The sequence below is a fragment of the Anser brachyrhynchus genome, assembly GCF_964034855.1.
Source record: "Anser brachyrhynchus genome assembly, chromosome: 2".
In the NCBI taxonomy this organism is placed as follows: domain Eukaryota; kingdom Metazoa; phylum Chordata; class Aves; order Anseriformes; family Anatidae; genus Anser; species Anser brachyrhynchus.
This window is the reverse complement of record NC_137695.1, coordinates 107,839,162-108,415,877: the sequence shown is the minus strand read 5'-3', so window position 1 is coordinate 108,415,877 and position 576,716 is coordinate 107,839,162. Positions and strand designations below refer to the sequence as shown.

The window sequence follows — 576,716 nt, the reverse complement described above, 5'->3', positions numbered from 1 at the left end:
GTTCCTGGTGACTGGGCAAAGGGAAACATCACTCCCATTTTTATAATGGGTAGAAAAGAGGACCTGGGGAACTACAGACCGGTGAGCCTCACCTCTGTGCCTGGGAAGATCATGGAACAGATCCTCCTGGAAGCAGTGTCAAGGAAAATGCAAAACAAGGAGGTGATCCAAGACAGCCAGCACGGCTTCACAGAGGGCAAATTGTGCCTGACCAATCTGGTGGCTTTCTATGATTGAGTTTACAAGGGAAAACTGACCAATGTCATCTACCTGGACTTCTGTAAGGCCTTTGACATGGTCCCACATGACATCCTTATCTCTAAAATGGAGAGAGATGGATTTGAGGGTTCAACCATCCAGTGGATAAGGAATCGGCTCCATGGACACAGCCAGAAAGTTGTGATCAATGGTTCTATGTACAGATGGAGGCCAGTGATGAGTAGTGTCCCTCAGGGGTCTGTCTTGGCACCAGAGTATTTTAATGTCTTTATCAATGACATAGACAGTGGGATTGAGTGCACTCTCAGCAAGTTTGCAGTTGACATCAAGCTGACTGGTGCATTTGATAGAAGGAAGTTAATAGAAGGGAGGGATGCCATCCTGAGGGACCTGGACAAGCTTGAGAAGTGGGCCCATGTGAACCATAAGGTTCAGCAAGGCCAACAGCATGCTGCACCTGGGCTGGGGCAACCCCAGACATGAGCACAGACTGGGAGAAGAACTCCCTGAGAGCAGCCCTGCAGAGAAAGACTTGGGGGTTCTGGTATATGAAAAGCTCAATATGAGCCAGCAGTGTGTGCAGCCCAGAAGGCCAACTGCGTCCTGGGTTGCATCATGAGAAGTGGCCAGCAGGTGGAGGGAGGTGACTGTCTCCCTCTGCTCTGCCCTTGTGAGGCCCCACTTGGAGCCCTGCATCCAGGTCTGGGGCCCCCAGCACAAGAAGGATGTGGGGCTGTTAGAGCAGGGCCACAAATATGATCAGAGAGAGGGCTGGAGCACCTCTCCTATGAAGACAGGCTGGCTGAGAGAGCTGGGGATGTTCATGTTGGAGAAGAGAAGGCTCTGGGGAGACCTTTTATAAAAAAGATGGAGAACAACTTTTCTCATGGGCAGATAATGATAGGACAAGGGAGAACAATTTTAAACAAAAAAAAAAATAAATAAAAAAAAGGAGATTTAGATTAGATGTTAGGAGGAAATTCTTCACTCAGAGGGTGGTGAGGCACTGGCACAGGTAGCCCAGAGAAGCTGTGGATGCCCCATCCCTGGAGGTGTTCAAGACCAGGCTGGATGGGACTTTGGGCAACCTGGTCTGGTGGGAGGCATCCCTGTCCATGGCAGTGGGGGTGGAAAAGAATGAGCTGTAAGGTCCTTTCCAACCCAAGACATTCTGTGATTCTGTGATTCTATAGTGCTTATCTCAATGCACATGTCCCTCATTTATGCAAATTGGGAGTCTCGGTCAACTCTGAGTTGACTCTCACAAAATCCCAGAATCCATTATCCTGAGCAGTATATGGAATATTTTATTTTTATTTATAATATATTTCAAATCTCCTGAGGTAGCTGCTACCTGCAGTATCTACTATGTCAGAGCTGTATATCTTAAAATATAGCAGTCAGATACTGAAGCTAATAATTAATGTGAAGCCTCCAGATCTTATAGCTATTCCAATCTAAAGTAATCATATAAAGTTCCAAGAAGCCAAAAGAAAGAAGACAGAAAAATTATTATTGAAAAGAAAGTCACAGGAAATACATTGCTGATACAGCCTATAGGGCCCTGTGTGCTAAGGCACCTGTGATTCATGTATTTTAGTTTATTTATATTTATATAAATATTTTATTTATATTTAGATGGGGTGTGAATTCATTCATTACCTATAGAGAGCAGGATTCAGGTTTTGAACCCATGCAGGAACTGAGTTCACTTCTTGGAGTTCAGCTCTCTACATCACTAAAACTTCATCAGAAGTTTTATCCATTTCTGAAATTCAAATTTAGACCCTTGATTGCAAAGATCAGGTCTAGAGCATGAAGCATCTCTGAGTTATCTCAGAGCATCTGTTGCCTCAGAATCCCACACTGCCTAGTTCCGAAAGCCTCGCCTCCACATGTCGTTAATGAGTCTGGGAACAGTAGCCAGGGACATAGAGGACAGCTTGGAAGTCTGCAGATTAAGAGAAAACTGAAGTTTGACACCAGCAGCAGACAAATCCTAGGGATCCTGCAGCACATGTGCAAAAAGAATAGGTGCCTGAGCTATGGCCTAATGAGGAAAATGAGTCAGTGCCGGACTCTGTCAGGAATAACACTTCCCCATTTTCAAAGACCTTTGTCCTAGTATGGGGATTTTTTTTATTATTATTATTATTTTTAATGGGACCTATTTAATGTAACACTGCCTGAGATAATTATGTTAGACTACCCATCCTGCAAAATGTTCTTAAGGAGTAATTTGAACATCCGGAGGGAGGTCATAGGACAGGGAGTCACCTTATCAAGACTCTATTCCTGCTCTGTCCTGGATATGTTCCGGGGAACTCTTTAAAGAAGTAAGGGTGTTCAGTCTAGAGGCTGAAAGTATTAGAAGCATAAACATGGATGTGTGGATGGCAGGCTTAAACCCACAAGAGTTTTGCATAGACTGGTGGCACCTGTATTTCATGAGTTTTGTCAGGTTCAATCCTTATAAATAAGTTTTTAGAGCTAATGATTCAAGTCATTATAAAAATTCGTAATATTGACTAGACTTTTCTCTTATAATTGCTTTAGATAATATAATGTATAAAAGCATTCAGGGATGTAATGAACATTGTGAGAAGGGCTGAGCAAAAAGGTATGGATTGAAACCAACACCAGACTTGCACAAGAAACAGAAAACCCTTTTACAAGGTGACAGGAATCCAGCACAAAAAAAGAGATTGGGCAGCAGCTGTTTTCCTGTTTACACATTCATTCTGTATGTCTCGCTGACAGACTGCTTTACAGCAGATTGATCCTGCACCGAGTGTCTGAGCACGGAGTCCTGTTATACCATGAGAAAGAAAACCTTTATCTTAACAGGCAACAACTTAGTAACGACAGTCCAGGAATGTTTTTTCACTTTTTTTTTTTTTTTTTTTTCTCCCAGCAGACCGATAAACACATTTGGGTAGAATGGGCCAGGGGAAAGGCTGGGTTCCTGCCCTCCTCATCTCAGCTGTACATGGGGACTTGTCAGATTTGCTGCCATCACCGCAGCAGAGCAGGAGGCAGCTAAAATCGGCTTCCTGCCATAAGGGAATACGCGGCAGATGGCACTGTTTCTTTAGCAGTCTGCACCAGCCTCCTTTTCCCTTTGTGGGAAGTTCCAGGTACATTTTTCCTCCTTAGCTTCCCTCCTTCCATGGGATTTTATCCCATTTTCTGCGATGGGGTTCATCCCCTAGCCGGCCATACTGCGGCGGCGCTGGGGTGCCTGGCCCCCCCGTGCTCCTTGCTTAACACCACGCTGACTCCCAGCAGTAGCTTTCTGTAGTGAAAACCTCTTATTTGCATAATAATTTATTCCCATTGGTTCCCTTGTATGCTCAATTTAATTAGTTTGTAACATTTCAGTAGTGTTTTGCTCAGATGTTAATAGTATGTTGGGGAGGCTGATCACGTTTTTGCCATGTCTTTTCACTTTCAGTGCACACAGACTTCTATCTCTTTCCATAACTTTGTCTTAGCACATTTTTTTATTTATTTTTTGACGCTAGATGCCTTGATGCTTGTCTCCTTCCATCTTATAGTTGTTATACCAAAGAATTTTTAAAAAGGCTAATATTTCTAGGTTTCCCTCACCCCTTTATAATCAGTCATTTAGATGTTAAATTAGTTTAGACTTCCCTAGATGTGCTTTAATTAGAGAGACACTTGTTTATTTACCACTAGCTGCATATGCATGAGCTGGCTTTTTAAATGCAGTCCTAACCTGAGAGCTGCTGAAAACTTCCTCTAAAATCAACCAGTATCAGAAACTTATTGTAGATTTAGTCATTAAAAAAAAATAAAAATAAATGAGGAATTACATCTATCCTTACAAATGCTTACCCAAACAGGATGATTTTATTAAAGAACATATGTGGTTTGGTGCCAAAATATGTAGTTCCGAGGTGCATGGCCACCTGCCTGGAAACCAAAGCTCACCATTTGGCACCATTTGTGCGAAAAGAGAGTTCAGTGCTTCAGATGGGGAAGGTGAGTGCCCTGCAAGGGGAGTGGGGGCTGCCTCACACCACTGATAGGAAGCTCCAGGCAAAAGTGTGCCTGGATGTCACCCCCAGTGCAGGTCCTGCCGCCTGAACCAAGGTTACAGCCAAGAACATGGATCCAACAGGTAGGACTCTTGTATGAGTGAAGCGAGCCACATTTCTTCTGTGCTACAGCAGGACATGAAGCACTGCTTTTCCTCTGGAACATGGGAAGAACATGAGGTGTGGGTGCTGGAACATACAGAGTATTTGTCCATGAAGTAGGAAACCTTTCCCCAAGGCTGAGACTGCTGACACCAAATTTACCTCTTCCTGTGGATGTGGTAAGATAGTACAGAAAGAAAAGTGGCTTTCATGAAAGATACAATATCAAAGCAAGCCTGACATGAGACCCTAGAAGTTAGGGTCCCCACAGGACCATGATTGAGGCATTTCTCTCATTTGGACCACAGCTTCCCAGCTTTTCAGGTCAAAAAGGAGTTACTTGGTAAAGGTGCCACCAGGATAAGGTGACTGGAGTGCAGAGTTCACAGTCACAGTTTTGAAGTTAAGTACTAAATCCTGTTAAGGAAACTAAAGCTAGCTCTGTGCTATGGAAGTCAGCATTTCTTCGCAACTGTTGTAGAGGAAATCCATGGTCATATACTGCTGCCATTTTGAGACAAACCTTGCTGTCCATCATCCTGTCACAGAGCCATTTTGCACCTTGATTTTCAAGCAGGCTGATGAAATTCAACATATCCCACTGTGGATCTGGAGAGGACCAGGATTACTGAAAGTGCTACCTTCCTCATCACTTTGGTTTGTAGCTTTGAGCTAGAATCCCATTTGGGTCCCAACAGTATAACACTGACCAATTTTTGTGTTCATCTGAAAACCTTCTATCTTTTGAAATTGTACATCTAAATGAGTCTTAATGCAACAATGACAAAATGTAATCCTTGGAGATGCAAATGGGGGCAGTGGACTGGTTGAATTAGTAACACCCATGACTGTGGGTACAGGGGCTTCCAGGCTACTCGGACAATGGAAATAATAGAAGCTATTAATTTGGCATGAAATCTCAAAAGTCTGTGGTGCCCTTTTTTCACCCTCTAAATATTCAGTCCTTTTGTTAGTTAGAAGAGTTAATTGACATTAAAGGATTTAGAGAATGAAAGACCTATCATTAGATCCTCCTTTCAATTCTCCTAGAAGTACAGGAGCGTTCCTGATAGCATAGACATGTTCACTGTCTTTAGACAAGAAGTGTTGCCCTTTTGGTTTGTTTCTGAATACAGTTAGCAACAAAATGAAAGAAAAAAAATCTCAAACAAAATCTCAAGGAAAAAAAGTGTGTGTATTTGTTTTCTGGGAGAATGAACACAAAACGAGAAAAATCTTGCAAGACAAAACAAAATAAACACAGAAAATTGTGTAGATTAAATTATGTAATCCACATGAACAATATTATTAACAGGAACTATTCAGAAGAGTAGAAGCTCAAAAATAAGCCAGTATCTCATAGGTTTGTTTTTGTTCTAAGACGGCTGGAAAACAATGTATTCTTTAATGATATATGCGTGTTAATATAAATTGTATACTCTTCACTAATCTAATACTCATGAAATGAGCACATCCGTCATGGAAATTATACAATAACTTCTTACTTGAACAAATCCTGCAATGAATATTTTATAAAAATAATTAAGAGATAATGTCAATTGGCTAGAACTTTATCAGAAGAGAATGGTCTCCATTTGTAAAATTAAAAAAGCCCCCAAAAAATTGTGGACAGTTGTAAAATAAAGTCACAGTTATGTTTTTTCAAACTATGATACTTATTCTCTGACAACATTTTATTCTAATGACATTGTTTCTATTAAACTAATTGATTGATGGATGCTTTAGACAGCTGACTGCCAATTGTTCTTCATATCATTTTGGAAAAACTGGGACCTGATTAGCTTCAATAATGTTTTATTTCCTCCTAGCCAATAAAAAGTCAGCTCTATCAATAAAATAATATTTTTTTTAATGTGCTATATATTTTTGAAGAAGGGGGCTATTTGATTTCTTTATATAGTCAATTAGATATGACATGACATGCTTTGAATACATCACCACCCACTCATTTCTTCAGCAATGTCCATAAGAAAGAAATAAAAGAGGTATTTTCAAGCATCAAAAAACCTCTTGTTAATGTTTGGTTTCAGAGACAGGAAAAGGTTGGTTTGGTTCTTATTTAATCTCAAGCTTTTCCTTGGGGCAGAAAACATTGATATTTTCATTCCTCCTAGGTATACTGAATTTTGGCAGATTTTCTTTATATTGGCTGAATAGACTGCCTCATCTCCTGCACTGCAAAGACAGACAATGTTCTGCAAAAATACAAAATGCCTAACAGCCTCTGGGAATCTGCACAGAGCTGGAAGTCAGCATTTAACTCCCAGTTCTGCCAAGTCTTGTTTATGTTTCCTGATAGTTCTCGGCCTTTGTTTTAGACCTACAGCTACCACTCGAGGAAGCTAACAGGTTTTAGTCCCTGGTTACAAATAATTTAAGAGAGAAGTTGCACGGGTTTACTTCACATAGAGAAGGAGCCAGAAATCCATATTCAAATTGTCAAAAGCCCTGATGTGATCAGAAAGTATAACACCATACAGAAGTCAGAGTGCTAGCTGGGAGAAACACAAGTTCATTTCTCTGCCATAGCCTGTGAAAATCAAATTCCAATTTTTCATCTCACAGAAAATCCCACTACATGCTCAATTTCAGCTGATTGCATGGAATAACTAAGGCAAAACAGAGCTGGAAAGCCTTAACAATTGTTGGTGAAGCCATTTCATCTTGAACAAGAATTTCATGCACCTGTGAGAGCCATTAGCTCTCATGTAAGACAATTCTTAGCTTGCTTCATGTCACTTCTAGGTGACCATGAAGGTGCTTCTGCATGTGTTTTTGGGCTCTTTTGTATTCACCTTGCATCTTCTCTCTTTTTTTTTTTTTTAATTTATGTGTGTGTGTGTGATGGTATTGCTTCAACAGCAAGGGGAAAGGGATCTTCCACCCTGGATTAGTTTATGCATTGAGCCAGTCACTACAGATTTTAATTTCCAAGTTGAGACCTTTCAGCCCTAGATGTTCTATGAACATAAAGAACACATTGTAATTTCTTCTGAATGAGAACTAGTGAGTGTTCTAGGTTATGTAGACAGGGAGCTCTGGGTAATGCCAGCTGGTATTTTCAGAGCCCATCCACCACATCAAGGTCATTGCACATGGGGAGCTCGTAGGTGTAAGTCCCCAGCACCTTGGCGGAGTTCTGGTATCTCTGAGATCTGATGGAGTCCCTGCTAATTGGTATTTGGTCTTAAATCCAAGCTGAAGTTTAAATCCAATCTGAAGCAAGTATTACCTGGTCCAGATGTTCTGAATGTTCTGACTGATTATATAAATGCCATTAATTTTAAAGCTATTTTGTTTTGTTTTGTTTTAAATAGCAGTGTTAATTGTACATGACGAATGATTTGATGCATTATATTTACTTTGACATTGTCTTTAACTGTAGCTATAAAAATGCATTTTACCTTTTTCAAAATACAGGCCTAATCTTGCTTTCATTTAAGTTAATGGCTAAATTGCTATTGACTGTGGTAGGAACAGCTCTATGCCCCTATATATTTAACTGCTGTAAAGTAATTACTTCACTGTATGGATCAGTGTTTGTAATATAGGATTTAAGTTAATAATCCTTTTTATATTGCTATATATGTGAAAGGCAAAGTTATAATATAGAAATAATACGCTCAGTGCTGGCAATATGAAAGATTAAATCATACAACTTACATTTTTCCATAATAAACTTGCAGAGTCTAATTAGAACTAAAGTGAGCTCTGTCTATGGATTTATCTTAACTCACAAGGATTATCTTCTGCTTTATAATGTGAGTGCAGCTTTTATAAATTGAAAAAGAAATAATGAACTTCCAGGTTGATTGAAGCTGCCACAGTAACTGGGAAAAGAAAGAGCTTGAAGCCCATTGGCGAAGTGTGTTTTAAAAATATATCCTTACTTATCTCAATTCACATTCTGCGTAATGATAGGCTCAAGACTTCACCTCTGTGACGGAAAAGATGTGGTACATCATGTAGTGAAGAACATAAGCAGATTTGACAGAAGTCTGGAACTAAGGATGTGCTTTCATGAAAATGGAAATTTAAGGCTACATGGATTTCATTCTCGTCTCTTAAGCAACCATCTTGGACCATCTTCTTTTGGAAGAGATACCTACCACATGTACATTCATTGCTAACAGTTTGGATTCTGAGTTTTCTTGGATTAATAAATACTCCTGAATTTCTAGCAAGCATGCAGAATATTTGGTAACATTGCAGAGGGCCGTTGCAAAGGGACAAATCAGTTTACATAGAATTATTTGTGTAGTCAAAGGAAGCATATATTTGACACCACAAGCCTGAAATAATTTATTATTGAGGTCCCAGGGCATTAGTTGATCAAATGCCCTGTACCAGAGACAATATTTCTCTGTACGGTTTGCTACACAAGTAAATATGCTGTCCAGTAGATAAAGTGGAATCAGAATACAGTTTAGTCAACACACACAAAAATAAATAAATAAATAAATACACTGGAGCTAGTTATCTAGAGACTTCCACAGCTAAACCTCCCATTTCAAGAGAGAGAGGTAGCTCTGGTTTTTGCTGCCACTGCCAACAAAGAGGACAACCACACAACACTGAACTGCTCAGTAACAAAGGCAGTGGCTTACCAGCACAAAAACACTCAAGTACATATTTAGTAAGGAATATCAGGAGCTATTATTCCCAACCCATTTTCTGTAGCACAGTCACTGCTGATATGGTCAATCAGAGATGCAGTTTCCCTCATGCCTTGCACTGGGGAATCCACCTGATGAAGCATTCCTAAATAAAAAGTTTGGCAGTACCTGTGAAATGAATGATCTCCTCTTGCCCCCCCATGTAAATACAAAAGATGAGGGTGCATTGGATCGTGAAAGAACGGGGTTGCTGGACATGCATTTGCTCCTCATGTACTTGAGCTTTGGGGTACTGGTTTCTTTGAACGTGCTCCTTTAAAGTAAAACACATCCAGTTGTCTCAACCTAAAGAGGTACCTGGCCTGCAGGTATCCAGAAACCACAACTGTGGGTTTGTAGGATACCTTAATACACATAGACATAGAGACCTCATTTTATAAAGATTTCTGTTTATTCAAAATGTCCAGCAATCACCACGATCATACCGTGATCAATAAGGTGAATATATGTATGTAGATAATAAGGTCTACTACCAGGAAGCAAGTATATATTTATGTGGTAAATATTGAGGGAATAGCTCTAATTAATAGTAGCAGCAATTAGAGATAGTTGGAAAGCTATTAGATATAGTAAAAAATCAGTAACATAGCAGCAAATATAGATTAACATTATAGATTCAACAAATTTGTCAATAGTATGGCAGTGGATATACTTTTTATGGATTACAAACTTATCAATACTATAAGAATGACTAAACTTATGATAGTTTATACTTTTCAAGACTATACTTAGGACATGCTATGTACGTATGAAGATTATATATATTTCATAAAATTACTGGTTCAAGGTTCATGAAACCAAAAGTGGGGGCCAAACAACCTAAAAATGGTCTAATTAAGAAAACTAGCCTCAGAAATGGGTCAATAACAAAAAACAGTCTCAGAAGAGACCAACCCCCAGAAGTGGGCCCAGTAAAATAATCAACACGATCTCACTCAGAAGTTGATCCACATCACAGAGTTCAGAGCCAGCCAGGCATCCTCAGTGAAGGTTCAGTTTGTTTAGGAGATGCTGTAGGAAAGAAAAATTGATGCATGGGAAGTTCTCAGAGAGAGAGAAAGGCTCCATTTTATGAGAATATGAGTCATTTTTATATCACAGAGACATGAGGGTGGAGGACACCACCTCCTAGAGCAGCCAATAGGTGCTGCTAATTTCTAAGCTTCACATAAGACAACCAACAGATGATGATGATATTTCTTATTCTCTTCGACAAAATTTTACTTTTCCAGACTATTTTATTTTCTTTCAGGAGATAATTTGCTGCTACAATTCCTTGTTTTTGCCCTCAGTAGTGGTATATTCAGGACGTCTCTGGTTCTTAGGTACTCAGCTGCACTTCAAAGAGGCTCGCTGTGTCTTTCAAGGATGTTCCTGGTTCACAGGCCTAGTTCCCAGGCTGGAAGGCATTTTCCTCTGTCAGTGTTTTAATAGACATTTTCTGTCAACATTTTTCTCATTATAGCCAGGTCGCTTTCATTGCTGTTCTCATCACTAATGCTCTCTGGCGTGTGTATGTGTATTTGCATTAGTAATTACCCAGTCAGAAACTGGTGAGAACCACAGAGCCAGCCTTTACTAGGAGAGTGTAAGTCTATTTGCAGAGCACAAGCCTGTAAGACCAAACCCAATTTCCTCCCTTTCTCTTTCCCTCCCTCCTTTCCTTTTTTTCTCCTTTCCTCCCTCCATTCTTCTCCCTTTCAAAACAAACAAACAAAACAAAACAAAACAAAATGTTTTTTCAGTAGTAGAAGAGCTTTGAGAGCACAGTTGGGAATTTTTCCTTTTCCCTCCCTCAAAAGATGTAGGCTGGCCATTAGGGTATGTCCTAAGACATGAGATGCTCTTCAGGCTTTGGGGTGGGAGAGAGTGTGCTGCTTTTGAGGAAGCATATTCTACTTCCACAGAGATCTGGCTAACCTCTATGCTAGTGAATCAAGAAACAACAAGATAAGGATACTCTGCCTTGCCTAAATGTTTCTGAAAGAAAGGTTGTCCGTGCTCACTTTCAGATGGTGGCAGGCTGCAAACCCTGGGAAAAGCGAGGGGTACAAGTGAGTGCTCTCTATCCACGTCTCTGCTCTCAAGGGCCGCAGACTTGAGGCACAGCTCTGCTCACAAAGCGGCTGCATCTTCTGTCAAAGGTGCCTCTCTTCTCAGAGCTCAGATCCCCGCACTTAGGCACAGAGAGCCTACAGGCAGCTCCTCACCGTATTTCAAAGACTAGGTGGGAATTAGGGCTCAAATTTTCCATGCTCCAAAACAAACCATCAGGATGCAAACCTGCATTTGGACATAGCATTTAATCAATCTCCAGAGACTGGCAGGGAAGAGAAGGTAGATATATCCTGCCTTCCAGTACCGGTACTTAGCCATGCTCCATGCCATTGAATTAAACTTCCTTTCTGGACCTAGATCTTTATTTACCTAGTCCTTTGGAGTGCTTACCTTAACAGAATTAGCTATAGGGATATAAATCAGGAGTTTGGAGTGGTGATATAGAAACTGTTTTCTAATTAGTTGTGCTCAGTTTTATAGGATTTCGTAAACTTTGGCTTTTCTTTCATCCCAGACAGTTAAATTTCCCATGTGGATAAATCATTTCAAAGAAGCATAGTAACATAGAAAGGTTATATCAGATGGGACTTTTGGAGGTCAACTAGTCCAGCCTCCTGCTATAAAGCAGAAGTGATTTCAAAGTCAGATCAGGGCTGCTCAGGGCACTTACCTGTCAAGCTTTTAAAATCTCCAATGATGGAGTTTCCACAAGCTTTCTTGGCATGTGCTGCAGGACTTAAGAACTTTTGCTGTAAAGAAAAATGTTTTTATATCCAGCCCAAATTTCTCTGAATGACACTTGCTTCTGTCTTTTCACTTCTTGCCTCTGAGAAGGGTTTGGTTTCCTTTCTCTATAAGCCCTGTTTCAGCAGTGGAGGACAGTTAGACCTCCCCTTGACTTTCTCTGCAAACAAAGCAACCTCAGCTTCCTCTCCTCATGTGCTGTGTGCTCCAGCTGCCAGCCACCTTGATGGCCATCCACTGAACTCGTCCCAGCGCGTCTTTCTCTCTCTGGGACGGGGTGGCCTTAAACTGAGCACAGTACTTCAGGTGCAGCCTCTCCAGTGCCATGTAGAGGGGAACGATCATATTCCCCAGCCTGCTGGCTGCTCTTGTGCTAAAGCAGCCCTACATTAGATCAGCTTCCATTGCTGAAAACATGCACTGCTGGCTCGTGAGCTGTTTGCTGTTCACCAGAGCATCAAGGCCTTTTCTGCAGAGCTGCCTCTCAGCCTGGCCCTAGCCTGTGCTACAGGATTACCCCACCTCTGGGGCAGGAATTTGCATTTGCTTTTGAATTTTGTAAATCGTCTGGGTTCCCCTGCTAGTGGAGCTTCATGTGAGTAGCAACCGTACCTTTCAGCACACTGAAGCCTCTCCTTAATTTAGCTGTAGGTATGAGCTTGCTGATAGTGCCCATCATTCAGGACAGTGATGGACATCATTCAGGACATGTTGAATGGTATCCACTCCAGTACTGCCAGTTTACTTCAATGAGACTTACATGCCAACACAATGCAGCAAAATCTGAATTTCTGTGGGCTCTCCTTTCTTAGTTCTTAGTTTTGTTTTTGTCTTTTTGTTGTTGTTTCACCTCTACAGCCATAGCAAGAAAATCATGAAATTGTTTCTGCCATCTTTATGATTTTAAAAAAGCAAACTCAGGTCCTCATCACGTTTGACCAAAACATGTTTAGCAGAAATGTAACGGTAGTAGTGGTAATGCTACTGAATGAGATAGTAATTATTTCTTCAAGCTCTAAGTCTTGAATAAACAGTGCATGCCTAAGTACATTTCAGTGCTTTCCAAGAAAATAAGCAAAAAAATTCCTTCTCACTGAAATGGAAAATGAGGTATTTGTGGATGGAAAGGCATTCAGTAAGACAGCTAAAATGTTTTCCAGAGGAAACATTTTCACATAACATCTCACAACTCCTGTCCAGCTACCTTATCTATCAAGATGACAGCAGCAGAGTCAACTGTGTATTGCATTTTTTATATATTCCTAATCCACTCTGCAAACACACGCACACGTGCACATACATGTATATGTGCTTACACTTGCACACTCTTTCATTGTCTTTCTCTCCCCATGTTTTTTGCCTCTTGCAATTGCTGTCATACACAGAAATGTAAAATGATTCATTTCTCTGCTTAGTGCAAACCTGCTTTCCACTTAGTCTTACTACTGAATTTAAACCTTCAGATTTTGGATGCAGAGGGACTCTAAGTTCGGTTTTTGTTTTGTTTTTTTTTTTTCCAGGTTTTTCTTATTCTGTAGGGGAAAAAAGGCTTCTTGCAAGCTATTATTTTCAGCTCTTAACTATATAATAATAATAAGGTTTACTTTTTAAAATCAAAAGCCTAAAGATTTCTTCTGATTTTGTGTAATATAAACTTTCTCTCTGCCTTCTTCTCCCCCACAAAGGATAAGAATTGTAGAACTTCAGAAGTATCTGCATCTGATACTGTTTTTGTTCTCAATTTCCTTTATTCAAAACCATTTACATCTGCAGACTTCAGCATCTTTATCACCCGCATTTCAAAAACGCTTGCTGCTGTCTCTAGAGGTTGTCCCTAGTTTCACCATGGGAGAGTTAAAAGGTATGAGAAATCATATACCATTAGGCACAATGAAAACCCTTGTTTGCTTAACATTTAAGAGGGAGATTGCTGAGGAGGAGGATGCTCTCAGCCATTCAGGTACCCAAAAGAACAACAGAATTGCTCAGTGCATTCTGCATGCTTTGTGCTCCGATCATACTGAGTGTACCAGGACAGTATACAAGGCTTTATTTTCCCTCTTTTTTCTGTCTTACCTCCCCCCCCCCCCCCCCCCCCCCCAAGTTTGTGGGCATAAATAATTTAAATTTTTGTGTCATTTTGTTTTCAGGAGCAGATTTGAGATTCTTGCTGATTCGGTAAAGCCAACAAGATTTCTAGGTAAGGGCTTCCAGTGATGGCTCTCGAGTGCTGGTTGCAGACTGTGATCGCCTTAGAGCCCTCAGCAGCTGCCTCATCCTAGCAGACATCTCTGGAGCAGGAACATCCTGTAGCCATGGCTTTTTGCAACACAAAAGAGAGAAAACTTCCGTCTCCTGTCCTCCCCTCATTTATGGGGATTTTGCAATGTGATATTTCAAAGCAGAGTGATGCTTACTTAACCCTAGTGAAGTGTGTTTTTTGAAGGTTTTAGTCTTCCAGATGGCTTTCACAATGGAAAAAATGGATACTATTTTAGACCAAAAGACGAGACTTTCCACTGTACCTTTCAACTGAGTGTGGGCAGCGCAGCCAGAGGGCCTTGGGCATCAGGAATGCTAGCAATAAAAGCTGGCATGCAGCAACAAGTTTTTATGACCTCCCAAATCCTACTGTCTTTTTTGACTTGCCCTCAGTTTACAAGGAGCCCTGTCTGCCACGAGGCACAGGGAAAAAATATTGTTCTTCCAGTAAATGCAGATCTGTCGGACTGTAAGAGCAGCACATCATCAGGTCAAAATAAACCCTATTAAAAATGAAGTCAACGATGTCACTATCCTGAAGTCATAACAAAAGTAGCACATTTAAAACAGAAAACAAAAAACAATAGCAAAACAAAACAAGAAAAAAAAAACCACCACGCTACCAGCAACAATGACAAAAACCAACCCAGCAGCATCCCAGCAAGTTTACTGTTACAGCTGCTGCAGATACATGTGTTACTGCTCTCTTTGATTTACATCTGGGACTGTGGCAAATTGAAAGGAAAATCGCATCAGGTTATGCCAAGTCAACCAGAGAAATGTATTGTGTCTCCTTAAATGCATCCCTTCTCCCGGTTTCAGCTGAATAGTACCGCAGAAGTTCCTAGGCTATTGGCAGCCCCGTGTATGTGTTATGCATTGACTTCTGTGAAGCGAGTTACCTTAGAGGAGCTGCCCTTAGAAATGCTGATCTGCTGCTGAACACTGAGCCCCTCCAGGGTACTTCTAAGTGCTTGCCCTGGAGGTGGGAGACCAAAATGTAATAAATCCTTCTGGAAATTCAGGGCACTGTCAAACAAGAGAGATTCAGCCAATTTAAAAGTATTAACCTGCTTGCCATATGTTTTGTGAGCGTATAAAGTAGTATCATTAGCACTAATAAAACTGCCATGGTTACTACATTTGTGATTATCTACTATATGTGGTATTCATTTATGTACATTATGGGGAGGTGTGGGAGTGTTTACAAAGGATTAACTTATTACCAGCAGTGACATCTACACTGAAAATCGGCTATTATCAGATCCAGGTTTTCAGTTGCTTTTAACTTTTCAATCTTTTCATGTTTTTTATGCCTGAAGCTTGATTTTGGGGACAGGAGTGAGCAAATGCTTCCATTACCAAGCACAGCCATTGACAAAGAGATTGAAGGGAAAACATATCTCTTTGCCCCAGTTTTTTTGTTGTTGGTGGTGGGTTTTTTTTTTCTTTTTTTTTTTTTTTCTCCCAAACAAGTTACTCTATTTAGAAAGTAATAATTCTATGTAGTATTCAAGGTTCAGATGAGCCAACACATAGGACTGTCTGCTGAAGCGTTGGATGCACCAAATATAAATCCACCAGATGAACACATTCCAACAAATGCCTTGACTAAGGCAGGGAACCTAAGGAAAAATCTTGCTGATGCATACGCAAAGTGTGTTGCAATACATATGTAGAAGGATGGGAGAAAAGTAAGACTAGAAAGGCAACATAAAGACATGTCTATTTCTTAAGCAGCTCTGGTTAGCAGTTTTCTAACAAAAAGTTTATTGACTCAGAGCACCTTGTAGAGACTTCTTGTGGAAAGTCATTGTTTTTGTCAAAGCTGTCATAAAAAAGGCATCTCAGGGCTGAGGCTAATTTTTCCATTACTAACAATCTGGAGTTGAAAAGCCCCGGGAATGCATTTGCTAATGACCCACAGTGAGAGAAACAAAAGAGTTTTGCTAAGCAGTGATTTGGTCAGAGACAATCAGGTAAAGGGCCAGGGTGAGCTTTGTTTCCAGTATACCATGGATATGCAGTAAACAACCATCAACATCGCTACAATAATGAATGAGAGGCAGAATCTGGAGCTGAGTGGTTAGGACAAAGCAAAACCCTCCAGTGCTTCAGATACATGCAGAGCGGATCGCTGGGTCCCTGAAATACCAGTCTATGACAAACCAAACACTTATTTCTTTCTTATACTCTCCAGCTCCAAGAGAGGGAAATTGAAAAATGTGTATTCTCTAAAATATGACGTCCTTTGTTATCAGTTTCTTGAGTTTCTCAGTGCTTTCTCTTATTACCTTCCTTTCAGTCTTCTGCTTGCCTAATAGTGGTGCAGACTTCAGAACTCTGCTGAAGCATGACCAGCTTAATGCCAGTGTTTTCTGTATTAACCTCAATGCTGTGTGTCCTTCTGTTGTCTTCTGATTGCAAGAGGTTAAGTTGTAACCAAACAACTGTGCCTTCGTAGCGCCTCCAGCAGGCTCCTTTTGTTTCCCCTGAGCCTGCACTGCAGTCAGGAGCATCTTCAGAAATCTTTTCTTAACCCCATTAACTGGCGAGTGATAAAGAACTATGCTCTGAAATATAATTTGTTACTTTATGAATGCCGAGCTCTTTCAGAAACAGATGGAGGTTAGCTCTCTGGGGAAAAAAACAGCTATTTTGTGATGCTCAATATAACAATTCTTGGAAGAAGCCTCCTTTCATATTTAAAACCTTTTCCTATTTAAACAGTCTGGTACATTTAGAACCACCCAGCCAATGACAAACCACTTCTCTGGAGGTACTGACTGCTTCTCAGGCTACCTGATCCAGAAGTACATGTAGCAGAGTCCTTGGCAAAATTTGTTAATATAATTTTACCTCTTTGCCAGAAAAAATGCTAATCTAGTCCTAGGAGTTCTACTTAACTTTTGCTTCAGCTATAATATTGTCAATTTAAAAGGTGGTGTATTTTGGATCTCCTAAGAAATCACCTTGGATGTAGCATGAAATCTGGAAATCCAAAGACTTAAAAGATATTGGTAATATAAAATTCACTTTTTACTCTATTAGATGTTAGCCTTCTGAGCAGCTGACATGAGCAAAAAAGCAGCTCAATAACGCTGTGAAAGGTAAAACTGAGTTCAAGTGGTAAGGCTGCATTTTCTACAGTTGGTACCCACTATTGTCTCCATAATACATATAAGTTTGCAATATTTTCTGATTTTATTTGCCACAGCGTAAACTCCAGAGCAGATCAGTTACAAACGTAATTATTTTGGATTTGTCCCAATGTCACCGAACAAAGGATTTATCCTGCTGTCTATTTTGTCCCTGTAACAACAATGAGGATTACTCTAACGAAATGATGGAATGCAATGTTTCTGATTATGCTAATAATAAAACCAAAAGAAATCCTTCAATCTCACATGTACATAAGCAGCAGAACAAATTTTCTTGCATGCACATCAAACAGCAGTTTATTCCCTTTCTCTTCCAGTCAGGTTTAGAAGGTAAGCTGATACAACAAAATGACAGCTGAATCTGTAATGGCTCTGTCTCTGATATCCATATCTGCCATGGTGCTCTACTACTGGGGCAATAGGTATATAGGATATATTGTCATGTCCTTTATATTGTTGTTTTTCACCACTTATTCCATATCAAAAGCATACTTAATACTCTCACACAAACAAACTAGGATGTGATTCCACCCAAAATACAAATAATTTGTAACTACATGCTCCAGCTGAGCAAAATGCCTCTTTTGTGTTCACTTTCACTGGTGTTCAAACAGAGCAGCTGCTCTTGCACGAGCAGCAATGACTGGGCTTTAAGCATGCGTGCTCAAATACATTACCTAGCAGTAGTTTAGTTTATCCTGGATGCTCACACAGTTCACCACTGCTGGGACATCACACTCCCCATCACACTCACCCATCTCAGCATATGCAATTACAAACATGTTAGACACGGCTCTGATCATACCTTTTGCTGGAAGGACTAGTTATTCATATACATTTCCTGTGTACAAATGTGATAAAACAAAATTAGATTCAACCCTGCAGTTAAATCTTAATGCAGCTTGTTTTTTTGTTTGTTTGGGTTTTGTTTTTATTTTATTTTTTCCCTATGAATGATGCCTCCAGCAAGTGTGTTTCAATAAGTAAAAGGATTAGCATTTTCTAAAAATTCCAGCCTTTTTATCTACTACCTTTTTCTAAATTGCTAATGCTTCTTCAACTATTAAAGCTGCAATGGCTTCTGTAAATCCACTTTCTGATTATATGAGTTAAGCTATGCATTTGGGACCAAAAAAAAAAAAAAAGGCTGAGTGAGTTATGTCAAAAATTACCTTTAGTGCTTCAAATGTAGACTATCAAATATACGAGCACATTGTTCAGGATTGTTGCAACATTAAAAAAATAGAATTATGAGGCCTTTACAAAGGTAAATGAATTACAATCTTTTCACAGGCAAGATAAGGTCTGTATGTGGGAGTAACACCTTTTATTAGACCAACCAGTATAGCTGGAAAAAGTAGACAGGAAGGTCTTGTGTGCCAGGAAGATTATCTTCTTTTCCCTACTATATTAGTTTTTCCAGTAAAGACCTGCAAATTTTAGCTTGCCTACATCCTTTGACCAACACCATTATAACCATAGTAACACAAGGCTTTTAAAAAGCATGCTGCAAACTAAAAATAAATAAAATGAAGAAAAAAAAAAAAAAAGAACAACAAGAGATCATCAGCCTGCGATGTTTTTGAGCCTTCTCAGCTTCAGACTCCACTGAGGCTATAGTAGGACTGTTTGGAATGATTCTTTATGAGTGCAGGCCTGTGTGCTACGCAGCTGAGAACAAAGAAGCCACATTTTTTTGAGGTCTTCTGGTTACACTAGAAGATATGACAGGAGACAACCAGCCTCTGGAGAGCACGATCGCATGATGCTGCCTCTATAACCTTGCCCTGGCTGGCTGGATTTTTCAGGAAAGGACACATTGGCAGACATTTCTATACCCTTCATGTTTCTGCACAGGATTTAGCAAATACTAATTGTTTGTACATGTTATGCACAATATTTGACAGTAATTTTTTTCTTTATATGGTGAGAAGATGCACGCTGTTGTTCATTTCTTCTGCATTGCTCTGTTCTTCCTTTCACTACATTTCTTCTCTTTTTGCCAGTCTCCATTTCCTTGTTGTAGTCATTTTGAATGCTTTCCCATGCTAGTATATTGGTTAACATGTCTTAAAAAATGCCATGGATGTTTGTCTCCAAAACCATCTTCTCTTTTCTCCTGAATATATTTTGCTTCTTGTCCCAGAAGCATAGAAAGTAAAACAAAATCCAAGTGAGGTGGCATAATTAGGCCACAATTTTATTAATAAAAAAAACCACCTGGGAACAGCTGTTAATAACTTGCACAGGAGAGGGCACGGTTTCTTCCCTAATTGCTTCCACCTGCAGGAAGGCTGGTTCCTCCTTCCCTGCCACCGCCTCCCTGCCCTACACGGATCTCCTCCCTTGCTCCTTTCCACGGCTGCTCCCCAGCCTAATCCCGGGGCTCTCCTATCAACCAAGGACTAGAGGCCAGGAGAAGGAGAGATCTAAGGCCTGTGTCCTTACAGGAGTCTCAGCTTCTCACTGCACTCTCAGCTGATTTGGCTTTATCAAGCAGGGTGTCAGATTCCTCATCAGATAAGTGTCTGAAGTGGCTTTTTGTCACCTGCTGAAATGGGCCAGCCTGAACTTACCCTTTCTAGTGACCCTTTCTGGGAAAGGCAGAAGAAATCATCCCGCTTCAATCAATCCAGTGATGGAGGAAAATTACTCAAGTCCTCAAAATGTGGTAATGACCGCAGCAGGCCAAAAAATTATCTGGATACACATCCCAGTGTAATCTAGGCATGAGGGAGCCTTCGCATCTCTGCTGTTTTCTTATCTCGCTTGCAGTCCTTCCACCAAATTCATGTCTGAATACATCTGAGCCATGTCCATAGTCTTTCCTAAAGCCAGGGGACGTGCCTGCTCTCTTGGTGTGGGGCAGGAGGAGCACCGGCTGTTTCCAGCTGTCTGTGCTGGGGCTGTGAGCATCCCTTCCACAGGCACCTCCCTGTGCTTGCAGTTAGCAGGGGGAAGGAGGGAGTGGGCTCAAAACCCAGAAAATTACTTTCTCCTGAAAAAAAAAGGTACAGTTTCAGCTGCTGATGTGCTGGATCTTCATCCCTTTTTAGGAAAAAACAAAACAAGCCCCGTGAAACCCCATGACAACATGAGACTGCTGAAGTTAATGAGAGAGAGAAAGACTGCCTGGTTTTGTAAATGTGCCCTTTCCTAGGTGGAATTGCACTGTGCCACCGCCTGTGAAAACAAAACTGGAAAGCTTGCAAATGAAGTCGAGAGAGCAGGGGAAGGGAAATGTGTGAGAGGAAGCAGTTTGGCCAAGGTCATGCAGGCAGCCAGTAGCAAAGCAAGAACTAATACCCTCAGCCTCCTAATTCCCAGTCCTTTCCTCCTGTCATCTGAAAACCCTTTATGTCAGACACTCGCTATCTGCTGGTCTCTGTGGGTCAAATTGGACCAGAACATTACAATGAAAAACAATCATTTTTATGTCCCAAGAATCACATGGAACAATCCTGCAGCTGAGGTTTCTTAGGTAATACACAGCTGTTAGATGGAATGAAAGTTTGCTGTAAGTGCTTGCTGCTGAAATGTAAGAGTGAAGGATGACTTTGGAGAGCCTCAGGAGTAGCTCAGGCAATGTGTGTCCTCCCACAGATAGAACAAGGAAATTACATAGTCAGGGACAAGGCAAAAATCATAACTGTTTTTTATTAGGCTCTGTCCTCAATTTGTTAGGATTATTGCCTTCACTCTCCTCAAACTATAAATCTGGTTTTCGCCTTTACTCTGTAATTACAACCTTGTTTGGGGGAAGTAACATAAAGGGGTTGAAATAATACCCCCAAGTACTGCCAGTACCTTAAAGGGAAGAGATGCCTTCTTTAAATAATCTTAATAATATATTTTGCTCCTAATAATGTAGTAGAGCAGAGAAATCTAAAACGTATGGTGGTGGTCTTTCAGGAATGAAAACAAGAGATTTAATTGAACATCTATCCTGGAGCATTCATTCATTCTCTGATATTACATTACACATAAAAATGTCAGGATGCTATTTCAACAACAAGATGTTTCGTTCAGGCTGTGGGCTTTTCCCCTCACACTGTGTATTCCAAGGTCTGCAAAAGCTGGCATAATCATAAAACTATCACAATGATGAATGGATGGTGTTAATTGGTATTAAAGAATATTTATGCTGGACTGACTAAGTTAAAAACTTTAATTGGTGAGACACTTGGGCAATGACATCCATGGAGTCCTATTAGCACTGAATTGATATAGGAGCTTATCCTTGCAGTTGATGGCAATACCTCACAGCAAAGAAAGTTGCAATGTGGACATAGTGAGAGTGAAATTCTCACCTTAGATTTGTGCTACCGAGAGGTGCAAACCGCGCTACATTCTGCATGGTCTGAATTGCAGATCTCTATTTAGCTGGACAACACAGACCTGCTGTTACAATTATGTCTACAATTACAATGCTCCAGAGTGTGCATTGCATTGTAATGCAGCTATTTACTTTGCTTTATGCTGTACCTTTTTGCTTAAGGCGATAATAGATCAACACACACATGAAAGTCTGAGGAAGTTGCTGTGCCTCGTTACTTGAGAGCTCTGTCCTGAAGACAAATGCAAGACAAACTCAGAGAAATTTAAGTTTCTTCCTACAATCATTCAATGGTAACTTGTGTGCTAATCTTCAGAGGGTTGGAGTGTTTTGTTTGTTTGTTGGTGATGGTGTTTGTTTGTTTGTTTGTTTGTTTTTTCACAGCAGAACTTGTTATTCCTGCAGTAAATAGCAATGTGTCCCTTCTATTCATTATCTCCAGAATCTTCATCCAAATTTCAGAACAGGTAACTCCAATCCACACCTGGGACACTGCTGCCTTTGCTGGTAGGCTTGCAATCTGGGTTTCTGCAGATGTGGTCTATAAATAAAACCTCACATATCCTGAAACAGTACACAGCACATTAGGAGCCTTTTGCCTCTGTTTTTCCCTCAGATCTGCCCAGCAGTGATAAGCGTTGTGGCCATGGAAGAGCCATGAGTGACAAAATTTCCAATGCCTTTCTGCAGCCTTTCCAGGGGAGACTTTTCGAAAGCAGAGACCGTACCCTACACTTACTGAAAAGACATAGATAAAAGGCCTCCAAATCCTCTGGCTACCGTAGAAAATTTCACATGAAAGTCCACTTACCCTTCTGCTGCACTGAAGAGCTTTCTTTATAGATGACCTCCAGCGCTGCCAGCCAGCAGACACTGAAAGGTACAGGGCTCTGAGGACAGACACTCAGTCACCATTTCCTACACTGTTTCTCTTAACACCTCAGTACTTGAAAGCCACTAGTCTGATGTGGACATTGGCTAGAGTTATTTGTCCACCCATGGCTGCACTGAGTTGACTTCCGCTGACTACTCGTCTTGGAAGGGAGGCCAGGCTTCCTGGGAATGCTGCACCAACACCCAGCATCGACAGTGATGGCAAAGTGTGCAGAGATCATCAGGCTGCACCAACCGAGGCTGGATGGAAATTTGCTTGGCGTGAGCTAGCCCCATTAGCAACACCTCAAATGGGAAAGCAACACATACATTACACTGGCTTGGCAAATTCCTTCATAGAGTCCCTCCAGCTCTGTCACTACAGGAAAAGCGTTTAGCAATATTTTGCTTAAATATAATAAGGAAGTTTTGTTTTAAAGTCTTTTTGTTCACTGTTAATGTCTCATTAACTCTGATCAAAAGCAGTCATATACTTGTTTCCTTAATATTACTTATATTTGACAGAAAGCAGCTGCAGGATACCTCCTCAAGTCCACTGATGCTTATCATCACTGTTAGGACTATTAATTCACTGTAGTATACTTTAATGTACTATAACATTTAGAAATGGCATTTGGATGTGCAGTAATATTATTTTGCACAATTAACCTCTGGTTGCCTTCCATATAAGCCTGTTCTAAAGAAATATCAGTTATGCTGTGTTATTTTCAAATTACATTGGGTTTTGTGCCTTTTTCCTAATAGGTTGCCCTTTCCTTAGAGAGAAGTAACACACACTGAATTGTAATAACACTTTATTGTCCTTGCAACACAACACTATAAATCACAGAGATAAAAGGAGATGAACCCATTCCCCAGCCTGAGATCAGACAGCTCTGGACCACAGTTCTAGATCCATAGGCTAGGTTTCAAAACAACTGAGGCAAAATAAAGGAAACCTTTTTCCCTGGAGAGGAAAAAGTAAAAATAAATAAATAAATAAAAATAAACAATTCCACCTTAAAATCTGTATCAAAGATGAAATTGTTCAGGTCAGGGCCATCTTGAACTAGAACTACATGATTTGTTTTATTCTTTTGTTCATCATGAAAATGGGAACAAGAGGTCTCTGTCACAGTGTAGTGCAGAGGAAAATTGCGCAAGATGGCTTGATTGATAAATTTCATCTTTAAGTCTTTTAGTCTTTTTCTGAAACTGGTACTTTTCCAGAGACTTAGAGAATTACAAAAGTATAGGATGGTTCTAAAATCATAGAGAAATATTTTCTTGTTGATTTCATGAGAACAGAAATGTGTCACTGGAAGGGAAAGCTCCATAGCAGAGTTGTGGAGGCTGGCACCGAAATTTTAAAACATTTCAGATGAGGGATATACCATTTTATCTTATTCAGGATATGATAGGCAAAAAAATCCAATCTCATTTATTAATCTCACTAGTGAAATGTAACAACACACATCAGTGTAGCTGATCTCACAGGCCTATCCTTCTGGAGGAGTGAATGGGAAAAATGGCATGTGAGATCTCTTTGGTGACTTACTGCTTTGCTGCTCTAGTCTGTTAAAATGCACAAAATTCTTTATATAGGTAGGAATTTATTTTTTTAACATCAGTCTTAGTGTTTTCTTTGAAGACCTGGTACTTCCTCAAGAGGGAAGCTCTCTAAGGCTTGACAACAAACAGCTATAATTCTGCTTGGTTTTGCTACAGTGTTTTTAAATGACTGTAACTCAGCTGACTGTGTTATTATCTCAATTATAATAATGCATCTGAGATCAAAATTTAGCCCAATTTATTTTTTCTGGTGTTTTATGTTAATAAAAGGAATGGATTTGGCTCCTCCAATTATGATTTCTGTTGTTTTATGTGTAACTTCAGCTGAAGACTGTCAGAGCTGTATCTGTGCATCTTCCTGCAGACTTTTGGCCCTAGGGTTTAGAGCTCCTAATATTTACAAAACAGATTACGTACAATTTGCTGACACAAATATACAGCTTTAATACTACAAGGCTTAAAAATTTTATATTCATGCCTAGATACAGGATAACAGTGGAAGTGAAATGAGTAAAATTTTCCTTTCACACTGCCGGTTTTGTGGTAGGGTGATACAATTCAGCATACTTACTCTCATCTGGGTACCTCATTGCATTGAATTTCATCCAGAGTTATGAAGGTTTTCACCAGAGCATGCTCTTAATCCCCCTGCTTCTTGCTGGATTTTCTAATCTTGGACTATTATGTTCAATCATATGTGAACACATTTCTATGGCATTTGAGCTGCACAAAATCTTTTGTGTGTGGTTTCAAACAAGCTTTAATGTGCCGCCAAGTTTGTTCAGTTTATTCAGTATTTCCAAATGGGGAAAAATAAGTTCGCAAGGCAGAGAGGAATTGTTCCAAAGCCAGTGTTTATATAAAAGGAAGAGGTTTAAAACATCATCAACCTAGTTCTCCTCTCAGCTATACCTGGGAAAACATTTGGATTTACCTCGCATAACCAAGAGAAGAATCTGGGCTAATGAATTCAACCACAATTAAGAAAGCTACCTAAGGATTAGATTTTATGCAGCACAGATGTGAAATGCTGCATAAAGGCAAGGTTAAAAGAGACGAGTAGGATGGGCAATGCATGAGGACGCTATCCAGCAGGCGGGGATGGCTGCTGGGTGGCTGCCAAGGCTCTCGTGCCTAGCAGGAAAACTCAAGGAAGATCAAATACCCTCACCAGTGGGCTGGGGCTCACGTGGCATTATAAATGCCCATTCCTTGCCCATTCATATGTTTTCAACCCTCAGTAGTTGTGAATAACAGCAAACATGGGCGGAAAGGTTTGAGTGCCCATGTGGGACTTTGCACACCAGCTCGCTGTGGTCCTGCACACCAGCTGCTTGCATGGGGACACGGTGGCTTGGTGCACAACAGGGCTCTGGGAGAAGAGGGCTGTTCTTGAGGTTCAGACATGCAGGTGGGGCTCGAGAGACTGGGAAAGTCTACTATGGACATGCTGGATGGCCTGGGAGAGGATGCTGAGGGCATTGGCTTCTGATGTTTTGCACAGGCACCTACTCCAGCACAGAGCAGGTGTTGCCTGCTGCTGAATCCCACAGGTAGTTTTTCACACTGATGCACATGATGAGCAAGATGCCATGCAAGACAGCAACAAGGGGAAACCCCAATTCCTTTGGGGCTTCAATACTTGCTCTAAAAAAAAGAATCATAAACCACACAGACATAAGGGCGTAAGGAGGAAAAATCTCCTAACAACTGGATAATGTGAATTCCATGGATGTGAATGCCGTCCATGCAACATACTTACATTGTTTTTCTTCTGGGTTCATCCACAAAAAAAAAAAAAAAAAAAAAAAAAAAAAAGAATAAAGACTGACTTTTTATTTCCTAAAACTCTGTGTGAGTTTTTTTTTTTTCAAGGTTCATTAGAGCTACTTTTCTCTCTCTCTCCCCTGCTATCCCTTTTATCACCCACTTTACCCACCTATCTCTCGCTTTTCACATTGCTCTTCCATTTTCATGCTTCTCCTCTTCCCATGGCTTTGGCTATCACTTCTGAAGAGCCTGGAGTGAGTCCCTGGGGTCAGCTTCTGCAGAGTGAGTTCCAGTGCTTCAGGAAGGTGACCGATCAGTAGTTTTAGGCTTGACTGAAAAATCAGCAAATAACATAAACATAGTGAGATTTGTGCTTTGCACCCCTACACGCACAGCTTGGGACTCAAATCCTTAGTGGTAATGCAGCACAGAGGTCTGTGCTTGTGCAGGGGGAAAGAGAGAATTTATCTTCAGATGCATTGAACTACACTGCAGGAATAAACACAGCATTTTTGCAGTGTTTATTGGAAGAAAAAAAAAACACAACAACAACAACAACAAACAAAGCAACCAAAAACAAAAGAGATGTGTTAGGTACAGAGAATAATCCGTGGACAGCAACCATGGAGCTGAGCTCTGTGGGCTTGTTGGAAAGAGAGGAGGAGGAAAAATAGGACTTGTTCTGATGTAGAAGAGTCTCTCATGCTGCTAATCAATTCTGTGGCCAAATTTGCTATTGTGATCTGATGGTTTAGCTCTGCCAACTCCTGTAATTATCTCTATTCCCATTCTCCATTAGTGGCCTTTTCAAAGGATATGAGTTTTCACGGTGTCAGATTATGCCATGCAGTGAATACCACACCATCAGTGTGTTACAAACATAATACAGCATAAATGCTTTACAAATATAGCCTCTTGTGGCAGTTGGAATAACACAACGCTTATGTGTTTCCAGGCCTCGGGGTTACGGCTTCCTAACGGGTGACCTTTCCTCCCCTCACATCCCTTTCCTCACAGATTATGGTATGGCAGTCCTATGCTAGCTCGTTAGCTAGGGGAAAATTAGAGCATATGAAACGATAAGAAGGCATTCAGATATCTGCAGCTGACAGGTAGCACAAAAGTGCTGGAATAGCCAGGGGACATTGGCCAGTCGTTCACTCTGCTTATCTTTCCCCCAGCCATCATTGCACAAGGCGCCGTTTCAAAGAATGGCGCAACACCAGCCCAGCCTTCAGTACCGGTCTTGGAAACACTGCCACGAAGGAGCAATATTTTGAGATGTAAACAAAACTCACAGAAGCTGCATGACACAGCTACTGAAAGACCTGCTGTAGCTGAGAGTGAGCAGGTGGTATTATGATTGAAAGCACAATGAAATATCTGCTTTAACCAAAGGGATATGTTCTTGTTTCCCAGGAACTAAAATATGCCTCAGGGACCTTTTAAGTGCATGCACACATGCCAAGCACTGTATTTAAGAAACACAACATCACAAACAATATTTAGGAAATGAAACATAACATTTCAGAAAATGAGAAACACCACACTAAAAATTCAAAGCAACTTTTTTTTTTTTAAAAAAATGAAAAAAAAAAGGCAGCACTGAACAACCAGATGATTCCCAAGAGAATCTGATGATTAACTGGCTAAATCAGGACATCTGCAGGATGTAAGAATAATAGAAGGAAGCGGGAGTTTTGGCTACCACTTTTATAATTAGCAATTGTAATGATCTTAGCGGTGTCCTCCTGAAAGAACCTGAATATTCATGTTGAGGCACAGCATTATGTTTCAGCGCTTTTGGTAACTGTAGCCACTTGCGCAGAGTCAAGCACACACTCAAATCAGGAAGTCAAAATGAGTGTTCCAAATACTTTCTGCTGGAAATTGTAAGGAAAGCTGTTATTTGCATGCAGTAAGATGGGGAAGAGAAGCACGGTGTCCAAGAGTTCCTTTCGCATTTTCATTTTCCTAAATAATTGTCCTGCTTCCACATCTTTATTTGATTGCAGATGAAAATCAGACTTGACCCAAGCAAATGCAAAATACAACTAAATCTGTAAAGCTGGACTTCGTAATTTCAGCCTAGACTAAAGCCAAAGGCACCCAAAGTAGCAATTGATATCTATAAAAAGCCAAGCTTCCATCCTTTCTTCCCGACTGGATGCTAAGGTTTCATAACTCAACTCAGGCTGAGCCTTTAGGTTATACTGTGTAATTTGAAGTCATAATTAATTAGTAGTTTACTGGATAATCTGTCTGTTTCTCAATTTTACCACCTTTATGAATAAGTAGGATACATGTCTGGCCAATGTCCTTTCTTTGTGTTTGAGCCAGAAAGGAACAAAAGTGGACGAGATGCATTGCCTCTTCAGAGGAACGTTTAGACAACCATTCCTCTGAGAAGCAGCAGAAAGAGTGTCCCCTATCTGCCAACTGATAGATCTGGCACCCTCAGCAGCTTGCATATGGCCAGGCAAATAGCGGTGATGTGAGGAGAAATTATTTCCTTTGCTCTCTTCAGTTACTGGAAGAAGAGAGCTCAAATGGACCTCTGTCAACGTGAGGCTACATGACTGTGTTTCAACTGTGGACACTAGGCAAAATGTACAACAGCCAAGTTAACAGATGAAAAACATTAAAAAATATCAATACACCTGTGATTTGCTTTGGGGCAATTAAACTATTCAATTCTATTGAAGGAAAGATGGAAATCATCAGCTTAGCTGCAGTGTAGCACCCACAGCAGAACCAGCTTGGTAGGGTTATGCCTGGAGAGTGTTACAGGCATCCAACAGGCCAGCCAAGGTCAGATCCACACTTCTTATGGATCAGGGATTGGACTGATTTCCTTCTATTGCTCAAGCAATGAAGGGGCTACCCACAGAAGGACTGTTATTATAATCAAAATCCTACTCGGTCAATAAGAATTTGCTCTTATTACTGCCTTCTGTTCCCCTGCTTGATACAAAACTAAGTAGGCGTACAGCTTCTTCTGGGATTGCATTTAACAGCTTATCTCTGCAGTTCCTCACACACTAACTTCTGTGTGCTTCAGACAGCACCATGCCCTGTGAAGTGCATTTTGGGGAGAGAGGTCAGTTTTGAAACACAAAAGATATTTCCAGGGATGCATGTTTCTTCCCCAGGCACCTGTCTACAAGAGTGGAAGTGGCACTGATGGCGTTTTTCCCTCCAGAGGCTGGTGTTCCCTTCACTAGCAATCTGAGTAGTGATGCCAGTGACTCCAGCAATGCTCTGATCTTTGGGTAGCTGTTGCATTAGCTCAACTGCTCCTCTCCACTTCAGTTTTTGTTCTAGGGTTCATTTCCATCACTGTCAATATGCAACTCAAGCTCCATCAATGTGAAGTTCAAGTGCCTAGAGGTCCCACTCTTACCCTGGGCTGGCCTCCAAATCTGCCAGGTGGTGAGATATTTTTAATGCTAGTACGTAACATCTCTTTTCAAAATTTCTCTATCCAGCTCAAGGGAGTGCTTCAGTAACACAAACAAGTATCACTGACGGCCTCTCTCTGTCATTTGTGCACCAGTGTATTACACTGGTTTCACTCAGAAGAGCATTTAAAATCATCCTGAGATAAGCCAAATACACTAGAAGCAAGGAACGCTTACCATATGTAAAAAAGATAATATAAATCTGAGAGACTATGTTACCCAACAAGTCCAAGAAAATAACGCTTCATTGAAGGACTTCACGTCACAAGCCGTTGGAGAGCATTCTGCATGTCAGGATCATAAGCATACTTTTGGGCTCTGGTGTATATCCCCCCCATATGCACGAAGGCTGGCATGTAGTAAGGGCCCCTGCCAGTCGGGTGGAAGACTCTGAGCTTCAGCTGCATAATCTTCTGCATCAACTGTTGAATTTTGGTCACAACATTTACAGATGATGGCTTAAGTGAGGAACAGTTAATACTGCAACTTAAGAGACCTAGCTCCTAAAATCTACTTTTGTAAGTCCAGACACATCTGTGCAGAGGAAATATATGTCAAAGCAGGGCAATGTCAGAGATAGAAAGAGTAGGAAGATCATTTTTCCCAGCATATTTAAATCAGAAGTTTATATTTGCTCAAATTTGTAGACCCATATTTTTCACTCTTTGTTTGTTCAAGACTTACCTTTAATTCTACAGTAAACAGAGTTTAATGTTTAGGTCCAACTTGTACTTTTTGGACTGCATTCATGTACACAGATTTGCAAACAGCAGCAGTTGGACTCCTGAATACTGATGTGCTGATACTGGAAGAGCTAGCTCAGGGACTGCTTTGCCAGTTCCTGTATTAAATGAAAGTCAATGAGTAAACAAATTAGCAAAAAAGGGGTTTGTTTTTCTGTGTGTTTAAAAAAAAAAACTTTTTTTTTTTTTTTTTAGCTGTAATACAATTTGTATGGAGGAGGAAATAACCCAGTATTTGCATGGGTGACAAAAGCCTATGAAACATCCTACTTGCCCTTAGATGGACTAATCAGGGCCTATAAAGCCCAGCTGAGCTGCAATCACAATATTCAGGGAGGCCCCTCGTCCTCAGACAGCTGTTGGATTGGAGGTCACTGGGAAGGAAAAGGAGGAGCATCCTGTCTGCACATATTTCCCCAGAAGAAAAGCTTTGCTGGCAAAGCCAGGAAAGATGCTTTTCAGTGATAGCTCCAGTGTTTATTGTTTTGCACAATATGGCCAGGGTTTGGGAAGGTGGTATCTGCGTAGAAAGATATTGTCTTATAGAAAAGGGTAATGAATGGATCTGAGCTGATAAATGGCTTTGCCATTGTGTAGGAAGATGAAATAATTCCCATAATACACTGCCCAATAACATTTTTCTGCATTGCATACTTGCAAGCGGATTGTGTTAAAAAGCCACAGTGAACTGCAACCAGTCTCTTGGATCACTTCGTTAGGGAATAACAGGGGTGTTCACAATTCTGCGCATGTAAAGGCACAGCAAGCAAAGACTGTTGTTTGAAAGGTCTCTCTCCAAATAATAGGGTACTACATGTTTTCAGTGTAGGATTTTGTCGCTGGTTTGGTTTGTATTGCAATTTTTCTGCTCTCCTCCTAGCTCAGATATTAGAAGACAGAAAAAGCAAGAGAAGTGACATAAAAGCAGGAGAAGTGACATCAAAGCCAGATTTTTGTAAGTATGCTGACACTGATCCATGACGGATTCTGGTATCATACAGCTCATGAGGAGACACAAAGGCAAGGGAGACAAGCACTGGATCTGAATTTAAATAGAAAGCTACTACTACATTTAATGTGTGGATAACATAACTAAAGCTAATGAAAATAGTGGAATTACTACACTTATGCACCACACATGGCTCTTGAAAGGACACAGGGTGAGCCAAAGGATACCAAAATTCCTTACTCCACTTAGGGCTCATGTTGAGAAAAAAAAAAAAACATAGGAAAGCTGATCCAACAGACCCTCAGGTTTTACCTCCTTTTGAGGCTCAAGGCCTATCGGACCCTATCTCCTAGAGCAGGATGGATCCTTTCTTGTGCTTGTGCTGCATCCGGCCATGGCAGGTGATGGACTGCAATCCTCCAATTATTCCTGTCCTACAACATTCAGTTCTTTGTTGTTTAGCCTTTTTTTCCCTTTTTAAAATGTGACCCAAACAGATCTCTAAACCCCTTGCTGTCAGATGGATGCGTTTCCCCTTGCTCTGAACGGTTCCTTGCACACAAAGTATCTTTCACTGTGAGTCATCTTATCTCTTCCCATGCCTGCTGGCATTTTGACCTCCTTCAGCTTCAGCTTTCCTGCTGCCCTCACTATGCTTCCCGTCCTCTCCACCCGCTTTGGCAGCGCTGCTGTCCAGGTGAAGCACATGGCCTGCCAGATTGGTTGGAGCAGCCTGGCATCCTTTCCCTCATCTCGCTAACAGGATGCATCGCCGCCCCCATCGCCTCCTTTTCTCTGGGAGGACTTTTTGGCTTCTGCCTGCCCTGAGGTGACTGAGCACGAGCTTGTAATGCTTTGATAAAGGGTATCGTAGCCCTGGGAAGACTCATTTACTGTAGTGGAAATAGATTTAAAGCATCACCTTGGGTAACGGTCATGGTAATATAGGTCAGTGGGTGAGGCAAGAATACTCGTGGATAATTTAACTCCCTATATGGGCACACTTTGGCCAGGGAGTGAAAGAGTACGTTAAATAAGGAGAGCCCATTGACTCCGAGGTAGTCTTCTGCACGGATAAGCAGAAGATTGACATGCCAGGGTCAAAGCACAATCTTTTGCTCCTTGAATTGGCATGATTTAAGTGAGGGAGAATGCAAAGGGAGAGCACCGCTCTGGATTGCCTGACAGTAACTTATCTCACAGCTCAGCTCTGAGAGTATTTCAGGGTAAATGTTTTTTAAAATGCATTTGCTTCATTTTCCATTTAAAAATTGTTTATAAACATGTTTTTTGCAAGTCTTTTTGTCATTCAGAATGAATTACAGTTAGTGAAACTCAAGTTTAGGCTCATTCACAGGCAGCTTATTGCAGGTTTTCAAAAAAGAAATTCAGTCTGATCCAATTTAACACAAAGATCACATGGCTTGCCTTCTTTCCTCAATTGGATAATTCTTTGATTCATTTTTTTTGATGTGAATATCAATTATTCACTTGAATTTTAACATTCTAGTACTACTTGATGCTATTATAGTAGTATATGCTGTTTTGGCAAATATTTCTGTACAGATATTACTTGTCAGAAAATTTATAGCGTGAAAATTAGAACCAAGGAAATGCAGAATTCCTTTCAAAACACAGATGAATATTCATGAAAGCATTACAGTGTTTGCCTCTCTCTGATGTTCAGTGTTGCTCATTCATCTACTGTGGGAAGGATATAAGCTGAGACATGATACTTCAAGAGACCGGTTAAATGAGAAACAGGGGAGATTAAGTTGTAAGTTATAAGATGACTGTAAAACTCCTGGGCATTTTGGGGCTGCAAAGCCTTTATCTAAAATAAAAGAAAATTCTACTGGGTCGAATGTAGGCATTATGTAGACAAGTAGCTCAGAAAAACAAGCAAACAAAAACAAACAAACAAAATATGATATTGAAATCTAAATTACTGCGAGAGCACTGGTCCACCAGTACCTTGCAAATGGGATTATACGGAGAATGCAGAGATTTACCTGGGTCTCTGCAGGAACTGAAGCCGTCATAGCCATGTCTCCCAACATAGTCAAAATTTACCCAACAGGTAAATAAACTTGTTGAGTAAATTTTGGGTAACATGTTGGGTTAAAAAGACATTGCAACACTAAAACAAATTCAAGTGAGCTGAATTTTTCACCAGCTTTGAGGACCTTGTTCTGAGTTGATGACACGGAGAAGTCTACGTTAGAGTTTGATACAACAATAGTTAGGCCAAATGATTTATAGGAAAAAAATTAGGGAAGAAATGGTGTGTACAAATCTCTCAGTAGGTTGCTTTAATAAGAAGAGACCAAGTTGACCAACCAGGAGCACACTGCTAACAACAAAGCTGTTAAAGAATATATTGACTTTGTCTTTAATTATTTTTTTTGTTTTCTTTTCTTTTCTTTTTTGTTTTTTTTTTTTCTTTTCTTTTGTTTTGCTTTGTTTTCTTCTAAGATAAGTTGCATGGGGCAGCCTCCTGAATACAATGGGGTCGAGTACATCCTGCAGAAAACTCACAGGTTTGTCAAGTCAAGGGCAAATAAGGCTTTACCAGTGGTTGCACTATGGGATTGTTGGCATTTGAGCCCCAAGTGGTAAAGGTGAAATAGCTGTGCAATTCTATACTTGGTTCAATCTCTTTGAAACCAATATCTGGAGGAATGTCTGATCACAGTTCCCCACTTCAATACAGTTGCAAAAAAAACCCACAAGTAATTAGCTGTGATTTCTCTCATGTGGGGGAGCTGATATGAAAGCAACCTCACCTCCACACCCCAAAGAGGGAGCTCAGGCACCCAGGTGCAGAACTGTTTCTCCCCTTCTTGTTCTGCTGGACAGTTCCTGTATCTGCAGGAGAAACTACAGCAAGGACAGAGACACTGAAAAAAAAAAAAAAAAAGGAAGAAGTGAACAACAAACCTACAAAGAAAAAACCATCAGGTAGAGAAGGTCGGGTAGAACAGCTTCAGAGAAAAAGCCTGGAGAGCTTTTGGGCTGGCTGCTAGTTCAAAGAGATTTTTGCTCATGGCTCTGTTCAGTTTTTTTTTTTTTTTTTTTAGTTGCTGCTGTTTGATTCCTGATGTAATCAGTGAGAATAAATCAGAATGCATGACGGATACCTAGTTGCAGTATGAATTTCATTTCCTACTGGACAGGGCTTCAGCTAACTCTTCAGATCAGCATACGGGTTAACCTCTTTGGAAACTGAAGGAAATGCAACTACTGTCCTGTACAGAAGAGAGCAATAAGAAGCTATTAATCTCTCTCATGTAACCAGGCAGGTGATATGGAAATTTCCAGATGGTGTATTTGGAACTCATACTGCCCTAAATCTAGGATGTCATTTAGGAAAGTCCCCAGGCCTCTGCTTCACTCAGTGTTTCATCAGCTGACACTTTGAAAGCTGCTTTTTCACTACTCTGAGTTAAATTTGCAATACACCAGTTGTTCTTCAGGATATTGAACACTTTAAAAATAAAAATAAAGGTCTTCTGGGATCCAAAGATGTAATCATTAATCTGAGCCTATAGATTTGGACCTGTATCTCTTTTATATCCTTTTTCCAAAAGATTAAAGGATTTGAATCTTAGGTTCTAGCTTGGGCTCATCTCTATTTAAGATGGGTGCAGGGAAGGCTGCCCCTTCATCTTGTCTCTTTACACAATAAACACTGGATGAAGTTCATACTGCAAGCGCTGGCAGTAGAATCTCTCTCTCACCAGCAAAAAGAGATTAAAAGTGTCTCCTGGCACATCCCATCAGGGGACTTCTTTTATCCCTTGAATCAACAGAAGCTTTGGATCAACAAAAAGAACTGAAGCAGGTGTCTCTTTTACCTCATGCCAATCTATCCTTCTCTCCATCTTCAGAAAATTGTTCTTTAGCTCTCTCAAGGATACTCAGCACTTGGACAGCCATTTGTTTCTGCTTTATCTTGACAGTACAAACCAGAATAGCAATAGCCCCAGAATGCAAAAGGACTCAAAATCATCTACACTTTTATTATTATTATCATCATAGACATGATATACTGTATTAAAAAATCCACATGCTGTGTCATGTTGTCAGATAGTAGTTGTACTCTTCAAGGTTATGTTTAGTGTCTCTTAAATGCAGCTTTTAATCAGAAACTTCTGGCTGTCCAGAAAGAAGTACCTGTTAGGCTGAGATTCTTTTCTCTTTACAAAAGACCTTTCTTGAATCATAGTTTCAGATGCACTTTAAGACTTTGAAAGACTTCTTTAACCTTCTGTTCCTTCCTCATTTACACTTGTTACACTTTCAAGCCTATGTTGGCTCGGCTATTTAGGGGTTTTGCATTGGACTAGATAGGAGAACTAGGGAGCACAAGACAAGGAACTGCTTTTTCCAGTGGCAGTGCTAACTTCTCAGTGTACATGGAATCATGGCTACAGGACATGTTTTTCAAGTCTGTTATAAAGACAAAATTATATCTTGCTCCTGCCACCATGTTCCAGTCTTATATGGTAAGAATAAATGCTGCTGCAAAGCCATACTGTGCTTCTGCATTAACAGTGTAACCCCATTGAAAGAGAGGCTTTGGAATCTGTCCTACTACAGAGCAGGAGTATTCTTACAGTTTTTTTGTTTGTTTGTTTTTTGTTTTGTTTTTAATTTTGTGGAGTAGAACAGTGATTTCCTGCCTACTCTCCCAATGGAGATGCTTCAGGAGAAGCAAAGAACAGGCCATTCTCCCCAATTTGTGCTCTCCCCCTTTTTATGTTTGCCTTTTTCTTATGTATTTTTCTTCCTGTTCCCTATCCTACCATAACCTACTTCCACACTTCTGCAATCGCTTAAGAAAAAGCGTTCTCCCTCCCACTCTTTTCCCATGACTACTTCACCAACTTGTTGCTAGAGTCTCAAATCCTCAAGCACTAAAAGAGGCTTCTTTTCTCAGCTAAATTAACACCAATCTGCTCTTGTTAGCTTGCTGTTCTCCTGAGAGCAGCCTTACAACCTCTTCATTTCATTTCCCTGTCTCTTGCTGCTTAAGAAGTAGCACATCCTCACACCAGAGACACTTGAGTGAATCAATTTGCAGTGACCAGCTTAAATCTCTCCTGGGCCACTCTGGTTCCTTTCATTTGGAGCCTTTCAGTGAAGAAATAGCTGCCCTGTGACGGCTGTAAAGGAAACCTGACAAGGGACAGAGGTGAAGTGCTCATGTTGGCATAACATGCTTGCTCCTCAAGTCAGCTCCCACAGCCTCGGTGGGAGCATCACCAGGCCTGCTAAGCACGTCTAAAAGATTAGCCTTTTTTATGATCCTTCCAGTTTTCTACGTACACATTGGACATTTGGGCATTTGTGTAGAAAAGCAGTCTGATTTCTTTCCTCAGGATCAGTTTCATGCCAGTAATCCCTGCCAAACTTGACACAGGCAACGACTGAAAACCTGGACCAGCTGAAGTCAATAACAAAGCTTCCACAAGAGCCAGAGCCCAGACCATAGTCAGCTTTTTCTGTAAGAACCAGCCTTCTCATTCAGGCTTGTTGGGGGTCTTTCTGTCAAAAGAGATATTCCTTTCCCATGGAGGAAAAAAGGCCAGAAGGTAAGCAAAATAAGCCTGGTGTGGAGAGGATCTTAAATATGATGTTAGGGCTTTTAAAGATGGTCTTTCTTTCTCTTTGAAAGGTGGGGTCTGCTACTTTTAAATGCAGCTGCCAAGTGTAAAGTTCCCCCAAGATATCTTCATCACCCCTAGAATGAGATGTTGAGAAAAAACCCTGTAAGAAGAATTGCATATTTTTTCTCCCTCTGCCTTTTCTCTAGTGAGTATTCCTCTGAGAGGAAATAATCTTAAAGAAACTTGGAAACGTGTGTTGTGAAAATCATGCCTGGAGGGGAGGAGCTATCTTACCTCCTTGGGAATTATTCTTTTTTAAAAAAATGTATTTTTTCTTTTACTGTAGCCTGCTTGGATAAACCAGCTCCTGACTGACCTCACTGTCAAGCTGCTGCACCAGCAGCTATCCAATTACTCACTAAATGAGTGCGAATCATTTGGTGTGCTAGAGATGATTTGCAGTAGGTTGCAGACTCCAAGTTAGTACATCTTGCTTGAGAAATTAAAGTCCTTGTTGCCATAGTCTTGCTGCATCTTTTTCACCATTGTGTTTTGTCATTTCCCTACACCCCAAAGATGCAAGTAAAATACAAAATGACATCCTCCAAGATTATAGTATCATCTTGTCTCTAAAATTTCTTGAGGGCAGAGGGAGGAGTCTCTCAATATAATCACAGTAGCATCTGCAGTAGAGAACTAATGGAGGTTTTAAAAACAACAAAAAAAAGGTCAATGCCATTAATAACACTGATCTCCTTTAGATGGACAGTTTGGGCGAACTGAAGACACCATTTGTCTTATGGCTGGAAAATCCTCTAAATTCCTAGAGAAGTTAATTGGAAGCATGAGATTTTCATGCCCAATCCTCACTCTCTGGTAAGAATAGCAGTAGCTGTTTCCTTGCTCTTTGTTTAGACTATGCAATCACATACAAATAGCTTCCACATCCCATATTTGCAGTAATTTAAACTTTAGGGGATGCTGGTTCTGTTTGAAGCCACATATTCCCACCAACTGTAGTCAGAAATATACGTGCTATCAAAGGCACAATATTCCCATCCCTGTCCAGTAGATTGGTTTACTGCAGGAAAAGTACATACACAAGCAAATCTCCCAGACATGTCAGACTTCAAACAGAGCTATGAATCCTCCTAACAGTCAGGGATACAACATTAATAACCACAACCATAAAACAAATCTAAAAACTGCAGAATAATAATAAAAAAGATATTTATAGAGGCAACGCATGAGATGCAATAGTAAAAGAGCCTCCCTTTGGATCATCAATTCATGAGTTCTGTGATCCTGAATAATGGGCAGGCTTCCAAACGATAAAATAAAACACATCATCTATTCAAAATCACTAACTTTCCTCTTGCGTTCCTTAAAGGTGAATCGCAGCAAATGTATAAATTTTAGTGCGTTGTAACTTGTGTGTCTTTTACTACCATAGGAAGTGAATTTCACAGTATTTATTGGAAATCATTATCTTCCTGCGCTTTTAAAAATTTAATTTAAAATTTGTCACAGCAAAAGCTGCTGTAGTCTAATATTGGTGATAGACTGATACTCTCTGAAAGGACTGCATAGGAAGATGTGCCATGATTTGCCAATGACAGCATCTGTAATGATATTTGCTTATCAAAAGCCAGTAGAGGTTCCCAAATAAAATCACATGTTTGTGTCTTAAAAGGACTAGTGGACAAGGATTGCAACCAATAGCAGAAGAACATTAAGTGATCTAAGCAGCAGCATCAAAAAAACAGGTCTCTATGGAAGAGAAATGCTCTGCCCTATCTCCAGTCTTCACTGGTTCTTTCATTCTTTATTCTTTTTAATAATTTTATTTGAGACTCAGAGCAGATGTAACCACTTGATCAATTACAGGGTGTTTCACACCTGCTCTACCCAGATTGAATAGGCAAGTTGGTGAAAATCAGGCTCCTGCCTATTCTAATATTTTCAGGTATTTTTTCAAGAGAACAAACATTTTTTTGTTGGTGTTCATAAATATTTCTACATGCAAAACTTCCTTGAAGTTTGCTACCTTATTCAGTGATACATATGTTGCTTAACATGGGGACGTCCACCCCTTATAGTATGAACTGTGTTGAACACCTAAGGGTCTTAACTGTAAAGTATTTGTAAGCTCAGAATGTGATTGATAAATGAAAACCAGCAAGCAAAGGGGGATGTAGTCAAATGCACATGAAATAGGCTAGTCTGCATTTGTGGGTACACACACGTATTTATCAGTTTCGTTGTAAGTGGACAAGAAAGTATTAAGTGTTTCTACCTGACCATCATTGACCAACTGATTTTTCATAGGTGTGGTGGTAGAGATGATTATTATAGGTTGAAAATTGCTTTCATTCCAGCCTGAGGAGTGGTGAGGTTTTTCTCTTTTAACATCCTTCACGTGATTCCATTCTAATTCAAGTAAATGAAGGTTCACTATGAGTTTCATGAAGTTCCTAATAGCTTTTCATGGGCCTTCTGACAAGTGGTGTTCTATGATTTGCTTCTTTTGATGACATCAATTCGTTGTTCTGCAAAATGCTTCTATTTTGGGGTTAAGTTCAACCTGTAATTGATTATTACCTCATACAGGCTTAACGAAAAATGTTGGAACCAAATATCATTGTATTTGCAATGCTTCGCAACATGGTTTAGGATCCCAGACCTCTTACCTAACTGTAAATAATGTTAAGGGGAAAAAAAATAAAGTGATATTATTAAACACATGGAAACTTCAAAAACAGTAACATATGGTACATATGTAACTGCTAAGTACCCACCAAGAAATCCTTGGGCTATCTCCGTAAATCCTTAATCCAGAGATACCCCTGTAAGCAAGACCCTAAATAACCTTTTAATAACAACCACACACTAAAGAACGGGCTCCATCATCTCTAATCTATCTGAAGGCTCCTTCAGTGTTTGCTTCTGAACCAACAGGAGCGACAAGAAGCAGCATCAAAATGCAAGTGCAACTGCTTAGTTTCTTAAAATCTTTAAGTATTAATGGCATCACAACTAAAAAGTTCTTGCATTCTTTCTCAGATCCAAGCAGGCAAGATTTAATGTGATCAATATATAAAGGTCCCAGTCTATGATCTTCTCTAAGAATGTATAAAAGACAAGTTGGATCTATCAAGATTTTGTAGTTTTAGTTTTATGGAGGTAGACAAGGATTAGGCAGCTACCAGAAGAAATCAAAGATTATTTGTCATTTGACATTTTATAAAGTATCCTGTAACAAACTGTAAAAATGTCAAATAGAGAAAAACATTTGACACTTCCTTGCTGTTCTCCTTTGAGAAATCCACCGCAGCAGGGTTTAGACCTGACACCTTCAGATCCCCCAAGTATCAGTTCCCTCTACTCTGATAAAAAAGGAGCTTGGCCAGCTAATGGGGCTAGAAAGCATTGTCATTTTTCAAGCATCAGGCCACAAGGAGGAACAGATCATAATAACCTCCCCCAGCTCTTAACAAGAAGAGCAATGGCGTGAAGCCCTGTGTGCTTCATGCAGTTTATTTCTACAGGGCTCCATCAGCTATTTCCTTCATTTGGTTTATGTTAACATTACAATTTTTGTGAGCAAGTGCTGAGGTGTAAAGATAAAAGGGTAGCACAGGCCCTTGTTTTTGACACTGAAAACCGCAAGAAACCTCAATAAGAGCTGCAGACTCGTATACAAGTGCCGCATGTATTTCACAATGGAAAGATACTGGTTTTCCTTTAATTGTGAGTGATGGTACAGCCCTCTTATAAGTGTCCTAAGAATTTCAGTAAACACCTCGAGTGCCTAAAGCTCCAAATAGAGGTGTGTTTGGGTAGGGTTTTTGTTCATTGAGGTTATAGAGGAAATACACAAAGGCTGTTTGGAGGTGAATCCAACGTAGCAAAGTGATTTAATGGCTTGAATGTTTCTTTCTGTGTATGTATTTTAATTGTACCTCAGCTTTTAAAAACATTAACAACAACAACAACAACAAAAAACAGGCAAAAACTGGAAGTTCTTCAAGAAGAATTAAAGATAAAGCAATAAATTTCTAAAAATTACTCTTGCTTTCAGAAATTATGTAGTCTAAAACTGTCTGTCTGCTGTTTGGTGTGCGGGCACCTGTCCCATCCTTTAAGGGTAGGATGGAAACTGGCTTCCAGTCACACTTCCACAGAGAAGCATCCAGGGAGAGCACGGAGACATTTTCAGAAGCAAGGTTGATCGCAGGATTTTCAGCCTGCTAAATCAGGTGGGAAAAGATGTTCTCACCATGGCTGCCAGCTTTGCCTCATTCCTCTCCTGACAGCAAACCCTGAAAGTGACGTGACGGATGTCTATGGCTTGTGAAAACGCGGGTGCTTTCGGTATGCGTCACCTGAATCGATGGCCCGAGCGCTCCCAGCTGCTCGGCAGCTCAGCATGCCATTAGGCAGCTTATTACCCCAGCAGGCCCACCTGGAGAGCCTGCCCGCAGGCATTTCTGCAGGCAGTCTGCAGCCTGCTCCTGGCATCTCCTGTCAGATGGGGCAGGACGGGGGCAGGATGGGGGCACATCACTCTTCCAGCCCCTCTGGAGACCCCCCTTCTGAGGGGGGGTGCCCTCAGCCAATAATTCATATTCTGGGAAATGGAGTGAATGCAGGACGCTAGCAAAAATGCTCGTTGTCTTGCTTTAATGAGAAAACCCTGAAAATTTGTCAGTTTTAGCCTAAAAGCATTGCTGTCTAGTTTTCTGCCTCTGTTGGCTAACTGAACACCATGCTCCAAACAGCAAATTAGAGATGGCAAACCAGTTCTCTACCTAGGGTTACCTCAAAAATTTCCAAGAGGATGGCTGTGGCTCTTAGTGCCTCTTTGCACTGTGTTTATTTCAGGCTGTAGAAAGAAAGGAGGTTAGAGTTTGTTGTCTGGGTCTAGGGATCTGCCAGTTGCTGAAGAAGAGAATCAGACTCCTGAAATCAGTGCTGGGAAAAGCAAAAAAAAAAAAAAAAAAAAAAAAAAAAAGGTCAGGTACTTACTAGAACCAAAAAAAGAAAAGAGTAAACCAAAAAAGCAAACAAACAAAACACGCACAAAAAAAAACGAGCAGCCAAATGTTATTGTATTTTGTCCCACCCCGCAAAAAATATGAAGAATCAATTTGAAAGGTCATCTGCCATGGAAATTAGACAGTAGTCCTGAGGGTTGGTTTAGGAGGCTACTGGGACTATGGTGATCATTAATTATCTACATTTGAAGTTTTTCAGAGTAAGACTGCACTGCCATAAGCATGACAACACGCAGCAGCTAACATTGTTTTAGTGCTCCACTCTTGAATCATTTTCTCCTTGCTTTCCAGCATTTTGCTTCCATATTGGCTTTAGTCTCAGTCACTGTAATGTATCCATAAATATTGCAGCTAAGCTGTGACTCTAAGGAGGTTTACTGAATTATGCAATATTTTTAACCAAATTATCAAATTCCTTTCCAAAAGTTTATCTGCTTAGCCCCGCCTTCAGAGGGTTATGCTGTGGAGCTTTAAAATAAATTTCTAGTACAACATGGACTACAGTGGTGTCTATAGTTTTTGTAGCTATACACTAATACCTCTTCAACATGAAAAACCCTGCAATGGTTTTAATGGTAGATTAGCATTGCCAGGAGAAATACAATAAAACAGGATAACATAGAGGTTGTTTACTTAGAGCTATTTCATAACTAAACTAAAAATAATTAATACAACTATATTAAAGCAGTGCCATGAACTAGCTTTTATGACAGCCAGTTGTAAATACCATAATAGATTTTTTTTGTGAGCTTAGTAGTCTAAATATCCTAGAAATAAAAGCAGAAGGAATTGCATTTTTTTCACATAATTGTGTTTAACTCTTTTGTAGGCTTGTATCTCATTAAATAACCCCAAACAGGTATCCCAATAAATAACACTTTTCCCATGCTCTGCTGGAAAAGGACCAACAAATATATTTATATCTATAAAGAGATATATATGGAGGACTGATTTATTTAGAAACTCTCTTCTTCTATAGACTGCAACAGAACCTGACTGAGTAGCCCTATATAAAATGAGGAATGTGATGTTACTTACTTGTCCTTTAGAGCATTGGATAAACGTATTAAACTGGACTTCAGCATCCCCCTTAACAGTATTCCTGTTGCTAGGAAACAGTTATCAGAACCCCATAAGCCCTGTCTTTGGGACTGCTTTCATACTCTACCCAGATCCCCTGCTCTGACATCCTTGAAATTGTGTTTCCATTTTTCAATGTCTTTTCTGCTATTTTTCTCAATTTCTTTCTGCTTACGAAATCCAATTTTGCAAATGAGTAGATACATATCATGTAACTAACCAGCTGTGTAAAATGGAGCTCTCTTTCAAAATATATCCTCTTGGTATAGAACAAAGGTATTTCTGGAATAGCTTTTCCTCCTCGCCATTAGTCCTGGGATAAGTGTTAGTGTGGATGGGACTACCCATGGAAGATTGCCACATTCTAAGTGTTTACTGAAACGTCTGTATTTCTGTGTAAAATAAAATGCTTTCTTTCCTGGCACTGGTCAGGTATTTATTTCACCCCACTTACTGCAATATTATGCTTGATTGGAAGCCTTGTTGTTTTATTAGATGCTCTTTTAGATGATTCATTCTGCATATGAGACTTCCCAGGGATTTACTAGAAGGAAAGGGCACTAGGTTCTCGTGCTTATCAAGCTTATAAATAGCTTGCACGGTTTATCTTTCAAAAATCCTACCAAAGCCAAAATGATAATTATACCTATATAATTATTAAAATGTGTTCCTAGCTGAGCTTGTTATCACCTCTCAAGAATCAATGAAGGAATAGATGCAGTGGATTTGATGACAGGGTTGTTTTAGTGCTTCTTGTTTTACAAAGCACAAGTAAGGAGGTGGTAAAAAGGTCACAGAATGTGGCAAAAAGGGTGAATTCAGCATTCTGCTGCAGAAGGTGCTCTTTAGTATCCTCCAAGGATGTTTCTAAAAAGCAAGTTTGAGATACAAAACAGCCCAAAGCTTCTAGACTTACCCTATTTAACCTTTTACATATCCCTGATTCAACACAATCTACAGATACACATTGCCAGGACACTTCTCCCTCAGTGTATCAAACTTCTGACCTTGCAGTTGTTTTAAGTCAATCACAACGACACATCCTGTTGTACCATGTTATAAATAAAGGTAACTTGCTCATCAAATGCCAAAGAGCTTCCAGGACTATACAGTCTGATCCTGCAGTTCTCACACAGGCAAGACTTCCACTGAGCTAAGACTTTATTTATACTACTGACGGTCTCAGCTCCCTTTTATTCATAGTGGTATAAATCAGGATTCACTCAAATTAAATCATGGGTTTAGACAGAAAATCGAGTGTGAATGGAGAGCCAAAGGACAAATTCCTGTATGCAGTAATCTTTCTGACTTCAGTGCAATCCCTAAAAACTTCCTCAGTGGAGAGTTTGTCCCCCAGCTACCTGAAACCCCTGGGAACCTTGCCTTTGTGGGAAGTGGAACTTCAGTGCCACCAAAACAATTTTCTGCATAATTTTTAGTTCTCATTTCTTACACTGCTCTCCTGTGCAGTTGTGTTGCTGCAGCCAGGCTGTACAATCTTTCTTCTGCTTCTTGCAGTTCTGCAGGGTATCACAGAGGCTCTCACTTAGGTCTGCCACTTTGCTTTTCCAAATGGAAATTCAGCTTAAGAAAAATAAATAAATAAATAAATAAAGAGAGAGAGAGAGAGGGAGAAAAATAAAAAGTTGGAGGCAGAGACAGCTTGCTAAGAGCAGTTGCTGCAGACTCATCTTGTCATCCTGAAAGGAGGATCCTGATTTTCTCATTCCTGGTTATGGGCCTCAGATCAACCATTATTCAGGAGCTGAAATACTTGATTTATATCACTAATAAGTGATACAAAATTTGTTTTGCTGCCAATGCAAGCCACACAGAATGCACAATGTGAACCAATATACATGTACTATAGATCACAACAAGCCCAGAAAAGAGACAACGTTGTAAAACAAATCTATCCTACAAAGCACAGTCTTGCCAAGCAAATCCCAGTATTGGGGAAAACTACCCCCCAGTGAATTCAGAAATTGCCCAATGAATCTCTAGCATCAAAAAAACAGGCGTTTCCTTGGATTTTACATCCAAATCAAACTACCTACTGAAAGCCCTGATTTCAGGAAAACAAATTGTTCCAGTATTATGGCTGCCTCTGGGTGAGGTCATTAATATGAGAACATATATATATAAGCCAAATCAAATACAGATTTAGTCAAATTCCTGTTTTACTGTGGCAGAGCTGATCACAACTTCATCACTTGAATTTGCTTGGCTGTCATTCATTAAAATATGAGTACCAGCTATTTCACTTTGGGCCTAGTGACAAGGCTAAATAGTGCCACAGTAAAGAAATATATGAGATATGCTCCAGCTGTCCCCTACAGCTCCTCCATCCTAAATATATCTCTTCAGTGGTTTGGCTGACTTAGTTTCCAGGAAGAACTAGCAAAGGTTTAGCTTTACATATGGTTAGCAAACTGTATGGGCAATAAATACAACAGGGTTTCTAGGGAAAGGTTTGTTCTCACAACACAGAATATAGGACTTAAGAAATGGCTTTGCTGTGCCTGTGTGCTGTGTTGAAAAGAATTTCTGAAAAAAAAAAAAAGTATAAACAAACAAAAAAACCCACTTCATAACCCAGAATACAGTTCTTTTCTTGTTTGCATTATCCTCTTTATCCTCAGTAAAACTCTTTTTCTCAACATACCTACAAAAACTTGGCAACAGCCAGGCTTTTGCTCTGCTAAGAACACTGTCTATCAGGCTGGCGAGGGCTGTTTTACTGCCTCCTTGCACTCCCGTTTCCATCTGTTGCCTAACACGTAACATTTAAAGTTTGTGTGGCAGGGAGAGGTCTCTCTGTTGTGGGCTTTCGCAATAGGCAGTAGTCCAAGGATAAAGCTCTTCATTCTAAGTTCTATAAATAATCATAGTTTTCAAGGTTTCTCATCTGTGTCAGCAAAGTGGTATTCCTGGCAGCGACAGACACCTTCATACAAAGGGTCACGGCACAACTCCCCTGGCTGGCTCTTGCCTTTCTCTTTGCTCGTGATTGCTCTGTGCTGGGGCCTGACCCCACTGGCAGCGAGGAGGGGAGAGGAGGGAGAAGGAAGGGAAGGGAAGCACAGGCAGCCTCAGACCCCAATCCGCTGCCTGGGGTTGCTGGGGGCCTCCCAAGCATCAGGAGGACAGGGGATATGACAGGGCCAGGCTTACCAGTATGGTCCTGCCTGTCTGCTGCCTTGGAGAAGCACCCTGAACAAGGGCCAGAGATGCAGGGAGATCTCTCTCTCTAACTCCATGCATTTTGCTGCTCTTCAGTGTATCTCCCCTGTATCTCTAATAAATATTTTTATCCCCGTCCCAGACTTCCACTTCCAGTGGAAGCTGTGGTTAAGCAACAAAGGCAGGAAATAGCAACAGAAAGTCAAAACTGTACCTGTTTCTGCTCTAGAAGAATGGGAGTATGCCATTGAGAGAGAAAGCAAGCTGGACAGAGGATGCTAGTCCCTGGACTACATATCTATTCTTCCCCGGCCGCATGAGAGATCTGGAGTTGGTTTGATTCTCTGGGGTGTATCAGCTCTTTCACAGCAACTCCTCCACATTAAAACCCTTCACAGAGCAAAGACACTTGAGCTGTAGTGCTGGTGAGGGTACTTACATTGGAAGGGAAGTTTGAGACAGCTTTGGGATCCCAACACTTTCACAGTGATGGGAGACTTTGGGCTGATGCCCTGAGACCTCAGGCTTTAAGCAGCCTTCTAGACAGGAAAATTCAGAGAACACGTCAGAGGAGACATATACCTAGGCCATTCACCTAGTCATTGTGGACTAAAATGACCGTTTTCATAGTGCTTGTGGGGAGCTTAGCCTGACTCGCCTGGATTGCAGCCCCACCTCTCACTAAGATTTGCTGTTTTAAAGTTCCCCGCCCCTGCATTTTCTTCTCACTTTCCCAAGTGCCTAGAGCAGGGCTGATGCTGTTCCTTGGCCAAGCCCAAAGGCATTTTTGTCACAACAAGGATGCCAGGGCCAAGGAAGTCCTGCCTTTGGATTCGCACACGCAGCTTCCATCGCTTTTGCATGCTGTTATCTTGGATCCACTGTCCCGAGTAGCACAGTGGCTGCCGGCACTCGGCCACAAATCCTCTCTCAAGAAAATGCAGGTGGAAAGCAGCAATTAATTCTGCTCAGCAGAGCACTCATTTAGGCAGCATGGCTGCTGGGATGATCACTGGAAAGCAGGGTGCTTTTTATGTTGTCCCTCAAGGCCAGAAAAGCCCTGAGTGATCTGTGACAGTGCTGAAGAAGGTATGTTGGAATAGTTAGCTGGGAAAGAAGTTTTTTTTTCTTTCTGATGCCTTTCCCCCAAAGAGCATTCAGGTTAACAAGGAGAAATTCATTCAGTTGTGGAAGCAGAGGTGGCCTCTGGGCTCCTGTGAGCTTCTTCTGCCCAAATGAACTTGTTTAGTGAGGCAGCTTCCCAAGCCTGAAACACATTTCTTTGAACTTTCACACTTTGTGGGCTGGTAATTAAAGATATTAAGGGAAGAGGTTGAGGGAGGGCACAACTGCTCCGTTTTGCTTGCTTGTTTGTTTCTTTGGAGTTCAGCCATCGGAAGCATGATTCCTCTGATGTTTAAAAGAAAGCAGATGATAAAATATCCTATTGCTTTTGTCTCTTGGCTTTCTCAGTTGCAGAGCATATTACTCAGCAGGAGAAAAGGAAGACATGGCTTTCATCTTGGCATCTAGCTACTGGCACTTATGCTTATGTAATCAACCCTTCACAGAGACTATTGCATTTTAACCATTTTTCCAATTGCTCAATTATCAATCTGTCATTTCATTCAAATTTCAAGGGGGCTTGACCAGTCCTGTTTTCACAGCAGATTCAAAGCCAACGACCTCTTCAGGAGCCTTGTAAACTTCATCTCTGAACCCACTGTTTTCCTACTGTCGGATGGTGTTGTTTTGTTTCTTGGAGGCCCTTTGTCTGTGGTTATTGCTTTGGCTGTCTTAATAAGTAAGAGCCATCTGGAGGCATGGTTGACCGAGTTTGCACCTGCGTCTACATCTGCACTGTCTGGCCACGTCAGGTGGATGTTCACTTAAAAGATCCATCTCAGTGTGAGAAAAAGGAAAAGAAAAGGGAGGGAGGGTGTAAGACTTAATTCCTGCCTCACTGCAACAGCAGGTGCACCAGATGGCTCACAAAGTAATTAGGGTGAAGAAACAGTGTCAAGACTTAGTGCAGTGTGGTCTGTAAATGATCATCAAATCAAATTTTTTATCAAAGAAAGAGTTTTCTCTCTCTCCCTACTGGCAAATCGATACACATTTTAAACAGTGCATGTGATCTGCCTCCTTACGTGCAGGCACCTGGAATGCAGACAGAGAAACCTGGTCAAGAGACCGTTCTTTTTAAGCAGCCATCTGTCCTAACAGGCTGTCCCAAAGCATTCCCAGCCTGTTGAGCAGTTCTGCTTCACTTTATTTGAAGACCATCTTTCCTAAAAAATATTTTTCCAGCTCCTTAAGTGGTCACGTAGATGAAATTTTGCTGTGCAGTACACAAGGTAAACAGCACAAAGCTTCCTGGCAGAGACACACTTTGGCAGCAGAACAGGACCTCAGGCTGATTTCATCTACAGACCTGATTATTTCTAAAGCCTCTCTTAGTTTTCCCCCTTTTCTTAGCTTTTCACTTTGTTAGCTCCCTTTGGCACAGGGAGACGCTGTCTCCTGCTGGAATCTGCTGGATAGATCTACTAGGACAAGATTAGTATGTTGGATATCTATTAGCATGCAGTGTCCACGTCCTAGCCCCGCGCCTCAGCCCAGGGCACCTCAGTGGGGCAGCATGGCGGCCCTGCGCTGCCCGTCCGCTATTTTGGAAAGGACCGCAGCTCCACACTGTGTGGTGTCCTTCTCTTTCCCTAACACTCCTCTGAAACGATCACTGTCGTCTTCTCTCCCATGTTTCACAGCTTCGTTCCCCACTTCAAATCCTGCGTTGTGCCCACAGAGCACTGTGCCATGCTGCTGGTGCGACACCCACAGAGACCACAGCTACCGGTGAGCAGTTTAATAATGGGCTTGAGGTTTTAAACACTTTTACAAGTGTATTTCTGTTTATGTTCTGAAACCTGTCTCTGTCACACAGTATTTCATCAAAAAACTCTAGTAAAGCAATACCGCATGAAAAAGGAGAAGCCTAAGACCAAGCTTTCAGCTGGCTTCTCAGCTAATCACATAGGGGGGTGGGGGCGGCTGTACAAGGCTTTGGTTCTCCAGGATAAACTCTGTAGAAAAACTTACATGCAGAGCGAAGTTTTGACAATGTGTGTAACAATAGCCTAGGCCTTGAATCTTAGAAAGACAGTCTGTTGTCCTGCTGGTATTTACTACAAAACTGAATCATTTTTGATTTGATTGTCAGCATGATGTTTATTTTTTTTTTCTTCAAATGATATTCTGCTATGGTGAATTTACAGCTTAAAATTGATATATTTACCTTTCCAAGTCTGTGAGGTTTTGATTTGTTTTGTTTTGTTTTTTGTTTGGAAAGCCAGTCCGTAGCTGATTGTTCTCTGCTAAAGGAAGTTATGGCCAAGTTAGAGTGATATAAAGTCCCCATGGCACACAATGTGCAGTACAGGGGAGAAGAAACCTCACACGGGTTGTAGCAGAAGGGATTGTGCTGGACTGCTGTAGTGCAGGGGCGTGTAGTCTGGAAGTATGACGCAAAGCCTGTGAACCCAAGAACCATCACCAGAAACTACAGTTGCATTTGCAGAGTTTAGGTACATAAATCTGAAATACTGATTTTTATTTTTTTTTTAATTTTATTTTATTTTTTTAAAGTCACTCAGAAGCTAGCCAGCAGTATCTAAACCTACTGGTCTTCTTCAGCGAGAAAGTTTGGCCCAGCTCTTACTCATTTTCTACTGAGACCCAAAAGGCAATCAAGGAATCAGGGAACAGTATAATCCTCTGAGACCAGTAGGTCTTTGGGACTGGACAGGTGACTGGTGCTCTTCCTTCCTTCACCTCTCCCTGGCTTGGTGGGCCTCTGAGCCCAATTCTTGAAAGCATGCTTCTGCAAAAGGTGCAGTACAAAAGGTGGGAACATCTCCTTGTGTCTTCTCAGGAAGACAACCCAGTTTCTCACCTGAGGTATCACGCTTTCAAGCCTCACCCCATGAAGGGGTCTATGTCCTCTTGAATGGTTTTGCACACAGGCTGAAGTTTAGTCTTCCTTGTTAGCTAGCTGAAAGCAGGGATGTGCTTGGGGTTTTCTGGACCAGCTGGATTTAGTTTCTGCTCGGGGAGTTAGATATTTTCTGTGTTTGGGCAGCACAGTGCCTAATTTGTGGACATGTAAATCCTTTATTGCCTATAGCCCCCAATTTAATATAGAGTCGGCAGTTCAACTTTTAATTTCTGCACTCTTTTCAAACCTAGGTAATTATCTATTCTTGTAATTACAGTGATGAGCAGTGTGTGAGTACCTTACAGGTACATTCCTGGTTACTCAGCAATACCTTCCTCCTCCACTCTAGTAAAAAGGAGCCAAATTTCACCATTGGTATTACTAAAATGAACTTTGGAAATGTAACCTAAGCAAATGAAGCTGCGCTTGTATAACTGCTCTGATCCTAACTATTTCCAAAGCAGATAATGTATTCTGGATCACTTTGTCACATATCTGATGGTATCATATATCTTTGTCATATATCTGGTGGTACCATATACCACCAAATATGTCTTTACTGAAACATTAAAAAATAATCTAACTGTTCCTAAAATATTTAAACCTTCATTTTCCTGTAAGAGGCAGTCTATGAGCTTTCCTCAGATGCAGCAAGCCTTTTTTCCTTTGTTTTTGTAATATCTTCGTAGGTACCTGAAAATACAGTTTATTTCCCTACTGCTTTTGATTACTCCTGGTTGGTAAACAATGAAGATTAATTGTTTTCTGATGTAGCAGAAGCAAACGTGATTCTTATTCACAAATAACCTTGGCAGTGTCAGGAGGGGAACTCACAGCCCTGGGAACAATGTTCTTAGCCAATTGCACTTAGAGAGCTCCCATTGTCGCTACTTGTTAGGTAGATTAAACAATAGCAAAGAACTAAGATATGGTCCAAGTCTCATATTCAAATTAATAGCTGATTAAGTTGAAATGCATCTTTGAACTTATTTCCCTGTTTTTATAAAGCTCTGAATTTTTAATGGAACATTTGAGGATCTTCTTGTTTTCCCCTTCTGGCTCTTGCAGGCTTATATAACCCTAGTTTCCATTATCTTGTTGGAAGACCTGTGGCAGGAACATACAAACAGTAATGGGACAATACTTGGGGTAGGTCTGCATAAAAAAGAACAGGAAGCAACCCAGCCCCTCACAGCCCAGGTCCCTGTCCAGTAGCTGAGAGGTGAGCCTTTTCTGCTTCAGGTGCAGTGCTGTGTTTCAAGACTTCTGGAGCTTCCATTTTAAGTTAGTATCAGGGCTGTCTTTAGTAACGTGTGGCTGTATGACCTGGGATGAAACCCACCTCAGGCGCCGTGCTGTGTCCCTTTGCACAACACAAATGTGCACTTAGTTTTGAATGGAAGACGGCACATGTAAATCTTTCTTCATATAAGTATGTAAGGAGGCAGAATAATTCAACTGCTCATGAAATTAAGTAAATGGATATATTTGCACTGGTAGATGCTAGAAAACAAACAAACAAAAATGTTATTTGTTATTTGTTTGCAAATGTTATCTGTTATATGCGGCAAACAGCAAAAGAAAATAAATAGCGAAATCATACCATTAATCTCTTCACTTTGCTCAGTGGTAATGTTTCTTCAAATCAAATTATTCCATAATGACCTATTCAGTGTTTTGCATTATCTTTGAAATAGATTGACTATTATTTTAGAACTTCTCTAACCCCTAAAAATATGTCCCAGCTCTTGAAACACTGATGTAGAAAAGTATCATTTATTTGTATTTCACAAATAGGAAACTGAGATACTGTGATTCTAGGAATCATAGTACTGGTCAAGCGGTCCCGATGAATTTCTGTGCATAATTTTTACAATGGCAAAGACTAATTTAGGGCCAAGATCAAACAAAAATTAGAACAGGACAATGACTGAAGCTAGAGCACCTCACACTGAGCTTGGATTATCCTTCCCTGCTTGTAGCAGGAGTTTTGCCTCAGTAAGAACTATAAAATTAGGTCTTTATGCATGTTAACATTTTTTATAAAATCTTTTAATCATATCTCATAGAAGTCGTATGTGCAGTATTTAATAATGGAGTACTTATTCTCGGTCTGCTTGGGTTCAAATGCCTGTTCAGTAAACTAGTTCTGCATTGTGGGGATGTCATGCCAAAATATTGAGCCTGTTTTGAGCAAAAACCCCAACTGTGCTCAGTATAACTCAGCGCTGAGATTATTGTAGGACTAAGTCCTATGTGCCAGATACACTATTTGAATTAAGAGACTCAGTAGAATATTTTTGCAGCTTTTCTAATTAAAATAATAATTATGTAGTGTCTATTAGCATGGAATTCCAAATGTAAGCCTCAGGGTCAAATGGCTTAGAAAAATGAAATTCTCTGCTCCCTTTGTAGGAAAAATAGGAGACGAGCCAGTTCTGGGCAGCTTCATTTACATAAGCTACAAATATTGCTTACCAATAGTTCCATCTACTGAATTCTCTTTAGTTGGAATCTTTCTGCATAAAGGACAAGAAATTATTGCTCATGCACCCCAGCAACATGCACCCCAGTGCTGGTCAATCACTCTTGTCAACAGGTAATGACTTTGTGTCTGATTGTACAGGATAAAAAGGTCAGATAGAAGGTGTATAGCCTTTTTCTGAACATGGATAGTGTTCATAGGTCTGGTGCTCTGAGGTACCATGGGTAAAGCTCATATAACCTGGTTAGCTTTGGGACTGAAGAGACTCAGAGATAGGAGGCCTGTTTGGGAAGACCATACCAAACCAGCAGAAGTAGATTTGAAACCACAGAATTGAGCCCAATTAGCTGCACATCAGAGTAGATGCTGTTGAAGTGATTTTCTTTGAACTGGAGCTGTATGGTGGAGGATCAATCAATCAATTTATAAGCACCTCGAGGGTAATAATAGTCTAGTGAATGAGAATTTGTCAAGGACAAATTGTATCAAACCAATCTAATTTCTTTCTTTGACAGGATAAGTGAATAAGAGGAAAGCAGTAGATATGATATATCTTGACTTCAGTAAGGCTCTTGAGTCTCCTACACAGCATTCTCATAAGCAAATTAAGGCATATGATTAAATCACTGCAGAGAAGGCTCACAGCTGGCTGAGAAAACAAAATCAAACAGAAACTATCAACAGTTTGTTGTCAAACTGGGAGGGCATTTAAAATCAGACTTTTCTGATCCCAGTTCTATTCAGTCCTCTGCTGATCAATGATCTGTATGATGAAATGATGAGAATACTTTTAAATTTGGAAAGAGTTCCAGGAACTGGAAAGATGCTCCAAAAACAACCAGTGGAAATTTGATAAAAGCAAATGCAACTGCTACAGAAGAGCTTTGAGTATGTGAAATGGGGAAAAACTGGTTAAAAAGCAGTATAAAGCAGGAAAGGAGTTAGAAGTTAGGCAAAAGAGTGACACTATTAAAAAAAAAAAAAGATATTATTTTTACACTGGGATGTATACATTTTCATTTTAAAGGCTAAGAGGCTCTAGATGGCTCTCAGTAGTCCTGTTTGAGCAGGAGGGTTGGGCCAGATAATTTCCAAAGGTCCCTTCCAACCTCAGCCATTCTGTGATTCTATATAAAACTAGGTATTCTTGAGGCCAGTGATAACTCAGTTAGAATGCTATTTCCAATTTCAGGCTTCAGATTCTGGGAAAGATGTAAACAAATAATAGGAGGGCAAAAGGAAAATATGATAACAGGTTTGAAAAAATTGACATCTGAAGTAAGCTGAAAGTGATGTAGTCCATCTCTGTATCATTTGTTGCAGTGGGCAGAAAATGTTCTACAACTTCTTAATGCCATTAAAGCAAATAACTAACATTTGAAGACTTGGAGTTCAACAGATTTCTGATGCATGTTTGGTTTTGAGTCATATTGTTGTGTATTTAGAAGAGTAGCTGTTCTTTGTTTCTTTTTCTCCAACCGAAGCTCCTCATGTTTATCCAGTTTTCTTATCTGCCTTTTTGGTGGTTTGTTTTTTGCATTTGGAAATATCCCTAGACAGCTGAAACTTTGCCCTGGATGTTGGCAACTTAGTTGTTTTATTTATTTATTTATTATTATTATTATTTTATATCAGCTCAGTCTATTTAGGGCTTTGAAATTTAGATAATATTATACAACTTTCTTCTGCATCTCAGTTCTATTGATTAGAGCAACACAGGTGAACTAAATGAGTAATGTTAGTCAAGAAAACACTGTGGCTTTATAGAGTAACTAGTCATGAAGAAAAAGCCTTGAAACATTTCCAGAACTGGAGGCAGAGAATTTATTGTTCCTGCTGGAACCCAGAATAACTACTGCTTTGTGTCATCATTTTATAATCCTTGTCTGTCAATAAACATAACTGTAGCTAGCAATAAAAATGATACAGGCTCAGTCAGGCAACGCTACCCTGGTAAAACAAATTTATGAGCCAGTTAATATTTTTAATCCTGTTACAGAGATGACCTCAAAACCCAAACCATTTATCTAATCCTCCATCCCCTAAAGCAGCACATGTGGGTGTTAGATAAGTGAAACCTGCTTTTGAATCATGTTGGTCTTGGGCTAAGGTTGGGTAACAAGAGGGAGAAAGGGTGGAACTATAGACATCTGTCTGCAAAAACAAACCATCCCCATTAGCGTCTGTCTCCTACCTAGTACAGAGTTGGTCAAACAGTCTTGCAGACTCAAATGAGGCCAGTCATCTGACAACACAAAATTCAGTATGTCGTATTTTTCCCTTCTCCGCATCAGTTATGTGCCAGCGATTATTCCAGTTCCACCATTGATCCAAGATGACTTATCTCAACAGGGAGTCGTTCTGTTTACACTACTTCAGAAATCTCTGAGATGTTATTTGATCTACGGCATCCATTAGACACACAGAATACATTTCCTTCTCTACTGTTTCATCTTATTAGCAAGATATGGCAATGACACTGTCTGCTAATTGCTATCCAACTAGTGCTTTGTGTCTTGTTAATTTTGACTAAGACATTTTTCCTGCATAACACACTGTAGATATTATTAATAAGGGAAAGAAAGGTAGTTAATTGGTGTCGTGAGTGTTACACAAATATAAAATTGACTGATAATCGTTTTTTTTTTTGATGGAAGGGTTGGCTCTTGTCACAGGCTTCTACTGTCCTTCCCTTCTACACTATAATGCATTATGTCTTATCCTTGTAAAAGGTGCTGAGATTCATAATGGCTACAAGAAGAATACATGCTGCTGCCTGTAATTTATAACAAATTAATACAAAGGGATGCACACTTTTTAAACCTCAGTCAGGTATTCTTATGAAAGTGAAAACGAGGGGGGTCCTAGGTCAGAGTGCATTTTTTCGCTGATTGAGTCTCCTGGAAAGTCTGCAAGATACCAGGGCAAGACACATTGTCTTCACAACCCAGTTACAGGATCCTCCAAATATAAAGGGGGAGATACATATTGTTCTTATTTGTGGAAGTCAGATCAGGAAGTCTGTCAACCGAGGTTCTGCTTCTAGTCCTACTCTGTCATATAAGGGAGGAAATTTTGATGATTCCATAAAGAGATCCTTTGAGTCCTGAAAGAAAATAACTGCAAGGAAAAGGCTTTTCTTTCACCCAAACTACTTATAAATTCCATTTGTTCTTGGACTTAGACCCAAATCCAAACCTCCTGCACTGCCTCATCAAAAATACAGGTTGATGTTTCAGTTCTTATGTCTTATGTATGCCAATGTCCTCTGCTGCACACAGAGAGACACATCTGAGGCCAAGAAAGCAATGCCTTTTGCAGAGCATCAGCTAATTGTTGAGATAGGTGCACAGGAACGGCATTCAAATACCCTAAAATAGGAGATAATGGAACCTTTCTGGCCTTGAGGAAATGTATTTATACACTTGGTCATGTAGAAGAGAGGGCCTGACTGTAAGTTTTCCATAGATGTCTTTGGAATGTTGGAGTTTCATGGGGAATTAGGGTTCTGCGTCCCCGACTAAAGCCAGAGATGTTAGTATGCGCCATCTCTGAAGTAAGGGGAAGGCTGTCTAGCTACTTTATCTGTCTGCATCAAAGGCAAAATTGCTAAGTGTGGAATGCTACACATTGTATTCAATGTCTGTCTGTACTCTTGCAAATGTTTACTCGCCAAAAAATGTTATGGTTTTGACATACACTTTATTAAAGTTTCCATATCTGAAGAACCACCCTCAGACAAATAAGCAGTTAAGTGTAGCAGCAGAAAACCAACCCTAACAAGACCATAGTATACAAGAAAATTGGAGAGAGAAAATGAGTGCAACAAGTCCCACTAGGTTCAGTACAGTCTAGTGACAGATTCTAGATCTATCGTCCTTCAGAACTACAAGAAGGCAATCTGTGATCTTAATCACGTGTGATATGGGTGAGCACAGCTCACAGCAGCTTCCTTGCACTTTTCATTCTGCCCAATGCACTAGTGCTCCAGCACACAGAAGCTGATGAGTTCCAACTTCTCAACCACTGTCTGAACTTACAGACATTATCAATTTAAAAATCACACCTCCATCTGAAAATATTTTACCTATATTGTTATAGTAACACCTACAATTAAAGAGGAGGAAAAGAAACCTAACAATTTTTCTCTCTTTTCTCTCTCTCTCTTTTTTTTTTTTTTTTGCTGTTGTTGTTGTTTTGGTGCATTTGAAAGCAATCTGTGTATTGTCTGTTTCAGCGTTTGTTCAGTCTGGTCACTCTGTTATCCTGGGGGGAATGGAATAGGGAAGAGGTTGGGAAAGGAGACAGAGAAAACCATCACGTAGCAACAAAGGAAAGGATTAAAAGGAAACAGGGTAATATGATTTTAATACCTAGAAAAAAATAGCTTAGTTTTTTTTGGATGCATCTAGAGAAGGATATGGAAAGTATTTTAATTGACTAGATATTGAGCTAACAGTTCCTCTTGGAGAGAGGGAGAGTTGTGTCAATTTTCTCCCTGCAGGGAAGGCAGAACAAGCAAGGGAGGAAAACAGGTGAGAGCCTTCCTCCCTCCTGTTGCTGCCAGTCTGCGCCTGTGTTGAGATGCGCATGTGTTACACACAGCCTGGACAAAATAACTGATGTACTTTTCTTGCGAGTCTGTGAAGGAGCAAGCACTCTCCCAATCAGATCACTTCCCCTCTGTGTCTCAGTGCAGTTGTCAAATTTAAAAATCACAGGTGTTGCACATGTTTAAGGAATTGCCAACTCACCCTTCTGATTTCCTCCCTCCCTTCTTTTCAGCAGGTGGTCTGTCTTCATTTTCCTCATGCAATATCGCTCCTTGTTTTCTTCCTTCAAATGTAACAGTGACGCAGGACGAAAAAAAAATGAATGTCAGTAGTATAAAGAATACCTCATTAGTTTTGATTTATTATTTTTACCCCTTTCCTCTCCCTTACAGAGAAAAACGTAGATTCAATTTGTGAAGGACCCAACTGGTAAACTGCTACTGAGCAGGAATTCAGCTGCAGCAAAATACAATGCAACAAGAGCAGTCCTGATAAGCTTCCTCAAATCCCTTATCCATGAGCTCTCTCCTCTCCTACACAACGCATGACACGATGGTTCTTGTAATTCTGACTACCCTAGAAGGCCGCCTTGAAGTTCACTTCACAAAATACTATTTCCAAAACATGTTTTCCAAACTTTATTTATGATTAGAGAGAGGAGCTGAAAAGTTAACCTCTGATCTAGGCTGAATAACTTTTTGCTGGTTCACCCTGAGCCGTCATTTCCACTGAATTGATTGAAAGAGACAGAAAATGTGAGAGGGGAAAACCTGTTTTCTGAAAATCCTATGATTTTTCCAGTGTCTCACAGACAAGTTGGAACTAGACTACACCAAGCTGCTTTTTAAAATAGCATTTGTATTACTGCAATATTTCTTCTTTTAAAACAGAAATTTTAATGATGCATTTGTAAAAGATGAAGGTGGCCATCTCCCTACCCCCCCTTGACAAAATGTGCAGCAGTCTTTACCAGAAGAGGCTGTTGCAAGACCCTGAAAGAGCTGGTTGCAGAAACATGTTTGGTCCTTGATATGGCTGAAGTGGTTTTATACTCACCACAGGTGACCAGCCCCACAGGGTGCTACTAATCCCCATTCCTTTTGCAAAACTGCTGCCTGTGTTTGGGAAAGCACGTTCAAGACTCAGATGCTGAGGGGAATTGTAGTGCCCTCAAGCTCTTGGTGGTGGATGGGTGTTCTGGTTCTCCAAGAGCCCGGAGAGGAAATGCAGCCCATGGAAATGGGTTCTGGAGGGAAGGAGGGAGAGGGAAGAGCTGCAGATTTGTTTTTCCTCACTCAAGTTGGCACTGACATATCAGCTTTGTAGGACTGAGGCCTGGCTTGCCCTACATCTCTGTAAAGTGCTTAGCACATTTTGGACCCCGCGAGCTGTTGCATTAATAATGCCCTTGGCTCTCAAATGGTAAGCAGCTTTAAGCTCAGCTCAGTCAATATTTAACCTGGGTTGGGGGGGAAAAGAAGGTGAAACTCCAAGCCCTGTCCATTTGAGCTCCCAAACTACAAGGAAAAGCTCTCAGCCATGGGCAGATGTTCACATTATGTTCCTGACCACTGCCTTTTTCATTAGCACTGAAATAGTTAACAGTGAGAATTATTTACAGTGCTGTCTTTGGTCTCCTGATCTTTTCTTCAGCACTCTCTGTGGACATTTTGTTTACTGTCCCCAGGTTTTTCCTTGCAACAGCCGAGACTAGCAGAGATGGCTTAGGAAAAGATCCTTGAATCTAAGCGTGGCACAAAATCCGAATGCTGTACCTCTGTACGAGGGCAGCCCAAGCCGGGCTGGGCTGTATCTGTAAAGACTATGTGCTATTTAATAATCAGTCGTTCATCCGACATGTGTTTCAGGTAGTGGAAATAATTACTGAGGAAGAAAAAAGAAGAAAATGAAGTCCAAAATAGTAAGCTATATTCTCAGCTTTTACAGTGATAATGAGACAAAAGTGATAGGAACTGGATATGATGATATACAGAATTTATGAGGCACTGGAAACAACATGAGATGGTGCAATAATGCTAGCAATAACAATTTGTGTCTTCAAAGTGTTCAGTGCAAGAAGATGATAGAAAAGAATGTAATACAGTTTAACAATCAATGATCTTCAGAATGTAATATTCATGATTTTTTATTTTTTTCTGGGACGATTCTACCCATGATGGTGGAGAATGAGGGAGAGAGAAATTCTGTGTACTAGTTTTAGCTTTGTAAAACAACCTCCATACAAGGAAAATGTTACTGAAAGAAAGAAAGATTAACAGTTATTCACCATTTTGTAATTCTTAAATACAGATGCATTAGGATAATATAAATTATTTTGTTTCTAATTATAAAATGTGCTGGTGTTATAAATATGTCAAGCTAAACATACTGCAGTCAGTATTTGTTTTTGTACTTCCAAAAATTTTAGCCAATGATTACATATTTGTGAATGTGTATTTCGTAATTTTCTAATTTATTTCTGCTAGCAAACGTTGTTTCTACAAATAAGGATTATTTAGTTCCTCTTTATGGAGACAAGATAAATGGAGCCATGTAATGTGGGGGGAGCATTTGTTGTGAATGTGTGTGTGTGTAGGGGGGTATGGCAGATGCAAGTACCAGAAAAATGTAGTAAAATGCCTCTACAGAGACTTCAATTATGGTTTTTCTCTTTGTGGGAAAACTTTTTAATGAAGGAAATGTCCTTTAAATTCAATGCTAAGTGCTACTAGACTGAAGTGTGCATTATAACTTCAGTCTTAAAACTAACAGACGCTTTAACTTTTAGAAGAAAAGAAAAAGCATTTTTTTTTTTAAGGCTATCAGTGTTAGTGGGTGCTTGTTTACAGCCAGTATCCTCAGAATCCTTAAGGAAAACAAACTTTAACCTTGACACAATGATGGAAACTGAATAAAGAAAAGTGACTGGATGAACTACTCCATTTCCTTTCAAGGGCCTGGTGCAGCAACACAAGACGTCTTCCTGTGTGACATGCAGAAAGTTTAACAATAGCACATGTGGAAAACTATTTAATTTTTTTTTTTTTTTTAGTTAGTGATGAATTTCTGAAACAATGAATGTTCAGCTCTAACTTCCTTCAACCCCCCTGTTCTTTGTCCCCCTGGTGAGCTTATAGAAGATGTTTACATCATAGCAGGAGATTCAGCATTTCGAAAATAAATCATTTGTATGATGCATTGGGTGTCAATAGGAGCATGAAGGATTGCGGGGAGGTTAGACACTTTTTATTTTAAAGCATTTTACTTAATGGTACAGGCTAGTTGTTGAAGACAAATCTCCCATGTGCACCTCTTGCTGATACCTAAGTTCTGCAAATCAAGGAAAACTGAAACACCTGAAGAACCAGGTCCTCATGTAAAGTCAGTGGAGTAAGGTATTTCTAGCAGGGAACTCAGCCCATCCTGAGAGATGTGAAGGATGCACAGCCTTTTCTCCTCTCACCACCACCTCAGCGACCACATGAGAAGCCCAGATGACTTGTTTACAACATTTCAGACTTCATTTTGTATGTGGTTATAGTTAGGTGATACAAAGTCCCCCCCCCCTTTTTTTTTTTAAAGTAACTCAGAGTAATTTTTAAGCACTGCAGTTAAAGCTAACTTAGAGATGATTTTCCTGGGTCATGTCCATTGCATGGTGTTTTTGAGGAGCACAAAATTGTTGGTGAGGCTCAGATCTGCTTTTCACGGTCATACAAATTGACATGGAAAAGAGTACTAAGCGAGGAAAGCAAAACTGTGCCCCAGAGCATGAAGAGGATATCCTACTTCCACTGACCACATGTGGATGACAAAGCAAACAGGATTTGACTGAAATGGCACAGCCAGTAAAAACAGCAATACAGATATTTACAGCAATACAGTTAACATACAATGTGATGTTTAGGTACCACTATGAATGAAGGATTCTCCAAGCAGGACCATCAGCTAATCCACCTGAGAACCAGTGCCATGTTTGACATGTCTCATGATCACTTGAGTTTTTAGTTTTAAAAGAAAAGAAGTAAAACATTTATTGTAAATTTTTTTTCCCTCACTTAGACCATTCTAATCAAAATGGTCAGAACTGTTAATCTGCATAATTTCAGACCACGAAAGCTGTTAGTTTGGGTTTTGTCTCTTTCCAGATACTCTTCCAGCATTTCGCTGTTCCTTGCGAGTGTTTCCTGTACTGGTTGGCTGCACCTCTTAAAGATTTTGCAGTGAAGATAAAATGTTCCTTTGTGATTTGTGACCTCTACGACTTTCCTAAACATGTGCATGGGAAGCTTCAGAACACAAGTTTGGACTTGCTGTATGTTAACTGACTTACAAGCTTCCAGGAAAACCATGACCTCCACTGGTACCTTCTCTAACAGGGCCCTCCTCAAATTCTTCCTTTTTGATGGCTTACTTCGTCCAGTGTATGACAATCTGCTCCTCCCTCAAATGCGTCTTTAATTCCCACTTTGTGCTGAACAAAGACTAGATTTCTATACAACTCTTTAGTTACACGTCTGTTCTTTTCTAGTTTCCCAGGTCTTGTTTGTTCTGAGCCATCACTTGCTTCCTGCACCTCTGTGACTCCTGTTCATTATAGAAATATCACTGGAGTGACAGTGGTTAATGCGAACACTTCACAGAATTTCTTGACACCAGAATTATGAAAATCTCCTCTCGCTGGTATTTTTCCATTATTCACTATACAAAGTGCTGAAGCAATACCTCAAGGAATGTTTTTTTTTTCTTTCTTTTCTTTTTCTTTTTCCTTGCATCATCCGCAGTTTCAGCTGATCATTGATTTCTTCTGAGCCAGGATTCAAATATGTTGGACTCTGTTCCTTCTGGCTCCTGCAGATCTTTTGACTGCCATCTGACCAGGGCCCCCATAGCTTTCATCTGTTTTCACTCCAAATCCTTCTTCTAAAATGTAAAATGATGGCCTCTAGCCAGCATGTTGCCTTTTACTTATGCTGTGGTCCAGGCCTCAGTTAAAGATTTAACAAAAGAAAAAAAAAAAAAAAAAAAAAGGACGGTTTCAAGCCAAATAAAGGAATAAAATCTAAAAGTTTTTCCAGATGAGAATGTTGGACCTGTCACAGACGCTCATGTACTCTTCATTAATTGAAATCTAGCACAAGCTTTGCTCACATAATAGGAAAGAGCTTTTTTAATATAAACTATTTCTGGAGCTTCCAGTTGCTGCATTTTTTCCTTCAATTTATCTTATCTTATAAAATCTACGTGAAAGATGAAAGCAAACGAGACTTTGCACCAGTGGAGGCAGACTTCCTGAGCTGCCATCTCTAGTTCTCTGCCTGAAGTGCAGGACCGTGGCAGCTGCTTGTACTTCACTGAAAACCACTCCACTTACCTTCCACTTGTGAGCAGGTGATCAGTTCCCACATGGGTATACTGGGCTGTCCTGAGTTTTCCCCTACCTGTGCAAGACCCCTTCTTTCCAAGGATTGCCATGCCCAGTGGAACATCAGCATCTTATAAACCATGTCCGTACCTGCACAGCAGCGTTTGCTTCGCGTGCAGGCTGACCAAACTGCATGATGCTCTGGGGAATCTCCTGTTTAAAATCCAGTGGAGGGTGGGGGCACTGGAAGCTGATTATTGCACTGTGATCTGTTGTTCGTTATTGTCATGAATTTACAAGGAGAAACTCAAACGAGAGGATAAACTCTTTCCTTCCCTCTTAGCAAATGACAGGCCTGCTGCAACATAGTTATATACCATATTCATGCGGAGCTTTTTCACAGAACAAACTATTACTCAAACACGAGCGATTATTACAATTTCCTCTCTCTGGCTCTCAAATACTGTATCTGTAAGCGTCTCTTAATTTGCTGTTTGTGATGCTTCGTGCTGGACAGGATTTTCTGCTGAGGTCTCTGTTGCAGGCAGAGTTTCCCCTCGCTGCACAGTTGTCATCAGTCGGCTGGGGCAACGCAAACCCAGGCTGGGCTGCTTTCAGCCTGCTGGGGCAGGGAAGGCAGTCGTGGATGCACTACTGGGAGAGATGATTCAGGAGGACTCAAGACATGAAAGCACTTCTCTCCAAATACATGACACACGTTTGGAATGTGTGACACTTAGAACTGATCCAGCTGGAGAGTTGTTTTGAACAGAAGATGGTGGATCTTTTATTTCTCAGATGCCTCCGAGAGAGAATGGATTTGCCTCTCCTCCCAAACCACAGACTTCTTTCCTTCCTCCTTAATTCTCAGAACATCTTACTTGGCAGAGAGGTTTGTGAGCCACTGGTGCAAAACTAAGTTTAGCTCATGAAAACAGAATCACAGCAATTACTTGTTCTTTAAAATTTATTTTCAAATAGCAAAAAATATACGTTTGGTTATTTTTTTTTCTGTTCCACACGCTTTATCTTAAGCTTGTTACATCTAATGAAAAGCAATATTGTTTGTTTTTTTTTTTTCTTCTTTTTTCTTTTTTTTGGGGGGGGAAAAAGGGGGGTGTTTTCTACTGATTCTGGCAGACACTTTGGAAGTCTTAACACAAGTAGAATTAACGCAACGAATCATTTCAAAAAATCATCTCAGTGTTCCAAGCACAGCTCGTGTCCCGAGGTCCCAAATACAGATATTTCCTGTGAAGTTCAAGGGTGACCTTTAGTTAAGCTGAGGAACAGGCTTCCTGATGCTGCTTGGAGACTAATATTTTGATGGCAGGTGGGGAAGAAAGTGAATGTGCGGATAGCTATTGAAAGTGTTGGTGTGACAGAAGAGGGAAGAGGTAAGGGAGGTAGAGTTATGTTGAAGGGGGATGACAGGCAGGAATGTAGAGGTATCAGTGAGGAATGAAAGAGAGAGGAGGATTAAGAGGCTCTAGGAAGTCAGTAAAATTTGAAAATGCCCTGTGAAAGGAGATCTCTTCTTATGAAGAAAGAGGAGAAGGTGCAGTATGCATCAGTTAGCCAACGACATGTGGATCTTGTTGCTGTCTGTAACTTCACTGTAAGTTTATTTACCAGGGTGAGAAGAGAATTTCTTAAACTGTAGGACTGAACTTGCCTAAGAGCAAGAAATCTAACCCTGGATAAAATCAGAGTGTAAACCGGATTTCTAATTCTAAGGAAGTTTTCTAACAACTAGGTACTGCGGGAACTCAGGTAAAACCTCTGCCTCTTTTTAAGATGGTGCTTGATCACTCTGAAAGCAATTATACAACACGAATCTTCCCAAGCCTGTATTTCTACACCATATCAAATTTACGTGCACATACTTATAGAGCTAGATGTAACATGAAATGGGTAATATGAAAGTTTACATGACCTTCTTGAGTGTTATGGAACTGTGATAATACTGCCACAGCAGTAAATGCTCATTTCATTTGTATTTGGGGAAACTGTTTCTTGAAGACATTTATTGTCATGGAGTATTTCATGAGACATTCTCAATAAGAAACAAAATGTTCTATAAGCAGAATGGCTTTAATATAGCATTGCTTTCTGAAACTGAAATACCTTAGGAAAGATTGTTTCTATAGTAATGATTTGCACAGGAAAAAATGCCCTGAGAATGCTGGGGAAGGAGGAAATGGGAGATGCTGTTGGGTTTCCTAGTTAAATTCAATGAATTACTGAGTGATGTTGACAAGGAAATTAATGGAGTGAATTTTGTTTTTTAGAAGATGTATTCATAAATATGAGAAATTCACTTCAAGTGGAAGCCTCCAGTCTTTGTATGTGCCAGTGACTGGCTCTTTTACGTTTCAGTGCACAAATTAGAGATGCTTATCAGGGTCTTGGAGACAACTCCAGATTTTTGGCAAATTCATCATTAGAACAGTACAGCATGTAGGGACAAACAAAAATTAATTCATAACATTAAGATTTCATTTGTACTGTGGTCTCCTTGCCTTCCTGCTCTTTGTTTTTGTTCTCTTGATTCTCTGATTCATTCTTCTGACATTACTTCTTTCTTTCATAAGCCATTAATTTTCATTGTCTTGGAGACTAGCATATGCTGGCTCACTTTCCACTCTAGCTTTGTCTTCTTATTCTTGTACAGCTTACATAAAATTGCCTGCACTAAATAGGAGTCCTTAACTTATTAAATACAAAAGGGGAAGAAGCAAACACTGTATAAAAAGGCCTAAACAACAACTGTGATAAGTCTTGCACTGATTCCACAAGCATTACTAACCTTTTACTAACTGGGAAAACACATATGAAATGTGTGTGACAAGCAAAATAATAATAAAAAAAATACAAAGGAACAGCAGCTTTAAAAAAGAGGACTGCTTAGGATAGTAATGTAGTTTTAAAAGCAAGTGCATTTTCTACTCATCAAGGGAGATGGTAAAATAAATACTCTTCAAAGTGTTTCAAATAGTTTATTACAGCTAGTCTTCCCTGGGCTTTAAAGCTGCTCTCTCACTTCCATAGTTAAGTAGAAAAGTATCTCTAATGCCTTTTCTTTGTGAACAAAAAAATAATACATCTCAGATATCTAGAACTTCAAAATACCATGAATAAGCACTTGCAAATGTCTTACTAGCTGAAAAGAAGAAAAAGTTACCAAGATCATAAATAGATCATTTTCAGAAGTTGTAGTGATTAACACCATACTAAATCTTAAGAAAAATAGCCATTAGACAGTTTCTGCCACCTTTAGGCAAGCTTAATAATAGCTTATTCTGAAAAAGAAATCCCATCTGGAAATTAGTGAAAGCAGATACTTTGCAGTCTGTTTAAGTGTGTCAAAGCCTGAGCCAATATCAGCAGAACTTTTGAGATGCTATTTTTGGCTATCTTAAATATTCGTTCGGTTTGGAAGAGAACAATTTAATAAGCATGAGTCATCGTGGTTTTGTGAAAGGTAAATCGTCTCAGACAAATCATAGTACTTAATGAAATAACTGTTGGTATAGATAGAAAAGGGAGCCAGCAGATTTAACATATTTGGATTTTCACAAACCAGTAGGCAAATTTAGGCATGATAGATTATTGTGTCATGATCTTTTTAAATATAGGAGAGAAGATAATAAAATAAAATAAAATAAAATAAAATAAAATAAAATAAAATAAAATAAAATAAAATAAAATAAAATAAAATAAAATAAAATGGAACATTGAGGAAGTGAAAAGAAAATGGCTGAGATTTCAAAGGCTTTAGCATTTTCTAAAGAGCAAGGTCCAAGAAGGTTCTCTACTGAGATCAATGTCTTTTAATACCAGCTTACACAATCTTTAAAGAACGACGTCCTCTTATATATGTTCATTAGAATTTTGCCATTAACTTTAGGTTGAGGTCTGATTTAATAATCAAGTTATAGATTATCTGTTTTTGGATGATCTTGCAAGCATGGCCAAACCAGTAACACAACAGAAAAAGATAAAATGTGTCTTAATATTAGGCATTTTGATAGAAGTTAAGCATCTGAAGTAGTCTTCACATGGCATTCAAATGCCTTTTGATTTCCTTATATGACTGAGATGAAGATTTCATGTTTGATAACAGAGCAAGTATCTTCAGTCCCACATGAGCCAGGGGGATTGGCTTTAGCCATTCATACATCTGCTGCTGCTTTTCAGTGTTGCTACCTGTACTTGTATGTAAAGGCAATTCCTTTCTGAACTGTGAACTGAATACTGGTGATGGAAAAGGCCCTTTGGAAAAAAACTAATTTACAGCTTAGGACTGAATATTTTTAAGACCTCCAGCAAGAGATTCACGCTTTATATTTTTAGCTGCAGATGACCTGAATCACTGTCTGGCGATATGTCTAATATACACAGGCTTGACTGCTCTCCTCAACGTGCTCTGTACTGCGTGAAGTAGCTGGTGTGAATGCCTGTTTAGACCATTCAACACTTATTAGTAGGAAAATTAAGATTCCTACAGTGGTATGAAAAGTATAACATATATCCAATATATAAAATTAAACTCCATAATTTTAGAGGTTCTTGGACAGATATAATATAGAAATGGACAGCTTTAAAATTCAGAAGAAAAAAAATGTACAAAATGTCTCTGTGTGTTATGTTATCTTACCATTGGTGAGGTAACAAAAAAAGGAATTTTTAGCATTTTACAGAAGGCATCATGTGATTATTAAATGTGTAAAAGTATTAGCTTATAATGGCAAAAGGTCTTGCTTCCCACAGAGACAGATAGGTAGTTTTCTTATTAGACTACTTCTATACATAAATATGCAGTTGACGGTTAGCAGCACTCGTAGTCCTCTAAACTGAATGCAAATCATTAAAAAAAAAAAACATTTTGCTTATGTTTATGTAATGTTCCCATTAAAAATTAAATTGGAAAAAACAACAACAACAACAAAAACAACAAAATTTAAAGATGTACTGAAAATAAATATTGCATAATACAGCTCATGCAACATAAACATTTGGATTAATTTACATACCATTGGTACCAACTTACCACCATATGAGCTTACATGCCATTTTCATTACCAAGTATTTTATATATATATATTTTAAGATTAAATACTATTCCACATGTTCCACACAACTCCCATGGACTTCAGAGAGAGCACAACATGGCTCACTGAAGGTTTTGCTATAATAACAAGTGAGTAGAGAACAACTCATCTCTTAGCACCCTGTCTGCACATGTGATTGAATACCAGTTAACGTGGCAGGACTCTTGACAGAACATTGGGCCCATAACTCCAAATCCAAATGCATGTAATTAATATATTTGACTCTGCTTAGTAGGATAGGATAACAAATATCATACTGTGGTTTTAAGTGTGGGATTTTGTTTTAATTCAAGATCTATAAAAATGTATCTATCAAACCTTGTTTGTGTGGTATTTCACAGAAAATGTCAATAAACGTCAGCTGTAAGAAATTTTCCTCAAAATTTGCCTCCAGCAAAATTTTGCCACAGCCACTGTAGAGTGAAAGTCAAAATAAGTGGACAAGTTCTGAGTATGCCTGAAGGTCAGCAGACTTGATCTTGGATCAGTTAACAACGGGGTCATCGACCATAAATGCTCCCTCCTTTGCTGCAGATGCTGATTACTGACTCCACTATCAGAAGGAGCTATCTGAACTGCAGTCCTGGTACGCTGGGAGAGAGGGCACCCTTGAAATAATGGAAGGCTGTATTTTACCTACAGCTTTACTTTGGGCACTGAAGTTCAACAGAGCAATGTGCAATTCATGCTGTCCAATAAATAGTCAAGGTTGCCAGACACTGGCTCCCTGTACAGTCAAGGGACAACAGCTGCAATGCCCATGTTAGGCACCTGTATGGTATAAATACATTTATTTTGCAGACAGGAGACAAAAAAGCTCTGTCCATAGTCCAAGAAGGTGCAAGTTTCAGGTACTACTCCAAAAAACATTTTATGTGACTGTGCCTAATACAATGCTCAGACTACACGACTGCCCACAACGCCTCTTGGATTTTCAGAGTCTCTAAAGAATGAATAATGGGAATGGAAAAACCTAAATCTATAAATGCTAGAAGGGTATAAATTCCTCTACTTAAGGAAGTAGAGGAAGTAGCTATAAAAATAAGCAGTAAACAAAGGTAGGCAATATTGAATACCAATTCTCTACTAATTTCTCTCAGTTTTTGAAAATCAGACAGTAAGTCATTCAAGAAATCTGAGACAACCTTCTACTACCACACTACATCCTTCTGTATTCTGTGTTTATTTTTTTCGTATTCACATTTGGAAACAGCTAATCATAATTCTTCACTGTTTTTTTCTCTCTAAGGAAAACTTTCACTGTTCATAGCAGTTAGCATTGAATTCTACTAGTCCTCCAGAGGTTTGCTTTCATTTTCCCAGTAAAACCTTATGCTGTCGATATTGCCCCTTGGTTCTTTAGAAAAATGTGCATAGAATGTTCCTATTTGTTTATAGTGGAGATTTGATTATCTTGTAATTTCCTAACATAGTTTTCTGCTAGGAATAAATCTAGGTTATATTGGCTCTATTTCTTCTATTTCTTATGATTTTGTGGATAATGTCTTCCCTACAGTCTAAGAAAACAAAACAAATCAAAATGCAATTCATACTTTTCTTGCAGTTTTGTGGACTATTTTAATAAACTTTTTTACACATTTTTAATCTTTTACTTGGGAACATAGTGATTTATTTTCTGAAATTATTATCTGCAGTATGTGAATTCTGATAAAGAAAAGACAGATACTGGACTTATTTAAATTCTTTGTGAGCGCAGCCAGTAAATGTATTTAATCATTATAGTTGCAGGAACCTACAGTTGTTATAGGATTTGTTGGTGAGAACAGACAAGGAAATATGGAGAACAGACGAGGAGATATGGAATAACTGCTTCTGATATATCCTCAAGCTACTTAAGCAAGAGAAACAAATTAAAATTAATTCATACATCTGTAGGTACTAAAACATGCTACTGCTTCAATTCTAATATATTCCTTTGCACTGCCTTTTTCTATATTTATACGAAAAACAAACAAAACAAACAAACAAAAAAAGTATTGCCAAAATGGTTTTCCTTAAAAAGTAACGAAACTACTGGTTTATTTTTCTGAAATATCTACTTCTGGAGAAGCAATCCATTAACCTAACTTCAGTGCTCATCGAAATGCAGCCCTACCCTTTCTACTTTGAACATAAAGCATGTTCATTACGGCGTAACTAGTTTTCAAATCGCTTCCTCTTATAATATACTTTGAGTGAAATACACTAGTCTTGATTTACAAAAACATTTCATTATCTGATTATAGATCTTGCTGCTTCAGAGGAAAATCCAAGAGGTGTGCTCCTCCTCCACAGCTCCACCATAGAGAGAGACCAGGCAACATTTCAAGCCTCTCTATTCCCGGTGCAATCCGCTGAGAACATGGGCTACACTGCCATCTCTACATTACAGAGAAGCTTTCTGCCTAGTCCATTTAAGAAATGAAAATAGCGGGATCTTGGAAGTTGAGTCCTTGCACTTATGAAAATCTGAACTCACATATGGACTGTGAAATAGGTGCAAAACACCTGCACAGGTATACTGCCCAGGGAATTGTGGAGCCCAGGTCTGTATCGAGTAGCACACAGGTAATCAACAGTCCTTTAGTGATCCTGAACAGAACAAACTTTCAATTACACAAGCTAGACTGCACGTTTAGATCACTGAAGCAGCGGTAGCAGAACAGAAGCCCCAGGAGACTTCAAAGCTTAGAGATAACTCTTGATGCTGTGGATCTTGTTCTGCATTTGTGTACTCATGGGCAGTAGCTGAGGTCAATCAGTGTCTCTCTGAACACCGTTCTGTCTCACGTACATCAAGTCAAGATACAAGAAGCCTAGGAAAAAGCAGAATGGTCTTTCCTATTACTTCTCAGCTGGATGAGCTGGCAGTCAGAGTCTTCCCAGATCCTATATAGCTATGACCCTGGGTACTGTATCAAACTTCAGCCACGTATATTGCTCAGATCATTATAGAGTCCAGCTCTCAGCATCTTAGCTGTTAACACTAGCTAAACCCATCAGTGCAATGAAAATACTCAGAACCATACTTGTTCATTTTATATTCCCTGACTCTAAAAGGGTGTATGACTTTAAGAGAATAAACTTCAAGTAAAGCAAATCTCATAGTTCGTATAATCAAAGCGGATTTAAAATAAATTTCCAAACTATCAGCTCTATTTAAAACTTCCTTCCTAATAAACAGCAAAAGCTGGAAGGCACTCACTGATGCAAGTCCACTCTATCAGATGAGTTGCATCTGTTTGATGAGAGCAAAATTCAGTAACCTTAGTGAAATAAACTAGATTCCCATTAACACGGTGACAATGCATTGTTCTTTTCCTCCCCCTTTTTTAGGGCCAAACCATTTGAAAAGTGGAATGAATTCTTGGTAACTTGTTCCTTACAGTCAGTCATGCCCTAGTAAATTGTTATGACCTTGAAAAAAAGTTCAATGAAACCACAAAGAGACAGACTATTCATTCTAACTGTTTCAGTTCCCGGAAAAACAGCATCCAGATCTTGCTGCATTAAATAAATTAAAGAAATAAACAAGATGGTGCAATAAATGGTGCAAGAAAAAGATGGTGCAAAACCCAAACTACCCAGAAGTTAAGCATAGAGCTTACCCTATGCAAATAACTACCAACTATTGTTTATTGAACCTGAATCAAACAAGGACTTCTTTTACATGATTCATGCCAAGAATTAAATAGGATTCTCTCTGCTACAGGGTCCCATAGGCAAAGTCCCACAGAAATGCTTTTCTTCACAAAAGAGGAACAGCCTGGTTCAAACTCTGAATACATGATGAAAAGAAGCTCTTGAAAAAAAAAAAAACTATGCAGAGAATAGGCGTTAGGTTTGACTTCTGTTAAACAAGCAGCAGAATGAAATGCTAGTAATTAAGGATGGAGACCAGTGGTTACATATGATAAATTATTTGGCAGTGGTTATTTGCTTTAAAGCATATCCCCTTAAGGAGGTATTTATTATTCTTGAAAGCTTATCTGGGAACAAGGAGAGACTTGGGTAGGAGGCTGGATGCAGTAAATGAAAGAACTTGCTAAATGATTTACCATATAAAAGTTGTGTACAATTTTAAATGTGTATAGTTGCATCAATTTTACAAAGCAATAGCTCCATGTGATTATTTATTGTTCTTTTTCAGTTATGACCAAAAAACATCTATCTAAATTCATTGTTTCCAATTTTTAAGCAGATTGACACTATATAGACAGGAGGATTTTTTTTTTCTAAATATGAAAAGAATGGAAAAATCAGATAAATTATTTGGCTGCCTGTTACTGAGATTTGGCATGCTCCAGAACTGAGTCAGCAAAGAAATATGAAGCAGTTGAGTTAAAGTCACATCTGGCAGCCAAAAAGGTCCACCAATTGAGCAGATAGCTGGCATTCGTAACTCAGCAGAAGCATTTCTTTTTCTCTACTTACAAATAATACCCCATTAAAAAGTATATGAGAAGTTTCCTTTTTTTATTGATATTGCAAACGGAATTTGCAGAACTTGGGAATTCAAAATATCCTTCTCACGTTCAGAGTAGTTTCTGAACGGACATGGTTCTACATTTTTTCTCACCCCTCACCTTAATCCCTCCTCATCATTTCTGAGAAAACCGGGTCACAGTGAGGGCTGAATCAGTTTTAATAATTTGAAGAGAAATAACTTCCTTGTTATTACTTAACACACAGAAGCCGAGGCTAACCTTTGCACATGCCTTCTTGATTGATAGCAGCCTTGCTTGCACTCCATGCATGATGGCTGGTGTAGAAGCCAACTAAGCAAGTGATCCTAAGAAGTTAGGAGGAGAACAAGGAAAGAAACATCTCCATCTCCTATACTAAATGTAACTTACTTAAAAAAATATTTCTGTGATGTTTTATTCCACTCAAGACCCAGGCATCATTTTAAAAGTAACAGAGTAAAACCCAAAGAGCTTTTAAATTATTTAATATATCTGGGAATGGCAGATATTATCTTAATTCTTCTCTGAAACACATTAGTGAGATCAACTTCCAGGCAAGCTTTTGTAGGCCCTGAACAGCCCTTGATTTCTTCTTCCGTGTTTGCTTACCACAGAATGGTAACACAGATCACCGAGAGTGCTTGTCTCAGTATATGCCTTTGCAATTAGAGTAAGCATTAGCTGTAGATTTGGGGCAATAAGGCACCCTACATTTTATTTCCACAGTAGTGATTTCTTTCTTCCCCATATAACATTTTTACCATTTTCTCTCACCATACAAGATGATTCAGTGACAGGTCTTTACTCCTTTGTCACATTGAGATTCTGTATGTCTATTAAGGCTGGTTTTCCATTTCCTATAAAACAAATACAAAACCCCAGAAATCTGAATTTGAAATGTCTGAATCACTTTGAACATTATTTTAATGGCTGAAGTAGAAGGAACAATTTTCTCCTCTCCTGCCTAAAGAAGAACAATATGTATTTATGATCTTAAAAATACAATATTGTAGCCATGCCAATTTTACAAGTATGGAGGCTGTTGGAAGGAACTGAACACCAAAACACTTTTTAGTTAAACATAGTCTATTTATGAAGCAGATTGTTTTCTTGGGAAAATTAATGAATTGTTGAAATGCCTGCTTTCAACATTTTCTAGAATAAAAGCAAACTCCCTAAATCTCTGGTAGATTTTTTTTATCATTTTGCCTGGAATACTGAAATATTCTTTAGGAGAGAGAGGAAGAGGTAGAAGGGAAGGGGGAGGGGGAGGGGGGAAGGGGGGAAGGAAGTAAGGGGGGGAGGGAGGGAGGGGGGGAGGGAGGGAGGAAGGAAGGAAGGAAGGAGAGAGAGAAAGAGAGGGAGAGAGAGGGAGAGAGAGGGAGAGGGAGAGAGAAAGAAAGAGAGAGAGAGAGAGAGAAAGAAAGAAAGAAAGAAGAGAAAGAAAGAAAAGAGAAAGAAAGAAAGAAAGAAAGAAAGAAAGAAAGAAAGAAAGAAAGAAAGAAAGAAAGAAAGAAAGAAGGAATGAAAGAAGGAAAGAAAGAAAGAAAGAAAGAAAGAAAGAAGAAAGAAAGAAAGAAAGAAGAAGAAAGAAGGAAAGAAAGAAAGAAGAAGGAAAGAAGGAAAGAAAGAAGGAAAGAAGAGGAAGGAAGGAAGAAGAAGGAAGGAAGGAAGGAAGGAAGGAAGGAAGGAAGGAAGGAAGGAAGGAAAGAAAGAAAGAAAGAAAGAAAGAAAGAAAGAAAGAAAGAAAGAAAGAAAGAAAGAAAGAAAGAAAGAAAGAAAAAGAAAGAAAGAAAGAAAGAAAGAAAGAAAGAAAGAAAGAAAGAAAGAAAGAAAGAAAGAAAGAAAGAAAGAAAGAAAGAAAAAGAAAGAAAGAAAGAAAGAAAGAAAGAAAGAAAGAAAGAAAGAAAGAAAGAAAGAAAGAAAGAAAGAAAGAAAGAAAGAAAGAAAGAAAAAGAAAGAAAGAAAGAAAGAAAGAAAGAAAGAAAGAAAGAAAGAAAGAAAGAAAGAAAGAAAGAAGAAGAAAGAAAGAAAGAAAGAAAGAAAGAAAGAAAGAAAAAGAAAGAAAAGGCAAGGAAACGAAAAAACATCACTTGAAAGTTTAGATGTTAGGGTATCCTTTTACACTAAAGTAGGGTTGCGTTCCAATCCTTGCTCCACAAAATGTCTAAACAAGAAATACTGATAAATGCTGGAATTCCAAGTGTGAATACTCCCTTTTAGTGGCTCAATCCAGTTGTTTTACTAGATGGCTTTGTAAATCCTTCTTTGTATTCTGTTGAAAGGATGTGTTTAAATTATTGAGTCTAAGAGACACATTGTGTCCTGTTTTTTCGTCTTTTCTTCATGTTATTTTAAAATAAAGTGAAAGTTATTTGACCAGTACACAGAACCAATTGGTGGAAAAGCCAAAACATCCATGAAAGTTCTTTAGATGTAACTTCCTTCATGCGGAAATCCAACTGGCATATTATATACCCTGTGATCATTATTCCTTTGCTAGTTTTCTTCTTGACTGTGGGAAAAGAAGACCAAATTCAGATGCTAATTATTTTTGCAACAGCTGAAGGAACTCAAACTATCTCTTTGGTGGTTAAAATGGATTTTTTTCCTCATTTATTTGTCCAAAATATACATCAAAAGAGGTGAGGTGCATGCCAAGTCAGGATGCTATATTTACGTATACCTATGCAGGGGAATATTAATGAAGCAAAAACTTGGGTAAATTAAAATACCACCTCAAAAGTACAGAAAAATAACATTGATGTTCACAACAATAGTCAAGTTCCTTATTTGTGGTTCCTTATTTTTTCTTTTAGTCCTAAAACATAAGCAACTCACTGTCTAATGGGTAGTAATGTACAAATTGTGTACTAACAGAATGTGAATATCCCATTAAGGTCACCCTTTAAACTCTAACCTTGCAAGTGTGTTGAACAGAGGTTCAGAGGAGATGAATCTGAAATTGTGTTTAAAATGTCAGCAGTGGGCTGATGGCACTTGAGTTCTATGCCAAATGGAGTTGATCTCATTTAGAAAATAGTAGGATGTTTTCAGAAACCTTTTCTTAGAGGACACAGAATAACAGATACAAGAAGTGAAGAAAAGAGAGAGAAAAGAGAGAGAAAAATGAGATGAAAGGGCAAAGGGGAAAGAAAGCTAATGAAAAAGCAGAGTTAATATAGCTATAGCTTTACAGCCTTGAAGAAAGTTAATATAGCCATATGTAAGGTGGCCTTTTGGAGAAAAAGATGGAGGTTGGTCTTACTGTTATGACTAAATTTCTGGTGTCATGAGCCCATGCATCCTCTTGGACTGTCCTGTGAGTCCTGGCCATTGTCATCCACCAGCATCTTCTGTGTGCTTTTCCTTTCAAAATAAAGCAAGTTTGGGTAGGCAGAAATGGTGTTACATCGCACCTTGGTTTCAGAAAGAAGGGTCCAGAGGCTTGGGTGTGCCTTGACTTCACTGTTTAGCAGATGGCTTAGTCCCATTATAATTTATACATACCTGGAAAAATGAAATACTTTGCACATTTCTGTGCACGTTATTTACGTGGTAACACTAGACACCAAGATCCCCCACAAAACATCAAAAAAATAATGGTCTGTAACAGTACCAAAGATATTAAGAGAAAAACAGGTACAAAGACTGTTGATGCTGATTGAACTGGAAAACAGGCCTCAAAATGTAAAATCTTATTATCCCTATCATGAAGAGTAGTTCAATGCTGTGAGTCATCTTGACTCTAGAGTACTCCTTTTAACATTTCTGACAATGGTGTTTTGTCTCTGAGAGAGCAGAACAGGAGAAAATAAACTATTTTTAGTCTCTGACCTGAGAATATTTAGGACAAAAAGAAGGTGCATCTCATGGAGGCTCTTTTGAGGTTTGCTCCCAGAAAGGGCCTCAGATGGAGAGGTCAGTCCTCTCTTAGCATGGCAGTGGTTCCCTCCCTGATCAGCTATTCCTTCAGGAATGCGTGGAGCTCCTTTTAAGTGCCAGCATGCCACTCCAACAGGAGAAAGGCAGATCTCTTCATCTAAGAATGTGTGATGTTCAGGGCTTATCAAATTCAGCATGTAAGGTTTTAGAAACACAACTGTTAAAAAGCCTTCATACTGAGGTTAAGTAACAGCCAGACCCCAATCCTAAAAATTCCAAACAGAAAAGCCTTATTCCTAACTCTTGTCCTGCTCCTCTGATTATGTAAATATGCTGCACAGTAATAACAATGTCCTAAAGAAAACAGCGTTGTTCTGACTGGAGAATGTTTCCTTGGTACCCCGCTGCGTGCCTCCTTTAGAGAGAGGGGGAGGAATGATGCTGCCACAAGCACAGCAGATAGCAAAGGGTGCTGCGGGAGGCAGAGGCACGGTGGGAAGGGCTGCAGCTGCAGTTAGGCAAAGCACTGCAATCGGACAGGTATCCCCAGCTTCACCGAATATTCAAATGCTCCAACCACCTTGGCCCTGTGAGGCTACGGATCATGTGCTGAACACCCTGACAAGGGGGTCATCGGGTCCTGATGAGCAAAATAGCCAAAGGCATGGCTCCACTCCGTGGGGAGAGGAAAGGAGCCCTCTGCTCCTTCAGCAGCCTGGTCCCCAACATCGATCCTGCCCAGTCCATCCCTTAAAACCATGGATACTTTTCAGTATACCACAGTTGCTAAATATTTCTGCTGTGACACGCAACTTGCTTGTTCTACCAATCGAACTGAAACAGACGCTTGGCACATGGGGCTCGAGGCTAGATGGCCATTTAAAGAAAAGTATGCATAATAAAATTCAGTCTCATTTTATGCTTTATCCTCCCTCTCCTCTTTTATCTCCAGCTACCATTAACAGGCTTCTTTTCATTATCCCCCTTCTTATCCTTTTTCCTTCTTTCGCTTTCATCCTTGTTTGTGTCTTTTTCATTTTCTCTTCCTTTAATTTTTTTCCAAATCCTTTTGATCATCTGTCTCCTCACCCCCAGTTCTTTACCCAGCTGTGTTCATGGGCTTTTCCATTTTATATCAGCTGCTCCCTCTCTTCTTTCCTACTTCTTCAGATGAATTAAACCTTATTCCAACAATCCCAGGACCCTGATCTTCAGCATTATCTATAGCAAATGTTAGTCACTGTTTCTTAATGAGTAAATTTGGATGGGAAAAAAAGCACGTGTCTAGAAGGAATAGTGTGGAAAATGGGGTGATGAAATCAGTGGTAGGAAAATGAATTTAATTATATTATTCTTATCATTGTATCATCCAAATGCTCTTTTGCTTTGACAACAATTTTCCTTCAACAAGTGTGACATCTTAGCCATATATTTCATGTATAGCATTGTCTTACATACAGTTAATCTTTCATTTTTTATTAAAAAGCAGTGAAAAGTTTGTCGAATTGAAATCAGAGCTGCATTCTACTAGCAGGAACATAATCCTAGGAGCAGGTGATCTTGCCAAGAATGTCTGTATGGGTCACATACACATATATATGTTTTAATTATTCCCATACAAATGCGCTTGCTTCCTGGAGCTGCACACCAGCGCATATACAGCAGGAAGGTACACAGGAATATGGTGTAAGTTACAAATTAACCTCATTATCTATTAAGATGGTGCAAATAGCCATTTGCTCACTTCCACATGCTTCCAGGCAAATTACCTCTGCTTTAAGTCCTCTCATAGTTTCTACAATTTCTTGTTCTGAAACTAACACTCCTCAGCTTCAACTTCTTACCTAGCAGCTTAGCATCCTTAACTAACTAACCAGCTAACTAAAAGAATTAGTCTCCCAGCCTCCCTTACTGCAGCATCCGCATGTTCCCAAGCCCTCCAGCTATGCACTGTGACAGAGTGGCGTGCAGATCTGTTTATACTCTTTTATGTGCCTGAAAAACATGGAATTCAGGTTCAGCAAAGAAATGCCTTTGAGTTTAACTTGCAGGACTAAACATCCACAGGTGCTTTGGCACACTTTCTCCTAATCTAAACTGATCTCTTCTCTAAATCTCCTTTTTTTTTTTTTTTTTTTGTCAGCAAGAGAGGCTGATCAGCCTCTTCTTCCCTCCCTGAGCTTTCTTTATGCAACACTGATGTCCTACTCTTGCCTTCTTGCCTGCACAGCAGACCTCTCTCTGTTCGATGATGATGGAAACATCACCACTGACACTAATCCATCGTTCTCCTGCTTAAATCTGTCCAGGAAAATCACTGGTCCTTGGGGGTGAACGAGGAGTCCTGTGGAACTAATGTCAGTAGTCTGAACTGGTGGCCCTGGGTTCTGTCATTTATGTATGTATTTAGTTATTTATTTTCCCCCGGAAAAGCATTGAGTGTCTTTTTCAAGCAAGCCAGCTCCAGAGGATGGCGTAATTTCTAGACATAATGTGAACTCAGAAGACCTTCTCACTGTATAGTACAAAGCAGACCTCCTAATTTGATAAAGCTACAATTCACTTCATTGCAACATCTGAAAGAAGCACATTTTTCCCACAACTTGCAGCATTCAAAACCCATTTATGCATGAAAACTTCTCTTTTAATATTGGATCAGTCTTCTGCAAACTCTTTTATTGGTGTATGAGTAATACCCATAACATTCATTTCTTAGTCTTTAAAATAGTTTGCATTTTATAGACTGTAACTCATCATAAAACCAATACTAAGCATATATTACACATGAAAATTCATCTTTATGATGACACTGACATTTCGTTTCACTCTGAGCAGAGCCAAGAGAATGCCACTGATGTTTTCTGATTTCTTTCACCTAAAGAACTCAGTGAATTCATAAAGATAAATGTCATAATTTATCATCTTACATGATCAATGTAATTTATCAATGTTACATCAGCAATCATGTAACATATATATGTATAAGCAGAATGTTCTGGGTCTTTCATTTATGTCTGGCAGAGCACTCTCCTCAGGTTATTTTTTTTTTCCAAATGGGCTGGACAGAAAGGACCACGAAATACAAGCAGATCACTGCTGTTTCAAATATTCATGTTAGCCACTCATAAGTTCCACTTTTCTGTGTCAGTCATGATTGTTTCTTCATTTTTTGGGTCCCTTTATTCCAAGCCTCTGATTCTTCTCCCCCCTCATACCTTCCCACTCCGTCAGCGGTTCTGTTTTGGTTTTTAACTGAACCTTCCCTTGCTTTGTTTCTTTGCTCTCCTTCCCCTCCTTTTTTCCCCCTGCCTTTTGTATTTTTCCCAGTGTCTCTTCCTAGAAACTGTATCACAGAGAAGAATTAAGAAAGATGAGAAAAATTGTTCTCAAGGGCATCAGGAGCAGCCCAGAAATGTTCGCTTCACAGTAAAACCTAAAATGTTCAGTGAATGTGAGGGACATTTTCACTTATATTTATCTAAGATGGATAGACCTAATACAGCTGGAGTTCTGCTATTAAGCGATGGAAGTCTTGTGGCCATGTGATTAAAGAAGCTGCAGCACATCTATGGCAAAATGGTATTTATAAAGGTCAGAACACAACTTTGGGTGACTGAAGATTTAAGCATTTAAGCATTGGTTTTGGACAAGGTAACCTTAAGTGGGCAAAAATACTGTCAAGTTACGACAGGAGGCATTATATGTAATTCTGTTTTTTTTTTTTGTTTTTTTTTTTTGTTTGTTTGTTTTTGTTGTTTTTACAATGTGAAGATTGACAGCTTTGCAATTTAAACATAAATGAGGCATAATGATCATTACAAAACCGTAACATTTTTTTACATTATCTTCTTGTGCAACCAATATTCTTAATATTGATGAACAAAACTATTGACAAACCTATGGAAGTTAGATTAATTTAAGAAGCCACTCATTTTACAATTTCAGCCCTTCTCAACTCCTTTTAGATTTCATTTTAGACATATTAAACCAAAAATATTCTTTTATCAGTGCACTTAGTGACTGTTAACAGAACCAAACACACAAAGTTCAAAACCGGACCTAGAAAAAGAACAAACGCAGCTATTTCCTTTTTGTATCTTCAACAGCTAACACTGTGCTATCTTGTAAGAGCATCCTCAAGTGATAGCCTTAAGGCCAAACGCGCTGTATAGGTCACTCGTGCTGAACAGCTTCACAACCATTTTCAGACTATTATTCTCACAGTTAGTGAGAGAGTAATGCAAAAAGCATCGAGATCATCCCAGCTAACAGAAAGCATAATCCATGGTCCCACAAATCCACCCTGCTGTAGCTGCAGGAAAGCTATTCCATTCAGCATTGATCCAAGTCTCACCAGAGCTCCCCCTTAGCACAAGGCTCACACAAGCTGTCCTTGTACCAGCAGCCCCAGTCCTGCCAGGCAGAGGACCTTCTCCTTGCCAGCCTAGCTAGGGACAGGCCTTCAGCTCTACTTTCTATTCCCTCAGATACAAATGAGTAAGGGAGAGAAATGTTTTGGTGAAGCTCTTCTTCAAAGCCTCATGGATGTTGCTGAGAGATGGAAAACCAGACCCCGTGAATTTCTTTCTGGGACTCCTGAATCCCAAACAGCCAAAATAGACAAGAGCATGGTATCATCAGGGGTTCAGCTGCACACCTCTGAGGTGGGAGCAAAACAAGAGGAGGCAGAGATAAGATGGAAGTGGGGCTGCTGACAAGAGAATCCAACCGTTCTGACTTGCACCATCAAGCTAGGTAGCATTCACACGCCTTCGCTTTGACCGTGTCTGTTGCTGGAAATCAGTTTTTACAAATACGCTTTCTGCTCGAAGTACCATGGAATAATGGAGCCTGGGGTCACCAGGCAGTTGTGACCTCTTGCATGTAGGCCCAGGATGCTTCCAGCCAGCCTTTTCAGCAGGCCAGTAGTGCAAAGCAGACTTCACTGCTGCCCTTCTGCCTAGCCCTTCTTCTCAATCCTTGTTCTACCAAGGGAGAGACCAGTGCAAGCCCTGGTGCCATTTCCTAATATTTTCAAGTTCATGTTCAAAAATACAAAGGTATGCCTTCATCAGAATGCCTAGTGTTCTCCTTTCTGGATACAAAGCCTTTCCGTCGGTCACAAACACTGATGACTGCTTTTTTTCAATCTCCCTCCCACCACGCTGGGTAACCTCATGGAGATCTTCCAGGCATGCTGCAGCATCTGCCATGGCCCAGATTCGTGCCCAGTGTTTGCTTTCTTTCTGCAGTTTTCATTGTCACTCTGCACAAGATTGGCTTCTTGTGGATAGAAAGTCTGAGTTTCCAGATGTTCCGGGGAGGCTGGCTGAGACAGTGTCAATGCTTGCTCCATGCTAATGATGTTCTCCTGCTCCATACCAGCAGTGATCTACTGCACACCAAAGACTACCTGGACAGACCGGAGGCTCTTGATGAGACTTTCAGTAGTTGCATATTAATTACTCAGATGTTCACTCAGGATACTGTGAACATAATTATCCAGCACCCACTTGATATCCAGGTCCTCAGATTGTACTTTTCCTTGTAATCTGCACAATTCCCCTTGGCTTGGTGAAGTTTATGAGCAAGGAAACCATCTGTCACTGCAGCTCCTCATCAAAGCATTGAAAGATTTAAGTTGGAAGAGACCTGTGGAGGTCATCTAGTCCAACCTCTTGCTGAAAAGTAGTGCAACGTCAAAGTTAGATCAAATTACTCAGGGCCTTGCCCAGCTGAGCTTTGAAAATATCCAAAGATGGAGGTTCCATGTTCTCTCTGGGCTGTTCCAGTCCGATTTTAGGGCAAAAATTGAAGCAGACACCTTGACTGTGGAAGTCTTTCTGTTCATGACCTGTTCTTGCACACCACACAGACACTCCTTTCTGTTACTATTATTATGGTCAAATGTATGCAACCTTGTGTGTTCCTTTTACATCCTTAAATGCTTCATTCAGAGTATTACCAGACAACACTTCATTAAATGTACGATCAGAAGATTTACAGTTTTCAGCCTGAGTCGCAAGTATCCATGTTGCAGGAAGTCCTCATACTCCTGTTTGAGTCCACTTAGCAAGGCTCTATTCCTCATTAACAGAACATTTTGTGTTAAGACAGTAGAGATTTTGTGGCTTTCTCTGTAACTTCAAAATATCTTTCAATGCAGTGGGTCATGAGAAAGTTTCAAGTGTCGTTTGTTTGAATCTTGTTCCTGTAAGTTGCAGACTTCTGCTCTTTCCACAGAAGCCACTGTTCCAGGGATACAAGAACTAGCTGATCTCTTTGTTCCTAGTACAGGAGATGACAGAAGCATTAAAAAAAAGCAACAACAGGACAGCGTGACCAAACCCTAACATAGCCAGGGGGGCCAAGTCTGTGGTCAGCATCGTCTGAGCTTGCATTCAGTGAAACTGCGGGGAAGTTGCCCATTTTCCTGTTTACAGACATTTGTCACATCTTCAGCAAGTTCAGACTGAGCATCACTGGGAACAACTTGGATGAGATGGAGTTGTAAAGAGCCCAGAGGGAGAGGACTGGTGTCATTCATGCTAGCAGACACTGTCCTCGGAACATTTACCTTACCGTACGTTCAGGAGGGATCAAAGGAGAAGCAGCTGTTCTAAAAGAAGCCCTACTGTAAATAAAAGGCACACGTGAAAAGCCACACACTGTGACTTTCTCCAGGGTGACATGCTAGAAAATGTTTTTTTTCTGTGGATGAGAGAAAACAGGTACTAGTCATTAGGGATGGTTCCTCCTCTCTGTTCAGGTCTGATTGGAATAAGAATCCATGACTAGTAAATGTTTATCGAAATGGGAAACAGGAGAACAACTTTTCAGGAGACTAATCAGGGACCTACAGTGTTAACTAATGTATTTCCTAGTACTGTGGCAACTGAGGGCTTGGTCCACTGCTTTTGTGGTACGGGGAGGACAACCTAAAGTAGACGGAATCCAAAAAGATATGACAGAGACAGAGAAACAAACAAACAAACAAACAAACAAAAAAAGTGCTGTAAGGAAGGCAACTCCAAAAATCATGGCCTTCTGACAGTGAACTACAACACAAAGATACCTTGAATGAATATTGCCACCGTCACACACTGCTCCATGGATGCCGATGGTTTGGGGAATGGGTTAGGACAGAACCGTGTCTTTCTGTGTGCACAACTGGGCAGCCTATTGCTCCTTATTCTCATCTTGACATCATTCACCCAGAACGTGCATGTCATCTGCTTCAATTAGCTTCTGAGTCACCAAAATGTGGTAGCTCCCATAAGTCATGGTGGTGAACTCATGGCGTTCAGGAGCCCTGTGTGTCCTCCTCTTCATGAAGAGACCAAGCACGCCTCAGCCTGGCCTTTTACTTCTGCCCTTGCCTCATCTCTGCATAGCTGCTTAGTGAAATCAGTACGGACAATGAGGAGCTGTCACAAGGTTAGGATGGTGCTTAATATCCTGAAATGCAGCACAAGTGCTGAGGGAGCTGAACTGTTGTTACTATTGATTTCACTGGGAACAGGATTTGATCAAATAGGAACAGTGTTGCTGGGGACAGAGTTAAGGCAGACAAATCATGCACAGGCTTGTCCTTCTTCTAGCCTGATCATGAAAAAGCAAAAATATTCTGATTTCTCCTTTTGAGTTTTTCCACAGCTACTCTATTACAAAAATTGTGTATCTTTTTTTTTTTTTTCTTCCAGCCATTTCAGACGTTTTATAGACAAGAGGTAGACAGAAGCAGTTACTACCAAATATGAATATAGGTTATTACAAAGCATCAGTGCTCAGAAGGGAGCAATTCTAATCTAGGAAACTCTTAACTCATATCTGCAATGCTTGTGGCCACAAAGGTTACTGTACTGTTCTCTCAGCCATATTTTGAAGAGCTCTGTCAATTCACTGTTTGCACCTGAACCTTTGAATTTGGCAGAGGCAAAGCTCTGAAGTTACATAAGTGCTTTAGTCTAGGAGTTTTATAGCTTACTGGTGTTTGAGTTTTAGTAGTATTCTTTTAATATATATATATATTTTGTACTGTAATAAAACAAGGTTTTGTGATGAAAACTTATTGCCCCTTTGTTTTAGCATCTATCATTTTCTGGAACAATATACCCTTAGTTTATAGCTTCAGACAACGAGTGGTCAGTTCCTCAAGATGAGAAAATTCTTCTCAGCAACCCTTGCATCTGATCCATGCATAAGAAAGGGATAAAACAGCACTGTCTCATTTGCCACAGAGGTTCATCTTTCTGAGAACCGTAACTAATACTGCTATGTAGCCTTTTCAGTTTGGCTACTCAAGACTTTATTATTATTATTATTAATATTATTGATATTATTAATATTAGTAGCGTTTTTTTGCCCCAAAACACACCTGTAATCCCCATTAGTACTGGCGTAAGGGGAAAAAAAAAGTCTACCAGACTGCAGCCCTCCTGTGCCTAGAATTCCCGTTAACTTTAATCAAAATTCTGCACAATAAGCAACAGCAGGATCAGCACTCATTCTGAAAAGCAAAGTAATATATAATGATTCACCACATCTGCAAAGCCTTCCTGCCTTTTATTTATCATGCTTTTTATTTTGGTAATCATTCTTGTCTCATCAGAATGGTTATTTAAACTTGCGAGAGGAATCTATCTCAGCATTAAATTTTATCACATACATTTGTATTCATCATAATTCTTAATTTAGACTTAATAAAATAATTTAACAGTTAGTATAAAATCAATTATTAAATAATTGACTTTTTTTTAGCACAAATGTGCACAGAACAGAAGAATCAATAGCATTCATGGTCACAACAAATTTCAAGTTATCATTCCTGATGCCTTTGACAAATCAATGTGTAGTTGAATTCCTACTATTTTTTTTTATGTGTACCTTGCTAAAAAATTAACCTGCATGCAAATACAGTCATTCTTTGATTGAGTACATTTCTGCTCTTATTCACTCCTGTGCTTGCTCACCCTTTTGTCTCCTCGGGGCCACACTATTTAAATAAGCTCCCATTATTTTCAGTGGAATGACTTGCTAAAGGGAAATATTTGTGTCCCTTCACTGGACATCTGCTGTTGGTATGAAAGCAATCAAGAGGAAAAAATGATGGTATGAAGCACATTTAACTTTCACGCCTCTTCATCATTCTGCACAAACGAACACCAACAAGAATTCAATCATAAATTTATCAAAATACATTCCTCTCCACTTTGAAAAAGCAGAAAAAAAAATTAAAAAGATAGAACAAAGAATCAGAAAAAGTACCAAATAAGTAGATTTTACATGTGACCTCTTCAACTTGATTGTGGCTCCCCTGAGCCACTATTACTATTTATTTCCAAAAGATCTCCAAACACTTCCAAATACATAAACATGAAATAAATTCTACAAATGATTGCCACTGAGTAATTTAGAATTGTCATCATTATAACATAAATTTTGTATCAGCAACTTTATAACATATTAAGATAAAAACCTGATGTCAGCATGGGCAGCGGTGTGAGAGACTGTACTTACACCTATGCTCATATGCAGCCTCTTTGGTGCATTCTGCATCACTGGCTACTGTGTCTGCCTGCTCAGAACTGCCTCAGATGAGATGGTATCACAGTGTTCTGCAACAGTATAAATTGTTGTTAAAGTAGACTTCACAGGGGAAAAAATATATATCTTTTTTGTTGTTGTTGCTGTTGAAAGACAAGTACAAGATAAAAAGTACAATTCCTTCTATTCAACTACAGGTGTAGGGAAAAAAAAACACCTTAACTTTAAGTTCCAGTAGGATCCAGTTTAATAACATCTCATGCATCCCAAATGACGATCACGTCAAACTAATAGCAGAGAGTTGTCTAGAGGTGCTGTTGACAACATGAATACTACATTGCTAAATAAGAGCTAGTAATGAAGAAGCAGAAGTAACTCTAATCCCATCTATCAATGACTGTTTTTTAAGACCCAAGAAGAGAAACAAAGAGGCTGTGTACTTCGCTTCTGTTTCACAAGCTCCTAATCAGCTGCGAATGAGCTTTTGGAAAAACTTGATCTTATGCTAAGGCACAGATACTATTATCTGATGCTAATTCAAAGCTATTGATGAAAAAACGTATGTGACTGAATGAACTCAAGATAAGTCCACACGCAGAAAGAAAACTAATCTTACATATGGCCTTGAATATGGTTTTTCAGTTGGCTTTTGCGCCTGTGAATATCTGGTGGAATGAACCTAAGATGTCAGGAATATTTTCTCTGAACTGAACACACCATCTGAAGGGCTCTTACAGATGTGATCAGTCAATATTAGTACTGATGGCATCAGACATTACTATTCCAGTTGTCTGCTTCACCCCTCTGCCTCATACACGGAAGACATTTGAAAAACAAACTTTTGTCTAGTACTTCTAGGGATTACTGCTAAAGGGAATGCACCATCTGATGGGAGCCTGCAAAGAAACCCACTATGGAAATGGGTTTATTTATGTAGAAAGATGGATTAGAATATTTTTAGCAGAAAACATATAATGCTATAGCTCTGCCAGTGTAACTCAGCGTGTGCTCCTTCCACTACGCACCAAGTGTTAATTTATTTTGGAACAATTGCTCTGTCTTGGAAGACTCAGAAATTAGCTTATTTCACAGTGCTTATCTCCTAAATTTTGATTCTTTTGGTCTCATTCCTTGACACAGTTGATTATAGAAGCACAGAACTGAAAGAACAGCAACTTGAAGCTCGAATAAGTAGGGAGAGGTAGATCAGTACAGAACTTTGAAGACAATGAAATTAAGCCTAAATTTGTAATAGAAGAGGATGTTAACCCAGATGAATGACAAGATCAAAGCAGCGAGTGACAAAGATGATATTACAGTCTGTATTTGTACAGACTTTGAAGACTGAATATATGAATATTTGCAAGTATTTGCATTTGATCAATGCTGTGTTTCTGTCTCTTTCTGCTCCTGACCAATCCCATCCAGCCGTACAAAAATCTGAAGGTTATAAACTCTCAGTTGGCATAAGCAGGTGTTTGTTTAACAGTATTAGGCATTTGAACTATGTTGCTCTCTCGTCTCCTGTACGTACCACCTGATACTGTTGACAGAGACATAGCTAAGGACACACGTTTTGGGAGAAGCTAAGAACCGTAGTACAAGAACAGTCAAGGTACTTTTCTTTACAGGAAGTGGGAAGCTGGAAAAAAATAAAAGCCATGAAATGTATTTTGCTTTCAAACCCTTTGCTTTCAACCAGAAAGGGACAGCACTGCATATAGTATTATTATTTTTTTTTAAAACTTTACGTGCTTCTACCTGCCTAGGCTACACTCTATCTTATCCATCTCATTATAGCAAAATGTGAGATTATGAAATTGATATTATTCCACAAACCAACCATGTGTTTTGGGGTTTGAAATAGCAGCTACCATCTCGGTACAGGGCTGTCTGTTGCTCCTAGCTCCCCTCCTGACATTCAGATTTTAAAAGTCTCCCCCATGTTTTCCTTGGATACTTGAGATCTTTTCCTCACTTCTATTTCAACATTTTATAATTAAAAAATGTTTCCCTCTAGTCTTTTAAATACTTTTTTTCAAAGATCTGGCTGTGTTTTCTGTTTCAGTTCCCACCCGTGGTTTAACATCAAGGCCATGAGTAACCAGTAGAATTTACTCAGCTATCATAAAAATAAATAAATAAATAAAAAATTAGCAATTGGAAGCAAAGAGGAATTTAGTTTTTTACCACTGAACTCCACAGTGATCAAGTGAATTAGGCAAGGTGTCCTTGGTACAAAATAGATCATTATCAATGCTTGCACGTATCATTAGCAGTACCAAAAAAATAATAATGCAGTCATATTACAGATTACAATATCTAGTAGGGAGCAGCCACAGTTGTGATTAGTACATCCCAGTGCCAAATGAATGACCAGGGATCAATTCCAGTGCCAGCAAGCCCCAACAGTAAGCAAGAAATATGATGAGCCTCTACTGAAGATGAAACATTTTGTAGCAACTTCTGCAGCTGGTTTATATTGACCTTAGATTCCAAGGAGTTTTCTGATGCTCCTCTGAGGCAGGGAAAGACAGGGTGCAGGGTGGACGCGATCTTTTAAGGACACTACTATGTCCTCACTCTACCCCTCTAATAAAGAGTCAGAACTGCCTTTTTGAATGAACAGTAGAATATTTATTCAGAAAGCTACATGTATCACTGAAATAGCTCTTTAATATCAAATGAAAACTTTACAGCATCTATGGATATAGATGTACTTAACACTGAAATACGAGTATAATGCCATCAGTAAATCCTGTCACACAGATACACACACTTTCTTTTTGAAGTTTTTGATATAAAAATCAGCAGTGAAAAGGGGAAGAGTCAAAAGGTGAAGTCAAAATCTGGGTGAGAAGATAAAGCTACCTAAAGATAAGTGAACATTGGTTAAGATGACTACATTGTTCTGTATTTAAGAAGAAAGCGTAACAAGTGGTAAAACTTCTGAAATTTGGCATGTTCTTCCTTGACCTAGAGAGATGGTATGATATTTCTTGAGCAGTCTTCTTGGACTTTCCAAGGATTGGCTTCGTAATTTGACTGCAGCTGCTAAGTAGGTTTAGTGAAAACAGAATTGTTTGAATTACTGTCTTCTTTCTAGCAAAGCACATCTTATTTTCACAAATTAGTAGGGACTGATATACTTAAGAAAATGTGCCCCTGTCCCTTGGAGAAAATTACTTATTTCAACAGTAGGGTCATTGAAAGACTCATGAACTTTTATGTACGTGAGCTTTAGAACACAATGAAGTGGGCTAGTGAAAAATCATTCCTGCCTGACCAGTGCAAAAAATAGCCTTGAGCTGTGAGAGTGATATTATCTGCTGCTTATCCAGAAGATCAGGTGACAGCCTCGTAGCCCACGTTCTTGGCCACTTAATCAGCATTGTCATGGGTCAAAAAAGGAAGGATGTTTGGGCTTTCCTCCAACACTTGAAAATAAGTCTTCACCTTTCTATTTGTGCTGTAACATGAGCAAGACAGTGTTCCTGCTTCATATCATTATAGAAAGGGTGACTTCATGCTATGGATTATGCAGGATGGCTATGTTGCCTTATGGAATTTGAAATACGTTTACTTGTTCTTGTGCCAGTAATATAGAATGAACAGCACTGTGAATATCATTAGTGCCTTAAAGGAAAATTAACAGCTAAACAGATGAACGCAGTATGAATAATTTTAAGGATATACATATGCCTCCCATAAAAACTTTTCCTTGACATTGGTGAAGTTCTTGTTTCTCTGTCCACATAATGATAAGCTTTTGGATCTTGGACCTCTCTAACCAACAGTACTTACACTTCTCTATCAGTTTAGAAATTTCAAAAATTGTTTTTCAAAAGTAGCTCAGAGATTTGGAATATTGGAAATGGATCTGCAAGACAGTGATTAGGAACGCTGGGCAACTGAACCATTCCAGTTTCTGTAATAAACAGTGCAATTACTCATCATTTATCATCAACTTGTTTAATTTACCTCCAGTGGGAAATATAAAAAAATCCATATTTAAAAATAAAGCAAAAAACTTGCAATAACGGTTTTGTGCATTTCCTATCAGGCTACATTAAAATCTAGAAAACAGATTGTTATGCCAACTTCCATATTCATTTTTCTCCTTATCCTATGTCTTACTACTCGACTGCCTCATTCTTTGACCTCTTTCAGCAGGAATAATCAATGATCTTCTACATTCTTGAGCTGAAATGTGTGTGTGGGGGGGAACTGTCATCAGGTATTTGAGATGATCCAGTTCAAGAACAGATGCAAATTATCTGTTTGCCAATAAGAAACAATCAGTAAAATTATTTTATTTTCTGCAGATGCTTCCAATCCTCTTCCAAGTCACAGCTTAGCTCTTAGCGAATTCTCCTGGTTTTCCTGGAGCCAAACCACTAGCGAATGTTTTATGCCTAAAGTTTTCTTGATGTTCTAATTCTTTTTTGTACTGTTTCTGGACTGTTTTCATACACACTCCAGTATCAAAACTCAGTGAAACACAGCTAATGATTACTGATCAGTCATGTGTGACCAGTGTTTACTGTTGTTGTCTTAGCTATTCCCCAGAGCTTAACTGTTTCGTTGATTATTGTATTTAAAACAGAATGATTATGTCTTTGAAGGTCAATGACTTTATCCCTACTGCTTCTATAACTGTGACCACTCTTACCTACTCTTTCACAGAACTCGGTGACCCTCTGTATCATCCTCTGTAAACTAACATTAGATAGCAGTGGATATAGGCACGGAGTTTTCATTTCCTTGTCAAAAAGATAGGGTCGGAATTAAGGTTGTTTGTCTGAACATGATACTTTATCACATTGTATTAAGACTGACATTAGCCAATCAGAGCTATATTTTTTGTTTCTGGACACTATGACTAGAGAGAAGTCATAATTAGCATAAGTACTAATTTAATTTAACTGTAGATTTTTTAGTGTCTATTAGTAGATACATTTGAAAATTAAGTTTACCATAAGTTAAATTACTTATGAGACGTATTAAGTTTTTTAAAACAGTTTTGTAGTTACATAAGGAACATCTCCAAGACTAGCTACAGTTTCTAATTTAGAGATGCTGTAACTGCAGCTTTTAGAGAGCATACAATTTGCATAAATTATGCATGGGAGAAAAAAAAGTAGAATTATTATCAAAAAAAAAAAAGAAAAAAGAAAAAAGAAAATAGCATAGGTTATCAAGGTCTGAGGGGATTACGAACTTTTCTGGGGGGAGGTGGGAGGCGCAGACAACTAGGAAATTCCAGGCAATTAATAGACGAAGAAAATGCTCACAATTCAAAGGAAAAGTCTGACGTCAGGAAACACGACAATTAATGCTATTCTGCCCCCTTGTGTTAACTTTGGAGGTAGCTGCCTTTACACCCCACACATCTGAAAAAGTTCACGTCCCTTCGTAGAGATGGCATCACGTAACAAATGCGTTGCTGAAATACAGTGTCCTGACAAGAGAGAGGCTGGGGGCTTGCAGGAGGTGATAGAGCTGAAGGCCTAACTTTGAAGAGGACGTATTATGTGTAAATATAATACAGGATACGAATACATCTTTGATATGCGTTGTAAGTTGCAGGTCTGCATGGGGGATGGGTAAAGACTTCAGTTGCAATGAGATTGATGCTAACTATACATGAGAGTATCATAAAAAACAGAGGACCTGCTCTGGAGAAAACAGAGGACGCAGAACCCGACCTTTTTTTTTTTTTTTTTTTTAATTTGCCAGCTCAAACCCTTAATTGCAGCATTATTTTGATTCTTGTTTTTACCGTTTTGTTTGTGACCCCGGGGAGTAAACAGGCGTTAAATTTGGCCTGACACCTGCACCTGAAATAAATAAATAAATACAGCTTTAACTGAAAGTGATAGCCAACAAAAATATTTCCACCTTTAGGAGTCAAGTTCGGAAAGAAAAGGTTTAAAACCAATAAACACATTATTGCAGTGTCTAAAGGTTAGGGACTCCAGGAGCTGAATCCCCCAAGCGGACAGGGCTGCGGGGCAGCCGCACTTCACGGGCGGCGCGGAGTAGAAAGCCCGGGACCCTCAGTGTGCGAGGAACGAAAGGCAGCTCCCTTTCGAAGAGATTTTCCTCTCACGGTTTGACGTGTGGACCCCCCGAGGCCATTTTCCACCCCAGGCTGGGCAGCAGGCGCTGTGGGGCCGGCGGCTGACAGGGGCGGGCGGGCTGACAGGGCGGGCGGGCTGACAGGGACGCCCTACCCACCCGCGGCGAGGCGCCCAACTTTCAGGGGACCCGTTTGGGGTCTCCGTCCCCCGGCAGCAGCCCGCTGCCGGCTTTCATCGACGACTGGGTCGCGGCCACGAGCAGCGGCTGTAGGAACAAAACAAAACACAACGCTGACGGAAAAACCCTGCTTTCCCTTCTTTTATAGTTACCCGTTCCTGCCCCGCTGTGCCTCGGCGCTGCGCCAGAGCACGGGGCAAGGGGAGAGCGGGGCCGCTGTCCCTGTCCCCATCCCTGCCCCCATCCCTGTCCCTGTCCCCGTCCCAGTCCCCGTCCCCGGGACAGGGGCTGCGGGGCGAGCGCCCGTCGCGCTTCGTCCCCCGCCGGCCGCGACCCCGAAGCCGCCCGCGGCGCCCAGCCCGCGCCGCCTCGCCCTCTAGCGGGGCCGAGCGGCGCCGCCGCCGGCTGGGCGTGACTTTCCCCGCTCCCTTCAGCCCGCCCGCCTGCCGGGGGGGACCGCGAGTCAGTCAGGGAGCCGAGCTCAACCGGGACCGGCGGCGGCGCCGGGCGGGGAGACGCCGGCATTACGGGTGCCCCCCCACCCCCCCGGGCTCCGGGCTCCGGGCAGCGGCGGGGACGCGGCCCCCGGGGCGAGGGCAGCGGCCGGAGGAAGGCACCGCGGGCTCCCGGCGCCCCTCTCCCGGCGCCCCGAAAAGCCAAGGGGGACGAGGAGCGGACAGAGCGGCTCCGGGGAGCCCGGAGGGGGAGTCCCGGCCGCCCCCTCCCCGCCTGCCCCAGCGGCTGGAGGGGGGCGAGGGGGGAGCCTCCTACTTTGGCAAACACTTTGGCACTTTGCTGGATCCGCGGCAGGAAGGGGTGGAAATATGGGGAAAGTTGGAACTTGCCTGGTTACTTTGGCCGGACTTTTGCTGGCAGCGGGAGCGCAGACGTTCACAGGTAAGGGGCCGCCGCCGCGGTGGCCGGGGGGGGACGGGGACACACTTTGCCTTGGATTTCTCTCTCCTTCAGACCCCCCCCCGGCGGGGCTGACACTTCGCAGCCGCTTTGTATACGGTGGGAAAAAAAGTGTCTGAAGGCGGCGGAGAGGGACGAGGAGGAGAGGGACGAGGAGGAGAGGGACGAGGAGGAGGAGGCGGCGGGCGGGATGCCGCTGGCGTGCGCCCTGACGGGAAGGGCGCCGAGGGGAAGGGCGAGCGGCCGGCGGGGTCGGGTCGCGCCGTGCCCCGCTCGGGCAGCGGCTCTTCCCCGCATCCCCCTTCCCAAAAGTTTCCCTCTAACCCCTGCCGGGGAGGCTGAGGGGCGAGGGGAGCCCCCCACGGGCAGTCCCCGGCGTCGGGCGGCCGCGACACGGCGGGGCGCAGCCCCGGCTTTGGGGGACCCCCCCGTGTGTGGGGGTGTCGGGGCTCGCAGCCGGCGGAGCGGCGATCCCCTCTTCCCTCGGGTCCTCGGGTGGGTTTTCGCAGCCCCCCGCTGCTCCCCCGTCCTATTTCCGTGCCGAAGAAACCCGTAATTTTAGACGGGAATCCGGATTGTGAAATCCCCTTCGCAGCGAAGCGGGCCGAGCTCGCTTCAGGGGGGTGTGTGGGGGGGTTGTCGTGGGTTGCTTCCAGCACGAAGTTGCTGCAAAGTACGGTAGAGAAATTGAAGACATCTGGTCCTCAGCTCATGCGAAGTGCGCTTCCGTGGGGAGCGAGACTTCTGACTTAGCCGGGTGCGCAGGCTGCTGGATATTTTGTACGCACGCGTTGCTTCCATGCAGCTCTGTGGGTAAGGCAAGTTTTAGGGGTGGGAGCTCGTGGTCTGCTTTTAAACTTGTTTAAAAAAAATACGGGTTTATGTTATGTCCCAGGGACCTTTTGTGTATGCAGCTGCGTTTCCCTTAAATTCTCTACAGCGTTTTTACTGCAGATGAGGCAGAGGGCTCCTGAGCAGAGGGATGTTTTGCACCGAGATGATATATACGAATGATGAAATCTTTTCCAAATACTCGTGTTAGGACGAAGCTGTGCTCTGTAGTGAATTATGGAACTGAACTCATGTATATTAGCCCTATAACTCATTAATATTGGAAGTCTAGTGTCCGAGCTTCAGTGAGAGCTCTTCCTTTATGAAGACAAACCCGTAACTCACTGCTGACCTGCCCAAACTCTTGTACTTCTTGCTTAAAGTTGAGCTAGGGCAACTCTTCTTCTGGACATGTAAGTGACTTGAGTGTGTGATACGCTGACGCTATACTGGAGTCAGCATTTAAGTGCCATTCATGTTGTGTTCATTTCCATTGCCACACACACGGTCGTAGAAAACACAAACAATTCAGTGATGCCCTTAGGTGGATTTACTGACTTGCGCATCCAGTTATTGCACAAGGCGATTCCAGCACCTCCAGAGCTCTGAGGCAGAGACACCACGATCGCCACGCTGAAACGGGATTGCAGAGGGTGCCGCGGGATGCAGCATCTGGCCTGCTCTCTCCCCGTGCGTCCATATGTGCATGGATGTTAAATATTGAATGGAAAGCTTATCCGTGAAGAGGTGTGTGCATTGTGGTTTTTTAATTTTTTTATTTTTTTATTTTTTTTTTTTTAATATCGATTCCTGGTACTCAGACCAAAATTGATGAAATTTCCATTTTCGTACTTTACCATTTGAAGTGCTTGCCTGGGAGTCATTTTTGCCTAGGGGAAAAAAATTGCTGTTGCTTTTGTTAAATGTGATGCATCAGTGTCATAGAAATTAAATTACACAAAAATCCGTCCTTGAGCTGGGCAGTTAGTTTTTGTACTAGCTGTCCCTTGTTGCTGGTGGGGTTTGTATGAATAACATGCCAAAAGTTTAAAAAAGGAATTGAAAAAAAAGGAAAGAAAGAAAACCAACTCCACACATATTTGAAGCAAAGAATAGCAGTGGGTGAGTTAAGTCATCTTTGGCATTTCTAGTTCCATTTTTATTTTTACCCTTTCCTAAAATGATTGATTTATTTGACAGAGATTAGTTCTAACATTACCTTCAGCTATTGTTTTATTTGAGTTTCTTATTTAGAGAATAATCACGCTGAAAGATCAGATCTTGGCTTTTTAAGGCCTGGAAGCTTTCAAGTAATCTTTTGAAAGCAGCTTAACAGTTAATAACAATGAGATTTTCTCTGAGTCCTTAACTAAAGAATTTAAAATTCTGGACTCATTGGTTCAAGAAGCAAATGCTTTCAAGAATTTGAATTCAAGAGATGTTGCTGAAAGCACTGTCTTATATGGACAGTGCTGCTTATTTTAGAAAGTTTTTAAAAGTAGCTGGGGTCTTTCTGCGAGAACAGATTGCTTGTTCCTGAGAAACTCTAGCAGACATAAGTTAGATTTTTTTTTTTATTTAATGATTTTAGCATGTATGTCATTAAGTGGGGCCATGTGAAGACTGAAGGCTAACATTACAAAGTGCCTGAGCTGTGTTGGTGTCATCCTCTGCCTGAGTATTGCTGCGGTATTCCTTCTGCCATCTCGCCGGGAGCTTATGCAGGCAAGGGGAGGCGATGCGCTCCTGCAAGGGATCTAGGTCAAACACGGAGATGTGGAAAGTTAGAAGGGACACTGTAAGCCTAAATATTAGGTCTTCTATAAAATGAGAGGTCTGGATGTAATGAGTTCTGTCAAATACCAGCACAGGTAACTGAAATTGAAGGCAAGGAGATGTGTAATAGAATGCAGAAACTGTGTTTTTACAAAGGCGTCGTGCTCAGATTGATTTAAATTTGCACACAGCCTGAATCCTGAAATTGGTGCTTCTTGCTTATAACCTGAGTCTGACCTAGAGAGGCCTATTATTAGAGCGCTCTATTCTCTTTTGCTATAGAAAGCAATAAGGCTGTGTATTAACACATTCTTCTTGCGGTGCTGGTTTTAAGTTTTACTTCTTCTGCAAAGGGATGGCCTGCAAGTGCTTGGAGGAGTGATTTTGTGCCAGGACTAGTGGTGGTTATAAGGAGGAGAACAGGAGGGGAAGTGCTGTACAAAAACTGCAAACTATTTTGCTTAGGGACTGGCAAAGGTTTTCCATGGAGAATAGTAGTCCTCAAGCTATTTCATGGACTTAAAATATAAACCTTGCATTTTAAATAGATGCTGTGCCTCATCTTCCCCTGTTTTGGTTTTGGGTGTAGGCACTCTGAAGGCAAGAATCACACTTTCCGAAAACAAATGTAATGAAGAAACGTGACATGCTAAAGTTGGAACTTAACGTGATGATGCTGATGGTTGGTGACAGCAAAGAGGAAGGATGAAAAGGAAGAAGATGGGTTACGTCTACATAGGTCCAGCCCCAGCTGAAGTGAAGCTTCTGGCAATCGGGGAAATGTGTAGGAAATAAAAACTTTCTGGTGTAATTTACTCATCTTAAAGAGGTTTGTCAGAGTGTTCAGGGTCTGTATTTGGAAGCCTTTGATAGCTATTCTGATTATTTCGCCAGCAAAGAGCCGTAGGTTTGTTTTATATCTTAATTTAACAAATTCTGCTTTTTCCTGCACTGCTGATTCCACCTGCGAGCCCGTATCCCAGCACTCGCGAGGGAAGCGAGGTGTGCTGGTGGAAGCGCAGCGGTACCAGCGCCTGCAGCAGTTGTCAGCTCGTCAGCACGACCGTTCAGCTGAACTTCCTAGCCTGGACGTGGCCTTGCTGAGCAGCCAGCTGCGGGAGAAGATGCCCAAACCAAACGCCTTGCTGTCAGAGGCTTTTGCTGCTCCTACCACAGCTCTGATTTCCGTAGGTGAATGACTCTATTTGGGTTTACACCCAGGAGTAACTGCATTTAAAACAGTCCAGCAAGTTAGTGGAAGAAAAGTGAAGGATCAGGTTTGAATAGGTCTGTATTTTTAAGCACTTTTGGCCATTTGGAGCTTGAAATAAAGTTTGTGTTTCCCTGTAAACTAGGACGTACTCGAGAATGCATCCAATTAAATGAGAGTCTGGGCTTTGGAAGCATCGGGGTTTGTCAAAAAAGAAACCGTGTGGTGGGGTTTGCTTTTTATATTGTTGAGCTATTCTGGTGTCAAAAGTTAGTAACGAAACCACGCCAGAAATTAAAAATAAACCTTTCAGAAGATTACAAGGATGTAAAAACACTGAAAAAATCCTGTGGTGTTTCTTTGGTCTCTCAATTCAGTGGTCATCAGAATTCGTGAGGAAAATAGATTACAGTGTCCTGAAACAATATAGCAGTATATAATTTACAGAAAATAATCTGTTTAGTGCTCGCAGAAGGTGCTAGATTGACAGCTAGAGAGACAGATTCCTCAAACACATCACAACACAAGTTAGGACAGAGAGAGGAAGCTTCTGGTCTCCATCTCACTGACTGGTGAGGTGAGCACAGTAGGTGTAGGATTAATGGGACGAAGTCTGGTGGTGTGGTGAGGTCAGGACCTGGGAACTGATCCTCTACTTCGCACCTTGCACTTTCATCCTGAAGGAAAGATCACTTCAGAGGGCTGCCTCTTGTGTTTAAAGCTTATTAGTACCATTGTCAAACACTTATTTAGGGTAGCTACATCATTAAGTTTTAAAGGTGTTTCCACAGAAAATGACATGCTTTTACGAGCCTTTCAGCTCCCAAGTGTGTAAATAAGCGGGTTTGAAAGTTTTCCCAGGAATAAATTGTTTATTAGTGAGTGAGTGCACCTGAATTACCTTAATTCTCCTCAATTTCTGTAGGAAAAATTGAGAGTCTTCTTTCTTTCATCCGAATTTGCTGATAATTTCCAAATATGTATTTCTGATTTAATATGTAATGCTCTCAATGTATCGAAAAGCATTTCAGGAAAACAAAACCAATTTGGAGCGTATAGTAATATGTTAAAAAGAAAAAGAAGTTTAGTAATAAATTTTACTCTGTCGCTTTCCTCGCCCCCTCTTCACTTCTTTCTGCTTTTGTAGGGCACGAACATTTGTGCCTTCGTGGGTTTGCCTGCTGTGCTCTGCTGCTGATCACTAGGTGTAGCTGCATCTCTAAATCCACTTTTCTAAGTGGAAGAAGAGGAAGGGCTGGAAGCTGGGCTTTTCCTTGAACGTCAGGATGTTTGGAACTTGGGAGGTGTGAAAATATTTGATGAATTTTTGCGACCTAGAGAATCTGAAGCCACTGGTGGCTTGTTTGCATCAGTTTGCTTATAACACAAATGAACTTTCTATTATGTATAAAAAGGCTGATTTCAGTATCACTGTTACTGCAGCACTCATTCAGCCTTCTGTTGAATACTGCAATAAAATGCATGAAATTACAAAGAAATTGTTAGTGCTTTCCTAGTGGCTTAAATGCAGGGGTAATAGCTACAGAGGTGTGATAAAGCTGTATCTTAACCACCTCGATTGATCTGTAGGTATGTCTTAAAGAAAAGGCTCAGTGTTGTGTGAGTTAACACCTTGATAATGCGTCGTGGGGAGACCTCTGCTCCACTCAAAGGAATTACTTTCGGAAAGGATGTTGCTGTCAGGGGAATTCTGTACTGATTTTTGGAAGAGCCTTGTGTTGTGGCAATTAAAGGGCACGTCCCTGCCTTTAATATTGCGAGGAGTTACAGAGAGTAAGCCCTCACCCATGCTTTAAAAATGTAGAAGAGACATTTTTATGCCCAGGTTTCTGAGAGTAATGGTAAAAATGAAGGTGTATTTACGCCTGTAACACATACTCATGTCCAGAAGCTGCAGGGAATAGGGAAGAAGTGGCTCAGCCATTTCACTCTGCGTGCCCCTTTGCCACATGAGGAGCAGTGGTAGCAAAGACAGTAATAACCGCATTTGTTCAGACAAAAGCAGGGGAGCATTAGCAGGAAGGAGCTCTGAAAGCAGGTGAGCATTGTGGTGTTTGGGGAGAAGGTTGGGAAGGAAAGCACGACACTGTGTGAAAGAGTGTAAGAAATGAATCTTACTGGAAGGGAAAATACCCTAGGAAAAAGCTGAAGTCGTAAAGGCAGTTAAATGGCATCTGGAAAACATAAATGGATTTATATTTACTCACATTTTCTTATTTTTGTCATCTTTGTTTTGAACACACTTGTCTCGTTAATTTATTCAAGGCTCGAACATGTCTTCTGACAGCTTTACACAGCAATATTTGGTTATCTTTGCACATATGATTAAGTGTAATGATGTTAATGAAACTTTATTTTTTTTCCCTGTGGAGTGGTGTGAAACCCAGATTTCTCACATTTCTCATATGAGCAAGGTGGTTTTTCCTTTTTTTTTTTTTCTTTTCTTCTTTTTTTCCCCCTTCTTCCCCTAGATGTGTGTAATCTGCCCTGATTTCAAGAGCAGCAAGTTTTGGTTACAGTAGGGATTTTGGAAGGGGAGCTTGACAGCTTGAACCCTATCACCACTTTATCCCCAATTCTAAAATCCAGTATTGTTTGACTCCTTATTCTATTCAGTTATTTCATTATTCTGTGACTGTGAAAACCACTTTTGTCTGTGGCCCTTTGTTGTAATTCTGTAATGCATAATGGTAGGCTGATTAGGTGAAATAGTGGTTTTTAGTTTTGCTGATGAGATTGTTCTGTAAGACTGAGTATTACGGGAGTTTCTGTGCTCTTCCAGGTAGGTGGACAGCGGACTGGCAATGCCCTGGGGTTTTTGCCATGGAGTTGTTCTTACAGGTAAACAAAGAGAGTGGCTTTTCACATCGGTGCTTCTGGTGAGTATAGACTGGACTGGACGATGAGCATCGCTGTAGTTGTGCGTATGCTTGTAACCTATGCAGTAGTTCATGTCGTGCTCACAGCAGAGGTAGTTGGGGGAGCTTTTTCTTTTTCCCCCTCTCCACTTGGTGTTAACTAATCCCATATCTTGGGAGCCGATGCTCTGTAATTCTGCCATGGCTAGTCCTGCAGTCTGTGATCACTAAAGCGGTCACCTGCACGCACACCTTACCGTTCCAGTTAGGAAGCCTGTGCAGTTTCTGCGGGTACGTAGAGAAAACGGATCTGGCAGCAGTCTGTTTTTTCACAGCCGGAGATCACATCCCAGGCAGAGGCTGAGATTTCTCAAAAGGTTTCATGTTGTCCTCTATCTGCGTAGAGTCTCACCTGTGGTATTTTCAAGTTCATGGCTTTTCCCAGCTTTAACATACGCTTCTGCTAACAGCTGCAAATAAGCACGAAAGTCAGTTTCCGTCTCCGTGAGCTGCGTTAGGCCCCAAATCAGACACAACTGTTCTTCCTGTAGCTGTTTTGCTATGCTTATTCTCGCTTCTTATGGGGTGAGTGAATTTGTTTTGTTTGAACAGACAGATTTCATTATTATCTGTTCCCTCTTACATCCTTCTGCTTCTGGTAAATAAAATTACAACAAGAAGCCCAGTGTTTCCTAACAACTCCACGGTCTGTTCAGCGTGTGCTCACGCACTTGGTAGGAACTTGCTTGAGTGAGGAAATGCATTTGTTTCAAGGTTCAACCCTGCTTGCCAACTGCATAGGACTACGCATAATTTATTGCAATTATTATGATATTTCTATCACAGGGTGTAATTCAATATCAACATCACTCTGATCACAATTTTTTGGAAGCTATTTGTATTTTGATAGTGTAAATCTCTTTTTCCTTCTCTACTTTAAGATGTGCTGTATGATCTTAACCAGGAAATGTTTTTCCTGCTCTGCGGGACTTTTTGAGCCTGGAAGTTTTTTCTGGCTCCACATTGGGATGACATAGTGGAACACGAAGTGTGCTGCCGGAGCACAGCATGCAAAAGACAGATGCATATTGTAATTCCTGTTGCTTTGTGATCAGAGCTCCTGCGTAGGTGTGGGAGACCTGGATTTAAGTGCATGCTCTGGCGTTTGGCTGTGGCATGGGTGAGCATCGTCGTAGGCTGTCTTTTCTGTTCTTTTTTGGTGGGTTTAGTTTTGACCATGGTTGAAGTGTTCTTTTTTTTTTTTTTAACTGACAGTTAAGAACCCCTAAATGTATTTAGAGAACACTTACAGCAGCCATCGGCTGTCACCTGTAACTTCAGTCTTGCCCAGAAACTCAACAGTGTACTTAAATACTGTCACATATTTAGGAGATGAAGACAGTTGTGGACATTTGCAGGAAGTGTAGTACTCAGTGGGGTAGTTTTTATGCTAATGGCTGAGAACTGCTCTAGCCTTTTTTCCTCTAATGTTCCATTTTCTGAATTCTGCGGAGTAGATGAAGATTATTTTACAAAGCACCGCATACAACACTTTAATATAAGCACTTTACATAACACATCACTTCAGCTGTTTTTCTTTTTAACTTCTGCAGAGACAGCTATTACCGAAGTCATTTCTCAGCTAGATAAGATAAGTTGTTGTCCCAGTGGTAATTTGGAGGCGCCACGCAGTTGATGCCCTCTTCCCTGTGTCTGAGGGGTGTCATCTCGATTCGGTCCTAGCTCAGGAGGAAGCCTCCGCATGCACTTCTCCGAGCACCTTCCTCGCTGCGAGCACCTTTCTGAACATGAAAGCAACCTTCTCGGGCTAGGTCTGCGGGTGTCGTAGGGAACCAGCAAAACCAAAACACAATTAAAGTTAATATTTATTCACAAACCTCAGAAGGTTGGCAGTGAGAGCTGGAAGCCGGTACGTTGCCCAATGTTACTATGCTCTGTTTATAGTGACAGCAAAGCATGTGGATTGAGACCACACGTAAAGTTCATGAGGTGTGTTTTATTTATTTTTACTTGAAGAGTTGTTGTTAGAATTGCCTACATAAGTCTGGGCTAGTAAGGGATTTATGTGAATTAGCCTGGCATTTTCATTTGGGCATTTGGAAACTACAGGGGTTTCAGTATTTACTTTTAGTGTTTGAGGAAAGCACGCGCCCTTTAGAACAAATATGCAGTGAAATTGCATAGGGCCCAGAAGCCCAAGACAAGTTGAAATACACTCCTCACAAATTAAAAACTGCCTTCCACAGCAACAGTGCAGCAACAGGAGCAGTGGGTTGGGGTTTTTTGAAGTCTTACAGAAACTCCAGAGCCGGATCTTTTCCAAACGCTTAACAGAAAGGCAGTTTGTCCGGTGCTTCTTTGCATCTTGACTATTGGAGAGTTCAGCATTACCCACATTAGACACCCCACACAGCTGTGAAAAAGGTGTGAATGTTAAAAGACTCAAAATGTTCCTCAGGTTGAGCCTGGTGTGTAGATTATGCATGCAGTGAAATGAAAGGAAGGTGTGGGGAGCTGGGGGTCGGCCTCTTCTCACAGATAACTAGTGAGAGGACCAGAGGGAATGGCCTCAAGTTGTGCCAGGGGAGGTTCAGGTTGGAAATGAGGAGACATTTCTTCTCAGAAAGAGCAGTCAGGCACTGGGACGGGTTGCCCAGGGAGGTGGTGGGGTCACCGTCCCTGGGGGTGTTCAAGGCAAGGTTGGACCTGGTGCTTGGGGACACGGTTTAGTGGGTGACATTGGTGGTAGGGGTCATGGTTAGACCAGATGATCCTGGAGGTCTTTTCCAACCTTAATGATTATGTGATTCTGTGAATATTCCTTAGCTACTTCTGCTGCAGTTCCAGCTGCAGGCGGACAGCCGTGTGACTGCGTGGCCTGAGGCAGCGCGTCTGCCCGTGAGGAGTGTGCCTGCCAGCCTCAGCCGCCGGTCCCACTGTCAGTCCCCTTGCAGCTGTGGGGTCTCCATTGCAGACAGGATTGAGGTGGGTGGAGGGTTGAAGCCACAGTTACTGCGTGTGAGGACTGTCTGGGCTGTGTCTGGTTGTGTCGCCTTGGTCGCTTCGAGGGGAATTAGGCTATGTGAGCTGCATGCGTTTGCTGCTCTTGAAATTCCTTCGCTGATTTCTTGAAGAGAAACATACAATCATTAGCAATGCATGTCCTCAGTTTGGGAGGTGCCTGTTAGGACTCGGTGGGGCACGGAAACTGAAAGCAGCTGCCTGCTTGTTCTGGTGTCAGGCAGGAGCCACCAGGTGCTGGGTTCAGACTGCAGCCTGGAAGCTTGTGTGTTTTGAAAGTTACTGCTTCCCTGTCAGTCCTGTTGTGGTTGTTGCAAACCTTCAGTCAGTTTCTGATGCACAGCCCAAACTTGCAGACTTTGCAATGAAAACTGTCCATACTTGTGAAGATCTCGGTTTTAAGAATGAATCCAGATTCGCAGCTTCCTGAATTGGTCCACGGTAAATCTGCCTCGGTGAAGTAGTGTCTGGCAGACTTGTTTGCTCGTGGTGGGTGGATCACAGGAGCTTTGGGAGCCACTCACCTCCTGTAAGTGAGGAATCTCACATTTCCAGAACTGGCTCTGGAAGTCTTCACAGCCTGCAGAGTGCTGTGCTAGATTTACAGCCGTTAGAAATGAATTCTGGCTCGTCTGTCAGAAGATGTGTACTTCCAGACTTTTTGAAGGGGAACTGCGGAAAAGTCAGGTCTATGTGCGAGCAGCTGCCGTTGAACAAATAACGTGGTATTCACCAGTAGCCCCATTCACATGATTTCAGTGCTTTGACTCTACGCAGTGGTCTAGCAATAAAAGAAAGAATTGCCCAATTACAGTAATCTGCTAGAGCTGTGTACTCTGGAATTTTGTGCAGAGCAAGAGGGAGGGCTCTTACCTGCTCGCAGTTCTGTCTAAAATGGCACTTTAACACCATCCATTCCCCAGCAAATAACATACATATTTAACAAAGCTGTTAACCACCAGGCCACCTTTAAGAGTATATTGCTGAGCTGCCCCCTTCTGCGCTCTCTCCACCTCCTTTTCTGTGCTCAGGCCTGCCCCCATCCCCATTCTCCATCATCAGGAGCCCCCTGTGTCCTCCTCTGCTGCCTCTTCCCAGGGCAGCCGTGACCCCAAGGCTGGAGGACGATGCCCGGACACTTTGGGGATCAACATGCACATCTGATAAGGGCACGTAGCCTCTGGGGGGCTGCCACAAAAGCTTGGGGACGGACATCCTGGCTGCCTGCTTATTATTCATACCAAGAAGGCTTATTATTATCATTATTTTTTTTTTCTGAGGCAAATTAGATCAGAATGGTCCCGTGCATGTATTACGACACATGCCGGCAGAGTGTGTGGTTATGAGTAAGTGGTGTAAGCGAGCGGGGTTTAAGTTTTGCTTTGCTTTGCATGGAGAGCAGTCACGGTGAACAGTTCATAGCAACAGCAGGCACTGCTAGTGGAGAATGCGATACCGTGGCCAGATTTAGATTTCAGACCAGATGGACGTTATTCATAATATTATTTGGGTGTTAATGGTTTTTACTAGAGTGCAAAATAAACTGCATATTTTTTTTTTTCCCTATTTGTTCTTCAAGCTAAAAAGAACTAGCTTGGCACTGTTAATACTGGCACTATTTATATAAACACGAGCTCAAAAATTAAAGATGAATATGGTTGGGTTGGAGCATGCGATATAATTAATTACCAAGAGCTTCTGATGGCATAGTAATTGCAGGTAATCAGGTGTTGCACAAGTCAGCATGAACACCCTGATATCAGCATTTTGTAGAAACGGAGCTACATGCACAGCCTTCTGAAAAACTCATCTGGCATCCTTTTCTTCATGGACAGCGTGCCATCAGGCAGTATGCTAGAGGTATCAGCTCTTGGCTGAATCTTTTTAGTACCGATTAGGTGAAGGGGAAGATGCAGAGTCTTGCATTACATAAACCTGCTTCCTTTCTTAAACACAGAATAAACATTGTATGCAAACCTTTAAGAAGAATTGTTGTCTCTTTATTCGAGTCCCGGAATTAAATGCTGTATTTAAGCCAAGGTAGTGATGTATGTGCGTGTTCTCCATGTCGGTGGGCTAATTTTGGTAATAATTTTTACGTGTGGTTAAAACGCCTATAAATACATACGCAGTAAATGTGTATGCCGTGTATTCTATGCTGCCTTGAGAGACAATTCTGCAAGTTCGTATTTCTACCAGCTTAAACTGGGCTTTCGGATGAGCTCGGGAGTTCCCAGTTGGTACAGACGATGTGCAGATGATCAGCATGGTTCCTGCTGAGGAAAGTTGGGTGTGCCAGCAGGATGCTGCCTGCGGTGCCCCGCGTGTTGTCCCGTGCAGAAGCTGAAGTGCCCGGTTGGAGCAGCCAAGGTCTCGCCCCGTATCGAGAGCGTAAGGTTCCTTCTTAATCCTCATACGGCTGCTGTCTCTGCTGGAGTGTTAATAGATAGTCTAATTTGTGAGCTAAATTACTAATTGTATTATGAGTCTAAACCTTATTAAGCCTTTTGTGTGGAATTAGATCACAGAGCTTTGGGAAGCTGAATCCTGCTCGGGTTCAGTCTCCTCCCTTTGAAGAGGGGAGGAAGCCTGCCTGGCGTCTGCACAGCCCTGAACTCTTCTGCTGCCGTCTGTGTCGGTGACGGGATCGTAAGTTTGAAAAGCAGGGTGGCTTTGAGAATAGGCCCTCAAGTGGGGTCTCAGTTACCCGAAGGCAGCAACATGCTGCATTTAGCTGAGCTGAGGCCAGGGCCGGAATATAAACGAGTTACTCTGAGCTCGTGTACACGCGCTGCGTGGAGGTTCAGCTGTACGGGAGTCGCTGAAATCCTGCAAAAGCTTTCAGATGGCTGCAGTTATCCATCAGGATGGGGTTTGGTAGAGGTATACTCGTGTAAGAGTTCACCTAGAAGAACTCTTAGCAATCTAATTTGAGCAGCTTATTAAAGTTATTTCTGGAGGTGTTCATAGGCACCTAGAGCTGGAGAACACTTCCCCTGTCGCTCAGCTGTGCTGCCGGATTTCAGGAGCCCTCCTCAGCTGTTCCTCTGTGAGTTCAGCCGGGTCAGCTGAGGCTGTTCTCCAAGGCAGTTCGCGCTCTCCACTCTGCTTTTGCACTGCAGTGAGTGTGCTAATGCAGCCCAGCTGGAGACGGAGCCGATTGCCTCCAGCGGTGGATCAGTAATAAATAAACAAAGGGGGACTTGATGGATTTTTGACACCCCTTGCAATACATTTTTATGTTCATCTGTAAGATGGCTGGGAACTGTTGCGCCTTTGATGCGGGAATGTTGCACCCGTGGCAGTTCATGGTCTTTCAGAGAAGACGTTCACATTTACTCTCCGTATTTTCCTGTATGTACACGAGATGCATTTCCAGGGGTATCAAGTTTTACTCTATAATTCCCCACGATAAGCTGCTGTGAGGAACTGTTCTTCTTTTACACCTGAAGTTATCAGAGACTTGTACGTACTTAATGTTTCTACCTTTTACATTTTTTGGCGTTTGAAATGCATAGACAAAATATGAAAGTAATAGGATATGTAGCTTGTCATGTCATCTTTATCTTTGGAGATATTTGTATTTTTTAGCATTTATCATAAATTTCAGCATCTGTCCCGAGAGAGCAAAGTATCAGAGGGTTCTGCACCAGTTTGTTCCCTATGCACTTGTTCTCTACACCTACACCCTGTGTATTTATTGTCTTCGTGATGAGTGCAGCTGAAAGTCAAGGCTGATCATCTTCAGGTGTGTCTGTAACAGCCAGCTTGTGTTTGTTAGGGAGGTTCTGTGTAGCTCCCAAATTGTATCTCACACTTGTTGAAGTATTTGGGGAGATGACTGTTTTTTGAGAAAGTTTTTGTATGCTTTACAAGAATTTTCTGGTGTTTTCTTATTCGAATGCAGTGTACCTTGGGACCAAAGCAGGTGCTGTTTCACAATGACCTAGGTGAGTACAAGCAGGACAGAAAGGAAAGGAAAATCCACAGCTCTGCCCACTTGCTATCTTTTTCTCTCTTGACTCTGTGTCTGAAAAATAGTGTTATGAAGCGTGTCTGTCTACTCTGACTTTTGTCTTGGTCATCTTCTTAGTCTTGTCTTAGTTGCCTTTATGTGTTTTTTTTTTGTTTGTTTTGTGTTTTTTTTCCCCTCAGGCTGCTAAGGGTAACTGCACATCACAGCATTCCTATGGTTGTTTTCTTTGTGTTGGCTTTGTGCAAGAGGCCACGTTTTCAAAGCAAACAGCAAACGCGAAGAACAAATTAGAAGGGTGAGCATTTTTTCACATCATGAATAAGTACAAGTGTCTGTTATTGGAGGTATTACAGCAGAAAATGGAGCATTGAGTCGTGCTTTTACCTTATGGCAGTGGTGGCACTGTATGTCACAGCTTCCTTTTCAGCTGCAGCTACTGATTGAAATAACTAAGTGAACTGTTAATTAATTTTGGTGAGTTTGTATGCTTGGAGGTATTACTACGCCATTCCTGGATGTGGAGCATAGACTTTGGGTTTTGTGCCTTTGGATGGTAGCGTTTTGAATTTTTCTCTTCTCCTGGGTGCTCTTTGGAGCGCTTCCCATATGGTGCCTTTTCTGCAAGGCACATCTTTGTCCTGTAGAGACGTAGGTTTTGAGATCTCTACATGGGAAAAGTTGCTTCATCCATAAGCTGCTGTCTTCACAGAGAGCATCTGCTCCAGCAAAGCTTAACTTCTTCCCACCACCCTCCTGTAGCCAGAGCTCCCTTTATGCTCCTTCCCTCCCTCCTTCGGCAGCAGCCCGCTTACTGGTTTGACTCAGGAAGGAATAGTTTGGGCTTTGGATAAGCTGTGGGTTTTTTTTCTCCTTTTTTTTTTCTGTAAATAAAGTTTTGTGATCGTGAGGGAGGGGATGGGAGGACAGCTATGACATAACTACCTGCATTACAGTGCTAATTATGGTGTATATTGATATTAATAGGGAACCTGCCGTTGCCATGGGCAGAATCTCCCACTGGGAGGTGCAGAAAAAACCTGGTTCAGAGTAGAAAGCGATGAAAGAACCTGGCTCTGATCTTGTGCGTGGCAGCGTGAGAGTTGGTGTAGCTGGTTGAAAGCCTCGTTACAAGCCTTGAAGCATTTTGGGTGGCCCTGTGTGGAGCCAGGAGCTGGGCTCGGTGACCCTCGTGGGTCCCTTCCAGCCTGGGACATCTTCTGCTTCCAAGGACCAGGGCTGGCTGTGCTGGCTCAGAGCTGGAGCAGGGAATTTGTTGTAGATGTTTTCCAGGGATTACAACCGCTGTGGCTGTGCGAATCACAGGCACAGCTGGCGCGTGGACACGAGGCATTATGAAAGTGTCGCGAGCTAAGAGCGTTTCAAGGTACATTTAGTCTCAGTGCTTTTCTGCTTAGGCTTGCGCATGGTCTCTCTGTTGCATTTGTGCTGGTGGAGTTTGAGAGTTGTGGCCTTGGTGTTTATTCCTAAAGGAGGCAACACTCGTATGCTTAGGAGAAGGGAAAAAAAAAAAAAAAAGGAAAGGAAAAAGCACGACTGCGTGGTTGTTATGTTAAATGAATTTTAAAGTTGGTGAGAAGAGGCATTCGGAGATGAGAATGCTTGGGGGGAGAAATGAAAGTGCACTGGAGCTGTTTCCCCTGGAGGGCTTTAGGCAGGATTGAGGAGAAGTGGTGCATACTGAAGCCTTGTTTATAGTCTTTCACTTACTGTTAATAAAACAGGGATGTTCTAAAAGGTTTCCATAATTAAAATGCAGTCCTTGAGTATAGTGCATTTTCGGAATGGTCTAAAGGCCTGCTGCCTCTCAGGCTGCTTAAATCATTATTTATAAAAAAAAATGCTGCAGTGGACTCGGTGTTTTGAAGTTGTTTTCAGTCGGAATGATGTTAGAAATAAATGTTGGGGATTGAATAAATGAAAACAGAACTTATGGGGAAGCTGATAAGTGTACAAATTGACTGGTTACTAAATAATTACCAATACAGAGATTGTTTTTTTGCTTTCTTTCTTGCTATTTTTTTTTAAATTGGCTGAATATTAATAAATCTGGCTTATTTCTGGGAAACAGCAAGTTTTAATGGTCTTGCAGAAATTCATAATAAAGCTAAGGAATTAGCATAATAAATAATTATTGCTTCCAGGGTTTTTATTGTTAAGATAATAAAATGTTAAAAAGCAAGCCACTTGAGTAGAAAGTAATTGCACTGACAAGCACCACACAGCTAGCATTCACAATAAAGTAAACCTTCCCTCAATGTCAACCTGATTTGCTATCCACATAAATGCTTCCTCACATTATGGAAATGTGCTTTTTCTATCAACAGAGAAGAATAAAACTCCAGGCATCTAATTAATCTTGTCTGACGTTTGATTTCATACTCAGGTTAAAACATGAGGCAGGTGGGTCTATTTTTTCCCCCCTCTATGTGCATGACCACAGGCGAATCTCTCCATTAATGTCAAGCTGCATCTGTGTGTCTGCGACTCTGCCACATGTCAGTCATTAATGCATTAGCGTTGCTTGTATTTGATTCATATGCACCACTTTTCCTGTCTGGAGGGCTTGGTAAATGGGAAACTGCAAGGCTTCAGCCCTGCATCGCGAGCGTTTCACCTTGACCCTCCCTGCAAAGGAAGAGGGGCTCTGTAGGAAAAGGATTAGGCGCGGTAATTTGTAGCACAGGGAATTTGGAAGTTAGTGTGACCCGGCGAGGGAAGGAAACAAAACTGGGCTTTGACACTTGCATTGATAAAGAATGCTCTTGTTAAAGTCGAAGAACTTTTCATAATACCTAACCCTCTTACCTGCAGTGTTGTGGGCTTGTTGGCGGCAGGACTGCTTTTATAAAGTGCACAGAAACTCCTACAAAACAAGTTGGCTGCGTTATGTTTTTTTTTATCTTAGGAAATTCGAGGTAATGGCTTCTGCCAGAGGCAGCATGCAACACTTGAAAATGTGGTGGTTTGACCTTGAATGCTAAAAACCTGTGCAACTCTGTTGTGTTTTTACATACTTAGGTAGTACAAACATTTAAAAGGACACTGTTAAGAACCCAGGTCCAAAAAACAAGCTCTGCGTGTTCTTGAAAATGAAAGTGATAACCTTAAGAGATTGCATAATTAAAAGGAAGCCATCGAACTGAAAAATATTTTCATGAACGTACTGTATGTATTAGAATATTTTTCTGCAAAATTTCCTGCATGCAAAATCCCGTGGAACTGGGAAATAAATGTTTGCTTATGAAGTCCAAAAGTAAGAGGAAGAATGAGTTTTGTTTTGCTGACTGAAGGCAAAAAGTAGAAGCAGAAGCATCACTGGTGAAGGAGAACTATGTTGTGTTTTTCTTTTTTTTTTTTTTTTTTTAACCCAAGCTTTAACTTTTGTTTCCAGTGTTAGTCTCCTACTTCATAGTAAGTGTGTGACTGAAATTATTTTTCTCTGTATTCCAAATATATGGGCTGCATCCTGCTTGGAATATATATTTGTATAACACTTGCATAGCAGCCCCATCTGTAAATAACTTGTTAATGGTGCTGAAGATCCTCAAAAAAGCATACTACATCAACCAAAAATGCTTATGTATAGCTTTCTTGTTTATGCCAAATTGGTTGCATACAAGTTGTAAGTCACCAGAATTAGGCAAAAACTGTAAATCTGGTTTGAGTAAATGGCTACTTCCCACATCTCCAGCTTTTGAACAGCAGCAGGTAGGAGCCGATGCCAGGTGAGTTAGCACTTAGACCTAAAAAGAAAGATTTATTTGTGGTTGACCTCTTGGTGGCTGTGGCTTTCCTGTGTCATTGTGGTGCTGCTTGGTTGGTGCGTGGTCTGTGGTTGTTTTGGCTGATCTTAAAAGGTGGCCGATCTTAAAAGGTGGCCTCACCAGAAGGAGGTAGGAGATGGAGCCAGGAAATACATCAGTGTCCTCGCTGCGAGGTTCTTGCTGTCAGCTTTTCCCTGGATGTTTCTTGACAGATTTTGCCTTCCAGATGCAGAACTCAGGCTCTAGAAGAGGTGCAGTAACACAGCTTTAGTCCACATTTGCTAACATTTTCTACCTCAAAGAAGGGCTATTACTGCTCTTACAGCTTTTAAGGGCGTCTGAAATGTGGATGTGGAGTTGGAGAATGCCTTTCTGTTCAATAACCTGGGTAGGTAAAAGCCACAGATTTTGTTAAGAGATCAGTTGTAATGCTCGGTATTTCTGTGCTGCAGTTTCTTTTTGGCTGCTGGTAGATGGGATGAGAGTCACAGGACAACTTGTGCAGGCAGGAGCTTCAGCAGATCAGCTTGTCCAGCCCCCTGCTCAGAGAACTAACTTCAAAGCCAGATCATGTTGCTCAGTGCCTCATCCACCTGAGTTCTGAGCATCTTTAAGGATGGAGACTCCACAACATCTTTGGGTTATGTTAACTTCTGAAATAGGAGTTTTAAAAACGTTCAGTATGTTAGCTTAATATTTTTGTAGAAGAGAAAAAATATCAAGAAAAGATAGTCCAGAGTATATTAAAACTTCAGGTGAAAGCTAAAGGATTTTTTTGTGTGTGTGTGTCTGAATGCATTTTGTTTGAAATATGTCTGTCAGGTCTTTCTAAATACCTTTTCGTAGTGTTGTCAAATACTTTTAAGGGTGCTGATAATGTAAACTTTCTTTGCTTTCTGTCTAGCTTTGTTCAGAATGAATGTGGCCATACAAGGGGCTACGTCAGGTTTTGTTATTAGAAGAATAACACAATGATGACCTATATCAAGTAAGAGATGGTCATTCCAGAAAACATTAAAACTTCATTTTAAAAGTCCCATGGTTTAAAGGCACACACTTACTACTTGCATAGCAGAGGTTTTCATTGCGTGGTGCCAGCATTGTTGTCTAATACCAAAGAAGATGAGCTCTCCCTAGAGATGATGCTTTTTGTGATTAAAAACTTCAGCAAAGAGAAAATACACACTGATACTAAAAAGAAAACAAATTGCAGAACCTCTAAAAGGAGAAAAAATTATAAAATAAATAAATAAATCACTGCAGAGGGAAATTAGGAAAGGGATAAGAGATGCAGAGTTCTGTCCCCAGATAACACTGGCAGGGAGAGAAGTGATGTTACTCTTAACTTTGAGACTCCATTGGGAGTTTTAAAACACTGGAAGGAAGGAGAAGTGGTGCCACTGGAGAGGTCTGTGGAAAGGAACAATGGGCACAAACATGTTTTTCTGCTGCAGGGGAATGAGAGGTTGTTATGCTGTGTCCAAACAATTTTTCTGTACTTTTTTTGGCCCTAGTTTAACTACTGGTGACTTTCACCCCAGGTCCTGTTCTTTCCAAGTGCTGTAGAAATCTAAACTTTCCTGTTTTGTGTGTGTGTGACCAAATTAATACAAAGTCTCATTGAGTTGGGGCCTGACTAGACACGCTTTGGATCCCAGGCATGCTGGTATTCACAGAGGTGTTGATTCATTTGAGACTTAAGCAATGTAAGTCCCCATTGCTGTCCTTTTTCCTTATTTATCTTTTTAGCAATAAATTTTGTTCTTGCCAGCAATGGGCTAAGTAATGAGATGACACATGCTGGTCATTTCCAGGGATTAAAGTTCATGTTTTGAGAGAATTTTAGAGTTTACAGTCACAATAAAAACATCTTTCTGGTAATCACTGAACAGTGAAAAGGTTATGGGTTATTCCATGTTTAAATTAATTACCATGTCAGGCTTCTAATTAGGAGCTGGTGTATTATAGCTGGGATTTCATGAATGCCTAAAATAGATTTGTTATCTTCTTTCTTTCTGTGTTCTGGAAATCTCAGCATGCTCTGTAGAAACAACACCTTAAAATCTATGTTCCAGATGCAATTTTTATGCTATTCAAAATGCATGCTTTTTTTTTTTTTCTTCTTCTTTCAAAGTTCTTTAAAACATTGCAAGGAAGATCTTTATTCTTTTTATTAAGCTACTGCTGTTTTAGCTAATAATTTACCAATTCTGTCTTTCGGGGATAAAATGCAGAGTGGCACGCTTCTTCATTTAGTCACATAGCTGCTATTATCATTTGAAGCTGTGTGTACATGTGTTTGGGCACTTAAGTGCCAATTTTAAGAACCGTCAGTTCAAAACAAGACAAAAAGAAGTAGTTAAAAAAAAAAGCACTTTACACTTGCAGATCAATAGAACTCGAATAATGGAGGTGATGCACATAAAACGTGTCTGGGAACATTTCCACGGAGCTAGTGTATTTGACTCAATCCAGCAATGAAATAAAAAGAGAAACATCCTAAATGTAAATCCTTTTTTATTCGCAAGCTTATTATTTGACACTATCAGAACTCAACATACTACTTTTAGCCCTTCTTTTTTTTCCAGCATTAACCAATATGCTTTTTATCATCCTACTCTCAAGGAGCAATTGTGGCTCTTCTGTGGAGTTTTGTTTCCTGGTGGGAGGAGGGAGATCTAAACAGCGGCTAACACTGCTACAACTTCAAGCTTCAAATGCTGGCAGATTTTACAGTGGGTTTGTGCCACAGCCTATTAGTTGCTGTAAAAGGAAATTCATCCCTGCATGGGAGAAACAGAGCAGGCAATGTATGACAATTTGCATTTCTATTTTACAATTCCTGCGGCTTCATGTCACTGGCTGCCAAGCCGAACATCCTCACTGAAGAAGTGCATGGTCATTTGAAACTTTTGGGACATAAGTCTCCACGGCTGTCCTTTTTCCTTACTTATCTGTTTAGCAGTAAGTTTTGCTTGGGTGTTGTGTGAACATCGTCGGGTTGTTGGTGCTGGGGAGAGAAAAGAGCTTTGGGCTGGGGTAAACACATCTGTTGATGAAGGCTGTATTGGCAGAGATGCATGAATTTCTGAGCACTGCCAACAGCAGTTCCACACATTTTGGCTATAATTGCCTTATCCCAGAATATTTTAACTGCATTTGTCTGATATAATGTTGTGTTACATCAGAGGCACCATATTTGAAACTGATTAACTACGGAAAGTTAAGTGCTGTAAGGGAGAAACAGGACTGCAGTCCTGGTCTTGATGCTGGCAGGTGCCTAATCAAGACTTCACAAGGAAGATGTGTCTCCACGCTTGCAGCACACATCTCTCCCAAGTGCTGGAGAGATGTAGGAACAGTGCAGCGAAAGCAAGGCCTTGTTTCGTGTTTCTTTTCCATGAATTCCAGTAATTTCCCCTTGCCTTTCCTTTTGTGGTTAGAACCTACAGATTTGTTTTCCAGCACATCGTTATCTAGGTCCCGTGTTCTCTATTTGTTTTTCCTATTAGCTTAAGTTCTTAGAACTTGTCCTACTTGTGAAAAGACAAATGGAAGGGAGAGGCTGCAGGGATAACTGAGAATATGAACAGGACTGGGAAAAGAAAGGGAATAGGAAATACGGAAAACCTTGCAAAGCAGAGGAGCAAGAAATTGTTGAGAACAAAGCCAGAGACAAGAGAAAGAAAACAAAACGCGTGGCAGCTATGAAACATAGGGAAGTATTTCTCATTTATTATATGTAGGAAAGGGAAAAATGAAATGGAAGAGAACAAACACTAGACTCCATGTTTTCAGTTTATTTAGTAAAAGCTGCTTACAATATATTGCAGCTGAGCAAGTTACATGATGTCTGAAGAGCTGTTCTATTTTTGGGGCACCTGATGATGCATGCATTTTTGCCTCCAGCAGATAATTTGCTTATCTAACAAACATCAAGTTAATTTTCTCAAGTTCTTGTATGCGTATCAGTCATAAGCAGGTAGTGCATTATTTTTTCTTTGCAGTGGGGATACGTAATAATTTACACAGATCGTTTGCCCTTAAATTCTTTAAAATTAGGAAACTTTTTTTGTTTGTTTTGTTTTCTCTACCCTTCTTGCAGTCTAGCCCACCCACTGTGTTTTTAATTGAGCATGAAATGAACATAGATTTGTTTCCTGCCTTAGTTGGTGTTATCCAGGCTGTCGATACTGACAAAAGCACATCAGGCAAAGTTTAGGGCTAAATCTGTTGCTCTTCTTTCCTTAAGTTATAATAGAAATTATAATTTAAACAAACAAACAAAAATTTGAAAACAAAACAACAACAAATACAGTGAGCTTAAAAAAAACCACAAAAACAAACACGTAATTATTGATGCTCAATCCACTTCTCAAGCAGTCTGTACAAAGCAAATATTTGATATTTCAGAATAGGCTGGTAGATCTGCAAATATGATTTTGTGTGTTGTCACTGTCATTATAGAAGGCTGAGATATACTATTGAACTTAAGCTAATACATTCCTGTAATTGTACCTATTTTAAGACATATAACAGGCATTTACATTATTAAAATAAACTGGATTGCCACAGCTGTGAAAGATCTATATATTTACTGTAGGTGCTCAAATTCTTTAGGCGAAGTGGGGAAATACTTTAATCTTGTATACTGTAATTTCATCAGTGAAAAATACTTCTGTTGTATATGTATTTAGTGATTGAAACACAGTTGTGGATGTTATCTGGGTGAAGGTAAAATGTATATTTACAATATATACAATATATATATGCTATAAGTTGTTTAATTGATCTTTTGTTTCTTTGCAGCTCTGCAGATGTGTGATTGAGCTGGTGCTTTTAATACGAGTAGGTGCTGCGTATAGCCTTTTATGGGTACATTTATATGGAATGAATTATTTAAAATAGAATTCCGCCTTTTGCAGAAAATGCTCTATATATTATGACTAAATTACCTTTTGACTTTAAATATTTATTAAGTGCAAGCGGAATTCCAGTGGCTCATCAGTTTTGCTGCAAACGCATAACGTGATGCAGTTTAAGGCTAGAAGGAGCCCCTAGATCATGATCTGCTCTGATCTATGGGGCATAGACAAGAAATACTGCCGCATGGTGAACGAGGAACACCGCACCTCTAAGCATCAGGAAGTCAGCGTGTGAATTCAGGTGGCACTAATTCCCTTTTGATGCACGCTGACAATGTAGGTAACTGTTTTAGAAACAAAGTAAACTACCTTGCTTTCAGGATTTGCCTACAAGTAGATTTACAGCAGGCGGTGTTACAGTATGGGTTTCCTTAGGACTGGCAGTTGTGTGCTGGCTGCCAAGATGAGATTCTCAGAGGGCCTCTTTGGTAATGCAGGTGGGTCACTTCGCTGACACAGCAACGCAACCTGCCCCGCTTACAGGTGTTTGAACTGCACTGTGAAAAGTGTCTACGTGGTATTTGTGGTGCTCCGTGCTGCCAGTTCCTTGGCCTGGGATTTCTTGGCATATTCTGTGATGTTCTTAAGTGGGTTCAGAGTTCTGATTTCATTTGACTGTGTGTTTATTATACTCTATTTCACTCTAATTTTATCCTGCAGTAGATGAAAGGAGTCTTCTGGGTTGCTTATATGGTGTTACAGATCCGTCCCGTCTCCCCTGCATCTCTTACTGGCTGGCTTGCAGTGTCTATTCCTGATGGTGGCATCTTACTAACCTGAAGAAGCAGTAACCAAAAAAACAACAGATAGTTCGAAAGATTTATACACAGAAACAAGAGTTTATTGCTGTTGGTGTGAATTACATTGCCACAGCTGTTCAAAGTTAGGTGGGCATGCGTAAATACTACGGTTATTGCAACTGTTTATTTTTTCTATTTTTTTCATGTTTAACTTCCAATGATTTTTTCCCCCTCTTTGAGATATTATGCAGTCCAGTTCTTGTCTCTTGAATTCAAGTGCTGTAGCTTAGGACTTGAATAAGCACTCTCACACTGCATTATTCTTACACCTGTGCCAATACATTTCTGAAGAGCGAATTAATGCATAAAACAGAAGCTCGGCAATGTCCTTCATTTACTTCTTCAGAAGGTCTCCAGTCAGGAATATTAACTATGCCACATCATCTACCTCCCTTTGAATTTTGTGCCTGAAGTGTAAATAGAAGCCAGACTTCCTGTCCCTTAGTACTAGCCTAGTAACAATCCTTATGGTTTTCATTGTATATATGTATTTTTTATAGGGTATTTTTTAATTAGCCTTCTCTCATGTAGCTGCTGCTTTATGGACACGCATAGTGCTTGTTGGGTGATTCATTGCTGGTAAAGGAAGCATACTTAATTTGGATAGTTGAAATATTTCTTTCTTCTGTTCCTTTTAAAGTTTTTCTGGATGCAGTGGGAAAACCAGGTTCTCTATCAGGGTGATGATGTGAGTGAGGCAGAATCCCTTTAGGGGTCCCTGCAAATACCAGTTTCCAACGTCTACAGAAGGAGCTTTTAATTATCTTGGCTGAGCTAATAGTAGCGACTGAACTGCTGTATTCTGAATACTTTGTAAATGTTGACGATAATCGGAGAAAAGAATGGTGATGTCTTGGTGCTTTCTGGTTTTCAGATGTTTTAGTCATTCTAGTTAAGAAAGAATTCTGCCTTAATGAATAGGCAAAATGTTTACAACTGTTTTAAGAGTGGGATAGCCTTGGAATAAGCAAAAATTTCTGTTGCTGTTTGCTGTCAGTGTGTTCATTGTGAGCTCTTAATTCACTCTAATGAAAAGGTTTTGAGGGTTAATTTTTAAATATTTTATTTTTAAAATAAATACATTACATGAAAATTTTGCTATTTTAAAAGTGTCTGCTTCTTTAAATATTGTTAGAAAAGTACATAAATGTATCTAAGGCAAGAAATACAAACCCATTGCATGAATTTAAGGTTAAAAAAATATTAAACAGGCCAAGCTGAACAGATCTTAGATAACAAGTCAACTAATTTCCCTTGCTTATTTATTCCCTCTGCTCCCATCATTTCTGTAGACTCCTTCATCAGTAGATCTCAAAGCACTTTACCAAGGAAGATGTTTCCTTATCTTATGGAGGGCTCTTGATCGTCTTGTAGATTAATGCAGCGTTTTTTCCTTTTTTCCTGAATTTCCTTCTGAATTTGTCATAAAAGTGATGAATGTCTCCTGAGCTCTTGAAGGCTGCCATTAATGGCAAAGCCATAGTTTCTTGTCTTCTGCAAGCATTCTGGTACAGTGCCTGTTTGCATGATCAGATATGGCCTTTCTGTAGGGCTTTCCCTTCACCTTGCCCCATGTAGAGATTTAGTGGACAAAAGGAAAGGTTTGAGTCTTTGTGACCATGGTGTTTCCAAAAGTTCAGGTCTTTGACCTGAAGAAATCTCTGTGGACATTATACTCAGTTTCTAATGTAGCATCTCCCTGCACAGATAGGGAGACAACCTAAAAGACTTATTTCAGCTTTCTTACAGGTATCTGCTGTAGCATGATAACACTGTGATGGAGGAACTGGTTTGAGGATGTGTTTCCTGCAGCTCTATGAAGTCACAGTGTCGACCTAATAGACTGGTTATAACACTCAAAATTCTAGGTCAGACGTATTTTAATCCTTTTGCTAGGTGTAGCTGATATCCCCAGATTCTCTTTCAGATTGGTTTTGTGTATATTTTGTTTTTTTCTGTCTTCATGTTTGCTTTAACCCTTTGGCTGTGCTCACACATAGGTTCTGTAAGGTCATGAGTGCTCCTGGGAGGCCACACAATCCCGTGCAGTGAGGGCTGACAGCCTGGGACTAACATCTCTGGTATTGCTGCGGCCATGTGAGTGAAAGGCTCTGGTAATCCAGAACTGTTGCTTGTTTGGATCGTAGTTGGTAGTAAGTAAGGGACTGGTTGCCAGCACAGGCTGTTATTAATGGTTGTGCGTCTGTGGAGCTCTGCCCCTTACGGTACCCTTGGTAGGCATAGGGTGGGACATGAAGGGCGGTTTGTGGATGTGATGAGGTGGGGAGCTGGGGGTCGGCCTCTTCTCACAGGTAACCAGTGATAGGACTAGAGGGAATGGCCCCAAGTTGTGCCAGGGGAGGTTCAGGTTGGAAATGAGGAGACATTTCTTCTCAGAAAGAGCAGTTGGAACGGTTGCCCAGGGAGGTGGTGGAGTCACCGTCCCTGGGGGTTTTCAAGGAAAGGTTGGACCTGGTGCTTGGGGACCTGGTTTAGTGGGTGATATTGGTGGTAGGGGGATGGTTGGACCAGATGATCCTGGAGGTCTTTACCAACCTTAACGATTCTGTGATTCTATGAACTAAGAGTTAACGGCAGGGCATTTTAAAAACACTTCAGGTAGCCTTGATCTCCACTTCACCACCAGTATACACTTCTTTTAGCTTCTGTATTACTTTCTATATTCAAATATTCCTGCTTCACGTATTCCACAGCAAAACTGGTTGAGGTTTGCAGGCAGCTACCATGCTGTAAAAGAGAACTGGATTTCTTGTCTTCCCCGTGTCAAAGGAATTTGAAAGGAAATTATAGCCCTGCTGTGTAATTCTGGGGGATGTTTTACTGTGAGAATTATTTATTTCATTTGGGGGATACTGTGGAATAATTTGCTTTACTTCTGCAGGATGCTGTGTGTGGTCATCTGGTTGATATCCCTATTATGTTTTGTTGGTCTTTATGGAATTTGTGTGCCCAGTCAGTTCCATATGACTTCTTGGAAATGGCTAGGAAACAAGCCAAATAAGAATGAAAATAAATAAGTGTGTGTCTGTGTGTGTGTGTAGAGATAGATAGGCTTATATCTCTAAAATGAAAGGAAGGCATTTATAAATGGGTCTGTCTTCTACCTTTTTCCTCATTCAGCAGGCATCTTCTGTGTAGCAGAAGGTGACGTGATGTAATCTTTCTCAAAGCAAATTTAATTTTTAAACTTTTTCAACTCCTCTCAACAAATGCTACACAACAGAGATTAGAAGGCTTATCTGATGCGTCTGGAGCGGAGCGATCTGGGGAAAAAGCAGAAAAAATTAACTTAAATTTTGTTTTAATTAAACAAGCTTTATAGCAGCTACGAGGCTCTTTTTGCAAATAATCTTCTGTTTAAGTATGTTTTACCAGTCTCAATTAAACTATCATGCTAAATATCACTGCCTTGTAATGCAGCTAGTGTGAGCTCCTAATTTGCCATTAATTCTTTATTAACATAATGACAGGAAGTTCTAATAAAATCAGTCAGGCTGATATTAATAATTTGCTATGGCTTTGGTACTCTGTGTGTCGGTGTCTATAAAATTAGCTGTGCTCGCTTTCTGATACACAGCTTGTTGAGAGGATATTTACCATTTTCCAAAAATTGTGAACCAACAAAACCAGCCACCTCATTGGAAGGAAGTTCTGGAGAAGTATAGGTAAGCTACTTGTGGTTTGTCTTATTTGTAAGGGGATTATTTAGAAGGATGCCTACGCTAGAACAGTGATGTGTTTAGAAAGTTTTTCTCCCTGAACTGCTTCAGAATAAAATCTTTGGTTTTGCTCTTTGCCTCGTTTTTTAAGCTAGGGAAAAAGCAACGAGCAAACCTTTAGCTCTGCTGCATGTTTCTGTTTTTGCAGAAAAGTCAAAAAAAAAAATTGCTCTTGTGAGTATTTGTATTGACTCAAAAAGGGACAGTAACAGGAATTTATTGAAATGGCCCAACAATGGGAATGCCTGCAGTGCTAAATAAAGCATTATGGTGAGCAGTGAACTGGTTATGAAACAGTTTCAGCACAACTGGTAGTGTTCCCCCCCCCCCCCCCCCCCCCCCCCAAAATAGTTGGTGTGCCTGGGCACATAGCCTGCAAGTTGCTGCTGCACTTTCCAAGAACATTTGTCATAAATGTACTCAGCGCTGGAAAATATTTGCTGTCTCTGCTGTATGAACCTTTACATTTTATTTTATGTGAAGTTTTCCTAACAAATAAAGAGTTTTAGTTGTGACAGCCTTAATGGAGAAACGGCTTAATTATTGATAATTTACAAGGGTGGTACACTGGCTGTATTTCACCCATGTAAATCTGCTGCTGCCTTAGCAACAGCTACAGTATATCATTTAGTGCTTAGGCTGTTTGTGGACTATACAATATCATAATTATAGAAAGAAATGTACAGATGTAGGGGCTTGAATATAAATGAGTTGTGCCTCATGCGGTCGTGAAGTTTTTAGGAGTGATGTGTTTTTGTATGTGATGTGTAGGCATCTGGCCCTCAAGTTTCTTGTCCCCCAGTGCTGTTTGCGATGTAACAGAGCAGTGGATTGCTGATCACCGTAGTGATGATACACTTAAATACTAGGAAGAAGGGCCATGGAGGCATATATAAAGCAGGCTATCTGTTATCATCCATCACGAGAAGCAGGACAGCCAAACAGGTGTTGTGGCTGCCCTGTGCAGACAGAGGAGCGGATGCTTCTGGCCTGGGAGAAGCTGGATGAGCTGAAGGTAAGGGATGAGGTTAAAATGGCAGGGAACAAAACACTGATCACAGCAGCTTTGTTAGAACAACTTCTGAAAAATCACACACAGGAGGTTCTGGTTAGCTGTATCTCGAATTTATAACAGCAGAAATCTATATTTAGCAGTAACCTTCACAAAATTTCAAGTGTATCAAGTGTATTAAGAAAAATACAGCTAAGTAACTGGTTGTTATATATGTTTACAAAGATATTCTTTTTTATTTATTTATTTTGTACTTGGCTACTGTGGGGTGGGGAAATATTTTTATCATACGTTGCAATGATTTTAACTGTTGTTAATACAGATACTACAGTATGGAACTTTGAATATTTAAAAATAACATGCAAAACCTTGCAAATTCGTCTAACGAAGATTGTTCACTTTCCATCGGTGCCTTCCCCTTCCATCTCCTTTCCATGGAGGACTTTGCTGTACACATTTATTTGATTTATTGTCATGTCAACTTAGGTTTACAACTCTTCTGTGTAAAACTGCTAATGAGCAAGCTCCTCAGCAGAGCAACATTTCACGGGAAGAATAATGAAAAACTTGGAAGTACAGGAAATATATGGAAGAATTCTCAGAATACTTACCTAAGCATCCATTCACACAAGTCTTCATTTGGGCTTTTCTGTGCATGTGAATGGAATGACAGGTTATTAGCTGTATTTTTGTTCTCTTCAAAAGGTGGCTATTTTTTGCACCGCTCTATTATGTGTCATGTTAAGTGCCGTTGTGGAAGAAGCATAGGTTAAAAGAGATTATATGAATTAGAAAGGAAGAAGAACAAGCTTCTTAATGCCAGATTGTTTTTAGAACTTCCTGAAGAGTGGATGTAAGAGAAGAGTGACTGTTAGGGTACTAGCTTTTAATCTGCTGTTCCAGTCATAATGTATTCAGCATCAGCACTGAGTACTTGCTTTAGTACTGCTTTAAGCACAACCAAGACGTCTGTAGAGGCTTGACAAGGCAAAAAAACCTTAGAAGTAATATAAAGCCTGGACTGTGCCCATTTCTGTAAGCAGTACAGAACAGAAAAAGGAATTTATTATTTAAATGTTTATGAAAAGAACAAGAATTTTTAATGAGTGAATGTGTAAGGAAAAAGCGAAGAGAGCCTAATTGAATGGTGGGGAAAGCTGCAGCTTTCAAAGTTAGTAGTGGCTTTTACCTGCTTCTTACATTAAATTACGAAGGCGGCTTTCTTTTCCATTAAATAGCACAATTAGCCCCACAATAACTGTCTAAGCGTCTTCACATCTCACGTTTATTTTCATAATCCACTTGTTTACATGTGTGAAGTATTATTAAAATGACTGACAGGCTTTGGTCCCTAAGGGGAGGGCGGGAACACCTGAGAAGATGGGTATCATAAATGACAGTCAGTATGATAAATTGTATGGGAATTGTGTTCCTAAATGCCATCACAAGCACTGGTTTTCAAGGTTCTGATTTTTGGACTTAACTTTCCCAGTGATCACCTGTCCCACATCAGTTAGATAATCCACAGCATGTTTCTTCTCTTTTGCTTCTCTGTAAAACAGATGATTTTCAAACGAGTCCTCTGACATGATGCTAGCTAGTATGGGTTGTTCTGGACATATTCGTTGTGCTGTATACCCGTAGTGTTTTTGCTGTACTGTTTATTGAGTCCAAATCCATGAAATTTAATGAGTGACTGGGATTTAGCCCCTCATTTCTAGTGCTTAGTGAGTTGCTCACAGCATTTGGGAATTTGTTGGCTTAAGTAACCCTGTAAAACTAATATTAGCCCTGGTTTTTCTCTAGCACTGCACAGGACTATGACAGCTTTTGCTATGAATTGCTGCTTAGTGATGTCCCAGCTCCTTTTGTCAGGTAGCAACTGCTGCTGCAGAACAGAACTTCGTGTTTATTTTAATTCCATCGTTATTCCGTGTTTGTATTGGTTCACATTCTTTCATAAAGAGTAGGATGAGGCAGTGGATGCTCAGGCTACGTGGGTAAGAGCACTGCGGGTCAATAAGAGAGTACAAAGTGCCAGGCTCCTTGAAAAACTCTGGAGTTCTTCCACTTTTGAATTAACCTGAGGGAAGGTGTGAGACTTTCATTTCAATACATTCCAGAGTGTACCTAAGAAGCTTTCCTCAATATTACAGTGTTTGATTAACATACATATTGCTAACCCAAAAGAAAGCTTATGTAAATCTATATATGTAGTAAAAGCAGAGTTGCAGTATTCTGTAATAGATCAATTGTGTTTTCCATAATTAAAAAGAAAAAATACTTACCAGCAGAATGAATGCATTAATGACTATTTTGGTTTACCTTAAAATCCCAATTTGGGGAAAAAAAATACCCCCCCCCCAAATCCTTGCGTTATTAAAGTTACCACTGCAAAATCTCTAGTGTGGGTTATAGAAAATAGAGTTGTTTGCTAACCAACTCTATAGCCCTTATTAAGTTTTTTCCATTCTGTAAAGGCAATAGCTCTGAAATACAGAAGTGATTGCATTAAATCCTTGGCTGGCAATTTTGTGTGGGATTGAGTATTGAAATGCAGCAAAGCAAATAATGAAGGCATATGTTTACCTATAATTCTTTTTACCTTGGGAGAAGGATTAAATAGGAACAGTTTGGTTGTTGTCAAATTCTTAACAGTTGCTTTCAAGCATGAAACAGTCCCCGGGCTCTCCGAGGATTTACTTAGTAGTTTGAATAGAGAGGTCTTTACTGCTAATGGAACTGAGATGGCAGGCTTAAGCAATGGGGTGCTTTATAGCCTCTTTAGCCACTTGAGAAGATGTAACATCAAATAGCTGAAATCGTCTGGGTCTCCACTGGTGTTTGGGAAGTTGCACAAAGATTGGTGAATAAATAATTCAGAGTTGCAAGAATGTCTTGATGCCAGAGTGTTGCAAGGAGCTATCTAAAAGCTCGGCTCACACAAGGTTTAGTGCCAGGAGACATTCTGTAGTTTTTACGTGAGCCTTGCCCCAGGGAACAGTTACTGATGAGTCCAGAAAAAAAAAAAAAAAATCTGTCGGGATTGACCGGGGTTTGTATGGAAGTATTTCAGATTCAAAAATGTTCTTCATAAAAATGAATATTTTATTTTTGTGCAGATGGCCTGCAATTATTATATTGTTTCATAGCTTTTAATTTGAAAAAGTTGAGATTTCTTAGCATCTGAGACACATTTGCTTTTAAATTCCTTTACTGTATGATGATTTTGATAAATAGTATTTAATAAGGTCTTTACTAAAACATGCAGAAAACCTGTAGACAGTCTGTGATTGTGGATTCATCCCCAGTCCTCCCTATAGATCAGACTTTCAGTTTTGCTTTCAGTTAAGGATTTTTTTTTCTTTCAAGATTTACTTAGTAAATGGAGTGTATCCTTTTCTTTTAAACGAGGGGGCAGCAGAAAGGCTAATAGCATTGGAAGAATATTAGGTTTACATATTTTAGGATTTCTTTTATTTTCTGCTAAGTGGAACAATGTTATTTACAATTTGACAAAACACTTCTACCCCGATACTTTTTCCCCCCCTCCTTAAACTTCCCAATGAAACTGCTAATGGGACATTTGATATTTAGAAGCTTTACTACAGCAATTGTAGTGTAAAATGAGAGGTTGTTCTGGTTCAGTAGCCACAAATCTATGAATGAATCTGCTCTGTTGACCACAAACGGTTTTCCATTATATTTTGCCCTTTTTGGACCTGTATGTGGAAACGTACTGATACAGAGAGCCCGTTTGATGGCTAATAAACCAGACCCTGAGGTAAGTTGTTTCAGCAGCACTTAGAGAATTTAAATGAATGCCTATTCCTAGTCTGAATTTGTCGAAGCTTCAAGGTTTGGCCCTGTTGTACCTCGTACTGCATTTTTGATTGTTCAATTATTGGATCATTTTCATTTAAATTCTTCAGACCATGAGCAAGTGGCTCTTAAAGTTTTCTGCAATAAATAATTATTTGGACTTCATTGGTATCATGTCAAAGATGGATTTTCCAGACCTTCATTAATGCTTGCAATTCTTCTAGTGATTCCTTGTTTTCTTCTGCCAAAAGTGTCTGTTCCACACCAAAGTCTGCTAATTTAACTGACCAGAATAAGTGACACTGGATTTTTATTGGCGAACATCTTGGTTGTAATAGCAACAGTAATTTTTTTTTTTTTACCTTGGCTTCATGTTTTTAACCCTTTGGGTTGTTATTTCCCTTCAATTATTTTCCCTATTTCTGAGAGAAAGCCATATTAATGAGGGGGACACTGAAGAAAAGGCAAAAAGTTTTCCTTAAAAGACTTTCAGATAATATCTCAAATGTCTGGCTGTATATGCACTCTGTGCTGTAAGGGTTCTGTCAAAATGGTAGATGAATTCACACTTTCCATGAGAGAATGGGAAAATCAAGTCTGTCTCCCACAGTCTTTGAAAAGCTTATGACCCGTTGCTAGCTTTTAGTCACTTTCCTGCTTTTTTTTTTTTCCCTTTGGCCCAGAGCTTCCTTCGATTAACAACCCATTTAGTGGCCTCTTGCTGAGGAAGTAGGGCACTTTTGTTCAGGTTGGCAGACCTGGTCCTGAGCTACTGTTTCATTTAGTTGCTTTTTAAAACTGCGTATCTCTTCAGGGACTTAACTAAATTTTGAAATGCTCTTTGGAACCTAAAGCCTGGTCACCTCCTGGTATCCAAGAAACAGCATACTCACAATTCTCTTCGTGTTTTCAGGCATGGCTAACTTCTCTTTCCATTTAAAAAAAAAAAAAAAAAAGCAGGGCCATTTTGCAGGTCAAGCATTCTTCTTCCAAAGCTGTGAAGCGAGGCACAAGACTTCTTAAAATCGAGAATATGAAATGGGGCAGGTTTGTTCTGTTTGAATCTTTTGGGAACCAGAGCAGGAAGGCATCTTGTAACTGTTTGCCAGTATCGCTACCAAGTGTTTGGGATGAATTCCTTGTGGATCAGAGGTTTGGTGAGGCTTGGAGTCAGTGGGAAGGCAGAGTGCTTCCTCAGGTGGCTGATCTTCACCTGTAGGCTCACAGGCAAGTATGATTTTAGGGATTATCACACGGGTTTGCAGAGGGTTAAAAGATCAAATTGTCACTGATGAAGTAACCAGACTAACATTAAGAAGACATCAGCAAAAAGAAAATGTTCCACCTGCAGTGAAAGTACATGTACAGTAGGGAATTTATTTTCTTAAAGAAATATGGACTTCTGAAACCTTAATCTTACAAGAACAACAGTCTATGTCCTCATATTAGGTTGGGCAATCAGTGATCTGACCATTACAGGACTAATGCTTACAACCTATCAATCCCCAGTGTACTTGTAAAAGAAGAGGGCGGGAGGGGGTCCTTTGGCAAGACTCCAGGCAGCACTTGCTCTCTCTGTAATGGATGTTGAGGTCTGTCACAAAAATAAATCAGGGTAACTAATGCTGCTGAAAGGAACTTAGTTAATTCAAATATAACAGCTATTCAGAGAAATCAGTACATGGATATTCCACAGCGTTATTAAATTTACAAAAGGGTGAGTATTAAATGAATTAAAAGAAGTGAATTGTTCTTTACTTTGGAAATGTGAATTGCCAGTATACGCAGGTTAGTATGCATACTCTTGCTAATACTGGACTCAGTGACTCCCTCTGTTTCTCTAAAATGCAGTAGTAGAGCTTCTCTGTTTGCCAGTAACTAGCAGTGGATTTGAGAAATAAAAGTTTGTCTTCCATAAAACCACCTTTCCGTGCGTTGCTTTATTTTAAGTTAACCGATCAGTATATGCAGAATATTATTAAGCGTAAGAAAGGACTGCTTCAGGTATGTGTAGAAACTTCAGATAGAAGACATCAGTGTTGTCTGGCTCATTTGTTTTCTGGCATTTTAATGCTAGTGGAATAAGGTTGATAGCTAAAGGTAGGACTTTTTTCCCCCTATGCTCTAACATTCCTGAAAGGTCCCTGGTGGGACTGCTGAAGGCTCATTACAGCTATAAACAGTTCTCAGAATACTTGGGAGCTTGTGTTGCCACCCCACTCCCATCCTCTAACAGCCATTATTCCTTCCCTACATCCAGACCAAATGGTGATTCCCATATCTGTATCTCTGAAACTTCTGGTGATTAGACAAATTTTACATATAACTCTTTTTGGTAAAGCAGAAACTTGTGCATGTATAATAATGCGTACTTAGTGCTTAGTTTGCATACATCACGGTGGCATATCTGTTGTTGGAAGCTGCTAGAGCTCATGAAAAAATCCAGCGGATACCAATTATATTTCTGCCTGTTGAATATGTATGATTTACAGGGTTGCCCTCTTTTATAGCTTTTCATTTTTCTGTATTTCCTTGCTTTAATAGTATCCACACATTTGACCCCTGCATCCTGTGTCATGGCTTTACCGAAATTCTGTGTAGAAATTCTTCCATGTTCTTTGCTATGATGAAAACCTGTAGAGATCTCTCTCTCTTTTTTTTTTTTTAATATTATTTAGAAAACCAGCATAATTTTGTATTGTTAAAAGTTGGTTTTACTAGACAAGGGCCTTAACTCTGTTTGGAGTTTAATAGTAAGCTGATACTGAAAAGTATACCTGAACGAGCAAAACTGAAGGCTAAGAGATTATAAATGCCTGCTGAAGACTCACTTCCTCCTTTTGTTTCTCTTTCCTTTCAAAGGAAGCTAGTCTGGTTTCTGGGTTATGGAAATTTTTACACGGATTTGTAGATTATATTACCAGAAGGGCTTTGTGTAGCAGGGATGGGGTGGGAGGGTTGTTCCGACCGTGTAGGCCCTCTTGCCCGTAGTGGTTTGCAGAGCTCGGGCCTACCTGAGCCCTAGCATTGAATGCCCCTGTAGTTAACTCCCAGCTTCTGTTTGTGTGTGTTTCTTCCGCCCAGCTGTTCTATGAAAAACCCCCATTTGGCTGACTACCTGTTGTTGGGGTTTGATTTTCTTTTTAGTTTTGTTTCTGTAGGTCCTTCCTTCCTTCCTGTTACAGTGGCCCTGATTCTCCATGCTCATCTTTTGCTCCTAAATGCAAGGTTTTGTATGTTTTCTTTAAAGCTATCATTTACTAGCCTCTGACTTAACTGATTGTTACCGAAGCTGCTGTGTGACACTTCATTATTTAAGTGTTTCTTTCTCAGTCGTTCTTCAAAATCAATCTGGGGATGATGCAAGCTGCTGACATTGTCCTGTGCAGCATTTTGGTTGAGAGCTCCCACTACAAGCACACCTAGGTAGTGCTTTTCTTTGAAATTACAATTTGAAATGTCTCACTGGATAGATCATAGTTGATTTAACATGTGCCTTGTAGATTTCTTTGTTTATCATTCTGATTTTCTTGATGCACTGTTTGAAAGCCCTCATGAAATAAATGCATTGCATCAGAACTGTTACATTTTGATTACATTTATGTTTAAAATCACACTGCATTTTTTTCAACGTATTCTCTATAAACTGGTGCTGGTTTATGGTAGCTTGATTCAATCAAACTTTGAAGCAGCTGTTCCCTCCCTGCGTATTATTCCAGGACCCAGGAATAGATTGAGAGGTTTGTTGTTCACGTCTGCCTTTTTGAGTATTGTTGTGGCTTTATCTTCTGCAATTCACTGGTATTCTGAGGCTTCAATTCTTGCATAGTCATTCAGGAAATAACTTGACAGACTCAGAAATCATTTGAGTCATCTCTGTTGGAAGCTCTGAACTGTACGATCTTAGGAGAGCTGTTGGATACTAGTCATCGCTTAACATTATCCTTCATTGAAAACATATTTTTATATTGTATGAGAAGAATCCCTCTTCTACCTATGACATAGGTAACGTAACCTGTCTTCGGGCTTAGCTGCTTTTTCTAGCACTAATTGTTTATAGAAACTAAAATAAGTCTGTAAAACTGAGCCTTAGTTACATCTTCATTTAATGAACTGGGTAACGTGATGTCATTTTCTGGTTTCGAGTTCTTCAGCACTAGTAAGTGACCAAAAGCAGTCAGTAGCTTCTTCAGGTTTGTCAGGCACTGCGTGGAGCTTAGTAATACAGCTGAGTAATTTTAGCCAAGTTCCTCTGGAATTTGACCAGGGAAATGCAGTGGAAGCAAATAAAGGTATGTGGGACTATACCTGTGTGATTAATACTGATATAACTATAATGAAAGCTGCCGTGAAATCTTGCACTCCACTGTCACAAAGTGTGTTATTTGAAGACAAAGGTCGGGAAATCTCAGACATAATTAAGGATGGATTATCTTGGCTGTACATCCTTTTTCTATAAACCTTGAGTCAGAAACAGAAGATTTAGCTTTGCCAGATGCTGTGCATCTTCACCTTATTGTCCCAAGTGGTGAGGGCTGACTGCTCTGCATGTTCCTCTCTGTCCCTTGTGGCAGCTCTGGAACTCATTTCTCTGTACTCAGCAGTTGAAAAAACCTCAAAGGTAGCCAGGTTCCTATTAGTTGCATGAAAATTTGTGGCCGAGTAAAGGAGAAGAGATTCAAGTTAGTGTTTGTGTGTCTGGGGAAGTGGCTGCTGCAGAAGCTCATCCTTTGCCTGCTTGCACGCCAGGGGCCAGTCACTGCCCGATCCCCTTGCTCAGCTGATAGGAGAGCCGAGACAGCATCGGGGTGGTAAGCTCACAGGTACAGCTCCGGGGAAGTTGTGATGGGTTGTGATATTTCGGGGCAGGAAATCCTGGAGTGTTGCATTTTCTTCCTTTAACTTTGATAAAACTCAGATATGCAAAGCAGTATTTGTTTTAAAGTAGCATGTAGCAGAGAACATAGTGGAGAAAGAACAAGGAAGAACATACCTGTTTTCTTTCACAGCTGTTTTTTAGTGTGTTTAACATTTTGATGAGGCCTGAGGACAGTTCTTAAGCTTTCTCTTTGTTAACATTATTGGATTAATTATTATTTTTGTTTGGACTTAAGCACTGCAAAACATAATAATCATTAAGTTCATTCACCTGAGGTTGTACGTTGACAAATACGATTAGCTGGTCAGCCTGTCACTGCCTTTTCAGCCTTGGTCTTAAAAAAAAATAAACTGGAGGACAGAGTAATAAACCATATTTTAAACCACCACAAATATAAAATATATAATCCATGAATACAAAATACAGAGATGGTTTGAATTCCTGTCAAGTTTCATTTATTTTTGAGGAAGTGATGTTGCTTCCCTCCCCATCCTGCCTATTGAGAAAACTGCTCAGGGGTCTTTTTATTAGCAAAACTAATTTTGCATTAGTCAGGAGAAGTAAAGGTCAGGTAGAGATGCAGTCAGAACTCAGTTTTTTGTCTGAAACTAGCTAATTTGGACAAAAGCTGAAGTGAAGTTTTCATTCAAGACTCAATTGATACCTGTGCAACTGAAACACAGTAAAATGATAAAAATCCAAAGTATTGCTCAAGCTCCTGTGAAGAAAATTTACTCTATTTCAGCCAAAACTAGGACCCAAGGCTTCGTATAAAAGTAAGCTTCACATGGTTAAATATAAATATTAGATGAGTGATCTGACTACTAGGTTGTAGATGGAAAAATGTTTGCTTCCTGTTGCAAGTGACTTAAAATGGAGAAGGTTAATTCAGTGTTGATGGGGAAGATGACGCCTAAGCCCTTTGCCCTGGTGGAACTGTCTTTATGGAAGCTGAATTATGGTGTAGGAATTTCTAGCTTACTTCTGTTAGATCATCCCTGAACTGAAGAATTCCTTATAAATACAGACATCTGAAGCCAAATTTTTACAAAAGAAGAAAGGCAACTTAAAATACTTGGAAAAAATGTTATCCTAAAATGTTTATCAGTCCATTAGCTGAAATGTACTATTAATGGTATGCAAGAAATAAAAAAATATATATATTACACAAAACAGCTGTCATCAGGAAAGAGAATGAAAGCTACAGACCCTCCTGATCTGCTTGTTCACTGTTCTCTCCTTGAAAAGTCCTGAGAGAACCAGAATGTTTTGCATCTTTTCATGAAGGTCAGCGTTGTGCATTTTTGCAGAATCAACCAATTTCAGAGTTAGGCATCCCCTGCTGAAAAGCCCCACCAGAGTATAATACAAAAAGGAAAATGTTTTCCTAAGAAGCTGACTTCAAAAATTAATTTCAGTGCTACCAATCCCCATGCCTCCGCTCCTCTGCACCCCCAACAAATAACTCAGTGAAGCCTTGGAAATCAGCTGCCGTATAGCAAAGATCAGAGACTGTATGAGCAAATGTATGAGTCCTTTTGTGGCCAGTATAACACCACGACTTTTACAAGAGCTGCATTAGAATGTGGAAAAGAGACACAAAAATAAAATGCATAAATGAGGTTTTGGCCATGAGAGCATCAGCCACAAGGATGGCAAAGAGCAAGGAAACAAAGAACAATATTCAATGTAATGACCTTGGTAAGAGTGCCAGTTGTGAAAATGTGGCTTAATGTTTACTGCTGTTATGAATATACTTTTGTGCTTGTTACCCAAGCAGATGCGGTATCTTCAAGAAAAGCAGAACAAGAATCTAAAAAAAACAAAAACAAAAAAACAATAGAAGGCTGCCTACCAACAACAAAAGAAAGAGAAATCCAACGAGGAACTAATAATTAAAGGCACTAATTGGGGGCAGCAAGCCCATCCATTAATAAGCCTACATCAACAAAGTAATCAGCAGATTAAAGTCCAAATAATGAAAACATTAGGACTGCAATACTAGTTTAAAGATTTAAATGAAGCAGAGGAGATGTTATGTTTGTCTCTGAAGATTCATCCTATGTATGTGTCCTCAATAATCAAACTGAATTTTTAAATAATTAAATAGGTTTTACTTGCCTAAAAGAAAAAAAAAAAGATCATCTACATATTTTGTGGTTAAGTTTTGCTGAATAATAGTAGGTTGGTTATATTCCACCCACAAAGCTTTAACATCGAAACGTAACCATTCTAGTCAGGATGAGATATAATACCACAAGTAATTACTCTAAATATTAGTAGGTGATGTGGTTGCTCTGCCAGAACAGTAGTAAAATAAGAAGGAATAATATCTTTTTGGTAGTTCACAGTCAGATTTTCACTAATAAGTGTTTCCCAGTAGAAAAGGTATTTCCATCATAGTGTGATCTGAAAAAGCCTGGAAGAGAATTATGGCAAATAATGAATATTATTAGGCTTGAAAAGACCTTGAAAATCTGATCTTTGTGAAAAGACAGATTTGCCATATTTGGATGCTAATTTCAGTTAAAATTACTGCTTTATTACATGGAAAGACTAGGAGAAATGCAATGGCACATTTATGAGTGTTCTACTAATTCATCTGTTGATTTAAAAAAATGAGTTTTTTTTTTCAAAGCAGCAAAACAGGTTGTCTTGCTCAAGTATTAAAAATTACAAATTTTCTGATTTAATGTATTTTTTTCAGTTTAACTGACACTGCAGTGTCACTTTTCTAGCTTTTTTCTTTTTTTTTTGTCCTGAACATTTTTATTTGGCCATAAATTTTCTTTCCATTTATCAACTTGTACCAGCTTAGTCATTTACCGTTCTAATTGTTTATGCCGCTATTCCCACAGCAACAGGCTTAGAAAATAATTACTACAAAAATCAACTCCAAGTGTAGTCTGGGAAAGAAGTCCCAGTTCATTTTAAGTATTTAAGTCATAATATTTGGATATAGGCTAGAATGTGAATTAGAAAATTGCTAAAATAGCAGCATTTTTTTTAAAGGCTAGATGCATGAGGTCAGCTATTGCTCTCTCTTTAAAAAATAATGTGTTTAAAATATCTTGGGTAGCTTTCTGTTCCTAGCTCTTCAGTTACTGAAGTTGGACATCTGTCAAATGTTCGGTATGGTACAAAGATGAAGATCGTGTGACTTCAGGATCCTAACAGTCGCAGATCTGGTAAAGAAGGAAGCAATACGATGAAACCACTCCCACAGCTTGTACAACTCCCATTTCCAACCTTTCAGTTCTCTGGGGTCTGGAGACTGCCCCGCGTGGAACTGGGGATGGTTGTGGTCCCTTCTTGTACCTGTGCGACTGGAGTCCCATCGCACCGTAGTGAGGATGCCTCTGAGCCACTCAGCGACTTCTCCCCTCGGCTGCCTTCTGTGCCTGCTCCATGCTGCAGGCACATGTGGTGACAGCCAGCCCCAGCCAGATGCTCCAGCGCTTGCTGGGTCTCACACCTACCGCACGGCAGATCTGCAGAGCAGTCATTAAAGCAAAGGCTTGTTGTCAAATTGCCATAGCCAAAGGGTAATTGGCAACCGAAAAGACCGGTACGTATTTATAAGGAGTACCCGAGTTAGCTTAAGTTTTGAAAGCACACTTCGCTTGTACTTAACAAAATATGTTATCTTCCCGATTTCTGCTGCTAGCCAAATGCGCTGCTGAAGTGCAGCAAGTCCCGTGACGCAATTTAAGTCAGAGCTGCAGCCTATCCTCAAGTCTACTGGCTGTTTTCTTGGTACTCTGTTAGTACCAGAACACCAGGGGAATAATTTCAGGTGAGTTAAAAAATAAAAAGAAAAGATAAAATCACCTGAGTTCAAGTAAATGTTCTCAAGAAGTTCAGTGTACTAGTTTAGTGTCATCCAATGATCTTATCTTCAGTAATCTTCTGTTTTCCAAAATTCCCTTTTCACATCCTAATCTGCTTGTGTTTGGAAGTGACAGCCAGAAGTTATGGGACCTCTGGCAAAAGACTGCACGCTGTAATACTGCTGGGAATCTCAGTACATGGAGGTTGCCTCTAGTGCATCATTTCTAAGTGTTAAAATTTTCATGACTAGGTAGTTTTTAAAAAGCAATATAATATATTCAATTATTTGGAGTTTAGCTAAATTCAGGCTTTTGGAAACTTTTTTTTTCAGCCTATTAGAGCGTGTTTTCAAAAACGTTGTGGTACAGCAAGTATTTGCACTTCAGTCTTTTTTTTTCAAGAGCAAAGCATCTTAATCCTTTTTTAATCTTGAGATAGTGTTTGATTTTGCAATAGGTGAGTTCAGTTGTATTAATTGATTTCTAAGATGATATTTCATCATTGAAGCATCAAAAAATGGAGCAAAATACAAGTATAAAGGCATTCGAATGGTTGTTTAATAGAGAGGCGTGTGAAGAGAGAACTTAAAATTTTAACATCTGTGTTTGCATTATTCATTTTCTTGGTTTTGATCTGTGGACCAATTACATTGGCAAATACTTTTTCCGCCCATTCCATTCTAGTTCTTCAAAACACTGACAAGACATCTAACCTTTACTGTGTAATATCGTTAAGAAGTAGCAGATTTTTTTAACACTTTTTCTAGAGTTTTGACACTTGTACATTTGTTTAATTCCATTAGATGTTCTTTGAGATGAAGCAGAAGTGCTGTTTCAGAAGATCTGTTGCTAAATTCAAGTTCTTAAGTTCACGGGAGAGAGTTTCCTGGGCAGTAATCTATTGGCGATGGAGACTAATTTCAACCACTTCTGGTCATGAAAAGCCACTAGAGTTTCTACAGCAGACCACAGTAAAGGCACCGATAAAGGCTGAGAGATTCACAGGTTTTAAGTGCTGTAGCTTTTGTGGCTACTTCACTTTGCTGAACATACGGACCTGGTTTTGCAGTGAGCTTAAAAACTTGGCCAGTTTGAAACCCTTGCAGTTGGAGACTGAGGTGCTTCAGTGCAACTTGCAGGCACAGGCTCCTCTCTATTTCTTACCTTCTTCAGAAGCGTTGTCTTGTGCTGCTTTGGCATCACTTAACTGGCAGACATTGGCAGTTTGACAGATTTCTGAAATCTGGAAATCCTAAACTACCCGTGGTACTCGAAAATCAGTGTTACGTCAGCTTTTCATCAGTTGAGAGTTAGGAGTGGATTTTTGCATGTTAAGGTCATTGCAGGAAGATGTGAGGAATTAGTTGGTATGCATATTTTATTAATCGGTGACTATTTGCCTTTAACTTAGAAACAGGCCACATATATGTTGTATTTTTGTTCTATTCAAAGTCAGGTCTCTTTAAATCTAGTGTGTGTGTTACTCTGTTTTTAAGCATATTTTCCCATAATTACCGAATAGCCATTTAGATGAGTGGCTTGTCTGTATCTTAGAGTGGTACTCTATCCTTTCTATTCACCTGCATGGTTTCTGGTTGTTGTTGCTTGTTTGTTTTTTCTTTTTTTTTTTTTTTTTTGCTTTTATTGGTTGTGATATCCCAAGTGAACACACATATTGGTGTTTGTTGCATCACAGCAAATTATTGGTATTTTTTTCTTTAAATATGAGGAAAATCTCTTGCATACTTCTCTGTAACGTTCATACTTCCATCAAGTGTCTAATTTCTCTTTTTTTGGGGGGGGGGCAGGGGGGGGAGCATTTTTTAAGGGGCTCCAGTGCAAGCTTGATCCAAATATACAAAACTTACTAAGCTTGTAGGTTGTTAGTGGATATATCAGTGAGAACATGGAAGTGCTTAGTACTCTGATTATCAGCCACTGAGGTATCTGTATTTAGAGACTTTTTCTGGTCATTGCCTCAAAACAAAAGAAGGCATCTCTGCGTCCTTCACAGGTCTTGACAATAAACCAGTGCTTTTTGACAATATAAGCTGTGATTTCTACTGAGTGAAATTGTCTGTCTCCCTGCCTTTTTGTCTGTTGCCCAACTCAGCTTTTTATGTCAGTAAAAGTAAGTCTGGTTGATGCATCCATTCAGTTTCTTCTGCCCTTTTTCCTAGGGATCATGCCCCAGTGTTTGATGTAGTTTAAGAGTTATTAGCCTCTTCCTGTATTTATGCACAATTCTATGGGAAGTAAATATGAAAGCTTTTCTTCATTCTTCATCTTCTGCTTTGTTTCAGTGTTTAGCTTCTTGAGTTGCTAGTAACACAGCTGTTTAAACCAAAGAACACTTAATATGGAAAAGACCCACTTTGTTTGGGACTAAGTGATAAAGCATATGTTTGGTCTTTCACAACAGGACATAGCATGGATGATTAATGTAGTGTAGAAGGAAGCTAGGAAGTGCACGTTCTCTCTCTCTGCTAGTTTTATATTCCTGTGATTGCCTCAGTGCCGTAAGTACTCCTGTGTCAGCAATTAGCAGTAGCAGCGTTTCATTAATCCGTCCGATTTCTGATGCAGCACATTCTAAGAGGAAGAGATAATAGAGAATCATTGGTTTAAACCTCAGGATTAGCCTCCGATGCATCGGGCTGCAGTGTGTCATTAGCAGGAGTGGCGGTGGAATTGTCAACTGAAGCAACTATGTGGCATGTGGCCAATGCTCTAAAATTGAAGGATGATTTTGCTACCTTAAGCAACAACACCTACACAGGTAAATAGGTATTGCAGTTTACGTAATTTCTAGTAATAGCTGCATATTTATGATAGTATTTAAATTTCTGTGTTTTGTGAATCACTTGATATCCTGTATTCCCTCTTTCACAAAGTTAACATAAACCCAACCCCACAAAGTAGCTTTAGAAAACATCCATGTATACCAACAGACTGAACTTCCACAGAGCTTGCCAGCACTCACATTTGAAAGTCCCTATAGGACTTATGTCTGAACAGCTTTGTACACATACATAATCAAGAAACGTCATAGGTGGTTATATTAAATGTAACCATAACACATCTGATGTTAAAATTTATACTGAAATCAGCTTAATTTTATTTTTCATAGTTATGAATGCATTGTGAATGCAATAGATTATTATTAATGCAAAATGCTTTTTAAATGCCTGGTCCTTATAAAACACAGCAGTAGTACTAAAACAGACCAGATTTTATGTTCCTTGTAAGCTTTTGGAAGGATCTGTTTCATTTCTCTGTAGAAGTGCTAGCTTGTAAGAATGAGAGCTCTTCAAAATTCTAGCAGTTGATTTAATTTGTAACTTATACAGTGTATTAAACTTGAAGATTATCGTGCCCTTACACAGATGAAAGAGGATTTATAGGTGCATTCTCCTTTCGATTGACTGACATTTGCCAAAGAGCAGTGTAAGTGCAGTAGCGGCGAAGGTGATCAGCCCTGCTCTCCTGTCAGGCTCGTGTGGGGATAGGAAAGGTAGATCACGTAGGACTGAAGAGCTGACAGCAACTTGTCTGCAGTGGAACCACAACCAGACATAAATTAGCTCCTGTTGACATGGATTTGGGAGTATTAGGTCCACTCTGAAGGAATCTGAGCCCCACACGGGGGCTGTGTTTCAGAGAGTTGGGAGAGGTTGCCTGCTGCGGCCAGAGCTGTGGGTCAGCTGCTGGCCTGGTCCCCTGGCCCGCCAGCCTCTTCAGATCTTTGGCCACTGCCACCAGTTAGCTGGCTGTCGAGCTCCCCTTGGCATCACCTGTCAGATACTCGATAGAGCTGATGAGGTTGCAGTGAATGAAAACTACCATTTGCAGCCCAGCTTGCTGTCCCTGTAGGCTGCAGCGAGGGCCGTGAGGGAGCAGACTGTCCTGTCTCACCGAGGCCTTACCTGAACCTCTCCTGGTCTTCAGGAGGCTCGTGGTGACTTAGCTGAGGGCAGTTCTATCCTGGTCCTTGCAAATCCGTGCTTGGACACAGGGGAGAGGTGGGTGGGAGTGCAGGAGGCCTCATCTCATCGCTTTCTTATCCTGAGATAACTCAGCTGGTGTGAAGGCATAACCATCTGCACAGCTACACAGAATTTCATCACGCCTCACTGCTTATTTCAGTGCATTTGCCTATTACGTACCCTGCATTCTTAACTGGGAATTAGCAACAACTGCTCGAACGAACCTTTGCCTTCTAGATTCTGTTACCTTTTGAGTTCATTGACATCGACGTGACATCCTTCTGCACTTCTGAATAGTAAGATTGGATTCATTGGCACTAGTTGTGCAAATGTGGTTAGTGACAGACAGGTGTTACTTTTATAAGGGGACCTGCAGATATTTCGAACCAGAATCCTATTGGTATGACCGTGGTCCTGGTACAAAGACATTAACAACGTTAAAAAAAAAAAAAAAACAAAAAACAAACCAAAAAAAAACCAACAACAACAAAAAAAAACACTAAGATAAATGAGTGAAAGCAGTTGGTCATCTGAGATGAGAGTGCTCTTCATGTCGTTCAGCAAACATACGTGTATTAATTTTGAATTATATGCTCATTGTGTAAAAACTGACCATTAACGTTAACTTCTTACCAGTAATAAAAAATGGTCAAATGCAATTTTGTCATGAAAATGTTTCAGGTCTTCTGTGCTCCTGGTCTTGCAGTATGCCCAGAAAATACCCTGCTAAGTGTTTATCCGCTCTGTACCTGCAGCTTTGGCTGCAGCAGCATATTTACTGCACTTGCAGTAGCATGGCTTAAATCTTCGTAGAAGAATGGAGAGCTTTCAGATAAGTAAATGCCAGTCTGCTTTGGGATTATGTAAGTGCAGTTGGTCACCATTGTAGGTGGAAATGGGTTGTTGTGAGAGGTACCTGTTGGTACGCGGGCTGCAGAGCTCTGCACAGAGTTCAAAGTCATTTCTCACTGTGGGCTGCGTTTCAGCATCACCTGCCTAATACTGGGAGAGAGAGGAAGGGATATTTGTTTCAGTGTTCACATTTGGAAGAAAAATGAATACTGTGTCTTGAACATATGAACCACAAAACTGTAGTTTCTAGGTCGCCTTTCTAGCATTGGTCTGAAATGTTTCATGAAGTTTCACAACTTTCTGTTTTTTCATTTTTCCCTCTGAGTAGAAGTGCATAGGAAGAAATACAGTCAGTGTAAGACTGTGTGCAAATGTGCAAGTTGTGATGCACAGTTTTATTGGTTCCCTATTTTTGAGTGACCTGTTAACTGCTGTTATGTATAAAGATGAAAGTATGGTAGTTTGTTTTTTCTCATTTTGCAAAAATACTGATTTAAAAATTTAAATCTTTCAACTTGCCAACTCTACCTTCTGATTCTTTTTTCCTGTTGTAATTTGCTTCTGTAATACTGACTCTTAACAGGCTAATTGCATTGCTTAGCAGCAACCTCCTGTCAACAGGTAGACAGCAGGAGAGGCAGAGTAAGAAAGAATAAAAGAGTCAGACCTTCTGGGCAAGGAAAGGTAGCTTACTCTTGTCTCTACTGAGTTGGCCTTGGGGAATAAAAATAACATGAAAAATAGATAAAATTTAGATTTTTTTAAAAAGAAAAAAGAATGGAAAACAGATTAAAAATTAGATTAAATTTTAAAAAGGTAAAAAATTCCTTATTTTGTCATTTATCTACTTAATGCATAGTTTTCACTTCTTTCAAGATAATTGATCTTAGAAATAGATAATATAATAAAAGTGCTTAGTGTAGCTGAAGTTGATAATGATGTCAACCTTAATTTGAGTAGCTACAATCTCATTCTAACCCTTGACTTTTTCTTGGTTGATGGAGAATATCTGTGCATTTCTTAAATAGCCAAATGGCACCCTGAAAGTGAGATCATGCAGGAGCTAGGTAAGTCTGAGTTTAAAGCCATGCCTTATAATGTGAAGTTATCAGTGAATAATGAAAAAATGCTTGCTGAAATACAGACTATCATCAAATGAACAAAACTTTAATGCTTAGGATTTGATGATGTAACTCATTCTTTCTGCCATCTCAAAGAAAAACAAAAATCACCAAATGAACTGGGCAGGCTGTTTAAGAAAAACTCTTGCTTTGCTTTTTGCTTTTAAAAGTTTTTCTTTCCCTTAATTGTATGCCGTTTCTCCTGGTTCATGTTTAATCTGATTTTTAAATACTAGAAATTGGAACTGTCTTTTCTGCTGTAGGTTTTTCTCACCTTCTGATTTGAATAGGAAATAAATTAAGGAAATTAAACAAAAATTTGAGGTTTGAAGGTAATTATTTTGGTCGGCTCATGAATTCTTAAAGAAGAAATACGGAAACAAACTTGTATAAACATATACCATGCTTAAGTGTTTTATACTCAGGTTATAGTTTAAATGAAAGCTGTACTTTCAGGAAGTAAATAACAATTCAGAAGAAGGTTTTGTGGAGTCAGCAGGACCTTGACATGGCAAGAAGTCCTCTTGATGTGCAGTGTTTTCATACAGCATTATGGTTGTTTTAATCAGTGAGGCTTTTCTGTCTGGAAATGATTAGTGGACTGTACTCAGCTGCTTGTCTTCTAAGTGACTTGATTCTAGTGGAATCGTATGCGTGCTTTCAGATATTTGAGGCAGATTTTTGGAACTCATTTTAGAGGTTGTTTTTACTTGCACTTTAGTACCATTAATACCTATATCACTACTTGAGAATATTAGAAACCTTCATCAAATACAATTATTTATGCATTAGAATATGTTTTGATTATGGCTTACAGTTGCAACATGTGATATTTTGTTTGCTTTTGCAATATTTCCATATGACGAGATGTTTTAAACAATTAACTCTGCGGTTTTAGTTGTGCGTAAATAACACAGTAAAGTAATTACTTTCAGGAAGCAGAAAATGCAAAATACACTAGATTTTAAAATATTTACATGTCCATCTGTTTTCATAAACTTGGTCATTACTTCCAACTGATAAAAGAACCAAAAACAAAGTGATGTTTAAAGTCTTCTATCTTCTGCCAATTCAAGAAATGAAAAAAATTATCTTCAATTGTTTTCTTCCCTATCTGATAATTGTCCATAACTTTAGTTTACCCCTTGTGTGCCCCGCTATTCCAGACTATCCTTTACTTCATTTTTTTTTCCCCATGTAGCTTATTCTTTGTATTATATCTGCTTCTTCTCCTCAAGTACTTTTTACATTTATTCTGTACTTTAAAAAATCTTTGTCTTAGCTAAATGATCTTTTATTATTGCATTCAAAGCATCTATAATGTGGTGGTTGTTTTTTGTTTTTGTTTTTTTGAATTTTGTCCTATATATCTCTAAATTGGCTCTTTGCTGGGTAAAAAACTGGCTGGACGGCTGGGCCCAGAGACTGGTGGTCACTGGAGTGAAATCCAGCTGGTGACTGGTCACCAGTGGTGTTCCCCAGGGGTCAGTGTTGGGCCCATCCTCTTTAATATCTTTATTGATGATTTGGATGAGGGAATTGAGTGCACCCTCAGTAAGTTTGCAGGCAACACCAAGTTGGGGGAAAGTGTCGATCTGCCGGAGGGTAGGAAGGCCCTGCAGAGGGACCTGGACAGGTTGGGTGGATGGGCAGAGGCCAGTGGGATGAGGTTCAACATGGCTCAGTGCTGGGTCCTGCACTTTGGCCACAACAACCCCATGCAGCACCACAAGCTTGGGGCAGAGTGGCTGGAAAGCTGTGCAGAGGAAAAGCATCTGGGGGTGCTTGTCGATGCTCACCTGAATATGAGCCGGCAGTGTGCCCAGGTGGCCAAGAAGGCCAGTGGCATCCGGGCTTGTATCAGGAATAGTGTGGCCAGCAGGACCAGGGTGGTGATCGTCCCCCTGTACTGTGCTCTGGTGAGGCCACACCTCGAGTACTGTGTTCAGCTTTGGGCCCCTCACTACAAGAAGGACATCGAGGCCCTTGAACATGTCCGGAGAAGGGCTACGAAGCTGGTGAAGGGCTTGGAGCACAAGTCCTGTGAGGAGCGGCTGAGGGCACTGGGGGTGTTTAGTCTGGAGAAGAGGAGGCTCAGGGGAGACCTTATTGCTCTCTTCAACTACCTGAAAGGAGGGTGTGGGGAGCTGGGGGTCAGCCTCTTCTCACAGATAACTAGTGATAGGACTAGAGGGAATGGCCTCGAGTTGCACCAGGGGAGGTTTAGGCTGGAAATGAGGAGACATTCTTCTCAGAAAGAGCAGTCAGGCATTAGAATGGGTTGCCCAGGGAGGTGGTGGCGTCACCGTCCCTGGGGGTGTTCAAGGAAAGGTTGGATGCGGTGCTTGGGGACCTGGTTTAGTGGGTGATATTGGTAGGAGGGGTATGGTTGGACTAGATGATCTTGGAGGTCTTTTCCAACCTTTATGATTCTGTGATTCTCTCAGCATAATCTTTGTGGTTCAGTACTACGGTTACAATTTCTGCATCACCTTGGTTTGGATGATGAAGTTTGATGGGTTGCTAATTTGAACCTGAAAGTTCCCATCTTGCTAATAATGATTTTTTTGTTATTATTATTTTTCTTGGAAAAGTATGGAAGCATCTGACTTGGTAAAACAGCCAACGACGAGACACTATACCAGCAAGTAGAAGTCTGTGGGAAGCTGGTGGTCACCCCGCAGTTCCTCAGTGTGGGCACTGAGAGCCGACCCTCATGGGTGGCAGTGGCTGTGTGTGCCTGGCCCCCTGAGAGGGCCCGTCCTCGCCGTCCCCCTGGGCACACTGCCCTCCCCTGGGGAGCAGCAAGGTGTGCGTGCTCACAAGTGGGCTCCAGTCGGGCTCCTACCCCCAGCCCCAAAGCTGTTCTCATCCCTTTCGGAGTCTGGCATTTGCAGAGCTCTTTGAGTTGGCCCCGGGGGGTTCTGTGACATTAAAAAACAAAGAAAAAAGTCGCTACCGAGTGACCTTTTCATTAGCTAGGACCTTAAGCAACGTACGCGAGCTGCTGAGTAAAAGCAACACCATAGTTTATTGAAATTGAAAATTGGTATGGTTGGATTTCCAGTTCTGTACCTATTAAGGCATTGCTTTGTGCACTAGCTGGCTGTAATTCTCCTGGCTGAAGCCTGGGAGAAGGTATCCAGTCTTGGAGAACAGGTGACTGGTTAGAACGTCAAAAATAAATGAATAAAATATTACAAAGCAGTCAATAAAAAGGCAGCAGAATATTTTTATGATCACAGTCTGCATACAGTGGAACAGCTGTCAGGATTGTTTTCCACCAGGCCAAATAAAAAAGCTGCATTTCCTGATTTTCGCTTATTTGTGAACCTTTCTCAGCTTCACTTAAGGCAGCTGGGGAGAGGGCTGTGGGGTGTACTTCTCACTTCTCGCTCTCTTGCTGCCTCGGAAATGAGCCCTTCTTTCTGCCGCTGTTGCATTTAGGAGGAACAACTGAGCAATTTGCTGTTTACTTGTATCTTCTGGGGCTTTCTTTTTCTTTCAGATTAAATTATATTAGTATCATAAGATCCTTGCAAATTCATCTTACCTGAGCTGAGCTGGTCAGTGATGATCGTATTATGAAGATAGATACATAGTTATGATGGGATGAGGGTGAAGCTGAATTACTTTTAAATTCAGGATGCTATTTCTGCACCTGGGAATAATCCACTAAATAAGAAACAATTTTATTACATGTGTTCAGTAGAACTCTATCTATAAAGCTATCAGGCTTAAAAAGAAACAAAAAACAACCTCTCTGATGGATGGTGAATCAATAATCTCCTGCTGTATATGAAGTGTTCCATAAAGAAGCTGCATCGTAGTAGAGAAAATGGAGATTAGTCCTGCTATAGGAGAAATTTTGTGTCATAGGTTATCCAGTCTGCTTATTTCCTTTTTTTTTTTTTTTTCCCTGTCTGTGCTCCCCTTCTCCCCTCCTCAGTTTTCCTCCCTTCTTCCCCATGTTTTGCTGGCAGAGGGCAAATGACAAACCTAGCCGTGTTACTGCATTCAGTCTTTCTGTGGAAGTCATTGCTGAGAGAGCGTTGGGGAATTCCTAAAACATCATCTGGTCTGCAGAAGACTACCCCCTCCCCAAGGATGTTATCGGTGGGGCTTGTCAAGCTCATGCTGCCCCGGCTGCTTGTGGAAAAACAGAGTGCTTGGACGAGCTAGAAAGAGGCAGTGAGGGGCAGAGGAGCAGCTGAGAGGTTAAAAAAAAAATAAAATAATCCAAACACCCTGTGACAGGTCAGAGCTGGGGGAGCAAGTTGGGGGTCAGCAGAGAGAGAAGGCGGTGTTGGGTCTTTGTAAACTTCCCTTTTCTGTAGTAAAACCAACTCTCTTGCAGAGGCAGGAGTTGGTCTGTCTGGATTTTTTTGTGAATACCGCCCCCCCCCCCCCCCCCCCCCGGGGCAATGATTGAAGATACACCGTATGAGATTGCTTCAGGAGCAAGGCATTTTATAATGCGAATGAAGATGTTAAAATCGAGCGCAGAGCTGTTCTAGATCCATATCAGATAATCCAGCAAATTTTTATTTCTTCTGTTTTCTGTGGCAAATATATATATATATATATATATTTTTTTCAGAAAACCCCATTTTGGTTAATCAGAAGATCCTTCTGAATTTAGGTTTAAACTGTAAAACCAGTGTGTAAATAGCTCTTTCTTTGAATTACCTTCCATTTGAGCATTTTGCACGTACCTAATACCTGTAAATAGGTTACAAATTCTTTTAGTAATGCTCATGTTGACAAATTAAACTGTACAGTCTTTCCATGTTTGTACCAAACAGCAGCAGCAAGGGAATCCAGAACAGATCCTCATGCTGTGTGATGGTCTTCCACCAACAGTTTTATCTCCTCTTTATATGCAGGCACTACACTGGAAGCAGTGCTCACCAGGTAGGGGAGGAGGTGGAAACATGGCCTGCCTTGGGGCAAAAACTCAAAAGAAATACACAGTCAGCTTCCAATGAGTGTATCGGATTCAAAGCATGTGTCTTTGCCAAGGTATAACCTATGCCAGCAACCATTTAAGATCCTGGAGGTCATTCAAAAAAAATCCTTTTGATTCTGATGCAGCTGCCCTAATGACAGCGACTGCTCTGGGTGCAGCTAATGTGGATTCCTGCTTAAAGCATCTGCTTAATTGGAGATGCTTTAATACGAATCCCTGGAGCTAGAGTGTTCATGTCTGTGTTTTCAGCATCTCTTTCACCTATTCTTTCTGTTCTGTTGTTCTTGTGTTCTTGTGTATTTTTGCCTGGGCTTCGGTGACTTGTTATAGAATGGGGAAACCTCCCATTTTGCACAAGTAACAGTAGGCTCTGCTGCAGCATCATCTCCAGTCCTAATTCTGTTGCATGTAAAACCCAAAAGATTCCTGTGAAGGCCAGAGCTCGTCCTTGTCACGTAGATGTAGAGTTCAGGTCTCAGATGCTTTAAATAGTGATTTACCACTGGTGCCACTGGGCTCAATGGTAGTCTCACTGTTCAGTAAAAACAAAGGTAGGTCTAGGATGCTTTGGAAGATAAAAGTTGTGAAAAATTGCATTGTTGCTGTTTACACAGGCAGTCTGTAGAAGTTACATGAAACCATTTCTTAAATTCTAAGCTGGTTCTAAGTGCAAGTCTGCTTTGGAGGTTTTAAACTGAAGTACGACTTCCCCTATTCTTATTTCCCTCCCACCCTCCAAGTTGTTCATCTCCCTGTTTTTCCAAGATTTATTTTCTGGTCTGTTTTTAAAACCAAGCTTTGCAGGTCTAAGTCTGATCAGTTATGCATTTTAAGTGGATTGAAACCAGGAAGGAAAAAAAAGAAAGAAAAGAAACCAAATAGCAAAATGCAGTTGTTTCAGCTGGTTACATGCTAAATTAACGATAACTCTCTCTATCGAATATATGCAGTGCAAGACCCCAGTGTGGTCTGTACTTCTGTAAAGGGTTGTGAATTTTAGGGTTTCTGGGTAAAGCACAGTCAGAGCTGTACTTTGGCTTTGTGTCTGCAGATGGCTGAGAGATGACTTCTTCCCTGATTTGTGCTACTATTGTAAACATCCCAGGATATTTAATATGAATAATGTGCCATCATTTATTAAAAAAAAAAAATCTTAGCAAATGTAAACATAACTCTTTAAAATCCCCATGTATAAGAAAGATTTAATGAAATAAAGTCTAAATCGCTGTTTTCTGATGAAATAGGATATAATCCTCTCAGTGAGTTTTCATGCTGTAAAAGCAGAATGGCCGTTCTGAACTGAACACTCATACAGACCCTTCTGTTTTACCTTTACCTCAAACAGCCAGCACCACATATAAAAGTAAAAATATATTAAAAAAAAAAAAGCAGAACTAGGATAAACTGGGATTTACCTGACATGTTCACATTGGCGTCATTTGTAGAAGTAGATGCCCTGTGTGCTTTTAATCAACATTGTTCTCTTGCTCATCTCAGAGAGCAATGGCAAGCATACAGCCGGTTAGTTTACCTCCTGCTTACCATCTCTTTCCCTATTATGAAACAAGGGAGATGAACCACCATGCAGGAGCTGCAGCACGTTTCTGTGTCTCTCTATTCTCATTTTTTAACTATTTTGACTGACTTCCTTCTGTTATTCCAGTCCGTTCTTAGTGACAGTAATGACAGTGCTGCTCCTCTCCATTTTACTTTTCCATTAGGACTTCCTTTCATGTTCTAGCCCATTTTTATATTTCATGGTCATTTGGGCCAACCACTTCCAGTCATCCATCCTCTTATCTCTCATCACCAGTTTGAGTGGAAAATGGGGCAAACCCATACACAGAAATGTATGTCCGTGCCCATGCTGTGATCCCACCTGAAAATGCCTATAATCATTGTTCCATCATTTGAAAAAAAAAAACCATGCACGGTCTTTATTTTTGAAGGCTACGAGTCACATTGGATTTCAATTCCTGAATTTTACATTGACAGGAGGCAGATTGCAGTGAAGACCATAAACTGACAGTTTAGGGCAAGCAAGCTATTGCCTGAGGCAGTCAAGGATGCAGACCACTCCATCCTTCTGACTTAGGACATTCATCCCTCCTGAGGTTTCTTGTCCTTTGTGATGATAGATTGAGAAAGACAAGCAGCACATGGGTAGACAAACACCTCATCCAGGCACTTGGTGCCATTTAACAGTTTCTTCCCACATTTGACATTTTCATTTCCTTTCTTCACCTCACTCATCACTAACTGTTTGGATCTTGTTTTCTGTACACAATGCTAATACAGAATGACAGAATACAAATACAAGCTCCATTACTCATTTTATATGCTGTAAATTCTAGCAGAATTATATAGGAAGCCTCACCAGCTGAACCATGAAAGGGACGCTTAAAATTTAATTGACGTTGACCTTATGCAAGTATCACTCAGCATTAGGTGGTTTTTTGTTGGTTTGTTTTTTGTTTTTCATGAAGCATAGATATCCAAGAACGTGCAGGTATTCAGTTTATTGCTCGGTAATTCTTTTCTGCTTTTACTACAGTCACAGTAACACTATCAAAATACGCTTTGCATATAAAGGAGTCTTCCAGGTTCTCATGTTTATTATGTGTTATTATGTGTTATTACCATGATTTGCTCAGGTGGGATCTTAGTAAAGAAGTTGGGAAGTGCAGTGGAAAGCAGGTTCCTACACAGAGCAAATGTGTGAGTGTTCCTGTGTTCTCCCGTGTGCTTCCAGAGAGGTCTGAGAAGATATAAGCTCACGTTGTACAGGGAAGAGTCTTTATGTGTTAGTTTTATGAATTTCTGTGGTTCTCCCTCCGGTACTGTATTCTACACCTGTGACATGAGGAGGGGAGTCTCGAGTGTAGAAGACAGAAAGTTGGCCAACTCTTTACATTAAGTGGGCAAGAGGAGAAGTGCCTTGGTGACCTCCTTAGTTCTAGCCTCTGATAGGGGTCAAGGCGATGCTGGCTTGATGCTCTTCCTTGCAGCGTGAGGAAGTTGTCCGACAAGCCACAGCCACCATGTGAGTCACTGGGGGAGGTGAGTTCCTCACTGATGTATTCACCAAAATCCTCGCTGTCACGTTTGGTACCGGCTTGCAAAACGTGCCGTTCTTTCCATCGTCGTAGTGCTGGCACCCAGCCACCCCCTGCTTCTTTCACACCTTTTTTCTTCTTTTGCAGAGCAGTGTCCCTCATTGCTGCTGCTTCTAGAACTCTAAAATAAGGACAGATTTAAATAGATATAATTGTAGTAGGTATAGTAGATATAATTACAGTTTATGTTAGTAGCACATGTTAGTGTATGGTTTCGATTAACTGGGAAAGATTAGCTAAGACCATTAACTGGGAAAGAGATATCTAGGGGTCTTGGGTAATTCAAATCACCGTCTGTACATATTTCAGCTTGCACTTGGCTTGAGGTTTACTTTTTCACTGGTATCTCTGAGGATGTTTTCCTTCAAACAGGAAATACCAAACTCATCAGAAATCCGCAGCCAAGTGCTCTACCCCTTGCTGTGAGAGTGGGTGTAGAGCTTTGAGTCTTACTCTGGAAAGGGAAGGTAGCTTTTTGGAATAGGAAGTAGTCTCAATCTACTCAAACCCACTGGAAATAAAATACAAATGGCACTGATAAGGGTGAATTAAAAGAAAATGAGTCTTTCAAGTGGTAATGCGCTTTCTTTACGCAGTTCGGAGAAATTCAAATCGAGTTCTACTGGATTCTTTAGGCAGAGGGTGCCCACCTGCAGGCTGTGGACGAGATGTCGCCTGCTCAGTGATAGTGGGTTTGTGTGGGTTTTTGTATTGTTTTATGATGTTGAAAATAAGGGGCTTGCCCCAGTTGAAAGCTCATCATCTGTGGATTTTGATTGTTGAAGGACTTAGCTATGCATGTTCATTTACTCAGGGATTGTGAAGAGCTATAACGGTGTTGCTCTTCAGTAGCAGGACAGAAATGAGAGCATCTGTTGCCTTCTATCGTAACCTCCTGACTGTAACATGGGCATGTCTTGAGAAATAATGTGATACTAAATTAAGCTCATTAGAGTTGCTAAAGGTGTTTTACATGCTGGAAAAGATGATTCTTCATCCTTCATATAAAACACAAAGTCAGTTTTTTGGGGGGAGGAAGGGGGCAGGGGGAGTTGGTGTGTGACTAACTACATCACTGTCTCCAAATCTTCATTTTTCAAGGGTCTGTATTTATGCCATTCAATCCTCTTGTGTAGTGAGCTGCTATGAGAGAGAGATCATGAAGGCAGAGAAAAGTTCAGGCATTGTATAGATATTGCAAGTGTGTGCATATTTCATTTATCTCTAATCCACCATTCTTGAAAATATGAAATTTCTCATATTGTCTGTTATTGCATTGAGAAATTCATTATACTGGGTTATGAAGCTCTGCTGATCAGTGTAATTGCTTTGGTTCTCCAACTTTATTGTATGGATATAAGCTGTGTGAAACATGGCATGTTCCCATAAAAGATACTGCTATTGCATGTTTAGTGTTAATACAGAAAAGCTGTTCAGTGAAAAATATAAAAGGAGGACTACCATCGTGAGCATTTGCAGATACTTTACTGTGAGTTTAAAAAAGGATAGGATGTTGGATTTGTTCAAGGGGAAAAAAAAAAAGGTTATTTTTTTATAATGGTCTATAATGTTACTCATAATTTTTCCAATTTCTCTGCTACTTAACTTCAATACATTATTTAGAACATAAAAGATATTAATTTCAGAGACTGATCTCTCGAGATAAGCCAGCTTTCCTTTTTAATAAACCATTTAAAATACAGGGTGCGTAGCAAGAGTTTTGCAGATAATATTTCTGATTGCATTAAGATAATTACTTATTTCAGGTTGTATTTTTCCAGACAGTTGTACTCTGAGGAGGTGTACATGACAGAGTATAGATTTCATATCTGATGATATAGCACTAGATTCCCATACTGAAAATCCACATTTCTTCTGGTAAATTATAAGGTTTAGTTTCTAGTATTTATGCAGTAAGGTGCTGCATGCCAGAAATGTGTGAGACCTTCTCTGTGTTGACTCCTTTATTTTTTTTTAATGTACCCTCCCCAATCTTTTCACTTCATTAGAAACATCAGTTAAAAATAGATATTTTTTTGTCTTCTAGGTGGCTTTGCTCTGCTTTGCAGCTCATTTGATTTTAAATGCATGTGAAAACGGTGGCAATATATTATATTTGCTTCATCGTAGATGCTCCAATCAGACATGCATACTTCTCTGTACCTGATGCACGTATGCCTTACTTTCTGCTTAACTTTCAGAATTCAGAAGTATACAAAAGTTACTCCATTAGATGACGAATATCTGGGTGAGAAAGCAAAACTAGTCTGCATGCAGAAAAACAAAGTTTTGAATTTTTACGCAGTTAGGAAGAATTGGTGGTACTTCATATCCAAAAACGTATTAGAATTTGCTTGCCCCTCTGCATCTCATTTCGGGAGCAGGTAGTTGCCTTCCCTGAGAATGCTCAACTGATGACTGGCACTTAGCACAGAGGTCCACCGAATACTTGAGTTTTGTGAAATATATGTATTCCCACATGATTGCTAGCATAGGTCAACATAGAACTGGCCAACACTTTGTGAAATAGCTAAATAAATGAAATTCAGACTCCGCGTCTAGTTAAAATGGTCTCTGGTTGCTACGCTGAAATGTCAGCGAGGTGTCAAACACTTCTTCCATTGGGTGCGTGGAATCCAGTTCCCAATTTCCTCACTCAAAAGTAACTCATGAGTAAGGACTAATAACTTGGCTTCTTGCATCACCTAGCATTTCGTTGAAGTTAAGAGTGAGGAAGCATGGGCTGGTGTAAGCAAAGGAGACCAGTCTTGCCTGAGAAGAGGATGGAGTTACCTGTTTGCTGGTGGTGTGGCGGCCCTGACTGCCGCAGTGCTTTTTTACAGAAATTGCACAGTAGCTGTGGATGGTCAGCAAGTGGTAGCCCCGCCACCTCCCAGGTCTGCTGCTTTTTCACTGCAGTATTTTCAGTCTTTTTCATCCTGTGCCAGATCATAAGGCTGCTCTGCTAGCGTATGCTTGCTAACTGATTATTAACCAACATGAGATTACTTTAAATAATTTCTTGAATGGCTACTTAATCACTAGTGATAAAAAAAAATCGGTATTACTGTAAGAGGTTAAAGGTTTGTTGCCATCTGTGTCTTCTATAACACAGAAAATGTTAGGCGTCATATGCAGTATTTCCCATTTAAATTGCGATTACAAAGTGGTACCAGAGACACAGATTATTTTTTTTCCTCCTATATAAGAGAACTGTCATTCACACGAAGTTAAGCCAAACTCCTCTGAATTGTCTTTGCATTTAGAGCTCTTTTTGTACTGGTGTTTGCTAGGATCTGGCAGAAGCTGGTGGGTTTTGGTCCTGCCATCTCTCCTCATGACATCCATGCCTGTTCTGCTGGAAGGGTAGGAAGTGGGTATACCACCAAGGGAGTCATTACACGGAACAGCATCTCTCTTTCTTATGCACTGAAGATAATACACAGGGATACCCTGCCCATATATTTTTCCCCAGTTATTATATGTGTATTATTAATCTTGAGGTTTTCTTGTGGTGTGCCACAGGCAATAGATACCTGCGGAGGTTGGGTTAATGAAGATGCTTGCGCTGCTGATTCAGAATTCAAGTAGGATCATTTTTGTTGCTTCTCCTCCTGTCCAAAATTAAGTCATTAAGGATTTTTCCTACTTTATATCACAAGCGGTATGTATCTGTGTTGTTTCTCCCCTTCCCTTCCCTGAATAGGTCTCTAAATTAAGAATCTTAAATATTTGTTTCATTTATAACAAAGAGGATGCTACAGCTTTGATCATGAAACCAGCCAGTGTACTTTAACATTATAAGCAACTTAAGCGTATGCTTGGATATGATGTAACATATGTTTGTGGAAGGAGATTTTTGTATGAGTAATCAGTTCTGGAGCAAAGTGGCAAACAGTAAAGGCAAGAAAGGACATCTGGAGTCACGTCCTCTGGCCAGTGACCTTTACTTTTTTGTAAGGGAAGTGGGTGTACTTTTCAAATGCATCAACAGCTTCCAAGTAGGGTAGGTATTGCTCACCGCCTTTTCCTGGCAGGAGTAACGCTTACTAAGTTTTGTCATCGGTCCAGAGCTAACTTTGTTTATAAACATCAATATTTTTAGTACATGCTCAGTAATTTAAAGCACTAGTAGGATGGGAGCGGGTCTGGATGACGGTAGGCAAGATGCTTAGCATTACTAGAAGATCCTGAAAGGGAGGTTAATACAGCTCTCTCCAGTGCGTCAGAGAGTAGTCCAACCTCTAAAGGCCTTGTTTTTTTTTTAAAGAGGATTAAAAATGAATGGTAGCAGGAGGTGGAGGATGTTAGGACAAAGGAAGTTATTTTAAGGGGAAAACTTTGAGTGATTTTTTTTTTTGTATTTTGACTAGAGACATTGTTTTTTTTTTTTCTCCTTACAACGTTTACCATCATGTCAAATTTTGTGTCCAAACCACCCTTTTTCTGTGCAGAAAGAATACATTGTTCTAGGCATGCCATGGCTTCAGTGCGGGTTTGAAGCACATGTAATCTTTACGTCTAATTGAGCTGGGTTTTGGTAATTGCAAACTCTGGATTCTCCTCTCTCCAGGGGTTCCCTTGCTTACTTGTCTCACTCTTTCTCCTAGCGTACTGACGGCATCATCTGCTTCCTTCTCCCTCTTCAGAGAGCTGAGCTATTGAGATATAATTAGCAAAATGTGGTGGGTGGAAGATAGAGCTATGTCAGTGCTTTGGAGGGTTGTCAGGAACCTTTCCTTTTTAATTTTTTAAAATTTATTTTTAATTTTCCTCTTTTTTTCTTTAATTTCTGAAGAACACTGTAGTGTACCATGAAGGTATCAATTGAGGTATGAGGAAAAAGGTAAACTCCAGACTGGAATTAAAGTGCAGAGCAAAGCAGTGGACATGTTTTTGAGATTATAGTTTAAGCAGAAAAGGATTCATGCATAAATTTACAGGCTTTGAATATATATTTTCTGGTGGTAGTTATTATTTCTGTTGCATCTGGAGTAAAAAGGAAGAAGTACTATGAAGACAGTAAACATGTTAGAAACAAACCAAACCAAAGCGCTTGTACTTTAAAGCCCAACATTTATTAAAAGATGTCAGTGTTGTGAATGAATAATTTATGCATAAAGACCGAAATGTGTTTTGCAGAAAATATTTTGTTCTTGTTTATCTCTTTATATAGTACTTCTTTGGTCATGAAGTGTGGTTTTCTTTGCTGTGAGACGAAGTGCTGTGTGTTTACAAATATGCACAATGATCTTGAGAGAAAGGACCGTGTAGTCCGATTGTGTCCCTCCTAGTAGCTTTTTCGTCTTAGATTGACTAAAATTCACTATAGGCCAAAATAGAAAAAAAGATGGGGCTTTTTTTTTTTCCTCTTTATTTTATTTTTAGTATGTGTACCAAAGACTATTTCTTGGCAAACAGGACTTTCAGCACAGAAATGGTATGTAATTGTTTCCCATATATTGGTCAGAAAATAAAACATTGGAGCTATGAGTCAAGTTTTTGTTTCTGAAACAATGTTGTATTTTTAAAGCTAGTGTGGTGTGGCATACGCACGGTGGTTTGGGTTTGGGCTGCATGGTGTAATTTCTGTGCTGCTGGGAAAAAGAAGATACTGCCTTTACCAGAATGTAGTCTTGAGTGCCTTAAAAATTTAATTGCTGTTAAGATCAATATATAAAGTAGTTAGTCAATATTTCGCAAAGCTTAAAGGAAGTTGGGAGTTACAAGATTTTAATGAATTATTGAATGTTACTTGAGGGAGAGAGATTTAAATAAACCAAAATTTCTTCTTTTTATTTTTATTAAAAAAAAAAAAAAGGGGTGCCATGCTCTGTTAACAGAAACTTAAAGTATCCTAAGGCTGAAAGGCTGTTTGTGCAGAAGTGACTTACCAGGCATGGCTTGCCCCAGAATTATTTGGAATGATCATATTATAAATGCGCAGGCTTTCAGGGCTACATGGAAACTGCATGCCATCTCATGAATTATTCATCATAGCCCCCCAAGTATAATTATTCAGAGAAGTGAAAATGAAGAAAATTATTTCCTATTAATGTTTGCTTATTCAGATAATTATTTTACTTATTTTTATTCCGTTTTTTGATCCTAAGTTATCTGAGTCCAGCTCGCACAATGCGTGCGTACTTTGCATGCATTTTCTTTGTGATCTAAAAGCTATGAAATGCACGAATCTTTTGTGTTAAAAATTCTTCACCAAAATATATATAGATATATTATTTCAATCTTCTGTGTTGTGTTTCCAAACAACAACTTCTCAAGTGGAGGGTACAGACTTGGCATATTCTGACGTGAACAGTAATGCATTGGAGGATTTCAAAGAGGTGCCAAGGTTGAAGAAAGTGAGGCTCTCCAAGCTGCCATGAATAAAATGAGTGTAGTATGTGGAAAAGAAAAGCCATCTGAGTGAAATGGAATGTCAAGTAGAACAAAATCACGTTAAGTCTCATTCTGCCAACAGCCTTCATATGCGATTTTTTTTTTTTAATAATGTGAGTAGTCCTATTGAATAAAATTAATTGTGTTTGGTGTTTAAGACAAGGACTCAGCCCTCCAACCTCTCCAGAACAAGAGTGAAATTAATGGGAGCTCTTCTTGTGCTCTGCGATGGCCAGTGCAGGCGATGTCTTCGAGTCAAGACAATTAGGACAAAGGGTAATGGCTTTAAACTAAAAGAGGGTAGGCTTAGATTAGATATTTGGACTAGATATTCGTTACTTTGAGGGTGGTGAGGCTGTGGCATAGGTTTCCTAGAGAAGCTGTGGATGCCCCATCCCTGGAGGTGTTCAAGGCCAGGCTGGATGGGGCTTTGGGCAACCTGGTCTGGTGGGAGGTGTCCCTGCCCATGGCAGGGGGGCTGGACACAGGTGGTCTTTAAGGTCCCTTCCTTCCCATACTACTCTGTGATTTTATGAATCTCAGCACAGCTGAGGCTGGCAGGGCCCTCTGGAGGCCACCTGCTCCAAGCCCCTGCTCAGGCACGGCCACCCAGAGCAGGGTGCCCAGGCCCATGTCTGTGTTGCTTCTCTGTTCTTGTAAAAAAATTGCTTCAGAGAAAGAAATTTATTATTTTTTAAATAGATTTTGGCCACCTTATTCCATAATTTTTATAGCATTTCTGTGAATGGCAAGAGCCTTGACTTGTTAGTATATTTTTTTCCAGTATGAGAAAGAGCTAGAACTGATTTTTAAGTCAACTTTCAAGTCTGTTTTTTTCTTCTTTTGAAGCAATTTCTTCTGTTTGTAGTTAGAGCTGCTGATGAAAAGTTCTCCGGTGCTGCAGTTAATAGAAAAAAAAAAAAAAAGCCCCGCTGTTCAGTCTTGTGAATAGGGGGCTCATTCATTTCTTCTGACTTCACGTGTCTTAAAGTCAGACATTTTGTGTAACCCAGCTATTTAGGCTTCTCCAGTTGTCGGTGGCAAGAGACATCTTGCAAGGTCTCCCTTCATCTAACTTGCCTTGGCTATCTTAGCATGGGATCAACTACCTTACAAGAGTGGCTGTCCCCTCGTTGCTATAGAGGGAGTGCAAACTTACAATAAATACTGACTTTCAGAGAGCTGAAGATCAGTGAGTGGTTGCATTGTTACTTTGGCAATGTATAAATACACTGGTAATTATTCCCCTGGAATCCCTCTTCAGCTACCGTGCTGCGGGTGCCCGGTGTCCCCATCACTGCCGTCACTGGTTTCATTCATGCGTTGGATGCCTGTAAAGCAGAAAAAAAATTAGTGCTCTTTCCCCCTTCGTGGTCCATCCCTGACCCTGCCGGCACTGGAATTGGACGGCAGTTGTCTTTTAGGAATTTAGGAAGGCACAAAAATAAATGAGGAGGGCTGCCACCGCAAGCTGTGTCACCCGAACCGGCATCTCCCTGTGCTGCCCCGATGATAACATCAGCAGGGATCTACGACCGCGCCTGGCTCTTACATTTTTACCTCATCAATTATCAGCTGCTCTGCTGGCTCTCAGGGGCCTCAGCAGCCCCTTACGATGCGTCTCGCCCTGTCCTGTCAGCTCTCGTTCATATGGGCAGGCTGGTGCCAGCTTCCATCCTCTGACGAGTCAAACGGCGTGTGTCAGATTGCGTGACAGTTTATCCATCTCCGTGCACTCCGTAAACCTAATTGTCAGTAGACGGCTGTCATCAGATTCGGATGTAAAAATGTAACGTAAAGTAATAGAAGACTCCCAGAATTTCCTGTTCGTGGTGAGATTCAGAGACTTCTCTAAAATACCTTCAAAATGTTGGATCCCATGTTGGACCCCCTACGTACTGAGAACATGAAGCCTGGGGGAGCAGACAGGCTGTTCCAGTCCAGAGTACCCTTGAAGACTTCCCATGGCACCTTGAAATGCCACTTTTGTGAAACCAAAGCCCCAAATTAACGTGGGCACGATGTGCTGGGTCGTGCTTACGCTATGGGCTATGAGCAGCCGTGCCTGCAGAAAGAGTGGGAGGCCAGGGCAGGGCCCAGTGCTCCGCTGAGCTCCACTGTTCCTCAAAGGTCTTTGTGAAACAGTTCAGGATTCTGCCTTCTCTTCTTATTTCACAACCTTTAGCTGATTTTACTTCCTTTCATGGCTCCACACCCTGCCCCATTTCTTCCTTCCACTCACTGCTTCATCATTTTCCGTATTTCTAGATGTTGGGAAAGGCTTGTTCGTAGGAGAGTTCTGCTGACAGTGTCCCTGCTCGAACTCCTTGAAGTTGCAGCATATGCGCGGCAGCTCCTGGGTTCACTTTTCTCCTGTTGGTGTAGATGGAGGTGGGCAACCTGGCATATAGTCAGGTACCTGATATAGTGTATCAATATGTAGTATTACTTTATATACATATATGTTTGTTGTCAAATGTTGAGGTTTTTGCAGACAGCAGTTTGTCACATTGTCTCTTTTTATATGTTTTTGAAGAAGTCCCAATATTAAAGACTTAGTCTGCTGTTGAGGATAGTGTTTTGTAAACAGCGACTTCATGACTTGTCCTATTCTTTTGCTTAAGCTGATACTCTGAAGGATATTAGTAAATCCATTTCTTTTAAAAGAATGGTATCTTATTTTCCTAGTACTGTTTTCTAACGTTCATTCAATCGTTCGTTCAATCAAATGTTTTACATCCATTTTTGAGTTGGACAGGTTTCCCAGCAGAATTTTATAAGGAGAAAAAACTTCTCTGTAAGACTTCAGAAGTTGAAGATGTGCAACAGTGTTCGGAAATAAACAAAAACTTAAATGTGCAACTTAAAAAAAAAAATCAACAACTTTGAAACACATACAGAGAATTCGGAAAAGAAAGAAAATTTCTCAATTGTTTTCTTCCTAAAAGTTTTTATTTAGGGGAAAAAAAAAACAACAGTTATTTTAAAAATGCAAGGTATGAGAACTGATTTTTTTAAATGTTTCTAAACTTTAATGAAATGTGAAGGTTCATCCTTAGGCATTAAAATCTTATTGTGCCTTGGTCTGGTATCTCTCATTTGTCTACTTCTTTTGCTTTCCTCTTCACTTTAACGAGTGATCACATGTGCACCAGCTAAATGTCTGATAAATCTCCAGGCGAAGCTGGGCTGACTTGTGTGGAACTGACTTTAAAAATATTTGATGGAACATTGCTTCAGTCTCTGAATACTTGTCAGCTTAGATTTATTACAGCTGCTCCCATTACAGAGATGTGCACTTTGGTCCTTAGGGATCTTTCTCTCTATTTTGCTGTACAGTCCAAGCTATTGCAGTGTCACAGCCGATCAATTATTCACTTCGACACTTTCAGTCCAGCCCAGTGTTGTTAGAGTAACTTACCACCCACCATAACTTCCTGATTACTTCTCTTTCGCACGTAGGAATACACAGGAATATGTTCTTGAGTGAAAACACTTTATTTTTTTAGGTGGATGAGTGCATATTACACTTTTTTGATTTGGAGAAAAAAGCCTCCAGTGTCTCTTGAAGAATCACCCGCTGTGTTTCTGTGAAATAAATGTGTCAGATGCCAATAACTCTGGCTATATTATATTATTATACTATGCTATGTTTTATATATATATATATTATGTATCATACTTACATTTGATTGTATTTTATGTAGTCATATCCCAAGTTTCTGTGTGCATAGGTGGATAACTATACACAGATTTTGTGGAAATAGAAAAGATGGGAGCTTGTTTTGGAAGATTTGTAATAAATATGTCAACTTCATGAAATTATTTTCCTAGGGATGACCAGTCCTTTATTTTCATAACTTCAACAGGAAATTCAGAATTTCTGTAAAATTATAGCTGGCACTCCTTACTGCTATATAACTCATTTGTTAAAGAAAACAATATTTGAATGTATATATAATATGTATTATACATAAAGTATATAAATAAATCCTTAAAGATGCTTTCTAACTTTCTGAAGCTACTATAATCTCAACGGACTCAGATATCAGCAGGATACATTCATTTTTCACAGATAGGAGTGGGTCCTTACAAGGGTATAAGCGTAAAGGATGACTTAGTTATGCATCTTCTGTGATGATAATGCTGTGAACGAATTGCTGGATAAAGAGAAAAAAAGTTCTTTTAAAAAAAAAAAGTGCTGATGACTTTGGAGTGGAGTCAATAGGAACTGACAAAAAAATACAACAATTTTAATTAAATTGAAAAACTCTGAGTAGTCATATACTAGGAAAAATTATAGCTTATCTATTTCCATACTTGTTTCTCACATGGTTTGAGGAAAACTTCTGGACAGTAGTCAAGCTTAAATATGCAATAATTATGTTTATTGCTTGCAGTAACACGAAAAAGTGGATTTCCTAATGTCTTGACTGAAAGTCTCATTCTCAATCCACATCTCTTCCCTGCATCAGGACAAAACTCCCCCCACAACCCCGCCTTTTCCTGCATCTTTACAGTAACAGCGTAGGTCAAAACAGCAGAAGCTTTTAGTGTTACTGGTCAGCTGTGCTATTTAAAGTTTTTTTTTTTTTTTAGAGTAGAGCTCCACAGAGCAGGTCATTTATCACTTTAAAGTGGACTGAGTTAGTATAAGGTCAGTTAAATGCTCTTTCTATAATTTTCTTCTGTTCTCAGCCTTGGGGTAAAAGAGTAATAGTTGACTTCTTACCAGCCCTTGTCAGAGAAACTGTGGTTGACAAACTTGAAACCAGTTATGATCCTGACATACAGTGCTAAGCCATCCTCTGCTTCACGAGCAACTGAGATTCAGATTGACCCACTTTTCCTTTATCTAACAAATTCTTGATTTTCTTCCATTCAAACTGAGCTAATTGAAAATTCATTTTCAGGAAGAAATAGGGTGAGGGTTTTTTGTTTGTTTGTTTTCTGGAACCAAATATGATTGATTGCAAATGTATTCTCATATTATTTTTCTAAAGGTGTTTATTCTGTGCTCTGGGCTTCTTCTGTCCTGTGAATGATCACAGAAGAAATACACAGTAAAAGAATACTTTTTTTTTTTTTAGTTTTAATGAAAGAAAGTTGTCTGCAAATATGATAAACTTAAGGATTTCAGCCTACAGACTGAAGCTGAGGTGAGATGGAACAGGAATTTGGAGAAGGGATCGGGCCTTATGTAAGGTCTGTGAGGCTGTAAGAAGAAACTCTAATGCTAGGAATGGAAATGGAGGGGAAAAAGTACCAATATTAATAGGCTTTTACAGTAAATTTTCTCATATGAATTCTCTCCTGTCTAAGGACAGAATGCATCTGTTATCTGGTAGAATCCTGGTCTGAGGAGGACATGTGATCTCTAAGGTAACGAGACCATCTGAGGATTTTTTACAAAATAATATTACTAATTTGAATTTCAGCTGGAAATGTAGTGCCTATCTGACATTCTGAATTTTACGGTGTGGAAATCCTCTTGTTAAGCAACAGCAGCATCCTGTTCAAGCTTCAGTTTCTGTGTTGTCTCAGAGTGTGGAGCGTAAGTGGACCAGTCGATGCGGCACGGCACAAGCCACTGCTTGTACCCCTTGCAAGGTGGGCCAGTTACTGCTCGCGTGTTCTCAGCGATGAGCATTTATGGAGCAACCACAGCATTTTCTCCTGCTTCCTTCAACCCACAGTTACTATTTTAGATGGGCACTCAATTAAACCTGTTGTGTTCAGTGTGAAACCACTTATGGTTTCGTCAGTGCCCGGTCTACATTTCTGACATTTTTTTGTACTGTGTAAGCTGGTTCATTGTCCTTTACGGGTACCTTAGGCTTTCTGTTGTATGAAAGGCACTTCTATTGCGTATTTCATACCAGGGCTAAGAGCAGGCTTATCTGGCCTGCTGTATCATGTTTGTTTTCCTGCTACCTCATTTTTCCACTAAGACTTCAATTGGAACATCTATACTCGCAAGATTATCTTGATCTACTTAATTTTAGTGGATGTCCAATATTGATAACGTAAAGCTGTGTTATGAAGTGGATTTGTCTCATTCTCTCAGATGACTTCAGATCGCTATTTAGTGAACTTCTTTCAGCCACCAGATAGGATCTGCAGAGGGTGGGATATTTCCTTTTGGGAAAATGTGCTTTCTGTAGTCACAGTATTGGACTGCAAGTTCTGAACCGGAGTTAATTCTTTCCTCTGTTTTTAAAGGCTTCCAACATCCTGCACTCTTTTCCGTCATCTTGGCTGTTTGTTGTTGTTTTTTGATTATGCTTAAGCCGCCTTTGAGAGGTAAATGTCAAGTTTCGCATTTTTTTCTCCTAATTAGGAAAATAGAATATTCATGTACAAATAGGTGATCCCTGATGACAGACATTTTCTAAGATTTGAAGAGTACAACCTGGATTTAATGGTGTCCAAAAATTTGCTGGGCAAGGTGATTCAAGTTTGCAGTTATTTAGAATGCATTTAGTTTCTTTAGGATCTGGAACTAATGCATTATTTTTAAACTACTATTTCAAGCCATTGAGGGGCTTTTACCTGTCTCCGTAGTGCTATTAATTGTCCTGGTTTATTTCAGTCTTGCAGATGTAGTTAGTAGTCAGCCAGTAGGAATGGTGACAGAAATTTTTTAGACAGCCACAAGATGCAAGAGGGGTATTTGTCAGCAGTTAGTCAATGTTATGAAGGCAGAATTTGGTATACATTCACATTAATTTTTTCTTTTTTTTTTTCAGCTCTTCATTGTGAGGAGCAGATGCTTAGAGCTTCTTTTGATATGCTTACAAGGCAAACTTAATTAGATAATCATTCACCTGCTACTTGTGTGAAACTCCATAAATTATACTGCAGACTCCTATGCTTCTGATGCTTTCTGTAGAGGGTTTGCGTACTGTCCAATTTTATACCTGTATTATAAGTTTCAGTTGCTTCATACCAAGCTTAAAATCATAGTTAAGTAAATCGATTTTGGATTTTGCATACAAGCTGAGCCAATGTTTGGATATTGCTCGAAGAGACCAGTGCTGTCCAAATACGGCGAGGTTAATGGAAGTGACCAAGTACGTGTCGTTAGATTTGGCATTGAACCTTGCATCCGATCTGCCCATTTCTCTTCTGTTAGTGCCCTCCTCCCTCAGTAAATAACCATGTACTTGAAGTCTCAACTAAACAATTCCTTTTAAAAAGGAAGAGACGTTTCTCTTCCCTTCCATGGTGCACCTTTGGTTGAAGGCCTTCTCTCAGATGTCAGCAGACTGCCTGCTGAAGACCAGGTGCTGAAGTATTTCAGCTCTTTCCTGGGTGGTGGAGGGGGTGTTCACATGTCCAGGCATCACGTTAGGTTATCGCATTTGGAGGTGGAAGAGAAGGCTTTTCCCTAACTTCCAGTAGCCAATATTGGTGAGCATTGCCGGGATTTGTTACTTCGTTCACCTCTGTAGGTTATGTGGCAGTACGTTGCTTATTCAGTTCTATGCTGTGTTCATTAGTGCCAATCTTATTTTATCCTGTTACCTATTTGACATCCTGTGATCTGCCAGGGTGTTCAAATCTTACGGCTTAGCTAAATTCTTGAACTTGGTATAAGGGCACAGAGGTTAAAATGCTTGCTGTGAGACTGGACCAGTCCCCTTCAGATGGAAGCTGTGGGGCACTCTACAGGGTGCAAAAGAAACTATGGTAAGAAATGCTTGTCCTTAGAGAAGTGAGATATGAAGCAGTGTTGTATTTGATGTTTCAAGGGATTGAAAGGTTCAGTGTTGTGCGTAGCTTTATGGTTCTGATGAGAATGAATCTGGCTGTGGTGCATTTCTCCATCTTTACAAGACTCCTTTTGTGTTTATTCTGTCATTAATCACTTTGTATCCTTGGATTCTTGTAAGTTCATTCAGGAAACAGCAAGATTTACAGTAAACAGGGCTGAAATCCCAAAGGTTGTAGAGAGTAAGGCTGAATTGCTGAGATGGATACCTGACTTTGTTCCTCCCACAGTGTTGTGGGTTAATCCTGGTAGTAGCTAAATATCACACAGCTGCTTGCTCTTGTAGAAAGCAAGAACACTTGTGAGTCAAGATAAAAATAGTTTATTAACTGAGGGGGAAGTGGAGGAAGAGAGAAGCAAAACAAGTGATGAAAAGGCAATCACTCACCACCTTGCCCTGATGCCCAGCCAATTCCTGAGCTGAAAACTTCCCTAAACCCCGTTTCCCTTTTTGCTGCTGAGCGTGATGTCACATGGCATGGAATATCTTTGGTCAGTTTGGATCATCTGTCTGCTTGTGTCCCCTCTCAGCCTCTTGTGTACCCCCCAAGCTAGTCACTGAGGGGACAACGTGAGAAGCAGAGAAGGCCTCCACACTGTGCAAACACTGTTCAGCAAGACCTAAAACACCGGTGTGTTGTCAGCGTTATTTCAGTCACAAACCTAAAACACTCACGGCACCATAGGAGCTGCTATGAAGAAAATTAACTTAATCCCAGGCAGACCCCAGTGCACACATTAAGTTTAAGAACCATATATTGCAGGAACACCCACGTTTGCTGTGTATCAGGGCATCCCAAGGCCAGGTGCCATATAACTTTCAAGCATACTGCTGCATGATTGCTGCTTCTGGTAGGATGACCTTTCAGATAGGAGCTTGAAATTCTGTTTGTTAGGGGCTTAGTTGTACCGCCTTCTGCTGTGTGATGTTCACTGAGGATTTATTTCCATACTATCAGTGAAGAAGTTGCTAGTGCATAAAATGAAACCTTGAGAATACCACAGCTCTGTCTCAGTGGTAACATTAATTCCTCCAGACCAATAAGAGAATTGCAGATTTCGAAGAGATACATGAAAATTAAACTCTTCATGCTTAAGTTGATTTTATGCTCGGTCCATCTTGGCAAGGTGTTATTAGGGAAGCATTTTAAAGAAAGCTTTCAGAAATTCAATAGCACCCAGAAAGATGTAGGTGGTAGAGCTGGAATGCAGACCCCTTGGTAATCCTTCTGACACCTGTTACCTCAAAATACTCGGGACTTTTCTCATCTTGGAAGAGCTGTGCTTATAATAGGTTTTCCTCCCTTCTAGGAGACAGGAAAAACACGGGGAAGGAGAATTTCCATAGGATATATATAATAGTTCAGCTTCGAGAGCTTTTTTGAGAGAGGCAAGGGAGGGTGCAAGATCTAAGAGGTTATAGATTAATGTCAGCCTTTAGAGGTAATTTTGTTAGTGATTAAAGTTAAGTTTAGGGAACTGGGGTGATTCTTAAGAGCTTTGAATGCTTGCTTTTAGGTCTGACTGTGCAGGCAACTTCATCTGTTCTCAAACTGCAAAAAAATGCTTTGCCTCACCAGGTGTTGCATCTACCTGGAAAGGTTCTGTTTAGTTTTAGAACTTAAATTCTGGAAATACGGGCACAGTGTTAAGAAGGAGGCGTTCCATGTTGACCAGTTAGGAAATGTTAGTCAAGGCAAGTATACGTGAAATTGGTGCCAAACTTACAAACCCAGAGTATCCCATAAAACATCCTCCTTTCCTTCTTTCCTTCCATGTCTGCCTTGCCCAGTCTTACCAAAGACCCAAATTCAACTTCCAGAAGTTTTCTGTTGGCCTCTCTTCAACCTTAAACAACCAAGTCACAATTATCTTTTATTCATCTATCAGTTCAAAGTTAAACTTAATAAAACAAAGGTTATTCACTTCCCCAAAGACTCCTTCTGTGGACAAGTTGAAAGACCTCATGTAGCTAGCAGCTCGTTAGTTGTTATTACACTGATTAGTAAACTGGTTAGTTTTATTACACTGATACAGAAGCTGCTCAGCATGACGTGGAAGACCGAAAGATCTCTGTCTTGATGAACTTTCCTGAGTGGCAGCTAGATTCATGGTGAACTCCACTGATTGTATGTTGTCACAATCTCTTGAATATGTGGTACAGGGAGTGTTCTCATGTTGAACCAGTCTGCAGGAAGAAGTTTTCTGTAACTTACGTGTTAAAAAGAACTGTTCAGAAGTAATTGCCTGAAGTATTTAGGGAAAAGGAGTAATGTAAAAGTAATGGACCTCTTACCATCTTCCCCTTGGCCCTGTACATACTGAGCAGGTGAAAAGTGCTTTCAGCCAAATAAATTCTCTTGTGGATGAGTGTAACATTAATTTTGTGGTATTATAGTCAGCATATTTAGAAGTGGAAGGTGAGCTCAAGAACTATTTGGAAAGTTCTTGTCATTGTCAGTGATTAGGGGAAAGGGAGTTTCTGTATTGAACAGGAAGGGGTTGATGCTTCAAATGTCTTGCCAGAAGGCCACCTACTGTTCATTCTGTCTGATCTTGGGATCTTTCACAACTTCTAATGTACCAGTCCTCCTGAGCACTTTCAGGAGAGCTGCTTGTACTATTGTTTTTTTCAGATCTGAAGCCACCGACTAAAGGACTAAACTCAAAAAGTTCCCAAGTATAGCAGTGTTATCTAGAAAAGTGAGATATGGGTATTTACCTATTTTAAAGTGTAGCTGGTACCGCATACACATTGTATAGCCTGTGTATTCTTTACCGCTCAAGTGCTGAAATCCAGTGTATGTGCAGTTACACTGGAACTAAAATGCTTTTGCTAACAGTTTATTTCCCTTGCTGAATGAGTGTGAGTCATCGGGGCTGGCAGAGCTATACCAGCAAAATTTTCATCTCTGGTTTTCCATGGGGACATGGAGGAAGCATATCGCAATGGGCTGTACAGAGCAGCTGGTTCGCGAGTCCCCAGTCAGCACATGTTCTTGTGTGTGTTCTCCATACTGTCTGGAAAATCAGGAGTAAGTGAGAAATTATGTTGATTGCACTGAAATAAAAATGTGCTTTATCCCTGGCAATGAGTTGCAGAAGCTTGCTTATGTGTTTAGTCAACTAAGGAGTCTCTGTATGCTTAAGATCTTGTACGTCTTTCACTTCTCTCTGAGACGTGAATTTAAATCCAGCACTCAAGGATATCATGCGGATTTGTACACTTGCTGGTGGATTGCAGTTCCATAAAACAATGAAAAGATTATGCTTATCCATGCTTATTCCATCTGTTACAGCTGTAATATTAATAATATTTTTTAACTTAAGTCACCCAGCTATAATCCAGTGCAAATTAACTGAAGTTAGAAATATTCTCCATGTTAGCGTTTCAGTGCACGTCAGGCAAGAGAATGATTGGAAGGAGCATCAGTTGTGGAAGGTATTGAGATAGGTACATTCCTTTTTGCATAGAGCATGATTTTCAGTGAAATGAAATCACATTGAGATGTGTTCTTTCTACTGAGACAGGCTTTCTGGCACATTGACCAAGCTGTGCCTTTTGCGGTTTTCTTATTTTTTGTGTTATGCAGAATCTGGGGCTTTAAACGCATAAAATTCAGGAGTGATAGGATGTTGTTTAGGCTCTCACTTAATGCTATGGAACATTCCCTCAACCATGCAGACTTTTTCTGTAGCTGAATTGTTAGCATAGTTGTCTCTTGCAGCCTCCTACACCATTCTCCACTCTAAGGGATAAAAAGCACATTGGGAAAGGAAGTAAAAGTGATATTGCTGTTATTTCTAGCAGACTGATGACATGGTCAAGGTTAAGTCTGGCTAGTATCCCACATGTACTTTAAATTTCTTATGTGTTTCCACTGTTTGTAATTGAAAAGCCTGAGATACTCTACTGTTTGCTCAGATAGATCAGCAGGGCCATCTGAATTTGCTCTTTCTTTCTTCTTTTTTTTAAATAAAAATATTAGTATGTATTTTTATCACTAAAGAATTAGTTATGAGTTTCTGTTATGAAACACATATGGTCCACAAATACACAGCATTTCTCCTCTGTTATTGCACCTGTTGGTCAGCCAGATCTTAGACATCAGCGCAGGCATTTTATATTATCGTTAGCATAAACCATTTAATTACTGTCCTAAATTTCTAAATTGGTCTATAGATGAATGCCTTACTTCATCAGCAGCTGAAGCAAGATAAAATGAAAGGCTAGTACACTAGGTGCACGGATTTCTAACTCTAATACTAGAATGCTTTTGTCACTTTATCATTCTCTAAAGAGGATTTACTTTAGAAGTAAAAATTCAGGTATTATTTGGGATATATTTTAAAAGAATAGTTTTAAAATATATCTAAATAACAAACAGCATTTCCCAACGTACATCTGTGTGCTGTGCTGAGAACATGGCTATGTTACTGTCCACTTCGTGTAACAGGATTGCATATATATTTACCGAATGCTTTAAAATAATCCTTTTTTTATTATTTTGCAATATGATAATATTTCTTTGTAAATGAACAACATGTGTGTCCAACATGGATTTCTCAAAAGTCAACAATTTCCATGAAAGCTATCATGGTGTAATAGCATTGTATGAAAAGCTGCTTTTCTTCATAAACCCTTATATTTAATCCCTCAAAGCAGCAAGCAACATGCTGGCCAGGGAATTAACTTCAGATTGAAGATAAAGAGGAGGCCAAAGTTAATGACAACTAGAGAAAGCTGAAAGATATAATTCAAGCAGGAGTGTAACAGCTTGCAAAACAGGTTGCAATATTTGCTTTAGGAAGAGTAGCTAGTGCAAAAAGTAAGTGTATTTTCTACAGAAAACTACATTTTCTGGTAAACCACATTGTTAAATTAGTACTCTTGTGAACATACAGGAAATAAGTTGGGCTGATTATATTTGGGATGATACAGGCCAGCTATTAGAATATAAAATATAATGCTCTGTAGCATAAAATTAATTACAATGGTCAGACTTTAAGTTTCTATTCCAGGTAAAGAGATATTCAAATAAACAGGAAACCTGTTTACTGGGAAAATAAATAGATCTTATTTGCAGTTGAAACTTCTAATAAGAGGTACCATATTATTAGAAGTCAAAAAAATACTGTGATTTTCTTGACTTTTCCCACGTTGCCACAGAAACATACAGTAAATATGCTGTAAGGTCATCAGATCGTACTCATCAGTTGTTTGCAGTTTTGTTTCATCAGGTCCTTCATTTATGCATGAATCTGTTAGGTCTTAAAATTGATGTGATGCCTCAAAACATGCCAGAAGTTAAGGATGATAAATGACACAGGAATCCACAGTAGTCTTGACTGCTTCAGAAAATGTTTGAAAAGTTGAATTTCTTCCTACAGTAGCTGAATTTCATCTGACTGGGGTAATATAAAATACTGTATGCATTTCTTAGCAGTCAGGGTAGAAGAACTGATCAGGTCTACAATGGGCAAACGAGAGCAGGGTGCCCAGCACCACGTCCAGGCGGCTTCTGAAGGTCTCCATGAGGAGACCCCACGGCCTCTCTGGGCAGCCTGTGCTAGTGCTCGGCCACCCGCACAGCACACAAGTGCGGCCTGCTGCTCACAGCTGTGCCCGCTGCCTCTTGTCCTGCTGCTGGGACATCTGTGATCCTGTGATTCCCACCTGGGTAGCCCCATAGTGTTGCTTTTCAGAGAAAGTACACCTCCGTAAGAAAACAAATCAATCTTCCCACCATTTTTTTTTTAAATGTATGTTCAGGTTGTTCATCCAGCATAGAAGAGCATGAGTTACTTCATTTCCTATTTATATTGTGTGAATTCAGAGCTGAGTGTCTGAGGCCTACTTTACTGACAAAACCATATGCCAGTAGAATATTAACAGTGAAGTGCTGTCTTAAGTCCTTCTTGGTCTCCTCCTCCATCATGTCTCTGCTTCAGTTGGTCAGCATTGCTTCTTGCATAACCTGAATTTTTAGATTTTCTCCTTCCTTTTTGTAGCGTGGATATTTGGAGATGAAAAAATACACAGCAATTTCTGACCTCTTGGCAATGGAGTAACACTGAAAGCTGTGGGGGATAGTCTGAAGTGGTGGTGAGACCTCTCCTCTGCCCCAGCTCGATGCTTTTCTTTGGTTGTAGGCTTCCAGCCTGAGATTGGGGAACACTGAAGAGCTTTTTTGGTTGTTCATGGCTGGTTATTTGTATCTGACTCTTGCTTGTACTGTGAGTCAGTGCTGCAGGAGACTGCAGGAGATGACAGAATATGAGCACCTTTGTCCTTAGGTGTAGGTGCCGTCTCGGTGGGGTGGTGATGCCGTGTACCCATTCCTCTCTGGGTCTACAAGGTTAGTATTGATCATGTTCTGCACGCTGACTGGCAGGGGAAATAACGTGAGGCTCCCTGCAGTAAACCGGAGTTGTTCCTTAAAACATAGTGTAAGTACATTGTAGCAGGGTTCATCTTCCGTGGGTACAGCATTGTGAGTGTAAAAATAAAATCAAAGTCTTCTTTGGAAAACGTGCACAAAACCACATGATGATGTGAACACAGAACCATGTTCAAGCAGTGAAGCTGTCAAGATACTTTCTCAGGCCGAAATAAAGACACTTTCATCAATTCTCCTAATAATTCTTTATATCACAATCACCAAGAGTAAGTACAGGACCTTTATCCAAAGTACTATTTTTTCTACTTAGAATTTAAACAGAGTTTTCATTGTTTACAGAGGGTATCTGTGTACCACAGTTTGCTAGAAAATGCATCATAAATTAATGCTGCATTTTAAAATGTGTTAAAACTTAATCTAGAAATCGTACAATTTAATCAGCATCATCTGAATCTCTTGGACAATGAAGCCAATACAGTCTTGGAAGTTAAGTAGGGGTGCTTATGAAAACAAATGGAAGTTATCTATTCCAATCTTCCCTAGTCTTAGCCAGCATGCTAGAGCAGGAATAAGCACCACATAAGGGAACACTTTAATGACAGAATCCTCTTATGTCAGAAACCAAGTAATAAAAATAGTTATTATTGTCTGGAGGCAGCTAGCTTAGCCTTGGCATTAAGTACCACAAATAGGAATCTGCCTTTTTAAAGAATGGCTGACTTGTGCTCTATAGGCTGGGAGGGAGAAAGCTGCAGCTTTGTTTTGTGCATAACTTCCTACACAGTTCAAAAGGTAAAAGGCCAGTAATGAGTTTCTTGAAGAATTCATGAATATTTCTTTTATAAACTTTTAATACCAGCTTACTCAAGGCTCTTACCAAACTAGTTACTATTGTTATACCTGGTAATGGAAGATTGATATGGCTTGTATATTAGAAAATTCAAAATATTTTTATCAAAGAGCAGGTGGAAACGTAGTCTTACTGCATATTGTATGAGAACAAACAAAACTAGTCCGTCTCTGAGTTCATAATGTTCTGCCTTGCGCCTGTGAAAAATCTGATTTCTGAAATGTTTCCATGTATGGCTTAAGCTACCTGTTTTGTTCTGATGGATTTCAGGATGATGAGTATTGGCTTCTCTCTGGAGAGAATCTCTGGAGAGATGTTTAAGCTTTAGTGTTAAGCAATTTGAAAGGAATTGCAGATTAAAAGTTTTTTAATAAAAACTTTTGGCCATAGGAATTGGTGACTCACCCCATTCAATTTATTTTCAGGGAATATGGTGATTTTTTTTTTCTCTTTCCCCTCTCATTACTTTAGCCTTTAGATCCCAATTAAGCGAAGTACTCTAGCACAAGCATATTGCTATGTGAGCAACACTGTCAAAGTAATGAGGCTCTTCAGATCCTAAGTAAGCATGTTTTGAACGTGGGCCTATATTAGTAATATGGAAGGCTCTACTCGAAGGACAGAGAGGCATAGTTCTTCAACTGGAAGTAGTTCTCTCAGTGAAGACAAAAATAATACTGTGGAGCTATTTAAAATGGCCTTATCTACCCTATATAATAAAATTTACATAACATACATTATTCTTTTCCACAGAATTTAGTCATTACCCTTCTCTCTTCCTCTGGCTCTTCTCTATTACTTCCTGAGCAGGTAAAGTGAAGGGGAAGGTGCCAGTCTCTTCTGCCTGGTCACCAATGGTAGGACACACGAGAACAGCATAAAGCTGCACTGGACATGAAGAAAAATTTCTTTACTGTGATGGTAGTGAAACACTGGCACAGGCTTCCTAGTGAAGTGGTTGATCACACAGAATGGCTTGGTTGAAAGTGACCTTAAAGATCACCTAGTTCCTCCAACTAGGTGCCACCCACTACCAGGTTGCTCAGGGCCTCATCCAGCCTGGTCTTGAACACCTCCAGGGATGGGGCATCCAGAAGATTTATGTCCCATGCCTGTCAGTGTTCAAGAAGCTCTTGGACACTGCTCTCAGTAAAATGCTTTAACTTTTGGTTAGCCCTGAAGAGGTCAGGCAGTTGGACTGGATGATCTTTGAAGGTCCCTCCCAACTGAACTATTTTGTACTCCTCTTTTCATATTGTCAATACATAAGTACTAACAATTTTATTTTGCATGGTATGAATATTCCTAAATACAGGTCAGTACCCTAGACTATGGGAAGCCAAAGCTGTTTGTGCCTCGATTGTGTCACGTGCTGCTGCTGCTGCTTCTGAGAGATTCAACATATTCCTCTCCATGAGGATGGGTTTTAAGGATTAGCACTGACAAAAGGAAAAAGTTCGCCTTCAAATTTCATTTACCAACATGTCAGCTTCGATTTAGGTCTTGGAATCATTCATCTGAGACTTAGAAATGCCTTACCAGTGCTGGACTTTACTTTCTGCCTTACGTGTACAGGTCTGACTCCCTTTGTACGTTCAGACAGACTGTAGTCCCCTGTGTCAGCTCTTTTCTACAGGCTGGTTCTAGGCTTCAGCCACGCTTTCCTAGAAGAAAACAAAGGAAACTTAATGAATCTGTGCAATTAAAATTCTGACTTAGATATGCAGCGTTATTTTGTATTTCTGAGCTTGACAACTCTCTGTTTAGAGTTAGATATAGCAATGGTAATTTAAAATCTACACTGCCTACAGTTGTGTAACACCTACCTACTTTATCTTGCTGAATCATCAGTAGCATTTGATACATGTCTTTTAACTTCTCCCCTTCCAAATGCACTTCGGATTTTGTTGAAATGATTCTCTTCCAAGTTTCTTGATCTTTTCTTGATCCTTTTCTTTTATATCCTTTCATCTTAGGAGGAAAAAAAAATAACCTGCCAAGTTATTAGCACAATCTAGGTTAAATAAAATCACCTTATCTTCAGGACATTTCACATACCTTGTTATGAATTACAGCATTGGCACTGAATCACTTCTTTCACTTAAGTGCTGTGGTTCTTGTTAACAGAGGCCATGTGATTAGCAAACTGAAATGTTCAGAATTACAGATAATCATCCTCCAACTTTTCTTCACCTTTCTTTTATTTGGTGCACTTGTTCATTCTTCTGAGATATTAAAGCTATTTTGGTAATAACTGAATCCCTTTGAAATTTACACATCTTTATTTCTTAGAAAGCATTACTATAGCTTCATTAGTAAATTATAGTCTTGAGATTTTGCCATGGGTTGCCAGTCAGTACTGATTTTCTTATTTGATCATTAACTGAATTTTGTAGTTAGCCAAACTTTTGCTGACTTAGATACCTACAGCTACTGAGAGAAGTTCAAAGCCATTAACTGTTTTGGATGACCTTGGGTTCACAAAAGCACACCCAGTGCTTCACAAGATTCTCTGGTTTATTTTTTTGCCATGGGGATGGGCAGCCGTGTGTGTCCAAATACTTCAGTTCAAAGCATTTGTTCAGTTTTATATAGATAAAATATTCAAAGATGGAATATCTCTTTCTTTCGATCATTGTTGAAAATGCATCGTTTTTATAAATGATTCTTAGTTACAGTATTAAGTTGCAGAGTAAGTCTGTTATGAGCAGCCATAACACTATCTGGGAAACTGCTTATTTCATGTACTTTGAGTAGCCTGTGGGGAGGTTCTTTCCTTTTTGCACATGCTGAGGCATTTGTTTTGTGCTGAAAATGGAGTAGCATATTACACTAAATAGGAGGGGCTTCCTGGCTTTCAGTTAAAAAGATTTGCAGTCACTTAAGTTTCTACTGGTCTAAGTGACTTTGCTTTCATTTCGGTCCCTCAGAAGTCAGTAGTTAAAATGACTTACGTATGTTTTTTTTAAAGTGGTTTGTGGTGATGGGTAGCTTCTGAAAGTCACTTCTTAGTGATGGGGGTTAATGTTGCTAGGTAGTCATAATTAATGTAAGTAATATTTTTGTGTAATTAATGGGAAAGCTATTATCACTAAGAAATCAACATTATTTGGAGAACTTATCTGAAGTAAATTAATGTTGACAGGAATAATGATACCTATCAATGCTTAAGGCCATAAGAAATGTTTAGATGTGATACAAAGTCAGCTGCTGCTTGAATTCCTTTCTGTGTGCCCCATGTATCATTGACAGAACTACTAACATTTGAATTTTCATCTGACGGGAGTAGCTGTGTACTGATTTAATTATTTGTACGGTTAGTGTTGACATTTAGTGTGATAATTTAAATATCCCAAGAGAGCAGTATGATACAATCACTTCTTCGTTGCACTTAGTCCAAGTGCAAGGTGCAATCCCAGAGATGAGCGCAGACTGGGAGAAGAACTCACTGAGAGCAGCCCTGCAGAGAAGGACTTGGGGGTTCTGGCGGACAAAAAGCTCGACATGAGCCAGCAGTGTGTGCCTGCAGCCCAGAAGGCCAACTGCATCCTGGGCTGCATCACCAGAGGAGTGGCCAGCAGGGCGAGGGAGGTGACTGTCCCCCTCTGCTCTGCCCTTGTGAGGCCCCACCTGGAGTGCTGCGTCCAGGTCTGGGGACCCCCAGCACAAGAAGGACATGGGGCTGTTAGAGAGGGTCCAGAGGAAGGCCATGAGGATGAACAAGGAAGGGGCTGGAGCACCTCTCCTGTGAGGAGCGGCTGAGAGAGCTGGGGATGTTCAGCCTGAAGGAAAGAAGGCTCCGGGGAGACCTTGTTCTGGCCTTTCAGTACTTAAGGGGACTTAAAAAAAAAAAAAAAAAAAAAAAAAAAAAAAAAAAAAAAGAGAGAGAATAACTTTTTGCTTGGGCAGATGATGATAGGACAAAGGGAAATGTTTTTAAGCTAAAAGAAGGGAGATTTAGATTAGAGGTTAGGAGGAACTTCTTCACTCAGAGGGTGGTGAGGCCCTGGCACAGGCTGCCCAGAGAAGCTGTGGATGCCCCATCCCTGGAGGTGCTCAAGGCCAGGCTGGATGGGGCTTTGGGCAACATGGTCTGGTGGGAGGTGTCCCTGCCCATGGCAGGGGGGTTGGAACGAGGTGGTCTTTAAGATCCCTTCCAACCAGATCCGTTCTATGATTCTTGAGCCCGCTTATTTATCGATGTGGAAACTGCTCAGGTCTTACAGTACACCTTCCAGAATCTGCATCCTCTAAGATCACTTCTCCAAAATGCAAACTTTTTGGATGCAAATTATTTAACCAGTTTTTGCCTAAACACTTCGAATATGCAGGTTAGATGATATGATGAGATCATGGATAAAGTAAGTATTGAATCTTGACTTTTCAGTTTAGAAATTGGAGGGTGCATATTTCTTTTCATACCTTGTTGTTAAGTCCCACTGTGTTAACTTCAGATTTGATTCTTTGAAACAAGAAAGAGGTTATATCTTGTACAGTATTCCATGATATTGATAACACTGGTCATTTTGTCTTTCATGTAGTTGTACATATGTATACAGTATTGAAAGTGCATCCTTGTTAAGTAGAAGAGCGAAATATACTGTATAACTGATAGTTTTCTCAAAGAACATTGTATTTCCGAATTTATCCTGTTTATGCTAATCATACTATTGCTGTATATTCATTTTAGCAGATTTTCATTCCATGCCTGTTGACGTGGCTGTTTCAACTTGGTAGATTTTATGTCTGAAGATGATCCATAGAAATACAAACAAGGAATCGTAGCAGCAGTATTTCATTACCAAAACTGAGGGATGTCAGACATAATTACCGAGACTAACATCTGGAATGGTATATTGAGGGGAAACCTGCCAGGATTGTTAGCGTACACAAAGCAGCATTATCCATATGTATGAGGCTTTATAACTAGAGCAAGTTGGGTGAATAGTGCAAGTAAAAGGTATGAAATGCAACAAAGATAACTTATGAATGTACCTGCTGCAGTGATGTGTTGGATTAAACTAGTCCAAGAAGCTGCATCTCAGAACTTTCCGAAGGAATGAGTACCGTCCATCTACAGAAGACACTGCAAAAATCTTCAGGATACAGATTAAGTTTGCAGCAAAGAATAACTTTTCAGGCCTTCAAGGTACAGGTTGCAAGCTCTTCCATTGGACTCTCTTTGTATATTCACGTAGTGGGGAAAAAAAATAATCATACAGTCTAGGGTTAAATGAAATTTGGAACTCTTCAGCACAGAAAAGGTCCAAGGGAGCATGTGCTTGTAGGATGGACAGTTGGATTTTGTGGACTTTTGTCAGGCCACTCATAGGCTCCATTAATGTTTACTGTACTTGCTGAGTGTGTATATATATATATATATTATATATATATAATTTTTTTTTCCAGTTTTTGTAAGCTCCAGCCATTGTCTTTTCACATGTGCTTTTTCATAGTCTCTCCCTACCAGCCGAATGGGGGCTAACGATCTACAAGTATTTGGTAATTTTAATTAGTATAAAACCTATAATTTATTTTTGACAATTGATATGTAGGAAATACTGAGGAGGAAACTGAGAAGTTTTGTTCCATGAACTTGGAAATTTCCTATCACCTTTTAAACGTTTTCTGTATGAGGGTTCCAGTAATGGATGGGATTCTGTGCAACTTCTGTTCAACACAAGGCCTTTGTAGCAGACTCCCGTATTACAAATGTAAGCAAACGTATACACATGTATTGCACCTCAGTGTGGAGTTTTGTAGTATTTTCTTCTGGTGATGATTTATACTAGTAGCAGCCATTAATATTCATAGGAAGATAATCATGAATCCCCCTCTACCCCATGTGTATACTAAGAGGTGTAGGAGAAATATTTTACAGTAAAATGTTTGCTCATGGGAACTTGCAAAATAATGTGCTTTTGAAAAGGGATAAAAACTATCTGAATTTATTTTTCAATGAACTGCATAACATATTCATATCATAATTTGGTATACATAAAATGAAATTCATTTACTGAGCTCGGACCAAATGCTCAGACATAAACGCATGTGTTGCTGTAAAGTTTCTAGTAGTTGCTATTTGCAGAATAGGCAGTACCCTGTTTTCTAGATAACTACAGTAAATATGTGCTTGCAGATCTGCCCTTAGCAAGAGTTTCATTCATATTTAATTATTAAGAGCAATTAAGTCCCGAGGAGAGGTCATGTATTTTGTTAGATGTGAAAAGAAATAGAGCACTATTCTAATTACTTCACTCATTGATTCCTGTATAGGAATATAGCCAGCACACTGGGAACATTGGTAGTTTGTTGAGAAAATGTTCATCGAATAATCTAAAAATGTTTGATTTTTATTTTTCCCCCCTTATTTTTGGCAGTTTTAAGAAATCAGATAATTCTCAAGGAAGCTTTAATTGTAAAATATCCAGCTGCATTAGAATAAAGTAATACCCCATTAATCTCATGTCTGAGGTTAGTATTTATATTTAATAGTTTAACTATAGTGCAAGTCAGTAATATGATAGTGGGTACGGTACAACCAGTGTTTGTAAATAATCATAGTAATGCCAAATAATACTGAGGGTTTCACCCTTGGGATGGCAGTTGTAGATTCTTAATTTTGGGGGTGGATGCACTGAAACCTGGTTATTTGCAATGTATGAGAAAATCCCATTTCTTTAAAAGGAGTTTGCTTAAACAAAGACATGTATTTACTTTCAACAATGAGTGAAGGTAAGAGGCCACAGTGGATTTAATCTTGGTCAATGCTAAATTTTGAAACTTACGCATAACATATATGGGTCATGTGTATATAATAATAGTCACTTATTTGTTTTATAAGTAATAAATAGCATAATTCATTACACTGTTATGTCTTTTTCATAGGAAGAAATACTGGAAATATGGTGCTTGACAGTCTTATGGATAAAAAATGCAATATATAATGTGCCAGTTTGGAACTGAAATGTCTATTTAGTGAAGCTATGCCAGTGCAACAGATTTATGTTGCAAACAAATCTTCCTTGTGCATTTGAAGATGAAGTTAAGCACTTGTTTTATTTCCTTGTACATTACTGGTTTCTTTTTGCTCAAAATGAAGTATGTGGAGCATTTATTACAGAAGCTAGAACCAATGCAAGTACAAACTTATCAGTTACATTTCCAAACAAAATGATGATCATCATCATTATTTAAAAGTGTGTTCCCCCCCACTACCCAAGCCCCTTTAATAACCTTCATGTAATCCTTTAATCCTGTAAGCTTTTATATAGGACTTTGTATATTTTGCCAGGCCAACTTTCTTTCATTACAGCATCATCAAGGAATTGATATCTGACGTGCTGTAGCATACAGGGAGCATTAAGGACATTAAGTGTTTATTTTTTTTAACAATTCCTTCCTGTCACTGCTTCGCCTTTTGTACGTAGCAAGTTATTTTCTTCCTGCTTTTCATAATGTATTTGAAAGGCTAAGTGTTAATGGTTTGGAGGTGTACTTATAAAAATCTTGCAATTTAATATTTCACCAAAACTTTCATAGTGAGGGATAACTTTACAGTTGATCAGGAATGTCACGTAACTCACTTCATTAATTTATGGTCTAAGAATTCTTTTCTTAGTGTATAACAAGCTGACCTTTTTGCAAGTTGCCAAGACAGAACGAATAAATGACATTGCTACAACAAAAAAGATGTATAAAGTGAGTGTGGTGGTTTCAGTTTTGAAGGCTGAATGTCTGGTCATGTTATTTCTAAGCTTTCTTAGTGTTTGATAGAAAAATGATTTTCTAACGATTAATAAATTTCCTAATTTCCTAAATAACTTGATTGTTATTTTAATAAAAATGGTCTGTTGTAAAAATGTACTGTTTATGTAAGTACTCTGATCTTTATTCAAGACAAATCGTTAAGCTGTTCAAGCAGTTATTTGAAATAAAATGTGTGGATTATATTTTTATTAGTGAGATTGAATTTAGCAGTAATGCCCTGCTGTTGCAAATTCTTGTATTTGTTTTATGCTTTATGAACAGAAAGAGTGTATGCCTTGTATGAGCTTTCTCTGGAGAGTCTTAGGGTAGGTAAAATACCACATTTTCATAAACGTCGGATGGTAGATTATTGGATGGATACACGTACGTATTCTGATATGGATACACGTACGTTTTGCAGCTATCTCCAGTGACTAGAATTACTGGGAGAGGTGTGAATGTAGGAGGACCTAGATGTAAACATCTCTTCCTCGATTGCTCTTGGTGTCCTCCAGTGACGCCAGGCATAAGCGCAGAGGAGCATCTCCAGTTCTCACCGTGCGGATATTAGTCTTCTGAAGACTAATTCTGACTTTTTCCCTGCCTCTTCCGTGAACAGGTATACAAGTTCCACACCGATCTCCACGTTACGAATTTCTGCGTGACTTTTTAGGGGAAAAAAGTATCCTAGTAGCTGAACTAACAGGAAGTATGGATTTCTAGGCTAAATTTGGTACTTATTTTATGACCGTGACTTATGTGCAACAAAACTGGCAGTAAGTAAAGCGTTTGAAACAAATTGGCTGCAACTTCTTTATGTTAAATTAACCTGTTCTGAAGGTCTGCCAATTATAATCAAGCTTCTTTTGAACAATTTACTGGAGATTACATTTTCAAGAGAACAACTTATTTGATGATAATGTTTTTATGTTATTGATTTATAGTGCTCCTTCCATCATTATACGGAAAAAATTTGGCCTACTGTTTGTCACTGCAACTGTTTAACCTATAAATTATTGCGGTGCAATGCAATAAGAATTGAAATAGGCCTAGACTATTCACAATGAGATTAAATTGTTACCTCTCTTGCTTTTGGGAGGAAGGAAAAAATCATGGAAAGCACATACAAAGGAGGAAAAATTTTTATTAAACCTTAATACAGTTCACATAATACACTTTTTTCAGTATGTTAATTTTAGTTTTAGTTCAAATTTCAAATAACTGTTGAGTTGATGTTGGTGCATTTCAGTGATTAGTCATTGCAGATGGAAAAGGTGCTTGCTGGTTTTATTCCACCCATGTCCTGTTCTTTCAAAAGCTCTATTTCAAAGCTAATTCAAATAAGCTTATCTACAGCTGTATGATTGAAAGTTGGAAAGAAACAAAATTATTTAATATAAATATTTTTATTCATTCTAACATTAATTATGCTTTAACACTGATGCAAATGGTAGGTTTTATAAATTACTGTATTTCACAGTTTCTGAGAAACTGTTTTAACTATTGTTTTAACAATTGCTGAATAATTGGTTTGCATACTTGCCTCTTTTGATCTCCCTGTGCATTCTTAAGTTTCTTTCTAAGAAAGGAAAGATCTGAGGACTTTACTTTCATTTTTAAAGCCAATATTGGTTTTTCAGTATGGATGTCTGAGCTCTGGCAAGACTTCTGTTATCTGGAAGTCTTGAAATGAACTTGCTTACCAAGATCACTGCATCTCACTTCCTGCATTTCCAGCTATGAAAGGATTTCATTTCCATTTATTTATTTATTTTTTATTAAAAGAGGCCTTCCTGTTTCTCTCACTCCTGTTCAGAAGAGATAGGCTAATTCCTTGATATTTGGGGACCTCAGTTATAGGAATTAAGGATGAGTGCAGTCTCTTATGGTTAGAGACAAGGAAGAAATATTGTCTATTCCATGGGAGAGAAAAATCCAAATGGATTTAGTGTTTTTATTTCAGTGAAAATTCAGCACATTCATTGTAACGTACAATCCAAGGACTGATCTCAGTGGTCTACATGGTCTAGGTCTACATGGTCAAGGACTGGGATATGTTATATGAGAAACTGCTGCGTCTGTTAGATCAAATATTATATAGCTGTTGCAGGACGGAAAGAATGGCAGATGGTTTTCCTGTCCCTCTGTTCTTCAGTCAACCTAGACAACTAAAAGGGTGGTCTTGGTAGAGAAACATGTACCTCATATCCTGGGAAGAGTTTTAATATGCCTAAGTGGATATTATATGCTTATTGACTGGTAATAACTGAAGGTGGCTGCTAGATGAAGAAAAAGCTATCCTTCATGTAGAAACTGACAATTTCCTGCACCGGGAAACTTTGTAAATTAATAAATATCTGAGAAAGCACAGAAGAAGGTTACAGAACTGTGAGAAGCTGCTGAATAATAAGGTGTGATGAAAAGGTCAGGAGAAAGAAAAGGAGAAAACTGTGCTCTGTATTCCTCTACTGTAGGCTACGGTAAAAAGGGGAAGATAAAGGCTGCTCAGTCTTTTTCTTGACTGGTACCACAAATTGACTGAAGCCAGACAGAACAAGCAGTGAATACAACTTACCAACAGGCTGTGGTCTTCCTGATTTTCAGGGCCTGGCATGAGAAGCGTGTTGTGTTGAAATCCAGTAAAAAATAATTAAAAGCTGTTAGGTGTCACACAGCTGAGCTTTCTGGGTATTGCAGTGAAATGCTGGACTCCTACTGGGTGTGCAGGGTTTTTGTAATACACGTGAGGCATGCTGTATGGGACGTGGAGAAAGCCAGGCGTCTTGGGACGGCTGGCAGGGGAGGGTAGGCAGCTTCCCTAGCTCACTTTGCCAGACCTGTTTAGATCTAGCCAGCAGGGAAATGCTGAAGACAAATGAATACCCCAAAAATTTCAGCGGTTCTTTTGGCACATGCATCTACTTGACAGTCCAGAACTTGCTCTTTAATGCAATTTTATGCTTCTTCTTTTTCTGGCTATGTTTTTTTTTTTCCCTTTCTTTTCCCCCTCCCTTCTCAGTATATAAGAGCTTAACGGTTTTCATCTTAAAGATAAGCTCTTTGATCATGAGGTTGTTGTATCATCAGCAATCCTTACATCACCTTTTCTCTGGATCAGTGAGTGTTGCATCCTTTTCTCCTTTTCTGCAGTACATTTTCTGCACAGCGGTATATTTTAACAAGAGCATTGGAGAGTGTCTTCCCTCAAGAGAATTTAGGGCCTGCGTTGGCCAGTAAACTGCAATCTAATCTGTCAGTTTAAAAACGGGGAAGTGGCAAGCCTCTGCTGCTCCTTTTTGAAAGGCGTCTACTGCTAGGTTGTGCGGCGTTACTCCCCCGTGGTGTATGCTAGGCATGGTCTGTCTTACAGACAGAGTCTCAGAAATATGCAGTTAAAAAAAAAAATAATCTCACTTTGGGATCTCGGTAGGACTGATAGCATCTGGCACAGGTTAGGCTTGTAGAGGAAGAGTGGCAGGGCTGAGCTTGTACCTAATAGCTCAACTGAGCTCAGAAATAGACTGGTGCAAGGAGCCGAACGCAAGTATTTCACATTCATATATCGCTCATCAAGTTGAGGCTGTCTGGGACTGGGGGGCAGCTAAGTAGGGACAGCCAATAACAATTGGTTTTTATTCATGCAATTCTCCAAATTCTCTTTAAACCTAATTCAGTTTTTCCTGGGAGTTGACAGTGTCCCCACTGCTATCAGAACGTGCTTTCAACTGCATGCATAGCTTTTGTCATCAAAGCGAAACACAGCAGGACAAGGAGGTATCATTTTGTTTAATTATTTGTTCAATGAATATTAACCTCTGTAAGGAACAGGAATTTGTTTAGTCAGGAAAAATTAGAATGGTGAAGGCACATGTCCAAAAATAAAAAAGTATGCTTCTACCTGCTCCATGTGCCTTAATGGGAGGATGCTGAGAAATTCACGAGAAACTGGAAATGGGGCTTTAAAATCTATAGGAATAGCTCTTCGTACTTTAAGTATAGCATCACTACAGCTGCACTCTGTAATTACAATGTCACTTGAGAATTGCTTAACAATTTTGATGCTTTAAACCGTGACAGACGTAATTCTGAGCCACGTTATTTTAGTTCTGTGGCACTTACAGTGGTGCACGGCAGCTTGAGATTCCTGAATGTACATGGTTTTCTTAGCAATCAGAGGCAAAAAGGAACCACTGAAATGAACTGTCAAGCTTCCGTTAAGGCAGATGATTCAGATCTAACCTTCCACAGGAGGTGGTATCACTAGGGATGAATGAAGAATTCTGCACGATGTATTGCCAATTTCACAAGCAGGAAAACACATTATATTTAAGATAAAAATGCTCTTTGAAAGCTCCTGGCAGACTCAAAGTGACAATGTAGATTCTAGGCTTTAGGGTCTGCATCAAGATAGAAGACATCAGAATAAGAATCTGGGACAACATATTTAAGGAGAAACAAGATAAAATGAAAAGTAATACAGAACGAATTCGTCCCGGAGAGGTTTTTTTGCTCAGAAATCTTGTAAATGTCACATTTCACGTTTTTGCAAACTTTACTTAAAAAAAGATTCCTTGTGCTGCAGTGCGTGTAACTGTCAGGATGCATTTGTGAAGCTGTACACCTGTCAGTCAGACTGGCTCCCTGAGATTTGACAGAGCTACTGCCTCGTGTCTGCACTCACATAAACTTTTCATAAATCCCTTCTTCAAAGATGGAGAAACTTGCTCGTGAAGATAATAGTCTTGGTTTTTTTCCTTATTCTCTGAACTATCCATTCTAGGCTAAGTCCTCCTTCCAACTATGTTTGATGAAAACCTGCTGTGGAAGATACCTCAGGTTGGCTGAATCGTGTACATAATGCTGTTCTTCAGCTGTGTTAAATTATACCTCGCCAACAGTTAAAGTAAATACCCTGTAATTTTTGAAATGCATGGCACTTAGTCAAATCAAATCACTTTGCTTTCTTGGTTTTGTTTTCTTTTACGTAAGCCTGAGGGGTACATTTAAAGCCTGACGAGATTTTTTTTTTTTTTAGACTTGTCCTTCACTGCTCTACCTCCATGGGTTTTACAGACTTTCTTCTGGCATCTGAAGTCAGAAGCTGTTTCTGTTAATCTTCCAGTACATCACAGTCAGGCATTTTAGAACAAGAGGAAATGGCTTCAAGTTGCACCAGGGGACTTTTAGGTTGGATATTAGGAAAAATTTCTTCACTGAAAGGGTTGTGAGGCATTGGAACAGGCTGCCTTGGGAAGTAGTTGAGTCACCATCCCTGGAGGTATTGAAAAGATGTGGTGCCTAGGGATGTGGTCTAGTGGTAGGTTTGGCAGAGCTAGTTTAAAGGTTGGACTTGATGATCTTGGAGGTTTTTTTCAACTTCAGACATTCTGTGATTCCATGATTTTGAGTTGCAGTAGATCACTAATACACGTGAAGGCATAGACTGTCTTTTTCTAAAGAAAAATCTCTGTATTGTCCATTTTCATTTCATAAACTCCTCCAAATTAAGGAGCTTAAGGCACATCAGTGATTAAATGAAGTACAGTCCTGTTGAAAGACATCACTCAAGGTATGCAGACATTCTTCCAAAATGCCACACTGGGAGAGCAAGAATACTGAAGGGGCTACAAGTCAGATACATTCACATGCAACAATTATTGCAAGATAAAAATCCTTTGAAAAAGTAGATAGTATGGATTTTATTTTTTGCAGTTTAGTGCTCTGGGATTTTGTGTTATGCATTAAAATGACAAATTGTACATCCTAGGAGGCTCAGTGCAGGTGTTGTCAAAGAGCAGATAATTACCGAATGGCTGCTCAAGTGAAGTTTTCTTAGAAACTATTACAGTATACTTAGAAATATTTTTCTTGTTTTTCTTATGTTAAAAAAAAAAATTCTTTCATAAAATAATTTTTAAAATGTTACTTTGATGCCAAGGTAGGTAATAGCTCAAAAAAAAAAAAAAAAAGACAACTCTCCCCCCCCCGCCCAACCTATGACTTTCCAAGTTTTGATTCATTATAGTTTTCCTTCCCCCAGAGTTGTTCTCATATAGTGCTAATAACAAACATTTTTTTAACAGATAGAGGCTCAGTTAGTTTATTTAAAACAGAGATAGTAGCAAATATGTTAGTAGTAGCTACATTACCGCCATGCATTTGTTGTTGCTCTGAGTGCCAGGGGACTTCAAAACATTTTTGGCCTTCATCATCTTTACCATAATTGTAGACTGTAGTATTGTTCTGGTGGAGATACATTAAAACTATTTGTTCTTTGGATGTTTTTCATGAAACATGAGTGGTGAACAGAAAGCATGCATTGAAATTCAGTAATGTGCATAATTCATCTATCATCATTTAACAAATGGAAAAGACTAAGACATGCTGCCATCTATCACAATTATTTAACTACACTCTAGGGTGTGTTAAATTGTATTAAACAATTTTTGGCTTAACAGATTTGGAGATATTGAGCAAGTTGCATCTTTCCCATCAACTTACTGCTACTGTACAGTGATTTACAGTTTTGACATTTGTTACAAAACATTTAATTTGAACTAGGGATTTTTCAGAGCTGTTTTAAAAATGAACTTGCACAGATAAAGCGTTATGTGTATCTAGCACATAAATAGCAGCAACCAAATCTAAATTGGAAGCAATAGTATCGTATGTCTAAATTGTCCTTCTGAGGTACCTGCATGTTCCCTGGATTAGGTAGTGGGGGTTCAGGGCCTTAAGGGGATGAAGTTTCCAGTTTAGTCAGTTGTGTCCAAAGTCAAGGAGAGGTCAATCCTCTTGCAGTCTTGAGAATATTCAACTCCTAAGTTCTGCATGTGCCTCAGTTTCTTTCTTGCCTTGTTGAGATGAGGAAACTATTGCATGTTGCTGGTATGGTAGCATAGCCAAACTAGATTTTCTCCCTTTTAATGAGAAACAACTTAAATCAAGATGAAAATCCAGTTAATGAAGTGCTTGCTGAGTAGTTTTCTAAATACTTGGCAACTAGCCATCTAATGAGATGGGTCATTCATTTGGTGAAAAACAGGTAATGTGTTTTTCTGAGTTCAGATACTCCACAAGATACTGTCACAGGAAAGAAATAGCGTCTCGTGAGCGCTGAAATCCAGGCCTTGGCATGCAGCATTTTAGAGCGAGTATTTGCTTCTGGACCATGTCCCTAATTGTGAAAGCGACTAGCAAAAATCAGTACAAAGTATTGAGAGGATACAAGAACAGCAGTGCTGATGGTTGACTCTACCGGGCGGGCTGCACCAGCTGTTGGACGTAGCCCAAATCTTCAGCTTATGGATTGACGTGTTGCAGCAGCGTTGCCAACTGCAGAGTTAAATCTTTGTCCTCAGCCCATCTTAACAGGATGTGAAATATGACAAATCTCAGCGCCGTCAGGATTTCTGCTTTCAACTGTTGGAATGTGGCTGCCGTCATACCCAGTGTGTCAGCCTGGAGATCCTGCTCGTTGTGCAGAGCTGTGTCCTTGGCTGCCAGTTGGTGTAACTATGCTGGCGTGATTCAGCAGCGCTACTCTGCGCTGTCTGGCTTGGCTTGAACAAGGTCAGGATCTGCCCCTAGACATGCTAGAGGGAGCAAACTGCTGGGGAAAATGATCCCCTGGGGATTCTGCTGGGAAGCCGTGCTCAACACAAATCTTGTTTCTGAAATGTAGCTGTTATGTTTTCAAATGAGCTCCTAATTTTGAGTGTAGGGCTGAGGTTCTTGCACTTGAGCACAATATAGAAGTATCTCTACAGGGAATTTTATTTTTTATTTTTAAAAAGTGCAGAACTACAACTTGTGGTTATTGAACTCAGAGTTGTCTTTGATATATTAACTACATAAACTCAAATTAAGATAGCTTTGTTTCATTTTAATTGTAAAATGTCATCCTCATAGATTTACCTTGGTGTTGGTTTAGGGTTTTGCTGTACTTATTCTGTTGTTAAGTACCTACTGAATTAGCAACACCATAAATGTCTGTGAAACGCTCCTGTGCATTTTGCAGAAGATGTTTTAAAAGTTCTGTACTGCTTTCAAAATACCCATATAAATTCTTAAGCTACTTCCACATGGTGGAATTCTTAAATTGCTATAAATATTTTTAAAAACTATATTGTGTTTCTTCAATCCTTGTAATAATATGATATAAAATTAATAGTTTTAAAGCATTGGTTTTACTTTTTATTTTTAAAGAAAAACAACCTTTTTTTATATCTAATTGTTCCTTGTCTTATTTCCTGTCGTGAAGCCTATTGTTTGTAGAAGATTCCAAAGAGGCTTCCATTCCTAATCCAGTCCTTTTCTTCTTTCCTGTATTATCTTCTTTACTTTATAACACAGCACCATTATGCTGAGGAAGCACCACTGATGCTGTCTGAGATAGGAGGGTCAGTTACCTCCTCCTAATTGTTGTTTTCTCCACAGCTTTGTGCTATTGCCCATTTTCCTTGATTCATTAGTCTTTTTTTTTTGGGGGGGGGGGGGGGGGGTGTATATCTTCAGTGCTTTCTTATGTTCCATACATGCACACCATCTCTAAATATTTGTGTTTCTTTTTAATATTCCTATTTTTTTCGGTGTTCTTTTCTTTCTTTTGCAGTAGACCCTTTTGAATGCCATCCTGACCACATGTATTAGTTATGGTGATACCTGCTGATGTTCCTTGGAATAGCCCATTTGAAATCCAAAGTCACATTGCCTGTTGTCGCACAAGAATACACGTTCTTCACACTGCAGCCTTTCCCATGACTTGCCTTCTTCACTAAAAACTTCTTGGTGTCATCTTTTGTGGATTATCACATTTGTGTAAGTTTGCTGTTGGCTGCAACTCCATCTTCTCCCATTCTTTTCCTTATACAACACCTGTTAACTTTACCTACCCACTACTGCAGGTCTTCTTGTAGCTGACTGCGGGCTATCTTCCATGCCTCCTAGGCAAGAGACTTCTTCTTTGTGCTTATCTTCATTCAAAAAAAAAGACAACATCATCTAACCCAACACTGAGATTATGTGCAAGTAATTAGTCAACTGATTAGGATGAGGGGCAGTGAAAGGCAGCCTAAGATGATACTAATTAGGGGCTTTTGGCAATGTAGTGAAAGATGAACAAAGATGATTAAGGAGAGATGGGCCTTAAAGGCAAGGATTTACAGTGTGTAGTAAAGGATTTGCAGTACAGAAGCTGTTGTTGATTTGCCATCTGTGAGAACTGCTACAACAATGTTAATTTGAGATGTTATCTTGGGCCTCTTTTCACATGTGACAAGGTGTGATAGTGGTGGGCCAAACAGGGGGGTCAACCCCCTGAGTTGACCAAGGGAATCCAGCTGATGTAATCTTTCTGGATTTCAGCAAAGCTTTCAATACTGTTTCTCACAGTATCCTTCAGTACAAAATGTCCACCATACAGCTAGAGAGAAACATAATGTGGTGGGTGAAAACTGGCTGACAGGTCCAGCTCAAAGGGTTACAGTAAATGGGGTTATATCAGGCTGGCTGCCGGTCTCTAGTGGGGTTCTGCGGGGCTCCAATTTGGAGCCAGTTCTCTTCAGTGTTTTCGTAAATGACTTCAATGTAGGACTTGAAGGTCTACTAAGTAATCTTGCAGACAACATTAAACTGGGAGGAGCTGTTGATTCTCCCAGTGGTCAAGAGACATTGCAGAGAGATCTTGACAAATTAGAGGTTGGACAATCGCCAACAATATGAAGTTCAACAAGAGCAAGTGCTGGATTCTGCACCTGGGATGGGGCAACCCTGGCTGTACGTACAGACTGGGGGATGGGGGCCCGGAGAGCAGCCCCTCAGAAAGGGATTTGGGGGTTCTGGTCAATGTCAAGTTGAACATGAGTCACTGCTGTGCCCTGGCAGCCAGGAGGGCCACCCATGTCCTGGCACAGCACGGCTAGCTGGTCAAGGAACGGGATTGTCCTGCTCTGCTCTGTGCTGGTGCGGCCTCACCTCGAGTGCCGTGAGCAGTTTTGGGTGACACAATGTAAGAAGGACATAAAACTGTTAGAGAGTGTCCAAAGGAGGACTACAAAGATGGTGAAAGGTCTGGAGGACAAGATGTACAAGGAGCTGCTAAAGTCACTCGGTTTGTTCAGCCCAGAGCAGAGCAGGCTGAGGGGAGGCCTCATGGCGGCCTGCAGCTCCCTCACGAGGGGAGCGGAGGGGCAGGCGCTGAGCTCTGCTCTCTGGGGACAGCGACAGGACCCGAGGGAACGGCATGGGGCTGGGACAGGGGAGGGTCAGGCTGGAGGTTAGGGAAAGGGTCTGCACCCAGAGGGTGGTCGGGCACCGGGACAGGCTCCCCAGGGCAGTGGTCACAGCAGCAAGCCTGCTGGAGTTCAAGAAGAGTTACATTGGGTCTGCTCTAAGGAACCTGCTTTGGCAGGAGGGTTGGACCCGATGATCTTTCAAGGTCCCTTCCAACCCCTTCAATTCTGTGATACTGTGATTTTTGGTTGGTCCTGTGTGGAGTCAGGAGTTGAGCTCAATGGTCCTTATGGGTCTCTTCCAGCACAGGGTATTTGATGGTTCTATGACTTAAATACAGATCTACAACTGAAAATTATCAGGGGAAGAAAATGATTTTAGTGTTAGTATCATGCTTTCTTTCCCTTAAGCAAGTGTCTATTATGCATGATTTTGAAACTGAACCAACATACATTCCTAAAAAATTGGAAGGTTACTACACAAACCAACAATAACAGAAATAAGAAATATGAACTTTGTATCGTGTATGCTTTTGATTACTTTGTGGTTGTTTTCAGGCTTAGTTGAAAACTAAGTACTGGGGAAAAAAAAAAAAAGAGAAAACAAAAACTACCTAAGAAAACTGTAGAAAAATATATCTGAATGTAAATTCTGTGCAAAATGTGGGTTGCTTGCCTTGTAAATGAGACAATTTTCTGCAGAAAGGAAATTGCAGAGCTGATAAAAGTGGGCCTGGTCCTGTCAAGTTACACAAATCCCACAAAGGTCTGTAATACTCCCTTGCCTTTATCTCCTGGAAAGTATTCTCAGAATGTTGTGGTAGGACCAGGGGAGCCTGAGCTGGTGTAAGAGCTAAGGAGAGCATAGTGGAAAGGAAATACTTTTCCACTGTGAGGGTGATGGAGCACTGACACAGAGAGTTTATGGAGTCTTAATCCTCAGAGACCTTCGAAAGCTGCCTGGACATGCTCCTGGGCACCCTGCTCCAGGTGGCCCTGCTGGAGCAGGGCTTGGACCAGGTGACCTCCAGAGGGCCCCGCCAACCTCAAGCAGTCTGTGATTCCACGTGTTGTAGTACTGTTAACAACTGTGGAGAAGCAGAGGTGTATTTTGTCAACTGTGGTTTATATTTTACATCTATAAAATAACCTTCTAATTAAAGCAAAGCAAAACAGTAAAACACACAGTGTAAATGGCCGTTCATTTTGTTATTATTACTCTCAATTTTAAAGAGCAAAAGCTTATTATCATATTTTCTCCAGAATGTTCCTATTGACAAAGTTTCCTGTCTCTGTGAGTGTTTGTTTAATCAGTTATTTACATCTTTTGAGTTCTGTTTTTGCAGCCCCATTGTTTGCAGGTCCATGCCTTTCTAAACAAAACACTATATTTTTTAGAACATTGCTAATAATTTCATTTCATAGGTGAGTGGTATTACAAAATTCTCTCCTTGAGAAAAAAATGAAGTGTCTGAAAATGGAAGGGAGCAATAAGGATAGAAAGAAGTTCATTTAAGGGTGGTGACTTCAATGGTAGTGAAGACATTCTCTGTTATAGGTGGTTGTTTTGCATCAATATTCTTAGTGTACGGCTGAATATTTTCATGAAGTGTTTTGGACTGATATATATATCAGATATTTTATATCTTTATAAAAATAGATGATTTATTGTTTTATGTTGTCTTCTTTTTTTTAGGGAGAATAGATCAGATACAGAATTTTTCTTCTTCAGAATTCAGAACTCTTTTTTAGGTTAGGAATTGCCCAGTACTGTTCTCACTAGTGTTGTTGGCAATTACTTACTAGCATCATAAAACTGCATGTGTATATTTGTGTATATACTTATCATGCCAGTAAGACATTTTTTTTCCAGCAGTTCCTAGGTGCTTGTTTCCACTTCCAGAAGTAATGTTGATGTGGGAGCGGTAGAGGAAGAAATAGTCAAATTTATATGCAGTGTAATTAATTGCAGTAGCAGAATTGTTTGTTTTATCCTTGTGAAGAAGGGAGAAAAAGTGAAATAGGCTACAAAAACGGAGAGAAAGTGAGTGAAAGAGGGAGAAGGAGGAATGGATAGCTATGTGCATTAAAAAAAAAAAGGAATTTTGTAGAATTGGTAAGGTAAAGCATTAAATGCAGACATTGATTCAGTGTAGAATAAAAGAATGGCTTCCTGAGAGTCAATTATGTTAAATGCCGTTAATTCTTCTTGTTTAAGGTTGATCAACACAACATTATGGGAAATAGATGCTTTTTCTAGGTAACATGATGTCTTAAGATATGACATTTTACAAATATTCAATATTTTATTGGGTGTAATTGACATGTTGGTTTAGAAACTGGAATGATATAGAATCAACAACGCACATCAAGTGTGTGTAAAAAACCTAGCTAATAGGTCTCAATAACATAATTGTAGTCAGTAATCAGTGTGATTATGTGACAGTCCTCTGAGGATTAATTTTAGATCTGACAGTGTTTAACCTTTTTATTAGTGATGAGGGAGAAATGTAGAATCATTAATGATAAAAGGATGCAGATGACAACAGGGCTAGTGCCATGGTAAGTAGTGATCAGAGAAGAGCTAAGTGATCTTGAAAGCTGGAGTGCAAGAAAGCACTGTATGTACTGACACAGAAACAAAGACGTGCATCCAGCCTAAAGAAACACTGTCAAGGAAACAGTGATTGAAAAAGACTTGGATGCCATGCTTTTTGATGTTAGATTAGAAGTATCAGAAACAGGAGGAATACTTGGCATTATTATAATGTCATTGGAATACCTTATTCAGCTCATGTAGCATCACAACTCATGAAGGACAACAGACTTGAGGGATTTCAGAAGAAGAACTGTGTTGAACCATTAGCTGTTTGGAAAGACACCTTTAGAACTCCTTGTATCTGCCATGAGAAACTAATAGATCAAATTTACAGGTCTGGGCCTGAAAGCATGTTACTGCTTATTACAGACAGCAGCTGTTTAATAATTGAGGGGACCCACTGAGTAGCAGACCACTAGAAAACCAAGCTTGAATGACTAAACAAATTTAGGTTGAGAATTAGGTAGAGCCAAATTAGGTACAGATGCCCTCCCTGCTCCAGAAAGGAGTGACGCATTTTGGTTTTGGGAAAACCTTAAGGGTTGAAATTGGATGTTCCTTTGATACAGATAGTCCCGATGTGCTATGGGAGCCGATGTCATTGTGAGGCCATTCTTAATATCCAGTGAGTGATTCGAGTGACTGGGAGAGATGCTTGAGAAACAGAAAGCAAATTTATTCCTGTCTTAAAGAAGGGCAAGGAAGAAGACCCTTGGAGCTACAGGCTAGTCAGCCTCACCTTGATACTTAGGAAGGTGATGCAACTGGAATCCTGGAAACCATTACCAGACACATGAAGGATAAAAGCATCATCGGGAGCAGTCAGCATGAATTCACCAAGGGAAGTCATGCTTGACCAAGTTTATGTTCTGTTCAATGTTTTCATTAATGATCTGGGTGATGGGGCAGGATGCACACGCAGCACGTTTGCGGATGACACAAAACTGAGAGGGGTGGCTGATACACTGAGTGTAAAACCGAGTGGGTTGTGCTGCCATCCAGAGGGACCTTGTAAGGTCGAAGAATGGTCTGACAGGGACCTCTTGCAGTTCAACAAGGAGCAGTGCAAAGCAGCTTTGCAGAAGAGAACCTGGGGGTCTTGCTGGGCCTTAAGTTGAACTTGAGCCAGCAGTGTGCCCTTGCCACAGAGAAGGCTAGTAGTACCTCAGACCATTACCAGCAGTTGGAGAGAGGTGATCCTTCCCCTCTAATGCGCATTGGTGAGACCATACCTGGAGTATTGAGTCCATTTCTGGTCATTCCAGTACAGGAGAGACATTGACGTACTGGAGAGAGTTCAGTAAAGGGCCACGTGTATGATGAAGTTCCTGGAGCGTTTCTGCTATGAGGAGAGGCTGAGAGAGCTGGGACTGTTCAGCCTGGAGAAGGAAAGGCTCAGGGGGATCTCATCAATATCTATAAATACCTGAAGGGAGGGTGCAGAGACAGTGGAGCCAGGCTCTTTTCAGTGGTGCCCAGTGGCAGGACAAGAGGCAGTGGGCACAAACTGTAGCACAAGAGGCTCCCTCTGAACATCAGGAAACACGTCTGTGCTGTGCAGGTGACCAAGCACTGGCACAGGCTGCCCAGAGAGGCTGTGAAGTCTCCTCCTTGGACCTACTCAGGAGCCACCTGGTCGTGGTCCTGAGCAGCCTGCTCTGGGTCAGTGGTCTCCAAAGTCTTTTGATTACACATTGTAGCAGTAAAATGTTTTTAGGCATGCAACTCTAATATGTTTATATTTAGTTATAATTTGTATACATGTACTACTGTGTTTGAAGGTCTGGTTCTAAGCTGAGCTTATTTTGATGCTGATAATTTCAAAAAAGTTTGGTCATGTTCTTGTCAGATGTGATTAGGTTATCATTGTTTTTGCCTCGTAACATGGCTGACAAAGAGCTTGTACTAAGGAGAAATGTCAGCTGTGCCATTTTCTTGTTGTTTGGTTGTGAATGCTTTATTGTTATTATCTTCAGTCTTCAGTTTCTTTATAGAAATGTTTTGAAGCCCCTTGCCCATTTTGTGAAGATTAGGTTAGTTAAAACTAGATAATAAAATCCATAAATGCACTTAACCATGCACACGTGAACTGAATATGTTGCAATATGTTGAAAGTGAATGAGCAAATGCAGGTGGCACAGTCACCCCCTCTACATTGTGGAGCACCCACTATTCCTCCAGGACACCTTGGTGCAGAAGGTGGTGTGTGACCATCTGATGTATGGACCAAGTGAGGGTGCCATTGTCAATCTGTATGTTAAATAGTAGTAAACCTTCATTTCTTTCTTATTTTTGAGATAAAACACAAATATGTGTAGAAGTTCCAGTATTTTCTTTCCACACCCTGATGGACTGTCATTCACACCCCCTGGTGTGCACCCCACATTGCAGACCACGGCTATAGGTGATCCTGTTTGGGGTGAGGGACACAAGATGACCTCCAGCAGTCCCTTCCAATTTTAGCCCTTCTGCATTTCTGTGATTCCAGAGTCTAAAAGTGCTGAGAATTATTTTACAGGTACATTTCAGTCAGTACCAAATTTGAGGTGATGATGTGGTTACAGTTGGACTATTCTATCTAAAAGTTAAAAAAAAAAAAAGTCCCAGAAATGGTAAACAGATAAACATTATGGGGAAAAATCCACACATGACTTATTTTGTTGAACTCTTTCAAGTTAGTCTTACCAAATAATACTTCACTTTTCCAAGCTGTTTTGGTTGTAGCCTATCACTCTTGGCTCCAAACAGAGCAGAGAAGCTGCAGCATGTGCATAGGTTAGGCTGACTGAGAACAGGATAGGGGATGGCTGCAGTCCATGATCTCATGTGATGGTAGGAGAAATACCAAATTCTACCCATGAACTAAATTGGGAGCTAAAACCTGAAGTGATGCTCGAGTAGATTATGAAAGAGGAGACTGCAGTTAGCTCACTAACTCTGACATCTCTATGATTTAAAACATCTAAAATCTGTGATTGCATATGTTGCTGAAAGATGTACTCTAGTTCAGGCAGGAATTAATTATTTTAAGTCCTGAGGTCTGCACTGTACGTTGGGTTAGACAGGGTGATGACAGATTCATGTATGAATGTCTCGCATCCAGCTGAATTATCCTTGTACTTGGACTGCGTTGGCACTTGACACAGTTCTTAAGCAACCTTTGAATACTTTAGACCTATCAGCTAACTCAAAAAATAAAGGCCAAACAACTTTCGTTAAGATTCTCGAACACTTACATAATATACATTTAAATAAGGAGAAATTTGTTCTAAAAACTCAGCTGTTCATTGTTTTCTCTGCAGTTAATTAGAAGGTAAACTAAAAAGGATTCCTGAAAAATGCTTGTAAAACTATATGTGTACACATTGTATGTAACAGGTTATCTAATATTACCAAGATACTATAAGAATAAGTGGGCACTCTCAACCAATTAAGCAGAAAACTCTGAGCTAATATAACCTGTCACAAATCAGAGATAATGTCCTAATATATACTGTTTGGAGACACAAGCATACAACCTTTGGCTTTATTAGATTATCCTATCCTGAAGTGGACTTTGGCAACCTTCCCAATTGAGTAATGTACTGGGGTCCCATGAATATCAGATCCTTTTCCCAAAGGAGCAGAGATGTTTATCCCAGTGTTAAGACCTGGGCATAACATCCTTTTCATCGGGCCTGGAGCAGGAATTAGTAGAAAGCAAAATAATTTGAATCAAAGTGACTATCTTTGGGTTTGCTATTTCTTGGGTACAGCAGTCACTCATGTAGAATAGAACAGAATAGTCTGCTTCGAAGGGACCTTCAAAGATCATCCAGTCCAACTCCATCCTCATCACTTCAGGGCTAACCAACGGTTAAAGCATATTAATGAGGGCATTGTCCAAACCTATCTTGAACACCAAGAAGTGTGGGGCATCAACCACCTCACTAGGAAGCCTGTTCCAGTGTTTGACCACCCTCGCGGTAAAGAAATTTTTCCTAATGTCCAGTCTGAACCTCCCCGGACACAGTTTTTCCATACATCCTATCGTTGACCAGGGAGAAGAGACCGGCACCTCCCTCTCCACTTCCTCTCCTTGGGAAGTTGCAGACAGCAATGAGGTTGCCTCTTAGACTCCTTTTCTTCAGCCTAGACAATCCAAGTGTCCTCTGCTTCTCCTGGTAGGATATGCCTTTCAACCGAGGTGCAGAACCCAGCTTTTTCCTTTGCTGAATTGCTTGCCGTTGCTGATTGTCTAATGCTCCAGCCTATCTAGATCCATCCTCAAGGCCTCATCCCTCTAGAGAGTCAGCAGCACCTCCCAGTTTAGTGTCATCAGCAAACTTGCTGAGGATGCATTCCGCTTCTGCATGCAGACCACTGAAAAAACGTGAAGATCATTGCAGACGTGAAATGATTTCCACAAGGTTAGAAAGCATCGAGCTTTGTGTGGCCTTGATTTGTCTTTTTGTTGCGGTACAACGTTTAAGTGAGTTTAGTACCGACATAATCCTCTTATGAACAAGAATTGGAAGTAATTATTTCATCCAGACAGCGTAGTGGTAGTGCTCTGTTCTGTGTGGGAGATTCAAGAGTTCACTCCTTGGGTCACGTAAGCTTGGGCAGGTCAGTGTTACAGCTAGTTACAGTAGTGCTGCTTTAATACTCTGAAATGTGGGCCTCTTTTATAGTTGATCAGGCCTTGTGAAAATGTCAGAGGTTTCTAAAATTAATTATTTCATCTCCTTCTGGCAGGAGGTTATAGATGTGATGAATGAAATAAAGTATAATTTATTGCAAGAGATAATGACTAAAAATGAGGGGGAAAAAGCAGTAGCTAACTAACTACATTTAAAAATAGAAGGTTATTTATACTTGTAGCACAGGGAAAGCCTGTTGTGCTGCCTGAATTTAACAAGCAGACCTGGGATTCAGCCTTGGCGCTGCTAACGACTGGAGGCGTTATTGATGTAGTGAACTAATTACCCGTGTGATGAAGTTGCCTGCTGGAGGTTTTTGACTGCTTCATCACTGTGGCACCTCCTACAGGTTAATTCATTGAGCAGCACAGGTAAAGCCTCCAGATGGAGGTCCTGCTCTCTTTTCATCCAGACACACAGAGTTGTACTGACAGCAGTAACTAAACAGAGACGAATATTTTCCTGAATTATTGATCAAGTAGCTAGAGATATATCATAGAACTAAATGGTTTGGGATGCAGCTGTAGCCGTTCATAGGCACTGCAAGATAAAAAAGCATACACAGTGGCTTTGAGAAGAAAAACAAAATGAGCAATAGCCTTTCTCACCTGAAGGGAAGCCCCCAGATAAAATGAGGAAAAGTACAGCAGAAAACCTCTAGATAAAAAAATAAGGTGAAAAGCAGAGGGCAATGCTTTGATTGGCAGGCAGGGCAGGGGCTGTGTGGGCTTCACGGTTTTAGTTCTATGTATAAAATCATTCTGTGGCATTTGTTCTCAAATGTCTCAGTACACACATTAAAAATGAGAACATAAACAGCTCTTTTCATTAGGTGATAAACTCTTTCACTATATTTTTAAGGAAAAGTACCATCTGTAATATAATAACCAATGGAATGCATACCAAGGTATCCTGTCTGTTTGCATCTGTCCTGTCTATTTATGAGGTAGAATATAAACTTCAGTATATTCTGTCCAAATTTGGACTTCTGATATCTCAAACAGAGGAAATATAAAATATGCGTTATTAGTTTTATGAAAGTATTTTAAGGTTGTAGAACCCCTTATACAGAAATGCGTCCTGTTTGGGGTCTTTTTGACTGCATTATAAATCAGGAGCCTCTGAGACCAGCAGGGCTAATGCTGCCTTTGTTCTTTACTTAAAACTGGAAGTGTGTTGTAAATAGTCTGGATTTCTCATCCAAGCTTAATACGCTGTTATCTAACAGGATGCATTAAGTGTTCTGTTACAACTGCAGAACTCATCAAGCAAATGGAAAGATTACCCATGAAATCAAGCTTCAAACTTTTATTTTCTCACAATCAACGGGAAAGTAATGCACGTTGGATTTATAATGATATTGAGATTGACTGCTTAAATCCTTTTTAAAGTTCAAAGCTTGAAACAGATTGTGTGTACAAGCAAACCACAGTAGAGTTTTTAAGCAGGGGCTTGTGATAAAGAAGTGAAATTGGGTTTGACTGAAATGGCCCATCAGTCCCATATGGGTTTAGCGGGAAGATTTCAGGCTCAAAAAGACAGTGCTTTGGAGAAGCATCAAGCATTGGTTTCACATCACCTGAGATTGCTCTGTGGAGGCTGTCTTCTGGGAGACATAAAGACAAGAGGCTCATTAAAAATGAGCAGCACCGGGGAGGGTGATTGAGCTTCAAGTACACTTGTGGTTTTTTAGCTTGAAGAGTTTAAAGGTGAAAATACATTTTAAAAGCTCAACTGGCAGATGAGGAGAATGCTGTCTGTCAGCTTTCTCAATGAAATGCCTTTATATAGAGATAAATACCATAGTATAGTGGTTTTTTTTGACAACAGGAAAAAAATAAAACCAAAAACTTGCTCAGCTCAGAATGTCCTGATGGTTGGATGAAATGATAATTAATCTCTCAGCTATCAAAACTGAATTTGATAAAATAGATTGTCTTCAGTCCTACTGGCTGGTAACCTCAGAGCCAATATTAACCTTCTGAAAAGTTGGGGAAGCTGGAGAAGAAATCTTGGGGCTCACTTCAAGGATAATCTGCGTTGCACTAGCAATCTAGCTGTGGTATCTTAAAGTTTGCTTTAGACCCCTCAATTTAGAGCTGAACATTTACTTATTCCAAGACTCTGAGCGACTTTGCACGTCTGTATTTATTGATCTTAGAAAAACAATAATACTGAGCTTTAAAATGAGAGCTTAGTTTACTCGCTGCTTGCCCTGATGTAAGCTGGCACACTGTGCTGTTAATGGGTACAGTTACAGTAGTTAGCAACTTTCCTTTTTCTTGTAGTTTCATGGCATGAAAATTAGCTGAAAGCTGATTTGTGTGTGAAAACAACTGTGTCTTTTGACAAATCCACGGACAAAAGAACAGTGGCTGCTTACCATGTTGCTTGTTCTTGCCTTCCTCTAAGCACATCCATTACAACGTTATCACCTGGTAATTGGAGAAAAACTTTTGGGGGAATAATTGAATTGTATATTAATGTCTAATCAAGAACCACGGTGTTGGATTTTAGTAATTCCGTAAGAAAAACAGTGCTATTTTTCAAAATTATTAAAAAGTACCTTAGTGGAAATCAGGGTGTGCTGGGATCAGGATCTCGCTGGCTGTGTGCATGGAATGGCCGATGGCGGTGGGGCCGGCCTAGGTCAGGCTCATTGCCCACAGCTCTTGGGTGGAAGAGGCCTGGAAAGGCCTGTCTGCCTCACAGGCTGAAAATCTAGCACAGCGTTTCCTGAACGGATGTTGGGGAATGGTCTGGTGTGGTCTCATAATCAGTCTTGATGATTGTATGTTACTTAGGTTATGCCGTGTTTCCATTAAGGTGAAGTGTAGGGGTGAGGAGACCCTTTACGATGATGGGCCTTGGATGCGAGGCCTGCATTTCAATCCCTTCCTCACAGCTCCCAGCTGGGAACAAGAAAAAAAAAAAACAAAACGAAACATAAAAACCAGAAAGACTGAATATCCCCACCCTGTTCCTTCCTTCCTTTTAAGTTGCATTTTATTTCATCTCAGATTTTCCAGTATGTATGTTTCTTTCTTGAATCTCACCTGTGCAGTTTTGTATTGTTTCCTGCTTGTACAGTTTGGTTTTGTTTCCCAAGTGCCTTCCCCCTCCCTTCCTCTTCCCCTCTCATGGGCAAAGCCTTCATGGGCAGCTCTACCGTGCTGCATTGTAATGGCGTACAAAGCTGTGCTCAAGTGAGGTAAGCAGTTCTTCAGGTAGCCAGTTACCAAAGCACAATTAATATGGAGCTACTGAAAGCAAAAAACTTTATTTCCTATTGTTGAAGTTTGCCCATCTTCAACAGATCGGTAAAACTGCTTTACGTTGCGTCATGTGTTTTACTGTGGTTTTTCAAAACAGAGATGTAATTTCCAATCCATTAAGAGGTACAGCATGTTAACTTGTCAGAAGACAGTGTTACCTTCTGCATGTATTACTGCAGTATGTACGTCTGTTTCCCACCCTCCCAGTATGGCCTTGCTCTTCTCCATTCTAAGTAAATGGGGAAAAAATAGCACTGCCAGACCTCTCTCCTGCAGAGCATCTCCTTGCTTTGACAACCCAGATGACTGAATGCTTTCATACGTTTCATAAATATGAGGCCTTGTGCAATCCTAGGGGGTAGTGATAAAATAAATTAAGTGAATACGATGGTATAAACTATTTGAAAGTTCAGTTGCATTTTTGTTTTTCTCAGGAAGCTTATTCCAGCACCACAGTATCTTTTGAATTTTTAATTCTATGAGTATGAGAAAAGGTTTCTTTTTTCAGTTACTTGTAGGTCAAAGGTTTAAGCTGAAACATTTCAGGGAGGTTATACAAGTGACTTCTATGTTTTGAAGCATAATTTAGTCATGTATTTGTAATAAACAGCATGCAAAACATATGGGAAGTGTGCCTTTTATTTATTCATCTTGGTAGTGGCTTTGACCACAGTCCAGAATTTCTGCATGTTTCCAAAGCACATGTACATGACCCATCTCCCTTTTGAAACCAGTGTGCCCAGTTTGCTCATTTTAATAAGCTACACGTATTTGTGGCTTAAGTATATATGTTACAAATTGAACTTATAATTGTTCTTGAAAAGCTATTTCAAAGTACTTATTTAATATTCTGTGGAATCTTTTTTTTATGAGGTATCTTTCTTAGAATTTGTCATAGTGATATTTCTTACACGTATAAAGTGGATTTTCTGATCAGTAGCTTGATTTAAACATTAGATTAATAATCAAAAAGCTATAAAATAGTCTATATAAAAGGGAATTAAAACATAAAAATTAAAATAAGTAAATGATTTATCCACAGCTGCCGCAGTTCCTTTGTACAAGGAATATCTCTTTTAGTATTAACATGGCTCGGACTAGAAGAGCAGCTAGTAGTTCTAATGCTCAGAATAACATCCATCCTTACTAATAAAGCATAAAATCCAAATGACTTTTGCAAACATACTTGTTTTAATAATACCTTTTGAACAAAGGTTTTCTAAATATATTTCTATACAATACTATTCTTTCTTTATCAGATTGATTGTTTGATAATTTATTTTGGTAGACATTTTCTAATTCTTGACAGCTGCAGCAGGGATATAGTTCATGTATGGGAGCGTGCACGTGCACTTACCAACATAAGCCATAGCATACATTAAGAAAAGCTATCAATAATATTGGAAAATTAAGTATCCTGACATTAAAAAAAATGCCAGAAATAAGTTTGCTCACTAAATGGTAATTTGCACCCATTTTCCCATGGGCCTCATAAATATTCATTGACATAAAAACAGCACAATCATATCGATATTCTTTGCTTTCACGAGATAGGTGGTAATTGTTTTAGGAGCATTATATTCAATATTTTGTCCTTTATCCTTAGTGAGTGGTGTCTGTTCCTATGTCTTGGTATGTAAAATGAGTTTAAACGTGCATTTTGAGAGGAAATTGTTCTGTGTTTCAGGGCTTTTCCATAAAGAGTCTGGGAGTCCCTGTTTTGAATTCTCAATATCTGTTAGGCAAGTGTACCTTTGTAGAAAATGTTTAATTTGGCTAAACTTGGGCGGGTTTCCAGGGGAAGTTAGAACTGACAGATGTCTTCCTTAAAATGCAACTTTGCTGCAGTAACCTGTCACCAAAACTGAAATGGTTTTGGAGATGTTTGTGTTGATTCAGTTGCTGTCAGGTAAGTGGAGGGAAAAGAGAGAGAACAATTGTAAATGTTTTATGAACATACGTCAAGTTCTTGAAGTCTCATAAAATAGCAACTTTAAGTGTTTATCTGAAACTTTTTTTTTCCTGTATCCTGTCATTACCTGCAATACTGTGGAAATTGGGTCCATGAATTCAGGAGTCTCAAAAATTCTTCAGCCACCTTTTGCACGTATCTTAGCACAATTTAGAATCATTTTCCATCTGTTATTCTCCCTTATGCCCAGAGTTAATATCTGGTCTTTCTTAGTTGCAAAATACATCCTTTTACCTCATCATCTTTGCTCTAGCTCATGAGATTTTTTTCCTCTGCCTTTTCCAAAACCCTTTCTGAGCACAGCCACAATTAGAAAAGCTCTTTAAATTGTAAAATCTGCTTCTTCTGGTTCTCCCCCCTTCCCCCTACACATACACGTTTTTTCCAACTCCCTGGCCAGTAATTGGATAGCAGCATTGTTTTACAGCTCCAAACGCTTGCCTTTAGTATCAGGCCAAAGCTCAGTGTGCTTCGAGAGGACGTAAACGTTCCGTTTTAAAAGGGATTGTTTCCGCAGTGGAAAGCTGCCTGGCACAGCCTGTCCAGGACACTCCGGTGGCTCTGTGGCACTGCAGATATGTGGCAGCCCTGTGTGCACGCTAGGGGCATGCAAAGATGGGTTGGTGCTGCTAGATATCTCTGAGCTAGCATGTCTGGAAAGTCCTTCTAATGTGTAATGCTATAACTGTTGAAAGGACAGGTAGAGCCTTTTTTTTTTTGTTGTTTTGTGAGGATCAACCCACAAAGCAGATTGCAGTCAGGTTGTTTTATCCAGTTTTTAATAACTTCTTAAAAGCTTCTGTTTGCATAGCTGTAGTTATTTTACTTGGAGCTTTACGGGCTCAACCATTTATTGATTTCACAGAGGTGAACAGTTTTGTGTTGGACAATTTTTGTCGTCACCCTATCTTTGACAAAATTATTGCAGCAGATGAGGACTGTTGTACAGGTTTATAGATAGCACTTTCAGTTTCTTATGTGAAAAATTCTCCCGATTCCTACCCTTGCTTTCTGTGTTAGCCAGTCTATAATTTAGACTGGCACTTTATTTTCCACTTCAGGATTTCAGGGGCCCAAGTCCTTCTGCTCCTACTCCTGCGCTTCTCCCAACAGCTTTAACTGTCAAGGTGTGATAACATGCCTGAATGCCATGGTTGCCCCAAAATCTGCAACTCCAAAAATGCAAAAGGAAACGTGAGGCAGCATCACCATCACTTTCTTGTGCAATGTTCACTAGGTGTCCCTGCTTGGCAGGGGCATTGGACCAGGTGATCTCCAGAGGTCCCTTCCAACCTCAACCATCCCGTGTTTCTGTGATACCTAAGCAGGGAGTCCCGAACCAAATGTCTTGGGGCTGAAAGCTGACTCATTCACAGTTTAGTCATGCTTATTGGCTGTGTTTAGTCACATTTTTCAGTTCTTTGCCTGTTGGTCTGCCTTGGTGTGTTACCCAGATAGCGCTTGGTCCCTTGCCGTTGGGCGCGCGGGTGTTCACCAGGACAGGAGGTGATGCTGCAGGCTGAGGGGTGGCGAATTCACCGGTGTGGCACCAGCTCTGCTCGTCATGCACAGGAAGAGAAGATCCATTGCTGTGTAGGAGATTAATCGCCTAACAGGAGATTAATCCTTCACTTCTCAGTCAAAGCCCCTGGATACTGCATGTGTTTGAGACACCCAGCTCTCTAATCAGATTTCAAAACCTTTAATTCAGCTTCAGAGAATAGCGGCGTTGTACTTAGAGTATATCGACCTAAACACATTGCCAGTATTAAAACACAGAAGCAACAGAATTTGTAATGCTTATAAAATGAAATGAAGTAGAATACAAATAAAATGATTCAGTAAACTCAACTTCTGAGGTCACCTATTATACAACAGAATTCATGGTACTCCAGCAGACGAGGAGCCATAGTTTTCTTGCCCTTTTTTTTTTTTATGGCAATCTAAAGACTGTCGTGTCTGGCTTAGTAGGCCTATGCTAGTAGTACTTATACTAATAAACATTACAAGTTTCAGCACTTCTACATTTGGCAGCAAATTTTTCATAGAAACTTCAAATTGATCTGACATCTTTGCAGTACGTAAGACCAACAGAAATAAAGAAGTGTCCAGAATTGAACTTTTTCTATATTAGTTTTTGTCAATTAATCCAAATTCTTTAAGAATGCTTCATAACACATATCTTATTTATACTTTGTAACACACAGAGTACTTTGAATTAAACTTGATTCACATTAGGAAAAATATTGTATGTTCTTTATACCATTTAATTAGCTGTTTTCATCTTAAATTATTTTCCTGGTTGAAGCTCATCAAGTTTTCAAGATATAAAGTAATTTAACCCTATAAAAACAGAAACATACAAAAATGACTACATTTGGATTTTGGTGTAGTTATGTTGAACTGGCTTCAGTGATAGTTAAAGGATGATTGCATTTGAAAGAACAGTAGGTTGTAATATGTTGTGTTGCATCACGTACATTCATCAGTTGAGTTCCTCCTAGGAATCAAAAAATACCTATAAAACAGAGAATAAGCCAAAAGGATCTTCACAGGCTACGTATCTCCTGGGTTAGTTGTAAATATTTCAGTCAGTCTAAAAATCATCCTTTAAAATACAGTTTTGTTATCCAAAGTGTAATGACAGTGTAACGTGCAGGGAAATTGCTTAGCTTGATTAAACTGTATAGCAGACAATATGTATTTTGATTGGTAAAATAAATTCTAATGATTAGCAAAAAAAAAAAAAAAGAAAAGAAAAGATTTTCCAAAGTATTCTAACTGATTAACAACAATCGCCTCTTTTGGCAGTAGCTTGTGTTTCAAAGCAGTGCAAACCATGGGGGACATTAAAAACCTTTGATAATTTTTCAGATTTTACTGTCCCTATGTGGTTAATGTTTTATGAATTTGAAGCCTTGTGCAATAAGAGCACGGTGACTAGCAAATAGGCAAAGCACTACAGAAGAAAGCAGGAGGGCACAAGTAGATGCAAATGTAGGGTGTGCAAATGCTTTGTCTGGTTTGGAAACAAATTAGTTTCATTTGTAAGGGAGTAAAAGTGAGAGTCAGCACCTTCAGGAGGAGACATCAGCTATTTGAACTTGGTGGTTACTCTGTTGTTACCTGGCTAAACTGGCTAAGCTTTGCTGTTGTTGTTCCAGGTAGATTTTTCTGTGTTGCTTTTAGTTTAGTCTATAAACTTATCTATAGGTACTTCCAACACTATACCTAACCATGTATACTAGCTTAATCTACAAAATACTTTCCAAAAAGTCGTGACTGTGCAAAGCCTTCATTAGTATTCATCTTCTCCTTGGCTTGGCACCTGTGACATTCCAGATTGTATGTACGTTGATCGATCCATTTTGATTACCGGTGGTAATTCTTGTTGTTATAGTTCAGTTGGTAGTCATGGGTGCAAGTGGCCTAGGAACAGAAGGAGGAGTTCAAAAGTTCCTCCAAAACTGTTCCTGGAGCAGATGTGAAGATTAGATACCTGTTTTGAGGGAGCTCTAAGGTAGTAAATTCACAAATGTTCGAAGGATGTAAATGGCAAAGACGAAAAAAAAAAAAAAGAAATCCTGACAGTGATTGAGCTATAAACTCACAGGAGAAGGGAAGAAAAACAAGTGATGAGAAACACTTTGTGTTGATAGACAAATATCCAGACAAGTAGCACTTTCCCATCATCCATAGTTCTATTTATCCATTGTTTTGACATCTGCGTAACTAGCGAGGGGGGAGAAGCCTTTAATAACCATGTGGGATCACAAACCCTTCCCTTTTCTCCACTATTGCACATTTTGCAGCACTTGGCTCAGATTTTGGGTTTGACCAAGAAAACACATTACACTTTTTTATGGCTTCTTAGTGTGATGTAATGAAATAAGGGAGCTTTTATGTAAATTCACCAGCCCTGTGTTTGAACTGTGAACCCAAATCTATGCTTGATTAAATTAAAGTATATGTTTTTTTTGCAAAGCTTGACTATGTTGTGCTCTGTATAACTTGGTATTTATTTATGGCGTAGTATCATTTGCAAAACCTTTGCAAGGAAACTACCTTTTTCTTCAGCTGTGGTTTGATTGTTTTTCTTTTATAAAAAACACAAGTCTGTCTGCGAAAACTTAAATTTTGCCTTTATGTCTGAAGCTTACCCTGTGGCACATTTTAACTGTATCAAGTACAATTTATGCAGGCATGAGAACAACTGTGCGAATGGCTGCCCAAAAGTCTAACCCTTCCCCCTGGAAATGTTCCAGGTGTCACTCGATGTACTATAAACATACCTATTTTATTTCTGAATTGGTTTCATATCAGGAGAGAGACAATTTCTGTCTGTTCTTACCATTGAGGTGAGGTGTCAGAGTGTGGAGCTGCAAGTTCCTTCCCGGGTTTTCCATTCCCAGTGGGCTCACTGATTGAAACCCGTGCACCTGCACGAGTACGGAAAGGCAGTAGCCAGAGGTGCTAATTTCCCTGACATACCTCGAGCTAATGAAGACTTGCTATAGAAAGACGTTTTAGAACAGAGCACGGTATAGGATGACCTGTATCCAGGCTGACAGGGCAAATGGGATATGTTCATAAAATTAATTCCCATTAAAGATTATATGCGTGCTGAGTGCTTGTCATAAATGTCAAATGTAGTCGAGGAGTGTCTGTTAGGAAGGCTGGGCGTCAGTTAGGTGAAGGTTGTCAGGTAAAACGATATTTTGGTTTGCATTATCGAGCTTTCCTGATAAGGTATCCTCCAATGCCGTTCATGCTCTAGGAAACTTTTGGTTTGCAAAGTCTTTTTTAAAGCTAGATTTTGTCTGTTTCCTATTTTAATAAGACTTGGCAAGACTAAGCCTGCTGTTTGTATGGACAGATAGCAAGATGATGAATAACCCTGAAGCTTAGTTTTGTTTGAACAGCTGCAGTATTTACTTTAATATGGGCTGAAAGATCCATGACTAGGGTTATATTTGTTTTCCTGGATAGGAAAGATGTCATTCTTCACTGGAGTGAAACATCAAAGAATACACAGAAAACAGGGTATTGTAACCCTGCGTTAGTCTGCAGCTAGGGGAGAAAAATTTGGGAAAGCTGGGCAAGTTTCCATGTGTACCAAAGGAAAAAAGCAAAGTTTCTCTGTGTTCTTGTGGGTAATGTTAGATTCCAGTGCTCTAAATTCTTGAGATTAGATTCATCCTTGCCCTAGTCTGGGATACTGTGAGCTCTTATAATGTGTTATTCTTTTCTAAATTACTTAGAAGAGAATGGGGAAGTGAGAGGAAATAATGCTGTTTTCTTTCAGAGTTTGAGTCTGTGCATAGATCGGTGTTTTAAGATGGATGTGCTGCATTGTCCCCAAGGTGCTGCTAATCCCACAAGAGCCCAGAGTGGCTCCTGTTTGCAGCACAACGCGATACACCTGGGAGCCTTCCCTTCCTTGAAAACCAACATAAAGGAATGGGAGCTGATGTCTCTCTACTTAGGTTTTTCTTCTAAAATGTAGATTCTCAGACATGCGATAGTTTGTTTTTCCTGAAGAATGCTAATCATTCCGTCTTCTAATGTTCTGAGTTTGATTGCTTTTTATTTTGCTGGTTTGGTTTTGATACCTGATGTTTGTATCTTGGGAGAAAATTTCTTCGCAGTTCTAAGTTTAGTCTTTCACCCTTGAGATTTTTTTTTTCATGGCAAAAGGTTTTATACCCTCTCAGAAAGTGAGGGTTAATAAATATATGACTGTTTTTATTACAGGATATTAAAAAAATTGCACAACCTGTATTGAATTCTGTTGAATTTGTTAGGATGAGATTCATAATCTGTTATCTGCATGCCTTGTTAAATTTTTATCTATGTGTTTGTTTCACAGGATGCTGTACTTTTGATGAGCCGTTTAGCTCCTGTGGCTATAGTCAGTCGGATGATGATGATCTTAACTGGGATCAGGTGAACACGGTGATAAAGCCCTCCTCAGATCAATGGATGCCATCTGGTTGGTCTTTTATTTTACTTTTTTTTTCTCTCTTTGATATTAGCTTATGCATTTACTCAGCATTTCTTGATAGTATTATTATTAGAATGTTACTTTGCCAAAATGTGTTTAATTGCAATACCTAAGTCTTCAGAGTGAATTTTATGATGGATATTCTGCAATGCAAAGGTTTTCTTTTGCTGTACGGTTTCTAGCATAAAGGTTAGAAAGTAGAAAGAGAAACCTGGCGTCATCAGGGAAGGCAGAAAGAATACAAAATGATGCTGTGAAAATGAAGATGTAGCAGTACTACAACCAGGCAGACAGGACTATATAACAGGAAGACCTGAAGTGAGAGAGAAGACAAAGATGACTTAAGGCATTTTTATTGGAAGAGATACTCAGCAAACTCTGCTCTGAAAAGAAATGGAGAGTGAAAAAGGAGTGAGAGAAAAAAGAGAGGATAGATATCCCAGAACAAAGTGTCTCGAAATATTGTGCATGTTCTGTTTTAAAGATAGTAGTGATGCTATTACTTGATGCACTTTCTGTACTGCATATAGGTAAACCTAATTCCATAGCAACAGCCCTTGCGTTCCGCTGAACTATAAACTTCTGGTAATACTCTTTCTGGCATTCTGGTAATACACTTTCCTTTATCACTTCAATCACATAAATACACAAAAATCTGACCACAGTTTTAAAAATACTCAGTGTAAAATTTATCAATTATTCTTTTTTTTCCAGATTTTAGCTGGATACATTAAGAGTTCCCCCCGTGTACTGGGGCTGATCTCCAGGATATCTCCTGGGGGCTGATTGCATCTAGCCCAGCTCAGAATCTTCCTTTGCTTTTAAAGGCTGAGCCTCCTGTGACTATTGTCACCCAAAAATAGCCAAAACAAAAAGACCACTTCCTAAAATCTGATCATAGCATCATGGGACTTCTCCATTAGCCTTATAATTTTGTATAAATACACCCAGAATGCTTAAAAACCTTGCAGGTGGATGTGATGGATGTGCTAGTATTTCATTAGTATGTTTCAATTAGTTCTTTAAAGCACTTGTAATGTAGTTTGGGGTTTACATAAAATCGCTTTAATAGTCGTATTTCCCAAGAAAATGTTCCTCCCATATTTTTGAGAAATAGGAGGAAATTAGGAGAATTAGGAGAAAAACAATGTAAAACTTTAGGAGTGACTGTATAAACAAAACCTGCACACGTGCACTCATCCCTAGTATAGTAATACATACACTAATCTATGATATGCACTAATGAGCCTTAGATAGAATTCACTTTTAAAAATCCTCTTAGCAGTCTTCATTGTAGATTTTTCACCATTGCCCTGTGTTGTGGACAACATCATGTCCAAGTTCCCTCAAGCAAAGGTGAGACTCCACTTGAAGAGAAATGTTCGGTTTGCCTGCGCTTGGTCATCATGCTAGACTGAGTTCATCATCACAGATAAAGAAGAATTTTGCAGATTCCTTCTGAAGTGGGCTCTTGTCCAGTGGTCTTGGCTCAGACTGCTAGATTTTTTCTGGACTATTTCAGCGCTTATTACTGTCTCTCAAGCTGGAGTTCATACACATGGCTTATCAGTCATCTTGGCTTGCAGTACAAGCTATACATTCTTTTTCTCAATCACACCACTGGAAATTCTCTTTCTGTTCCAATTTTCATTCACTCGTTACTTTCCCCACTTGGATTTTGCGGAAGAGGTTGTCAGTATATGTTGCTTAGTCTTCTTGGCAGATGGAGGAGGTTCAACTCTATGTGCTTTTCTGAGATGATCAAAGACTTTAAGATTTTCTTTTTCTTTTTTTTTTTTTCCTCCAGGGCAAGAGTCCAGACAAAGTAGGGACTGGTATTTTTATGGAAGGAAAATGATATCTATGTAATTTTATTTATCAGATGTCACATGGCTTGTATTTGTCTTCCTGCGTTTTTATCAGAAAACTAAAATAACATTCTGGTGATCAAGTAGAAAGATATTAAATTTGGAAGTAAACTATATTTAGAGTTTAGGGAGTTTTATTTCTGCCCATAAAGGAACTGAAATATGCTTTGGGGGTCTTGGGTCAGAAGATGAACGCGTTAGTCTGAGGAGGGTTGTTGATAGTGGTGCCTTAAAAGGTCAAAAACGTCTTTGAGAAGGAAAGAAATGTTCTTTTTTTTTTTTTTTTTTTTTTTTTTTTTGCAAACGAGAAGCAGTGGGTCTAAGGGCACAATTCAGCCAAGTGGTATCTAATTTCTCTCTTCATTTCATTCAGGCATTTTTTTCCTGTTCTTGTTCAAATCATTGTCTTAATGATTTTAATTAGTTTTCAGTTAACCTTAGCCAGAGAGTTACGTGATACACTTAAAAAATGATTTCAAGTAGCTTGTAAGCATTTTCTGAGCGACATATTTTAGAAAAAATAACTTCAGATAATAATGAATAGAACATGTTAGATTACTGTTTTCTGGAGAATTCTTGGCTTGAAAAGAAAATACTTTATGCAACAGTGTTGTAATACTAGACTGAAACAAGTACTCTCAGTTCAGCAGTCCCTTGTCAGTTGAAAAAATTAATGCACATAACATTCCTAATTTCAGGGAATATGCATCAGTGAGTTGATATCAATATATAATATTTTGTATAATTTGGTGGCAGTGAGGGGGGAAGTATGCTAGTTATGACATTTGATTTATTTTAACCCACATGAGACTGTTCAGAGAGTAGCTGTAGTTCAGTTGGGTAAATATTTTGGCTTTATATGTTATTTCAGTGGGACAAAAGTGTCATATAGTATATGTGCACCTATGTGCACATATTAATGGACACGTATATTTATATTTTATTGAATATTAATAGTTATTTGTGAGGTATAGTCTTAGGTGAAAATTGTTGAGTTATATAAAAAATAATGTATCGTTAAATAAAAAAGTACTCAGTACATTGAGCTTTAATCCTTGCTAGACTGTTACTATAGTAGAAAAATATGAGGCTATTGTTACTAAAGTAGGGCACTAGCACTCTAATTTTCTTGATAAATATAAGCGTGACCTTTAGTGAGCGGTACTAATCTGAAAATACATTAAACAGAGCCAAAAAAGGAATGACATATATATATATTTGTATGGATTGAATGAGACTGGTTAATCCACTGTTATTCAGTTTAAAGGGTCTCGTGAGTCAGCTGGAGTAACTACTGTAGCAAGTGTGGCTGTTGACTTTTCTCCACCTCTTTCTCCTTTTCTGTCTGTTCAAAGAATATGTGTTTATAATATTGTTCAAAAATACAATACAAAAACACTTACTATTAATGCCATCTCACCTTGTCCTGTTGAGCAGTTAAAGCAGGTACTTTGATGTTAATGCATGTATATAACACACATTTACAATAATACAGAACTGTAGACCCTCTGGCTGTACTACACTAAAGGTACCTTCAGAAAAAATATGCCAAACCAAACCAGTAGATCACTGTGTCTACATGGCGAGGTTTTGGTAGCAGGGGATGTCTTCAGGGATAGCCTCTGTGAGAAGAAACCAGGGGCAGCCCTGTGTTGAACACAGGCAGCTCCAAAAGGGACCCAGTGCAGGCAAGGCACAGCTGAGATCATCAGCCACGAGTGGGGAGCCTATGGGAAAATATATCAAAGAAAGGGTAAAAAATACTGCACAGCAGCTGTGAGAGAAGCAACTCGGCAGATACCAAAGTCAGAGGAGAGGAAGGGAGGGGGTGTGAGGTGCTCCAGGCACGGAGCAGGAGTTCCCCTGCGGCCTGTGCAGAGGCCCCTGGTGGAGCAGGCTGTCCCCCTGCAGCCCACGGGTCCCACACGGAGCAGATCTCCACGCTACAGCCCGTGGAGGAGCCCCCGGTGGAGCAGGTGGATGTGGCCTGGAGGAGGCCACGGCCCATGGAGAGGAGCCCATGCTGGAGCAGGTTGTCTGGCAAGAACTCTGGCCTGTGGGGGACCCATGCTGGTTCAGTCTGTTCCTGAAGGACTGTACCCCATGGAGATGACCCATGCTTGAGCAGTTATTGAAGAACTGCAGCCTGTGGGAAATACCCTTGTTGGATCAGTTCACAAAGGAGTATATCCTGTGGGAGGGACCCATGCTCTGTAGGGGAAATGTGTGGGGAGGAGGGAGCAACAGAGAGGAGCTGTGATGGACTGACCTCAATACCCACTCGCCATCATCCCTGCATCTCTTGGTGCTGGGTAAGGAGGGAGGTAGAAGAGTGGGGAATGAAGGAGTGAAGTTATGCCTTGGAAGAAGTGGGGGTTGGGAGAAGGTGCTTTTAGTTTTTTCTTTGTTTCTTGCTATCTTACTCTAATTGGCAATAAATCATTTTAATTTTCCCCAGGTTGAGTTTGTTTTGCCTGTGATGGTAATGGGTAAGCAATCTCCCTGTCATGGCCTTGAGCTCATGTCATGAGCTTTGAGCTCATGTCATGGGCTTTGTCATCTCGTTTTCTCCCCCCGTCCTGTTGAGGAATGGGAGTGGGATAGCGGCTGCGAGGGTGCCTATCAGCCAGCCAAGGTCAACCCACCACTGTTACTTAGGAACTGTTATGTGTGTGTGACTTCTTACTAAAGATACTCCCTATCCAGTTTATCACTTGGATGAGATTTTCCTCCATGATATTCTTGATCACTGTGGATGTGCTTACATCACAGCAGTGGCATCTTCAGACTTGGCTTTTAGAATGTGATAAATCTAGAACATAATGATCTGTGCCAGGTTCTCGCAGATTCATGCCCAGAGATACCTACAAACCACATATTTGCATTTGGGATGTAGTTGTGAAGATTCTTTTTCCAAACCAGCTGCTTTGACTTTTTTGATTTCTACTTGGGTTTCTCTTTCTGCATTGCATCAAATACGAGCTGCTTACCTCAGTTCTTTCTGCTGCCTCCTTACTTACCTCATGTTGATGTAATTATCGATACACCAGTTCTACTTTCTGCTACACCATGTTGTCAGTCTTCATCATCTTGCTAAGTTTGCTAAGTTTTCAGGGAGAGATCTTTGCACTTTCCTTCATGTTGCCTCACTGTTGGGAAGATGCTCCCTCTTAAACAGACATGACTGTCCCACTGTTATTAATGCTTCATTTTGCCACTGTGTCTATTTAAGAAAAAAAAGTGCCTAAATCCCTTCCCATTGTTCTAGTCAGTGCTGTTGCATTATTTCATTGTTTTGCTCCATCTTTTATTTTCTTTTTGTAGAGCAGTTCTTGTTTAGTTCTCTGAGAGCCTATGATAACGCAAACAAAGTATCTGTTGGAGCTTTTCTTCCTATATTTCTATTACGATTTTTGGTTGATTCTCCAGATCTTAATTTATTTCTCTGACCTGTGCCGGCTCTGCTCTTACTCCGCAATCCCATTTATACTCAAGTCTGGTCAAATTCATCATGGCCTATCAGCATTTTGGAGTCGTGGTGTTCCCATGGAATGCTCTGGTGCTTTACCTGATAACTCAAACTCCTGCTTATCCTGAGTTGTTGTTAGTAAGGAATGCATGCTGAGTAGGGGAGACTGCAGTAGTGAAGCCATTTCTCTGATACCTGGCAGTCAGTCAGAAAAATATGGGTAAGTAATTTGTGCCCTAGAAGGCAAGAACAGAAGCATCAAGAGCAACAGAGTTGTTGGTTGGATAAAGAACAGAGGGGGAAAAAAAAAAAGGATGTAAGCTTTGGAATGAATATGGATGTACATATATATGTACACATACACACATATGTACGTATGCCAGATTGCTGATTGCACTCTGTGTGGCAGTTGCTCTCACTGAAGAGGAGAGAATGAGAATACGGGATCAGAGCTGTGAAACAGGTTCTTGAGAGTGAATTAGGTAGGATCTGGAGTCTTCTGAGGAATTATTATGGTAAGAGCTGAGAAAGGTCAAATGAGTTAAAAATCAGACAAACAAACAAAACCCAACCAACCAAATATCTTCCCCTACCCAAACCAAAACACGACAACAAGAAAAAAAAAAAAAAAAAAGAAAAATACACAGAGAAGAAGGCAAACTTTAAATCAAAATGTATTTTTTGAGGTGAATGTGTTGTTTGCTTGTATACTGCTACAGCATGTCTTGTCACTGACAGTGATACAATTAGAATTTTGCAGATTACTGTAAGAAATTCAAATATTGTCAAGAGTCTGCTCTGTTCATCATGTACTGGTTATAATTTCTGTTGTCCACGTATTTTGTTACAAAGCACTGTGCTCAGTTTTGTAAAATCCTTCTGCAGTGTCTCACAGTTCCAGTTAATTTCCAAGGAACAGTAGCATCATTTTTCTTCTGTCAGCAGTTGGTTTGATACCACTGAAGGGATGTCACTGCATTTACAGTGAGTCACTGGCATCAGCCTTTCATTCAGTTTAGAATTGTTCAAAATCAGTTATAAATCAAATCTTTACAGACTGCCAGCATTCACTGGATTGAAAGGATGCTTTGAGCAATGAAGACTTTTATGTTTGATCCAGTGTTGGTCAAAGCCAGGATGAGGATTCTGTTCGTGCTTTATGAGGTGGTAATATATAATTGTAATGACTGTATGTACATATCGAATGGCCTAGTATGGTTATTTGCATCCTGAATATCTAGTGTTACTAAATGTTTAGCAGTCTGTGTAGTGTCTGTAGAAGATGCATATAATGTTTATATAAATGATTGTTTAAAATAGCCTTTTGATGCATAGTTAGCAGATACGCATAGCTAGTGGTGTTTGCTATTACAGAATGTGGTTTAGTTGATGAAAAATGTACGTTATTGTTTAATTGTGTGTGGAAAGGCTGAGATTCCTTACAAAAAGATAAATCTTAAAGCAATCAGTTGGGTAGTCTATATTAAACCCAACTGCATTGTCTTACCATGTAAAGTTTTTGTGCTTTGACTTTCCAGCGTGACGTGTATTTTATATATTTTAGTACTGTATCATGTTCTTCTCTTAACAGGGATGCTTTTGTTCTGTTTGCTTTTGTATAATAGAGAATTCAATATGTTTCTTATTGAATGCTTTTTCTCCCAGATTACTTTATATAGCTGCTTTTTCTTAAATTCATTTGAACGCTATCCAGCTATAAATTACTATCAAGTCGTGGGAGTTGCACCTTGTTCACTGTGTTCAAGTTAGATTTTTTTACAGAATTTTCTAGGCCTGAAGCACTAGCATGTTTAGCAATTTATTGCGTGCTCAGGTAGTAGTTACAGGCATTGAGAATGTGCACGCCTCTTCCGTAAGCAGCTCCAGCTCGTGCTGATGCATCCAAGCCAGTTTCCAATTAACTGTGTAAGCTAATATCAGTTGCTGCTAATGTGGAGCAACATGGAGGTCAGCCCAAGCAAACCACACGAGTACAGACCCGCTAGCTCTGTGCTGCCATGGCTACAGTGCGAGCACCAAATGAGTCAGCTACTTTAAAAACATACGTAAAAACTTAGTAGTGCACTTAATAGGTTCGTTCAACAACCAAGGCAATGCCACCAGCTGTGGTGAAGGTATTGTTTGTTGTGATGTTTTACAGGAACCTCACGGTCATTTTTAACCTCTGAGCTGACTTACAGATTTCAGCACCCGACCCAAAGCCTGGAGTTCCTACAAATACTGTGCATACAGTGAGGGAAAATACTCTTTCTCGGGAGAAGTTCCCTTCTCTTGCAAAGGGAAATAAGAGATGAGTAAGCATCAGAATTGCTGGTTCTGAATCACCGAGGAGAATGTTCCTATCTTACTTAATAGTCAACTAGACAAGTTCCTTGAATGTATTTTGCCTACATGCCTGGTAGATTTTTTGGTAAACTGCTGGAGTTAATACGCTAAAGATTTATTTAATCTTTTGTAGTAAATATTCTCTACATATGACTTTCATTTTACACTTTTTTATTCCTTTGCGGAATTAAGTATTTTGAGTATAAGCAGCGTGATTCCTGAGGTAATGCCTAAGGCAGAAGACTTTCTGGTTTTCATTTCAAGCAATGAGTCTGCTGTAGTATTTTGGTAACCATACTATACCAGGAGGAATATAACAGTTGCCCTGTTTTCTTATGCTTCACAGCAGCTGTCTGATACTTGTGTAGAGAATCAGAGAACATGCTGCAACTGTTGGAAGTGAGTGGGAGATACTGTGGTAGGGTCCACCAGTAGTTGTTTAAGATTTTTTGAAGATGTTTGGTAAAAGACGATACGGTAAATTATGATTTATTTTTGTTAATCTTTGAGAAACTCTCCTCTTCCACAGAAGTCAGACAGTTTGTATGAGAGGTCTGTGGAATTCACTTCTCATTAAGCCAGAGTATTCTCAAAGCAACCTGGAAGATGAAGCTGACTGCTGAGGGAATTTCTGTGTAAGACCGCACAGTGCCACACACTGCTAAGCAAGCCCTCCAGCCTAACTCATTTACCTTGCTGTGATTACAGTTTTCCTGCTGGGGTTATATATAACACCTGCAATAATATATGCTGAGCAGCAGCTAACATAATAAGCCAGACACCAGAGCTGGGTTTGAAATGGATTTCCTGACAATGAAAATGTTTAGGATTGCAGAGTTTTAATGTTGTGTATTGGACACCCAGATTAGTCTCTCTCCCGTCTTCCACCCATAGTGCCAGCCGCTATCCCGCTGGTTAAGTGCGTCAGAGTCTTGTTCCTGAATCCCCTGCTAAATAAGAAGTACCCTGGCTAACCACGCTTTTTTTTTTTTTGTGTGTGTGATTGTTTCTCCTCTGCGGAGTGTTTATGAGGTGTTCCTTCAGATGAGGTAAGAGAATTGTGATGGGAGAGAGGGAAAGCGCTTCTTGTCAAAATAACCAGGAATAATGATGGAGATATTTTATCTGGGGCTCAGGACAGTTGCCTTCGTGTTACCTTCTGATAAACTGACATTTTCCAACTTGAATTGTCTGGAAAAGAAAAATTCAGTTAGTTCTGGCGGGGGCTCTTGGTTCAGAGACCATGCAGAATGTAAATCTTCTTTCCTGGGGCTATGCCTGAGACATGCAAATGTACCTCAGATAGCTTTAGTCTAGGCAGTTTGGGACCTCATAGCAATAGAAATGAAGTAGCACAGGCTTTAGTATAGGGGTCCCTAGGTACTCACTCAGTGCTGAAGGCTGTTACCGTACCTTCAGTGCCAGGGGTACCTTGCTCAAACTACTGCAGTTTGTGCTCCACTTTCAGCAGAGCTGCATTAAGGAGCAATACATTTTTTGTGCTTGTTTCCCTGGCTGTTTTCCCCTATTAGAGAGTGAAAATACTTAGCCAGTTTGAGAAAAGCTGTGACCAATAAAAAGCCTATGAGGACTGTGGATAAACAGTGAGTCAGAAAATGCTCCTCTAGGAGCTGCACTCACTGCATTGCAAGAACAGGAGGAAGGGGAATAATCAGAGTATCCCTAAGTAAGCTTTTTCTTGTTTAGTAATTAATCTACTGGAAAAAAAAAGCCTCTTAATTTCTTGCAGTCTTCAGGGCTTTTCTTTCAGTCTCATGCTTATCCCATTAGATTTCTTTTCATCCATCCTGCCCTTTAGAAACTAATAAAGAGTGGATCAAAACCTTTTCCTTGCATCTACAGGCTTTAAAGTGTGTAACGTGACTGCCTCCATTTGAAGGCCTAAGCCAGTTACTTCTTGAGTCGGTAGTTTATTTTCTAAGACAGTTCTTCTGTATGACGAGAACATAGTCATAGCCACAGTTAAAACGCCAGTGAGCTGGAAATGGACCCCATCACTCTTCTTCAGGAGTGCAAACGTGATTCTTCAGGGAATTATTTTCTTGGCACATTATTTTAAGGCTTTTTGCTGAAATTAAAGAGGGAATTGTTGTTTCAATTATATTTATGGGAGATGTTTTTCATCCCCTATTACAGCACTTAATTTGTTGGCAGGCATTGATGACTGATAGCATTTTGTTAGCAGCTTGAGCAGTGACTGTAGTACAAGTGGCCAAAAAGTCATTGATTTGAGTGATTTGAGGCAGAGGTCATTAAATGCTGCATCGGAAAGCTATTTGGCAGACTTGTCATTCATGGAGTACTTGTTCTTTGGGTTGAATTTGAAATGACTGTGAAGTACGAGACAGCGATAAAGAAAGCTCCTTCCTCATCGCTGTCAAAACCAGGCCTTTATTCCAACCAGAAAAAAAAAGTTACAGTTTAAGAACAGTTTGTTTTTAGCATCTGCCATTGTGCTTCTCCATTGTGTGGTTTAAATTGCTTCATTAACCTTCATCAAACCTCATAGGAAATACTCTATGTAATTTTAAAAAATCTGAAATACAGAAGAAGTGCACTGAAAAATGTCAAGAAATGGCACAGAGTGAAGTTTCTTCACTTAGTGCATAGGCATAAACATTATTTTTCAATGGAAGTAATAGGTACAGCCAAAACATTTAGGGGGATTGCATATTGCCACCTAGAATTTCTGCCTACAGTGTGTCTTCAGGTGTTGCTGGACATCTGGACCTGTTGGACTTTTGCTTCCCTGCTGAGGACAGTCATGTGGCAGTACATCCAGTGGCAAATGCGCCAGTGGAGCTAGGTTAATACACAGGCAAAATAGATGGATTCTTTTTCTGTGTGTTGAATTTAAGTCCTCTTGTATTAGATGCAATCAGATTTTCCAAAATACCAGACGTAGTCTTAATTCCCTTGTATATGTTTGCAGAATTTGGAGTCACAGAAGAAGCAATTAAAAGGCTTTCATGAATTCCATGATCTGAATTAAAGAGCTCGGTACTTTTGTTCTCAGTGTTAAAGCGATATAGTTATTTCCCTCACCAGCTGAAATGCATTCTTCATCTAGAAGTCACAACATTTCTAATCAACTGCATTTCAGTAGCACAAAGGAAAAAAAAATACTGTCTGGACCTCATTGAAAATTTAATGATGTACACAACCATTTAATTACGAGAAAACAGGTGCAGGTAATTATCCAAGTCATAATGTTTCAGCGGCTAATAACATCAAATATTTGTGATAATTGCAAGCACCGATTGATCACACTTCTTTGCTTCTCACATGATACATATTTAAAAGCACTCTTCAATACATACATATTCATATTGGATCATGGATGCTACAGATGCACTTTTCTTAGCAGTAACCACATATATTGGGATTTTGCGTTAAGTTCAAATATGATTACACTGTTGCTTAAAATTCCACTACGTCATATCCCCCCATATGACATAGTGGAATTTTAAGCAACAGTGTTTTACCTCAGTGAGGAGGAACATCCTTCTGCCAGTTTCGAGTTCCTGATTTCCCCCATACTTGTGCATTCTTGACCTCTCCTCAACGTCCTGGTAAACTCCCGGGTCTGGTCCTGGTTCTGCTGTAGTGTGGCTCAGTAGGCTGTCCTTCACAGTTCATTAGCGTTCAGCTCCTCCCAGCATCACAAACTCCTTTGAGATCAGCAAAGGATGAGAGGAAGACCTAGTGCTAAGAAACCCACAGTGGTGTAAGAGTGAAGTTAAGGTGCACAGGTTCAAAACAATGATTGTGGAAAATCCTTGACAGAATTACGCACTTGGAGCATCATCACCCATCCCTGGAAGCACCTAAATATCATGTAAGTGGCTTGGTAAAGAAGGCACTTGGAGAAATCCCCTAGTACATATGCAGCTGAGCGGTATCACTCCAGCCTGAGCTCAGGAATTGGATGTTCTTTCCCAGAATGTGCGTCTCATGCAGTTGCACAAGGAATGCGCCAAACGTGGTGACAGTGGGATGATCCTTAATGTATTCTCTTGCTTGTCCTGTTGAGGGATACAAAAGAAAGAAAGAAGAAACAGGAATTTGAGAAAGAGGCTTTTTTATGCAAGACCTTTGTGATCAGAGCACCGCTGAAAGGAGGTAGTTCCTTGGCTTTTCCTGACGAGGATTCCTTATTAGGCTGCCACACATCACATGAAATGCAGTAGCCTTTGAAAGCTCTGGCTTGGGCTGATGGAGGTCATGTTCTGAGGAGGTCTCTCCTGAGCAGAGGGATGTCATGTACACACTTTTGAGCTAGCACCTATGGAACTGATGCATCCAGTAAGTATCGTGCAGGTCAACATGAAGATGATATTTGAGTTCTGGAAGCTCGCTAATTAGCAGCACCAGCAATGATTGCATGCCTGAAACTGTAAATTATCACGTTCTAGAGTGGACTTGGTCAGCAGCAGCAACAATTTTTCTTCACAAGTGTTTACGATGCTATGTTAAAATTAAGGCAGCCTGTGAGCCTAAATTTTTGCAGTGGAATAAATTGTTGCGTGTATAAAGAGATGAGTTATCTTTCAGCAATGCAATTTACGTCTTACGTATGCTGTGGTGTTTTGCTTGCCATGTTTAATTTTAGCATGAAGCATGTTTGTGGAAGCAGGAAATTGTTTGCAGAAATTACTTTTTGTGGAAAAATATCAATTCAGGCATTTTACTCACATGGCTTACAAGATATAAGCAGCTTTACTGCATGCGGGGCATTTTTTTTCCCCTGTGTTTTAGTGTAGCAGTAACAACAATTATATAATTAGTAAGAAGTTTATTATTATTTTAGTTACAGCAAGGATAAACTGTATTTTGCAAGAGCATATTATAGGGCCTATTGAATTTAAATTACCTATGCTAATTGTTTTAGTTTGTCTATATCTAGCTGTACTTTTACCTTAACATGAAATAATTAGAGACCATTTTTACCTTCTGTGAAAATCTTTACAGAAGAAGAAAAAAAAAAGCCAGTGGAAGTGGGTACGGTATTTATTCATCAGTGCAGTCAATCAATAAGTTGGATTTATATGAGGTGTAGTCTTCATAGGTGCACAGCACTGGCAGGATGACAGTATTTCTGTTGTGGTATACATCCATGTCCAGTAACCTTGTACAGCAGGATTTACTCAACTTTCTGCGTAGCCTTAATATTCAGATTAGATGCATCTTTTTCTATCAAGTTATTCACCCTGACAACTGGTAGATATAATTTTTACTAAACAGAAGTGATGTTCTGACTCAGCAGCAAATGGTCGTAAAAGAAAATCTTCTCTGAGTGAATTACTTTTGAAATCTGAAATCTATCATTATTATAGTCTCCTGAAAGGTATCCAGCAATGCATGTGTGGAATTACCCAGACATAAATAAAAAGTTTTGTGTTTTTCTTTCCCATTAATGAATTTGCCGTTAAAGTTCTGGGAAGGAGCTCCCCTGAGATCCCTATTTACTCATACCATTGTCATTCAAGTGAAAGTACTCTTTTGGAAAAGCTAGTTCTCCACCAGCAATGTGGAAATAAAAATTGATACCTCAATGATGCTTCAGCCACTAGAGCGATGCTATTTATCTTTTGTGTTTGGCAAATGGAGCCCCTCCTGTGTAAGGGAATATAGAAAATCCTCCTGTATAATCTCAGGTTATCTGGTTTATTTCACTGGTGAGTTTTGTTCACATTGAGAAGAAAAGTGTTTGAACTTATGTAATTTTAGGTCACTGTTTTGCATGCTAATGGATAGACTTCAGATGACCTCTTTTATCATGAAGGTGTACATTTCCTTTTTTTGGCAGTTTGACAGTCTTTCCGTACTATTGCAAGTGTAAAGCCCAACATACGTCCCATTTTTTTGTATTACAAATGTTAAATAAAAGATATTTGTAAGGAAAGCAAGTTAATTGCCAAAAGACTTGGTCATTTTTGTTACTTTGAGATTCTGGGTTTTTTTTACTTCAACAGTCTGTTCTCATTCCTATTCTGTACAATTCATGTGCCATCATGCTTCTTGGGAGAATATATTTATTTGCAAGACTGTCATTCTCTTTTCCTTCTGCTTTAAGCTCAGTATGTGCATGAGATTTCTGCAGTCAGGAAGTCTTCACAGTGATTCTGTAAATTCTGCTGAATACACTAGCCATGAACTAGTCTTTGCCTCAGCTGTCATGTTTGTTACTGTATGCCAGATTTCTCTTTGCTACCTCCAACTCTAGATGCTTTTTCTGAGCATTATTACTATTCACAGATTTATTTCCTAACGAGGGCTTTGTTGGTGTGCTGCATTTTAGCATATCAATGATACAGAGTCTAGGGAAGCACAGACTGTCAAATTCCCTAAAGAATTCTGGGATATCCTTTTTTACTTAATAGTTGCCTGAGCTTTGCTTTGCCTATTAAAATGTGTTCCTTTATGTTTTTCCTCATTTACAGAAAATTTGATGGAACATTTGAAGATAGGTCTAAAAAAGCACACACATTAATATTTATGGCTGCATGTATTCCAGCTCCAGAAGGCCTGACTAACAATTGGATATAACCACATTGATTATTTTCAATACATCTGCTGAGCCACAGGATATTCTGAGCAAGGTAGTTGCCTCTGCTTTGAAATGAACACATGAAGAGATTCCGTTTCACTTGGCTTCCAAACACACAGATGCGTTACTTACATTCAGGATAAATGATGTTAGTCTGCTTTTTTTTAAGGCGTTCTTCAATACTTGATAGAAAGCTTCATAACACATACTTCTTCCCATGTCAAGGTTAAATTGTGAAAAAGCATGTTTTTAGAAACTGATGGAATCTTTCTGCAATTTTTTGTTGCTAATTAAATGCAAATAGCAGCAGATGACACTAAGTTTTGCCCTCATCCGGTATTCTTTGTCTACAATTCTGAAGTTTGTTATACAAGATGTGTTAATTATAGCACAATAATTAAAAGTATAATTACTGTTTTTCTTTATTCAGTACATTCTTTGTTATGGTATCAAAAAGCATTATGCCTCAAATATTCTCATGGTCTTTTAAAAGAGCCAAATCCCATTGTTAGAAATGATGTTTCTAAGGAAATTATAAAGTGTCTTTTGGAAGAGAAATGCTGTATTGAAATAAAACAAAACTTCCTGATGGAAGCTATTAGGACAGCATACTTAGGAGTTCAGTGACACGTGTTGATTATAGTAATGCATTGTATCCGACGAGGGGCTGAAGTTAAACTACACTTGGCCTGTCCATCACTGCCATTAACTTCATCTTCACCTCATTTTCTTATGCTAGGCTAGATCCATGCAAATTCTCACAAGTTGTGAATTCTCTGAAGTTGTGAAGGACTGTATTGTGTATGCATTGCTTGTAATTCAGAGAAATGCTAAGCTTTTAGGAAGGAGTCAGGGTAAAATGAATTTTCTGTATCATTCTTTCCTCTTCGGCTTTACTACTCCCCCCTCTGTAAATCAAATGATTTACATCATTTACTCATTGAATGGTTTACATCTTTTTTTTTTCTCTTTAATAACAAAGAAAGAGTAGACTATTCTGTTGCAGTTATTTTACGTTAGTTTGAGGGATTGCATTTATACCTCTGTCTTACACTGAGGAAATCTAAGTGTAGCTTTATTTTGCAGTTGCAAAGGGTTTATAGAGATCCCTGAAATGTTTCTGCTTTTAGACTTGAGCAGGAATGTAGTTCTTAATTTTATTAAATTTTTGGGGGGAGAAGAGAAGGATTTTTGTGTGTGCATGTCTGTTTCTTTACATGGAACACACTATGCTTTAATATTCCATGCACTCAGACAATGGCACTTTCCCAGTATATAGAAAAAATACAAGCTCATCTTATGGTCTCATGGTATGTACCAGATTGGTTTTGTTGGTGTCAGGCTTTTTCATGGGACACATCTACAACCTGCCTTGAAGTCTAGTTCAAGATACCTTCCGGTTAATAAATGTTGTCCCTTTTTATCTTGTGATAGGAGCCAGAAGAATCTGTGCTAGATAAGCAGATGAGGATCGTAGGTTGGTCTGAGGGGGGCAAGTCAGTAAATCATGCTTTGTGGTCAGTAGAATTGATAGCTGTTGGAAGAAAATTTGTAGGGCAAGAGACATTTCAGAAATAATCAAAATATCTACTAAAATGTTGGGAGACTATGCTAACATTCATTCAAGTCCAATGCATATTAAGATTCCCAAAGCAGTTCTTTCTGGTATTTTCCAGTAGTGTCATTTTTTACTAAAGCAATTTAAAGTTGCAATGAGGCCTTCCTGGGTTCTGTCAAATGAATCCACCTTGCTAATCCTGAAACGCGTTTCTTTTGCCTTTTGAAATGAAGTGAAATAGCTCCTGCTTTTAGAAGCCTTTCAAGATCAGGTTATGTTTTCAGCTACTATTTTCCTGTACTGTCATATCATCCTTTGTAAGAAATGTAATGGGCCACACAGCTATTCTTTTCTATTTTGGAGGTAGACCGTATCAGATGATCACAATCGGTTTTCTTGATCTATTGGTAGCATGAGATCTAGGAGGGCCATAAAGGTTTTGCTTACAATAGATAAAGGATCAGCAGTTATTGAGGCAGGGATAGACATCTTGTATCAGCTCTCTGAGCTTAAGTTCATGAAGAAGCGGCTCTGTTTCAATGGGAACATTCAAAATGTGATGCAAGTATTTGATTTTGCTATAAATGCTTTTGCAGAAGATCTGAAACACTAGCTCTTTGTTTCACTAGGTGCTATCTCTCATAACAAATGTGAAATTTTAAACGTCAGTGTTGCTCAGGATTTCATTTCTTACTGAGACTTGTACAACCAGAGAGGAAGAACATACATTATTATTTCCTGTGGACGAGCTGAGATGATGTCTGCTTTTTGGGCAGTAGTTTCACACATGCTTGTATGAATTTGACCAACACCTTTCCTACCCCATTAGGGAGCAGTGAGAAATGTGTGTACCATTTTCAGTCGCAGTACTGGTCTACAGTGGCTTAAAGAGTAATTTAAACTGTGGCCTGATTTGCCTGATTCTTCATCAGTATGCTCATTTGAATCAAGGCAAATTCATGGTTCTAATGAGGAAACCTACAAAATAATTAATTGAAATGCTTCCAAGCCTAGCGTCTGCATATCTACCTCGTAGGTTGCCTAACAGATTGTTTATCAGTAATAGTTGAAAAACTTCATTATCTGTTTCAAAAAACAATAACATTTGTAACAAAACTTCATTGCGTACCAATAGAAACTAAAGGTTATTAAAGGTTATACATTAAAGAACGCGTTTCCTGAGAAAAGACCTTTTGGTCCTTCTGTCAGCATGATCTCTTTTGTGTGTTAAAAAATACTGGAAAATTAAAACCTGGAAAATAAACATAAACACTAGTTTTATTCCTATTTTATTCAAATAAGGAGAAAAATGAAAAGCCCGGAAAAAAAATGTTACTAATAAGTTGTATTCTATGAGTCAACAAATAGAAGTGCATTCCTTCAGCACAAGTTGGTTACCTTGATATCTCTTATGCCCGCTAATGCTAGATGTTGCTTTTACATGTGTAGTAAACAGTCTTTCCACTTCTGGCTTCAGGTAATAACAATAATTTGTCCAGTGTAGCATATGAACAGCTTCACCGAGCTTGTTTTTAACATACCTGCCAAATAAATGAAGGCATGCTGTAAACTGGAAGATGAAGAGGCCTCTCCTACATAAACTGGCTAAAGTGGCGTAGAAGTTTTTGGTGTCTCTCCAAGATTTCTAATTAATTTATATTTTAACTCAGCTCTCATTTCGTAGTGACACCTATCTCAGGGTCAATTACACAGATGTCTTTTCTAGAGATGTTCTAGCTACTACTTCTGTTATTCCCATCATCATCTTCAAAGTTTTTCTTTCCAACATGCAAAACAGTATTACAAATCCCTCAGGAAGAAACATTAGGGAGATAGATACCCTTTGTGTTCTGGGTGAGGAAGGGAGAGCTGAGCCAAGAAGGTGCGTTAGGAAAGTGGCATTTTGAGTCATGAAGGTGGAAAGCATGGCATGTTTTCTGTAGTGAGCAGTAAGTGGTAGATGGGAGAGTGTAGGAGATTTACCTCCAAATGGCTGAATTACTCTTCGCTTTGGAGATTATATTTTGGAAAATATTAATTGTATAGCTAGATTATTTCTTAATATTTTCAGCAATATTTAAACATATTTGATGATTTCAGATCCACAGAATTCCAACCAGTGTTGTTGAAACAAAGTTAAGAGAGAAAAGTTGACAAGTGAAACTAGTTGCAGCTCTTCTGTGTCCTTCATGAAACTGAAGTTACATCCCTGTCTTGTAAGGATGAGTGTTGGTCCTGCTTGATACGTATTTTTTCAAGATAACATTGGAAATTATGATTAATAGCTGTCCATCACCCAATACTCGTTAAATGATTTATGGCAACAGGGACTTCAGGAGGTCATCTGACCCAACATACAAAAGCAAATTGAGCTTCACTGTTAGATGCTATCTGCAGCGTTTTGATTTCCTTCAAGAAGGTCAAGACAGTGGCTCCAAACAGTGACATCTGCCACCCAAGCAGCGTCTTTTAACTCCAGTCATTGATTCAGCAATGCTAACTGCTGCTGTGCCAATCCTCCACAGAGCTCTTGTGGACTGATCACACTTGTCTTCGCCATGCCACCTCCTCCAACTTCTGTGCACTGTGGAAGAAACCCAAAAGCTTGTGTGGGACATGAGTTTCTGTGGATTTTTATGTCAGAAAAAAAACTGACTAAAAAATACGAGTTTTCTTTAATCTCTGGGTTCTTAAATGTGAATAGTCAGGATAACTGGAGTAGACTAATCTTGACCTCTAGTATAGAAGCTATTCCCAAATGACTCAGGGTTCATCATTTGTACTTAATATTTGCCATGGAGAACTTTTATATTAATACGTTTGAATTTAACAACAGTCTTATTCTAATAAAAGTCATGAGCACCTGTGAGTTGATGCATCAAATAATATCCATATTCCTTTTCAGGAAAATATTTGATGTCCCGAAGCAGTTTTGACAATGCGCTGAAGCAGACTTCATTCCCCCCCGACCCTCCTTACCACCCCTCCCCGCCCCCAGCTAAAATTGGACACTCAGGAGGAGAAATGTTAGTTGTTATCATCATCAAAATTATAAGGGTACATAGTCATCTTGATGTGTCGTGATTAAAGCTTCAGCTTTACTAGAAGATTCACAAGTAGGTTACTAATGAAATACAATCCCTTGTGTGTATATATTTTTGCTAGAGCTATGCATATTCAATAGAAGCATAGCAAGTAAGTATAATGATCCTGTGAACACGTTTGTTACCCAACAAGTGTGAGAAGTACCACTGAACCCAGTGGTTATTAATGCCAACAAATTCTAAAACTTTAAAACATTACCTTCATTTGTTCCCTTCTGTTGATCAGCATATATTTTCTTCTCCCACTCTGTTTAATATACATGTTTTGAGCAGTCATCCAAAGTCATGTTCCTTTGATAAATACTTGTGTAAGCTTTAATCTTTTAAATATTTTAGTACTGATAGTGTTGCATTGCAAGACTTAAACATAAGGAGCACGTATTATGATCTAGATCCATCTATGTAATTGACGTAATAGTTTATAGTGTAGTGCTTCCTCTTAAAAAATTATATAAAGAAGGGAATGTAAGAAAATAACCCTTGAAAGTTGTTTACACATTATTCTAGCTTATGTTGAGCTATGTCTAACTGGAACAGTAAGTATAGTCTGTTTCCTATTTTAGACGATTTTAAAGATCTTCCTTCCTTCCTTCCTTCCTTCCTTCCTTTCCTTCCTTTCCTTCCTTTCCTTCCTTTCCTTCCTTTCCTTCCTTTCCTTCCTTTCCTTCCTTTCCTTCCTTTCCTTCCTTTCCTTCCTTTCCTTCCTTTCCTTCCTTTCCTTCCTTTCCTTCCTTTCCTTCCTTTCCTTCCTTTCCTTCCTTTCCTTCCTTCCTTCCTTCCTTCCTTCCTTTTTTTCGTAGTTTTTGGACTCTGGGAGTATGGTTCTCCATTTCAGGAAAAAAAATATAATTGAGAACAGTGATAATGTATAAAATGTTACTTTTAAATGTTACTTCTTTTTTTTTTTTTTAGCTTTCCAGAACAGGATGTGCATTGTATCTCATTTTTGTAGATGCCATGTTTTTGTTTCAGTTCTTCTGTGTGAATTGACAATTACTGTCCTTGTTTCATGCCTCTTTGGAGAACTACTAAAAGCTTGTAAATATGATAAACATCACAAGGATTGTGAAAAGCAACTTTCACCACTGAGGACTATTTGGGAGAATCATTTGTCATGCAAAATAACCACAAATGGCACATAGCATGTAGATTGCCCTCTTATAAACTAAGCTCTTGTTAGCTGATAGTAATAAGATTTACACTCATATTTATCCAAGAATGTCAAATGTTCTTACAGAACTGAACAGCGCCTCATAACTACCATGAGACTGTGGTATCCTGCGTAATTTACAGACAATCTAATTGACCTGGGTAGGTTAAGTGACTCACTTGAGATAATGAGTCAGTGGCAGAGTGTGAGATAAAGCTGAGAGGTGCTCACACTGGTTGCTGATTCCTAGCAGTGTCCACGGTCCACGTACTCCTTTCTACTCTAAAACGCCAGGGCTGACCACTAATCCACCTTTAACTCAAACTTCCATTGAAATAAAAAATGACCTTAATGAAAGAGCTATTGGTAAAATCCAAACATTTTGTAATAGATGTTTGCACTCATCGCTGGGCAGTTACACTAAAGAAATGTACTAGAAGCAATTCAGACAAGATGATAACTGTTGATTTTTCATCTGATGTTAGATATCTGTCTCACTGGATCTATTGGTTGATTCAAGCAAAGTTTCTCTTTATATTAATGCAGGGTCAGCAAAAGTCCTAATGCTTTAGGGAATTCTGTTTCAGAAAGCCTGAGTACACCTCTTCAGCCTTTACCAAGAGATCGAGCATGGTATCAAGTGCTCCATGTTTGAGGGCTTCTCTCGATTCATTTTATTTTGCAGTTATGCATGAAAGTTCGTAATCTTATATTACTTGCCTATAGCACCTTTTTACAGATTTCTATTATCAGGTCAACTTGTAAGCATTTACATTTTTCTACGTGAATAATTGGAGTAGCAAGAATGCCTTGCTTCTCTTTGTTATGCAGATTACTTTTGAAGGGCTAGAGATTTGCTTTGGCAATTGAAATCTCTAAATGTCCATTTCCAAGTCTTCAATTTCAGAGACTGAATCACCGTGCAGGTGTATATTGGTATTAGTCTTAAGTTTCAGCAGCTTTGGTGGTGATACGCAAGTCATGGGAATCTCTTCTTACCTAGGATCAATTTGACTATTTTGAGGCTAAAAGCTGCAAAATTTTACATGAAGATCTGTGGCAAAACAAAGCAGGAGGATCAGGAAAAAATTGCAGAGCTTTTAGTAGACTGTTCAGTAGAATTATTTCCTCTGGATTTTCTATTAAAATACCAACTAATTTTTAAAAATAGTGAATATTTATGTTACCCTATTATCATGTTATCTGAACTTTCATGACACATCCAAACCTAAAATACTACTTACCTGTGCTATTTAAGTATTGGAGCCATTATCTAGTAATTACAGTACAAAGTATCTATTCCTCCTTATTCTCAGACATAAAAAAAAAAAAAAAAAAGGTGGGGGCAGTGGGATTTGCAGGTTCCTGTCTACATTTCAGTAACTTTACTAACTGAAGTTGAGTAGTGTAAAAGGGAAAATAGGACACCTCTACATCCTTTCATATCTGAGACAGATGGAAAGTAATAAATAATAGCAGAATGACTAAATGTTTTATGGTAGAAATTTGTAAGGAAAGATAAGATACAGGAAAATATGGGTTTCAGTCTCCCTGCAGATATAAGCTAAGTATTAGAGAATGTTAGTTATTTCTGTATCATCTCAAGTTGGTATCATATCAAGCGCAAACAATGTTTTCTGTCTGTTTAATAATGCGCTATATCGTTGAAGGGAATAAAACACTTTCTGCTTTCTTCCTTATGCTTGATTAAAAAGTAATTTCCTGGTAGTGATGATTTTCTTGGGCTTTTGAGAACCCTTAGGCAACATTCACTAGCATCTCAGAAAATCCTCAGTGTTTTGAGAGTTTTTTTTATTTTATTTTTATTTTTTATTTTTTTAAATTGGACCGAAATAATGTATTACTCTTTGAAAGGATAAGAAAAAAAATCTTTTTAGTTGCTATGAAGTGAAAACAACAATACAGAGAATAACTGAAGTGCTGTAATTTTGGCTCAACTATTTTTTTAGTTAGAGAATAATTTAATATTTTAAAGGTATGAAATATTATTGTCGTTGTTTGATCCAAGATTAAAATTAGTTCATCTAAAGGATGCTTTTCACATGTAGTTTATTATATGTAATTGGTGGATAGATAACTGATGGATGTAAGGATGTGAACGCTTTCCATAGCAGTCAAGCTTTAAGATCCTGATCATGTGTTTAGGTCAGGCATATGATGTTACTATTTGCTTAGTTTCTTTTAAACTAGAAACTTAGAAACTTCTTTTAAACTAGAAACTTAGTTTCTTAGTTTCTTAGTTTCTTTAGTTTCCCTCGTTAAGTTCAAAGGCTCCATGTATCTTGTAGCAATATGCCTAGTACCCACAAGGTCCGGACAAACCAGACAGTAAGATCCAGGTACAGTTTTAGAAAGTCTGATAGCCATGGGTGCGATTAATAGAAATTAAGGAATTGGGAGTCAAGGTGGAGGAAACAGCAAAAATCAACAATTTAATTAGCCTGATAACGTATTAAGCATCTTCTCAAACTGATATAATTGAGTAAAGAAAGGGGGTGGGTTGTTGCACGTCGTGTCAAAGTGAAAGTACACAAGGAGATGCAGAGGAGGAAACTGAAGAAATTGATGAGGTTGCATCCTTGGTGGATGGTCAGGCGTAGTGTGGCAGGACAAGAAACTCCAGAGATTTGAAGAAAGAATTAGGCACACAAATTCTGAGAACTTAGATTTTGTAGGTCAGAAATAAATATTATACACGTTAGTAATAATAACATGCTGAGCTAGACTGTACTCAAAAAGGATGCTTCCTCGTGAGTCCAAGTTGTTCATAGAATTATATACTTCTTACAGGTTCGAGTTTTTAAAGGAATTAGGTTTTATAGGATTTGAATCTTTTCCTAGGCCTTTGTTTCTTCCTTTGCTTTTTGTTCTGAAGGATTGGAAAACAGTAATTACGGACAAAAGATGAAATGTTTACTCAGGGTGTTTCCAGACAGCAATTTTTCTAATCAAGTTTAAAGATTTTTAAATCAGTGAAACTAGGCTTATAAATTGTAATCATTTTAAGTTAATTTTTGGTGCTGATCATGTTTTGTTTTAAAATGCATGACTGAGAAAAAAGAAAAAGGAGACAATTATAGAGAAGAGTTCGATTATTCCTTGAGCTCGAGCTAGGGCTTAAGCTAGAGTTACAAAGCCATAGGTGGATCCTGAAGTAGCTGTTGTCAGAGGATATTCCATAATTTTTGTCCATGGATTATGAGAAAACAGGAAGACTCATAACACATTCTTCTCATCTGCCAAACAAGGCTGGAAGTTAAATTACTTCATATTAAGCAATATTGTCAGCCTCTACGGCTCGAAGTAGTTCTGGATGAAATCTTTTTTTAAAAAGGCAGTGAGAGCTTGTCAGCCATTGACGTTTTTCAGTCATTGCATTTTCACTTTCCCAGTATGACCTCTCTGAATTTTATTACTGAAATACAAGAAAAGGTGACAGAGTATTATAAAAAGATGAGAGGAAGCAGTATATTTGTAAGAGTAGACTAGTTCATTTTCACTGACCTCCATTACAATAATGATATCAGCCAGTCCACTGAAGTGATAATGAAGTAGAAGTAATTAGGATTTAATAAAAATCTCCCTTATGTTATTCTTTCAGGAAATTAACTTACACTCTGTTAAAGCCTAGTGAGTTCTACCTCCCATATCATGACAAGCTTTATCAAAATGATGAGCAAAGAGTAGGAATAGCCTACATACATTTAACTATTAATTGTTCATCTTATGGTGATGTCTGTCAAGTTACAGCCTGCATAAAAAGTCGAGTCTGAGTATGATGAAATGGATGATGGTGCTGCCTAACTGGAAACTTTCCTTTCTCTTAAAATAAGTGCATTTCAAGTAATAACAAACCCTCCCTAGATTTACGAGAGAATAAAAAGAGGATTAAATTTCATCTGATGATTTTTTTTTTGAAACAAGTTAGTGCAAACTTTAAATGAAATGAGAAGAAGTGCACAGCTTTTTTAGCATGACAAATAATTAATTCTGTGCATGAATGGCATTCTGTACATAGCTGCTTGTTGTGCTTCACATGGCAACTTCTGTGTCTCAGCAGGCCATTTCAAAATATTTGTTTAAAATACCCATATACTTCAAGAACTATGCTTATAAGGATTTTGTTTTAAATGTTCTCAGTGTGCTCATAAATCCTAGTCTCTGATCTTGTCAATGCATACTCGTACAACACGTGAAAAAGATTTCTGACATCTGCTAACATAAGTGTGCGTTTGCTTTTTGGTAGACTATTCTCAACTTTTCTCAGGAGATGATAAGAAGGAACACAAGGCAGAGGACTTGGAAAAGTAAGACAAGTATAATGAAGAGAGAGAACTGCACTTTGTGTTCAGATTAGTCCAACAGAGTTTGCAAAGAATCCAGTTTGCCAAAGCATCTGGGCTTTTCCCTGTGTTTCAGAGAATAGGTGTTTTCTAAAGAATACCTTTGTAGTTTATTTTCTACCTTTTCTGAAGTACACACTTAGGAGTTGGGACTGTTAAGGAGTCTGGGTATCTATGACAAGAGCAGACAATATCCAAAGTAACTTTAAAAAGTTTATTTATGGAAAAACATCTATTACTGATTTTTTTTCTCCTTTTTATTCTTCCTTTTTCAATTCCATCCTTATTTTGGTTTGAATATATAGCTTGAAGCCTGTGTTTTACTATATACAAGGTACTGTCTAATACACACAAAGTACACTGAAAAATGGGGGCTATATTGTTTTTACCTTTGCTAAGTATTATAATTATAGGTAGTACTTTCGATAGTTACCAATATCTGAAAAATATCTGGGCTATAAATGAAGCTTTTTATTTTGGGTGTGTTCTGCCACTGATATGATTTCCTTGGCAAAAGATTTGATTGAAAGATGTAGGCTTAGGGTTTTTTTATTTATTTTATTTTTTATTTTTATTTAATGTAGATGTCTAAATAGGAAACCTATCATTTCCATGCTCTGACAAACCTTCACTGAAGTCAGTGGTAAACTCCAAAAATCAATCTACATAAAAGGTGGTTAAAACAGCTTGTTGGTAACCAAATTGTAAACTCCTTGTAAAAAGGAGTAAAAAACCTTGTAAAGGTACAATAATTATATCAGGCAAAAGAAGGAGGCAACAACTGGGATGGGAAAAGACCGGATAAGGAATTCTGCAGTCTCTTGGTAAAGCCAAGTGATTCTGTTTGCTTGCCTACAAATCAATTTCTGTCAGTATGTTTTGTGTTCCTGCTTTTGACACCAAGCTGTAGTCTAAATGAAACACTAAGTATTTGTTATATTGTAAAGGATAATTGAGTCTAGCAATTATTCATTTTAGCACTTTCAATTTTCCTTTAATGTTTTAATGTAATCTGGTTCATTATGATAATGTTTCATAATATTTCTGAAGATTTTTGTCTCATAAAATGCTGTTGAAGTATAGCTTATTTGGTTATGTGAAGCAGGCTTTGAAAATAACAAAAAAGGTCTGTAGTAGTTCAGAAGTTATATTAAAATGATTCATGTTTGCAGACAATGAAAAGAAATTTAATGGAATTGAGACTTAAAATGGTATTTTAGCCAGACAAACTAGACTACAGTCAGACACAATAACTATAACTTTGCTTAGAAGCTAATTTTTTAATTAAATGTTAAAAATACAGCCCAATTAGTCAGTGGCATGGCATACCTGCCACAAGGCTATTTCCTACCTTGCTTGTTTTCCCGGTTACCTGGATACACCGCTCAGCTTACGGCCGCCTGCCTGTACATTGCAATTTGCTTTTAGTATTAGGGGGGCAGAAATAAAAAGCTACTGATGTGAAACCCGTTAATGATGAGTGACAGGCAGAAACATTAAAGCATATTTGTATTAAAACCCTGCTGTAGCTATCGTTGCTGCGGTCAGCCTCAAGCTGATGGGTGGTGTGCCAGTAAGGGACGCTTTGTGCTGCTCAGCGACGTTTCAACAACCATTAAACCAAAGGAGCAATTCAAAGAGGTATTAAAAAATATAAATAAATTGGCGAAAAGTGTGTAGCGTCGTAGGAGTGGGGAAGAAAGGGTTAGGGGCCAGCAGTGAGGGTGTCGCATGCAATGCTGCCTTCTCTCCTGCTCTGAGGCGTAGGCTGAGGGCCCTGTGGACACGATGGAGGGGACTGGTTGGCATCCCACAGCTTTCATTGCCCCCTTGCCTGGGAGGCAGGATCTGTCCTCCCACAGCAGGAAAAGCAAACTCCAGGCTCCTTCCCTTTGGCAAGAGTTCACCCCTATCATCAGCCTCCTGGCTGCTTCCCCTTCCCGCGGGGGGATGCGGCCCTCCTTCGTCCTCCTGACCACCAGGCCCAGCTTGGCGGGTGGGAGCCATGGGAGGAAGGACAGAGCAGGGCCTGTGTCTGACGGCCCAGGGCTACCGAAGCTGACAGGGGGTTGAGATTTGGCCTCAGAGCAGGGGACAGGCAGGGGTCTGCTCTCTTGGGCTGGGGCTGGAGTTAGGAGGTGCAGGCAGTGCGAGAGGGGAGCCTTGTAAAGGTAAGGAAAAGCAAAACTGGGCACAGCGGTTCTCAAAGGGAGAGACACGTCTCCATGGGCAGCACGGAGAAGCAGCTTGCATCGTGAGGGTACTAGGCTGAAAGTATTGCAGAAAGCGACGAGAAGATCTAAAAATGGCACTTTAGTTCCCTAGCTTTCTTCTGAGTAATATATAATTAAATGTGGGGGTTACTGCTTTCCTGTCCAAGTTTCAGCCTAGAAACTTTAAAGGTAAGAGAGTATCATGGAAGAAGAAAAGGGCAGAGCACGTTATCTTTTTGTTTGGTTCCTAATTTGTTCTGCTTTGTCCTGCAGCATATTTAAAATACGTGTAAATCCAAATTCCTCTTTCATAGCACTGAAAACAATCATTTATCACTCCTCCACTTAAAAATCACTCAGATGTCTAAGTATTGATTATAGTCTTAGTATTTGGCACTCAGATTAAAATCTGACTAAAATTTTCAAGTGTTTAATTCAGTGTTGTCTGGACCTTTTTGGCTTAAGTACTGCTACCAAGTCATAACATTTTTATGGGCCACTAGCCACACTTAATATGAAAGTTATCTGAAAACACCATACAATTCACTTACTGAATATGGTTCTGCATGGTTCATTTACTCTAGCTCATTGGGGAACTACAAGTCTGCTGAGAACTGCCTAAATAGTGTTGAAAAAGTAGTTTCAGGACTTAGGAGTCTGAGTTTTGCTGAATTAATTAGCACTTGCTTCTGGGAGCAAGAGTTAGTTCAGATGCTCTGCTAATATGTGCAGTATATATTTGAGCCAATATAATTTTACAGCTTGCAGCTCCTAAATTGCTGTCTGTAGCTACTGTGTTTTGTTGACAAATTAGTACTCATGAAATCAGCTCCAGGATTTCTGAATCACTTAGGTATTTCTGAAAACTGTATCCTTGAAGACAATGATATTTCAATTAACATTTTTTAAAGAAGATGTGAAATGTCAGGTTCCTGCAATAGCTGTAGCTTAAAACTCCAGAAGGCATCATACAGAAATATTATGTATGTACCTTCTCAATTTTTAATCCCGTTGAAGTCAAATTAAGTATCTAAGTGCTTTCCTGAATAGTATCTAAGCACATCGTTAAGCCCTTCAGTTAATTAGAGTCTTATGCTTTCCTTCTTCGAAAAAGAACATCGACCCTGTTGTTCTCTTGAGTGACAATTGAGTTCCTGGGATCATGAATTGTGAGAACTGTAAGGCTTATTTCAGTGATGAATCATGTTAATACCTTTATTGAGTCTCCAAGCAAAGATCTTTAATGAATCTCCAGCAGACTAGAATTTGAAAAAGGGATATCAAGCAATATTCTCACTGGGACTATACAGAAAAAAAAAATCAAAAACCAATATATGGTTCCCTGACATAAATATGTTACTTTCATCATGTATACTGGTTAAATGATTTAGGGGTGTTTTCTCCTATAATTAGGGTGTATTCAAGTTAATACTAACTAGGACATAGAAAATAGCTGCAGTAGTACAAAACTTAAAAGCGATTCCTCCTGGGGCTTGGGAAAAGTCTCTTTAAAAGAACAACAAGTGAAATTCCCACTTTCTCAGTATTCAGATGGCTTTGGAAAGTCTCCCTGTTGCCACAGTGAAGGAAAGTATTGTATGAATAAGTACAGATAAATTGGCAACCCGCACAGTATTCATTGTTTGTGACGTAGTCTGTGACGTAATCTCTTTTAGATAAGAACCTTCAAAAATAGATTCTACTGTAATGGTTAACATGTCTGGAATAAAATAGCCAAAAGAAAGTCTTTTTTTTTCTTCCTGGAATGTCGTGGAGTTTTTTGTTTGTTTGTTTTTTTGTTTTCATGAAAAGAGTTTTATTTTAGAGATTAGATTTCCAATTTTGTGGAAATAATAGTAAAATATATTCTTTAACCAAATAAAATCCTCATGCCTTAATTGCTATTATTTTTTTTTTATTTCTGTCATGTACTGAAACTCCTTCATGTAACCCCTCCATGTAATATACACTCTTGGTAACAAATACCCCTGTAATTTTTACTTGCTTTAGAATTCAGATGTCAATGGGGAAAAAAGAAATCTGAACACTTAAGTTATGTCACTTTGGTCTCTATCATCGTTAAGTTTAACAGGATCACTAGGAGGAGAAAACCTGAAAGAAATGAGGCTTTATCTACCAATTTGTAGAAAATACTGTCAGCTGCTTCTGTGGCAAAGCATTAAGAAAAAGAAGGCGTCCAGGAATGGAGATGTAATGCGTCTCATCTTAAAATCATTTGTAGTTTAACTGGGGAAAAAGCCCACTACCTGTGTTGTGTAGTATCAATGAGTGTTTTAGTTCAGAAGAACGAAATTTAACAGTATCTTTTAGGGAAGCACCTGCGATTGTACTTAGATCTGTGAGCTTTGGATTGCTGGACAGTATTTTTTACATGGAAGTAAAATAATTTAGGCTATATATGGCTTGCACTAAGGGAGCTTTCAAATGAGTGTATTGAACAAATGAGAAAAAGATGGTTACTTTGATTCAATAGAACAGGTTAAACACTACATTGTAAGTCTACTGTAGATCTGTGGAATTCCTTTCTTTTTTTCTTTTTTCTACCCTAGTCTTTGATAGATAAGGTAGATTTCTTGTGAGTTATCTTTGTTGAAACTCATAAAACCAGGAGTAAATTACTCCAGTAAGAGAATGGCTCTTGAGGCTAATATGCTCCTAAAATTACTGATACATCAAACAAGATTTCAGAGGGCTCTGTATGGTTGGGAGATTTAGTGTGGTAGGCAGTAGTAGTGTTTTGTTTTCTGTATTGCAGGTCTGTGACATGCTATCAGACACTGGGTGCCTCTGGAAGTGGAAAAGAAAAAGATGGATGGCATTTGTGTGCACTGTTACTGCAGACACTAACGTAGGCAACACCTTGCCAGTAGTTCACACACCTGACAGTATTATGATGACAATTTGCCTTTATCAGTGGTTGGGAAATTGGCAATCAGGCAGGTGGCAGCACTTTTTCAAGGGAATATTATGCACGGAAAGTGTAATGATAGTTTTTAACTGAAAAGTAACTTATTGCTGAGGTAGTCTAAAGTTTTGGAGAGTATACTTAGGTATGATCATTAGCCAAACATTAACCCAGCAACCTCAAGCTGAAACAAAATTGAATTTCTATTAAAGTTATAAAGCTCATGGTCTTCAGGCCTTGAGAAGCTTTTTATATTAACCTCTGTGTTTAACAAACCTTTCAGCCTGTCACTGGCAAGGGAGAAGCGTACCAATAGCACTTAACCCTGTTCTTGGAGATGGCCCTTTTCAATAAGGTCAACATGCAGCGTCAACCCATGTTTTCTCCCCCCCCCATACAACACACTTCTGTTATTTTTACTTCCCCAAAGCTTTTACCTAAAGAGTAAGTAGGTTTACCCCAGGAGCTCACCTGAAACATGTTAAAACTGATGCCAGTTTATCTCCTGGGTATGGTTTCTTGAATGCTGAATTGCATGGTTGAGTGGTTTACAAAAATACATACTAATATTGTTGTGCTGTAACAGAAAGAGTGTGCTTATAAAAGAGAGACTTTCTGGGCTACAGCATTAATTGTTGGCGTGTTTAGTTTAACAGATATTTATCTTCGCTAACAAAATAAACTGTCTCATGCTTTGAATGCCAAATTATAATAAAATAAAAGTTGATAGGTAAGGGAATCTTTGGAAAGCATTGCTTGGTATTTTACTTGCTGCCCTTGCCGCATATGCTACCTGTCTGTAATGCGAGGACCAAAGGCAGGAACACAGTTGGGCTGGGGAGGAACAGACATGGGAAAACAGAGGGATGAGGGGATAAAAGTCTCATCAAGGGTAAATAGGTGAATATTCGGTGTACTTGCATGACTGTGTTTGGTGCTGGTAAAAGCATTGTACTTCTGTCTCTCGATCTCAGCAGCCAGCTCTGCAAGTGTGTGTGTGTGTGTGTAGGAAACACCATCCTATTTTCTTGCTAACAGAAGGAACACGCGAAAACCTTCACGCACACATTGACATTCTGCGTGTGCCAAACGAGGTAGTGGTCCAAGGTATTGTCTGAAACTACTTTTTGTATGCATGTTACATGCTGTGGTAAGTCCGTGGTTGGTAGCTGCGTGCTTTTTGGCCAGGTGCAGTTCTTTGAAGGGGAGGAGAGGATTTCTTCTTTGAGAGCACCTGGCCATGGGTGAAGCTGTTCAGGGAAGAACAGGGCAGGCAGTAATAGATGTGCTGACTGGAGAGCTTGCACTTGTAGAGGATTCTTAGAATAATGGGGAACAGACATAAAGACAGGCCAGAGATGAAAATGGGAGATTTTTCTATTGACCCAAGGGAGAACAAGTAGAGCTATTGAAAGTTGCTGGTGTGAAGAGCGGGTCTGGAGGAAAGGGTCCTTACTGCAGAGGCACAGTTGGGCAGAAAAGATACTTGTTTTCAAATGTCTGTGTTTTATCATTTTCACCTGAAGAATGTAGGTTTTCAAACAGAAGAGAGCTTGTTCAAGTTTATCTTCTAATAAAACATAGCTGCTTCAAAGACCGTTTGGTATTTTTTGGTGTGTTCACTTTAAAGACAAGGTGCAGACAGGTCTGACTCAAAGCTCTGGCATGTCTGAGATCCAGTCATAGCATAAAAGTTAAAAAAAAAAAATGTTATAGCTGGTAGAAAGCGTTAGGCCAGCTTTAAAGAAAGCCAGTGTGTAGATTTTATAAATCAGTTTACTGCTTTTGCAGTGTCTAGCACAGTTCTCACTGTCTGTGGAAGCTGTTGCTGGAGCTATCAGAGCGTATCGTATCAGGCCAAACATAGGACGAGTGATGTAACAGAAATTAAAACAAACAAAAATGTTGTCCTGTGCCAAATTTCTCTCTTTGAAGCCCAATTGGAGCACAATTCCTTACAAACAAACAAACAAGAAGCACTCCTGCACAGTTTTATACCGCGGCTAGTTAGCTGCCAGAGTATTTTCTGAGTGACTGCAGCTGGCATGGAAAGCGGTGCGGCTGCTTGGAGACTTCATTCCCCTCTGCCACTTCTAAACGAAAGGAGAGTTACCTTGTAAGTGGATTTGCCTTATATTCAGGCAAGTTGGATTGCTTCCTGTTAAAAAAAAAAAAATCAAAACAAAATCAAGTTGCTTTCATGAGTGGGATTGGAGTTCAAATGTTGTCCCTTTTTCCTGCCCTTCGGAAGGTTTTATACAAACCCTGTATTAACTTGCCTTCATTGATCATAAATCAGTGATCATAGAATGGCTCAGGTTGGAAGGGACCTCTCAAAGACCACCTCATTCCAGCCCCCTGCCATGGGCAGGGACACCTCCCACCAGAGCAGGTTGCCCAAAACCCCATCCAGCCTGGCCTCGAGCACCTCCAGGGATGGGGCATCCACAGCTTCTCTGGGCAGCCTGTGCCAGGGCCTCACCACACTCTGAGTGAAGAATTTCTGCTAATCTCTAATCTAAATCTCCACTCTTTTAGTTTAAAATCATTGCCCATTGTCCTGTCATTGTCTGATTGAGCAGAGTCCCTCTCCATCTGTTTTGTAAGCCCCCTTTAGGTACTGAAAAGCCACAGCAAGGTCTCCCCAGAGCCTTCTCTTCTCCAGGCTGAACACCCCCAGCTCTCTCAGCCTTTCTTCATAGGATCGGTGCTCCAGCCCCTTGATCACCTTTGTGGCCCTCCTCTGGACTACACCCTCAAGGCTGAGGCTAGAGGAGCCTGTGATATGCTGTAGTTACAGGATCTTTAGCTGCAAGTCGCATTCATTCAAACCTCTGAGTTTTTCTTTTTCCTCCCAGTAACACTCTGCATGCTGTTTTTAATTATCAGTTATCTTCAGTATTCTTTAAGTGCACATAATGGTTTACAAGGCAGAGACTCATCATTTTCTGTATGCCAGCCATCCAGCTGTAGGACAAAAATGTTGGCTTCTCTTTTTTTTTGGCATAAACTATCTCCAGTCCTTTGTCAGCAGTGGAGGGTGGAGGAAATGCTTTACAATGCATGGTTTCCCCTAGTTCGGATGTGTATGTTCAATATCTTTGTTCTTACTCTGTCTGTGTACTTACTTGAAAGTGGGCTGGGGGGCATCCACTGTGACAGCCCCATAGGGGGGAACGCCCTCATCTTGGAAACGCAGAGCCCCCTCTGCTGAAGGCTGTCTCCCTTCAAGCTTGAGAGTAGAAATGAGTCCAATCCCTTTTCATATTACTCTATGTGAAGGAGACTTTGGAAGGATCACCGTTGTTGTCTAGTTTCGGCTAATTGTAATTGATAGTTTCGTATGTCTACCTGCTCCGTCTGTAGGGTGCTCAGCCTGTATTGGCCTTTTTCAGTCCCAGCGAGATGCTGCTGGATAACTTTGTGTTTTAAAAGTCTCCCTGGGTCTTGGTCTGTCTACCCTGGAGTTGTGAATTTTTTCTTGATACATTTTCCCTGATAAATCACATCCCCCTTTCCCTCACTTCATTTTCTTTTCTTCACCTCTAACCTTCATGATTTTATTTGCGGGTAAACTCTGCACCGGGGGATATTTTTGTTTGTGTCAGTTAGCATGCAGTGTGCTCCAACGTATGGATGCTTTGCCTCTTCTTGCTTTGCTTTCTCTTTTTTCTAAAATACAATGATCAGTTCAGAAGTTGAATCTGAAACTTCTGGCAGAATTCTGTCAGAATTTGTCCATATGCAGTTGTTTCCTGGAATAGCTTCTGAACCTTGTGCCTATGGACTTTGTATACATTGCTTGCTTGTTGCAAAGAGGTAGTATTAGTCATATAAGAAAAAGCCTCCAAAATATCAATATAGTGTTTGAAAATGTAGAAGAGTCATGAAGGAAACAGAACAAAGACTATAGAACAAATAGCAAAATTCATTAAATATTGAAAAGGGTTGGAAAAACAAACAGCGTTCTTCAGTAAGCAGTTCTTTCAGACGTTACTGGTTATTGGAAAAGCAACTGTAGAAATACATGACTCAGAAATATGTGATTTCATGTTTGTATTTGATCAAAAGAATTTCGAACAAAATAATGGAAGATGTGTCTGTGCATATTAGATGAGGAAGAATTTGAAGAAACTGAATTTGGTGAAAGAATTATAAGGCTTATTAGTTGTTCAGCTAAAATGAAGATGGCATTATGGGTAGAAGAAGATCGATCCATTTTTCAAATAGTGTACAGGATTTATGCTGGAATGGTTGAAACAGATTTTTTCAAGAGTGTTAGTAGTTGAACATTTGGAAGAAACATCTAAATAGTTGGGATGATTTTTTTTTGTTTTGGATTGATAATTAATAATGGTTAAAATTATAACTTAAAATTTAATGTGAATAAGTGATACTCAAGAGAAAGCTTACAATTCAGCTGAGGAACGAATGTTTTGTAAGTTAATTAACAGAGTTGATAGATATTGAGACACTGAAAGGAAGACTTTCAACTGGTGTATTTTGGCACACCTATTTTCCCATTTGAGGGTGCAAATTGCACTGATTTTCATGTAGAGTTATCTACAGTGTGGCATCTGCTAGTGATACATCCGAGCAGAAGTCCCTGGTTCTTCAGGTACTGTTGTTAGCCATGCTTTGAGAAGTTTCCCAAATTACATCAACACCAGAATTTCAAGTGCTACCTGAAAAGATATTTTCCTTTATCTGTAAACATAATAAGTTGTAGGAAAAAAATACTGAAGAGCAAAACTGTTCTGTTTACTGGCTTTGGGAATTAAGAGTGCAAGGTTACCTGTCATCAAATTCAGGTTTTCTGCTTTCTGCAGTACTTCCAAGATGATCCATCCATGTATATATACAAAAAACATAATGAATAAAAGAACAGATATATTGACTGCTCTATCTGAAAGTGGGACCCGTTATGCTTGAGCCTTGCAATTCATCTGCGAATGCACAGCAGTTCCAGTGTCTTAGGCAGTCATGTCCAGTCTTGGGCACTGACAGTAGTCGTGGTAGAAATGATACCATGGTGGTAGCCACCTGCAGCGAGTGACAGCTCTAGGGCTGGCTGGCATTTAGGGAATGCTGTTTAGTTAATGAAGAATACCCTTTGTAACTACGTAATCAGAGCATTTTTGATAATGGGGCTTTTCGATACCTTTCAGCCTTACAGAGAAACATTTCTGTACCTGAAGGTTGTTTTGTTAATAAGGTAATACACAGAATATCCATGATTAAAATCAGAATTTCTGCTTTGCTTCATTTAGCACATTTTTCAAATATTGAGAGCCAAAATCATCAAACATTGATGCTTACATAAGTCAAACTCCAGTAGTATTTTTCTTCTATTTATTATTGTATCAGTGAAATCGCAGTTCCTGGGTAGGTTATGTCTGTTACAGTCTGGAAGGAAAACTAATCATTTGTGCTCAACCATGTATAGGACTTGAGAAAAAATCAACAAAGTAACTTTCTTTGCTCAGTAGTCACTTTTTCTTCATGCATGAAAAACGATATTGCATTCAATTTCATCGGATTTGACATTCCAAGTATACAAAGTGTCTCTTAACAAGGTGATGTGACACAGTAAAAACTTGCAGAAGTGACTGGGAAATCTCTCTTGTGCCATTTCCATCATTTTTGTAGAAGTGTATATTGCTTTTCCAGTTGTCAGATTTTTATTTTTTTTTTTAAACACGTACTGGGATTTTTTTTGCTGTTCTTGTATCACTCTATCTTTTGGGCATCTTTTTGTGTACAAAACCCTAATAAGATCTTTCACGATACTATTTAATGCTGGGTAACTGCTGGAATAAATATTGTAGGATTTTCATTTTCCTCCATGCTTGCCTCACAGAAAATTTCCATTGACGTTAATGAGAATTACTGGGACATCCAATTGCCTGTTTACTCTGGACCAACACTAGTTTGCATTGTCTTTCTCAAGTGTTGTATCTTCAAATTAATATTTCAGTGTACCAAATATTTGCTGAATTACTGCTGGAACATTGTGCAGGGGGGAACTGTAAACAATGACAGTAACCGTAGCAAATCCACCAGTTTGTAGATTTAAACCCTCTAGGTAAAATGATGAAATATGGATGACTTAGCAACTCTGTGGCTTTTAATACATGTGGATTAAAGAAGCCTGAATTTAATGGATGCTGAGGACCATCAGCTACCTAGGTTTTATTTGTGTTTGATTTCAGTGTGTCGTTTTGAACTATTAATCTGCATTTAGTTGAACTATTAATCTGCATTTAGTACCTAAACGTAGCGCTAAGCACTACACCCAGGTATATCCCTTTTAAACTTTTTGACTAAGGAAACTATCATCATCCATGTGTTTAAACATGAAAGTTTATCTAGGGAAATAATTCAGTTTAAAAGGAATATACTTATGGTAGTATGTGCATTTACTATCTCTTCTTAGGAGTACTGCGTTGATTATAATTTTGAGTGTTTTCTTATTGAAATCTTACTCTAGCTCCCATTCCCTTACAGGTAACTGTTGCCTAGTTGATACACCAGTGAATACTTGAGTTTATTTTTTGCAGTGTGTTTGTCAGGTGCCCAAACGTGGAATAAACAACGCTGGAGAACCAATCTACTCTCTGCTAACGCTCTCTAGCAAAGAAAGTATGTCGTGAGTTTTTTTCCTTTCAGGGCTGTGAACTCCTTTTTTTTTTTTTCAGTCAAAATTAGGTGTTTAGGTATTTGCATATGGAGTTTATCCACATGTTTTAGATTTATATAACCATCTGGTATAGTATTATTTTAGCAATCAGTTTAACAGATGACAACAGTAAAAATTGTAAGAGAAAATTTCTACATGACTTAACATTGAAGAAAAGTTGATCTGAAAAAAAAAATATTGTAAGAAAGATTTTAATGGATTCAATTCATTTTTTTCTTTCCTTTGCAGACAATGTACGGTTTCAAGTAAAATGCATGTAATAGTTTCTGTCCAATGATTATGCCTTTTCTTTTTAATGCATATTAGTTTGTTTTTCTTTCTTGTGGAGAGATCCAAAGTTAAAAGTAGGTGTAGAAACTAAGGTCTAAATTCTAATGCATTGCGCATCAAGATTTTTGCCTCGATTTTACAGAATTTGCTTGCACTTACACCTGATTATTTCATGGTATTTTTACCTCTGAAATTTGATCTTTATCAGAGTTCCCATGAAGGGAAAGATGGGTACTGCCAAACAAAACAGATAGAATTCCTTTGTGAGATGGCCGCCTTTCAAGGGTAAGGGCTAATAAAGGGTTAAGGAGCCAACTGGGGGCTTCCATGACATTTATTACCCTTGTTTTTTTTTGGATTAACTTTAGTCACACATGCAGAACATTGGTAGCTTTCCTCTGACGTTTAGATTTGCCCATGAGCTGCAGGTTGGGTGTACCTGGGGCTTCTTGTGCCCGTGCTTCACATCCAGCTGGCCTTCTGGAGAAGGAGACCTAAGCATTTATCTTCACAAGAGCTGTGCTGGCTATCCTAGGCAGCCAGCACATTCTTGTACTTCGAGCAAAGCACGCAATTCCAAAGTTTTTCTTCCTTCGCTAGCTTGAAATGGCTGTGCATTAAGTGGGCTGATTTCAGGTAGCTTAAAGTACAGGCGTTTGGGGGTTTCTTTCTGGTTCACGCATGCCATGCCCCACACTTGATACAAGAAGTCTCTTCTGTTGCTCTCTGTTCTGAAGCCAGGATCTTTCTGACGCTCAGGTGTTCCTGTATTCACCTTCTAACATGCCTGGTTTCATCGGCGACATTACCTTAAGTGCTGTCTAGAGGCTTTGTTTAGGCTTAGAATAGAAGTTGCTATGTTTGAAACAGCACACTTATCACAGTTTACTTAATCAACTCGTGCTAGATGACTGAATACCCCAGATGACTGAACGTGAGTGAACGTGCTGTTGCAGATGTGCTGGAACAAAAGAAACTTCAGCTTCTGGAAGTGTTGGTTGGTGAGGCCTTTGCGACTGGGATTAGACTGTCCCAAAAGAGCTGCCCGGTGGAGTTTAGGGGCACTTTTGTGTGTCTCATTTCCTGAGATTCAGCCCGTAGTTCAGTTAAACAATTAAAAGGATGCATTTACGTCACTGTCTCCTACTCCTTGCCTCATGAAGTAGGAAGAGCTTGCCAGATACTTCCTAGCAGAAAAACTAAAACAGCCTATCTGAAAGATACACTGCAGCTTAATTTAGTTCTCTTAAAAGATTCTGTGTTCTTACAAAGGGGAAAGTAAGATTTGTACTGTTTACGGTGACATTCTTTCGTACTTTTTCACTTTCAACAGGGGAGTTACAGATATATTCAAAATAGGCTGACCATATTCCTTCTCTTAAGCTCCTGATAATTTGTCACATGGTTCAGCTGTGCAGTCCATACTGCATTATTCAGGATGATAGAAGCTAAATAGTTCTTAACAAGATACTTCTCTCAAGCAGGTATAAAATTAGTTGGGTTATCAGGTAGATGCTTGTTTGAAATTTCAAGGTGGCTAAGAACAGATGTACTTTTCTCCACAGCATTCTTAGTGTTAAGATAGAAAAAGCTGGCCAGATAGTTTTTAATGAACTCACAAACACTGTAACTGTTGTCTTGATAGCAAATGATAACTGTTTCAAAGGTTTTGTATTTTAAGTTGAAATGAACTAATTGAACAGCAGGGTACGTCCTAAATGATGGAAGGAATATTGGTTTATTTCCTGCGTGCTTCAAGCAAAGATCCACGTGGCTAAACATAAAATTTATTTGCTTTCTCTTTATACCCAGATATACTTTAGTGGGCTTTATTTTAAACCTTTTGTTGTGTTATGGAGAAATGTGTTACTGGTAATATAACAGGAATAATTCTTGCTCTAGCTGGCTGCCTATTCATTCTTCACCCTTCAGCATCCTAGTTAATTATTGAGCAACAGGATCTAAAATACCAGCACAGGGAGATTTTGTACTTTGACCATCCCAAGACCATGCACAACTTAGGAACCATCCTACTAAAGAAAGGAGTGGAAAGACTGAGTACTGCTAACTTGGTTAGTCTTCTCTGTACACACGAAACTGAGGACAGGAGTCTTCTTGTTGTGTCTTTGCGGCAGTTAATTTCATGCTTCCTGGACTGAAACATTTGAAGATGTTTGTGTTAGAAGTCAAAAACACATAGAGCATGCTGCATGAAAGTGGTGTGCTGCTGTGACAGGCTGAAACAGGGAGAGCATGTGTGTAAAGCCAGCAGAAATAATAAATAGCATTCCTTACTGTCCTCGTGCCACTAGGTCAGGAGCAAGGATACCACCTCCTGGCTGCTGCGTCTGCAGTGCTTGGGGGGTGGGGGTGGGGGCTCTTTTTTTCTCCTGATTGGGGCCCTCCTGCATTTTAGACTACTGAAACACAGCAAGGAATAACATGCTATAGACGTACGCACTGGAGATTCAAGGACACTGTAATCAGATGCCTGTAGAAACCAATCCTTGCATAGAAAAGCACTTGAAGAATATTCCTTTCTTTCTTTCTGCTAAATTGAAAATTAAAAAACAAAACAAAAACAACAACAACAAAAAAAAAACAATTTAGGGGCGTATGAAAAGCCAGTATTAGGAACCCGAAAAATTGAAATTAATTTTAAATGTAGTATGAGATTTTAATTGGAGAAGCATGTTCAGTGACTTTGGCTTACATTACTAATGCATAAGGAATTGTCCCAGTATGTTATTTCGCCTTTTAGGTAGTAAAACATTCAGATTCCTTTGTATCACATTTCATTTAAGTTTTTGTCAACTTTAGAAACTCAATTATTTTGTCTGGATTGAAAATTAATGAGAAGTTATACTTGATAAATAATTTAGAGTAGCTGCAAAACTGTATTATTGAATAATTAAACCTACTTAAGATAAAGGTGCAGTCTGGATGGAAGTTCTCGATACTTACATTCCATTTCCAGAAATGACTTAAGAGTTTGCATCCTATTCAAATTCCAGGGTATCATTGCACATCAAATTGAAAAAGAAAAAAGGTTGTTTTCTAGTAACTGCTTGAGAAATGTGTGTGCTTGCATTTTTATAAAAGCATGTAGTTATGGATTTTTAGCATGCATCTATAACATATCCATTTTCTTTGGACTTTTATGAAAAATGCAGGGTTTAACATACCTTTTTATTTCTATGTTTCATTGTGTTGCATTGAGAAGTCCTTGTTTGAAAGTAGACATTACGTTTAATTTTATTTCCTTCTATGGTATCTCAGTATACGTATTAGTAGAATTCTTTCCTTTGGCTTTGGGTTTTTTCATCACAGTGATATGAATGTCTTGAAAATCACTTTGTATTATTCTAATTATTCTAATGAAATGACTGTGTAGTCATTCAGATTTAAAATTGCACATCTGTTCTGTAAGTTGATTATTTTGAAGGTACACTTCAATAAAATGCATTAGTAGGCACTAAAAAGTAGAGCATAAGTTGACTGGATGCTCTTGTGAGGGTTGTTCAAGTGTTACTTTATGTATGCCTTTGTTTATACCTTTACATTTCTCGTTGGTTTTGAAGTTAGGATCCTACTGCAATATTCCCTCCAGCCCCACCCCCCCTCCCACCCACCTTTTTTTTTTTTTTTTTTAATACAACTTAACAATTTGCTGGGTATTTTCTGTTCTTCCTTCTGTTCTCAGCTCTTGAGACCAAGGGATAATTAAGTGTCCACACTTCATTTGTAAAGGAAGTAGCTGGTGGTAAGCTGGAGTGTGGCTAAGAACATTTTAGGCCACATCTCTATTAGCTACTGCATCCCAGCATCTATGCACATAAAATTGTCCCTGATTTCACTGGGACTCAGCATGGGGAAATGCTCAGATAGTTGCCACCTGCAGTTGATTTTCTCCTAACATCTGTAGATTCAGTGCAGTGAAGATCACCGCAGGGGGGGTTGTTGTTTTGTTTTCCTTTCTTTTTCCATATGTAAAATAAGGATTCTAATATTTACTAGCTTTGGAAAATTATCTTGAGATTCGCAAAAGTAATTTGAGATTAAATACAAATTACTATTATATTAGCAGAAGCAAGGCAAAATGATCATTTGTTTAATGATGCTTTAATTGTGAATTGTCGTAATAGGAAGAAGAAATTAAAATAATGAAGAAACTGAAACAGTGACTTTGTTTTGCAGGTTCTTTCATGTTGGTGAATACATCTGGGAGATTTGCAGGACAGAAAGCTCACCTCCTGCTGCCCCATCTAAAAGAAAATGACACACATTGTATTGATTTCCACTATTATGTTGCAAGCAAGAGTGGATCTAGCCCTGGCATTTTGAATGTATATGTGAAAGTTAACGATGGTCCTATTGGTAACCCAGTCTGGAACACATCTACTGCTGGCACTTGGAACAGAGCAGAACTGGCAATTAGCACTTTCTGGCCCCATTTTTATCAGGTATGCTCTATTTTTTATGAATTTTTGTTCCTCATAGTAGGCACCTGCTCTTAATTACCATTTTGACTTTAAATCAAAATATGTTTCAGTGCGTTTTGTTGATCTTTATCTTAATTACATTTTTGCAGATGATGCTAAATGTTTTTACATGAATATGGGTGTGTTTACATGTTTACATATATTTATAGAAGTGTATGAGATATATGCACACACACACTTTAAATGCAGATGAAATAATCAGATTGAAACAATTCAGAAATTTTGCCATTGATTCCAGTCAATCACCTTGGTTTCTCTATAATAAATTCACTCATTCTTTCAGTTCATAGGGATGCTGGAATTGAATGTCGATAGATTTTACTGCAGTAGAGTCTTCAAGTTTGATTTAGATGGGCAATACTTGTTGCTTTAGAATCAGCAGAGTCCTTTGAATCCTCAGTTTGAGTCTTCAGTTTGAATGCAATATCCATTTGTTCTGTCCAATGCTAATCGTAAATAGAACAGTTACTATCGTAGGAATGTGTTTCTGATTACGTCCTAAAGATTTAGTGAGAATTTCACTTGCCAGTTCCTTAGAGTGCTGCTTCTCTGTAGGAAAGTTTAAAGATTATAGAGTTATTTACTGTTGTACAGTAGTTCAACAATTTTTCTCCTTCCCATGAAAATACAGTCTTTGCCTACATGAGCAAGTGATTTGCTGTAATAGGAGCAGACCTAAGTTGTTGTTCAGGCTCTGTCATCTTCACTTGCAGTGTGGAAAGCTTGGTTTGGATTTAGTTTGGTCCCATGGGCTAAAATTTGTCCCTATACCTATGCTTTGAAGCTTTCTGGAGGAAAGCTATCTCAAAGATAGGGGTTCTTTAGCTGCAGACCTCCCTAGGAAGTGCAATGTTGTCCTTCCACGGTGCTTTCTGTGTGTGTGTTATGCAGAGGGTGACAGCATCTTAATTCCTACATCGATGCCCTGACCACCAGTATCACATGTGGTAGAGTCCCGCTTCTGATCCCATGTGGCATGAGTGACCAGGTGTTTGCTGCCCCATCCATATTCTCAGAATGAGTTTGGCAGTGTCCAATGGAAGATACTCTGTGGGGTAATAGTGGACTTTCTTTTCTGTCTGCAGCAGCTGATTTGTGAATATGTCTCAAGGGAACTGAAGCTCTTCCTTTTGAACCCTTTTTTTTCTCAAAGGAATAAAACAACACACAAGCTGAATTACTTTCTGGCGTCCTTTCCCCTGTGATTGCTTCACCCACAATTGACCATTGTGTCCTTGGAACATGGGATACCTGGCAGTGGGTGCAAAAAAGACCCAAAAAAGCACGCTGTTGAGTTGATCTCCTGTCGGATTGCACCACAACTTTGCCATTCTTGTGTAAAAATTCAGGATCCCCGAACAAAGTCCCACTTTCCTTTGTTTAAGAGTGTGACTGCTCACTGTCCTTGCAATCCATGATTCATACTGGTTGCTGGCTAACCAGCTTCAAACTGGGCAGGTGCACTGTAGCGGTGACAGAGATCTGGGAATCGTCATTTCTTCTTGCCTCTATTAGTGTGTTCCTGGGTTGTGTAGAGAGTACTGACAGGGTACGTGTTCACACCCAGTGTGGCTTTCTGCCCAGGGTGTCTAGGAATCACTACAGTTCATCAAGGGGTTCTTGAAGGGATCCCCAGGGTAAGTTTATGGACAGTTCAGCAAACTTCACTGGAAGGACTCATGGTGTTGATCCTCCGTAACTGGGCGTAGACTCGATGGAGGGATACTGGCACCTTTTCCAGAAGAACAAAGCCCAGGTTCTCCCCAGCGTTGTGGGAGAAACTGTGTACTAATTGCCTCTCTGGAGCATGAGGCCATATCCCGACCACAGAGTCCAAGCTTGGTTTAGCCACAACTTTACCTCTCACAAGCTGAAAGGGCACCTTTCAGCAAGGTTGTGGGCCCTATATTACGATTCTGATGCCAGTGTTGAGAATGTCCTCCAGTGGTGTCAAAGAGCCTTTCTGTCTTGAATGAAATGAGGAGTGGTCTGTGTTGTTAGCCTCGGTGGACAATAGGAGAAGAGCAGAGCATCCCACAGACAATTTCGTGGCTGACATGGGATATAACTGTGTGCTTGGTAACATGGCATCTCCTGGGGGGATTTGTGAGCTTTCTGTGTGGTTCAGGAGAGTTAGACGGTGTGTGTATATTTTGCAGGTGCTGAGTGAACATGCGACTGTGTCGCTTATGCCTTGGTCTGGATCATAAGTACTGAGTGCTTCAGCTGGGTCACAACAACCCTGTGCAATGCTACAGGCTGTGGGGAGAGTGGCTGGAAAGTTGCCTGGTGGAAAGGAACCTGGGGGTATTGGTTGATAGCTCGTTGAATAAGCCAGCAGTGTGCGTAGGTGGCCAAGAAGGCCAACAACATCCTGGCTTGTATCAGAAATAGTGTGGTCAGCAGGACCAGGGAAGCGATTGTCCCTCTGTATTCTGCTCTGGTGAGGCTGAACCTCAAGTGCTGTGTTCAGTTTTGGGCCCCTCACTACAAGAAGGACATTGAGCATGTCCAAAGAAGGGCAACGAAGCTGGTAAAGGGTCTAGAGAACAAATCTTATGAGGAGCGGATGAGGTAGCTGGGATTGTTTAGTCTGGAGAAAAGGAGGCTTAGGGGAGACCTTATTGTTCCGTATTGTTTCTATAGTTACCTTGAAGGAGGCTACAGAAACGTGGGGTACAGGCTCTTCTCATAAGCATCAAGTGATAAGACAAGAGGAAATGGCCTGAAGTTGCACCGGTGAGGTTTAAGTTGGATATTATGAAAATTTTTCACTGAAAGGGTTGTGAAGTATTGGAACAGCCTGCCCAGGGAAGTAATTGAGTCACCATCCCTGGAGGTCTTCAAAAAACGTGTTAGACGTAGAGCTTAGTGACATGGTTTAATGCTGGACTTGGCAGTGTTAAAGTTGGACTAGATGGTCTTAGAGATCTTTTCCAATCTAAATGATGATTCCAACGTATGATTCTGTTATTCTATAATGTCCCCACCTGGGTTTGTACTGAGTTAGTAGAGGAAATTCCAATGTAATTTCTTCTGAAAAGAGTCCGGTTTGGATGCAGCCAAACTGCTCTGTGAACAGTCAGTGAAAATAAAGAATATGCTTCAAAGTCTCGCTAAAGCTCTGAACCAAAATGATAATGTGGACAAGGGAATTTTAAGAGAAGAAGCCTATACTTTCACTAGTAAATTTTAAGCTAAATTAAAATTTTGATAAAAAATACAGCAAGCCCAAAGAGTTTTAAATCTGTTGTTGGTAATAATAATAATAATCTGTGTCAGATTTCTAACAACATGATACATCTAACTGATATCTGAGGAATATGGATATTTGAACATTGAAATAGAAAGATAACCTTACTAATCCAATTCCCCCCTTGAGATCTGAACTGTGTACGTTCACCCTTATTCATAGGTGAACCCTTATACGCTTGGATCAGGTACTGCGGTTTGAGAAATTACCATGCATTAGCTGATACGTAATAGACACCTGAGTCTGTCAGTAATGGACTCCATGTACTTTCTTAGCTTCTGAAAATATAGATATTTTGACACAATCTGTACTTTGTTCGCTGAGGGATATAGTAACTCATTTTCTTTGCATTTGCTGCATATGGTCTGAAATTATACCTGCTAACATACTGCAATTTAGCTGATGTGCCAAAATGTCTTATGCTATAGCAATATCTGTGGAGGCCCAAGGAATTAGTATAAAATAGTATAGCTTCACTGGTTTTTATGTAGATAAGATAATTTATTCTTGAGGAAGCTCTCAATTTCATAGCTTGTGGTCAGTCACCTCTATTTTGGTTGCTTCTGTTCTCTCAGAAATCTCTAATGCAATTTCCTCACTCACCTGGTGACACTTGCAATTTCTCATTGTTTCTCATAGAATCATATAATCACAGAATATCCCGAGCTGGAAGGGACCCACGAGGACCATTGAGTCCAACTCTTGCCTCCACACAGGGCCACCCAAAAAACAGACCCGGTGTCTGAGAGCATTGTCCAAACACTTCTTGTACTGCAGCAGGCTCGGTGCTGTGACCACTGCCCTGGGGAGCCTGTCCCAGTGCCCGACCACCCTCTGGGTGCAGAGCCTTTCCCTAACCCCCAGCCTGACCCTCCCCTGTCCCAGCCCCATGCCGTTCCCTCGGGTCCTGTCGCTGTCCCCAGAGAGCGGAGCTCAGCGCCTGCCCCTCCGCTCCCCTCGTGAGGGAGCTGCAGGCCGCCATGAGGCCTCCCCTCAGCCTGCTCTGCTCTGGGCTGAGCAAACCAAGGGACCTCAGCTGCTCCTCATACGTCTTCCCCTCCAGACCCTTCACCATCTTTGTAGTCCTCCTTTGGACACTCTCTAACAGTTTTATGTCCTTCTTATACTGCGTCACCCGAAACTGCACACAGCACTCGAGGTGAGGCCGCACCAGCACAGAGCAGAGCGGGACAATCCCTTCCCTTGACCGGCTAGCCGTGCTGTGCCTGATGCACCCCAGGACATGGTTGGCCCTCCTGGCTGCCAGGGCACACTGCTGGCTTGTGTTCAGCTTGCTGTCAATAAAACCCCCCAGATCCCTTTCTGTGGGGCCACTCTCCAACATCTTGTCCCCCAGTCTGTACATAAAGCCAGGGTTGCCCCATCCCAGGTGCAGAATCTGGCACTTGCTCTTCTGAACTCCTTTTATCTGTTTCCATGCTCTTTCTTCATCGTGGAGTCTGTTTTGGGGGGAGGTGAGAAGTTAGCTGCATCACCTGGGAGAAGAGCGGGAGGAGGAGAAAGGATGTATGTGAGCATTGTGAGAACATGTCCAAGTTAGGTGGGAGCTCAGATCGCTTAATGTGTGGTGGGAGGAAGCAAAGGGCCTATCTGATATGTGTCTAGCACTGGTTCTGTTTCCTAAGCTCTTACTCTTTTGATTCCAAAATTCTGAGCTCTTTTGTCACAAAACCATGTGTTTTTTACATAAAATCCAAAAGCTACAAAACTTTCTCCCAGGGATTATCTGCGGCTGGCTGACCTTATTGCACAAAACTAAGAACAGTCTGCTGAGAATAAGGAAAGATAGCAGCCTTTTTAACTTTTCATGTATGAAGGCTAGTAGTTTCCTAGAAGTAGTGTTCAGGAAAAGGCTCTGCTTTAGTAGATGAAGAGAGAAAACACTGTAGTCTTCTGATTTGCTTTGCTGTGTTTTAAATTGCGTATTCACATAGGCATCTGCATATTTGTGAATACTGTATAGTTCCAGTCCATTAATAGGACACCTACAAGGTGTCTAGCTGCAAATGAAACCAAAATGTACTAGAGACAAATTGTATGGTAACATTCCAGAGTTGTAATATTTATGCAACCCAGGATGCTTAAAAACACAATGGTGTTAGTCTATTTTGCTGTTGATTCATGAAGAACGTAGGCAAAATAACTCCCACTAATGGTAGCTGATAGAAATTAGATTGTGTAGTGTGGAGTGAATTTTAATCCAACTTCTAAAGATTTATTTGTTTAAACCACATATTATTAACACATATATGCAAAGCATTCAAAAGATTTAATAATTAGTAGTGTTTTATTATTGTAACACCAGTTATCCAAGTTTGCTAATACCTTTCACATTGGGTTTCCATTTAGAATTGACTCTTTAGAAGTACAGTCTCTGAACAAAGACATTAATTTCTCTTAGTGTACACTTTTCTTTTTACTATGTAATTATTTGTGTAGGTTTCACCCCATATGAAAGCTGTACTATGTATATAAATCACAGTGATAACCTGCATGTAACAACACTAATTGTAGTCTAATTACTGCATATTTAAACTTAAATTGTGAAGTATTCTGCTGATTAAGATACATTAATTCCTTAATTAATGGTCTTCTAAGTGCTACTGCTTAACATCTATCTGCCTTTAACTTTAGGGTATGTCTACGCTGCAGTCCAGCTCCTGATTACAGTATAGTTGCAGTAACACAGGTTCAAGCTGCCAAGCACCTTTTGAGGGTCAAAGATAATCAGCACAGCTTGTTCTTTTCTGCTGTGGCTCCTGGTCTCTGAGCTATTTGTTTCATAGTAGCTAAGATTTTTCTAGAGGAGCTAGTCTTTGTGTTAGGGAAGGAGTTCATCATGCCATTTTAGGTGGCCTGCAAACAGTAAGGCTTCTCTGTCAACCTCCTCCATACTGGAACAGAATTAAGATGTACACAGAAAAAGAGGATTAAATGCTATGTAGATGTCTGTAAGTAGTGAGATTGTTTTTAGGTTCTTGGCGTCCAGTCTCAGTAGGTTGAAAGGCCCTAAAATTGATGGGTTTTGATAAAAGTTAGTGCTGAAAAGGTTACTCCTCTAATGAGGAGAGGGTGGGAGATTTTTGGTTTTGTTCCCTTTAATGTTTTGATTTTTTTCCTTGTTTGAATCCTGTAGTGGGAGAAGAAAAATGTTGATTTCAGAGTTGTTTTTTCTCCTCTCTCTATTCTTCTTTTTTCCCTTTCTGGTTACTTAATGATTCTCAGACCAATTTGTAGTGTTTGAAATATATTTTACATTTTTCAAGCATTTACAGTTTTATATCTTTATAATATGTGAAATGCCACTGCAGAGTTGAGTTTGGTGAGAGACTTGTGTTTCCAGCTCCTAACCCTGCAAGCAGGCTATGGGGCACAGCACCATAGCAAGTTACCCACTATCCCCCTATCACTTTCCATATTTTGAATTACTTGTTTTGTAATTTGCTGGGAGTCAGTCATGGCAGCACTGAGCTGAAACAAATCTTGATTAAATAAAACAACAAACTCTGCAGTTTTAAAATCCAGAATTGGAACTGAAATGATTAAAAATAATTTCCAGTGGAGTACGCTACTCTATATGCTGCTACACCTTCTCTAAACATAATTTCCTCTGAAGCTGAAATTAGAAAATGAAATAAGTGCCAGGTAGTAATTCCTGAATTCTTTTTCAGTAAGGACACAAAGAAGTTATATGATATCACTTCACACTAAGATGAGATTTACCCTTTACCAGTCTGACACTTTCCCCTGTAAATTAGGAGTTTAGGGAATAAGAAGCAGTAGATCCGACCTGCCTTTTAAATCTGGACTTAAACTTTCATTTCTTTCAGACCCTGCTTTATACAGGCTGTACTTGGAGTTCTGTTCATGCAACGTACTTCAGTCACCAGCTAGGACAAAGAATGAAGCTTCTTGCGCAGTGAAGGTCACGCTCACGTTCTCATGTGTTGCATGCGCTGCATTAAACTGCACGCCTACGGTCCTTGAACTGTGCTTTGAACTCAAACTTTGAAATGCATATTGCCTTTTGAGCCACTACTGGTCACAAATCTTAAATAGCTCTTCTTCACTGAGTTGTGTGATTTAGGAGTAGGTATTTTGAGAAGGATGCGTCACGGCAGACCACATATCTAAATTTAAAAAAACAAAGCAATGTAAACAGGTCCAAGAGTAAGCAGACATGCTTTTTTGTCATATAAACAAGGACCTGGTATTTTTTCCCATCCCTGGTTCCTAAACCAAGAAAACTTCAGTGCCTTCAGTAGAGAAATGTTCAACCACAACTGATTTAAAAACAAACAAGAAGAGCGAGATGTAATAAGCCTGAATATTACAAGCTCAGTTTTTAGTGCTGTTCACCCTTAAGAGGTTTCTGTGGAGTCTCAGGTTGGCAGCAACCACCTAAATGTTGTTTAATATGCTGAAGTGCTCTTTTGAGTGCTGAATGGTAGTTGTGTAGGAGTGATAGATGGGGGCACAAATGGCATACAATAAATTCCTAACCAGTGAGGCCTAACCACGTTGTAGGTGTGGCAATGCTGCTGAGAGCCCAAGTAAATAAGCTCTGAGAGGTTTGTGCATGGTCTGTGAAGGACCAGGTCAGAAATCTCCATTGAGGTGGCTTTGAAGAGGCAGCCGTAGCCCCAGTAACAAAGGGGGCAGTCCTAGGACAGGTCCAAAAGGGGAGAGAGAAGTTGCTCAACCCTCAGGGCCGCAAGACATCGCCACTTCCCAGCACCATTGTAATCGCTGGTGTCCAGTATAACCAAGCAAAAGCACACTGTGGGGGTAAAGCAGAGCAGGCAGCGAGGAGAAGGCAGCAAGCACGTCTCGGCCCGGTTCCCGGGGAGCAGAAAAGGAGCCTGACGTTATGGAGCTTTCCCAACAGTCCTTTTTCTTCCTTGTTTTCACAAAGCACTATTTTAAGTCCTGTGAAGTAGGGAGTGTTTACATTAGGTACAATCCACCTTTTGACTAAAAGCATTGTGATTTTGCAACAACAAAGGCAGGAATTTATGAAGCGATGTTGTGTGCTAACAAAAACTATTTATTCCTATTGTTCTGGGGAGCGGGCAAGTTATCGCGAGTCGCACATTTTCAGGAGCAAGCGTTCACGTTGGTGAGCAGCCCCTTTCCTTTGTTCATACATAGAAGGGGGAAGCGGCAGGAACGAGAAGCTAATTTTGCCCTTCAGTGGAGCAGGGACGCGCCATGTTAGGCCGTGTCCCTGCTTCCTGTTTGACAGGCCCAGGAGGCAGGCCTGGGTGTAAAACAGCTCCCAGGCCAGCACTCGGCCCAGGTTTTTCCTGAACAGACGGATTTGATGTTTTAACCAGTTGTTTCCTGCCTGATAAGATGACGGAATAATGAGGCTGAAGAATCAAAGGGCTGCCCAGCCTGCTGGGATGTCGCCTTTATTTTGACCAGTCTGTAATATTGTCCGCAGGTGTTGCAGAAGCTGGGAGGAAATGCAGAGTTTGGTGTCTGGGGTAAAAAGGCAAAATTTTGCTAAACGAGTGACTTTTAAAATATGATATGTTAGAGAAATCTGGACATGAAATAAGTTGCTGGGTTTTATTTCTAGGGAAATTATTAGCAAAACTGATCTGGATTTGTGAATAGTCCTGACGGCCCTGACAGCTTTTCAGTGGAAAAATGAGTTACCAGGAGTGCTTCTAGGTCCAGTCCTGAGCACTCCCCTACAGCAAGCAGTACCCTCACTGGGGTTTTCAGAACCATGCCATCTGTAGCATCATATTACTTTTTTCACTGTAAAAGGGGAACGTGCTCATGTAAGCAGATTTTTTAGTCCATAATCTTAATTTATTAATTTAAATAAAACAGAATAGTGGATTTGGATACAGAAGGTGATAGTATTTTACAGCCTGTGAACAGATGGGAAATTATATTACTTGTGGTATGCGTCGCATTCTTGAATACATGAAGAAAAAGGCATGTCAGTGATGTCTTTTTGGCTATGGTATGTCATTGCTGGCTATAGTGTCTCTTTCCATTTGCTAAAAAAAAAGCATGTTTTCTGTCAGAAAAGACCCAAACTTATGGTCAGGTAGATTGATATCAGCTTGGATATTGCTCATAAAAGAAGCCTGATTAACTTGACAATATTTCAACCTATATTACTTTTCCTTGGAACTTGCCCTCTTTTGTGACAATAATTGTAATTTAATATTATGTCCAGTTGACAGTTCCTTCATACATTGCCTGGCTTATTTGTGGTAATGACATTTTTGGTATATCGTCTAGAGATAAAGCAGAATATTTTAGATCACTCATTGAGTCATTCAATGTTGTCATAAGTATTAAGTCACAAGACTTAGTTATTTTGAGGTTGTTGTTTCTGACAGTGAACCAAATGAACTGGTTTGTGTTCAGGATCTACAAGCTTTTTCTGTGATTATATTGCAATAATGAAGTACTTAAAACTTATCAGAGAACCTGTAGCTAAGCTCCCCAATTATGAATTGCAGAAATTATTTTGAGATCTTCTACTTAGGTATTTGGTTTTGTTGGAAGCCAGATAATTCTTTGTAAAAGGCCCTTTTAATTAGCTTTGTAAAAAATTTATTAAATCCCCATTATCTGACAGTAATATTTTTAGCAGAAAACTTAAGATTTGGCTGACTGCTTCAAAGGTATGTATGTGCAAATACCTCCTGTACTTTTGTACAATTTAGCATATCTGAAAATGAAGAGCCTGAAAAAACTCCTGTCCTCTGCAGTGATAGGATTATAGTTCCAAGTAGACTTTTCAGGTGGCTTTGTGAAGACCTCCTTGTAGTCAGTTTCCCAAATGAGATAAAACAAAAACAAACAAACAAATGTTCTATTTCATTAAAAATTAGGCAGTTAGCTTAGTTTTTTCTTCTTGTTCTTCTTGTTCTTCTTCTACTTCTACTTTTTCTTCCCCTCTTTCTCCTCCTCCTTCTCCTCCTTCTCCTTCTCCCTTTTTTCTTTTTTTTTTCTTCTTCTTCTTCACAGAGGAAACTCAAAGCAACCAGGGAATGCAGGAGAGAAACAAGAAGATTTTTACACACCTGTCCCGAGCCCTCTGGGTTTTTGTAGGCTGGTCTTTGCCTCCCCCCTTGGATTGAGTGTGCTCAGTGACGTTCTTAGTGGCAGCATATTTCCCCTGGCACTTTTCCACTATTTCTGAGACCTGGCTGTCTACTCCCTGTTCTTCACTGCTGTGTTGTAACATCCCTGGAAGTAACTGCAGTTTCCCAGCACTATGCAGTAATTTTCATGCCCTAGAGTCTTTCAGACCTATTCTGTTTTGAGTAGTCTTGGTAGCTCCTCAAGAAATGTAGCATTCTCCTCCTTCCTCCAAAGGCACCAGCATAACCATTTTCTTCAGTCTTGTGCTGTCATTGAAACTCGAGGTTACTTTGTGCAAGTCACCAGTCTTTCTGTATTTTTATTTCAAGCCTGCTAAGATGAGGGTAATAATGACTATCATTTCATAGGCTCTTCCAGGTCTTTAAATTGAAGTTATTCTTCAAGAAGTATGTTCTCTTATTTCTGCTTTCTGAGGTAGTTCCTCAGGCTGGTTCCACCAGAAAAGTGTTCTCTGTAGGAAAGAGATACTTTGAAATTTTGAATGGTCTTGCTATGGGTACTCTACTGCACACAAGGAGCCAAGTACATAGCCTGTCCACTCTGTTCCTCTGGATTGGCAGTTATCAACTTTTAAGTGCCATCAGAGTGCCTTCAAGCATTTAGAAGGCCACAGGCAGGGGTTTGTGACTGAGCAATCTGTCATGCAGAACTTGTTTCTGCAAAAACTGTGTGGTGGATGAGTTTAAGAAAGAGAAACAGACAGACAGACAGAGTTTAGGAAGAATCTTGTGATATTTGGGAGAAAAGAGGAGGACTGGTGTCCACTGATGAGGCAACAAGAAAGACTGGAGAAAGCAGAGGCAAGAGATGATAAAAGAATTAGCTTACCTCAAGGTTTGTTGTAAAATCAGGATCAGGGTTCTACCAGCAGCAGAAAACCATGATATAATATTATGGGGCTGTATGTTGTCCTTGCTTGCATTATGTATCACCTTCTGCTGAAATAAGTGCAGTAAAGATTATGGTTCACAGTGTCCTTCTACATTTATTCCAAGGTCAAATGTAATATATACGTGAAAAGTAGTTTCAAAACTTTACTGTCCTCAGTGTGCTTCATAAGACTAGTTAAAAGAGGAAATGAGGGTTAACTTTCCAAGCAAAAGGAAAGTATTTTTAAAAAAGGATAATAAATCACAACCTGGATTTGAGCATGAATTTCTTGTCCATTGCTTTGGAAATGTACCTGCAAATGTTACTGGCGTGTGTTCTTCTATTCCACATAAACATTCTTGGGCTGTTAAAGCTAAGGCTGCCAAAGTTTGGAGAGGTTTACTTTTGAGTGTGCTTAATTCAAATGACAAGAACAGTCCATTTATTTTGTGACCTATTTATAGCCATTAAACAAACTGTGGCATATGGATCTGCTTAACTTAATTCACTGCATTTGGTGGAAGATTAAGAGCGTGGAAAATACATTCATGAAAATAGGTATGCTTGTGTCTGATACTGTATAAAGCTCTGTATACTGCAGAATTATCATTTATTAAATAAAAATAGGACTGTGTTCCACAAGTGAAAGAATTAAAAATAAAATATGAATTTTAATGCTTAAGATGATTTTTAGATAACTATTTTAGCAAACCAAATATAAGGGGGAAGAGAGCGTAGTTATTTCTCTTGTGAGCTATATATGACCACACTGGTAAATCTCCAAAAACGGAATAAACACAAAAATGTGATTTATGTCCTGGCCCTTTTTAATAACAACAACACGTTTTGAAGCTTTTCTGATTGTGCTTCTTTTTCAAGGAGTTCTCAACATGTTGAAAGAGTTGGTGTATTTTTCCATAACAAAGTATTTTTATATTTCCTCTTTTACAAAACTGCTAACTGAAATTCTCTTCTCACTTCTCAGGTTGTTTTTGAAGTGGTAACTTCAGGTCACCCTGGATATGTGGCTATTGATGAAGTGAAAGTTTTAGGACATCCTTGTAGTAAGTACCTACATACTATTTTAAAGTCATCCCTCTAAACCGAATGTGCTACTGCGCTTCCATAAATGTTGAGCAAATGATACTGAAATTGTCAGAAAACAATGTCACTACTGTAAAAATAAGCTGAGTATGTACATAATGTTGCTAGCATTTGAACACCACACTGGCTGAGAAAACATACCCTATATGCGACTTGTGTAGAACACTAGGCATGAACCCCAGACCCTACCTGGGTCATCTAACGACTCCTTCAGAACAAGAATCATGAAGATTTGTAGAACAGCTTTCTGTCAGCATCAAAAATTCAATAGCTATAAGCTGAGGCATTAATGAGGGGGATGAAGAATGCAAGAGCTGAATTGAATGTATGTGACTACTTTTCCAAAGCGTAAAAGGAAGAAAACTCAGATGGCTCATGGCTGTAGCTTTACTAAATAAGATTTAGGATACATTTCCAGGTATACTTCAGGATAATAGCTAAATTTCTGCATTTTTTGCATTCCTTATTTTTCAAATATGTTTAATTTCCCCCTTATTAAGGATGTGTAACACTTAACTATCCTAAGTTCTTTTAAAACTGATATAAAAATAAAACCTTGTGAATTAAAGCTTTAATATAATAATACAGGTATCTTTTAACAGACTACTTAGAGAAAATTATTTCATATAATTGCTATCGGTTAAATAAGACTTACTAAGGTCATACATTAAGTTGTAGGTTGTAGTCTTACTGCCAAACAACCAAGTGGGGAAAAAGGCACCAAATTCTGTGTAATTGTTCACCCTCTTTTTATGATATATTGTAACTGTATGCATTCTTTGTGGTTTATAAGTAAAAGCTGCAATTTAAAATAAAAAGTGATTTATCAGTTAATATTAGAGCACCTTATAAAAATTGTTTTAGTGTTAGTGGCAAGAAGACACAGACATTTCTCGAAACATGGAGACAGTTATGCAGACTCAGCAGCTGTTATTTCTGAATCACTTAGTTCTAATAAACACAGCAGGCTCTCATGTTGTTAGGCAGTATTTGTGCTTTTGCAGTTTGAATTTATATCTTTGGTTTGGCTAGGGTAAGTCTAAAGCATCACTTTATCAGCATAGTAATTTTTCTTATGCAGATTTTGAGAAGTTTGATCTGTGCATTTGTTCTGTAAACCTGCAAGTAGCTCTCACTGATGGGGAGACCGAGTTATACCCCATAGTTTGTAGAGTTCTAATTCGACAATGATACAATACAGAAGCTTTAAGAAACAGTTCTTTCCTAGAATCATAGAATCACTTAGGTTGGGAAAGACCTCCAAGATCTTTTCCAACCATTAAGACATCAAGCTAGTTACATTTTCTACAAGAAAATTGAAAAAAGTGTAAGAATTGGAATTAAACTATCTTGTAGATAAAACCTTGCAAGACTTGTAATGATTATTCTTCCTGTATATTGCCAGAAAAATACTTTTTGGAATGATTAACTTTTTAAACAAAAATTGCAATGGGAAAAATACATACTAGGGAGTTGTCAGGGTAGCATGGGCAAAGACCAAGTAGTAAGCAAGCCTGCATGTAGACACAAAACGCATGTGTTGTGGTGATTGGTTGGTTGGAGGTTTTACATCAATGTGTGTGTTTGCTTTTTTAAAAAAAAACTAAAGACCCTTTCTACTTACACCATACCGCATAATTCAGAAAGGCATTCTTCCAGAGTTCAGGAGGACTGAGTTAAAGATAAGTGGGGTAAAAGCAGATGGGAAAGAAAAAGAAATAGAAAAAGTCACTGAGAAATAGGGAACTTGATGGAGAATTTTACTGGATAGTCAGACTGTAATAGTCTGGTAGGCAAAGAAGAGGATGACTTTGGCCTAAAGTCTGTCAGTCCTAATTCCATTGGGAAGTGCTTAAAAAAAAGAAAAGCACCATGTCTAATAAATTTGCTAAAAGAGCAGTTGTTATGAAAACATTTCCTCCTTTAGTTAAATATTAACTTGGGCGATTTTATTCCATCTCCTGCTTCTTATACTGCCTTATGCTGGATATTAAATAATGTGTTTTCTGGAATTCTGGTAGCTGGTTGTTTATATACTCCTGAAAAACTGTAATTTGTCCCAGTGATAAGCTCTTCTAAGAAAATGTCATCAACACTTTAAACAGTTGCAATGCTCTGCTAGAAAGCGTGTGTTTGGTTTCTTAGTTTATTGCTAGTACTAACATTTCCATGACTGAAAGCAATGTTCCGTGCCTAGCTTATCTGCTAGTATAGACAGTGCAAAAATTCTCCTTGTCTGCAGTAGGATTTGAATGGCTGGGCAGTAATGCCTTTTCAAGGGTGAGTTTCTGTGTCAAATTTCTATCTTTTCTGTGTCATGTTGTTGACTCTTTCCAGTAAAACAAAAATACACATGCTGTCTTTCCTCCTTCAGTAGACATGGTTCTTGTTTGAATATCGGTTTCATTTGTTAGGTTATTTGCAGCTGTATTGCTTTCATTTTCACTGGGAGTGTTTTCTCTTTCTAAATGAAAAGTAAGCATTGGCATGGAGAATGCATTGTATTTTGGCTTTCTGCAGTGTTGTTGAAAATAATTGTATTTAAAGAATATAGCTGTGGTTGATGAGAAGTGTTATGTTGGCATTCTAGCTGTTTGGTACACTACAATTCTAAAGCATCTCCTCTGTAGATACTACCTGGTTAAAAGGAAATACCTGTTTCCCTGACAACATCACTCAACTTCTTACTGTTTTGTCTAGTCAGTAATGTAAGTATCTAATAGATTTTGGTTCAAAACATCAATTAGTTTTCAATATCATCTGTATTAATACAGTTTGTTATTGCCAAAGAGATGCTGAGCTAAGGTAATTCACACAGCAGGAACAATTAAATAGCACCCTTCTGTTCTGCTCTTTCCCAGGTATAAAACAATAAAATAATAAAATTAAAACAATCTAAAATATAATGTCTAGTCAGTGATTTGAATCTTTTAAAGTCGGGCCATTAAATACGTTCCATGTATTAATCATAGCCAGTATTTCCATGTTGCATAAATTCCTTTTCTTCTTCCGACAGCAAAAACTCCCCATTTCTTGCGTCTTCAGAGTGTGGAAGTCAATGCAGGACAATTTGCTACTTTTCAGTGTACTGCCAATGGGAAATTCAGTTCAAGTGACAGACTTTGGTTACAGGTAATTTATTTCTTTCCTAATACACTGAGGTCTGGGGGGGAGGGGAGTTCTCCACTCTGGAAGGACTGTAAAACATGAAAAATGGTAGAGCTGTCTGTTTGATCAATACTTTATTTTAGAGTGCCTTTGAACTGCTGTGAACTGCTATAGGTGTGTAGTAGAAAATGATATTGGTTTTGTTTTCATGATTGGTTTTTATTCATGATCTATGGAGAACAAGAATAAATGCTAACTCCACAAGGAAGACCACATTGTTTTCTCCTAATGTTCTCTGGCTAACTGCAATATCACGTGTAATAATACCCTTAGCTTGCCTCTACCTCTTTTTAAGCTAGTATTTTCAGCTAAAATTGTATTCTTTCTTTTCAAGTTTGGAGAAGACCCGTATGGCAGTCAAATCTGACTTTCTGCTTTACAGAGCCAAAGAATGTCATTGAGCCCGTAACTTTTACTTATTCATTAATGTAGCTTCTAAATAGGTGTCAGATCTTCATTTAAAGGCTGCCTCACAACTCCTTGTCTGTATGTGTAACCTTGCATCAAAAAGATGCATCTTCCTTGATCTCTTTTAGTAACGGGATGCAAATTCTACTGCTGTCTTCCTGCTATCATGTCAGAGTTGTCTGGTCTCCATTGCAAGCTGCTTGTAGTAGTCTGTATTTAGATTTAGCATCAGGGATATACCAACCTCCAGATCCCTCTACCTTCCATATGTGAAAAACATGCTAGAACTGAGATGTTGTCTCTGAGAAGGAAATAAAAGCCTGCCTGTGGAGATCAGTCAGATGGATCTGTGATACGTGGAGAGGGAGGGATAGGAGAAATGGAAGCAATAGTAACAGGTGGGACTGTGAGATGAAATTCTCTATTTTTGTTTTTGTAATTTAAACAATTTAAGGCTTTTAGTATAGCTTGCCTTTCACCTTGCACTTGGTACACAATTTCATCAAGCATTTTGGAAACGATTCAAATATGTGGGACAGGTTAAAAAGCTGGGTAGTTATATTTCTCTCTATATACTGAAAACTACATGTGGGCAGTTACAGGAAACCTAGCATGCAAATAAATAAAACCACCTGAAAAGCAAAAACATGTATTTATCTGTATATGAATGATGAACTGTTAAGTCTATACAGAAGGAGCCTGATCAAAATGCAATGGCAGTCTCCTTTGTTTTTATTGGCTTTGTATGGGCATTTTCAACCTGTGCTGATACAAGGCTGACATTTCTCTAACTCTCCAGCCATTTAAAGACAGTATTATACTGTTGAAGTGGGAGAATTAGACTCCTGTCTTCCCTAAGCCACTGAGATTTTGTGAAAGCATGACTTTCCAGTCGTGAAAAGAATTTAGCACGTATGGGGAAAATAATAGGTTGTTATATTGTCAGTGATAACCTTTCTAGAGCCTTTGAACTTTTGCAAAATGCTCTTTTGTCAAATTGAAATTAGAATTCATAATAGGGAAATCCTGATTCAATTCTATAGGTTTTTCTATAGGTTTCATGGCAGTGTAATTCAGCAATACTGATTCCAGAATATCTTTGCGGAAATTAGTTAAGTGATTCTTTGCTTATACATGATTACAAGCAGATTTTTTTCTCCATGTGAAGGATAAAAAAGTGGTGACAAACTGCTGCCAACTATTTTTTGAGGAATTTCATCTTCCTATGTGTCCAATGTTTTTTTAGCCTGCCCATATAACTGCAGTTCCCTCTGGTAATCAGTCCAAGAGTGTGCGGCTTCCAGGTGTGCTCTTGTATAAGAACAGTTTAAAAGTTGACAGGATCTCCTGGATCGCTTGGATTTGTTTTTGTACTTGTTTGCCAGTTTCCACAGATGTCTGCTTTAAGAGTGGTCAGACAGCTCCATGTGTGGGATACTGCAAATCAGGGCTAAGAGATACACTTCCCAATAGCTGTGTGCTAGCATACTAGGTCACTACGGGGTAAAAGATCCCCAGAGCTGGAGTTCTCCCTCAGTCAATGAAAGCATCTGGTTTCATGGTGTGTTACTGATGAATTTATGTATGCCTGCTTGTAACATCTCATGCCACTGCCACAGGACCACGAGTACAATGCTGCTACCTGTAGCAGCTATCAGAAAACACGGTATCTTCGATGTCGTATGACTGGTTAAATAGACATTAAAGGTCCTTTGGTTGCTGATAACGGTAGAATCAATATTCAGTTAAAGAACATCTTAATAAAGGAGGTTCTTATGTACACTAGAGGCAGAATAAAATGAGCACTGTTCTGTAGAAACATTTAAGCTAGCACTCAGGTAATTCAGGTTTTAGTGGTACTACAAACAGGTTGTGTAATCTCTCTGATATGCCGACTTTGTCCGCTGGTAATATAAAGCCTTTTCTTTGTTGAATGGTTTCCTTATATTTTTAAACTCTTAAGGGAAAACTGTAATAAATAAGTAAATAAATACAATTGTGTGATGACAAAAGGAACCCCCATTTTTGTCAGGGGCCTTTCAGCATTTCTGCCACATACGTCGTGTCCATATTTCTGATGTGTTTGGACATGGCACTTGCAAAATATCATGAGATAATTTGCTCCCAATTATTTTCAATACCTGTCATTTTTTTCCAGATTCACATTGTTAGTCTGAAGTACAGGTAAATTGCCTGTGAAATCACAGAACCACTGCATTCAATAACATTTCTGATTGCTTCCAGTGCTGGCAGGATTTCCCTCTTGTACTTCTATTTCTTTTGTACAGTAGCCCCCAGCTTGTATGCAGGAGTAGACGTCAAGTGTAGTAGTACAGGTTTTTCTGGCAAACAAATATGTTACTTTTTACACTCTGCTGGACTGTTAGGGATATAAATTCCTCAAAAGAAATAAATAATTGTAACTTGGTAGGTTATTTTAGTCTTCTTGTCTTTGCTGAGTAATTGTTTCTAATGGCATTGACTTTCTTAGCTTAATAATGCTAAGGCCCTGAAACAGTCCTAAGTGAAATCCATAGGTCATGTTTTATTCACCCCTCACACCTTTTATATATATATATATTTATTATTATTATTTTCAAGCCTATCCCACTTTTATTCCCTGTAGAACATTGAAGTCTGGAGTATTATAGAAGGTTTTGCAATTGAAGTGGTGACGGGGTACCACAACTCACAGGTTATTATCAGTATGGGATGACTCTTTCTATTCTATTGAATGATTGAGCAAAAATGTCATCCCTGTGCTGTTTTGCTCCCACTGTAAGGAATGTAGCAATTGATGTAACTTTTTTTTTTTTTAATTGAACTAATTTCTCTTTGAAACTACAAATTCTGGAAGTTGACACTAACAATAAGATAAAGGAGTAGGCACTAAACGAGTTGGGAGTCCCAAGCAAAGTAAATACAATTCAGAAAAGAAAGAAAGATGTGTTTGTAGGTGGGAGCCAAAGTTAGAATTTGGAAGGAAATGAACATGTGGAACACAGACCAGTTAATGGTCAAGTGAAAACAGCTGAGGCATTGTCTTCTGAAAAACTTGTGTTAGAGCCAGTATTTAGTAAAATGGCAGAAGAAAAAAAAAAAAAAGTATTATGGGAGAAAAAAGGGTAGAATTCTTTTTTGAAAGTAACCTTCTTCTGGTTCAGCCTTGCATATTGAAAGAACAAACATTTTGCTTTCCAGCACCAGCTTTCTGCCAAGAATTTAAACAGCAGTTTACAAAGAAAAATAAAGTTTAGAAAATTGGGGGCTTACTTAGAAACAGGTAGGTATCTTCCACTGCAAGCCAAAGATACACAAGTACACAGATTTTCTTCTCTGCAGGTGTATGAAGTTTGAACTTGCACGTATTGAATATTTAAATATACAAAATACTATACTCACTAGTAACTGAAATTAAAATTATTATCAAATGAAAACTGGTTAAATATTAAAATAATTGTTTTTAAGGCTGTACTTGGGAAAAGTTGTGTCTCTGCAGCCTTTTTCCATAGCGCTTTCCTTGCTCAGTGTCCGCTGATGTTACTGCAACAGCAAGTGCTCAGTACTTCTGGGAAATGACCTGAAAGATTTAAATTGGGTACCTCGGAGGTAGCCTTTCTTGAGAGAGTGGTTCCTCAGCCAGTGGAATGCTACATTTGATGAAAGAAAGAGGTCATCACTTCAATGAATTAATGTGTTTTTCCTAGCCTCCTTCTAAAAGTGGTTGAAAATCAAATAATTACTTTGAAATATTATTCTGAGACACATTTCTTTACTGGAAAAATATAGACCTGAGAGTAAAACTTTGTCAAAATAACAACAGGATCTTGTAATAGGAGATGTCTTCAATCTGTGATAAGTGACAGCGTCAGATGTACCAAAAGCAGGAGGCTGATAGGTGCTCTTGGAAGGGGAGAGTATGAAACCTTTCAAACCTGTGGTTTATACATGCAGAATATGTGCTACTGTATTTGCAGACGAGAAGGCAAGAACATTATCTCTCTAGTGGCAAATCTACCATATGTAAACAGTCTATCGCCTGTTAATAAAGGATTTGGTGTTTTTTCTTGTCTCACCTGAAAGCTGTCTTCCACCTTATCAATTTTCTTAAATAATCTTCTGCTGAAGGTATGAAGAAGATGAAAGATTTTATTCCCCTATACACAAAACTTGTGTGCGTTATTTATTATTTATTCAAAAGGAGATATAAATTCTGTGTCAGAGAGAGTTCTGGAAAACAAATTGTTTTCTTAGAAATATGTATATGCACTCACAAATGAGAACTATTGAAAACATCCTTCTCAGAGTGTAGAACCAATGCTATCACTCCTGGCAAATTATGAAAACAAAATATGTTTATAGGATGTACAAAATATTTTGTGTGTTGGTGTGTGCCTGTTCTTGATTATGTGCATTGCATAAAATATCCCAGGAGATGAACCCATTTGCTAGAGTTTCATAAGAATTTTTTGTTACGGTGTAAACTTTCTGAGGCTTTCATTTAATTCCATTTTCATGGATAAGTCTAGAAACACTTAAGGAAAAAATGTTTCAAATATTTTTCTAGTGCTAAGATCATGAAGCAGCATTTTACCTGTTAAAATGAAATCATACACGCTTGTAGCAACTTAGTAACACAAAAAGGTGGAACTAGTAATGTAAATTGAGCAAAGAAATAGGCCTCAGGAAGATGTTCTTTGGAATACTAAAAAAAAAAAAAAAAAGTTTGATCTGTTGGTGCTTTTGTGTACTGTGGGAGTGCAAGAGGTCCCTCTTCCTCCTGCTCATAAACAACTCAGTCTTCCGAGACTGATCAAACTACCTTGTGCATGGCAAATTGCCGTGAATCCATTGATTTGAGAAGAGCTTTAACATGTAGCAACTAAAGGTTTCGCCATGTTTCCTGATGTATGTGCATCCTAGTGTGTTTTCTTTGTAGAGAACCAGAGGTGGTTTTACTGTTAGAATGATAATTAATGCCCTGTAGGAAGGGGAGAAGAGGGTGTTAATGAACAGATTTTTTTTTTTTTTGAATTCTGGTGATGTTTAATATTGTTTCTAGTTTGTGGTGTGTTGATTTCTTTGTGTTCCTCTCTCTCCCACGGTTTATATTTAGTGCCTTTCTTGCATCCTGTGTTGTATCAGCAAGTTCACAGACAGCACAAAGCTGGGAGGAGTGGCTGATACACCAGAGGATTGTGCTGCCATTCAGATGGACCTTGACAGGCTGGAGAAATGGGCAGAGAAGAACCTTATGAAATTAATCAAAAGGAAATGCGAAGTCATGCCCCAGTGAAGGAATAACCCCATGTGACAGTACATACCTGGGGTCTGACAGGGTGGAAAGCAGCTTTGCAAAGAACCTGGCAGTCCTGGTAGACAAGTTGACCGTGAGCCAGCTCTGTGCCCTTGCTGCAAAGACCAACAGCCTCCAGAGCTGCATAAGGAGGGTATCGCTAGCAGGCCGGGGAGATGATCCTTCCGTCTGCTCAGCAATGGGGAGACACATCTGGAATGCTGGGTACAGTTCTGGGCTCCCCAGTATAAAAAAAGACATGGCTGCACTGAATGATGGTTAAGGGACTGGAAGATCTGACATAAAAGGAGAGAGCTGGGACTTGTCCAGTATGGAGAAGGAAAGTCTCAAGGGAAATCTTGGAGGGAGTAGGAATGACATAGCCAGATTCTTCTCCAAGGTGCTTAGTGCCAGGACAAGAAGCAATGGCCACAAACTGAAATACAGGAAATTGCACTTAAACATAAGAAAAAAAGCTTTTTTTTTTTTTTTTATCGTTAGGCTGTTCAAACACTGGAACAGGTTGCTTGGAGAGGCCAGGGAGTCTCCATCCCTGGAGGTGCTCAAAATCTGACTGGATGTAGTCATGAGCAACTTGCTCCTTAGAGCAGGGGGGTAGGACTGCCTTTCTCCAGAGCTCGCTTCTAACCGTAATTATTTTGTGGATTTGTGATAGCGTTCCAAAATTACTATAGCTGTCTGTAGCATTTAGCAACTTGACTGATAAGGAAATTCTGAAATGGAATTTCTTGGGTGAGATGAGATGCGTGTCAACGTACATGCACTGTCTTTAAGTAGTTGACTAGATTCCCCTGTTCTCCCACTTTAACATCTTGGACTGTCTTTTCTCTTAATTCCTATTTGTGTCAGTTTCTACTTATTTAATTATTTACTGTCTTTTTTTTTTTCTTTTTTTTGTTTTTCGTAAAGAGTCAAGAAATGCTCAGCAATACGAGCATACAGAAGAACAGCAAAGCAGTTAGGATGGGGATTTGGCTATCAATGAACACTGATCTGCTAAACCTCTGATCCCACTCAAGTTCCAGCAATTCAGGTGGACGTTGTAGTATATTGCTAGGAGATTGTCAGAAATAGAAAATCATCTGCTGATGCAGAGGCTGCGGTCTAGTACTGTGTATAAAATGGCAGTGGTATAAGTGGCAAAAAGAAACTCTTTTTCCTATGATTTTTAGAAGTGAAGAAAAGAAAATTCAAGTAGGTATTTTGAAGCATCAATGGAACAATGCAATGTTACCAGTATATCCCTGTTTCTCCTCACTTAAGTATCTTTTACAGCCCGATTTTATAAACAGCTACATGCAATACTGTATTGTTTATTTGGATTTGTGTTTATTTTAATTCCACTTGAGCTTAAATTTGCACAGTCACAATAAAATTTTAGGAGACAAACTTCAGTTTTTCTGATTTTCTGCATTTTAAGAACTTTTATAAAACATGATAGAAAGATTTAGTTTAACTTACATATTCTTTTTCCCTAAAGAGAAGCATAAAAAAGAAATGTAAGAAATCTCAGCTTTCTAAATATCAATTCAAACTTGATAAAATTTTAATCATATGTATTAGAGATCCCACACCAAATACTCGCAACAAGATATCTATATTTAATTGTTCCACTCTAACTGTGAGCAAATGCATGTACTGCATGCTTTATGCCTTTAGACAGTATATATTTAGATTGTACGAGAAATCGAATATATTTTTCCATACATATACCATAATTTCCAAAACGGTTCCTCTAATAAAGGAGTTGTTAGGTTAGGTGCTTATTCACTAATGCCTTGCTTATGTGAAAAGCTTTGTTGCAAACAGTTACATCACTTTTGTCTGAGCTATAGGGCTGAAGGCTTCATCATACTTACAGCAATCCTTTTCTCTATTCTTCTTCTATCTATTGGGATGCATTCTACCATCAGTGATAACACCAGCCAGGCTTTTTTTCCTGGGCTTGCTCATTTTATTCTGACATATATGTAGATTTGATGAATCTTTCTGTGATGCTAGGATTTTTCAGAGATGATTCAGTTATTAGTGGTACCAGAGCCTAGGAGAAGTTATACAGTCGTGAAGAGTTAATGATAAATCCGAGATAATATATGTAAGAAACAGAAAAACATTTTGATATCGATGTACCTGTGAAGTGTTTTGACTTCAGTGACATTTCAGAGCTGACCAGCAGAAACAGTTGAGCCTAGTGTTTTTATTAGTAAACTATATGTAGCTGAATTTACAAAATGTATTTGGAGTGTGGTAAGAAAGTATAGTAAAGGTGACTTTCCTCCTTGTATCCCACCTTTCCTTTTTACGTTAGTGTCAGCAAGGCTGAGTGGCCCATGAAGTGCTGTGTACTCTTACCATTGGCATTATTCTCTGAGTGCTGAGATTGCTTTGAAACTAAATTCTCAAAATCAGGGAAGTGGTATACTGTCAGGAGTCTTGGAAATGAGTATTGCCAGCTCGCCACCCTCTTGTTTTTACATCCAAGTGTAGTGAAATCTTTTCCCCCACAGCAGTGTGCTGCCCAGGCTGGTTATTGCAAGGGATTTCTGAATGTTCCTTAGAAAAACAAACCATTGAATAAACAGAAGAATAGAGGCCAACTTGCTAAGTCAGTGCCCCGCTACAAACACTGATGGATGTCCCAGTTTTCTGGATATACAGTTTTCAGACTGACATCTTATTTCTACCCACTTCCCATTTAGCACAATGGTGGTTCACAGAGCTACTGTGGCCAATGAAATACACAGCTGGAAAACTAAAATGCTTGATGGTGCAGAAGCTACTGTGAATCTACATGCTAGCCTTACACTACTTGTATGAGACTGTAATAGTGGAGATAAAAATAAATCTTACGTTTCTTCTGCTCCAAAACGTTCCAGAAGCCTGGGTAGCAAAGCTGTTTTACAGGGTAAGCCTCCTAATCTACCCAGAATACCCTACCAGGCAGAAGAGCCAACTGCTGGTAACAATGAAGAAATGTCAGCATGTTTTGTTATTAATATCAAATAAATACATAGGTAATTGGAAGAATAAAGTTCACTCCTAAACCTCAGAAACCAGTTCCACCATTCCTAAGTGATGAGGATGCAGACCACATTTTGGAAGCTTAAAATGTTACCTAAAATATTTGATTTCCAGTGAAAATACCTGACAGAAGCCACTATAAAGTTTTACAGTGTGGCGTCAGTCGAAACATTTGATAAATCAGAGACTTTTTAGACCACGGAACAACACGGGCCTCACTGACAGTGATACAAAACAGAAACTAAAAACATTTGGTGTGTGCACATGAGCAACTTTGATTATTTTCTTGCAAAAAAACTAACCAGTGTTTGATCCTGTGCAACAAAGAGTACTGTAAACTGAGGGGAGAGAGCCGCTTAGCTCTGTAGTGCCAGTCAGCCACTGGATTGCTAGGAGTGACACTGAGTGGTGTTCTTCAACAACTTCCTTCATCACCCGCCTAGGAGAGGTAGATGCTGCTCTGCCAAGAGCATGCTTCTGACGCTAAAATATGTATTTTGGTTTTGACTAGGTTATCAACTGTTGCTGCTTGTGTAGAGAATGTAGAGTGTGGAAACTTGTAATATAGTTGTTTTTTTTTTTTTTTTGTCCTGAAGAAAGACATTTTATCACAATATTCTTCAAACTCTTAATCCTCTGCTTGGTAATCTCCTGTGACCAAAATATATCTTTGCAGAAAGGTAAATTGGAAAGAATTATGGCTGTAGAAGTTTTGCTTTTGGAGATACACTGGAAACTGTATGGAATCCACCAGAGCCTTGGTTATGGACAACAGAACAAAACCTTAAGGGAGTTGGGGACAGTTTGGCAAAGTTTGTTTTCAAGTAATCTGCAAAATTAGTAGATTTTGCTCTTCCTCATTTGCTGAAGATGTCCCACTGCACCTTATATCTATAAAGAGAGTCAGAAGTGCCACCTAAGGGAGCCATAATTATTTTTATTTAATAAGGATTATATGAAACTTGGACTTCAGACAGAAAGCTTCTGGTAACAGGTAGTTGTTCCTTCTTCTTCCTTTTTCCCTGTTTTAGAACTGTCTCAAGTACTCAAACACTGGCAGTTATTAATAAATTAACTACTTAAATTAATAAATATATACATTAACATGCAGGAAATTTGCATACCTGAAGACATGTATGGACACATGCAAGTTATAGGGGATGCACAAGTAGTGAATTAAATCTGTCCCTCTCCTCCATCCCAATCCATCCCCTGACATGTTTTCATTTGATGAAGTGACCCGTAAGAAAAGTTGTTCCGGGATCGCCTTCAGCAGCCTACCCTTGTTGCTATTCTCGTCTGAATTTGAAAATGAAGTGACCGAAGTATTGTTCTTTTTTCAAGAGCCTCCGTGTGATGTGTTAATCTCCCGGTTATTCTGGAGTGTTAAATAATATAGTAAATGGTGATTGGCAGACTTGAGATAATGAAGCATTTGACCTGTGCCACCAGGGGGTGGTTAAATTCAACTTGCGTTTCAACAGCGTGTTAGGTATGCCTGTTTCTGGGCCCTGAAGACTGCCTTGATATGGAGCACAGCTCAGCAGCAGCAGAATCACTTCGGGACACGTACAAGTTAGGCAATTGATGAAGTAAATTCAATAAGCTTTCCATGCTCTGCTCTTGGACCTTTGGGAGAAAGAAACAGTGACCTTTACAATGAATACTGTAGTTAAAATGTACAAACTTACAGCTGGGAGGCATAGTGTTCAAATTGGAGTTGAATGGAGGCTGCTTTTTAAGACCAAGGGCTGTTTAAGCTGTTTGAGGCAAAGAGAACTGAAGTAAAGGCTAAATTAAATTAAACCCAAAGGGAAGATGATAGGAAGGATACAGAGCACTGGGGGAGGCCTGGGTTGGGGGTGGGAGTTGTCCAACTATAGGACCGATGCAGTAATTAAGAGTGAAACACCTCCAGCTGGACCCCTCCACCTGGCTTCTCTGCTACATGAACTGACATGTACGTTGCTTATTACTGATTATTACTGCTATGACTGTCTTTATTTGCAAATTACACTGTGGAGCAGTTTACTTTAGCTTTCTTTAACCATTGGTGTGTGTTTCTTCTCGCTATTCTCGCTATACTCCCACTCCGACCAGTCAGTACAGGAGGCAGCTGTCCCGGCGTGAACAGGGCAGTTTCTCATCATGATATTTGTGTGTGTGTTTATTTCTTGGCTACTCTGAAGGACTCATCATTTGGTTTTGCCTGCTACTCTGCTCATTTAAAACTTTGAGTTTTTAAGATTAAGACTACAGGTTGTCCCGAGAACTTGAATGTTGGACTTTTATTTACGTGCCTGGCACTGGGCACGAGCACAATGTTTTTATATGTCCTGTTACGTGCTTGGATAGAAAAGACAAACAAATGCCCGCATCACTTTCCATTCTACGTTTGAATGAAAACTATTCTAATGATCTTTTCTATATAATTTTCTCCTAATCACTTTGCACCTTCCATATGCCTGGCATCTGCAAAACTCAAAGGCAGAGTATTGAAAATCATTTACATATTCTCTTCATTCTTCAGCAAGGTGCTCATCCTAACTCTTGGAATTTTTAATACAAGTAAAACTATGATGAGAAGTGCTTAGTGTTCTGTGTTTCAAAGAATTAAGGTATGGAGTGAGATTAAATGACTTTATAAACAGGTCTGTGGGTTCAGCAAAATGCTTAGCAGATACATGGACTGTTGCCATAATTTCTTTATGAAATATAAGCTTTTCCTTTAGAGAGAGATTTCCTAGTGCTCTGTTTTCTCCAGATGTTTCTGAGAACATAATTCCATACAAGTGGTTCTGTATTCTGTTGTGTGCTATTAAAGAAAGTTTGGGATTTTTACGTATTTGTGAGCACTGAAAAATTGTTAGAGAATGTTAACACTTCTCAATCTGGAAATTCATATTAAAAAAAGTGATTTTCTTTGTCTTTTTTCTTTGAAAATCTCTATGTAGTTTTGCTCCTGTCACAATGATACAAAACAATTTCAGTATGTAAGTACTGAGTAACTGCTTTTGTTAAATTACTCTGTGTTTAGTGGCTCCATAAAATGCAATAATGTCTTTTTTTACTTTCTGCATGCTTAATTTTATCTTCAAATACATGTCATTGCTTAATATTTGATACTGTGACTACTTGATCTGCAACTTGTGTATTCTACAATATTACCTGGCAGCTCCAGCAAGCATTTATATTTAGTCATAAGAAATAGAGATTTATGGAGAGCTATATCATTTGAAGAAAAGAATCAGTTAGCAAACATTAAAATATTGAAACAGGAAATCTTTCCTGAACAGTAAAATAATAACATTTTGCCTGAATGCCCATTAGTTACATGCAGAGTGCAATTCTAGCTCATAGTAGAGTAATTCCAAACAGGACAATAATAATCTTTTTTTCCAGCATGGCCTCATTACTTGAATGAAGTACACTTGTTAACTTACACAGATGGAATAAATGCAGGATAATCACAGGATCTGTGGTGGTTCTAATCTACAGTGACAAGCAGTTGTCTTGGTTATGAAAGCAATTCTGGAAATTCAGAGGTAGAGCCAGCTATCTAAATTATTAGAATGAAAAAATATCAACTCTGTGAAGCAATTTTGTTGAGGTATTAATTGCTATTTGATTTAGATTTTATACATATTTTAATCAAAATTACTTCTGGCACTGCTGATGTTATCTGAGATCCCACTGGTACGACTCTAATCAGGATTTTATAAATGTGCATATCTGAAAGTGAGATAATGCAAACCCTTTCTTTTAATAAATGTATGAAAAGCTGTTTAATCTACCTGTATGGATAGGGGGTGACTGACCGGTGTTTCCTTTTAAGTCTCTTCTGGCAAAATTGCTGAAACATGCCTTGAGAATGATTAATTCAGAGGTAGTGCGGAATATAACATCCCAGGACTTCAACCCCTTTGAATTACTGCTGCATTTTTGTTAAAACTATTTCTGAAGGGTTTAATATATATCTTGTTGCTTCTAAATTGCTGTTCATTTAGGAGACTTAGAGTTAGTTCATTGCCTAAAAGGGACTGTGAGTCTAATTTAAATAACCATCAACCTATTTCTTTTCACTCTAGCTTGGCTAAGATGGAAAAAATAACGTGAATATTTAAGGTGCTTCAAGCTGTCTCTGCTTTAAGCTGTGTGCATTTAGTATGGTGGTACTAGGGGTATGGATTTTCAAGCTGTGTATATCCTGAGGTGTTAAATTAAGATACCTTTTTTTTTATACCCATATATATTAAATAACATGTTGCTTTATAGAAAATGTATTCTTGCCAGTGACTTACCAGTTAAATATATTCATTATTTTGCTTAAATAGCATTCTTGAACATGTTTTTTTGTTGTTGTTGTTTTGGTTTGGTGGTGGGGGTGGTTTTTTTTTTGTTTTTTTTTTTTTTTTGGAAAGTGTTCTCCAAGCATTTGAAAACATGGGGGTTTCTCAGCAGCTGGCAGAATATGTTATTTTCACTTCTGGATCTCAGTACCTTGCAATCTTTCTGTGGTCAAAATTCTTCTGCACTAAGAAAGCTACATAGCTCTACGCCTTGGGGACGTAGCCTTTGTACTACAGGCAGGTCTAGCATTAAATGATTAAGGCAGATTCCTCTTTCCAAAGAATGAAGTGTCCTGTTCACACAGTTCTCCAAGTCCCAGTGGCAGAAAGAGCTAGCAGGCTTAATCGGTAGTAAAGCCTCAATCTTTCACATGGCAAAGCAGAGCTACCAAGCAAAGTAAAAAGAAATTTATCTATCTTGCTGAACTAGATTTAAAAACAAAAATAAAAAACTAGGAGGATCCTGTAAAGTTGCTCTGACAACCTTTTTTTTAATGGGTTTTAATATATACTGCCATAAAGTTTCATTGTAAATCGTGAATTTTATACCATTTTCTGCATCAGGATTAGAAAATTACAGACCTGTCATTTTTTGTTTAATTTTCAATAAGACATGATGTATTTGTGAAGACTTCCACATAAAGACTGTTAGTTTGCAAGACCTATTGGTAAATTTCAGCATCTATATTAAAAGAACTGAGAGTAAGTTTTTAATTACTGTAATTACTAAAGCAATAGATTGTAAGCGATCTCTTTCACTTATGGGACTTCAGAATTTCGCATTAGTGAGTTTTAAGAATCTTATTTTTGTTGATGCTGCTAAAAATAATACTTTGTAAAAAAGTTGTAGAGGGATCTGCTAATAGGTTTAATAAAGGAATGCTCATTTGATATAAATATGTTATTTCTAACTGTTCTAAGTAAAATAGCTACTCACAGTTCTGCCGTGGAGAGCTTGTTGTTTATCACAGAATATGCTTAAATGGACCCATAAATTGTGGAAAGGGAAATGTTGATGTACTCATATACGTGAGCACTGATGTACTCTCAAAATGGGGAGAGATGGATTTGAAGGGTGGAGCATTCAGTGGATAAGGAATTGGCTGCAGGCTGCACTCAGAGAGCGGTGGTCAGTGGCTCTGTGTCCAAGAAGAGGCCAGTGACGAGTGGTGTCCGTCAGGGGTCTGTCCTGGTACCGGTGCTGCTTAATGCCTTTATCAGTGACACAGACAGTGGGATCGAGTGCACCCTCAGCAAGTTTGCAGATGACTCCAAGCTGAGTGGTGCAGTTGATACAGCAGAAGGAAGGGATGCCATCCAAAGGGACCTGGACAGGCTGGAGAAGTGGGCCCACATGGACCAAATGAGGTTCAGCAAGGCCAAGAGAAAGGTGCTGCACCTGGGCTGGGGCAATCCCAGAGATGAGCACAGACTGGGAGAAGAACTCACTGAGAGCAGCCCTGCAGAGAAGGACTTGGGGGTTCTGGTGGATGAAAATCTTGACATGAGCCAGCAGAGTGTGCCTGCAGCCCAGAAGGCCAACTGCGGCCTGGGCTGCATCACCAGAGGAGTGGCCAGCAGGGGAGGGAGGTGACTGTCCCCCTCTGCTCTGCCCTTGTGAGGCCCCACCTGGAGTGCTGCATCCAGGTCTGGGGCCCCCAGCACAAGAAGGATGTGGGGCTGTTAGAGCAGGTCCAGAGGAGGGCCACAAAGATGATCAGAGGGCTGGAGCACCTCTCCTATGAAGAAAGGCTGAGAGACCAGGGAGACCTCATTGAGGCCTTCCAATAATTTAAGAAGAGGGCTTATAAAAAAGATGGAGAACTTCTTGCTCAGTCAGATAATGACAGGACAAGGGGGAATGGTTTTAAACTAAAAGAAGGGAGACTTAGATTAGAGGTTAGGAGGAAGTTCTTCCCTCAGAGGGTGGTGAGGCCCTGGCACAGGCTGCGCAGAGAAGCTGTGGATGCCCCATCCCTGGAGGTGTTCAAGGCCAGGCTGGATGGGGCTTTGGGCACCCTGGTCTGGTGGGAGGTGTCCCTGCCCATGGCAGGGGGGTTGGAATGAGGTGATCTTTAATGTCCCTTCCAACCTGAGCCGTTCTGTGATACTCCTGTAAATTCCAGAAAGCGGTCACATTTAAGTGAGCACTGCCATACCTCTGCAGCTTCCTGAAGACAGTACGCAGTGAGTGAAAGAGAGAAGAAATGTGAATCCCAAATAAAAGAGAGAAGCTGGCCATGTGGGTGCAGTTAAAACAAAAACCTCTCTGTACTCATATATGAAATGGTAAATAGCATTTTTCAGACTAAACATCATCTTTAGCCATTTGGCAATTGCTGAAATGTGTTGAGATGGGCTTTGTAGGTTTGGATGGGTTCTTTGCCTTGTTCTGTTTTTTAACCCTCTCTTATTTTTATTTTTTTAAGCTCTCTTCCGGTGACTGTGAATTGAACTCTTCTTCATCACTTTTATTACCATTCTTTTATGCTCAGGCTTAAATCAGTTAGGCTGATCTCCTACTTGTTTGCTGTCATCCCCAAAGAGAGGGAAGCCTTGCTCTCTTGAGCAGTATTTTTCCTTGTGAAAAGTAAATGAATGATGTTTCTTAGTCTCTGTCTAATCCAAACACAACATTTTCCTTGAAAATATTTTTTCCCAAAGAGACTAAAGAAAAAAAAAATTACCTTTGAGTTCCACTAGGAAATGTCATGCTAGTGATTTCTTCAGGACTGTTTGAGTTCTAACATATAATTAGACACACCGCACTTTGCCTCTGTGAGTTTGTAATGTTTAAGAGAAGTCAGTCAAGATAATCTGTGTTAATAATAATATCTCACATATACTTTACAGGTGCGTTATAATAATAGTAATAAAGGCTTTTTATTCTGGAGCTCCTTCGTGATTTTTGAAGGCACCCACAATGATTTGTTTCACATCTGGATTTCAGTGGGGGGTGAAAAAACCCTGAATCCTCTGTAGAGCTAGGCTGAGTTCTCCTTAAGGCTCGTGGTGCTTGTTATTAGAGCAAAAGGATGTGTCTGTATGAAACGTGATAAGGCTTCTCTCTTTTTCAGTCAAAATTATAGACGTGTGAACAGATAGCATGTGTTGCATAGCCATATAGTTGATTATTTGATCAAACGGAGTTTTCCTGTTTTAGAACAGCAGGCCAGAAGGGAGTGTGAATGCATTGCACTTTTCCTTGGTCTCCTCTCTTCACGTGCTTGGCTTTTGCAGATTAAGGCAGAAACTATACTGCCTCATGGCATTGCCTAGCCCTTTCCTTTTGCCTCCTCTTCCTCCCTTTAACAGCATCCTGTAGCTTTGTCAGATCAATAGAAGAACAGCAAGAAAGAACTCTTAGAATATTGGCACAGTTTTTCAGTTGTGTTGTAACTCACGAGAACCATGGAACAGCTTGGGTTGGAAGGGACCTTAAAGACCACCTCGTTCCAACCCCCTGCCATGGGCAGGGACACCTCCCGCCAGACCAGGTTGCCCAAAGCCCCATCCAGCCTGGCCTTGAACACCTCCAGGGACGGGGCATCCACAGCTTCTCTGGGTAACCTGAGCCAGGGCCTCAAGCCCTGCACTGAAGGGCAGGCGTGCAGCACAGCTGGAGAGCAGAGAGGTTCTTGTTCATGCTTGGAATGCACTGAGCTAGTTATGGTGCTAGAATTAACCAGGGTGTGGTGGTATGTTGTTCCTTGGAGAAAAGCTTACTGATTTCTTGGCAAGATGAAATAGCCCGTGTAGAGCTTCCTGACGTTGTAGCTAGAAAAAAGGAAGGAGCTGGCGTGGGTGGATGTAACATAAGCGCAGGACTTGGCTGTGCACAGAGTCCTTAAAGTCTGAAAACTGAAGAAACACATTTTAAAGGTGTGTGATCAGTGACTGCTCAGCAGCTCTTATAGTTAGGGCTAATTGGTCATTCTTTTTAGGAAAAAAAAAAAAAGAAGTTGCCTTTAAATAATGTTCATTCTCCAAAATCATAATTAACCTGCTTTGCTTGCTTCCTGCTATCTCCTGTCGTTCTTGCTAGAATGATACCAGTAATGAGACCAGTAAAAATAGTAGTTTTGCAATAGTGGTTGGGAAGGCTTCTTTCCAAGTCTTATGTTCAGTCAGTTTAAAAAGTCAGTGTGCCTGCAGCCCAGAGTTCTGGGAATTGTAAGGAGCTGGCAATCATCTGGAGTAATTCTCAAGTAACAATTTCAGATTGAGTAATTTTTAAGGCATGATAGTGCATTCTTTGGGCATCCTACAAGTTTTTTTCTCTTTTAAATAAGCTATGCATCACCCAGATTTATTTTTAAGAGGAAATAACACCACCATTCTGTGTTAGTAAGAGAATGAAAATCAGTATTTACTGTTACTTATGCTGCTTCTTTGGCATTAGTAGCATGATTAACTTTGACTTGGTTTTGTGATTGTGGACAAGTTTAACTTAACGTGGCTGTTACTTGTAGCTCTCTGGTTAGAACTGGTATTTTAAGGTTATTTTCAATATGATGACAAGTGAAGGCCATAACAAATCGAAGTCAGCATTTTCTATATAGGTCTTAAATTCTGCTTGATAAACTGTAAATTCCAGGGCAAAAAAAAAAAAAAAAGAAAAAAAAGACACCTCCAGCTGTGTTGATGGTTTATGGAAGCTAGGTAGTGTGGGACCCTTGCAAACATCTTCTGAGAGGTGTTTGTTGGGGTTCTCCACAGTTTCTCCTGGTGCTTCAATAAAGTCTGCAGTCTTCAGTTTGTTGAAATGCATATGTTTGTGTGGAAAGTGCACCGTTCTTGTTTGAATAAATGTTGCAAGTAGATCTTGTATAAAACATTTCCAATCAGATGTAGTAATTGGCTTATTAGATTTTCTGAAGGTTCTTCGGCCATTCATAGTGGACCCTGCCCTGTTTCATGGGCAGATGGAGCATGAGTTCTGGTGAGAATCTGAAAGCCAAGTCTCTCAGCCCTCATCTTTGCATCAGAGGACACGGCAAGATGTCATCTCTGTACCTTTCTGTCTGCTCTCCTCCCCTTTTCCTGCTCCAGACACGCACTGGATCACATGAGGGAGCAGGCTGGTGGCGTGGGACTTCGGAGCCTTGTGCTCCTGAGATCTTACATAGTTCACTTTGTTATGCTATACATGCAGTATGTTTAACTGGGGGCAAGACCTTGCACTGGGGTAGAAATTGCCCAGTTCCTGGTACTGTGTTGAGGAAATGTAGACAACTTCAGTCTTGCTGGTCATTCGCTTGGTAAATCTGTGCCTAGCCTCTTCCACCTGAGTTGCTGATAATCCCGTGTGTGGGTGCTCCTGTATGAGAAGCATACACTTAAATTTCCATGCAAGCTGTGCAAAATGCATATGCTGAATAGTGCATGTAGAGGGGAAGAGGAGACAGAAATGGTGTATGCTGGGTCATCCTTATTTTTTTTTAAAAAACAAAACAACCTTTAAATATTTGTGTAAAGTAAGCCAAGCAAGTAAATGTTACATTGCTCTTCAATCTTTCTATTAGTTAATCTATAAAGAGTTGAAAGCAGCTGTTCCAGCTGAGTGGCTGCCCACTGATGATGAATGTTTTAACTCACATGGGAAGGCAGTAGAGTCTCACACAGTGTAAACATCTGTAAAACTAATGCTACAGACTTCTGCCTTTACCTGGCCTCCCCTCTTGGGGACCTTATGAGAACTAGATTTGTTTCTCAGTATCTTTGAAAATATGACTAACAGTGTTTTCTTTATTTCTGTTTCTTTGTGCAGGGTATTTACGTAAGGGATGCACCGTTGAAGAACATAAAAGTGTTCAATGTTCGCCGATTTGTGGCTCTTTTTAATGTGGTAAATGCCACGAAGCGGGATGCTGGCAACTATCGCTGCATGATTCGGACAGAAGGAGGGGTTGGTGTATCAAACTATGCGGAACTGATAGTCAAAGGTATTTCACAGAAAAAACAGTATTTGCATGCTAAGTGTATGAAATAAGGACCTGCAATCACTAGTTCACTAAAGATGTCACCCATCATTTGTTGAAGTTGATAAGATGTTTAATAAATAGACTCTGTTTATGTAAATTGTGAAAGTCTATCCAGCTGTAGCAAGGGAATGACAGAAGAAGCCAGGGCTAATTAACTAGTTACTTGTTGATTGTTTGTTTAGATATTTCCCCCAGATGCACTGTTTAGAAGGTATTTCTCTATTGAAGAGTATATTTATCTTTTTGGAGGATATGAATATAAGATTAGCTATTTACCTCCATGGTGGAGATTGCATTCTAAAGATGTATTTACTTCAAAATTTGAAAACTTTACAGTAAGAGAAAACACACATATTTCAACATCTGAAGGGATATTTTTAAAAACAGCAGGAAACGCCTTTGAATGGAATGCATATAAAAATGTCCATCCTTATAGAAAACCATGCTAAAACATTTTCTTAACATTATTTGTATTTAAAATGCATTTTGATCGTTTCTTACTTTTATAATAGCATTTTGGAGGAACATAGTTTTATTTTTGTTCTTTCAAAGAAAAACATATTTTTTGTGGAAGCTGTGCTGTGTTACATGTTTTCCCTTTCCGGTCAGTTCTGTGCCTAAGAAACAAAAATTGAGGTGAAGGACTCAAGGCCCTTTTTCTCTTCCCCAAAACAATTTGATCCAAGTCGGCAAGGAGAGAGCAAGTGCCCTAGAACAAAATCTACCGCAGGTGTGGATTTTTCCCCTGGGAATTAGGAGGGACACAGTTGTGTCTGTTATGAATTCTCTGATTTTAGAAACACTGTCCTTTGTTAGATAGGACTTTTTTCTTTCCATTGTGATGGACTATTTAAGAAACATGCAGGTTAAGGAATAACACAAGTAATAAATTAACTCTTACGTAGTATTTTTGCCACTCTGCTTTCTAAATTCTGCTCTAAGTTTTATCTTTTTGTTTAAGATACAAATTAACATTTCTTATGACTTATACTGCAGTAGTTTTAGTTATAAGAGCTTGCATGGCTCTGTTTGCATACAGTAGATAAGGAGCTTTATTATTACTCGACCTTGGAATCACTTTTTCTTTCTCCTTACTGTTTAATAATTTTGCGTACTTATAAACATATGTAGGATCTTTCAGGACTTTTTAAAGATGTAATCCTCTTTCCAAATTTATTATGATTTTTTCAGGTAACTCACATAATCAATAAGCAAGGTGTGGGATAACTGTTCCATCTGAAAATGTAGCATAGATCTTGTTTCTGAAAGCAATGCAGAAAGTATGTGTACGAGAAACTACCAGTAAAGGAGGGGTTTGAAGGACAGAAGGCACAGTTGCATAAATGAATAATGAAGCCAAAAAGTTAAAAAAGCTAAACTTTTTTTTTTTTTTTTCGGGGGCGGCGGGGGGAAATGAGGCAAAGTGAGGAGGACAATAGAATTCACATTGAGAAGAGATACAGGAAAGTTGGCATTCAGACTGTAGGGAATTATGAATTAAATAACAATTGAGGGGGGAATAATGGAAAGGTGAAATGTTTAGAGCAGTGTTTGTGAGGTGTGCATGGGTTTAGGATTTTTATTTTTTTTAAGTTGATTGGAGAGGAAGAAGCTTGGGCTATGTGTTAGACTGGGAAATAATTGGTCACCAGTGGAAGATGCAAGAGAGCTTTAAAGAACGAGGAACTGTTTTCCAAAAGCAAGAATATGTTTTCAGTTGATGTGCTTTAGAAGCAGCAGGACAAGACAAGGAGGAGGTTGCAAATAACCAGTGTATGGAGGTAACATGACAAAACAAATTTTAGTACAAAAACTCAGACGAGCTATTTGAACAGACAGAAGAAGAAGGAAACAAATAGAGAGGATGGGATGAATATGAAATTATAAGGCATAGTGGAAAAAACAAGGGTTTTTGTTTGTTTTGGTTTGTTTTAGTTCAAAGAAAGATAACATGAAAAAGAAAGAAAAGGGGTGGCCAAAAATGAAAGTGTTTAGGAAATTTAGGAAAGGTAGAAAGAAAGGGTGAAGTAAAAGCCCCAACAGGAATGATAAAGCATCTTTCAGATCTTACAGCAGTGGAAGCCAGGGGAAGAAGGGAAACTATCTGAGTGAGGCAGATGGAAGATTGACTGCAGATTGACAGGAGGTACAGAAAGCCAAAGTTGTTAGGTTCTGTCAATTTGGTTGATTTAGGGTGTTCTAATTTATTAGTGTTTCTTTTGTGGTGTAGTAGATGAAATTATGAAGCATATCATTAAAGCATTTGTGCTTATCCAGATTCTTTCAGGAAATTTGCACTGGGCACTGCGAACAATTGGATAGCCTTAGGGTGTAATCCCATTAACTACTTGTACAGTAGCAAAGTAATTATGGTAATCCCTGTTGCCTGTATTGGAGCTTTTATGAGACCACCTGCAGGTCATTCCTTCTGACCTAAAAAGACCCATTTTAAACATTATGCTGTAAAACCTTAGGTGACTTTACTGAAATAGCAGCATTAGGGGATAATTAGTAAATATGCTTTCTTACAATTTCTTAATTATACACCGTCGGTATTTCCTATTTTTTCAGCAGCTATTCTGCAATGCTAGTCAGCAGAATTCAAATGCAATGGATTGATTTATCTATCAACTATATCTGTTTTTCATCCATTACCACCAGTAAATCATGAGCAATGTATGTATACCCCTATTGGCACGTAATGCTTAGTCTGCTCGGGAAGTACTGATGGCTTAATGATAGTATGCGTAGAAACAGTGGTGTAATTACTCCCCTCTCTTTGTTGGAAACAATGAATCTAATTCTCTTCTCATTTACACTGGTGTAACTAAGCTGACTTAAGTGGAATTTCACTGGAACTACATTGCTAGGAAGATGGGAGTTAAAGAGAGTCAATTTGCCACACTTATTGCCCTTTGTTTCATTCTGGTTACTGAACTTGTAAATCAAATTGCAAGTAAGTAAATCCCATGCTGGAGTTAGGATTTTTTTTCAAAATATCTTTGATTTCAAGATCTTAACTTAAAGACATCTTCACAGCAGAGTGAGTTACAACTTTGTACAACATTCCTGCTACTTCATACTTCAGGCATAGTTTCACTAAATAGAAGTTTCCTGTAAGTAATTTCCAGTTTCTTTCTTACGTAAACCTCTTTAAGGTTTTCAGTGCTGCTGTGGCATGTTATTGTGCAAACTGAAGACCAGATGCAAGAACTTTCCAAATCAGAAGACCGTTAGCATCAGGCATTGCAAACCAAACCTGAAATCACAAAGGAATAGGAATTAAATCTTGATTTTTGAGGATGAGACATATGTAAGAAATGGCCAAATGTTCCTTTTTGGTTGTTTTTACCTGAACAGATATGATTCTAACAAGGTTTAATCTCTGTGGGGGTAAAAAAAAAAAAAAAAAAAGGCAATTAAAAAGCTGGCAGTTAATCCCATGTTATCTTATTAAAGAACTGTAAACATGAATATTGTCTAGTTAATGAGCAAAAAGCCTGTCAATGAACAATTAGCCTGGCCCTAAACATGAAGGAAAAAAAGGATTTTTTTTTTTTTTAAAAAAACGTGCTTGTGTTACCTTATATGCCTTTTAGAGGATGGTGAAATAAAGTATTGATTGCTCTATTTAAATAAATCCTGAAGGGGAGGTTTTCAATTTTACCCAAGTGTTTGTTCTGATAGGAAAGGCTGAAAAGACAAGTGCCTTGTCATTGTGCGTGTGTTCAAACTACACAGTATCCTCATCTAAGTTTGTCAGAGAATTGGATTGAAATGTCACTTTATCTAATGGGAGACATGAAAGTGGCTTTGTCAGATCACCCACTTAATGTAAAAAAAAAAGAACAACAAAACCCACAAAACAACCAAACAAAAGACAAAACAGCAGTTTGTTTATAATAGGTGACATGAAAGTAATCAAACATTGAGCAAAAGGAAAATAGCAGGGTGGAATTGATTAAATGTATTTGGTGAAGTAAATTAGACTTCTACATACAGTCCCTCGGTTGAATTTCTCTGGTAGTGGGCAAGTCCAACACAGATTAGATTCAGAAGAACAGAATGAGCCTGTCTGAGCAGACACCAGATTATTACGGAGTTCAGACTGCTTATTGAGTTCAAACAAGGTAAACCGAGGTGTCAATTTGGTTAAATGAAGTTTTGTTAGGTTTTTAAGCAAGGGCACAGAGAGGTAGCCATCTGTAATGTTGGCAGCTTAAATGTCTGCATCTTTTCGAATGGAAGATTTAAGACCAGGAACAGAACTAAAGCTATTCTGGACCTCCAGAACAAAGAATATATTCTGGAGGGTGAAACCATTTTGAGATGAAGACATGGGAAGAAAATATTACAAATTGCTTGTCTGAGGTATCAGTTGTTCTCCTACGTTAAATATACATGGATGCTTATATCTCTTTTCTTTGTCTCCACCAATTCATCTTTCATGCTGGATCCATCAATCTGCCTGTGCCTTTTTACAAACAGTGCTGGTATTACAACTTACTTTTACAGTTGCCTGTCACGAAGTTCTGCTTTTGGATGCACATAATTTTGATCAACTGACTTCAGGATGATATTTTCCAGTATGAGTGTGTGTCTCAGCCTGAAAGTTTAGAGAAAACCTCCAGTCAAAACAGCCGAGATAGTTCAGCCATCTTAGCAGACGTTCCATAGGGCAGTGCTGAAGACACCAGGCTTTGAAGCAGGAACTTAGGATTTTTCAGGAGGGTAATAGATGTGTCAAGAAATCTGTTTGCAAGTATAGTCAATTTACAAGCTACGGAAAAACAAAGAAATAAATGCTTCTGATGTGTACAATGGAGACTTCCCTGAGTTTAACTGAGAAATTGAGATTTCTCCCCAAAACTCTAGACACAGTTTGGATGTCAGTGCTGATCTGAGCTCCTCTACATCGGGCTGGACCCAGGCACATGAATCCAAAGCTGGGAGCTTAGCAGTCCTGTGCTTTTAGTATGCAGCCCTCCACCTCTCTGAGCCATTGTACTGTGAAGCTGTAATGGTGTGAGATGCATGATGTGGAGAACGAGTGGAGCAAGAAGCTGCATACTTGGATGGGGTTGTTAGTATTGGGACTGAAAGGTATGGCAAACTGGGAGGCGTTTCAAAGTTAGAGGGGAGGTAGACGAACATTGAGGCTACATGAGCACTAAAATCTAGGAAGAGAGAAAGAAAACCAAGGGCAGAACAGAAACATCTGTCCATCCATATGTATATATGCACAAACATTTTTATATGTGCATGCAGGCATATATATATATGCATAGGGGTGGGAGTTGAGGCAGGGGCCAGTGAAGGGAACTGGCTGGAAAGGCCATGGACCTGCAGGAGGGGACAGCAGGCGTTAGGGAGAAGCTTGGTTAGAAGAACAGAAACGGACCGAGCTTTTAGATACAGCCTAGGTCAACAAATAATAAACCTGGGTGGGAGTTAGAGATGTTTGGAATGGGAGAACGGTGACTGGGGTGTGGAGAGAAAACAAAAAATGAGTAAGGGCGAGAATAGGAAGGAAGGATGGGTTCAGACTGCTCGGGTAGGAGCTTAGAGTGAGAGCAGCGCAGACGTAGGTGCCACTGGCTTAAAGCAGAGAGCTGGTGGCTCAGGAGTGGACACGTCAGCAATCGGGTTTGGGAGGATTCAGGTCTGGGGAAGGGAACAGTTTGTGCCTGGTTAAGGATGGATACTGCTAACAATAATCCAGGGTTTAGCAGGGTATCTGCTAATGTCCAACTGATTAGATTGTACCTGCAAAGTACACTTGCTTTTGAAAGGACCAGAATAATTTGCTTGGTCTGAAGATGAGCACAACTATGTATATAGATGAGCATAGCAAGATATGTAGTTATGTATATATATAGTAGTATATACAAAGCTGTTTAGTTGATTTCAAGACTATAAAATAATAATGATTAGTTTAATAATTCTAATAATTAGGTAAGAAGTTATTAATGTGGACATAGCATCAGAGATTGATACCGTATCTTTACCATTTCATGTATTTGTGATGTGCTGAACAGTATAGCATGGGATTACCATGACATTCTTTAACAGCCACTGTTTAATTAAAATTAGCTTGCAAGATAAATATTTCTTCCCTTTTCCCTCTAAATGTAGCATGGTTCTACTCTCCCTTTTTCTTCAATAAAATAATAATAATAATAAATGTTATTGCTACTATTAGAGTAGAAATTTTCATTTTTTCAGGTGAGCTGTTCTGTGCCACAGACAAGAAATGTCTGTTTTTATTTTTTTATAAATCAGTCAAATCTCAAAGATTTACATTATCTTCACTGGCATCTCTATGTGGATATCTTTCCCCTCCCTATTAAAATTTTAAAAACTGCAAAACGTAAAGTTGTTAGGATCTTACAGAAAATGTTTGGGAAATTTCTCTAATTTAAAGCACAAAGCAAAGTAAATAAAGGAGGTGCTGTTTCAACGATGTTTGCAATTAATGTTACAGTGCATAGGAATAAAAAGTTTGTATGTGTGTGTGGCTACGTTTGTATTTATCTTCTGCATAAGAGAAGGGCTGCTCCTAATCATGAGGCTTTGTCTTTTTCACGTGTTTACTGTAACTGGTCAAGTTAACATAGGGTGACATTAGAATATCTGCCTAAAACCTTCTGTCATCTGCAGTCATTGGAGTTAGGCATCTGCCTTGGCAAGGTGGCCGGTATTTTCTTTCCATGAGGGATTTTGCCCATTGCCGTTGATCACGGAATTCAAGAAGAGGTCACCTGTCTGTCTAAAAAGCATTAAATGTGAATTTGTGTATAAAATTCCTTTTTTATTTTTTTGAGTTAACATTCCATTTAAAAGCCTATCTAAAAGGTTGTACAGTACTAAACAGCTCTTTTTACTTCTGTTTCCAAAGAGATCTGCAAGGAAGAACTCTTTAAACTAAACCATCATCCTAAAGTACCACTGCTACAAACTTGTTTCTGCAATCACTTAAAATTCCTTCTCTGAATGTACTTGGATACAGAGTCACAGATCTATTGAACCATTTTTATAACAGTATTGATGGGAAAAGAATTTTCAATGGTATTTATTTGAGACTACCTCAGTGTCCACAATAAAACTGCTCTCAGTGAAAGATGGCGGTGCTGCAGTGTGGTACTTACCTGATTAAGTGATTCTAATTTCTCAGTAAAAAAGCAAAACAAACTAAAACCCACTAATTCTGACTAAAGGAAGAATAATTGAATAAGCCAGAAGAAGAGCTTTCTTATCTGAGTCATGAAATCAGCTCATTGTATTTGGTAGTGCACCTTTTTGGATTAAAGTGTATGCTTAACTCCTGGACTCGTGTTTTTAACCAGTAGCTTAATAACAAGCATCCTATTTATAATGAAAGGTTCATTCTGCGTAACCTTGATCTCCAATAAGAACATTACTTTTACTATTAAACTGCACTTCCAGTATTAAACTGCAGCGTACGCCGGCTTTGCTGAAATCATGCAGCTTGAATTAACCTTTTGCACTTTGGCCACAAAGGAATGAAAAATATGCCCCAAGGGATAAAAAGACAATAAAATACTGTCTATTTCGAGTACTTGTAATACTTTGAATGAATTGGTGTAACCACTAACCTTAGTGACCGAACTCCTGAGTTCGCATTTTGAATGGCACTTCAACAGCCTTTAGTAGCATTTGAAACTTGAAAGTAATTAACTGTTCTTTCAGCATGGCTAAGTAAATGCCTTAGGATGCTCTATAAAAGTTCCATTTCACGTCTTGGTTCACAAAACGGCCTAATGATTTAAATTGATGCTAAATCATTTTGAGTCAAGTCAGAACTGTTTCCAGGCATACTAACGCTGTATGAAGCCGTAGTTTATACGGTTCAGGAACACTAGTTTCAATCAAACTGCTATATGTGCCTAACCAAGAGATGACATCAGTTTACCATATATTTCTACTGATGTGAAACAGTGGTTTCACTACTGATTTGAAAACGCGAACAATATTCCTCTCTTCTGTATGCACTTCTATGCCAATCAGTAACGACTAGTAGACGTCTTTGGAGACGTATCTGATTGTTGCCAACTGTACCGTGTTCTTCACAATGGTGATCAGTTAGTTTTATGAAGATGAAAATACACAGTGTAGAGACCTGTATTTGCGATTTTGTGATCTCAGGTTTCAGCAATTGCTAGCAGATTGCGTAGTTTAAAGTTTATATAAAAAGGAACGGTGCTAATTAGAAACACCACTGGTCTGTGAGAATCATAGGTGATCTTCAATATACTTAGTGCTCTGTGAGTTGAGTGCTCTTTCTGTAAGTGAGGAAAAAAGAAAAAGAAGGTAGCATATGTAGGATAATTACATGTTTGTTAAAATAGCGATTCTACCGTTTCTTGGGAAATATTAATACTTATTTCCAGAGTTCCTTTCTCCCCCTGTGCCTCATTCTCTTTACTTTAAGTCTGACTTTGAAGTCCTTGGGAAAATGATGAAATATATGAATTCAGCTTCTTTTCTGTTTGACTACCTATATCTCAACATTTGGGGGAATGGTTAGCAGGAGAGGATAAATCTGAATCTACAGCTTAGGGAAGACAGATGTTCTACTTTTCATTAAGTATTCTGTGCAGCCTTAAGAAGGTGGCAGTGTTTGCTGATAGATATGTTAAGAATATTGGATCAAACACTGCCTTATTACAACAGCATGGTTTCATTCTGCTTGAATATATTTAACCAATGGGAAGGCAAATTTTATGCAGATGTGATGCTTGAAACAGCAGAGTAATTCTGTGGTTAATCAGTAGGAAAAAAATGAACGTGTTATTTAGCTTTAAAAAGAGATGATGTCTGCAAATTATTTCTGCAGTCCAACTCAAAATTACATGTCCATTGCTTAATAAATAAAAAAGTAGTTTTAAAATCTTACTTTTAATATCTTCAGAATGCAAACTCGAGATCACATAAATGCTCTCTTAGTGCAACAGAGTACTTCTGGATGTTAGTGAAAATAAGCTATTGCAAGAAAGAGACAGGCTCATAATAAAGACTAAAGAGTTCCCCCAACTCTTTTCTAGAAGCTCTTTCTGTTTAACCAGGATACAGGACTTTGAAAAGTACTATATTTATTTGGCTTACACAGAAATCTGATGGCTGAATATTGCAGTCCATGAGAAGAAAAAATATTTTTTATTTTCAGGCAGAAGTTACTGTTCTATGTCTAAGAATAGACTGAAGTATCAATTTTAACTTTTTAAAATCAATTTTTATTAATTAAATTGTTATTAATTAAATGTTAATTTTGAGTAGACTATATATTTACATACAGGAAGAACTGTATTTTGATAAGAAAACCTGAGATCAGCTTTCACTTTAAATTGGAAGTTAAAAGATGTCCTTTAATATCAAGTGAATAGGAAAACTCTAGTCACACCCAGTTTGACGTTACTCAGCAGAGAACATAAGCTTCAGGTTAAAATCACTAGGTGCTTAAACAGAAGACTGCATATTGCATTTTTTGGAAATAAGTTAATCTGTAGTGATAATTTCTTCATATCTGTATTTTTATGCAGACTTCAGCTCTAATATAGCCTGAAATCCATTGCTGTTTGAATATTTTAGAAGCAGAAAAATACCTGTATAATAATTGCTGCTTTTTGTAACTTACTGTGCCTCAGAGCCACCAGTTCCCATTGCTCCACCTCAGCTGTCCTCAGTTGGTGCGACATACTTGTGGATACAGTTGAACGCCAATTCCATTAACGGAGATGGACCCATTATTCAAAGGGAAGTCGAGTATCGAACTTCAAGTGGAAGCTGGTATGACATACAACCTGTGGACTCCACGAGCTATAAGATTGGGCACCTGGATCCTGACACAGAGTATGAGATCAGTGTGTTACTTACAAGACCAGGTGAAGGAGGAACGGGATCTCCTGGCCCAGCTCTAAAAACAAGAACAAAATGTGCTGGTGAGTACTCAAAAGCGATTGGAAATGTTGCGAGCATATGCCTAGGGCTGAAAATGTAAGTTGTTTTAGTAGCAGTCTTTACTATCTACCTTAAACCAGGAGTTAAGACTGAATGCTTTTAAGTACAACATCTCAGCATTTGCCAGTATGATTTAAATCATACCTGTTCATGCCTTAAAGTGGTCAGCGTAGCGTGCTGCATAGATGAGTGCGTTCAGGTATGCTGTATTCCACTGAACACTCTTCATTTCATTACACCCTGCTCTTGTTAGTGTATGTTTGGGACGTCAGATCAGTTATCAGTTCTTCTTTTTTTTTTTTTTCCTTCCCTTCTTTTTTGGCTGCTGTTCCAAGATTGGGAATAATTTTGTTTGGTTTGGATGAAGTTTCTTTTTCCTTTTTTCAGTGTCAGGTATATCGTACTTGTAGAGAAAGTGGAAAAAGATCCTGTGTAACAGCAAATGTAGTCATGGTTATGACTCAATTAGCAGATAAGGTTTAGCCGAGGACTGCTTTCCTGAGTGACTGACAGCATGTCTTTTCATTAAATGAGATAGTGTGATTTGTCATGTTGTATAGCAGTCTTGGCTCCTATTTTGGATGCTATAATTAATAGTGCTGACCTCTGACTGTAAAAAGATACAAAGAAGACCTATTATACAAAAAACAATTGCACAGTAATCTTCAGGAAGAGTGGCAGTGATATTAATTTGGGATGCAGCTGCTCAAAAAATAATAGAGTATATTGTGACCTGGATTTAATTTTTTTTTTTTGTCATTAGTGTTTCCCCCAATATTTTGAATCTTCTTTCTGCTGCTGTAGAGCTGGTAGAAGATGGTCAGACGTGTACCTAGAGAAGTGTGACTAAGCAAATGGTATTTGCTTATTGATTGTAATATTTTAAAGAACTGATTGGTGTTGTTTGCCTTTTTAACAGTACCAGGAAAAATTATATATTTCAGCAGAAATAATGGTGTATTTCCATTGCATATGCCAGTAAAGTTAGTTTTCATAAAGTCACTTGGCCATCTACCAGTGGCTGAGTGGCATTCAGTTGAACGAATTGGTGTGATGCCAAATACAGAGTAAAAAATTGTTGCTGTCAGAATCACAGTGTTATGTTTTGAAGATGCAAGCTTATATAAGTTGTAACTATATGATTTTTTTTCTTCCTCACATTGTTGGAAATTTAATGAAAAATACTAAGTGGCAGTACACAATGGTGAACTATTTAATATTTGTAAGGTTTTCTTTATTAGACTAAGATAACAACAGTTTAGTCAAAACTGGGGCATAAAAATTAATTAGAGTTCCCTTCAGGAGTGTTTCTAGGTCACTATGCCTTTCATAATAATGTAAAATTATCTGTCTAGACAAGGTATGTATATATTTAGTACGGAAATACTTCAAGCATTTTAAAATTAAACCAGTTTTTCTCATAGCTTGGTTATGTGCTTATCCAATGAGGTAATGTAACATCAGGTTCTGTGTAAGTGAGCCTGTTTGCACTGAAGGGTTAGAGACTGTGGTGGGTTGATACCAGCCAGCCAAGCACCCACACAGCCACTCGCTCAGTCACCTCTGTCTGGGGACAGGGAGAAGATAAAGTCAGGCGAGAAGACCTATGGATTGACATAAAGGTAGTTCGATAGGCGAAGCAAAAGCTATGTGTGCAAGCAAAGCAAATAAGGAATTTATTCACTATTTCACATCAGCAGGCAGATTTTTAGCTACATAGTGGAAAGCAGGGCCTCAGCACACTAAATGGTGACTTGGGAAATGTCATAATCATGAACATCCCCCCTTCCTCCTCCTTTCCTTGAGCTTTTATTGCTGACCTTACATGCATCCTTACAATGGCATATCCCTTTCCAATTTGGGTCAGCTGTCCCAACTGTGTCCCCTCCCAAACTCTTGCCTACTCGCTGCAGGGGAGGGGTGGGGAAAGTAGGAAGCCTGGACAAGGAAATTAACTCTGTCCCAGAGAGACCCAGTACAGAGAAAGAAATCCAGAATGTTAGTTGTATTTAAGAACATCATATGCTTTCTAGTCGTTTCAGTGGTGCGTACTGTTGAGTATTAAAACATGCATTCGATCTCATAAAACACAGCATACTGGAAGTATTTTATTACCTGGTAAAGTCCTGTAATACATCAACATTATTTGTGTTTTCATTAAGCTAAACAGTAACCTTCTCAAATTAAAAGCAGAAAGTGATGTCTGACTGAAAAATTTAAATTGAATGATGATATTAAATCTGTCTCTACAAATTGCCTTTTTTATAGCAGAAGATACTGCTTTGAAGGTGTAGTGGTTATTGGTTAACTGTTAGCAAGTGACATGCTAATAACTGGCCCGAGGGGTTAAAGAGAGATGCTGATAAACTAATGACGGTATAATTAAGCTGGGTAGGAGTAAAATAATGCCAGTCTCCAAAGTATACCATAGAATTAATAAAACAGGAGTCTTTAAGAGAAGAGTCATTGCACCTTTTTAATTACTGTGATAATTGTATGCTGCTTGCCTGTTCCCTAGGGGTCTAGTGAACCACTCTGAGACTCAAAGCAGTATGCTAGACATTCAATAATCTTAACGGTTCTCCAAAGCATTTGAAATATGTTTTCATTTTAGCAGAACGAGATTTTGCAGGCTTGTAATAGACAAGTCCTATCTGTAACTTTAGTAAATAAAAGCATCTATAATTAGAATGCAAAGAAAATGAAGAAAAATCATCTCGCTAGACTTGGCTGCATCATCCTCAGTGGAGCAGTTACGTACTTTCTGAAGTGCTTTCCTTCCTTCTGATGAAATGTAATATAAATGTAAGTGCTCTTTCAGTGTAATGTTGAGGAAGGCTGAGGGATTACGTTCAGATCTGGTTTAGATTTAACCTAGAATGTAGAGTGCAGGTTTGAAAAAGAGGAGGCTAATGGATTTTTGGCAATTGTAAACCACATTTGAATCAGATTTACAAAAAAAATTGTTGCTTTTTTTCCTCTAGATTCAAGGTCTGAAACCAAGACCTCCCTTGTTTGTCTGGAATTTGAATCACCAGTTGCTGTGTTCAAAGCTCTCTCTTCCCACAGTTGTGTCATATGGTGTTACGAACTTAGAGGAGTGATGCTATTATACAAGCACTTCAAAAAACGGTGGGGGTGTGTGGGGAGAGATGGGAAGAGGGGGAAGGAAAAAAATAATCAGGAGATATATGACAGAACATTTCCGTTACACAGTGTATCTCAGATTACTCTCATATACATTTTCGCTCTAGTATATTTGTAAAATGATAATTTCAAAATAGTAGCCCCCAGTTAGAGTTCCTCACAGTTCAGACGGCATTATCTGAGGCATAAGATTGCTAGCTTGGTGTCAGGCTCACAGCGCCCACCACTGCTACAGAGACCGTGCTCACCCACACTCTATCCAGCCGTTGCTTGCAGCTAAATAGCTGCACAAATATTTGAACCAAAGAAATCACCTTATATCTAAGCACAGAACCAACAGCTGGTCTGCCACGTGGGATAGAATAAGTTCATGGATCTGAAAGTCAATGGTCATCAAACAAACCAACCAAGCACCCACCGAGCTGTTAGCCCTCCCGTACCATTGAAGACTGTGAATCCTCTGGTGCCTGAAAAAATCCAGAACCAAATCTTCTCTAAATCTGACCCCAAACCGGTGGAACCATCCATAATAAAACCTGAGTAGGCTACTTTAAAGATTAATAGGATAGAACGTGTTTTATAGTTTTCTTTTCCATATCAACATTTCTGTGGACAGAATTATTTATTTCTGTGCTTTGCAACAAGTTTTGTCTTAAACACGCACTATACGATAAAAATCTTGATCCAGTATGTGTCCCTGCACTTTGAAGGAGAGACAACGCCCAGTGAAAACTGAACTAGAAAACTGTAGTGAAATTTAAGAAAACGATTAAAAAAATAAAAAATGCCACAAAAATACTTACGATGGATTATCCCAAAGTTATTTTTGTTAGAATTCCACTTCTCTGTGTTAAGATACAATTATTGCCCTGTATTTGCAGAAACAATTGCTGCCAACGTAACCAACGATTTTCCAGGCAGAGAATTCAGACGTGCTCAATATATACAAAGAAGCAACAGGAATATTTTAATTAAAGCTGTTCTTGCTGTCCCTTCTGCCCCCTCACCTGAGCTTGTCAGGAGGAAAGCTGTTACTCCCAGGTCTATTGAGCTCTTGCATCACTGCTGCAGGTTAGTTGTAAACTGTCTGTTACTCCTAGGCGGCTTGTTACATCTGGAAGAAAGGAGCAGAGGAACGCTTTAAATCCCTACTTCTAAAGATCATTCTTTTTCATCTTCTTTCTTTTCCTCACTGCTTTGGATCTAGGGGGTGGTTTTTCAAGGTGCCAGAATTACTCTCCTACTTCTTCACTGCCCACTGATAACCACTGGCACAGTGAAACCATCTACATGTGCCAAAATGTTCGCTGATGGAATGAGCCTTATCTTTCCTCTGATCAGGTAAGAGCTCATCTCCTGGCACCAGGCCCTGAAAATGATCAGACGTGGACCAGACCCTGTTTTTCCCTGGGAATGTTAACTAAGTTCTCTGTTTCTCCTTTTAATTGCTAAAAGGGATGCATGACTTAAAAGTATATAGGGTCTATAGCCAGTTAGTAAAATGTATGGAAATACAGTATTTGCATAGAAAACATAGGTTCACTCTGTTGAAAGCTGTAGCTTGATCCACAGCCAAAATGTAAAACTCTAATCTCCCTCCAGCTCTTTATTTCAGGGAGCCTATACAATTTACACATTACTTTGCATCAGGTTGAAACAGACAAAAAGGCTGAAATGTGCAGGCTGTACAGGCTGGCGACTGTCTTGACCCAAGTCAGCATGCTCTTGCATGCACAGGTTCAGCAGCTAGCACTCCATGTCACCACATTTCTCCTTACGCATGACAGGAAGCACTTGTCATCCATCTACAAGACGGACAGTCCTCAGGCCCTAATGTATCAGATTCTTTGTACTCAATCATTTTAACAGTTGGTCTTCCCCATTCTCCACCCTCATATCTCATTCCCATCTTCTTTTGTCATTAGTTCTGTAGTTAGTCTCTCCCTTTGACAGTGTTCATGCCCTGAATCTCAGTGGTTATTTCCATGCCCTTCCCCATTGAAAATCACTTAGGAAAGAGGAGTTCCTTCCTAAAAACAGTTTCACAAGGTAGAAATGGGGGCTGCCTTTCACAGTTTTTGCTGGCTTCTTTGAATCTTTGACCTTTTTGTCTCAAGAGAAGAGGAAGGATCTATGTGTCATTGGGAATTAAATTCTTCCTTCTTATTCATATACCTTGAGGGACTGCCTGTGAACAGGTCAAGGTTTTTTTTTTTCCTTTTTCTTTTTTTTTCCTGGCATATAATGAAGTCCCAACATTGTTTAGTTTTGTGATCATGAGAGAATTCAACTGGAAGTCATACTGCAAGTACTTTTCTACAGCACTTAGCACTTCCCTTTTAAGTATGAACCAAGGTTGTACGGCTGTGTTGTATCGGAGCTAGACCTGAAATCACAGGCACCTGAACCCTGAGGAGAAGGGTAGCAGGTAACGTGCCATTTTATTTTCTGGGCAGAAAAAACTTTTCCAGCCAGAAAAAACTTTAACAGCTGTGGAAAAGTTCCAGTATTTCTAATGTTACCATCCCAAAGTTGATGCTATAATAAGCTTTAGTAGGAAGTTGTGTTGATTTACCACAAGTTTCACGTTACACTTCTACTTCATCTATTGTTTTCATTGCAAAAGTAAATTATGATTTCAATTTCAATCAGAAATTTGAAATAAAGAATAGTTACTGTATCATCCTTTCTCCTAATGCCTTTCTGATATAAAAATGATTCCCATCTAAGGTCCATTTGCTTACAAGGGTGAAAACTAGTATTGAATTTTCTGCGGTATAGGGGGTGAATCAGTTTTGGGGATTTGCAGAAGATAAGCTGATAAATTTTAACAGAAGTCCAAGAAAATATTAACTAGTGGGATGCACGTCCATGTCCCCATGTCATTTGTCCCCTTCTCTGATTAGAAATCCAAAGGAATTCATCTTCTTTGAAAGGGCCTGATTGAAAAGACAAATAATGTTCAGCTGTGGCTGTTACATGAAAGTTCTTCCTTGACAGCCACTTGCCTGGGAACAAACACACAGGCTGTTCCTTACTGAGCTGATCGCTCTGTTCCTGTCTTAAAGAGTAGCTTTCCTCTTGTGTTATTGAAAATCGTGGGTCAAGAAAAAAGCAAAGTAATCCAAATTCCTCCCTTAAAAATCGACTTAAATTCAGTTCTCCTCTTTGTCTCACAGTCTAAAATTGCCCTTTGGTATTTCTTTAAATACAAAAAGCAAGAAAGCTGCAGTAAATGACAGCAAATGCAGCTGGAACAAATGCCACATGTATCTTCAGAAAGAAGACCTAGGGAACTTACAGTCCAGTCAGCTTCCCCTTGGTTCCTGTGAAGGTGATGGACCAGCTACTCCTGGAAACCAAGCACATGATGGCAAAAAAGTGATTGGCAGAAATCATTATGGATTCACAAAGAGGAATTCATGCTTGATGAACCCGATAACCTTCTGTGATGAAATGTCTGGCTTGGTAGATGAGGAGAGAGCAGTGGATATTGTCTACCTTGTCTTCAAGAAGGCTTTCAACATGGTCTCCCATAAGCTGATGGGTGGACAATGAGGTGGATTAAAAACTGGCTTAATGGCCTAGTCCGGAGGGTGGTGATGAGTGAGTGACATGAGGTCTAGTTGGAGGCCAGTGAGGGGCCGCAAAGGTGATGAAGGGCCTGGAGCATCTCTCCTGTGAGGAGGAGGCTGAGAGAGCTGGGGCTGTTCAGCCTGGAGAAGAGGAGGCTCAGGAGGGATCTCATCAGTGTCTGAAAATACCTGAAGGGAAGGTGTAATGAAGATGGGGCCAGGCTCTTTGCGGTGGTGCCAAGTGCCAGGGCAAGAGGCAGTGGGCACCAACTGGAGCACAGGAGGCTCCCTCTGAACACCACAAAACAATGTGAGGGTGACCGAGCACTGGCACAGGCTGCCCAGAGAGGTTGCGGAGTTTTCTCCGTGGAGATCTTCAAAAGGCAATCGAGCATGTTCCTGTGCAGTTTGCTCAGGCCCTGCTTGAGTGCTGGGAGTGGGGGGTGTTTGGATTGGGTCACCTCCAGAGGCCCCTTCCACCCTCAGCCATTTGATGATTCTGTCTTTCTCTCAAACTCGAGGAAAAGAAGCTCCCATCACAGTGCCTATTAAACTCTCCTGGGCTCTGCTTTCACAAGCAGGGATGCATCGTGAGGGCTGTGCTGTGTTCCTGTCCTTCCCCAGGTTTGTGTGCACAGCGAGGTAGTGCACGGTGGAAGTATTTTTATTCAGAGGCTTCGGTTCTGCCCCATCATATCTGATGCTTGTTCAGTTCTGTGGTTACCAGCGATAGGGAGCAATACACGTTTCCTTTTAGAAAATAAAATGTTATCAGGGGTCTGCCCTTCCATCCCAAGAGTGTCTTTCCTTTGCAGCGCTGATCCTGGGTCAGTTTCTCTGCTCAGTAAGTCTTCAGCCTCTGCACACAAACATGTTCTGTAACATCAGCAACCAAGCGAGCTGGTGTTATGTAGAAATTAGTAATCCCTGCACTTTTGTGTCTTCACCAGTCCCTAAATACATATTTTCGGTTCAGTTGCAACACCCAGAGGTCTCACTGGAGGAACAGAACATTTTCCTTCCCCACCACCTGAAGGGGGGAGTACCGGCAGGAGGAGGACAGGCAGATTCCTGCCTAGATCTGGGTCTGTTGGTCTCTGTCTGACACACGTGCTGAGTATAACAGGAACACAGACAGCTTCTGGTGATGATAAAAGACACAGAGTATGAAACCTGACTGTCAGTTTGATTTGAGGAGCTGCTCATTACAATGTGGAGGAGCATTTAGGTTGGTTTTTTAGTTTCTTTGGGGGGGAGGGCAGGGGGATATTTTTTTAATGGCAATTACATCAGAATGGAAACTGAATGTTTGTAAAAAGAAGTGTCAAGCAGGACTGTCTTCAGTCATGTGAAAAGCAGTCATATAAACGGAGACTTAGTTCTTCACTTTATTGGTTTCCCATTTCAAAACATTTGCAGAGGAAGAAATTAACGTGCTCTTTGAGACAAATGAACCTTCACCATTTTATAGCAAACCTGAGGGGCAAAATTATTAATTTCACATCTGCCAAGTAGAGGGAATGTGAAGAAAACATAATGACCCTCGAGAGAAAGTAGATAATGTGATTTCTCCTATGACACTGCTCCATCTCCAGATTTGTTGCAGTCTCTTATTAATTATAAAGATAAGTTAAAAAATAAAAATCAAAAAGAAGATTTTATCCAGCTTTGATTTAGAAAGGATTCCTGGGTGCAGACTGAAAAGAAACCAGCAAGTTGGTCGTGTACTGGCTGAAACAGAAGACTGATATGTGGGCATCTTTAATAGAATAGGTAAACTAGGTACAATAGTCCAAAATATTAATAGGGCATTCCTTGGGATTATTTGGTTCTGAACAAAATGAACATGAACTGTTTCATGGATGCTTTGGCTTTCTCTTTTCAGAACTATTATTACAACAGATTACTGCCGATTTAAATAAATACATTGGTAATCTATTATTAAAAGCAGTTTTGAAACACAGAATAGGGAATGCTTTGGGGATAGATGCATTCCCTGTGAAGTTCCATAGGTGCCTCTTCTGAGGACAGTTTTCACATCAATTACTCCTAGAGTAGGAAGCGATGCCATACTGTGTTCCAGTTAGAGGCAAACTTCGTTATTAGTAATGCTGGACCTTTGGCAAAAACATTAGCAAATGTGATAGGAGGGAATGCTTTTTCCTTTGACTTAGCCAATGTAGAAAGTCTCATGCAAAAACAAAAGAAAATCTTTCATACGTTTGAAGTGGTCTAGGTATATTCTCTTCTTCAACTTTTGTCTAAAAACCAAAAAACTAATTATGCATGATGCGAAGCTTTAGAAATGCTGTATTAACTCCCCAAGCTCATGTCTATTATGTATGCTCTGCTAATGAAGAAAATCTCCATTAATCTGGAGTTTTCAGAAGTACAGGAAGCACATTTATCGTAGCCTTTAAAGGAATCCCAATGGCGCATTATGCAGTGCTGTGATTGCTTTTGTGCGCCTCAGTCACTGTCTGATAGGAGAAGGCATTTCATGCAAGAGAGATAGCAAAAGGTAACAACCTCATACGCTAATGTTTTTGGGGATTATAGTAAAGAAAAAGGGACTGCTATTTGAACGCTACCTAGCCATCAAATATCTAAAGAAATACACATATTTATTTAGACAGAAGTCTAAATAGCTAAGCCCTACTGAATGTCTTACGATATTACCTACCATGCTGTGTTGAGTTTCACTACAAAGATTTTGCTTTTCTTTACTGCATTTTTTATCAAGAACAGATTTTGTAATTAAAAAAAAAAAAAAAAAAGGTCTGAATGAACTTCTGAGTCACCTGTTTTGGGAACCAGGAAAATAAGTGATCTCATAGAAAATGGAAGTCCAATTTCTGAAGGATTTGTCCACTAAGTATTGCCAGTTTAGGATGATAATCCTATTTTTCCCTGGTCTCCATGTCTTTATGAGATACCTGCAAGGCAAAAAGCAGCACCCAATTAACCAGGAATTTGCTGTCAAATGGATTATTTAATGTTAGGCTTCTGCTTGTTTTCCCTGAGCCTCCTGAACAAGTGCACTAGATTGCCTCTCTTACCTTCTGGAATTAAATTCTGGCAGGTCTATGTTGAATTTATTTAAATTCAAGAGTTATTTGGTTGAAATTTGAGAGTGATTTTAAAGGGTATTGAGAGCTGCAAAAGCATGAACAAACAGGCATGCTACTGTATTTTATTATTTTAGTGCTCTCCTTTTCATCTGAGATTGTCAAAACATGCTGTCTGGCCCAGCAGCTTTGGCCAGTTGCAAAGACACCTAACTTCATACTTCTGTTGGAGCACCTGGGAAGCATGAAACATCCACATAGGACCACTGAGTATTTACATTTTTGAACCTTCTAGTTTTTTTTGCAGAAAAATTGCTTACAAAAAAGGAAGCCCAGAAGTTTGCAGAATGAAAGGTGTGTTAATTCTACCCTGCTTTAAGGAAAAACAAGTGATGACGCCACTCGAGTGCTTCTGTTTTTTTGTTTGTTTGTTTGTTTGTTTGTTTTCAGTGATTGGGAGGCATTTTGTTTGTTTGTTCCACAAATGTAGAATTGTTGTGCACAGAATTTGGTCAAACTTCATGAATGTCTCTAGGAAGAATAGCTGGTACTGTCAGTTCTGTTTTTTCTGTTACTACTTTTTGCTACAAAGAAAAAGTACAACTTTATAGACTAGGCATCTAGTTTGAGACCTGAAATCAGGGAAGATCCGGATAAGGAAATATCCTGGCATTGAAAGAAAAATAAAGTTTCTGTTTCTTGTCAGGCTGTTGGGCCACTGCAGCGCTGCAGACAGGTAATTCTGTCCTACACTCCAGTGATCTCTTCTGGTCAGCAAATCTGCATCGTGTTTCTGTTTAAAATTTTACAGAAAAATAAAGCTGAGAAAGTTCAAAGAGTGCTAGACTTCCATTTCTGTAGCTTTAGAAGAGAAGTTGTTTTTTGGTATCTCATCTAATTATTGCTGTGTACTGGTTGTGCAAGGAGCAGCATTCATGAGGAACTGAGATTTTTCCAGACTCTTCTATAGGTAACATAAGTTTGGGGGAGGAAATCTGCTATATGTGGTTTTCTACTTCGGACCTAAATTACTGGATGGATCATCACCCAAATAAATTAACACATTTGACTGCAAAGACAATGATCAAACAAATGCTTGCTTAAGTATCTGAAAGGAAATGGGAAATAAAATTGGGAAATGCAGTGCATGACATTCATGTGAAGTACTGTATTAATAAAATGGAGATTAAAATAGGATTGCCGATATAGTTATGATTTAGTGCTCTTGCATTCCAGTGCTCATGTTCTTTCATCCATGGGATGATCTTTTTTAGAATGAGAAGCATGACCAATCATCTAAAATATTTTTAACACTCTGTTTTCAAAGTTATAGTCCTTACATCTCTATTTAGTTGTCTTTCAATGTTCACCATCCTTGGAGATCCTTTTTATTATCTTAAATATATTAAAAAAAATCTGTGCCTTTAGTTCATGCTTATTGATTCTGTTAAGCTCTATTCAGTGCCTTGTAAAGTAAAAAAAAAGAAAGGGAGAGGGTTCTTTTAGGAAAGGGAAGGGTCAGTTTCATCCATTAATTCATGATTCATAACTGCCCAAAAGCTCTCTGAAGGTGTTTTGGTCCAGAAACTGTGCTGTAGAAAATGATGTTTAGAGTGGACTGTTATCTTTTAGTATTATCCGTATGGGAAAATGCATGTAGAGCAAAAAGGCAATAATAAGTGTTTACTCCTGACATGCAGAAGTGCCTTTTCATTTCTAGAAATTTATGTACTTTGGAAAAAAAAAAATCAAGCTGCCTGTCAGTTGCTCTTTGTTTTGACTGTTGCTGCAGATGTTTTGTTTGCAATTAGCTGTAAAAAAAAAAAAAAAAAAAAATCAATAATTTACTTAATTACTGTTGTACGGTGTTGAATTTGAGAGGATGACCTGATGTGTAACTGGCATGTTTGGCCAAGTAAATGAAAAAAATAACTTTTAATGACCTGAGCATAATTATAGATGACTTTGGAATGACAACTGGCAAAAATTGTACTATAATTAAATTTCCATTATAAAAGTTTCATCCTTTTTTCTGACATGTAAGGCTAGATTGTGAAGAGTATTCATTTATAACGGGAAGAATTAGAGAGCTATAATTTATAATTCAGGATAATCAATGAAAGCATTTCTTTTGTCAAGGAACCTTTCACTGGCAAATAACATTGCATTGTTAGTTGCTTTAAAAAGAAACTAAAAAATCTTTGCTTATTTATTTAATTTACCGCAAAAGGAGATGAAAAATTCAGGTGGTTGAATCAAGTCTTGCAGTAATTCAGAGTAATGTTATGCAGATAGGGCTCCTCAGTCTGTTTTTTTTCTCTTTAGTAGCATTAACCTTGTCTCAGTCTAAATCTAAGACTCCTTGAAGGCCATCTTATCAAGGCTCTGTTTAATCTTGAACAGAGTTTCTAATAGAAGAAGTTAATAATTTATTTTGTTTTACAAACTTTCTGATTATTGACTGAGATGGACGCTTTGCTGTCTTGTACTGGTATCTCAGTACCCTCTTCATACCTACATAATCTTTCAAAGGGAGCTTCAGCAAAGATTAATATATATTTTTTTTAAGTTTTGTCACCAGTTTTTTTTCAAGGACTAATGCCAAGCTCAGAATTGCTCTGATTTAACTAAAAGATGCTTGATCCTTCCTTGCACTCATTTAAACTCTGCATTTACTGGAGTATTTTGTATGCTTTTCTGTTACTTCTTTAATTAAAAAAAAAAAAAAGTTTAAAAAAATTTTAAAAAGTTAAGACTTGAGGCTACTCATCGTATAGTAATTCTTCTTACTCTACTGTCTATTATTTAAACAAAATGTATATGTCATTATTCACAAAATATGATTCTTACATACACAGAAAGAAGGACTCTTAACTAAGCAGAAATGTCTTGGTTTTATGTCTGAATCCATTCAAACAATGAATTTCTTTCTGCTTTATTAACATCACAGAATAGTTTGGTATGAATTTTCCAAAGCTAATTTATTTTATTCTGTATTGCAGCAACACCAGCTCTGTTAAACAGCTAATGCACAATATTGTACTGAGTACGTGGAACAGCTGCCTTGAAAATAAGTTATTTTCACAATGATAATTTTCAAAGACTGTCTTCTAAAATTCAAAGTGGTTATTTACTTCTGTGTGTTACACCACCTTACTGTTCGGCATTTGACTTATAGACCACTGCCCATGAAAACGGTCAGTATTCATATCTTTAAGTACAGAAAAGTACCACTATATATTAATTTCCATGCTCTGCAGTAGCTGCTTCTTGGACATTGCTGCAAATTTCTGGGGCCATTTTGTGTATTTCTTTCTTTTGGTTCAGACAGCAGGCTCTAGTCTCTACCACCTGATTTATGCCTTGATTGTTACAACGTTTTTATTTTTTTTAGTTAACACCTTAAGGTTTTCTTTCTGTGAACCTGAGTACATCGCAGGTCAGTAAAACGTTTAAGTCTTTCTTCGCAGGGAGTAGCACAGTATTGATGTGGTGCATCTAGTACAGGTGTGGAACTGCTTGGAGCAAATCTTTATGAAGGTCTTGGACCACACACAAAAGGTGACTTATTTCTCAGACTGACAACTCATAAATCTAGGTTTATTTTTATGAACACATGTAAAGGATTTCTTTTTTCTTCCCTCCCACCCCTGATTTGCTTCTGGTGCTAACAGGTGGTGGAGCTATTAATTGATGGAGAAACATCTAACATTGCATAAACTAAGTTTAATCTCATTGTCAGAAGAGGCTGGATTACATTAGCTAAATTTTTCCAGCCTGATGAAGGAGGAAAAGTCGTCATTTCTGTCTAAATTGTTAATATTTGGCAGTTACACAAACAGCTGATAACAAAATCTACGTGACAGCTTAACTATGTGCATTGCTGTCTGCAGGAGTGTACTTGCTCACGAAGTTTCTCACACAAAAAGGCCAGTTTCAAGATTACGAGATTAATTCAGAAGGTATTTAGTTGCTTTAACAGGAAATGCCTAATAACTGCCTAAAATAAAATGCATTTAATATAATTTAAAGTAGTAGTGAATACCCTTGTTTCTATTCAGTATTCAGTGTTAAAGAATATATGCTGCTCAGATACTCTAAAAGAATTTTAAGCGATGTCATTTGCCTTGGATAGTACTAGATATACCGTGAACTGAAAGTGGCTCTGTTTGAGCAATTTTGTTATGCTGTAGTAAACGCACAGGGCTCATGATGTAGAAGAGAAATAATTTTTGCTTATTTTCAGCTCTAAGTTTCTATGGATTGCAGATATCATACTTTTTGCTTTTTGGGAGGGGGAAAAAAAGTAAAAAAAAGGCTTCAGCAGTATTACAGTGCTATTAGATGTCAAGATTATGACTAGAATCACTTTTCCCAGTGAAAAACAGTAGCTGAAATGTGCTGCAACTTGGGATTGCTCTAGAATGAGACAGCCTGCGGAAAGATAGAGAAGCTGTCATGGGTCAGTAAGCCGTTACCTGCTCAGAGCTGAAGACTCACAAGAGCTGACGCTCTTTGCAGCCTTATCCTAATTTCATGCAGAGAAACAAAAGTGAAAAGCAGAATTCTTCTGATGGGTGGGTGGGCAGAACTGAATATGGTATCAGTCTGCTGTTGAAAGCTCACTCAAATAAAATTTTTCAGGTGGGGATCAGGAAGCCCCTGAGTCTTTCACTTTGGCAAAAGTTGCAGTTTTGCTTTGGCTGAAGCTCATTAATCCAGTCCAGCTTGGGCCCACATTTTTGCTGATTTCCAGCATTTTCTCTTGCTTATACCCATGGAGAAAACCTCTTTCCTCCTTCTCATTAACTTCCCATTTTATTCATCATGTTTGATGGCAGTTTGGGGCAGTATTTCATGTGTAAACCATATTACACGGTAGGTTATGTAGGCGTAGTCCTGAGAAGCACAATTGATTAAACAATAATTCAAATAACATTTGATTTTTTTTTAACCTAATAATGATCTATTGCTGAAAAATAAATTCTAAGGTATTTATTAGGAGTAATCAGAGAAGTAAAGTAGAAATGTTTGTTTTCAAGGAACTAATAAGTAATCTGATTATGCTGTATAATTGTACTGCCGTCATGCAGCTATTTCAAGTAATTTTATTTTGGGGAAAGTAAATACAAGCCAGTAAGACTAGACTAATTTCGCTTTCTGTGATCAAACTTAGATGGAAAGGTTTTGTCAATATCTTTGTAGTAAACTTAGTGCTGACTTTGCCCTAGAATTACTGTGAGTAATTTGAGGAAATACTATGGTTCCGTAGAGAGCTTAGTGCCTATGGATGTCATAAATATTACTCCCATAATATTATTTTCTAAGATATGCAGAAATACGGGTTGCTAACTGAGAATTACCTTCAGCTTTTACATGCACTATCAGGAAGTGTGCTTGTGCTGCTCAGTGTTTATCTTCAGTAACTTCTGTAGTCAATGTGGAAAGACGGGCTTTGCAGGATGCTGACGCAGAGCAGGATCCAAAGTGTTCTTATTCATCTCCTGAATGAGCTCTTCTGTCTGTCCACTGATGAAAAATGCTCCCAGGGAGACCAACCTCCTGCGCTTTGTCAATACCCAGGAGTCCCTTTGGTGCTGACGGTAACACATTCTAGGATGAAGATTGCTGCTGCTATAAAATACGTGTGTGCCAACTGGTACTATACATTGACATGGTACTCATGTCAGTCCTAACATCCATTGACCAAGGACTAAAATCAGTTATTTTCCTAAAATCGAAATTTTCCTAAAACCTTATTTAAAGCTTCACTTTTAGGCCGTTCTTGATTAACTTCTGGGTTACGACCTGAGATGGTGCTTTGACCTTCTGAATCCGAACAGACCTCGCTCTTACTCGGCGTATATAAGATAAATGTGTCCTTAATCTTCCTGATTGTGTCCATTCATTTTTCGATGGGCCATTGCCAAGGTTAAAAGTATGACACTTTGACTTTCTGTCTCAACAACTGTTCCAAGGGTATTACTAGTTATTATGTCGGCGGAGTTAACAGTTGTCCAAACATCTAATATAAACAAGGAAATTTCCACACAAGAAAAAACGACCAAATTCTGAGCAGTTAGTTGCTAGGGATTCTGTGGAACTGATCTCAAATACTGGGAGAGATGCCAGGGAATTGTGCTGCTAAAGGATAAGCTGACAACGATAATCAGCAGAGTTATGTGTTCTGGAAGAAAGGAAAATATATTTCTGCCCTTTTTTGAGAAAGATTGGATCTTTTTGTTTATTTGCTGGTTTTTGGTTTTTGGTTCGGTTTTTGTTTTTTACAATTTTTAATGGAGGGTGGAAGTTATTTGGATGGTCAGTGTGTACAAATTTAGTGAAAAAGACTTAACGATGCTCCTAAAAATACATGTTGCTCCAGCTAAGTCTGCTGCCAGATTGCACTATGTCAGTAGTTTACCTACATGCCCACGTAATTAAAAAAAAACAACACCACAAAACAACAGCGAAGTATGTTTTTAGTATAGGGTTTCTGTAAGCAGTACAGCTAAATGGTGAAAATGCATTTCAGGTACATAACACTGCTAGCCAAAAATAGACAAGAAATTATAGTATATCTACTGAGATAACTTTTTAAATGTTATTTTGATGTTCTGAATGTTCAAAACAAGGTCTACTTTATACTTAGACGGTGACGTGAAGAAAAAATCTGAGATTTTAGCCACACCCCCTCCAAACCTGATGGGAGAGATGAGGAAGGCAAGTAAATAGACTATAGGGGTTTGAAAAAAGTGACACAATGGAAGAAGAAAAGATAGCCATGCCAGATCTTTCCCTTCCATACCAAAATACATACTAAGTTCAGTAGGTTCAAATCTGAGGTGCTTAATTTTTTAGAACATGTTGCTAATGTTTAGCAAATCGTGCTGCCTATGTCTTGCTACGTCTTCTTGTGACTGCTTATTTTCCCTACAATCTTTCCTTTTTCCTTCTCCTTCCTCTGCTGTGTATTTAGCTTCTGATTTGGACAATAATTTTTCACCCATCCCCCTTTAGCAAGGCACTTAGGGTCACATCACATGTACATCCCACTGAAGTACATATGCGTACCCGAAAGGATGTGATAAAATTTATGCTGTTCCATTTTATTCTCTTTGGTGTGGTAAGACTGAACAGAGTGAAAATGTTAAAATGTACCTTACTTTAATACACAGGCAGTTTATTTGCCTTACTCTTAGTACCCCATCCACTGGAAATGGGAATTCTAGAAATATAGATATTTGATGATATGTGATGAAAGATATTTTTATTTTACATCTTTGTATAGGTAATGGTTTAACATAAAATGTCGTCAGACACATACGAGATTTTACAAATTTCAAAGTACCATAAATGTTCAAACAAATTTTTGAAAAATGTAGGTTCTTTTTAAAGATATTTTAATGCTTTGCTTACAGAGTTACGAAACTTTTTTGTAATGTTTTAAGGAAGCAGTTTGAGTTATCACGGGATAGCAGAGATTTGGCCATAAAATTGCATAAAAATGCTCCCAGCCTTAGACACCTAACAATTTGACTGGGATGTTATGGATCCTGCTATGAGCACCTCCGTTTCTCCTTAGTTCCACTTTTTGGGGCTAAAAACTTCTCTGAAGCTGTAGCTAAGTGAGTCAGTTGTGATCCATTGTTCCTGGCCAACCAAAGGCTGCTTTCCTCCAAAGGGAAAGCCCATCAAATAGGGGAGAAGAAGCTCTTTTGTCTCCTGTGTGGAAATTACAGTTCTCACAGGCTCTCCTCGGGTGGTTCAGGCAGAATTGTCCTATAACACGGATCAGAGGAGCCCCAAAGGGAGTACAGTCAAAGGAATGAAAGAAACGAGGATGTCCTGCATCATCTGGTTAATCTTCCTTGTGAAATAAAGAGCTACTTCAGAGTTGAATTTGATCCAAGAAACTCTGGATAGTTTCTTTGATGTTTTTTCAAACCAGGGAAGATTTTTTTTTAACCAATAGTTTTAGCATTGAAAGGGTATCTATCATTGATACATACATACCACTTGCCTTCTCTGTGATATGATCCCAAGAATTTGTAAAGCATATTTGAAACTTCTGGTGGTGAACTTTTTTCTTCAGTGGGATTGCACTTTTCATCAAGCCATCATCCAAGAGCAAAGTAATTTAGAATATAACCAGGGTAAATTGTGAACTCAGCACACATTGATTTGCAATAAATCTAGACAAAAGCAATCTCATCTACAATAGAGCACATTCCTCCAGGGATTCAGATGAACACCAAAGGAGACAGAGCTGCTCTTTCAGGAGTTAGATTTAGAAAAATGAAAGCTGTATTTCCGCGCAGGTTTCCAGAGACGCGTTGTGTTTGGGATTATTCAGAGTTAACAATTTTTTTCCCTACAGAGATACTGCGCCTGCTCAGACAGAGCTAACTTCAGTACCAAAGCATTCCCAAATGCAACGGGGTAGCTGAGATCCAGTTCAGAACAGTTTTCTAGTTGACTATCCCCTGTATGACACTGGCAGACACCAGCCTTTTGGATTTCGGACCACATTCAGAAAAGGAGTAAACGTAGGAATTTGGACATCAGCCAGAACAAGGCACAGCCTCAGTATCTTGTAACCTAAGAGTGCAAAATCAGTGAGGAAAGTCCCTGGTACTTAGAAGTCTTTTAGGAAATAGTTCCTGGACTGAGTTTCCACTAGCATTTTTGCAGGAAAACAAGAGGGCTATTGGCTTCTCAAAAGGCTGGATTCTCTCCCCAGAGCCTATGCTTTCCAATATTTTTTTTCCCAGTTCCATGATTTCTCTAGAAATGTGGAGCTGAAGACTATCATGCAGATAACCAAATGTCCAAAGCAGATTTAGCCACAGATTCTTTCACTGGATATACACAAGCCAAGATATTTGCTTGGAGATTTTTTCCTTTTTCACAGACCAATTTCCTTCAGTCTTAACTGCTTTGCTTTTAAAAGTCAGATTTTGAGAGAACTGAGATATTCAGAGAAAGCTGTTTTTGGCACCCAGTCTTTTAAGAAAAAGTCTTGAAATCGGTATTTATGAAAGGGATGATAAGAGTTTTGCACCCTATATAAATCCTATTAACATGCAGATATATAGTGAAATTTCTCTTACATCATGGACTGAAAGATCTTTTGAAAGTACAGAAGTGATCTGTTCATGGAAAAAGTTGGCAAATTTATTCAGCCACTTTTTATAGAACCAGGTTGTGCTATAAAAAGTTACAGGATCACCACCAAGTAGGAGCAGCACCTGCAAATCTTATATGTAATGGATTATAGCATAAATAGTGACCTGTCTAGAGATGTGCTGTCAAGATACATTTACACAAAATGTAGCTATGGTTTGGAAAATTATTAATAGCAAAAAGAAAAACAAAAGTGGAAATACGTAATGATCCTTTTAATGATCTGCAAGTCATAATATTTCATGTTGCAAAATCAACTTTCTGTTATATTCAGACAAGCAGTAAAGAAATTACGGGCGGAGAGATGTAGCTAGAAAAAATTATTTTGTTTTCTTTACGCTCTTTCTTTAATCTTGGAGAGGCTTGGCATACGAAAATGGCAATTCCAAGAGCAAAAACATCTAAAATATTTCATCCAAATGTATTTTAACCACATTAATATTTTCCACATCTTGGACTGATATTAGTGCATTGGCACTGAACTTTTCTGAAGTTCATTTGTTGCGACAGAAGGAACACATGATTAAATTCAGATGTTAGTACGTTTCCCCTGATGGCTAGTCTGTGGTTTGTAGAGCTGCAAATGTTTCTCTCCTCATAAAAGAAACAATCCCTTAACTTTAATTACACCTGTAGTTAAGTGTGGTTCCGAAACACGTAGCGCTAATGATGTAGAAACTAATTACACCGTGTGAATTTCACCTTAATAACTTGTATAAAATCAATCTGTGACTTAGTCGTGGATCTTATTCTTCACGTAGTTTTCATGGTTCTGTTTTACTGTGCTTGATACTGTTATCAATTAGTGATTTCCTCTTAACCATTAGGTATCTGAAAAATTCATACTGTGTGGTCCTTTCCTGGCTTTTCCATGACTATACCGGGCTAGTGCTGAACTGGCTGTACTAGACTGTAGCTAAAAAGTGCAGGTCCTGAGGCTCCTCCTGTGAAGGAGCTGTGCTGTTATCAGTGTAATTAACATCACCATGACCATGAAAAGACTCAGGCCCTGATTGCTAATGGGTATCAGAACCGCCCGGTCTCAGGTGCAGGTAGTAGCTAGAAGCATCTCTTGTGCAGGGCTGTTGGCAGAGGGATAATTTCACTACTGCCTTGTTTTTAACTGATCTTATCCCCCAACAATGGCCAGCGACCTCATGCACTGCTTAATTTCAAAATCAGTCTTTGAGATAAGGTGGAGGTCAGAGCTCTTAATTTGTACTTTCATTGTTGGTAAATCAGATAACCTCGAAATGATTAAAGTCGTAGGAGAAGGCAAAAAGTTTAACGATTCTCTCTTCTGGTTGGGCAAAGCTCAGCTGAGGGATTTTTTTTCCCTCCGTACACCTTTTAACAGCTGTGCCATCACTGCATACAGCACTCTGTGCAGAACCCAGGCCTGCTGGCTGGAGGACTGCACACAAGTAGTTGACGGAGCCACAAGAACCCCAGCTAAGAAGCACGGCTTCTGGTGTTCCCTGGAAGGGTTTATGGTAAACTATGTCACCCAGGTTAAGACAGATAGCAGCCATATATGAATCACAAATTTTGTAAGTCCACGGGTCTGTTATCTATTGCTTATGGTATGTTTTGTAGCAGATGGTTCAGACCTGGGCTGAATTCTGTTCAAGGAAGCAGTGCTGATGCATCTCCTCATTTATTGTTTCTTAGCAGAAGCAAGACTCCATAGATATTTTTGTGTGACCACCTCCGACTGACTTTGGTTCAGAACAGCCTGGATTATAGGGATGTATTGACTAGAGAATCATGCAAGATACAGAAAAGGGAATTATATTGTTCTAGGAGTAGGGGGGATAGGTATGATTTCTGTTAGTCCAAATTAGGTCTGGATATGTGCTCCTAAGAGAGAGATGCCTGTGGATTTTGAGGTGGGCTAAAGCTCTTTGCCATGTTTCTGTTCTTGAGCTTAGAAAAACACTGAGTGGGTTTGGAAAACCTCTGTCAGAGTGCTGTTTTGCGCTCTCATAGTAGCACCTCAGGTGGAGCACTGCACATCTCAAAACTCAGGTGGGCCAGCTGCTGCATCACACCCAGTAACAGGAACCCTCAGAGGTGCAAAACAAGACCAGGGCTTTCTATCTAAGGGCCTGAATTTTGGGACACTGTGATAAGGTCAAAGATTTGTAATAAACATGATACAAACATTAGGCTTTATTTACTCTATTTGCTGTAAAACATTTACAATAATATCTATTGTACCTAGAATAGCTCAACGTAACAGGTTTCCTCATGTGAATGTAAGGGTTTTCCAAACTTCAGACAAATGGTTTATGCCAGGATTGCAGGTCATAACTGATATTTAATGTTAATGCAAAAAATATATATATATGTTCCATATGGTAATCCTTGGTTAGCAAGAAGCATTTAGATACTTGTGCTGTCAAGTTTTTTGGTCACTCTTCGTGTATTGTGGTCCATACCAAAACAGATGTTACGTTGTGCATAGAAACTACATGTGAAAAACAGGTGAAAATTTGGGGAACGCACTGTTGCCATGTTTGTATTTTGTAAAGTATGCTATGAGTAACATTTCTGTAGTAGAAGGAACGGATCCTGACAATGCTCGGAGCTTGTACAGTTGCCTTAGACATCAGACAGTAATTTTTGAAGAGTAAAGTTCTTCCAATACAGTCTTCCTGCAAATTTGTGTTGCTAACTCTTTCTAAAGTATGTAAGATATGTGCCTTAATAATGAATACAGGTAAAGTTTTGTTTATGCTGGCGTGCACCAATGTCTTACCTTGTTAATTTGTTCTTTCTTGACAGATCATTTATAGTTTAAAAGAACTTTTCTATTTAGGGATGCGGTAGTTTTTCAATAAACATTCAATCTGTGCTGGAAGGATTCAGATTCTTTTCCATGAGCAGAACTCTCTGAGTTCTTTCACTCTTCACAGAGTACAACCTCAGAAGTTCAGGTAGAGAAAATGATAGGGGATGATTTCCTCATCTGTTCCCCCCTCATCCTTCAAAACCAAAATCCCATACATGCCCCTGTTAACTATTAAATCACTTAAAAGGCTAAGGAAGAAAACGAGTTTCTAAAGGTAGGCTTATGCCTAAGCAGTAATTATATGGGTTATAAAATCAGTAGCTATGTTATATAAAATAGGTATTTGGCTATAAGGTTATATTTTAGCTATATTATTAGCTAATATTATAGCTATAGTATATAGCTAAAAGTAGCTATATTATCTAATGTTAGTAGCTTATTATATATATTGAAGGAAATGCGTGATGCTATGTGACATACAGACTAGGAAGGAATTCCAGGTGAAGCCCACAACAGTAAATATTTATTTGATGTATACTGCCTTGGGCTGTTTATTTCTCAGCTGGTATTATTCTAGCAATTTTTCTAGCAGTCCATAGCTAGATTATTCGACTTCACAGTAGGTTGTGCCATGAATGCAGAGACCTGAGTTGGCTGCCCATGAGTTAGCTGGGATCTGGAAGCAGTTTAGTTGTGTTTGCGTAATTTGTGCAGTGCGACCTCCAGGCTGGATTGGCACTGCCTCCTGAGCCTGTTCTCCACCGTCTGGCTCTTCTCTATTACACCCATGTTGCACGTTGACATTTGAACTCTCCAGTGGCCTGATTTGTACAAATATTTTGTAGCACTTAGACAGTTTTTATTCTGTCTCGGTTATCTCGTCTTAGAACTGGTGTGAACAATAGAGACTTGATTGCATCTTCATTTCAGCTGCTCACAGCCACACAAACTCGACTGGCACTGTAACTTATGATAGCCCTCTAAGGCTGTACTAGTTCAATTGGAGTTCTGGCTTCAGACTGGTTTTTGAAGCAGGAATTACAAGGTGGCCAAATGCTGATCAGACAGTATGTCAAGATACTGTGCAGCACCATTAACCTTGTATAATGTTTAACATAAGTGTCTTACAAGATGCTTTTCATACAGTTTTGTATATGAGCCTGGTGTAGCTTGAGTCAAGTGTATGTGCATTCTCTTAATTTTGAGATAGTTAAGGACATTTTTAGGCTAAATAAGCCATTCTCAAGCAAATATGAACAGAGGTCTGGCCTGTTCTGTCTGAACTGGTGAAGCCTTACATCTTGACAGTCCTCTGCTTATTGTGAGGATTTTTCATTCTCACTAGTCATGAAAACTGCTTTGGTCTTTTCCGGTTGCTGGTGGGACGCATCCTGCCTTCTCAGCCAGCCAGATGGGGACAAGGTCTAACCTGGGGCAGTTTCCACAACCCTAGTCAGGTGGTTTGGTGGAATGCTACGTCGATGGACACTTGAAAATGGCCCATCTAACCTGAATTATATTTCCTTTAAACCTGTAATAAAGCGGAACAGCATCTAGGCTTTTAGGTGTTTTCGTAGGAGCTGTGAAATCCTGCTTATCAGTTTGGACTTAGTCCTGCAAAGAAAGAACATGTCCCTGGGGATGTGTAAAGCTTTAAAAGCTTGTTGTCCTTAGGAAGAGGCATATTCGCACATTCTCTGTTCTCAAAAATGGCTTCTTTGGTTAAAGAAGAGCTTTGGCAAATCTCCTTCTTCCTGAGCAGTAGGCTCTAAATGGTGTATGTAAGTGTGATGTATCAGACTTGCAGCTTCTGCTCTAGAGGTCTGAGCAGAAGCTTTTGGATTGCTAAGCTTGGTGGCATGCCATGGAATCAGACACGTACTATGTAACTTTATCTTTTCAGTACCTTTTCCATCATGGCATGTAATCAGATTTACCTCCAGTCTGCTTTAATGAAGAAACCAAGAAAGGTACAAAATGAAAACAAAACTGATTTCCATATAATCATTGCATCCTGCATACACAAACTACAGTAGTTATGTTAAAGAACACAGTCAGATAATGCTCAAAAGAATTTTAATTTTTACAGTTTCTGAACTAACAGGGGCATGTTGCAACTCTAGGGCATATGAACAAACCAAAATCCTTACTTGGAGGAACCTCTGTAATAGTAACTTAAGTATGATGATCCAAATTTTCTCAGAAAATAAAATATTTTAATTTTTAATGCTGTCAAACATCATTGCAATGTTCAGAAAACAGAATTTCAGTGTGCTTCTGGAATATTTTCGCAAAATTATCTAGCATCCAAGCCTGGTTACTCAGACTGTAAATTCTTTAGATAGCATTTGCCCTGACAAGTGCCTTCAAAGGATTAGGAAGCATTTTAGTATGGAGCTGATCGATAAAATGTAGGTGGATAGTTTTCAACCTGTTGTGATGTGAGTATTTGGTAAATTAGCAGAGCAATATTGCAGTAGAAGTCTTTGCCAACTTAGTGAGATGCTAATATTGCTGCCATGTTAACTACCAATATCAGGTCGTCCTCCTACATATCATGAAAATTGCAGACTCTCAGATATGTACAGTAGGAGGTTGACAACGAAGTCCTGTGCAATGCAAAACTGATGTCGAAAAAATCAATAAACAACTGCTGACACACTATGGGAAAATTAAGGGGTGGAGAAGAAAGGTGGTGAAATGTTTCATTGTTAAGCTTAGAATAAATTTTTGAGAAAAGAAAAACTGTTTGTATGTATTGTTTTTAGAACAGAACAGGAAATTAAAAGAAAATCCTCTTCACTCGTCATTGTGAATGTGTTAAGAAACAAATATTTTTAAATTATATTTTTATGAAGTATTTAAGAACATATGGTTTGTTTTTCCAAAGTGAATGGCTTTCTTTTCCATGGAGTAAAAGTAACAGAAATTATTTCAGGTTCTTTTCATAGCTTCATTCCTTTGCAAAATGGCATTACACTAAGACAAACAGTAAAAAATTTCTCTGCTTGTTCTACTGCACAAAACTGCCCGTGCACACCTATCTATATGGCTTTCTGTTGCACAAAGTCTTGAAAAACTTGAGTGTAAACATTAGTTCAACCTACTTAGTTTGTGTGCGGGTCTTTGTTGCATATGCTGCTCTCAGGTTCAGTTTGTGGAGCTTGACTCACAGCAGGGGTTTCCCAGAACCATGGCACAAAGGAAGGAAGATCTGTGAGAGTCCAGCACATTTAAAAAGATCAGCATTTCGCGGCTTCACCACAGGCAGCTGAGAGCAGGCTTCTATCCTATGGCTTCAGAATATCTTATCAGCATCCAAAAAGCAAAATTAGGAGGTGATTTGTTCTTTGTAAATGCTTTTGGACATGGCTATGGGGATGATGAAAGAAACATAGCTGAAACAGCAAGGTATGTTTTGATAATTCATTCCAGCAACCACATTTCAAGCAGGCAAACACAATAACCTGCAAAGGGCAATGTGCACATACCACAGTGCATTTTCTCCAGCAGTGTGGAATTGCGTGTTATGTTTGGAATCAAAATTTTTCTCTTAAAAAAATTAATATTGATGATATCTGTATAAAATGCAGTTTTGAATAGCAGGAGACTGAGAAAGAGCTGCATAATTTATTTACTTCTTAGTCTTTCGCTTGTCTTAACTTGCTGCCACATTCAAAATACAAAGCTAACTTTTGTTAGTGTGTGCCTCTGTTCAAGTGCATTCATTTCACTTTCACACCTGGAATTTTTTCTAGCCAAACACCTGTAGCGTTGTACTTTGTTGAAGCAAAACTAGCACTTAGAGGAATTCTTCCCATCATTGTGTAGGTTGTTTTGTTAATTTACCTTTGTGATTTTGTGAAGAATGGAAGAAAAAAAAAATAAAGCAGTAGTGGATAGGGAAGGAAATCATGAACCAAGGAATGTACACAGATAAGCTGGGATTCTCTTGTAACTTTGTCTGAGTTGCTTCCCTGATTCTCTTGCATCATTTTGTCTGCTCCATTCTGTCCACTTGGTCAAGATAGTCCACAGATATATTTGCTCAAGTAGAGCTAATGTTGTTCAAATCACAGTGTTCTCTTGGTGCGTGCAAGTGTTATAATTATTTCCTATTTTTCATTTTTTGTTCTCATTATACATGTAATATTGAAAAGAATATATTGGTTTGTAATAAAAATGGCAGTCTGGTGCAGTCAAACATAAAATTAATTGAAGGTTTTTGTCGTTGCTTTTAGTTCTTTTTGTGTAAGATTCTCATAGTGTGGGCTCTGTGTATTATAAAGCTTTATAAAAACAGTGTTAACTAACCATGTTTGCTTTGTTTACCTTTAGTAGCAAAGACTCAGGTTAGTTCCCTAAACATAAGCATCTGGTGAGTGCCTTGGAGATTCCTCATATTATCACTCCTGGTCTCCCACTGCTAGTCCAGAAGGGCAGGGGTCTCCCATGGAGTCTGTCTTACCTGAAAGCTGGGTACAAGTAACTCCGAGATGCTGGAGTAGACACCTATGTTCAGACAACAGAGCCAAACCCAAAAGCTTTCTATTGACTCATGCACAACTAAGTTGTTTGGATGAATTTGTTGTTCGTGCACTTATATTTTCAGATTTTGCTGTTTACTTGCGTGGGTGAAATCTTGATAGATGAGTGCAGCAGCATCTTCATCCTCATATTGCTTCTGTAGAAGGCAAACATTTCTATTCTATTACTTTTAAGTGCAGAAGTATTACATAGCAATTAGAACTGGGAGGATAATTGCCTCTTACGGATACATTATGCTGCAGTTGTTTACTGCTAAGTGAAATGTGAAAAGTTGATACCAAAGTAGGCAATAATGAGGCACAGAGCTTGACAGAAGGGGACCCGTTCCTTGTAGTTTCTGGGTTCTGAGTGAGGAAGTCATTTTAAGTAAAAGGAGTGTGAGTCTGGAGTCATGCAAGTCTGTGGATCTTGTCAAAAAAAAATCCCTTCTGCTGTGGCAAATATACAGCGTTCCCTGTGACTCTTCAGCATGTATGTGGCATCCTGGTAATGCATTGCTATGAATGCAGAGAAAATTTGTCAATTACAAATATCCACTTGCATGCTCTGGTAACCAGCCAAAGCCTCGAAGAAAAGGGCTTTGCTCATCTCCGTCTTTCACATTTCATTTTGAAGAATGCTGTGCAGTTTCATCTGCAAAACTTATTCCAAAAAGCTGAACTGCTGAAATTGTTTTCTTTCAATAAATCTACAATTACACATGTTATTTAGAGCATTCGCTGCTGACTAAATCACAGTACGAAAGGGCCCCAAATGTGTATGCAATAACAGATACAATGTGTACAGTTCCTTCTACACTGACCCCAATCACTGCTTTAAAAGAACACTTTACTCAACATTTACCACATACTAGACAAGATAATCTACTGTTACTCACAAATCCTGTTATTATTTTCCTTATTTCATTCTGAACAGTAAAAAGAGTGTAAACAGATTTCTCAGAACTGTTTTTGGATCATCTGTAATGAAGAGTTTCCCTTTTTCCAGCTTGCTCTCCAAAGGAGTTTAGAGTAGAAATTTTTGGGAAACATAAAAATGCGCCAAGATCTGTGCAGTGAAAAACTTTTTTTTTTTTCCTTGTGTCCGTGGCTTTTGCTGAAAGAAAGGAGAATCACATGTAGGTTTACTACATTACATATTGTACTATGTGGAAAGGAAAAGGTAAGCATGTAGCCCAAACACTCCTGTGGAGGAGAGGATTTGGTGCTGAGGGTTCTCCTTTCCAGTGCTGTGCTACCGTCCTTTTCCCTGGTACTGCACCAAGATCACAGCATATGCAAGAGCCCTGCATAAGTACTGTAGCAAATATCTTGAGTCAAAGTCAATTAGAGAATCAAGTCAGGCACACTGGGGAATTTTTTATTCAAAAAAAAAAAGTACGTGAGAAATATTTTCTTAAATATATTCTGTATAATACTAAGTATTTTAATAGACAATCCAGAATAAAAAACAAGCTCATCAGAATCTCTTCACATCTAAATCCATAATATGCTTTATCTACTATGTAAAAAGAAATGAGCACCAAATTAGATGTAGTTATCCAGGAGAATTGTCAGAGACATGTATAAATATGTAATTGCTTTTGAGTTTTAAAATATAGACTATGGGGAATTTTCCTTTTGGACATAGAGTACACGTTGTATACATAACTAATATTATCTCATTTTTCACTTGTATTCTGTCATCCCTGTATCTGAATCTTTTCTGTGATTTCTGGTTTTATCATCCATTTGACTGAGATTGTAAATAGGGGACAGGTGCTCTCTTTTAATTTTGTACGTATTTAGCTCCTAGGTCAGCGGACTATTGAATAATTATATATGCAAGGCCCACTAGTAATATAAGTGATTATTATTATTATCAATGTTAGATTAGGCACTACTGAAAGAACGTTGTCTGTTTTGTTGCTCATTTAATGATATAACATTATTATTTTTAATTATTTAAAGTGTCATGTTTTTGTTAGTTGGATGTTGTTGAAAACTACATTCATATAGTATGTAAAGTGTTTGTTCCCTTTGAAAATATATTTTTTTCCTGCAAGGTTTTACCACTTGAGTTGCCTTGTTGCTATTTTTTTTTTAAAATATAATTTATTTCTGTTTATACACTAGTCCATTATCCTCTCTGGAAAACCAGTGTTGCATTTTAAACCAGTCAAGTGAGTCAACTGGATTTGGCGGTGTACGTGTGCGGAAGGCTTGAAAGGAATGATACAATTGATTCCTTGTATTTATCTCTATTATCCCCCTTCACTTTTGATAGATGCCTGTTCAGGATATGAGTAGGGGGTCAAGACTTTAATAAAATCAAGAAGTAACTGTTAAGTATATTAAAGGTTACAGTGGTGATTTTTAATATCCAATCTTGATAAATTATTACTGACATTCTAATGCAATATAAGTAGGGGTCTATAAGTTAAATAACAAAGGAACATTTTTAAGCAGGTAGCATTGAAGAAATATTACTTGTTTTTTATTCCTTCTTATTTGTCACACACCATTAAACGTCTTTTCCTCTAGGCTAAACCAGACATCTGCTACTTTGGCCTACTTAACAAAAAGAAATGAAACTTTTATTGGCATGACATCATTACATTTAAGCTTCTGTAGAAGGCAGAAAATACCAACTTGAGGGATCTAGGCTGCCAATTAATATCTAGGTAGACTACCTCCTCTTAGCAGAAAGAAGTGCTAATTTGATCATTGAGGTCTGTGCACCCCCGCGTGCATTCACCTGCACGCACCCATATGCCCCCAAAAGTTTATATCTCAAGTTTTGGCATCAGAGTGGCCAATGACCTTGGGAAGAAGGGAGAATAGCCAGTGAGCAAGAGCAAGGAGTTAATGATGTTGATATGTAGACACATTTTAGAACTAAGAATGTATTGACATCAGAGTAGGACTTTAAGTCTCCTGAAGCTATTGTTTTAAAACACTGGCAGATTAAAAAAGAATGTGCGGTTTACAGGCTATTGCCCTCAGTGTGATTGTCTCAGAACTTCAAATGCGAGACAGCTTGTTTGTTTTTTAAAACTAAAATTAAAACTTGATTTTTGGTACACAGTCATATTGGTAAGTAGAATTCTGAAGCTGCAGTCACAAAATATACAACGCACTACTGCATTCCACCTGTCAGCCTGGAGCTCCCACTTTTCCCTATTCATTACATACTGCAGTCTCAAAGGAGTCCGTAACATTTCCTTTGTAATGCTGGTGTCAAGTATTGCCAATGGGCAAGCTACACTTTCCTTTGTCTAGAATTTTGGAAGCACTAGATATTTAGTCCATACATAGCACTGCATTTCAAAAGGTAAGCATGGAAGAACTAATGACAAATTAATGACAATTAATGACAAATTTCTGCTAAGAAAAAGCAATTATCTGTTTCCTTTTTAAACTTCCTGTTTTTTACCGAGAACATTTTTTCAAGAGTACAATGTTGGATCAAGTTTCTTAGTAGTTCTCCCAGAGCAAAACACATCAGTAACTGAGAGCAATGTTTCAAAATGATAGTGCAATACTAATATTTGAATATTCCTTAGGAAAAGATTTCTTCTTTTTACAACAAAAATAAGAAATTTTAGTAATTTTTTGCAATTCCACATGTCACCGTGGTTTACTTTTCATATAGTCCTAAACTGGGAAGACTGTCCAGAGGCCTTCTGTTCCTTCCCTCTCCTGAAGTACGCTATATAGCATGGCAGCTCTGTTTCTATTGTTTGTGACAACTTTTTGTCTAGCTTTCTGGAAGATCTCAAGTGAATGAAATTTTGTAATTTTTTCAGCCCACCTATTCCAGCAATAAATGCTATTAGAAGTTTTCTTAGTTTCTAAGGTTTATCTTCTTTGCTGCAGTATAAATCTGTTATTTCTCAGCTGTTGACAGAGAGAAAAGGTTATTCTCTTCCTCCTTGTAACAGATTTTTACATATCGGAAGACTGTTACTGTATTAATTCTCGGTCTTCTTGTTTTGAGCAACTTTTTCATGTGGAAGGTCTTCTGTGATTTTTCTTGTTGCTCTTTCTAGACCTTCCTCCTGCCTAAAATTCAATCCACTGCAGTGCCTTAGACAGAACATTGCATTCTAGTAGAGTCCTAAGTGGTCGCTGCAGTGCTGCTCTTTTCACATATGATATTACTGCTAGGTCATGAAATCAAAGAATCATCACAAGGTTTTGTCTGGAAGGGATTTTTGGTGGTCATCCCAGTAATATCACCATCTCCAAGCAGACCTTAAAAGTCTGACACAGGTTGCTCAGGGCTTTTTTCCAATCATGTTTCAAATATTTCTAAAGCTGTAGATTACACAGCTTCTCTGGGCAAGCTCGAGAAGCTTGCAGCACTTGACCATTGTGAAGATTTTTTTTTTTAATAGTTTTATAGCAAACTGGAATTTCCAAGATGAGCATCACCTATCCTCCTCTTCGTTTCTTTCTACTCCCATATGGAGTAGATAGCAAGGGCATACATCCTGTCTCCCGTTCATCTCTCCATCCAGCGGGATCTCTAGATTTGAAGAGCTGCTACAAAGCCAACTAACTGGTCCCTGACCAGTCCTGATAGACGTGGTAGTTCCAGCCTCAGTGCAAGACTTTGCATCTTGCTTTGTTGGACTTGAGGTTGGGCAATTACATACCTAATTTTCCATATGACATGTTCTTAACAATTCTCATGTTGACTTCCACTAATTCGGTGGGGCTGAGGGGGAGTTCTGTGTTGTGCCTCATCTGATTATTCATCTTACATGTTGATAATTCTTCATATATCTTCCTTTAAAGGTCTTAGAAATATCCTTTAAAAAACAACAACATTATTTGTGCATTTTTGAGATCTTATATATGTTTCCCAGAGTAAATGCTAATATATTGGATACACCACCAGTCAATTTTCAAGTAGACAGGATGAGCAACAGGCCTAGAGCATTTGAAAATATCTAACTTATCTGAGTACCCTTCAGCATGCCTGTTCCTCCCCTACTGTAGGCTAAAAGCTTTACACCCTGGATTTGTATTTTTAATAACTGCTAGGTCAAAGTTGATTTTTTTTTAGTGGAGACTAATACAAAAACAGGGCATTACATACTTCAGGTGCCTTGTTGTCCATACTGACTACTTTTTGTTTCATAGTAATTCTGCTTTCTCTTTGGTATTCTTTTTGCTACACTTTGCTTAGTTACACAGTTCTGCTGTGCCCTATTGATTGTATCTCTGTGTGTTTCTGGCAGGCATCTGTACTTAGTGATTTGACCAACTTTCTCATATGCTTCCTTCTTGTGTGCAAGGTTTGAAAGTACAAGGAATTTTCCAGTTGTTTCTCACATTTTTTGATGGAGAAAATTAAGGTTCTGGCAAGAACTCAGATAACTCCTTAACCATCATTTGCTCCAAAGAAGATGAAATCTCCTTTTCAAGATTTACAGACCTGTGAGAATTGTATAGGTTATTAAAAGAATTAACAGTCCAGTCTCTGTAAACAGACTTCTGTTGCAGATTAGGACCTTGTTGCATATGTATCTGTATTACTCTTTGGACTCTTGGGACATGTTTCATACGCACAGTCCATGTGCAGTTTTTCTGCAAGTCCCCCACTGCCTCCCCCTACTTCTGTATCACAGTATTGATCCTCTGCAGCATTCAAAAGAAAAATGTCAGTCCGTCCAAGCATAAGCTACTGCACCAGCACAGCAGAATAGAACGGAGCATAATGTTTTTACAGGTTGCAAAATATGTATTACGGGTTGTAAATTGAAGGAGTAATGACCTGTCTCTCTGGTTTTATGGACAACTCTGTCAGTCATAACGAACACTGTGCGTTTTTCTTGGGCTGAAATGCGTATCAACATTAGCAGTGTAAATGGCTTGCATATAATCTGAAAAATGTATGCATTTTTGTTTCCTTAGGAACCTGTACAGTACTGTCTGAATTTTATGCAGTTTGCACACAGTCTACGTTTCAGAGATCTCATCTAACTATTATCTGTTGTTGATCTCCAAAGAATTTTGAGTCTGTCCTTATTAAAGGGCTTCAGGATATTGTAGAGTTAGACGAAAATGAATAGCCAAGATTTAGCCTTTTTTTCTCATAGTTATTTGTCATTTGTATTTGTGTGTCATAATATGTGATTAATGAATGAAATGTGTTTTTTTCTGTATATAATATGAAAAGTGCAGTGTGAATGTATAGGATTTGCATTCCTAGCTGTAGCATTGTAAGTGCATTATAAGTTCAACTGTAAGTTGAACAAGTTTGTTAAAGTTAAATAAATTGCATAAATTAATTTTAGATTTACATTTTAAATATAAAATAATATTTTTTTCCTTTGAGTAAGTGAAATAACTTCTTTATTTAAGTAATAAGATGAAATAGAGGAATTACATGGTATAGGGAGGAGACGGAGAAAGCTTTCTGGGATGACATAATGAGAAATGTGTTCTTATACGTAAATAGAGCCCTTGTAATGTTGGCATATACAAGGTATTGAGAGTTCAGATTCTTCTGGGATGTATGTTTCATGAAAATAAACTCACAAGTCATTATAAATTGCCATTTATAATTCTACTAGTTCATGTTTACAGATGACATGGTTCACACATCTAATATGTACATTCCCATGCATTTCTCTGTTGAGCTATAATTAACAAAAGGAGAGGTTGGGCCAAAGAAGTTAAGCTTCTGATCCTTAGTTTAGGCACTTACATGCCTTTTGAGTCAATTAAATCAGAACAGTGAAATTTATAGAAGTAAAGACTATCTGTTACTTCTGAAAATCTCCCACTTTGTTCTTCAGGTGTACAATTGGCTAATGGTGATGATCCATAACTGAAAGGAGAAGCAATTATTTATTTAAGCTGAGTAGAAAAACAAGAGTACTCTTGATCTCTTAGAGGTCTTGTTCATCCCAGAGGTGCACAGTGTGGTGGAAAGTGTCCTTGTGTGTCTAAAACTCAGAAGAGCTTTCAGTCATAAGCTGCCTGGCAAAGTGCTCTGCACTTTAGCAAGCTAATTCTGATCCTGCTTTTCAATAATCATAAGGTTATAGGCCCAAGTTTTCAACCTGCACATATAAAATAAGGCAGCTGCTGAAAAGATAAAACGTAAAAAATGTTGTAGTACCATTCAAGAGAGTGTTGTGAAACCTTTCCACAGTAGCTAACTAGCATCATGACCCTAAAGAGCAACAGCAAAAAGGGCTGGGGATAGAACATGAAAATGGTGGCAAAAAAAAACAAAACACACACACACTCCAAGGAGAGAGAAAATATTGATCCATGCCAAGAACAGTAAAGGAATTGAGATGAAGAAGATAATTAGTACAAGTTTAGTGAATGGGGAGGGAATTAGGAGGTCTTGATTGTAGAGATACTGGTGTAGGGCAGATTAATATCATGGGGAGGTTAAATATAATAAAATAATGCATGGGAGACTGAAAACAGCATATATCAGGGTAAAGAGAAGAATATCAGAAGGTGATTTTGCTATTTCAGGGGAAATATAAGAAAAACGGCGGCCAGAGAGGTAGGATTCTGTTTATCCAGAATGACTTGGGCACATAGGCTTTCAGAAACTCAGGGACTGAAGTTGGGTTTTGGTAGTACCGCAGAGACAGAGAGAACTGGCCTTGGTGATCAGCTGAATGTACAGTGCCTTGAAAGGGGACAATGTGGGAGAGCTTTGGCTTCTTTCATGCCCTGCAATTTCAAGAGTTATGGTCTTTCCTTGTCAACTTCTGCCCATGTTATTACTTAGCTCTGAAGTCTGTGTCTTGCTGTTGTCTAATGTGATGATGAGTGTCTTGTTCTTTGACCTTAAACAGGTGCTTGTTCATTTTCATTTCTCCCCAATTATGTAGCAGTAATTATTTATTCATTGTTTTCTTTAAACTTTAATACATACATGAGAGTCTAGCTAACATTTTGCTTGACATATGTTAATGACTGCCTTACATCTTCATCTGCTTGAAGATAACTAATGAAACCTACTGGAAATTAAGGCAATAAATTTACAGTTAGGGATTTCAGTGTTGCTCTAATCAATATTTCGCTGGTAATGGTAACAGTTTATTCTTATGAAATACATTGGCTATAAGGTGGAGAATCAATGTCTGGAAATGAAAAACAGGTGTCAGGTTTGACAGGGACATTACTGTCATGATGTCTGGAGGGCAGTGGATTGTGTCAGCAAACATAGCAGTAATTCTGTCAAATATGGTATGTGAGGAACTAATGAAAAAGTTAGAAATGCTGTTTCTTACTTGTAGTCTTGAGTCCTTCAATAATATATTAATCTATTCTTGTTTTTATCTCGCATCTCTTATCCCTCTCTATTCTTTCAAGCTGTAATTCATAATACAAAATAAATGTTCTCTACCTCAGTCTTTTCTGTGTCAGCTCCTGAGAGCTGATTTTGTTTCATTGTGGCATGAGGAGAGTGGTACGCTTTGTGCAACCAGCAGTTCAGAACCAGAGCTACGTGCCATGCAAACTCAAAGCGGATATTACAGTGTTTAATTTTTGTTTTTGTAAAAGAGGGACAGAGAAAGATAACATACAGAGGATAAATGTAAACACATTTTCTTTATCAGATCTATAGGCACTAATGGAAAAATGAGAAACTTCTTCTAAAAATATGATTTGTAATTAAAAAAAAAATAGTGTCATTAAACTAAGAAATAGGAAGCTCTTCTCCAATGTATGAGAAGGCATTTTAACACAAGAGAAGAGGCTGAATAGAATACATCTTTGCTATTATTTGAACTTTCTAAGCTTAGGAAATACTTGAGATAATGCAATGAAAGCACACTGGCTCATGAAAAATACTCCTTTATAGTAACGCTAACATAGAAGTAATGGCATCATTTTGGAGAAGGGGCATCCTGAACTCCGAAGGGCTTTGCAGCTCTTCTGGAGAGTGCAGAGAGTTCAGGTCTGGCACCAGATAACAGTGGCTGTTCCAGATCAACCACTCACATTATGCTGGGGGTTGCTCATCATCGGAGCTATCCTGCCATCACCCGTCGAGTCTCCCTTCTCTCTCCTCTGGTGATAATGGGAGGTACCCCCGCCGCTCCATCACTGCCAGCTCTCGGTGCCACCAAATGCATCAGCAGCTGCTGCAGCTCTCACCTACAAATTGTGAGAAATATCAGCAGTGTGATACCATGCTGCTTCTCAATGAACAGTGTTGGAAGATGTCGGTCACATGCTCCCAGCTGACAAATGGCATGTCTGTACACTTGCAGTGCTTTGCAGCAGGCATGCTTGACCTTTAATTCTAATTACATGTTTATAGTGACTAAGCCACAAAGTCTGGATATTTTAGCACAATGCTACTTGCAAAAGCAAAGCAAGACATGGCATATGTGCAGATCTGCTCTCTCCCTGAAACTCCACGTTTCACTTGAGAAATAGAGCTGGCTTGGATATGCCTGTCTTTTAAATGAACCCGAAACTATTGCCTGCTGTCTTCATCAAAGCTGCTAATAAATGAGGAACTTTTGCTAAAGATGTCTACAGACCTCCAGTTAGGCACCCAGTTCACCTTACTCCAAAATAGTACCTTAGGCATCTGAAAACAAAGCCACAGGGCTTTTAAGCAATTCTCACTTTATACATTTAGATATCATTACCTAGTCAGTAGGCTGCTGATGAAAACTTTACAGTGAATTGAAAAGGGGGAAATATACTCATATTTCCATCCCTTCTAGAAAAAGAAATCAGTGTGTTCCAGAAACAGTTATCTTCCTGGTGTATCTGTATGCCTGAAAAGCAAAGGTTGCACATATGGAATGAATTCTGCATCCAATTTGTGTGTCTTTATGGCATTAACTTCAAGTGGAGTTGAATGGTAATGCCTTTTCAATGCTACATTTACAGTCTTAGACTCCCTGGGGAACCTTGACATCCATCATGAAATCTCAGTCTTCAGCATTCTTTGTTCATTACTGTTTTGTTTTCCAATAGGATGATCTATAAACTTAATGCCTTGTCTTCTATCACATGTGGGAGCCACGTGATTCACATAGATTATATCTGCTGCCCGGTGGATAAATGTGGATCTGATGTTTCGTCTCAGAGCTGAACCAGTGTGCTCCTCTTTGGTAAAGGACGTTGCCAGCCTTCTATTTGCAGGAAAATGACTGGCAAAAACTGGCTTGTTCATAGGAGTGGAATTGCTCTAGGAAAATGGCATGACAGATTGCAAGACTAAATATGTCATCGGTCTGGTGGCACAGCCTCATTGCTTGACTGTCACAACTATCCAGTCCTCTTACTGTCTTTGCTGTGCCGTTTCCTGAAGAACATCAGAGCATCACATGGGAGCACATACAAGACAGGAATAATGTTAGCGCCAAACCTACTACAAGTCAATCTGCTGGAAGTCACAAACTTTCAGGGCTGTGTTGCCAAAGAAGCAAGGATAGCACAGCCTGGGAGGACTGGAGATGTTTTCCCAGGCAGAGATGCCTTCAGATTGAGTTTACAGACTAAATCAACTGCCAACGTTATTTCTTAAAGACAGAGAAGGTAGATACATGGAGGCTTCGCGCTGCTTCTAGGGACAGGGAGTGTAGTAAACTCTTCCATTTGATAGGGAACACGTTTATAACTTTTGTTAATAAAATAAACAAATGTTGCGTTGTAGCATAGACAATTCGTTGCCAAAGGCATTAAAAGAATGGATAGAAACAAAGCTCTGTGCTCAGGTCTTTGGATGTGACATATTAAATGCTCATGCGTTATTCTGAAGGAATGCATTTCTCAGATATAATTCAGACTAGTTCTTCTGTATCACAAAACATACCTAGCTAAGTTTTAAGGTAGAAACAATTCTTGGTGTACTTAGAGGATTTAACAAAACGTACAAACCTACAGGACAAGTCATAGAAACTTTTCACCTTGTGAGAGCTAAGTGATCATCAAATATTCAATGGAATTGGATGCTGACAGTGTTTTATCATGCTGGAAATTGGTATGAAAGATTAAAGAACCATAATGTAGAGTAACAGAAATCCATTAGGTGAAAATATGAGCTTAACGAAAAAGAGAACTGAACTGAAAAATATTCCAAATGTGCTGCTTTTTTGAAGATACTGGGGCCTCGGGGCTGCTGTAGGTACAGGGGCCTCGAGTCCTTCGTCATCTTACGTTAGGACTTGTTGGTGAACAGGTTGCAAGCAGCTTGCAGGAACCCAAGGCAATATGCTTGGCTTAGCTTTGTAGCATTGTAATTTGTCTTCTGTTGAAAGGATAGATTTATTCTTTCACGCTCACATGGCTGAATTCTGCCCCTGGATGTGTGCATTAGGTATCCAGTTGCCTGAATCAAAAGGACAGAGTGTGTTTTACTATAGGCAACATCTTACTATACAAGATTGGGATGTCAGCCTGTAAGTCACAAGGTGAGCCATTTGCCATCTGATGAAGATGTTTGTTTTTTGGATGCAAGTGAAAGAAACACATTTTAGAAGGTAGAGTGAGTTGCAAAAGGAGTGAAAACCTTATGAAGTACCAGTTTTATTTTGCCATATGCCTCAAACCATAAATATCTGATTTATATGAATGTCTTCTGCTCTTCTTCAACCTCAAATATTATACTATAAAAGTTAAGTTTTCTATTTCCACAGCAGTGCTGAAAATTATTTTATTTGCAGAAACAAACTCTCACTGAAAAGCCACGACTATGCTCAGCCAAACAAGCATATGGATTGTGCTACCCATATACTTTTCAGATCAGAACAATAGCTAAGTGAAGTTGCTAGATTTTTTTTTTTTTACAAGTCCTTCTGTAAAGAAAATATATTTTTTTTCTCCTTTGGAATCTGTCTGACAGCATCCGTTCCTTAAACTTCAGCCTTTTCTTTGCTACTGTTTAAACTCTGCTCAACAGCAAAGATGCTCACCTGTTAGTGCTCAGTGTGGCATAAGATGGTGTTTCCTCCCCAGAGGCTGGGAATGTCTTCCTGCCATTACAGCTACTCTAAGTAATTGTGCCTAGACCACCAAGCTGGCTTTGATTTGCAGTCTGCAATGACTTAGGACAGTTCTGTAAATCAGCTGTCATATGAGTAGCACATTTTTTTTCACCATTGCTTATCAATAAAGAGAACTTGATAGGAGTCAAGATCCTGAATCCTGTAGTTTGTGAAACTGCTTTCAATAAAAGCAGAGTTTTGCTGTGCTAACCTTCATCCTGATTGCATTCCTTCTTTTCTTTCCTTCAGTTTGCATTTTCATACAGCCTGTGTTTTTTCTTTACTGTCTTTCCAGAGCTCATATAAGGATCCAGTTCTGTTCCAACCAAACAGCAAATTGTTTTGTAGCTGTTTTGACCATTTTCAAGAAACTAGACAAACACCTTAATTTCTTAATATATAGCTTTTCTATATTACTTAACAATAGAGTTCAAGATAAAAAATGAATATACTGACACTTCCTCATTTAATTTTTGGTTGTGTAGATATGTTTTAAAGTGAAATGCAATCATTAATGTTGCCATATAGACTGCCAGACTTAAACGCATATAAAAACATATTTACATGAGAGAGATATCTGCAGATCACAGACACATTTGTGTACTAGTAAGACAAAAAGCTATGCCTACCTCTAAATTTAATACCGATGTCATATAGACGAGATAACAATGGGAGCACTAAGACCCACACTGTTTGTGCACTGTTATAGCTTTATTGAGAAACAATGAAATCCTTTAATTTTTGCAATTAAAAAAAAAAGAAAGAAAATGAATTTATGTTTTCAGTGATGTCTGTGATACTGTCTGGCATTTTTCTGACTGATAATTAAGTTTTAATAATGGCATTTTTGTTTGTATGGTGTTCTTAATAGTTATTACTGTGTCTTATGGAGGGAGTTCTGCATTAATCTGTTTTGGCTGATTGCCTTCAGAATATTTCAGATGCTTTCCTTCATTCTTCTTCACTAAAGGAAATGGAGAAAGCTCAAAACAGTTTTTAGGAATTTTCTTCCAGGACATTTCCGACAGAGCCCCAGGCAAGAATAAAGTAATTTTGTGTTTATGTAAGACAGCCTTCATGCACCTAATCCCGTTGTTTCCCTGCTATTGCTGTACTCATTTTGGTGGCCATGTGCCTTCGTCTTGACTTAAGAAATAGCTTTACATTAAGATCAAAATAACTATTTCTACTTTTAAAATTTGAAATTAGTTGCAAATTCTGCTGAAGCAAATGGGTACACATACTGTAGTTTTAAAGAGCTTTCTTGTTGTACTTAGAGTAATATCGTGATAATTTCAACAACACACAGTCGTGTATGTAATCCTGTCCTTTGCTGAATGTACTTTAAGGAATAATGTGTCCATATCAGTAATTAGGCTTTACTTTTATGCAGCGATTCTAGCAACATCATAAACAACAGGTTTGAATCTAGAGTAATTTTTTCATGACATTGGAAACAGTAGATGGAATTACTGCCTTATTTTATGTGAATTCCTGGGGAGTACTTTTATATATGGATCATGATTAATGCTTGTGAAGCTGCCAGAAGCCTCCCAAGGATTTGTTCTGCGATTTGTAATTAACTTCTTGTATGTATTTTTACACTCATTATTGAAAATTTATCTACAGAAAATTTGGGTAAGTGATTTGGAATAAACTGGTAAAATAGGTGCCATAATTACACTTTAGACTACCCTCTGTAGAAGACAGAAACTCCATAATCATAGTTCCATCTTTTAAGCTTTTTTTTTTTTGTCTTTTTAAAGCCCTCTTACAAATACATAATGTGGCTTTGCACAGCACACATAAACACTACCTGTTTTGGTCTTTCACCTACAGCATTGACATACAGTGCTTCCCGCTAGTGACAGGTGACATTTTGAGCCAAATCCTAATTCAAATAAACAGCCTTTATCTTTATTCAGCTGTTTCTTCATATGTCTTGAATCTGCTAAATTAAACTATCAACTACTGCCGAGAATTGGCTTTCTGATGGGATGTGGCACTTCTGGTTCTTATCACAGACTCCAGTTCACTTGAAGCTTTCGCTAAGAATGAGTGATGAGAAGTTTCTAAGAAGTTTCACTAAGGATGAGAAGTTTCCTGCATATGACAGGAGGTTAACCTTATATGCCTCAACCTCCTGTTTTTAGCAACAATATCACATTTTGACTTTTCTTGGTGACATTTTCATATCTGATGGGAAATTTGGGAGTTCTTGAGACTTGTCTGTCTTACCTCTTTCACCTACAGTACCATTTCTCCCAAATTCTTGTTTTGTTAAGACAAAACTTGCCTTTCATAGCCTCCTTTCACTAATGGGCTTCAGAATGGGCTGGGAACTGTTAAAAACCCACTGCTGTAGGCAGAACACCACTACAGGCATCCTTTAGCATCTTAGGAATCTGTGGGGAAATGCTGTGCTACAACATGCTGGAGAGGGTAAGGGATATTTGTCTTCTTAACCAGATTTTCTCCATTGATAGTTTTCTGGCTAGCTTGTTGTATTATTGAAGAATGGTATCTCTTTTGTTATTCTCGCAAGCTGGTGTTAGAAGAAGCCTCAGATCAGTAGAGTTAAATCAAGAATGCATTTATACCATGCTAAACATTATTATATAAATTACCATGTGAGCAGCTCCATACTGTAACCTACTAAGTTTTTTCTCCACTCCTGAGCAATGACTGTGTGCATCATGAGGGACCAGTCCCTCCAACCCCTATTCACCTGTATTCTTAATTGTGGTATTCAATGCAGTGCTCATTGAAAGGGCTGTGGTGGAACTAAATGCTTCAAAGGTATCTGAGCACCTTCTGCTTTAACTCTTAAAGGACCTGTTTTTTTTATGGTGTGTTTGTTTGTTTGTTTGTTTTTCTTCCCCAGTTAGAAACTGTTCCTCTAGTAGAACGCTTGCAGGTACGAATTAAGATAATGAAATCAATACCAGGAATAGGAGAATCCTGGTCAAAATATTCTGTCAGAGATCTAACAGTGATGTGCTTAAACGCTCCTTGAAGTTCTGTTCATGCAACCTCCCTGTTTAATTCTTAATTGAAATCATAATTCTGTGGCATATTCAACTAGCTCTTTAGCAGGAATAAAAAATGTGTGTCTTTAATAATTTTGCAGGCTTACAGAAATGTAGTTATCAGAAAAAAGATGTTCTTTCTTGGATACTTCCTCTTTATACTTCTTGAGTAGTCTTTTCTATTTTTTTTTAAATAATATTGTTTTAATTACCATGGTTACATGCTGCTATTGCTGATACAACAATTTAAAATGATTGCTTTCTGCTTCAATACTTAATACGCTGTGAATTCATCAAAAATTAAACAAAAAGTCTTGTATAGTGTGAAATTTCTTGTCTATTTCAGTCTGCTATTTACAGAGGCCTTGATTCTTTATTCTTCATTCAGGGAACACTCACTTTTAGCTGGATCAGACCTAAATATTCAAAATATGAAACCCATCTGTGGTGGGTTAACCTTGGCCAGCTGACAGATGCCTATCTAGTCACTCTTTTGCTCCCCCTCCTCAACAGGGTAAGGGGAGAAAATAAGGTGGGCAAGCTCATGAGTCAAAGTAAAGACAGGGAGATAATTTACCAATTGCCATCATGGGCAAAACAGACTCAGCTTGGGGAAAATCGATTTAATTTATTGCCAACTGAAATAGATTTGGGTAGTGCAAAACAAAGGCAAATTAAAACAACACCTTCCCTTACCCTCTCTCCCTCAGTCTCAGGGTCAGTCCACTCCAGCTCCTTTGCTCACCCGTGCCCCTGATGTGGGGTTGTGGTCAGTCTGTAACAGTTCTCTGCTGCTCCTTCCTCCTCACACTCTTCCTCTGCTTCAGTGTGGTATCATGCATGGGCTGCAGTCCTTCGAGGAATACCCACCTGCTTCAGCAAGGGGTCCTTCACTGACTGCAGTACATATCTGTTCTTCCATGGCCCTCTCAGTGGGCTGCAGTGTGGATATCTGCTCCGGCACGGTCCTCTCTGTGGGATCAAAAAATCATAGAATGGCTGGGGTTGGAAGGGACCTTAAATATCATCTAGTTGCAACCCCCTGCCATGGGCACAGACCGCAGGGAAGTACCTGCTCCACCATGGCGTCCTCCAGGGGCTGCAGGGGAATCCCTGCTCTGGTGCCTGGAGCACCTCTTCCCCTCCTTCTCTCACCTGGGTGTATGCAGGGCTGTTTCTCGCCCCTTCGTGTTTAGGAGGCTGTTTCTCACACATTTTTCTCTCACTCCTCATGGCTGTGCAGCGCCTGAGGCACCACCATCTTGGCTTTTGGGCCCAGCCGGGTCCAGCATGAGGCAGCCCTGGCCTTGCCTCACACAGGAGCCCTGCAAGCCCCCTGCCAACGCCTGGGCTCCTACAGCCAAAACAGCATTGTATCTACCCTGTTTGTCTTGAATTAAGCACTTAATTGCGAATTAAGTTTGTGTACATTCCTGAAGTCGTGCGTTAGTGAAGCTAACTGAACCAACAGTGCCCATTGATGTTTAGCTTCAACACAGTTGTATGAATTGGCTGGACTAGATGATCTTAGAGGTCTTTTTCCAACCTGAATGATTCAATGATTATATGAATCGCTGAGAATCCTCAGCAACGGAATAGCTAGAGACGCCCTGATTTTCACGTTCCTTTCCTTTTAAATTTCAGAACATGCTGAAATAATAGTAATACCTTCTTCTGATGTACCGTCTCTAAGCCATAAATAGCCAAGCGCTTTACAAACAGAGGATTTAGTTATTCTAATTTGAGGTGTTGAGTGGGATTTTTACAATCTTCCAGTGGCAAGTGCCTGGGCCAGAAACTGAGCCACGGTTTCAAAATCCGCAGTGTGCTGTTCTCCCCACTAAGCTGTATCACCTGTGTGAGTAATACCTATTCACATAGACTTTAGCTAATGGGCTGGATGGGGCAGGTGAGCAAATGAGCTTCTTTTCATTTCATGTCTCTACTATATTGTCTTTCTGTCATTTTTCTTTCCAATTTCTCTCTATGTTTGACCTTTGAGATCCAGCCAGGATAACCTTACAGGAATGTGTGCACCATCTAGTACAGCAACAGCAATTAATGTTTATAACATCATACTAATAGCTATGTTCTGGTTTTTCAGGTCACCTACTAGAAATGGAATTCTGAGTATCCTGATCTCATTTACAAGTCAATGAAATTATTTGTTCCTACGAATACAACTTATTTTAAAATGCGGTTCTGCTACTGGCAGACTTGCACAAGCATAAAGCAGCAGCTTGGTTGTCGAGAAACTTCTAGCTTAAGTTGGTTATACATCATATGAATATTTCTAGATTTTGTGTGCATATGAATACTAAATCCAGCAAACCATTTTTATGTGCATGTAAATTACTGACAAAAAATATGCATCATCATTATTCAAGATTCTCAACTGCTAAGCTATTTTGCAAATGCAAAAGCAGTAGCTTTTCTATTGTTGTCATCTCTTATGGTTGAATTCTGAGTTACAAATTTGCTATCATGCAAATGCTAATTTTGATACTTAAAATATCTGTAGAGTTTCTATCTTTCTGAATATTTCCTATATGCTAAAATTAAACTATTTTAAAACTTTAATTTGTAAATGAGGACAACCCTGTGGATATTCTGTGACAGAAAACTCTGGCAGCTGTTGATTTTGAGATCTTGCGAGCTCTTGTTGTGTTTTACTATTTGGGGTTTTCTTGCTTCATTTTTAATCCCCAAATTTGTTGAGTGAAAAGCACCCTTAAAGATGAATACCTGAGCACCTCACAAATGCCATGTAAATTATTTTCCTGAATTTTTTACTTTCAAGGCTCATGATAGTGACAGGGGAAAACCTGTAATCAGAAATTTCTGTGCTTGGAAGGAAAATGTACGATTTATAACAGATGTCAGCAATTTATAAATTCAAATTAGAGTAAAGTATAAATAGTGACTGTATAACACTTACTTTTTTATTACCTCATGTATGACCTTTTTCAGAGTAGCAATTATTTTCCATTAGTTCAGTTCAATTGGAAAAAACAATGCTTAATGGACTTTGAATCCTGGGTCACTGGTGATAGTATTAGACAGTTTTCAGATTTATGTAATTACTGTCATATGCAGCTCCATAATTTGCCACTCCAGCTTATATCTTGTAGACTTTTGCCAATCACCTCTTCTGTATTTTCCTTGAGCTGTGTGTTAAAATTGTGATCTGGGGCTCCTGGGTGGCCTACGGAGCTGGTGTATGTCTTGACAGTAAAGCAAGCACCCATCTTTGACCCATGAAATGGGCCCAGTCCTGGCCCCTCTCCCTCATTTAAGATCACAGGTACTTCAACAACCTCTCATAACCTCCACTTTCCTGAATATTTGATAGCTGCTTTGCGGTCTTCCACGTCAGTTACGGTTCTGGCATAAATGCAGTCACTCTTTAATCCATTTGACAGGACCGAATTTAGAAGAGGGAAAGGAAGCAGAAGGACATAGCCAAATGCAAAGTGACCTGTAGCGATTAAAGCGGGGAAGGCTGCAGGCAATGTAGGGAAATGTAGTCCTGATAAATGTTTAATCTTTATGACTAGAGAAAGCAAATCAACAACGCGGTCACAAGACTGTGTGGAAATAAAGCATGGCTTAACTAACCTTAATACATACCATGCAAAAGCAAGTTTATCTTTTCTCCTTGATACTGTGCTGGTAGTTCTGTATCTGGGGCTGATATCTAAGTCCCCAGTATATGCATTTCTGTGAGAATCTTAGGACTCTGTTAAACCTTACAAGGAAAAAGAGGATTAATTTGAAGCAGTTCACCTACACCCTTTTCCCGGCTTTTCTCCTTGCTCCTCCAGTGGAAGTCTCTTTCCTTGCTGCAAATGTGTCAGAGGCAAATATGGGCTCATTTCCTCTGTATTTCATAGTAAACAGCATAAATACACTTCATCAGCAAGCATGTTTGCTTGTTTGCTTTTTACAGGGGTTGGTATAACAGAGAAATAGGACTTGCACTGATGGTGAATAATGTCCTCAACCATCTCAGGAAGATTCGAAGAAATCTGCCAGAAGGGTATTAGAGAGGGAGCAATTCGGGGGAGTCCTTCAAATAGTTTTATAGATAGTGTGATATAGCAGGTAAAAAAAAGGATGAATGTTTGACCCAACAAAGTCAAAAATAGTCAACAACAGTCAACACTTACTGTAGGTACTCTTCAAATACTTTAATATATAAAGGCAATATGCATAGTTATTGAACAAGAAAGATAATGAATTGGAAATTCTTTTCATACTAGGTAGCCTGATACATAAGGAAAACAAAAATGATCATACCTATATCATTGATGTCAGCGCTTACATCATTCTGAATTAAAACATCCCAAACTTGATGAGTTATCCTCATAACACAGAAATTTGTACTTTGCTTCTTTTAAGAAAGTCTGAGTAAGGTACTGTTCTCATATGAGCTATCTTGAGAAAGGAAGAAGAGTTCAACTTACTAATTATTGGTAGTGTGCAAAGACAAAGATGGCATTTAGATTGGTGAGGGAAAAAGCACCTTCCTTTACTCAGTAACTACTGACTCTTCAGGCTTGTGGGAAGCTCCTGAAGAATGGGCTTAACCTGAAGAACATTAAATGTTGTATCTAGACTGACGCAGAATTACATGTGAGGTTCTTTTGAGAAAAGGGTCTTGTCACAAACTTAGCAGGTGATCTTCTTGCATTTACAGTACTTACCTCTCATTTGATATTGTACCTATGCGTTAATAGTAGCCAGCACCTAATTGTGTAGTAGGAAGACAGAATATTCTGTTCCCTTTCGACATGTATATAAGTTCACACTTTATTTTACCAGTTGATACAAAGAATTTCATTCATTTATCAGGTTTATGCATTTGAGAGTTATTTGTCAAAACTGATCTTGCTCTACATCACTTGGTTAAGGTTGATTGCACATGCCAGATTAGAAAGAATGGTAAATATTCTTTATAGACGAGTAACATTGATTGGTGGCATTTTCTCTTTTACATAGATTTATATGACTGTGGAATCCTGTCATCTGGGTTCAATAGAGGCTTGTCCTAAATCCCCAATTTAGCTACCACCACTGTACGTAATGCCTCTGAATTAACGTGATTTGTCAGTAGCAATAGGCCACAGTGATAACCAGAACACACTGCTACATCCTATTCTGACTGATCTATGAAACAGCATTGCCCATTTATTCTTTTGCACAACATAATCGAGCAGTCTCTGGGATTCTACTTTCACGGCAGGTATTGAGCAGCTAAAACCTTCACTAATTTACACAAAGGTTTATCTTTTCTCCGCCCGACTTCTGGGGCAACTCAAGAAGCTGTATCATAAAATGTAATGAGTTCAAACATTCTAATGTCTGGCACAACTGAGCAAACAGGGCATGCTTTACCATTACTATTAGTCGCAATCACAAGCTGATTAGGGCACTCACTGTACAAAAACATGTTAGTGTATAAAGAGAACAGTTTGCCCTACTACAATGGTATCGATCTATTCTAGGCATATCCAGGAAAACAGGCTAGAAGAAAGATTTTTCCCCCACACCAGAACTTCCATGTTCATGCTATCCTCCTAGGTTCCCTTTTTTGACCGGAGTGGAGGAATGCATGTTATGTTAATGCCATTTCCCTTTTCTATGGCGTGTTTGTTCATTGTGCGTGGCCAAATTATGTCTGTTGTTCTCATGAATATGCTTAATGATGCATAAATGTCTTCCTTAATTATGAGCCAGCCACCTGCACCGTCTCTTCGTGTATCTGAAAGTTTCTTTATTGACCCTTCATCACCAGATGGTTTCACATTCAGAGAAGACAACACTGTTGCTTGGTAACTGCGTGAAGGAGGTATGTCAGGTGGCCACAGGAGCAGCTCCTCAGACCTTCAACTTCCTCTGTGTTGCCTGTGGCTTCTCAAATGCGTGCAGCATCTGGGCTGTAGGCTGTATAAATTGGTCTAGAAGTCTTCTACCTGTGCCCTCTTCTGAAGGGTGCCACAGATGTGGAGGTGTGTGTCTGGCCAAATGGTGAGAATATGGACCCGCGTATCAGATCAGGTAATAATGATGTCTTCTTCGTCAACGTAAGATGGACATGTGATAGTTAGGGTCAACAATGACAATGTAAAACAGCCATGTGATCAAATCAGAAAAAGAGTAAAAAGCCTGTGATAGATAATCTATCAAAAGGGACAATTTATGCAACATGGGTCATTTGCCTTTAATACTCCTCAAAGATTATTTTGATCTAGGTGTCTACCAAAGGTGTATCTACCACAGGTAGTATCTACCAGAGAGGCTCTTCCTTTGCCATCTTACCGTAGTCATTCTTCTTAATTTGTTCAGAGAGGTATTTATCAGCTTTTCGTTTCTTGTTGATTTACATACTCACGGTGGTTCCTGGGGTGAGGTTGGGATAAATTGTCATTGCCATATGTGTGAAGTGAAAAGTATATGTCTACACTCCTTTATTTTTCATTTCTCAGTTAGATGTATGCTTTCTTCATGCAAAAGAAAGAAAACCTTAAGAACACATGCTTGTCTGTCTTTCGAACTCTCTAGAATTAGCTTGTCATGAAATGTAAAACTAATGTGTAGTTGTAAAAACCGCTGCCAGCTTTTTCCTCACTACTGGCTGATGGCTAAGTAGATTTAGAAATGAAAGGGGTTATTATAAAGTGATTACTGAATAGCTAGGTATGTCATTTTAAACAAGCAACTAAAATCTCTGTTGCAGATTCAGAATGTAATCTTGTTTGTATCATTCATAGGTAAAATCTGATTTTGATTGTGAAGGAGTAATCATATAATGTAGGTAATTTGACAAAAATATATCGAATGATGTTTTTCTTTCATTCCTTATTTAAATATATTAGAATTTAAATGAGTCACTACCTAGAGTATACCTATAAAACGACAACAACATAAAGAAATACAAGGTTCAATTTTCTTTGGTTCAGATTTAAATTTTACTATGCAGATAGAAGTTTGTATCAGCTCTCTCATGTATAGAAACTGATACTTAAAAAAATACTAATAACTTTAAAAGTGTGTTATTGATGATTAGGCAGATATTTTGCAACTGTGAATTTCAGTCTCAAGACTTATGCCTCAAGGGATATATATAGCCATGAACTGGAGAATAAGAGCTGAAAATGTTAAGGAAACATTCTCACGCAGAATTACAGCACTCATCTGTGTTTCTGTATCCAGCTCTTGTGATAATATATCACTAAAAGCTTAAATCCAATGCCTCATCTGGTTTTAAGCAACAGCTATATTGATTTTTTGTAAATGGTGAGCTGATGTCTTGGGTGCTTATCAGAATGTGCTTTCAATGAATCTTCCGAAATTAGCTAAACGTCTTGGTTCTGTGCCAGGAATTTGTATATTTTTAGCTTGTTTCAGCTAGAAATATCACAAAAAGAATTCTTCTGGTGATAAGCTGATATTAGTACTTCTGATCCTTCCTGAAAAATGGAGACCTCTACTGTATCTCACATTTTAATTTGAGGAGAAATGGGTGAGAATTCAACTTGGCTCATTTTAAGAATTCTGCCTGCTCATTTTACTGCTGTCAGCTATGAGTATGCATTTTAGCATTTTCTGAGCTCCCGCATTTTGGAACTAACGAGTTCTGGCCACAAAGCACAGAAAAATTGGTTGAGTAGTACTGTGTTTTAGTGGGTTAGAAATGAGACTGAGAATTAGGATTCCACTGCTTTTGTTGGCACTTCGTAACCTCCAGCAGACAATTCATTTACTTCGAGCTTCAGTTTATTTGTATCTAAAGTAAGAGAAATACTATTGCAATGTCATACAAATGTGTAAGGTTTAACTACACAATAGTTCTGAAGGATATGATAAAAAATACATATGTTAGTGGAAGCAGGTTCTCGCATCTTGCTCCATCCACACTGAAGAACTCCTGTGCTGGTGTTCAGTTCCTGCATTCATATTGACAACAGCATAGTTTGGGAGATGCTAGCTTTTCTGTTTTGCCCAGTAGACTGCTGGCATGTCTGGCAGGAGAAAGAAGGCTGAGCATGGGCACATGCCATGTGGGACCATCAGTTCCCAGGTGCTAGGAATTGGTTTACACGAGACTGAAAGCTCTCTGAGATGAGTTTGTCCTGAGATGTGTTTTTTATTAGTTAAGTCTTGTCCTGTTGGCACTTCCTCACCATTGTGACACTGGATGCTGATCACGATCATAAAAGTGCTGGGGAAAATGTATGCAGGAAGCTTATTCCTGCCCCTCAGAGATATTAAGTCTGGAATAACTTGGAAGGGTGCAGAATGGATCCCCACAGGCCACTGCTCAAGGTGAACAACTTGCTGATAACTATATGGAACATTTGCTGCTGGGTTTGTCTTCCTTCACTGGCATTTAGACTGTGGAAGAAATTCACCATAGGATGATATTAAAAAGAAGACATTGGTTCCAGAAATTGCTCAGAGAAAAACAGGGATAGTTCAGTATTCAACCATTACTCTTATACATGCGTGTAACTGTTTATTCCCTCCTTTGGATTGCAGGTGACTCTCAGTTCGGTTTTGCTGTCTCATAGCTCTTTCTCTCATTAGCTCTGAAGCTCTGCAGGGCTTGCATCCCGACAGTTTTTAAAATGTCAGGGAGTACGTTAAGAAGACCGATGGTAGAGCTGCTTTTCCGTGGGAGTCATGTATTTTTGCAGAAGGAGGGGCATGCTCTTTTGGAAATGCTATTAGCAAGTAACAGTGAAAGATTGGTAGGAATCTTAAATACTGTAACTTGAAATCTTTCCAGGAGATGCTGGATATCTTGTGCAGTCATTTCCTTTTACCTGAATAATCTTAGTAACCACTGCTATTAATTTCCATGACTTCTCCGTGAAAGGAAGTACAGCTTGTCAGATGAAACTAACATTTCAAGATTTTTACAAATTTGCATTTATTCTTTGCTTCTTTTAATATCTGTTGCTTGCTGGCACAAATGTCATGTCCTTAGATAAGTAAAATGACCAACCACCAGTGTGCCCTTCTTGGAGGGTTGTTTCTGGATCCTCAGTAGCTGTATGCGCACTGGTAGCACAGTCTTTGTTTACACTTTAAAATAACTGGACTCAGCAGGGCAATAACATCAGCAACATCATATTAGGATTTTGATTTTACTAATGTTTTTGTTAAATATATATACATATATATATATTAAAATCTGTGAAATTACACCACTCGAAATCTTGCCCACTGATTCTTTCCTCTCTGCACTCTGCAGTTTTTGGTATATTGGAAGCTGAAAAACCCTGATCTGTTACCAGATTTGATCAATCATGGTATCTTGAGCAAGATGAGGCTTTTTGAATTTCAGTCTTATTGAAGAACTTGTAGAAAAAATAATTATGCTAATAGAAATCAGTCCATCTCATTGAATGTGATCTTTCACAAAACTGTCCAACCAGGTTTGCAAACAACCTCACACAGTTTGCAGCCTTATACATATTGGATATAATCAAATAATCCAAACAATTAAAACATTTTACCTACTTCCTTGTTTGCTGTTGACTATAGATATACAAATCTCGAGAATAGTTTTCTAAAAAATAGGCAAATGTTGTTACTTTGATAGCATCGAGGTCGTAACACAGTTCTTCTGTAGATGAAAAGATATTTCATTACCTTGCGGTCTATGCCCCTGAGACATAACATGATAATGAGACTGCTAAGGAGTGGCATCATATCTACTTAGCTGGAACACTGTAGCATAAGTAGAGAAGTCTAACTTTATAACCTCTGCAGGTGGAGTTATACCAAGTAAGGAGAAACATGGATTAAATACGGTGTGCATAAATACATATAAAGCAAGAGCTGTGATCTCCATTGTTAAAAAATCTTCAAGTGTTTAATGTTTTAGTTTCTCTGCAGGGGGAAGTGAACTTTCTGTCTCCTCCTCAGCTTTTCTCTTGTTTTTCTCTGGAAGGTACTTCTGATTCAGTAAAGTGCTCTGACAGCTTGATCACTTTTACCAGTGCTGGTGAACTCTTAAAGCGTGTGTTTGAATTAAAGCATAAGTATTCCTGTTTGGAACAAAGCAATTGTCTCAAATTGTCTGCTGAATCAGACGTAGTCCTGAGTCAGCAGGCAGAATCAAGTCTAAAGCATGCTTATGGTCTCCATCACTGCAGTATGCAAGCTCTTTGCTTCACATTAAAGAAATTATATGCGACATTGATACTAGTCTACTATGAACTCCCATTTATCTCAGAAGGAATTGATGTGAAAAGATGTTAAGAAAATCTGTGACAAAGCCGGGAGATCCTGGATGTCATATCTGTATATTCAATTACCATTATTTAAATTTGGTTTGAAAGTGCTGCGGTAGATGACATCTTAAATCTCAGATGATTCTGTTTTCATTGTAAATGTTTGTATTTTCTGATTTTGTTCATCCTTTACTTCTGTGGAAGGATAATAGAGACCAGTCTGGAATTTAAATCGTGAGAGTTATTACAGAGCGAAACCACATGAATAATTTGCCTGGACAAGAAATAAAGTCTTCATTCCTGTTGTTCAGGTGGTCCTCTGAACGTGGTTCAGATGGAGCCGTCTGAACATGATGGTTCATCTTCTGAATGGTACCCAACACAGGTCAGATCTCTGCTGCTGCTGGAGTGTCATGGAGCAGCAGAAATTCCCCGCACCACTCCTGCTTCAACTCCTTTCACTGGGTCTGCAGTGAAAGTCTGTGGTGAAAAGACAAAACTCCCACTCTGAGTTTTTATTCTAAACCCAAGTTTTGATGATCAATGGCAGGATGCTAAAAATACACCTAAATGTCTCTCTGTGATTCTGAAATTGAGCTTCTGAAAAAGCATTGTACTTGTAGTAAGAGGTAAAGTGTGAAGTTCCAGAGAAATGAGCTGTGAATTGAAGCTGCAATGGAAATTGATCCTATCTGTCAGTCTCTGCTCCATATTCTGAGGAAAACAGAGCGGAGCAGAGAAGGAGCCAAGATCACCGATTAAATGGGATGCTAAAGTGCCAGGGGCTAGAACTGGGCTTGCTGGTCCCTCAGGTCAGAGCTGCAACTGTCAGACTTCACTGCCTGCTACCTGCTGAAGCTGGCAGAAGGAGAGCAGTACGAAAAAGGCTGCAGGCACCGTCAGGGGATTTAGTAAGAAGTACCTGGCGAGGCTTCAGGCATGACAGGCAGTGCTCTCCTCTGGGAGGACAGCCTCATCTTTTATGAACTGGTAGGCCTTATTTCCCCATTTTGCCTCATGATTTGCAGCAGTGAGGCAGAAGAAAATAGCTGGGATACTGAGGAAAAACAGAGCATCTGTTCATCTAGAGAAACGCAGAGTGAGGGGAGAGGTCTGGCTGTATAACCCCTCTGCAGGTGGGCTCCCTCTTCCCATCCTTTGTTACAGAAACTGGTATTTTTCATGGCTGTCTTTAGCCACGTTTTTATTCCAAAAAATCCATTGTTAATTTAGCCTCTTTTTCTGGTTGAAAGTGAACATTTTTCCCTTCATTTTGTTCCTCCTTACGGTACGGCTTAGCTGATTGTAACCAAAAAGCGTTGTGTTCTTGGAGAATACAGATCTGTTCTGACTGAGAACTCAGCTACATAGAGCGTGGTCAGGGCTGGTATCCTCAGGTCTGTAATGAAGACATGTCTGATAAATCAAATACGTGCAGCATTAGAAAGAAAAATAACATCAATGAAGTAGTGGTAATTCAAGTTTATTTGATTAAAGAAATAATGAAGCATATTCTATTGCACTAACTAGGTCCATTCTGAGACTTTAAAAGCAGGATCAAAGAAACCCAGTGTGTGAACACTTGGGAGTGCAGCCCAGCATCTTCAGAGGCTGCTTCATGGACAGACCTCTTTGGAATATTCAACCTCACTTTCTCAGTGGGAACCTGATGTAATCCAGCAGTTATCCCACCTGGTGCATATGAGATCATGCTTTATTTTTCCTTAAATGTTTTTCTGTGCTCTGTCCCAGTTCCTTTTATCCTACCTCTCCCTTTCTCCTTTCCATTTAAGTGCTGGCACTGGCTGGTTCACACCATGCTTGTCCCACAGAGGGATGCCCTCTCAGTTGCATCACCTCTGAATGAATGGTGAGAAGAACAGACACAAACTGTGAAGCTATCTCATACTCCAGATTACAGAATCAAGTCAGGAACCAAAGCATGCAGGGTATTTGACTTGTCTGATAAACTTTATCCTGTGAATATCAATGAAAGCCGTATAATTTCCAGCTTTTCCAGTCCTATCTCTTATTCCCTTGTCTCTTTTATTGAAGGAAGAAAGTATATGTCATTCTCATAGCAATGACTTCAAGATCTAACTAGAGGGCTAACTTGTACTTTTTACTAAGATAGCGGGACATAAGAATATCTTTCTCCTGGGCAGAAATCTTGGATAGGTTTTGATCCTTTTTTTTTTTTTTTTTTGTATAGCCACTTGATTTCAGCTTTAAAATTATATGAATTAGTTTTCTCTCTCTAATAAAAAAGATTTCTCAGCTCTCCTGGGAATTTTCTGATGTGCCTACTATGAAACTAAACAGGCTGGCTGATCCATATTCTTGCAGCTATGATCTTTGTTCAACTGCTTAATGTTGTATGTCAGGGTCACCTTAATTTTGTTGATTTTCTAGTCCTATTTAGCCCATCCAGCTAGCAAGACAGTTCCACAATACCAATCAGATGCCCTTTGCTATTCATAGTCTCACCTGAATAAAGAAAAGCTGATATGAATCCAAAAAAAGAACATTCCTTTTTCATGAGATTTATGTCTCAATTACACAGAACTTAATGCTTAAGAAATATATGAAACTCTCAGGGTTTGCCAGTCTTCAAGGTTTGCCTTTCCTTAATCTTAACTGTTGTAGCAATAGAAAATATCCCGAACATCAGGTTTCTTTGCTGGGGTATCTGAGTTCGGAAGCAGGTAAATGGCTCTGTACCAATTCATCCTTTTTGAGGAAATTTTTACCAGTCTTGTCATCAGAAAGGAGACTAGGATTAGATCTATTACTGAATTTGTTTTGCTCTGCCATTTTGTCACCAATTGGGAAATATTCTACACTGGTGATCAACACATTTGGGTAGTGGCAATTAATTAAAAAACAAAAAACGGAGGATTTGAAAGCGAAAAAAAATACCCTGCTTTGTAGATGTACAGAGAACAAGCAATTTCTTAACACCTTTTCTTCAAGGAGCTAAGATGAATAACATCTTTGAACAAATATTTTAAGCATGCAGGGATTTTATTAAAAGGAAAAAGATGAAATCCTGTATAAATTGTTTAGAACATTCCAAGTGAAGACATGTTGATTAATAAACATAAAAGAGGGAAGATGCATATTAATTTGTTTACGTATAAGAGGCTTCTAGCTCATTAAAAGTCTCTTCTAAGCATTTAACTAGTGAAGCAGTGGATAAAACCAGACGTTGTCTTTAATCTTGTTGAGGGCTCCAATATTAAAAAAAAAAAAAAAGCAAAAAAAAAAAAAGCATTATCACTAAATATGTATAATAGCTCTACTAATAACAGTGTTTTGAAAATGTGAGGTGTGTGCCAACTCAGTGGTTGTGCTGTAATATGGTGGAAATTTGGGGTCAATTTTGTAACTCAGTTGCCGAGACCAGTAGGAATGGGGAAACTTTAACTTCCTCAACAATCTTTGGATAATTAAATTATTGAAAAACTTCTTGTTTATAGATAGCCGTAAGTTCCTGGGTATGATTTTGTTAGATGTGATTTATGTCTGGCTGTCAGCTAGGATATCTCTAGGAAAGTTCAGGTGCAGTAAGATATCAGCTGACATGTCTTCTGCCGGTTTCTTTTGATTCTCTGTTAAACCACTACAATGAACTGGGGTATTTACACTGCTTTAGATGTTGTTAAAACTAAAATAAAGAAGCTAGTAACAACTAATATTTATGGGAGAAGAACCCTATGGACTATTTTAAAGGAGTTGGAATATTAACTTAATGTCCTGGCTAAATTGAGATTGAGTAATTGCATTCAGTCTAGCTTAAAAACAAGTGAGTAAGAAATAGCTGAAGAACCAGCTAACACTTTTCTTTGTATAAGCAGTCCTGGGAGAAAATCAGCATATATTTGCAAGTTTTCCCTAAAATTACCTTTTATTTTTAGATACTTCTTTTGCTCTCAGCAAAATGAAGGGTTTTGCTCTAAAAGTTTTAACACATTAATTTGTAAACAAAATAGCTCTTTTTTTTTTTTTTTGCAAGCATCAGATAGGTAAAAAAAAAAGCAAGCATCATTTAAACTAGTTTGAGTTTAAAAAGGATAAAAAGTTTCTGTTTTTTTGTTTGGTCTTAATTTTTCATCACAGACACTTTCTCTCCTTTCCTCAGTGTTTTTTTTTCCTGATGTTTTATTAGACTTTTATTGTCATTTGCACTGTGAGAGATAAAGTGGTGAATTTCTGTTTCTACTTACACGTCATATTTATAGAACCGTATAACTTCTTATTGCTCTTACTCTTATAATATGCATCAATAATCATACCAGAGTTATGTTGGTAATTTTTCAGATCCGATGCGTGGGCCACGGAAACTAGAAGTTGTGGAGATCAAATCTAGGCAAATCACCATTTGCTGGGAACCGTTTGGATATAACGTCACACGTTGCCATCGATACAACCTCACAGTCCATTACCGTTACCAGGCTGGAGGACAAGAGCAAGTGAGAGAAGAAGTAAGCTGGGATACAGAAAGTTCACATCCACAGCACACAATTACTAATCTATCACCGTACACAAATGTCAGCATCAAATTAGTACTAATGAATCCCGAAGGACGAAAAGAAAGCCAAGAACTTGTAGTACAAACTGATGAAGATGGTGAGTTTCTGTATTTAAATATACATATACATTGTACATGTATCCTAAGTGATATTCAACATGTTTTTCTGTGTGTTCTATTTTCACCATCTTTAAATTTTTTTCACCAACTTCAGCAATTTTAAGGCAGTAAAGGGACTGTTAAATATTAAGTAATATGATTATCTTTTACATAAACTATAATATATATAATTTAATCATTTCTTCAGCGAACTCATAACCTCTGCATGAACTATGTTCTGCCTCTTAAAAGTTCCAGTTTCAGTTTGAAAAAATTTCAGGTGATGGTCACAGTATCCTCATGTAAGATTTTCTCTTGAGTGATATGCTCGACATTAAATACTCGTTCCTGAGTTGCAGTTTCAATTTCTCTAGCTTTGGCTATTCACCCACTGAATGCTGTTAGTTACTTATCCAGACAATGTCTTTTGTATGCATACATTCAAGATACTCTATCCCCTTTTGTAATTTTAAGCTAAAATGAGGTTTTCAGATCTCTTCATTTTTTTCTTTTGAGCAACAACATAAATTGTCAGTCTTTTTTTTTTTTTGAAGTATGCACATCAGAATTGGCTACTGTATCTCAGTAATGCTGTATGAAAGATGGTAGTATCCTTCTGAATCCTATGTGATATTATTGTGTCTATCCACACAGGCAATTTACTGCAGCATTGTTAGCTACTACACCAAAATGGGAGTTCCTTGTTGAATTGGTCATGTGTCAGGAGTCAGTACCACCTTTTCAGAACACTTGGCACTAATGTATAGCCCCTTGGTGCCCTTTAGAAGTGTGCCTTAGGCTTTTTGACTGTGCTTTTAGGCACCTTCATTTGTCTACTGTTTGAAAAAACCTTATCAAATGTCTGGGACTGCTTTATATAACAGATCCTTTTATGGATCCTTTCTCCTCCCATTTTTATCATCTGCAGTCTGAACAGGAGTGGCTTTGTATTTTCTTTCAGATCAACGATAGACTTACTGAAAACATTCTGGAAAGATTTCTAGAAAAAAACTTCAACAGTGATGAGTTCCCCTTGTAATAAATACTTGAAGACTGTCATTTAAACCTATTAAATCATTTAATATATGCTGTAATGGTTTTGGGTATTACTAATTTCTAATCAAAATATATGAGGAAATAAATTAAACAATTTATGAATGTATAGTTGCTAATGCAACGGATTTGACCAAGCATAGCTAACATAAAAATTGTTTAATTGTAATTAATTTTGCTGTCATCCTCTAGTTTTGATTCAGTTCATTTGTAGAATGACGAAGTTAAAGACCTTACTGATATCTGGACCATTTACGTATTTTCTTTAAAATTTTACATAGTATTTGCTTATTCCTGGCCCTCTGGAACTTTACAGTATTCCAAGTTCCATGTATGTATATGGAACATATTCGTATATATGAATGCCAGGGACAGTATTTTAATATTCTTTCCATAATATGAATCAATTTTGAAATACCAAGCCTGAAAACTTATGATTCCATTACTGATATTTTTGCAAGTATTAAAAAAAGAAACAGAGTTTTTGTATACTGTACACTTTCAGTAAGGCACATAAATCCATAAATCTGGGTGCAGCACAACAACGGGATGTGACCCATAAGATCATTATAATTTTTCAAATCACATGATCATGTAGGTTGCAAGGGCCATATCCAGTTGAGTTTCGAGTATCTCCAGGGATGAATATCCCACATCCAGGCAACCTCTTCCACTATTTGATCTCCCTCATGGTATTACTGTTTAGAGTTTATGGCATTCGGATAATTTTAGAAAGTTATCACGGTGTTTTGCTATCCTTCGAACTTATTCGCACTGTATTAAATTCCTTTCCTTTTGCACTTAAATCATTAACCCTATGCTTCCAAATGAGTTTGCTGGTTCTCTCCTACATGGAAGCAAGGCTTATTGCCTAGACCTAAGGTTGCTCTAAAGGCATGGTTCTACTGACCCAGTTAGGACTGGTAAGCAGATTCAGAAGTTATCACTGTGTCCTTGGAGCTTTCCCTTGGCAGAGGATTTCCTACAAGGGACTTTGCGGAGTGATACAAAGATGTGCTTTTAAAGTCTCAAACTATTTAAATCCTGTAGTGGTAGGGAACAGAAGCGTTTCAACTCCCAGACAAGCAGCATAGAGGAGTAGGAGGAGAATTGTGGTCTACCAGACCTAGTAACAGGAAGGAGTCACCATGTGTCTTGCTTATAGGTCTTCCTATTCTTTACCTATATGGGTAAATCTCATAAAGGGGTCTGAGAAATTATTTCAGATGTTGCAGAAACTAGTTTCTGACTGTTTTTTTCACATGCACTTCATGTAAGTGCTAACCCATTAATGCCTTATGCTTCGTAACAGTCCTGTGTGCATTTTTCAAGATTTTCTTTTTACGTTACATTTAATGGGCTATTATAAAAATAAAATCGCAGATACATGTCCACATGCTAGTTGCACATCTCCTTGTCTGAAAACTGTGCTGACATTGGCACTAGGATAAAGTGATTGTTGTAAAACAAAAGGAAAAAAGTAGCTATCTGAGAGCAGTTGGCACGTCTTTATCAGAAACTTCTTACGTCCCTGACTGTTCAGAGTTTATTCTCATAAATTAAGAATCTTTATGAAGGATGAATAATGTCAGGTTTTCAATTTGGCTGCATCACCATTACTGTACGTTCACCCTATTGTGGGGCATCAGGCCTACAGTCAGTGAGCATCACCATTGCAAAGTGCGACTCATCTTTCCAATCTAGCCATTCTAGTTCAGTAAGATAAAAACCTTGTAACTTCAATGTTTGTCCATTTTCAGACATGACAGTTTAATATCTTTCAGTATAGAACAGTAATACTATTGGTAAGTAGGTATTACAAGTAGATTTTATTTACAAGAATTTATCCTTGAGACATCACTTAATTCCTTATAAAAAGTTGATTGTCCTTTTCTTTCATCAGTATTGTTTTACTGGAAAAATGCAAGCCTTACTAGTTCCTTTTTATACTGAAGGTGACACAAGTTTCCTTAATGGCACTATCTTGTAAAAGAAATCATTCTCACTGCTAAGCTACCCTGGTCTTTGTTTCAGTCTTGGGGAAGTTATAGTGGGTAGTAGAAGTAGTAATGAATAGTGGGTAACAGAAGTAGAGATGGAAAAGAGGAGGTTATATTTACAAATATATATATGTGTGTGTGTGTGTGTGTATATGTATATATGTATATATATATATATATATATGATCTGTTTAACAAATTCCATGGAATATGAACTACACCCCAACAATGGATTGAGACATGATGGATGGACTGTTTTTTTGCCTTGACAGCACAAGTACCACACAGTGTCTCCCTCAGAAACTTTTCTCAAAACAGCATTTTTTCTTTTTTTTTATACATTAGTCCCAAGTGCTGTACCACTTGAATCCATTCAAGGGAGTACCTTTGAAGAGAAGATTTTTCTTCAGTGGAGAGAGCCAGCGCAAACATATGGTGTGATTACTTTGTATGAGGTATCAAGCATTTTGTCATATTTTCACTTTCATGTATTGTATTGGCTTTTAGAAGTGCATAATTAATAAGAAATTGAAAAAATATTTTTTTCCTAATTTCTGTAAATATTCTTTTTGAATGTAGTAGCACTTAAAAAGTAATAAAATCAAATGTGTAATATAGGAGTGAATTACTGAAAGTCTCCAAAATGTTCTGGGTTATCAGCTTTAAGAAAACTGCTAAATTTAGAATGATATGATATATCATTCTGTCTAGTAGTCTGGAACAAATATTTAAAAGACTGAAAGACAGATCTTACTGGTTGGTTTAAAAAAAGAGGAGACATGACAGTCAACATCACATTTAGGTGAGACTCATCACAGGAAGTCTATTGTAATAGAAACAAGCAGGCATAAATAATTTTTTAAAAAATACAGCATTTTTTAATGCAAATTCAACAAAATTATATGTTTTTAGATGCCTAAAAATCGCTGCTTTTCCTCGTATGGAACCTCTGCCTGAATACCTTTTAGAAAAATTGACAAAAGACTGCACAGATTAAGCTGTCAGACAGTAATCACTGTTAAGCCTCTTACCTGACCTTACTACAAAATTGGTATTGGAATGCTTTGTTTAAAAAAAAAAAAAACCACCTAAATGAGGTATAGTGTAAGAGAAAAGTTAAATTGAATGCTAACCTATTGATACTGTTTTGAAAACTGTTTTATTGTAAGAATATAAAATGTTATGAAAAAGTATGGATTGATTTTTGATAAGGCTAACTACTTTGCAGCTACTTCAACAGTTGCCTATCTTGAAGGATCAGGGTGTTTTAGTTAATATGTTAATGTTTTTATTGATGTTAGGCTTAATGTACATAGAAACACACAGTGTCAAATCATCTTTCTGTTTATAAGCATGTGTGCATGTCATTACAGTGCTGAGAAGTACATGCAGTGTATACATGCAGCTCATTCTTAAATATGTATGTATAACTTCATCAGCCATAATGGGAGTTGCACAGGAATATTGAAGTGAAAAAAATAGCTTGGCCAAACTTTCTAAGGTATTCAGCAAGTCCTTGAATATCAAAAGAATGTAGCATTCCAACAGTGAAGAGAATATTGAAAAATAAGATAAAATAAAATAAGATAAAATACTGATATCTCCTTCTGCTATTTATCTAGTAGAGATAGCTCTACTAGCAATAGCTCAACGAAGAGATGAAGGAAGTAAAGCAATCATTTAAAGCATAAGCCTGGCTTCATTAATTTTTAAGTGACAGATACTAACAGTCTGATGCAACCAAACTTGTTCTAAAGATGCCAGCTCAGTCCAGTCAGGTGGCTGAATATGAGCCATGAAGTTGCTGAAGACCTGTTTGTCAATACTTTTTCTCCCTTGTCTTTTGCTTAAAAGCTTAAAGTGTACCACAAAGTTTTTTATAAATATGGCTGGCAAACTACCTCAAGGCCAACAAATATACACAGTGAATCACAAGGACATTTTACCTATTGGGAATGTGGAGTATCCAGGTGAAATATAAAAGTATACTTCAGGTATACATTAGGTAACTGAACTGGCTCACAAGGTAAGATCCAGACAAGCTGGATGAGGTTTAGGTAGCTGTGTTTTATCGGTTAGTTTAGACTATCCATGATATCTCAGTAGGCCCCTCTTTGGCTGATCTTGGAGCTGTCAAGATAATGCATCCAGCACAGCTCCGTATCCCCCTGGCTTGACAAGCAGGGTGTCTAGCTACTGCCTATGCCTTACAGCAAGCCAGAGTTTAGACAAAGAGTCATCTGAGCCTTGGTTGTAAGCACATCAGCAGTTCTAATGTAAAAAGTGTAGATTACTGGGTGAGACAGAACTGCAAGTATGTAAGCCCGAGTCAGGCCTAGGAGCAAGGTTGCTCTTTCCCAGGCAACACCTTCAGCTGGTGGCCGTTTTTTAAAGGGTCAGCCCTAAGACCGCAGCAGCGGACACCTTATTTCGGAAGAAGCTCCCAGGGTCTTGATCCCAGTAGGCGGGCATACCTAATGTGCAGTCGTGAGTCTGCATCCTTGCTCCCACAGAGGCGGCTCAATCACACCTTTCTGTCAAGCATTTCTTAATCTAAGAACCTAACTTTCTGTGGTATTAAAAATCTCATTACTTAGTCTGTGTTCTGCAGACAGGCATATGTTTTTAGTGCCTGAAGTAGGTGGGAAAAAACTATTCAAGTATTAAGTTACTTATTGCTATTGTAAAATCAGGAGCAATTCAATTATTTTACCAATATTTATATGAAAAAAAAAGCTTTTAGATGAAGAAGTAACATAAAGTCTTTATCACCAATACAAGTCCACAGTTGTAGGAATAAAGGGATTTGGATTTTGTGCAAGATTTCATCCAAATTTGATAAAAATAGTCAACAACATATAGTCAACAACAGTGAGAACATTATTCTCCTTCCATTTTTTCATCACTGCAATGCTGAGCTGGCACTAGCAATGGTAGCACTGAGAAACTGTTTTTCAAAAAAAATAAAATAGGAATAGTCTTATAAGTAGGAGTAAAATAAAGAAACACTGCAAGTTCATTTTAACCAGGCAAAACACTTCTTTTTTTACTGTGTTCTGCATGGCCCCTGGGAGAACATATTTCATTATGGGACATCAGCCACTTAGCTATCTAGTAATTAAGCACTGTACAAAAATGTATAAGAATCTAACATATAAGAATCTAAGCTAAGTCTCTGACATCCAGGTTTTACTTCAAATAAAACTCACATGAGATAATAAAAAATCCAGTGAAGAATTATCAAACCATAGAAAACAGAGTTAAATGGAGCTGCAAGAGTTCATTTAGTTCACATATCTGCTCCAAAACAGGATCAGGTTTATACAAAACATGGCTGCCATGTAGTTGTCTAACCAGTCTTTTAAAATCTTCAAAAACTATTTGGCCCACTCTCCCACAAGCAGACAGAACAACACTTACTATCAGAAAAGGGGATTCTACTAGGAAACGTGTATTTGGGAGGTGGGCAGGAGGGAAGAGGCAAATTGGGCAAATTAATTGATAATTAATTTGATAAATTGATAATTAATTTGATAAAAATTTAGATATTTGGTAGTTTCATCTGTTTTCTCTTAGAACTGGGAGGTTAGTTGAGTGTTTTTTAATGTAATCTCAGTTCAGTTTATGGATGAAGAATTGTAGATCTGCCTATGTCATGCAAAAAAAGTCAGAGTTTACCCAGATAGCATCAAAGGGCTTTATTACTTATTTTCAGTACTTCATTGATGTTATATTTAGTGGCTCATTTAGAAATCAATTTTCATTGTCAGAGGTTTTAGGAAATGGCAACTATTAAAGGTGTATAATACCAACACTTGCGTGCTTCTAAGTTTTGTTTTGTGTATCTTCTTAATTAGAATGATATGGAATATAACAAAAAGAATGTCAATTATCACTTTAAATAATAACCATGTTGGATTTATACATATTCACATGCAAATGAAACTTTATAAGTAAAAAGGAGGGATGAATCATTTTTAATTTTTTAATGGATTTCTTATTTTTAAGTTCTCATTACAGTGCATGGAAATTAGTAATTAATATAAAAATCTGGATCAAGTTTTGCTGTGAACTTATATTAACATTTCTAATGAAAACTAAAAATACTGTTTGAATCAAAGAGGGAACTGAGGATACAGTATACATTTTGCATATATTAACATTTTATCTCCCATTTCCTCCAAAGGAGAATCTGACCTAGGTACAATGTAATGACCTGAAAATTTCCAAATTAGCAATTACAATATCTAAGCTTTAGACTAAAATATAAGCTCTACCCACATCCTGAAAATTTTGCCTTAAGCTGCCCTTATCATCTTCTAAGGATAATCTCATTCAGAGCAAAGTGTAGTTACAGTCAAGTCAGCTAGAACTGGGGGCCACCTCTTTTGTTATTTGTTTATGCGTTTCTGCCGGGTTGTTTTGGTTTTGTTATTGTTGCTGATCAAAACCAACAGTAAGATGAATTCAAAAAATGACATTGTTAAAGCCAGCATCTTGAAGGAATTAATGTAAGCCTGAACCCATCCTTTAGAGTTGTAATCTAGCTGCCTCTAAGTCTCTGTATCTATAAAAGTAATAACTCATACCAGTTACGGCTGAGTTTCTGTGTTCCTTCATGGGATTCAGGATTTGAAGGGTATAAGAGAGTAAGATAGCTTATCATAAAATGTCTGACAGCGCATACATCAGGAGGGTTTACTGGATAAAGATGCAATCTTTGTCCATCTGCTCAAGACAGTTTATAACTTTCTTATTCTTTTGCAGATCACCTACAAAGCAGTCAGTTCCTTTGACCCAGAAATAGATTTATCCAATCAAAGTGGACGGGTCTCAAAGCTAGGAAATGAAACGCACTATCTCTTCTTTGGACTGTATCCTGGCACTACCTACTCTTTTACCATCAGAGCCAGCACAGCTAAAGGTTTTGGACCTCCAATCACAAATCAATTCACCACAAAAATATCAGGTATTTGTTTAAAGAGTATTATTGTTTGCTTACAATATAATGACATGGGTAATTCTTTCATTGCTTATTTCTTCCTCAGGATTTTACAAGCAGCAAATTGAAAAAAAGTAAAATAAGTGTTCATCCCTGAAGATGCAAAAGTGACATACCTGAAAAACTTCCAAGTGCTTAAATATCTGCTAGTACTTTGAAATTCCTATTCACAACTGTAATTTACCACCCAAGATACCCTATGAATTATGTGCCTACAATCAGTGCCAGTTGCTATTGCAACGTTTAGCATAGGGTTTTGGGGACATGAGGACGAGGGTTCCATTCAGAGCTTATTCAGCCTTGACATGATTCTAAATTAGTATAGTAACAGTGCTGGAAAATCTCTTTAATGAGCCATGAACAATTGAGAGTAGAGCAGAAATACTGTATGTCTAACGCTCTCTTAGGAAGTGCAGCTGACTGCCAGCCAGCATAAGTTCCTAGCAGGCGTGTGGACTGAGGTGGATATGAAACTGTATTAGACAAGAACATCAGGAGTAGTGGTTTTCAGATAAGAGCAGCATGACTCTGTCAGTTCTGCAGATCCATGAACAATATTTTAAAGCCCTCCCAGAGGCAGAGGAACACTATTTCTCTAGCTGATGGGTTGCAATACTATTACATACTCTAAAATGCTTATGTAATTGATGACAAAATGTTTTGCAAAGTTACAGTTGAAATCCCTTTGCTCTTAACTTCTCTACAGTCTCCTTGGGAATTAAAGTGATGGTTGAACTATGGCTCTTTGGTAATGTTTAAAGAAAATTGCCTTATCTATTTGTGGTCAAATTTGCTTTTCAGAAAGGATAAGGGAAAGCATTTGGATACAAAATCTTCTTTCTTTTTACTCTCCGTCTGTATAGTTTTCCCAATCACTCATTAGTGTGAATGGACATGCTTGAAATGAGACAAACCTCCAAGCAACCATCTGGTGAGGTTCTGCAAGCTGTCTTGCCTGCACCCCACTCTCTCATTACTTCATGTTAGTTACTGTGCTAACAGGAATGCTTAAGACTTGTCCTTGGGTAGTTAAAGGCAGTCTCTTGAATTTAAAATAGAAGCAGAATACATGCATTTCTTAGTATCGTTGAAAAACCACAACTGAAATTTTAGCTGGTGAGTATGGTGTCCTTTTCGCAGTGATATAGGCCTGTAATCTCATTGTCTCACCCATAAAGCTTTGAGGCTCTGTGTGTGGCCAGTGTTCTCCATTTTGAAAAGATATGAAATGAAAATCCTGAACATTTATGGATAAAAGATTTCACAGAACCTTTTTAGAACATATGAGGTGGCAACAGTACATTCTGACCAATTTCTAAATTGAGTCATTGCATTTTAATTTGTCTGGCTCTAGACTGCATTTTCCTAGTCTTAATTTCCTGTCTTAAGTTGATGAGTAGTACTATTCTGTACTGTAAATAGTTGCCATGTTTCATTCTACAGTTGTGTGATTGGCATTGATGGATGAAATGATCTGTATGTAAATAAGCGTTACTAAAAGCAGAGCTAGTAGCCATGCCTTCTATCAAAATTGATGGGCACTCTATTGGAAGACTCTGTTTTCTGTTGCATATAACTTTGTGAAAAGACAGCTGTGCAGGCTGAAATTTTTTATGATGCTTTTCTCACCCAGAAGAATTTCATCCGTTTCAGGAACATGGCTGACAAACTGAAAAATTATTGTGACCAACACATTACTGAAGTGTTTTCAAACAGGGTTTTGAATATTTAGCGAGAAGACAGACATTAATCTGAGCCATCACTCTGAAAATCTTTCCAGATTTGAGCAAACTATAAATGTTACAATTTGCACACAAACTGTGGAAACTTGACAGAACTGAGCAGCTTGAGATGCCATCCTCACTAAATAGATTCAGGCTCTGAGCTTAAAGAGTCTTGCCTTGTGTGTACACCAATTCAGTGTGGCCCACCACAGGTACATAGCCTTTAAAATCTTTACCTTTTACTGGGTCTGAGCTTTCTGCTGCTGAAGACCAGGGAGTGCAGTTGCAAAAAATGCGAATAGGAAGAATGTCTCCTGCTTTCTCTATTAATAAGCTCCTTCTTCACTTGTGCACAATGTGGAAGAGGAAGAATACTAACCTAGATGGAACAACAGGAAAAGAATAGATGTTGTCCCAGTATCTGTGGAGAGAAGAAGTAGCCAAGAGTCAAAGGTGGGACTGATAGAACCGCAGCTTATAGCCTAGGCTGATGAATACCAATGAAAAACGATGAAGATGTTACTGGTTTCACAGCAGACTGAACAGTTGTGGACAAAAGCATTAATGCAGTCCTTACATAAATGTATAGGGAAATAAGGATAAAGGCAAGAGAAGTTCGTACATCTTTCAAGTAGGTGCAGGTAATAGTGGGAAGGTGCAAAAGATGGGAATATACACTTTAAAGAGAGAGACTCGTGTTGCTGGAACTATTTAATCTGCTAGAGGAGTTTAAGAATTATACAGCTACCTAACAGGTCAAGGGAGGTGATTCTCCCCCTCTACTCTGCTCTTTTGAGACCCAACCCGGAGTACTACATTCAGCTCTGGGCCACCAGCACAAGAAGGACATGGATTTGTTGGAGCACATCCAGAGGAGGGCCACGAAGAATATCAGAGGGCTGGAGCACCTCTCCTAGGAAGAGAGACTGAGAGAGCTGGGGGTGTTCAGCCTGGAGAAGAGAAGGCTTCAGGGTGACCTCATTGCGGCCTTTCAGCACCTATAGGGGGCCTCCAAGAAAGCTGGAGAGGGACTCTTTTATCAGGGAGTGTAGTGACTGGACACAGGGTAAAGGTTTTAAACTGAAAAAGAGTAGGTTTAGATTAGATATTATGCAGAAGTTCTTCACTCAGAGGGTGGTGAGGCACTGGCACAGGCTGCCCAGAGAAGCTGTGGATGCCCCATCCCTGGAGGTGTTCAAGGCCAGGCTGGATGGGGCTTTGGGCAACCTGGTCTGGTGGGAGGTGTCCCTGCCCATGGCAGGGGGGTTGGAATGGGGTTGTCTTTAGGGTCCCTTCCACTCCAAACTTTTCTATGATTTTATGATACTGTCTGTATGTGGAGCATAATGTACTCTGATTAAGTAATTCACCGTGATACACAATGTGTCCAGCATCTGGAAGATGAAGCTAAATGAATTCAGATGCCACATAAATTTTCGTGTTCAACAATGAGTGTAATTAGCCACTGGGAGAACCCAGAACTAAAGAAAAGATCTTCTCCCCACAAAAATATATTTTCTGTTTCAAGCAGGAATTAATTTAGGAAAGTTCATTGTCCTGCATTATTCCTGTGGTCAAAAAAGGTCATTGCAATGATGACTTTGTGCTTCAGTAGCCATTAAATCTATTAATTGTGTATCATCATTAATAAGGGGACAATAAGGATACAACAGACTGCTAAACAAGCAATTAACTGAGCAGTCTTCCATTCAATATAATGATAAAAATGCAAGTAGGTGATAGAACTGAAAAAAGTAACAACAGTAAAAGACAGTAACTGAGGCATCATTTATTTTAATCACAGCTGTAATTCCTTAATGAAGACACAGTTTGCAAAAGTGCCATTAAGTGTGGCTTCAAACTATGATAAGTTCTCATGGTGATAATCCTTTTTGATTATTGTAAATGATTCCTGTGATGGACAATAGGCCTGTGACAGCTACAGCAGTAGTTAAAATTGCAGAAATGACAAGTTCTGAGAGTGTAGCCTAATACCACAGACACATTGAGAAAGCTGGGCTCACAGTTTCAAAAACTATAGCCACCCTGGCATGCACATTTGCAGATGCTCTTCTTGAAATAATTTCAATTTTCATTTCCAAGTCAGAGACTCTCAGTACTTCCTGAAAACTTACCCTTATTAGGAACTGTTGGCTATCTTGGAATTGACAGTGAGCTAGGATTCCTTTAATTTTTTCACTGAAGTTATTTAAAAGTTGTCTCATATTCGTAACTGAAAGCACATTAGACCTATAATACTGTCTATATTTGCAGGAGTCTTTTGAATTAAATATTCAAATAAAGATACAACTCCTGAAAGAAGAAATATGGGAATAATGATTATTTTTGCCTCTTTTCTTTTCTTATTCTAGCACCCTCTATGCCACCATATGAACTCGAAACACCTTTGAATCAAACTGACAGCACTGTGACAGTCTTGCTGAAACCTGCACAGAGCAGAGGCGCTCCTGTCAGGTACTGGGGGAAAAATCTTTATAAAATTAAAACCAAATTGATTAATTTCTTGAACATGTATTCTGGGGATTTTCTACACAGCAATCAGTGTCTAAATTCATGTCTGTATTAGCTCTAATTAAATTAAATAACTGAAGAAAATGAAAGTGCTTTGATGTTGAGTGTTCGTGTATTGTTTAAAGGATTTGATCCAGATGCAAGTGGCTTGTTCTTTGAAGATAAGGAACAAAGCCATAGTTCTGTTGTGTGGGTGGCTTCTTTAAGGTAATTGCTTACTGCAGTGTTATAAGTTCAAGGGCATATCACATTTTCTATGCTGAGCTACTGTCTGTAATATTCTCTCTTCTTGTTTACTTCACAGATTTAAGATAATCAGCTCTTAGTAAGTTAGCCAATTCAAAAAATATGTACTGTAACATTCATAAAGTATTTACTTTTAATTGACCATGAAAGCAGAAGTAGGGGACAAAAAAAAGGAAAACCAGTAGCTTAGGTTTTTTAGTGTTATATAATGTCTGCTAATGAATTTCCAATTTGCAGTGGTTTATTTCACGGTTTTACACCTATTGTAGTAAAATATGCCTGCTTTTCAGTGAGGAAAACAGAGGATTAGATTATTTTGAATGATAACAAATAAGGAGCTCAATACTCTGAAGAGAAGAAAATACAGATGAGTGAAATACATTTTTTTCAGAGGTTTAAGATGCTTTTCCTTTTGACTAACGATGGAGCCTCAATAATGGTCAATCCTTTTGTTACTACTGAGAAACGTTTCCAGCTGTAGTGAATGACTATCAGTTATTTCCATCTTGCTGCTGAGGTTTTGGTAATTTCTCTTAGCCTGGAAAATACAGATCTGTTATAGTCATATATACATAAATTAACATTTTGGAGGCATTTCATCAGAATATTCCATTTTTTTTTTTTTTGTATTACGCAATATTCATCATTGCATTACATATTACATGTTTGTATAGATGAATGTATGTATGTCTTTATTTAGGAAATGTCATACTGTTGGTCATTCAGACAACTTTTTAAAAGGAAAGTATAGCACTTTGAGGAGGTCTGAACAAGCTGAGAAAAAAAAAACAGAAAGCAATTACAGCAGATATAGTGGAACTGTTTGATTTAGCAAATTAGATTATAAACCGAATGATTTGATATTTGTCTTCCTTTATCTCCTAAAGTGTGGTATAGTCTTTCTGCATTCAGGCATCTGGATCAAAATAATACTGTTTGGACTCATTTTTGTTTAAACACAAATATGCAGGACCATAAATAAAAAAGTTTCATTCCTTCGAACTGCATCATGAACTAAAGATGATTGACTCCTATAGCAGTAGTGACACATCAGAAGCTTCACTGACAACAGAAAGAAGCTAGTTAGGAGATTAAAGTACACCAAATAAGGGGATGAGTGGTTAAGAAAATAAGAAGAGGGATTTAAAGTAACATGAAGATTTAGAATTGACAGAAACAGATGAACACAGCAGCAAATTTACTGAGGTCCTTTGCAACAGGTCTTAAATGAAAGCTGACTGCAAACTCTTAATGTAAATACTTCGTGAAGCAGAGAATGAAAATTAAAGTAAGAATTTCTCAATACTTTTAACATTTTATTGTGCATTAGACTCTCAAGTATATTGTCATTGCATAGCTTGCAGAACACATTCTGCATATGGATGTCATCATCTTAATCTATATTCATTGGGTGTTAAAAGTTTAGTCATACTTCATTTATGCACATCACTAAGAATGATGCCTTGTGTATTGATTCTGCTACAAGCACCAGCTTGGTTAATGCAGGTTTTTGAAACTGCACTAAACTTGCAGTGTAAATGATTGTTGTTGTTCTATTGATCAGCACGTCAGCCATGTCACATAAAATTCTTTAATTCCTGAGATGGATAAGGAGTGCACAAATTCTGCCATTCAAGGCAATGAAGCTAATACCTGAGGTCACTCAGTATTCCAGCTTTTTTTTTTTCTGTGATTAAATTCTTTTTCTCTAATCAAATATGAAAAATCCTGATATCTCCTACCTTATTTAGAATCCTCTCACAACCACCACAACATAAAAGGAGAGAAAGGGCAATGCTGCTTGTTTAAATGTTGCTTCAAAAAACAGACTTTATAGAAATATTCAGGAAGCTCTGTTTACAATGATAAAGTACACATTAATCATGAAGGCCAAATGGCATTCCAGGTTGTTTTAGAATTTGTAAGACTGGACATGATTAAAATCTATTTTGTCAGAGTTTTAATACAACAAATACTGCTTGCTTTGTCTTCAATTTCAGGTCTTAAGGCAGTTGCTGTGTTTATTTCAAGGAGATTATTTTGGAATTATGTATGTTTAAAGCAGTAGTGCATTCAGTAATGATGCATATATGTATTTACTTAACAGTTGGCTAAGCTATTCTGATTTCTAGAATGATTTTAATTTGCAAGGCTTTTTTTTTTTTAATTTAATATGATGTCTCTTTGGAAATTGTGTGATATATGTGTAATTGTGGATTTTTTTCCAGAGATACATGCATATAAGAGTCAGTAAAGTTCTAAATAATTTGCGTAAAAAGCATACAACTGTGAATATTTTTATATAAGGGCTATTCAACATATGTTGAGGTACTCACACTTTCATGGCAATATCACTTTTACCGTTCACTTCTCCAGTGCAAATTAGTGTAACATTTGAAAGATCCTGTGGCCAGATCTTCTGCAGGTCCATAGGTTGGTCAGTTCCAGTTACTTCAAGTAAGGAATGCTAATTTATTGCAAAGATCTGGCTCATACACAGGAATGAAAAATGTAATGCTCAATGACTGCATGCATTTAGTGTTATTTATGTATTCATCTATGTTAGAAAGAGCTTTAGATTGTTTGCTGCATTCCATTATAAAAGGTTCTTGTGACCTTCTCTGGAAAAGTTTTCTTGCAAGCTTTTAGCATCAGCGGCAGAAGCAAGTCTTCTTTGTCACATAAATTTCCATTCAGTCTTGCCACGATAAAGGTTGAGTGTTTCCACTTCTTTTATCTGACTAGCATAATCAGCAAAATGCTGTCACCATACCACCCTCCTCCTGCTATTCAGAGCCACATCCTTAAAAAGTGGTAAATGTAAATATCCCAAAGATTTTGTCCCAGATAATACCGGAAACACCTGGTGATAGCAAGCCCTCTGGGAACAGCACATTGGGGGAAGGAGCAAGAAGGATAAAAGACAAGGCAAGACCATCCAGGCTCTGCTCTGCCTTCTGGTCTTTGGTGAGTTTGTGGATAGCACTTGACCCTTCTCATCTTACAGTGCAGAGCTTCTCTCAGCAGGATTTGCCCCATAAAACTCTTCCAAACAATTAATGCCCCATTTAGGCACTCTTTCTGCTCTTGTAGACACCACAAACAGCTGGGACCTTCCAGCCAGAAGTAAGAGAAGTAGCCAAACAGAGCTAATTGTATCAGCTAACCACATCCTCGATGCCATGCTTGGCATTTTGGATGCCTGAGTATTTTTTGCACCGACTGGGGTCAGTCTAAAGAAACCATACACAGATAAAGTGAATCATGTGAGTTGGGAGCGTGCTAAAGTGAAGGCAGTCTTTTTATTTTTAATTCCTCCTCTTTATCATTGGTGTGCCCAACTTCTTCAGCACGTCGATTGGGTGACCTAAAAAAGGAACAGCTCTTACTGGGAAAATGAGTCAAACATCTCTTTATTTGAAGTGCTTGATTTTGAAACTTAACTTACCTTTAATCTCTCTTCCCTGAAGAAGTAATTTATATTATATTTCAGCTCAAAAGGCTATATTAAGTTATTAGGTATTTTGAAGTGCAGCTGAAAACGACCTTAGAAATTTCAAACTACATGTTATCTAAAGCGATAAGCACTCCTTTCTACTACTTAGTTGGGTAAACATTTCATGGCATGCTCAAATTGTCTAAATTCCACAGAGATTAGAGCAATTAGAACAATTTCTTATTGGCCTAAGCCAGACCTTTAAAGGCACCCTGTAAATACTAGGTTCATTGTCATAGCTGGAATTAAGGCCCTCTGCATATAGTCCCAGGGATGGGAACAGCATGATTCATCTTAAGATTCATAGTGTAAAGAAACCTCCGTCAGCTCGAGCGCGGGTAGCATGTCATTCTGTATGTGGCTTAGCCGTTTCAGCACCACTCGTAGTATAATGGCTCTTCACTGAATGACACAGGAGACCTAATTCCTACCCACTGGCTGGCAGTAAGAAGAAGTAAATTAAACTGAGATTGTCACCTTTGAAATGCAAAGACTCCTTTGTAACACAGAAGTTCCCCACTAGAACCACTGTGCACTGCACATGAAGCAGAGGTCACAGTTGCTCTCATCCCTGCCACACACATTGCAGGGAAGAAAGACGTATCTTAGGGCCTCATCTCTTTCTTCCAGCATCACCAGTGCTATGAATATCAGCCAGATAGGTGTTTGGCCACCCCCTTTGCTTGGTCACTGTGTCTGCTCGCTTTCTCATAGGATGACAGCAGGAGTTTGCAGTCCTTGTGCCATGTCAGTTAGGACATGCGATACAGCTGAGACACTTCCATCTGAAGAAGTGGGGTCATCTGAAGCCTGAGAGACAGCTCCTAGAAGCCTTCTTTTAGGAAACAAATCTGACAGTCAGCCTTCTAGTGAAGCCACTAACTTCCTGCATCCTTGAAGCGTGTGGTCTTCACAAGAGCACCCGCCTGGTCAACAGATCAGCAGATTAAACGGTTTCGCTGGCAATCAAGAAAGCCAGCAAGCTTTGCATGCTTGCTAGTGTACACAAGCTAGCAAGCCAGCCAGGCTGTTCAGAGACCAGCGACAGATATCATTAGAACTCAATAAGCAGCAGGGCTTCCAGCAGCCTGAATGCAAATGTTTCAGGGTATTTTCCATAGCCTTGAAGAGACCGTGGGGCACTGACGTTATTGTGAGTACATGGCAACCACAGAGCTGGGCCTCAAAGGTGCAAGCCACTTTTCAGAGAAGAGGTTCTGCAGTCTGAGTTTCTGTGTTGCGTGGTAAAAGAGCAGGATCCCATGCATGTATTACAGAGGCAGACATCAATATTATTATAAATTCAGGATAAGTGAACAAATGAGCTTTGAAATAGGAGAATGCTGGTTTACACAATGAGAGACATGTTAGCACTCTGTGTGGACAAAAACACGGCAACCGCAAATGCAAATAAAAGCATTACAAAACCTGTATTTTTAGCTCTGATCTCTCACAATTCCTACTTACTGTGTTATGTAATACTAGCATGTTATTGTAATTTCCTTCAATTCCCAGTGACATGACAAGGGTTGTAATGCAGTAATGAGAAAAAAAGCAAACCTCATGTAGACACAGCTGAGGAGAGAAATATCAAAAGTATACAGTAATGGGAAAGACTTGGAAAGCTTCCCAATAAACTGAAAAGTGAACTTTGGCCTTTCAAGAGCTCACTGATAAAATAGTACAGGTGATGTTTGGTGGATTTATGATAAATAAATTGTTACGTTGAAATAATGTTACTATACATGTTCAAAGAGCATTAGTAACTCATTAGCGTTCTGAAATGTCATGTCCAAAATACAGCCTTTTGAAATACTGTGAGACCACTAGGCCTAAAGAGCATGAAGGGAACTTACTGTCTGTTCTTTTATTTGCTTGTCACAAGCATCCTTTCTATAGTTTAAGGGTCTGTAAACATAAAGAGTTGAGTTGTGTGCTGTAGGGTCAGCTCCTACCTGCAAACTGTATTTCGAAATCATAGCTTTACAACTTGTAAGGCAGCCAGTAAACTTTTTTGAGGATGTCTGTGATACAGCAGGGATGAGGTTTTATTGATGCCCGTAATTGTCACTTCTTTATAGCAACAAGTATAATTATTTACAGCAGAAGGGTCAATTTCAGTTTCATTGAGGGAACAGTACAATAATTGCTTATGCTGTAAAAATGCTGTAATTCTTTTTTGTTATGCAGTAGAACTTGTCCTTGGGTTTTTACTGTGACTTGAGTTAGAATTTATGGTACGTGTTGCCTGGGCACGAGCAGTGCAGTTTCACATGTCCTGCTGACTTATTCAGAAATTTCCATGGCCCTTTTACTGTGATGTCTCACAGTCCCAGGGTAAATGGAGCATTGATTCCTGTGTCAATGAGAACCCAGCACAACACTATCTGTCATTTAGCAATGCGATTAATAGAAATTTATCTATTATAAATAAAGCAAGCTAGCTGGAGCAATTCCAGAACAAAAGAGAGAATAGATTATTCTGTTTCTCTGAAGAGATTATTTTTCAGTTTCATAACTCACCAATACTTTCTCAAGGGCTTGGATATAAATTGTCATCTGAAAAATTTGCAACACTGTTATGATGCTCTGCTTTTTTTTCATTTGTATTTTGATTCCTTCCTTCTACATGCTGGCCTTAAGTAGGATGCAGTGCAGTGGAGATGATACATTTGCCTAATTCCTAATGATAGTCTTTTCTATGTTGCTCACCTCTCGCTCTGACAGCATGCCAATCTAGTTCAGTGAGGCTCTTCTCCACTAACATCCTGTGGACCATTAGGTTTTTCCAGTCTCCCTGGTGAAGGCTGAAGTCCCATAGCAATTCAGCTTGTGAATAATAACCTCTTGGAACTCATACCATTTTCACTAGCTCTGGAATGCCAACTTCAGTCAGAATTGTTAAAACATGTTTTTATTGAATCTACTTATTAAAATGAATGGCTCAGACTCTGAGTGCACACAGACCACTGTCATTTTTTCCACGGCCACTTTCCAAGGAACATCTACTCAGACCTTTGAGGGCCATATTTAGCCTACCGAAGTTCAGACTTTAGGTCAGCATATTTACTTGTGAATTTTGGATGCCCTGTACCATTTTCTAGTACTGAGGCCAGCTGGCTGACATCAGCCCACGTTCAGCTCCCAGGCAGAAGGACCATCTACAAACTGCCAGTTGGGAAAGGGCCCTGATCCATATCCAGAAATTTTGGTGAGAGTGAGTGATAAATGGCTGATGCCAAAGCCCCTCTGGAAGCCATTCAAACCATTTAACACGGAGGGTGGTGTACCATTGGTCTACTGTGGTGAATGGAGTCAAATCTGGTTGGAGGCCGGTCGCTAGTGGAGTCCCCCAGGGCTCGGTACTGGGGCCGGTCCTCTTTAATATCTTTATTGATGATCTGGATGAGGGCGTCCAGTGCACCCTCAGTAAGTTTGCAGATGACACCAAGCTAAGTGCGTGTGTCGATCTGCTCGAGGGCAGGAAGGCTCTGCAGGAGGATCTGGATAGGCTGGAGCGATGGGCTGAGGCCAACTGTATGAAGTTCAACAAGGCCAAGTGCCGGGTCCTGCATCTGGGGCGCAACAACCCCAAGCAGAGCTACAGGCTGGGAGATGAGTGGCTGGAAAGCTGCCTGGCAGAGAAGGGCCTGGGAGTACTGGTTGATAGTCGGCTGAATATGAGCCAGCAGTGTGCCCAGGTGGCCAAGAAGCATCCTGGCCTGCATAAGAAGCAGTGTGGCCAGCAGGTCTAGGGAAGTGATTGTGCCCCTGTACTCGGCTCTGGTGAGGCCGCACCTCGAGTATTGTGTTCAGTTTTGGGCCCCTCGCTACAGGAAGGACATGGACGTGCTCGAGCGAGTCCAGAGAAGGGCGACCAAGCTGGTGAGGGGTCTGGAGAACAAGTCTTACGAGGAGCGGCTGAGGGAGCTGGGCTTGTTCAGCCTGGAGAAGAGGAGGCTCAGGGGCGACCTTATCGCTCTCTACAGTTACCTTAAAGGAGGCTGTAGAGAGGTGGGGGTTGGTCTGTTCTCTCATGTGCCTGGTGACAGGACGAGGGGGAATGGGCGAAAGTTGCGACAGGGGAGGTTTAGGTTGGATGTTAGGAAGTACTTCTTTACCGAAAGGGTTATTAAGCATTGGAACGGGCTGCCCAGGGAGGTGGTGGAGTCACCATCCCTGGAGGTCTTTAAAAGACGTTTAGATGTAGAGCTTAGCGATATGGTTTAGTGGAGTACTTAGTGTTAGGTCGGAGGTTGGACTCGATGATCTTGAGGTCTCTTCCAACCTAGAAATCTGTGATACTGTGATACTGTGATACTTAATATCCTATTATGCATATAGCCTAAGTGCGTTGTAGGCAGCTCAGTCCTAGTAAGTCAGCGAGCCTGTTCTCAGCCATTCCTATGTTCTCAGTAAACCAGTAGAGATCTCTAAGTGGGAGTACAAAGCTCCTCCTGTGCAAAGCAAAAGACCTGAAATCCTGTTCCTTTCTCCCAGGACTTTTAATATGCTTTATTTTAGATGGTCATTGAATAAAAACAGAAATGATTGACAAAATAAGGAGAGTCTCCATTTGATCAGACAAATTCAATCATGAATGCTCGCTTTCTGCTTCTCTGATTCTTAAACTTCAGGCCAACCATAGTAGGAGGAGACTAACACAATCTGGGTGGTTGGAAGTTGGGAGTGGTATGGTGAAAGCCTCTCAGTTTGAACATGGTGTTGAACCCTGGTCACTAGGTTTTGAGAACACTGCTCAGACCATTGGGTTATTGTGGAAAGAGCAGGCCTGACTGCCACACATCTCTGCGGAGAGACCTTAGAGATTTCTGTCTTAAGCAGATGTAGACCTGTGCTATAAAGCCCTGAAAAAAGAGTGCCTTTTAGGTGTTTAAATATAAGAATCTACTTCTGGCTGAGCTTAGGCAGTTCCTCTCTTACAGTCTCATTGATCACCTGGAAGAGACTGCAGGAGAGGTAGAATCCTACCTTCATCTCTCTGAGTAGCACTCTTGAGTATTTAAAAAACATGTTTCTCTTTCTCAATGAGGGTGTAGGAGACTCAGGTGTATTTCCTGTGCACTTTCCTTGAAAGAGAAGAGTGTTTAGTTTTAAAACCAGACTGAAGAATTTAGGGACCATAACTAAAGAGTGATGAGTATCACTGGAAGTTACTGCATTGCATGGTGTAAAAAGCGTACTCAGTTGATACATACCTGAGTTCCAACACAGAACAACAAGAGCAATCCTTGAAAACACAGGAAAGAGATACCGTTGTCCTGTACTTACTGAAGTATGCCAGGGATTTATTTTCATTTTACTGCGTGCTGTGGAAGGATTGAAGAGGAAGTAAATGAAATGTGTACATTCCATGAGTGAGTGTTCAACGGGATTATGTGGGGATGTACTTTCTGGAGACACTTCAAAGTCATTTTTTGAAGGGAAGTATCGCAGTAGACCAGTGCCGAGTGACCCATTCAGAATTCCTATAACACTGTGGTTAGGAATTGTCAGACACATATAACCCACTGATGTCCTGGAAGCTTTCACTGTTGACAGTCTGTGCATTATGCATGCGCCATCTTCCTGTATCCATCATGTCAACGTGAAATAACATTTTACAATTTAACACTCTATCACTTAGCTACAGGTATATTTTCATGGACATTTGAATCTCATCAGTGTTTTTGCTCTTGAGTGCCAGATTCTGTAATGAGAGATCCCAGGTAAAAAGTGTAGAATCACTTTTAGTGATCGTTCACCTATTTGACTAAATAAGCACTCAGGTCAGTCTTGAAAGTCATATTAGAAGTTGCTTGGTCCCTCTAGATACTGAAGCCTTGGCAGTGTTTCACGTCAATCTTTCTGTCCTTTAGCCATGTCATATGCTTTGTATTTTTCATAGTTCTTGATATTCAGTTGCTTTTCTTTCATAGAATTTAAATTAAATATATATTTTTAAGTGGCTCACAAGAGCTCTAAACCAGTGGCCATGATGTACGTACATATTCATTGCGCTGTATTGTGAAGTGTTGAATTAACGATGGAGAGGTGTCCAATAACATTCTGCATGTTCTGTTCATAAGTATCAAATATAAATGTAACACATTGAAAACCACTTGCCAGTAAAAACAGATCCTACAGCGTTGGATTGGAATAATGTACAGAAAGTACTGAATAGCCTTCAGGATTAACCTACCACAAATAAGATGAAATGCAATGTTTTACATTTACAAGCTAATAACAAGGATACTTGCTGTAAGATGGAGGATTATTTTTGGAAATAACAGTGGAGAAAGTGTGTATTGATGGCCTGTGGTATGACTGTGAGTCATCAAAACATGGCATGGCTGTGGAATAGTCAAATAGACTGCACACAGCAGGTAGGGTTTCCAGCAAAGGTGACAATCTATAAATGACATTATAGAAGACACTGGCAGGAATTTATGTGAACTGCTGTGTACAGCTCTGATATACCGAGAAATACTAATTTATATACTAGCACCATACCAGCAGAGTGTTATGGCATGAATGATCACGGAACTGTTAAACATGTATGTGGAGGGACTCTGAGAGCTAGACTTGTTTCAGCCAGCCAGATAAGATGAAAAGAAGATATGGTTGTTTTCCAAAAAAAAAAAATCAGAGCAATAAATAGAGGAAAAAGAACAATTTCAGTTAAGAGAGCACCTAAACAAACATGTAAATGAATCAAATTTAAAGCCTCTACTCAGTGGTGAACTGAAGCTCTGGAACAGGTATAGATATAAATGTCAGGAAGGTGATGCAAGATAACTTTAAAGAAATGATTATATGATACAGTATTTTATGACAGATGGTCACATGGCACTGTAGTACCCAAAGTCCTTTTTGAGTTTTCTGTATATGTCATCCCCCAATAGGGCAAAAGCTTTGTCAAGAGGGTCGCACATACCAGGGCTGTCTTCATCAGGGAGCCAGAAGACTTATTTTTTAATATAATTTAGGTTACAACATAGAAATAGCCTGTACTATTTAAATGCTTTTTCTGTAGATTCTGTTACAAGGGTACCTCTTCATATTTCAGTTGACCTTAGTTTTTTTTTCCTTCTGGTATTATTTTTTATGAAGAAGTTTATATGAGCCTTTTATTCACTAGCAAACACTAAATGACCGCCTTAAAAAAGATTCTGTTACCAATACACAAATGCGTGGGAGGAGTACTGTGGTTTACAGGACAAAATAATTAGGGGGACTTCCTAACTGTTAGTATAAATAATATTTGATTGAATCATTCTGTGGGCACTAAAACATTTTGATCATGCATTCCATACAAACAAGTGAATGCTTTTATATAATGTTAAGTAATATTAAAGGAGACAAAAGACTAATGAGGAATGCTACCTGGAAAGAGGAAGAAAAACTATAGATGTTCTTAGAGTGAAACACTGCCATTTCCCATACTGGATGCTGAAAGATTATTCATTTTCCTGAACATTAACATGAGGACTTTCTTTCTGTTACAGTGTTCATTTAAGCAGGGAAGAAAACCAGTGGCATTTGCAGCAAGCATCATGACTCTAAAGCATTGCTAAGTAAAAGCTAATCTGTTCAACTGGATTACATTAAATGACATAAAGAAACATTAGAGTCACTTACTCAGCTGTACAACTGAAAGCAGCAACTGTTTAGTCAGGAGCAGTATAAATGCCTCAGCCTGAAACAGTCTCAGAGAATGGTAGGCTAGATGTCTAAGGCACTATAAAGATGTTGAATTTGGGGAGAAATTGCCATGGGGAAATAAGATGAGGGCGAATGATTTAACTGTATTCTCACATCTAGAGCTGAAACTGTTTTCAGGATTGGTCTCATGGGGTAGTAGAAGCACAAGACCTGAATCTGATCTGTATTTAACATCTGTTCTAATCCTAAACTGTGCAAAATCTTTTATCTACGGCCAAATTTCCTGTGGGAAGAGCCATACAGTATCATGCTGCCAGGGTTTCTATGCCACCTAATCCTTCCAGAATCATTCCCAGTGCAGGGAGGAGGAGGAGTTACACCTTCACTCACAGAAGAGAAGGTCAGACTTGTATTTATCCACACAAGTCCTGAGAAACTGGGGACAGTGCTCCAAAAACTGGTTTTCTGTATCTGCCTGCATCATTCTGCACTGCTGATTAGAGTGCCCTGACGAGCCTTTTTGTGCAGAAGAAAGGACAAAATGAACACAGAAAGTAATCTCCATTTCCAAACTGCTGGACTAGGACCCACTGCATTAAAGTTGTGGAAAGAGATGATAACATTGAGAGATGAGAATTTTGTTGTGGTTATTTTTGCTATGGTCCTGCTCTCCCACAGCAGAGTTGGCAGGAGTAAATGTATCTGCTATGCCTTGGGTTGCCTAAGTGATAACACTGGTCTTTTCAGTTGCAACCGAAGCACAAGCATGTGCTGCTTACCACTGAGTCTCCCATGAAAGCATAGCATCTGGTAGAAGGAGAGAATGGACAAATGAGACAACATCTTAAAACAGCGCAGCAGAGCTGTTTGAACTAGTCTCTCAGTGCTCCATGTTGTGTCCCCTGGTTGAATAGATGAAAAACTTTATATCCTCTGCGAGTGCTTTAATGAGCAGTAAACAGTTTTCATGCTTTGAATAATAACAGAAAAAACCTGTTGAAATTGGCTCGTGTATTCATTTAGCTGTCTCAGCAAATATTTTTTTTCTGTGCTGCAAATAAGCCAGCAGGTTGCAGAGCATCCTTGAAGCATTTTCCCTTTACTTTAAAACCACTCTTTTTAATACATTTATTTGCTTTATTCATCAGCCCAATTCAGTAGTAGGTTTCCGGTGCACAATGCTTTGTGGAATATAGAATGATCTTACTGTTTTAGCTTTAACTTTGTATCATAAATCCATTAGCTGATCTGCTGTTCTAAATACTAATTCTTCATTTCTGTGTAATATTCAAGCTCCTTCATCAATTTGCATGTGTGTATTATTTTGCATTCGTAAATAAGAGCTATGCAACTCCATATAGTTAGACGTGAATGTTGTTACATTTCAGTATTTGCAGGAGATCATGGTTTATTGGAAAATATTGAAGTAGATTATTGCTTACTTGTAATCCATTTTTCTTAGCAGAAATTATTTTTTGAATTATAAACCCCTAAATATATTGCAGTAGATATATAGATCTTTATGCTGTGATTTTACATGTATAAGCCATATGTTTGTTTTTCTTACATTTTGCAAACTGAGCATCCCTAGGAATTTGCAGAGAACAGAGTGGAAAACACTGCTCTGGATGCAGCATCTCATATAATAAACATAAATTGGGAGATGGATACAGGAGAATGAGCAATAGTATATATTACAATTTCTGCATGGATTTAGAAGTGAGGAAATCTTCCTATTCTTTAAGACTTAATCACTTAATTTCTCTTTTTTTTTTTTTTATTATTCTTTTGCTTCATCTTTGTGCAGCTATTGATTACCTTAGGGGCTATTAAGGAAAAAAGTGTGGTTTGCAAGTGGCCCTGGACTTCTTTGAAAGTAGAGTTGACTTTAGTAGGCTCTTGCATGAAGACTGACCCTTCTGTTACTCCATTCCTTTTAATTCCAGTACAGTGCATTGTCATACTGCATCCAGTGACTCTGAACATTGTAGAATAATAACAGCATAATATAGTATTTCCTAAAATATTCCTTGAATCCCAAAATTCAGTCAAAAGAATGTTACACATTCATCCCATGTAGATTTAAAGAACTAGCATTGTCCTTGATAAATGGAGGTCTTCTCTCCTGTTGTGTTAGGAATCCAAGTGAACTGGTCATAGAATCATTGCATCACACAAAATATCCCAAGTTGGAAGGGACCCACAAGGACAGTTGAGTCCAACTTTTGGCTTCACACAGGGCCACCCAAAAAACAGACCATGTCTGAAGCATTGTCCAAACACTTCTTGAACATGGGCAGTTCGGTGCCGTGACCACTGCCCTGGGGAGCCTGTCCCAGTGCCCGACCACCCCCTGGGTGCAGAACCTTTCCCTAACCCCCAGCCTGACCCTCCCCTGTCCCAGCCCCATGCCGTTCCCTCGGGTCCTGTCGCTGTCCCCAGAGAGCAGAGCTCAGCGCCTGCCCCTCCGCTCCCCTCGTGAGGGAGCTGCAGGCCGCCATGAGGCCTCCCCTCAGCCTGCTCTGCTCGGGGCTGAGCAAACCAAGGGGCCTCAGCTGCTCCTCATACGTCTTGCCCTCCAGACCGACCCTTCACCATCTTTGTAGCCTTCCTTTGGACACTCTCTAACAGTTTTATGTCCTTCTTATACTGCGTCACCCAAACTGCACACAGTGCTTGAGGTGAGGCCGCACCAGCACAGAGCAGAGCGGGACAATCCCTTCCCTCGACCGGCTAGCCATGCTGTGCTTGATGCACCCCAGGACATGGTTGGCCCTCCTGGCTGCCAGGGCACACTGCTGGCTCATGTTCAACTTGTTGTCAACCAGAACCCCCAAATCCCTCTCTGTGGGGCTGCTCTCCACTCCCTCATCCCCCCGTCTGTACGTACAGCCAGGGTTGCCCTGTCCCAGGTGCAGAACCTGGCACTTGCTCTTGTTGAACTTCATGCGGTTGGTGATTGCCCAGCTCCTCCCAACTTAGTGTCATTTAGACCTTGCTAGATCTATTCTCTGTCTAGTTTGTGAAGGCTGGGGCACAGCACTGTATCAAATTCTACAATAATAGTAACTAGATTGTTTCTTCCTTTCATCCTGTCTTATGTAGCAGGAACGAACCAGGTAGAGTCTGATGGATCACAAATCATCAGTGACTTTGCTGGAGCTGAAAGTGTGTTGTAATGAATTTTTCCATACTAGTCAGAAGCAGACCTACAATTTGCAAGCTGTAGTGAGCTTTGCTTGACCATTAGAGAGTCAGGCATACACTTTCAGAAATGCTACTACTGATTTTTATAAGATGGGCTGCATGATGTCTCAGGTAGCTGCATATTGGTTTGCCTGGGTTCAGACTCCTAGAATTTCATTGTTTCTTCCTGGTTGATCTATACTTTAATAGCATTGTGCATTAATATTTTATTTCTCCATGACAGATTGAAAAGAAAGGATCAGTCAGCTCTGCCATGGGTTTCAGTTTTAAATATTTCTTTTAGATCCCTTCCAACTTCATTCTTTTTTAAACTAAATGATTTTAGACAGTTTCGCTTTTTAAATTTCTTTTAATCTGTGACAAGACTTTACTTTTTTATTCCATGCTTTTCAGTTGTTTTATAAATTGGCCTTGGCAACCTGAAAACTGGTTAAATGGTGTAATATTGGTTTATAAAAGCTTCTCACTTGCTGTATACCAAGATATTCTTCTCTCCTTGTATTTATGAACTTATCATTTCCTTGTGTTCTTTAAAAAAAAAAAAAAAGAACATAAAGCTGATTAAGAAGCTTTGAAATGGTTGTTGGATTGTTGCAAGTATCATAAATGTAAATTCATTGAAAATATGTTTTCTGGCTTGGTACCAAAATATATTGTCATAGTTTCAGAATTCATTGAAACAGAGAACACTGTTAAAAAGTTAAGCCTTCAAGGATTCAATTCTTCAGACAGTAAAAATCTTATTTTATGATATAATGGCACATTTTAGCCTGCAATAATAAATAAAATTGCTCAGTTCTTATGATTCACTACTAAACACAGGATCTCAAGGTCATATGATTTGACTTGGACTAACTTTGGCTCACTGTTGTGCTTCTTTACAATCTGGTCACATTCTGTTAGATCTTTGGTAAGTCATCTGAAGTCATTCAGGTAAATTGAATGGATGAACAGAAACATATTTATTAATAAGTCTTAAAATAACTTATATTCCACTGCTGGTGTTTTTTGTAAAAAAATCCTTGGCTTTCTAAGAGGATAGGACCACATCTGCAACAGCTTGGTGTTGAGAAACAGCCAATCTGACTGAATCGAAGACATTTAGAATCGACTGCTAGTTATTATCTATTTTTGTACCATATAAGGTGATACATTTGTACCATGTGTATGATATCTAACCTTTAATTATAATTGCTGTGTCCTTCTGCTTGTTACAAATTTCTAATTACTAAATTGCAATGATATCAAAGAAAAAAATGCTCAGATAAAGAAATCCTTAAATTAGTTAAAACCAAAAAAAAAAAATCAGCAGAAAAAATCTTCAATCCTGACCTAATTTACCTGAAATTCTGTCCCTGATGTGAAGATTAATAACAGGTGGCCTTTTAGGGAGCACTCAGCTTGAGTCTAATGTTCTAGTTGTTCTTTTATTATCCCAACCCTCTATAACGAAAGGATTTTTTTCACCCTGCCCTTTGTTCACAATATGGGACTGTAATTGAGTTCATATTTCTCACCCAACCTTTCAGCTGTAATTAATATTTTATTATATCAGATTTTATCACTAAATAGCCTAGCAGCAGGGTATTGAGCCACACACGCTCTCACACGCGTACACACACAGAAGCGATAGTGACTTATTGATGCCAAGCAAGTTCCTTGTAATGAGTTAGGGTTGAGAGAATAAAAAATACATTCATCGTACCCAGCTAATATTCCAAAGCAATTTAGGACTGATCTTATCTTGATCAAACCAGGACAATGAGAATTAAAGTTACAAGAATGAAATATTCAACAGCATGCATCTATTTATTATATCAAACGTGGCATCTAACAAAAATTGTCTGTGCAGGACCAGCTATTATCTGTTTTCATTATTGTTTTTTATGAACAAGAGCAGTTTAGGTTATATGCTTTTTGCACTAAGAGTTACATGCTGTTCTCAGAGGTTTGCTAAGCAGGAACACCTCCACAGCATGACAGATGTAAAACTGAGCATTTAAGTTGCTATGCTACTTGTTCTTTAAAGCAGAATAAACCAAAATGCATTCTACGTACTGAGATTTTTTTTTTGTTCACTTGTTACTTTAAACTATTCTGATAGAAGTAAGTTGTTTTTAATACAAGTTTTGAAAGGTGGAGGCAGTCTTATCATATAAACAGCTGTAAACCAGTTTGGAGAAAAATGTTTCCTGAAACTAAATAACTTTGATGATGGGGCATTTTCATTATAAAAGCCTTCCACATAATTTGGGACTAATGGATGTTTTTATTCCTGACAGGATTTCACAGCAACTTTCCTCCCCTTTGCCTCTCCCTCTCCTTCCCTCTGTACCTCTCCCTTTCCCCCATCTCCCTCTTCCCTCCCTGCTTCAAATAGGTGATTGCTGGAAAAAATATTCAAATTAAGATTGAGTTCACTAGCAGGCCACTATAGAAGAAACTCTCTACTTTAAATGTTTTACTAATTCTTTGATATCAGCAAAAGTAACATCTTGAAATGTATCTCTGCAACATCTTTTAAAATAAAATGTTAGTACACAGTGAAGTAACCCAGATCCTGACTTCTTCCCTGAGGGAGAGCTCTGTTGTAGCAAAGAAAAGCAGCTAAGCCTCTTCAGACAGTAGGAGAGTGGTGACTGTGGCTCTGGTTACTGAAAACAGTAGTCTTATTCCTATAGGAAGAGTGGCCTAGAAGATACTGCACTGGGGCGTGATGCAGATGAGACCTAGGTTTGATTTCTGGTTCAGGTACAGACATTCTGTGTAGCTTTCTGCAAATCAATATATCATGCTCACTCCATTCCTATCTCTAGAATGAAAATAAATTGAAGTAATATTTTCCGCTTTAAAGGAACTGTGAGGAAAAATATCTATGTATGGTTGTGAATAACTCTGCAATTGTGGGAAGTGCCATACAAAGTAAGCAGCTGTATGAACAGGTTATTGTCTGGAGAAAGTTCTTTCTTTTTTGGGGGCATCTCTTTCATGATGTCCACCACAAGATCTCAGAATAGTGGCTTTGTGGAATTTTTTTGTGGTATTATTATCCTCACAATTCCTCCCTGGTTTTCATTCTTTTTATAGCCATGTTGTGAGCAGACTGCAAAGGCAGAAGGAGGCGTCCCCATTTTATTCTGCTCTGCAGTGAAGTCAGTCTCAAAGCCCTGGAGAATCCAAAGCCTTAGGTTAGTTCAGTTTAGACCAGCATCATTTAAGTTAGTGCTGCTGCTGCTTAGGCTTTAAATTAAGAGCATAAAGCCTTGTGGAGTGAGATCAATAGTATCTGGTGTCTAAAGGGACTGAGCCCTTATGCTGAGTAGGAATAAAACCTGTTCAGTAGTCAGATGAATGAAGGAAGCACTTCTTGGCTTGTGTGTGCTATATATTCTTACCCAAGGTAAGAATTGAACTGAGTTAAGTTTACACCAAAGAAAACAAGGCATATGTGTTGTACTGTTCACCCATCTGGCCATGCCTTCCCTCCTCATTAATACTGGACCTCTTGGAAATTTTCAAGCACATTTGACGCCTTGTAAATGTTGCATAGGCAGTAAGTTTCTACCACATTTTGGGATCTCTCCATACAGAGGAAAGACCCGGATTAGTATCCATGCTGGAAGTTAAGCTGTGTTATGGCATGAACTTATTAGTCCATCATATTGTCCATCAGTTGAGAGCTGCAAATACCAGCAAGCCCATATGTAGCCCAGAAACAGCCACAGCATGTGTTGCCTCTCTTCCAGACAATATTTGGGACGTACTAAAAGGAGCTGAGCATATTGAGGGTGGGATCTGGGTATCACAGATGATGTGTGGAACATAGACAGGATTACGGCATGTTCTTGGGTAATCGTTCTGAACTTCTCACTGTACAACTCACAGTGTCTTAGTCTATTTATACGACTCCTAAGACTCTTCTGTTTTCAAGTGGCATTTAAAGAATGCAGTACTGGATCAATGTAAAAGGAATGTTGTTGTCTCATATACATAAAGGAGACCTCAGCAGAGACATTTTATATAGCCAAAAATAAAATGGTGACATACCTAATAGAAGGCTTGTGGCCTTGTGTATATCAGAGCTATTTATGGGAGAAGGCGAATATCAGTAGGTAGAACAGTTCCAAAAATAGTCAGTAGATCATCATGAACATAAAGAGATCTAGTAGCAGCCATTCTTGGTTAAACAATTGCCCCCCCCAAATCTTACAAAAGTATATGATATGACTTCATAACATAATTATGAAATCAAACACCTTTTACAAACATATTGCATATGATTTATAAAGAGTAGCTTCACGTAACTTGTTACAAAATGCTTTGTTTAAAGCATATCTTAGATTGGCTTCATATTTATTTTAACTTTCCTCCTTCTACTTTCACTTCTTATTTTTCAAAGGTGATGGTACATCTCCACCTATTTTCAGTGTATTCCCAGTTCCTTTGCTTTTTCTTTTCTTCTTTCTCTACATTCCTGTGCAGAGCCATATGTAGTCTTTTTTATTCTTACATCTCAGTCTTTTCCTGGTTTTGTTTCCTCAGTTTTCTTTCTCTTTTCACACACATAGTTACCTACCTGCAAGCTAAAACTATTTCAATGTGTCCTCACATCCTCTTCATTCTAAACATTTATTTTCCTAAAAATAGCAATAAATACACCTCCTGTTGCCTTCCTTAGCTTGTCACTTGCAGTCTGTATTTAGTAGCTAGATCTCAGTGATAAGTATGGAGCACGTTAGGGGAGATCTGCAATCAGAGATGTCTTTTACTCATCCAGCAAATACACCATTAATGCCTGAGAGAATTTATGAATACAGAGCCAAATGCTCTCTTCTCTTGTGTTAGTTACACCTGTAGAAAATTACTTTGAAGTCACGTGAAATAGTCCCTTTATAAGTAGGTTTAATTTTATTGTCATTTTGCACTCACTTCATCCTGTTCAGGACTACATAATATGTACAAAATCTGTATATTTTCCTGGCGTTTGGGAGTTTGAAGAATAAGCTGCCTTGCGTGAATCCATATTAAATATGGAAAGTGCAAGTCACAGAGAGGATGTAAGTGGTTCAGAAAAAGTGAGATGCTTCTGATCATCATTTTTCTTGAGTCCTGCAGTGGTTTAAAACATATTTTTTTCAGCAGAAGAAATAATAAGAAAAAAAAATTACTTTATCATTGACAAAGGGAGGTATACACTCATCTTTATAGGACAAAAATATGGGTAGAATTATGTGGTTATTTCTAAGTATGGAGAGTTACTAATACTTTGTCCCTCATCAAATTGACTGTATCAATATATAGTAGTAGTCAGCCACTTGGAGAGTAGGATTAGGGAAACTATTTTGGGATTAAGGAATTCCAGGTGCAGAAATCTATGTAGCAGTTGTGGAGACATAATTGGATCCATGTCATCCTGTTCTTCCTAATTCTAACATATAATGTTAGGTCAGAGGTTAGACTAGATGATCTTGGAGGTCTCTTCCAACCTAGATGATTCTGTGATTCTGTGATATCTCTTAAGCTTGTGTAGCCGTGTGGTAGTATCACTTCCAAGTCAGTCCTAACTGAGCACTAGCATTTAAATAATCAAAACATAATTAACCACAGGGCTCTATACCCAGGGAAAACAAGACAAGAAGGAAGGAAGGGAGGGAGGGAGGGAGGGAGGAAGGAAGGGAGGAAGGGAGGAAAATAAAAATAGAGAAAGAAGGGGAAAGAGAGAGAGAAAGGGAAGGGAAGGGAAGGGAAGGGAAGGGAAGGGAAGGGAAGGGAAGGGAAGGGAAGGGAAGGGAAGGGAAGGGAAGGGAAGGGAAGGGAAGGGAAGGGAAGGGAAGGGAAGGGAAGGGAAGGGAAGGGAAGGGAAGGGAAGGGAAGGGAAGGGAAGGGAAGGGAAGGGAAGGAGAAAAATTTCATCAATATTTATCCAGGATTTGGGTGGGCTGGAAGGACTAGGAGAACGTTCTGATTCCCTTGCCAATCAATGAATCTGAGTTAAAGTAGCGCAGGCTCTTGTGTCACATTTATTTTTGGCATTATGTATTGTCACCATTTATATAAGTGGTGATCAAATGGTTCTTATCAATTTTAGTACACTGTTCTAGTAGTGAACTAACACTTGCTTTGAGTAAGGGTAGGTTAGCATATGTATTGAATTTATTGATTTTGCAAAGGATGAACCGAAGAAAGTGAAAACTGCAGACCATCATATGTGTTTTGAGATGGAATACAGACTACTGCCACTTACAAGTTTGCAATCTACTATCCTTAAAACAAACAAAAAAAAAAAGTATTGCAAACTGAATTCTGAATACCTTAAAAGGTTTTTTCTCTCTCCTCTTCTCTCTTTGATGTATTTGCCAACAATACCAAATTGTACCTTGAGTCATCATTTATGTTAACTAAATCTAAATGTAAGAAATCATAAACTCGCAGCACTTCACAAACATTTTATGAATGGTTCATGATTGTCTAAGATTAAAAGGCCAAAGATCTGCTGGACATTCTCTGCCCCTGACTTAGTATTCTTAGATTCTCCAAGACAGTGAATCTGTACTAGGAACTAAGGGAAAAAATGAAATACACTATGTCATCAAGATTACGTGGCACCCATCTGGCCGCAGGAAGGTAGAAGGAGCGTGTGTCATTGTCTCATATTTCTTTCATTCAGATTTTCTTCTAAGAATTTTTGGAGCTCAGGCTTACGTGTCTCTCTGAAATCCTAGAAAGTACAAATTCACAAAAGAGATTTTTTTCTGTGTTTGTAAGAAACATTTAAATCCATGATGAACTTACAGTGACTAATGCTTTACCACTTTCAGAGCACATCTCACTTTGCTGCAATTAAGATATCATATAGCAAGTGTTTTCATTCTCCAGGGAACTGAATGCATTGTCATATACTCCCCTGGTGACTATCCTTGGAGGAAAGAACAAGCAAAATATCTTTACCTTTCAGTGACATAATAGTCCCCACATGAGACCTGTCTGGATTTCCTGTATATATGTACACAGGAATGCTAAAAAGAGATTTGCTTGGATGTATTTTTTCCCAGAAAATCCCTTTTGTAAATATTGACTTTAAAGTCTTTGAGACTGTCCATATGAAAGAGTTGGACAGTGACAAAGAAGCTTAGGAGTTTTACATTAAAAACCAGATACCATTCCCCAATGGACTTAGGTCTGTGAAGATAAAGCTTTATTACAACACCTGAGAGCTTACATTTGGCAGTATCTTTAGGGGCTGAACCTAAGCTGTCTTATCTCCTCCTTTACAGCTGTTTAGGTATTTTTGCTTTGATTGATCTGAAAAATAGGGCTCCCTGCATGACAATGGAGGTGCTGTACTGTATTAGTCCCTGTTGTGTTCACTCTAGGTCTGATTCAGAAAGTTTTGTGGCTCTCTGCAATTTGAATGTGGAACTTTTGCCACGGGCTGGAAACTTCAGTTGCTAGTCATAGTGTTTCCTGAGAATGAAGATAAATCCTGCCTTGGAGAAGTTAACCAGACTTATCTCTAGGCTTGCAAAATCAGAAAATAAAGCCAGGTGTGAAAGTAGAATCATTCCATTCAACTTCCAACAAGTAACTAGCACAAGATATTTTTGCTTCCTGCACTTAAGTTTGAACAGCTGCAAGAATTTTGATTGCTTCCCTATTGCCAATATTATTTGCAACATTGCCTGGTTTTCCTTCTTACTCCATACTGCTATATCATAAGCTTGAAGTTTATGCAGTCACTGATCTCCTCTCTGTCCCACTGGTTGCAGTGCCTACTCACTTTCAAAAATAAAATAAAATAAAAAGATTCAAATCTCATAGACATTGTTTCACATATGCATGGACAAGCAAAGTCACCCCTCCCAAAAAAACTGCACACCTTATGTTCTTTCAGACTACTCTTATCCCAAGACAATATCCTCCCTGGGAACAATTATTCCTGCTCCCAATCCCCTCAGCCTGTAAAAATTGATCTTGAATATAGCCGTGGCCTCTGTTTGACATGCACAAAAAGCATAGTTTAGCAACATCCACCTCGCCCTTTGACAAAATGTGCAAAATTCAGCTGTGTTCAGTTGGTTCACTCATTTCATGTCTGTACTGAAAATGACAGCAGTTGGAGTATATTCTGATCAGTATATATTATGTGCTGCTGGACCTTCCAACCCATTGACAAAGCCTAAGTCATGATTACATTGAGGCACCTGGTAAATCAGGGATATTCATTATCACCTTTATTTAATACCGCCTATAATAAATACATAGAGCCTTGCTCAGTAGGAGGAGAGTTAGCTCTACTTAGCTGATAACTATAAATTATAAATCCTATCCTTTAAAGAGTAATTGCCCTTTTTTCTATTTCAAGACATGGTTTACATATAATATCTGGTATATTTAATTTAATATTTAAGGTTTTGGTTTTAACATGGGCTACAGTAATACAGTACAGTGTATGGGCAGGTGTCAAAAAAGGAATAGATCAAAATTTCCAATGTTACTCCCTATGGATATGAGTTATGAACATCAGAAACATCTGATGTCAGAGATCAAGAGGAAGTTATATTGAAGATTATATCCAAAAATTGCCCAAAGATTTCCTTTTTCAAATAAAGAAGCAGTGTTGAATAATAAACTTGTGGCTTAACACATGATATATGAAAACATAGATACAAGAATATATGAAGCTTTAGGTGCAAGACATGGATAAAGCAACTGATTTAAAAGTGCTCGAGGCTTACATGGCAGGACTGTGTCTCTGACAAGCGTCACAGAAGAACTTTTATATATAAAATAACACATTTTCACTTCACATAAGTGGTGAAATTTCTTGTTGGTGAAAGTATGGGGACCCTGCAGACTGTTACGGTTTGAGCAATTGAGTTTTTCCTGGACATAAGACTGAGATAACAAGGCAGTTTTGGGGTTTCTTAACTTTGCTGTCTATTGTAACTTCAGTATTTTAGCAGAAGAATGCAGTGAAGTGATTCTAGCTTACAGATAAAGTAGTGTTACAGGAATAAATAAGTGAAATAATGGTCAGTATGTACATTAAAAGTAATTCTATTGTTTCAACCTGATGTCATTAAAAGAAAGCATGCATGCAAGTCAAGAGATAGAGATCTATAAAATGTACCAGTTAAATATGTTTACAAAGAAGAATGAAACTACAAAGAGCCCTATCATAAAGAGCAGAAAAATTCAAATTAGACTCCACAGTGTCACTGTTAACAAAATCTACAAAAATAGCCCAACAGTTTACACAGCTTATCAGGACAGCACTAGTGGAGCTTAACAGCTTTGCAGGCTTTGTACATTACCTAGAAATTTATATATATATTCAAGGATAATAGAAAAGAAGGTCTTGAACTTCCATGTCACAGCTAGAAAACTGAGGCACAGAATTGTTTGTTTTCTTGCCTAGGATCACAAACAAAGGTTGTATTAATACCAGTAAATAAATCCAGATAACCTTAGTCCAGATGCAGGTCCTTGGGCCATCTTTCTTCTGTAATATATATATATATATTTCATTTCTGATGGCTTCAACAAATTGCATCCAGCTAGGTGAAGCATCAAGACTATTTAAGAGAGAAAAAAAGGGGCAAACATTTCAAGAGTGAAGTAATCAAGCTTCTTTTCCCTTTGTATTCAATTTGGAATTACTTTTGGTTGGAGTTGTAATTACAAATTCATCAGTTTCAATTGATAGGAAATAGGAAATACGCAGATAGTGCATCTTAAGGACTTATGGATTAAGAATCCTGAAATCCATTCTTGTATCCAGTAGGCCTTTCTGGAAATGGCTTTCTCTCTTTGAATGAGACTTTAATTAAATAATACTTGATTTACTGCATTCCAGTAATGTAATGTAACTCCTGATTCAGAAAGTGACTAACACCCAGCATTTCATGTACTTAAGAACAGATGTAAATATACACTTAAGTCTTCTTTTGAGTTGTTTCAGTGCCATATGTTTGGTTTATTTTTCTAATATCTAAATGTTCTTAGCATCTTTGATTAATGTGTTAAAATATCTTCTTTCGTCTTTCTTACCTTTTTTTCAGCTTTGTCTGAAAAAAAAAACACCTGTATATTTAGGAGGCATTGAGAAATCATTTTAATTTAAGCAACCCAGTTTCAGTAAATATCTGAGAAGCCTGGTATGTCTAATTGCTAACCAAAATTGCAGTCCTCGTTATGTTTAGATCTGTATCTCTGTATAATCATTTAAATTTGGAACCGTTTTGCAATTGTTAAAATAAAACACAGTTTAAAAATTGCATCTTTTTTTTTTCTTTTTTTTTCAGATACCTTTTTTAATCCTCAAATTTGAAGTGCTTAAATCCTAAGTTAACAATAGTTGTCATGTGTTCCTTTTTTGATGCAACACTAAGTTTCAGCTTATATGAAAGTAGGTTTTGTGTTCAATTTCGAAGGCATTGGAATTCTACAGTAGAACTGCATAATGTGAATTAAACTCAAATGACATTTCTTTCCTTCAGAAAGTTCAATTTAAGTCCTACCAATAGCTGATACACTTTCAGCACCTTTCACTATAGTGTAGATTTTATTTTTTGGATTACAGGTAGGAAGACTTTATCCTCTGAAATGTAGAGGTGTGGAAAAGGAATAATGCAACTTCAAATAAGCAGGAAATATGACTAATACCTCAAAGGAATAATAGAGTTCTGATGCAGTGCTAGCTCAATTTATTAGACTTGAACCCTTTTCAGCATAGGCAATTGAGCTGTTACGTATTAAAGAAAGCAATTTTAACAATAAGAATTAGAGAAAGCCTTTGGATTATAATTGTAATTGGGGTAATTTTTTAAAATTCATTAGCAAGATGATCTCACTTATACAAATGTAAAAGGTATCACTCAAAAAGTTCTGTCAGGTTTCCATTGACCCAGGTGCTTATAATGTGTTAATTTACATCAGAGAAACAGCAGTATGTAGCAAATGGGCAGCAGATAGGATTTAGTTATTTTTCATTAGCACTTGGACTTTGATAAAGGGGAACAGAAAAGAGCTGCTTGACCTTTTAGTTCTTAAATTATTAAAGAGCAAATAGATTTGAGGTCTAGATGCTTGCAAATCTAATTTGTCTTGCGGAGTAAGGATGAAAAGGCATCTTGAGTTTGAAATTGCTCCAGTCAACGTAGCTCTTTCTTTAGTGTATCTGAAGATGAATAGATGGCAGGCATTTAAAATGTAATATACAAGGAGTAGTGCATGCAATATAACTAATATGAATTGCAAGAGGAAAAGGAGCAATTTAATGACAGGTTTGTCTCTAAAATATCTGCAGTCTTTAGTTATAATCGCTGAGTGAAAAATGAAAAGAGTACACATTTCAACCACTACTGAAATAAGTCATATTACTTAGTCTGGTCTGAGGTCCTTCTTACATTCAGTCCTGATACCATAAAGAAGGTAACAATACTCTGCTGAAGGCTGACGGCCAAATCCAAAACTTAATGTACTGTCTGTCATGCCTCAGTGAGAACAAGGGATTCTTATCTTTGCTGTGGTATTAGGCAGGTGTGTCCGGTTTCACACCTTGCAAGAGCAGATGTTTACATCACTATACTTTTTTTTTCCCAATACTCCAATTCTCAAATAGTATTTACTGTAGATTCACTGTAAATTGGTAGCTAGAAGAGTCAACACTCTCTCTTCAGAGTAGCTTGAAATCCTACTTCTAAGCAACTATATTTTGTTCTAGAAAATTAAATGCTAAAATCATGTCAAATGTTGATTTGGAAGAGAAAAAACGTGACTGTAGTGACTGATTAGTTTTTAAGCTTATATATTTCATGGTTAGTTTTTACAGAGCAGTTCTCATAGGATCACAGGAAGGTTGCCATGTATTGACCTTCATTTACTACGCAGCATGGAATTAATCAGCTAATGAAAATCTTTCTGCTAGATACGTAGACTTCATTTTACAGAGCTGCAGAATGTACAGACGTTGGTCTCCAAGTGGGCCCTGAAGGCACTTGTTTGTCTCCATGGCTGTAACTAATTTTACTTATACATAGGCAGATTTCTGCATGGGATTCAGGTTCAGATTCAAACATCTAAAATTAGGTGTCCACTTGCAGATTTCTGCGTGTGAGATGAGTATTACTACAGTCAGTGGAGAGCTAGTCTGTACAGGCAGAAGACCTTAAAGACTTGACGAACCAGCAGGTATCTTCTTTTGGGTCGGCTGAATAGCTTTCTAGGCTCCACTGACTTTAATGGGAGTTTACAGATGTATATACATCTTCCTGAAGACAGTTACGGTTAATATTAAACTAAATGTTGTCCATCCTGAAGAAGGTCTAATTCAGGCACAATAAGAGGTAGTAAGAATTCTGTTCATTTTCTGGGCATTTTTTTGTGAGCATAGAAAGTGCAGTGTCTCCTACAGGAGATGGTAAGTCTTAAAAACATAGTGAATAGGGCCTGTTCTGGTAAACAAACAAACAAACACAACCACACAAACAAAAAAGCAGTAAGAGGGCCAAGAGGATTGGTGATAATCAGGTACGAAGGCTCTGCAGACCTAGCTTCGTGCTGTCCTGGTGTATGACTGAGATTCCAGTTGCTGTATCATTATAAATTTACTATTAAGATCATCATCAAAACATCATTGCAATCCTTCATTTTTCTCTATCTATAGCCATACCTGGGTGTTGGTAACTGGGTCTCCCCAGCCAGAAATCAAAACACAGCAATGCCACTCCTTTAGAGATGATCTTTTGTATCCAAAGCTGTCGCACCTTTCTCGGTGTTGCATTCCCTGTCCCGTCCAGTTGTAGGGCATGTAGCTGTACAAGCACACAGCGTTGCCTAAGCATGCAAAGGCAGTGTGAGGACAGAGGCGTTGTGTTAGGCAGGTCGTGCTCTGAGTCAGTAATGTGGCCGTAATGAGTGCAGGGGCTTGGAGAGGTCCATGCCGCTGCTCGGAGAAGCTCGAGTGTAGCAGAGCCCCAGCGGGTGCAGGAGCAAAGTGGGCAAGAGCTGGCATGGTGACTGCACAAAGTCAGCTCTTTTATTTCTAAAGCAGCTTTTCCTTCAGAAGGGGAATAGTCACGGTTGTGCTTATATATGACTAGGCTTAATAAGCCCTGCTTGGTCCAGACTGACCCAGAGAAGCCCAGCGCAAGCGTCCCTGTACTTTGGGCAGAGTCATGCATCTACCTACAGATGGTGGAGTGGGGACAACAGATCAGCAGGCTGTGTGGCTATTTCCTCATAATGGAGCATGCCCTACCCAGAGATTCCTGGGTTTTATGAATTAGGGACTTGAAATATCATAAACTGTATAAATAAAATAAATGTAGATGACACGCAAAAATGTGGACACATCGTCGCTTTAACATCGGTTACTTGTACTGACTTGCTTATTCAGATTCGAGATTCCAGGAGACAAGTAATGATTAAGAATCACTGGTCCCCAGTGAAGCAATAAACTCGCAAGCAAGTCCTCTTTAGAGACATGGACTTCCCACTTCACAAATCTGAAAGCACTGACTCAGACTTTTATAGCAACTGCAAGGGTATAATGATTTCACTGTTTGCATATACAGCAGAAATCACTATTTCTTTGTTCCTGCCTGAATGTCCACTGCACCTTTACAGTGGAGAAGAATGGACTGTTCCCTCTAGGTCCCAGTACAGCGAAGCATACAAGTACAAACTGAATTGCTTTGCGGAATGCAGAAACGCTTAAAAACATGGTTATCACTAAGATGTGTTAAAAGTGCTTTGCCGAGTGAAAATAACATCCATCAAAAAGTGCTTCGTTCTTGCTCAGGAACAGTCAATATGCCACCAAAATTTTAAAAGACTGTAATTTACTCTGTGTGCTTTTATAAATAGTTATAATGTCAACAGTTAAGAAAATACTGTTCCCTGTCTCTTTATAGTTTATTTATTCATTTTTATCTTATTATTTCATTTTATTTAGAGAAGATAAACAGGTTAGAAGATGGATTCTATAGCTTTACATTTATTTCTGTGAACAAAATAATACTTAATTCTATGCTATAGCACTAATCAAGAAAGCTTTTTCTGTACAAAAGAGTTTTTCAAGTTCAAGAGAGAAGGTGTTCTGTGCATTTGCTGTATGAAGAGCTGTGGTGTGTATGGCTAATTTTATTTTTGCAAAACAAAATGCACGTATTTGAAAGCATGAATCTATTCCATAAATTCATACACGTGAATACCAAAATGACATTTTCTTTCTGTGTCCTTTGCTTTTTACAGGTATATATTTTTTTCCATAACCACTGGTATTCTATATCATGGTCTTAGAATGAATTGACTACCCAAGTCTTAAAATAACACGGATTTTTTTTTCTTTCCTTTCTATACTCTTAGTGTTTATCAAATAGTTGTTGAAGAGGAACGCCCACGGAGGACCAAAAAGACAACTGAGATCCTGAAGTGCTATCCAGTGCCCATTCATTTCCAGAATGCCTCACTTTTGAATTCCCAGTACTACTTTGCTGCAGAGTTTCCAGCCAATGGTTTACAAGCTGCTCAGCCTTTTACTATTGGTGATAACAAAACCTACAGTGGTTTCTGGAACACTCCTCTTCTTCCTCATAAGAGCTACAGCATCTATTTTCAAGCTGCTAGCAGAGCCAATGGGGTAAGTCTTATTGCAGGTGTGGTTTTATACACTATTTGTGTGAGAATAGATGATGGGCACCAACTAGCAAGGTGCCCAATGTAATTGCTAATGAGAAAATGAAGTAACCGTGAAATTTAACACACCAAATTTTAAAACTAACAGTTTTCCTGACACGTTATTGCTTAATGATTAAAGGTTACAGGAAAGAGGAAGGGAAAACAGCACATTTTGTCAATAGTGAACAGGCAAAGCAGTGCATTATCATTCTGTCATTATCTGAAAGCTGTCCAATGAGCCTAGTTGATCAGCTTTTTTTTCTTTCCTTTTTGTTTTCTTGCTTTAAAGAGAAGAGTATTGTGATTCCTTTCGTTAAGTTTAAGCCAAACTTGATTGTGGGTTTTAGCACATCTGTCTTGGCCTGTCCAACCCCATTACATTAGTTTATAACGTGTTCAACTCCCATTTTCTCATTTGGTTGCCCTGACTGAATTAGATTTTTTTTTTTTTTACTCTTTCTGCAAACAGTAAAAGAAAAATAAGTAGATGGAACTGAAATGAAAAGTTTTTAAAAAGACCTTCACAGATCATGTTTCATCAGGCTAATTCTTCCTGGAATTGTTTTTCATTTCCTGCACAGACCTACCCAGAGCCCTTCAATTCTTGATAAGTTTTGGCTGTCTGTGCTGACAGCCTGGAAATGTTTTCTGCCAGAGACCATAATGGTCCCTCTTTCACAGTGCACTGACAGTGCAGAAATGTGAAACACCATTGATTATTTTTTCTTTCTAAAATTGTCTAGCATGATGCTTAGAACTATACTTATCTGTAAGAAAAAGAAAAATCTCCCAAGGTCATTAAGTTGCCAAAGGAAAAAGCCGAATGCCTGTCTGTGCTTTTGAGAATCTTTCACATATTTTCTACTTTCAGAAGAATGTTAACTGAAATGTTTATGTAAGCACATCAGAGTTGCTTAATAACCAGTTAAATACGTAATGAGGAACATTAAATAAACACTTCCCTCACATTTTATCAGTACTTTCAAGAACAGAATCATGGATGAATTTCTGTGCTTAGAAACACAAGTTGTGACCTTTTTCCTCTTTATTTGACACAGGAAACCAAAATTGACTGCGTCAGGGTAGCCACAAAAGGTATGTTCATATTATGTCATGTATTCTGTATTTTGGTCTGTTGACCTTTCCTTCACATGGTCTTTGCAAGCTTCCAGAAATGTTTATATTACTAAAAGGCATCACTAAACCTATCCCAGAATTTTAAAGGATTCATTTGCATCTCTAGCTGAGATTTAAGAAGTTTGTTTGTTTGTTTGTTCTTAATAATAAGTGTGTTGCTAGTTTTTAGTTGTTTACTTGAACACGTATTTTTAAAATATATTCTGTGGGTTTTTATATGATCTCACAATAAACAGTTCAGGAAATTTTTATATATAACAGATTTGTAAAATTGCCAATTACGGCGTGCATACTAGCTGCATATTCATTAGTAGTGAAAATGTTTTTTCACCCCTTACTCATAAGCAATTATCCTATCTTTATTGCTTGATGAAAGAAAAATGGAGAAATCATGTTCTTCATTTTCATGGTACAGAACAGCTCAGTTTATTGGAATGTCAACACATCATGCTACCATTTATGAGACAAGGTGGTATAATTGAGGCAGTGCCATCTAGAAGTTTGATCCCCAAACAGGAAAGATAAACATATTGCTGATACATTTAACTTTGAAGGCTAGGACTTGTCTGTGATTATCTTTGTAGTCTCATCTTTTTAGCACCTATAGCTGGTGCCAGCTTCAAGGCATGAAAAATAAGTGCTGGGATAGTATGGTCGTGTGGAGATTGTAGCAGAGGAAAGGGAAAGGAATGACTGCTGAGTAGGAACAGATAACACTGCCATGCAGTTTGGGCACCTGGTAAGAGTATGACACAAAAAATTCATCCCTGTGTGCCAGTATTGCTTTTGGGAGATCATGCGTGTCCCCTAGTGACTGTCCTTAATATAACTGGCTCCTCCAAGATTCCCTTTACATGCAGACTTCACAATTCTCCCACCTCCACTATATCTAAATATGATGGATGAGAATTTCATTACTTAAAGTAGCTGAAATGTTAGCATGTAGTTGCCTCTGTTGAATGGCTGGATCTTCCCTAATGTGACAATGCACTTTTTATGTCTCTTCCTATTTTTTTCAAAAACAAAAGGAGTAGTTTCATTTCTAATTTACTAACTGGCTGCTTATTAAACCATAGCAAGCTTTCAAATGTCTTCACTAACCTAATAAAATATAAAAGCGATTAATTTCAGGTCAAAGTGGAATCCTGTGTTGTTTTCTGGGAGTTTCAGTGTTACCAGGAATGGATTACATTACCTCACAAACCGTGATAGGTGAATAGGTGATTAGGGAATGGGTTTTAGATTATTTGAAGATTTGTATTCCTGATCACTAATGGATGTTCAGCTATTTCAATTACTTGATCGGCTGAAAAATCTTACTCTCTCATTTGAGAAGTGAGGGGTAACTTCATGAATTGGAATAGCTTCCATAGCAACAAGGTAGCACGTTTGGCAATGGAGATGTGAGAAACGCAGCTTTTATTTTAAACAAATCTCCATACTTTTTTTTCTTTGAAAGCCTGTTTCCGAATTTTTCATAATACCTTTTTGAAGCCTGTAAAATAATGCAAGTGGTTGTTGTGAGAACATTGAAGTCAGAAGTGTCCTCTAAGTCATTTATAGCTCCTAGTGCTAAACTTTCCGGGTGGGCTTCTGTAAAGCACTTATCACCATGCTTATAAACCAAATGTCTCTATTATATTTTTAAATTATATATATATATATATATTTAAATAAAATGTAGACTGTGACATATTGTAATACAATATAAATCATACCTGTATGTACAGTTTTTTTTCCCTTTGGATCCCCCAGAGAAAAGCAGACTACTGTCCCCTCTGTGGACTTACCACACATGGAATAGAAAAAGTAGCAAAAATGCTTACTGTCTGTAGGTCAGAAGTCACCACATCTGCAGTGGTGTCCCATTCTCTGCCCCCTTCTGTCCACATTCACCACCACTACCACCTTTTTAGAGATCATATAAAAATCCTGATTCCAATAATTGTGATTGTAATTTAGGATCAGAATACTGGGTTTTGTTTTCCTCCAGCTTCTGCTAAAGTCAGAGGGAACCTTTGCCACTGACTGTTTGGAGAAGCATCTGACAGCATATTCTTATGATGCAGAGTCTTCTGTTCTTAGTTTTCTATAGAGAAAGCCTTCTAGGACCTCTGTGAGTATTTGGTGTATATACAAATGTGGAGACTGCAGGGTTTCCACTCCCATTATTTTTGACAAGATAATTAAACAAACAAACAAACAAAAATCAGGAAGAGATTTTCATACCAGTGGTAATAAAGGTTGTCGTATTTTGCTTGAAATATGGCCTTCATATACCTCCTCTTTCTTCAAGCTAAATGATTGTAAAATCTCAGCAGACAAAGTTGAAAACATTCCAAAACCCCTCCAAGTTTATTGCTATCAACTTTGTGGTGTTTTGTGATTTATATTAAGACTATATTTCCTGATATGACTTACAACACTGTCTGGATAGAGACATCTTGGTTATCTCCTAGGATTCCAGTTCTCAAGAGGGAGACATTATTGTTCTAATTTTGCAATATTGGAAGGCTTTCATTAATTATGGGAGAGAAAAGGATATTATAATATTTTAAATCCAATAGCAACAGTACTCTAGCAGCTACTATCAACACTGCATTTCAGTGTTGCAGAGGGATATTTCAAAATATTATGCAGCAGCAGTTTTGAGTTTAATTGTCTGCAGATGGTAGATGATCTATTTTCCTCACTCGTTGCCACATTTCTAATAGCACCCAGGCTGTTCTATGTAAATTAGTGATCTTTCATATAATTTTCTCCTTAATTTTCCAATATTTTTTCTTTGCATCATTCTCCAGCTGCATCATGTTGGATCTGACCTTTTAATTTTTTTTTTATATTTCTTAATATATATGTATCATAGTGTGCTTAACCATTTAGAGACAATCATAGAACTGCTGGCAAACAAAGAAATGTAGTATCTTATTACTGTGAGCCATGCTAATAGTTGTATGTACCAGTCAGGGATTGTTACAGAAAATTGAGAATACTTGAGGCACACAAACAATTCGGGTTTTTCAGCTTTTTCTCGTCTTAGTGGTAAAACATGAACACACGTAAAACTTGGACCTCAAACAGTTGCATGCACACCTAACTCAAAGCATGATGACTGTCAGTGGTCCTTCTGTGTAAGCTGAATGTTAAGTATATGGTTAGTCTGTGTATTTTCAGAATGAAGACCTTAGCAGGTAGAACAAAAATGAATCTAAGCTAGCTCAAGAAAGTTTTACATGAAAATTATCTTAACAAGAAATATAGGAAAAATATACCATGAGAAAATAAGAAAACAAAAAGAGAAATTATTAAAAATTACACAGAGAAGTTAAGATTAGAAAAATCTGAGTAGGCAGTTAAGTTTCACTTAGAAAGCCCGGTGCTGCAACTAGCAAAGCCAGACAGTCTCCAGTTTCCTCAAACACATTATATGTAAATAATGTGCTTTGAGTCCTCTTCCTGTAAGTCACATACAAAAGCTCATTAATTCGCAGAATAACCAAACTAACAACAACTGAGGATGAAAAGGAACTTGTGTTTTTTTTCTTTTTTTTCTTTTTTGTTTGTAAGAAGTTCACACAATAAACTATTGACCAAGATTCTTCTTGCTGGCCTAGCTTCAGTCTGGCTTTTTTTTCCCTCATGCATGCTGACCTGGAAATCTTCCTTTGCCTTAGCTGCGATAATCGTGACTCAGCTTACAACACCATACATTCGCATCGCCCCTGCTGCAGGCGACGACCAACTAACAGGTCAGATGTTCAAGTATAGACAAGTTATCATGCCCATTTTTGTCTCATTTTCTTTGGCTCCTTTTTCCTGATGATTTCTTCATTCTCTGCTCATAAATAGTTTTCTGTGTTAAAAGTTTCTTTTTGTTTAGAATTTTTTTCTTCGGCTCAATTAAATTAAATTGTGTGCTTGGCACCAAAATGTACACACACATCCCTGTATGTACAACTCCGCTGCATGTTTCCATTGTGTGTGTGTGATCTGTGGAATGTTCCTTCAAGCCTGATTTTGTGAAGAGATCTAGCCTTGCTCCATCCATAAATTCAATCACAATTTGAATATAGATATATATCTGTGTATCTGTTTAATTTTTTTTTCTATGTTATTAGATCAAGACACAAGATATCTAAATCATTTATTTTAGGTTCATGAGTTGCATGTGTAAGCTAGGGCTAAGATCTTGTATTAATTATTTTTTTCTGCAGAGTGTTGGGAAGGTCATATTTTCTGGCAACATTTAAATATGCATAAATTAAAAAAAAAAAAAGGAAAACTGCCTCCCTCATAATTATGTCATACATGCGTTCTAGACTGAAAGCAAAATAACCTGTGATGTGAGACATAAAAATGAACAAATCCGTAAGGTTTTTTAGCCTAATTGTCTAAGTAAACTTAGTGCACAAGTGAGACAATTACTGTGGGCTCAGTGTGGCTTGAAGACCAGTTCTGAATGTACCAAAAAATCTTTATGAACTTGGGGAAAGTATTACTTTTGTTGGCAAATAAACACGTGTAAAGCTTTTGTGGGATTTGCAAGCCTTTTTATTTTCAAACAGAAACAAAGAGCACTAAAATAATTTCTAAGATCTAAGGTGAGTTTAATGGAATATGTAGGAGGGGAAGTTAAACCTAGTCCATCAGCATTTAGCATATGATAAAATCATTGCCCTTTTCAAGAATACTGGCTTAGTTACTTGGGGAGTATGTAAATATTGCTACCGGGGCATCTGAGGGACAAGGCGAGTTCAGATCCTTAGCATCTGGATACTGCAATAGTTAACAAGAGGCAGGTAAATAATTCAGCCCAAGAAAAGAGGATTAGTGGCATGCTTACTAGTGGCACGAGGGAACACATCCTCCCAACACGTTTCTTCTACAGACTCCCAGACCGTGGAAAGGATCTACATGTAAAATGACTTCTTTATGTGGAAATCATATATTTATTATATCATATATCATATTGCCAACTGCAGTTACTACAAGGCTTACAGCTCTGTTAAGTAACATTACAGAGCATTTTCTATTTAATGCCTTGTCCTCGCTTTTTCACCCAGCACCAAAGTTTAAGACCAATAAATTGCTTTTGTCTTTTAGCATTTGAGGAGATACGTAATTGGTGGTGGGGAGGGCAGGGTAGGGATTTTTTTATTATTATTTTTTTTCTGATGGGAAGTTGGTGTTTCTTGCATAATGAAAATCTAGAATCTTGGCTGCATTCCTAAATATTGTTACTGTTTTTGAAAGATTGTCCTTTTCAGAAAATCATGATAATACAGCCTAGCTTTCAAGCCGACTCACATGCACTTCCTCCATCATCAACTCAACCTGACCCTTACTAATGCAATTTATAAACAATTAATTATTAGTTCCTCCTTGTCCTTCCTTTCCTCCTCCTTTTCATATAAAAGTAAGATGACTTCTAGCTATAGGATCACTTGCTATTTGCCCTAAATATCTTGACAGCACCTCCTTGCTTCAGTACTCCTTTGGAGGCCGTAGCAAGGGTAGTCTTTTAACATCTGGTGGCCAAAAGAAAAGACTATGTATACAGGAAGCATAATAGTCCTTGCAATACAATCTCCAAGTTTAAATAAACAAACGTAATTTTACTCTATGGTTGAAAGCATTTAGAGGATTAACAAAGAAGTTATCACTTATAGGAGACCGTATGATCTTGACTTTAAAGTTGAATCATAAATGTATGGTTTTGAGAAATCTGAAAGCATCTGCATTTTGCTTCACTATTTTCTAAGAGACATTTCATGTAACAGTTTTAAATTGTCCATATTTGGTATTCACTTGGCCCTCATCTATTTTGTTCTGTCTGCATTCTGATAAAATAGCATGCTTGGAATTGTGATTAGGATGTTCATTCTTTCAGGCATTTTCTTAATTGTTGAAATATGTCTGAACTACTTATATTTAAATTAAAGTATTTCCATTTGTGATTTACTGGAGCAGCCACCACTTTGCTAGATATTATTAAGACTGATTTCCATAGAACGCCCTTTTTACTACCCATTGTTAATTACACATGCAGCTGGAAGTGGGAGTTCTGTGCTATACAGTCTTCATAGATAAAATTCTTGGTACAAATCAGATACGAAATATGTCAGAAATTTTGTAGAATGACCAATACTTAAGAATTTAAAAGATTTTTTAAAATGATACTGACAGTCTTAAAGCTTATATGAATTTTACCCTGCATACCTTAAGGTCTAAATGAGCAGCATTTTATATAGCCATGTTAAAAGCAGTCATAAAATAATTCTAATTGGTTTCTCCTCCTTTACAAAGTTAGCTGCATAATAAAATATACAGATTTCTTCAGATATGAATTCAATATGTGAGATGTATTGCTATAGTCTGGGTCAGATTCTGTTATCAGCCATTCCAGTGTAAAATTGAAAAACATCAACTGAAATCATAGATCGATTAAATTTCAGCCTCGTTTTTTGTTGTTGTTTTGTTTGTTTCTTTTTTCCCTCCAGATTTATTGCTCCATGTCTCATCATTACTGAAAACAGTTTGTTTATTAACACAAAAACAGCAGCATGTATTTGAGAAGGACCATTTTTCCATTTATCTAGTTTGTTGAATAGAACTGGGGTAATTACTTTATCGGTATTTGTGGCTTCTCCTTTACAATGTAATTTGAGGTATAGTAGCATGGGCTGGACAGACATTCACATTCATTTTTCTCCATCCTGAACCATGTAGCATTGACTTAGATGTATTTTGACATATGGAAGCTGGAAGTGCTGCTTTGGGTAATTGAGAATCCAAGATTTCCTAGTTGACGCTGCAGTGCTGTTTGTAATAACAAAGCTATGTGCGGACATTTCCTCAGAGTGAATACACAGTTTTAGGACCTTATTCTTCCCTTGATACTTCTGATTATAATTTACATCAGTGGGAGTTGTGCATTGTTATTGAAGGGAGAGCAAACACCTGTATGGTGTAATGTCAAAGCCATATTACAGTGCCATTGCATGGCTGAGTGACAAGGAAAGCAAGGTGAGAACGGATCCGACTCTTCAAAGTGAAACTCCAGGCCTGTTATTACCTTGTAGCCCCAGCATTTGTTGTACCAGTTTTTCAAGGATCCTGATCCTCCTGCTCAGCTGGGCAGAATGTAAAGCAAGAGGAAATCTTCCCACTTTCTGCAGCGATGGCTGAATGCATTTCAATGGGCTGGAGTGTCACTTGTGATTTATTGCCCATTTTTGTTCTTTTATGTGTTATATTTGTCATTTTTGCAATGACAGTTTCATCTATAAAACAGTATAGTTACAAGAAAATGTTAAGAGGATACAGCAGTGGCATGGGAGCTAGTGTTGCCTTCTCTCCTTTTTGTTTTTTTCCCTAGTACATTACAGAGTCAAATGTCAGGTTTTCTGTTTTTAAGACAGTGCAGCCAAAGCAGCTCAAATTCTAAATGTAAGTACATTTTCCATAGAGCAGATGAGGAAGAGCTGAAGTTAAACAGTTACACAGAGGGTCTAAAAATAATTCTAATAACTATTCACAAATGCTGAAACAACACATAATACAGTCTCTTTCCAGCTGTAGACAGTAGAGAGCCTGATCTGATTAGGAGTCAGTTACTGATGTGATTCTATTAGTGATATTAAGTACTCCTGTTCATATTTTACAGTAATAAGAATTCATACAAGATTTTCTTAAAATTAGCTGACAGCCTTAGTTTTGAATGTGTTCAAACTATTACAGAAAAAACAAAGGCTCTAATTGAGGATTCAGGTCCTCCTCCCAGTCAGCTCTGGTTACTCCTGGTTACTCTGAACTGGTTGGACTGGAGATGGTGGGATCTTTGCAACTCTCCTGTGTTAATAGGAGAGCAGAGAAGATAAATTGTAGAGGGTCACAGCAGCAGTTCTGCCCAGGCCATTGATGCTAATGGTTGGCAAAAGAGATCTGCATTCATCAGCTACCCTGGCACTGCATGGTCAGAGCTAGTGGTGTTACAAACATGGGGTGGGAACAGCTGGAGAGGATCCCTTGACCTAGAAGAAAATATTAATCACTTGTTATCCTTTAGGAAGGACTAAATAGCCTAAATAGTTACTTTCTGCACTGTAAAGGCTGGAGTTTGTCTTTTATTCAGAAGAATTAAAGAGATGGGTGCCACCGAGTTAATAGTCATTGTAGTACCTGTATTACATCCCTCAAGTACACAACTAACTGATTAGGAAACGTGAGTGTCCCAATCCGTAGCTGAAAGAACATAATGCCACGTGTCTATATCAAGCAACTCTTTAGTGAAGAGATTGACACAAAATTTAATTCCAGCCACTAAAGACAAGTCCATGCAATTCATCCTAACTCAAAAAATAATCTATTTGCTCAGCAATGTGTAATCTTCCTATGAGAATATCTTTGAGGCTGTCTGAGGTTGGATGGGGTAAAACCCAATTGTAAAAATAACAATATGAATAAACTGACAATGATAAACTCTTAACAAATTTAAGAAATTTCTGCCATCTCTGCAGTACCAGTCACTATCATATCTAATCCAAAATAGTTCAACATCAGCAATCGGAAGAGAAGAAGAAAATACAAAACAAAACAAAAATATTAGTAATTTAGAACATGCTTGTATGCAGTGTGGTGTGCTATTACATTTCTGTATCAAGAAATGATGCCTCTGATTTTTGCATTCAAAGCAGAACATGTTTTGCATGTACAACAATGAAAAATTAAGGAGAGACAAGGGAAGAGAGAGAAACTCAGAGATATAATTAGTAACTGAAAAAACCTGTGAATTTCAATGTTTCCCATCTGTAATTATTGACTGTATTCATAAAATGCTAGGCAATTAGAATTTTAATTTGAAAGAAAATATGGGACCGGTTTGGGGTAAAATAACCTGTAGTTCTCGGGTACTGCAAATCTGGTGTTGGTATCTCTGGAGAGTTATCAAACATGTAATGCGATATTACATGGATTATATCTGTGTTAATGTACAGACTAACATTACAGTGTATTGTGGTTAGAGTGGTGTACAAGGTGGAGGGTAATACTGTGAGCTTTAATCAAAAGACGGAATATACTACTTTGGGCAAAATAATGTTTCAGCAATTCACTCACTTTAAGATTCCTTGAAATAACTGAAATTTCAATAAATGCCTAAGCAGCATTTGTCTGCTTAGAGTAATATCTCAACACTCTGCAAGCCATGAGTATAGTTACTGTTGGGATTTCAACAGTTACTTCTCCAGACTTTATATTAATGTCCTTTTCTGCAGTAATGGGAGTTTGACTGCAAGAGCAAATGATTTTAGAGATGTGTGAGAGGCATTCAAATATACTTGTGTATTTTCAAGCCTTTATTTTTCAAAAACTTTGAAATTTAATGTCCTTCTGCTCATCTGATTTTCTGTTATTGCTGGCCACTGGGAAGTTTTCGTGTAAATAGAAAGCACCTGTACAAATGAATGTTGAGTCATAGTTTTGCAGAAAAGTGGATGGGAGTTGCCGTCTCACATGGTTTTAAGATGAGATCAGGAGAAGTACAGTAGTTTTAGGTTCTGTTTCATCTTTTGAGTTCGCATCAGAAACACAAACAGAGGGGAAACAGAGGAAAAAATGTAAATCGTCATTGATCAGAACCAAACATTAAATATTTTTGAAGCAAAACACGTTTTCCAGTGTGCTGCTGTTGAATTAATTCGACAGCTTCTGTTTATGACTAAATGCATTGATAATTAAAAATGATATGGAAAGGATTGAAGAGAAAAAATGACTGTTTAAGGCATTCTTAATCAAATATGACAGTTGGACATCATTTTTCTGTAACTCCTAAAACCTACAGGAAATACATGAAAAATGAAATGTAAATTAGTAATAAACATTCATAGGAGGCCTAGTCTATTCTTGTTCCTGAACTAGGATCTTGGTTTGTCTAACACTGCTTCAGTTTGGACAGTTTTTTATTGGCAATACTGTAAATGCTTTTGAAATGTGAACAGAAGAATTATTGGTACAAAAATTATACTGTATTGGTACAAGGTTTAGAACTCCATGGAATTATTTCTCCTTTCTTGTGCTGATTCTCCTTTCCAGTTCCTCTAATGAACCTTCCTGTCCCAAAAAAAGTGTTGAAGTGGAAATGTTTTTTAAAAAAAGTTTTTTTCTTTGTCCTGCCTTTTATAAATTTATAGCAAATATATTTTTACCTTGCATGTATATATTTTTACCACACATGCATCATCACATATATAATTTCATATATCTTTAAGTAGAATGAGCTATATGTTATGATTTCCTCCAAGAAAACAGGTAGGTGGTGAATAACAATAAGTAAATTCTGTTATTGAAGGATTTCTGAAGAGCACTTCATTAAGGGATACAAGAGCTGGGGAGGCTGGTCATGCAAATCAGCCTCATCTATGAGCCAGTGGCAGAACAGGCCAGAATGGATGTACAGGCCTACCACTGGGATTCCTATACTGTGTTGTCCTTCTGCCCCCTGCACACAGACCCATACCAACACCATTCCTCCTAATGGCAAAGTAACTAAGCCTTCACTGACTTTCTGTTTGAAACTGTTCATTAATGTTCCTATAACCAAGTCCTGAGGGGCAGCAGCAGTAGAAGGCAGTACCTCACATCACTCCTTCCTACCCTTAGTTCCAGATTACTCAGTTCCCATGCTGCATGTGATCCCTTGCATTCATGGATGGAAAATAAAACAGTTATGTTTGTCCACTGTTGTGTTAGTCCATTCAAAAACTTCAAGTTCTATACCTGAATTTCACCGTGAGTAGGTCAGCTCCAAAATGCTGCTGTGATCTAACTTCCTATCTTCCCTGCTAAGTGGAGGCCAACCAGGTACTGGCAAAACCACGTTTTACCTCCTCTGAGGGCGCAGAGCCCTCTTCAGGCTTCAGTCCCACACCTTTCCTGTTTGTAGATGACAGTTGAAATAAATTTTCAGGGACATCTGCTATTTCTTAGCACTTTTCAGTATAGTTTCCTGAGTACGTCTGGTGTTGAAAACACTGAGAGTTAGCCAGAGGTCACTTTTGGCAATAGGTGAAATTCAAATGCTCATGGTGAGGGTGATGATAAATTAACCACTACTTGAATACGAGTGACTAAAAAGTGATGCTAATGTGCTTAGAAAATTCATTATGTATGGACAGGATCAGTCTGGACTGACTGCTTTCATTTCTTTAGAGATAATTTGAGAGAGTCACTCTTCTACCCACAGTACTGTTGATGTGAGTTTATCTAGAGAACCATAAGATCAGATGTTTTAGGTCTGAAAGCTCACCTTGTTGTACATTATACTCCTAGGTCTTGCAGGAAAGTTAAAAGTTCCAGTGTATTCACAGAAGTCAGACTTACATGATGCTATTGGACTTCCAATGGCTGCAAGTGGGACCTCTTTCACACTGTATTAGCTGGTAGCTAACCCTAAATCTCAAAGTACTGTGAGATACCTTCAGTTCCAACCCTTCCCTTGTTGGTGCCTCTTTCTCGGACCTCCTCATCCTCATTCAGTGTGAGGCCTACATGTATACACCTAATTTCATGCAAATATGTTTTCATTGCTTCTCAGTCAACCTTAAAATTTGCGTCTCGTGGAGTCATACTGACTTCTGTTGTGTTTGGGTAATCAGACAGCAGATAGTAAAGATGTCTAGTTTCTTCTTTACATAGCAGTCAGGAAGGCCGTATTGGGTCAGGAGGATTTAATCTTTTTTTTTTTTTTTTTTTTTTTTTGGTGACAGAGAGGGTCTGTCTTTCAAATATGGTGCCATGACCTCTCCCTTTGTTGACATGCAGATCTGTGATGTACCCCATTGTGTTTGCTTCTTTGGCCACAGAATATGAGTTCCTACAAATATGTAATCAGATTCTTTTCCAAGTAAAATACAATGGGGAGTGCTCTTTAGGGACATTTGAAAGTTTAAGTTTGCAAAGAACATTTATAATTTTTCCTTAGAAAATTACTGTTTTCCAAGAACAAGATACACCATGTCTGTATTTTCTATACTGATTATTAATTTCTGGGTGTGGTGTTGCTGTTGAGTGTGCCTTAAACATCTCTTAATGATCTCTGCTATTAAGGTGCAAGGAATTTGACCTTCTTTCTTCTATTTTGAATGAGGGCTTTGAACTGTTAGGATGACCACTGGAGAGGAAGTTCTTTATGAATTTTAATTACTTACATTTTCTTTGGTTAAGAGAAAAGGGAAAAAAGAGCTAGTAGAAAGTTTTGTTTTGTGTTGTTCCCTGAAGAAAAATAAGCTGTTTATGAAGGCGTGCTTACTTGTTTTCTTGCAAGTCCTTTTTTAAAAAAAAACACAGACGTGGGAAAAATCCACCGTAAGAAACCTGGTTTAAAATCCCATTAAAAAAAAATATTGTGGTGAGACCAAAAGACGTGTATCAAGCTAGGAGCTTTACTTGTTTTAGGCATGTTTTGTAAAGAATGTTATTATTCCTGACAACCAGAAACACAGATGTTTTTAAAAAAAAGTCTTTTTGCTCACATGCACCAACATGAATCATCCACCAGTGAGAGATACTGTTCATTCGATAGTCAGTTAAATGAGTCATATTCATCAGTGAAGTAGTTCTTTGCATTTCTTTTCATGCAATTCTTTGTTGCTCATATTTACATTTCTGTAAAGAATATCACAAACAAAATTAATAATTCATAATTATTGTTACATAGTGGAGCCTTATTTTGATAGTCCCTTCTGTGCATAGATCTTTTAACAAGACAGATTTTTCCTTCATTTAAAAAACACCAAATAAACAATATACCAAATCAGCATGGTTGTCTCATGAAAGTACAGAAATCTTTTTTAGGAAAGAAGATCTCTGCACAGCAATATGTATTGTACTGAAGATCATAAATTACAGATAAGATACTCTCCTGCTAAATTATGAGTGCTGTTTTTCCTGTTTCTCAGACATTCAGGAAAATAGATATAGTGAGAGCTAACACATCATAGGAGGGAGAACAAGGATACATCAATTTCAACGCTTAAATGGCTTCAGCGTTCAGCAAGACAGAAAGAAACCATAATCCCTGCCCCATAGAAAAAGCAGTTTATACGTAAGCATTTCCAAAAGAAGCCAGGAAAAGAAAGGGAAAGTATTGTAAAAAGAGAAGTAAAGCAGACCTTACCTGAGGCATTTACAAAACTAATATGTTTGAGGCATAGAGTAGAGAGAGAATACTAAAAAAAAAAAAAAAAAAAAAAAAAGATCAAAACCACCTTCTGTCACAAATTATACCCTGCCCAACAACACCTCATAACTTGCACCATATGGACAAAGAAGCAATACAGTTTCAAAGGAGAAGTAGGACCACTGATTGGAAAGCTCACAATGATGAAGGGGAGGGAGAACTTTCTCCCTTAGCTGGAGTTCTACCAGGAGCAATAAAACAAAGACTTTCGTTAGCTGAATACATGCTGGCTAGCAGATGAGGACTGAATGCCAGTCACTTACAGTATAAACACTCTAGCCAGGGTGGTAATTCATTTAATCTAGAAATGTGTATGTGTTTTGGGTCTTCTCCAAGACAGTCTCAAATCCTGGCATCCGGAATTAACTTGAAGCTCAAATCAAAAGCATGTTATGCTGGCTTATCTTTTCATAGCACTGGTAATGCTGCTGTAGACTTAAAAATGAGGGCACAGTTGTCTGCAGTCGTGGAGGTGGGAGGGTGGAAACACTGAGGAAATTCTTCTGGAGGACACTGGACATTTTCCACAACTGTACCATGTCAGGTGTATTTTGCAGTTTGTGATAGGGGATTGGAACTAATGTTGATCATTTAACATTTATAAGAAGGACCTATGTCTCTGGAGCACCCTTTTTCACACCAGTAGCGCAGACATATTTGTGTGCTTTCTTGTTTTGTCATATATCATTTTATCCCAGCCCTTTACTTTCGGCGTCTCTTTGTCTGCTTTCTCTGTCTTTATGTTTATGAACCTTTATGTTCCTTCCTTCCTTGGAACACCCTAACCGATATCGTCCTTAAAAATGTTATTCCATCTTTCAGATAATCTTAAAGATCTGTTTCTACTGTTATATTTACTGGAAATGATGAGTGATGCTAGTTAAATAGCAGGAAGCATAGAAGAGTTTATATATTACATTTTCTTATGACTATTTGCCTCCCTCTCCCACCTGTAATTGCTACAGCTGCATATTACAGCCTCTGTCAGCTAGATAGTATGTTTTTGGTGGCAAAGATTGCTTAGCCGTGTGCTTCCACTGTCTTAGTACAGTGAGGCTCCCAATTTGATAGAGAGTTTCTAGATCCTACTATCATACAAATAATAGAGATTAATAAGGATATTAACTATTGCAATCACTCCTGTAATTTTTGTTGACCATGGATAGTGTGGGCAGAGTCTTTAAAGCCAAGGTCTCTGATCTTTTCAGTCTCTGACTTTGTGGCAAGGACCACGGGACACTTGTGATGGATGTTCCAAGGAAGCATCGCACTTCTGTGCCTCCATTCTACCTTGTAGCATTTTGCATGATTTCAGCCACCTGATCACAGTGTATCTGTCATGCGGGGGTATAATGTTTCATTTCCTGACCCACTCTGTGAAATAATTTAGAAGTAGGTGCTGAGATGTGATAAGAGTTGAATTGCACTGCCTGCATAATAATTTGATTGCATGCCTCAAAAGAATCTGAAGTCTTGTAGTTGTGATCATTTACTTTGGTCTAGAGAGAAGCAGTTTCTGTGTAGTAGAGATCAATAGATATCAAAAAGAATAGGCTGCTTACTAACAAAACAAGTTAGTCTTAAGTTTCAGTGCAGACTGGGACAATCTGGCCTAACTCTATGCTTACTTTAAAGCCTTTAAAAGTTACCCATTGCATCAGTCACTGGGAAACCTATAAATGAAATTCAGATGGAAAGGCTTGCAAGAGACTTATCAAGCAAGTACCTTTTGAGAGCTTAAAGCTCCAGAAAGGAAGTAAAAAGGGCAGCAACTGTGGTCAGCCTTGAGTGGGAGAAATCAAAGGAGACCAATCTAGTTAATTAAAGGAAGGGGTTATTTGTTGCTCAAATAGGAGGGTAAATGTCTGGATTTTTTAAGAATCACTTTAGACAAAACAATCTATATCTCGTTTTGGTAGTGACTACTTTTATCTTATTCCTTTGTTTGTAAACATAACTAGCAGCTCCTAGACTATTGAGCCAGGGTTATTTTAATGGTAATTCTTTTCTATACAATGGCCAGTCAGTTGGTCATCTCTAAGTACGGTTTTTGGAAGGGACTAATAAACATTGAAAAACAAGTACAAACTTTGTTAATATACAAAGAGAGAAAGAGAGGTTTTGCTGAGTTTGGTAGAGGTCTATTTCTGTTACAGAAGAAAACTTTCATTGATTTTGAAAAATAAAGCTTACATGTAAGTTAAAAGAATTATATTTTGCTTGGCTATTTCAGTCAGTGAATAGTTTTAGCTTCCATTTTAATGAATAATGGTTTTGCTCAAAGTTTTCTACCCCTAAACTACCTACAGAGACTATTGTGTTGTTTTGGGTTTGATTAATAACATGGCACTCATGCCTTCCGAGCAAAAAAGGAAGTTTTCCACCGAAGGAAGTGGCAGAGCCATTTCCCCGAAAGCACAAATTATTCCTATAATACTAATACCAGACCTGTATACCTTAAGTAAGAACTAGAAATTTTTAAAAGAAACATATTTTTTTTAACCAAGTATTTTAGCACATGGTACAGAAGTAGAAATTTCACTGCATGTAGAATTCACTATACAGCAGACACTAAATATTAATAACGAGAATATAATTCACATCTCAGTCCAAAGAGGAGGTAGGATGCCAAAATGTGGCTTAGTAGTCACTAAATTTCAGAGAAGGAGATTTCAATATAAAGAAAAAGCTAGTAGAAGAGGTCTGAATGTCAAAAATAAGTGAAATAAAATATTTAAGTGTTTTGTAGTACTACTTAAAAATGTAATCATTGCAAGGTACTGAACAAAAGGAGACCCATGAGGGAAAGTCATAAATCAGGCCAGTTGAAGAATGTTTTTTCCAAGTTAAGAAAAAAAAAAATCACGTTTTAAATGCTACTGTAGGGTAGACCACAAAGAATGAGGAATAAATAAGGAAAAGGAAAATTGGAAAGTCTGAGATTAACTAAGGGTAAATATCTAAGGGTATGGAACCAAGCATTGTTACTGTCTTACAGTTAATTCACTGCAGGAAGCCTGAGGAAATAGTTCACTGGGTTTTGTAGCATCTTGGGGTTTGTCTATAAGTGTATCTCTGTTTTTCACTTCTGGCAGGAAGCACTCTAGTTTGTTCTCATCAAGTAAGGACTTTCTGAAGTCAGCACCTTAATCCTTTTTAAACTGTCAGGAAACATTTCCTTGTCCTTTCATTTCCTAAGCAGCTCCCTTGAGCTGTCCTGCACTCACTGCTTTTTACTGACCTATTGCCTCTCCAGAGGGGGACCACAGTATATGTGTCACTTTGTTCTGATTCTTCTGACGCTGTTAGCCCAGACAGGCTCAGTGAGGAAACAAGTGAGGTTACTGTGCAAGGTTTAAAGTCAGGCTGCTGTGGACCCGGGTAGAACCAGAAGGTTAAAAGTCAAGCAAACAAAAACCAGTAAGTCATTAGGTCCAGTGTTGTAAGGAAAATGCAGTGGGCTTAACTCAGCTGTTGGCAACAATATGCATTCTGTCATTAAAAACATATGCTCTGCTGGAGATGCAGGAGTCCATCGGTATGTTAAATGCTGTAGTGTGATCAAGGAATTTAAAAATGGCTATATCAGACAAATTGGTTGAAACAACAATAATAAATAGAATAAAATGCCAAGACTATAATATCATGGTACAACAGAGTACAGTTAATGCTAATGCTGTAAAGAAAGATTACATTTCACTAAGCTTTTTTTGGACTGTCAGCACAGTAAAGAAAAAACACAATAATTTTTTAAACTTGCAACAGTCATTTTCCAAATCTCTCTTGAAACCTTACAAACAAAACTAAAAGCATGAATTGCCATTGCAGTTTATCAAGTGGCAAAAGGAATTTCAGAACTACTGCTCCTAGCTGCTTGGATCCCCTTACACAGTTTGCCTTTCTCACCATAGTGCCAATGCAATTGCTTGTGTGGCTACAGGTTAAAAGTCAGTTAAGTAACTGAGGTGAGAGACAAGGTTTTACTTTGGATCAAAAACTACCTATCAGACAAGAACCAAAGTAAACTGCCAGCTTTTATCATAGCTAATGTACTTAAGGGTTTAACATTGCATGGTCTACAGTATGTCTATTAAATACTTGGAAGAATCAGTGTTGGGGCAGCAGCTCTTGAGTATAATGTTAGGTGGTGTGGGTTAGTCGAATTTCATCAGGGCAAAACCAAACCAAATAAAGAGGCAGTACCAATCTGGTTCTTATACCCAAGAGGATTGTGGAACCTACTGGCGCTAAGAAAGGAGCAACATTCTTTTAGGGAATCATTGAGATGCTGAATGAGACCAAATGAGAATTCAGTTAATGCCAATTTAACTTTCTTGTAATATTTAATGATAGGAGTTTTTAAAAGGTGGGTTGTACGTCATACTTCCACTTTAAGACAATCTCTTGTATGAGTCAGGCTGAGTCCATCAGGGTGGGAAACTGTTCAACTTTGTCCTCAGGGTGGCATTATGTGCAATTTTCTTAGACAATTTATGAAGATCCCTCAACTGGGTAATCACTATATAATGCAATATGGGAGTTTCAGACTCCTGATGTTAGGCTTAATATTTCTGTTTGTGTAGGTTTTGTTTTGAGAGTTTGCAATAGGGGTGGATTCCCTAGCTTGCAATGCATTAACCAGAGGGTAATGGCATTTCATGAAAGTTGTGCTCCGTGATATTCAGAAAACATATGTGTTCTGAATGTGACCTTGATATTGTCTCCTCTTTGTGGCTCTAGCAAATTCTGATGAAGTGAAGACCTTCTGCTCTCAAAGAGAGACAGGACATTGAGATAAAATGCATAGGGTAGTTGAGAGTTGTAGGTTAAAATGGAGCAAGGCTGCCTTCACTTCTTTTTAATGATGAGCATGCCAAAACTCACACTGAAAGCCATAATGGAAGGAAAGAAACCATAAAGAAGATTTCAAGAAGGCATTAACGTTAAGTGTTCCAGTAGGGTGAGGTAGCCTGAAGGAGGTAATGATGAAGAGATGGTAGGAAGGAACCAGTCTTAGAAGTTATATCTGAAAAGATACTGCTTCTTGTTGTCTGCATTCTTCTTTGCTTGGGTCTTCAATTTAAAAGAGGACTGCAAAGTCCATCTCATTTCTTACTGTTTGCATCATACTGTTTGATTCACTGCTCCCTGTTTGCCAAGTTCAATTCAACAGCTGCCTTTTGCACGAAGAGACACTAGATGTCTTCTAAATATCTGACCCACTTCTGAATGCTGTGCAATTACAGCAATACAGTTTAACAAAATCGTTTATGTACGACACAAGGAAAATAAAAATAGAACTGTTTATAATAGAATTGCATACATATGCACTGAAGAAAATACAGACCCAGGTTCTTTTACCATTACTCATATGGAGTAAGAATTGTACTAATGCAGCATTGCAGTGTATTGCCATGGAAGTAACTCTCTGGTGGCACTGGGCACCAAGACGGATAGCAGATCATCTGCTCTGGTGATCACACAAAGTGCCATGACCAGAGTTTTCCAAATAACTTGGTATATGAAGTTAGCTCTAAATATATTTTGATTAAGGGTTTGGATATTTCCTGGCACCGATGCAAATTGCCAGATTTTCCTGTCATTGCTAGTGGTAAGGAGTTTTGAAGATGTAGACCAAAAGAGTAACTGTGAGCAATCAGAATCTTAGAATATCCTATTATCTATTAGAAGAAACATTGGAAATTTTTTCATTGTACTTTTCAGAAAATGCGTCTGCATGTAAATTAATCACCAATTTGCATTCTTCACCCCCCCCCCCAAAAAAAAAAAAAAAAAGAAGAAATGAAGAAGAAAGTAAAATGCACTTGGTGCTTTTCAAACCTCTGTGGAACCCAGACAGTGAGATAAGAATGTGGTCTTAAAATAATAGACTTCAGCTAGTCTTTACTCCTCTTTCCCTTTTCCAAAAAAAGCTATAGCAGGAGAGTGATACATAAATCCCTGTGTCCATTTTATGGCATGGTGCCTCAAATGATGAATACTGTCACATTTTGATTAAAAAAAAATGGAAGTCCATAAAAAAAATAAATTCAGTTTAGTGAATTGAATGTTGCTTCCTTAACATTTTTCATCCTGAACTCATTTAGTAGAGGGAATGGATATTTCATCAGACATGGATTTGACGTTCCATCACATTATACAGTAAACAGTACAAACGATGTTATTTTTTTTTAAATGGAGAAGCTGGAAGAGCTAAGACAGTAGCTGCTGTAAGGCACTGGTTATCTCATTTAAACAGATATTAAATGTGGGTGCCAGTGGTGTGATCATCAGCTGCTTCCCACTTTGTGAATAAATTGCTTAGAAGGAGTCTTTTTGCCTACCAGATGTGACCTAGATTTAGATTTCCAAAGGCAAAAAAAAAAAAGTCTATTGTGTAAAAAACAATTGCGGGTAAAATGCATGGTAAATGAGCTTATCTCACTTTTCCAGGTGTTTAAGCTAATATGTTATGGAATTACAGCTTCATTTATGAAAAATAATTGAGCAAAATGTTCCAGCAAATCAAATTTGGTTAAAGGCTTAGGATAGTTATTGTGTTGTGAGTAAGTTTCTAAATGACAGAAAGAAAAGGGCGGCAGAAGAGATAATAAAAATACAGAAATTTGTGGATCTGTGAAGAGGCTCTTATAAAAGGGTCAGGCCTGGCTGTGGTATCCCACCTGTGATGTGGTCTAGGAAAATGTCATGAAATAATATGAAGAATTATATTCCTGTCAATGCATATGAAAGCAAGATTTTTTTTCTAGAAAAATCACGCACACATTGGTATCTGTTGGCCCTGGGTAAGATTAATGACATCGGTAGGTTAAATACATTAGAACTGAAAGAATAACATCCTTATTCTTTTTCTCTCTCCTCCCTCCTTCACTGTTACTGATTCCATAGGGGCTGCCACTCGAAAACCGGACCCAGAACCTGAGAAGCAGACCGACCACACTGTTAAAATTGCTGGAGTCATTGCAGGCATCTTGCTGTTCGTCATTATATTTCTGGGGGTTGTGCTGGTAATGAAGAAAAGGTGAGCGATTAGTAGATGTTTTCTATGTACATGTTCATATCACAGCATCTCCTACAGCGGTTCTCAGTTTGATGTTGGCAAAAGTACCCAGCCACCTTAGTGCCCTTTGTCACAGTTCAGGAAGTACTGCTCCCTCCCACCCCTCCAAGCTTCGTTGAGATTTTATAAAACCACCATATCTGTTTCATCCCACAGCATTTTCTATGAATTAATGTTTGTGGCTTTGTTATAAAAGAAAAACAACTGAAGGTTAATGATTCTCGCACTTTATGCATTAGTACTGCATGATGGACTCTAATAATAGAACAGCATCTCTATCCTGAAAGGGTGTGTCTCCACTCTATCCAACAGATCAGCTGAAAGTTAGATATAGTTTTTTTCTTGACTGTAAAAGAAAGCCTTAGTCAGGAGCTAGAGCTAAGGTAATTTGTGCTAAGAATAGGGTCTGTGTTGTTCTGCATAAACTTCATTCGCTGAAAACAAATGAAAATGTTATGATGGTGCTGAATGTTTCCAAATGCTGGTTCAACACACGCACACACTGAGATTGTTTTGCTTTGAAAATCATTTTGAAAATCATTTGAAAACTGCTGCAGCATTAGAAATGTAAGGCTTTTAAATCTGGTTGCCTTTTGCAACACTGTAAAAGAAAAAAAAAAAAAAGGATAAAATATCTTGTTGCTAGGGAGGAGGTACAGGTTAAAAAAAAAATACTTGTGATGATAGAAGCTAAGTCAAGATTGGGGGAAATTCATTAATAGTGTCAAGATTTTAGGTTGTATCTGGAGGTACATGAGATTTGCAGCTATAGAGGTGGGACTGAGGACGTGTGTGAGCTGTGCAAAGGGCCTGAGTCACTAATTTTCCTTCCATATCTGTCAGTCATCTTACTGTCCCATATCCCCTCTCCTCCTTGCTATTCACCCTGTATTATTCCCTCCTCTTCCTTTGTGAGCAGTCTTGGCCTGATTCTGCTCATCCCAGCACTCGGTGATTTAATTGTATGTTAACTAGTTTGGCAGGTCTGAGATAGACCAAACCCCTTAGCTGCCTGAAATTCTTCCAGAATGTGAACACAGGAGGTGCGCAGTGAAGGAGGCAGCTGCCTGGCAGTGCCTCAGGGCTAGCAACAGAAGTAGCTGCTTTTCGCTTCCCTTGAAGACAGAAGCAGGGCCACGAGGTTGAAAGGGTGCTATGCAGGGAAAGGTGATCTGTGGTCAGGGCAGAAGGCTAGGTCACAACAAGAGGTAGGAAAAGCAGTCAAAAGTTGCCATATGGAAGAGACTGAGACTTAAGCCCCAGGGTAAGTCTGGCTGGGGCAATGAAATAGAGCCAGTAACCAAATCTCAATAAAGTACAGTGTAGCAGTTAAAACCTGTTCTGATTTTTCAGTACTTTTTTTTCTTCCCACTTCTGATATCTTGCATCATTCATACCTTCCATTTTAACAGTTGAACTCCCAAAGTCCTCCCTAGGGCCAGAGACAGCGCTTGGCATGCAGTGAGGAAGGCTTCTCACATTGTCTGGCCAGTCCTTCTTCACATAATTCCTGACCAGCATTCATAACTCTCTCTCTTCCCCTTCTGCGCCTCTCCTTAAGCATCTGCACCGAAGGTAGAATATATTCACCCACAAGACACAAGTTCTTTTTAATCTTGAAATGAGAGCATTGCAAAACGATCCAAATAGTTTCATTCTGAACAGGATGTTAGGCTCTCTGGCTGAATGGATGCTATACTGGCTCGTGCTTTATTCACTAGGGAAAAGCTCTTTGATAATCTAATTGTTAGAGGCAGGAATGCTCAAATCCTGAGTGTTTGGATGTTAATGCAGAAGGATACTTGATTTCTTCTGTCTACCACAGTGCAGTAATTATTATTCATAGTAGTTCTGTTGTTAGGAAAAAAGTTCCTTATGTGAACTTCTTTGGGGTTTGGAATAAATCTGGTGGTGACAGAGATGAAACTATTGAAAGTCCAAATCTAAGAGCTCTGTTACCAAATATGCACAATTTCATTGTGCACTGCAGAAAGAATTATACAAATAACTTAAATACGTCCCACAATCATGCTACAGCCTTGAACAAAAACTATAAAATGAGTTGAGGTGAATATTAAAAAGTAAGAATGGTTCATCTGTGTAACGGGATGTGACTAGGCTTTAATGAGAATATCAGGAGATAGGAATATTGTGTTCCAGGCCTCTAAAGCAGATGCTGTAGCATAGAAGGTCTTGAATGCAATTACACTCACGACTTAAGCAAAAGATGAACCGATTATTCAATAGATTGTTATTGGTGCATTAATTCACTATGCGGCTGAGAGCCCCTATGGTTTCACCTTGGTTCAGTTACTGTGTATACATTATGCATTTGAAGAAAATGTGTAAATCATGCTGCGAGCTTAGTGTAACTGTAGTGTTTTTGCAGTTTTATGACGCTTTAGGTGCTACTTTGTGAAACAATCTTATCAAGGTAGCATATCATTTGACTACTGCACTTCATCATTTTATTTCATTTACTTTATAAGGAATTTTACTGGAGTAAAGAACTGATCAAAAAGTAAAATAGCACCTTGTAACTCAGTGTAACTTTTCCCTAAGAACCACTTTCCTCACTGCGCTGTTACGTGCAGACTCTTTGGGCTACAATGCTAGCTAGGTTTTACCATGTTGAATCTACGTGCTCTGAAACTTGCCATGGTTGCAGTTTACTACAGTAATTTCACATTTGACTAACCCAAGGCATATCCCAAGGCATATACTGTCTGTTACTTCATTCTTTCACTGCACTGGGTCTTTGTAGACTTGATCTCCAGATCTCACCAGTAGATTAAATTTGCTCTGTCTCTGGGGCTCCAAGTACTTAATAAACTTAATTGCAAAACATTCTTTCCATTGTCAAGAGACTTGGAAAGCAGTGTCCTTGTACTTGATAACCATGTCTTTGTCCAACATACTCCTTTAACAGCTACCTCAGTTGAGCTAGCAACCATTCCTTGCTTGGTCCATGCCAGGCACCACAGGTTTTCATGGATCAACCTCTTGGGCATTAATTCAGTAGCAAAAAGACCAGACCAACACTCAAAGCAAAGTTTTCAGTGCAGCACAGATATGCTTTGGATATGGTCACAGTCTAAGTTGTAGGTGCAGAAGTTCTACAAACAGCACTAGTCGTTAGTCACCATTATTAATTTTACTATATAATGGTCTTCTGGGGTAGTTATATTGTAAACTGGGACACAGAGAGTTTAGGGAGCCTAACTGCTCAGAGTACGGTGTAGAGTCAGTGGCGAGGGTAGAAATAGCACGGTCACTAAAATATTTCCCGTGTGGACAATTACACTTTTGACTAAAGTAAACCAGATTTGTGTGCCCATCACTTGGATCAGGTTAAGAATGTTAGTACTTTACTGTTTTTCTCCCTGCTTAGTTGTTCAGTGCTCTTTATCTGTTTTGTTCTATTTTTCCTTTATTCATTCAACCACATTCCTGCATAAAGATGTCATGTAATGTAAACTAACAACCTGCAAGCTATTCCTGATACCCTTATGGTCATATGAATGAGATTATTCTTCTCTGTGAAGTCAGAGTAAAGCCAGGAGGCTTTCCTCTCCTCAGCTGTGCTCTGAATCTCTCATATAAGAGTTAACACAAAGTCAGTGGAAACCAATACACGTGTTTCCAGAATGTTACTTCACAGTAACAGGGATTTTGTATCTGATCCTGAATATAAAATCTCAGGCAAGGCCCTTGATCTCTACCAGTCTTTGATACACCTGCATGGGACTTTATAAAAAATAAAAAAATAAAAAATAAAAAATGCAGCAAGTTCACCTTTTGGTCAACATGAAGTAGAGCAGTGGAAATGAGAGAGCTGTTCCTACAGCCTTTGGAAAACCAATAGCAATTAAATCAGGAGTTCAAAACATCAGAATCTTAGGTTTTTATTCTATTCTCTTTTTTATAGTTTTGCTTTTATATTCAATTTCAGCTAAGGTTAAAAGAAAAGTATTCACAAGTTGAAAAAATAGATGGATTGGTCCGATGTTTGCTTAAAAGAATATATGTCTTTGGCGTAGCAGGTTCTTTCTGGGCTACCTGCTTGCTGCTGCAGTGGGAGTGCAGCAAGCAAGTGATTATTAAAATTTGATTACATTGGTTTCTGCTTCAGTTGTAGAATGAAGTTGGTCTGATCATTGCATTTCTCCATAAAAAGGGTGGCTTTTTTGTGCCTATCTTTAGTTTCTGCTTTCAGCTGTCTCTATGCCTGAACCTTCCAGTAGTTTCTAATGTATGTAATTGTGGCATCTGTTTAATGCAGAGCCCCTGGTTCTTGGCAGTGGATAAGGAATGCTTTTGTACTCGGTGGAGCTGGGCTGGGAATGCATTGGTCCAATTCCCTGGTAGTAAATCAGGCTGTTCAGTTATACACCTTTGCCAACAATTTCAAGTAGTTAGGATGGAAATTGGAGATAATAGGGCTGAAGGACAATTCCAGTTTTCTCCCAGTGCCCTCCTGCTTTCCCCTCTAGGCCAGCTGCAAAAGAGAGACAATGAAAGAAATCACTGTGGTAATTACACAGTTCCAGAAGTTTTCCCATCTAGTGGGACAATCCTCCTGTGGCCAGCTGCATTGCTTTTGATAACATTTTATAGAGAGGCCTTATTCTACAAGTAATATTTATGAAATTTATGTATGTCTTTGGTCCCAAAGGATATAAAAGTGCTTTATATTTTCACTATACACAGAAACGGTTTATTGACATAAAATAACCTCTCTAATGGAAAGTGACTGAAAAGCTATGCATGGTTGTACAGAAGAAAATTTGGCCAAGGCCAAATTATTTGGGTCATACTCTTCTACAGAAAGAGACTTTTCCACACTTTTCATACATATATAGAGAGAAAGTCTGTATACTATATGTAGGAAGTAAAATGGAACTTGTCCTTATTTCTTTAAAATGCTACATTTGTTCAATTAGAAATGGTGTTTTTTTCATGTGGCCTGAGAACTTGCAAGTCTAAAACTTTCTTACATGCAGGTTTCAAACGTAAGTCGTTTTAGCTGTTGGTTTTTTTTTGTTGTTGTTGTTGTTGCTTTTTCAGTGTCTGGTATTCTTGAGACTCAAAAACCATGACTATCAAGGACTTTCATATGGAAAATCTCACAACTGTAGTATTCTAAGAATAACTGGAGCTTGAGACTTTTAATTTTGTTCATCTTACACAAATTGTTAATGGGACATTTTCACACAAATTAAAGCTCCTGGATTTTTAGTAGTTTTCTCACACAGAATTCATCTCTATAATGTATTTGGCAGAATTCTGCATTTAAGTACCAGCAGTGCTTCTCTGATTAATTGTATTTATTGTTGTTTCTCAAATTATTATACATCTTCTAGAAGTATGAGAACATTTGTACTAATTACATTAAATCTCTGCAATGGCAACATATGGCAAGAAATAGGGTTGGCAGTGTCATGAGCTTCTAAATGAGTGAGAGAATGAGTAATTCTGAAAAGAAGGGCAGGGGGGATATAATTACGTCTGAACAAGATATGAAAACAACCCTTTGCTAATAGAGCAGATAGGTTGAACTGCTTTGGTAGGATCTGATTCTGTACTCCTTACTGAAGGCAAGGAAATATGTGCTGGTGGAAGAAGTGTACAACTGTTTCTGCAGCTTTCCCTTTACTCTGTTGTTAGACATCTTTCAAAACCCAGTTTTAACAGGTGTACATTTTTGCAGATTGCCACGTGATTAAATATTCAATATCTAGCCTCTCGTGTTTGAACAATACTGTTTCATCAGAAAAATGGGAATGAAAACTGGGAAACATCTCTAACGGCATCTTCACACAAAGAAGATGAGAGAGAAAGTTTGATGAAAGCCTAGTTTTCAAAGGGTTGCCTGAAGCATGTAGCTAGAGGCAAGTTAACATTAGTTATAGTCCTTTGCAAGGCCTGTTTACATGTTTCCTCTGTAGTCAAAGGGCGGTATGTATATGCTTAAAAATTAAAAGTGCCTACATGGTTTCTTTCAGTCTTTTATCTTACCAACATGTGAATGCTGCTTGACACTATGCTCTGAAATGTTTTAAGATCTCAAGCTTCTTTTTAATTCAATATATGGAATTCATTTAGGTTGGAACTTAGCCCTTTTGGAGAGTTGTAGTCCTACTTGCAGGAGACTTAAAACGGAGGGAGAGATGTAAAGCAGAAAAGCATAACTGGAGTGCTGATACACCGTGTGTTCATGCAGTCCGTGTCTGGGTGGAGGGTCTGGCTGTGTAAGAGGTGATGCAGGAAAGACAGGCTGGGTTCGTATTTTCCCAGGATTGTGGTGCTAGGTCTCCAGCTTCTTCTCTGTAACATTCACATAGGCAGAAGTAACAGGGATACACGATCAATTCTTATGTTTTCCTCTGCCACATAAGGAAATACCACCAAAATCATTTTAACCAATAAGGACAGCCGTTCTGCTTCTGTTATAACATGGGAAGTTTTCACTCAATGTGAAGTAATTTAAAGGCAGTTGTAATAACAATTACGGATATAGCTGTAGACGGAAAGCACCAGGAAGTAATTTTTTCTTCAGAATTTAAATAGTTATTTAAAAAGCTGAAATTTATTTCCTTGTTGTCATTGATTTTCCCTTGTGGAAGCAAGTTCTAGTGTCAATGTCAACTGATTTCTTTAAGAAGTAAAGGGATATCCAAAAATTCTGTAGTCTTGTGACAGGAAAAGAAGCTAAATAATGTATACTCTGTAATTCCTTATGGTTGAATTTCTAACATGTAGAAATAAATTCCTTATACTTATTCCTAATCTAGTTGAAATATAAACTGAAGGTGATTTATCTCTTCAGTTAGGAGTGTTTGTATATGTATTATATGCAGGGGAAAATATACATAAAATATCTAACATTACTTAGTGGATGTGCTTTAAAGTGATTTGATTCAACAGTTGGAGACGTATTATGTATTGTATTGTTTAAAGTTTTATAGAGATGGATATGTCATCTGTCTGTTCCAGACATGTTGCATGATATGCCCAGATATGCATTCTTGCTACCTTCCATTTGTGTCATCAGTTCTGGTCTCAGTTTCATCTTGATTTTTCATACATTAATATTTGGCTTTTCTTTCCTTCCATTTCATCTTTTCCACCACTGCCTAATCCTTCCACCATCATGGCAGAAGAAGCTATCACTCCTACACTTATTACCTGTAAGTAACTTCTTTGACATCAGAGACACACTTTCTGCCACGTTGTTCCATGCACAATTAGTGAATGCTAAAATTGCAAGTTCCTTTATGAAAACCAAACCTTAAAAAAATTTTACCAAGATAAAAAGAAAAAAACAGCATGGTCAATAATGTAAAGAAATACTTAGTTTTACAGAAGTTTCTATGTCTCATACTGTGCATTAGAGTCCTTTGAATATAGTTACATAATGAATTTTCTTAATTAAAAAGTAGTAGGTATAAATATCACCACCATGTCTATGAGAAATTTTCATGCCTAAGTAACAATTTTTAGAATTTATGTAGTGGTTTCTTTCTTATTTGTCCTGATGAAAATATACCATTGGTTAGAGATGTACAAGCATTTCCGTTTGTTGCTATGTACTTAATACTACTTTTTCATGAATAATGATCATGCGAAAACATCATGCATTGCCATTACTGGGGTGGATTTAAAAGGAGAGAGATAAAAAATGAGGGCATGATGAACCATAACTTTCAGTAAGTAAACTATCATGTTGATACGGTCCCGAGTAATACCATTATATGATTTTTTATTTACCCAAAGTCTTTGCTTCATTCTCTGCTGTCAGCAGGTGATGAATGAGAAGGGTTCTTCTGTGAATTTAGCAAATAACTTTCAGAGGTTATTCACCTGTTCCCACTTTCCAGGTACACGGAATACATGGTAGTTTTTGGTTTAGCAAAATATTAGAGATCTTGCTTAATTGCAAAGTGAGATGCATTTAAGATTATTTAATCTTGTTGGCCACCAGTAGAAATCAATGATCTAACAGATACGTGTCTTCTTTAAAGCTCAACTTTAAAATTCATAGGAAACTTGAAGATATTTTCATATAGTTACTGAAGATGGGGTGTTACTTGCATGAGACATACTATACTACTAGTTTTCAGGTACATTTGGTAGTTGAATGCTCTTGAAAAGAAAAAAATCTCAGTTATGTTTTTGTTCAAACGTAATACTAAGTTTCTCTTGTTCCTTTTTTAGTAGCTCTTCATACTTTTTAAATAAACATTTTTTCAATGAGTATGTTGAAAAAGCTTGAAACGTTCATTTATGGAACTTATGGAAAAATTAGTATATGTTTTCTAAGTTGAAAACTTAGGAAGCAGAACCATACTTCAAATGAATTAAAGCAACTAAAATTTAAACCTCTTAGCTCAAATTGCCTAAGACTTCTGAATATATTGAAACTGCTCATTTGCTTTGTAATTCATATTTCATATTACATTATTTGACACTCTACATATAGTGCAATTTTTTTAAACTGTTCATTAAAGCACTGTATTAATGTGAAGGTCAGAAAAAATTCTCTCTTCCATAGATACAGTATTTCAAAATTTGTTTCTGTTCCTGAGATAAAAAGACCATATTTTCCATGAAATAGGCCTTCAAGAAAACATTCAGTTGGGACCATTTAACTGTTGTTTTTAAAATGTAAAACTAGTATAATATAGTAAGTCATAGAGTATATTGTTGCCATAACAAGTAAACATATTTAAATTAATATTTTAATATGATTCATGTCTCAAGGCTAAGTCAAAAACAAAAATTGAAACAAATGAAACATTAAATGAAGCACTGTTTCATTATTCAAAGATATTGGAGTATACCGTTTTTTTTCTTTTTTTTCACTAACAATGAAAAATGTGTGAATTGAAATGTTTCTATAAGCTTTAGAAACAGGTTTTGTCCACAGTTTTCAATCATAGAGGCTATTAATAGTGGACGGAATAGGGTTTCTTTTTATTCGGGATAATCTTACAGTGTCTTCAAAAAAAGACTTGTGTTTTTGTTGGTGTGATCCAAATGTAGTAACTTTGTGGCTTGGGTACATTGACTCTTCTAAGAGAAATTGTGTGATCTTGACTGTATGTTGTTTTGCTGGTTGTCTGGAGAAAGAAGGAAAGTAAGAGCCCAGAAAGGAGCAGACAAGATCAGCCCACCATATGAGGAAACATTCTGGATCAAATTCTACACCTGTTTATGCAGCATGCAATTTCACTGAAATTGGTGGAGATCTTAGATGAATGCAGAATTCATTCCAGTTTTATTTTTAGCTGAGGAAGTTGGTATGGATTATAAAATGATCTATATTTTGAGAAACATCATTTGAAGTGCTCTGCTATTGCTAATTTACCACTTCTATACTGAGTATCATATTCAAATTTACTGATTAGTCATTGTAAATGCAAGCTGTGACATCCAACCCAACATCTATGCACTGAAATAGTTACTATTGTCTTGTGTGCTGCTTTCCTTATGTGCTGTGGGCTCCTTTTGCCTAGTAGACTGCAATCTCTGCCACTTCAAGATCCATCCTAAATTAAAATTAAAAAAGAAAAACTTGGCAGATGCTTAGTGCTGCTGATGAATCATCAGAGGTGGACCTACAGCTGTGCATATTTGGCAGAGAATTATTTCCATTTTATCTTGTGTTTACTAGTTAGCCAGTTAAGAGACATTACAAAAAAGAAGCTGAGTACTGCTATTAAGAATTATACTTCTTGTTAATGGGTTTAAGTGCCTCTGCCTGCGCCTTTCCTCCCACTTTTGCTTTCCTGCTCACTGGTGCATTTTTTACCTTTCACCTCAGTCAGGAAGCAGATTTTGTTTTTTGTCTGGCCATAGTTAGTTCTTTATGAATTCTTTTGTTCTTAAGATTAGAGCAAGTTTCACAGCGCTCATTAACTCTGCAGCAGGTCTTTTGACTTCCTCATAAATTCCAGGTGGGGAAAAAGAAGAATGGGGTCGATGTCATTAGTGACACTTGTAATGACTGGTGTTCACAGTGTGGCAGCCAGCATTGCCATGACTCTACTTTCTCCCAACACCTCTTTGGATGGGCAAAACCCCAGCAACACTGGCCAGAGAAGGAAGAATACATTGGTAGTTTGTTGTGTATTCGTGGTTAATGAACTAGACAAGCCTCTTGGTGAGGTGAAAATAAGCAGCGCCGTGCTGATCGGTGATCATTATCTTTTATATTCAAGATTTTCATTTAGACAAAGATTTAGGTAGAGGCTCTGTCTGCTTTGGAGATCATTAATCATTATTAGTCGGGAGCTAATATAACTAAATTCATGCAAACTCAAGCATGAAGGCAAACAGAGTGTTTCTTCTCTCTGAATTTACTGAAGACACTGGCCTCTGATGGGCAGTTTGGGGAATTCAACTTACCCCAAATTCCGGGTCAGATATTACAGATTGTAACTGTTCATCTTGTTTTTGAGAAAAGGCTTCATTACCTTGCTATGAGTAGGATGTATGCCCAATTAAAATGCAAAGTTTTGAAGGTAGTTTTTGATGTTGTCCCTCAGTTTGAATTTGATATCAAAATGGTATGGTATGGTTATTAGTGAAATTAGCTACTTATGCAACAATGGTGCTACACAGCAGTTAGGTGCATAATGTTATTCTATTTTTATGCCTTATTACAAGTCATTTCAACCTGTGCTAAAGCAGGGAAATAGGAGACAATTATTACCAAGTATTCCTAGAAAATATTAATCATGTTGGGATCTTAATAGCATCAAATCTAGCTGATGTTGTCTTACCCAGCACTAATCATCTAGTTAGGTGACTTAGCACGGGGATGCATTCCAGGTACATCTCCTGTATAGAAATCTCAATCCAGAAGCTTAAAACATTGAAATATTATTAAAATGGACTGCATAGAACAACAGCTCCTACTGCCTAATACTTTTAATGTGACTCAGAGAGGACAGAACTTTTCCTGCAAGAAAATTAATTCTACAAACATCGAGCTTTTTCATATAAACGAAAATAAAAACGTACCCTCCTTTACATGAGAATTTGATAGTTTGGGGTGCAGTTGATATCTGACTTGAGCTCACGAGTCTGGAAAAGTGTTCTCAGTTATTTCTGTGTCTCTTGCTTTGCCAGCAGATTTCCAGTGCTGGCTTCTGGATCTCTGTACAGAGACTTAATTTGTGGTTCATTTCCCCAGTCTGACTAGGAACAATGCAATCGTCCTAGCACCTATGGCAAAAGATTAGCAGATTGGCAAAATGACCCTAATAATCAGAGTCATAACATTTTCAGAAAATCAATGTTGTTTAAATTCTTAGCAGTGATTTCTGGATAGTTCCAGGAAAGATGTGGTCATAGCATTTAAAATTTACATATGAGTTTGAAAATACTGAGAGATGTTATAAACAGTTTGGTATTCCCAACTGCAGCTGCCTCTGGAACTAAAATAAGTTCATCCATTCACATCTTCCAGGTAGAGGAGAGCTCTGAACAGAAAAATGTGAATGTGTTTGAACTGCCTGATGTGTTTGATCTGTTAGACGAAGCCTATGATCTCTTCTGGATCTTTAAATATGCATAGTTACATAGACTTGTATCATAGAATCATGTAACCCAAAATAAATGTGGATTTCTGTAATTGTCTTGTAGGCTAGACTTAAATCATTTGGGGATGTCCCATGAGTTTTGTTGCATCTGGTAAAGTCTATAATGCCAATATGCAGTGCCCAAAATAGGAAGGAGAGAGTTTTACTAAATCGGCATAGCTGAAAAATACATTAGTGGGCTATGTGCCATATGCTTTGAGTATGGGGGTAAAATATCTAGCTTTCATGCAGAGATACTCAGCAATCTCAGAATTAAAATTGTATTTTTAATTAAAATACACCACATTATTTTTAAAAATATGTCTGAAGTCATTATTTCTTACACTGATCTCTTGTTCCTTCTGATCCTTTTGAATGTGATTGTATTGCTGTATAGCCAAGGCTTATGTTCACATTTCTCCATAGCAAAATTTATAAATAATCCTTAACACTCAGACCACCAGTAAGTAAATCCTTTTTCTTTATTAGCTCTTTCTAAAGTTTTGTGAGCCCCTCAGGACAATGATCTGACTATATGAAATAGCTTTCTTGAGCTGTGCCAGAGATCAGATTAGCACAGGTATACACACAGAGGAATAGCTCTGCTTCAGTTGCCCTTTTGTGGGCATATTTAGATGCTCACTCCAAGTTACTGTTCTAGCACCTACAAGTCGGAAACCCATAGTCACTTCTAAAGTTACCCAGAGTTCTCAAAACCACATTAGGACAGAGGTGTTGAGTGAGAAACCATAACCTGTAATGTGCTGCAAATGTGGATTTTTCAAAATAAATGAGTACTAAAGAGAGAGTGAGGTGAAGTATCAGAAGTGATTAATTGCTATGCTGGTCACACAATCACATTCAGTTACTGTCCTTGTTCCCTCAGTGTCAAGCAGTAAATTTGCAGATGAGCTAAGGGTTTGGAGACTTTTCTGTCCTTAAAGGGGCAGTTTCATTTTCAGTTTACACTGCTTTTTTTTTTTTTGGAAGTTAAAAGACATTTAGTGTGGAGACCAATATGACTGTAGGAAAAATAAACGCTTATGTAGTCTAGAGATGTCTTGGTTTAATAAGAGGTTTGTCTCCCTTTTCTAAACTAATACACAGGGATTTGAATTGAATGCTGAGAATTTTTTAAGAAATTGTAGATTCCATATACTCTTTGTAGGATAAGCCTGAAAGCCTATCTTTATTATACAGAAAGCTGAGATATAATACGTACATTCTGGAGGGGAGGAGAGGATAGAGACAGGTATGTGTATTAAAGAAGCTACCCTCTGTATTTGTGCATTTGTATTGCTGTTCCATATTGAATCATGTTCAGTTACTGTGACCTGTTTACCAGAGTGGATCATTCTCTCTGTAAAATCTTGGGTTGAATTAATCCTCAATTAGCCTGTTGACATTGTTTGTAGTTTGCTAAAAATTTGGTTCCCAAGTCAGTCATGCTTTCTGTCAACAGCAGTCATTCTAGTTACTGAGATTTTACTGTTATCTTCCATCATTGTTGAAATAGACTTTAAAAGAGGGTATAAGATGAATCATTTTCATTCACTTTGTTTAAGGCTAAAATAGAATCTTCTCTCAGGAAAAAGGTGTGATTCATGCCTTTTTAGCTCTGAAATTGCATTTCTATATACATTGATAGCTAGACACTGACTTCAGATTCTTTCATTTTATCCGAATGGAAAGCAGAGTTTTTCACTGTTTTAGTGTTAGTATTTATTGTACAAGATGGGTAATGACATTGAAAACTTACTCTCTCTAAACCTAAACCTGCCATTACACTTAGTGTGAATGTAAAAGCGTTAACAGTAGAGAAGATAAACTGCATATTAAAACCAAAACTCACATCATAATTTATATTACTAAAGGCCTTTATTTTTTCTTGAGGTTAGTTAGATTGAGGTGTTAGTTTTCAAAGTGGTTTAATGAAATACTGAAATGAGCAGTAGCAGATGACTGCAAATGGTAGGACTACAAGGAACAAGGTTAATGTGGCTTTGCATCTATCCTGGACTCGAGGAGGACCAGCAGCAGAGAAATGCTTAAAGAAAAAGGGATAGAAGAAATCATTTGGTGAATCTAGCCTAAGACTTCTTTGCTCCAATATAGCACAGACTTAATCACTTCTGCAATAGAGATAAGAACAACTATAACAAGGTGTTTATGTCTGTTGAATGATGTCAGCACAGGGCACTGAGGTGTTATAGTCATTAGTGTTGCAATAACTTCTACCGAGTTATTGTATTTTTGTTTGAGCTTCTAATCTGTAGTCTTTTATCTAACCCCTGAATCCCATGGGAGATTCTTCAGCTGAAATACCTTTTTTGACCCTCCTTGAAAAGAATGTGGCCAGATTAATGATAATCCATCTCCAGGTAGCATGTGTCAATGTTCTCACTTAATTTCACAATGAAACTGTTCTCATCTTGGCTCCCGTTCCTTCTTTTCCTCTCCATTTGTTTCCTTACCTACAGTATTCCATGAGCTTCTTTAAAGTCTACATTTCTAGTTCCCTGATGTAGAGAACATTGGCCATGTGCTTTCCACAGTGTCTAGCAGACCGAAAACATCTTTAATTTCCAAATTTTCTTTCTGTCATTTTTCTTGGTCATTGTTTTTCTGCAATGAAGTGCCTAACTCTGACATGGGAGAATAAGAAACTATGCCTCAGTTAGTTTCTTGTGCCACTTCTGGTCACTCTGGCCCTCTGCCTCTGCCTCCATTTGTGAGAGTCTGTGCAGGGATTCTGTCTGATCAGGGTCCTTCCTAATTTCAGAACAATAGACAACATGCAAAGTGTAGCTAATGAGATTGCATCATCTGTGAGACTCACAAAAACAAAGCAGATAAGGAAACAGAGGGAGCAGGCTGTGCTGTGTGCTTGCAAAGCCAGCAAAGACTGGCATTTCATCAGTTCCGGACACCCTGTTACAAAACAAAATTATTTTTTAAAGATTTATCATAGGTATTAGAATCAAAGCTGTGTTTCATTTACAAGTGTGCTAGAAAGGTTTTATTGTTATTACTACTATTATTATTAAACTGTAGCTTTTAGTGTGTGCTATAGAGAGAAAACTGTAGGACTGTCAAAAAAGTCTTGCATAATTGTGGTTAGTTCCTGTGCCAACCTAACAGCAGCAGTGATCCAAATAAAACAAGGTGGTAGCTGGAGCAGAGCAGGGCTTCATAGGGCTTGTGCCAGCAACTACCTGCTCCTTTAGAGTACCGAGCTGATAAAACGTAAAGAAGCACACTTAGTTTTCGTTTTAGCAGCAGAAGCTCAGGACCACTTCTGCTGAGGTTTCTCACACAAATTATGAATTTCAGATCCATTGGCGAGACATAGAACCACATGGCTTGGGGGTATCTAGATTATACTCAGTGCATCTGCAGAGGGAGTTTGCTTCTCTCCTTGCTCATTCTCTGATTCCTCTAATCATAAGACACAAGTTTGAGGTGCCAGAGACATGAGCCATCAGTGTGCCCAGGTGGCCAAGAAGACCAACGGCATCCTGGCTTGTATCAGGAATAGTGCAGCCAGCAGGAGCAGGAAGGTGATCATCCCCCTGTACTCAGCTCTGGTGAGGCCGCACCTCGAGTGCTGTGTTCAGCTTTGGGCCCCTCACTACAAGAAGGACATCGAGGCCCTGGAGCATGTCCAGAGAAGGGCTACGGAGCTGGTGAAGGGCCTGGACCACAAGTCCTGTGAGGAGCGGCTGAGGGCGCTGGGGTTGTTTAGTCTGGAGAAGAGGAGGCTCAGGGGAGGCCTTATTGCTCTCTACAACTACCTGAAAGGGGGGTCAGCCTCTTATCATAGTTAACTAGCAATAGGACTAGAGGGAATGGCCTCAAGCTGCGCCAGGGGACGTTCAGGTTGGAAATGAGGAGACATTTCTTCTCAGAAAGAGCAGTCAGGCATTGGAACGGGTTGCCCAGGGAGGTGGTGGCGTCACCGTCCCTGGGGGTGTTCAAGGAAAGGCTGGACATGGTGCTTGGGGACATGGTTTAGTGGTTGACATTGGTGGTAGGGTGATGGTTGAACCAGATGATCTTGGAGGGCTTCTCCAACCTTAATGATTATGATTTTATGATCTCTTGCGTGTCTGAAGGAAAGGCAAAGCAAAGCATTCTCTAACCTGTGCATCTCACCATTGTCCAGGAATGAGAGGATCATGTGGTTTAGAGTAATTGTGCCACTCAGCATCTCCCCATGCAAAGTGGCAGTGTGCTGTCCTCCTGTGTGGTGATGTCAGTAGCCAGAAGTACGTCTTCCAGTATGGACTTGTCCAACATTTGTTCAGTTATAATAATGGATGCATATTGGCTGCAGCAAGTTACAGTTAGGCTAGGCTAGACAGGCTTTTACTTAGCTTAAAAATGTGTTCTGGGTTATGTTTTAGGTGTAAAGGAATTTATGTTGCAGTTTATGGTCCTATTTGTCAATTGCCCATGGAAGGGTCTCTTCAAAGGGACTAAGGTTCATGACTTACAGTGTATTTTCAAAAGCTGTTGAAATACTGAATGCTTGGTATTTATTTTAATAAATACATAATATACTGAATGTTTTTTATATATTTTAGGGTGAGATTGTCATGTTTATGATACCTCGTAGAATAGGATCCTGATCCTTAAGCCGTAACATAGGGGTGTTAATGGCAATAGAACTTTAAGTAAAGTTGAGAACAAGTTACTGACTCTGGTTGTATGTCCAGTCCTAGTACAAGTTACCAGCAGGAATGTGATGTGCTTTTTGCTGAATAAGGTACAACAGTTTCAGCTGCCTTTTGCTGGAACTCAGAGCACTGTAAACCTCTTTTGAGGCTGGAATACTGGACATTCATAGGATTTTCTTGTCCAGTTCTCTGTCCAGAGTGGATTTCATTTCACATGCTATTTAGATCCTACTTTCATTGTCTTCCTTCCAGCTTATTTTCTAATTCTTCTTCAATTATTCTACTGACTATTTGCTTTTCCATCTCTTTTTTGTAATTCCATTTATTTGTTGTATTTACTAAAGGGCTATTGCTTAGATAGAATCAAAGAATCACAGAATGGTTTGGGTTGGAACATAGTTGACATTAAATATCACACAGTTCCACCCCCTGTCTGTGACAGAGACACCTTCCACTATACAAGGTTGCTCAAAGCCCCATCCAACCTGGCCTTAAACATTTCCAGGGGAGGGGTATCCGCAAGTTCTCTGGGCAACCTGTTCCAGTGCCTCACCACCCTCATAGTGAAGAATTTCTTCCAAATATCTAATCTAAATCTCCCCTCTTTTAGTTTAAAGCTGTTATCTCTTGTCTTATCACTACACTTCCTAACAAAGAGTCCCTCCCCAGCTTTCCTGTAGGCCCCCTTTAGGTACTGGAAGGCCGCTATAAGGTCTCCCCTGAGCCTTCTCTTCTCCAGGCTGAACAACCCCAATTCCTTGAGCCTGTCTTTGTAGGAGAGGTGCTGCAGTCCCTTGATCATCCTCGTGGCCCTCCTCTGGACTTGCTCTAATAAGTCCACATCCTTCTTGTGCTGGAGGGCCCAGAGCTGAACACAGTACTCCAGGTGGGGTCTCATGAGAGCAGAGAGCATTACTTCTCTCAGCCTGTTGGCCACGCTGCTTTTGATGCAGCCCAGGATACAGTTGGTTTTCTGGGCAGCAAGTGCACGTTGCCAGTTCATGTTGAGCTTCTCATCTACCAGTACCTCCAGGTCCTTCTCCTCAGGGCTGCTCTCAATCCATACTCTCCCGAGCCTGTGTTCGTGCTTGGGATTGCCCCGGCCCAGGTGCAGGACCTTGCACTTGGCCTTGTTGAACTTCAGAAGGTTCACACAGGCCCATCTGTCAAGCCTCCCAAGTCCCTCTGGATGGCATCCCTGCCCTCCAGTGTGTCGACTGCACCGCACAGATTGCTGTCACCTCATACTTGCTGAGGGTGTGTTCAGTTTCACTGTTCATGTTGCCGACAAAGATGTTAAACAAAGCCAGCCCCAATACTGACCCCCGAGGAACACCACTCATTACTGATTTCCACCTGGACATTGAGCCAATGACTGCAACTCCCTGAGTGCAACCATCCATCAAATCCATGTCTCTCCAATTTAGAGACAAGGATATCATGAGAAACAGTGTCAAATGCTTTGCACAAGTCCAGGTAGCTGTTATCAGATGAAGTTGTCTCTTCCCTTATCCACCAATGCTGTAACCCCATCATAGAAGGCCACCACATTTGTCAGCCATGATCTGCCCTTAGTGAAGCCATGTTGGCTGTCACCAATCACCTCCTTATTTTCCATGTGCCTTAGCATAGTTTCATGGAGGTTCTGCTGCATGATCTTGCCAGGCACAGGAGTGAGACTGACTGGCCTGTAGTACCCCAGGTCTTCCTTTTTTCCCTTTTTAAAAATGGGGGTTATGTTTCCGCTCTTCCAGTCAGTGGGAACATCACCAGACTTCCACAACTTCTCAAATATGATGGGCAGTGGCTTAGCAACTACATCTGCCTCAGGACCCATGGAACAGGTTGCCCAGAGAAGATGTGGACGTCCCATCCCTGCAGGTGTTCAACACCAGGTTGGAAGAAGTCCTGGGCAACCTGATCTAGTGGGTAGCATCCCTGCCCATGGCAAGGGAATTGGAACGAGATAATCTTTAAGGTCCCTTCCAACCCAAACCATGTTATGATTTTATGATTCTATGATGTATCTCATTAGGTTCCATGGACTAGTGCACCTATAGGTTTCTTAAGTAGTCTTGAACCTCATCTTCTCCTGCAATGGGCAGTTCATCATTCTTCCAATCCCTGCCTTCTGGGGCCCAGGCTATGTGGCTAGATCTTTTGCTGGTGAAGACTGAGGCAAAAAAGTCATTGAGTACCTCAGCCTTCTCCATATCGCGGGTGGCCAGGTCTCCCATTTCTTTTGGGAGACGACCCAGTTTCCCTAATCTTCCTTTTATCATTGATGTACCAACAGACTTAGATAGACTTAGTCTGTGGGAACATGTATCATGATAAAATTAATGAAAGACTAAGTTCAGTGTCTAAATGAGTAATTTCTGTGTTGAACATTGTTTCTTTATTTTCATGGGAAAAGTCAGCTGTTTTCATTTTATCATTTTTTTTCTTATATAAAATTTATTTTGCTAAGGCTTTAAAAATGTTCACATCCACATTGAAATTTAGCATGCAATATTTTACGTTCAAAAAGAGAAATTGTATCTTAAGCAATTGAAAATGATGTCACCGTAGAAATTCCAATATAACATTAATTATAGGAAGTATACTTGAACACCCACAGTACTGTGTATTTACTTATGTCAAAACAAGATAATGCTTACTGTATTAAGAATAGCTTTTCATTTTATGATTGCCTGTTGTTTTTTGAATCATAACCTTCACTTGTTTCTTTAATTTAGGAGAAAAAGCCATTAAACATAGAGACTTCCTGAAAGCGTGTGCTGCATGAAAGCTTTAATTAAATCTACAAGTAAAGCTTTAAAAGAACAAGATTCAAATTAATTGCAACAAGGACCATGCATTTATTTCTGTGACAGGCCTTTGCGCGTTAGAGAAAAGGCAATCTGTGTACCCTTATCTGAATTAGTAAACTCAATATCACTTTTCATTACCATGGTAGGTCATTGCCATGCGTCTTCAGTGTGACACTGTTTACATGTTAATGACCTCACAAATAGAGCCTGTTCCAAACAGTTTGCAGTAGTAGAAAGTTGTAAATCCATGAAGTGGAATAAACTGTCCTCAGCTTTCTGCATCATTGCACTTGTGAGTTCCCCTCTAGACTGAGTTTCATAATTAGGCAGCAGTATAATTAAGGCAAATTCGGTAAATGCAAATAGGGCAAAAGGATTTATAGCTGATTATGGCTGTTATAGCATACCTGAAGTAAATTAATTTCTAAGCTTTGTTATTAGCTGATTTCAATGACATGGAATCTAGAAGTAGAAAGTATTGTTCACAAAAAGTGTTCATAGCTAAAGTCAGCGAGTGGTAGACCAGGCAGATATATTTAGATTTAGTAAGTGCTCAAATATACCCATGGAAAGATTCAGTAGAACATATTGCTTTAGTTGTTGGTGTATGATTGCTTTTGAATTAGATGAGATTTTTAAGATCATAAATATATTTTTCTCCCACTGTATAATGTAATGAAATCAGCATGCTCCCTCAAATCATATCCTTAAAGGAAATGTCATATTTACATCTGGTAATTTGACTAGATATTGGAAAGCTTCACTGCTTCAAAATCTTGGAATGCTAAAACAGACATCAAATGGGTAAAACAAACTGAGCATAACCACTTAAATTTGACAGCCTAAAATATCTAAAACAAGTACCATTCTGTGGTATCTTGCTATGTGAATTCAAATGCTGAATGCCCTCAATTCCTGTGGACTTCAGCAGAATCTTGCAGAATCTTGTCCAACATTTGGATGTCTCGGCCTTGCCTTAACAAAAAGCCTATTTCTCACTAGTCATATGCAGCATATACTGGATATTGCAAGACTGGTTCTGTCTGCAACAACCTTGGGAGTTGCTTTGCAGACAGAGAGTAATGGTTTCTACTTTAGTTGCTCACCTAATATGCAAAGCAATTTTAATTATATGCTGTCCAACCCTCTCTGCTATATATTTTTCCACTTGCTGGTTCTGGATGAAATACATACTTTCTACGTGCAAAGGTTACTAGTAAGTGTACACTGCCCCTGAAAGCATTTATGGCTAATTTTGCCCTAAGCATGCATAATGTAGCTAAGTACTAATTAAAGGTTAAAGAATGGGGATCCATCTTTTCTCTGCCTGATGAATAGAGGAATGTGTTCTGCATGTGGTCAGATGCATATTCTACTCTCAGTTGGACAGAATTGCTAGGATGCTGCAAAACCAAACTATATCAGACTACAATTCAAGAGACTCCACATTTTTTTCACAGCACAACAAAGGACTAATAAATCACTGTCTTGTGTCGTGTAATAAATTAGCTGTTTTATTGTGTTTCATATAAATATGTAATACTGCAAGGCATGCATGGGTTGAATGTAGTTCTGATTTCATAAGGGACTTTTTTTTCACCCTACATACTGACCTTAAAAAGTTATCTGTGGACAGGCTGTATATTTTGCTAGTAAAGACAAAGGGGCAAGGCAAAAAAGCCACCACCAGTATTACAGCCCTTTCTCAGGTCCTACTAATAGCTGATTAAAGCAGGTTTTGATCACTTCTAAATATTGCCATGACTGCTGCCATGCAGTATAAGAGAAAGAATAGTGATAGAACTACAGTGGCAGATGAAAAATGTGGCTGTATTCATAGTGCTACAATTTACCTAGAATTTCCAGAGAGTTTGTGATCTTAATAATTCTGCAAAACCTTCATTCCAGAATGAACTAAAACTTTGTAGTTCTTTGAAATCATTCTTTCAGAAATCCTGGTGTTTACTTCTTTTCTGCGGGCTGCTTCCTGCCATAAAAATGTACTCACAATTGCTTTTTAAAAAAGTTTCCAAATAGGTTATGGAAAAAGCATGAGGCTAGGAACTGAGAAGTCTGCTTTTTGCCAGTAGCTTGGTGATGAGAGCTCTTAAATCTTTGTGTGCCATGTTCTGCACATTTATTAAATTTTGATTGCTATTAACAGATGCAAAGAAGGGATATCATGACTACTGAAGGTCTGATATCAGAGGGGTAGAGTTCATGCTTCCTTTGCCACCACTTGGATTTGAGAAAAAAATAGCTTTTTGTTTCTGAATAGAAAGCCAGCGCTGCCTGAAAATGTATGTCATTGGAACATTAGTACCTGAAAATCAGTGATGGAATTGTCACCATCTAAGACAGGATTAGTCACATATACTTGCAGAACACATATTCTCATATGAGTAGCCTTAGCAAAAGCACCAGGAGAGGTATAAAGTCTTTTCTCTGATACTGTCTGCTTTGATACTTCAGTGGCTGCAGAACTGCCTCCTTTCCCACCCTTAGAGTAATCAGCACATGAGCTTTACTGCTTCAACCCTTGTGCATGTGGATTACACTTTGGACAATAAATTATTTAAAGCCCAGGAACTACACTGGGAGGTTCTTTGGATAAAGCTATGAAAACACTACAACAGAATAATACAATAATTTAGCATCTCATGATTTTCAGAAAAGCATAAATAAAATAATTTAGCACACTATACCACTTAGAGTATAATCATTTTCTGTCTGATTAGAAGTCAGATAGTCATAGGGTGACAATAGGATGGAAAAGGTCGTATGATTAAATTAGCTTAATTCACACAGGCATTACTTACAAAGGATTTTTGCTATGATTAAAGAAGACCAACAGTAAGTCAAGCAAATAAGATCAAGTTAGTGACCCTCAGAAAGGGAAATTAACCTCAAAAATAAATAAAAGGTTACTGCCCGCTACAAGCACTCCAAGATATGCTGTTCTTGGTTAATCACATCTTTTACATTCACCTATGGACTCTGTGTGTGACTGCCATTCTATTTGCAGAGGGTTGCACATCTTTAATACAGACTCCAAATATTAAAACTTATTTTCCCTTTCCTTTTAACTCATGCTGCCTTTTAGTTAACGCAAGAAATGACTACTGCAGTCCTAGTGCTCATCCCATTAATATCCTATCAAATTCGTCATGGATTTTGTATTTTGTTGTAAACATTCATCTGAGCAATGCTGCATCACTTAATCTCCTGTAGGTGTTTCCAATCTCTACATTATTGTCTCATGGGTTAAAAATATTAACAGTTTGACATTTTTGTCACATGATTCTCCCTTTTTAATATTTATTTTTCCTTTTGTGCAGATTCTTGGGAGCCTAGTTGTTTTTGTGCGTCTTGACAGAATCAGAGTCCAATGAAAATCTGCACTAAGCTCTTAGTGCAGGATTTTCTTAATATATCTCTTGCATTTGAAGCATGGAGAATCTAGACTATCTTAGTCAAATCGTTTTGTTTCCTCAGAGGCTTTTCTTAGAGGAAGTGCAGTGGTCCAGAAAGTTGTAAAACATTGTGAAAAATCACTTGGTGTTATTTTGGGACCTGTGAATTTGCTGTGAATGAAAAACTGCTCTGTCTTTCATTCTCTGAGATACAAGAAATGCATATAGCTTGGATTAACTAACCAGGAAGGAAAACACAGCAGGAAATATCACTGTCCTGGTTCAGGATTGCTGATTAGTCTCTAGAAATTCGACATTAAATTGGCCTGTCTTCATCTTCCCTGTATCTCATTAGCTTCCACAGTGCCTGTGATCTAGGATTTTTGTGTTGTGGTCTTCTCTGTAAATATTCATGTAGATCCTATCTGTGGGTGACAAAAAGGATCTCCATGCATATTAGCCATTGGCTGTCATTTTAGTAACTTTTATGTGCTTGCTTTCAATTTGGTGTTGAGAAATGTCTGCTTTGCAAATGTTAAGTGGGCCATGGCAGAACTGCTTTGCCTTTCTGAGGAAAGATAGTGATATGGTGTTTCATTTTTTGTTGCATATTTTGCTGTCAGATACTTACCAGATAGTAGATCAGATAGACTAGGCTGCATATTTAAGAGAGATGCATAGTTACAAGGAAATAAGAAGTAGAAGATTATTCAGAATTTGTACATTTTGGAGGGGCATCATCCACTCAAGATTGAATAATCCCTGAGAAATTGGGTTCAGATAAATAAACCTGTATCACTTGCTACTTTGTCATTTTGAACCAACAAAATGTTTATGCCATGGTTCCTCCTGCTCTCTGCAAGCTGTTGTTTTATTGCGTTACATCCTACAGTGATAGTCACCTTTAAAGAAAAAATCTTATCTTTCCACATGGGTCCAAGGTCAGTAAGAAGGAGAATACTAGTTTGTGTCATGTGCATGCAAGTCATTGCTCAGGAATGAAACGTTATAGGAGAGACAGAATAGATCAGCAAGTGTCCTGAAAGTTCAGATACTGTTAGTTTGCCCTTGCTTTAGCTAGTGAGCATGATTTGACAGCTGTACTTTGTAGTTTCTTCCTTCTGGAGCATGTGATCATGCTTTGATAGCAACCCTTAATCTATTATTAATGCAGTTGTATGTAGATCAAAACTAAAGATCCTTAGTCACATCAGAAAGTAATGCAGGTCTATTTTTATACCATTTGAGGATGTATCTGAAGTGAAGGAAATCAAATGCTGGAGTACTAGTGTCAGGTATTTCTATTCCTCTATGCAAGCTGTAATACTAATCTCTGTAGGTGTGCGTGTACATGTGCACTGCACAATAAACCTCATTTTTTTTTTGCACCAAGAGCTAGTAAATAAATGCCTCCTTTGAGACTTTCCCATTTGTTGATTTTGAGCTGTGGCATTTTTACAAGCTTTGAAGAACAAAAATTGAGACTTATTTGGGTGCAGTCTTACTAAGTATCTAAGTGCTAGCATTTTGATGATAACACCTAGACACCAGCTTTCAAAATTAAAGGGGTTAGTTTAGTTCTGCAACTTTCTCTAATAGCATCATTATTGCAGGTTAATGTAGAAGTAATGCAGTTTGGGTTATGTTCACTTTCCCATTCTGAAATGAGATTTTTGTGGGTTTAAGCCAATGTGACATGCTATAAGATTTTACTGCAGAAGGGCACTTTGCCTGCTATTGAGCTCATCTTGGAAAAGGCTTTCCCTTTTCTTTTATTCATACTCCTTTTAGCTCAGGTAATATCTGCATGTATGATCATTAAAAAACAAGCTGTTCATCTCTTCACATTGCTGAAAATTTGGAAGCCCGTGCTGGGGTATTTCATGGATTTTAATTCTGCTTGTGACAAGTCTCAAGACATAAGGTATTTACAGTTCAACAGCTTTGTTGCAAAGACACCTGAAGCAGCATGTAGGCATTGACAGTACAACATAAGACAAATGGCTGTGAACAGGTTAAGAGCCAATGAGCCATATCATGTCAGTGACATTTTGCTGTCTTCCTGGAAGGCCAGTGGGTCCTCAGCCACCAGGTCTCTCCTATAAGAACTCCATTGAGCAAGTATACATTGCCATACATCCTAGTTTTTTGAGTATCTTGGTTAACTTGTATCTGCAGCCTACACCAGGTTATCAAGGCCCCTGGGCTCTGGGATGACGTCTCCCAGTTTCACCTGAGAGTCAGGATGAAGTTAGGGCACGCACCTGGATGCTGGAGCTAATGAGCACTCCTGGGTTTCTTGGTTTAGCCATGTGCTGAGACTACTCAATGCTTTATCAAGGGAAGAATGTGCCCCAAAAGGGAACAGCTAAGGGAAATAACTGTCCCAGGAGGCAAAGCAGAGAAAATACATATATATATGTCTGTGGTAGTTCTTTCAGCGGAAGGAAAAGCATTGAAAATTCTCAGATGACAGTGCCTCAGATGCTGGCAGATTTCCCTCACAGCACAACACCCACAAGTATCCATTTTACAGGGGATATAATTAGCTAGTAGCACATGGACTGTAATTTTTGGTGATACAGTAGTAAAGGTATGCTGTGTAAGGAAAAGTAACCGAGATCCTTCTCCTCTCTGGCATGATAACCCACCCACCTTCTCACAAATTCTCACAAAGGCACTTACTCTTCTAGTACAGCTGAAGTGGAGATCAGTACAGCAAGAACCTGCTACATGTTGTGGCTTGCCATAAGCTCCTCTTTTTTCCTACGACAAAAAGCTTTGAAGAGGTCCCCAGAATCTTCAGAAGGGTGCAAATTTGAAGTTGCAGCTCTTGATGTTTAAGTCTGTAACAAAATGCAACAAGACATTTTGCTGGTACATTCTGCCTTTGCAAATCTAAGGGCGTGGGACAGGTTGTTGTGGTCCCTTCACCTTCTAGTCAGCTCTACTACAAGACAGGGTCATATCTTTTATTTTATTACAAATACTGGAAAGTTTCCTGCAGTAGCTAATTTACCAGCGAAATATAGATATTTAAACAAGTCAGCTGCATTTTTTTCTTCCTGTATGCATCTTGGAGTTTTACAGATGGCAGTTTTACACTTATATCTAATAGCTATTAAAATTTTCCTGTGCCTTATTTCTTTTGAATGTCTCTTTACCAAGCCTGTCAGCTTTTCATTTCTGAAGCTAAAAATAAATGTTTATACAGAAATCAGAAGAGATTGAAATTATGGGTTGATTCACAAATAGAAAAAAGAAATTACACAGCTTTCATTAATTATTCCATGGATACTTTTGCTTGTGAGAGTGGTATATTGAGCATCTTTTTTTTTTTTTCAATCCTGAAGAAAGTTAAGTAGCTGAGAACATGGGATTAAAGAGAAAGAAGCCAAAGTTGCACATTGCATTTAATCATAAGAAATATCACTCTCTGTATTACACTGAAAGAGGGATTGCTTATCCACAGCTGGAATTTTTGCTACCCTTCATTGTAGCAGCAGCAGCTGCCATTTTTCTATTCCATAGCATTAAACCAACCCATAATTTTGCAGCAAGTTCTGCCAGAAATGTGCATGTGAATACCGATATTCTATAGTCAACCAGGCCTCTAAATCTTTGTGTTTTTCTGGACAGCATGCAGAATGTAAAAGGAAATGGCATTTTCATGTCGATGTGGAACAGTAACAGTACAAAGTCATGTTCTTGTGACATTTTCAGGTGGCAAATGAGTTAATGAGGAGTAAGAAAGATGAGTAGTTCCCAAGTAAATAACAGCACAGCCATAAGGAATGCAAAAAGCACTGTATTTAGGCCTTTCAGTGATCCTACTGTTGAAGATGTTCATTTTCAGAAAACGCCTTTTTCATATCATTATTTAGTTACATATGATAATAAGGTTAAAAGTGTGATGTATGAATCAGCTGCTAGAAGTTAAGTTGATGTAGCAGTATAAAAGGCTGCATCTCAGCAACAAATTCCACTGAGGATTTTAAAAAGAATGAAGTTTCGCAAAGAACATCAGAGGCAAAGCTAGAAGCAGAGTTCTGCATCTCAGTCTACTATTCATATAAAAAAATATTTGAGCCAACCATGTCACTCAGCCTTCAGCAGTTGAATGCTTGCCTTCCTGTTTATTTTTCATGTATATGTGGCTTGCAGATGATGCAGTTCCTGTGTTCAGTGCTCAATCTTCATCCAAATATAAGAACATTTACTCCAGAGACAGAAAATTCTTGACTATTAATGCTGTACCTAACTATTATTTATGAAGGTTCTTCCTTATCACTCCATTCAAATAGGCGCAGCACTATTTCAGGCATCTAATGATTATTCTCACATATGCAATTATGCCAAACAGATCTAAGATAAACAAATCAGAACTGCAAACGAACCTAGCATTCAGCCAGCTCTTCAGCAGGTTGCTCTTAGCAAGGAAACAGACCATCTTTCTAAAGAGACATGTTAAATTGCAGAAAAGCTGAATCCAGCTAGAACAAGTTATTAAGAGAAGCAACCTACCGTGGCGATTTTGTAGTACTGGTTTGTTTTGACACCAACTATTTTTCTCTTGATAACTGTCAGTGAATTCATGTTCACCTGATATTTACTCTCATTATACAGCTGGCACTTAAAAGGCTATACAGTCAGGTGGCTGTATCTCATCTTCCGACTATATTTAGTCCTCATTGTTACCCTTTTTGTTTGCTAAACACCTCACTTTACTTGCAGACATTCACAGTACTTGGTGGTGTTGTAAGGCTGAAGTATGTTTTCACAGAGATTATTTTTTCCGTTGCTTGGAAAACAGTTAATTGTTTGAAGACCAGTTGTGTAAATGGCATTTTCAAATCAAGTATGTTTGTGTTTTCATGTCAGCCAAGTGGAAACTGAATTTTTAATACAGTATTTTATTGTGGGGTTGAATGTCAGCAGATGTATAACAAAAAGAAGAGAACACTAAAATAAATCATTGTACAATGTTTCATAAAGTTACATAATTCCACAGTCAACACCTGCCCTTTTAACAAGTAGCATAGCAAAGAGCAGGATACTTTCAATCCGCTCTGTTATGAACTACAAGGGCATAATATGATGGAAAAAAATGTACACAAACTACTTTATGAATAGGAACTCCTTGGCTTGTCTGAAGTAGCAATGGTTATTTGTTAGGTGTTATTTATTTGCTGTTATTTTAGCAGAGGAGTGATTTCTTGCCTACGCATTCTGAAAGTAACATAGGCAAGGACTTCGGCAACTGATAGGTCTCCACATTTCCCATCTGATGAGAGTCAGTGTGGAACACCATTCCATGACCAAACCTTTCTGGCACTTCATTTAAAATACTTATTTAGTCGAAATGGGACTCTCCTACACCATACAGTGCTAATGGCATGTACTTAAAGTTAAGTGGTGCAGAAAGCCACCGTAATCAAATTGTTTTCTCTCACTGGTGCTAAAAGGAAGGGTAAACTTGCACGATATATCTGTGTCTTTCTACTGTCCTTGAGTGCATTATCAACCCAGGTAGATGAAGATCCTGTTTTTGGAAAAAAAAAAAAAAAAAAAAAATCCTCAGTACAATTCTTATTTTTGCCTATATTAAAAATACCTGGTTTGAGTTCAGTCAGAACAAAACAGAATGTCTTAGTAGGATATTTGTAGTAAATAGAATGGCAAGTGGATTTTTTCTGAGCATTTTTCTCCCCAGCACTGAGGAACCGGCATTGTACAAATTCCAGCCAAACATCAAGACCTCCAGAGAGGAACAGTGAAACTCCTGATAAGCCTTTTTAGAATTCTTCATTTATGTGTAGCCATTTCTGTGAAGTCTTTGGACTTTCTCAAAGAATATTCTGAATACCCGTGTTTCAGGGAACCATCCCCAAAGCAGGTGTTTTGCACAGTCAGTCTCTTTGAATCAGAAAATAATGAAAGTCATTTTGTCGTAATTAACAGAGCAAGATCTATTGTACTGAACATTGCATTAAGACTTGGTATGATAGTTAGTTACCCATCTTCTCAATATTTCTGTTACACCCACAATAACGTCAGAAAGTAGTATTAGGCAATACCAATCACATAGACAATATTAGAAAACATGATTCAACTGTAGCAGGCCTTATTGGTTGTTTATTTTAGAACATAACCATTTAAGTAGTATATGTATATATAAATTTCTTCAATCCTTCATTCTTTCAATCCTTTGATTCATTTCTTCAATCCTTCCATGTTTAAATACATATCACTAGCACAGAGAAATAAATTCAAGGTCTTCCACTCTTGCCTTCTGACTGACTGACTGACTTCATGTTAAAATAGCAACATGTGTAAATAAGTGTTGAATTCAATACGTCTTGAAAGGGCATTTTAAAGAAAATAAATCCTAGTATGTACATTGTCTTTTTTAAACTTCATAATGAGAGACTTAAAGTGGAACCGGGTATAGCTAGAACTTCAAAGCAGCCACTCATGGCAACTGATAATAATACAATAACATATTCCCTGTTGAGCCTGAAGGTGGTACTGGTCATTGCTCTGAAACCTTTGTTTTTATTTGTAGAAGAAAATTACGCTTAGAAGGTGCTCCAGGGCATATTTTACTCTGTGTTAGATGTTGATATGCTCATAAAAGTGCAATTTACATTGTGATATAGTAATATGTTAATGGCGAGTTCATAAGATTAATCGGGCCACATGCTGTCTTGTGATTCTGCTAATACAGTTTTGAGTAACATCAGCATTTTCATGCTTTTAATTTGCAAATGACCCTTGTACGGCAATACATTATGTAAGAGACATCTCACAAGAAGGAATTCTCAGGGTCCATCTTCCAGACTGTGCTGCAGATTCCCTGCATCTTTACCTGCCTCTGCAGTTTACCCCCAAGCTGCTATAAATTTATTAAAGAGGAACATGCTAAGACTTTCAAAAAATGAAGAATTTTGAATAAAATAAAACAAAATATGTAACTCAATTAACTTTCTTTTACATAGATCATGAATTAAGGCATGCTTTTGACCATCTCTTTAGTTACATGAGAGCCCATTTTCCATTTTATATCTGAGTCCACAGACTTTGTAAACCAGCACAGGATATTTTGTTCAATATTAAATCTCAGAATGCTGAAACAACAGTTGCTTACTACTGCAGTTGGTGTAAATGGGTGAAAATATGAAAATAATAAATTGAAAAAATAAAATAGCTTGTGTACATGCTATCTATTTAAAATAGGGACTGTAACTTCACTAGAGAAAAAATAGCTTCATGGAAGACAATTTATTTTATTTCATGTTGTCTGTTATTTACAAATCACAAAGTCCATTCCAGCATCCTAAAATTCCCTCCCAAATACTTTAAGACAAACTTGTGGTTAAAAATAAATATACTTTAAACAAAGGAGAACCTCATTATAATGTTGCTATTAAAGACAAAATACAACTGCAAAGGCCAGGTTTGCTAGTACACTCCAACTGCTTTGGGATACTTTGCAGATTCAATTCAGCCATTAACTGGACTTAACTATCCAGTTAAGTCAATTTTATGGTTGTTTTCCACTGCTAGAGCAGAAAAATGCAGTGAGAATGTATTGATCCAGCAGATATAAGTAAGATATCTGAGAGGTAAAGCCTTTATGAGCAGCCTCAGCTGTGATTCTCTTTGTGACTCTTTTTCCACTGCTCAGAGGAGGTGTTTTTTTCCTAGGATTGTCCCAGTCTCCTCCTGAGGAGTAAGAGGGGAACTGTCTCCTTGATCTCTGGAGAAAAATAACTGGTTTAGTCAAGAAAGGCGTAAATCGAACTCATCTTTGTATATGTCACAAATCCACTTTAGCTCCTCAGCGTAGGCACAACACTTTGAAAGTAGAACCAAACTGCAAAGACTGAGCTTTTGTAAGCACATTTTAGAGGTTTGCTCTGTTCTCTTGTGGCTGAATTCAGTCTTGAGTGTAGATTTTACAGTATTACTAAATCACCAATGCCTTTCACTCATTCTCAGGCAAAAGTATTGAAAGAGACCTGAGGGTGTACAACTCTTGCTATAAGTCAGGGATGACTGGAAATCTGTGATTTTCAGCCATATGCACCTCATGATGGGGAAAGATATTTTTTTTTAATTGATGTTAAGGATATACTAGATTATATCCTAACGTGATACAATATGATCTATTCTAAGAATATAGCCTCTTGTCCTTAGGCTAGCTATGGGTTAGATGCAGGGGTACAGAACACACTTGGTGTCTGGACACCAGGCGTGGTGAATTACCACATCATACAACCTCCTCGTGCAAAAAATTGAACTAAATTCAAATCTTGTTTGTGATCAGCATTGCTCAATTTATACCTTGTTTATGTCTGCTACTGTCATTAGAAATGTATGTCTGTCATGAATCAGCCATGTTTCTGCTGAAAATCGTCACAGAGGGCCGTACTCGCTAAGGTCTTAGTGCAAGTCTTGTGTTTGGGATAAATCAGACAAGAACAGTAGGTAGCATCTGCCCATGCTCATTAAAGATACTCTATTTAATCAACATGGACAGCCCCATTTAACCCAAATGCTCTTCACTTAGTTTCTAGTTTTAATTGAATTCAGCTGTAAGATTCAGTGACAATGAGTGAAATCTCGGTAGCAAGCTAAAGGTTTATCATGTTATATGTATTCTACCTTCGTTGTACTTAAATTAAGTACTGTCTTTTTATTAGTTGTGTGGTAGCAAGGTTTGGCCCATTTGGGTGTTTTTTTCCTGGTTGAACTGCCAAAAAAAAATAACTTATAAGTGTAAAAACTTAGTTAAAATACATCAGATTTACATAGTTACTTAATAGTCAAATACTGGTCCTCAATCCAGTTCCAGCAGATAAACATACAATTAATCTATCCACAAGGATTGTGTATACAGAAAACTGTATCTTGCATCCTGATACGGATAACTTGCTTTGTCAAGTTGCACAAATCAATACAAAACCACATGCACAATGTCATACATGAATATCTTCTGCTTTTCTGATTATCACAGCACATGAATTTCTAAGAATGTAGGATCCTCAGTCTGGAGGGCTCATCAAGTCTAATCTCTTTCTAAATAATAAAGTCATAAAATTACTTTCATAAATTTATACTTAAAGCTTCCTCCATTTTAAGGTTGCTCCATACATTAGCTCCTTTTGTGCTGGAAATACTTCCAATGCATAGAGTTCAGAGACAATTTTTCTTGTGCCAGCTTTGGCCTCCAATTTATGTGGTTCTTTTTGTTTTGAAAGTGTTAGTTATATAAAGCAGACATATAGTCCTGCCTACCTGTAGACGGGCTTAAAGTGTCTATCTACGTATCTGCATGCATCACATGTGGAACTTGTGTCCTCATTGGTCCATGTTTATCCTCTTTTAAAGCACTCCACTGTTAAATTAGGTCTCCATTCTAGATAACCCAGAAGCCTTTTTTTTGTACCTGATCCAATTTAATTTTAGATTGGTTAATTTTTTCTTGACAATGGCAAAGGAGGAGTCCACATGAGGTCTTGTCAGTGCCTCATACCCTGGCATTAATACTTATCTATCTCTGGATAAGCCTGTCCTATTAAAACACAGAATTGAATTTCCTTTTTTTAAGGCTGCATCATATTGATGGCTCATAATAATATTGTTATAAATAATACATCCAGGTCTTTTACTTCCTCTGTCATTTCCATGTTACATGCTCTCAGCTTTTACCAGAAATTCTTGATATTGACATTAAGTGTGTAACTTTGTAACAAATCATAGGACTTAGAATAGAAAGGAAAAAGCATTTCCACTTGAGGTCCAGGGCTTGCACAGCCTGTGCTAAAACATCTGGCTCTGCCAAAATCTTTCTGTGTGTCCTGGGACAGGTCAGGCTTTCTGTGCTTCTGGGGAAAAAGAGAATGTGATCATACAGAATCACAGAATCCTAGAATGGCTTGGGTTGGAAGGGACCTTAAAGATAACACAGTTCCAACCCCCCTGCCATGGGCAGGGATGCCACCCACTAGATCAGGTTTCTCAGGACCTCCTCCAACCTGGCCTTGAACACCTCCAGGGATGGGGCATCCACAGCTTCTCTGGGCGACTTGTTGCAGTGCCTCACCACCCTCACAGTGAAGAATTTTCACCTAACATCTAATCTAAATCTCCCTTCTTTTAGTTTAAAACCATTCCCCCTTGTCCTATCATTATCTGCCCTAAGTGTCTCTCCATCTTTTTTATAAGCCCCCTTTAAGTACTGAAAGGCCACAATGAGGTCTCCACAGAGCCTTCTCCTCCCCAGGCTGAACATCTCCAGTTCTTTCAGCCTTTCTTCATAGGAGAGGTGCCCCAGCCCCTTGATCATCCTCGTGGCCCTTCTCTGGCCCCTCTCTAACAGCCCCACATCCTTCTTGTGCTGGGGGCCCCAGACCTGGACGCAGCACTCCAGGTGGGGCCTCACAAGGGCAGAGCAGAGGGGGACAGTCACCTCCCTCCCCTGCTGGCCACTCCTCTGGTGATGCAGCCCAGGACGCAGTTGGCCTTCTGGGCTGCAGGCACACACTGCTGCCTCATGTCGAGATTTTCATCCACCGGAACCTCCAAGTCCTTCTCTGCATGGCTGCTCTCAGCGAGTTCTTCACCCAGTCTGTAGTCATGCCTCAGATGCAGCACCAGATGCAGCACCTTGCACTTGGACTTGTTGAACCTCATTAGATTCACATGGGCGCACTTCTCCAGCCTGTCTGGGTGGAGATGGCATCCCTTTGGATGATGGAGATGCCCCTTTGGATGGCATCCCTTCCTTCTGGTGTATATTCTGTTGTGATATTCTACATCAAAGCACAGTGGAAAGGTATATATATTTTATCTTCTTAGCATTACTCAGATGGAGGGTTGGTTGAAACAACAGAATCAACACAATTAGTGTTCTTCACAAAATAATTTCCTTTAGCTCTTAGTTAGGATTATTACCACGAGCTTAAGTTACTACATAACTCACCAAGGAAATCATCAATGATACAAGAATAATAATTTGAGCCCTTCAACACAATATTTGTTCTCTGTTCATGATTTACTCTTCTTAGTCCATTTCTTCCTGGACTCCATGCTGAAGGGATTTTCTTGAACTAAGACTGTGTTTGTATCTTACGATCATGGATACATGAGTATAAATGCCTGTCAGAAAGAATGACTGACATGAATGAAGGTACGGAAATGGAAATTACCTCTGTAAGTTGGAAGCAAATTTCAAAACTCTTGATGCAGCCAAGCTGGAGGAAGCAAATGATCCATCTTCTCAAATTCTTAAAGAACTGTCACATGAAATAACAGGTCCATGAGCAAAAGTCTTTAATAGAGCTATTGAGTCAGAGTGGTTTTGTATGACTGGAGAATATTGAATGTAGTGCCCATCTTAAGAACAACAAAAAGTTGCATGAGCAACTGCTGACTCAGATAATCTCACTTTTATTCAAGGCTTTGTTACAGATTTTAAAGAAAATTATTTGGACATGTGGTTAAATAAGATATAAGTAGGATCACGGAAGAAAAAAATATCAAGGTAGCTCATGTCAAATTAATGGGATATTTTTACGTAATAATATAAACGATCTACGCAGTGGGAATTTAATTGGTTAGTCTCTCTGGAATTCAGTTGGACAACAGGGGTAGTGTCATTTGGAAGTGTATCAGTTGAACTAGATGAAAATTATTACAGGAATGGTAAGACACGTAAAGGAGAGATCGCAGTGTTGGTTACTTTAGTGACCAAACTTCCTTTTTGACAGAGGGGCTTCTCAAGTGTCTGTCTAAAGACTGATCATTTCTGATTTGCCAGTACTAATTGGGTCACAAAAAAAAGAAGTGTGCTAATGAAGTTTACTGATGATTTAGCAAGCAGTATAAATATATTGGAGGACTGAAAAATGAGGGTGAACTGGGGACTTTGGGGACAAAAGCACTGGAAAGAGAATGTTGGAGTTCAGTAGTAGAAAGTACAAGATCTTATATTCAGTGCCTTTCAGCATATTAATTGCTAGCTAAGAGACCAAGAGGTGGCCAGGTATGATGGTTGGCAACATTGTGCATTGATCCCTAGGCTCCTGGGGACTATAATCAGTGTTTGTGCAGCCCTAGGTCTTTACTTGGACAACGAGATTTCACAGTGAAGAGCAGAATAAGTCGTAACTGGTTCATTGAAGCAAGTCACGCTGATTCCATCTTTAATTTAGCCGACATACCGTTTTCTTCCAGATAGTCTCATTTATTTCTCCTGTCTGCACATACAATCCTGTGTTAATCTAATGCTAAGTAAAAGGTAGATATTTTGACAGCAGAAAATAATCATTTATCTCTGTGTGTGCTTTGCAGTATTTAGATTACTCCTTTGAACTGCCTGAAGTCATTACAACACAATGCAAGCGAGAATAGAATAGATCCCTGAATGGTATAGTGCATGTACTGAAAGCATCTTGTGTGATCAAAATATCTTTGCATTAAAGCAACTGAGGTTCCTGCTAGCGTTGCTGGTGTGATAAATAGGCAACTAATTAAATGTTCTAAATTACGTGGAACACACCTTTAATGACTGAAATGCAGTCTTGCCATATTTAGTTCCTTGCAGATTGTTAAAAATTGTGTTTTCAAGCCCAACCTTCATTATATACATACAGGAGTGATTTTTTTCTTTCTTGGCTTAACTGTCTATAAATGTGTTATTAGTAAACATACTGTCATGAAAACAGGTAAAGAAAGACACTGAGGAAATCTAGTGGCTTGTACTGAAGTTGAAAGTATCCTTCTCAGATTATTTTGCAATCATCTCTTTAGAATAGAGACACTCTTCGAAGATATAAGAAAAGAGGGTACAAAAAAAAAAAAGAAAAAAAAAACTTCAAAATCTTCAAACAGTCTCTCTACTTATTTAAACTGCCATTGCTGTTTTGGAAGGAACAGACAAATGCTATCACTGTGTTGTGTATGCCTAGCAGACAATAGTGAACTCATTTCTGTTGTTTTAACATTAGCTAGTATTTATCCTAGATGCACAGTTTACAATCGTAATTGTCACATTTATTCTCCTTCTCTTGGGGGGTGAATGTGCATAATTGTTGTTGTTAGTGCCCACTTCTTCCTGTCCTTCCCAGAGGTTTATCCATAGCTGTCTACCTAAATGTGACATTTTTTGATTGGTAGTCACTCACTACACTTTGGGATATATTATATCCCTTCTTTGTGTGTGCTGAATAGCATGGTAGGGTGAATTGAATCTTGACATTTTGAAGTGAAATAGGCTTGTTTTCTTTTTCAAATCCCTGAAGTTGTTTAGTGAAATGCTACAGTCTAGGCTTTTTCTATTGATATATAAATAGAAAGAAGATTAGTTTTGAAAGCACAATGGCTGCTTACAGACTACAAAACAGTGGAAAAAAGGGAAGAGCATACCTTTATGTCAGCAACGGTTTTCTGGGGGCGGGGGCTGGAGGAGGGGAGGGGAGAAAGGAGGGAGAGGAAGACTCAGAGATGAAAGGAGATGGCTCTCAGCCTAGTGTCTGCATCAGTGAAGTATGCCGAATGGAAGGTATTGTGGAAAGAAAGGTCATTCTTCTGTAGTTCACTTAAAACTTGTCTAAAGCTGTATTTGCTCCAAATTCAGAGCAGTGATTGGATTGGGAGTTCTGTATCTATACATCATCTTCACCCTATTATTCCATGTATGCTGATTTATTCCTTTCAACATTGTTTCATCCTAAGTTACTTTTATTTCTTTGAATTCCCTCAGTTCTTCTGTGTGATGTATAGTGCTCAGGTATAGTAATGGAGATAGCCATGGCTTTCAAAAAGATTATATGAAAACTTTTAAAAGATTCCTAATTTATGAGATTGCTTGAACCTGTACTGCTTGTACTGCTGCTTTATGGAGTGCTTTCTCTGCCTTTGTTGACCCAAATATTGCCCACTTTAAATGTGTACTGTTTATTCGCTTTTTAATTACATAAGCATAGTAGCCAAAAGAGCAAAACACAGTGAGTGTTCTCAAATGCTGAGAGTGTGTTGTAACATTTAGAGAACTGAAATACAGCTTCCATTAAAAGGTGAGATGTGGTAAGAGCCCAATATACCAAACCATCACAGTACTAGTTATTTGTCACAGAAATAGATTTTGGTGATATCTGAAACAAGCAAAATTACAATTTTCAACGCCACAGTTTGATACTGTTCAATTAGCTCAATCTACTTCATCATTCATCCATTGCAGATACACAAACATTCACACAGCATACACACAACCTGAACAAGGTATTCATGGATAAGATTTTACTAGCAAGAGCTTTTTGCAAATTTTCCAGCTTTCAACTAGCTGCTAGGTACACTTGAAAATTTCAAAATCCCAGGAACTTTAGAAACACCTAGAGATAAAAGAACAATTTGTTTGCACTAGAAGTGGCCTGAAAGTGATGAAAAACCTCATCTATGTCAATTTCTGCAGAGAATTTACATCCAATCCAATCAGCACAGCTTCAGTCCACACCCTTCTCAGGACACAACAGTGAATGGCTGTACAGTACAAATAAACATTCAGAGCAAAACAAGAGAAATTTTCTTTAGACCTGTGCCTATGCAAGTCAGCTTTGAAAGTATGAAAATAATACCGTGGCTCTAATTCTGTTGCTGTCTTGAGGTACAACCAATTGAAATTATAGGGCTTCCAAAATTTTTGAATCATAAATTAAGTACTTGTGACTTATCTATAGCAATGATAAATGTTTAAATTAACATTACTAGAATATATACACTCTGTCCAGAGCTTTCTGCACATTTCAGACCAAGACTTTAGATTTTTAAATCACTTGTTCTAAAAGGAATACAAGAGAATGTGTGGAGAGATTTATTCAATTCCTAAAAACTCTAAATGAGTTGGTAAGTGGGCTGAATGAATAATGCAGTATGGTAAAGAAAGTTCAATAAGCTATAGCTATTATAAAAGCAAATTTTCTCATAAAGGATTTGAGGTACACACTCCCAAGATGTGTTGAGCATTTGCACACATAGCTCCCACTCAGGTAGTTAGTAACCAATGCAAGATTTTCACTCATTCTCTGTAAATGTCAGTGGAAGAGCAGATTCACAGGTTTACATTTAATAGACTTTTGAGAGGCAAAATACAATTTACAATACAATAATGGCCTAGAGAACATTTAAGTTTATGGAATTATGAATTAGTTCACTTGGAAAAAAATTTAAAAGAAGCCTTGAGCATCATCAAATTAAATATATAATGGTAAAGTCAGTTAACTGTGGTATAGCCAATTTGCATATAATGTGAGTTTATAAATAGAAAAGCTTGGTTAAGATGATATATAACAGGAATATAGAAGGTCATATTGTATTATACTGCCTTGTACTATTAACCAGCCAATGCAGAAAGATGCACACACAATGACATATATATACTATACATGCATACAAAAATAATTTGACACATCTGAAAAAAGACCGTTTAAGCTGTGATCTAGACTGCCAAAACTGAATTCCTCTGTTTATTCAGTTACCTTTCATATTTAATTGCCTACCTAGTCATCTGTGGACATAATGTTGGCATACTCTGTGTAATATGATACAGTCTCATTTTAGGTGTATAATGAACTTCAGTTTCCTAAGTGGAATTAGGTGACATTTTCCTTGTGGAGAAAATTGCATTTCTTTGAGAAGAAGCTTTACGGCAAAAGATTAGAAATCTAAGTAAGTTTTGTCAGTTTTAGCAAAACATTTGCAATGGCTCACAGTTAGAAAGCGTGCTAAATGCTTTGGTGGTGGATTCCCATAGACTAAGCTGGGAAGATAGTATCAGAATTTTATAACTTCTTGAACTCCTATGATTTCTGTTGATTGTACCTCAAAAGAGTGGCACAGTTAGAGTCAAGAACTTCTTGAATGGCATAGGAAATGAGATGCTGTTTAAATGAGGCAGAAAGGAAAAAAAAAGCACTTTGTTTTATGTAGAATTCACCAGACTCTTCATAAATTTCATTTCTGCATTTGGAGTGCAAATGTCGAAACAAACCTTTGACATCATGCAAAAATAGGAGCATTTTAAGTGGAACCTTCAAACTGGATGTTTTATTTCACAGTTGCCTTTGTCTCTTCTGAAGACCATTCTCACAGAAGTTAAAGGTCTCTTGATTAGAGCGTGTCACTTAGCATGAAAATGCCAAGGATTTAATTATTGCTGTTCTGTTGCCACAGCAATTGTTGTAAATTAATTTCTCCCTTAAAAGTAGGGCAGAGGGGGGGAAAAGCAACTGGTAAGTGCATCCAGTGTAATTTTTCTCCTCAAGAAGCTGCATAACACTCACGATTGAATAAAGTAACCTGTTTTGATTTCTCCAGCTTGTGACATAATCAGAGGGAGGAAGTTTATGGAGAGGGAGGGCAATCCAACTACCAGATGAAACAATTGCAGGTGATCTTTGTGATACACAGAGCAAATCTTATAACAGATTTCCCAATGAACATTTGTAGTCTTCATGTTAGAAGTCTGCTAGACTGACCCTTGGGGCAAACTTCAGATGGCAAAGAAACAAAAGCAACTGTCTAGTTCACAGAAAACCTTGCAATCTGCATGCCCACCATGCCCACCACAGATACAAAACAGATTTTTACAAGCCCCCAACACTTAGGGAAAGCAAATACCAGCTTGTTTTGACACACGTAAGAAAACTGAGCATTTCCTGTATATATATTAGCTTTTCAAATGAGTGTCTGGCTTTCCCATCTTTCCCCATCTTGGGAAAATTTGATTCCCCGAGGAGAGAATGGATTTTATATCCTTCTAGTTCACCCAAGGGAAGAAGTCCTTCTTCTTGCCATGGTGATGCTGAGCCAACAGAGCACACTAATTACATATGAGGGCCTACCAACATGTCCTTATGACCCTTCAGTTTTACTTGAAGTCCATCTTAGCTTTCCGTTTATGTGGAAGAGGAGAAGTTAACAAAGTCAAGCATTACTGCTTAGGATTTGGAAAGAAATATATTCTCCTGCTGTACAAGTTTCTCTCTTAATTTGCTTCTGCAAAATCCAGCTGTTGTTGTTAGACCATTTCAGAAACACAAAATGCTTTCAGGCAGCTTCTCAAGAGTCTGTACTGCGATCAATCTCATAACAAAGTGAAAGAATTCGAGCTAGAATAAAGTAGCGAAAGAATTCAAGCTAGAAGTTATACAACTCTAAAACTGCTCTTAATTTGGTCAGTCTTCATGTGTAGAAAAGAGTATTGAAGAGGAAGAGAAGTTTCACAGTCAGGCACTGAAAATAATTACAGTCAGGAAAAGTACATGAGCACAGAGCAAAAGATTGGGCATTTAAGGAAAAAAGATGAAAGTAGGCACAGTAAAAGTAAACAAATTAATGAACTGTAGATCCTACCAGGAATTTTTGGTCTCCATAAGTCAATGAATAGAAGCATGAAGAGAATGGGTTTTTAAGTTGACTTACATTTAAAATAGTGGGGAATCTTTTAACGTAATGCATAAAGCTATGAAGCTGACTGTCACCATTGTGCTGCCTGGGGTAAGAATATAGTAAGATTCAAAGGTTAACTGATCATCTCAGTGGATTTGAAGAATATACGGAGTTCACATTGTTAAAATTTGATATAAATGCTGCTAAAAAGCATTTTGGAAAGGAAGTACAATTTCATATTTTAAAATTAATGTCAATCTCTTGCCATTAAGTTATCAGAAACAGTTTTTTTCACATCTGCATTTTGTGGTATAAAAAATTCCCCATAAAACATCCAGAACTTCACAGAAACAGGATATTAGACCAATTGGGCCCAGATCTAATCCAATATGGCACTTCTTACCTTATGATTAATGACATTCCCTTTATCAACAGCTGTGATTCTGACCTTTGTGGCTCTGCTGGTTATCTTCTGATTTATACATTTTCATAAACTGCTTCCCTTTTAGAATAAAATAAAAATCTAAAAACCTTTCATTCAATTGCTATAACCTTTTCAAATATTTGCTCTTAGCAGAGACATTCAAATAATTTGTTCACAGAAACTGAGATTGTACATCAATAGCTCTGTTTTAAAGTATAATACTCTATTAAGCCATTTTTGTATGCATTCATTATGAAAGCGAAAATATGCTCTGACATTTAGGAGAGAGATAATGTAATTTTACTAACTTCCTTGCATCTAAAACTTGAATCTTTGTTTTGGACACCCACTTTTAGAAACGCCATCTCTTTCCTTTAGTGTTGTGGCAGGGTTAATAGTGTTCAGAGATCCCTTTCCTGGATTGCGATGCTAGCGTGATTCAGGACATGTTAGCCTGATGAGTTATAAAATGAGCCAGTTTATCTTTAGTTTAGCCTGTGATCAGTGGGGAGAGCGCTTTTCCTTTGGGAACTGAATGTAAAATAACTGAAGCAGATTGAAGTTGGCAGTGACGAATGAAGTCTTGTGAAGGAGTCAGGAATCAGTGGGTTACTACATAGGATGGATTGAGAAGAGAGTTACAGCAGCCTCTTTGTTGAGTCTATGCTCTTTGTTTTTGGCATTCTAAGTGCTTCTGTGAAGGAAATCTCTTCTAAAAAAATAAAATAAAACCCTGATGTATGTCTCTGAAGCACGCACATTTGCACACACATTTGTTACAGAGGAGATAATTCTAGACTTCCATGTTTAATGAGCCAGTGTGGTTGCCTAAAGGTGTTCTACATGTTAATAATTTTAATCAGTCACGCAGAATTTATGGAGCTGGAATTCCAGTTGAAATTAGCAGGAGTTACAACTGCAGTCATTTATTTCTCTGAGAGCTCCCCCTACTCTGCCCGTTTGATAATATGCCCTATTGTCACAGAGTCTGGCACAATAAATCAGCTGTAATGCAAACGCCACCAAGCAGCCCGCTATGGGACTCGTGCACAGAGCGAACTGCTGTGAGTAGAAAATCCTGCAATTGTCTTTGAATTTGCTGTATGTGTAAATTCTGTGGGTATGGAGTGAAGGCTGAAGGAGGGTGAGGAGGAGGAGCACGCCAGCCTGGCCTTGAAGGGAACGGAAAAGGGGCAGAGATGGCACAGACCAGCCAAGCCCCCTGCCCTCAGCCTGACAGCTGACCCAGGTCAGGAATTGCTCCAAAATGTTTCTGCTTTAAGCCCATGATTAATTGATTTGAATGACTGCCTAGCCTCGACTCAGTGTAAAGCAGGATGAAAGAGGTCAAACGCTGAAAAGTGGAACATGCCCTCTGTACGCAGTCTTTGGAGCTGGGCTTTCTTCTGTGGGCAGCGCTGTGGCAATGTTACAGCCCGGACCATGGTTATGGGAGATTTTCAGCAATGCTGCAACAATTCAGAAAACCGCTGTGGTGCTACCTTATTTTTGTTCCTGAAGTGTTAGGTTAGTGGAGCCTTTTGTTGAACAACATCTTTAAGACTTGGTGTTTTTTTAGACGCCACTATCTCACATAACTTGGGGATTTTGACTGAAGCATTGTGAATCAAACTGATTCAAGCTCTCTACAGTCTGACTGTCCCAGCCTGGGCACACAGAGAGCAACAAGATTTGTGTTTTCCACCTCATTAAACTGACAGCAGAAATTAGTTTGTGGTATTAAAAACTAAAAAGTTAAATTACAGCTACACGTGTCCTTTTTGCAATGGGGCGTGTGAAAGATGTTTGGTTTTAATGTTTGCTATAATGGAGAATTTAAATTGCAATGTTTGTCAAATCTCTAATCTTTGTTTCAGAGTGGAATATTAATTACGCTTTTAACTATGAGAGGTAAATAAAATGAGCATCCACTGCCTGCCTAAGGGTAAATTGCAGATTACTGACAACGTGACATGGCGTACTAAATGTCAGTTTTGTCAAACAAATTTAGAGGAACAGTTAAACTATTAGCTTCCTGTTGTTAGAGGTTTTTTTTTGCAATGAATGACTGTTCCTAGCAGCAGGGGCACTGTACCATATGGAACACTAACAGAGCTAAATTGAATAAGCGAGATGAATGAGGAGATAGCATTACAGACGCACTCAATTAGTTTATAACTGTCTATTAACTTCTGTTGGTGGTTTTGAATAAACAATAGATTAACTATTACACTCTTTTTTTTTTCTTTCTGAAACCAGTAGAAAGACAGTATGATGATGGCACACAGTGAAGAAGAAATTAAGCAGTTTCTTTTTTTATTATTATTATTTTTACCTCCTGCTTCTTAATGACTCAACCTGTGTGTTGTTGGAAGGACAAGCAAGAAATAAAATGCATTATTTCCAAGAAGCAGATCAAAATAATTCAGATGTGGTTACGCATGCAAAACAGTTCTTTGAATACAACTACCAGGAGTTACTCTGCCTGCTTCTTAGGACCTAGTTTAGCAGCAGTGAAGCACTAGTACAGCATGCACTCCTAGCACTGTCATGGTGATTTATTTGCTGGTTAAAAGGAAAAGTGCTGAAATAAAAATATAATTAATGTCTGCCTATCTTTCTGTGCATAATCAGGCATAAAAACCCCAAACCACCTTCAGCCCCTAACACCTTTAGCAATCCATTGCTGATGCATTAGTGTGCCACTGACAAGGGAAACTTAAAACGTGTTTGATTTTGTGTACAGGATTATGTTCCGCAAAAGTCATTAGTGTTTGATTATTTCCAACTAATTTAAATTATAAGAAAATAAATGCAATACAAGATGTCCCTTTCTTCTATTTCAAATCATTGGAGATAGACAGGGATTTTTAGAAGGCACTGAGCTTACCTCACATTCTATTGTGATATTTTTGTACATTGTTGTTTAATTTAAAATTTCTGGCAAATAAATGTCTGAGGACATCAATCAAGCTATTCCACATCGTGCTTTCACATTAGGTGTTCAAGCACCTAATCAATGAAGGTCTCACCACTTACGAACCTGAAATCCAGAGCAGCAGACATAGAAGGCAAACAAAGTATGTGAAGAGATGAGCGTTGGACTGAGGGGATAATATAAAAAATACAGCAAGACATAAGTAGCTTCCAATCTGTCAATGAGAGTGGTTTATAATTGCCATAAGCCTTGTCATTTTGTGATTGCATGAAGTTCAGCACTTTTAGATGCAATCCTCTGTCAATGGGAAATGTTGGAGAGGAGGTGTTGACGGTCCAAAGGAGTGCAGGGAATAATGTGCAAGTAGTTAGGGAATGCGAGACATTAAGCCAAAGGAAGCTCGGCTCCAGTAGTTGTACTGCTCATAAATAAATTTGTTTGAAAGTGCAGTTTCTTTTTCCTGGACCAGCCCTTCATTTAGGTAATAACATTCATCCTACTAAAATCCTTTCATCTGCCAGCTCAGTGCAGTCTCATTCTCCATTTTCTGAGTAAAGAGTAACACTGCTGTCAAACTACTCCTAACTTCCTTCCAAGATCCATTTTACTGACAAGTGAAGTGATTTCTGGCTGTACCCGTACCATATGTATTTCACAGGCAGTGATGTAAGTTTTAATTAGTAAAACTCCATGAAATATTTAAAACTCCTCAGGTTATGTTAATGAAATGGAAAAATAGCTTGGGACACTTACATCATGTGGGAAAGCGAACTTTGTAGATCAGAACAAACGAAGAGGCAGAGACAAACTCAGGGGCTGGGGTTGAACAGGGGAGATAAGATGTTCGTATCAGATGCAGGCCACAATATTAATACATTCCTATCCATATACAATCTTGATATGTAAAAAAAAAATATGCCAAATTATGAAAATATTTCTGCCTGTGTCTGGCAGAGTAATCTGTTTTTTTCAGTTTTACCTGCAAACCACCATAATTGAGTGTTGTGTTTGAACCCTGGGAGGCAGCTCAGCACCGCACAGTCACTCGCTCACTCTTCCCAGGTGCGATGAGGGAGAGAATTTGGAAAGGTAAAATTGCAAGAAGTCATGGTTTGAACTACAGCCAGTTTATCATAGAATCACAGAATGGCTCAGGTTGGAAGGGACCTTAAAGATGACACAGTTCCAGCCCCCCTGCCATGGGCAGGGACACCTCCCACCAGACCAGGTTGCCCAAAGCCCCATCCAACCTGGCCTTGAACACCTCCAGGGATGGGGCATCCACAGCTTCTCTGGGCAACCTGTGCCAGGGCCTCACCTCCCTCTGAGTAAAGAATTTCCTCCTAACCTCTAATCTAAATCTCCCTTCTTTTAGTTAAAACCATTCCCCTTTGTCCTATCATTATCTGCCCTAGTAAAAAGTTGCTCTCCATATTTTTTTTTATTGCCCCCTTTAAGTACTGAAAGGCCACAATGAGGTCTCCCCAGAGCCTTCTCCTCCCCAGGCTGAACACCCCCAGCTCTTTCAGCCTGTCTTCATAGGAGAGGTGCTCCAGCCCTCTGATCATCCTCGTGGTCCTCATCTGGACCTTCTCTAACAGCCCCACATCCCTCTTGTGCTGGGGTCCCCAGACCTGGACGCAGCACTCCAGGTGGGGCCTCACAGGGGCAGAGCAGAGGGGGTCAGTCACCTCCCTCCCCTGCTGGCCACTCCTCTGGTGATGCAGCCCAGGATGCAGTTGGCCTTCTGGGCTGCAGGCACACTCTGCTGGCTCATGTCGAGATTTTTGTCCACCAGAGCCCCCAGGTCCTTCTCTGCAGGGCTGCTCTCAGCGAGTTCTTCTCCCAGTCTGTGCTCATCTCTGGGATTGCCCCAGCCCAGGTGCAGCACCTTGCTCTTGGCCTTGCTGAACTTCATTAGGTTCACGTGGGCCGACTTCTCCAGATTGTCCAAGTCCCCTTGGATGGCATCCCTTCCTTCTGCTGTATCAACTGCACCACTCAGCTTGGAGTCATCTGCAAACTTGCTGAGGGTGCACTCGATCCCACTGTCTGTGTCACTGATAAAGGCATTAAGCAGCACTGGTACCAGAATGGACCCCTGAGGGACACCACTCATCACCAGCCAACACCTTTACCTTTACTAGGTGAAGCCTTCACCCTTGTCTTTACTAGGCAAAGCAAAAGCCACGCATGCAAGCAAAGCCAAACCAGGAATCAATTCGCTGCTTCCCACCAGCAGGCAGGTGCTCAGCCACTCCCAGCAAAGCAGGGCTCAGCATGCAGAACGCTTTTTTGGGAAGACAAATACCATCACTCCCAATGTCCTGCCTTCTTCCTTCTTTACCCCAGCTGTTATTGCTGACCATGACCCCACACAGTGTGGGACATCCCCTTGGCCAGCCTGGGCCAGCTGCCCTGGCTGTGTCCCCCCCAGCTCCTGGTGCACCCCCAGCCTCCTCGCTGGTGGGGCAGCACGAGGAGCAGAAAGGTCCTTGGCTCTGTGCGAGCACTGCTCTGCAGCAACTGAAACATGCCTGTGTTGTCACCACTATTGTCATCAAAAGTCCAAAACACAGCGTCATACAAGCCTCTGTGAAGAAAATCAACTCTATCCATGCCAAACCCATGACACTGAGAAACTATACCTCATTTCTGAAAGTACCTGGTACAGTAGAGGAAATAATTCTGTGCTGCTGTTTACAATTCTACCAAACGTGCAGCCAAGTGCCTGAACCAGGTGCCCATGTATATACTTCAGCTTGCATTTATAAAGCTGTTTCTTCAGAAAATTCATGTTTACTAGCTTTTTGTTGCCATAACTTCTCATCTAAAGAGTAGACCCTCTTCACCTGTAGTTCACCTGTCTGTCTCAAAATATTCTTACAAAGTCGTTGACAGCCCTGGTGTTACAGTGTATTGAATGAAGACACTCCTTAAATAGTGAACGTGTGTCCCTAATGAATTGGACAGATGTCCATTTATATCCTCTCAAATTATTTATTTTCTTGCTGTTGGGGAAACCATCAGTATACTATTTTTATCCAGTGTTTGTAAACTTAAATGTTACTGTGTGACTGTTAAGAAGCAACTGTTAAAAATTGCCACCCAGTCAGGGCCATTGTCATTCCATGCACTGATCTGAGGTTTGGTAAAAAGCTCTTGTAATTGCCCATGATGCAGCAGTTAGGTCATCTTCTCATTACTGAATTTACTAACTAAGGTTGATGTACACAGTAAGAGCCCGTTTTGACAACTTGTTTTGACCAAGTAAAAGTTAACAGAGGGAAGCCTGTTAGCTTCTTCAAAGAGGCAGCACTCCGTTCTTTCAGGGAGGAAATGGAAATCACCATTCTGAAGCCCTCATTCTCTTAACTCTCCACTGAAGTCAATTGTAAGGAGCCTTTCTTTTGTAATTTCCTTAAAAAGATACAGCTTTTTAACAATTCGCCTAGATAAGCTAGGAAATGTCAATCTAGTCAAAACATTTGCTCAGTGTCTGATCTTAAATTTGTTATCCTTTGAATCAAATAGTGCATTAAAGAGAAATTGTCGTGTTCTGGTTTATGAAAGAAAGATATTTGAAGTTGTGTGATCACATTTCTTTAGTTTTAGAAAACAATCACAATGCTATAGGTATCTTCAGGTGATTTTGTATAATTAAATACCCATAATGTATGTATTATAGATTACTCATCCTAATTCAGTAGAAAATATACCAACTCTTGTGCCAAAACACTAAGAAATGTATAAAAGCTGTTCCACAGCAAATACTGTACTATTTTAGGAGCATTCCTGCTCACTGCATTTTTTTTTCAGTACAAAAAAAGCTTTCAGTGGTTTCTCTGGGCAGATAAGATAACCACATACTCCCATATGTTAACGAGTAGAAGTGATGTCTTGCAAGTAAATATCCTACTAACCTCTGTTTCTGATTTCTATTGCTGGGGATTCCTATTCAGACCTGTCTCCTGACCTAGACCGTGGTATGTTACATGCAGAAAAACCCTCCCTCTCAAGTACAGTCTCCCAAATCTTGCAGAACTAGCACGAAGAATTCTGTGCTAGCTATATTATTCAATAAACTGCTAGAAAAGATAGTATTAACCATTAAATTCTTCAGGAGTGCAAAATCATTTTTATGGAACTCATGTTAAATTTTGCGGTGGAGGTACTCTTTTCTTCCTTATCAAATGCTGATGTTATATTTTTAATAAAGGAAGAGCAGCTTTCCATGCAGCTGTCACAGTTTACATCCTTTCTCTGTAAATAATGATTTGGAGAGTTAATTTTAGCACCGCCACATTTTATCTTAGAAATATCATTATTGTTTGTGATTAAAGAAGTGTGAGAGAGTAGCTTATGGTCTTTTCAATGAGAAAATACCATGCCAGAAAGCCTGTTAGCTCGGTTTCTGGCTTCACTGCTGCCTCTGTGTGACACTTAAGACAGGTCTGTGTGTCTCCATAAAACTCAGTATGCTTACTGTATGACATCAATAAAGTAAACTGTAATATCTCAATATATTTGAAGCACTGTGTATTATGAGAGCAGCAGCTATCATTGCTGTTATAATTGCAAATTCCAACTGACTGATATTTTTAGTGCTGTAATAGTATTTCAGGGTTGTTACCTTCTGAAGAACATCACAGCACCTAGCAACTCATGTTAATGCCTGTAGTGTTCTTGGAATGGGTGACTTCAGCATGGGATGGGCTGTGATATTGTTTATAGCTTCAAATCCGTTTGCTCAAAAGGAATTTTACCATGTAAGCTGTATTCAGAAGAAGAAGGCATCATTCTTTTATGAGGGTAAAAGATGCTAGCATGTCTTTAAAAATATTTTTTTATGTAGTTTGTGATTTGATTTGAGAAAAAGTGCAAGTCATTTATTTTGTCTTCAAATGTGTTTCTGTGCAGTTTTAGGTAGTGTGGTTGTGTGTAAAAATTTTGATTCCTTAGTCTTTGGATTATGCTGCTTTTTGGTGGGAAAACTCTAAGTAAAAATCCCATATTAAATGCAAACATTTGTTAAAATTATTTTCAAATGTTATTGTTACTAAAGATGTAACAGCAGCTTTCCTTGACTCTTTTCTTACATTTTTTAATTAGGAAAGCTTTTGTTGTTAATAGGTTCAAGTTTGACAGATTTAGAAATGGAGGGATCTAAATACATGTATTTGAAATATTCTTACCTAAAGCCACCATGGTATGCTGCTTTATCAGCTGCCTTTTCCACTGTGGTATAAAGGGCCCTGAAGTGGATTAATCAACCTTCCTTGCCATACAAGCCTCATATTAACGTCTTTGTTACAAACCACTGAATATAAGACATAAAGCCTCAACACATCTACCTGCTGAGAGAGAAACAGGGGCTGGACAGCATCATTCGCTGTTTATAAAGGGGGAGGCTGACAGTTTCTCCCAGAAGCCACATTACTGTGCATGGGATAAGGCTGGATTGAGGGTGCAGCTGCATCTTAGAGTGACCAAATAGTGTCAGCCTCACAAGGGCTCAGCTGGACCACTTACTCCTATAGTCACAGCTTTGGATTACCAAGCAGTCCATCTGGCACTGCAGTCCCACTGCCAATTAGATGCAATAGCCATGATTTGGGAGAGCACTTGAATCATTTACAAGCCCTGTGCTGCTTAAGAACCACTGCTTAGTGCCCTTCCTTCCCTTAGTTGGGCACAGAGCACTATTAAATTAGAGCATGCTAAGAACGTGATGCTCAGGGTATATCTTCATGCATCCCACTAGTTGTTCTACCTGGCTTAAGGGCATATTTCAGTGTGGACCGGTTTCAACATTCCCGTAGGAAAAAGTGAATTTCTTTCTTACGTGGCTGAATATTGCCTTTTCTGAGTTTTTAGTCAGTGACTTTTGGTGAGACAGATTTCTTTTTGTGGAAAGGAAGGGAAATGTATTCCTATAAAAGGCTGATTAAAACTCTATGCAGTTGAATATTCTGAGTTGCTGAGGTGTATTGAATATTACAAAAGCCTTGAAAGAGGGAAAATGGATTTGGGGAAATAATTGCTTAGAAAAGTGAAAGGTGCGTGATGGAGGTGGAGTGTGGGTAGCAGATCAAAAATAACGTGTGATTTTGTGAATGTTCAGTACCAATACTAGCAAATATGTTGTAGAGGGTTTTGTCTGTATTGGGATATAAAGAGGGAGAAAATATTGAATCGAGTGAGGAAGTATAGGACTCTGGTTTGAAAGTCAGAGTGAGCAAGGAACACTGTCTTGCACAGAAGACAATATACCCAGGAACTGCAGAAGTACCACCCACAGCAGGATTTACATCAGAGCTAGGACAGTGTGCTTATCTATTTGCCAGAACATCTGTGCTAATACAATGGAATTTTGCATCAGCAAAAAGCCTTTGGCTGTTTTGTATTCTGTTACTGGTGAGCAGAAGCAATGAATGAGTCAGATTAGATTAAGCCTATCAAAACCTATGCTTTTGGCTTTGCAGTACACCGCTACATGTATTTGGGCATATATTTACATATATGCATGTATGTATACAATATGTACAATATATTTACATATATTTAAATGCCAAACATGCTAAAGGGAATTCCTTAAGAGAATGTTTTGGAGAACTTTAAACAATTTACTTTGACTGTATTTTATGTCCTTATGATAAAGCGAAATGCCTTAGTTTCTGCCCAGTGAGAGAGAGGTCAATGCAGAGATCTAAATGCCTCGGGAGAAAAATATTTTCTGTATTTAAAACTGTCACAGCTACTACTGTTTTCTATTAACTTGGGCCTATGCAAGCCTAGAAGCAGCTAGGTAGATGCCATACAAATCTGTGAATCTGCTTCCTTCACTGGGACTTGGAAGACTAACCCTGTAGTGAAAGTACCAAGTTATTTCACATAGAAAATGCCTGTCCTATACACATCAACCTCAGGTGCACTGTAGAGTTAGTGATTTTCTGTTTGTGGAAGGAACCACTTATGTGGCACGTTTACTTGTAAAGATAGGCACTGACCATGCTTAAGGAGCTTGGAATATGGCAAATCTCAAAGAGAGAGTCAGGTGTGCAGTTGGGTGAAAAGATGATGAAACTAGCATGTAACAGTCACGTCTGCCATACAGCTCTGTAATTCCCCACACTGAAAGTACCTCTGCAAATCTGGTGAAAACTTGGTGTGGGAAAAGTCATCCTGGAACAAGTTTTCATCAGTTTAACACCACCACCTGCTTCAGTTTGTGAAAGCAAAGGGAACGTGGACACCTCTGGTGCACACCACCCCTAGGAGCTTGAGGCTTTGCTTAAAACTGACAGCTATGGGATAAGAAGGTGTTTTCTTTCATCATTAGCCAGCCTTTTATAAATGTTAATTAGTTTCAGGAAGAGAATTTCAAAATCTGTCATGGATTTATTTCCGTGAAAAGCTTTCATGTTTGTGTTGTCTGGCACTACACATCACACAGCTACCTCCTCCTGAGTAGGCCTCAGTGTTGTCTGTTTATTTCTTTATTCATATCATATGATAATACTATGGAGAAAAAGAAGAAAAAAGAAAGGCTGTTGAGACAAAAGCGAAGATTCTTGAAGTGTCAAATGCAAAATATATATTTTTAAGCAATATGTTAAGATGCAGTATTCTTGTACCCTGTGCAGTCTTTAATACCCATTTACTCAATACTATGAAGGAAATAATCTGAAAGCCTGATGTGACATACACATCTTTCATTCATCTCAATTGTTTACATGTTCTCTCTTAAAATGAAAATATGTATGGATATATTCATTTGCATACAAAACAATCTAGGTATTCTTGTTAACTCTGTATTATTAAGATGGCATATATGCTAACAAAAGAGAAAGTCCAGATTTTGTGTAAATTTCGTTTACTGTTCTTAATAGAGTTAGCTAAGAAAATGAATTTTCTTTCTGTGGGGAAAAAAGTATCCTCAATCAAAAGGAAAGGTCAGGTGCTGAATTTTCCTGTGAACATACCTTTCAGAACAGAATGTCTTCAGAAACTTCAAATACTTCATTTCAATAAAGTTGAAATAGTGTAGTAGAAAGGATGTAAAATAATATAATGTCTTTTTAGGGATATATACAATTATTATAGCTAAAATTAATACAAGTCAAATACAGTGGAAAATGGAACACTTCAATCTTCATTAAAATGAGAAAGTGTATATTATTAATACTACATTTGAAAATCAAAATATAATTTACCTTTTTGCATGGAAAAGGGTCGCATTCTCATGATGCAGTTGAATGTGAATAAAAGTAACTCTCTTATGAAAAAACTTTATGGATAAATATACTTCTGCAAGTTTTTTCTCCTTAAGTTAAAAAGGTGGGTTAGTTCATGCAGCGTAAAAAATTATAATAAATAACTAAATATATGTATATAAATAAATATCTGAATAAATAGCTAAATAAGTAAATAAAGTAGCCAAAAAGAATCTATATCTTTAATTATTTGACTGTATGTAGTTTTGTTAGTATTACCATAGATTGGTTATGACTGTACAACTCACGTGTAGAACATTTCTGAAGGGGCACAGTCTGGGATTGTGTTCAGATCTGTAATCCCTTAAATCCCTGTGGTTTCCTTTTATGAAAAAAGCCCTACAACTAGAACATTTATGGGAATAATAGGATAATTTGCATCAGAAGGGACCTTTAAAGATCATCTTTTCTACCTCCCTGCTCAAAGCAGATTTAAGTTAAATCAAATTGCTCACAACATTGTCGACCAGGGTTTCAAGTATCTCCAAAGATGGGGATCCCGCATCCTCTCTAAGAACCTGCTCCAATGGTCAACTACCTCAATGGTAACAAAATTTTACTGATATCTAGTGGGAATTTCCCAAGTTGCAATGTGTGTCTAGCGTACCTTGTCCTTTCATGACGTGTAGTGTCAAGCTCTGTCTTCTCTGTACTCTCCAATTAGGTAGTTTAAAACAGCAGTAAGATCTCCTGTAAGCCTTCTCTTCTCCAGGCAGAAAGAGAATGGATTCAATTCCCTGCTCAGCCAGGTAGTGTTTAAAAGCCTATCTCCTTTTCTGTCACAGAGTCCTAATCCCCATGGTTCTTAAGAAGAGAGGGAGAACTCTCTAAAACCTTCAAAAATACAATGCTTTGAAGAGAGTAGTTTGAGATTGACTGGACCAGAGAGTATGACTGGTTTAGTGAACAGGACAGTCAGCTGCAAGAGAGAGCTGGGTGCTGGTCTGTTCCTACAACAAAATCTATGATGATATTTTTTAGTACAGTGAACTTGTTTCACCCCTTACTGCCTACCATGATTTGACTGCTCCCAGATGCCCCAGGTCTCTGCCTTCCTCACTATCTGTGTGTTTTTCTTATACATTTTTACAGTTCTGGAGGACCTATCAGTCCATTAAGCATTGTATTCACTAGCTTCTTGATTAATTAGGAGATAGTAAGAACCAAAACACAAATCTAAAATTCATATTTCAAAATAGTCGCATTTTGAAACAAACTCAGAGAATTTGTGGCTTTTCATTTTTCCTCTTAGTTCAGTTAAGTAGACTGGTACATTTTGTTGCCTGATTTATTATTTATAGTAAAGTCATGTTCAGAATTAGATAACGATCAATTCTGAAAAAATGTCACTGCTCTCATCTCCTTGCTGTTCTATTTTCCTGTTTAGGTAGTTGGTAGTTGGGTTTTATTGTGTTTGGGGTTTTTACTTTTTTGGGGTTTTTTTTTGGATTTTTTTTTTAAAGCATATGGGTAGATTTCTCTGAAGACCAAGACCAGTGACTAACTTAAGCCAGAAATAGTGCAGCCAGGAGCTTTCTAAACACAGTTCTGCCAAAGCTTCTCAAATTCCTTATACTTATACTATACTATAAAAGCCCAGAGCTTTTCCTGAATAGCCTGACAATCATACTAAAATTCAGTGAGGTCTTCTTAGGTGGACAAACAAGAACTAAACTGTAACCATAAAATTAATTTTTGCTATGAGCTAGGACAAGAATCATCCAATTTCAAATAGAAGTTGTTGCATCAATCTGATATACCATATAGCTACTTTTTTTTTTTTCACTGAGCGTTGGTCAGTCACCAGTGTTCCCTCTGAGCCACTGCATCAGCAAAGAAAATCTGTCAGTGTGATGCCTCTGTGACCTGAAGTGTTACTGGGTTTAATTCTATAACCTTCCCTTGCAGAAACTCTGATAACCTGATGCAGAAGTTCGTACAAAGCAGAAGAATCAAATAAGCACAGTTTTTAATGATGTCACTACAATTGAACCTCAAAGCATGTGCTGAATATCAGAACTGAGGGAAGAATGTTTAGTAGAAAGAGTCTGGCTCTTTCAAAGAGTTCTGGCTGTGTACCTGCGGCTGAAGCTGCCCTGTATTTTTCCATCAGCTTTTCCTTCTCTTTTCACATTCCCCTCCATGTTTTCTTTTTCTCTTTTCTGATCCACACTGTCTTTAAGTCATGGCACACTTTACCTGTGACATACTGCTAATATTTTGAAAATGGGATGTAGCTAAATATTTTTTCTTTATGCTTTGTCATCACTTCATGCTAGTGAACTAATCTACTTGCAACAAGTGCAAAAAGATCGTTAAAGCTCTGATAGGCAATGAGAAAAAAAAATTAAAACTTTTTGTTTATGCTCGTATAAAACAAAGCTATTTTCCATAACTTCCAACATCACTAAAAAAGTTTGTACTCTTTTTGCACTCAAGCCTTGTAACTCTGTAAGATAAATGACTCCCCCCACCTTTTACTCATTGTCCTTTCTCCTCCCTCTCCTGCCAGTACTGGGAGGCTTTTTTGTCTCCCAGTACTAATTTTGATGTTATTAAAAGTACTTCTATGTCCCTGCGGCAAAATGAAATCCACAGTGAATGAAAGGGGGGAAAATGAAACACTATGATATCAGGTACACTGTTTTCCAAATTCTAGAAATATCACAGCATTTAAAAAAAAATCATTCATTTTTCTTTATCGGAGAAGGCAAGAGCATAGTAGAAGTGAAATGAATAATGTTGCCACTTGATCTTACACAGGAAGTTGATAACAAAAACAAAGAGGAAGCACCTAAAAGACATTGTAATAAGCCACCCATTTGTTAAGTCGGGTAAAAAGACATGTGCACCCTGTGCTATTGTCAAATATTCGCAATCTGTGCTACAATCTTCCATACTGTTGCATCTTTGCTTTCTTGTGACGCCAATGCAAAATATATGTTGGATTTCTTAGGGCAAAGACTAATTTTATAACCTAATACAGGCTTACATACTAGGAGAACCTTAGCAAGAACAACACTATGCAGCAGGATCCTGCCTATCTTTTCTCAGTTTAATTTTCTTGAGAAATACTTTCCCTGTGGTTGTTCCCTAGAAATTCTAGTTCCCTGAAGTGGGGACAACTTGTAAAGCATTTTATTAACTGTTCGCTAGCTCTTGCTGCAAAATTTAGTGCCTTTATAAATACTTCCCCTAACTTTATTTCCTGTCTGATAGAGTGTACACAGTGTAATGGCACTGTGAAATTGCATTTTTGAGCATTCTACATTTCAGTATAAAGCATGTAAATGTGAAATTTAACAACAGAAGTTTGCTATGAGCAGAACTTCACTATCACTGACACCACACTATTTCTATTTTGCTTCCTCACTTGATTTCAATAGCTTGATATTTATGTCTCCACCTATTCAAGGGAGATGGAAGGAGATCCGTTCAGACTGTTGGTGTTTTGATAAGAACTGTAAAGCAGAATAGAAGTACTTATTACTTCCAATGAAAGTTGTTGAATATGGCCTAAAAAAAATTACCATTTTGGTTGAATTGGATTAGATACTCAAGTTTCTCAAACTTGTTTTCTGAGAGGATCAGATAACAATAAGAAGTAACATAAAGAATACAGATGAGGAGTTGGAGACTTGAGGTACGTCCTAAAAGGATATCTTAAATGTAGAAAGTAGTGTTTTTGACTTCCTCACATAGGTTAGAATTATACACAGTGTTACAAAATGTGTCCTGTTGAAAAACAGAAGCAATAGGCTAAATACGAATTCCATTTTACACATGTAATTCTCATAAATTTTTGTGATGTGTGTTTTTGTGTCTGCCTTACAGAACCTGTTTCCTGAAGATGGGAAAACAATCACAGTTATTGACAAGGGTTATTTTGTTGTCAAAGGAAAAAAAAAAAAGTGCAACATAATATATAAAAATCTATTAAAATACAATAAACAAGAATTAAGTCAGTTACTTTGAATTTCTTATATGCGTTTTGTGGAGAGCTTTTATTAGATGATATTTTCAGACTGAGTGTCCCTGAATCAGTGATGCTCTTTAGATGATTTCAGATTAAAGCACTTTTTCCCAAAATAATTATGAGTCTTCTTTCAGCATATCACAGACAGTGAAAATAGATGGGCAAATTTCAGTTCTGCTTGGGATAACATAAGTAGCCTAAACAATGTAAAAAGGTGACGAATTCTAAGTGTTAGGAAGGCAAATAAAGTATTTACATTGTTTTTTGCATAGTCTCCTCAAGGAGTTGCCTTGAGATTGGCAAAACAAGGAGTGTTAATGTAAGCAAAATTGCATCAAATGTTGGATTAAAAGTCTTAGAAAAAGACTTAAAAAAGACTTAACATCACATCTGTGTCAGTGGCCAGTAAAAAATCATTAGAAGAACATACGAACAGAGCAAAGCAATGATAAAGTAATGCAGTCTCTGTCCTCCCTTCAGGCCTTAATGAATCTTTCTTTTAGAAAAATTTTTAGTTTTGGTATCTCTAGAGTCCTGTGGTGATGTGTTTCATAATTATTTTTGTGTGTGTGGAAGTATTTACTTTTGTATTTCAAAAAAAAAAAAAATCTGTATACCTTCCTTTTATGGTTCTTACATTGTCAAGAAATAGTGTTTGGGTTTTCATTGCATACTTTCTCCAGGCTTTTCATGTGTTTTTAGACTTTTAGTGTATTCCCAGTTGAACTACCTCTTTTTTAAACTGAAGACTCCTTATCTATACAAGGACTACCATTCTTCTGGTAGGATCTATTCCTTCAATCTTCCTATCATCTCTGTCTATATTTTCTAGTTCAAGAAAATCTTTCTTTTTGGATAGGCATATGGCAGAACTGCATGCAGTTCTGTGTTTTTATTTTATTTTATTCCTTTGCTTGAAAGAAAGAAGACATATAAAAATGGGAGCACCACTCATTCTGAAATTGGAAAGAAGGAAGTGAGTGTTTTGCTTGTTTCAAATAAATATGGTTTTCTCACTTTTCCTAAATTAAGATGGAAGGCTCATTTCTTTCAGAGCTTGAGTTGGTTCTGGTTATCAGCCCCAGTCACACACACACACTTTTTTTTAAATTTTTTCTTTTTACTGTTCTTATGCTTATCTAACTATGGTAGTGGCCAGTTGTGTCTCATGTTTTGTGCCTAGTGCTTTACAAACACAGACAAAAGGCAATCTACGTACCAAAGACTTTTTTATTTAAGTCAAGGCAGAAGAGAGAAAATGGATACAGGTAAATAGATGGAAAATTAACCAAACAGAGTACTGATAATGTAGCAGCATCTTAGCAGTTATTGGATTGGTTGTTGGAGGAAGGTTTAGGGGAGGCATCACAGAGAAGGAGGATTTTGAGAGAGGAGTAGGGTCAGACTTGCAGACGTTTTACAGGGAGACCTCAACAGGAAGGGACAGTACAGGGGAAGATTGAGCATTTGAGAATTTCACAGTGGCTGTTAAAATAGGGACAGATTGTGACAAAGCCTTTAGCTTATTATTCTCCTAGGTTGATTTTATTAATAATTATTACAGAACAGAATAAATGACACCTAAAATCTCACACAAAGTGTTTCTGGGAGTCTGTATGGTTGTTTGCTCTGCATTTTACAGTACTGTTACCATCATACCAGTTTAAAAGTTATCACCATTTCTTATGCCTTAAAAATACCAGTGGTTCCTAGCTAATCTTGAAATTGTTCTGAGTATCAGGTTCCTTTTTTTTGAGACTGCTCTAGTATATTCTTTTTCTTTATATAGTGATTATAACACTATTTATGTGAAAACCTAATCATTTTTCATTTCCTTATGTAAAGAATTTTGTACTAGGTAATCATCATGGGAGCTTCCATCTGTTTTGTTTTTTCCTTTGGTTGTAGCACTCTTCCTTTAAGAAGGAGGGAACATCAGAGACTAGCTATGAAATATCTTTTCCATGAGTCAAGGTGATCAAATATTTAAGTCTTTTTTTCCCCTCATCCCCCCCCCCAAAAAAAAAAAAATGACTTCAGATCTAAGAGCAAGAATGGAGATGATAATACGAAGTACCATGGTTTTATGTATTTCTGAAATTTTATATAGCTAGAGCTTCCTGGGGATCAAGAGATCCAAGGAATGGATGAGTTGCAGATTGTAGCACTAAGCGATATCGGAAAATTGCAGATGTAAAAAAATGTTATGTTCAGCTAAAGTTTACTTGACTAAGTCCAGTGGGTATTTTTGTTCACAGTGCAAAAGTCTGGCTGGTGTCTCTCTCTTCCTGTAGCAGTTGTTTCAGATTTGAACTTTTCCCACAAGACCTATTTCCAGAATTAGATTCAGATTCAGAAGTACTATACAGTTGTTACTGCCATAAAAACAACCTGCTATAGCTTGATTATGGGACCAAAACCAAAAATGAAGGAAATGAGAAAATGTCTGTAATTCCTTAAAAAAAATTATCCAATGTTGTAAAATCTAAGCTTCATGTTGTTGGTGTAATAAGCAAAAACTCTGGATTTCCTTGGGAAGGATACAATTGTCACTGTAAAATAAAGGATGTTCCCTGTAACAGCAGGTTCTCGAGATGTGCACCCTACAGCACATGTAATTTTTTAAAATCACACTGAGTGGCTTGTTTAATGTATTTCACCATATTGTGAATTTTCAGATAGGGATCAGTATCACTATAACGATGCCCAGGGCAATTATCTTAGTAACTTTTCTTTAAAAAAATGTTAAGGAAGAGTTGTTGCCAGTTCAGTAGTACATTGTTCACATGCAAGAAATTTTGGAGGAAATGCTGAGCTTCTGAACTTGATAGCAAGTAAAAGTTTTGTGAATAGAGGTAGCACTCACAGGTTTACCGATGAACAAGGAAAGGTCACTATACACTGCATTTTGGCTTCTTTATACTGCGTAGTGTCTAGATAGCTAATCAGGTTGATAACTGGTCAAAGAGAACCTGCTGACTTTTGCTCTGGTGCTGAATTATCCTAAGTATTTTCCTATGATCTGCACAGCCATGAAATAAAGTACAGTATGTGGCTTACGTGTGAAGTTTCAGTGACCACACTGTGTACGTTGGCCACAGCTGGCCAGTATTCAGGTTTTGGATTCACAACCCAGCTAATGGACTTCCATTAAGTTGTTTATGCATTAGGAGATACGTCTCAAATTAGGCGCACCCCACATTCTACTGTATTGCTTATTCATTTTGATTAGAGATGAAGGAGGGGCAGATGGAGGACACAAAGCTACAAGATAGAGTGACACTTCGCTGTCTCTGATAAGAAAGAGTTCAAACTACATTATCTAATGGTCCCTCAGAGTTTATGAACTGTGAAGTAATAAGGAACTAGTTCTGCTGTCAATGTAAGCTATTGTAGATCAGAAAGGGACTTTTAAATTTCTTCCATTTAAACTCCTTAAATTAAATTAAAATTCAGAAATGAAACCTTTGTTTAGTACAAGTCATTTTTTTCTGTCTACCACTGATATTCCAAATGAGAAAATCAGGAGTTAAACTTCACCTACAGGAAGGATGTAAATTGTTGTTATTTATTATCTTGACAACAGCCTTACACTCCTCCTTAGCTGGACTTTAGGATTATCATTAGTAAATTTTGAAATCCCTAATAATGAGCATTTATGGATGAGTTTTTGTTGCACATCTAAATGTTTAGTGTAGGATAGAGTCTCACAAGTGGCTGCCATTCAACTGACCATAAGAGCTCTCCAGCTCTCCTTTTCAACATCAGTCACAGTCTGAAGTGTGTTCATGGTGGCTCAAGATAATGCAGGTGACTTCTAGGCTGGGATTAGCAAAAACACTACTCATTATTGTAGTTACTATAATAGGTTTTTAAGGTAGCATACTTTAATCACTTTCAGTCATGGATGCTTGCCCTGATGAATGGAGCTGTAATCCAGCAGCATATTGAGGACCAGATGTGACCCTTCATACTTTTGTATGCAATTACCTAATACTTTTGTATGCAGTGACCCTGCGCTTATAATTACTACTATTAACAGTGAGACTTTAGTTTCAAAGCCCTTTAGTTACGGACTGAGATACTGTTGAGCTTGGTACTTTATAGGTACAGACCACAACTGTGGCTCCTGCCCAAAGAGCTTATTATCTAGGTGTGAGGTAAGAGCAGGTAGACAGATGGAGAGCACAGGAAGACTGTGATGCAATATTGATCAGCATAGCGGGCAGTAGTATCAGTACTTTGGCAAGTATGTCTGTAGGCAGGTTTGGAGCAGAATAGTGAGCCTTCAGTAGGGACGTTTATAGAAAGCTCTTCCCGTATGCTACTACTGTCAACATGACAGGAAACACACGTGCTTGTTTGTAAATCCAGTGGAGGCTGGTATATTTTTTTGTGTGGTGGAAATAGTTTTTTCATACTGAATGAGAGCTGACAAAGAGAAGGGCTTTGAGAGTACAGTTGGTTACGCTTGGTGCAGTAGACCTCAAGAACTGGAAGGAAACTTAGACAACATAATGAGTGTCTGTTAGTTTTGGTTGAAGATACTTAAAAGACCTTTCCAGCAGTTGCATATGAGCTAGTTCATTATGTTTTTGACAGAGAAAAAGTTACTGAACTTAGATATGAGAAAATCAAAGTCTGTGGAGCAGTCATTTCTGTGCAAAACCCATACTTTGAAGATGCTATACCCAAGGGAATTTGGAAAACTGTAATGAAATCTGTAGGTAAGGGCTTGGAGAAAAGCTTAGTTTAAAACAGAGTCACAGGCCAGGGAAACAAGCCAAATGGATGTAAGATCCATCCTCAGAATCACAGATGTCCTGCAGAACTTGATGGAAAAATCAGGGGAGTGGTCTTGGACATGTTATATTTTGGTGGTATCTAAGCACAATTAGATCTGGGGGAGACTGGGTGAGATTTTAATTTAGATGGATCTTAAAGAGATAGGTCTGGAAAAGAGAAGTACGTATGTCCGAAGCACTTCTGTAGTTTAATGACTCCCTATTATTTTATCAGAATCAAGATCTTGTCTCTGACAGACCATTCCTGCTCAGAAGCAACTAACTCTTGTGCCTAATCCCACTGAAATCAAGACAAGAGTGACAGAAAAATGTCTTTAGAAATGCAAGTCAGTTTGAAATGTCACTTGCTTGTGCAAAGTACGTAAGGGATCAAACACAGAGTATGATGTACAGCTGTATTATGTGCTCTCTCAGTGAAACAGCTCCGGGTGTTTCTACGCATGTGAAGTGGAAATTGTTACTGATTTGTCAGTCCCAGTGAAATCTTGTCTTCTATCATTTTTATTTACATATTTAAACAGATGTAGTCACTGATATAGTAGCTCACAGCACCTTTGTATCTGAGTATTACACTCTAATTCAATGGTGCTCACCAAGGATTAAGGTGCTGTTCCACCATAAGTCAGGGCATTGGCAACTAGCCCTAGATTGTCAAATGCTGTTTAAAGATGCAAGTGTGAAATCAATTATGTTTTCAGAAAACTAGGAATAATTGCAAATATGTTAATAATATGTTTACAAACTATAATACTGGTCTAAACAACATGAAGGCTGTGTCTGCTCACTGGATTTTGTTGTGTTGTTTTTTTTTCTCTTCTCAACGTTCATTTCTTAAGAAAATTGGCTAAAAAGCGGAAAGAGACATTGAGTAGTACACGGCAGGAAATGACAGTGATGGTGAATTCAATGGATAAAAGCTACACTGAGCAAGGCACCAACTGTGATGAAGCTTTCTCTTTCATGGACACGCACAATCTAAATGGGAGATGTAAGTCTTTTCTTTTCTTTTTCTTTTTCTTTTTCTTTTTCTTTTTTTTTTTTTTTGAAGGTGGAAGAAAGGTGCAAATGGTTTTTAAAATATTCCTCATTACTCAGTCATGGAAAATCCATGGAACCCAGACTCTCCTACTGTGCAACACATTACAGTGTGTATTCGAATGAGCAAGACAGTCAGACATCAAGAATAGACTTCTTTAAAAATAATAAGGATAATTGAGCTTTTTTTTGTCCATCCTTTTCTTCTGCAGAAGAGCAAAGACATTACTGAAACAGCTGTAGTTTTACCTTTCTCCAATTTCTATTATGTTAAAAATGTTATATCCCTCATGCTGTCCCATGTCCTTCAACTGCTATCCCTGCTCTTTTTTTTTTTTGTAGGCAAAATTTATTTTTGAATGTCATAACTTAATAATGGTGATCCAATTGTCTTATTATTTCCAATTCTAGATGATGCTCTTTCTGTTGCTTGTGCAAAGGAAGAACACAGCTGAATTATCCGCTCTGCAATTTCATAAGAGATTGTTGAAAATTCTGCGTCTTCTTGGATCTACCCTGAAAATAAATAGAATTTGGGATATATTTTTTTCTCCATTAAAATTTTAGTCAAGGACTTACACCTGTCTGGAGGTTAGCAATGACCAAAGACAGGGACTGCATTAGTTTTTTACAGCTGTTAAAAAGAATAGAAAAAGAATGACTACGTTCAAAAAACATTATATTTTTTGTAGCACAAAACATTCTATTTTTTGTAGTTCTTAAAGAATCTCGTTTTTTTCTTATATACCAATGTTTTTTAACATCTTCAGAATTTATCAAAGATTGAGTTTTGTTTCAAGTACTGACAGTATGTGAGGCCCAACTCCCACTCTTTAATAATAAGCTTAAGAACTTACCTTTGACAAGCTCAGTTGTACAAACACTCTGTGAGGTTTATACAGTGAGACTTCTCTCAGCAGCATTAGGCTCAGAATTTGCAATGTTAATTTGCATTTGTGTTACTTTTGAAATTGCTTTGAAAATATCTTTCAAAAATCTGGCTTGCCATTCTGGTGAGACTATTCCATTGCAGTTAATGAGATCTCTTACTTTTGTGAAGAGATCAAGAGGTTTGACTTCATCTTCTGCCCTCATGGTGTAGTCTTTTAATGGTGTTATTGAATGGTCACAATAACCAAAGAAGCTTCAATGAGTTCCTGTGACTACATCCTCTCTTCATGTGAACAAACTTAAATCAATTTGACATTCTTGGCATGTCAAATATTTTACACCAATTGAGGGCTAGAACCTCAAATTCAGACTTTCCATAATAAATGTGGTCACCAGAAGAATTGGCTTGACAGTCTTTAGGAAAAAAAATTGTGTAAGACCTTGTTCTCAAGAGATTTAAGGCATTCTTGCTTCCTATAAAAGTTTATTAACCTGGCTGCATTCTGTATCTAGACAGTTTTATTAGCTGCAGCAACCCTGACATCAGCTAGTCTCTACATCCACACCCAAAAGGAATAGCACTCTGTCCTTTCCGTCCAGTGACTCAGGAGACATAATCAAAGGAAAGCAGACTCAGATTCACTTTTAGGATAAATGATACCATCTGGCATCATTTAAACCAATTTCCATATAACTCCTTCTTAATAAGGGGTGGCAACTGTATGCCCTAGAAGATCAACAGCAAAAAAAAAAAAGGCAGATCAAAGCTAGCAGGAGTAATCTCACTGCTTCTCATCCAGCAGATTCTGTCTTCCTTAATTCTGCTTGTTTCCCAAATTCCTGTTAGTCTGCTTATATTCTTATCCAGAATAAACTTACATTCATTGATCTGTGTGAATATCATCAAGCAAACCTACCACAACTAAGGTTGAGTTTGAAAAAGCTTTGCTTAAAAGCCTTTAATGAGTTTTTGGGTGAACATTTCACCCAAAGATAAGGTTAATTCTCTCTGTGCTTACAATATCTGTGCTTACAATAGTAATTCATGTGATCTATGTATAACAGGGAATTAACTGAATTTAATTTGTTTCATTGTGTTTTGCTTTTATAACTGTTTAAATCATTAAATACCAATGCCAGCATTGGTGTATGTATCACAGCCTGAAAACCATTGTTAAGCAGAGTGATATTCAGGGCATAATAGTATCTGTGTACACATTATCCACCTGTCTGAACAAATTGAAAAACAATAGAGGAAAAAGGAACTACAGTAGAGTATTTGCATACAGTATTTACTGTATTATTAGGTAAACTTACTAATGATCAAAGCTTCTGTCAAAAGCACCTGTTGTCACCATGATGTCTTTATTAAAGCACCGGTGTTTAGTCTAATCTTGTGATTCGAGAAGTGTATTTGTCATCCCTGATCAAAATGCTTTATCTGATTACATTTCTTTTTAGGGAATTGATCGAATTCAATGAGCCATTTTATTCACTAGACATAGCTGCTTTTCCCTAGGTCCTGATTCCAGTGCAACAAACACATCAGGACAGACCCTAAACCAAGTCAATCACACATTCCGTGTCACTCAGCTTAAATAGCCACATATCATTTTGCTGTCTCTAACTCGCTCTGTTTCTTTTTTCAGCTGTATCTTCACCATCTTCATTTACAATGAAAACTAACACATTGAGCACAACGGTGCCTAACTCTTATTACCCAGGTAACCAATTTTTTTTCTTGGTTTCAATTCTATGGAGACTTTTTCATAACAAAAGCATATGTAATTACATTATTATACTCCTTTCCATGGAAATTTAATAAATATTACATGTAACCAGTTGCTTACAGTAGCTTTCTGAAAGAAAACTCAGGAACATTTATCAATCATTTACTGTTCTCTCTCTTTTTACCTTTTCTGCATTGACCTGCTTATGATGTATGACAGATCCATTTGTGCCAACTGCAATTTTAGGTGAGAACATTTCCCTTTATCAAAGTTTATTGCTGAAGTAATTTAGAAAGTCACAGTTCTTGGGATACAGACAATAGTACTCAAAAACCTGTAGTTTTATGCTCAAGGGAGGGATGGTAGGCTTGTCTACACTGAGAGTACTAAAGACAGTTATCAGGCTTGATTTCTACTGTCATAGTGCAAGTCAGGGGAGAAAAAAGAGAAATAATTTTAACAAGTGGATTTGCGAGGAAATGTTTATGCATGTATTTGGAGTGACACAAAAGAATTTGATTATCGCAGCAATTGAAATACTTTCCCTCATTTTTTTTCCATTTTTTCTCAGAACTGAAGATGTAACTTCTTAAAAATAACATTTTGTTTCCTAATTAGGCTATTCATGATATAGAAAATCAGACAAAATACAGTTTTGGCCATCCCACCAGCTCATTTCTTCTCACAATGCCACAGTTTCTGACATGATTGTCAAAGAGAAGTTTCAGAGGAGAAATGGTATTTTGAACAGCTAAATGATAACATGACACAGTAACACAGTTTATTATGCATTAGGTGTCACAGGAATGAAATGAAATGGTAGAACTATAGGTTAAAAACATACAGTTAAAGTATACAGCATTTCCACTGGGAATTTAGAAAAACCTGCTGTTGCCCAATATCAGAAAGAAAGGGGTTTCTGCACAGTAATAAAACTGTAAACGTGAAGCACTATTGCATTTTCAGTGCTTAAGTAATTGACCACATTGTGTCTTGTATTTATTTACGCTTCCCATACTAACTTTAAACAAATTAGGGAGACATTTTAAAGTAATAAAGCAAAATACAGCAATGTGCTGTAGCAAGAACTCAAACTCCAGTGTTAAACCTCTCTATTTACTCCTTTTACTATGATTGATGTTTTTACAACAAGTATTTTTCCCTCTTCTCCTCTTTCTTCAAATTATTGAAAAAATATAAAACTAACAACTAACTCTAAACTAATTATTTTCTCTAAACCACAAGTTAAACAGGCTTAAGTAAAAGTAGAGTGAAGCATATAAGAGGTAAAAGTTTAGGAAGATGATTTTTGAAAACTTGTTGTAAAAGAAGATTGAGCAAAGTGCATTTCAGTGTTTTAACTTTGAGAAGGAACCTGTGCATTTTTATACATTATGTAAATCTGGGAGAAGGTAATGGTAGTGACTGTAACAATGTAATAATCTGCATGCAAATGAAATTTGCAGTGCCTTTTAACTGCCTGAGACGTTAGATATTTTTGTGTGCTTTAGCATTCATTCAACGCTTCATCCAGTAGCTGTTCTGACCTTGTGGGTGGGCAGGGTAAAAAGTACTATTATCAGGAGAAAAACTTCGAGATTTCTTATCTGGATTATTACGTTTTAGTTAATATTTTCTCTGATTTTTTTGTTGGTTTTTTTTTTTTTGGTTTGGTTTGGTTTTGGTTTTCAATCCTTTGTCCTGTAGTAATGATGGTAAAAATATTTGTTAGCTTTTTTCCACAAGAAATAATCTCTAAGCAAGCAGTTCAGATAGCAAACACACACTGAAAAATACATATATATGTTTTTACTTATCCTAAATTTGTAAAATCTCGATTTAGCTTGATATATATTTTATGGTCTAATGCAGCAGCCTGCACTCAGAAAACCTTCCAGTTATTTCACTGTAGAAAATGAATATTTTGGTAACCTTACATGTTAAAAGTTTAGTACCCTTTTATGAGTGATGTCCTATTCAGGCATGGTTTATCTCCCAAAAGGTGTTTATAACTGTTTGTATAGGGATACTATTTTATCTCAGGTAAATCAAATCAGCTATGATTGAGTCAGTTGAGGAATATAGCTATTAACTAAAGTGATGGGTTTCTACTGCAGCTAATACCTGCTGTTGCTGTTTTTTAGGCTGTAGGGTCAAGCATGTAGTTAGAATTAAATAAACTTTTCAATGTGACCTCCTTGGAAGGGTACAGGTCTGATGAATGGCTGAATTCAGTTTTCAAAGCCAGAAACTGCTAGGAAGTCCACAACACACTTGCCATTTCCAAATTTCTGTATAGCAAGATCTTTGTATTATTCATGCGTATTATAAACTTCACCAATTAAAAAAATAAACTGAAATGTTAATAATTAAAGGTAAACTCCATAACTGGTGCAGAGGGCGACAATCTTACTTCTCAGTTTCAGATATCAGGAAAATCTCATACGCTTGAGGAAAAACTTCCATGCTTATCCTAATAACCTAAGTGAAAGTTTGAGAGCTCAATAAAAGCTTTACATAATAACCATTAAATTTATAGTTGGTGTAGGTCATAAGTGTAGGTCACGTTTGTCAAGTGCCAGTCATATGTATTTCTGAAAATGGAGAAATAAGAGTGCCATCTCAGAGAACATACTGGGTTGAGTTTGCCTTCAATGCCATAAGTTCATACAACTGGTAAATAAATATAAGTTGTATTAAAAGTTGTTCAAGTGTTGTACAACTGTATGGGAATCAGTAAGTGGAAAGTAGACAAACTGCAATTGTAGGTGTAGTTAAGATGGAGACTCTTCCAATTCCATACGAGCACTGCAATCTGGAAGAGCTCACCCTTTGAAACAGAGTGAAAATGCTGAAAAGTTCATGCTACAGTGCTCAAAAACAAACCAAAAAACTATGGCTTCATAATGTACCATAAAAAAAAAAAAAACTAAAAAATTGCTCCCAAAGAAAGCAAACAGAATTAATGCAGCTGTAAGAGATAAAGAAGTCAAGAGAGGAAAATTAGTCTAAACAAAGGAGCTCATGGGAAAGAAATTCATAAGGATTAAACTGCTGCTTTCATAGGACAAGACCCTACTGTCTGGTAACTTTGTCTTAATCATAGTTACTAAAAGTTTGTGTTAGAGCTTCTCTAGTTTGAGGGGACAAAAAAAAAAAAAAAAGAGAAAAAAGGCAAACTAACTTTCTAACCTGCTTCTAAAATAGAAATAAGCCACTCAAAAATCATGATCAGCTTATCAACTTCCTACACTCTTTCTGTCTTTTGTGTCTTAGCCACCTTGTAGTTTTCAGGTGCCATTTCAACAGCAACATACTGTACCTACACTTGTATACCACGTTCCATGCCATGCATCCCAAGGTGCTTTGCAGTACAATTTTATCACACATTAGACAAAATTTGGCAAATTTTATGACTAAATGATGAATCTGTTTTCCTCTGGATTGGATCAGGTTAGCAAACAAGCAGGAAAAGTAGTGAAATACACATACTCATACCCATAAATTGTTCTCTATTATTTTTGGTTTAGATTTAAATGCACAGTTCATACTGACTGTATGCTTACTGAGGACCAGATTTCATATATCTTGGTATAAGTATCAATTGACAGACCCTGAAATCATTCTTGAAATATGAGCTTTGTGGCTTTAACATCTATTTCCAGTTGTATAACTAAGACCAGAATCTCACCTTGAATGAGATGTGGTAGTATTTTTGGTATGCATAAGAGAATCTGGGATCTTTTCATACAGAAAATATGAGGAACTTTCTGTTATAATTTATTTAACTTTTGAATGTGAAAATATTTTTAGTGCTTCCTTTTCATATGTTATTTTTTACATTTTTTTAAAATAAATATATTATTTTTGTAAACCCCTTGTTTTGGTTAGTATGCTGCCATTGAGGAGTAGTTTGGCAAAGTCGAAGCACTACATTTACGATTTCATTTAAAAATCAAAAACTCTTTGAGATACGCAAAACTATTATTTGGGTAAAAAGTTTGATGATAATTTGACCTCAGAATTTGGGTTGTTTTTTTTCTCTTGTCAAGTCTGAACTAATCTTAAGAACTCCATCTAAATAGGAAGAAATTGATACTGCTTCCTTAGGTAGCGTGCACTTTCACATCTGTCCATTTATTGCTAAGTATAAGTTTTGATCTCAGTTACATCTGTGTGAATTGACTCACAGTAAGATACCTTGGTATCAGTACAGTTGATATGTACAGTGAAACGGAGATCAAAATCTGATTCATTTAGGAAATCACACTGTAAAGACTAAATTACAAACATAAAATTACCTGTAACTATTAATGTAGTACTGTTGCTTATGCCCTGTTTCCTTTTTCTCCTCCTCTTTTTTTCTCCTGATATGTATCTTCTTAAAAGTGCCAATCAATGGTAAGTTGCCCACTTGCCCCACGGAAGAGATGTGGAGGGTTGGGAGAGTACGTGTCTCATAAAAATTTTAACCAACCCACTGGGTTCTCTTGTTTGTTGGCCTGCATGTCAGTTGGCATATAACATTTCATGCCTAATGTGATGGCTCATGATATACCGTGGTCCTAAAGCATGTTCAGCAGCCAGTCAAGACATTTTCCCTGATACGATGATCCTTTGCATTTGTCCTCTTGTAGTTTGTCTCCAAATGTTGTATCAGATCTACATTTCCATTGCAGTCCTAGCTTGATGAAACCATAAGCCATTTTGTGTATCTTTTTATTTTGCTCACTCCAAACATTTGCTCTAAATTTGCAGTTTAAAATATTGCAGTTAACTAATCTAAGACTACAAGTCCTCTTCTGTTCTGTAGGACTTGTTGAAGTTTCAGAATGAAACTTCTTCGCAGCTTAGAACCAAATGCCTAATCTAAAACTCATTTATGATCAGCTAGCATTATTTAAAGCAATATTATAGTTCGGACTGCTCTGCAATGCTTCCATTGTAGAATCATGGAATTTGCCTCATTCCAATCAGTCTTGCAATTTCCCTGTGTAAACTGCTCCATGGATTTACTGTTCTTCTGGCATATAGCCTTCACAGACAGAAGCAATGTTGATGGTGTCAGATTTCTGCCATTCCTCTAGAAATCTGTGTAATTTGTATTTTTGTTAATAAGTGAAAATGAGCCAGTACATTATGAGATACTCTTTTCCTAGATGAAACCCATACGATGGTCAGTGACACAAGCAGCCTGGTTCAATCCCATACCTACAAGAAGCGAGATCCTGTGGATGTTCCTTACCAGACCGGACAGCTTCATCCAGCCATCCGTGTAGCTGACTTGCTACAGCACATCACCCAAATGAAGTGTGCAGAAGGCTATGGATTTAAAGAGGAGTATGAAGTAAGTGTCAGGTCTAATGATCTGATTATTATGTCTTCTGCACTGTCGGCTTTATCTGTCTGGTACCTGTACCACTGAACAGGTGAGAAATAATTACTCAACCCAGAACAGGAGAACAGGAGAAATAATTACTCAATCCAGTAAGCCAGCTGCCGTGTGAGGGAAGATATTGAATGGAAAGAATCACGTCTACAGTGAGCAAAGTTTCTGGTAGAAACAAGGCAGGGTGAGGAGTGAGAAGTAAAACCTTTCTTGGAAATCTCTGCCTAATTCTAATTGCCTAAAGGTGTATATTGAAAAAACAGGCCCACTAGTTTTCTCCTGAAACTTGCCATATTTTTTCTTCTGCTACTCTCTAATCACAGTTGCTCTGTGATAGTTTGGATATCAAGTTCTACAAGCAGTATTTCTCACAGTATGTGAGAATGTACATGATATAATGTACATGATGTATATGGTGAATGGTATTCATCATGGTGAGGAAGTACGTAAATATTCAGAGAATATTCACAGTGCTATAAAGTGTATTCTGTGCTTCTGTGCTTCCTGAACCTTTTCTCACTGTCTGGAGAACCCAGAATCTCTAATCCTCATTATTTTTCATACGAACTTATGGCTTCTCTTTGTGTAGGTTTTGTTTGTTTGTTTTGTTTTGTGTTTTTTTTATTATTATTATTTTTTATTCAGCTCCTGTTTCTTCATTTCATGCTACAGTGACCTGTTCCTCCCTGTTACCATCTGTGTTTTAAATGTCATGAACACTACATCCTGGCAAAGACTGTAGGAATACAACATCATTGCACTGCAGATCCTGTCTTACTTGTGAGATGAGTCAGTTTGTATAGGAAAAAGGCAAAACACAAGCAGACATTGCTGTCCTGCCCAAAATTATGGGTAATAGACCTGCCTTCAAAAGTTTAGTGATGTTGAAGAGTCTCAAGAGCATACCACTCCACATCCAAATCACATAGCAGATTGGGTAGATAATGACAGGACACAGTCTTAAACTCAAAGAGGACAGGTTTAGATTAGACATTAGGAAGAAATTCTTCACTCAGAGGCTGGTGAGGCACTGGCACAGGCTGCCCAGAGAAGTTGTGGATGCCCCATCCCTGGAGGTGTTCAAGGCCAGGTTGGATGGGGCCTTGGCCTGCCTGATCTAGTGGGTGGCATCCCTGCCCATGGCAGGGGGGTTGGAACCAGGTGATCTTTAAGGTCCCTTCCAACCCAAACCATTCTGTGCTTCTGTGATCTCAGCCTGGGTTCCTTGTCTAATGTGAGTGTGGTTTTGAGACCCTTTGAAATCTGCCAGGTCTTAATTTTAATTGCTAGAACATAAAAATGAATGTCATTATTCCACTTTTCTCTGTCTTTTAGCTCAGAGCTTAGGGGTTTTATTCATGTAAATGGTTTTCATATACATGAATAGGATAGAATGGTTATAGTGAGTAGTGTTTCTCCTAAGGTTACGGTTCAGTAGATTTGAACCCAAATAACAAGTAGCAGAAAAATATTACTTCACAGAGGAAAAATATGTAAGATTGATCCACAGGGTTGGACTACATATCATGAAAATTGTCATAGGAATGTGTGAGAATTTGTGAAACAGTTTTTCATTGCTCAGGTACGAAGTTGCACTCCATAAGAACTTGTAGAGTCTGATCTGTAGGCATATTTGAAGCTGTCACCTCAAAACATTCTGATAACTTTTAATACTTTATATGGATTGTGATCTAAGATGATATCGTCAGTCTAAAAAATAATGATAACTGTTCCCTGTGCTGTGGTCCAGGAAAGGAATAGTGACCACCAGCAGCCCACCTCCATGTTCAAGTAGTGTTCATTTGTCTATGGAGGGACTTGTCCAAATTGCACTGCATCTCCAGTACACAGTCCTAAATTTTCTTTCCTTGGAAACTAGGATGTGAGAAATCAGAGGAACAGGTGTAAATGGCTCTTGCTGTGATGTGACAATGGCATAGCCAGCGAGAAGCAGAGTGATACAGATGTGATTTTAACTCTGTCTTCTCAAAGGAGAAGTCAGGAAAAAAGATCCCTTCTCATTCTTTCATCTGATAGAAAGAGAAGGGAGTAGGACAACCAGTAGAAGTCATTTAAATTACTTCCACCCTGCAAGGGAAGCAACATTTTCTGTTTTGGGCATGCACAGATATGCACTGCCCTAGAGACTCAAGATAGCATGCTGAAGTTTTGAAGGCAGTTTTGAAGGCATCATTACTAATACATTGCTGAGTTTTTACAAGTGTGCATATTGCTTCCTCTTTGCAAGAAAAGTTTTTTTGGTGGTTTGTTGTGCATTGTCATGCCAACTTCATGTTATAAAAACTGCTTAAATATGTAATCGTTTAAATTGATGTTTGTAGTATTATACTTTCAAAGCCCATGCTTCAGGCCCTTTCCAAAGTCACTTATGACAATTTTTTTCCTCTCGAATGTAGAAAACAATTAATTCCCAGAAGGAGCTAATCACTTGTCAACTTTCATTTGTGCTGCTGACTTAAACAAGTTTGTTCCTTTGAGTTTTTTATGACACTGTTATTTAAAAATGGTAGAATTGAAAATTCTTGTCTTTGGAAAAGATTTGCTCATCAGCCAAAGCCTTTTATATCAGCATTAAGCCTAGAGGAAAGCTACAATTAATTTCTTTAAAAAAGAAGACTAAAATGGAATTTATAATGCAACCAATGACATGGCTTTTTAAAATAGCGGATCAAATGATGCTACAGAGAAACAGTTTCCAGGAAAATCACTTAATTTTGAGCTTATCAAGCTGAGGAATGTCATCCCATTACAGACAGTAGGTATAGTCATGACTAATGACAGTAGCTGCAATACATTAGGGTGCAGTGTGTTAGTAGAGGAAGGGGGACTTAAAATATTGCAGCTGCATCTGAAAAAGTCTGCTTTGTATAGGGAAATCATTTATAATGAGTGAGCCATAACAAGCTGAATATTTGAGGGTTTTATCCACTAGACTACTGCAATATTGCTTTTATTCTTCCATATGCAGTGGAAAACTGCCCAGATGTTCTAGCACTGCTGAGTTTGAGAATCTCTTTGTTTTTGCTGCTGTCAGACTGATACTGTCCTCTTTACAAGGTTGAACTAGTCAACAGAAGAACTTTTTCCTTACAAATTATCAGAAGGATAACTGTCCAGGTGAAAAGGAAGAAACAGTTTGGCAGGGGATTTGTTTTGAATGAAGTCTCATAGATGATTTTTGCTCTAACAAGACAGCAGGATTATATAGTCTCAGCAGGGAAAGGGTTTGAATCAGGAAAAATTCATACAGGATTCATTCTGAAAATAAAACTGTTGAACTGATCAGAAAGTGAAGTAGCACACTACCCACTAGCAGCACTTCAGAAGAATGAAAGGATACGGTGAACTCAGTGTCATGCATAGTTATAAGTGCTTTAAAATAAAACTTCATAATTAGGACCACAGTTCACAATAATTAGGGCAAAAGTTCACTGTCTAAGCACATCTATGTAGTTTTAAGTCCTGTTAGCTTCATACGTGAGTTTTTGGAGTAACATAACAGACAAAGGAAAAAGGTTGAAAATTCATCTTTAGGCGATGGCAGGCTGGTACTTAATCAGTCTCTGCTCAACTCTGCAATATGATTGCCCACTTGAGATGCAGAGTACCCTTAGGTCCCAGTGTACAGAGAGGCTCGAGAGAACACAGCACTTGGCAGAATGGTGCCCTTTTGTTCTCCTTCTGGAAGGAGCTGAGATACTTTGGCTCTCAGCACTGAAAAGGTTGTGCTTGAATATTAGTAGCGAAGCATCCCACAGCCCGGTCCTGCTCCTGCTGTGGCATGTGTGGAGATTCCTGTTCCCTATAGCAGGATCAGGCCCTGAACCGAGGCCTCAGCAGCACATCGGTGACAAGTACACCACCCATTTTCCCATGTGTTTCTCAGGTGTGGAAATAGCATGGGCGCTTTTGCTGTCAGCTGTGGACTCAAATGCAGGCCTTCATTTTTGGCCTGGTGGAGTGTGAATGATTGAAAGGGATTGCACAGAAACCCTTAAACTCTGGGAAATTTCCACACAGCTCATCTACAGTAGATCTTTAAAATCCTTTCTAACCCCTGCCAGACCCTTTAGAAAGGAAAGGTTTTGGCTTAGCTCCAGCAATGTTAGATTGACAGAGTAACATTGTCCTGATTTCAACGCCTCCCCCCACTAATTGTGCATTATTTTAGCTGCTCGCCACTTCTAGAGCATGAAAGCTTTTACTCATCATGGAGTAAACACTTTCCTTATCTCCTTTATGCGTTACAGAAACAAAACAAATAGGAAAGGAGGATGAAAGTGGTCTCTACAGTTGATTGCTTTTTTTGTCCTTACACCTGCTGCCTGTTTAGACTTTGTAGTTTCACAGGGCTTTACACTGTATCATTCAGAAAGACAGGTATCTGTCAAAAGGCCTTAAATACATTGCTGCAAGAAGTGAATTCAACTCCTTCCTAAGCAGTTGGAGTAGGCTACGGGAGGCCAGCAGAGCTTAGCACAGCTAGGGTAGAAACAGAGACATTCATTCAAACTTATTGTTTTAAATAAGATTTATTTTAAAACCTATTTTTGAATCTTTCAATCATCAAAAAAAAAAAAAATTGTGCCTATTCAGTGTAAATTGGTTCTTTGCAAAATTAAGCTCTGTTGACATAAGACAGTCTCAAATCGATTTCGGAGTGTCCACACAAGAGCTTGGACTGGTTTAGCTGAATTGATTTAAAAACACACCTTTAATTAAACCAGTGCAACTTTGTGTAGATAAAGCCTTGCAAAATCAATTCCACATTATGTTCCATGACAGGGACTTCTGAGCTTCCATTATGTCAAAAACAGAGGTTCCTTTGAAAAGCCAGGATTTGCAAAGGGTATCCTTCTCAGATCAGCCTCACTTACTGTCACTAACAGCACTGTGTCGATAACAGAGTTTAAAAAAGGCTCCTCCGTGTAGCTTTAACCTTAAAGCCTTTACCCCCACTGTCTCTCTCCTTCCTTCTCTTCCCTTCCTGTCACACGTTTCCTTTCTCAAAGTTTTGTGGCAGTTCAGCTGTTTCAGTGAAGAAACAATTTTATACTGGTATCATTAAACCCATACTGTTCTGAATTTGGTGGAGTTATACGCTGTCAAAATACACTGTACTGATCATGCCCCTTTTATGCTGCATGGTCTCCATTCCAAGGGGTTGCATCAATGTAACTATATTAATCTCTAAATCACTGCAGTTAGACAGACGGATACCTATGTGGATACAGGCTCAGAGGGCCTATCAAGGTCAGGAACATGAAATATATAATCTAATGTATGTAAAACAATTCATTTTCTTTTAGCACTTCTTAACACCTATTATAGATCGGTAGCAGTATTTTAAAACAGGTTACCTGGTAATGGTCACTGTTCAGTTATACCTTGGGGGATTGTGGTCAAAGGTGATCACAAAAAATGGATAATTGAAGAGGATTTGGAGGTGAGTGTTGAGAATAATGGACGGTGTGAAAGAAATCCTGTCTTCATAGCAACATATTCATTGAAATGGAACTTCAAAAGATGCACAGGTAGATGTGCTGACTGTCAATAAAAACAAAGAGTTTTTCACTCAGTGTGCTGCTGGTCAGTGAAATATCTGGAATAGTAAAAAAACAGCCTTAAAAACAGGAAACAAAACAAGAAAAAAAATCTCTAAAAACAGCATAAATCTTGGGGTTTGGGAGCAGAAAATATTGCAGGCAAGTTTTTCATGAAGGAAGTTTACCCCATAGTTACCCACTTAAGATTTTGCTTTCTCTAGACCACTGTTAGATAAATGTCTGACATAAGACAGAAACCTGATAGTTTCCTTTTTTTTTCTGTCATGCAAACGCACAACAGACTTGAATCCTGTCACCCCAACCCATTGCTCTGCTGCTTTTCTTTCTTTCTTCTTGTTTCCAGCTGGAAGACAAATGCCATGCCACATGAAACTTATAAGTCCTTTGCTCTGGGGTCCCTGTTCAGAAATCTTGGGAATAGTAGGAGAAATAAGTGTTTTGCTGATGTTAGGTTGGTATCACTACTGGGAGAACCCAGTTGGTGCTGTTTGTTCCATGTTCATTCATTGCGCCTGCAACTGGCCTGTCTCTCCTCCAACCTGTACATTTTTATCATGCCTTTTCCCTGATTTTATCTGATATTTTGCAGCACCAGCTGAGGCGGTCAATACCAAAATCAGTGCAGGTTATTTTCTATCCCGCAAGACACAAAGTACAAAGAATGCAAAAAGGCTCTGGAACATTGGGTGGGAATGGGGGCATTAGTACACAGTACAAATACAGGAAGGACATCATCTGTGTCCTTCAGAAATGGGAGAAAGGTAACTGTTAGTTTCTCTTTCCTTTGTCTTTCTGTTTTTGTAATAATGAGAAAAGTCATCAGAAACTGGAAACCTGATAGAAATCAAAACATAAGTAAAATAGTGGGAATTTGTTCTGTGAAAATGGTGCGGAAAATTGTTGGATATACTCATCTGTAGTGATAATTACTATTATTTTTTGTGAAATCTCATCTGTTTAGATGGGGCTGAGAACAATCACCTGAATGCCCCGTGACATCTTTAATACCAGGAAGCTGCAGTGGTCTGATTATAGGCGATATAAGTAATCTCTCCCATGCACAATGAAGGATAACCATGGCTTATGGTGATACAAAGGTTTTTATGTAAGATAGCTATTCTTTTATCAAAGGACTGTGTTCAGAACACCCTAGTTTTTTTCAGGTTGTCACAGAATCATCAGCAGCCTTCTATGAATCTCAGATAACTTGTTCCTGTATGGGTTCCAGGCTCGTGGACCTTGGAAGCCTTGGCACTAAAGAGATCATATATAGGGATGTCAAAAGCAATAGTAAAACCAAGCAGGCACCATGTCCATAAAACATGTTTTGGTTTGGAAATACTAAGGTACTTCAGATCAATACCAAACTGTTGAAATAATGTCATCCCAAACCAGAAGCAACATTTGCTAATAAATAACTCGCATAGTTAGTGACTCAGCTTCCCAGTGCATGCAATAGTCCTTTAATTCTTTAATAAATGTCACAGCAGACAAGGTAGCTTCAGTTGTTTATCTGCAGGAATCAACTGATAACAATTTTAGCCAGATGGCAGTTGATAAGAGTTTGTTTGTTTGTTTCAGTTCAGAGACACTTTCATTTTGCTAAATATGTCAGTTTCTAAGCCAGTTTTATGTGATTCTGAATCTATCCTTAGTAGCTGTGAATTTCTGCTTTTTAACAGATTTTGAATGTATGAAAAGTGCCCTCACAGTACTTAGTGTCATTCACATGGCACTGCCTTCCTGCCGTGTGCTGCAGCATGGCTCACTGCACAGTGATCAAGGTGTCTCAGGAGTTTCTAAATCTCTCTTTTCTCCCACTCTTCCTAAATGCCTTCTCCTACAGTTTAAATAGATGTGCACTTATATGCGGAAGCAGCTTTCTGGTTTGTTTTTGTTTAAGCAGGCTTAATTAGAATTTATTCTTACCACAGATTATAGATTTAGGCAGGTCGTGGCTTCATTACAAAGGCTTTGGGGTTTCATCTGTTTGAATAATAAAATTGCAGAGGAGTATATACTAGAATGCTTCCATATCCTTAGGATTACTTTCAGTGCCGTGTAGGCGGCTGTTTGCTCATGCTGTGACATGGCTGGTTTTTGGTACTGATTACTCTGTGAGTTACTTGGGTGTGGACCTCTGGTTTTCCTCTCCTTAGTAGCCCGAACACTGAACTGTACTATATGATCTTAGGCAGCCAAGATGCCTAACAAGAACACGGATGCCTAATTCATCCCAGTGTTTTTCTCTGTGTGGTTCTACCAGAGTCTTGTATGTAAAGTTTAGGATGTGTCCTAAGAAAAGTCTATGAGCTTTTAAGTACATCTTTCATAACGATTGCATCCCTTTAGGCAATGACAGTTAAAACAAGGCACTAGTAACTGAACGCAACTTGTTTTTATGTAGGAGCTCTGGCAGCTATTTTAATAGCAGTCTCTGCCCCTGCTGAGTCTAGTGGTCCTGTTGCATGTGGTGGTAATCACATTATGAATGAATACAAACACTATCGATAAAAAACAGGCTGTAACCTGTCAATGTCATGGTCCTGAAGATGTCCTGGGACTCTTGTCCATGTTTGGGTGTTTAGCAGACATTCCTTTCATATGTCAGCATAACTGGCCTCGACATCAAAAAGTGATTCAAAGCGTGATAAACACCGCTGATGCTATTCCTGATCTATAATGGGTGAGTCTACTTAAGTATTTAAAATGCAACCATTTTACTTGTTGCATGCAGTTTTGTGGATGTTCCTCATGTCCTTTATTATCACACAGCAATAAACTTTAAATCTAGGTTAGAAAGATTTTTTATTGTTTTTGTTTGCTTTTTAGTAGTTTTTTCCCCATCTTCAGTCCAGTTGCCACAGCAGTCTTTCAAAATTTACTTTACTTTTGCACCCCTTTTTCCTGACCTTTGACTCCCTCATTAGGATCCTATATTCTCTGCAGGCATTGCAAGATATTGCTCAATTTCTTCTGGAAAGATTTGTAGGCATGTGTAATGCCAAATTGGAGCAATAAAAGAAATAGCTTCCAAGTTTTGCTGACTGTTGTCAACTTGGCAGCAAGCAGAACTTTTGAAATCCAGTATCCACATCTGATAACTCCAAGTAATTAACACAGGGGTTGTGCCTTTTTTTTTTTTTAATGGAAAGAATCAACATTTTCCGTTGTGCTGTTTTCCTCATGTGTTTTGGATGTATGCAGATGCATATGTTTATTCTTTAATAACCCCAACACTCGCACATCACTATTTTAGCATGTGAAATCTGTCACATCATTATTCTCCAGCCTGCCTCGTCTTCTTCCCCTTTGGCAGCCACAGGTTGAGAAACTGTCCAGCTATACTAAGCAGACTTCTCAGAATATATTTTACTCTGGTTGTCTGTTAGGCAAGTCATTTTTGCTGCATGATCTTGATACTATGCTTTTGCTAGTATCAAATCTATGCTGTGTACCTTTTCAAATTAGGGTTCAGTTTCAGATTTAGCCAATCTATGCACCATTATGGGTTATTGAACACCACGGTAGGAAACTAAATGAGGGCACTGAACTTAATTTCACTCACAAGATGAGATTCCAGAGGGAAATCTGCAAGAGCAGCTCTAACACTCACAGCTCTAAGGTGATAGGTTAAACTTTCTAAATGCTTGTGACAAGTAGGATTCGAAAGAAAGAAAAGTTTATGAAACTATATGCTGTATATTGGCACCAGGCTGTCTTATTAATTATTCAGATAAGACATAGAATATTTGATCAGAATCTGTAATCCCTTCCTCAGTTAACATATTATTTACTTTTGAAAACTGCTGATGTACCATACTTTTCCCCACTGCACCTGCAAAAATGAATTGGTCCAATTTATGTGCACAGAATAATATATTGTGCTTTAATGTTCAAGATATTATTCATTATTTCCTACTCATATAAGCCTCCTTACCTCCTTCATATTTTATTAGTGCCCTTTAAAAAGACATAAAAAATGAGTCATGTAGCTATTCCATTTTAAATTATGCAAATGATGTTAAATGCAATTATAATCTATTCTTTATTAATTATAAATACACCCTATGTGTTTTCCATGGCTTGTATTTATTTGCTACAAATAATTACGCATTTTAGTCCATTGCTGGTTTCATGACCAGATCATTAGTATTGGCTGTTTGTAGTGAGAATAACACTTTTCAAATCAAGTTAGCATAATTTAGCTATTAGGAGTTTTAATTTAGCATCAGCTTATCCACAACATACCTAAAATATGCATAATTTTCTACAAGGCATTTGTTTTAAGTAAGTTGAAATAGCCATTATGAATTTTTCAAGAAATGAAAAATTGTATTCTTCTGTAGCCTATGGCTTGGTGTATCTTTTAAAGAAGTTTACTAACTAGAACAGAAGACTTTTTCTTATACTTTTGCTATAGTGCTTTAGCAATTGTTCTGTTAATGGAAGAGATGATCCTGCACTTCTCAGCAGGAATGATTTCTTTGTTACAACATACTTGATAGGCCCAGAAAATTCTGTAGGATTCATTAAGTACACTGAAATTGTGGCAGGCTGTAGGTGGGCATGGCACAGTGGGTTAGCAAGCCTCCTTTTTCCCCTCAGGTTTCTTGCCATCATCTCTGTCCAGCTCTTGCATGTCTCCTGAGAGGCTGAGAGGACCTGGCACGCCAGGCAGCCATGAGAAAGATGAGGTCAGGCAGAGAGAAAGATGAGGAAGGCTACTATGGAATAAAACTGGCCCCTGGGCCAAAGGTGGTGGGGAAACTGGAGCGTCTGTGGAAATAAGGCAGCTCAGGAGGAGGGCAGAAGGAAAAACAGGCTGGCTTTCGGGACTTGCTTAATACTGTCAGTGAGAGAACTCAGTATTTCTGAAATTATATGATGGTAGCATCTACCATGGAGAATTGTTGGAGTTAGTGGGTTTGCAGCTTGGTTCAGGACTGATGGAAATTCCTAATATTGACACTTCTTCACAAGACAGAAGCAGCAGGTTTAGACTTACAGCATGGTTGCAGTCCAAGGCAAGGGAGGACCGTAAGCATGAGCTTAGGTTCATTTAGTTTCAAACAGATGCAAAGGGCTGTTTAAAAGTTGCCTTTAGTATACATTCCTTCCTTCCTTCCTTATATTCCTTCCTTATATTTTACCATTCACTTAAATGGAAGCAACACCAGTGATGTCTTTTGTTTCCACAGGCATTGGGCACATAATCGCTTGGACACGTTCATGCAATAGTGACAAAGCTTGAATATCTGTCCACCAAGACAGTGCATTTTCTTCCCCTTAAGATCTTAAAAAGATTCACGATTGACAGCACTGTGCTTTGGTCTATGGAAAAGATATACAGTGTGTGTTTATGTAGGGTTACAGTGCATCTACCAGCTGAGGTCAGATATTATCCATCTAGCTTCCTAGTGCTTGCCTGTGCAATAATAACTGCTTTTCGCATGTAACAGAAAAGAAGCTCTTTTATCTATGAAGGAGATATCTGAGTCTCCACAAGACGAGCTATCTCCACTCTTACACCACGTGCCAAAGGGAGGCGAAGGAGTAAGGACCTTCCTTGATGCACAGGGTGGAACTGTTCAGAGGCAGGCACAGCCATGGATGTCTTTGCTAACAGAGGTAGCCTGCAGTGAAAGGGTTATAAAGTGTCCTCTTTTTAGTGAAATTATAGATTTTTTGTCTTTATCTTACCTAAACGCAGACTCAGGGTTTCCTTTCTGAATGCCTCCTAGTGCTTGCTCTGGGCTGGTAGAAGCTCAGTAAAGTGTTGGCTCCTGGAGTAAGCACAAAGTTTAAGCGTGTGATTAGTCTGGGCGACAGCAACAGGAATATTTTGCCTTTGATGCTTAAATACTTGGCTGTTATCACAGAGCTTAGAGTTTTGACATGAGAAAATATTACCATTCTGATCGTTTACAGTAAATAGCTACACATGAGCGATCTTTGTGGTTTTGCTTACCAAGAATGGTGACGAAGCAACAAAATTCCGGTATAGCACAGCAAATGTTGAAAAAGTAGGGTCAGATCCTGTATCTCCTGGTCAGGAAAGAATATTAAAAGCAGCCATCTCCAACCCCTTATGAATAATTAGGAAAGAAACAAGGCGACATAAATGGATGGGGAAGAGCTTGTAGCGCAAAGCTCTTTTTAGATTTGCGGATCTTCCAGGATCCTCTGAATCTAGGTAGCACTGTTAAGTTGAGACATATGCTTTGTAATCTTGAGAAAGACTGCACACAACTGTTACTCAGTCTATTGTGGTACCAGTGTTGGACTACCAAGTGCTGTCTGCCATTTTTTACTGCTAGAAGGGTTTAGTGTGGTGTCTGCATGAAAAGTATTTCAGCACATTATCCCCTGCATTAGGCTGTGATATCAGCTGAGATTTTGTTCACATAGCCTTGGTTTTTACCTGTGCCTGTGTCTGTTTGTCATTGGTGTCTCTGGTCAGTTGGGACAAATGACTACAGAAAAACTAAGTATTTCTGGTTTGTAGTTTTTCTCATTCACCCCCCATTCATACTTCAACTCCAGCTTTTATGCTCCGTGTAACACCGCCAGTACGCAGCTTTGTACGGCTGGCATAATAAACCAGGTAAGGAGTCTGTGAGTAAGGAAATCCTTAAAGTGGCACAGAGCCACTTTATCAGCTCCAATACCAAGTCTCTACCTTGTTTCCAGGATAGTGAAATATCACTCATTCCTGGCTGCTCTAATACCCCCTCTGGATATTCTGAGTTGTGCCAGAGATCAGTGTTACTTCTGCAATGCCAACAACTATTATTCATTATTTCTTATAATACAGGAAATCAGGAGCACCCAACAACGCTATTAAGCAGCAGGTTTGAAGTGAACAAAAGGAAATATTTTTCACACAGCACATAATTACATCGTGGAGCTCATTGCCTCAAGATGCTGTGAAGCCAGAATTATAAATGGGTTCAAAAATGGGCTAGACAAATTCATTATTAAACACAATGGCTGTGTGCAGTCTCTGGCTGAGGAAGAGATTGCTCAGGAAAGCCATTGATTGCTAGAAGCTAAGAGGGTATGGTGGAGAAAGACTGACTCTCTATTTGCTCTATTCTTCATACTTTTTTGTAAACATCTGCTACTATTCACAGAAAAAATAATGGCATGTGTGGACCTGTAGTTTGACCTAGTGTGGCTGTTAACACACATAAAGAAGAAGACATAGACACAGAAGAATGCTTCTGTATAAACAAAGCAAACAATATGTTGTGAAATTGTTATTTATTTATTTTTTAACATACCGGTAGTCAATTTTATATCCCTAACATCACTATAATTTAGAAAGAACATAACGACTTCTCTAAGCTAGCTTGCATGCCCTGTGTTTTTTAGTTCTTCACTTCAGCAGCTGTTCTGACCCACTGTCTTGCTATTGGACTGTGAAATGTAGGATGATGGCACTGTAAAGGAAAAGAGGGGGAGAAAAAGAAATTCAGTTGTAAAATGGTTTTTATTTAAAATGCATGTAGCTGCTATGCTAAAGCATAATCCTTGAGCCTTTATTCTGAGTAGTGCTTTATTTCACAAAGAACTTTGTTTACATTAATTAGGCCCTTTCAGCAAAGTGGTGTTACTTACAGTGCACAGAGGTAGGGGAATTAAACTCCTAGTCTAGGCAATAAACCACTTCTTGCCTTTTGGAGAACAAATGGGGGACACTTACATGATTTTTGAAATTTAACAGACTGAGCTTCCAAACCACACAAAAGCATTTGCTTTCATTTTGCACTGGGACAAACATTTCAAATTTAAGCAAATTTGGTATCTTGCTGCTTTCCTAGTCGTTTCATACACATTTCAGTTTTACCACTGAGTTTTTCATTGTCTCTTCTTTTACAACATCACCAGCTTGAATTTTACGTTTTGATGGTTACATTGTGAATCAAGTCTATAGAACCGACAGTAGGTAGAACATACAAAAAGGTTTGAATCAAGGAAAAGTCATATAAATTGCTCATGCTTTTTATATGTTTAATTGTAGATCTTGTTAAAGATTGACATATTTCCCCCCTATTTGTCAGTTCTGTGCACAGCATTTGTGTTTATTTTGCTGATATTTACTATGCACATGTATCTGTGCCACACAAAGAAAGCTAAGAAAGGCCATGTTATCTGCAGCATTTTGGGCTGCTATAAGGTTTAACTGTTTTGTGGATTACTTTTTGTTTTCTGTGACTGGGGCTATTTATTTGGATTTTTTTTTTTGAGACTTTTTTCAAAACTGTCATTCTGCCATAAGTCGGTCTTTTGAGTTGCTGAGGTAGAAGGACAGCCTGGTTGGGGAGAAAATGTTTTTCCTGTTGATATACCTAGGAGTATGTGTTTGTTGAGCTCAACCATGTGGGATTGCCTTAAAAATCTTGTAAGGGGTCTGGTTGTATCATGATAAAATAGCCATGTTCCAGGGGCCAAGAAATGACTGAAAAAAGTAAACTTTTGTCTAGCGGCACACAGACACAGAGATCCACTTGTGCTTGCTCAGTGTTTACCCTCCTTCCCCAGAAGTGTTTCCTCCAATACTAGGAACCTTCCCCACAGATAAAACTTTACCTTCCACAACATCCCCTCCTATTTGTGGGAACTCCGCTGCTCACCTGCTGACTGCCGTAAGAGGGTAAGGTGAGCACATCTGTTGTCCCATAGCTATTGCAGGAATATTTGAAAGCACTGAGACAGTTACAGTGATCATTACACAATTACGAAGTATGCCACAATTTTTGTTTTTCCACACTTGGTCCAGCCCAGCCCTGCCCTGCTTCTCTCACCCATGCTCTGCCATTGCCACCTCTTTCTCCTGAGCACAGTGGGCAGGACAGCATGGGGAGGGACGTCCTCCCTAACACTGGGAACAGTGAGGAACACGAAGATGACTACGTCTGCTTTACTCCAGTCATCCAGCAGCACTCTTCTCTTTCCCCCAGAATGGCAGAGCTGGTGGGGGGGCCAGGGTGTGGAAACTGATGTGCGAAGGAATTTTACTAGGGCAGGAAATTCTGCATGTCTGGGATTGAGGGAGAATAAGGTCATCTGTTGATGTGTCCTATTTTCCCAGTTTTGCAGAATAGCAAGTCCCAGAGTCCCTGGAAGCCTGACTGACTAATCTAGAAGTTTAACAGTAACATAATTTTTATGGTGTCACAAAAGGTTTGAATCGTGCTACCCACATGACTGCTTTAGAGTGGGGGAGCCACGTGTTGGAGTGCTCAAGGCAAGTAGTACAAGTACTTAAAAATAAGCAAAAAAGATAGCTTTCCTCTGTTATTTCCTTGGAAAAAAAGGGGGGAAAATACTATAGAAAGTATTGTTTTCAGTGCCACTAATAGACACCATATCTTGAAAAGCTGGAAATGCATGTGCATAAAGCAATGAAGTACTCAGTTTGGCCCTACATAAACCACACAGTTCATCTGCAAAAATTTAGGTATCTTCTAAAGGAAAACAGGAAAGTTACCTCACTTTGTGCCAAAACTCATTTCATTTGGTGTCAGATCAAGTATTGATATTTTAACTGATATGGCACGTTCAGATACCAGCTATCATCACTACGATAACGTTGCTAAGAATGATAATTTCCATGCCCAATATGAAAAAGGCAAATCATGTTTATTCTGGGTGTTGTCTCACATATGCTTTTAAACATATCCTTATGGAACTAAGCCTCAGCTTACAGAGGTTGACTTGAGGCTAGGTAAGGAGCCAGAATGTGACATAGGACCACCACGTTGACAGATTTGCACTAAATCCAGGCAGCTTGCAGTTGCAGTTTCCCCTGGAACCTTAAATGTTGTTAGCAGCAGGATAACGTAAGTGTGGCAGAAAAAAAGTTTCAAGTTCACTGAGCCTGAATCAGTTTTCATGTTTTTAATATCTTACTAGCTTTTCCTATCTTCACTATTTTTACCATCCTTGTGTCCCAGGAGCCTATTTTGTTTTCAAAGACAAATCCATTATTGTAACTTATGTTAGGTAATTCTAGGACATTTCTAGGTTTGGTGCAATTTGGGCTGAAACCTGATTTTGAAGAATATCTTGTCCATTGTCCAGCAAATCATTAGTATTGGGAAGGTGTCCTAATCACCAAGCTGTCGGGTAAAATTGTACTACCACAAACTGTGTTCAAATAACTTTCATATCCAGCATTAAAAGAAATTGAGAAATGCAATTCCAGAAGTGTCAACTTCAGAGAGTCCTCAGAAGCAACAGATCCTCCCTTACTGCCTAAAGTTTGATTCTGCTGGCCCTAACAGGGACTTTTTTTCAAGACACACGTCATAGTCACAGAATGGTTGAAGTGGGAAGGGACCTCTGGAGGTCAACTGGTTCAAACCCCCTGCTCAAGCAGGGTCACCCGGAGCAGGTTGCCAAGGACTGTGTCAAAGTGGCTTCTGAAGTTCTCCAAGGACAGAGACTTCACAGCCTCATTGGGCAGCCTGTGGCAATGCTCGGTCACCCACACAGCACAGAAGTGCTTCCTTATCTTCTTCCTCCTGTGCTCCAGTTTGTGCCCATTGCCTCTTGTCACTGGGTATCACTGAAAAGAGTATGGCTCCATCCTTTTGCACCCTTCCATCAGGTATTTATATACATTAAGATCCCCCCCCAAGCCTTCTCTTCTCCGGGCGGAACTGTCCCAGCTCTCTCAGCCTTTCCTCGTAGGGGAGGTGCTCCAGGCCCTTCATCACCTTAATGGCCCTTTGCTGGTCTCTCTCCAGAGTGTCCACATCTCTTTTGTACTGGGCAGCCCAGAACTGGGACCAGCACTCCAGGTGTGGTCTCGCCAGTGATGAGCAGAGGGGAAGGATCACCGTGCTCCACCTGCTGGCAATGCTTTGCCTAATGGATCCCAGGATGCCATTAGCCTTCTTTGTGGCAAGGGCACGTTGCTGGATCATGTTCAGCTTCGTGTCTGTCAGGTCTTTTTCTGGCAAGCTGCTTTCCAGCTGGGTGACCCCAGCATGTCCTGGTGCATGGGACTGTTCCTCCCCAGGTGCAGAACCTTGCGCTTCCCCTTGCTGAACTTCATGAGGTTCCTGCCAGCCCATTTCTCCAGCCTGTCCAGGTCCCTCTGGATGGCTGCACAACCCACTGGTGTATCAGCCACTCCTACCAGTTTTGTGCCGTCTGCAAACTTGGTGAGAGTGCACTCTGACCCATCACCTGTATCATTAATGAAGGTGCTGAACAGGTTTGGACCCAGTATTGAACTACCCTAGCGCTCCAGTTGTACACTCCCTAGTATATGTCCTCGCTCATGCTCCAGCTGGCAAGTCTAGTCCCTCCTGAGCTGAAGTCTCTGAACCCCATAGCAGTAAGTCTTCCCCTGTTGTCTAAGTGTTTAAATTGTTGGGACTTACACCAAGGGTCAGGACTAGAACACTTCAGTGCCAAGTCACTCTTGTCAGTCTAGTTCAATCCTGGTAGTTTTCTCTGGTTCTCCTAGCAGAATTTGGCTTATGGAGTCTAACAATACTTTTATTAATAAGAAATCTGGATAAATAAGGACTTTATTGGACAACTAGTAATTGGCTTAATGAGAGACAGATGCCTGGAATCTTTGTATTGTCTTATAAGGGAAATATTTATATAGAGACTCAAATTTTAAAAAGTTTTGTTTTATGGAGGGATGCAGAGAATAAAGGCATCTGCTGCTATTCAACAGAGCTTTTATAATGTTGGCTTGCCTCAATTAATCTAGCTTGAGCGCAGTATTCTAATGAAAGAAAATGTAGAATAAAAATGTAGAGCTGCAATGTATATAAATCTTGAAATGTCCACGAAGAGCTGATAAATTGCTGTATTTTGCTCAGTTTATGCAAAAGAGAAAATGAAGAAGCAGATTGCAAGAAACAAAATTATACATCAAGCCATTAAACCTCAATCTTCATTACTGAAGAATTGTTTTGATACTCAGCAAGATCAGGGACTGAACAAAACACTAGCTAGGTGACATGTTTGCAAGGGTCCTGCACATCAGGAAGAATTCCACATAATAATGCCATAGGTGTGATCTAAGTTCAGAACTATGATTATTCCTTTTCTGTTCTTAGAGCTGTGAATGTAAACAGTATCTTGCACTATTTTTCTCTATGACTAACCCTTTATTTGTTTGTTGAGTTTCTTACTGGTTTTCGCAATCCATCTGCATTATTGCATGGACTTCATAACTTTTCAGTTTGCTTCCTTACTCCATACTGGCTTTTATATGTTTTTGGTGAGTACCATGTTTGGTTTGTTATTTTTCTAAAACTGTGCTATTACTTGCACATAGTGTGAAACACCATGAGAGATATACATCCTTGTTGCACATCTGTCCTGTAAGTAACTAACGACACTCAAACTGACATCTCCAGCATTATTGTTGGCTATTGATCTCTTTCTGTTAGTTAGTCCAATACTTACTTCACTGGCAGAGGATATCGAACGATTGTATGCTGTGTGAGTGATAAGGAAGGAGAAGGAAGAAGAGAAATTTGCACTGGGACTTTTGGAGATCTCCATTGTATTGCACATGGTCAATACATCTTTTAAATCTTCTAAATCAACTAAAAGCTCTTTAAAATTTTCTTTCTCAGGCATCAGGAATATTCCATGGAAATCCAGGTGACTGTCAGTAAGCTTTTGTGCATACATGCTGAAGTGAAACTGTAGTTTGCGTATTGTATGTTTTTACTGATCCAGTGGCAAAATACTGGCACCACATATGTGATGTTAGATTAATGAGGCAGAAGTGGCAGTTTTTAGGAACAACAACCCCTTTTCCCCTCCTTCATTGTTAACCCTGAGAACTTCCACTTCCCTTTATCCATTAGCTGAGTCTGGGTCATTTCAGTAGACTGGGATCCTGTGTATTAGATACGTGAAAGAACTGTCTGGTTTTTAAGCCTGGTTGATAAATTTTTTCAGAGATACCTCTCTTGGAATTAGAGATGTGCTGTATATACATTTCAAATATCAAAATAGGAAATTTGAGGTTGGCAAGCTGCTGCTACTCATTAGTGCATCTAACCAGGCACTCTTCCTTCTAACAAGTAGTCTTGGGGCTGTATTGAAATGCTGCTGTCTGTCAGCATGCAGTAAGCATGCTAAAAATGATTAGGTTAAAAACTGACAGCAACACTTGTCATCATTGTCAATCCCTTTACTACCATGACTATTTTTATGCTGTTTATATGCTTTTAAATACTCTGCATTGTACTTGCAGTATAGTTCCTCAGAGCGATGTGGAATTTGCTAGGACCACCAGCATATTTTTTCAAAGTTCTTCCCCCCTCACTCCTTTCCAGTAAGTATGGAGCTGTCCAAATGGAAGATGACTGGCAGGAAGCAGTCACAGAGTGGCAACCTGCGGAGGGATGTTTGGGAAAAAAGAGGCATAGCTTTAAAGCCAGAGCCAGGAGTTTCAACTAATGAAGGAACAGGAGCTCCCACCACTGTGGAAACCCTCAGTGGCTCTGCTGTGATCTATTGCTGCACTCCCCTGAGCAGAACAGCATAGCAAGCAATAGGCACAGGGGCTGGATGCCAGCCAGGCAAAGTGGGAAATAGACACATAGCTTTACACAGAAAATCTTTTTCTTTAGAACAAGGAAAATGATGGACTAAAAGTCGAACTTAGAGGAAGGAAAAAGTATCTTTGTATTTGATAGCAGAGTGTATTTGCAAACAAGCAAAGCAGACACCAAGGCACCAAAGTTTCCTGTGAAGATCAAAAAATGTAATGAACCAGCACAATGAAGTGCTATAATTTTTTTGAAAGGGCAATGCAAATAGACCCTTATTATTTATTTTAGCCTAGCCTAGTAGTCTTATTTCCCTTGAAAAGTGTTATCTTATCCACTGGGAAAAACAAAAGTTTGTGTTCCATCTGTGCACACCAGTGTACTTGGACTTTTATCTTGTAGCTTATGAGGATATAAGGGTTGCCCCTTAGCAGAATTAAAACCTTATTATGTGAGCTTTGTTTCTTTCTTATCTTTTGTCCAAACTATATGAACTGGAGTGGCCTAGATACACTCATGAAAACCCTCGAGGCTCACTTAGTGAGCAGACTCTGAGGGGTGCTTTATCACTTCTGAAAGGTTAGATCAGCTGTGTGTACATTACAGCTTGGCTAAAGATAGGAGGGGTTTTGTTCACTTTTCAAATTCAACATTGATTTGCTTTTGTTTCCTTGCCCCACATGCTGTTTTCTGTTACATTAGGGAATTTTATTACATTCAAGGCTTTTCCAAATTGTGTGGTTCTAAATCAGAAACAGCATGTCTATACAGAGGATTTTTAAATGTTGCCAGGTTTTCTTTGCTTGGGTCAGTTGATAATTTAAAGAGTCAGGCATTTCTTGTGAATTCTGAGCTCGGCTCAGCTGCCTCAATTACAGTGACTTATTCAGATAAAAACAGGAAAAAAATACTACTGGTTTTGCTATAAATGTGTCATAAGTCACCTTTCTTATCATTGTTATGTGTCCACCAGTTCAATGTTGATCACCTTTTATTAGAAATAGTATTCAACAAGTGGATGTCAGAAGTACGCAGGTATTAAAAAAATAGTACCTACTCAAATAATATAGTTACTCAAAGAGTAGTGTCCTGGCCTACAGTGTTGATCAGGTCCTTTTGCCATGAAAAGTAAGTATTTCCCCTTAATCCAGAGAGAGTTCCTTGGAATCCTTAAGCCTTATTTTATTCATTACATAGAATATGTAGGCAATAAGTAGAGTAAGTCTTATTAATCACTACATAAAACATGAGTGAACACAAAGTTATGACTACTACAGAAAGCCTACTACTTCAACTAAATGCATATTATTTTCGTTTGATGACTAAAAATACTTTCACATCCTTTCCTCTTCTTCTTCCTCTTCCCACTTCTTCTCCATCTCCTTCTTTTTATCTTCATCCTTTTCTTTCTCTTTGTACTTTTCCTTTTTTTTTCTTTTTTGGTGTTTTAAACCAATTGCAAACTCTTCTTTTTACTATAGGAAGGAAAAAAAAGCAGTAGTTCATGCTTATTTTTTTTCATAACACGTTGTATCTTATGTTCTGCTTTAATAGCATTTCATTAGCTCTTTGAAACTGTTCCCTGGGGCAATCTTTTATTATTTGTAAAGTAAATCAAACATCACAATGATAATTTTTATGAGGAAAATGCCAGAATATTTAAATCTTCAATTAATTTTTTGAATTAAAACTTGAAGCACTCAGAAAGATCCAAAACAGTATTCTCAAAGCTCTATGGCACCTAAAAGCTCTTTCTAGAATCCACATGCTTGCTCACATTTCCATGTTTAACAGAGAAAATCAAGGAGTGCTGTACTTCTGAGTTCCGAGCAGTGTTGTGGGAGGAACATTTTGCTTGGCATAAAGGTACTTGGAAAAGAGTTTCTTGATTAAAAATTGGAAGTAAAAACCAAGCAGCGTTACAAAGAATTCATCAAAAATACACTTTTCTAAATTCTAATAGAGAATTGATGCACAGGAGTATAGACAGCCTTATTTAAATGCAAGTAACTCTAAACAGAGGGAAAAGAAATTTGATTAAACTGCAAGTTTGGCAGCAACTCTTCAAAGCACCAGGTAATAGCTACTTCTCTATTAGTAGAGATAAGGTATCCTTTAATGGAGGAAAGCGGGGTAACTTTTCGAAGAAGACATCAAAAGAGAGAAGTAGTAGTAGTAGTAGTAGTAGTAGTAGTAGTAGTAGTAGTAGTTTCATTAACCTCCCTGAATTAAGTCATAGTTAGATGCCTGCATTAGCACAGAGTTGATGTTTCAGCCTTCATCCATTATCTTAAGATACTTCTCTTTTTTGGCCTCATTCATCGTAGTGATCAGGCTGAATACTTTCTTTTTGTCCCAGTCATTTGAGGCATTCATGTTACCCTTCCAAAGGTGATATAAAAAGTTTAGAATTTGTCATAAAACCCTTATCCACACATTCAGTGCACTCTGTAACCTTGACTCCTGCCACTTTCTGTGTAAATACCTGCATCTTGGTAAACAGGAATTCTCATTAAGAAATAAAATAACTCCGTGCCATCTTTTAGTCATGTAATGTGCAAGTGACACGTGTAATTGTATCCTTTTGAACAACATAGAGAGCAGGGAAGGAGATAGAAAAGTTAGTGAATAATGAAGCAGATAATTTTGTTCACAAAAGGGTGGATAGTGCCTTTGTGGTGATCAATGTTCTCTCTGTATTTTCCCAGAAGAGGTTTCCTATCAAAGCACAGAAGTAGTTGGTATTCAGTGGAGCATACATAGGTTCACTTTATTGTTTTACAGACGTTACAGTCATGAATGTTGCTCAAGTTCACTGTCTTCTTGAAAATGTACAAGGTATGATAGTTGTGTACAAAACTTTTAATTACATGATGTTTAAAAAAAGCGGGGTAGTAATAGGGAAATTTACTGATAAAAAAGACGTGTTGTACATAAAAACTATTAAATTCACTGAAGCAAGAATTGCATTTTCACGAGAGGAAATAAGCACTTCTTGAGACCAACTTTAACTTTTTTACAGATAAGTTAAAAATAATATATCCTGCACATGAGATACAGTGCAAGTGTGCATATTTTACCCAGAGGGTCCTTTCTATAAAAAAAAAGGATCATAAAATCCCATCAACATAGGATATTTTTCCGCTGGAGATAAATCAGGAAGATTAATGAGGTTAAGTTATTGCTATCTGGTATGCCAGGGAATAAGCTCTAAATTAGAATTTTAATTGTATGTTCTATTGCAGTCCTTCTACTAATTCGCATTTCACCATATTTCTAAAATCTTTCCATATAGGGAAGTCTTAAAGAATTTTAAAGGAATGAAAGTAATGGAGTTTTTAAAACTTAAGTAGGTAGAATAGAAATGGTTCGGAAAGCATATAGAATCTAGGTTATCTATCAAATTTTTAGATGAATCCACAAAATCTTTAAATATTTATATTCCTGCTCTTTAATTGTGCAAGTGAACTTCAGGTGTAGCAGTGTTAGATATGAAATTACATTGATAGATCTCATAAATAATTTGGTTTTAAAATTGGAAGGAAGGTAATTCGACATTTGCTTTTACACTATTGTTGTTGTTTGAGACCAAATGACAGTGTGGAGACAAAATGGACTTAGATACCAAAGCACTTCAATCACAGATACGTCCAATTTTACAAATTACATGACTTCCCTGTTCTGCAGGAGAGAGGACGCAGTCCAATAGAGAAGTCGGGTGGGTCTGCATGGTCGTTGCAGCCCTGCCATGCACCCTACTGCAGCATCTTGCAGAAGGCGCCTCCCTTGTCCTCTGGGTCCTTGCCCCGAGACATCCTGGCCAATGTCAGATATAGGACCAGACAGAGAATACCCAGTTATTAATTATCTTGTTCAAATATACTTGATGCCTGAAAACTAGCCGTCACCACGGCTGACACTCATGATCTGCAGTTCCTGAAGGTGTTCGACAGCTTCATGGCTTCCCCAGTGATGGGGGGTCACTTGCATTTAAGTTACCTTTCTACTCTTATAACTCAGCTACTGTCTTATCCTGTAGCATTAACTAAAATTCATATACATTTGCTAATGCGATAATCAGCTAGGGCTAGCTCATGCTAACAGCCACAAGTATATCTATGTTATTAAAAACAGTATGCCAAAACAGTTTAATCATTTTAATATGTTTTCATTATGCAGCTACAGCTTAACTAGACTGGCCAGCTTTCAAGGGAGTACCACAGCCTGTGACTTCAAAAATACAAATGTGCTAGAAAATACACTAATTGAAAGCATCTTGCCTCTGAAAAATGAGCACACCAATACAGCTTGTACCATATTTTGTCTTACCACATGGTTTTGTTCCTGTTTTTTAAAATCTGAATTGGTAAATCATTCTGCAATTGGAGGAGGAGGTGACAGTTCCCCTTCCATTTCCTCAGCATTTAATGTAGGCAATGACTATGATGTTTAGTGCCTCAGAAGACCAGATAGTCTTTTGCTTTTCTACTCTTTCTCTCAGGTGTTCTGTAAGCTAACCTAAATGCACCCAAGGAGGAAAAGACTGTTTCCTGCTTCAGGCAACTCTTTATGCAGGCATTTATGCATCTGTTAATTCATGAATGTTTTTGTTTGTTAGTTTTGGTTTTGGTTTTTGGTTTTTGGTTTTTTATTATTTTGTTTTGTTTTGTTTGTGTTTTTTTTTTAATTTGTTTTTGTTTGTTTGGTTGATTGGTTTTTTTCACATTAGTTTAAGAAGTCCTAACAACATAAAGGAGCAGCAATCAGGGATAATACCAGAGAGTCGCTGCTGTTAGGATAATAATTGTGTATCTGCTTTAGGACTGGTTTGCACCTTTAATATCACACCCAGAAAATGTTGTGTACACTATCAGCCTAATTTTTCCAGAAAATTCCTAGCAGAACGAGTCTAGGAGATAACACCAATATATTCTATTTGCGGCATTCTTTATTGTTTTTTTTGTTTTTATTTCTTCCATGTTCCGACCTAGGTTACAGTAACACACTGATAAATGCTTTATAAACGCTGAAGGCAATTTACATTGATTAGATAGATTTTTACATTGGCTCCTGCAACAGACAGTTTTCAAGGGCAGGCATAGTAAAATGTTTTTTAAAATTCCATTATTTGAAAACTGGACATAATTCTCAGTGATTGAAGCTGACAGAGGAGGAGAATCTGATAGTGAATATATTCTCTGGTGACATGCTGTCATCCACAAATTCTTTCAGTGACCAAAGCAATGATTGAAGTATGAAGAGCTGCTTGCATACAGTGAGTTGCCATCAGTGAAATCATTTACCACTGCTCACAAACACTTGGGGTGATCTATTACCTGCAGGTGATGCATTTTCAATGATAAAATCTTCTCTCAAAGTGACTAGAAGATTAAAAATGTTATTCCATAGCTTGGACCTCTCTGCAGTTTTCTTTAATGTAATAATCCCATGACTCTTCCTTCTCAGTTCCTTAATAATCCGAATTCTCAGTTATCATCAAAATGAGTATAATGATTTCACTTTCTTGTTTCAAAATCCATTTGACATTTTTAAGTAACAAGAACATCCTCATGTGCCAGATATTTTGCAGGTTCCAAATGAGAGTTCAGATAATGAAAAAACAATGAACTGACAGATGTACAGACCTTACAAATGTTGCACCGTTCATTAAATGAGCCTGAAGATCTTTGTCCTCCAAACATTCATGGAACTGCTTATAATACAGGGTGTATTTATTAGGGTTTGTAAATACAAAGAAGAGCCTAACACAACAATAGGATCTTAACTCAGAGTGTAATGATTGCATTTTCTCCATCTGTAATCTCCACATATAAACTGGGCACAGCAGCAGTAAAGGGTGATATATATTTGGGTAAAACTAGTAATGTGTCTTCACTATCCAATTCAGGGCATTTTAGGGATCTAATTTAGATGCGACTCTAAGGACCTATAGTAGAAATGTGAGTTTCTTACATAGCTAATTCAGTTTAGACAAGGACCTCCATTAGTTGCCTGTTCTGGCCTAAATTAGCGTGCGTAACTCAGCATGTAGCTTGAAAAAAAAACCACCAGAGACATTTAAAACTTAATAGGTCAAATTACTCAATTTGTTAAAGTACATCTCAATCTGATCACCTAGAAATAGAAATGGAAAAATGGACAGTAGCAGTAGAGAAACATAGGGTCATTCAGGACAATCAAACACCATACTGACAGCATAAGAAGTCATACCTTTAAAAACAAATCCGCAGATCAGACTTAAGATTGTTACACAGGGATGTATACATTTCTTTGTACTTGTGAATAATATGCTTATTTATTAAGTAGGCAGAGTAAGAGTTTCGATGTCCTTAATTTCTCATTTCTTTGCTGGTGATTTTGTAAATGACATTGTAGGAGACTACACCGTTGTCACCTAGCAACTATGAAGTATTTTTTTGAAAAAGTTGTCTTGGCTTTGGATTAATAATAAAAATAGTAATTGCACTCAACATTTTACATTTATAGACCTTAAAATGCTTACAAAGATACATTATTTTTATTATCCTTAATTTGAAGCATAAAAAACTAGGATGGAAAGCGCGGTGCGAGAAATGACAATCATCAGAGCCACAAATTGTATTTTGAAGATCTCACCCATATTCCAGACTCTTCAAACTGTACTTTTATATAGGTCCCTTTTAATATTTTCTGGTCTTATGAATTTTAAATGAGAAAAGGGAATCATTTTTAAAAATCGGTGTTTGCAATGATTATCTTCCCCTCTTATTTGAGATATTGCAGTTATTTTCTAGTCTGAGGGTCACAGTGAATTAGCCCTTGGCAAATATTTAATTTTTAATGGAAACCGCTGCAGCATTGAGTTAAAGCAAGTAAAAACTTCACATTCATCCTAAGATGATCCTGCTGCTGCATCATTGACCAGTTCTCAAGTTGCATGTACTGCAGTTCTGTATATTTTGGTTGTTTTCAGAAACAGTGTTTTATCTTGATTATTGAAATAATTTCTAATAACAGAATGACAGTAGTCATTGCATACTGAAATGCTTGCTACAACAACAGCTGGTTTGAAAAGTATTTCATCTTTCAAGTACATCACAGGGGCTGGGTAGCCAAGGCTTTGTGTGATTTGAGTTAAAGAAATATATATTTTAAATCATTTGAGAAATGTCCTACACACATTTTCAGTTGTCCATTGCCCTTGCCAGACATTTGGTGGAATGAAGCTAGTTGGGAACGTATTTCTTCCTAATATTGCACATTTTTAAGAAACTTTAAGGGATGAATTAGAATGAATAGCCACTAAGATAATGTGTGGGCTGCTGTGCAGCAGTGTCCCCAGAGAGTGATATGTCAGGAAAGACATTAAAAAAATTCTGCAATGAAACACATATTTCTCACAAGTAAGGAAAGATCTTGACAGATCATCTGTTACAAGGTATCTGCTCTGTTCTTTACTTCTGGGACAAATGGGATTTCTCCTTGTAATTCATTGTGGATTATCGTTCTGTTGCAGTTTGTGTAACAGTAGCACATGGGGAATTTAGGAAATGACACTCCAGCTGTCTTTTACAATAACTGTTTCTTTTTATGCTTTCCCACTGTAATACCTCTCCTTTCAAATTATCCTTTCTGTACACTTCCCACTGAAATACCTGTGTGTATCCCAAAAAGAATTTTTAAAAATGGATCTACTTAAAGTCTATTTTCCCTATGTGACAGATTTTATTTCAGCCACTAATTTATTGATTTATATAGATATATACACACACATACATCTGGAGTTATTTTTCTATAATACACGTTCAATAAAGAAAGTGAAGTCAATATATAGGAGCTGGAAATGTAAATCTGCCTCTGAGTTTTCATTACTGTGTAAGATGTGATACAGATGTATTCTAAAGAACAAAATTATCTACATTGCAGATAAATTATCAGGAGATATTTTATCTGTAGGGCTCATTAAGCCCTATAGATTGTTTTCTGAAGTTCCAAACAGGTGGGATAAATTGAACCAATACATTTGCAGATGAGAAACAGATGAACTGCCCAAACCAGTACATTTCCTATCATATATCTTCCCTGAATTTAACACCATACAAAAGTTTCCTCATTGTCTCTAGAGATTTAATCTAATCGATTGGTTTAAAGCAATTTTTTGAAAGTTCATTAGTGGGACATGGAGAAGGGGAAAGTCCCTGGGAGTATATTTGGGCCCTCCATGTTTCAAGGTGTAGACTTGGAAGCTGTAGCAGTAGGACTTTTCCTCTGTAACAACACATGTAACGCTTAGTGAGTTAAACCCAAAACCACTTGCTGGCCTGTGTCTTATGGATCCATTCTGTGAACTAGCCTCTAGGAGAGGGACTGTAAGAAAACTAGGATTTTCTGCATTTTAGCTGCCTGAAAGGCAAAATCCTGAATAAGGTAGCTGGCCAAGGTCTAGATAGGATGAACGATTAGCTTGTTTGTTCTGCCTTTGGAGCTCTGTTGCTGAACATTTGCATTTCTATTTTGCCTTAACTGTGTTAATTGCTCATCTTCCAGTGTTGTCTGAAAGTAAGTATGAACTTTGCAAGAAATTGCGACATTGGTCATTGTCTTTGCCCATGGAGAGCAATTCCTTGTTCAGTGTGCCCTGACCTGTTGCAAAAGTATTTTCCATCTAGCTTGAGTTGAGGGTGCTCTGAGGTTGAAGGGCTTGCTTAAGACACTGTTGGCCAATAAATAATCAGATAATCACTGACATTTTTGGCAAACAGCAACGAAGTTGTAAATCATCTAAAGATTTGCAGGGTTCCACTTCTCTGTCCTGGCAGGTAACTGCATTTCTCAGAGCTATACCCAATAGTGATGTCCCATGGTTAAGAAGAAACTTACTAATAATAGTGGGTTTTAGTCATTTCAATTTGTAAACCTTTAAATTCGTTCTAAGGAAGTGCAGAGAGATGTAGGGCAAACCAATTGAAGCCATTTGGCAAGGTTTCTGTTTTTCTCAAGTTATTCTTTACAAATATTTTAAAAGCAATCCTTGTATTCCCAGGAGTTTTCAACTCATAAGTTGGAAATGACCACTCTAGTGAACATATTAAAAGAAAACTTACTTTAGACATCAAATGCCCCCATGTTCTGTTGACTTCAGCAAGAGATCAAGGGTTTATTTTGACTTTCATTCTTTTTACTAATGGTATCTCTGGGATTTGAGCAACAATGCATTTTAAGTATGAGGGCAAAAGACACTGATACTCTATTCACAGACATTATTTTAAACCACTCAGAAAGTGCTGAGGTCTTGTGAGAGGCACAAGCTTCTGTACATTTTTCCCTGTTTAGCTTGAGAGTTAGCTGTTTCTGACTTCTGATACTGAAAAAGTAAATCATGTGCATTCTTGTTCCTCTTGAATCAAAGATGAAATGTTACTGATCATTCCAGTGGAAATACCAAAACATGAGTTAAGGTCTGCCATTGTCCTGGTAGAATTCCACTGGTTCATTTGGCAAGTAAATATTTTTACCCCAGAATGAATGTTTCAATATGAAAGGATAAAATGCATCTACATTAAACGACTTACAAATGCAGTGCATAAATTAAGAAATTGTGCAAATGCTGTATGTCACAGGCTTGCTTACTGCCCCTTTGCTAGCTTCTGTGTTTTATGTAAATGTAAATACATATTTTGAGCACCTTCAACTTTCTCATTTTTATTGAATTTGTTAACTGTAGCACAAAGGTTGTGTGAATATGAGATAGATTATATCTTTCACAAAATCATATTTTTATTCTCTGACAAAAAAATCATCTTGCTGGTATAAATTGTGTTTGTAGAAAAGACACACACATGATAGTTGAATCCAACTTTTTAAAAATATGTTTAGATGCATGAAGTATCTGCCAAGAAGTAACCAAAAATTGTGGATATGATGAAAAATAAAATCTGTTTGTACAGTGTGTAATTGTGCACTCAAATACTGGAGCAACTCCAGTACTGATGATGGAGCTATTTCAGCTTCAGCTGTGTGTATAAGAGAACTACACAAAGAATCTGGATAGCACAAGTGAAGGACTGTTAGTGTTGCAAGCACGCAACTTTGGAAAAGTCCACTAGCATTTCACATGCAAATAATTCTTCTTGCTGTTACACAAATAATCTCTTGGCAAATTTTAGATAACATTTGGAGCTATACGTAAAAACCATTTAAATAGGAGAACTGTATTTTTGCTCAATGAAAGAATCAGTTAAATGACACTTCAACAACACTTGGGAGTACTGTTTGCCCTTCTCCTTGGTTTATCCATAAGGCAACTGTCGCTGCATGCATTTCTTAATGTTACTTTCCTTCCTTTTTTTAGAGTTTCTTTGAAGGACAGTCTGCACCGTGGGATTCAGCTAAGAAAGATGAGAACAGAATGAAAAATAGATACGGGAATATCATTGCATGTAAGTGTTGACAACATAATTGTGCACCGTGTTAACTTCCTTTCAGAACTGGATGAGAATGGCCACCAGCCTCTTGCTCACATCAGGCTTATATTGCTTTTCCCTAATTAAGAACATAAAAGTGAGGGAAGAAGTTATATTTTTTTGAGGAAACTGTCAGATTTAATGCATTTTCTCCGCTAGCCTCCTGTATACCTCCCATCCTGTGATCTACATTTGGCTAATAGAGAATGACATCTTTAACCAATGCTCAACTCTGACAGCTCCCAGACTGCTCCTGGCAGCTTAGTGGAAGAGTACGCATGGTCTCATGGGTTGATCTCTTGACATTGGATGTTTGGATGATCGGATGGTTCTGAATGTTGTAGGAATGGACAATACTGCTGCTTAAGTGTTCCTTGATAACAGAGACAGCCATCCTGACTTACCTTCTTAATGCTAGATGGAATCTAAGGAAAAAAACAGGGTATGTTTGTTTTATTTGAAACTAAGTTTGATGAAGATTCAGTATGCTGATAATCAAATAACTTTAGAGGATGAGAGTGTGCTTTGGCGAGTGACCCCTAAATCTAGCATTATGCGATTGCAAAACACTGTGTCAAGAGATGCTGTAAATGAACACCAAGGCAGAAAATACAATGCTACTTACTGAAAAATAAATAAATAAATGAAATCTTCTAGGGAAATGTGAATATCATGATGGGCTGTAGCATATGTAAAGGTGTTTACTCTTCATGGTTTACTAGGCATGGTTTTGGTTTCTATGCAATCAAACTTTAGTGTAACTAACTTGTAATTTTGAGAGGATATAGCAATACATTAGATGGCTATCCTCACTTAAGTAAAAATACTGAAGGCATAAAAAAGAATATCGAAGAGCATTCTCCAGCTTTATGTTTACTCTTCCTTTGTGAACTTTTTATTTCCAGTCCAAGCCTGTGAACAATAGGTCTTCTCTCTTAGTCAGTGTTTAGCTTTGTCAGTCCCCTCTTTAATGTCACATAATACATTGCCTTTTGCTTTGACTCCCTCTGGCTGAAGTAAACACAAGACTGATAGTGCTATATGTCTGAGGAAAGGAAGTGATGAGTAGCAAAGGGAAAACAAGTAAAAGATATTAGATACACAAATCAATGGCAATTACAAGTAATACTGAAGGCTCTCTGAGAGGGCAAATGTTACTGTGATCATTTGGATCTCAATTTACTTTTAATGTCATCAGTATTTAGCAAAGGGAAAGAGTTAAATGGAATTATCAGTAACATTTCCTATTTATGTGTCTATAATACAAATACAAAATTAAAATTAATTAGAGTAAAGGGCAGTATCTTAAAAGAGAGGCTGAAACTGTCCACAGTTTGTCATCTGTTAAATAGATGTATGTAAATGAAGTAGTTAACTGTCTAATTACTTTGTGTAGTTTTCTGCTGATAAATGATTGCTTGGCTTAGAGTCTAAGAGTACAGTTTTAGCAGTCCACTTTTGAAAATTCATCCCAGATAGTTGTTTAAAGTATTGGCTTTAGCTTTTAAAGCATTTTACTAAATTGCCTTTTTATGCTGTGTTTAAAGAATTAAAAATACAGATAGTTTAGATGCCACAGATTATGGGTATATGATTATAGTGAAATGTATATTTTTTTCTGTAAAGAGTTTAATGTAGCTTTTTCTGTCCATTTATCCTCTTTGTTTAAATTTTCCCCAAGATACTGTTGTTACATTATTGCTTGTAGTCATTATTGTTCTCTGAGGGAACTAAAACAAAAGCACCAAGCTACCAGCAATGCATGAACTTGTCAAAATGGCAACATGCTTTACATTACCCAAGTGATGTGCATTTAATTGGCTACAAGCATGCCCTACCTACTGTATGAAAGTAGCTACAACTTGTGAGCCTCTGTTCAACAAGCTGAATCATGCCCACAGTCCAGTCCCCTACACAAAACATATTCCTCCTTTATTGAACACAAAAGGCTTTGTGTTTTCTTATTAACAACTAAAAAAATGGCATGAATCTGCTAAATGAATCTCTTTTTACTCAAGAAAAAATTTGTGTCCATGTAGGGTTATGCATGGATTTTGGTAAAATCTATTTTTTTTATTCCTCTGGAGAGATCTGGAGGTAATTTCAGGATGGAAGGGGTTATGTATTTATTTTTACCTAACTCAACATTGACTAAATGAGAAGAGGATATTGATCACAGCTTTTAAAAGCAGCTAAAGATTTTAGCTGAGACATTTCTGAAAGGCTTGATTTGCAAAGAATCAGCAAGGCACTTCCCAAGAAAGTGTCATTGGCTAGGCATGCTAATCAACTGGCTACTCAAGGGGCTTGTTAGAGTTCACAGTCTGCAGACTGGCATACACATGTTGTAGGTAACGTGACGGAAGCAAGATTAAAATGTGCATATTCATTATCTATTATCGCCTTCTATAAAGACAAATGAATTCTAACATAACTCATTTCGAAAGCTTAAGTGATCAGTGCAAAATTAAATTTGATAGAGGGTAACAAAATAACAGTGGAAAAGAGAGTATTTAAAAGCTACAAAAATGTTAAAGAGCAAGCTAAAGTATAAAGGAACAAAATAACCTAAAAATCTACACAATTAACATAGAGGCCATTTAAAATCATTGTACATGTTTGAAGAATATCTGGCTTTGTTACTTCTTACGCTTACTAAGACATAAGCTTACCTGACATAAGCATGGGCATACACACAGAAAGAATTTCTTGTTGTTGACTAAAGAATTTTTTTCAGGTTAAAAAGTGTTGCCATGCACCAAGGAATTAACTGGAGTTTTCAAAGCAATAAAAAAGGGAGTCACTCCAGCTCCACTGCAAGCGAAAGGGTATTGAACCGTCCATTATTTGAAGAATTCCCAGAAACTTAAGTGAGAATGCAGGATGTATGTGAAGAAAAAAAAGGGCAAAAAGGTTATATGAAGATACAGTTATGAAGTAACTTACTTTGTTTTGCAAAATCTGAAGCAAAAATAATTGCAAGGAAAGAATAGAGTAAATAATAGAAGTAATAAAGTAATAATAATAATAATAAAGGATAGTGCTGAGTATTACTCAGTGGTATAAATCAGTCTAAAAGAAATAACAGGAAGTTGTCGTTTTTAAGAAGTTACTCAATGGGAAATTTAAGCTTGGTTTGCCCAATATGGAATTCATTGATACACAAGTCATTAAAGACAGGATTTAGTTGTCTAAACATAGCAGTGCCATTTCAGGTGACCTAGGACATCTGTGCAGGACCAAAAATGTGACACAGTTCCCACAAGAGATTAGTGCCATTCCATATCCTGGGCTGTGTAAAATGCCATGAGTGCTTGTGTTTGGACAATTAAATCTGACCCTAAGTACTCCAAGAAATATAAAAGTGGAGATATTTACTAGCCTGAGTTGTCCTGGTAAGAATGCTTTTAAGGAAATGATGCATGAAATGATGAAAATATGGATGAGCAATGAATCCAATCTAGGTTAACTTCTGGAGTCTGTTGACTTCAATAGAAGTTGGATCAGGTCCCAAAACCATAAAAACAGCAGCCATGTCAGAAGATTAGAAAGTTCCTAATGTAGTATCTTTCTTAAGTAAGATGGGCTTTTAGAATTAAGGACCTGTGAGCTGAACCTCTGTTCTGAAGAAACTGATAAATAGCTTAATTAAGCAGAGAATAGCACAGCACTTGAATAAGAGTAGCTTGATAAGGTCAGGCAGCCATGGGTTATGTAATGGAGGATCACATCTCTATAAATTTTTTGTCTTTGAAAACTGAATAAAAAGGCTGAAAAGGATGACCTGATGAACTTAATTGATCTGAATATCCCAACGTCTTTGGAAAAACTCATTCTCAAAGACTGTTGGCTGAAATAATCACAACAAACTAGCAATATACTAGGTGTGTAGAATCTAGAGCTGCAAAGCTGCAAAAAATATATATTTACTGTATTTGGTTTACAGCTATGTATGCCCTTGCTCTCTCCCTGGGGAATCCCACGGAAGCAGACTAGGCTCTGAGATCTGTAGTCAGTGAGACTTAGATCATAAAAGAGGTTGAAGTCAAGAATTTTCCTCTTCCTTTCCTACTCATCCATTTGAAAATCTTTCGACTTGTAATTCTGAAACAATGTTATTCTAAGAACCACTTGCCCTCTCCTTCCTCCTCCAGAACATGGGCAAATATTATGCTACTTCTGAAAAACAAATTGTTTTTTAAAACTCCTTCTTGTTCTTTCATTCATTTTTTTATTGTTTTGGATTTTTTTGAGGTTGAAAAAAAATAGCTATTGAGAACACGGGTGGCAAGTTTCTCTTGTGCTCTATGCTTATTTCCTTTACAAGAAAATAATGACAATCAATAAGGTCTGTAGTCAGTTGTAAGTCAGCTAAAAAGTGCCATTCAAAAACAATAATATATAGGTATCTAATTAGCAGGAGGAACTTGTAAATAAAGCAGCAGTAAAGAAACTATTTTCTATGTCTCCATCCTTGAGATCATTGACATCATGCCCTTAAATTTCTTTAAAGTATTGTTTTATCAACAACTTGTGTGGTATTCTAGAGAAGCCATTGTGCTTGGTCACTTTTGAACCAAGAGAAGCATGTTCCAAATTCTCAGAGAAGAAAAAGCCCTACCAGCATACTGAGAAGCTTTTATGAGGTGGATGTAGCCTCTAGCACTTCTTAATCACCGCTGCGGCATCATAAAGTAAATGAGGCAGCTGACAAGAAATAAATTCATGCCCTGGTGTTTTGGACTGGAATTTGGAAATTAGAGTTGGAAGTGTTTGCTAACAGGTAGGATTCCTGGACAGATACAGATGGCCACCATGGAGCAAAATTCAGTGACAAAGTCATTATCTGACTGCTTGTTTTTCATCATTACTTTATTTTGCTTTCTCCCTTACTGTAAACATAATGAGTTTTTTCTAGAAGCTGTGAGGTAGCATTATGTCGTGTAGAATGACTCCAGCTTATTTTGAGTACTGGCAGAAACATTTCCAACTGAGTAAAACTTAGACAACTTAATGTTAATTATTTTGCTGACAAAAGGTTTGGGGGTTTATTAAGGCAAAATATAATAATAATAATTGCAAAGGATTGCAAATTAGAAATATTTAAGGCATTCAAATTGAACATCAGAGGTAATTTGGAAAGCCTCATGAATGACCAAAATGAAGATTCATTGTCTATACAATTTTTTCATGGCCAACAAAACAATCATGAAGTTGGCAATAATGAGATTTTAGTTTGACTTTAAAGTAAGATTTTGATGTCATATTCATTACTGAATGTCTTTAATTGCTTTTTTTTCTCTCCCTTGTTCCTGTTTCAGATGACCATTCTCGAGTGAGATTGCAGCCCATTGAAGGCGAAACAAGCTCTGATTACATCAATGGAAATTATATTGATGTGCGTATACTGATGTAGTCAACAAACTAGGCATTGTGTTCAAAGAGTCAGCTCTTATTATTCTCGCATTATTCATAATTTCTATTAGTAGATATCACAGCTAATATCAGCTGCTAAACATTGTCGGAAAGTGCTCTCTTTGAAAGCTAGGTGTTCACAAAAAGAAAAAAAAAGGCCTCAAAGGTTTTGTCAATAGGCAAATGAAAGGAGCTATTTCCTCAATCTGCCAATAGACTGAAATCTTGCCAGCAACACTGTATGGCTACTTTGCCTGCTGGTGCTTATCTGGGCTAACAAAATGTTATTTTCACTTCCTGTCAACAACTTGGCATCATTCCACATTTAAAAGAAAGCTGTTTGCATATTAATGTGACAAAACTCTGTAATGCCTAATGCAGGGATTTGCAATCTCTTGTCATCTCTGCACTTTTAAGTTGCCTTCAAAGTATATTCTGCAGCTGTTAACCAGTACTTCTAATGCAAGCAAGACATTTCATTAAATTTGTAGGCTGTTTAATTATTGAAGGTGGCTTCTTTGTTCATTCTGCATCGTGTTAACTTAATGTTTTACATTAGAATAAATTCTTTAAGAGACAAGGTGTTTTTGGTTGAAAGAATGAACTCAAAAGTAGCATTGAAAATCATCAGAAAGTCAATACTGTCTAAAGTCAGAAATCTATGGTTAGCAAAGATAATTATTATTCACATGGAATGCTAGATGTTTGGGTAAGTGTTGCTTCATAAGAAACAGTGTCTGCTAAAGATTTCTTGTTCAGCAGTGACATCTTTAAAAAATGGTGTCATGGTTCACAGTTAAATTTAGTCACCAGTATGAAACGGGAATGTAAGAGATGTTTTTCGGAATACCAGAGGAACTTGAGCTGTACAAGAAAGTAGGTTTACTTCAGTTTTAGCAATCTGAAGGTGTAAGTCTGAGGATAACTTCTTCAATTGATGTTTGTTAGTACGCTCAGGAACCATTAAGTGAAACTTAGATTTCTGCTCAGCCCCTTTTTATATGAAAGAATAATACATCCACCAGAAGCTAAAGGCAGATATGGAGATGCATTTAGTAAGACATCTCACTAAAATCTGAAGGGAGTAATCTCTGTCATAAAAAGAGAGTTTACATTGAAGATCTACATTTGAATTAACTTTCAAACTTTCTTCAACATTCAGGATTGTTCTCATTTTAGGCTACTAGTGTGCTCTTGGGTCAGATTTGTTTCTCATTCTAAAATATTGAAAGATGTGAGGAAGAAGAATTTGCACAATAGCCTATTGTAGATACTGATAAAATAGCAGCATAGCAACCCTTTTTTGCCTATGGAAATAATGAGAGGAATAGAAAAGGAGTATGGAAAGAGTATAGCCCTGAAAGACATAATGGGTGAGAACAAAAAAAAATCTCTTCCTCATCCCAGCAGATGGCTTCATTGCAAAGTTTGGAGGTTTGCAGACATCTTCCAAAAGCAACTTGAGCATAAAACACAGCATTTTTCATTTATAATCTTGCTAGTCAGATTTCCATTGGAAATTCTTGTTTACTACTACAGAAGCAGATGCTATTTTTCACTTGCATGGAGTTATTGTTGCTGTGTTGTCAGAATAAACGTGTTGATACTATGAATTTTTTGTGCATAAATGAGAGGGGGGCAATGGCTATACTCTATTTTTCCCAATGCTTTTTTTTTTTTTTTTCACTGAGAAACTGAATCATTTAATCGAAGCCACTACGGATGTTAGATAACACACAGCAGAAAAAAAAATCGACTCTGTAGCTATCTGAAGAGTTCTCAGTTTGTACAATTCCAGATTTTGCTTCCATGACATGTAGAAAAATCAGTTCTATAATTTTTGTTATGTTTTCTGTAATATTCAAACTATTTTCAATTGCTTTGCATCTTTCCCACTTTGCTTCACTACAGTCCCTCTTGCTCTTTTACAGAGAAGTTGCAATGGCATGAAAGCTTGAGCTTTAAATTCTTGCCTTTGTTGACTGACAATGGAACCTAACCATTACAGAAAGATTAAAAGTGGTATAACTGAATTTATCAACATACTAGTGCATGATCTAAACCTTTGGTGACACTCCCATCACATCATAAACTCAAACACAATAAAAGTGGTATTGTTCCCTGTCGACAACCTATTCAATGTTGTGAAGATCCATGGAGTATTAGTCTTTATTGCACAGCCAGCTTGTGTTTAACTTGTTCTTGCCATCAGAGAAACAAGGAATTGCTTTGTTTTTCCCATTTAGAGGTGAACAAGTTTATTCATACCAAACCATTTAGTCAAAGAATTTGCCCTCTTTTTTAATGTTCAGGAATAAATCATAAACAAATCACAGAGGACAGAGTGAACATCCCACCACCCTTTTCAGGGCTGAATGCAAATCGAGCATTCTTTAGCTGTTAAGAAAGGGACAGACTTTTCAATAAATAGCAATAGCTTGAAGGTATGTATCAGCCTTCATGAGCATCTCACACTATTAGCTGCAAGTGCTAGAGAGGATTTCATGCTGTTCGTGTTCAGCAGATCCAACAAGAGACTTAAAGAACGTATTACTTCTGTACCCTAATGTACAAGGATGCAACTTCAGTATCTTGCAGAAAACACATTTGCTTCTTCTTCCCCTTCTCTCTTGCTCTTCCCCTGCTGGAAAGAAATTTTGAATTTAATATGTCACTCTTACTGTTGTGATTTTTATTGAAAACTACTCTAAATGAAGTTTCACTAATAGCAACAGACAAGGTGCTTACATTTTTTTTTCCAATTTATTTTAGGGTTATCATAGGCCGAATCACTACATTGCTACACAAGGTAAGTGTCTTACCCTTTGGTTTTTGCTATGAGAAGCTAAGAGGTCAGTAGTCAAGAGAGAATAGGTTCAAACACCTAGGTAAAAGCAAGCAAACTGGATTGTTACTGTCTTATTTTCACATATTTCAAGTAAGTAGTCCTTTATGTTTGTATTCAAGTAGATTTTGTGTAGAAAAGCAAAATACATCCTTTTTAGCAGAATTTACTCAATATCTTGTTACTCATGAAAAAAGAAATAAGTCAAGGTGGAAACACTTAGTAAACTTCAGAGTGACAACAGTGATAAGAAAATGTATATTCTTGTATTCAATGATATCTAGGCTTCAGGTCTTTAAACTGGGAAATACTTTATTTGACAAGTTTTAGTAGATGACCCAAAGACACATTGCTCTTGCAGGGCAATTCTTCAAAAGGATCTAGAGAGAGAATTTTACAGACCATCTTTTAAAAGTTTGTTTGTGAACAAGAACCAACAAGATATATTTGCCCATTCTGATGCAGTTCTTACATATTTTTTGGTCAAGTTCAGAGCTGTAACAGGTGGGAAAGATGAGTCTTCTGTGACTGCTTGATCATAGTATTGAACAACATGCCAGACTCTTGCCTATATGCTAAGATAGCATATGTGTGACAATTTGATCGCTCCTCCACTGCTCAGAGGGATTCTCCTCTGCAATAAGTATTCTGTAACAAAGCTTCCTGGATTTTTCAATGGACCTGAAGAAGTTGAGCTACACCCACTTACATTATTTCAATATATGTCCAGCCTTCTAAGAGTTCCAGCTAGAGTACTGAGAATAATATACTCGGAATAATTGTACCATGTGTTGGATTTAGGAGTGATATATACTTTTTAATGACATTTTATCAATGCAGAGAAAAAGTTAGCCTTGTCAAATAAGAGCACATATAAGTCAAATAATTTGCACCCTAAGGGGGGCAAAAACTCCACTGCAGCCCCCAGTCCCTACTTCTACCAATGGGAGGCTACATATCTCTTCCTTTCTGTACTTCTAGTTCTGTACTACTAGCTCTGGCTAGTCCCAAATGAGGTGCTATTGCTTTAGATGATGGGGGGCAGGATGCAGAACTGCCTTACCACCATCTTACAATTTTACACCAGAATTAGAATTGGAGATCTAGACCTTGAGCCATTAAATGTGCTTCATTTTTCACTTCTGTTAGCCACCCACCACATCTTTCTACATATAAGCAAGAGAGTAAACTAGGACAAAAATAGAGCATGTGTTTAATTCACTTTAGGCCTTTACAGTCTCCTTTTCTGAGAAGTGGATTGTTCCATTTAACCTTTACTTGATGGTGCTGTTGTTTTTCACCTTTAGCTGAATCCTAAAATGAAAAGATACATAGCTGGCATTTTACTTGCAGTGTGTAATACAGTTGTTTTCATCAGAATGTTCCACAGATCCTTCTGACAGCTTTTTGGTATGTCATTCCTGTCTGAAGCAGGTTTAAAGGCAGCATTATCACTCATCACAATACTTGAATAACAAATACCAAGCTTGAGGGTTTTGTACTCTAGGTTTTAAAGACAAGTATTGGATGCAATACTGTACTGAAAGTCCATGTATCAGATCCACTGGCAAGTCACAACAGGTTCTTAGCCACACCTTTTTCCTGTTACGGTGGCAAGGAGAAGTGTCTAGTCAAGAAGGAGAATAAGGGAAGTAGAAACAGGTCATCTTCCATGATGTGAAGAATATGTGACTGTCTGCAATGTTGTGATAGATGCAGTTCTGTAAAGACTAGTTAGTGTTATTCTCATCATCCCAGCTTCTTGACAAAGCCTTTGCACAGCAGTCTCTGCCTTTTGCAAAGGTGATAAGGTAACGGAATAATCTCTAAAACTCCTTTAAGGCTCTATTAACTGTGAAAGGAAAGGTATTTGTTTCACATGCCAAAAAGACTTTGTCTCTGTATGTCTTCCATGCTAGTAAGCCTGTCATGTGCCATAGCTCACAGATATAGCCAAAGATGTTCATGCTCTGTTTTAGAACACATTTTCACACAGATATGTATAAACACATCAATACAGCACAACAGTTAAGCTACGTGTTTAATTCCCTTGATGTCTACTTTACATCAGTCTTAAAATAGCTTTTCCCATTCTTCCTTTTCTCTTCCACCACATCTTTCACAGGTGCACATGCCTATTGTTCTTTGAAGGAAAACATCATTACATGAGTCAGTTTTAAATCTCTGAGGAGTTAGAATGATTGATATTTAATTTTCCTATGTTCTTCTTAAGCTGCGTTCAACATATCAAGTGTTAATGAGCAAATATAATTGTTTGAAGTGAAAAAGTGGCAAATTTAATCAGTTTGTAATAGATTACCAATCTGCTTTTAACAGAGCTGGGAGTTGCATAATCACCTGTTTATTAAAGTGTTACTGTCTTCCATACTAACCAGAGTTTGACACACAGACTGGTATCTTCCACCTTGGTATTCATAGCAATCTGCTGCTAATTTGAATAAGGGAGAGAAGCATTTTTTAAAAGACATACCTAATGGAGGCTTTCTCAACTAATAATCAAAAAAGGTTTTGCTTCCATTGTAAAAGTAATGTACACAAAGTGTGCAATTTGGATTGGAAAAGTAACATCATTTTTCTTTTATGTGGTAAGTGTAATGTGGCTGATAGACTGAATTTACAGCTAGTAAAGACTTCTGGTGATCTGCTATAATTGGCATCAACAGATGGAATCCGCACCTCAGACACCATGATTAAAAAGAATCCCTTGTCACAAGCCAGAATATTGGGTCATGCAGAACCAGCAAGCAGGTGCAATTTAAAAATCTGTGCTTTGTTTTATGTATCCCTCGTTCCCATGGATATAATTCTTTAAAATTATTTTATAGCAGAATGTCAAGCTCTTTTATGATCTGTTCAATTTACTGGTAGCTTTTTTTTTTTTTTTTTTTTCAGGAGTTAGGTAATCAATGAATTTTAACCAGGTCCTTTACTGGGAGCAATATGTTGAATATCTATACAGTACTTAGTTCCACACATACTGCTGGATTTTCTTATTATCAGATGGCAGTTGTTGATCTTGCATGTCTAACCCTGATTACCAAGCAGGAAAAATCTTTTTTGTTTTGTATGTTCTCTGTCTTCTGAAGTTCACCTAGTTAATTCAGCTATGACTTAGCTTCTTCTAGCAAGTCTCTATCAATGGCTTTGTAATGCTTCCTCCACCACTACACCAGCTAATGTAAATTATGAGGGACAAATGAATGTTAATACAGTGCTACAGCATCTCTCGTTATTTCTACCAGGGCTAGTTTTCAAGCAGATCAATCATGTGTGAAACAGCAGATACTCACATGCAAGCTGTATGTCTTTGTATATGAAGTACATTCATTTCAGCATCTCTTGACTTCTGAATAATCCTCATAGGTCAGGCTCACTGAATCTCTCTGCTTGTTGCAGCACACCCAGGAACATGATCTAAGATGTTTTTTGCAAGTATTTCAGAGCATACTTAATGACTGTAAAAAGTTACTTTTTAAAATAAAGAAGCTTTAGATTTAATGCCTCAATTAAGCCTTTCACCCTCTTGTCTGTATTTAATTGTAAAGCAGACACTAAACTGTTTCACTTTGTATATTGCTGGTTATAGAGACAGACATCAAGTCAAGTTTCAGTCAGAAGTTTTTTAAGTACAAGTTATAAACTTCTGAAAATAAATATTTACAATGGAAGTGTTTATACAGTCTTCACTGCAGCAGCATAAACTTGCCACTGTAATAACCCCTTTCATTTTCTTTCTCTTTTCTGCAAAATGCATCTTTCTTCCACACACTACTGTATATGTTGTGTGAACATTTTAATAAGGGTTTTCAGAAACAAAAATACATTTTCTTTCGAACTGAAAGTTCCCTTTCAGGCATCTGAAGCAGAAATATTGCTTTGAATAATGGTACTCAACTTCCTTGGCACATTTTTTGTTTTTATGTAGCAGAAAGTTGTCAGAACTACAGCAGTGTGGAAGCTCCACACTTATCTTTACAGAGAAACTTTTGCTGCCATGGTTTTAGCCTCCAGATGAAAATTAGCATTTGAAATTACTTGAGGGAGAATTGAAAAACAACAGAGCAAGATAATTCTACACAATTTTTCAGCTTTATACATGCTGTCTTTCTTCACGGCGTAGGATAGTCAGGCTGATTTTCTGATATATGCACAAAGTGAGTGAATTCTGTACCCCTATATTAATCTTGAAGATTCAACTATGTTTAATGGTGTTCTTTACTTCGGAATCATCAAAACATTAAAAGTGGTTGAAGCCATACATCTTCAGTGAAGGAGATAAACCCATTCTTGAGTGCTGCATTGAATTGGCAAGGCTTTCTGAGACATGTCCTTCAAAGCAGTTACCTTTTTTCACACCCAAATGCATACAGAAGTAATACACCCTTTACATGCGGAAGTGATATCTACAGGTTATTCTGTGAAACCATATGGCAAATTCACCAGAGCTGTCTTACTACCATTTCCCAGCTGAGGCTGATGATAACAATCCCAGTTTTTGAGGAGAATTTGAAATCTGATACTTATACTAGTGTTGAGGACAAAAGGAGACAAAGTTCTCCTTTCAGATGAACCTTTCTAGGTTCATCCATCTGGACTTATGCAAAACATTTGACACTGTCCCATACAACATCCTTTTCTCTGAATTGGAGAGACATGGATTTGATGGATGGACCACCCAGTAGAAAAAAAAATGGTTGGATGATTGCATTCAAAGAGTTGCAGTCAATGGCTCAATGTTCAGGTGGAGACCAGTGACGAGTGGTGTTCCTCAGGGGTTGATATTGGGACAACTATTATTTCACATCTTTGTCAGTGACATGGACAATGAGATTTGAGTGCACCATCAGGAATTTTGCAGATGACACCAAGCTACGTAGTGCAGTTGACACACTAGAGGGAAGGGATGCCATCCAAAGGGACCTTGACAGGTTTGGGAGGCGGTCCATGAACCTCACCAAGGCCAAATACAATGTCCTGCACCTGGGTCTGGGCAGTTAAAAGCATGAATACAGGCTGGGTGATGAGTGGATTGAGAGCAAGTGTGCAGAGAAGGACTTGGGTATGTTGGTGGATGAAAAACTGAATATGAGCCAGCAATGTGTGCTTGCAGCCCAGAAAGCCAACCGTATCCTGGGATCCACCAAAAGAAGAATGACCAGCATGCTGAGAGAGGTGATTCTGCCCCTCTACTCCACTCTCATGAGACCCCACCTGGAGTACTGCATTCAGCTCTGGGGTTCCCAACAGAGGTCTAACATGGACCTGTTCGAGTGAGTCCAGAGGAGGTCCATGAGGATGATAAGAGAGCTGGAGCACCTCTCCTATGAAAAGAGGCTGAGAGAGTTGTGATTGTTCAGCCTGAAGAAAAGAAGGCTATGGGGAGACCTTATAGTGGCCTTCCAGTGCTCAAGAGGGGCCAACAAGAAAGCTGGAGAGGGATTATTTATCAGGGGGTGTACTGATAGGACAAAGGGAAATGGTTTTAAACTAAAAGGTTTAGATGAGATATAAAGAAGAAAATCTTTACTCAGAGGGTGTTGAAGCACTGGAATAGATTGCCCAGAGAAGCTGTGAATGCCCCCTCCCTGGAAGTGTTTAAGGCCAGGCTGGATGGGGCTTTGAGCAACCTGGTGTAGTGGGAGTTGTCCCTACCCATGGCAGGCAGGTTGGAACTAGGTGATCTTTAAGGTCCCTTCCAATTCAAACCATTCTGTGATTCAATGATTCTCACAATGTGTAGTAAAAACTGGTAACTATCAAAGTCATCACTTTCCAACGGTTGCCACATTGTGTTACCTGAGAATAGCTGAGTTTCTCCCCACCTCTTTGTTTATTATAGGAAATTTAATGTTAATTGTGTTAGAACAGTTGGTCTTTCAACATTTTCATGACTCCATATTTTTGTCTTCGTATTAATCATCTCTTTAGTAGTTTCGACAGTATAGGGAATGAGTTGCCCCTGTTGCTTTCCATTCAGCATAGAAGGCTCTTTTCTAACAGATCCAAAGTTGGCTTAGGCTCTCTTGCACTGTGTTACTTCTCAAAGTTTTTGTGTGGTGACAAAGTGGAATGGGATGTTATCAGGAAAAGTGCTGATGGATCCAATACTAGGCAGAGCCTAGCGCTGATGATTTTTATGTCCACTGTCAAAGCTAGAGAGGAAGAAAAAAATGATCTTTCTATCCTCTCCCACACAAAGACTGAGCAGCCAGAAATCAGATATAAAGGTCTTCACAGCATTTTTAGAACTCCGCCTCAAGGACAAGATACTGGTTTAATTTCTGTGTTGCAAAGTCAGTCCGGAATACCCATGACGGACTTTTGCATAGCTGAATTAAGTAGTAAGAAAAATGAGAGACTACAGTAATTAAGTAGACAAATAGATGAATTGTGTAGGCGAAAAGAAACGTTCCAAGGTCGTATTACAGAAAATAGAAGATTTTGTGAAAAGTAATATATTTGTCTTCTTTTTAAAAATATGATTATAAAATATGTTCCGCAAACAAAAAATTATGATCTTTCTGAAACTCAAGAGCTGAGCAAACTGTTCTTGTGAGCCAGACACACTTTGGACATTCAGGAAGTTGACATTTATTGTTATAGCTGCTGTTCAAACTCTTAATTATTGAGATCATGCACTATCCGTGCATCCATTTTTTGTCCAAGGAAGATTTATACAAATGTACCTCATCTGTCCATGTTTTTAGGGGATGCAAATTATGAAAAGCTAACGTTTGATTATAGGGTGTCCATCCTCAATAAGGAATCAACCATAAATTGGACTTGATGGCGAAGGTATCCGGCACTCTTGATGGAGTACTTTTAACAGGCCTGTCAGTCACAGAGTCTAATGCTAAGGCAGAAGAGGGAGCAGAGAAATGCAGTTTGTCAGGAAAATCACACAGTCAAAGCATCTTTTTGTCTATGAAGTCTATTTTCCAGCCAGTCTTCAGCAGCCTAGAGGAAGCTTAGCAGCAGGTCTGAGAAGGCTTTTGGTCTTCTCATTTGCTGAAAGAAAAGGATGCAGCAAATTCAGAAACAGAATGTTTTTCAGAAACAAATGTATCCAGAAACAAATAAGGTAGTTTATTTTTCCCTTCAGTATATCAAAATATTTGAAACCTGTCATCTTTTCTCTATTCTATATCCTTTGGTGGCAACTGAAATCTCTACATTGATAATGCCACCAATGCACATGAGAGTCTGGGTGATTTTGAAGCACTGCCTTTCTGAAAAAAACAAACAAACAAAAAAACAGGCTTATTGGATTAATTTCTTTCCCTGTGCATCTGTATTCTTACATGCAGTTGTACTAAGCATATATCCAGACCACATGTTAGAATTGCTTTCCTTGTTTACAGTATGCATCACATATTGCAGCCCCCCTTAAAATATAACCAAAAATAGAATTAAAACATTATTATTGCCCTTTCCTACATGAAATGCTGAAAATAACCAGTGTGCTCCTCAAAGTAGTAATAAATAATGGTGCTGAGAGAATTTGTTGTCAGGCAGATTTCATTTTTATCATAATTATCCTGAAATTAAAAGGAAAAATAACCAATACACATTTATTTGTTAATGACCTTCACATGCATCTTGATGTGTCTAAAATCTGTTGGGTTTTGAGTATTTCCCTGACTTCTGAGATATGTTAAAAAATACTAAGCTGACTGAGGAAGAAATTAAATTACCAATGTTCTCCAGACTTAACTAGAAAAATATATCATGAGTGATATATCTCACTCATGAGATACCTATAAGGATAATATTTTAAAAAAAAAAAAAAAGTTTTGCTAGCATTTTTGCTAAAGTTTTAATGTAGATTAAATTGTCTTGTTTTCTCATCTGGGTAGAGTGTTCGTGTTAATACACTTAAACTTCCAGCACAAGTTTAAAGAATACAGCATGTGAATATCTTACTCAGAAGCGTGAGTAACATTCCTTCACAATAAGTTCCTTGGGGAAAAATAAAAGAAACAAGTCGCCAGAATCAACTCGTATTTCTGAGCTGAAGAATAGTGATGATTTTATTACATCCCGATGCTTATGATTGACTCAACATGAAAATAGAAAGTAGAAATGGAAAAGACTAATTAGGTTCTTTTGTCCATTCCCTAAGGAACCTTCTAGTGAAGGGGATAAAATGATCTTAAGTTCTCATCCATCGTCAAAATTGATTCTGCATTACAAGTTGATATGAAGAGCCCAGTCCAACAAATCAATTACCTAAGACTTGCAATCTGGAAAATGTTACAGGGAGCGTATTTTTTTCATAAAATAATTCCGTATTTGTTAGTCATCCCAAGCTCAGATGGACTATTTAGTGATATATAGGTATTTCTATTTCCATGTTGTAAGTCACCCTTATTGAGAAAAATACACAGATTAGAAACTAAAAGAAGAATACACTAGTCAGAAACTAAAGTTTTCATACTGGAAAGCATTGATTCAGCTAAACTGAAACTTTCTGTTGGACTGCTTTGACAAAGATCAGGTTTTAGGCTCAAGGCTCCTGAAATAATCCTCCAGTTAGAGCTTTGACTTCAGATGGGGAGCCAACATCTCATGTTTTTACTTGATCTGATTCAATTTGAGTCTGTGTCTCAGTTTCCTAGGAGTCCCCTGTTGTTTTCCTGACATGCTTGACTGTACTTAAGCAATTAAATGTCAAAAGGGCATATGGAGAAAGAGAGTCCATGTGTGAGTGAGACCAACTTTTGCTGTGTAGCCAGTATACTCCACTGGAAAGTAGATCAGGGCCTCTAGTTACAAGTACAGTTACTCAAAGTATTCCTGTCTCACAGCAGAAAAAAATGAAACACTTTCTGCAAGTCATTGCCTAGCAGTGCTCCCTTAAAAGCTGTGCAAGGTAAAGCTTTGAGACTCTGGCCTTGTTCATGTAATCCCACAGTCCTCACTAGGGAAAACCTAGCCTCCAGGGGTGCTGCATGGTCTATCCCTATTGCTGTAGTGCAAAATTTGGAAGATACGGGATTCACTGAAGTCTGAAAAAATGTTAATGAAGAATGGACCATTTAACATTCCTGTTGTGTAGCAAACAAACAAATCACATGAAAGAAAGAGGTTTTCAATTATACTGGATGAATATGATTTTTTTTTTTAATTTTTTTTTTAAAGATCAGATCAGAAAAAGATCTGAAGAAGCAACTTTCTTGAATGGTATCATGACACAGACACAGCCAGTAGTAGTATGTACACAGCTTTTATTGCATTCAGCTTTGCCTAATCTCAGGCTAACTGGATAAATCTGGACCATTTCTGTGACCAGCAGTTCCTCTGTTCCTAATCTGCAGTCCTTCTGTGAGTAATCAAAAGGTGTTATGGGAACATGCTATTTATTCTTTGAAAAATCATATGACATTTTCGTTTTACTTTGTTGATACAGAACAAACTGAGCTAGTATTGGAAATTTAGCCATGGAGAAATGTCAGTCAATAAGTGTGTAACACTTTATTAGATGGAAAGTTAGCTGGTAGCATTAGCTACCAGCGTTACAAAAATGTCTTAAATAGCACCTGACAAACCTGGTCTCAGATTTAAAAGCACATTTAAGTGCAGCAATGGCTTGTTTCTGAACATGGTGGAAATACTAATGTGGAGAAGGGGCAGTTAGGATTATTCAGAAATGGCAAGGGAGCTGGCATATTGTGACTGCTGTGTATTATACCAAACCTGTCCGATTCATTCTGCCCCTACCATTGTCTCTCCAGGCATGTTTAGACTGACAGTGAGAGGCATGAACACCTTGTCTGTATTCATGTGCATTTAGTATGAAAGGCAGTTCCCACTACAGTGGAGCTCCAGTCCCAGACTAGGATTTCAAGATGGCACCGTAACACAGACAAAATAATGCATAGAGATGTGTGCTGTTCCAGCCTGGTTAGTTGTGTATCAATAGATAAAATGTTGTGTGATATTCTGGAGAATAAATACCACGTACCCATAAAACTTTCTGACTACTCACAGAAGCACTGCAGAGTAGGATCAGAGGAAATGCCAACAAGAGAAATGATCCAGCTGTAGGCAACGGTTGGTGTGTATACACATATACACACATACACATATATATATAGAATATCTATTTTAAAGCTGATTATCTAGATTCTGAATTGAACAATTTCAAAGAAAAAAATCTCTCAATTATCAGCTTCGTCATTGCTCAAAGGATATTTTTGAAACATCTCCATATTAACCTGGGCGTTTAGTGGTTTTCTCTAATTTCAGCTGTCTATGAAACATTTGCATATATTTCATGAAACAGTAGTGCTGTGGCTTATGACTACTGGACCTTGTGAAGGGCTTATTACAGGCCAAATGTTCTTATGTTCTTTTTACATTTGGAAAGAGATGGGGAATTTACAGGCCAGTCTCCTCTGTTTCTTCGTCCTGTGGATGATCTAGTGCTTACTCCTCTAAATGTAGGAGGCGGTGGTATAGAAGGCCAGTCAGAGCACTGGTCAGTCTCATGGGAGCTATAGATAAAATTTCTCCATGCACCTCAGTCACTTAGTAGCCTAAGCCTCATTGGAAGCTAATGGGACTTGAAAGCACTTCAAAAATTCCATTTTGTGAAAGCCAGTTTTCACAGAGAGCGATCTGCAGCCAGCAGTGCTTGCTGACTGGCTGGCTGGAAGCAGGTAGCATTTAGTTTGTGCTTGAAAATCAGCCAATTACTATTCACTGTGCTGTCCCTTAGCTGATAATGAGAGAAGGCTGTATTTTTCTGAAAGAAGGATACAGTAGGAAGCATCTACATTGCCAGTAGCTGTATTGGGCAGGATTTGTCCCAATAAAGTATTTCAGCTTGCTTTATGAGCAGTGTTTTCCTGAAATGTCAAGCTAACAAGATTCAGTCAGATCTGTTTCCTATTGACAATCCATCTAAGGTGAGGAAATCGTGAAAAACACATTTTAAATTCATAGCTCAGTCCTGATTAACCCGCCTGAGTCTAGCTGAGGTGGCTTACTGTGGAATACTGTGTCTGCCTACTGCTCTCTTTCTTTGGATTGTAAGGTAGTACCATTACAAAGGGCCAAAAAAAAAGACAAAAAAAAAAAAAAGAAAGAAACGGAGGACTAGCTACGACTCAAATATAGGTAGTGCATGTGATTGATATACACGTTATATTCTGAAGTGTGGGTTTACAGCTGGTGTTAGGAGCAACTAAACATGTTGTTGTTTATTATTAAAGTTCTGGTAAATGTGTTCCTTACCAAGTGGTGTTCTTTGCAACCTAAGTATCAGTAAATTACTGCCTCTACAAACAAGTGGCTTCTTTCTGCCCCATCTCTGAATTTGCCACCGTGGAGGAGGAATCAGCTAAAATAAGGTCTAAAACGGAAAGGGAGGTTTTTTCCATGCCTCACGTAAAAGTAACTGTTGCCTCAGGCTTCCTTGCTTGGGCAGCCTGCTGGCTTAGCATACTTAATGGGTACCAACTTTGTTGAAAGCTCATCTGCAGCTTTGTTTATTTGTATTTTTCCAAGGCAAGAGAGATTTCCAGGAAGGTTTTATCAGGAAGGCCAGCATAGCTGTATAATTACAATATAGCTCCTGCTGAAGATTACCTGACAATTAATATTTGTAAGGCTAAAATTAGAAAGTGCATTTCATATACCGTCACAGTCTGCATCAACACTATAAATCAAATAAAGTCATTAAAGCAAGATTGTGTTTCTTCAGCTCATTACAGGGTTTTGTTTAATTTCATTGAGGTTCTCCAGTGCACAAAATGTCTGGGGCTGGGATATGCAGAAGCGACAAATAAAAATTAATACTGAAGTATGGCGGCTAGAAACTAGCAATTAATAAATAACACTGAAGCATTTATGGCCAAGTTCAGCCAGTACAAATGTCTATTGCCTTTTTCTATGCTAATTTTTACAGTGGCAGGCCTATAGGAGACTTCACTGAAGGTGAATAGATAAGTTGCATTGGGGTACTTTTTACCCTCTCCCCTGCTTTGGTTTCTTGAGCAGACTGGCAAGGATATTAATTAAAGCATTAGAAGGTTATATGACCTGATTCTTTTTTGTCATAATTTTATTGGCACTTTAAAATACTAAGCACTGATCTGTATGCCTTTGGTAGCTGTTGATGAGTGTTGGACCCACAGGGTTTAGTGATATCTCAACCACAGTTTTATCTCAGACCTTAAAATTATCCAGAGTATTGGTAGAAGCATATGTACTGTACCTATAAAAACATACTCCTGTATAAGCATCTAAAATAATTAAGTCAACTGAAGTGTATCTCTTATGGTAGAGAACAAACATCTAAACCTACTTTGTGAAAAGCTATTCCAGAAAGACTGCATGATCACTGCCTGAGTTTTTAAGTTTGGGTAGTAGAGCTTTGTTCTGGCCTTCACTGGCCTCCATGGAGGCACTAAGCCCTTAGGAACTCCTGGAAGGGTGAATAAAAGTTAAATACTTGCTAGCATATATATTTAACAAGCATATGGTAAAGACTGCTCGACAAATCAGATTATCAGCAACTGAGTATCTTCCATTCAGAAACTAGCTCATTTGGGGAGGGCACAAATGACCCCAGCATACAGCTGCGCAGCAGTGGTTCTGCAATTACAAAAAAAAAAAAAAAAAAAAGACTGAATGAGGTTTTTGTCTCACTAGTTGGTGTGATTGTTTTGACTAAATCAGCACAACCAGAATCTATCTTTTCTTTCTGGTATGCTGGCTATTTTAGAAAGACCAAAACTTTTTTTTTTTTTTTAATTAATATATATATATATATATATATATATATATATATATGAAAAAGTGAGACCTAATCTTACGCACCTTAGTCTAAACCTGGTCACATAAAAGAGTGTTCGTGTTTTTAGAGCTGCTGACCACTGAAGAATGTCTTACAAGGTAACTGAGAGACTGATAGAGCTGAGAGCTCATGACTACATGATCACATGATAATGTGCCTATAAATTCCTGTTGATAAAATTTTGGGCATGTTGCCTTACTCCGTAAAGAAAAAAAGTATTTCAGGTAAGAGAGATGTACCCTTGCCTGCAGTCAGTGATATTTATAGTGTAAAATAACATTTAACTGCAGTATTTTACATAACTTTTTTTTTTTTTTTTTTTTCCTGAAAGGGAGTTCTGCTCTTAACTCCAAATTCTAGCATGGTTACAAGAGCAAATAGCATGTGCTTACAGATAATCAGATCACTGGACTGGCAGAGCATTAGTAACCCTGTAATTTTGCTTCCTGCTGTGAAATTCTCAGTAAGTTATTATACTAACAGCTAGTTTGTCCCATTTAAATGGGTTCATTAGGAAAAAGAACATTCTTCAACTTTTTAATCTATTCGCTTGCACTGTGTTTTCCCAGTATTTTTTTTTTGTTTGTTTATTTGTCTTTTGTTTTACTCTTTCATAAGTATGTTGAGTGAATTCTGCTACATAATGGGCTTGCAGTTTTTTGACAGTGTATTTTCAAAATTAATCATTGCTTTTGGGCTTTTTTTGCCACACAACCATATTTGTTAATAAGAAAAAAAATTGTTGCACCCCAGGTTCATTTTGAAGGGACCATAAAAAATGAGGGCTAAAATGCAACTCCCTCTATGCAGGCATATTCACTAGTTGTCCTTGAGTGCCAAGGTTGTAGGCAGTCACAGTGGCAAGGAGCAAGTTATGCGTCGGTAAGAAGTGAAGACAGTGCTCATTGCTCCTGGAAACTGCGGTAACCGCTAGGAGAGGGGTCCATTTTACAACCTCGTACTCACTGGAAGGAGGTTTATTGCACTCTTTGTCAAGGATCAGCTTTTGCTGCTGCAGATACAAGTCTTGCATCTTGTTAGTCCATTGCCTCTATCATCACATGCTAGTGGCTGCCACTGCCCAGGCACTGCCCTGGGGGAGCCTTTGGAGCTTACAGGTATCTGTTCATTTTCTGCATGTTTCTAGCTCTAATAGCTATCAATGAATTTGGTATCAGAAGTACCAACCATTTTGTTGTGGATTTAACATTCTGTGCTGCAAAATGGTTTTAGAACCTATTTGTTCATTAAGTTGCTTGCCTTTGTAGAAATGAAAAATTGCCCATAGATTTACAAGCCCCAGTCTGAGTAAGTGTTGGGGACATTTCAGGGTCCAGGTTTTACTTCTATCTTCGTGTGTTAGCTTTTTTTTCCTACATGTTTACACTATTTTTCTGTATTCTAGGGTGGTTTTTAATGTTCAAAGTGATCACATATCCCAGTAGTAATGCCAGTTGTTGGAACTGGGTCTCACAACAACAAGCAGAAGGAGGATCCAGAAAGCTCTGTGTACAGAAGCAGCTTCTTAAGAGTTTAATCCATTCTTAGAAACTGTGTGATTTTCCATTTCCTAATATGTTGACATTCCCACAGCAGCAACTAACAACTACTAGTAATACAGCTAAGAGTTGTGATATATTCCACTGATCATTTCTTTTGAGTTTTTTTCGATAATGCATTTAATTAGCTGGGGGGTTGCAAGGTTTATTTCTTTTTCTTAGTTTCCTTTGCTTTTCATCTTCAGAAGGCAGTATGTTGTTGATTTCTTTTTTTTCACAGCAGCAATCTTTGATACCAACTACTATATTGTGTAGCTAATGGGGTATGCCACAGGCTCACTGCTTAGCAGCGCAGTACCTTCTCCTCAGACCTTTTCCTCCCGCAAGAGGGCAACTGCTGAGAATAACCTTCCTGCCTGTTGTGCACATCTGTTAAGCTGATGCTTAGAACAATTATAGGCTCTTTTTCTCCCTACCATGAGTCTCTGGAATCAAATTGTTCAGTTCTTCATGACAATAAATCCTCCAGCCCTACCTAGAGCCTCTAATGCTTTTCAATACTGGCTGGAGACAAGTAATAATTTATTCATATGTCAGAAAATAATTTGAAAAATGTCAAGAAGAAAAGAAAAATGGGGTGGAAAAGAATTACTTTCTGAGACTTTAAGGTAGGTTTTTGGGTATTTTTTTCCTTTCAGTGTCCTGAATGTCAAAGAAGTTTGGAGGCTAGATATAAGAATTGGAGAGAAAAAGCAAGAAAAACACTCAAAAATACTTGAGGAAAGCGGGAAATCCTGTCAAGCACTTTTAATTATCATTGTCTTATCATTTGGATAGTAAGGTTGAGAAGAGCATACTCAGCACTGCAGAACAGGACGTTCTAGAAGAACATTTGGAATCAAACTTGAAAGACTTGTCAGAGCCCAGCTTTTTCTCTGGCCTGAAAAGTGTATTACTTCTTTCTTATGATGTATTTCTCTCATAATTTATTATTATTATTTTTTTCTTTCTGAAGAATGACAAACTCAAAATATTTAGGAAGAAGGTACTGTTTAGCATCTCTGACCTGTTGTGATTTGTGACTTAAGGATCTGAAATGTAAGAATCTTTAAATCACAAGACAAATTATGTTGATTGTGGAGGAAAAAAATCAGGAATGATTGTTGCCAGTTATCCCAGAGCTGTCAGAAAGAACTGACTTTACGAAGTAGGGCCCAACCATCTCTCTCAAATGAATCAGTAGGGAAGAAAACTGTCTGAAATAATACACAGAGAAGCTTGCTACATTGTCCCTTAGTTTCTGGCTTCTTGCATGAGGAAAATAACAGGGCTGTGTGGACAGGATTTTTTTTTTTCACCTTTCTTGTAGCTTTGTGAAAAACATATTCAGATGAACAATCTTTAAACATCACATAATTCTGTGGTGACAGAATGCAGTGGAGCCATTTAGATTTTCTCCATTAAACCAGGCTGTGAATAAGGATTCTTGAAGCCGTTGTGTTGTTATTTTTTGTCCTTAATCAAGCTTAAATAATCTTAGTAATGTGTCATGAACTTGCAGACTCCTTCCAGGACATTACTCTGTGGAAAATTGCCTCTCCCTAATCCTATTTTTAGCTACATTCCTTCAAAGGTGACAGCAATAGTAATTCTGCTGAATATATTTTTTGAGATTTGAGAGGAAGGAAAGAGCTGTGCAGAGACAGCATTTTCCTACAGTGAGTAAAATAGGCTCCTTCCTTCTACCTATAGGAGAGGTTGGTCCAAAACCTTTGTAATGCTGCTGTGACTTGAATTGCCAAGAAAGCTATATTGAATCCTGCATTATTGAAACACAAGCAAGCTAAACATTATGATGTATATTAATTATCTTACTGTATCATCCAAAACTGTGCTTGGACAACTTCTGTTTTGCACATCCAGGACACTGATGTAGAAGTAAAATACTTATTGTAGATTTCCACATGGTGGAGAGTGACTTAAATCTGTCATATTTGCAAATGAAATCTCTCAAAAATATCAGCTCTTCTATGGTTTGTTTTGTTTTGTTTAAATAGTCTCAGGTTTTGCAGTCACAACACCAGCTTGAGTCTAGTAATTTCAGAAACTGTATTTTTAGATTCTGCTATTATTTCTACTCTGTGGCTTCTGACATTTATTGTGTTCCAACAGGCATAGCTTCCTATTGTTTTAACTGGCTTTTTCTTCTGTTATGTGAACTACCAAAACAAACAAAAGACAAGTTGACCGACTTTAGGGAAAACAGTGAAACTAACTGTTTATGCAGTGTTTTTAAAAATAGGAATTAAGAAAGAGGGAGAATACAGAACATTTTTAAATGGTCAGTGCAAATTGTGGATGATAATATGCTTTGAAATTGCTGAAAATCAAAATGTTTTATAAAAATTCACAAGTTTTAAACTATTACCATCCTTTTTCTTAAACTTGCTCTCTAAGTTACATGACAATTATGTTAATGGCCTGATGAATTGAGTTTTACTTGCTTATAATATTATTACATTGTTCAGTAAGTACTTGACTTTCAGAGTAAAAGCTGCATTTTCAAATGGAAACCAAAGTAACAAAACTTGGATACCAAACTACCCCGATCTGTCGACGTAAGGTTTTGTAACGCTTTAGAAGTGTTTGTTTCTTCACTTGAGGAACATTTATTGCCAGTACATTATCTATTTGTCCTCCAATGAATTGATTTAAGGCATTTCTCTAAATAAGAAGCTAATTGCTTACTGCAATGTGGCAGTTCAGTAATGGATTCAACATGGATGTTAACTTTGTAGTACTTGATAGTGTTTTGCTTTTGATTATTTTTATTGGCCCAGTGATTTTAAACCAATGGTTTCAAATCAGGGTGGCACAGTGAACGTCACGTAGACATGTAGGACGTCACATAGACACGTGGGCTGGAAACAGACAGGACCAGGCACATGTGAAAGCTGTGCTTGTTCTCAGTATTTTACATTTCTGTCACTGACGTTTCCTGTGCTCCTGTGGGCTAGTGGCCAGTCTCAGCATGATGTTAAAAGAAGCCCTGTGTCTATGGAAGAGCTCAGATTGTTCAGAGACATTTTTCTCTGAGAGTACAGCAGAGGACATCACTGCCATGACACACAAGGGTTCTTTACCGCTTTCCCCGCTGCTTTGCAAAGTGATATACAGCAGCAAGAAACTATAACTTCTGTCTCACTTCAGGAAGTACAATTTAGGAGCTGGGGTAATTTGATGGATAGTATATACTAAGAAAAATATTAGAAACCGGGAAAGGCCACATAGTCCATTGTGGCTCATTTCATTCCAAATACACCTTCCCTAGGTTATCATCCAATTGTTAAGAGAAAGAGTAATGTTATCCATTTTTTATAATTCCACTTTGGGGTATTACGGAGATAAATACCTGGATGTTGGAGAACTAACTTTCTTTCAGAGCACTATTTCAGGAGAAAAATACTTAAATGCAGATAGGTGAGATGACAGAAAGGAAATTGACCCTAAATGAAAAATATGATGATAGTGATATGAATATATGTGGATAACCATGATTTCTCAAGCTTCCCCAGAGACAAGCTTCCAATCATGAGACTTTCAGAAAGTAACCTTTCCTTTGATTTATTGTTTCAGGACCAATGCAGGAGACAATATATGACTTCTGGAGAATGGTATGGCATGAGAACACAGCCAGCATAATCATGGTTACTAATCTCGTAGAAGTGGGAAGGGTAAGTGATTTTTGTACTTAAAAAGATGAAAGACTTCCAAGGTGTTTGCTTTTGGAAATTAAATAGCAGACCAACAAGACGCTTATATACTGAGTAAGGCACATAAAATATTTATGACTGCCTCTACTAAGAGGTTCATTATCAATTACTTTTAAGCATGCTTTGGATGCTTGGCTTTGAAAACATTAACACAATGAAAAAGTAACTGTTAAAGTTGCACTCTGTACAGCAGAGTCTGCAAAGACTGCCAAAGAGGGAAAGTGTCATATCTTTGTGTATATCTCAGACATACTATTTCTGTTAAAGGAAACCAGGGAATTGGTTATGGGGCAAGGTATGGAGTCACCTGTTTTTTAAGGGTGGGTAAAGAGGGAGAGTAATTCTGGGACAGATTTCTTTAAAAAGTATTTAACCTATGAAATTACATTTCTTTCACAGTATCCTAGTCTAAATCAATCTCGTTTGTTTGGGCATTCACTTACAGACTAAACTGAAGAAATTAGCTTTACTCATTTGTACACAGTACTCAGCGTTCAAGTGGCATTTGGATAATGCCCTCAGTAATATGCTTTATCTTCTGGCTAGCCCTGAAGTGATCAGGCAGTTGGACTATATGGTGTTTGAAGGTCCCTTCCAACTGCTATTCTGTTCTGCTAAATCTGTTGACCAGAAGGTCTTCTTCAGGACCTGAGTAGCAAAGGAAAGCTTGAGTTACCTGGTTGATAATGTGTACTTTTCTTACTTTGCTTGATAATGTCTAAAGAAGGTCTCTTGCTCAAGTTATTATGGCTAATTTTGTTTTCAACAAGTATTGAATTGAACCATTTTTTTTTTTTTACAACCATCAATAACTAAGTCTTAATTTACTACTTTGTCTATGCGTGATGTCGTAGTTTTCTAAGTCTGAGTCTTAGTCTTCTTTTTTTTTGGTGACAAAAAAAAAAGTCATTGCTTTTATTGCAACTACTGCATTATTGTAAATCGAAACATTGAAATAAGAAGTCAAGTGCACGTATCTTGGTGTGAGCCACATGGTTTTGAGATGTGTTTTTAATTTCACGCTGATGGAATGGCTAATATCCCTCTGCCCTGTGGTGTTTGCACCAGGAGAGAGAGCACTCTTTATGCAGTGAGAGACAAAAGGGCTGTATCTTGTCTCCTTTTTAACAAGTCCAGTTTTACAAACTCAGTTTATTCTTCTTTATGTCCTTGGTTGATTGCTACTATAAACCCTAACATTTAGATATCTGTGTGACCAAGCCTGCCAACAGATCAGGTGCAATTATTATTTTTATGTATTTTTAAAAAAGTAGGATTTGTGACAGCAATTAACACCTGCTGCAGGAACATGTGTACAACTAATTGCAGAGACAAAAAAGGATCATGGAGCCTGCTTTAAACATTCAGTCCCTTGATTGAAAAGGATGGGAGAAATAGTTGGGTGGTCATCTATCAGTTCAAAATGGATGAATCTGTACAAATAGAAAACACCCCAACAAATTTGTTAAATCTTTATACACATTCATAAATAACTAAGCATGCAAAAAATGATGCTCTTAGGGGATGGATGAACAAACCTTAGAGCAAACATAGCATAGTACTTGAAACCACATACTGTTTTCCTGAAGTCCATATGTGAAAGCATCAATTAACATGACCTGTCAGGTGTCACCCAGGGAGGTGCCAGCCTTGCTGCCAGCACTGTGGCCTCCACTCACAACATTTAGTTACGTTGCACATTCCCTTAGCAGCATAGCACATTCCCTTAGCAGCAAGCAACAGTTTGTGCCACCGTGGAGATTTCTTCAGGGTGCAAGAGTTCTAGTGGGATACCGACCTGCAGCTTTCTTGTTTCTGACAGTGGTAGAAATGACTTTGTTCTTGCTTTCTCTGGAGGCCAACATAGGTGAGATAAGACAGCAGAAATGAAAATGAGCTTTTAATGGGAATGAGATCATATGAGCCACAAAACAACACAGTCACTTCCCTCTTGGTGCTTCTGTCCCACTCCCAGGGTGGGAACCATCAGCAACAAGGAGGCATATTACTAACACACCATCTCTCCCTCAGTCCCAAACACAAGCTCTGTGCCACCTTGATTAGTAATGATTTTAATGGGCTTTTTGGTAGCATTCCTGCAGGGCAAATCTTGTAACCTTCCTGACCTTGAGGTTTTCTATTTCAAGTGTTGTTGCTGGTCTAAGATTTATAGGGGCTTATTATTTTATATATTTTTTTAAATTCTTGCCCAGTGTAAGTCAAGGAGGAAAATTCCTTTATGTTTTCAGAAAAGAGGAATATCTATTTAACATGTTTGCCACACAATGTATGTCCTTCATGAATTAATCATTGAGGGGGCGTATGTGTATTTGTTTACCAGGACTGGCTGGGTAGTCATTAAATCAGTGCTAGGAACTTGCTTCTTGCCCTGGAGCATTATGCATCAGGACTGTTTTAATTGCGGATAGAGGAATCACCATGAGGCTGTCCCCTAATGCAAGCACCTGCTGCAAATGACTCAGTCCCTGCATTACCCTCCAGCAGGGTCTGGGTACATCTGCCAATATCTGTCATTATCTGAGGCATACTTGTCAAAACCATGCATCCCTTTAAGCTCTTGTGTGTTCTAGCAAGGGACCCTTGTCAGTGTTTCTGGCACCTGCAGACTGCTGTGCACCTGGTATTTAAATGGCACGGAAATGTGTTTTGATTGTTTTCTCTCTTTAATGAACCCACCTGAGGGACATTTAGCTCTTTATCTAGTAGCCTGTTACCCAGTCACTCACATTTACACTGCTTGTGTGGAAATTCAGAACTCACTTGTGCTGTTATACCAATCCATCTGCCAGAAGTCTTATCACAAAATCTGCAGGGCTCCCTAAGGAGACTTTTGTACTGGTAATTTAAGCTAATGATTTCTAAACATATTTAGTCAGTTTTATGAAGACCTCATTAGAATGTGACTGTTTATTAAAAATCTAAATGAGGTCTCACAGTCATTTAGAAAAATCATTGCTGAGTTGCATGAACAGTTCTTTGATAACAGCTGATGAAGTGGTTTTTAGTTAAGATTGGTCTAAGTTGACTTAAGAACTTTTACAGAAAAATGAATAAGTAGTCAACCCTTGTAAGACAGAGATAAAAAGTCTCTGTCTTCTTCATGCTGGGGTCAACAACTTTCCTCTCTCAATGAAGTGTGCAAGAAGAGCATGACAAGTAATTAGTGGTATAATATACCTATATTTTAATGCAAGAATTAACATTTTCCAAACCACAGACTAACAGTTAAGAAGCAAGAACAAGACTCATAAAAATAAATCAATGTGACCATAGGCCATTAAAAAAAAAAAAAAAGTTGTGTTTTAGTTTACAATAATGCAAGAGACTTCCGTGCTCCTGCTACTAAGTGATGGAACAACTGAAGATAGGAGTGTAATTTCAGACATCTTTTCCTGAGATGTTTAGCATAGTATGGTGGATTATTGTAGAAGAAATGAAACTTTTTATCCAACCAGCACAGGTATGTTTGGTTTCCCAACAAAAGACACGTGAGAACATCTAGTTTATTCCAAGAGACTGCTCTTATAGCTGGATCCTTCTTTGGGAAGCAATGGGAACTAGATCAAAGTCTTTATGTACTGGCCAAAGTCTCAGGTTGCTTCTTGAAATGTTTCAGTGTTTGTACACGTAGAAATTTTTCTTTCCTCCTTAAAGAGTTACATTGGATTTAGAATATATTCAGTTGTGTCATCTTGCTGTCACTTCCATCTTTGCTCTTCTTAGGTTGGTAGTGATACTTGGTTGGCGGAATCAAACTTGGCATGTCACATCATTTATCATTTGTCAGTAGTCACTTTCTCTCCCACTCCTTGTTTTCGCTTGAGGCAGGAGGAATTTAGTAATATCTGATTAATAAATGGTGAAATGCACTGATGAAATTTAGTGGAGGTGGTTGATATATAAATGCACTGCTAGGACTCATGATTGTCTATCATGCTTTTAATATAACGAAGTATTTACAAAAAATCACTAGAAATGATTATAAAAAATAAAACCTCACCCCAGGAGCATCATAATTACAGTAATTAGAGTTTCACAATTATTATCCAGAATTAGAAAACAGCCAGTGCTAATAGTGTTAATAAGCACACAAAAGACCCTTTTTTTGAAAGGAGGCAAGGTTGACAACAACAGAATGGATGTGAGGCAAACAGGGGAATGAAGGTCAGCCATGGGATGGCAAATAGCCCGTACTCCTGCACACATGGCTTAGCACTACCAAAACAGCCTCTCACCACCATCTTATCTCTGAGGAGCGTTGTGCTTTCCCAATAGCCATCTCACACTCCTCTTGGGTGACTTTCCCTTCCCAGGAGCCATCAGGGCTGTAACTGCACAGGGAAAAAGAAAGAATGCCAAAAGTTGGTGGCTTAGCTGGTTGTTTGCTTGTTTGACTGGACATACATGGCACTTTCATTGGCTTTGCTGCAAAAATGTTGATGGCTCTGATTCTTCATGCTTAAAACATGTGGAGGTCTACACGACAGTGAAAACACCCATAAAAGAGTAAAATGGAGCAGCTGACAGAGAGGGAGCATCTCCTTACTGCTGGCTGGTTTAAAAAAAATGTTCTTTTTTGTAAGATAAAATCAGAAGAGTCATTCTTCACAGGAAAGAATCTGTGTGGGCCCAGTCCTCAGCAGTCATACATGCCTGTGCTTGGGCCTGGAGTACTCAGGATGTGCAACCTTGGTCAGCACTCAGAGAGACATTTCTAAAAGAAATACCAATATGTTTCCTCAACAAACAAAATCCAGAACTCTTCATCTTGAACCGAGTCTTCCTCAGATCTTCCTGGTGGTCTGTTTCTCAGACATCCAAGAAAATTTGTCAAGTAAAGTCCTGTCCAAAGACTTCTCACTGAAAACATATTGCTATAACCAAACAATGAATTCATAGGCAACTCCATCAACACAAATAGTAGCACTGTATGAAATTTCCAGTGGACTTGCCTGCTGTTCTTAGAATAAAACAGGATTATTTTGAAACAAACCTATTACGAAGCTCACAGTTACGTACTTCAAAGTTTTGAGAATGTTCATACAGAATAACCATCTAATGAACAAAGGTAAACTCAAACTGTATTTAAGATTCAGATCACCCATTAGAAAGATATCGCAGAGGTGATACAGAACAGCTCTCTAACACATCCCACAAACAGCACGTTTGTGTTTAGTATAAATGGAAGAACACTCCATATAATTGAAACTGCCTCTAAATGTGATGAGCCAAATTACCAACATTGGTGTTAGTTCAAGATACTGACGTTAGTGCTCCTTAGGAAATGTGCCAAAGAGTTTGCTAGCATACTGGTGACTAAGATTTCATTTAAACTTTTCTCCTGAAAGAAAGAAAACACATTTTGTACATGAGAAGGAGAATGCTTTCTGCATTAAACCCTTCCCTACTTCTACGTAATGCTAGTGTCAGCTTAAAAAAACGATAAATACTGTCCTTCCCCAAAATAGAGATATTTTAATTCTTAATCGTGTTTATCCAGAAAATCTGGGACCTGTTCTTTTCATACATATATGTTCAGTCATTTTGTTTTACTTTTGCTTTCACTGTAATTCCAGTATCTGTTGTTGGATACAGCAGAGGCTGTAGCATTACAGAGTATGAATGATAAGAAAGTAAACAATTGTAATTTGAAACTATTGTTAATCTTCCAAGTCAGTGAACCCTTCTAGTAGTCAAAACAGATTTCAGCTTTCTAGACCTCTAACCAGAAATACCAAGTTGGCATTATTCCTTTGTGTGCTGCAGGGGAGGAACCCTTAGGGAAAAATTAATAAATAAATAAAAATTGGCTGTTGTTCTCCAGGAAAGAGAAGGAAGGACTCTATAATCACTTAATAAAGATGTCCCCAGATTAGCAATGTTAATATTATCAAACAGGACATCAACCTACGAGTGTTCAGCACTGTCCCGTGTCACTCGCAGCAGACATGGTTTCAGATCTCAGTATTCTGATACTTTCTCGTTTCCAGTAAAAGCTATACTCAGAGAATACTCATCAATGAAGATTAATATCTCAGCGCTCCTTAGTTCAATTAAGATGATTCATTTTGCAAAATAAATATAAGAGGTTTAAGGATACGCAAATACACGGACCCCTTGTTGGGCTAGCTGCTGAAGTACTGCCAAGGTATAGGATGCAAGTAAAAGTACGGTTTGCAAAGAGGTCTTGAAGTTCCACTTTGAAACGCCGTGGCTAACAAAATGGCTTCATCACTGCAGGTCTGCTGAACTCAGTAGTCTCATGAAATTGATCTCTTAGTCTCTCTGTGAAGGAAGAAGTATCCTAGAGACGCCAACACGGTTTTACTGTGCTCCATAAAGCAGCACGTAGAGCTTTCTAACTTGACATCAGATGATCAAGTTTTAGAGCCAGAAGGCAACCAGCTAACTCAGTGGTGCTCTGTAGCTCAACTTATGGAATGATTTTGTCCTTGGAACAGAAGCATGATTCAGTGCACGGGCTGTTCTGCTCAATGCAGGCACGTCAGGTCCTTGGAGCACAGGATCTGAGCAATATGCCCATGATTTCACAGTTGTGTAAGGGATTAAGACAAGCTTGAGAAGCTCCAGATAATTCTTCATCTTGGCATGAGACTACACTTCTCACATGCTCTGTGCTCAGCCTTTTTTCCTCTAGGGCTGTACTAAAGTGCACTAATTTACAACCTTTTTTAATAAATAGTCGGAGACAATTGCCTAAACGTAAGCAATGAAATAGGGGCAATCATGTTCTTCCATTTTACTAGCTACAAAGGCAGGAACACTACAAACAGCTGTACCTTGGGTCACCTTTACCCTAAAGCAATTTTCCCAGACTATTTCTGTTTGATGGCCAAAGTATGGCCACGCCATCAGCCTGTCATCTTAATTTTACCTAATCCAAGCTGTCAGGCTGATGGTATATTAACAGTACATGTGATTTTTAAGAACAAATGGATTGCATTGATCCCCCCAGGTGGAAAGCACTAAGTGTATTGCTACAGCTGGGCATGTCCCGACAGCCAACTATCCTGGGCAGAAGCTAAATGAGAGTGCATCCACTAGGCAACCTAGGGTTGCACTGCTTGGGTGACACAGTGCAGCAGAAGGTAGAGAATGACATCAGCTCTGAGTCATCACTGGAAGAAATTAGACTGAGCTAGTAAAATTCATAGAGATCTCTCACCCTCTGGGAGTCGTGAACCACAGAAAGACTTTTGTCTGCCTTTATAGAGACCCATTCATCTGACAGTGCAGAACAGTATCCTAATTTTTGTATTTCACAATATTCTTCCATACCTCATTTTAGAAAAGTGTAAAATGAGGTATAGATCAATTAACTGACCTGTTCAAAAGCAAACAAAGAAAATGAAAAAAAGGACTGGATTTTATCTTCTGTCAAAGGTGGTTTTATAACTAATAAAATGTTCTTAATCACAATACGCTTTTGTTTGAAAAGTATTTAAATAAAAATACTTTCAATTTTTGGATGTTCTTTTATTTCAAGTCAGCCAAATAAAAGTATATGAAGTTATCTTAGTTATATCTGCAAAACCTGTTTAAAGTTTTCAACAGTGAGCTTGGTTGGCTATTTCATTTTATATCCTAGAGGTTTCGCTTCAAAATTTATGTCTGACTTATCATCATTACTTAGTCTGGGATTAACTTTAAATTAGAATATATAATACTGCTCTTCACTAATGACAATCCATGCAGTGCATAGCCAGTTATACCACCTTTTTGCTAAGAATATTTCAGAATCAAAGGAAATTGGAAACTTTGAATAATCACTGTTATTTAAACTGTTCTGTAGGAACTACAAAGTATATTTCACAGCCAGCTCACATATTAATTCTGTAATATTCCTCCTATTCCAAACCTTTAAGTAAATGAATTACTGTCCTGGCTTTCATACTGCCTCTAGCTAGATGTGTCACATTGCCAAATGGCTAAGTATACAGCTTCGGAAGTCACAATTTGTGTTCATTATCTATCTACTGCCTGCATTGTTTGTTATATTTAGAAGTAGCAAGAACAACTTTCCACCTTCATTTTTAATTCTTATTTTCTCACATTAGACAATTTTGCTGGGGGATTTGGGGGGGGGAGGGGCAGGTCAAAGAAGATAATCATATTCTCCAAATTTCTCAAATTATTAGTAAAATAAACATGTTTGGAACAATTGGACAGTGTACCTTGGGATGAATAGATTAAATCAGAGCATTTTCATTATGTCTCTGGCAATCACCCTTTTTATCTCATCTTGTGATGAACATCTGTATTTTTTGGCAACATGTTAGGATGTAAATGTGGGGTGTATCTGAACAAACTCTCAATTATAGTTCTGCTCAGATGAGATTTCAAAATTATGTTTTCTACTTTGTGGCCGGTATTTACTGTTATGATAGCAACTGTGTGGAAAAAAATATCTAATGCATTTAATATTCAGGTTTGGATTCATGTATCAATTATTTAGCTAAACCTTCTGTTAGTAGTTTTTTTGTAAAATATGTACCAAATGTTTATAAAAAGGGAAAGAGATTCATCAAGACACAGTAGCTAAAGCTGTGCTAAAAAGAAAAAATGAACAAACATATGTTGCCAGCAATGTTTCTCATACTTGATGAATAAAACCATATTCTATTTTGTTGCAATTGTCTTCCCTTGTACAAACAAAAGCCCTGGTCCAATAAACATTTATAAGTGTGATTTCAGTTTACACTATTTAATCTACATCTTTCTTTAAGACCCTTTCGTATTTATTTGAGAAGCCCTGGAGGGGATAGGAAACTGGTCTTTAAGCATTTACTTAACTTTTGGCTCATCAGGAGTCCATAGAGTTCCCATGTCTAAAGCACAGCACGTGCAGCAGCATTGCAGAACAAGAGCCAAAACCAAAAGTAGGAAAAAAGCTCAATTTTTTTTTTTTTTTTAAAAAAAGGGGGGAAGAAAAAAGTTGTTGTTTTTTTCCTCACAGTGAGTGAATCAGTTAGTGTTGGTCTGTGGCTACGACTGCGGCTCTGGCACCTTTCCCACAGCTGTTACAGCCCCTATTCCACTTGGGAGAGTTTTCAGGAAATTGTGTTGTCATGGATCCTTCTGCTCTGCTCCAGTCTGCTCTGTGCCCCAAATCCCCTGTGCTGCAGAGTATAATATCCCCTACGGGCACAAGCTGAACGAGTCTATAACTTCTGTGCAACATCCCCCCAGTGCTTCCCTAATTATTCCATTGGATCATCTTAAATAAAATTTAAAAAAACGGGAAACAAATCCAGCAGTTGAGGCATAAGAAGGTGGGGACTACTGTGCTTTTCTAAATTGGTCTTTCCAAATGTTCCCGGTTCTTAGTCATAATCCAGACTGTCTAGACTTACCAAGTTAGAAACAGGCATGTTTTCCTTCAAGGCTGAGCAATTTAATTCAGCCAGGGTGTTTTTTCTTTCCCCTGATTGTTTATTTTACTAAACTGGAATTGTTTGAGGATGGCAGGCACCCATCAGAAAGAAACAAGGCTAAAGTTAGCAACAGAAAAACGTGCTGATGAGTAGTGCTGTTACCAGGATCACCGCAGCAGCTGTTTCCTCCGTACGTGTGTTGGCCGTGTTTGCGTGGTTCATGTTCCACCTATGGAAAGGATAACTGAGCAGGCAGGAAGAGGAAATTTGGTCCAGAGATGGGGTGCTCAGTGGGCTGCTCCAGGCCAGAGGCAGCATGAGTGGCCTTATTCTGCGTGCAGAGTAAAAAAACTCATCTTTAGTCATAGGTGGGAAAGCCCCATTTCAGAGAGTTCCCGACAGCGACCGTAAAGGCTCAGTTTGCTGGCCTAAGGGATTTGAACAATGCCAATTGTCTGGATTCTTTTAACAATACAAACAAAACAATGAACATTCAGTGTGTTTCACTTAGCTTCTATTGGAGAGTTTTTGGAAATACGTCTAAACAGGATAAGATCTGAATAAATATCAAGTAGACGCAACAATAGATAGCAGTAGCAGCTAAGAAACTGCTTGCAGCAACATTTAATGCTTTTAAAATGGTTATTCATTGCTTATCGCTGGTAGATGTGCTTTGGAGGTGAACACACATTTGCCAGCAATCCTGAGGTTTAGGGATTGTCCCTCAGTGTGACAAGGGGCCTTGGCTGATGGAAACGATCTTCTGCAAACTGATGCCCTGCCTGGTTTTGTGCCGTTGAGCGTGGTGGAGGGAGTAGCTTGCCCTTGGTACAGGAGTGCTGAGCACTGTGAAGACTTTTCCAGTGTCCCACCTTCAAGCCTCTCCCTATGGAAAGCAGTTGTATAACCTGGTGTTTGCAAATTGTCCTGCAACTGTGCTGAATACCAGATGAAATGTGAAGAAAAAACATGTATTTATTTATTTATTGTAGCCAATACTAATGTGGTTACTGGGTCTGAAGACAAACATAGAGAAATAAATAAAAACCTTCTTATAGCTGCCTGAACTTCAGATGTGCTCTCAAGGAGCTTTCCATCAGCTCTGTAAGCAGGAATAAGCTGTTAGGATGCTTGTGCAGTTCTGTGGCTGAGAGCCAGGCCTCACAACCAGAGCGTTGTGCTGAACTCTTTTTACCTGGGAAGGATCCTGATGTGGGGTTGTGTTCTTCTATCCCTTCACACAGTTTTATTTGGATTTAAATTTTATCCTGCTAACGAGTCAGAAAAAGGGTCAGAACTACTTTGCCCTGACAGACTTCTGAGGTTATCAGCTGATGTTGCCTGTTTGCTGTCCAGACACTAAAGAAGGGTTATAGGTGATGATCAGCTATGTCACTAGAAACTATTTGTGATGAAGCACTTTCTTCTGCCCGACAGGACAAGGTTCGGCTGCATAATCCTTTATATACTGAACCTGGATTTGGTATAAATAAATCATTTGAATCATGCTTTACAATTTTCACTATGCTTATATGTGCATACTTCAGTTTTACCTTCTACTCATGACTGAGCATGATAATAATCTGAATATTTTGGCATGAAAAGGGGTTTGAGAAATGTTCTAACAGTTGTGAAGTTTAATTTTTTGTTTTCTTGTGCCAGTTTTCCATTCAAAATTTGAAGTTTGTGTTTTGACCCAACAAATTTAAGTGTATATTTAAGCAAACCTGTGGATTTACATGTATTGAAAGATCAGTTTTAAATTTTCCCTTCAGTGAGAAAGAGAGAGAAAACGCTGCACGCAGCAGATGTGTAACAGATGCTACTCCTAGCCCATACTGCACTACTGGACAATGGCCAGGTGCAGTGATAACATATCTATTACCGTGATACAGCAGAATAAAACAGATAAGAAAGCAATGTGTTAGCTTCCCCACCCACCACCTTGTCCACCCAAATGAGAAGGAAAAGAATATTCTTAACTGTGTCAGCTAGCTGCATTGAAATATACAATCCCCACAACTACCCACTTTAGACAATAACACAATCCATGTTTCCTTTTTGAATATGCCAAATATTGTGAAGTTCATCTCATCTAGACCACACCAGGGTGCAGAAAATCTTAAATACGTTTTGTAAAAGCCACCTTCTTTCCATCTGTGACATGGAGTTAGAGGTATTGGTGGATGAAAAACTGAATATGAGACAGCAGTGGGCATTTGCAGCCCAGAAAGCCAACCATATCCTAGGCTGCATCAAAAGAAACATGGCCAGCAGCTCAAGGGAGGTGATTCTGCCCCTCTGCTCTGCGCTTGTGAGACCTCACCTGGAGCACTGCATTCAGCTCTAGGGTCCCCAGCACAAGGAGGACATGGACCTACTAGACCAAGTCCAGAGGAGGGCCATGAAGATGATCAAAGGGCTGGAGCACCTCTCTTACAAAGACAGGCTGAGGGAGCTGGGATTGTTCAGCCTGGAGAGGAGAAGGCTCCAGGGAGACTTTATAGCAGCCTTCCAGTACCTAAAGTGGGCCTACAGCAAAGCTGGGGAGGGACTCTTTGTCAGGGAGTGGAGTGATAGGACGAGGGGCAATGGTTTTAAACTAAAAAAATGGTAGTTTTAGATTAGATATAAAGAAGAAATTCCTTACTCAGAGGGTGTTGAAGCACTGGCACAGGTTTCCCAGAGAAGCTGTGGATGCCCTATTCCCTGGAGGTGTTCAAGGCCAGGCTGGATGGGGCTTTGGGCAACCTGGTCTGGTGGGAGGTGTTCCTGCCCATGGCAGGGGGTTTGGAACTGGATGATCTTTAAGGTCCCTTCCAACCCAAACCTTTCTGTGATTCTGTGATTCTGTGATCTCCATATCCCAGGGTAAGGTTGCCAAGAGCACGCAGCTCCAGAAGCCAACTGAAATCAGTAGGTGGGAAAGGAGGTCATCTCACCTAATATTAGCCATCAAGCCAAACACCTAGGCTAAGGCAGTTGACTAGACTCTTCTCATAGTTAACAAAAATAAAGGCACTTCTAGAAGGCATTCATCCTACTCCTAATTTGAGCTAAGTGAGATGAATCCCACCAACAGTGTTTGGGGTCATCTAGCAAATTGGTTTTAAAGCCCAGACATAAAACTCATCTCTTGACTTCATGTGTAGAGTTTTGCCATTTGACCTCTCAACAGGTCCTTCGGAAATTTAAGCTGAGCAAACAGATACTTCTCTGACGGTAGAGGAGATCCTTCCTTTCTTAAAAACACATTTTCATTTTAGAAGGCATGAGGTATTTTTGAAACAAATCAAAAACCAGAGACGGGGGAAAAATGCGTCCCTCTACATGTACACCCTCGACGCACCCTCAGTTGGAAAGCATGGGAAATTAACAGTTTCTTTATCTGAGTTACGCACAGTATAAGTATTTCTTGTGCACAGTACAAATTCACCGTACTTTAATAACCGCAGCACAAATCTCACCTGCAACACAAAAATGCTGTCTTAAAAAACGAGTTAATGTCCCTTAAACATGAATCATTTCCACATGTAGAAAGTGTGACTGTTTTGCATATGATTGTATTTTAAAACATATATCACTGCAAAGAATACAGAACAGATTCAGTATGAACCTTCTAAAATAAATGATCCTTAATTATTTTTTTTTGTATTTTTTTAAAGGTTAAATGCTGCAAATACTGGCCAGATGACACAGAGATATATAAAGACATTAAAGTTACCCTAATAGAAACAGAACTCCTCGCTGAATATGTGATTCGAACATTTGCGGTAGAAAAGGTAAGTTTCGAAATTCATTTTTCTTAAGCACTGTGGTATCTGCCGAAGTAACTTAGATACATATTCAACATGGGTAAGTTCTATTTGTTACCTGACATCCGTTTCCGTAGCTATTTTTTGGGTAAACGCCTAGCGCCCTCTTATGGTAGACTGTTTTTTTCGTTAAATGCAGCCACTTCTCTGCGTTTTTCCATCACTCTTGGCCCCTGCCTGAGTTAGAAAAGTGATGTTCCTTGTGTAGGAAAAATCGAAGCCTCCCTTCCAGCAATCAATTTTAAAACACATTCGTGCTGTTTTCCCATCTTATGTTCACCACAATCATTTTTTGTCTGTACCAGAGGCTACATGCACCATTATTCAGAAGTCCATGGTTGTGAATACGGTGATCTGTTGGACCAGAGTGTTCCTGGCCAACAGTGAGACGTTTCTGAAACAAAGTAATATGTCCTCGAGGCAAATTCATTTGTAATGCAGAATCCATCTTTATATACAGTTCCAATCAGCATTTGGTATTGCTATTTATTAGAATAACGTCATGTATTTGTTTGACGCTTCATAGATCTTACAGCTCTCTCAAACAGCTTATAATATATGGACAATATACAATTAACAAATAGGGTACCTGCTGAAAGTGAAAACAAGCCGGGTTACTTCATGTGGAAGAATATTTTGCATTTTGTGTCAATTCAGCCTTTTTATTTACAAGTTTCATTAAAGAACAGAAGTGTTTTGATTGTATGTATCAAGACATATCTGAGTTGCAGAACAAGGCGGAAATGGCCTCTTTAGAAGACTTGATATTCCAGATGGCATACTGAAGTAATGTTGCCTCAGTGTCTACATGAGTAAACTTTCAAGTAACTATATTAGAAAACTCCCTTTGATTTCATTGCAGTACCTGGGATATACTGCTTCTCTCTAATGATGAAATAATATTCAGTTGTGGTGCTGAAGAACTTAATCTTTAGCATCAAAGAATCCTGCAGCCAGATAGATGAAACTGCCAACAAGATGGCCCAACAGGGTCTCTGTACATACATACATTCACAGTAACAAAGGAAGAAGGTTTTTGTCCTGTTTTATTCTTCAATCTAATACTTAAATATGCATCAGTACAGCAACCCAAGGGTAATGATAATAGAATTATGCAGTTTGAATGAGCTGAAATATTGTATCATGTTTACCGCTATACATATTGTACATTGAATTCACTCAAGTCTGTTGTTTCCTTGCATTTAGATATTTTTAATAAATAGATGAGAAAGAGTGGCTATACTTTGAAGTAGATGAGGCACTCGTTGATTTCTATTCTGCAAATTTTAAGCCATGCTTTGATGTTAGCTTTTCACTTCTTAACTAGGACTGGGAAAAAAGACCTAAAGGATTTTACAGTTGATCGTAACCAAACTGTCTTGAATAAGTGCATTAAAACAGATAGAGATAAAAGACACTAAACATTTTATTTCTATAAAAAAAAAATCTCTATCTGAAAAGATTTCACTTAGACACTGCTTTTTAATAGTTGTTAGTTTTTTAGCAAGCCTCAGAAAGCAGTGTTAGCGTGGTTTAAGTAAAGTACATTTGTTTTTATTTTGCTTTCCATATTTTTTCACACTTTTTAACTTCAGGAGGAGGGTAGTGCAGTGCAAATTACCCAGAAATGTTTTGGAATCATCATTCTTGTATGTCTTCAGAGCTCAGCTAGACAGAGCCACTGGTGGCCTGTTCTAATGTTGGCCAAAGACCCATTCTGAGCAGGAAGTTGGACTGGAGACCTCCAGAGGTCCCTTCTGACCACCTTTCATATTTTTGGATTGACGTTCTTATACCTGCTTCTAAAATACAATTTCAGTTGATTAGTTTGGAGATAAATTGATTGGTTTTCTTATTTTTATTTTTCAAATAGCTATTTAGTAATTATAGAGGCGTAGGGGAATAATACTAAGAAAACTGAACATGAATTTATACTCCGATTCTGGGGAACACTTCCTAGATGTGCTTTACATTGTGCACATAAGCAGTTCATTTGAAATTACAGCACAACAGTTAACACAGATGAATTACCCAAGTAGTAACATACAACAGCACCATAAGTATTTGTTGGATTAAGATCTACATTTTTTAACATCCTAGGGTTTGTTAGCAATGTACACCATTTTCTGTTTGTTTCAGCTGAAAGAAAAAGTGAAAAATATGATCTTTCCAAGCAGAGCATATGCTTTTATGATTCATGCAGTTGTGCTGCTATTTTGGGTTTTGAAACCAGCAGGGAAGCTACAGACATGAAAATCATTCTTTTGTAGGTATAATAAGCAAACTCATTATAAAAGTACCCTATATGCAAAATCTTTTCTAAGTAGCTGAGCGTTACCAACAATGATAGACAAAAATGCAGTCAACATGACAGACAGCATTTTCAAAACTAATGCACAAGACACACAGGACATATTCTGATCTGTGCAACAGCTGTGCACATTATTTTGGATGGGCATTTTGTATTTTGTGAATTGCTTGAAAATCAAGACTGTCTACAGCATGATGATTTTTGTAGTAGGGTATTCTTTTCAGTCCTTGATTTATATAGCCATGTCATGGCTTTTTGTTTTTGTTTTTGTTTTTTTGTATGGGATCTTTGTTTCTTGGGGGATTGTGGGCAGTTGTTGTGGGCAATATAAAAGTGTTTGGGACATGGATAGCTCACCTATGCACAGGTATTTACAGACTTGGAGCCCATACTTAACATTAGCAAAAAAATTTTGTTAAATAACACACACTAAAATCCCCAAAATACAGAAACCAAATTGTATTTGAATGTGTTTGTTAACCAATCCTAAAATACAAATTACTTTGTCTGTTCCTGAGCTTTCATATGTTTTAAAATTGTTCTTTAGGATATAAGGCCATTTCTGTTCCAAGGACGTGATCTCTTCATTCTACACCAGTGTTGCACATTCTCTTTGTCTTCTCCCTTGCTGGCTTTTCTGTGCCACTGTTTCCATGAGACATGAGAATGGGCAGATCCCTACTCTGACCAGATGCCCAGTCTGAGCTGTCAAGGCTCCAAAATACACCACAGCTAACTCCACTAAAGTAGCACTGGCATGGTCAAAATTTCTCAGCCATTGAAAATCCCCGACTCTTTCAGCTTGCATACTAGCAATAAATTAGGGAGTTTATATTACTTTATTACACAAAGAAAATTAGACCTTTTATATGCAAACCAGATCAAGACAGGAAATAGATCTTTAAGAAGAAAAAGTATAAGCCACTGGTTATTAATATCATTGACATTTAGTCCAGCCTAGAGATGATATGTCATAATTTTGCTGTTTGCTTATGAAATATGTATGATGGCCTCTGGTCTGTAGATTTCTAATGAGAATGAAATACCGGCAGCTACATTTTTAGAGGGGGAAGGGGAAATACAAGCACTAAGAAAATCATACTTAGCATACACACCTTTAATATCCAGACTGCTCCAGAAATTCACATGGGAAATCACTTATACGATTGGCTCCTCATTCATACCTGTCTCACCATATCCATATCCTTGTAGACTGTGGTAAATCACTTGCAGAGTGAGCATGTGGAGGTCTACAAATGCAGCCTCTATGACTGGAGGTGCAAAAAGGTTTTCTTTACTATTCAACTGTTTCTTTCAGAACAATGAAGGAGACAAAAGATAAGGAAAATTATGCTGAAATTCTGGTTCCCTGAAGTCAGCAGCAAAACTCCTGTGGAGAGCAGTGGGGAAAAAAATTCATCTGTGCTAAATGTTCATGGCCTTGCTGTTGACCTGTTTGTTGATCATGGCATGCATCTTAAGGTTACAGTTTTCAAAGCATGCTAGTGCTTAAATAGAGATAAGCCTCAATCTCGTTGCTAGAATTTTCTAAACAATCTAGTGATAAATCACTCCATTTTCTTGTAAGGCTTTGAAATCAGTTGATATGTAGCCTTTGAACTTGCTTTCCAGCTATCAGAAAGCTCTCCAACAGTCTTGTACAGATATGGGTATTGGTGGGGGGTGGATGTTTCTCAGCAAGGCTCAAGCTTTAAAAGTTACATTATTATGATGTCTCTTGTCCAATTTCTTACACATTCCAGCTTGTTTTTCTTTTTCAACCCTTGTCTTTTCAACAGAGAGGTGCTCATGAGATTCGAGAAATTCGGCAATTTCACTTCACTGGCTGGCCAGACCACGGTGTACCGTACCATGCAACAGGCCTGCTGGGATTTGTACGGCAGGTCAAATCCAAGAGCCCACCAAACGCTGGACCTCTGGTTGTTCACTGCAGGTAGGCACAGCAGAAGTCCCTCCAATGTGCTGTCTCAGAACATACTTCTGCTTCTCTTGTGCTATGCGGTCCCCACACAGGTTGCCGAAGCCACTCTACTCAAAATAACTTAATGCCTGAAATATAAAAGAATGGTAAAACTGATTCTGAAACCCTGCAAGTGGCTGAATGCAAGGCCTCATTTCAGCAGTAATCCCACTGGTCAAATACCTGCAAGGTGAACCCTGACATTTAACGTTTTCCAATAGACTGCTGAACATTAACTGTGCTCTTCTTTTACTTAGTGCTGGTGCTGGCAGAACCGGATGCTTCATTGTTATTGACATCATGCTAGATATGGCAGAAAGAGAAGGTGTTGTAGACATATACAATTGTGTGAGAGAGCTTCGATCTCGGAGAGTCAACATGGTGCAAACAGAGGTATTGTTAATCTAGAATATTGCCTTACATTTTGCAATAAAAATTATTGTTCTAGCCCATAAAACTAGAGCCTGTTTGTGGTAAGCACTATCCAGAAGGTAGTTTATTCAATCACATAAAAGAAAACAGCTCACACATAAATCTGAAGAATTTCTGTCCAAACCAGGGCACAGTTATGCTGCATTCAAGGTGTTTAAAAAAAAAAAAAGTTTTACAAATGTTTTAAAAAATAGATGGTTTTTAAAAACAGGTTTAAATTATTATATTGTTAAAAAAAAGGAAACTCAAGAGGGTTTCTCTCCAGAGAGGATTCATTCTGGAGTACATCTTGTTGAGGCTCAGTTATGTAATAGTACCTACGGAACTGTGCAAGGGAGTGAGGAAACCAGAAACAGTCCAAGTTCATTACATTACTGCACTTCTGTTTGTAATTATAAAGGGTTTCAGTCAATCCTTCTATATTCATTTCTAAATGAGTGGGATAAAGTTTTGTGAATTGCTATTGTTCTTTCTGGTCTTGCTTCAGCGCCTGTAAAGTCAGTAAGAGTTAATGGGCCAACCATATTAGTTGTTACTTTTTATTTACCAAATTACTAATAGCATATTCTCTCTTTGTCAGTAATTATTTTAATTGCTTTACCAGGAACAATATGTATTTATCCATGATGCTATCCTGGAAGCCTGTCTTTGTGGGGACACATCTATTCCAGCTTCTCAAGTTAGGTCTGTTTATTATGAAATGAATAAACTGGATCCTCAGACTAACTCCAGCCAGATCAAAGAGGAATTTAGGGTAAGTTGTGGCTAGCAGTGCATAGAAGCTATACTTTTCAGCTATACTAAAGACTTAAGTGCTGACTTATAACCAAGTAAATTTGAGACCAACCCTTGGGGGGGAAAGGCCACAAAAAAGGAAAGATAACTTGTCACTAATTGCTATTGAATTATGCTAAATCATAAAAAAATGTAATGAGGTAGTAGTAAAATCTTCATTTTACTCACAGGAATTATGTCAATTTCTTCTGCTGTCCTTTCTCCAGAAAGCAGGTTACTCTGCAGTTATCTTTGAGGTTGTTTTTCAAATATGTTTGCTTCCAGGATTCTTGCTTCCAAACCCTGCTGACTGTGATGTGTTTTCATTTCTCTGCATATTGATTCCCGCTGAAACTGAATGCTGACTTGATCTATTCTTAAATACTTGGGGATGCTTTCACTGCTGTGTTAATTTTTCTGTTGTATTGTTTACTCTTTTTGAAAGACTTTAAATATGGTGACTCCAACGCTGCGTGTGGAAGACTGCAGCATAGCACTTTTGCCACGAAATCATGAAAAGAATCGCTGTATGGATGTTCTGCCTCCAGACAGATGCCTGCCTTTCCTCATAACGATAGATGGGGAGAGCAGTAACTACATTAATGCTGCACTGATGGATGTAAGTCTCCACTACATCATTAATAACTAAAAGGGAATAAGGAGCCCTCCAAACTGAGCAATGCCAGAAAGTGGAGTCAGCACAAGGCTGAAATCCTTCTAGCTCATCTTCCAAAAACATGGCACAAAATCTTTAAGCTCACAAGCACATTTAGGATCCCACATATGTTATGTCAAAGCCAAGGTTCCAAAGCCATGCTCAGGGAGCAAGTCAGGGTGTTTTGATGAATTAGATGTATCTAGATATCTCCCTAGTGCTTGAGTTTTTAACCATCTGGCTTAGGAAAAAAAGAGTTACCTATTAAGACTCTAAGGCACTTAAATGGGATAATAAGGTTTGCAGCAATATTTCAGTTCCCTTTGTTTCTAATTTAAACAGTAATTAACAAAAAAAAAATTGTCTGTCAGCACAAGATAGTACACAAGCCATTACTTCAGTCTTTCTGTTTATTTCTGTTTGAATGAATGGTTCCTCTTCATGTGTGTGTGGATTTTTTTCCTAATGCATCTAGAGTAATTCTAATCCTGCTAATAGAATATCAGTAAAAAGACACTTAAACTTCCTTCAGAGTCTGTAGATATTTATAGCCTATCTTTGACAATTTAGAGCTATAGTAATTATGGTTGTCACACACACATAAACAACAAGAAAGCAGAGGTTAGAAAAGAATGAGCACATTGTAAATGGCCTTTTTGAAAAGTGAAGCTAGAGTAATAACAGTTTATATCATTTTTTGCATTTCTTTCCTTCCAAGTTCTCAAAGCATTTTCCTAAAATAAGCCTAAGTTCAAAACACTCCTGTGAAAAGGTAAATGTATTATCTTTATGTTTATCTACTTAGAGAAACTAAGAACAGAAGTTTAAGTGACTTCTCTGGGTTCTCATCATAGGTCAGTGGTATCTTCGTATTAGAATGGTGCTTCCTTGATCTGAAATTTACAATCTTGCCGTTAAAGTGTCTTCTTTCCCAGAGAGTTCAGTGTGGTTTTGTTCTGCAAATTAAGTACTGCTCAGGGAGAGCAGTGCCTCCGTATTTGCTTTGAAAACACTTGCCTTCTTTACTCTTGAAACAATGAGCTGGATCCAACAGTGTGTCTGTGCAAAAGGCTCCAAGGAAGGGTTGCTTTCTACCCAAAGTGCCCTGGTCAGGCTCCTGAAATATACCTGCACTAAAGGACAAGAGCAGACATTTGTCCCTCTCTCTAAACTCTCAGTCTCCATCAGGCACGATGCTGCATTTCGCCCACTAGGTGAAACCTGCACCTCTGGCTGAGGTGCAGTTGGATCACCTCATTTATGAGCCTTTAAATAAGCTCACTTCAAGTAAAAGGGGCAGCAAGCGTGGTTTTCATTATCCGGGATCTGAATGTTTGAAAACATTTCAGGACTCTAAAAGATGCAAATAGCTGATCAGTTTGCACCTCTGTTGCAGTACAACTTCAGTTCAATGCATGTAGAGGCTTCCCTGCCCTCTTTGATGGCAATGACAACCCCTCCCAACAATTGCCCCAGATGGTCACGGTGGCCTTTAACACTGAGAAGGACATACCCGAAAATGCTAGTATGAGAATCACAATTTAACAGTTCCACCAACAGCTTAGTCAATGACATACTCTGGTACTAAAAAAAAACAAAGAGCACAGAAATGTATCCCCTGGGTATCTTCACTGCTGTTGCACAGACCAGAATTTGAACAATGTTTCTGAAAAATAACTAGATATTTCCTTTCATAGGAATCATTCAAATTAACAGCTCTGTGCAGACGGCCAAGATTAATCTGTCCATTAATAGCTCAAACCAAAACTGTAGCTCAAAATGTTGTAGGGGTTGCATTGGAGGCAAAATCCTCTGATGATTTTACTCTATGCCTGTGGCATAAAATAAGTTTCAGAAATATAACATCTGCACAAGTTATGTTTTGCCCAGATACAGTTTATTAATTTTCAAGTATGTAAGATCTCCGGAAAGAATGGAAAATAATGTATGAATTATATAGAAAATATAAATAATGCTTTCAGTCCTAAAATTTTGGGGCTCTTAAGGGCATTCTGCTAAACAGCGTTGGTTTTTTTTTTTCTTTCCATTCTTCTCTTACCATCTCTTGTTATTTCTTTGCAGAGCTACAAACAACCATCAGCCTTTATAGTTACACAGCATCCCTTACCAAATACTGTCAAAGATTTCTGGAGACTGGTCCTAGATTATCACTGCACTTCAATAGTTATGCTGAATGATGTGGATCCAGCACAAGTAAGTCCAAAAACTGCTCTATTCAACAGAGAAGTGCCAGTGCCTCAGCATTGCAGCACATCTGCGCTTTAGAACAGCTTTAGGACGTAATTAGTTTTATAAAATAACATTAAATACTAATATACTAAAAAATTGATTTGTAGCTTACGGGTACATATAGGGAAGGAGGAATAAATCTGAGCATCACATCTTCTCCACCAAAATGTTAATGCACATACACATAAGTGCGTGCATCCATAATTTATTCTGATAGGAAAACATGCTTTGGGAAGAGCTGTTGAAAAACAAAAAACATGTGGTTGTAGATTTCTGGCTCAAGCCTGAAACACACTCATAACCAAAAGTCATAAACAGAAACCAACAGCTACTCATTAGCTTGCCTGTAACAGGTCAATGACCTTGGTGTGCTTACCAGGGATCGGTGTTCCCAGCTTGAAAATCTGTGTTATGTTTGACACAAAATTACACTGTTAGCAAGGAGATAAGAACTGAACAAGATTGGAGACTACGCATCCTTCCAAGAGGAAACGGGACAAAGAAATGCATGCTGGAATGTAATTACTTTACAACAGAGTTGTGCATGCTGTACATGTTCTTTAGAAAATTGGAAAACCGTACCTACTGGATTGGCAATTTAATCACTAACATTAATCACTAAGCATCCTAGAGCCTGAATGCAACTGTGCAATTCCAAGTTTTTATATAGATATAATTGCCTTGGTTTCGAAGAATTGCGCTAGCCCTCTGCCGGATTAAGGTGGCAGTAATCTAGATCCTTAATATGTAAATATTTGCTAATTTTTGGTTAAAGTAAGAGCAATTTTTTTTTAATAGCAGACCCCATGTCATTTTTGTTCTTGATATTATCCAGAATCTTTTTAGTTTGGTTGAGTACTGTTCATACCTTGAAAACTGCTTCCTTTATTTCTTTTTTAACATGAAGAATTTGTTTTAAAAACATACTAATCTCCAGTTTTGTCTTTCAAAGGAATGTGTAGGAATTCCAGACACCATTTTAAAGACTGAATTTCTGATTTTAAGCCTTTAACTGTCTACAGGGAGAAAAATAGAAATGAAAGACAAAACTTTTATTCATGAGTCTAAGATTATTTTCTGAGTGAATAAGGAAAGACTCAAGGGAGTCAGACTGCTAGGGACTGCTGAACAGAGTTCTTTTAATTTGTGGGCTGTGTTTTGAATTTACAATAGTGCACGGCAATTTCAAGCATTTATTAGCCTCACAGGCTTTTAAAAGCTATTGGGATATGCAGTTAATACACCTGCCTCTGCAGTATGTTAAACCTTTTCCTTCTAATGTGAGTAACAATCTTTTCATTAGGAATAAATCTCAAAACCCTCAGAGCAAACAGAAGTGGAAAGAGGGCAGAGTTTATTAAAAACACACATTCAGATTTATTAATAATTACTGTTATCATTATTATTTATGTATATATGAAGTGTTTACATTTCTGTTTAGATATTACAATTTATGTGGATTGTTATGCTCTATTGGGAAATGAAATTCAACCCTTCACAGTGACTCTGACTTAAAGAGAGTCGCTAGCATCACATGCATGCAAAATGCTCAGACCTAAATGCTTTTGGATTTCTTTAGAACTTGAAAATCTTGGCTTTCTAAAACATCACTGGCAAACAGCTCTGCTTATTATCATTTAAGCATTTTTCAAAGATCTGTTTGAGCAGTATTCCTATGTATCTGAAAGATGCGTACGAAATTGTGCATATGTTAAATGATGTGAGCACTGGCATTTGCATTAGCTGTATGCATGTCAGTATTGTATTCTGCTATCCTGTACACTAGTGTATTTCATAATAAAAAATTGTGGAAGGTTTAGGCAATATTTGGAAAGTAATTTGCTCAGCAGACTGAATCAAGTGGGGGTTTTAAAATAAATGAAAATAGATTTTCCTACTAGAAAATTCTGTTTTTAACGTGTTAAAGTGAACTCCTGCAAATCAGATTCTGTTCTCTTTTTAATTGATGTAGTAAATGATTATGTTTTCCTAAAATGTAGTCATTTCCAAACGGCTTTGTTGAGGAATAAGTGTTATAAGAAATGCAAAACAACATCTGGAGGAGATATGATTTGTCAGCTCAGCTCTGGATCACCAACAGCAATGCAGCAGAATGAAGACCACAGCTGTTTTACCGAATGAAATAAAGTTCAAAATACGAGATCAATGCTTCTGCAAGCAAACAAAATTTCATGAGTTCATACTTAATTTTGGAGAATGCTTGCAAAAGCTATATGCTTGAACTGCTCTAGATATCCCTGGAAATAAATCATCAGGGTTTTTATGGAAAAAATTGGAAAACAGAGTCTAGCTTCAAGTAATTCCAAGCAAAGTGTTGTTTTAATCTTTAAATTATTAAGAGAGAGGATAATTGGTTCCAGGATGGAGGCATCGTAGTTTTATTAGACAATAAAGCTGTGCAAGATAATGCTAATGTTAATTTGTGATCTTTAGATAACTAGAAGTAATGTTTCCTGAGCACTAAGGAAAGCATAATTCCTATTTTCAGGTGGCGTTTGTAAGATGAAATTAAGCAGTTGCTGAAAATTCAAAGCAAAGCTGATATTATATATATAAATGCCAATATCCTCAGTCACTGATGAAATAGGTGTGAAATTTATATCCTGAATTTTGAGAACCGATGTAGCCTTTATAATATAAAACCCACGTTCCTATGTAGTTTGACTTATTATCAACTTTGGGAGATAGTTGGAGGCCTTTGGTGTTAGGCTTTACGCTGTCTCCAAGATACGGTAATATTTGACAGCATTCCCCTGTCCTGTCATGCAGTATTGAAGAATTGATGTTGAGTGTCAGAAATGTGCTACTCCAAATACCAGAGAATGGCAAGTAGAACAGCAAGCAATTGCATGGTCAGTTAAGTGAAAAGACATTTGTTTAAACTTGTTCTGCACATGTAAAATTAGAGTGCTTGAAACTAGTGGAGGATGGTGCACTGTGTATTTTATAAAGATAATGTGTAAGAATTTCTGCAATTAATGTAGCACAAAAAAATATCTAGAAAAGTATATTTGAGGCATCATTAAATTAAAAGTAATTATCTCTGTTTTTTTGTGTTTGTGGTCTTCTGTAGTTGTGTCCTCAGTACTGGCCAGAAAATGGAGTACACCGACATGGTCCTATTCAGGTGGAGTTTGTATCAGCTGATTTAGAAGAAGACATCATCAGCCGAATATTCCGAATTTATAATGCAGCCAGAGTAAGGATGTTACTTTACTTGCAAGTCAATTGTGCATCAGTGGTTGAGTTGGCTGTACTCAAGTCACAAAAAAAAAAAGAAAAAAAGAAAAAAAAAGTTAAACTCGCTTAAAACCATTCTCATTTTTCAGCCTACTTATTTGAGAGCATTGATGGGATAATGGGTCACACCGTTATCATTGAGAAGAAGGCCTTGTGTGTGTAATTACAAAATATTTTAATGAATATCTCAAGTGCGTTAAATGCAAATGGAATAAATGCAGTATTCAGATTATGTGGTAGCCAAGAAGCAATGCAATCAGTGCTGTTTTAAAAATTTTAAATAAGTCATCTTGCATATTTGCATCCTGTGTCATGCAAGGCCATACATCAGTACCAGGCATGTTTTTCAACACCAGTCCCAGGCTTTTAGTGAACATCTTATCCCACTAATCACATTTTATAATAGATGTAAGCACTTCACAGGGACAAGTAAGTTCTCATATCCAGCTTTTATGCTACTATAAAGTTGACAGAAGACTCATCTCTTTAAGCTGAGTGGGGAAAAAAGATTCAGCCACAGACCAGATATCTCTTCCCATCCAGTTGGAGAGAGCTTTTGCAATGGTCTGATATTGGTCACTGAAGAACCATAGCCAGGAGAAAGCAGCACTCTACTCAGAAACATCAGGAACTGCCCTGCAATCCGGTAGCTGTCAAGACAGTGAGAGAAAGGCCCCCAGAAACACTCCCTGTGGTATTAATGTCCAAACAGGGGAGCAGACTGTAAGCTTCAAGATACATCTTTTGTATTGTGAAGGCCTTGCATTGCCAGTAAATGTGGCAACATAAAGCCAGAGACTCCAACAGTGTTAATGGGAGCTTTAGCAGGCGCTGGGGCTGGCTGATGCCATCTGGGGAGAAGGGGCACTCAGCTGAAAGAAACTGGCCAGGAAACCAGTAGAGTCCAAATTTTGACATAAAACAGACAAAAGCCATTGAAGAATACATCTAATGCTGCATCCACTTTGGTTTATTCCTTTACTGTGTTAATATTACATTCTCTCTATTACCTCTTACTCTAGAGGAAAAACTGTAATGTCAAAATTTCTGTGCACTGCTCATTTTAAAAGTGGCACTAAAATGCACTCACGTTGCACAGAAGTGAAAGTAGCAAATCCTAGGCTACAAAAACAGTTTTCATGTGTGTGTTTATTATGCCCTTTTCAAAGGACTGTAATTTTCTGCCACTAACACTTGTTCTATGCTCCTTTTTTATTTTAAATCACCATAAAGCAACTGTTCAGTAACATCTCACCAGAGGGGTTCTGACTATTTCAGTAGCACACAATAAAGTAAAATGTAGTTAGGTTTTTATAAGCAGGAAAAAATCTGAGGGTTTCATTTGGTTTTTAAAATATTTCCTACTTCAAAATAATCTTGAGAGGTTTTGACCTTTCTTGTAAAAAAAAGACAGAAGCACGCAAACATTCTTCAAAATGCTGAAGCATATGAAAAAAAGGAGGTCATATAATTGTATTGCAGCGCTCTCTTTCCTGCTATGATATTAATTAATTATTTGTTTGATCCTGCAGCTGTACTGTTGCTCTCTTCTAGACTATTTGTATAGCCCTCTGTTTAAAACCTCTTGTTCTAATAGCTCAGTTGGAAATTAAAAGTCATAACTCCTCAAGGGCAGTTGAAATTGCATTAGTAGTTTGTCAGCGGTGATCTGCTGAACAACTTTCCTCACTGATGCAAACACCTAAATTACACACCATTTGAATAGACCATAAGTAATGCTGTTCCTTCTTGTTCCTTCTCGTTCCCTGAATCCCTGCAGCCCCAAGATGGCTATCGGATGGTGCAGCAGTTCCAGTTCCTGGGATGGCCCATGTACAGAGACACGCCAGTTTCCAAGCGCTCGTTCTTGAAGCTCATCCGTCAGGTGGAGAAGTGGCAGGAGGAGTACAACGGGGGAGAAGGACGCACAGTTGTACATTGTTTGTAAGTACTGGGAACAGATGAGAGGAGGTGAGGGAATGCTATTATCATAGCATTTGTGCTGGGTTTTAAAGGTGAAAAGGTGAAAAGGTGAAGAGGTATCCATCAGGAACTGAATAAATAATACAGCCACTCATTTAAAAGTTTTGAAGACACAAGGAATTGTACAGTTTTTAATGTAGATTCATGAGTTCCCCTCTCTGTCCCTTGGTAGACCCCTGTGAAAAGAGGAGGGGTACAAGTTAACCCTATTTTATATAAAGATGTCCAGTGACTTTTGCAAATGAAAACGTGTGTATTTATTCCAGGTAAATCAAAACTGTACCTTCAGAACAATATAATTTTACTTCTACTGGTGAGGACTGTATGCCAGCTACAGTTCCTTGGTGGAAGAAATAAGAAGTATAGGAGGGAGAGATTCCTCTTCCAGAAATAAGTCACAGAAGTAAAAGTGTTCTGATAGACCAGTTATGATGATCCTTTAATTGCCTTACCTTTCTCTAATAATGGTATATATTTTTGTCCTCCTGGGACCTGTGTGCTCCACTGGTACAGGTTCTCATCCACCATCCTGCCTTGTGATATGGCTTACTACATGTAAATGCTGTTTGCTCTCAGCAGTATATAATCTTTTCAGACTGAGTCTTCAGTGCTTGAAGTTATATTCCTCTCCCCTCGAATCATAGAATCCTTTGGGTTGGAAAAAACCTCTAAGATCATCAAATCCAACCACTAACCTAGCACTGCCAAGTGCACCATTAAACCATGTCCTCAACCACCATAGCTATGCATGTTTTGAAAACCTCTTGGGAGGGTGTCTCAACTACTTCCCTGGGCAGCCTGTTTCAATGCCTCACAACCCTTTCAGTAAGGAAAATGTACTTAAAAGATGCTGCCATGATGGAGAAGGGACATGTTAATGGGCAAAGCACATGCTATCGTGCTTTCAAAAGTTAGAACCCAAGAGTAGACAATAACTTCCTGAGTTTTGGTTTGCACTTAGACAATGTTACAAGTATGGAGGAAAGTGTATTAGTAATTCCCACTATCGCTGACCTTGAACAAGTCATTGCTCTTTAGTTTCCCCATCTGTAGAATGGGGATAATAATACTTTCATCAAAGGAGCATTGTGCAGTGTGATTAATTAATGTTTTGAGATCTTTAGCTGAAAAGACCCTTTTGAAGTGCAAATTACTGTTATCTCTGAGGTGGCTGATGATATTAAATAGTTGTACAACATCACACATGCGTCACTTCCAGGCAGTAAAGAAAGAAAAAGCTCTAATATAATCCTTTTAAATGACTTTATTTTAATTAAAATTCTCAAAGAGTCCCACAATATCAGGCAATGTTTTGGCAGCAGAGAGCATTCTTTTCATACTGCCTGGATGTGACAGATGTGCGACGTTGTAGCTTCCTTTGAAAATCAGCCATTTGCGAAGCTGGTTTGAAAGACCTGCTACCTAACCAGGCTGCACTCTGGTAATTATTAAGGTTTATTATTTTCGGTGAAGTGCAGCCTAAAGATTCTGATTAGAATAGCTGTAGAAATAATAGGGTTTCCAGAAAGAAAGAGATTATCTCAAAGATTAAATATAACTGGGGATAAAGTATTATTAAATGCTGTATTTGATCATGCATATGAACATTTGTGCCTGGCTTCTTTGTTAGCAAGTCACTTTGGGTTCTTATCCTCTGATACTGTGGGTGGAGAAGGAACACAATCACTTTCAGAAGCAGTCATTCCCATGCAGCCAGTCCCTCTGCCTGCTGCTGCGGGGTGAGCGCATCAGCCACCGGGACATCGCAGCACCGCCTTGTGCCATGCTGAAAGCACAGCCACCGGAATGGCTCGTAGACAAATTGGACACCGCTTTTGCTCTTCCTCTGAAACACCTTTGGGTCCAGGAAGAAGGCACTAGGGTTGGAAATAAAAGAACTTGAAAGATCCACTTTCCCTATAATATTTCTAGCCCGATACTCATTACAGCCTTGTGCATTAACAGTGCAAAGGGGTGTTGAATTGAATCTAAAAGTACCTTGTCCTTATTTTAGCAGTCTTTTCGTGCTGCTTCAGAAGTTCAGTAAAGAGAATGGCACAAAATTCGTCCATTCAATTACCTTCAGGCTTTCAGCCTCCTGGATTCTGAATGATAGGTTGGAGATCATTCAGCCCATTAATTCCAATTAAAAACAGTGCTCTGCTTAGAGTTCAGCCTTTAGGGGCGTTAATGTTCAGTGGCTTCTCCCTGGTGGAACTCATACCTTCTGTAGCCATTCCTGGTGTTGTAAGAACTTGTAATATGAAGTCAGTTGTAACTGAGCCATTTTATCACTTTTATTTTAGGAACGGAGGTGGCCGCAGTGGGACATTTTGTGCAATCAGTATTGTTTGTGAAATGCTTCAACATCAGAGGGCTGTTGACGTATTCCATGCTGTGAAGACACTGAGGAATAATAAGCCTAACATGGTGGACCTTCTGGTAGGAGCTTTTTAACTGCACCACTAAATAGAAAATGTTCCTTTTTCTCAGAAGACTCAGTAAGATTTCCAAGATTTGCAGTGGGAGTTGTTCACAAAGCAAGCAAGTCATTTTCAAAGGGGATAATGAAGTCACTTCACTTGTAAGAGTATTTTTACACTACTTTCTTCCCAAGGAGACTTTGTCTCTGTTCATTAGAATTTTTTAAGAGTTTTAAACTTTCAGCCGAACATCCTTATTAATTTTCTTTTCTAGCAGGCTGAGCCAAGTGGAGAGCAGCCCTTGCAAGGGGTAGGAATAATAGTTATGTAAAATGAAATGCCAGATTTTCAAATTATATATTTTATAAATAGCTTAATCGCCTAATATTTATCAAAGCCATGAATTTCAGTTTGACATCCAGAATATTGCATTTAATTATGGTTGCTCTATCTCATAGAAAGATTAAAGAAGTTCAGAAACAAGAGGCCATGTGCAATTATTTTCTTAGAGAGTATTTTATGGGCTTTTTTTAAAAATGGAGAATTGCTAAAGTGCCAGCTGCTACGCCACAAGAGCTGCAGAACAGCTTAAAGCAGCAGGTTCTTACGCTCCAGTGTGTAGTTCTGTACTTGGAGACGGCTGAAGCGTAACACCATATGCTGATGCCTGGACCATAAAGACACCGTTTTGCGACATCTTCGTATAGACATGGCTGCTTGAGAGGCAGTTGTATTCGAGTTAGCGTCATAGGCAGGAGGAAGCAACATCTGGGCGGCTTCGGGGATGCTAAACTCATCTGAACTAATGTTGCAAGCTTTGATTAAACAAGTTTGGGTCATCAAGACTGTTATATTTCGACATCTCTTCTACAGAGTGCCTAGGAAGGATGCAGGTAGCATCTCACAAAGCTGGTCCAACCTCTTGGAATTTTAGGAGAGATCCCTCCCTCTCAGATGGGTTGCTGAGATCTGGGTGTGCAATACAGGGCAAAAGGAATTTGTCTTGGGAAGTGCGAGACTTCCAGGCTCATGTGTAGATGGGTAGGACCATCCTCTTCCCCACATCTCACTGTACCTCATGTGTCCCATGGAAGAATGGCTACTACCTCATCCTCCTTCGCAGTGCTCTCATCTAGGCTACCTGTGAAGTCAGCCCTTCCCTCAGGCGTTTTTCTAGCTAGGCTTAGGGCTTAGGGCAAAAAGCCAGATGCTGCCAGCTGTGCAAAGTGAGGAAGGAATTTACAACAAGCACCACAGGACCATAAATAAGCAAGGAATGTGAAACTGTGAATCTTGTATCAGTGAGAAACTATCAAGTTTTCACAATGGTGGGAGGGAGAAGTTTATTTGGCTCCTTTTCCTCTGCTTTGTATTCTCAGGAGGAGAATCACCATGCTGAGAACCATACATTTTTATTTCCTAAATATTAAGAAAAATGTCCTACTTCTTCATTCAGATAGCAGAGTTTTGGATAGAGACTTGGCAGGCCTGCTGTTCTCAGTTCTCCCAGAGCTTAAGTCCACAGAACTCACTGATCTCTTATACATTTATTTGATAGAAATAAAAAGAAAATTACTAGTGTGAAGATGTACAGTTGAAGAAAATGCTGTCTATAAATTCCCATTTTTGACAGTTCTCCACATATAGATTTGTCAGGCAGCTGTCTCCATTCTTCAGCAATGATTTTTTTTTTTAATCAAAAGCTAGATATATTATTTTAGAATATAAAAATAACCTTTAATAAATTGGGGGTGGTACTGAGAATATCTGGATGGTATTGAGAGGCCTTGTAAGGCTTTTTTACTAGGAGATTTCAAAGCTCTTAGGAAGAAGAGCAGTATCATTTTCCTTGTTTTACCAGTGGAGGAACTGAGTCATGACAATCAGGATTTTTCCCATTATCACTTAATCCACTGACAAAACAGAGTCAGAACAACATCTCTTCAGACTTACTATTTGTAGGAACAAGTACTTGAATTAGCAAGGGTTCAAAGGAATTTTCACACAGATTGTTTCATGGTAAAAAGGGAACTAGGACACTTCAGTTCTTTTCCTGATACTGTTACTGACTTTATCCTTTTTGACCTTTATTATATAAATGTTGCTTTGCCTCAGTTTCCACATCTGAAAAAAAAAAAAAAAAAGAGAGAGAACAAGAATATTCATTTACCTTTGTAAAATGCTGTGATAAGAGATGAAATGCTCAGAGTTATAATGGTATTTGACAAGAATAGTTTCAAGACTGCTTTATGAAAACCTATTATACACTTTCTGACCAGATGAAGGGCAATCTTGGCCATCCATATTTAGAGATTCATCTCTTATTTTCATTGAAACCATTGGTTTTCCTGCAAGTGTAAAAATGTGAATGCCACATCCATTCAGTATGGAAAATCTATGAAATTCTTCAGCCATCATACAAAAGTAACACATGGTATTACAAAATGTCCATTACAGCATGTCCAAAGCATTTTGTAGTACATGGTTTTGGACCTACCAATGATGTCCTAGAAAAAATATAAATATTCCTCTCTAAAGCTAGCTAACATAAAGAAACTTTTCATATTCACCATCAAGTGAATAATAAAAATGTACAAAGGACACACATGAGTGAACACAGTGGGAAATAATAAAATGTCTGCTCTTTAGTGCAGGTATTGGGTTTACTAAAAATGACAGTTCTTCTGCTGGATCAGTAAATCAGCATAAAATGAGCATGGAAAAATGGATGAGTGGCTGATCTCTTGTTTTGATCTCTGTTATGTAGTTATAGAATAATTGCCATTTATTTAGAAACATACACAAGAAAAGCAGAAAAGGAATAATTTACATAATACTTATTTCTTTCCTTTCTTCTTTTCTATCTTTTCTCATCCTGAAAAAGACACAAGCAGTTTATGGAACCCTCAGGATCTTAAAGCCTAACATACATCTCATTCATAACTTAGGCAATATAAGCACCTAGGATTTGTTTTCTTCTAAAGTGACAGCTCTAACAAAAGAACTCATAAATAGTCTGTGCTTGTTTCTGGCTTTTTGATTGCTGTAATATTGTTTGGTCTCTTGCATTTTAAGGTAGACTCTCTTTTCAACTAAAATGTGACCCAAAATCTCAAGTACAGGCCAACACACTTACTCCTTTATAATGTCTTCATCAAGGAAAAGGAGAATATATGTAGGGTGTAATTGTAATCTACCTACTTGGGATGCTCAGAAGGTGAAGACTGAGTGCTGTCCACTCGTTAAGTTGTGGTTGTTACTGTGTAATATTGCATGCTCAACTATCATTAATTGATTAAATTTTATAAGAGAAAGAGGCACTTCAGTGGCAGAAATAGTCATAAAACTTGGGGGGGGGGGGAGAGGGGGGGATATTTCCAAATTGAATTGTTAGAATCCAGAGCACTTTCATTCAGGCAACCCACACCTACTATTTCTTCCAGCATTTTTGTTTCATTTAAATGCTTGTAGCGTTGCTAATGCAAGTAGTAAGAATGAAAATAAAAGAGGGCTGTGTCTGTGCACACAAAGTTGTTAAGTCCCCAGGTACAGCAACCCTTGAGGCTGCACGGTGGACAAGGGTCAGTCAGAAACATTGGCCTCTGCGTTCTGCTTAAGATGTGAGGGGCATGAAATCACGACTCTTCATCTCAGAAGGACGCAGATGGAGCTTGAATGCCGAGGAAAGAGAATTTCCCTGGGACTGGCCCAGTTTCCAAGCCTTTGCAAATAAAAAACAGCAGTTCTGCGCTTGAAGCACAGGACTGGTACCTGGAAACACAGACTGGCCAACAGAAGAGCTGTTAAGGGCCTAGCATGTGCATCACCATTAATTGCTCAAAAATTAATTGGAATGAATCCAATTAATTTAGCTCTGGCCCGGTCTCCCTGCCCTACTGCACAGAGAGAGCACAGTATTTCAGTGCAGGTTTGAGCTGCACCTAGAGGAGGAACAGTAAACAGCCTTCGTACTGACATGTAGCAAGAGTATGAACATCAAAATAAGAGTTATGATCTGGAAAGCACTAGACACTGAGTCTGTTTTAAGATAAACATTTCCAGGGAGTAACTTCAATAACTCCAATTCCGGTAAAGTGCTATGTGAGCATTTTGACAGATGACTGAAGGGTTGCAAGTCAATCTGCTTATGTGTAGTCAATTTTTCTCATACAAGTGTATTAGAGCAGCTAACTACACATCTAATATGAGCAGTACTGTAAGTTACCGTGTGCGTAGTGTCTATTGTCTGGTTAATTTAAAGATTTTCTTATCTGAATATAAATTGGATTTGCAAACTGGTTCCCATTGACCATAGCTGGTAGTAACTAATTTTAACAGAAGAGAAATATTGATCCCCTTAATTAAGTTCCTTCAATAACTGACTTTGTGGTTTTCTTTTGATTTTTCAGGATCAATACAAATTCTGCTATGAAGTGGCTTTGGAATACTTGAATTCTGGCTGATGGCATAAACAGCACAGACACCGTTCCTCCTTTCGCCACCACAAACAAAGCAAGTCGTTTCATGATATCTGTGTAAATGAGATGAAGACTTCTCAATGTTACGCTTCTACTGCTTTGTATAATTGGCTCTTATTAAGAGCCCAAAGAGATGTTTATAAAACTGCTTGCACTGCCCATTTTCCACTATTAATGCCGCTGCTTGACACCCATATGAGCGTACACCAAACCACATGGCAGTTGTTGAACACTGTATTCATACGTAGCCATCGATGTGGTGAAGCAGCATAGTCCTCTGGTAAATAAGAGAGCACAATTATATTCTTATGAAGGAATTTGTACTTTTCTGTTATATTTCGTTGCCTGTGATTCTCAGTTATTGTCACGGCCCAGTGTACATTTCTGTTCTGTGGAGAATGCTGTCTGGCATTTTGATAATATATGATTTTACTTATATTTGTATTCTAACACGTGCATAATAAATGAATCATATGTAGCTTATCTGAACTAATGGAAAGACGTACCAAATCATGTTAACTTTGTTGACTTGTAATTTCTATCCACTTTGTACCATTTCAGAGAGAGAATCTTGATAGAAAAAACGTTAGAAAATGCAAAATACAGGATGCTCAGATTAATATATCCAAAGCTTTTTCATTTGTTTATATTGTAAATATTTTTCGATTTCATCAAATTATTTATTCATTAAAATGAATTTTTTTGTGAAGCACAGTGAGTGACAATCATTTTTATTAAGCCCTGGAAATGCTTACTGTATGATAATGTAAACATTTGTTTACCTTGTATGGATTCTCAGCTCAATAAATGATTACATACATGATAAAATCTCGTTTAATTTAATAGCACTTGCCATCTGAGTGCCTTCCAGTAAACCTCTTTTCAAATTAATTCCTCTAAATACTGATCTACCTCCAAAGCATGCTCATTGTGTGATCTAATGTTGATCCAGCCAATGGCAAGATGTGCCATGCCAATAAATAAAAAGAAGAGGTGAATTGTATGTGTAAAGCTGCACATGCACAAGTGGAGAACCTGAAAGTTGTTCTCCTCAGTGAAGAAGAGACGATGTTGGGCTTGCAGTACTCAGCCTGGTCGCAGCATGTTCATGCTTCGTGTTCATGGACACAGTGCGGGAAGTGCAGCAGTGGAGCAGCAAGAAAGGGGACTGAAGCAGCAATGGCTTGCTGTACTGGCCTTTGGATTGCAGATCTTTCCCACCCAGCAGCATCAAGGAGAGATTGCTGAAGCTTTCCAGAGCTATATGGAAACCCAATGCAAGGAAGTTGCAGACCGCAGTAATTTCAGCTCTTAAAAAGATCATTTTAAGATGCCATCTGGGATGGGGGCAGCATCTATATAAATGTATCAGTCAAAATGTTTTGAGAGCCTGTAAATCTAAGAGATCCAGCCTGGATAGAATGACTCACAGCTTGTCAAGTGCCAGTTCAAAACCACTGCAAAATTCAGATCTGAAGACACGAGGAATGGCTTCCTCTGCAGCTGGAAAGCCTCTTTTTTAAAAGAAAATTGCTTTTAAAATGTAGCTGACAGCTACAGGCCATTGCTATGAATTGCACAGAGGTATTGAGGACCTTGGGAAAAACAACCCCAGCCCTGAGAAGAAAATGGTCCTCGGGTAAGCCCTGTAGCTCTTCAGCCCGTTGCAGAATATGCTCTGATTTGTGTGGAAACTTCAGTGTTAGGTAAACAAAACCAAACCTCTAATATATTCCTCACAACCTTCTTGACAGACCAGGTAAGCTAGCCGAATATGTTTCTTCATAATAATTGTGAAAAATTTGATGTCCACCATGTATTCATTGAAATGTCCAGTATTTCCTGATGGTTTCAAGGCTTGTAAGACAGTTAAGCACACTGAAGGAGTGCTAGGACAGAAGGTGACATAGGCAACATGATCCCAGGTGAGAAGATGATTTATTGAAATGCAGCAAGAATTATGGCAATCTCTCCCAAGGACAGAGAATGCCAGACATTATTTAAGATACAGGACTCCTCAAGACATGCTTTGCACGGGTAGGTCTTGGGGGAAGAGGGGTGAAAAGAGACGAGGAGGAGAGAGTTCTGCAATGTTGCTTGTTTCGTTACTGTTGATATGACTAATTTTTTGTTGTTCTTCTTCTGACATAGGCATAGTCAAACCCATGTTGCAGAGTCTGTAATGTTGTCCCAAAAGGCATTCTGTGAACTGCAATGCCTTAAAATTGGAGCCAGCTCAAGAAAACACAGTAAGCTGCTTTGTGTCCTCACTCGTACTACAGCTACCAATCAATACAAATGATAACAAATCCAGGCTTAGGTAAGATATTTTAGCAAGAAGGGAAAAAAAAAAAAAAAAAAAAAAAGACACATAACGACTTCAGGAGCTGGGGACAGAGAAAAAGTAAAGAATCAGAACAGAGCAGAAAGAAGAGACAAACGTGAAGGGCAGGTATTCAAAACGCAGTATGGAGCTTATGAAGGTTACCTGGAGGGTGCTATTGCAAAGGAGGCAACAGAAAGAAAGCTGCAGTGACAGCCATTTTAGGTGTTCATAAACCACTTTTTAGGAGAACTTTGTAATATCACAAGCCCAGTGCAGCTGCAGAACTTACAGAGACATCAGTCCTAGTTTGGGAGGAATGGAGGAAGGATGTTTTCTTCAATCCCCGCTATATAAGTGATACATAAATGAATAAAGAGTTTCTTTAAATGGCTAGCCATATGTATTGCCCAATTCATCATCTCTCCAGGGCTTGAGGTGGATGATTTTTGCTAAGCTCTTCCAAAAGAGCAGCAGAGCTGATGATGGTGAGAGAGGTTATCACATTCTCTGTCTTTTTAACAGCAATGCTCCCAGCAATCCTTCCTGGGCTTCTTTATCAGCAAAATGAGTCTATCACTGGCCGGGTAGCTTCACGGAGCACTAACACAAAGCTTAAGAACTATGTATAGTAAGACTTAAAAATAAGTAATGGAAAATACAGTTCATGCTGAAATAAAAAACTTCCCACCTAGCTGTACACACTGAGACTCAAAAGGTATCTGTGCCACAATGGCTTGGTCTTTCCTGACGGCACTGTGCAGCATCAATACAACCTTCATTCTGGATTTCTCCTTCAGCTGGTTGGGACTCATCTTTAATATATCTGAAATGATCATTTCTCGTTTCACTGTCTGTGGACACCCCCCCAGGTCTAACCGTTTACTGTATATGTCCACCCTGAGTCAACACTGTTGCTTTGATAACACATAGCAAGTGACAAACAGATTTTTCCTCTTTGATGTGTGGCAGTGAGGATAAATGGAGACTTCCATACGAAGCTATTCCATCCTTTCATGGGGCCTGGAGAGGCCGTACTAGTAGCAACCTAAAGTCACTTGGCATTAGCCACTCTAAAACTCACCAGTGTCAGCTGCTGACATTGAATTATGGGGTACAGTTGGGTGGTTGTGGTTGTCTTATGTTTCCACCCCCCCCAATTGAAGGATGACTAAAGGAAGCCAATGACTGTTGCCCTGTTTGGGGCAGAGCACCAGTGACAAGAATTTAAAACCTGACAGACCATGTGAAAAATAACACGGTTTTTGTTGGAGCTCATTTTCTGTTGTTTGCTTGTTCGTTTTTCATAGCCTAGACTTTATCTAGGTTAGGGTTATATGGTGAAATCCCATGCTCATGTGTGAATTTGCACTGCCTCGGTCACCCCCACGCTGTCTGCAGGAGACGTAGCCACAAGCTGCAAGCAGACCTCTGCTCACCTTTCACGTCCTCACCTCCAGGGTACCTCTCCAGCTCCTCACCTGCCCTCAGGGCAAGGCTGTTGCATCTCCCAGGCCGGGCAGAGCAGGAGAGGTGCTGCAATGCCCTGCACTGCTTTCAAGTCTGTATCTTGCAGAAGAGGGTGGCACTACAATGGCCCTCCTGGAAGATGCATTGCCCTCTGGTGTCACGGTCCCACCTCTCACCCCAGGATCATGTATAACCTCCACCGTGAGCCTCCAGCCCGCATCCCTCCCAGTCTTGTCACCAAGGGACGTGATGCTCTCTCTGGGTAATAGGCATTTAGACAGGTAGAAAGGAGACGCAAGGCTGGAAGAGGTTGGACAGAGCCTGACGTGATTTTTTATTTTTTTTTAAGATTGTTGATAGTACTCGATGCACAAAAGCACAGAAGAGGTATGCTTTGACAATGAAGAGTGAGAGCTGCTTGCTGTAGCTTGTCTAAGGGAGGGTGTCAGGGGAGATGAATATCTCATGTTCACTGACAGGCTTTCCAAGCAATAACATTTTTACTCCTGAAAATCTCTACTGTTGTATTTTCAGTAGCAGCTAGAAGGCTTTTAATTGTATCTCTACAGTCCTGATATTTCCGGTAATTGTTTTTGTTGTTGTTGTTACTGTTGTTTGTTTGGGGGCATTTTTTTTTTGGTGAAGTTATGCTCAGAGGCCACATTAATACTACTGCCAGGCCAGAGTACATGCAGTCAAAACTCCCGGTCGTACAAACGCTTACATTAATATCCCCTTGTCTAATCCCACTTGTGCACAAAAATCAATCTGATAGTCACATACATTTTGCATTTGAGCTCATCCATCCTTGTACATGTCATGTCCTGATGGCGTACCGGGTCTGGCTGGTATCAAGTTAATTTTCTTCATAGCTGGGCGTAGGCTGCTGTGTTTTGGATTTGTGACCAAAACAGTACTAGTAACACACCAAGGTTTTAGGTATGGCTGATATGGCAAACTGCTGTGTGAGGCTTAGCTGCTGGACAGGGTCACCCCACCATGGATGGCACAGGGGTGTTTGTAGGACTAAGCTCCACAGCCATCAGTCAACAATATGCCTAAACAGTTCTAAATATGGCCTTGCTTGTCTTAAAATGAATAGGGTTGCTTCCTTGCATAAAATTAAGCACATGATCTAAGCATGTCATTAAAATAAACCTAAATAAACACCAACGTCAAGAGTCTAGACTGAGACCATCAGCAAGGCATTCATTTATAACCAGGCCTGGAGGCAGGCTGACCCATTCACTTAAAATGAGAAAGAATTGAATTGAGTGTGGCAGAAAATTTGGGGATGATACTTGGCCTTCTCTCTATCCACACAGTATTCAGCAGCTTTCAAGTGTTATCTATAACCAGCAGTTACTACAACAAAAGCTCTGCTTGTATTTCTGCTCTGCCATGAATGAATGGTACAGATGCATAAGAGCCCTGCCTGTGATCTCCCAGACCTGCACGAGTGTAGATGTTGCACAAGGAGGTGGCATTTGACCCTGACGAGCTGCTTCCCCAGAAACTATTAACTTCAGATAACTCAGAAGACAGAGCACCATGCTGGATCACGTATTTAATCCTCGCATTACACATGGGGTTAGTAATTACAGCCTCCGAAGGGACACTGGGACGTATCCAACCTCGAGTTACTCTCTGTGCTTGTAACTTTTAGAGGTTCACTTGAACTCACAGAGAACCAGCCTGCTGTTGTGCCCCCTTGAAATTCTGATTTATATGGCATATAACAATCAGCCTATAACATAAAGCCTTCTGGGGATGAGAAGTCTTGGGAGTGAAATATAGTTACTGCCTTGCCACATGCGAAGCGGGATTAAATTTGATGCCGGTCCTTGAAGGCTTCATTATCCGCAGGTCTTTGTGCTCTTTATTCTGTGCAGGTCAGTGCGAATGCCTGTGAAATTCTCGCAGACCCAGGCATAAGGAGAATGACCTTTGTTGGCCATGTATACAGGAATTTCATCAGCATTATGCGCTACATAAACCACAGTGTAGCTTGGACGTTTCTTCATACGGCCCGGTGATACTGGAGGAAGGGGAGGGGAACGGCACAGATGCGGCTACGTTGGTGGATTGCAGCCTTGTGTTTGGGAATGGTTACAGTCTCCATCTGAAAGCAATCAGTTCTTGAGCAAATCCTCAGGGACAGCACCACTAAAAACATCTGCCAAAGGATTGCAACTCTTTTGCTTCATTATTTTCAATTTGTGTATACATTGGCCTTCTCCTGGTGAAATATGAGCGAGGTACAAGCCATTCCCCAAACAAGCTATTCTTCACATCCTGGTACTGCTAACTCTCCTGTAACAACCTCTGTCGTGATCTGGCAAGAGGATAGCACATGCCCAAATCCCTAGCTCTTTCAGTAACAATAAATGAATGACCAATTTGCCTTCTGCCTTCTCCAGGCTGCCTCACATGGAGCTATACCACTGTCTGACAGCCAAAAGGGGCAGCGAGTGAGTGCTGTTGTAATTGATTTGAGTAAAAGCTTCTGGTATGTTACACTGCGCTGCCTTCCTACCAGACGACAGAGCTTGCTGGTCACACTGTGCTCCCCCCCCTTTCTGTTTGTATTCCTTCCTTCCTCACCCTTGCCAACGTCCTCTCTTGCCAAATTGCTCTGACCCACATTCTGAATCTCTGAGTACACTTCAAGGACCAGTTTGTGGTCATCTCGCGTCTGTTTCAACCGACAGCTTTGCCAAATGTTTCTTCTCCAGCTAGCGCCCTCGTTCACGTTGACAGCACCGCTCTTCCGCCCACTGTCCCACCGCACTTGTCAGCCGGGCAGCGCATCGGCTGCTGGAGATGGACGGGGTTTGTCTGGCTCGGGTGGCGTTTACCTTCCCCACCCTTAGACACAACGTTCCCTCCCCTCCCAAAATCTCCTCTGTGAATACCCTCTTTCAACATTCATGCTTGCTGCGTGAGGTTTATGTTTAGTTGCAATGCTTGTGAAGAATTAGACGCCCTCTTCCAACTGGTGCTGCTGCGACAACTGTATATTTATTTGTTACACTTCATCTCAGCTACCCAGACATAATTTAGTCCAACCTTGCACATAAAGCTACTGAATACTTTTTGTAACCAAGCAGTCAGAACAATATTGCGATGTAATTTTCCACAATCAGCTGTGTCAATGTGCTGAGGTTATGCTGGTTACCTCTAAAGGCGTCCAGACAAGAGCAGCATCTTCCCATTACAACTGATAAATGGCTACATGATTTGGCACCAGATTATTCAGGCAGACAAATTAACTTCAAATATTAATACATTCAGCAGCCAGGCAGATAAATTGCTCGTTCTGCTCGTGTCAGAGTGGTCATGGGAAGGGGTTGCTTCTGCTTTCAGGAAACCTAACCTTCAGAGCAGCGCTCAGCCAGGCCAGCAAGGCCATCAATCAGATAACGAAGTTGGCAGCCATTAAATGGATCTTCGTTTCTCTCTGGAAAAAGAAAAAAGAAAAAAAAAAAAAGACTCAGCCAACCTGGCTGATGTGTACCAGGACTGTCAGAAAGCTGTATTTCAAATGAAACGCACGTGCCAAGGCTCTGCCCAAGGAGCCTGCAAGAATCTGCCTACCCTGAGCCTGTATTTTACACCTAACTTCTCTCAGAAAGGATGAATCAAGGCTCAGTGAATAGATTTAAAGCATTTCTGTTTATGATGATATGATTTAAACAATTAGGAAATGGAATAATTGTGACTATATATATATATACAATTATATAGAGTTCAAATTTGAAATGCTGTGCTCAGCTGATGAGATTGGAAAATCCCTGGATAACTTTAACTCTTTGCAATTTTCAAACTTTGGCACACTTATGTATTTTTTATCTAACAAAAATGCT

The 576,716-nt window shown here is 38.8% G+C and overlaps 1 protein-coding gene and 1 long non-coding RNA gene across 22 annotated transcripts; one reads left to right on the top strand and one right to left on the bottom strand.

Annotated features, from left to right (window-relative positions):
• Positions 1–19,988: 19,988 nt before the first annotated feature.
• LOC308190829 lies at positions 19,989–20,702 on the bottom strand. Its single transcript, XR_013947512.1, has 2 exons — positions 20,611–20,702; positions 19,989–20,302 (listed from the first exon to the last, which is right to left on the bottom strand). It is a non-coding gene; the product is annotated as an uncharacterized lncRNA (long non-coding RNA).
• A 71,283-nt stretch (positions 20,703–91,985) lies between these two features.
• On the top strand, positions 91,986–569,885 carry PTPRM (protein tyrosine phosphatase receptor type M). 21 transcript variants are annotated; one of them, XM_080579366.1, is made up of 36 exons: positions 92,049–92,506; positions 95,721–106,212; positions 204,878–205,000; positions 245,749–246,014; positions 258,320–258,398; positions 261,455–261,570; positions 280,472–280,646; positions 290,351–290,644; positions 346,549–346,857; positions 350,257–350,366; positions 354,679–354,880; positions 359,010–359,112; positions 388,154–388,427; positions 389,524–389,560; positions 393,277–393,351; positions 409,749–409,881; positions 417,081–417,110; positions 471,120–471,271; positions 473,859–473,933; positions 474,159–474,185; positions 478,329–478,340; positions 479,099–479,286; positions 508,812–508,899; positions 514,245–514,321; positions 517,111–517,147; positions 535,142–535,239; positions 548,360–548,476; positions 552,620–552,774; positions 553,059–553,194; positions 553,838–553,987; positions 554,453–554,626; positions 556,745–556,876; positions 560,007–560,132; positions 561,954–562,117; positions 564,463–564,598; positions 568,989–569,885. In XM_080579366.1, the coding sequence occupies exons 2-36, from the start codon at positions 106,164–106,166 to the stop codon at positions 569,040–569,042; spliced, it is 4,473 nt and encodes a 1,490-aa protein (XP_080435492.1). In that variant the 5' UTR covers positions 92,049–92,506; positions 95,721–106,163; the 3' UTR covers positions 569,043–569,885. The 21 variants fall into 21 exon arrangements, with proteins under 21 accessions (XP_080435508.1, XP_080435497.1, XP_080435493.1 ...); XM_080579382.1 differs by lacking the exon at positions 95,721–106,212 and having other exon boundaries at positions 91,986–92,506; XM_080579365.1 differs by lacking the exons at positions 92,049–92,506; positions 95,721–106,212 and adding an exon at positions 204,332–204,371.
• The last annotated feature ends 6,831 nt before the right edge of the window (positions 569,886–576,716 follow it).

Bases quoted from the DNA above. Each gene is read 5' to 3' on its own strand.
- PTPRM (XM_080579382.1), top strand. From the start codon at position 92,434: ATGGGGAAAGTTGGAACTTGCCTGGTTACTTTGGCCGGACTTTTGCTG. The intron at 417,111-471,119 runs GTAAGTAACTTC...TCATTTCTTAAG, and splicing joins CACTCCTACACTTATTACCT to AAAATTGGCTAAAAAGCGGA. The intron at 517,148-535,141 runs GTAAGTGTCTTA...TTATTGTTTCAG, and splicing joins TCACTACATTGCTACACAAG to GACCAATGCAGGAGACAATA.